Consider the following 487587-nt stretch of genomic DNA (forward strand, 5'->3'; position numbering starts at 1 on the left):
AAACCAATCAAAGTGAATTTAACGTTGGCCCTAACTGAGTTTACATTGGTTTATTAGTTTGGGATTATTATCAGTATTATTTAATTTGACCACAGTCACGGAAAGCTTTGATAAAGGAAAACATAAGTGGACAGGATACGCAAGTCATCTCCGTGTGGTGAGCATTTTTGTTTTACTTTATAAGTCACTGCCCACTGATATTTATGCTTTTGTGTGTGTTGTGTAGGGTTAGAGTCAGAAAACAAAGTTTCTAAGAGGAGCTTTTTGTTGTTCCCCTTCAATGTGAACAATATATGATTATTAAACAGTCTATGCAAGTGCAGTCGACTTCTCTATGTAAGAAGTCTCCTTCACACATTTACCTCATGGCATAAAGTCAACAAAGATAATACAGTTTATGAGGCAAAAACAGCGTTTGGACAATTCTAATGCATTTGAAAGTGAATATTAGGTATGACCAACTTTATTCTTCAGAACTCTGAGGAAGATTTCTGTAATTTCTTTAAATAGTCTTCAGTAATAGTTCTCCAGGGGTTTTGAAGGACATTCAAAGCTTTTCTTTGGGTGTTTGCTACCTTCTGTTTTGTTCTCTGTTGAGGTCTGGGCTCTGGGGAGGCCAGTCCATGACTGATAGTGTTGTTCTATCCAGGTCTGCTTTTACTGCATCAGCAGTGTGTTTGGGATCTTTGCCATGCTGAAAAATATACTGTCACCAAACAGATGCCTGTTGGATGCAGATCATTTTCTTTTTTTTTTGACTGACACTTCTTTTTGTCCAGTTTCCTCAAAGATTTAAGGGCACACTGCATATCATATGCAGAGTTTTTAGCTTTAAGCTCTTTGTCCTTGTTCCTGAAAAAAAATATCATTTTATATCTGTCAGTCTGTGCTATCTTTCATTTTTCATAGATTCAGCTAAAGAAATGGGAACAAATGATGGGTGGTTGTGACACAGAGTCTCTACAGATACTATTTAAAATCAGTTATGTCGTATGTTATGTGAATTATTCCTCTGAATTGTCAGGTACAAGGACTGGACTGAAGTGAGTGACAAAGCAGCCGCTGTCAAAACAAGAACTTTGAAAGACCTTCAGAAGCCCAGAGAACTACTGCTTAAGACCACTTTAAGAAGAAAGTTTGGCTCTGTTAGAAACACAATATAAAGAAATCAGGGCTGGCTCAAGCCTTTTGCACAGTACCATAAATATTCACAAAGAAAAATAAAAATGATTGGAGTCCAGAGCAAAGGACGACAAGGACACGATCAATGAACTTGTCAACATGAAAGTCAACTGCATGGGGACTTTTCTTTCCAGCAAAATCCAAAAGTTCACTGACAAAAGACAACAACAGAATTCCTGAACTCCAGGCGGACATCTGTCTAAATACATTTATTAAAAATTTCAGAAACAAAATATCTGAGAGTGGCTGAATGGATGGATTGCCATTAGAGCGGTGTTTGGAAGTCCTGATCACATTTTTCTGCTGATCCAAGTGTTGAGTTTCTGCAAACCAAATTTCAGTTCAGTGTTTATTGCTGTTTGCCCCTGCCTTCACATCGCAGCTGCAAAACAAACTGAGGCTGTCTGAATCAGAACATATGCTCTGGATTGTAGTGAGTGCAGGAAACTTAACAGTGAGTGAAATTTCAAAATAAGAGCAGAAGCAGAGGAGGTGGTCTGCTGGTAAATTATGTGGGTATGCTGTTGGGTCTGGAAGCAAATAATAAGAAGCAAGATGATGACAGACATTTACAGAGGTGTTTTCTTCAGATGAGAAACATTTATGCCCATGAGCCTGAATTTCCTGATGGCTTTGTTTTCACAGCAGAGTGAAGGTGTTAATGATGCTGTACGATTGAGCAGCTGCTTAAAATTACACCAGGATGACTTCAAACTGACCTGTTAACACTTCAGTTAACAGTTTTTATTCCCTGTTCACACCAGATTACACCCCCCCCCCCCGCCCCCCCCCCCCCACCGCCCCCCCCAAACCAGTTAATTAAAAAGGATTCATTCAATAAAATCAAAACAGTCTGCAGTTTGTGAAACACTCACAGCCTCTGACTGGTTTTTCACCATTTCTATCAGTGTATAATAAAAGGACTACCATCCAGTTTTAAAGGATAAATAAGTCCACATTCAGAAGCGAAGTTTTTATTCTTAATTTTAAAATTAAGAATAATAATTATTTTTAAAAAAGGACTGGCTTGGGTAGGTTTAGGAAAAAAATCAGGACACTTCTGATTTTAGGACACACTTCACGACACTTATTCTTACTGAAAATGAAACAAGAGAAGCCTTTAATGGCTAAAGTAAAAATTTAAATAATAAAATCCAACAACAAAAATGTAAAAAAACAAAACAAAAAGGCAGAGAGGATTCAAGACATGACCAGAGCGAAACATAGGAGGGAAAGGCACAGCAGGAAACAGCCAGGAAGGAGCAGATTATCATAAAGGGAGGGAAAAGACAGGAAGTAAAAGTGGTATTAGATGGAACAGAAACTTAACCATCACAATTAAAAAGGAAAAAGGAAAGAAAAAACATGTAACATAAAGCATAAAGGGGAAACCTGAACAATAAGTCAGGGAGAAAACAGAAGGAGCACACAGAGTCGACTATAGTAATAACTTTTTTATTGAATTCAACAAACTGATCACATGATTATGCAGTGAAAATATTTTATTGATGCTACGCATTTTGCAGATTACATAGACGACAAATTATTCCAGCCATAGACTGCATAGGTGATTAATTAGGGTACTTTGTAACAACCTCCTTATGATTGTGCTGGTCACAAGCAGATGACTACGACTGTCCAGAGTTTGCATAGGAGACGGCAGCTTGTCTGCAAACTACGAGCTGAATGGTTGTGAAACTTAACTTGAAAGGTTCACCTTCAAAGTAAAATATGCACTTTAGTGCTTTGGTCGACATGTTTCAAAACTTTTACTTTGAAAGCTGTTTTAGGTTTTCACACTTTCACTCTGAGGCTACGTCCACACGTACCCGGGTATTTTTGAAAACTGAGATTTTCTGTTTTCGTTTTAAAAAAAGAATCCCGTCCACACGTAAACGCGAAAAAATGAAGGAAAACACTGCTATGAACATGCCAAAGCAACAGGTGGCGATATATTCCTAATCGTGTAGAAATGTTGGCCAATCAGAAGTCTAGAAGCCTCGGTGGGAGATAGTAAACAAAGATGGCGCATGGAAGCAGAACCAAGTCCTATGTGTGGAGGGACAGTAACTGTGTGTGTATGTGTAAGCATTTAAACACTGCAGAGAGTACAAGTAACAGTAACAGTATTTTGTCTAAGTCCCCCATTTTAGAAATTCATTTCACCGAAACAATAACGTGGCGCACAGTGTGACGTCAAACACAGGCGCACACCTTTGACGCTGCATTTTCTCCGTTTTCCTCGTCCACACGTAAATGCAAAAACGGAGTTTTCAAAAATATCCACCCTGGCCAGCGTTTTTAAAAATCTCCTTTTTCAGTGACCGAAAACGCCGTTTACGTGTGAACGAAAGGTGCAAACGCATAGAAAAATCTCAGACTTCAAAAATACCCTGGTACGTGTGGACGTCCACACTAATGCGTTTTCTCTCCGTTTTGGCCTCCTGTTCACACTGAGACGGCGTTTTCCCCAAGGAAAATCGCAGCGTTTTGAAAACGCTCTCGAAAACGAATACATTTCAAAACGGAGCTGTCCCGTCCAGTGTGGACACTCGAAAACGCAGACTTTCCAAAACGATGACGCATTGTAGTCATGTGATGCAGTCATGTGACCAATTAAACAAAGATAGCGGAGGCATTATACAGCAGTTGTTTTGATTGCTCTCAATTTTGACAGCCTTAAAAACATTCATATCAGTTTGTACATGCTCCAGATAGCTTTTCTTCAAATTCTTAACTCTCACTGGCTTTTGCGCATTTCAATGTGGATGCACAACTCTGTGAAAACGACTGAAAACGCTAGTGTGGACGTGGAGCGTTTTCAGACGAAAACACAGTTTTCAAATCTATCCGGGCTTGTGTGGATGTAGCCTAAGAGAGAAGCCGGTGAGTGTTTGCAGACATGTCAGCATCTTTTATGCAAGGTAGAGATGACTGAGGCAGTCTTCTAGTGACCAGCGCAATCGCATGGAGGTTTCCGGTGCAGCAGCATATACCTTCTTGTGACCAGTGGCACATAGCGACCGCAAGTAACCATTTGGCAACTAGTTGGGCAATAGACATTTTACCTTAGCGACCAGTATTTCTCAGATGCTCTCTATGATCATGTGACCATACAGTGTCACATGTCCAAAAACCTGAATAATGATGACATCAAACATGTTAAGTTCACCACGTAACAACAAAACAAAACTTACTTAATGAAACAGAAAAATGCAGTAATGCTCGTTTTTGTTTAGAGACTAAGTTGCACATCAAAAGTCAAATTTTCTGAGTTGTCAAATGGTGAACATGCAAAGAAGATTACTACTTTTATTTCCTCTTACTCTAAGGCACATGTGTCAAACTCAAGGCCCGCGGGCCACATCTGGCCCGGCGGACATTTATATCTTGCCCACGAGATCATTTTATATAGATTTATTATTATTGTTATGCATGGCCCGGCGACATGAGGTGCTAACAACACAAAAACAAAAGATCCCATAATGCAGCGATGCAGTCTCCTTGTTGAACGCTAGGCAAGGTGTGCGAAATCTTGTGTCCAGACAAAACGTAGATTTTGGCAAATGTGAGCCTGAGCAGAAATGCGATTGCTGATCGGGTTTGTGAGATGGCCACTGATTTAAGAACACAGTTGTGTGAAAGAAGCAAAAACTTTATTGCATACTCTCTTGCTGTGGATGAAAGTACAGACATGATGGACATTGCACAGCTGGCCATCTTCATCCGTGGAGTGGAAATATTGAACATTAAATCGATGCACGGGACAACGACAGGGAAAGACATTTTTGAAAACGTATGTCAAAGTGTAACCGACATGAAACTGCCCTGGGACAAACTTGTTGGACTTACAACAGATGGAGCGCCGGTGTTGTGCGGTGAAAAAAGTGGACTAGTCGGCAGGATGAAAGTAAAGATACAGGAGAACTGTACCGGTGAGTTAACAGCATATCACTGCATCATACACCAGGCTGTGTGGTAAAGTCCTAAAAATGGAGCATGTAATGATCACCGTAACGCAGACCATGAATTTTATCTGAGCTAAAGGTTTAAATCACCATCAATTTCAGTCTTATATGTGGGAAATAGATTCAGAGTTTGCCGACATTCCTTATCATACAGAGGTCCGTTGGCTGAGTTGTGGAAAAGTTCTCAATCGAGTTTTTGAGCACAGCAAAACTGTCAGTTCATGGACATGGCATGTATGATGCTGTGAAGGCATTTCAAGTGAAGCTGTCACAAAGGCACCAGTGCAACTTGCCTCACTTTCCCTGTTGCCAAGTAATGTTGAACCAAGTCAGCGCAACAGTGTTCCCAAATGCGCACTTTACTGATAAACTGAGCGCACTGCACACTGAGTTCGCACAGCGCTTTGGAGACTTTGAAGCACAAAAAGAGAATTTTGAGCTGCTTCGCAACCCATTTACGTGGAAACTGCACCTGTGCAAACAAAGTACGGCATTGAATGGCCCGCACAGTTTATTAGTTCCATTCCTGAAGCAATGCCCAGCTCCGTCTACATGCGGCTCCAACCTTGTGTATGCTTTAATTAATTTTTTCTGGGGTTTTTGGCAGCATGTTCATATTTATAGCTTGCATAATTTTGACAGGATATATTTTTATATATTTTTTAACATACCATAATAGACCCATTTCTGTAATATACTTACATATCTATATTATTGCTAATATATATTGTAATATATCTATATCACTAAAGCACTTCTGGATGGATGCAAACTGCATTTCATTGCCCTGTACCTGTGCATGTGCAATGACAATAAAGTTGAATTCTATTCTATTCTATTTATGAAAAGCAAAATATTTAAAGTTAAAGTTTATTTTTTAAGTTTATTTATTCTGGAATAATATTCCTGTCTGTTTTTATTCATATTTATGTTTAAAAAAACATTGTTTTAGTGTGTTCAATAAATGTTTATCTTGTTTGGCCTGCGACCTAAAGTGTGCCTTGAGTTTTGGCCCCCAGTGCAATTGAGTTTGACACCCCTGCTCTAAGGCATGGTATGCTCTTTGTGCTGTTTGGACTTGGAGACTGGTTTCGCTTTTGATTCCAGTTTTCAGCCTGAATTTGGCACCATTAAAAGAAGGTCAATCAAGCTGCCAGCAGCTCCTGTTTGAACTGAACTCTTGAGTGTACAGACAACTGCCACTGGATTACTGGGATACTGCAGAAAAACATAAAACACGTCATTTCTCAGGGCAGGTTCTGCACAGTCCTTCTGTCGTGATTTCTGAGCATTACTCAGGCTTTTTCTAGGGTGAACTTGACGTAATGAGAAATATGTCAATTAAAACAGGAACCTGGCTCTGTAAGAAGACTCAGTGACTGTCAACCTTCATTATTAGTGACAAAGAAGAGAAACGCTCACACTTTACCCTTCTGGATCTCTACAAGTCTGCACAATATGGGGACAGGGACAGAATCCAGGGTAACCACATGTCTTTTGTCTCAGACATGTTCCCCATTAAGCTTATTTTTATTTTTTTAAAGTGTGTTGAAAGTTTTCAGAGCATGACAGAGAGAGGCTGGGAGAGCACTTTGGTTGTATGAAGATCAGTATGTGTCCACATGACTGCGTTTAACCCTCTAATGTTCCAGATGTAAACACCCCGTGCCACATTCCTGCTCTAATGCTTTGGTTTTTATGTCATAAATACACAAGACATCACAAGCAAAGAGTTGTAGGAAAAGAACAAAACAAAATAATGATTTATACCAACCCAGCTGGGATGCACTTGAAACAGGCATGTGAGTGATTAATCACAGTAGTAAAAGCTCCCTAAAAAAAATCAAAGATGCCTGACACCCCTCATCAACAGCCATTGTGCAATAACTATAAATTTAGGAAGAAATATTAGAAAGGAAAAAATCGGCTACAAAACAAGCCATTTCATAACAGCTGAAAAATACGTTAATTACTGTGAATAATAGTGTAAAAATAAACGTAAAAAGTCACATTTGCTCAGTTTTTGGTCCACCACTAATATCTTGACTCTTTCACTCTTTCCTTTTGTTTTTACATGTGGATATACTGGTTATTCTCACATACCTCCTCCTATGAAAACGAAGATGGTAACTAAAACAAATAAAATAATAAAATCCTTCTCATTATCACTGATTATTTTTCATCCAAATGAAGAGTCTAAAGGGTCTCTGGGGACTTTTGAAAGGCTTCCAATTGTATTTGTTGAGGAAACCTGATATAATAAGGAGATAACATGAGTGGCAAACAGTAACTATTGTGATTATTTTCTGTCCATTGTCTTTGTTCACTTTGTGTTTGGTTTCTTAAGCCTGGTATTTAGAATAAATATTGCTTTATCAGTACATTAAAGCAGAATTATTTCAGGACGAATGGCTAACAGCCCCCCCCCCCCCAGCCTCCCTCCTCATCATCCTCTCTCTTACTGTGCTAACACTTATTGAAAACAACGAGTTCTTCTCCCACATTCCAGCATTTTATCCAGAACAGGCATTACTGGGGTTAGTGGGAGCGTGTCAGTGTGAAATCAGCTAAACCAAGAAACACACAACTCTAATCTGACAGCGAGAAGAAGTTTCCAGCTCAGCTATGAACAAAATAAACACGCCCTTATTTTACACTGAACTCAATGTGTTTCTGTTGGATAGATACAAGTTCAGGGTTTCAGGAAAACGCTGTTGGATAGAATCCGGTGAAATTCTAATATCTGTGACCTCAGCTGGGTGAATTTTATTAACTCTGGTGATTATTTCCCCTTTTTTAATCTGGCGCCATCGCTGGGGGAAAATGTCATGACCACAACTTCAGTTTATAACACTAAACCTGCAAATGTAGCAGCGCTGCTATATTACTTTATATTACTGCTGATTAGTATGCAAACAGCTGGAACGACACACAGAGAAAAATACAAGGTATTTCTCTAAATTTAATTTTTTTGGATCTAGCTGGGACCATATTTGGTGAAATGCAATGAGAGAGCAGAATAGTGATAATATACATTTAAAAAAGAATAATTTTATTGAGTAAAATCACTTAATTAGCAGATAAATCTGTTCAGCCACTCAGCTGCTAGCCTTTTCTCTCTTCTCTCTTTCTCGCTTCTCTTTTCCAATCTGTGGTTGGTTATGTTTGAATTTTCTCTCTCTCAACAGGGAGTTCTTCTTCAGCTGATCAGCTGATGGTTGGGTTTCTATTATAGTGTTTTAGGGTCTTTGCCTTACAATAAAAAATACATTGAGATTGTTTTTTTGTTAACAGGTGCTGAATATAAAGATTTCAGAATTATTGATTTATGAGTTGGTTCAAAAATAGGATATTTATTTAACAGCATATGCACTTATATTGAGATAAAAGGAGAAAAGAAATTGAAGGATAAGCAACTAGGAAAAAAAACACGAAACAAAAACTCCCACTGCCACTGGGGGTGTGATTATTTCTCAGGTCCATCCATTCTCTTACTGCCACCGGGTTGTATTGAACCTTGGTGTGATGTTTACCTGTGCTTTTAAACTTGATATAAATAGATTAGCTCTGTTGCTAAGGCAAGCTTTTTCAATTAAGGCTGTTTAGGAAAGTGAAGGTCTACCTTCCTCTCATGACTCTGAGAGAGCAGATCACACTCTTATTACCTCTTGATTAGACTGCTGTAATTCTTTATACACTGGCCTCAATCTCTCATCACCTGCAAACTGTACAAAGTGCAGCCTTTTGACAGGAAAGAAACGCTGTGACCGTGTCACAGCTGTTTCGGCTGCTTAGTCCATCTCATGATGTTTTTAAGTGTCTCGATGGTTTGGCACCGCCCTGCTAGACCAAACTCATACATTGTTACACTCCCACCAGAGCCCCGAGGTTTACAAACCAAGTCCTTCTGGTAGAGCATGCCTGAAACACCTCATCTCAGAAGTGTCCTAGTGGTGAATTAAAAATGACTTGTGATCCTTACAGACATAAATCCAGTCCAAATGGCCTTATAGTCAAGATTTCAAAGACACATTTTATGCGATCCTAATCATGTTTGGACATCATCTCATGCTGCATTGCTGGTTAAACTGTCCTGAATAAAGTGATCTAATCTTGGCTCAAACCAGGCCACAAATGTTTGCTCAAATCTTATCAGTATAGCTTTTGAACCTCGTGAGGGCATAAAGTTATTTAGTTTTTAATACATGCAGTAAAGTAATGCTCTTATATTTTATCAGAGGAGAACAGGCTGTATTCACCATGGCAACCAACACAGTCACTGAGAAATGTTCACATCAGCTTGCGGATATGACAGCGTCTGACTGCAGCAGCAAGTTTGACATAGTCTCCAGTGCTTCAACTTCTTGCCGATGGTTGGATGACTTTCCTTGTGCAGCATGTGGCCACCAACTCTGCAGAGCTGCACAGAAACTAAGTGGACAGCAATTTTAAATGTATGCCAAGTCCAACATTTTTCCACCTATCAGTGTCTGCTCTCATCTCCCTCATCTCCTCTGTGCTTCTCTCAATCAAATTTTCAGTGTGTTAATTAACCCCTGGCTCATTATCCGCCCTCCACAAAGGGATTCATTTCATTTTAATTTTATTTCCTCGGCCAAAATAAAGCAAGCAGGGGTGGACAAACTAGTACGCTTCACAATGGCAAAAACACAATATTACATAACACACAATAATATATTAATATGATTAATATGATAATACTTAATCGGCAAAGCCGAAGGGTCCCAAAGGGTCATGATGCCCCCAGTGTTCACCTTCACTCATAAAATATCCTAGAAAGAAAGACAAATTCTTCAAATCTGATGCAAAATTGCTTCCAAGAGGCACAATAACAGCAGAGAGTGACCTAAAGTGACCAGAATAAGACGTAAGAAGACACAAACAATGGGCTAAAATATATAGAATCACAAATATACACAAATGAGCGAGACAAAGCGATACAGAGTCACAAAATGGCAAATTTGAGACTTAATATGAAAACAAAGAGGACAGAAAGAACAAATTCAAGCACACTAAGCCTGAGCTGTTTCCTGTAGCCACATGGAAGTTCTGTACTCTTGTTAGCGTTTGCATAAAAGTCAGATGTGGCATTGAAGAGCACTCATTGCTCATGTATATGTCACATAATGTCCTGACTCCCTCCACTCACCTCCAACCAGTCGCAGATAGCTTCCATGAAGCTGGTTCTTCCTGTTAAAGGGAGTTTTTCCTTCCTACTGTCGCCAAACACTTGCTCATAGACGGTCGTTTGATTCTTGGGGTTGTCTCTGTATTGTTTCAGTGCCTTTACCTTGCAATATAAAGCACGTTAAGGTGACCTTTATTGTAACTTAGAGCTATATAAATAAAATTGTATTTAATTAAATAATGCTGATTTTGACATTAGGTGATGCTATGACTCAATGAGTCTATGGGAGCGTGTAGACATCTCCCGGCCTGGATTTTCATGAAATACGTTAAATTTGGTGAATGTTGGACAATGTAAAGTAAGTTGGACTGACCAAATACGATGTGAATAAATCTCCAGGAGGAGTTTTTAAGTTAAAGAAGTTATAAAAGCTCTGAAATTGAACCTTCCTTTTGATTCAGGAGTCTATTTTTTGTATATCTCTAACTGATACCTATGTGTTACTGAATTCATATACGTCTGTAAAACATAGCAGTGAGGCTACTTAGCAGTAATTTTGTTGCCTCTATATGCAAAATGTGGAGGAATGTGTACATTTGCACACCTGACATGCATGCATAATATCATCTTTTAAAAGTTAGAACTATAAACAGGTTCTTTATGGGTTGTTGTTTTTTTTGGTTATATCTTGTGTTTCCTTTACTTGCCCATTTCTTCCCTCAATTGCCAGTTGCTTTCTGATCGGTGTAATCAGATTCTTAGGGTCTTTTCTTTACAACTTAAAAGGCCTTAAGATGACTGTTGTTGTGAACTGCTGCTCTATATAAATAAAACTGTCTGCAAGCCCTGATTGTTTCACTCTGCCCAGTTCCCACAGCTGTGTTGGAGCTTCACCTGATCAGAACTCGAGTGTCAACATGACCCAGCAGACAACTTTCCGGGCATGTCAGGTTGCCTGTATTTAATTGTCTAAATAATTTCCTGTGGCTGCTGGACGGTTCGGCTATTTGTCTGTGTCTCTGCAGAGGGAACCCATGAAGTGGATTAATGCCTGGCAGATAGCAGAGCAGCTCAGTTTGGACAGATTTTCAGGGTGACACAGCTGATCAGACTTAACTCTTATCATCCTCTAAACACGCCCAACTGCACACACAGTCCGTCCTTTCATGTCCTACACGGCACAGATGTGTCCACAGTCAAGAGACATGAACTGAACTCAAAGCAGTCAAGTCACGTAAAAGGCAAAACAAGGAAGCGACTGACAGTATGATTGCAAAACTCCCAAAACTGATATCTGTCATAATAAATGGTATCTTCAGTAGTTATGTGTAATGGTCTGATTCCTGCTTATAGGGCAAGGACTGCTTTGTGTCTGTAGGTAATCAAACAGCAGAGCAAATAAAAAAGATGCGGAGTACCACAAGGCTCCATCATGGGGCCTCTTCTGTTCAATATCTACAACTCCCACTCCCACTGACCCAGATAATGAATGGTTTGTTATTGTTTCAGCAACTTTATCAGAGTTTAAACTGTGTGTGTAAAATTTTGTTATTTTGTTATGGTTTTTGCCTGTTTTCTTTTGACTAGCTTCCTTATTCTCATAAACAGATAAATGTTAACAAAGCAAAAATATTGATATTATCTTAGGATAATGACAAAAAAGTAATTTCATTGAAAACAAGTGCATGCTAAGTTTACTGACTGTCAATTAATTTGTATTTTTAAAATCCTAACATATATGATTGACTATCAAAGTCAATTATATCGTTAAAACTATCAAAATTTTTATTTTAACACAGATTAATGTGTTGTATATATGGTGTATGCAATTTACCACTGAGGACACTGCAGCCTGCAAAATGCAACACAAAGCCACTAGCCTGTAACATAATTTCTCCTTTGTCCTGTATTTAATTGTCTTTTTGTCCTGTAATGTCATATGTAAGATCATATGCATGGAATAAAGAGGGATTATAAATAAGTATATGTTAAAGTAATGTTTATATTTGCTTTTGTATCACTCAAATTAGGCCCTGTTATACTACAGAATTTTTCAAAGTCAAATATTTTTCACATAACAAATTGACAATGAGAAAAATATTGTCAACTGCCTTGTGATTTTTGTATTTTGTACTCGTGTGATTTATTCTATGGTTTCTAGTTTTGATCCCTTGCCCTTCATGTTTCTCTGTGCCCCCTCTGTTCTGTGTAAAGTCCGTGTTTCTTGGTCTGTGTCTTCGCATGTTTTGAGTTTCTTGTGTTTTCTGTCACCCTGTAGCAGCACTCATGCAGCCCCAAACAATGACGTTCCACTACCATGCTTGACTGTAGGCAAGACACACTGTCTTTGTACTCCTCACCTGGTTGCCAACACACATTCTTGACACCATCTGAGCCAAATAACTTTGTCTTGGTCTCATCAGACCACAGGTAATCAATGTCCTTAGTCTGCTTGTTTTCAGCAAACTGTTTGCTGAAAACTGTTCACTCAATATTCTTATAGCCTGGGCCATCCTTACATAGAGATTTTTTTTCCTTTTTTAGATCCTCAGAGAATTCTTTGCCACGGTGTACCATGTTAGACTTCAGTTGACCAGTATGAGAGAGTGTGAGAGCAATAGCAAGCAAGCAAGCAAGCAAGCAATTTATTTATTTATATAGCGCTTTCAGATCAGCCACGAGCTGAACACAAAGTGCTGTACACTTGACATGCCAAACATGATACATTGAGCATGTTAAAAAAAATGAGAAAAATAGTAATAATAATATAAGTAATATATATATAAACACATTTAAAACAATAAAATCAGCACATTAGATTAAAACAATAAAATCAGGGTCAGACTGTGTCATAAGCCAAAGAGTAAAAATGAGTTTTAAGACGTGTTTTAAAAGTGGACAGTGAAGGGGCCTCTCTAATGTGCTGGGAAAGATTGTTCCACAGATTAGGAGCAGCAATAGAGAAGGCCCTGTCCCCTCTGAGCTTCCTCTTGGACCTGGGTACCTTGTCAGCTGACCTGAGAGACCTGGGGGGTGAGTAAGGATGCAGAAGCTCAGAGAGGTAAGTTGGGGCAAGACCATTTAAACATTTAAACACAAACATGAGAATTTTAAAGTGAACTCTAAGATATACAGGCAGCCAATGGAGTGAAGCCAGGACGGGAGTTATGTGCTGTCACGGTCCGGGGCAGCGGCCGTGTGGAGAGCGGAAGGAGGACTCAAAACGCAGCACTTATTCAGGTGTGAGGGTGATTTATTGATAATATCCAATATAAAGTGGGGATGGTAAAACAGAACTAAGGATGAACTAACTGGGAGAAACTACACAAAGAAATAGCAAACCTGAGCATGAAGGGAGAACAGCAGGGAGAGCATGCAGGGGATTACACCAGGTATGAACACAGACGACGCGACGAGGAGCAGAGGAAATCACACACTATAAGTACACGAAGAGACACTGGGAAATCACACACAGGTGGGGGAAACAGCTGGACCTGATTAACCTGACGAGACAGGGGAACACTAACACCAGGGACCAACAGAGGGAGCACAAACCCAGAACCCAGTGTCTAAAATCCCAAACACAAACCATCCCAAAACAGCCATGAATAATAATGAAAGTAATAACAATAAAGAACATAAACATAAAGTCACTGAGTCATGGTCGCAGGACCATGACAGTACCCCCCCCTCAAGGGCTGGCCCCCGACAGCCACAGAAACACACCACCAGATCCGGGCGGGCGGCAGGGGGCCCAGGACGGAGGGACCGGGCCAAGACCAAAGACGGAGGCCCCAGAGTCCCAAACAAATGTTCACAAAAAAAAAAAAAAACTCACAGGGGAGCAGAGTCCAAAACACAGTTCAGGCGGCCGGCCACAAAGAAGGCCGTGGCGGCGCGTAAAGAGTTCGGGAGGCCATCCACGAAGAAGGCCGTGACGGCGCGCAAAAAGTTCAGGGGGCCGACCGTGCGGAAGGCAACGGCGGCCGCTCAGGCGAGGAGGGTCCGGGGGCCGGCCGTGCGGAAGGCAACGGCGGCCGCTCAGGCGAAGAGGGTCCGGGGGCCGGCCGTGCGGAAGGCAACGGCGGCCGCTCAGGCGATGGCGGTCCGGGGGCCGGCCGTGCGGAAGGCAACGGCGGCCGCTCAGGCGATGGCAGTCCGGGGGCCGGCCGTGCGGAAGGCAACGGCGGCCAGTCAGGCGACGGCGCCCGGCCAGTAGCCTAGCCAGCGGTCTAGAAAACGGCCGTTTAGCTCCAGACCCAAACGAGGCTGGGCCAGGCGAGGCTGAAGGCACAGAAGCCGGGGCCGCAGCGGGCGAAGATGCTGAAGACGCTGCTGCAGGCGATGGTGCGGATGCTGAAGACGCTGGACCAGGCGAAGATGCGGATGCTGAAGACGCTGGACCAGACGAAGATGCAGACACGAAGGCTGGGCCGGGCGAGGACGAAGCTGTAGCCGAAGCCGGGCCGGGCCGGGCGAGGCTGAAGCAGAAGCTGGACCGGGCGAGGATGAAGCTGGACCGGGCGAGGATGAAGCCGGACCGAGCGAGGATGAAGCTGGACCGGGCGTGGATGAAGCCGGACCGGGCGTGGATGAAGCCGGACCGGGCGTGGATGAAGCTGGACCAGGCGAAGCTGACGCTGGAGCTGAAGCTGGGCCAGGCGAGGATGAAGCTGAAGCCGGGCCAGGCGAGGATGAAACCGGACCAGGCGAGGATGAAGCCGGGCCAGGCGTGGATGAAGCTGGACCAGGCGAGGATGAAGCTGAAACCGGACCAGGAGTGGATGAAACTGAAGCCGGACCAGGCGTGGATGAAGCCGGACCAGGCATGGATGAAACTGAAGCCGGACCAGGCGTGGATGAAACCGGACCAGGCGAGGATGAAGCTGAAACCGGACCAGGCGTGGATGAAGCCGGGCCAGGCGAGGATGAAGCCGGGCCAGGCGAGGATGAAGCCGGGCCAGGCGTGGATGAAGCTGGACCAGGCGAGGATGAAGCTGAAACCGGACCAGGCGTGGATGAAACTGAAGCCGGACCAGGCGTGGATGAAGCCGGACCAGGCGTGGATGAAACTGAAGCCGGACCAGGCGTGGATGAAGCCGGACCAGGCGTGGATGAAGCCGGGCCAGGCGAGGATGAAGCCGGGCCAGGCGAGGCTGCGTCCTCAGGCTGAGGCGTGGTAGCAGCAGGTGGTAGCACTGCAGGTGGTGGTACTGCAGGAGGCGGCGCTGCAGCCACGGGTGGAGAAGCAGCCACAGGTGGAGAAGCAGCCACAGGAGGCCGGACGGGCTCCTCGGGCCCCCCAGCCGACGTGGCAGCCGGTGTGGCATGAGGCCGGACGGGCTCCTCGGGCCCCCCAGCCGACGTGGCAGTCAGTGTGGCATGAGGCCGGACGGGCTCCTCGGGCCCCCCAGCAGGCGAAGCAGGAGGCTGGACGGGCTCCTCGGGCCCCCCAGCGAAAACAGCCGCAGAACCAGCGGGCACACACAAAACAAAACTAGGAGGCACGTGGGCCTCTGGCACACACGAAACAAAACTAGGAGGCACGTGGGCCTCTGGCACACATGAAACAAAACTAGGAGGCACGTGGGCCTCTGGCACACATGAAACAAAACCAGTAGGCACGTGGGCCTCTGGCGCACGTACGGAGGGCTGCAGCTGCGCAGAGCACTGACCCTGCTCAGGCAGTGACAGCCCGGTGCAGTTCACAGCTGGCATCTTGGCCTCCAGGGGTCCAGAGTAAGCTGAGGGCAGTAACCCAGCCTCTGGGGAAGCCCCGGAGTGAGCAACAGTCTCTAATGTTGCCAGCTTTTGAGGAACAGGTCCGTAGCGAAACAGTTTGTCTCCCTGCCCAGAAACAGCGGTGGAAAAACAGTGCGAAAATTGTGGCTCAGCCATTACCGGAACTGTGGGCTGTAGCGATGCTAGCGGTGGTGGTGGCTGAGTGGTTAACTGGAGCGGCGGCAGAACGGGTAATTGAGCCCTTAGGGAGGCTAACGGTTGAGCCACAGACCTGGGAGCTTGTGGCTGGACACAGAACTGAGCCGGAGAATGGTGATAAAGTCCTGGCTCAGAAGGAGCGGCAGAGAAACAGTCTCTCGGTTTTACAGAGGGTTTGTAGATGCCCACTTGCGAAGGATCCGTTACCACGAAGGTAGGTAAGCTATCTACACTGTCTCTCATCCCGCTCTGAATAGCCCCAGAAAACAGAGTCCCGGAATCTGGGGAAGCCAGATCGCTCACTCACCGCCTCGGGCTGCTCGAAAGTAAAAGCAGACGGGGGGTGAAGTCCGAGGTCCAAAAGGAGGAACTCCCGCTCCCACGAACAAAGCGAGCCCAGAAGCCATGGGAGACCGGTCACCAGACGCTGTAGCCGCCTCTCTATAGCGCACCCGGGTTTTCCAGCCACCAGTCGATGAGCTCCTGTGTGGCATCGATGAGATTTTCCCGTAGCTCCCTGGACGGGTTAAGCGCTGCTGGGTCCATGTTGTGGTCGCGTCGTACTGTCACGGTCCGGGGCAGCGGCCGTGTGGAGAGCGGAAGGAGGACTCAAAACGCAGCACTTATTCAGGTGTGAGGGTGATTTATTGATAATATCCAATATAAAGTGGGGATGGTAAAACAGAACTAAGGATGAACTAACTGGGAGAAACTACACAAAGAAATAGCAAACCTGAGCATGAAGGGAGAACAGCAGGGAGAGCACGCAGGGGATTACACCAGGTATGAACACAGACGACGCGACGAGGAGCAGAGGAAATCACACACTATAAGTACACGAAGAGACACTGGGAAATCACACACAGGTGGGGGAAACAGCTGGACCTGATTAACCTGACGAGACAGGGGAACACTAACACCAGGGACCAACAGAGGGAGCACAAACCCAGAACCCAGTGTCTAAAATCCCAAACACAAACCATCCCAAAACAGCCATGAATAATAATGAAAGTAATAACAATAAAGAACATAAACATAAAGTCACTGAGTCATGGTCGCAGGACCATGACATGTGCTCTCTTTTACGAGTTCTGGTTAAAAGTCGTGCAGCAGAATTTTGGACCAGCTGCAGACGAGAGAGAAGATGCTGACTAACTCCACAATATAGTGCATTACAGTAATCTAAACGACATGAAATAAAAGCATGGATTACCGTTTCAAGATGCGGCTGAGATAAAATAGGTCTTATCTTTGCCAAGCGCCTTAGATGATAAAAACTGGACTTGACAGTACCCCTAATTTGACTATCTAATTTAAAATCACTGTCCATCTTAAAACCCAGGTTTGTAACAACAGATTTAAAATACTCTGCCAGGGGTCCCAAATCAATAGCGGAGGGTTCACAAGGTCCACTAGGACCAAACAGAATGACCTCAGTTTTGCTGGAATTGCATCTTAGAAAGTTTAGGGACATCCAAGATTTAATGTCTTCTAGACATGCTAAAAGTGGCTTAATAGAGAAGGCATCGTTCTGCTTCAGAGGCAGATAGATCTGACAGTCGTCAGCATAGCAGTGGAAGGATATTCCATGCCTTCTGAGGATGGTTCCCAGGGGCTGTAAATATAATGAAAAAAGCAGAGGCCCTAAAATTGAGCCCTGCAGGACCCCAGACTGAAAAGTGGCAGAGGAAGACTCATACCCTAAAAAGTTAACACTAAAAGTTCTGTCGCAAAGATAAGACCTAAACCATTTCAAAGCAGTACCACGAATGCCTGCAAGATGGTGCAAGCGAGACAGTAAAATGTTGTGATCTACAGTGTCAAAGGCAGCTGTTAGGTCAAGGAGGACAAGAACAACATGATTGCCAGAGTCACAGGAAAGGAGGATATCATTAAAAACCTTTAAGAGTGCTGACTCCGTGCTATGCAAGTTTTTAAAACCTGATTGAAAGACCTCCAGGATACCATTCTCATTTAAAAAATCCATCAATTGGCAATGTACAATTTTCTCTAAGATTTTAGACATAAAAGACAACTTGGAGATAGGTCTGTAGTTAGCCAATACAGTGTGGTCCAGGGCAGGTTTCTTAAGCAAGGGTTGTACTACCGCATGCTTAAAATTAGCAGGGACTACACCAGATATTAAACTGCTGTTTATAACACTAAGAACAGCCTGGCCTATGCTAGGAAAAATCTCCTTAAAAAATTGTGGTGGGACAGGATCATTTGGGGAACCAGAGGGCCTCAGGTGGCCAACCACATCCTCTAAATAAGAAAGAGACACAGGCTCAAACTGGTTAAAAACAGCAGAGCAAGGGATCAAGACAGAGGGGTCAGACTCAGGAGAAGAAATGAGAGCCCGCGTGGTTGCAACCTTCTCAATGAAAAAACACATAAAATCATTAGACAGTTTATGAGAGGCCTCCAAACAGTCACTTTGTGGAGCATTTAAGACTAAGTCAATAGATTTAAATAACACACGTGGATTGTGACTGTTGGAGGAAATGATCTTTGAGAAGTATTTTCTTTTAGCCTCTTTGATTGCATCCTGATAGAGGCGCCAGCAGTCCTTTAGGATTTGAAGAGACACCTGCAGCACCAAATTCAACACACCTTCTCCCAGTTTGCAGTTATTTGAGTTATTTAGAGGGAACAGCAAATTTACACTGCTGTACAAGCTGCACACTGACTACTTTACATTGTATCAAAGTATGTATGTATTCAACATTCTCCTATGAAAAGATGTAACAAAATATTTACAAAAATGTGAGGGGTGTACTCACTTTTGTGAGATACTGTATATCAATAATTTTTATACACTGATTACAGCTAAAACCTGAGTGAACTTCATCACTTGGACCAACTTCATCAACATGAGCTCATAAAAATATTATTGACTGGAAAAGAATAGTGTTACACCAGTGTCATTTAAGCCAAGCCAGAAATCTTGGATTTCAAGGGTTAAAAGCAGCAGGATTTTGATAAACCCCTAATGCACAGACTGAGTTCACACTATTCACCAAAGACTATCTCATAATACCTAAAGTATCCAAAAGAAGTCAGCAAGAGTTCAAAATATTCAACTGGTAGGAGATTTGACCAAAAACAGATTGTGGTCTGACAGTTCTAGGCTCTGTCTTTATAATTATGTGAAATCTGAAGGTTACTTCAAAGGGATTTTTTTTCCCAGTGTTTACTCAGCATAACCACAACTGACTGGGACTCTCTGGCACAGTACTAAACTGCTTGGAGCCTCATTTAAAGAATGGGAACTTTTTTGTGTTTGCAGGTAATTACACACCGATTACTAAAGAAATAGTCAAATTGCTCTTGAAAGATTGTCACATAATTGCTCAAATAGCAAAAAGTAAGTTGCTAAGTGGATGAAATGTTCATGTTATGCAGACTCATCCAAAAACACATTAAGTGCTGACAGTTCAATGTCTTGGATTCACATTTATGCGAAATTTGAAAGAAACTTCCATCTTTGCCCAAAAAAGAAAAACACAGAACACAGCTGAACTGTTTTGAACTAAATTGTTTTGAATAATTTTTAAGGACAGGGGTGCTTTGTGTCTGTAGGAAAGTATAAGTACCTCAGGAATCCATTCTTGGGCCTTTTCTGTTTATCTACTGCTCCCACTGGCTCAGATGATGGAGAGCAACAAAATGTGTTTCCATAAGTGAGAAAGTGATGCACAGATTTATATATTCATGTCACAATGAGAGTAAACTGCACACATTTGGTGGTGGAAACATTTGCTAAAGCTAAACAAAGATTAAACAGAAAGCAGTGGGGTTTTTGTTGTTTTGTTTTTTTTTTTTAACTGGGGTAGTTTTAAAAATCAGTGCTCAGCTTCAATCTGCAAACCACATCATAGCTCATATAGCAAAAAAAGAGGCTGAAATGTTCAGGTGGTAGCAGTAAATGCAGACTCGTCCAATAACAGATTAACTTCTGACAGTTCAAGGTCCTGGCTTCACATTTATGTGAAATTTGAAGGAAACAAAAAAGGATTTTTATTTTTTATGTGCACTCAACATGACCACAGCTGACTGGCAAACTGTGTGGCCATCTGGCATGGTACTAAACAGGGTAAAAGAATAAACTGAAATGCTCAACTTCAGTCGGTAAAGCTAATAACTACAAACCAACTCAGAAATCTTGGATTTCAGTGATTAAAGAGCATTTGCCTCTGCAGGATTTGGGAAAAAAATAAAGAGAGTGGGTGGCTGAAATGTTCAGCTGGTAGAGGTATGAATGCAGTTTAAGTTCAGATAGTTTGAGGTCACATTAATGTGCAGTTTGAAAGAAAATGAAACTTTTACCTAGAAAATGTTAAAAGGTGCATTCAAGTACACCCACAGACTGCATCTAAAGAGTGGATTACTGCAATGTGGAGCTGAGGTCCAAAATGAAAGGTATGAAGGCTAAACTCTTTGGCTAAACCTGCTTTGACAGGTATTGAGTGTAGTAAAAATAACATTGGGAGATTATAACGGACAAGATAGTACATGTTAGCCACATTTAGATTAATCTAAATATCAGTTGGTATTGGTATTGGCTCGATACAAGTGCCATTGGGTTGATATTTTGTTTCTATCCTCCAAGTTTAGGATGCAGCCCACTGAAGTGTTCTAAATTATTTGGGGGGGGGATTAAAAAATATGCCTCAAACATGCAGTATGAAACATGTCTGAACTTTTTTGTGTTGATTGTCACGTCTGTTTACAGGTTAAAGGTATTGGTATCATAGTGGCCCTGTATTTACTTGGTATTTGGTCGATACCAAAATTTGCAGTATAGCACTGCACTTCATCCACCACACATGTGTGTGCCTGCTGTATTTTATCGCTTATCATTTTATACTATTTGTTATTATCAAAAGATATGCCAATTAGCATTCATTAGCTGAATGCTAACAGAGCAAAAGCATTCTTTTGTTCCAGTGTGGACACGTTATCAGTGCTGTCTGTGAAAACTAAACTAGAACGTGAGGTTTTGTTTATTGAAAACCAGTCATGTTATCTCATGAGCTCCCTTGCTGCAACCCAAGTTAGCTCCACAGTGGGATGAAGGAGAAGTTGGGTGGGGTTGTAAAGAAGCCACGCCCTAAAGCAGTGTCTTTTAAGCTGTGATTTATTTATTTATTTTTTCAATTTGTGTTTATGTTGTACATCTAGATAAAAAAAATCTCAAAGCAGCCCTTTGCTGTGCTGAGTGTTTATTCAAAAATGAAGAAATTTTCATGCTGTGACTCCCGAGTGAGTCTCCACAGCTGCTGGTGTGTGCGCTCAGTCGGATCCTTGAGCTCAGTGGCTGTTTCGTAACTTTAATTAAAGGGTCGTGTTGGAGTCAGATAAAAGTGCTGCTAATCAAAGCTCATTTCTTCCTTAGCTGCACCAGCCATTAACAATTCTCAGAAAGGTCATTACACATGTAATCATGTTTCAGTGCGTGTGTCAGGGACATGTTTTTCTACTCGCTAACTAGGGTGTGTGTTTGTGTTCTTGTGATTCTAACTTCCAAACATGCCAATCATTCTGTGAAGGGCAGCTTCGCTCCCAGCTGAGAAGTATCACTAAACTAAAGCTATTTCTGTCTCCAAAGGGACTTATCCACACTTATCCACGCTTTGATTACCTCTTGGCTGGACTGCTTAACTTCCTGTATATATACAAAGCTTGAAAATAGTGCGGCTGCTAAAGTACAGAAGTGTATCAACGATCTAGAAACAGCTCACAAATATATTACAGATCCATTATTTGCCTCCAGGTCACTGAGGTCCACACCTCTCACTTAAAAAAGTCTGTGTGTCCACTGTCGGTGCTTTTTTGCTGCTCTTCTAGACCAGCCTGATTCAAAAGCAATGGAATGGAAATAATAGCAAGGCTGAGGCTGAATGAGAGGCTAAGGTCGGCTCGGTGGAGAGTGGGTTGAGAAGTAAAGTGTAGGTAAGGCTTTGGTTCTGTGTGCTAGGTTTAATGAGCTGGCGTGGCTAGAGGTTCACCACAGGGAAAGGGATGATTTCCAACACAAGCTGCACAGAAGGGAACCAGGAAAAGGATGAGAAAACCGCATCAAACTGGAACGCACAAAGTTTCAAAAACATCATGGACAGTCAATTTAGCATCAAGCTGGTGAAAACTATCTGGCAGAGAACAGCTGCACCTCCTAGTCCTCAATTACCCAGAGAGAAGGCTCTGCTTACAACTCCACCTGAGGGCATGACAGAAGGAAAGAAAATCAGATCAGAAGAAGGCCACACGTCTACCTCGACTTTAACATAGGGTGGTTTTTTTAATGTTTTGATCTTTTATGAATAGTTGGATTCTACCGTGAACAGTGATATCCATTTCATGGTTACATGAAGAATCCAGTTGCAGTAGCAAAGAAAGCTTTCTCTGACTTGGAAAAGACATTATGAAAGATTTTTGAGACAAGAAAAAGCCTTTGCTTCCATTACAGCTATGTCCACATATGGAAGCAAAACAAGGACAATAAACAGGAAAACTGTGAATACATCACTGCAGCATATGTGGCTCATCTGGAGGATGAAAAACAACAACAAATGAGTTACTTCACGGTGTGAGAGACAGGGCATCTTGGAGGACCATGACCCCCAACACCGTTTATCAAGACACTTCAGAAGAAGATGTTTTTGAGTGTAATGAATTGTGACATACAAATAAATGTGCATTGTTTTTTTTTTCTACCTTCAATATATAAAAGGGGAATGACACAGATCGTAGGAGGAGAACTCTTCTAAAAGAAATTCATTGAGCATTGTTCCAACTGCAATGATAAAAAAAACCCCCAAACATCTGTAAGCATTCATAAAAATATGGACAGGTGATGCAGCTGTGAAATGATGGCTCCTAAATGAGGGTGTCTCTTTCAGTTAAAAACCTGTTGCCTCAAGCCATCGCCCCTTGGCTGCACCACGCAGGCTCCACGCAGGCAGGAGGGCGTGAGGCGTGACGAGATGAGTCGAGGATGTGCAAAGGCGGAGAGGCACAGAGATGGAGAAGCGATAGGAGAAATGACTGAAATGCAAAGAAACAAATCAAAAGTTGAGAATAGAAATGATACTGACTATGACAGTAAAACCAAACAGAATTCAAAACTTCGACATAAACACTGATCGAAGCATCACCAAACTCTGGGGTCATGATGCTTTTATTGTTGCTTTTTTAGACTTTTCAGGAAAGCGTATAGGAAGAATAATTTATTTGGATTGCAAGTCCAAGAAGTAAGGAAGCAAAATCCAAACAGACACTCTGGACAGAGCCTGATCCAAGAAAAGGGAAATGCCAGGATAGCAAAAAAACCACCTGAACATAATCAAGGTAATGAGATGGGAAAGCCAAAGGGAACAAAGGCTTCACAGAGAAACACAGAATCAGGATACTAAGAAACAATAAAAACGTGTGAATAAGAAAGCACTCAAACCCAGAGGAGCCATTAACCAGAATATTAATTAGAAATAGAAAATAAGCCCACAGACCATGAAAGTTTTATTATATCTATTAAAATTAATCACACTTTGTGTTTTTCTTAGCTGCCTGAACCATTCATGATGAGAGAGGCTACTTATCTAAAATCATGTTTTAATTCATTTTTAATAGTGTGTTTTTTTCTTTCTTTAACTTGGACTTTAAATCTGTTCTCCTCTACTGGAACACGTTTGGGGTTGTTTTTAAGTGTACATTATGAATAAACATGATTTGACCTAACTGAATTTTATCCACACAGGAGTGAGTGAGGACATTTTGTCTCTTTGCGTTATGAAGGATTTTCACTGTCCTAAAGGGGGAAAACGTGACAAAATGCTGAATAAGAATATTAAATGGCTCCTGTGCTGGGATTGTGTTTATAAACTAATCGTTACACCTCAGGTCATTGAATCTGCAATAATTCATCATCAGGGATCCTCATGCTGATGTTGAGCTGCAATAATGAATGGCGGCTGTTTTTTTTTGTTTGTTTGTTTTGTTCAGAGGCTGTTAATGACTTCCTGCCTCTTAGGAAATAAATGAGAAAAGTTTAGACGACAAAGATGACTGACTTTGTAAGCAGCTGCCATTTTTTCAAAAGCTTCCTTAGACTTTACAACAATAAATGGTAAACGAATTGGATCTTATAAGGTGCTTTTCTGCTGTACCATCACTCAAATCGATTTAAACACCAGGTCTCATTTACCCATGTGCCTTTCTTCTAAGTGCTTTTTACTTAACATTAACACTCCAGTGCAACTCAGGATACGTGCATGCAAATTGGAGCAGCGAAGGACCGAACCACCAACCTCCTGCTTAGTACAACCACCCCAGTGTCACTTGTCAGTCCTTCTCAGTCAACATGGATCCTTTCTCCACTTCATCCGTCCAAGTTCTCATTTGAGCATTTTCAACAAACAGCTAGATCCACACTTGTGGCACCTCCACCTGGGCTCATGCTCTCGAGGCGTAGCTCTTGCAGCTCTTATTGCTAACAATGCCCAGTTATGGGCCAGACGCTCTGATGCCATCCATTTTCAGGTTTTAGTTGATTCAACAGGTCAGTTGTTATGTACGCCTTAGAGGATTCCAACTTCCATGGTCACCGGTGTCCCGCAGGTTTTAGATTTCACCCTGGGTCAACACACCTGGATCTAATGATTAGTTCATTACCAGGCTTCTTGAGAACTTCAAGATACAGTGAGGAGGTCATTTGGCCATTTGAATCAGCTGTGTTGGATCAAGGACACATCTAAAACATGCAGGACACCAGCCCTCGAGGCCTGGAGTTGCCCACTCCTGCCATAGGCACTAAAGCCTCAAGACCAGTTGGTGAGTGGTTGCTAAGGTTGCTACATTAAAGCCCTTCTTGCGATTGCTTTGGCCACTGTGACAGCAGAGCAACTCTGCTGTCACTTCCTTCCCTATCCCGTCCCACTTTTCAGCCAGGCAGCATTTGGCCGATTGTCCGGGCATTCGCATCCATTTTTGTGCAGTAGGTGAAAAGCGCTTCCCGTGGGGTTACAAATGAGTATATTTCAATTGTTTTATAGCCCAGGCCACACGTCAGTAGTGCAATCAGCAGGAACATGTTCTTCATTTTCTGCAGGTTGTGCAGACCTGAACTACCCGTCACATTTGACTTGGAGGATGCTCAGATGGGGAAAAATGCCTAAATATCAGGAACGCTGAAGGTCCACAAGGAGACGACCTTGAAGGGGAGACTCATCAAGTTTAAATCAGAGTTACGATATTTCTGCTAAATTGGGGTGGCTGTAGCTCAGGTGGCAGAGCAGGTCAGCCACTAATCAGAAGGTCAGTGGTTCGATCCCAGGCTGCATCCTGGCTGCATGCCAAATATCCTTGGGCAAGATACTAACCCCATGTTTGCGTACTGGTGGTGGTCAGAGGGCCCGGTGGCGCCAGTGTCCGGCAGCCTCGCCTCTGTCAGTGCGCCCCAGGGCAGCTGTGGCTACAATGTAGCTTGCCATCACCAGTGTGTGAATGTGTGTGTGAATGGGTGAATGTCTGAATGTAGTGTGAAGTGCTTTGGGGTCCTTAGGGACTAGAAAAGCGCTATACAGATGCAGGCCATTTACCAAATTAAATTTTAATTGCACCTCGCATTCTGTTTTTTCTATGTGTGTTGATAAAGACCCGTGAAAATAAAATGGTTTATCTGAAGTGGTTTAGCCTCCTGCTAAAATTGTAAATACATTTTTAAAAAGCAATGAAAGAATAAATAAATTCTATAAAAATAAATAAATAACAAAACAAATACAAAAAATGAATTGTAATAAAAAAGCATGACTTATGAGGTTTAAGATATAATTGAGAGGCTTTGTTGTTCTTGGTTTATCTTACAAAGCAACACTAACATGTGAATTTGACATATCTAGCCTTCAGTTCAAACTGAATCATCAAAATAACTTTAAAGAGAGGAGAGTTTGGTGCACAGGGTGAATTCACCATGATTCAACAAAAGAGCACAGAGAGGATAAAAGAAACTTCCTCCAACAAAACAAGCAATCATAAAACCGAGGAAAAGATTTGAAATTGAAGTTTTGAGTTTTGAGACAGGAAAACGCAGCTTTGTTGTTCTTTGATTGGCCTGTAAAATTAGACTACGTGCATTTTAAATTACAGCATTTTCACAATAAAATTTAATTAGAACCACAAAAACATTCATTTATGTAACATCTTCAGTTCAAAATGACTCATCAAAATGATCAAAGAGAAACATTTTATCAAACCGATGATTACGAGAAGTTCACAAATATTAAAATATATGAAAAAACTGGAAAAAAGAAGCACCCAGAGGTTAAAATCACCTTTTCTGTTTTTCATTGTGTTTCCTAAAAAGCAGTTTGAAAATGTTTAATGTCAGGGATTTCAGATGAGAGCTGTGGTGGAAGCTCACGTTGGTAAACAGCTCTTTCTAATGTCATATCTCCCAAAAACACACTCAGTAAGAGCTGCAGCAGCAGACAGAAACGATGGTCCGTTTCTCACCATGAGGTTTTAGAGGACGAACCCACTCAGATGCTGTTTGTTTGAGGTTGTTTCCCACTGAGGGATGTCAGACTGTGGCGATAAAACCTGTGAATCTTTTCCATGCAACATTAAGCAATTTTGAGTTACTTCGCTTCCTTTAAAAAAACAAAACAAACAAAAAACAACTTTATGTTATTTTTATTCCTCTTAGAGGGAGATTTAGGTTTCTGCATCATTTCTCTGACTGATGGAGTTCCAGTAAATTAAAGAAAAGCTCCTGCTGTCAGGTAAAAATTGCATTTGGTCTGAAATGTATTTAAAACTTGAAAAACCAGCTTTGTTTCAGGTCTGTGACAGCAATGTAAGTAAAGTTACAAAGTTATATGTCTGATATACGGGAGTTAGTTAGTACGTGCCAGGTCATCAGCCAGACTTTGTGGAGATGTGTGATCCACATGTCTCAAATCATTCATTGAGGCTTTGAATGTAGCACTATATTTTAATATGTACACCTTACAAGTTTTCTTTGGTGGTAATTTTACACATGTTATCGTTTTGAGTCTCTATGTGCGCTTTTTTCTTTGTGTTTGCTTTAAACTGTGAGGTTGTCAAGTGTGTTTCTTTGCGTTGTTATCAGTCTTTCTACAAAATTATCCTTGTGGTGCTTCTTTCTTACATACACCACTTCATTAGGCACACCCATTCAGTTGCTTGCTGAATATGCAAATATCTAATTAGTCGATTACATGACAGCAACACAAAATATTTAGGCGTGTAGACGACCCGCTGAAGTTCAAGGTGAGCATCAGAATGACAAAAGAAAGGTGATTTAAGAGACTTTGAACATGACGGGCTGGTCTGAGCATTTAAAAAACACTGCTCATCTGCTGGAAATTTCCCACACAATCATCTCTAGGTTTTACTGAAAACAGTATAAAAAAGAAAAAGAAAACAGAGAGAGACTATAACCAGTGAGCATCAGTTCCACAGGTGAAAATGCCTTGTTGATGTCAGAAGTCAGAGAAGAATGACGAGACTGCTCTGAGCTGATGGGAAAGCAACAGTAACTCAAATAACCACTCGTTACAAACAAGATATGCAGAAGAGCATCTCTGAATGCTGCAACAGCAGAAGACCACAACCTGTCAGGTAAGAACAGATAACTGAGGCCAAAATTCAACAGCTTTCCAAAACTGAACCCCAGGCACAAGGGACGAATAACTAAATAAACAGGAAGTGAAACGTGATAACTAACTGGGGAAAAACACAGACACAAATGGACAAAAAATTGACACAAGACCATAGAACTAAATTCTAAACAACTGGGAGCTGGTGGTCCCTGGCAGAAACGCAAAGTAAAACAATAAAACAAAAAAATGTATTATAAACAAAACTATAACCAGGAACTACAGAAAAGATAGCTGTGAAGCAAGAAGCAAGGTAAACTAATGATGACCAAAATATCCAAAATTCAAAATAAAACAAAACTAGTACTGTCATGGTCCTGGGCCATGTGGGCCCAGTATTCTTAGTTTTTTGTATTCTCGTATTTCGTTCCTTATTTAGGCCATGTCTTCTGAGTTGCCCTGTTGTGTTGTTCCCTAAGTGTTTTTCCCTTCATGGCTCTCTCCCCCCTGTGTGCCCTCTATGTATTGATGAGCCCTCGTCTCCCTTTGTGGTTGTTTCATGTTTCCCCAGCCCGTTATGTCTGTGTTTTCCCCGTGCTCTCTCTCCTCCTGTCGGAACCTCTGTGCCTCTACATGTCATGTTCAGTTCACCCCGCCCTGTCTCGTTATGATTATCAGTGTCACCTGTGTTCCCCGTGTGTGCCCACTTTCCTCGTTTACCCTCTGTGTATTTCTGTCTGAGTCTCCCTCTGTTCGGCGTCGTGTTCTCCCTCATGTTGTGTGGATCTCCCTGTGTCTCTCTGCGTATGTTAGTTTACTTTTCCCAGTTTAGTTTTATATTTCCTATGTTCTGCCATTCCAGCATTAAAGCTGTGATTTTGAGTTCATCCCCGTGTCTGTGAGTTTTGCTATTGGGTCCTTCTCCTGCCTGCCACACAACGTACCATGACAGAAGAACACGACCACAACATGGACCCAGCAGTTCACAACCCCTCCGCGGACCGACAGTACGACGCGACCATGCCGGACCCAGCGACACAAAGACTGGAGATTGTCCGGACAGTGGAGTCGCTATGCGACAAGTGGCTGCACTGTTCCAGTGAGGAGGAACGGGAGGAGTTCGCCCGCCAGGTAGGGGTGTGCGTGTCTGTGTTCCCCTGGTTATGGGAGACGCTGCACCCCCTCGTCAGCGACCTTCTCGTCTCCGCTCTCCGACTCCGTCCGCAGCAGCAGCGGCCCGGTGGGCGTGCACCTTCACCAGAGCCGTGCCATCGCGCCGTTGCCCCGCCGCCTCATGAGCCAGTGGCGGTCAGAGTCGGAACGGTGAGGCTCACCACAGACACACCATTGGCTCACACTTCATCAGCTTCCGCATCTTCGCCACCGCCTGCCTGCACGGAGATGCCCGAGGCTGTTGACTTCGGTGAGGAGGAGCGGCAGCAGGTGTTGCGGGCTTATCGGGAGGACGAGCTCCGGTGGAAGCCCTGGCTCATCTCGGAGCAGGACCTCTCACCTGCTGCACAGCCTACCAGCCGCTCGCCGTCTCCAATCCACTTAGACTTTACTTCGCCTGCCTCATTTCTGGCAAGGATGTGGGCGGACGACCGGGAGATCGCCGCTACATCACCCCCTGCATTTGTGCCATCAGCGCCCATCGCGCCAGCTACCAGAAGGGGGCGGCGCCGGCGCCGCCGTGGCACCGCATTAACTCCGGAAATCATGGAGCCCGGTCTCTGTGAGCAGCAGCAAGCAGCTTGCACCCACGTAGAGGAGGAGCTCCGGAGAAAGCCGTGGCCTACCCCCGATTGTCAGCACATCTTTCGGGGAACACGCCTGGCTCTCGGGGGCCCTCGGAGCCGCCAGGGTCTGCAGCCCTTCACAGCTCAGTTAGCTCCCTCGCAGCCACCCTCAGTTCAGTCAGCTCCCTCGCAGCCACCCTCAGTTCAGTCAGCTCCCTCGCAGCCACCCTCAGTTCAGTCAGCTCCCTCGCAGCCACCCTCAGTTCAGTCAGCTCCCTCGCAGCCACCCTCAGTTCAGTCAGCTCCCTCGCAGCCACCCTCAGTTCAGTCAGCTCCCTCGCAGCCACCCTCAGTTCAGTCAGCTCCCTCGCTGCCACCCTCAGTTCAGTCAGCTCCCTCGCTGCCACCCTCAGTTCAGTCAGCTACCCTCCTGGAAGCCCCCGCTGCCTGGTATTCTCAGCATCGACATCTTTTCCCGTCAAGGTTTATCGCTAAATCATTCGATCCTCCCTTAAGAGAGAGACTGCGTCCTCGCTGCCTTCACCCCAGTACACCAGTGTCACCTGGGTCTCCAGTAGCTCAGCTCCCAGTGTCACCTACCCCGCAGCCACTTTCAGCTCAGTTTCCAGAGCCACCTGTTTCAGTTCAGGCCCCAGTAGCTCCAGTGCCGCCTGTAGCGCAGGCCCCAGTAGCTCCAGTGCCGCCTGTAGCGCAGGCCCCAGTAGCTCCAGTGCCGCCTGTAGCGCAGGCCCCAGTAGCTCCAGTGCCGCCTGTAGCGCAGGCCCCAGTAGCTCCAGTGCCGCCTGTAGCGCAGGCCCCAGTAGCTCCAGTGCCACCTGTAGCGCAGGCCCCGATAGCAGTACGGTCCGCTGGTCAGCTTAACATTCAGCCAGGGGTCTCTAATCTCTCTGGCTCTGCATCAGCTCCTGCTGGGAGCTCGGATGAGCTCATCCAAGACTCCGCGGCTCCCACGCCGCCTTCTACCTCGTCAGCTGGAGGGTCCGAGGGGCCCGTTCAGCCTCCTGTCTCCGCTGGAGGGTCCGAGGGGCCCGTTCAGCCTCCTGTCTCCGCTGGAGGGTCCGAGGGGCCCGTTCAGCAACCTTCCTCGTCAGCTGGGGGTTCGGGAGAACCGCACCAGCACCATGCCACACCAGCTGGAGGGCCCGAGGAGCCCATCCAGCCACCTTCTGCTACGCCTGGTCCAGCCTGTGCTTCGTCCGCTGCAGCCTCAGAGCCTTCGTCCGCTGCAGCCTCAGAGCCTTCGTCCGCTGCAGCCTCAGAGCCTTCGTCCGCTGCAGCCTCAGAGCCTTCGGCCTCGCCTGCCCCAGCCTCAGAGCCTTCGGCCTCGCCTGCCGCAGCCTCAGAGCCTTCGGCCTCGCCTGCCGCAGCCTCAGAGCCTTCGGCCTCGCCTGCCGCAGCCTCAGAGCCTTCGGCCTCGCCTGCCGCAGCCTCAGAGCCTTCGGCCTCGCCTGCCGCAGCTCCGGCCTGTGCCTCGTCTGGTCCTGTGCCCACCGGGCCATGGCCAGCACGCCTGACACTGGAGAGCCGCCGCTGCCTTCCGCGCGGCCGGCCCCCTGAACTGCTCCGTCGTCTCTTCCGCCGCCGCCGCTGCCTTCCGCGCGGCCGGCCCCCTGAACTGCTCCGTCGTCTCTTCCGCCGCCGCCGCTGCCTTCCGCACGGCCGGCCTCCGGACCAGCTCTGCCACCTGTGCCACCCGCCTGGTCGGCCCCCCGACCGTGTGACTCGTGAACTCTTGTGCCTGTGGGCTCTGGGTCGGCCCCCTGAACTTTATTTTGACTATGGTCGTGTGCTCCCGTGTTTTCTGTTGTTTATTTTGTTTCCCGTTCTGGTCCCTCCGTCCTGGTCCCCCGCCTCCCGCCCTGGGTGGGTTGTTTTCTGTTTTTGTTTTTGTTTCTCGGGTTTGGGCTGTCGGGAGCCAGCCCTTTAGGGGGGGGGTGGTGTCATGGTCCTGGGCCATGTGGGCCCAGTATTCTTAGTTTTTTGTATTCTCGTATTTCGTTCCTTATTTAGGCCATGTCTTCTGAGTTGCCCTGTTGTGTTGTTCCCTAAGTGTTTTTCCCTTCATGGCTCTCTCCCCCCTGTGTGCCCTCTATGTATTGATGAGCCCTCGTCTCCCTTTGTGGTTGTTTCATGTTTCCCCAGCCCATTATGTCTGTGTTTTCCCCGTGCTCTCTCTCCTCCTGTCGGAACCTCTGTGCCTCTACATGTCATGTTCAGTTCACCCCGCCCTGTCTCGTTATGATTATCAGTGTCACCTGTGTTCCCCGTGTGTGCCCACTTTCCTCGTTTACCCTCTGTGTATTTCTGTCTGAGTCTCCCTCTGTTCGGCGTCGTGTTCTCCCTCATGTTGTGTGGATCTCCCTGTGTCTCTCTGCGTATGTTAGTTTACTTTTCCCAGTTTAGTTTTATATTTCCTATGTTCTGCCATTCCAGCATTAAAGCTGTGATTTTGAGTTCATCCCCGTGTCTGTGAGTTTTGCTATTGGGTCCTTCTCCTGCCTGCCACACAACGTACCATGACAAGTACAATGACAGAGGCCTACTTGACGTGAAAGCATGGATCTATCCTGCCTCGTGTCTTCACCAGTTTAGTGTCTTTGGCATAGAGGGACATAAAAGAAACATTCATATCGTAGATGGGCTTTAAACTGTTTTCTGATTAATCATTAGTTTTTATTTAAGTCTTCTTTTTATGTCTTTATGTTTTATCCTGTCTTACTCAACGCCACCTCTTGCCTGGTTCTTCTTGAGGTTTCTTCCTGTTAAAAGAGTGTTTCCTTCCCACTGTTGCCAAGTGCTTTCTCATAGGTAGTTGCTTGATTGCAGGGTTTTCTCTATATAACTGTCAGTTTCAATCACTCTTTTAATCACTCTCCATTTGCTCACCTGCTCCAGCCAGCTTTAAGTCTCACCAGCACAAACCACCCCTGACAAAGTGCATGATTACACTAAAGCTTTTGCTTTCCAGCTGCTACTTTGGGGTCCAATTTAATTCATTTTAGGTTCATTTTGAGCCTCTTTGTAAAACATTTAGGACTGTTCTGAGTCACATTTGCATGTTTTGTGTCTTTCTTAAGCTGGTTTGAAACTCTTTGTGGTCCTTCTCTAAATTTGGAGTTATTACAATAAGCTGTAAAGCTTTTCAAAGAAGAAGCTCTTGCTTCATCCAGAAGCTCATGAGTCATGTGTTTTGGTACAAACTTCCAGTAGAAAAGAGGCTTTGATTCATTTGTGGCCAGCACTAAAGGGTTTGAATGGTGGAAGAAGTTCTGGCATCTCAGTTCATATCAGTTCTGGTGTGCTTTCTTTCTGGCTTCTCACAGTTTGGACCCGAGGCGTGCTGTTGATTTAGGATTGAATTATTGTGTATTGAAGTGCCCAACCTGGACCCAGGGAGATAATAGAGAAGCCCAGCACACTGACTGGGATAATGTATAGTTAATTAAAGTGTACCGAGAGCTAAACTCAAAGGGGCAATGAGTGAGATTTAGTTAGAGCCTCGGAGCAGAAAATCCACATCTGTGAGTCCTGATAGCGTTGTAGATCGATACTAATGATCTGCCTGGAACAGATGCTGATACTTCTGGCTCCAGAAAACCTACATAATCTATTTTGGAACAAAAATTCCTGAACTGATGATGTTAAGAGACTCATAGCCTTCAGGGACTGACAAACACGTAAATGTATAGGCTAAAAATGTGGTAGGAGACAGAAAAATGTGAATTTTGTGAAAAAAATATTCTGACACAGTGCTTATTTGTCCACATCACCTCCAGAGAAAGAGTCAAAATTAGGAAAAGTGTTTATCAACATATCAGTCAATCCATCCATCCTTCCATCTGGGTGGGCTGAAGTCTTTCCCAGCTGCCATAAGGTGAGAGGCAGGGTGCACCCTGGACAGGTCAGAACGCACCAAAAGCTAAAATTACCCTCATGGTTTTTTTTCTTTAATAAACTACCAAAATAGCCACAGAGAGACTCAAACATCCCTAAAGACACACAAAGCACTGAAAAAAGACCACTGTGGCTATGCAAATGGTAACCTGCAGTTTCTCTAGTGGTCACTTGAGGCTGGCTTCAAAGGTGAGTCTGTCCTCATAGCCTCTTTGCATAAACTTTGCAGCAGAAATAAACATGTTTGCAGCCTGACACAAAACGCACTTGTCTCCATGAAGAATTTCCTCCTTCATAATGATAATGAAGACAGTAGATTTGCTTTTATAAGTCACCCATTTAGTTTCTATTACAGCTTAACGTTAAAGTAGTGCCACTTTGAGTTCAGTGGCTCCACTGACCTCTTCGTTGTGTTTGCAGTTTCGCTACCTTTTGGAGCATTTTTTGTTTCGACTTGTTTCAAACATAAGAAGTTTGTACTCACTTTGGACTGTTTAGCAAATATCTGCATCTGTGCCTTACACCTTTATAACCAAGCCTTCTAGTATTTGCTAATAATTTACTTATTTTACTTAAACCTTTAGTCTGTAGCGCTCAGTGTATCATCCCATTTTTTATGAGAAAGTTATGAGACTTTTCCATCATCCTTCTGTTTTTTCCCCCTGAAAAACAAATAAAACCCACAATACATTTTAGGCAATTTTCATCTTCACAAGTTTTGAAAGAAATTTGTCAAATGGTTCAATAAACTTTCCATTCTCAAAAACTTTTAAATTTTGGGGGATTTTCTGGCTTTTGTTTCATGATCCAAGCGTTAAACCACTTCACATCAGCTTCACTTGTTCTGCCTAAAATCTATTTTTTGACTCAAACTTTGTGTCCACTTGTTTACCTACTTGCCTGCCTTTAACGGCAAGCTGCCTTTTTTTTGTTACAGATTTGGATTTTGGATTTTATTCTGCTTCAGGAGTCAGACCAGTGTCAGGCTTGAGTTAGCTTTAAGTGAACCAGTCTGGGGGCAGAAAACGACAGTGGCCCTGAGAGTTCAAGCGCATTGCAACTTAGAAAACAACAGCTAACAGAAAAATACCTCGAAAGCACAAAAAACAAAACAACCACGAAACAGAAGGAAAGTGTTTCTGGGGACATAATAACGTGACGGAACAGTGACAGAAACAAAAACGTGAGACACACTTTAATCACGCGACTCATATAATACTGTAGACACACGTTTGCTATTAACTGTTTACTGTTTACTTTGTCACTTCTTTGAGCTGTTCAAAGAAGTGACAAATATTTTTCTTCCCCAGAAACACTTCCATTTTCTATTTTTAAAATTTGCTGAGTTTTTGTATTTCCTGGTGTTTTTGACCTCTCAGGGACCACCACTGCAATCAGACCACATGTGTCTAAAATATCTTTCTCTGATGTCATGCTGGCTATGTCCATCTTTTATATACAGTCTGTGGTTTAAAGCAAGCGATTGTTATAGATTTTGCTTTCCTGTTTGGTATTAGCTGAATGTTTTTGTTTACATAATATAAATAACTGAAGCTAGACACCATGTTGTGATTAGGATCGCACCAGCTGAAGTAGATCCTGTATTTTGAACTGAGCTGTACACCTGCTAAGTTTCATGTTTGAATTTTGCACATTTTGACAGACAGACAAAAACACTTCTGCCGAGCTCCTGAACTCTGGCTTTGAGGTGGTTTCCCCTGCTTTGCTGAGGTCTCCAGGTCTCCAGTGAAATCAATATGTCTAATATATGCGTGCTTGGAGAAAATACTGATTTTTGTGGCTTTGGTCACATAACCCTTTCAAAACAGAGAATGGAAGTGTGTTTGCCGTGTGCACCTGTATATCATACACATGTAACATGCGCCTTTTCCCATGTGTGCCTTCCTCTGAGGCCTTATCAGTGTGCACGCCGGCCTGGGCCATGCATCATTTTCCATACCAGCCTGACAGCTTTCCTAATCACAGCGTAATTAATCTATAACTCCTGACAGCCCTGACCATTACCCACCATTGTTTAAACACAACACATTATGTAATCGTCTGCATCAGCAGCTGGCTCTGCCTCTGACATGAAAAACAGTCCGCTTTCTCCACCCCTCGCTCAGCTTGCGTTCTTTGCATATAGATTGAACATTAAGATACTAAGTTGTGGCCTTGTAAGGCAGCAAGTGCAAGAAGTGACGGCGTTATTTACTTCATTGGCAGAGGACGGCGGGACAACGAAGTTCTGCCACAGAGGAGGAGAATTAAAGGTCCCGTGAGGCAAATTTGGTTTGGAAAATGTGCGGGAAGCCTTTAAGCACTGCTGTTTATTATTTCTAATGGTTGCGGTGTCATCTTTTTATTTCTATTATGCACATAAACTGAAAACAAATGTGGATTCACACTTTATTCCTCATAAGAAAATCAGCCTGTTGGCAAGTGGGCTTCTGATGCTCATGGAGGGATTTTATTTACCTTTTGGATCTGCTGTTTTCAAGCATCATGGTTTGCTTCTGCCTACTGCACATGCTCAGTATCGTTTCATCCACCTGCAGGCGTTACATGTGATGCCACAAAATGTAAACTGACAGCTAAGCCGTGGTGTTGTATCTAATGGTATTCATTATTTCACCCAAGTTTGGTGGTTTTAATTTTTAATTTTTAACTTTTTAAGTTGGATTACTGAATGCTTGTTTGACCGCATTATAAAACACTTATTAAAGACTCGCAGAAAAAAACATATACAAGTAAATGTAGTCGCTCTCAAAGTCTGACTCAATTAATTTTATGATATAAATAAGTTATACCGTAAATAGAAATAATAAAACAGTTCTTTCCACTCAGGCACACAAAACATATTTCTACAGTGCCATACATTTGTTGTCACTGTGTGCATTAAAAAGTCCATTATTGCACATTAAAAATCCATCAAAGGGTTTACTCCTGTAACTGTTGTTGCATGTGTTGTAATTGGTGTGTGGTGTGTGTTGGTTGGAGGGGGGGGGGGGGGGGGGGGGGGGGGGTTCAGTCATTGTTTCGGATGATAATGGCTTTAAGATGGAAAAGTGTGCGTTTTCTTGAGGGTAACAGGTCAGACAGATTAAGCTGAGTCTTCCAGGATGCTGAACATGTCTCCAGGGCAGCCAGCTGGTGTTTTCTGATGTTTTTATCATTTTTTGCAGAGCTGAGTGAGGACAATTTCAGTGGAGCACCAGTAGAAAGACACCAAGAGATGCTGTGTGAGGTTCACCTTCCTGAGCACTCTCAGGAAGTGTGGACACCTTCTCCACCTTCTCCCCGTTGATGTATCAGGATGTGTGTGTAACCGGGTCATAAATGACATATTCTTATAATTATACAAAATGTGTCCTAAACCCCAAACTGTTTGTGGTATGCCAGACTTCTAACACCTCCAAGCCTGTAGTTATCTTCATTATCAGCTCATTATCAGCCCCTCCTCATCCTTTTCTTCTTCTTTGGTGCAACCCTAATTTTGTGGTACCCGTTTGGCCTCTCTCCTTTTCTGCAATTCCTCTGTAGCAGAGGTCAGTGTCATTTCTTTTCTAACACTAATTATATCTTTCTCCACCCTGATGTTTCTGATTGTGTGTTTTAGTTCATTATTGTCATCATTACGCCTGTTTTTACTAGATGCTGTGAATATGTGGAACGTGTTTGCCGTGTGCAGGGACACACCAGTTACACACGGAGATTCTGCTTCCTCCCAAAGTGAATAATCATTTCTCTTGCCTTTTTTGTTGTGTTATGGGATGTGACATGCGCAGTGTTGATCCTGGTCAGACATCTTGGCGCAGTCTACTGGGTGGGATGGTCTCAAAGGCAGAGCTGTAGTCCCCATGTTGCTCCACTGATATTTAAAACACAAAATACTGCTGTGTTTGACCAAACATATCATTATGTTATGATGAGAAAATATAAATATACCTTTGATTTTGGTAATAAAATTGGACAGGTCACCGGTCTCTTCCTGTTAAATAGTGTTTTTCCTCCCCACTGTTGCCAGAATCTTGCTCATGATCATTGTGATTCTCTCTCCAATAATATGGCCCGTGGTGTCCAGTGTGCACCCTGAGATGTGAAATTTTGAATTTCCATTATGTAATTTTAATTTACTGGAAAAGGGGTTCACAGCAGGGCAAATGGGAAAAATTTTGAGAGTAACAATAAAATATTCTGGGTCACAAGACAGCAGCAGCAGTTATGATCTTCTGATTTCACATATTTGTAGCTTAGGAAAAGTTTCTGACTTCCAGAACTGGAATTTTGTGGCTTTTGTTACTTTTCCAAAAATGTCAGAGATGAAGTTCAAAAACTGAAACTGACAAATTATTATAGTGACATTTACAAAAAAAAAAAAAAAAGAGTCGATCTTGAAAGTAATTTTTTAAAGACTAAATAAATAATCGTTCTAATCTGGTATTTTCAGTTTTTATTTTGTCCTCTATGTTCGTCTTTTACTCCCCCCCCCCCCCCCCTTTCACTTTATCCTAAGCATGGAGCTGGTGGGAGGGAGTAAGGTGATGAAGCGCGCGTGTGTGGGGCTTTGGATACAGTGAGGCATGCAGAGGGCTGGTTCTCGGGGGCAGTGTACTTTAAAAGGGGCTAGATCTGCTGCTCGGATTCAGGTTGGAGTTTTTGTGCACCTCGCAGGGAAACAGATGGATCCCTTCTGGATTTTTAACCCGTGAATTCTTCTCAATAGTCCCGTACACGCTGGAAGAGGGTTACGGTTACGCACAAGCGCACAGACACCTCCATGCGCCCGGAGGAGAAACGGTGACCATGCCGCTCCCCTCGGTGAGCTCCTGCAATGCCACGCACCAAAACTGCACCGATAGCTCTAACTTTACGCAGCAGCTGAAGAGAAACGACACCGACCCGTTCGGACGTAACGAGGAGGTGGCCAAGCTCGAGATCACCGTGCTGAGCCTGGCGTTCGTGGCGGCGGTGGTGGGCAACCTGAGCGTGCTGCTCGCCATGTACCGAGCCCGGCGGAAACCGTCGCGCATGCACCTGTTTATGAAGCACCTGTGCCTGGCTGACCTGGTGGTGGCCTTCTTCCAGGTGCTGCCGCAGCTCTGCTGGGAGGTCACGTTCCGCTTCTATGGGCCGGACTTCTTGTGCCGCATCGTGAAGCACCTGCAGGTGCTGGGCATGTTCGCCTCCACCTACATGATGGTGATGATGACCGTGGACCGCTATATCGCCATCTGCCACCCGCTGCAGACGCTTCAGCAGCCCACGCAGCGCGCCTATATCATGATCGGCTCCACCTGGGCGTGCAGTCTGGTCCTCAGCACCCCACAGTACTGCATCTTCTCCCTGAGCGAGGTGCGCCCCGGCTCAGCCGTCTACGACTGCTGGGGGCACTTCGTGGAGCCGTGGGGGGTTCGCGCGTACATCACCTGGATCACGGTCGGGATCTTCGTGGTGCCCGTGGCCGTGCTCGTGTTCTGCTACGGATTTATCTGCCGTACGATCTGGAGGAACCTCAGATACAAAACCCAGAGAAGAAAGAGCGCGGAGGCCAGCAAAAGCGGGATGCTGAGCCGGAGCTCGGTGAGCAGCGTCAGCACCATCTCCCGTGCCAAATTACGCACGGTCAAGATGACCTTTGTGATCGTGGTGGCGTACGTGGTGTGCTGGGCGCCTTTCTTCACGGTGCAAATGTGGTCGGTGTGGGATGAGACATTCTCCTGGGACGGTGAGTGACCTGCTGACAGGACCAGAACCTTACTAAAAATATAAATCACACTTGTGGCAAAGTGTGAGTAAAGCGAATGGGCAGACTGAGGTTTAAGTAAATTTAGCGAACTTCACAGGTTTGAAATTACAAAGCTAAAGGCAGAATGCAGATTTTTAATTTAATTTAAATTGAATCACAACTTCTTGTGAGAATAAACAGAAGCTAACAGCTCACGTATTCCCCTGTAACACTGTTATTTCAGCCTGTACACACGTCCACGTGTCTCCGTTTGAGCCACATCTTTTCTGGTGAGACATGTGTTCACCTTTGAGCCACAAAGAGGCACATCCCCTCAACATATGAGGCAAAAATGCTTTGCGCTCATCTACAAATTAGCGCACTTGTCCACCCCGGTCTGCAGTCAAATTTTCTGCTTTGTAGCAACTTTAGACGTTCCACCTTCCCTGGAAGGGATTTTAAGGGAATTAAAAGAATGCTAAAGAGCAAATTTTCTTTAATTAAGATGTCTTTGGTTCAATTATTGGCGGCTCCAGTTAAATAAAAATCACAATGCAAAGCCTATAAATCCAAATGTAATATTGCTATTGGTAGGCACGTGTTTAGCCTCGTGCCCGCATGCAGATGTTATTTTGCGCAATAATTTAAACGTGCTTCAGTGCTCAATAACTTTTTTTTACAAGGTAGTGAAACAATTTTTTTTAATTAATCAATTAATGTAGTTGATTTGGGTTTATTTAACAAGAACAATGTGCACTACATATATTACAACAGATGCTAAGGGCTCATTTTCCTTAGATCATCCGATGGTAAAAACACATAAAAACCAAAATTTCCAGAAGCCTCGCAGTTTTGAACAAAGTGAAACAATTCCTTGATAAAGATGCACTTCGTACTCTGTACTGTACCCTGGTTCTTCCATATCTTACATATTGTGTGGAAGTGTGGGGAAATACATATAAAAATACAACTAATCCATTAGTCACAGTACAGAAACGAGCACTGCGTATTATTCACAAGGCTGGTTATCTAGATCATACTCACAAATTCTTTCTTCAGGCAAAGTTACTTAAATTCCAGGATCTGGTTAATTACAATACATCCATAATTTTGTATAAAGCTTTTACTAAACTTTTACCGGCAAATTTACAAACTAGATTTGAAATTCGAGAAAAGGTTTATAATGTGAGAGGCTTTGGAGAATTCAAATTACCCAGAACTCGAACAACCCGTAAAGGCTTTTGTGTGTCTGTATGTGGTGTGAAAATCTGGAACAGTCTGAGTTTACAATTGAAACAATGCAAAAATATTCATAGATTTAAATTTCTCTACAAACAGTTGGTCTGGTCACAGTATACTCAATGATGGGTTTTAGTGTGCTCTGTAATGTCTGTCCTCTTACCATTGCTGGTATGGATTCCAAAATAAAAAATAAAAAATAAACTGTGCGTATGTATGTACATATATGTACTTGTGTGTGTAGATATATATGTATGTATATGTTTGTGTGTCTGTTACTTGTAGTTATTACTGCCTGTTACCTGTGGTAATGCAATTTATAATTTATATATTCTGTATTCAGTTATGAAGGCTCTAATTGTTGGTTGCGAGCTGCCGCTTAGATGCTTGTATCTGCCCGGGGCTGTTGATGGGTCTGTATGCAATGATGGGCGTAGCTGCGGGAAGTTTATTGTTTTTTTTTGTTGATGAGTGAGTATAGGGGTGGGATTTAATAAGTTTTCTTCGTCCCACTCCTTTTTCAGGCAAGTTTTGTTTTTTGTTTTGTGTATTTTATGTTCAATATAGGTATTTGTTGTGCCTGAAAATGAATAAATAAATGAATGAAAATGAATGGTGCAGATTAAAAAATGTGACATATTGAAAAATGTGCGAAATGAAGCACCTTCATAAAACAAAGTGTACTCATAATGAAAGTACTTAAAGAAGAAGAAGAAATTACAGTTGAAGAGCAAACCATCAACAAACCCACAGATACATTTCTTCAGTGCAAAGAAATTTAAGGCATGTGAGCCAAAGCTTCGCACAGGCAGTAACTGCAGACCTGAAGATATTTCAGCCACATTTTCAAACTAAAATCGAAATTTTTCTTTTTTCTGTGAGATTTTCTGGTATGAAAAAAAAAAAAAAATTCCAAATCTCTGCAGCCTCCGGTGAAAAAACCGTTTGGTCCAAGTGATGTTTAGACTTTTCCTCAAATAATAATCATAATTATACAAAGTGTTGCCAAACACGGCAAAAGTTTTAGCATAAAAATGTTAAGGCGATAAACATAAAGGTTAATATGTTGCCATCACTCTAAAGATGCAGCTGGAGATGACTTTAATGACCTGATTTACTGCTGGTTAGTTTTACCTTCTATCTATCTATTTATAAATTTTTAACATCAGCATAAAAATGAGTAACTTAAATTTTAAACCTATAACACGGAGTACAAAACACAACATTCTCACTCAAAATAGAAAAGGAGCAGAACATAACATCAGAACTGCATATCAGTAAAACACCTGAGTAAATATACTTTGTTACATTCCACCACTGGAAAAATATTTTGCAAACACAGACAGTGATTGAATCAGTGAAGTCATGAAGCATTTCTAAACTCTTTAAATAAGATCTTGATCATAGCTTACAAAATAGAATATGCTGATAATCTTTTGGCAGTTTGGTAAACATTTGGTCAGTTTATAAATCGACAGATTCTAAGCCAGTTTACTGTCTCGCATATTATAACATTTCTCTCACACGTGAGGCTCAGTTTGGTTAAAATCTTTCATTTTAATTTGCTCCACTCTGCAGCAGTTTGGGTTCAAAATGAGACAAAGTGGTTAAATTGTTCCTTGCACTCAGAAAGGGATTATATTTAAAAAGTTCAGAGCTCTGACTGGTTTTACGCCAGAAAATGATATAACCCTGATGTTCCCTGAAAATGAATTCCTATCAAGCTGCTGGAAGCAGCACTCATGCCCTCACCAGTCAGTAAGGCTCTGTATGACAGTGATAATGAAATTCTTCAAGTGGGTGAGCAGACCAGGGCAGCCTTTTCTCCTTTAACAGACTCCGAAGCTGCAAAATAAAATTCATATCCTGACTTCTATCATTGGAAAATTACTCAGCACTGACATGCACAGGCTTGAGGTTTAATAAAAAACGTCAAAAGATAAAAATAAAAAAATTTCACATATCTCCTCTTTTAATTTATTCTGTGGTTAAGGTTGGCCACAAGTTTCTGCTTTCCAATTTCTCTGTGACCTGCCACACTTCTCTATATTTTCTACTTTTTAATTGGTATTTGAAAAAGCTGGAAACTTCACACATGGTTAAACTGGCTCAAAGCTAAACAAAGAAAGCCTTTAATTGGCCTTTAATTAAAACTTAAATAATTACAATATTGCAGGGAAATCTTCCAAACTTACACAAATGCCAACTCTTTCCTTCCAAACCATATCTGTTATTAAAGCATGCATTTAATGGCTGAAGCAGAGATGAAGCTTTCTAGTATCATCATATAGGGACCCTGTTGGGCTTGTTGGGTTCTGCTGGAGTTTCTGTACAGTTGAAAAACTAGAACATATCAGATTTGAGATTCATTTTCAAATGTTTTAAAATGCCAAAAATTCAAACAATGATCAATGTAGTGGTGTTGGTCAGTTGGCAAATGCTTTTAAGTCTAAATTCTGGTATTTGGTCATCAGGAACATGGGCATGACCAGGCTGGACCTCTATTTCTTCCAGAGCTTCATTAATTCTTTGTGGAAAAGATTCAGCAAGGTGCTGGAAACATCATTTTTGGATCATTCTGACACGACAGCATCAAACAGCTGCTGCAGATTTGTCTGCTGAACATCCACAATGCGAATCTCCCATTCCACCACATCCCAAAGCTGAGCAGGCAACATTTTTCCAATTTTCTGCAATCAAGAAGACCCTGTGTGTATTGTAGAGTCACTTAAATCACTTTTATCTCAATCCTGCTGTTCAGTTTAAACTTCAGCAGGTCATCTTCATCGTGTTTACGTGCCTAAATGCACTGAATTGCTGCTCCGTGATTGGCTGGTTACATATTTGTGTTTCTGTCAACACACACGGGCGGGGCCACACTGGGAACCAGCGATCATATCAGCAACTGGATGTTATGTACGTTGTTTAATGACATTTTTGTCCACATAAAGGCCCCAAAAAGTCAACAAAAGTTCAACAGATTGCAGAATAACAGTTTTATGACAAGAAGCACGGCAAGAGAAACTTCTGATAGGCCAGAAAGTTGAACACTTTTGTATTTTCTACAAATTTACATAGTTTTAGCTGTTCTTTTAAATGTACCTTAGGACATTTGTGGTGATTTGTATAGAAGTATACTTCTAACAAACTATGCAGCTCATTCTCTCAATCATTTCTCTCAAATAGAAGACGTTTTGGCTCATCTTGAAAGAAAGGCAGCTCTGAAATGCAAACGTGAGGTCATAGTTCACAGGACAGAGGTCAATATAACATTTAGAATCCCTCGCTGTATCCCAATTCAGGGTCTGCAGCCTTAAAGTACGCAGCCTTAACGGTCCTCAAGGGCCGTACTCAAAGACTGCTGAGGCCGGAAGTGCGAGGCTTGTAAGGTTGTGAAATGGGACGGTCTAGCCTCCCTTGTGCTGCCCAGGTTGCCTAGCAACCATGATACTAACAGCTGGAAACGTTTCATACAGCTTTGTTTGACAGAAATAAAGGAGAACACATTTTATACATTTGTTTCTACATGAGCTTTGTGTGATTTGATAAGTATCTGAGGCTGAGACCACAGGACTGTAAAACATGATTGTTGGGCTTCATTTCTTTACTGAACAGTCATTTAAGATTAGCTATTAAATAACAATTAGCTAATGTTGTTCATGAGACTAAAGTCATCTCACTTTGGTAATGTAAATATAATATGGCCAATATTATGGTTATTATATTAATCATTATTAGTTATTACAGCAGTGAGTTTGAACTCCGTGTCAAATACTGAGCTTCAGTAAAGAGTAGAGTTGCATTTATTTATATTTCCCATCACCTTAAATCTTCACTCAAAGACAAGTATCTTTGACAGTGTATCTATAGATGTATTATATATAAGAGACAAATATTGTTCTTTTAATATGTTGGCATTACTAAATTTGGCTCAATGCTTACATATATGTGTAAAAAGCAAATGTACGAGCTGTGAAAACTGTTTCTGATAGAATGAAGAGTAGACTGATATATGAAATATTCCTTTATTGGGTGAGAAAATCAGACCATGTCATAACTGCTTTAAGTCATACAGAATAGATATCAGAGCCTTAAACAGGCTGGCTTCTGCTAAATGGGTCAAACTGGGCACAAAGTATACAAACACATAACATCCTTATAGAATATGATGTAACACTATAGATCAACTTACCTCAGAATATATAAAACATATAAACAATTACAGCAATATGATGCAACAAACACAGCAGTGCTACTAATCCAAAATACTCAAAGCTTCATAGAACTGAAACAAACATTTTTAGGTCCATTCTGCTGCTGATACATACTTTAGGTTTCTGAATATTAAACTTGTTGCTGCCTTTCATAGTGTTTAACTTGAAGGCCCTGAGTACTTTCTCCCACACTGAAAACACTGGGATGATTAAATTATTTAATAAGACTGATTCAGGACAGACAATTAGTTATTTTAAACTTTCCTAGCAGTCCTTCACAAACAGGGAACAGTCTGTCTATTCTCTCCATCTGTCAGCTGCTGCTGGCTCTTCCTCCTCCTCTTCCTCACACACTGCTGAGTTTGTCCTGGTGGATCATCAGGGGTGCAAAGCCTCACAGATGATGTGCAGCAGTGGGTCCCTCAGTCTGTGACGTAATCGGCCTTAAAATGCGGCCTTTAAGGCTGCAGACCCTGAATTGGGATACAGCCCCTGTATACCAGCATCATCCGGTCAAAGCAGATGGCCGCCCCTCCTGGAGCCTGGGTCTGCTTGATGTCTCTTCCTGTTAAAACTGAGTTTTCCTTCCCACCGTCGCCAAGTGCCTGCTGATTGTTGGGATTTCTTTGTATTATTGTAGGGTCTTTACCTTAGAATATAAAGAACCTTGAAGGAACTGTTGTTGTGATTTGATGCTATATAAATACAATTAAATTGAACTGAATTGAAGGCAGCAGAATTTTTATAGAGTTTTAAATATAAAAGTCTTTTTATTAAAGTTTTACCTTATTTGACCTTAAGGAAGAGTTCAGAGGTTCAAAGTAACGTGATATTTAGTATCCACATACGTATGGCTATATGTTGTCAATACAAACAATGGCAGTTCAACGAAAAGTTTTAAATAGCTCGACATAGCATTATCTTTACTTTGACCTTCAGATTAATCTATTCACCTTGAAGGAGAGGTCAGAGGTCAAATGTGACATGATATTTAAAATCTTTATGTGGTACTTTCTATGTGTTGATAATACACAGCACACTTATAAGAGGTTATATACGTTATAAATCACTAAGTTGACCTTGAAGACCTTGGTGAATGTAAGTTATCGTGCTTACAAACAGAATGATACGCTGACTCTTCCAAACACATGACCTTGGAGGACATAAAAACAGGAGGCCTGAATATGATAGCAAGGCCAAATAATGTATTTTTAGAGTAGTTAATGTATGTATTTCTATTTGATGCACTCTTGTTTGAATGCCTCACTGGACTTAACCATTTGCTCTGCTGTAATGAAACTTGTCTCAGCGGCTCCATCACGTCAGTAATTATTACCATTTCTATCCCTCCAAACCTCTGCTGCTGTCTCACCGCAAACGATCCGTCTTTAATCAGGAGAGAATTGCTGAGTCTCACGCGACCTTCAGCATCAGCTGTCCTTGTTATCGGTGGTGCAGGAGAGCTGAGCTGGTCTGTTAATACTGGCGTTTGCTCGGGGTTGCTTTGCAGGCCACAGCTACATGAAGGCAGCCAAACCTTATTAAGAGCTGCCCGGCAGGCTGGCAGTACTCCAGTGTGTTTCAGACTAGTACATGTACTTTAAAAGGAAAAACACTTTGGTTTAGTTGCTGACGTCTCCGAGTGTGCTTCATAAATCTCTCTTCCCGTTTCCCCTGCAGACTCTGAGAATGCCGCTGTGACGCTCTCCGCCCTGCTGGCCAGCCTCAACAGCTGCTGCAACCCCTGGATCTACATGATCTTCAGCGGTAACCTGCTGTCGGACTTCGCCCGCAGCCTGCCGTGCTGTTGCCACCTGCGAAACCGGTTCCACCACCAGGATTCGGACAGCAGCATCCGCTGGACCACGCTGCTGACCCGCCTGCAGGGTCAACGCCCTTCAGAGCCTGTCAGAGACCTCAACCACACCCCCAAAAGCTGCCCGCCAATCCCATCTGCATCCTGACCCCCAGAAACACTACCTTTGTGTGTTTATGTGTGTATGTGTGTGCGTGGTTAGTAAAACTGCAGCAGGTTTGAAGCAGTGAGGGAAGGTATGACATCATCTGAGGGTGCGTTCACACCTACCCTCTGTTTTTTTGTTCCAATCCAGTGGGAAAGTTTACTCCAAAGGACATTTTTGGTGTTTGGCTTGTTTGGGTTCACACAGCTGAAGTTTAATAACTCATTTCCAGTCTGCGGGGTTGGAGACTGTGGGGATAGTAAATAAGTGCTGTACAGTACAGGCAGTGTGGATGTATTTCACTTTGAATGCACTATTGGGTGTGTTTCCTTGGAGAGCTGCTCTCATTGAAGTATTTAAAGCATGTTTACGAGATCATTTTTTAAGACTTGAGGTTAAGTCTGGTGTTACTCTGCAGTCCTTGAATTAATTCATGTACAAATCCCTTCCTTCTCAAAAAAAAATGTGTTTGTCCGTTTCTGCTTCATACTTTCTCGCTTTTGCTTTCTCCCTCTGAACATACAAAACTTAAAAAAAATATTTCCAGCTCTTAAAGCCTCAATAAAATCCTCTTTGTTGTGCTGTTTTCTAAATTTAACAATCAAACAGGAAAATAGTGCATTTTGGGGGGACTATTTTCAGTGGCGGATGAATTTGTCTACATTGGGATATCCATGACCTCACCTGATGTCATTCCGTATTTAATCAGTCAGTGCCTCTATCACAGTGTACTTAATGAAGCTATGAAGTTTAACCTTCATACTGTGAAATCATTGTTTTAAGAACGCTGGAGTGGAAAGGTACTTTATTAATAATTATTTAATTCTTTTAGTTATAAAATGTGGAAAGTTTGGGTTGAACTTTTTTTTTTTTCAAAATTAAAAAACCAACCAAACAAAAATACTTTCACAAAAAGAAATTAGGTTAGAAAATCAACTCATATTTACCTTTAAGGAGCTGGAATGACTCTGGGACGTGTATCCACACTACCCTGCTTAAAATTGTAAATCCTAATTAAAAGTGCTATTTGTTCAGTATAATTAACACTGCCTCTGTGAACATCTGTTTAATTATTAATTTTTATTATGATGCTCTGATGCTCGCTCATGCTTTGCTGGCTTCTGTAGCAGCTTTGAGCCTCTTTAGAGACTCATTCTCAGATGTGTTTGTAGATATTGAAGATATTTCATGAGTGTGATGTTTTCTGTCATCTCTGTATTGCTCTAATATGTATTGCACGTGTTGTAAAGGCAGATAAAAGCTGTTGTTTGTGTCGTCACGTGATGTTCGACTGCTTTCTGTCTGTAACAGGAGGGTTTTATAGGTGATCACTTACCTGCTTTTAGTAACTTTCACTAAGTACAAAAGCAGTGAAGAGCTAAAGTAATGAAAAAATATTAGTTATAGATCTGTGGATTGATCCGGCCTGCATAAGTCAGTAATCTTTCATAAAGACTATTATGATCATCAGAGTTATGGGTTTCCTGCAGTGCCACCATAAAACTGGAATTTCAGGGGTTTTAAGTGAAATATCCAAACAATAAATTGAGGTTCTTCCTGATAGGATCAACCTTTTTCCTCTAGAACAGGGATCACAAATTCAGTGGCTTGCGTGAGAAACATGATATCATTTTAATTGATAAAGCTCAAGCATGTTTTGAGGCTCCATGAAGATTTTTGTCTTTGCTCAAAAATGTTTCTTGATGGTAACTGTTTCTGATCTAACCTCTTTAGATCTGGTTCTCTTTGTGTTCAGAGTCAACATGTTCTCCAGTGTGAACGTGTCAGGGTTGAGCTTAATAGTGAAATATTTATATTTTCTGGCCACTTGGAGCACCAAAAAGCCAACAGTGTGAGCTCAGTGTAGCTCAGACGTTTATATGTTTAACAAACAAATGCTTATCTCCACATATTACAGCACAGCATTATCATCCATTTCCAGCTGTTTTTGTCTCCGTCTGATAAACGTATCAGGATCAGATAAAGACTTTCCTAAAGTGTAACCGTGGTGACATCATCAGCTGGTTTGTGAGACTGCATTTTGAGTGTTTTTGCTAAAGAGTGGACCTGAGTGACCCGAGTGACATTATGAACTCACTGCTCGAGAGTTGACGTGGTTTAACCAGCAGACGAAAGGGAAAAATGAGCACTCCTTAACTGGTTGCTGGAGGTTATAGAAAATGGCAACTGGTCTGCAAACACTGGCTAACTAGCAGCTTACCAACAACATTGGCATTCAAATGGCGTGACTATTACTTTGAACAAACATTTACTATTTCCAGTTTGCACTGTCCTTTTTAAAGTTTTACTGTCACTCAGCTGGTAGTTGGTGAGTCTCTGCAGACATGTCACCATCTTCCATGCAAACTAGAGGCGACTGTGGCAGCCAAAGTGACTGCAAGGAGGTTTTTGACAACCAGCTGGGGAACACACACAGACAATGAGTGTCACAGACGGGTTGGTCACCTGTTCTTCCATTTGCGCAACATCTCTAAAATTAGAAATATCCTGTCTCAGAGTGACGCTGAAAAACTAGTTCATGCATTTATTACTTCCAGGCTGGACTACTGTAATTCATTATTATCAGGATGTCCAAAAAACTCACTGAAAAGCCTTCAGCTAATCCAAAATGCTGCAGCAAGAGTACTGACAGGGACTAGAAAGAGAGAGCATATTTCTCCTGTTTTGGCTTCCCTTCATTGGCTTCCTGTTAAATCCAGAATTGAATTCAAAATCCTGCTCCTCACATACAAGGTCTTAAATAATCAGGCCCCATCTTATCTTAATGACCTTGTAGTACCATATCACCCTATTAGAGCGCTTCGCTCTCGTTCTGCAGGCCTACTTGTTGTTCTTAGAGTATTTAAAAGTAGAATGGGAGGCAGAGCCTTCAGTTTTCAGGCCCCTCTTCTGTGGAACCAGCTTCCAGTTTGGATTCAGGAGACAGACACTATCTCTTCTTTCAAGATTAGGCTTAAAACTTTCCTTTTTGCTAAAGCATATAGTTAGGGCTGGACCAGGTGACCCTGAATCCTCCCTTAGTTATGCTGCAATAGACATAGGCTGCCGGGGGATTCCCATGATGCATTGAGTTTTTCCTTTCCAGTCACCTTTCTCGCTCACTATGTATTAACAGACCTCTCTGCATTGAATCATATCTGTTATTAACCTCTGTCTCTCTTCCACAGCATGTCTTTTATCCTGTCTTCCTTCTCTCACCCCAACCGGTCGCAGCAGATGGCCGCCCCTCCCTGAGCCTGGTTCTGCCGGAGGTTTCTTCCTGTTAAAAGGGAGTTTTTCCTTCCCACTGTTGCCAAAGTGCTTGCTCATAGGGGGTCATATGATTGTTGGGTTTTTCTCTGTATCTATGAAGCGCCTTGAGGCGACTTATGTTGTGATTTGGCGCTATATAAGTAAAATTGAATTGAATTGAATTGTTTGCAAAACCTCTGTATTTGTAGATGTGGTTTTAATTTAAGAGAGCCGTCTGTGAAACTGTAAAGTGATTGGCTAACACTTTGCCCATCTGGCCAAACAGGAATTTGGCCTTTAGGTGAAAATTACAGTTGGGATCAGCAGGGAGTTCAGCAGGGATTTTAAGTCCAGGAGTGATTACCTGATTTTCAGGTTCAAGATGTCTCCTGCAGTGTTTACTGTTACTGTTAGCACAAGACAGTTTTTGTCTCACACGTGGCACGTAAACGTGAGCTGCTTTTCTCTTAACAGCTGCAGGTGTTCTAATGATGCTGCTTTTCTGAGGTTCAAACATTTCTGAGGTTCTCCATTTCTGACATTGCTCTGCAGTAACAATAGCAATTGTGATGGCGTGTTTTTGGTAGCTAAACAACAGATTGGTGCATGAATGGGTTTAACAGGAGATGGATATCGTTACTCTTGCATAAGGCCGAGATGCAGCAGGTGCAGCGGCCACTCACCAGATTTAAATGACTAAATTTATCAGCTCATGCCCGACAGCTGCCCAAGGACACTTCAGAAAATTACATGGGAATATTAAACTTCAGACCTTTTTTTTTCTCTGTGCAATATCTCGGCATAAGTATGCCTCTCATAAAAACACTTCAACAGGATTTTTCCTTGTTTTTTTTACCTCACGCAGGGAAACAGGAGTAATTGGAAGCAGGTGCATGACATGCAACAGATGTCTGAAATTGAAAACAAATAAAAAGGTTTCAGCGCTTCAATCAAAGGCAAGGCAAGGCAAGGCAAGTTTATTTGTATAGCACAATTCAACAACAAGGTGATTCAAAGTGCTTTACAGAGACATTAGAAACAAGAACAAATAAAAAGCATGATTTAAAATTGATTAAAACAAGCAAATAAACTAACTAACTAATTAACAAACAAACAACAGTATATAAAATCAAAACAGATAAAATCAGAACAGTAGATAAAATCAGTAGTTAAATGTAAGTTTTGAAATTTAAGCTTAAAGTGTGGATTTGGTGCTTTATTCAAATGCAGCTGAGAACAGGTGAGTCTTCAACCTGGATTTAAATAAACTGAGTGTTTCAGCTGATCTGAGGCTTTCTGGGAGTTTGTTCCAGATATAAGGAGCATAAAAGCTGAATGCAGCTTCTCCGTGTCTGGTTCTGATTCTGGGAACTGATAAAAGACCGGATCCAGATGACCTGAGGGATCTGGATGGTTCATACTGGGTCAGGAGGTCATTGATGTATTTTGGTCCTAAACCATTCAGAGCTTTATAGGCCAGCATCAGAACTTTAAAGTCTATCCTCTGACGGACAGGCAGCCAGTGTAAGGACCTCAGAGCTGGACTGATGTGGTCCACTTTTTTGGTCTTAGTGAGGACTCGAGCAGCAGAGTTCTGAATGAGCTGTAGTTGTCTGACTGATTTTTTAGGTAGACCTGTAAAGATGCTGTTACAGTAATCAAGCCTACTAAAGATGAATGCATGGACTAGTTTTTCCAGGTCCTGTTGAGACATCAGATCTTTTATCCTTGATATATTCTTGAGGTGATAGTAAGCTGACTTTGTTATTGTCTTAATGTGTTTTTCTAAGTTTAGGTCTGCATCCATCACTACACCCAAATTTCTCGCCTGGTTTGTGGTTTTTAGATGTATAGATTGAAGTTCTCTGGTGACCTGTAATCGTTTTTCTTTGGCGCCAAAGACTATTACCTCAGTTTTGTTTTTGTTTAGCTGGAGAAAATTGTGGCACAACCAGTCATTGATTTCCTCAATGCATTTACCAAGAGCCTGTACAGGGCCTCGGTCTCCTGGTGACATTGTGATATATATTTGTGTGTCATCTGCATAGCTGTGATAGTTTATTTTGTTGTTGTTTATAATCTGTGCCAGTGGGAGCATGTAGATGTTAAACAGAAGGGGTCCCAAGATGGAACCTTGGGGAACTCCACATGTGATACTTGTCTGCTCAGATGTGAAGTTACCTATTGATACAAAGTATTTCCTGTTTTCTACGTATGTTTTGAACCAGTTTAGTACAGTTCCTGAAAGACCTGTCCAGTTCTCCAGTCGTTTGAGTAATATGTTGTGGTCAACTGTATCAAATGCTGCACTGAGATCCAGTAAAACTAAGACTGACATTTTTCCACTGTCTGTATTCAGACATATGTCATTGAACACTTTGGTCAGAGCGGTTTCAGTGCTGTGATTCTGTCTAAAACCTGACTGGAAGGCATCGTAGCAATTATTCTGTTTTAAGAAGTAACTGAGCTGTTGAGAAACTGCTTTTTCAATGATCTTACTTAAAAACGGGAGATTTGAGATCGGCCTGTAGTTGTTCATTTGTGTCTTGTCAAGATTGTCCTTTTTCAGTATAGGTTTGATTACAGCAGTTTTTAGTGATTCTGGAAACACACCTGATAATAAAGAAAAGTTGACGATCTGTAACAGGTCTGACTCTAAAGTCTTTGAGACCTTTTTGAAAAAACTTGTTGGCAGGACATCTAAACAGCAGGAGGAGGAGTTCAGTTGACCTAAGATGTCCTCCAGGTCTTTGCTGTTAATAGGTTGAAACTGTTTCATGGTGTTTAAACAGTTTTTTGGTGGACACAGTACATATCCTGGATCTGCTGTTGATGTACCAATTGCTTGTCTAATTTTTTGGATTTTTTCAGTGAAGAATTTGGCAAAGTCATTGCAGGCCATGGTCGAATGAAGTTCAGCTGCCACTGACACAGGGGGGTTTGTTAGCCTGTCAACTGTAGAAAATAAGACCCGAGCATTATGGCTGTTTTTAGTGATGATGTCAGAGAAGTAGGACCTCCTTGCATTCCTCAGTTGTAAATTATAATTGTGAAGTTTCTCTTTATAAATGTCATAATGAACCTGGAGGTTTGTTTTTCTCCATCTGCGCTCAGCTTTCCTACACTCTCTTTTTTCATTTTTCACCAGTGTGGAGTTTCTCCATGGAGACTTTTTCCTTCCAGAGATAACCTTCACCTTAATGGGAGCAATAGTGTCCATTACATTTAACATGTTAGCATTGAAGCTATTGACGAGCTCATTGACTGACCCTCTGGACAGGTCAGGTGTTAATGGGAAGACCTGGTTAAAAATTGCACTACTGTGTTCAGTTATACACCGTTTTGTGATCACTGTTGTTGATATATTTGTGTGGGCTGAGATTTTACTTTCAAAGAAAACACAGTAATGATCAGACAGGCCCACATCAGACACAGTAACCTTTGAAATGCTCAGGCCTTTGGAGATCAGTAGGTCAAGAGTGTGTCCTCTATTATGTGTGGCCTCTGTTACATGCTGAGTCAGCCCAAAGTTGCCCAGAGTGTTACTCAGGTCTTTAGTCCCTTTGTCCTGAGGGTTGTCCACATGAATGTTAAAATCCCCAGCAATAATTACACAGTCAAAATCAACACAGATCACAGACAGCAGTTCACTGAGGTCATTAAAAAAGTCTGTGCAGTATTTGGGAGGCCTGTAAACATTAAGAAACACAACTTTGGATGGGGCCTTCAGCTGTAAAGCCACATATTCAAAAGACTGAAAACTTCCAGGAGATAGCTGCTTACATTGAAATGATTCATTAAATAAGACAGCAACCCCTCCTCCTCTCCTGCTCGCCCTGACCTCACTGATAAAACTGTAGTTAGGAGGGGTCGTCTCGATGAGAACAGCTCCACTGTTACTTTGGTCCAACCAAGTTTCAGTTAAAAACATAAAATCAAGGCTGTGCTCAGTGATTAAATCATTAATTAAAAATGTTTTCCCAGCTAGAGATCTAATGTTTAATAAAGCCAACTTAAGTGTTTTAGAGGTATTACTTGTCCCCTCGTGTTTGGGAGCAGTCTGTGGCACACAAGGTATGTTTACTATGTTTAAAGATCTTTTAGAGTGCAGCTCTCTGTGTTTTGACCAGGCCACATGTCTCCTGTCACCTAAAAGTACAGAAATTTTAAAACCTTCTAGTAAACAGGGTCCCAGCTTCTCCTGGGAAAAGTCATCACTGCCATAATCCTCACAGCCCGGACCCTTCACACATCACACATCAGACTGCGGAGACAGGGCATGAAGAGGAACTAAGGGGGGCGAGGCTGGGCAATGTGACTTCGATTGCTCTGTTGAGGGTGGGGCTCGATGGCGAACCTTTGGCCGCTCTGGTGGGGGGTTTATGGGGGACAAAAAGGGATTGGGACGGGGGGTAGATCTGAGCCCAGCATTGACCCGCTCCATCATCTCCTCAGTGAATTTCAGGTGTGGGGAGGAGGGAGAAAGGGAGGGGGAGGAGGGTGATGGCCTGTCATGGGGTTTGGGGGACTGGGGAAGGTCGTGGTCCCTTGTCCTGGTCGTTGGTGTTGTTGAGAGAGTTGGAGGCAAATAGGGACCCCTCTTCTTGCCTTAGATGTCTCTCCTTTCTGAGGCTCTTCCTCAGATGCCATGGATGTCTCTCCTTTCTGAGGCTCTTCCCGGGTGGGGGCAAATGGAGCTCCTCCTCAAGGTTTCTGCTGGGCTTTGTCTGTTCTTGGAGTACTGTTTGTTCCTCTTTATGAGATAACTCCTCATTTATCTCAGCCTTGGCACCAAGCACAGATGGATGACGTATGGAATAAAACAAGTTGGAGGTGAACAGTTTCACCCCTGACTTGTTAAAATTAAATCCATTTGCTTTGAACAGATGCCTGCGTTCCCAAAAAATATTAAACTTGTCGATAAAATGCACTGAGTGGTCAGCACATGCTGATATAAGCCATTTATTTAGTGTAAACAACCTGCTGAATCTCTCGTCTCCTCCTCTGACCGGCGGTACAGGTCCACTGATGAATACAGCTGCATTCAGAGAGTTTACAGTATTTAATATTCCAGTAAAGTCCCGTTTCAGAACCTCCGACTGTTGTTTGGACACATCGTTTGACCCTGTATGCAGAACAATGTTTGTCACAGTTGGATATTCATCTGCAATTTGAAGAATTCTCTCCTTCAGGTTGTTGACCATATCGTTAGGAAAGCAGAGGACTTTAGTGTTCTTACCGCACATCCTTTGTACATCCTTTACGGCAGAGTCACCCACAATCAGAGTTTCAGGCCTAGCCTTTAGCTTTCCCTGTGGCCTTTCACTTTTCAACAGATTTTCAGACCTTATTTCACTGCTTTTAGATGGATGGTTGTCCGATATAGATCCAGGGTCCTTTGATAGTGGAGCAAATCTGTTCTGCAGTTTCACATTCAGTTGTTTTGGAGGTTTGTTGTTAACCTTCCTATTCACGGTTGTCCAGTCCTGTTTCCTCCCGTATACAGGGGTAGAAGAGCTTCTCTGTCTCGTAGGAAGTGAAGGCCAGTCGGTTTCAGAGATTTCAGCTCGCTGTGCCCTGCCTGTGATTAGGGTTGCCAACCGTCCCTTAAAATACGGAATCGTCCCGTATTTCGAAACAAAAGTACACGTCCCGTATTGAGCTAATAAGGGACGCACTTTGTCCCGTAATACAGTGAGAATCAAAAGTAGTCTATAAATGTTTATGGAATTAACACTTTGTTTGAAAACATAATTCCCAGCCCCTCTCCTGCTTTGTGACCAATGAGCTGACAGCACACTTATGACAATTCGAGTATGACAATTCAGATTACCGCTCATCTCATTGGTCGAGGAAAGGTCGCTTGCGGAGAAAATACCGGAAGACAACAGATGACCACAACAAGAAGCATGGCCAACAGGGGAACAAACGCCGACTCTGCGGTGCAAGTCTCGGATGACAGTACACCTAAAGCTGGGCAGACACTGTGCGATTTTTTTCAGTCACGTTATTCAGCTCCTGCTCAAACTGCACGATTGACTCGCAGGGGTTAGAAGTTCGTATGCCACGATGTACTCTCACACTATACGGCCCGATGCTCTGATGCGACCTGAGTGCTCACACTGTGCCTCCATAACATGAAGGTTATAACAGAAAATCTGTCGCTCGCTCTCTCTGTCTTTCACTCACACAGACACACCACTACCATCAACTTTGCTAAATTGCTAATGAAAAACATTGATCAGGCAGCTGTGATTGAGCAGCAGTGTAAATCCAACTATTTTCACGGTTGTTGTGGTCGTGATAATTTTGTGATGCCACATCGAAAAGGCTCGGATGAGCTTTCCAAAGTTGTGCCTCCATCGCTTGTGTCCAGATCACACGCTGCACAGCCGTGCTGCAACGTCTTTTTCACCAACGTTTACGTTTGCGCGTGAGCAGTGTGAGCGCCTGTGGTGACACCCTCACGAGCGATTGATGATCGGGAGCTGGTCGTGAGGTGTTAATCACTTCTCGTTACCCCACGTATACTACACGACGCACGATGAAGGCCAAAATCGGTCCGATCACTCAAAAATCGGCTCAAAATGGGCCAAAAATCGCACAGTGTGAGCCCAGCGTTAGAGCAGCAATGTTTGTTCAGAGAAAGGGAAGAATGGGAAAAGGAAAACACCTGGCTGGAAAAAGTTAATATGGGCATGTGCAATGAATATCAGCGCTATGTGGCCAGAAGTGTGATAATATAATTTATTTTGTGTAATAAACAACTGCAAGGATAGATGATTACAACAAATTGATGACTAATACATAAAAGTAATACATAGATGAATAATGATGATGAGTTATGATGCGTAATCATGGGAACAAGCGGGTTTACAAACAGGAGCAGCTGATTAGCATTAGAAAAGCTGAAATAATACCTCAACTGAAGCCAATTGTACTAAATGCACTAAATGTGCACTGTTACAAGAATATTTTTCTTTCTATTGTTTTCTATTATTTTAAGTTAAGCAGGACAGAGTGCTTTTAAAGAAAGATTTACTTATATTCTCAAAAGTTAAGCATGACAGGCTTCTGTTTAAGAAAGAGACCTGTTTTACTGTGTTAATGTTGTCATTTTGAGCTAAAAATAAATGGCTAAATGATCATTTGTTTCCCATGTGTTCATATCACAAAGAATACACATCTACTTAAATCAACTTCAAGTCAAATGGTTAAAAAAATAATTTCACACACAAAAAAAGAGCTAGAAAATTCACCACACTGGGAAGGGTGAAGACAACTGGGTCGCCCGGCCCTGGCCACGAGGTGTCCCTTATTTATTTTTCAGGGAGTTGGCAACCCTACCTGTGATACGTCCTCCCCCTTCCAGGAGACATGATTTATGTCTTGGTTTTGCACCAAGACAGTCTAAGGGGGGATTATCACTTGAGGATTTATAATAATGCACAGAGTCTACTTTCTTGGTCATGTTATCTGTGCTCCTTAGCTGTGTACTAGCTTGCTCATCGCCATTGTTTTGAATCAAAGGCAAGGTTGTTTCATTTCCACACAGTCCATTTACCTCCACGTTTACTTCTAAGCGATGAATTTTTGTCTCCAGTACTGCAATCTTCTGCAGGAGGCTGTGGTAGTCATCTGTGGAGAGGGAAGGCATCTTGTTGCTAGTTAGCCTAGCGGTTAGCACCTTTCCAGGCTATTGAGGCTGCTCGGTGCCCAGACGCTGTAATCAGGCTTCAGCTGTGTCTAGGCCACAGACACACGGAGCGCTGAGGACAAGGTAACCATAAAATGTTGCTGTTTCTGTTAAGAACACTCTAGTCCTAATGATCTACAAGTGTCCAGAAGTTATCGCAGGTAAGCTCACACGGGAAAAAGGGAAAAAAGGGAAAAAATCAGCATAAAAATCAATAAAAATCAATATAAGAAGCAAAGCATTCAAGAGCAAAGAGATGAAGCGTCCACACTCACAAAGGGGAGGAGCAAAGTTCACAAAGAGTTCATCCTGTGATTTTTGATTCATTCCTTGCAGGAAAAGTGAGAGCCTCCAGGCTGAAGTGAACCCCTGAGAGGTGGCAATGAAAGGAACTATAATTTCCTGCCTGAGCCAACTTGATTAGTTTGAAAGCACCTACAAACCAGAACTTCAAAAGGTTCTTTGTGTACATGCTTAACACTCTTGTTCCAGGATCACATCACCCCCACTGACCTCTTAGAGATGTGTTTTTGTCTGATTTCTGCTGTGTAAACAGACACACAGAGCCAGTGCATAAAGGTGGATCTCAGATGAAAATTCAGACTGACTCTCATAACTCAGGACAGCTGAGGGGAAACAGGAATGCAAAAAATGCTTATCTTTACGCACCAGGGCCTCATATTTCAACCCAGGCTTGAGCCTGCAAATGTAAGGCAGCTCAGAGGCTTCATAGGAATCATATCTATGAAAACAAATCATAAAAAAGAAACACAGAGGGCAGACAGACCTATATCAGCAGCACTTGTTTTCCTAATTTGGTCAGTTGTCACCTGCAATCTAACCACAAAAGACATTTGATTTCATTTTAAAAATGTTCTCCAAGAAACTCTGGTAATTTATTCAAGTGAAGACTAAGTTTTTACTTATTTTCTATAAGCTGTTCTAACAGTGGATGTTCATATTACCCATGGCCAAAGTTTCTAATATTGAGGTGATTGTGTGTGAGAGTAATATCTTTGAGACAAATGCGTTTTTACATAGTTTTTTTCTACTCCTTGTCTGTCTGATGTCATAGAGAGGGCACGTCCCTAATACAGTCATCTCATTCATAGGCTGTATCCCAATTCAGGGTCTGCAGCCTTAAAGTACGCAGCCTCAACGATCCTCAAGGGCCGCGTACTCAAAGACCGCTGAGGCCGGAAGTGCGAGGCTTGTGAAATGAGACGGTCTAGCCTCCGTTGCGCTGCCCAGGTTGCCTAGCAACCATGATACTAACAGCTGGATACAGCTTTGTTTGACAGAAATGAAGGAGAAAATCTTTTGTTCATTTGTTTGTTTGTTTCTACATGAGCTTTGATCATTCTCTGTAAGATTAAGCTCAGCTATTGAACGGTGTATATTTTAAAGTAAAGGCTCAAGTTAGTACAAACGTCACTAATGTCACATAACTTTGCCGACATGTGGCCAACAGTGATGTTTTAATGTTCTTCGTTATTAAACATTTGCACATAAATAAGTGACATAATATTCAGTACTTACTTAAAGTTTACCCTCGTCCGCCGTTTTTTTCGGCAAAATTATCCACACCCACCGCCACGCTATGCATTCTGGGATATGTTAGGCCACGAAGTCTACACTGCCACAGCCTTAAAATTCAGGGAAATGAAGGACGCATTTCAGGGTCACATTTCGAGTAGCCTTTGAATTGGGACAGCCTTCGGTGCGCCGCTGTGACGTAATCGGCCTTGAAATGGGTACTTTAAGGTTGCAGACCCTGGATTGGGATACAGCCACAGACTCCCCACCTACCAGCTCTTTAAACTTTCTCTCTTTGTGGAGCAGCCAATGAGACGAACGTTTTCTTAAATGGGGAGGAGCTTAACCTGGGCACTGACATCAAGTATAAGGTAAAAAAGTATTATTTGTAACTGTGGATCACACAAAGCTGCTCTAGTACAGTCCAAGAATAAAATCTAGAGCTGGAAACAAGTTTCCAGAGACCACTCGATATCAAAGACAGCAGCTTATAGCAGTTGACATCAAACTGCATTCTGCGCATCAACAAATGATGTTCAATTCCTTCTAATAATCTCTCTTTATTGAAAAGAAATTAAGGAGCCATATAAAGCTGCATTCGTGCAATTTTCTGAGAAGGAGAAGTTTCTGACTTTAGTTGTTTATTTCTCGACCTCTTAGCTGTATTTGGTGACCCTATTGAGGGACCTGACCCCTATGTTGTGAAGCATTGTGTATAAACTAATATTGAACATTAACAGAATTAATACTGATGTATTAACAGCCTCATATAGTCACATAAATGCATTTGTTATAAATTCATGAAGCGTTTTACACTGAATGCTTGCAGAGCAGTATTTGCAAAGCGGGCAGTAATTGTATATAAAACACTCAAACTGCTTGCTGCACTTTAAATCGTAACCACTGTGACAGGGTAAAGGGTTTGTTCACATGGTTACTGTAATTTCCTGTTCACTCTGAAGGCATTTCTACTGAGAATCAATCACTTTGTCTGTGGAGGACGCCATTTATGAAAGAGTTGAATGCGGGAAATCAGAGAAAGGAAGTGTATTATTAGGAAGGAAGCAAAGGTGAATGTGGCAAAGCAAGGCCGGTTTAAAAAAAAAAAGAAGAAAGAAAAAAGGAAGCTGCTTTCAGCATTAAAGACATTGGGCGAGGCTACATCCTGTGGTGGTATCTTTGCACAGATCACCCTGACTCCATTTCCTTGAACTATGTTTAGTACGTGTGTCCATTTCCTACACACTCTTCCCCAGAGATCTTTTTTTTTTTTTTTTACAGATTTTTCTTCTTCTGACAGAATTTCTGTTCCTGAAGAAAACTCAGAAAATCCCATCAGTGTGTAGAAATTATATTGTTACAGTCCCAGATGATCCCAGGGTCAGAGCTGGCCCACCAAAGTGTGAAGTCTCTGTGAAAACACCAAAACACACAACAAAGAGTCAGTGATAGAGAAACTGTTAAAAGTCTGTTATTTCAGTTTAAGAAGAAAATCAGTGAGTCATCTTTGTATCCAACACTTATCTCTGAAAATGAAATGCTCGTGCCGGACCTCTCAGCTTCATGTAGTCTTATTATAATCATCTAGACTTATACCAAAGTAACAAACATTGACATAGATGGTGGCCACATACTGAACAATATTAGCTTGAATAACAGCTGGTGTTGTCATGTTAATAATGCCAATCTGGAAACACAGATGTAGTCAGAAGTTTACATCCACTCATCCTGAGCATGAATGCCATTTAATTTGGGACTTTTAATGAGTTCTTTGAGCTTTTCTTTTTCCACAGTGGAATGATTGTACAGGATACAACTTTAATTACTTTAAAAGTTTAGTTTTTTGGGTCAGAGGTATGTATTTGTACATTTGTAGTTCATTAACAAGCTTCTGGCATAATTCTGGCTGGATATTTGACCACTCTTCTTGGTAGAATTGGTAAAGTTCACTTAAAGTGATCGTTCCCCTGGCATGGACCCAGCTCTATGTGCAATCCACAAATTTTCAATAGGTTTGAGGCTTTGGGAAGGCCCTTCCACAAGCTTAATGTTAGCCCGCTTTATCGATTCCATAACCAGTTTTGGTTATTTGAGGTCATTGTCCTGTTGTGTCCAAGTTTAAACTTCTAGCTGTTGATTTGAGGTAAAGTTGAAGAATTTGGAAGTAGTCCTCCTTCTTCATTATTCTAAGCATTTTGTGCAAAACAGCCCCAGTGCATGATGCTACTACCACCATGCCTGACAGGTGGTTACTGCTCTTAGGTTTGGAAGCCTCATCTTTACTCCTTTAAGCATACCTGTTGTCATTGTGGCCAAATAGCTCAAACTTCGTCTTGTCTGACCATAGAACTTTTCTCCAGAAGACACTTTGCTTGTATATGTGGGTAGCAGCAAGTATCATTCAAGAGTGAAGGTGTGGATTTTTTTTAAGGACAGGCATCTTTACTGATCAGCTCTGTAACTTTGGATAGTGATGTGGTGTGACTGTCCACAGTGATGTGGAGTTCCAGCGGTTTCCAGGTCGTGGCAGGCTTGAGAACTGGTAGTTCTTGGATTGTTCCTGAACAAGAAAAGGGTGACAGTTTGGATTTTTTGTCCAGACCTTGGTTAAGTTGTGACACATCTAAATAACGTGTACTTACATACAGTTGTTTGAACTGATGATCTTTGAATCTGCAGTTGTTTAGAAATGTGTAAATCTACAGTTCTCCTTCTTAGATCTTCTGTGAATTCCTTGGACTTTCCCATTGTTCTGATCACTCCAACTAGCGCTGTCAAGAAAATGCTTTTTTATGATGCAAAGATAAACTACCAGTAGTAGTCAATCATGCTTACAAATGAGAAGTTAACAGGCCTTGGCCTTCTCAAGTTAAGATACATTCTAGAAACCCTTATAAAAAGATTTAAGTGAGTGCATATATAATTTAGCCTGTACATGTAATTTTGACCCTGTGTGGATTAGTGAACCTCTTGTTTTTTCAAAAGTCATTAAAGATGTATGCCATACAGTCATTCCACCCTGAAACAAGAACAGTTCAAAATAACAATTAGAAGCTTAAAATTACCATCCAATGCCCATGTTCAGTTTATGTAAACCTCTAACCACGGCTGTACCTTTATTTTCTTCACATAGTTCAGTCAACTGGAGCAAGGCTCTGACGTCTGCAGGTTCCTTGGACTGTTGCATCAGTTCTATCAATCTTACTTCGTTGGAATAAGCATCATTGGCTGAAACACAGAAATGAGAGTTAGACCATCGAAGAGTTGCTGTGAGGTCAGGATCTGATCACTGTTGGTTTCTTACAAATGGACTCAGGCTGCAAAGCATTTAATATTTCCTCCAAGTCCAACACATGAGCTCTTGTTTTCTGCAATAAGTTGTCTTTGATTTGATCACGTATACTTATTGAAAACATTGACTGTAGAGGTATTGGTATAAAGATCTATCACCTCTCACATTTTAACTGGGCATTCTAAGCATCGCTGCAAACTGCCATATCAGGAGGTAATAACATTTTTAACTGAAAACACTTGCATTTTACTGCTGTGATGATCTGCCATATAAAAGGCCAAATGTCAGCCCGTCTGATTATGCATAGGCAGTGGAAGATCCACATTTTGATTTATAACAACCTTTCTGACAGGAACCGTAACGAGTCCTGTGGAAAGACGCCCACATAATCTGATCAGCCCAAAGCAATCTGAGTCTGCTGCATCCTGTGTGGGTGCTAAAAGGGTAATTCCGCAGCTTCATTTAGGATCTCCATCATCACTTTGGGCAGTTCAATCAAGCTTAAATCTGAAGATGCAGATGAGATCTTTCCAACCTGCTGCTTAGGGAATTTTTCCAGAACCCCACAGCATGAGAACTCTCTGGGTTTAAGAAATGTAGAAATGATCATTTTTTAAGGGTTCAACAGGTCACATTTACAAAAGAAAAAATGTAAATAATTAACCATAATAATGTAGAAATTCAATAGTGAAAATAAGTTCCTCCAGAAAACAGCACTTCCAGGATTACTCCGCAGGTTGATTGTCATAGATGCCTGAGAATGCTGGTGCCTCTAACTGGAAAAATAAGATTTTTTCTAACTCAACTTTTTGTTATTGATATTCTAAAAGCAATAATAACAGTAGTAAAAACTTAGCCAGTGTTGTGTCTACATAATATAACAGACAACTAACAAATGAGCAGTTTTAAATTGTATCTTTAGGCTCTTTGTTACAAGCAAACACAATTTCTTCCAATTTATTTAGTTGAAGCTAGAAAAAATGCAAAAGCTAACACAGTTTGACAGATATGAAATAGCATTTTTTCACCAACAAGAAGATTCCTAAAGAGCTATTAGCTGACAATTTTGCATATCTATGCATGGTGTGCAGTGCGCCATTAAATATTTTTGAGGATGGTGGACAATTTGAGGACAAAAAAGAAGTAGCAGGCCTAAAAAAACTACCTACAGCAGTTGAACATTTGAGAAATGGGAAATAATCCAGCAAGGATGTGACACAGGACCTGAGAGATGCATCTGGCCTTTCAGTTGATCCATCTACTGTTCACTGAAGCCTCATCAGAAATTGTGTCAGTGGAAGGGTTGCTGTCAAGAAGTAAGTAAGGGAAATAGACATTAAAGGCTGGTGTATGCATTACACCAGTTTTTACTGAATTTCAGTAAAAACTGGTGTAATGAAGTGATGAATCCAAATTTGATACTTGTGGTTCAATCATCATCAGTGTACATGGAGGAGGTCAGGAGAGAGCTAAAACATGGTGGAGGCTCTGTCATAGTTTGGGGCTCTATTTAAACCAGTGTTGATGAAATTATGATCGGAGAAACGTACCATCAGATTTTAGCCCATCTTACAATACCATATGGAAAACACCTGATTGTCAAAGGCATCAATTTCTCAGGTGGACAATGATCCCAAACACACTACCAACACAGTAAAAGCATATCTGGATAGAAAAATACATTGTGGAAGACTGTTAGTCGTGGATTGGCCTCCCCAGAGCTCTGACCTCAACATTATTGAAGCAGTAAATGGTAAATGGTAAATGGCCTGTATTTATATAGCGCTTTACTAGTCCCTAAGGACCCCAAAGCGCTTTACATATCCAGTCATCCACCCATTCACACAGACATTCACACACTGGTGATGGCAAGCTACATTGTAGCCACAGCCACCCTGCGGCGCACTGGCAGTAGAGAATCATCTTAATAGAAAATTGAACAAAATGCAGAAACATCCAAAGAAGACCTTTGAATGTCCTTTAAGAAGCCTGGAGAATTGTTCCTGAGGACTGTTTAAGGAAATTATAAGAAAGCTGCCTCAGAGAGTTCAGACTGTGCTGAAAGGTTGTCACACTAAATATCAACTTTCAAGCCCAGAATTATTTAAACTCTGTTTTCCCTGATATACTGCATTACTATGTATGTTTGCACATTTCAATAAATCATTGCACATATTTCCTCTTTTCAAGAGTTCAAAAGCTTTGCACAGTACTGTTTAATAGTACGTAAGTATGATATAATATATATATTAGATCTAGAAGCGGCACAGTGATGGACTGCATAGTTTCAATATGCAGAAGTAATACTGGTCCACATAGAAGAAAAACTCAATGATTAAAAGTGGGTCTTAAACTGACAGGTCATCATAAAAATGTAGTTTTATTTTTCTGAAATATTTTCTGTCGGGGTAGAAAAGGAGCAACAGTGCGCTGATACTTCACCCAAATCTTTGGAAAAGCCACATAGCAAAAAGAATTATGCGGGGAACAGCACCCTCTGGAGGTTATAAGGCAGAACTACAATTTATATCTGGTATTTGGTCAAGTGGTGAGTTTAAATATTCCGTGTATTTATTATTTCATGTACGTATACATTTGTCTTTTCATAGTTTAGTGTCATTTTATATCTGTATTGTGTGTTTACTTTTGTTTTTCCATCAATTTGTGCTACTTTGTAATCTTTTAAAAATCTTTTTCCATTTTTGCACCATTTTACATTACTAATGGAAGACTACCACACTTTGTGGTTCTTTTGATCCTTTTTGCTAATATAGTGTTAGTTCGCATCATTTTCTGTCTCTTTATTTGCTTATTACATTAACTCATAAACTGTTGGCTGAAAGTAGAGGAATGTGTGACTCATGACTGTACCAGCTTCTAGTTTTGTCCATCATCTTTATTTATGTATAGGTTTTACTTATTGCTATTGTTTAGTTTACTTGTAGCACATAAATTATGAATATTCAGTAGCTGTAAGTAAATAGGGGGGATGGGGGGACACCACTATTAATGAAAACTTTAAATACTTAGCTATTATTTGGTAATTTAAATAGTAAAAACTGTGTTACCTGTTTGGAAACAAAAAATGTTTTAAAACTGCTAGCTGCCATTTGAGTGATTAAAAGGTAAAAGTCACATGGGTGCTCATATTCATGTAAGGGTGACTGCTCCTGTCTCGTTAGTTGGAAGACTTCTGATCAGGGAACAAAATGTGTATTAAAACAGATCACTGGTACATAGAAAGTGGCATACAAAAAACCTCCAAAACAGCAACGTTTGCTCACACACAACAGAAGAATACCTTGTAGTTGGTGTTGCTTTAATCCCTGGAGATTTACACAACATGTGGGCGGAATTTACAGAGGAAAGTATGCGGGTAGAGTTTAAAGTCCACCAGAGGGGCCAGGTGCACCTGCAGACTCAAACTCTGTGCTTTCTGACCACTTTTTTTCTGAAAGCAATGAAAATCTGCTGGATTAAAGGCCTTTTTGTGTTTTCACATGTGCCCTTACTTCTGAGTTTTCCATGTCTGCAAGAATATTATGATGAAGTGGATCTCTTCCACTCATTTCCACATTAATCCTCCTCCTTTTTATTTCTGACTCCACTAGAGTAGCTAAAAAACATATTTATTATTGGTTACTCATTTATCTCAGCAGACGCCCATTTGGGAAGAATGCATTACACTGAGAGTTGCTATTTTATACACTGTAGGTTATCTAAACTACAGGAGAAGTGCAATGTTCTTCAAGACATTTCTGCTCTGTTGTTCTGCATTTTTGCCTTTGCTCCTGTGAATGTTACTCCTAAGCTATTACATTAGGGATATCTGCTGCCTTTGACTTCACAGAGACTTTCTAGCGCCTGATCTTTGGCTCACATACTCATAAATATTTTGAACCTTTGGCTATGTTTAATATAAATATCCACCGTTCTACGGCATTTAAGAAAATATGGAAGAACATAAAGGAGGATGAAAGGCCTTACTCCCCTGGCAGCCCTTCAGTGTGCTGAAATCAGAGTATATGTTTGTAGATTATCTATTACCCTATCAGGAGTAAGTGTTCTTTCCTCCTGCATGTGCATTTACAATTTAATGCACAAACTTATAGTCTACGCCCACGTGTGACACCCCGCCTTAAACCCCGCCTCCTCTTCCTGGCTGCAGTCAACGGATCCAGTCGATGTCCATTAATTTAGGCCTTTACTAAAATTCACGAACAACAAGGAGAAGCGGTGGAAATAATCGTCAAGAATAAGAGAGAGAAACTTGTCTCCACAAAGCGAACAGGTGGAACTTTGTCACACCCTGTTGGAACTAATTCAGGAGAAAATCGTCTCTTCGTGATGTACGTTTCGAAGGTAACAGAGGACAGCGGTTATTTTTACATGTGGTACTTGAACGCAGCACGCTTCTATTAAACCAGTAGTTCCCAATTTTTTTTTGCTGGACCCCCCTTTGTTTTACAAGAAAAATATCCCCCCCCCCCCCTCCCCCCGCTCACGCACACACGCACGCACAAACACATCCTCCAACCACACGCACCCGTATTTTTCTCCATTGCGGTTTATTTCACACCTCAAACATTTAGTAAACAATTAAGCAAATACAAGTAATCTGCAGGTAGTAAGAAAATAAACTACTAACTCTTTTACGCTGCGTCCGCACGTACACCGGTGATTTTGAAAACGCAGCTGTTTCGTCCACACGTAAACGGCGTTTGGAATCACCGAAAACTGAGATTTTTAAAACTCCTTTTTTGGGTTTATGTGTGGACGAGGAATACAAAGTTCGTCACGCAACATTAAAGGTGTGTGCCTTTTTCTACGTCACGCTGTGCGCCACGTTATTGTTTACAGGAGATGAATTGCAGAATGATAGATAGTCAGATTAACAATATTTTGTCTCTATCTTCAGGTTTTACACATGCAGTTACTGTCCCTCTATTTAGAAAGGCAGAGGCGTCACGGTGTAATTATTTTACATGTAGTTGGTTTTTTTCCCTGTGTAATAATATTCAACATTGCTATCAATACATTTTTCAAAAAATGCCTCTCTGTGCAAAATGGGTTTAAAAACATAAACAGCTGTGGGATACTGTCTGTCTCTGATTTGAACCGAGGGAACAAATCGTGGCAGGATCAGCCTGATATTATTTGTATCCCACTGTAACTTTACTGTATAAAGAGCTAATATCTCCAAAATGTCAGGAGTGGTTATTTATTACAGCAAGTCTTTGTGTACTAAAAATCAAGAATGTGGGATACTGTTTGTCCGTGATTTGAAGAGCCCAGCGCTGCTCCCGACGCAGGGAAAACCAATTCTGCAGGGGAGACCTAATTGGCACTTGTGCAGGTGAAACCAAACGGAAGATATGCTTCACCATATTTTCTAGTCTTTGGCTTAGAATGAAATTGGCTTGGGAACATATTCAGCTATGCTTCATCTCCTGCTTTGCGTTTGTGTAGGCGCCCCATGCTAGCAGTGTCCAAGCGTTGTTTTGTTTTTCCCTGTTCATGCCGCGCCGCCCCCGGGTGCGGGCCCCACACTTTGGGAAGGTCTGTATTAAACTGAGATTGGTTTTTAATATAATTAGGGGAGTTTACTTGGGTGGTGGCCCAACCGCTGACTTTTAGGGTGTAGTTGCACGCTGGGTCTTGGGGTCCTGGCTACATTCGGCTAAGCTAGCACGGACCTGCAGCCGAACTTTAACAGATAAAACGCTACCTTCAGTTAGGGTGAAAAGTTTATCGTGTTTCTACTTGTCAGACACAGAAATGAGCTGAGGTGTTTTAGCCTTAGCAGAGGGGCTCTGTGGTCTGTTAGTAGGCCTCACCCTCAGCAGCGTACTCCTACCAGCCGCAGGTGGATTTCTGCCTGACTGCTTTCTGTTTCCAGTGCAAGAAGGAAACAGCTCAGGCTTCCATCTGTAATTGAGACAACATGACTGTGTATTTCCTGTACGAAGTGTAGTTGGATGAGTTAAACACCTGGAGTCATCCAGCCAAAGCAATGGGTAGTGCTCAAGGGACCAGGGGCGGATCTAGAGAAATTTTCTTAGGGTGGCATGAGGGTGGCAAAGAAATCAAATGGGGTGGCAAAATCGAAGCCCTTTTTTCCCCCCAAACACATGTGCAGGTTGTTACATATGGTTAAAATGATTCAAATGCAGTAAGTATACGCATTTTTCATATAAATATAGTCTACAACTTAATTACTGTCTGTAGCCCACATAATTAAACACTTTAGTTACATAAAACATGTGAGTTTTGATGCTATGTACTGTATAGCCTGTATAATAAATAAATATGTAGCCCAATAAGTATAAAATCCAGAAAGCTACACAACATTGAGTGGTTCATTTACAAACACACGTCTAAGTTTCACTGTTTTTTGTTAGAAAACAATCACATTGTTACATGTTAAATTACACAAAATGCCAGAAATCTGCACTGTCATGAACAAAAATTTAAACCTAATTTTTCATGATTGGTTGGATTAACCCACTGAGGTCTGAAATACAACCGGCCATTTTTGACTCCTTTTGAGTTTACGTTTGTATTTCACCATCAGATTGTTTCATTTTATTTTTTTCCCCTTGTCTTGTTTGGTATCTTTTCAGCTCAATTGAATTTAGTTGTTTTTTTTCACTGACATACTGCATTAGTACTACTATTACTATTAATAGTACTATTACTGATCTGAAATCACACAAAGAACTTAAAATCCTAGTTGTATTTTTTTACTGTAAAAAAAACCCCACAGACATGTTGGGTAAATTTTTATAACTTGAAATGCAAATATAATATAATTGTACATTTTGTAAACATGCAACTATTTATCTAAAAATGCAGCCAATACACCTGCTGTTTTTTTCATTTTGTGTAAGAATTTAAAAATATTACTAAAACTAAAATGAGAGAACAATCAGGTGTCGCACTATATGCACCACAAATGATGTGTGCCAGTAAAAAAAAGTTTGTCCACCAAAAGACAGAACAGCACAGGGATAAACCTGCAGGCCTGACAACAGGAGGTGTATCACTCCGCTGGTTTTCTACTCAGTGTTTACGTTGCAAATGTGCCTTTGTGACATTCATTAGTGCCCTCACTGACACACAAAACAAAACAACGACTACACAACAGAACAACTACACAACACAACACACTAAGTAAACACTCCACACTAAACGTCACAACTCTCCCACATCTAAAAACTCTCTCTCTCTCCCTTGCTCTGTCTCGCTGCCGTTACCGTCACTCCTAAAACTTTTCCCTCTTCCTAAACAATCAAATCCCACGTGTTGACTTATTTTTTTTAATTGGTCGACATGGTGCATTTTTCCACCAATAAGAAAGAGGTGGCTTTTTTTCTTTCTTTACTGTTTTCGCGCTGTCCTTAGAAAACGCTTAAAACACACACACACAAAAACATGACGACAGTATTTAGAAAAAAGCGTGGCTTATATACATTATCATAACTGGATTTACTGGCCTGTAATTAAAATTTAAAAACTTTAAAGTCTGAACTTTCAATGTGGGCTGAAATAGAGAGTCAGCGTGGCTGCAGCTTGTTGCTATGTCAGCTTACATCAGTCATGTGATTTGGAGGTGCAGTGTCCACAGAGGGTTAATAACAGTCACCTTCCTTCCATTTCCAGAGTGTAACATCCAACCACCTGTGTAAAAAGCGAAATTCCCATGGTGTTAATGAACTTTGGCCATCAGTCCAGAACATGAACTTTGAACATGAACCATGAACATGAACTTTACCCTGTCTGTGTTACTCAGTTGTCACAGTTTCTCTCCACAGACTGTTCTCAGCCATGACCCAGGTCGTTCCTCCGATCCTCTCCGTCACCCCGAGTCGGGCTCTGGTTGATGAGAAGTTTAAAGTGTTGGTGGAGAATCTTCCTCCGGGATATCCGGTAACCGTCCGCTCCCTCCATAACTCCGAGGACAAGCACGACTGGGAGGCTTACGGGCACTACGTCAGTGACCACAGTGGCGTCGTGTCAGGTGGGCTTCTTTGTTTTCCTTTTTTTTTTAAACTTACCAATACAAAAAAAAAAAAAACCCAAGTACCTGAAAAGAATAATAAAGTAAACCATTGAACAGATGCATAAGAAGCTGACGTTAAAAATTATATTTGTACATTCACACATAATTGCTATAATCAAAGTCATATTTAGTTTGCCGTTTATGAAGCAGGAAGCATTGAATCCATTCCAGCTCCTTTGGTGTAAATCAAAGTGATGACAGGTAATCTGGAGATGGATACCTGCAGCTCATTTAGGTTGCACAGGTAGTCCAGCTGAAGGCTTCCTGTGTCCCAGAGTCTGACATAATACAACAGATGTACTCCAGTGGGATTTTTGTTTGGTTTTTTTTCCTCTACATAATCTTTAAATTCAACCAAATACTTTTTGGTCTTACTTTTGGTATTACTATTACTTTTATTACATTTTTTTTTTAATTTTTAACTAAAATCAGCGAGTGTTGTTGAAAAAGGTGTTTTACTTTTGATGTTTTTGTTGCACATGTTCTATTGAACTGTAAATGACATAATAAAATGTTATCTCACTTTTAATAAAGCAAATAAAGCGAAAAATAAATTGCTCCCCCCCCCCCCCCCCCCCCCCTTGCAGTATCAGAAGACTTAAGTTACGGAGGCACATACACAGGAAAAGAGCCCATGGGTTTGCTGTGGAGCATGCGGCCCGTCCCGGGCAGCCGCCCAGGCCTCAGGTAACACATTCAATCTTCTAGTAAATCTCGTAGCATGGCTCTATAAATGACTTTTAATTACTAATTACTCAAAATTTGTACTCCAGGCTTTTTCCCCAGTGACATCATCGGTCTGCATTAAATCCCAAACAGCAAAGGTAGTCTGGACATACTTCTGTCCAGATGTGTTACATATCTAGATAGAAATTTGACGACTAATCTGCCAATTTTTCTCTGATTAATCGATTAGTCAACAATTATTTCAATAACTCTTATCACCTTTTCTTGTGGGCAAACCTCCTGTTCTAGGCTCCAGTACCTCACCTGCTTAAGACTGCCCATTTGTGAATATCACCCTGTTGTCTCATCCCACAGCAAATTAAAACAATCACTCATATGAATTTGAAAATAATCAAACGTATTTTTAACATTATTCAACAGGACTCTCAGATTAAAAACGAAATAAATACAAATGTTAGGTAATAAAGATTAAAGTGCTAGAAGTATTTAAAAAATAAAAATGCTAAATGGAACCTAAATGGGTTCTGCACATAAGTTCAGTTAAAGCTTCAAATTAAATAAAAAAGATTTTATTTTCCGGTCCAAAATAAAAAGTTTCCAGATAATTCAGTTCATGAATTCACGATTGCAGTATATGCTCTGGAGTGACGCTTGCTTTTGAGATGATGTTCCCAGCTGCTGATAACCATGCTGAAGATGCTCTCGGTAATGACTTCAGCTATTTGAGACATGCAAGAGCCTATGAGCTGTAAGACAGTGTAGTTACTCCTGTTTAATGGTTTACTATCACATTTCACTCATTAGCTAACAAAACTGAACTGTTTTGCTGCTTGCACTTCGCTCTTTGTTAGTATTGAGTGCAGTCTTGGCATATGATATAGGGAATACTTCCCCCATAGCTTCCTGGAGTGTATTGCAGTTACAAAAACACATTTACCCGATTTGAAAATATAACGCATCAACAAATTTTTATAGTCAACATAATCTATTATCGCAACTAATCGTTGCAGTCGTAGTGTGTTATCTGGCTTCATCGATGGATAAAGTTGTGGGTCATCTGCATAGCAGGAAAAATGCATGCTACGCCTTCTAATGATACTGCCTAAAGGAAGCATTTAGAGTGTAAATCTAATCAATGTGAAAACAGTCCCCACTTCTGGCAATCCAGTTATTGTGGCGTGAGTGAACTTATCAAAAGTTCCATGGCGATCTGCTGCACCTCCCCTGTCTCTGTGGCTGCCGTGCTCTGTCAGAAAATGACTAATTGCTGATGCAATACCTCTTGACAGTCCATTGATTTAGCATTGTGGCCTCACTCAATCCATTCGACAGCAAGTCAGCTACTTTGTTTGTTTTGTTATCTTGTTCTTAAGTGATGACGTATGAACCCTGCTTCCAGGTCCAAATTACTCTGCGTTTATTAAGGCTGTAGTGTTTTTAACATGTTTTAATGTTTTGTATCTTCTTCTATTTAATCTGAACAAGCCCCTAAAAAAAGTCAGTGATCACTTTCAGCCTCTCAGTTTTTGTTACCACTGTTCATTTTAATGCTCAGTTTTTAAAGCCTTACGATGTAACCACAGCCCAGCCTATGCAGCAGTATATTAATGACTAACCTCGAGTTGTGGATGGATTATTACTACAAACAAAAAAATCAATGGGAAGGGACATCTGAAGATGTCCATGTAGTAAGGTCTAAGATATGATGGGGCCTGATCATTCAGGACTTAATATATGAAGAGAAGGATTTTAAACAACTCTAAATGCCACAGGAACAAGAAGCTAATACAGTTAAATCTTCAGGGATCCTTGGTAGTTCTTATAAATGACGAGTCTTCCTCACACACAGAGTTCCACAGCAGGTGGCTCTCTCCATAGCAATCACAATAATGCCATGCTTTGTGATAGTATTGCCTAAGGGAAGCAAGTATTATGTAAATAATCTAAGGAGCTTGAAATGAAAAGAGCACAGTCCAGAGATGGCAAATTATTATCCGTTGTATCTTCCCTAGGGCTTAATACTCACCACCATTTGATCTTAGAACTGAAGAAGCTTCATGGATGAGAGGTGAAACATCTTCAGCACACCTAAAGAAGTTCAGCTGCTTTTCTTCCCAAACTCCTTAGATTACCATGATCTGGATGACAGAGAACATACACAGACCTCTAAAGTAAATAGTATTGGTCCTACTACAGAACCCTGTTGAACTCCATAACTAACTTTTGCTTGTGTAGGCTACTTTTTGTTTAATCTGTCAGGTAACTCATGTCATTATTGGCCAGGTTAAGGAAGATGAATGTGTGCACACCCATGCTGGTCACCATCTCGGTCCACAGTGGACACGAGGGCTTCAGGGACCAGGCCCCTCTAGCCTCAGTCCTCACAGAGAGATGGTACATGGCCCCTGGCATCCAGAGGATCACTAATAATGAGCAAGGAGTGCAAGGGACTCTGTTTATACCTCCAGGTACACCTACAGCACCTGTAATGACACTTTTATTCTCTTAAATACGTATTTTGTTGATTTTATTTTTTCAGAGTGGCTGGGGTTTTTCTTTCATAATGGTGAAATGTAAATTTAAAAAATCCGTTCTGCTTTTCCTTAAAATATATTCTCATATTAAACATGGCTAAAGGTAAAAAAAATAAAAAATAAAAAATAAAAAAATCAGCCTGTGTACAAGTAACATGTAAAAAAAAAAAAAGCAAAAGCTCAGGCTTCAAGCTTCAAGCTGATCTAAATGCTGTGGCATTGAAACATGCGGGCAGGGCTTGTGTGCCTGGTGTGACCATATTAGTGAATTCCTCTCTTTCTGACAATATACAGATCCAAGAGTAGGAAAAAAAATCCACCTGATGTCTGAGTTTTTAGCTCACAAGGATGACTTGAACCAAAGTAATTTTGTCCTGTTTGTCTGACTTCAGGTCCTGGACCGTTTCCTGGGCTGCTGGATATGTGGGGAGGTGGTGGAGGGCTGCTGGAGTATCGTGCTGCCTTGCTCGCGTCTCACGGTTATGTTTCTTTGGCGCTGGATTACCTCGGATTTGACCAGGAGTCTGAAAATTTGGAATTGAAATACTTTGAGGTTTGTGTGACAGGTCACCATCCAAAATTATGAATTAAGGCGTTCCAATCACTTTCATGGCCACAGGTGTATAAAATCAACCAGCTAGGCATGCACACTGCTTAATTAATAAAAGAAAATGGGTTGCTCTTAGGATCTCAGTGAATTCCAGCATGGTACCATTATAGGATATCACAAGTCCAGTTGTGAAATTTCCTTGCTACTTAAATATTTCACACTCAACAACCGCAACTTAGCCATAAAGTGGCAGGCCTCATGAAATCACAGAGTGGGGTCAGCAGATGCTGTGGCACCAAGGTTGCCAACTTTCTGCAGAGAGGGGATGGCCCCTTCTTGATCCTACGTGACTGTGCACCAGTGCACAAAGTAAGGTCCATAAAGACATAGAAGAACTGGACTGGCCTGCACAGAGTCCTGGCCTCAACCTGAAAGAACACCCCTGGAATGAATCGGAGCGAAAACTGTGAGCCAAGCCTTCTTGTCCAACATCAGTGTTTGACCTCACAAATGTGCTTCTGAAAGAGTGGTCAGAAAATTCCCATTGTCCCCTCTGACCATTAGACTTTTCTCCAGAAGGCATTTGTCTTGTTCATGTGGGCAGCTGCAAATTTCATTTGTTGGACTTGGACCCATTCTTTCCAGTATTGGTCAATTCAGTGAGTGCTGTCAAACAAATCCGTTTTAGGCTGCAAAGATAAACTATCAGTTGTAGTTAATCATGATAACTTACGAGAAGTTAAAAGGTCTTGACTTTGTCAAGTTAAAGGACACTCGAGAACTTTCAGGTCCACTTAAAAAGATTGAAGTAAGTGTATGTATGTATAGAAAACCCAAAATAAATTCAAACTTGTGCACCCATTTATTATTGTTTAAAGTCACGCATGTTGTACAATGATTCAACTCTGGCAAAAGAACAGTTCAAAGAATTCATTAAAAGCCCAAAATTACTCTGACATTCATGTCCATGATGAGTGTTTGTAAACTCCTCATTACATCTGTACTTATTATTTAATATTCTAATATTCTGATCTCTTCAGACGGCGTTTAATATTATTAAGGACCATCCTCAAGTGATGTCAGACAGAGTTGGAATTTTTGGTCTTTCTCTCGGTTCACTTGTTGCTGTCACCTTGGCAGCCTACAGCACCATTACCAAGGTCAGAGTGCGAGGGAAATGACTTCAATTTCCTCTTCTTTTACCTTTAAAGTAGACCTTAACCCACTGACCTCTTTCTTACTCCAACTGAGGTATAAATCAAATTTCGTAATTTGTCATTTCATTCCAGCCTTGTTGTATTGTTTGTATCAGCTCCAACCACTATTATCCAGCACAGGGGAGCACAGTCGCATCCAGGTTTGAAGGAGTAACCAGGTGGGTCCGTGTTTGTCGGTCCATTAAATTATTATTGCTGTTTCGTAATTACTAATATGTTATGACAGGCAGCTTTACAAGGCGCGTGTGAATGAGGACAACCAAGTGATCTGGAAAGATGTTGGTCTGGAGTTCATCACTGACCCCTCAAACATTGCCGAAGTGAGTGCTGGAATATACTGCAAACACCTGCATGTTAAATACCAATACAAGTCAGTGCTGGACCTGTTTTATTATTTGTAACATTGTTGTAAAGGTGTTTTTTGTTGACAGGTAGGCAGAATTAACTGCCCGACATTGCTGGTTAACGGCTGTGATGATCAGAACTGGCCCACAGTGGAGACGGCGGAGGATGTGAGGTCACACACACTCACACAAATGCTGTTTATGAGAGTGATGGATGTCAAGAATACTGGAAAGTTGGCAGTTCTTGTTTGAGTATTGTGAACATTGAACAAATATGAATGTGAACATTAACATACAGTTAATTTAAGGTTGACCTCTGACCCTCAGGTAGCCAGGTTGATGCGTGAAGCTGGAAAGGAACACCTGTTGAGCAGATTAGCATATCCGGACACCGGACACCTGATTGAGCCACCGTTCTCACCTCATTTTAGGGCTACGACCTTTGTCATACACAGCAGTAAAGAAAAAGGTCAGATTCCCACACCTGTACAAAGGCTTTGGCCTCACATCCTGTTTCTTACCTTCTTACAGATTCTGGTCATAATAACAAAACTTCATCAAGTACTATAATACACTGCTCAAAAAAGAGAGTATAGCATCAAGTCAAACTTTTGGGATATTGACCTGATCAGTTAAGTGGTAATTAAAGACTAAATGAAGAACGGTGTACTAGACAAGCAACAATGAGACAAACAGGAATGGCTTTACAGGTGGAGACCATGGGTATTTTATGCTCCTACTTAGTGACACCAGTTACAGGGATGTTTAATCACTCTGACCTTTTGTCTTTTTAACTTTTTTTTCAGTAAAACAGCTGCAGCTTTATAGCCTTTGTACTTTGTCATCAGTTAACTTTGGAGTTGGTACAAAAACCTCCAAGATTAAATAAGTGTATTCAGCATTAAGAGGGAACATATAGGGTATCACTGGGTGGTGTTGAGGTCTGAATCTGAGGGCAGCTCCTGTAATCACAAAGAGAAAAGCATCATCTCAAACTATCAAAGTTTATCCCTCAAATCTAAAATAATAAATAAATCTTGCCAGTCCTCACACACTGATCGGAAGTTCTGCTCTTAGGTTTTTTTTTACTTACCTCTGACAGCTGACATGGGAACTGTTCAACATAGGCAATAATTTATATGTTATCTAGTATAATATTAACCTTTGAGTGGATGGTGCTTTTTAAACAGAGGTCTGCAAAGATACCTGGGACTCTCTGATCTTAGAACTGAAGAAGCTTCTCGGGTGAGAGGTGAAGCGTCTTCAAGAAACTTAAAGAAATCTGCTTTTCTTTCCAAACTTCTTAGAGTACAATGACCTGGATGAATGAGAACCTTCACAGACAAATCGACCTCGTTTCCTCAGCGCAAATCTTGTGGAGCTTGTGTTTATCCTCAGAGCGACTGATGTCATTTAAAATTGATAAACGAGATTTAAAACGAGGGAGTAATGGACACCAAGCAGCATAGAAACAGGCTGTAAGCTGAAAGAGCCAGGCTGTAATAATCTGTTTCTAATGCTCTATTTTTCAAAGTAAGACGTGTGGCTTAGGTTGTTTAGAGGACTTTGTGCTGGGCATTGTCTTAAAATAAGATAAGATAAGATAAGATAAGATAACCTTTATTAGTCCCACACGTGGGAGATAAAAAATGGAGATAAAGAAAAATGTATTTTTATTTGCTGAGGTGGCTGTAGTGGAATCACCAATTTCTAAACTGCTAAAAACAAGTCTTTGTCTCCTAATGACATTCGGGGCATCCTGAAATAATTTATTATATCAACGTAGAACAAAACATTACAAATAAATTTACTCGAGCCTATACTCCATAACACCCGATTGATTATTTAATGATCTCCTCTGTGTTTGTCACAATCTTCACTGACTGCCTTTGACTGTCACTACAGTCACACCACTCGTCACATCGTGAGGGGAGGATATTTGGTCATTTGAGCAGATCGGTTGCAGGACTATATTACTGAGGTACACGGGTACCAGTCCATGTGCGTCATTAACTCTGTATTGAATGCAAAAAGCCCAAGTGCTCATTAAAACAAAACGTGTGCCAATAAAGTACTCTGTCCATTGATCCCTCCTTTTAAATATGTTAAATCGCATCAGTCAGGGTAAACACAAACTCCAACAGATTTGTGCTGAGGAAATGAGGCATACTTGCTTATTTTGTGCTGAATATTGTGAAACTGATTATCACCAGTTAATGTGGGCGGATTCCTGATTTTATGTTACAAAAACACAGATCTTTTTTTTCCCTTTTTTTAAAAAAAACAAACCAAAACAATAATTTCATTGTTGTATGAATGTAATTTTGATAGATATATGCATTTGCACAAGATGGAGACCTTTTTATTCCAGCATCTTTAATAAATCAAACCATATGACACACTGTCGGACAGATGACCATTCAGTGAAAATAACGAATCAACACGTGAGGCATCATTCTGAACACGGAGAGTAGAATACGTAAACAAATCTAATCGGTTAAGGTAAAAGCCTGAGCACTGACTACTCATCTTAGCTAGCTAGCTAATGACATCATTACTGATTCGCTTACAAACACACATTTGACTTAAGAAAAAAGTGCAACGGTACTGCTGGTCCTTCCTTCGATAAGTCCAGTTTGCTGCAGAAAACGTCAGGCTGACAATGGACCGTTCTTTATTTGTAGTTTGACGTGTGTGTGTGTGTGTGTGTGTGTGTGTGTGTGTGTGTGTGTGTGTGTGTGTGTGTGTGTGTGTGTGTGTGTGTGTGTGTGTGTGTGTGTTGCAGTGCTACTACTGTGGGGAGGAAAGACCAAACCTCACTCTGATGCTCAGGAGGACTCCTGGAGGAAGATTTTGAGCTTTCTGCAGTTTCACCTGTACTGTGGCCCATGTCTCAAAGCAAAGATATGAAAAGGTGCATGATGCTGCTCAAAAAATAAATACATCATGTGCCTTTTTCAACCATCCATGAATTCAAATTTTTATGGTGGGACATCAACCAAACTGTTTTTCTTGATTTGTATCTAAAAACTAATTTAGCCCATTTGAGGCCCCTTTGTTAAAGGCCCACTTTCCTCTGATTGGCTAACTTCTGGAAGCCAGCTGAGGGGTAGCACCCATAAATTTGTTAGACAATGTATGTTACAGATTTTTACAGATATCTATAATTTTCCCTGTTAACTAAAAATAGCTCACTTGCTTCCCAATAAAAAACCTGTTTGGTTAGATTTATAAAAAATTATGATGTTTTTGGGTTAAATTGTTATGGTTGAGTTTTGGTTTCCCCCGGCAATGCAATTCAAATCATGCTCTAATATGTTACAATAGCATCACTGATGCCCAGATTTGACATATTTGACAACATAGGAAAACACGACAAAAGTTAGAATATATTTTTAATTTGGATTTTTTCGAATTCCATGGATTAGACATTTTATAATTCAAGTGGCAAATAACGAGTCTCATCTGTGTTTTGTTCTGTAAGATCAACAACCTACAGTGTTAGGTTTTGTATTGCTGATTGTCATTTATGCTTAGAGTTTTATAATTAGTTTTAGATTGGTAGAGGTTTGATCCTTAATAGTCTGCAAACTTTGTGTGCATTAGAGAGCACTCTGGGAGCATGGGAGAGGTCGTACCTTGTCTTATTGTTTTATGGTAGGATAAACGTAGCTATATCTGTTTTAGGCTAAGTGCCTTTTGTTTAGATGAACTGCTGGACTTCCAGACCAGCAGGTTTAGAGAAGTCATTTATGGGGTCACACACACACACACACACACACACACACACACACACACACACAGGCAAGGTACTCTTTGTTTGTATGTAGACGTAATATGTTAATGAACCTATGTATATTCATGTAACCCCAATAAAAGCAGTGTTATGGGGGAGCGGACAAGAGCGACTGGGGTCAAGCGAAGGAACGGCGCTTGTCGTGGTTGTCTCCCTCATGCATGAGTAACACGAAGAACTTTGCCTACTTGGTGTTTAATGCTTTTTGCTGTGTAGTTGAATTGTCCTCAACGTTCCAGCGAATAGGTTTATGCTACAAACCCATCATACAGTATTAGAGAGAAAACCCCAGCTATCAAACTATCCTGTGTGAGCAAGCACTGGGCGACAGTGAGGAGGAAAAACTCCCTGTTGACAGTAATCCAGATGGTGGATGTGCTTATTGACATATTATGTACTGTCTCCCTCAGTAGATTCAATTCAATTCAATTTTATTTATATAGCGCCAAATCACAACAAAAGTCGCCTCAAGGCGCTTAGTCGCAATTAACAGCAACATTTAGATGCTGTTAAATGTTTTAGTTGTTATTATGCATTAAACAGTGTTTGTTGATCTTGAAGCTTCATTCACTCAGAGGTGTTTTTTATTTTTAATACAGGCCTCAATGTCTCTTTGTGTATACTTATATACTCAAATAACACCAAAAAAAACAACAACCTGGGGGCTGGCTTGGCCCTCGATCTTGACACCAGGAACTGACTTCCAGTGAAAGCTTTCACTAATGTCATGTTCCTTGATATACAAATGCCAAGTAACTCATCAGCCTCTCAGAATACTGAGAAATGTTAATTCAACACCAGTGAAATTACATTTATTTTATAAAATGTGATTACAGTTTAAATATGGAGGGCCCGGAGTGTCAAAATGAATTAATTAAATACGCCATTAAATAATTGTTTCATTAATTAATTAAAATTATATTTAAATGAATATTTCAATAATTAAATGCCCATTCATTTTATTTAAAACATTTAATAAATTATTTATTCAAATTTAATGTAATTAATGACACAATTCATTACGTATTTAATAAATAACACATTGATTCTTTATTTTACATTTTTATTAATTATTGAAACATTTAATTGTTTAATGATGTATTTATTTATCATTTTGCACTTCTGACCCTGCCGCTATGTTCTTGAATTTATTTTATCTGTCAGCCTCACTCGTCAAAGTCTAGATAATCAATTGCTATGACCTCGTGGTAGTGTGGACTTGGGGCAGCCAGGTATCCCAGAATGCATTTCAAAACACAAGCAGCACTAGTGGTGGTGTCTAAAATGTAAGTTTTATTAGGGCAGGTTGTCAACATAGAACATGTTTGTAGTGCTCTGATGTTTTCAGTCGCTAGCTTTGCTAACAGTCAGCTGACAGAGTGTACCAAGCTCACAGCCCCGGGACGTTTCTCGGTACTCAAGTATGCAAGTCTGTACCCGTGTTTTCACTAGTCTGTACTTCTGAACTTCAAACGGGAGTCCAGACTTCCCGAGAAAGCAGCCCAATCATTCTACAATTGGAAGGCAGTGTACTTGATGACATCACAACTCCAGAGTTTTTACTGCCATCCCCCCTTAATTTAACTGTGATTAATATTTTCAGTTGGCAAAATTTGCTTTTACATGTTATCTGTTTATAATGTCTAATAAATGGTAAATGGCCTGTATTTGTATAGCGCTTTACTAGTCCCTAAGGAACCTAAAGCGCTTTACACATCCAGTCATCCACCCATTCACACACTGGTGATGGCAAGCTACATTGTAGCCACAGCCACCCTGGGGCGCACTGACAGAGGCGAGGCTGCCGAACACTGGCGCCACCGAGCCCTCTGACCACCACCAGTAGGCAATGGGTGAAGTGTCTTGCCCAAGGACACAACGACCGAGACTGTCCAAGCCGGGGCTCAAACCGGCAACCTTCCGATTACAAGGCGAACTCCCAACTCTTGAGCGACGATCGCCCCTAAGCTTCATACAGGTCAGCACAATCACTACATGACAGAATAACAAGTTTAATCTCTCTTAATAAAAATGGTATAGAGCTATACTGCTTCTTGAATAAAAACAAACAGGTTAGGATGCTTTTATTTTTATTTTAGTAAACACTCAAACCTACAACAATAGACTTGGGAAAGAAGTGAACAAATATTTAAAACATGATCATTTCTGGAGCAGCCTTCAGGATCTGCACGTATTAACCTCCCGTTTCTATTGTGTCTCAAAATGTTTGCAGCAGACAGCATAAAGCCAAATAAATAAAGGTGTCACTTACAGACACTACACCCCAGTGACGCTGATAAGCCACTTGAGTTTTTTCAGCAAAAACATGCCGAATATTGCCCACAATCATCCCTCTTTGTGAAAGCTACTTCAGTAAACCAGCATTAATAAAGTTTTTCTTTCTTTTAAGTTTTTGTTTTTGTTTTCTTTAATGTTAATAAAGATACAATGTTATGCAGAGATGTACTTATAATAATAATTTTGTAGTCAAATCTGTTTATAGTTTTCTTCTTCCTAAGCGGAGCGTAACAGAAAATAACTTCTTTTTTTTTAAGTACTTTAAAATTCATTATATACAGATAGCAGTTTAGAACAGGATTGTTTAAGCACTAAGGGGCAATAAGAAACTACAGAAAGAGGTTGACCCTAAAGCAGGCTTCTACAGTTTTAATTGTTTTGGGGTTTTCTGAAGCGTTTCTGGATATAGACTTTAGCCAGATAAATGTTATGAATTAATTTAAATGAAACTTGTTTTGTTATCCTATGAGAGGAGTTTACCATTTCATTAAATAACTGAGCCACATGTGTAATATTATCAAGAAACCAGTATTCCAAAAAGAGGGATTTGTGTCTGTATAAAATGTCCTTATTGTTACACAAATTATGTTTATAGATGAGATTCCATGACAAAAAGGCCTGGTGAGGAAAAGCAAATATCTTAATTGTGATTTTATCAATGTCATAATTGCATATTGTTTAGATATCAACAATGGAGGGGAGGGGAATAACATTCTAATTGGAGTTGGGCTATTTTTGTAAATATTGTAGCGAATTCATCTTAAATGTATTATTTAAATAGCTAATATCTATAAAATGTAGACCACCTTTATCATATCCATTCATGAAAACAGGTTTTCTTAAATAATGAGTCCTATTTCTCCACACAAAGGTAAAGAGCATCTTGTCAGTGTCATTTAAAAGTTTTTTCTCCACATGGAGAGGCAGAGCTGCATATGTTAATCGTAATGTTCCCTCCACTTTGGTAATCAGAACTCTTCCTTTTAAGGAGGGATCCACTGGTTTAGTCTACTTTGAGTTTTCTGGATGATGGGTTCCAGATTTATGGATGCTCTTTTTTGTTGATCCTTGGTAATTATTATTCCTAAGTATAGCACTTCATTTTTAATTTGTATATTACAAATAGATGTACTGGAACATTCCTAATTTCACACTTGTTAATATTCAGATCTAAGCCAGAAGCTCTAGAGAAGACTTTTACAGATTCCAGAGCTGCAGAAATTTGGTTTGGTTTCTTCAGAAAAAGAGGAGTATCATCAGCCAGTTGAGTGATGATCAGATTTCTGTCCAGCAGAGAAATACTTTGAATTTTACTGGATCTAATATGGTCTGCTAAGAATTGGGCAACTCGTAAAAAGAGTTAGAAAGAGGCAAGGCATCCTTGTCGAATGCCTCTTGACAGATCAAATCTAATCTAGGACAAGTTCCACCGCTTAGTTTCACTGAGCTATTACCATTTCTTTATAGACTGTATAGACTTTATAGTTCAGAATAATCTAGAATGTCTAGTAATAGTCTTTTATTGTTTGTTATCTTTTAGGCATAAAACCTGATTGTGTTTCATCTATGAGGGAATTCAGGACCATTTTGAGCCTCTATGCTAGAATTAGGGGGCGCCAGTTATCTAAAAGTAACAGAAAATGATTGAGAAGCACTAATCCAGTGACTGTTGAAACATTTTCCCTGTCACGTGTCCTAGAAGTCATCAAACCTGTTCTGACAAAACGTCCTACTTTGGCAAAACGGCCTACCGTAAGTAGTTTATGCACATTTCTGCTGTCACAGAGTAATTCCAGCACAAATGTAAGTAGGTATGACGGTTTGCCACTTAACTTTGCCCATCAGAGTAGGCTTGTAGCTCACATTCATAAAGCCAGGACGGTTTGCCACTTCATTTATATAAGTATGCTTGTAGGTCACATTGTCAAAGGTAGCATGGTTTGGCACGTAATTTTACCCATCAGAGTATTTTTCTAGCTCTTATTAACAAAGGTAAGATGATTTGCCACTGAATTCTAGCTGTAAAATTATGCTTCTAGCTCAGGGGTGTCAAACTCCAGGCCTCAAGGGCCGGTGTCCTGCAGGCTTTAGATCTCACCCTGGGTCAACACACCTGAATCACATGATTAGTTCATTACCAGGCCTCTGGAGAACTTAAAACATGTTGAGGAGGTCTTTTAGCCATTTAAATCAGCTGTGTTGGATTAGGACACATCTAAAACCTGCAGGACACCGGCCCTCGAGGCCTGGAGTTTGACACCCCTGCTCTAGCTCATATTAACAAAGGTAGGACGATTTGATACCTAAATATAGCTGTTAAAGTATGCTTGTACGTCACATTTACAAAGGCAATTAATTTTACCCGTCAGAGTATGTTTGTAGCTTATATTCACAAAGGTAGGACGGTTCGCCACTGAATTTCCAGTGTTGCCAACTCCTCAGTAAGGAAAATCGCTATTGGCTGTCCTAAAAGTCGCTAGAAGTCTTTTATCTGGAAATGTGCAACCTAATCCCGGTCCAGATTGCAAATGCTTAAGTACTCCTTGTGATTTTAAAACTCGAACAGGTCTTGGTGTCACTCATTTAAATGTCAGAAGTCTTCTTCCCAAACTTGATTTTGTGAAAATTTGGATGAAAGAGTTAGATACCGATATTCTTATATTATCAGAAACCTGTCTTACAAAATCGATTACTGACAAAGACATTGCAATAACAGGCTATAATCTTTTCCGTTGCGACCGCCCCAGAAAGGGTGGCGGTGTTGCAATTTATGTAAAAAGCAAATTCCATGTTACTGTCGATTCATCGTATCTGTTTGTAAACAGTCTGAACTTCTTGCGCTCAAGCTCCAACTTTTCACTTAGTGAAAAACTATCTACTTTAGATTTTAATGAAATTGTGCTGGCCGGAGATTTCACCTGGGACTGGTTGTCCTCTGCCTCACACAGTTTTAAATCCATCTGTGATTCATATAATCTCACACAACTAATTTACAGCACAACTCGTCCAAATCTTAAATGCCCAGAAAAGTCATCACTTATTGATTTATTTTTAACTAATATGCCGTATAAATATTCTCACACTGGGGTTTTCGCAAATGATATCAGTGACCATTGTGTGGTAGCTGTATTCAGACAATCAAAGCTCCCAAAATCCATCCATCCATCCATCCATCTTCATCCGCTTTATCCGGGGCCGGGTCGCGGGGGCAGCAGCCTAAGCAAAGAGGCCCAGACCTCCCTCTCCCCCAGCCACCTCCTCCAGCTTATCCGGGGGAATACCAAGGCGTTCCCAGGCCAGCCGAGAGATATAATCTCTCCAGCGTGTCCTGGGTCTGCCCCGGGGCCTCCTCCCGGTGGGACATGCCTGGAACACCTCACCCAGGAGGTGCCCAGGGGGCATCCTTGTCAGATGCCCGAACCACCTCAGCTGGCTCCTTTCGATGTGGAGCAGCAGCTGCTCTACTCTGAGCCCCTCCCGGATGGCCGAACTTCTCACCCTATCTCTAAGGGAGAGGCCAGCCACCCTTCGGAGGAAGCTCATTTCTGCCGCTTGTATCAGCGATCTCGTTCTTTCGGTCACTACCCACAGCTCGTGGCCATAGGTGAGGGTAGGGACGTAGATCGACCGGTAAATTGAGAGCTTCGCTTTTACACTCAGCTCCCTCTTCACCACGATGGACCGGTGCAGCGTCCGCATTACTGCAGCTGCAGCCCCAATCCGTCTGTCGATCTCCGGCTCCCTTCTCCCATCACTCGCGAACAAGACCCTGAGATACTTGAACTCCTCCACTTGGGGCAGGAACTCATCCCCGACCCGGAGTGGGCACTCCACCCTTTTCCGGCTGAGAACCATGGCCTCAGATTTGGAGGTGCTGATCCTCATTCCCGCTGCTTCACACTCGGCTGCGAACCGTTCCAGTGCGAGCTGGAGGCCCTCAGCCAACAGAACCACATCATCTGCAAAAATCAGAGATGAGATTCTGACGCCACCAAAGCGAAAGCCCTCCGCCACTTGGCTGCGCCTAGAAATTCTGTCCATAAAAATTATGAACAGAACCGGAGACAAAGGGCAGCCCTGGCGGAGCCCATCACCCACCGGGAACGAGTCCGACTTACTGCCGGCAATGCGAACCAAGCTCTTGCAACGGTTGTATAGGGATTGAATGGCCCGTAGCAATGGGCCAGACCCCATATTCCCGCAACACCTCCCACAGGACACCCCGAGGGACACGGTCGAATGCCTTCTCCAAGTCCACAAAACACATGTAGACTGGTTGGGCAAACTCCCATGCACCCTCAAGTATCCTGGAGAGGATAAAGAGCTGGTCCAGTGTTCCGCGACCAGGACGAAAACCGCATTGTTCCTCCTGTATCCGAGGTTCGACTAACGGACGAACTCTCCTTTCCAGCACCCTGGCATAGACTTTCCCAGGGAGGCTGAGGAGTGTGATCCCCCTGTAGTTGGAACACACCCTCCGGTCCCCCTTCTTAAAGATGGGGACCACCACCCCGGTCTGCCAGTCCACAGGTACTGCCCCTGATCTCCACGCAACATTGCAGAGGCGTGTCAACCAGGACAGCCCTACAACGTCCAGAGCCTTCAGGAACTCGGGGCGGACCTCATCAACACCAGGGGCTCTGCCACCAAGGAGTTGTTTAACTGCCTCAGTGACCTCGCCCCCGGAAATTGGCGGGTCATTCCCCTCATCCCCAGACTCTGCTTCCTCCTCGGAAGACGTGTCAGTGGGATTAAGGAGGTCCTCGAAGTATTCCTTCCACCACCTGACAATTTTCTCAGTCGACGTCAGCAGTGCTCCCAAAATCAAGGCCACAAATAGTTTTTAAACGAGATTTTAAGCATTTCTGTGAGCAAGCTTTCTTTCATGATTTATGGGACTATAACTGGAATAGAATCTACCTGATAACTGATCTTGAGCTGGCATGGAATTATTTTTATGACACTTTTATCAAAGTTATAAATAAACATGCCCCCATGCGCAAATGTAGAGTAAAATGTAGAAACAACCCTTGGTTTTCTCCTCAGCTCTCCAGTCTACTCAAAAAAAGGGATGCTGCCTGGGCAGGCCAGAAAAACTACATCCGAAGCGGATTGGCTGATCTTTAGACAGCTCAGAAACCGTTCAACTTCCTTAATTAAAAAGGCCAAATCAGAATTCTATCTTTCAAAAACTACTAAACATTTGAACGATCCTAAAAGATTCTGGAAAATAATAAAATCTTCTTATTGGGACATAACTACAAATGAAATGCCAACTTTTGTTGTAAAACACTGCTGCACTTTAACAGAGAAATGTGACATTCTAAACTGCTTTAATGAACTTTTTGTTTCTTCAGGATCTCTATTTGATATTTATTTATATCCAGATTTAAAACAGCTTAATCAACAAGAGGCTCTCTCTGCAACCGCTCAAACTGAATCTGTGGTCCAACCCTTCAGTTTTTCTCCGCTAAATGTTTTTGAGGTCCACAGGGCTTTAAATCTGTTGGATCTAAATAAATCTGCAGGACCAGATCAACTTGATCCCTATTTTCTTAAGTTGGCTGCAGATTTTATAGCAGAACCAATAACTTACATTTTTAATCTTAGCCTCTCGAACAGTGAGATCCCTGTAATATGGAAATCTGCCTATGTTCTCCCTTTGCTGAAAGGAGGTGATCCTTCAGTTAATAACTACAGGCTCATATTGTGTGTTCTAGCAAACGTTCTAGAAAAGTTCATTAGTGAACAACTGAAAGACTTTTTGGACAAAAATTCAGTTCTTTCCCAACATCAGTCAGGATTCAGAAAACAACACAGCACAATAACTGCTGCTGTTAAAGTGGTTAATGACATCGTTGATTCAATGGACTGCAAAAAATACTGTGCTGCTCTTTTTCTTGACTTGTCAAAGGCTTTTGATACAGTTGACCATGCTATTTTATTAAATAGACTACACAATATTGGTCTATCTGTAAATGCTGTAAGTTGGTTTTCAAATTACTTGTCAGCAAGAAAACAGTGTGTCCATGCTGCTGGGTCTTCTTCCTCTTTTCTCCCAGTATCCAAAGGAGTTCCACAGGGCTCCATATTAGGGCCATTGCTATTTTCTCTTTACATAAACAACCTTTGTGATAATTTGTCAAATGCAGCATTTCATCTTTATGCAGATGATACAATTATTTATTGTTTATCCCCTTCAGTAGAACAAACCCTGCAATTTCTGCAGTCTGCCTTTGATGTAGTTCAGTCCCATTTAACTCAACTTAAGTTGGTGTTAAATCCAGAGAAATCCAAGTTCATGTTATTCTCAAATGGCAAAGAATTGTAAGCTACGTCTCCTAAGATTAAAAGAATTCAAGGAACTGAAATTGAAATGGTCACATCTTACAAGTATCTAGGGGATCATTATAGATCAGAATTTGTCATTTAAAACTCACATTCAAAGGCTTGTGTCGAAGTTAAAACTAAAACTAGGTTACTTTTTTAGAAATCAATCCTGTTTCTCCCTCCAAGTGAGAAAACACTTGATTCATGCAACTTTTTTTTACCTTTATTGGATTATGGTGACCTGCTTTTTATGAATGCACCTACCCACTACCTAAAGAGGTTGGATACTGTGTACCATTGTGCTTTACGTTTTATTACTGGCTATGGAAATCGTGTACATCATTGTTCTTTGTATGCTGCTGCTAAATGTCCATCTTTACATATTCACAGACTCTCCCATTGGTTGATCTTTATCTATAAATCTCTCCTTGGGCTGGTTCCATCTTATTTATCTGTTTATATGTATAAAAACCACAACCAATACAGCCTTTGTTCTCACAATATCATACAATTGATTGTCGCAAAAATCAGAACAGAATTGGGGAAAAAGTCTTTTTAATACGCTGCCCCTGCTTCCTGGAATAATCTGCAGAAGGAACTGAAATGATCAGAATTGGTTACCTTGGGAGAGTTTAAGTCTGTCTTAAAGGAACGAGAGAATAACTCTTTCACTCAGTGTGATTGTTTTTAATGTAATTTGATCTGTTATTGTATATTTTACACATGTTGGTATGGGATATTGTATTTGTTTTAAATGTTATATACTTATGTGGTATGTGTATTTTGACTTTTGTTGCCATGATGCCAGGTCTCACTTGAAAATGAGATTTTTAATCTCAATGAGATTTTTACCTGGATAAATAAAGGACTAATAATAATAAAAATGACATCATCGCCTAATTTGCATAATTGGTCATGCTGATGTAATTGTAACCTACGCTGTTGGAGAGGGTTAGGGTTACTTTAGGGTTACTTTATGTCTCTTCCACATCGTGGAACATTTGTCGCTAGTCGCTCTTTAGAAAAAAAGTCGCTAAGGGGGTCTGAAAACTCGCTAAATATAGTGACAAAGTTGCTAAGTTGGCAACACTGTGAATTTCGTGTTGTGCGCATGCGTAGAAACAACGGGTAGGATGGTTTGTCAGGTGGGATGGATTCTCAGAACACCGGAAGTGAGCGTGAAGACGAAGCGGCCACGGGCAAGATGGCACGGAGCGTACTGTGTACATGCCTCGGTGTGCTTCAGCTAGGCAGGAAAACCGCGCTGCTGTCCGGTGCTCGTTTCTACTCGCAGAGCGAAGCGGAGCCGCTGACACTGAAGCAGCAAAGCGACGGAATAAGGTGCAGCTAGTTACCGTATCTGGTCCCTTATACAGATGCACAACAATTATGGAGCAAGACTTTCACAACAGCAGTTTGTTGTAGTGATCCGTACAGTGCCTCAGTTTGTGTGTCAGACCAACACGTACACACAAAGTACACTCGGGATGAATATTACGTCAGTGAAAAGCGGTTAAAATGTCTGCTATTCTGAATTGGAAACAATGGGGAACATGTTTTCAGGTTACTGGTTTAATTTAAATGCACAAAAGCTCGAAATCTGAATTTCATGAGCAACAACGTGAACATTATACTGTCTGTAATGTCCAGACCATTTTTTTCTGTTTTTCTCCTGTCTTCACCCACTATGATGTCAACACAAAATGAAGTTTTTACATTATGTTTTCATGTATTAAGGAAAAGAAGTTCTCCAAACGTACCTGGTCCTGTGTGAAAATGTATTTGTGTCCTAAACCTAATAACTGGTTGTGCCACCATTGGTGCAGTGACTTTGTTTCTCAGCTGTTTCTTTAGATCATGGTCATCAGGCTCTATTTAAGTGATTTCTCCATTCAGCAGGTCTGCTGCTATTCAGACCTTTCTCTAAAATTATAATTTATTTGATTATCTGAAACATTTAAGTGTGACAAATGTTCAAAAATTAAGAAATCAGGAAAAGGGCAAATATCTATTTACGACACTCTACCTCATCACCTTCAGCGAAATCAAAGATGGGAAATAAAAGAAAGGAAAAAAGGTGGCAGACGCCTATATTACAGAATCATTTTAAAGATGATTTCTGTAACCTTGGTGAAAATTGTTCTGAAATATGTTAAAGAAATATATTTTTAAAAAAAATTTCTTCTTGTCTTCAGGAGAATAATACTAAACAACCCCAAGAAGAGGAATGCTTTGTCTCTGTCCATGCTCGAGTCTCTCCGAGAGAACATCTTAGCTGATGTTGACAGCGAGGATCTCAGAGTTGTCATCCTATCAGGTTGGTGTTTGTCTATTACGCGTGTGACAGAGAGAAAGCCAAATGCCAGTCTGACCTTGTTATGTGTATTTCAGCCAAAGGTCCAGTGTTTTCCTCTGGACACGACCTGAAGGAGCTGACATCTGCTCAGGGTCGAGAATATCACACAAAGGTGTTTCATACCTGCTCAGAGGTCAGTTAGTGTTTCTCTGTCTTCTTGTCTTGTCATTCACTGAGACGTTTATTGATAATTTTGTGAATTAAAATGTAATGAATCATGCCATGCATATTGAAACGACTGCAAAATAAAAACAGATGTTTTCAGACAGTTTATGTGACCAAAAAGCCAAATTTGCTTAATTTAAAATAACATGAAAAAGAGACAAACTTTATATATAAGGTGGACTTTGTTATCAAAACCACTGATTGCCCTGTCAAAGATCGATCTATCCACCTCAGCTTCTTTGGTTTGTTTGTTTTGTGTTTTTACTGTGACTGCAGCTTACATGCTGACAAATCACTGTACTGTTTGCTTTGTTACAGACACTCAGGTACAGTTCTGGTCACAAGTTTCCGTCCATTCATCGTGGGCATGAATGTCATGGTTATTTTGAGCTTTGAGCTGAATTTCGCAACTTGTGTAAATCCATTATTCTCCTTAGAACAATTCAAAGAAATCACTAAAAGTCCCAAATGATGGAAACATCAGATCTCCACATAAATATAAATATGAAGGAAAAACGTTTTAAATATTATGATTTGCGCCCTGTGCTGCAGGTGATGACGCTGATACAAGACATACCTGTTCCAGTGATCGCCATGGTGAACGGTGTTGCCACAGCAGCCGGATGCCAGCTTGTTGCCAGTTGTGACATCGCTGTGGTGACGGAGAAGTCCACCTTTGCTACTCCGGGTGTCAGCGTGGGTCTGTTCTGCTCGACGCCGGCGGTGGCCATTGGCAGAGCGGTGCCGAGGAAGGTGAGGCGCTCCTCCAATTATTTTTGGTTTTATAGTTTCATTCGATGGAAACTTTTAGATTTTCTTCTTGTTAGGACTTAGAAAAGTTCGTTATTCACATGACATTATGCGAAAGATCAAGATAAAATCAGAAATGATCATAAACCGAAGTCATTTAAAAAATGTCTGCTTTTTAAAGGCTGTTTTTTGTTTATTCTCATTAATAATCAATTTTAACATTTTTGTTTTGTGTTTTGAAGGTTTGAGTAATTACAGTCACTACGAGTAAATTAAAGGTACACGAGGTCCTTTTTTAAATCTTTATTTACACCCTGTCTTAGCTTGGTCTATAAATGAACATCATGAAAATTATTCAACAGAAAAGTTCTCAGTTAAACCCTGTTTTCTATGAGGCACTCATGAAAAACAGGACGCTGTTCTCTGGAGTTTATCAATCTGTCATTCAGCTCTGAATCACTTGAAGTCAATATCACTTTTGGATTTTGATTCTTCTAAGAGGACACTTGTTCAGAACATGTTGTCTCTCTTTGGATCTACTCAATTGTGAACAAACATCCTTAGTATTCTAGTATTTAGCTCTAATCAATACACACCTTCCTTTCCTTCTTTTAAACAGGTTGCTATGGAGCTGTTGTTCACAGGAACTCCCATCTCAGCCCATGATGCTTTGCTCCACGGTCTGGTCAGTAAAGTGGTGCCGGAGGAGCAGTTGGAAGAGGAAACATTAGCCATCGCCCAGCGTATCTGTAAAGCTAGCCGACCTGTTGTAGCCCTCGGAAAGGCCACTTTCCAAAGGTGAGAATTTACAGTGTGTAAACTCACAGACGGTTTCCATGGCAATAATTTCATAGGAATTAGTAATGGGATTTCCGGCTCTTTTTAGAGAACCGGCTCTTTTGGTTCAGCTCACTAAAAAGAGCCGGCTCTTTCGGCTCCCAACCGGCTCTTCAGGTTGTTTTGTTGCTTTAATTAATTTATTATTAACAATAATATGAAATTATGCACAAAAGGAATTACTAATGTAAAAAAAGAAGTTTTATTTATATATGTTTCTATATAAATATATACTGTGGCCCCTACAGACAAAGCACGTACAAACTCCAAAACACATTGCTGACCTTTCAAAACAGAGCTACCTAGATCACATTACACAATTGAAAGCATATGTATATTGTTTGTGTATTTATACACAAGCACTCATATATATTCAAATAATTAAAAAAATGTTCATTTACCTGTTACTACCACACACCAAATCCGGTCGTACGTGTTTTGTCTTTAGGGGCCACCGTAAATATACTTTTATTTATTCACTCCACATAAAATGTAATAAATAAATCATAATACAAAAACCAACTATCTACATTTTAACTTTTAACTATTTAAATTTTCAGCTTTTTCCTTTTAAACAAATTTAAAGTGAAACAACACAACACACTGCAAACCACAACACAATTAAATATAAATTAAAATATGTGGTGTTTGTTTCTGTATGTTTCCTTCCTAAGACAAATGGCTCAAGGTCGCGATGCTGCGTATGCCACCGCATCAAAGGTGATGGTCGACAACCTGGCTCTCAGAGACGGGCAGGAGGGGATCCGCGCCTTCATAGAGAAACGCAAACCAGTGTGGAGCCATAAAGCAGAAAAAGCCCACGACTGACTGAGTTTTAGCAATGAATGAGTTTTATACAATGATCATGTGATTAATATTGACAGGAACACATGATTAGCACTCACTGGTGAGTTGAGTAATTACCACCAGCCTTCAGTGAATGTGTCGGCTGTGCTGTTTCATGTTCTCTGAGGATTTCCTCCTGTTCACCATAGCTAAAGATGATGATGATCCATTGTGTGCCTTAAATGCTGCTGTGAGAGCAATGAGAAGGAAATACACTGTTGACTAAGATGGTGGATAAAAAAATTGACGTAATAGATAAATGCTGCTTTCTGTCCAATTTTAGATGGATTAAATGAGGTTAAGAATGGAAAGAGAATCTTAATGTTGAGATGAGCTACATCTAAGCTCTGTTTGCTAGACTGTAAATCCTAAACAGAAGCTAAAGTTTGGATCTTTGAGCAAAATTACTTTTTTTTTTCAGATCCTGGTTTAATTAGTTCTGGATTTGTAATTAAGTAGAAGATTATAAAAATTAATAGTCTTGACACAAAACTATAATATTATAATTCAATAAGCTTGTTGAAATACAACACTCTACTTCAGTAGCTTATAGAGGTATGAAATGTTGCCAGTATTTCAGTAAAAAATTAATAACAACATAACTACAACATAAATCTAAAAAATGAAGTATTTTTAGGGATTTTCTTTGTCCTGTTACACATAATCCTCACAATGACTGACGTTAGTCCATCACCTTTTATTGTGCCAGCTTTTTGTTAAGTGGTATTTGTGTTAGTTTCTGTTGTTTTGGTTAAAAGTGTGCATTAAAATTAAAACTCTCATATGGATTTATTTACGCAAAATTTAAATCAAAGTGGCTAAAATGAAAACCTTGTTCACAAATTCAATGTGAGGCGTCATTGACACAGAGAGCAGAGCAAGACGTTATCAGAGTCCAGATTCGCTCATCATTCTTGTTTTCTTTGCTGCTACGCACACAGCAAAATCAGCAGTCTTTCACACCTTGGCTCGTGTGATTAGGTAGAGGATAATTAGGGGGTCCATTGTCCGTCTTGGGGGGACCCTAGAACTGAAGAAGCTTCTCGGATGAGAGGTGAAACGTCTTCAAGCATCTTAAAGAAGTCCAGACGCTTTTTTTCCCCAAGCTCCTTAGACTACGCTGACCTGGATGACTGAGAACCTTCACAAACAACAAGTTACAATCCAAAAAAAGGGAATTATATATTTCATATGCATTCTAATTCTGAGTTTATTTATCAATTAACTAGAGTAAAATATGCATACTTAAATGTATAAATAATGCTCTTTACGGCGTAATTTAGCCTGTAGTGTTAATCTCATATAATACTACCCAGTGTTGGTCAGTGTTAAATCCTGACTCAATTTAGAGTCAATTTAACTCTGGAATTTCAACTCTTGTGAAAGAGTAAATTTAACATGGTGAAAGAATGTCCGGAGTGTAGCATTGTCCGAAATTATTCAGGTTTAGAGTATAAAGGAAAACGGGGGGAAAAGTTCATGGTTATAAAAGTGGTTAAAATATATAAAGTTGATAAAAGGTTTAAAAATCATATGCTTGGTTACCAAGGTACTTCATTTACAGTTGTAAGAGTTCAATGAATAAAAGGATTTCATGATTTAGAGTTAATTTATATGCTGTGTCCAAATTCAGGGAAGGGTGCTCCGAAGAATCCTACCTACGTGACGTAGGTAGGATTCTTTGAACAGCCGAGTAGGATGGGCTTGAGAAGCTGGCCTTCGTTCAAGTCTGCCCTTTATTCCACACATTTCTGGTCGTTCACACCACAGCACGAAAACTGAAAAATGGACCAATAAATGATGCTCAGTGTGTTGTGTACTGTTTTAATTTCCGAGGAGCTACAAAACCGGTATAAACGTCGCTGGTATGTTTGGTACCTTAGGCTCATCAGAGCCAGTCATATCGAGGTAAAATAATCTACCCTAAACTACACGCATTTAGGAATTACATAACTAGTTTAACGGATAAGTCCTTATTTTTTTTATTTTTTTTTTACTTAGACCTGGTTTAATTCTGGTATAGAACCAGTCGAATATTTGTATATCCAACTGCAGCTGTCAGACCATAGCAGGGGTCACCAGCCTTTTTAAAACTGAGAGCTAGATAAAATTGTAAACAGCTTGGTTCATCTCCAAAAGTTGATTCTGTTCATCTGGACGTAGCGTTTTGTGGGAGAAACGTTTCGTCACTCATCCAAGTGACTTCTTCAGTTTCAGCTGACTGCAGGTTTCCCCAATCTTATAAACAGTGCATTTGCATAATGACTGAAACTAGCCCACTCAGGGAACAATGGGCTGGGAGGTCAGTTCCTTAATCATAATTATGCAAATTCTCATGACCATTGATCAACAACCACTGACCAAAACCCAGAGGGTTTACTTTCCTGGATAATTGAGAATGCATCAAGAAAGCTGATTCATCTTTAGTTATCTGATAATAACAATTCTATCTTGATAAGCTGTCTTATCACAGGTTAATTTTTCAAAAATATTAATGATTTAAGAAAGGAAAGGGCTACATGTCAACATCCAACTCTTTATTTCTATTAATGTCTTACTTCGTTCCTACCTGATTGACATGTTTAGGAATTATGAGTGATTGGCACACTGTAGTGGTAAAAGTTGCTACCAATCAAATTAGGACATCGTAAAGTTAAAACAAAACACAACTGACTGTTTTATATTATATCTAATATATATTATGTAATATATATATGTGCCACCAGGGACTCCTTTAGGACCATCGCATTCAGTTTCAGAGTCGGTGTGTCCACGGTGTGCCAGATCACCCCCCAGGTAGCAACGACCATCTGGGACTGTCTAGTGGGCGACTTCATGGCTGTACTTTCAACTGAAGACTGGCGGTCCATCGCAGAGGGATTCCAGGAGCACTGGAACTTCCCTCTCTGCTGTGGAGCTCTGGATGGGAAGCACGTCCAGATGAAGGCACCCCCCCAACTCAGGATCCATGTTCCACAAGGGAACTTTTTCAATTGTTCTCCTTGCATTTGTGGATGCAGGGTATCGCTTCCGCGTCATTGATGTTGGGGGATATGGAAGGTATTCTGGCCAACTCCACCTTTGGTCAGGCTCTTTGGGCTGGGACTCTCCATCTGTCTCCTGACCAGCCTCTACCTGGTGGAGAAGACCGTGGAGCCCATCCCCATGTCTTTGTGGCTGATGAAGCGTTCCCGCTGCGGCGGGAGATCATGAGGCCTTTCCCTGGACGCCTCCTCCCATTAGAGAAGAGGATCTTCAACTATCGCCTCTCCAGGGCCCAGCTGGTAGTGGAGTGTGCCTTCGGTAACCTCTCCTCACAGTGGAGGTTGTATCGGCGTTACATGGAGCTCCGTCCTGAAGTTGCGGAGAAGTGTGTGAAGGCGACGTGTGTAGATGGTTTTTGTATTTTATAGTTTATTTATTACATTTCATGTGGAGTGAATAAATAAAAGTATATTTACGGTGGCCCCTAGAAACAAAGCACGTACAAACTCCAATCTTCTGTGTTACCTGGATTTACATCAGTGTAAGGGACTCAACAAAAAACAAAGTGTGCAGGTGTGTTTTTAATAACGTTACAGAAACTACAAAATGACAAATAAATACTTTAAAGTTACACTTCTTTCACCATCTAGGTCACCAGCAAGCCATTTAAGACAAGTGTCAGGGTTAATATTAGGTTACCATGCACCTCTTTACCTAATTATCGGTTTATTAAATATTGACTGCATTTTTGTGCATTGCAAAATGAAACGCAGATGACAGAAGAGGTGAAAAAGTAAAAACTTGTAGTTTTAACAGGTTCTAGCTTTGGCAGCCAAAATTTTTTAGCCTTGTTCATCAGCGCACATGGCATTTTACAACGAACCGTCCACTGTTACAGAGATCTTCAGTGCCACTATCTTTATTGGGACGTCACACCAGGTGCTAATGTATGGAAACAGCCTGTCAGTGAAGCTGTGTGTGAAGGTGTGTATGTGTGTGTCTGTGTCAGAGTCATAAAATGACAGCTCTCCTCTGTCAAAGTCCAGCTGAAGTCTGATTCTCTTCGGGTTCCTCGTCACTTGCACGTCTGACCCCGGGTCTAATGGCGACAGTATTTTGTATTCACCACCACAGAACATCAGCCTCCACAGTGCAGGCCAAATGACTCCTTTCCTCTGAAATGAGTCTGTTAACACTCCCAGCACGAAGGCCGTATTGTCCCCAACCTCCACCTCCCAGCTGTGAGAGCCCGAGTCAAAGCCCTCGGAGCTGACAACGGAGAAGAAGTGATCAATCCTCTCTGGATTGTCAGGAAGCTCCTGGGTTTGCTCTCCCTGCCTCACACTGGTCAGATCTTCAGACAGGATTACGCCTGGATGAGCAGTGTTTGGATCCAGGATCACAGGACAGTAGGAAACCATCTCCTTCATCTTGACCCACACATTGAAGCTTAGGTTGCCCACATGCTGGGCCACATCTACCTGTGCTCCCGAGGCAAGCTCTGCATCATCAGGAAGAGGTTGCTGCTGAACTCGTTCCACTGCAGCTCTGTAGTTCTGCAGAAATGAGACATTACCAGCTCTCAGCTCATTTTCTGTATCTTTAATGGTGCGGTAAAGTGCTGTTATCTCTCTGCTCAGAGCCCCAATCTTCTCCTTCATCACTTGACTCTTCTGCTCCTCTTCCTCCCTCAGTGCAACCAACCTGGCTGCCTCCTCCTCTTCTAGAAACTGGTGAAGCTTCTGGAAGTGCTCCTTAATGCTCCTCGCTGTGCTTTCAGCCTGAGCTCTAATATGCTCTGCGGTTTGATCACATTTCCCTTTAACCTCACGGATGGCCCTCATTTTCTTTTTCAGGGGTTTTAATGAATCCTCAAGTTTTTTCTTGTGGTCCTGAGATGCTTCATCAACAGACTGGAAACGGTGGTTTCTGTGAGCTTCTTGATCCGTGCAGTATCTGCACAGTAGCAGCTGCTCATCCACACAGAAGATGCTGAGTTTCTCAGAGTGCAGACTGCAGACGGGCTCAGAGGCTCGCTCCTGTAAGAAAGCCTCACAACGCTTCTTCAGCTCAAAATAAACAGGTGGACACTCCTTTGAAGACTTCCTCTTGCAGACCGGACACCCCAAATCATTTTTGTTTGCCCAGTATTTCTGTAAACAGTCATTACAGAAGCTGTGCTTACATGACAGGATGACTGGATCTTTAAATATATCTTTGCAGACGGGACACGACAGATCTTCCTGTAATTTAGACGCCATGTTGCAGTTAGTTCCTCTCTATACTGTCAAGTTACTTTCACTTTCCTTACGAGCCTCCTAGCAGCAGGTACAGTACATTGCCAATGACAGTATTCACAGTATTCCCTGTGGTACTATTGCAGTCTTTCCTCACTGGGAAGTCTTGAATTTTGCGATAAAGTGTCGTCTTTCATCCGTGCATCCTCAGCAGAGAGAAAAACAAGTTGCTTCCTCATTTCAAAAGAGGGCAGGGCTTCCTGACAATTCCTGTTACTGGCCAGATAAGAAATGGTTGAGTGGCAGTCAAAGAAGGAAGCTGAGAAGCTGAAGTCTGTATGTAGTATTTAATGTTTATGTGACACATAAATAGAGATTTTTGACATACATGTAAAAATACTATCAGTTGATTTGTTTTTCTTCCAAAATATTTGTAAATTAAGATCTTTGGCTCAGTGGTTTGAGTTTTGGGGATCTTTAGGTTTTCTCTACTCTTGTATTTATTTTTATTATGGTTCTATATTTCGTATATCTTCTTGTTTTCATGCTTTCTTCAGGTTCGTTCTGTGTTTTGGGGATTTATGTTCCCATAGCTCCACAGCCTTGTGTTTATGTTTAACTTCTGTTTATGGTTTTATTGAATCTGGGACTTTGGTTTCTTCACTGCTTTATGTTAATTATAAGTTTGTTGTCCATCTACTGCCTCTGTCTGGCCTCAGTATTAGTTATTTATTTTGATAGTCTCCTGTCTTGTGTGCTCTGGGTTTTCTTCTGCTTCTCTATCTCAGTCAGTTACGACACATGCTGCGTGCTCGGTCTCTTGCATTTAGATCAGGCAATGAGATAGAGTACAAAGCTGCGAAGTATGGACTGAGGAAAGCCATTACAGCGGCTAAGAGGCAGTACAGAGAGAAGCTGGATGGCTTCTACTCATCGTTCTTTCCTCAGTCCCATCCTCTACACCCTGTACACCAATAGGGATAAAACCATACTGAAGTTCGCAGATGACAGTGATTGGTTGCATCACTGGAGGGGACGAAGCGGCTTATAGGAGAGAGGTGGCCGGTCTGGTGTCATGGTGTGGGGACAACAACCTCACCCTCAACACCGATAAGACAAAAGAGATGATAGTAGACACGAGGAAGGAGAGGAGGCCTCACCAGCTGCTGTTTATCCGGGAGAGTGAAGTAGAGAAGGTGAGCAGCTTTAGATACCAAGGCGTCTACATCACTGAGGACCTAACCTGGACATTGACACCACACAGCTGGTCAAGAAGGCTCAGCAGCGGCTGTATTTCCTGAGGAAGCTGAGGAAATTTGGTATGTCGGCCAAGATTCTACAAGAAAAGCAGATCTTAATCAGTGTATAAACTGCATTAGTGAGTTTGTTATATATTTGTGAAAGACTGTCTAACAGTATAATTATGTAATCTTTTTTAATGGGTTTCTGCATTTGCTGCTCAGTGACAGACAGACAGTGAAACCACATTCATGTTTTGCATTTGCATCGTTTGCATACATAAGTATTTATTCTCAAACAACACAAAGACAACCATACATGAAAAATACACAAATCAGTACCATACGGTGAATGACTGCCATGACTTCTCATTAGTAGTGATTGTGAACTTAATTAGAAAATATTACTTAAGCAGTGCGTCTGCCCTTACAACAGCCAGGTGTTTTTGCATACTGCTGTTGTGATAATATAGCATGCACGGTTTGGACAGATTATGGAAATGAACTGGAAACTGGAACCAAGCGGAACAAGCAGAGATACAGTGAAGGCAAACATGTCAGTAATGCTGATGCGACAGCTGGTTGATTTCACATGAAACTATTTGTGGTCTCAAAACTGCCAACAGAGGATTGAGCTGATGGTGAAGGATAAAGAAGGACTCTGAATGAATCACAACACCTTTGCAGTAAACAGTAAAAGTGAACACATCCCAGTCTTTTCCCCCTCTGCACAGTGCACACCATGGCTACAGTAAATCTACTTCAAAGCTGGAATAATCTTTTATTTTCACGAGACATTAACATGCTGATTTTTAAAATAAACCATTAAGGTACAAAAGGTTCAATGCAACCTCTCGTTTGTCCAGAGTGAAATCTTCAGATTGCTTTCTCTGTCTGCGGATCATTACAATAAGTGGAACACATCAGCTGGGTCAGGGAGCGTCTCGTCTTCTGAGTGGAGAGAACTGGTGACTGAAGTTGAGACCAGGCAGGTCACACAGACAAACACAAAGGGTATTGTGTGTGTTTAAGAATATACTATTGCTGCTATTCTGAGTATCTGATGTGCAGCATCATTGAGATAAAGGCATAGAATTGCTAGTTTAGGTTAACAAAGAAAACGGGGGGCAACGACAAGAAAGACGGATTTAGACAATCTGCATTCTTTCTAATGGCCAGCAGGGGGCAAATCCTTTGGTTTCAGAGAAAAGTCCAGCTGAACTGAAGTCTATAGAAGTGATCCTGACTTCATTAGTGAGCTTAGTGAACACTTTCCTGTTAATTAATAACTTTCAGAGCTTATACAATACAACATGACAGTCATTATAGAAGTTAAGGACCGATTATGGTCACCGCATTGGTCATGTCTCATCCACAGCTCTGTTTTACAGTGCACAGGCATTCAATGTATTTTTCTAAATGATAGGGGAAGACGAAACCTCTGCATCAGTGGTGCTGGTGTAACTTAAAACCAGAACAAGCAGGAAGATTATCTTCCTATGTGTAATCTGTGACTCTCTGAGCTTGTGTACTGATGCATCACAGAAGTGATGGTCAAACCAATACAGTCGTCTGCAAACTGCCTGATCCATGTTTTATCATCCTTATGGACTCTAATGAGGACCATAATGTACAGAAGGAACATAAAACTTATACAAGTGATTGAGTCCAAAAACCCAAAAGAAAAGTGTTTACTGACGTCAGTTTTAAGGCTTTAGCCAAGATCTGGGAGCCAGAGGAGTAGCCCCCCGATGGCCATGAGAAAGAATGCAGGCTAAAGCCACTTTTGCACGTTTTATACCGTAGTGTTTCAGAATGAAAAGCGCTGTATGTCATTTAGAAATCAGTTTAAGCTCACACAACCAATTCTGCAGTTTCCATCCGTCTCTTATCTGTTTTAGTATCTGCTTTCTGGGTTTCTGTCAGCGCAGAGGAATGTTACTTTAACTGCTTAGAGATCACAAATGTAATCTGAACAGGACCCATTTTAAACCATGAACGTAAACACAGGGAACATTAACAGTGAACGTGTCGAGACACAAGTCTAGCTATGCCAGTGAAAAGAAGAAGAATGAGTCCAATCAGAGAGACAGATGCACCAACACCCAGGATCTTCCTCCCCACCAGGAAGAGCAGTGGAGCCAGCAGACGGTAGGCCTCATGTCAGGTGACGGCGTTCAGGTTCTGGCCTCCATCGGTTGGGGTGAAGAACTGGACTTTAGGCACGGCGAGGCCTGAGTTGTTCCTGCGGAGACTCCCGCTGCTTCCTGCACCTTTGCGCATGGAGTTGTTGCGTCTCATGGAGTTGCGCTTCCTCAGTGAGTTCTGGTGCGAAAGCTCACTCTTCTGGAGGGTTTGGATTAAGATGGACGGCTTCTCGTCCAGTTCTCTGGCACTGCAGCATGGCGTCGCAACCTGCAGGAGGAACAAGAGAACATTTTGCGAACATCTCTTAAACCAAGTTCACCAGTGGGAAGAGACACTGACCCAAATCAATGTTTTGCTGTGATTGATGATGATAATGAACAAAAGTCCACCAGGATCTTTTTTGTTTTAGCGTTTACCTTGACTGTGTTGCCAAATTTGGAGTAGTCGACAGAATACACGCCCTCCTCCTCTGTTACTATGGAAACGAAGCGGTGGCCCCACTGGATCTCCTCGGAGACGTAGGAAGTCCGTGCCTGCGTGGTTATGCCCGTCGTCTCCACTACTCCCTCCAGGATGACAATCACCTCCAGGTCGCTGCACTGCAGCTCCATGGCTGACAGGTCGTACAGCGGGCTGAGGGCAGAGTGGGGGGAGTCCAGGTTTAAATATCGGAGTATGTCAGAGTATGTGCAGGTGATACATGGTTTCTGTTTTAGTTGTTTATTTAAACTTTAAGTCTGTGTTTGTCCAGCAGGTGGCGGTAGGGCATAAACGAGTCTCATCTTGTTATCTCACACTCTTACACTGTTACTTTTATGAGTTTTCTTTTTCCAGTGATTAACTTTTAAAAAGAACTAAAGGTAAAACAATTACTTTGGATTATTTTTAAAGCAAAAGCAGCCAAATGCCAATATTCTCTCCTCTCTGCCATTTTCTGTTAATCATAAATCAGCCGAGGGGCTTTCTGGTTGATAACACATCACATATTATCTGTTTGTGTGGACTGTGGAGAGCGCAAAGTGGGGTTCAGTCAGGTGTAATAAAGCCACAGCCTCCATGATGTGTTTCTGGACCTGTTTTTGTCGATGATGTGGCAAATGATGAGCGGGGCGAGGAGGAACAGGCTGTTGCTGCCCACAGCGCTCTCTGTCTGCACGTCGATCTGATGGATGGGGATCACCTCCCCCTCTGGTGTGGTTGTCTTCCTCACAACCTGCAAGCAGACGAAGTGTAGTCCTAATTAACTAACAGCTCGATTAAACCTGAGAAAAAAATTGCTTTTGAGTGAATTCTGAAGTAATTAAGATAAGAGATAAGATAACCTTTATTAGTCCCACACGTGGGAAATTTGTTTTGTCACAGCAGGAAGTGGACAGTGCAAAAGTTATGAGGCAAAAATTAGAATACAATAAGAATAAATACAGTACACAACTGTACAGAATAGAATAAAATACTATATACAGTAGAATACAATAAAATAAATATACAATAAGATAAAAATAGAATACAAATACAAATACTATATACAACTGAGTAAAAATACAACGATGACAGAAAGGATTATTGCACTTAGTATTATTGCATATGTATGGATGTGTGTGCTTGATCAGTTAAAGTCTTTATTATGGAGTCTGACAGCAGTGGGGAGGAAAGACCTGCGAAATCTCTCCGTCCCACACCGTGGGTGCCGCAGTCTCCCACTGAAGGAGCTGCTCAGTGCTGTCACAGTCTGCTGCATGGGGTGGGAGATGTTGTCCATCAGGGATGACAGCTTAGCCGCCGTTCTCCTGTCACTCACCACCTCCACTGGGTCCAGAGGGCATCCTAGAACAGAGCTGGCCCTTCGGATCACCCTGTTCAGTCTCTTCCTGTCCCCAGCAGAGATGCTGCCGCCCCAGCAGACCACACCATAAAAGATAGCAGAAGCCACAACAGAGTCATAGAATTTCTTCAGGAGTGGGCCCTCCACCCCAAACGACCTGAGTCTCCGCAGCAGGTACAGCCTGCTCTGCCCTTTCCTGTAGAGGGCGTCTGAGTTATGAGTCCAGTCCAGTCTGTTGTTCAGATGAACACCAAGGTACCTGTAGCTGTCCACAGCCTCAATGTCCATACCCTGGATGTTCAGTGGTTGCAGTGGAGAATGCTTGTGCCTGCGGAAGTCTACCACCAGTTCCTTGGTTTTACTGGCGTTGATCTGGAGGTAGTTCAGCTGGCACCAGTCCACAAATTAAAAACCAACCACATTGTTAGACATATTAGACTTCATATGTAACTGATATCACCCAGGGCCTGATCCTGTTCAAGCCAAGTCCTTCAAATAAATCTTGGTACAACCTCAATTCATAACTCTACTCAGCTGTACTCACCAATCTGCAAAATGTTGCATATACAAATTGTGGAACAATTTCAGAAGAAAAAGGTGAATAATTAGAATATTTATTTTTCTATGTACAGTAAATAAAATCAAAAGATTCAGAGAATTTGGAGAAATCTCTGCGTGAGGAATGAGGCTGAGAATCAGTGCTGGATGCCCGGCACATTGCATTAATGCATGGGCTCTGGTCTGCTGAGCAACTAAAATCCTCCATCAGACTAGAATCAGACATCATTCCTGTCCCGAAGGTCTAGCAGTTTCTCCCCAGATGATCCCAGATGTTTACAGACTGTAGTTAAAAGAAGACAGTCTTTTCCAACTTTTTTGAGACATCCTATCAAATTAAAAATGAGCTCATATTTCTCTTATATTTTAAAATGCCACATTTGGTAAGTTTAAACACTTTCCGTGTCCACTGTGAATAAAATATGGATTTATCAGATTTGTGCACTTCACATAGCATCCCAATATATTTGAAAGTGGGTCTGTAGATATTTGGGTGAGATAGCGACATCGAGGTAAATAGAGTCAAGCTGAAGATTTCTCCTCTTGCCCCTGTGTCATTATATTTTTACTCCAGCCCCTTATTTAAGCTTTCCTTCTTACTAAGCTACTTGTTGCTTTATTTTGGTAGATACTTCAGTGATTAGAGAGGTGGGGTATATCATCTGAAGTGAAGAAAAGTACCCGGCTGATCATTTCTGCATTTTTGTAGTGAGTAATTACTAAAGTTGTGTTACATGAATAAATGTGGGTAACTTTCTTAGACTGGAGGTGCTCACGGAGATAAAACTGCCACAACAGCTCGACCAACAGATGAAAACTTAATCTGGTTAAAACGTCTTTCACATGTTGGTTCTTTATTCATTGAAAGAATAAAAAAAAAAAGTCGCACTTCAGTTTGTAATAGATGCAACAACTCTGATCATCACATAAGAAAAAAACACTCATGTAATAAAAGTTTTTCTTGTGTTTTCAATAATTCAGTTTGATGTTCTGATGGTTTATTTGTTGAACTTTTGTCTTGTTGTTACCTGGAAAGAACTTACGGACCAAAAGTAGATCAGGAAAGGAGGAATAACATTTAATAATAGACATTTTTAAACCCACGTTTGAGTTGCTCCGTATCTTTTAAAAATGTGAATATTTCAATGAAACTTTAAACAGAATTATTAGAACTGATCCCAAAGATCATTTTATAAAAGCATTATCTTTTGGCTAAAGACCCAAACTAAAGACCCACCTTTCTGACCCCGCTTTCATTTTTTTGCCTGTAAGTTTACCGGATTGAGTCACATCAAAGTTTTAATCTGTGACTCTGAAATTTCTATTTCAGTTAACTGAACAAAAACACAAAGTATTTATTGTAAAAAGATCTCTTGCAATACGTTCTAGGCCCACTAGGGGGCCGTGGCCCACACTGTGATTGGTAAGGGAAAGATTTGGGAGAGGTCTCATTTATATGTCTTAAATCTTTGGATTGTGGTGCAGTGCTGTTTTCTCTTTTGTTTTTATTGTTTAGCTATGATTTGTATTTATTTTACTTTGTGTGTTTCTTCTGATTTTTCATCTTTATTTCTATGTACATTTTATGAGTATATAAAATGAGTATGTGCAAAGCTATATAGGCGTATTTACAAAGTTTACATTTTCTATTAAAAAAAAGTGGCAGCTGACATTTTAGAGCAGCAATTAGCTGGAAAATGTCTCAGATTCATGTAGAAAAACACAAAAACATATGTTGAGCGAGTTTGATTTTACTGGTGGTTAAAACGAGAGGCTCACCTGTAACCTGACGGTCGCTCCAATGATCATGCTCTTCCTCAGATCCCCGATACGAATCATGAAGCACAGCCGGTTGTTCCGGACTGCGATCACGGCGTGGCGGCTGAAGATGAGCGTCTCTGCCCGACGGTTCGACTGAGCCGTCTTCATGAAGATACAGCCTGAGGAGGTAAAACTCGGCAAGGTTAACCTGAGCAGGTGCGTCTATGCACGCATCAGTACTTATAGGTCAGAATGGAACAAAGCACCGCAGTTCTTTTAACATGCCAAGAGTCAAAATGGCTTCACTGCCAGTGTTTGAGCGGAAATGAAGATGTCATCTGAACCCTTTTTCTTCAAGTTAAAAATGAGTCCTGTAACCTATCTGACCCGAGAGTCAGAATCATACATAATTAAAAAGAGGGCAAAGGGTCAAGCCGGAATTGTGCACTGTAGAGCCAGGCTGCTTTAAACCCGCAGGTCAGAAATGTTTTATGTTTCTTTTCGTGCTAAATTTAAAGACATCCAAAGTGCTTTGCTTCTCAAACAAAAGAAAACACTTTATCAGATATAGTTTTCTGGTATACTTTGAGCCCAGACCACCACAGCCTACCTGAGCACTGTTGCTGACCATGATCATCTTTTTATAGCCACACCGCATCCATGCTTACAGCAGGAAAATGTTTCATGCCACAAAGTTCAAATCTTAAACTGGTTTCTTTGACATGACACTGTGTGATGCTGTCATGTAAACATGAAGCAAAAGTCTCAGAGAAATGTTTCCAGCAGCTTGTGACTCTGTGCATGAAGAATTAAAGCAGCCCTGAAGTATAAACAGCATCCAAGGTGACAAAAACTGAGCGAGGTTGATATTTCTGTATTATTTTAACCATCGATTTTCTGCTGATCCTTTTAGGTTTGAGGTAAACATTTCGTGCACCTTACCCAACATCACAGCATTGATGATGAGTCCCACAATGTTCTGCAGGATGAGGACGGTGATGGCAGTGGGACACTGCTCCGTTATCACACGTTCTCCAAAGCCGATGGTCACCTGAACCTCGATGGAGAACAGGAAGGCTGATGTGAACGACCTGCAGAGGGGGAGACAAGTTCAATCAGATATCCTGGGGGATAAACTATTGTGAAATATTCCTCTGGTGCTGCTGGACCTATCGCTTCATGGTTGAAATGAGCTTCACTGTGAAAGAAACAATGTAAAACCAGAAAAAAGGTAAAATAATTATTTTAGTTCAGCTCAGTTCACTCTTTTTCATTGAGGAGCACTGCGACAGCGCCCCCTGCCTTCCGCATCCTGAATCGCAACCAATTTCATGCACAATGGGCTTAGCCTCTAACATCCAGGTCTTCATGGCTGATCGGGGTTAGGGATGGGGTCACAACCACCAAGCGGTCAAAATGCATGTGAGATACTTGATGTGTAAGGTCATGTTTCAAATTCAAATTTTTATTCAGTTTGATTAAACATATTACTAAAATGCACCCTAACCTTGGATGTCATTTATTCACATACATGTTGGATGTTGAAAAGTTAACAGGAAGTAGAGTTGCGGTCTTCAGATCAGGTCTGGTCAAACCCTGTTACTCACGACATTTGCTCCCCAACTACTTTTCCACAAGACTAATTCGTAAAGCAAGAAATGATGACAAACATAGAAAAAAACAGAGCTGACCTCCAAAAATACTTTTGATGTAATATTCATGAAGGTCTTTTAATCACTGGTGCGCCAATATTAAAAAGCACGTGAACAAGTCGATGTCCTGCAGTTGAAATTCAGATAAGATAAAAGTGCAGACGCTTCATCAGCAAATTCAGAAGAGAAAAAAATTTATGTGAAAAGGTTATGATGATTATGATTATGAGATTTAGGGAGTGTGAAAATAAAGCAGTATTTCAATGGAAGATGGAACCGCCACCTCAAGTGGTTCCCGACAATGGATTCTGATCATTTCCAAGAAAGAAGCAAAAGCAAATTTCCTATTTGCCTTTCTGTCTTCTCCTTCCCTGTGGTAAGGATTCATGGGGGTGAGGGTGGATGCGCTAACATGGAAGTGCCAAAAAACGTTTCACCACATGCGATCTTTCTGCTTCTGCTCTTTTATTTGCCTGAAATAAACGCAGCAGAAGTTCTCTCATTCCCTCTTTTTTCTCTTCCACAGTTTAAAAATGGAGAATGTTGGCGAAGAGAAGAGGAGGCGGGTGGGAGCTGGGAGGTTTGGATCAAGTGCAGACGGAGACAGAAAGAATTTCGACAGAGCAAAACTTGACGAATTTACACCAAACACACTTTAACAACCTTGTTTTCTTGGAACAGGTTACATGAAAGCACTCAGGCTTTTCCTTACTTCAGATTTTTTACGCAGTCGGTCATGTTTTCACGCGTAGGGTCCAGGTCTCCGTGCGCAAATGCCACCAGCCACCAGCTCATGGCGAACAGCAGCCAGCTGCTGACGAATGTCGTGGTGAAGATGACCAGCGTGAAGCGCCATTTAAGGTCCACCAGCGTGGTGAAGACGTCCTGCAGGAATCTCCCCTGTTCGCGGATGTTCTTGTGCGCCAAGTTGCACGAGCCGTTTTTGGCGATAAAGCGCGCTTTGTTCACGCGGTCCCTGAACACCGGCTTGCGGGGCATCCGGGAGACGAGCCCCGGGAGACCGAACTCCTCCGGGATGATGCTTTTCCTCGCCAGCATCTTCTCGTCCGCTTTCCGCTCCCGATGGCAAAGAAAACAGTCCTCAGTGCGTCTTTACGCACGGACGCAGCATGCCCACCCTCAGGGAAACGCTCAAAGACGAACGAGCAGTTATAACTCCGTCGCCTTTCGGAGATGTTTCGGACTGAAGGCAGCGCGCCGCCTCTGCTCTGAGCCTCTGAGGGCTGGGACGGTCTCCACTCTGCTGTTGACGCACTTCCAGAGTCAAGACCCGCTCGGATCAGAGCGCTGCTGCCTTCAGGCCCCCCTCAAAGGCAATGGGAAAGGGCAAAACCACCGAAACAGCCTGCTTTGGAAGGCCCTAGAATCTTTTTATCTTATAGGGTTTGTTTTTGTTTTTGTTTGTTTTTTAACTTTTTTGGCAGTTTTTTAAGCACTAAAACAGATGTCTCTTAAGTTCGGTCATTGTTTAACCCACTTCATCAAGAATGTGCATAAAGGGCTAATTTAATGCATATAAATATCAAAGAAACATGGAAAACAGTGAAAAGAAAAGTCGTGAAATTTGGACCATTATTTGGCATTTTACAGAGGGGAGGAGCTACTATTGTCTGTAATTGTAGCTCTTACTCAGGTTGGAGGCGGTAATCCTAACCCTACCTTCATTTAATGGAAGCCGAACAATCGGACCTGCAGGGAACTTTAGTTAGAGCTGGGTCAGCACTTTCAGCACTTTCCCTGCTAATCTACATCCATGAAACCAATCACTCTAGACTCAGTTGTCTATAAAAACCTTTATATTTACCCGTCTTTTCTATCCAGTTTAAATTTGTCAAGCCACAGGTGTTCTCCAGGCAAGCTAAATGTTCCTATGGGACAACCCCATACAGCTATAGGATGGTTGAGAGGTGGGTGTCGGGTAAAGTAAGGGCAAGATTTCGATTGTGCCGCTATAATTCATGCAGGAATGACTCTTTGAGTTCAGGTAAAACAAAAACAAACATCAGCTGTTGATAAAAACCAGTGTCCAGTTTGACTGGTTTTGTGTTTCAATCTGTATGTATCTGCATGTATTTGGATTTATTTTAGAAACAGTCATCAGGGGGCGCCATTTAGCAATTTATCACATCTAGTATTGAGGGTACCGTGACTCCTGGCCTGTGTCCTGAGGTAGGAAAGGTCAAGAGTTTACAGCCGTGAAAGCAGCCCAACAAAAACAAACAGCCTCACGTCACTCAAGAGCATTTTATTGTTATTACAAGTGTAAAAAAAGAAAGAAATCAGGCACACATAATAATAGCAGTTTAATATACATATATATATATATATATATATGTTTAAACCCTTGGCTATACAGGCTACTATATACAGAATGTACATACAGAAAAAAATGACCATCTCCAAACTGATCTGTGAGAACGATGTCAGCATTTACGATGCTCTCTGTTAACAGTCAACTTCATGAAAGTAAGGAAAGCTCTCTGCATAGCTCCCACAATGAGTTACATGCAGTTCCCTTACATTTCCACCCGTTCGCTGTTTTTATGTACTTGTTTGTTCCCAGAAACTAAAACACACGTGAAACCTGTTCGAAAAGAGACATTCTTTGAGTGAAAAAACCTGTGCAAAGTGTAACGTGGAAAAATGGCACCACTGCTTTTTTGCTCTTGGTGTAAAATGTCAGCTTCGAAGACAAAAAGTGGTTTGGGGTGTGAGAGGATGAGTTTACAAGGCAGCCGTGTGCAGGTTCAGAACAGGAGCAGCATGGAAGCACAGCAAGGAAAACAAAGGATTTATGAGTGTGACGGTGGCCAAGAGCATAAAAAGTGCTACTGAACGAAGATCAAAGAACAGGAAGAGCACTCGATCGCTAACAGAGGAGACGGACGAGGACTTGGAAGAACTGCAGGGACAACAACAAAGACATTCAGTGTTACAGTTAAAGCTGTCAGGGGAAAGAAAAGTGCAGGCGAAGCTTGTGATCACCAAGTGTGACGGTAAACCTCACGTGTCATCTCGTTGTGTTATATTAAAACAACTTGTAAAATGAGAGAAATCACAAAGTTCAAAAGCTTAAGTGACAACTTCTTGAGATGAAACATGTAAGATATTTAAACAAGAAAAGGCGGAAAAATCATGTTTGGCATTCAACACTGTACAGTACAAAGTTTCAAATTTTAGTCCAAAAGCAAATTAAGTCTAATGAATATACAATAATATAAAGGGACAATAGCACCACTCCCAGAAAGGTTAGAAAAGATATTCCAAAGAAATGCACTGAATGCTGAGCTGTAACTACATATTGTTGTGCACTGAAAATATCACCCAAAAGCTGAGACCTTGGCTCACGAGTATGATTTATTATCACTTAATTTGAGACCCGTAAGTGTTGGTCAGTCATTTTTATGTTTGAGAGCACAGGAGTGGCAGCGCAAATTGATTCACTGTGATGGCAATGAGCTGGTTTCCTTTGGGTAACATTTATATTTAAGACATTTTATTTTTATTTTTATTCAAAAAGCCTGCCTATTAATTAAATAGCCATTCATTGATATGCATGTTGCGTGTGTTTTTAACTACAGAAAGGGACGACTTCTGCTGTTTATATATGAAAACTTGCATTGTAGTGACAGTGATAAGGAATCTTGACTATCTCTATTATTTGAAACCAACAGAAGCAAGAACCATCACTAAATTGCTTATTAAATCTCAAAATGATTAAAAACACAACAGTTCCCAAGCACATTATGAAGCGGTTCCATTTCCTGTCCCACTGCACAGTGAACACTGTCAGGCACGTTTCTGTGGCATTTTTCTATTATTGTACATTATCTTGTGATGATGAGAAGTTTTCTTTTATCTGGGAGATAACAGTCATAATTATGAGATACTGTCTCCCAAATATTTTTCTTTCAATGCAAAAGAAAGGACTCTGGCATCTCTGCTGTGTGTTTGATTCTTTGTCCACAAAACCCTCCAAGAGCATCAGAAGTTGGGCAGACAAACTTGGCTCACAGGTACATCTCCGGCCCCCAAAGGTTCTTATCTATGTCAGATATTGTGATGCCATTACATTGCCTAGCAACCACCTAGCAATGGACTAAAATAACATTTACACATGTACAACAGCTCACAACATCATCCTACAGTTTAAATTTCAGGAGACCTGATCCACACAAGTTGAATTATACATGCCGAGCGAGAAACCATCAATAAGCTTTTTTAGGATTTCAGTTAGCCAACATTACAACTTTTTTGTATAGATGAAAGAAATGATATATCAAATGTTCATTTTTCATTTTTAAAGGTGGCTTATGGTTATGAAGATGCATGTAAAATGCCTTCATAACTCTCCATGCAGAGACAAAGTGTCTGCCTCTAACAGGATTTCCAGCAGAAAATGAACTCTCCTAGTTTAATGGACACTTTAAACAAAGCTCCATGAAAACATTAAATCTAAATCTACTACACAATGCATTGGACAGAAAACAAAAAGTGTTAGCTAGGACTTCCAAGGAGAATCCAATCCGTCTGATAAAAACAGTGAGTGTGTTAAAGTTTCATTATTTAAAAATAAAAATATATAAAAACATGTTGATATCAGCCCATCAAAGAGATGGAGCAGTTCCCATATGCAAAAGCTCTTTTTTTTACTATATGGACTCCTCTTTATGTTCACCTTGTGAATGCTAAATTTCACTCTCTAAAATTCACTCTCTCCTATGGGCTCTAATTTGGTTTCATCCGATTTATTACCAATGTTGCATTATTAATGTGCAAAATAGAGATTGATGTAGCTCTAAATTTCAGCCCCTAGAACTGATTATTAAGTTACTGCAAGTTACTGCTCTTCCTCAGTAAAAAAAAGAAAAGACATCACTGCCCTCTCAAACATCCATGAAGCATCTCTGGAGTTAACGGGAGGCATGCTGGGTATCTATTGTCCCCGAGGATAAAAAGTTCAGCAAAGCATGACCGCAGACAGACAGCAGGTTCACTGGCTGCAGGCCGAGCCGTGACACCTTACAGTGTTTGTACTAATGGAGGCATAGACGTACAACTGATAGAACAGGGAGGAAGGAGAAGTAGGCCAGAAATAGAGTATCCAGCCTTCACTTGGGAAACTGCTGTTGGTATTTTGTGACGTCTCATTTTTGGCATCTCGTGAAAAATGTCAACACATGTTCAGTCAAAGAACGGCCACAACAATCAGCTGTGTTATTTATCATTATAAATGCATTCTTAAACTGGTTAATAAAACCATATGATTCCATCAGCTTTGTCATTTCTATCAGTGTTACCTCTATGGCAGAACTTAAGGTCAAAAAGTAGAGTAGAATACAAAAGGGTTGATTTAAAATCCTTCCACTGCGTTATTCAGAAAAATAATGGCCAAAGAGCCAACAGTCATTTTTAAAAAGGATTTTAAATACATTTAAAAATTCTTCCATCATTATTATTGCATAATACAGGTGCCAGTCAGTATAAACAGAGGTGGTGCATGATCTAAAAAGTAACAAATATTTTACACAAGATAATTAAAGACTGTAAAAATTCTATTAATATGAAACAACACTTCTGTTCACTCTCCAACTATTAAATCTTTACATTTTACACTTTTCACAGCCTCAACACCTGAAATAAAATCTCAAAGCCATAATTTATATTTAATAAACTGTATGTATTTCCTACTGTCTACAAATCCCATGAAAAGACCAACAAACACAAGCCTCTGTCTTAATACTCTAACCTAAAAACCTTTCAAATCCATTTAAAACGGTGTAAAAAAATGTGTTAAAAAGAGGTAACAGTGCATTTGTTAAGGCAGGTAATCCATATTCGGTGCTCTCAGAGAGATTTTATATAAATATGGTAGTTATAACAATAATGATGTCATGGCTTTAGCATTATCTTGACATTTTATGGAGCCAAAAGCTATCAGCTAGTGCTTATTAGCTTGGTTAGAAAAGTGCATCCACAAGTTTAATCAAACATAGAAAAATCTGCTCATCAGATCCAAAAGGTGCCAAAGCCATAAACATGGGTGAGATGTCTAGTTCTAGTTCTAGTATTGCCTAACTTTAAACATATATGCAATTTAAATGGGTCGTATAGTCCTAGACACCTATCATATGGCCAACTTTGATAGTTTGATTCTTGGCTCATTTAGTCTGCATGTCAAAAGTGAGCGAGATGCTGAACTCCAAGTTGCCCCTGATTCATTTGTTTTGTCAATAGAATTGAAGATTTGCATTGGAAATGTTGACTTGTCTTGGCAAGTTGTGTCTTACTGCCAAAACCAACACGATTCAAAAGGAACAACTTTTACTTTGAAGGTGAACAGTCGTCATTTACCGTCTTCATCACATTCCTCACAGTTTCACTGCTGCACAACCTGCAACCGCAGCAATCTGATACAGACCAAAGCAACCACAGAGGTTTTCAGTGCAGCTCCGTACACCTCTTTCTGGCCGATTTTACCTAGCAACTGCAGGCAACCGATCTGAGATACACGTTTTTCATCAACATGTTCATTTCTTTTGTGAATTTAGACATTTTGACACAGGATCTGTGGAGATTTTTCGAAGCCAGCATCAAGTGGCCACAACTGCAGTTTTTAAGACTTACTTTTTTGTATTTGTGGTTGCATTATTTAGTATACATATTACATATTTTATAGTAGGTTTGGTCATTCGTGGGATTTACTGGCAATAAGAAATGAAATAACTTTGCTTTTTATCAGTTCTTTATTAACTATTAAGTGTTCTCACTATTCTTAGTCTTAGAGCACAGGAAAGATATGCCTGGCTGCCCATTTTGATACTGTGAGCTTCACAAGCATTATATTTATTGCTTATTTTCTTGTTTAGATCTTGAGAAAAATTTGAAAGTCGGAAAAATAACTTTAGATTTTCTATGAGACAAGTGAGAAAATATATTCATTTGTAGTTTGCATTAGCCATTCATCACATATAAGATATATCTTTATTATTTCACTTTCCAGTCCAAATACTAGTAATGTTGTGGTTTGTGTAATTGGGTTTTCTTAAATTCAAACAAAATAAAAACGGGATGAACCAACCGATGGACTCATTGATTAGCAAGCCTACCCAAAGCACCTTCTTTTACTTCCTGACTTCTTTAGTACGACTTCTTAAACCCACTGACTGACAGCTGACCCTGTCTCCATTTGGTGAGTGCACAGGGAAGCTTCTCCTCGTAGAAACAGTATGTTACTGGCTTCCCTGCAGTGGGGTATTCTCTCAGAGGGCTGTTCACCTCAACAAGAAAGTAATTCAGGTAAAAAAAAATACAAAAACAAAAAAACCCAAGAAACTGAGCAGGTTGTCAGCCGTTGGGTCCCGCGTGTTCCTACATGTCAGCTTTGACAAACGAAGCAAACATCCCGTCCTCCTGCTCCAAAAGCGTCTCAGGTTTGTCATACTCCATGATGTTGCCTCGCTTCATCACAATGACCAGATCAGCTGTTAGGATGGTGTGGACACGGTGCTGGAGACACACAGGGACGACACAAAACACAAACATAATAAGTCTAAGTGAAATGTTTTGTTTTTAAAAAATTATAATATGTTTTAAGCTAGTTTTGTTGGATCAAATGAAGGATTTGGTAAGAATTTTATAGACTGATCAGCTGCTTTAAAAATTAAAATATGCGGACTCTTCACAGTTTTGGAGATGATGTTATTCTTTTTGGAAGAAATGTCCAAAGACCCATTTTATTGATACAGTCCAATTTTCCAGGAACCTGCTGAATGAGATGAATGTAAAGCATCTGAACCAGTCAGCTACTAAAAATACAAATTCAGGTTTAATTCTAACTGAATCCCTTCTCAATTTTTAGTTTGGAGGACAAACAATGTCACAACACTGAAGACTGTCGTCAAATTTGCACTGCATCCACAAGGAATATCTTTAAAAGAGCATGCAGTATTTTCTTGTACCAACCAGGCTGTCAGTGGCAGTAAAGCTTCAGCAGACCCAGAGTCAGACGTCAGCTGTGGCTCAGCCAGGAAAAGAAACAGAAACAGGCAGGAAAATGGAAGAAAACAGGAGAGACCGAGAGTCAGCTGAGCCAAAGTGGTCTGTGTTGATCCGGGTCTACTTGTGAGTCCTCACTAGCACACTGAAGAGGCTCTCCTCCTGTGCTAGCAGGTTGGGACCAGAGTCACTTTCCACCAAGATCCCTGAGGAGAAGACCAACACCTGCTCGGCATCCAAGATAGAGGACACACGATGCTGGTGGCAGGACAAAGGGAGATGAAGGAGGACAACAGAAAATGTAGTACATGTAGTAAAAAAGAAAAAGTGAGAAAACAAAAAAGAAAAGGAAGGAGGTGGGGGGGGGGGATTTGGGAAAAAGTAGAAGGAGACAGCAGATGGAAAAAGAAAGGAAAGAAAAACAGAGCAGGATAAGACAGCAACACAAAGAGACAAAAGTCAGAAAAAAGGGAAGCATATAAATAAAAGAACCGGACAAGAGGACTGAATTTAAGTCACTAAATCCATAAGGAACTATGTGTTACAAACTGTTTATGTGTGGGAAAGGCCATTAATAAAAGGCACAGATAAAAGAAACATCTGTAGGGTAAATAATTTAATGATAGATGAACATAGAGCTCAGTGCAAAGAGAGCCACATATCTGCATCTATCTGTACAAACCTCAGCTGACCTCAGCAGTTTTTTTTTTTGCCTCATTAGTAACAACAACAGGATAAAAGACTGAAGGACTTACTGCGATTGTTACGACTGTTCTGTCTGCAAACGCCGTCATCACGACTTTCTGTAAGATGTTCTCCTGCAAGACAGAAAGACGAAACAGAGAATAGAAACCATATCGTCAGGTGAGGAAGTGGTGAGCTGCTGTAAACGTGATCCAAAGTAGAGCGAGGCTAAAATGGGGCTGTCGCGATGCAAACTGCTTTGCAACCCACCTCCAGTCCAGTTATATGTATTTCAAGCTGTTTATGATGTCATGTCTCTCTTTACTGATGCCTTAGAAATAACCTGTTTTAACTAAAATTCATTCATTCATTCATTTTCTTTGCTTGCTTTGTTCATTTTTTGCTTCCTTCTCTAGTATTTTTGGGACAACTGGGGTTACATAAGTAAAATGAAACTGGCTGATGATAACATTTAATTACTATCCCACAAATATATCTCTATTAAGGAAAAAGCTTCTGTACATGATTGCACGAGATGCCATGAATAAGCACACACCGTAGCCATGTCTATAGATGCTGTGGCTTCATCCATGATGAAGATGCTGCTCTTTCTGACGAAAGCTCTAGCCAAACAGAAGAGCTGCCGCTGCCCAACGCTGAAGTTCTCTCCTCCTTCTGTCACGACAGCGTCTAAACACAAACACATCGATCAAGTACTCTACTTCAAAACTGACTTTTGGTGCAATAAGCTGCATTCTTTCTCAAGTTAAGTTTGCGCACCTAGTCCTCCAGGCAAAGCTTTCACCATGTTCTTAAGCTGAGCGATCTCTAGGGCCTCCCACAGTCGATCGTCAGTGCACATCTTCTCCGGATCAAGATTAAACCTGCAACAAGTAAACATCATTAACACAAAAAAAGCATATTTCTACCTCTCATGGACTGACCATAGATTTAATACACCACCTGCAGAGGCTGATAAAGACAGTGATGGACCCAAGACCAACAAAGACATCACAAATCACGAATGTGAACTGTTTCAGCAACTTTTACTGTCTTTTTAGTCTTGGGCAGCCAGGAAGGAAAGTGAGTCCTTTAAATGAATAAAAATGCCAAAAGCACATCGAATGACTGATCAGCACAACACTTGCACATTATGCACTTTTGCTGCCATTTCTATAGAGAGTCTAATGTCATGAAAAGAAGAAAAAGAAGAAGAAACATTCGGGAGCATGAATGGCTTGCTTGCTGGCCTAAGCTTTGCCTAATCCCTGTTTTGTTTAAATGAATTATATTTAATCTTATTTCATAGTGAGGACAACTGGCAGAAACTGATCCAAAGAATTCAGCCTCGGTCCAGTCAGTCTTTTGCCCAAATTACATCCAACATCATCCTCTTCTTTGGATGTTTCTGCCTTCTGTTCTGTTCTCTGTCAGGATGATCCCACACTGCTTGGGGATCTGGGAAGGCCGATCCATGACTGATAGTGTTCCACTGTGTTTTTCTATCCAGGTATTATTTTACTGCATTAAGAGTGTGTTTGGGATCGCTGTCACACTGAAAAAATAAAGCTTTTACCAATCAGATGCTCCCAACACCACTGACCTGTAGTCGTGTTTCTTACAGATAATCCTTTAAGAAACTGCTCATCTGCTGCTTGACCTTCTAGTTCTTCTTCTGTCCCCAAATGTTTGAAAGACACATAGCACACCATGCCAAGATGAGAAAAATATCTATAAAAATATTTTATAGATTCAACTAAAGAAATGGCGCACGCGATGTGTTTTAGTGACAGGCTGTTAGTAACAAAGTGCCTAAACATAAATGTAAATTGGTTCTTTGCTAAGTTGTCTGGTATGTGTAGACACAACACTGGTTCATCCCTTCAGTTAGGTGTCTTTTATGTTTCAATGACTAATTGTTCAGTCCAAAAAACCCCAAAATGTTTCTCTGAAAATGATCAGGTACAAGGACTGGATTCAAAATGAGTAAAAAAGCAGCCAATGGCTAAAGAAAAGCTTTGGAAGACCTTCAGAAACACAATTTGTTATGTACATTCAGCTTCACCTTCCGCATTTTAACATCTTGCATGAATATACGGATGCACAAGCTGCCATAATGTTCCATATAACTCTCAAATGATCTTTTAGTCTTGCAGTAGACAGATCACATGTGTGTGCATTTTAAAATGTGATGAACAAAATGCGCATTTGGTGGACGCTACAGCTGATGGATCATTTCTTGGCTGCACTCTGAGCACAAAATATTCCAATTATCTAAACAGGACGAAGCAAAAATATTACTGACCTTTTCTAGATAGATGGAAAATGGAAATTTAACTTAAGACCCACTTAGTTAAATATGCCAAACAAGCAAAAGACGTCCTTGGATGACATCAGTGTTGTCAAAAGACCACAAAAGAAGTCATCCTTTTATGTCTAAATCTGGCTGAAAAGTGAAAAGTAAAAAAGGATTTTTTTCAGGCTGCTCATTACTTGGAGTAAATCTAATGTCAGCCATTCAGCAATAGCATAATGAGCAGTTTTCTGTTGATTATAACACCAAAAAATGATAAACTGGTACAGCAATCAAGCTGAAAACTGAGTTAAATTTGGCTCTAAAGTGAAGGTTAGTACTCGTCTACTCTTCATACTGCTTGTTTAAAAAAATTCAAAAACATCTTCATATTTTTATACATTCGATTGACAGCCACATAAATCATAAGTCAAGTTGACACTGTTGACACAAGTTGAATTGTCAGGCGCATGTCTTCAACAGGTTTTTGCAGAGTGGGCTGCAAGTTTGGAAGTTCGGGCCAAACAGGAAAAAGAAAGCAAACAAAGCGGTTTTAAATGATCATTGTTAAGATAAATAAAAGTAAAAGGCACTGAGTTCTAATGTTAAATAAGGAGAGACGAGGAGAGAAGGAGAAAATGGTAAAAAAGAAATAATTAAAAAGAAAGCTGTTCTGTTTATCCTTGTTTTGTGAGATGTTTATAAATAATGACATCGGCACATGTACAAGCAATCCCTGTGGGCCAAAAGCTCAATTTCAGGCATCTGTTTTTACTCTTGTCTCTGTATGCTGTTTTAGAGAGCTGACATCCCTAACATGGTCATCTTGGACATGGAAGCCACGCCCACCTCCTGGTTAAACCTTCTGCTTAAGAGGGGCAGCCAATAAAAAAAGTTACTGGGGTAAACTGAGGAACATAGGAACTAAAATCACTCATTTCAGACCGAAAATGAACTGAGAGGCTGTGAACAGCCAATAGAAGATTATTATTTGAAAATGTGAATCTAGTAGAGTCCAAGATCAAAAATAAGGAGCGTGTAGATAAACAGAATAGGTCCTGTTTGCATTTAAGAAGGTTAAAGGGTTAATATAACAATTAATTCCATGTTTGTTTTAAAACTGTGGCATTTCAAATAATTATAAATAATGCATTCATTACTACTTCTGTGTGTGTGTGTGTGTCTGTGTGTGTGTGTGTGTGTGTGTGTGTGTGTGTGTGTGTGTGTGTGTGAGTGAGAGCCGAACTGTGTGAGAGCATCTATGATAACAGTGTGAAGCAGTCACTGCCGACCATTCACCTCAGGCTTACGTTCACATAAACAAGAGCTGCTGAAAATGCCAAAACACAGACACACACTCACCATCTTCCACTTTCACATACAATTATCTGGAGCAGCATATCTGTCCAAACAAACAGCACATGCACTTTGTCTTTTATAACAAACAGAGTAACTTTATCATCTGGTAACACAAACACACAGAGGCTGCGAGTGTGTACGCACAAAACGGCGCTGAGTCCTTCATCTCTCCAGCGACCTCCTCGGTACGTGACGTCTGTGACAAAAGTCAGATTAGGTCCCGGCCAGAGTTCCCACTGCGTTCTCAACCGCTAACCCCACAGCTGGGACTTTGTGTCGTCATGTGACAAACATCTTTCGGGACAGAACTCAGACTACGATTTGGCAAAGAGGGTTTTTTTTCTCTCTTTCTGGTTAAGAGCTCACAATGAGGCGAGTCCGGGTTTTCCAAATCTGAGCGTGGTTAATCAAGCAGCGTGACACTCAGCTATGGAGGCTTAAAAGAGCCAGTGCTCTGATGGCATGTTTAGATTCTGGTCCACTAACGTTTGTGGCAAACATCAGTGTTTCTGCATCAGACGAGAACAGGACACCTCCTAAACCGTCTGTGTAGATTTTTTTTTAGTTTTTCAACTGTAATTTCAAGCCAGACAAACTCCTTCCACTGTTTCTGGTATCAATTTTCATCATCACAGTTTCTAAGAGTTGGACAAACATAACAGACGCGATATGCACTTGCTCTTGTGCATCTGCCGTGCATGCTGGATCAAATCTAGTGTGTCAAAACAGCCTCACTTAATTTCATCCTGGGCAAGTGGAGGCATGTGCACAGAGGTATATCTGGTGAGTGGAGCAGGTGCTGAGCCAAGGTTGTGTGGAAAAAACACAAATTCATGACAGCACAATGGAGTGCACCACGGTTCGGTTGTTTCCAGTAAAAGTTCTCCCTCAAACTCTGGATGTTCCAGTTGACTTTACTGTGATGTCAAGCGTTCTGGTTTTTTAAACTGCAGGGCGATAGCCAGCAGTCACACGGTCCGATCTGCGGTAAACAGCAGAGCACACGGCTCACCTGGTCATAACTGGACTCCTAGGAACAAATTTGCAGGAAGCCATTTGGACGTAGACAAGAAATTTAAAGATTTGAATCTGGTATTTTTCTTTTATGGGCTGATTGAGGAAACTTTTTGATCATATCTAACGTTTCCCAAAATTATTCATCTAAATGCCCCCACATTAACAGGTTTATAGGAACAAGCAAGTATTAACCACAAACCCACAAAAAAAACACAAAAGACTACAGCGAGTACAAACAATGGACCATCATGGTCCCCGTGTAGTCTAGGTGTGGACCTGCCTCTCTGCTAGTGTATGAAATGAAGTGGTGGGTGTGGCTTCTAGAAGTCCTGGCCTGGCACACCTGCTACTCATCACCAATCAACGTCATATTTAAGCTGGGTCTCGAGCCTTGGGTGATGCCTGACTGTTCTCCCCCAGTACAGTTAGAATTGCTGAGGCTGTTTGAAATACCAAGCTGATCGTGACTACTTTGCTCATACTCACTGTTTGATCTTCTCTCTGAGCTAGAAGCCAGACACCTGAAAGGCAAGTCAGACCCCCACCAAGCCCACCCAATTAAGTGTATTCATGTTTTGTTCTTTGAAAACTGAAGAGGAGAGGTGTTAATTTCGAGAGACAAACAGTTCGAATCCCTGCCCTAAAAAAACAGGATTACTTACCTGAAGTTCCTTATATTCCAGATGGAATTAATCACAGCTGGATTTAGCTGAAGACTGTTTAGTTTTTAACCCTTTGACTGTGTCATGTGCTTGAGTCCTGAGTGTGAACCTTAACATCCAAGACTAAAAAGCGAAGCCAACATGAAAATGTCTTAAATCTGGATTATTTTTTATGGCCACAAGGGGGCGACTTTTGTGGCTGCCAAGAGGTTTGCACAGCTCTAAATCGGCTGACAGATTCCCAGATATTTATCCCCAGATGCCACATTGGAGGTGGTCCTGAAGGTCATACACTCACTATTAATCATGTGGTTCATCACATGTGTGCTATTGATGTCAAGGAGCAGGTGGGGTTGGATTACCTGGGAAGAGATCTCAAGACTAGTGTTGCTGCTGCTGTTCAACAACAGATGTTCGCAGTGGACATAGATGGCCTCCTTTACTTGTCTCTGACACCATCTGTCTAGTCTGTCCAATATGTGAGTGCTGGCAGCCTCAAAAGAGTGACAGTTTATCTTTTACATGCAGGTGCACAGCTTAGTCTCGTCCCAGTGGGGTTGGCTCTCCTAAATTGTGCCGTGCATTTGTGGAGTGTTGGTTTGGTTTCTGCATTTGGTTTGTCGAGTTTCTGTTTGGGTGATTAGTCCTTGTGATAAACCATTTCTGATGTGCATCGCAACATTTTTTGTGTATATAAGAAACTTTTTAGAGAACCAAACAACAGTCAAAGTTTCTGTTCTCCTTTAGCAGATAACTACTGGTTCAAATCTTGGAGATTTGAATTAAAGCTCTATAAACAAATCTTATTCAGATTTTGTTGATGTTAACCTTTGCTGTTATCTCTCTTTACCTTTTAGGTAACCGATTTGGAAGTACGGACCACAGAGAGCACAAATTATAGTTCTGATTGGTAACACAAGAATAAAATTATAAACAGCAATCTCTGGGAAGGAAAACATGGCGAGGAACCAGATCCTAAGGCTTTACATAATAAGTCTTCAAAAAGACTTTTTAAAAAAGAATATAGTCAAGTTCTCTGTAGGCATGTTAATCACGAGTGTTTACCTTATTGATCCACTAAATAAGACAGGGTCCTGGAGGATGATCGAAAGTCGAGACCTGAGAGTCTGTAGAGGAAGCTTACAGATGTCAATCCCATCTATGATGATCTTTCCTGCAAATAAGCAAAACACTGTGTTCACATTCCAGGTAGTTTTACAGCCACCAACACTCCTCTCATAACAGAAAAATAACAGTTAAATTATCCAGTACAGCTTTCTTCTGAACTTTCTATATCTACAGCTCATGAAGTTCATTTATAGTGGCACTTGAGGCGTCCTGTTCTCACTGCGACCTTCTCCTGAATACTACCAAAAAACACCCATTCTGCATCAGCTGCAGGAATAGAGTTCAAGCTGCTTTTCCTTCTGTTTAATCTGGAAATCTCACGGCTGCATTATAAGACAAATCACCAAAGCTTGGTGACATCACACCAGCAGGTGTGATGTCACTTTTCCCATGGGCCTCTCACCAGGAGGATGACATCAGCCAGTATAAACTAACTGTTAAGCATCAGTTCACTTAATCAAGTACAATTTATTTTAATCTTTATTTATATTTTTGGCAGCCAGAGTTGGCATCTCGTTTTATGCCACAGTGAAACATAGATGCATTTTGCTAATCAACTAATAGTTAATAACTCATGTTTACCCATCGGCTCAAACATTGTAGTTTCTGTCTTACAAAAATGACATAATTAAAAATCAGTAGACCAGGTGATGTCTCTTACTCAATATTTTATGTTAAAGATGCACTATGGAAAAACGTTGCTGCACAACCGCAGCACGGAAAAATGATTGGGATGTTTACAGTGAATGTGCAACGTTGTTGCTTTGAAATGGCTGTTGAGGTCTGCAGCCATCAGTCAGTTACCATCTTTAAACTGACTTTGCTGCATCAAGGTGGTGATAAAGCAGTAATAAATCAGTCAGTATGCCATCAGTTCCCCATCAGCGTGCAAGCAAATCAAGTCAAGTTAGCAATCTGTGATAAATCATCAAAAATTGCAAACCTGTTGCTGTCGACGTAAACAGAAATTCAACTGAACTACAAACAACCAGAGTTGGGTCAGAACCTCATAGATTGGAAATTTCTTTGCATATGGTGACGTAGTTGTGGTAAGCTGGAGATTTTAATTGCAAAATGACACAGATGCTCAGAAACCTTGTTTTTATAAAGGAACATAACCAGAATGGAAACCAGCTGAGTCCCCGATTGCAGAGAAACGTGTCACGGAGGATTTGCACTCATCAGCACAAACTTGTATAGGTTTGCTTTAATTAAACCACCTTTTCTCCTAAAGCTCTTTCATGTGGACACGATGAACGACCCTGAACAAATGTTTTTGTTCAGCTGAACACAATGTTTTATTTTCAGGGTGATGAAATCAAGAATGTTCTGTACAGCTCACTCAGAAGAGCAATCACCAGGAAGGTGCTCTGCTTTTATTTCACTGCTTTATAAGGAAATGTTGCTGACACAATGGTCTTAAATTTACAGTTAAATGAACTGTCTTCCCAGCTGTGTGTGTGAGTGCATGGAAAAAGTGACTGTGTAATCTCACCCCTGTCTGAATAATCTGTCTAGGAGCAGCCGTCATCAGCCAGAGTGAAAACAGAGTGGTACGATTACGACTTGCTTTCAAAATGCAATAACTAAAACAGACAGCTTTAGGACTTTATTTCTGCCCTCTTGAAGGAACATGTCTAGAGCCTGGAAACGAGTGCAGGAGAATGGGTCGAGCCTTTTTGTTATGTCCTTATGCTAGTTCTTTGATACAAGAGTCTACTTCAGGTTCTCTTAAAACAAGGCATGCGAAGAACAAAAAGGCCTTCAGATTTGCACTTAGCAGGACTCGCACGAGTGTTTAAAAAGAGCTGAATAAATATTTCCTCCAACATATACATAGTACTGCAGTAGTGGCTGATGACTGAACACCTTTTAAAGGAATAATTTACAATAAGAAGTGCTTTAGTTCTAACAAAACACACTGCAATATCTATCGTCATTTTGTCTCTGGGACTCAGTCACCTTAAATACTTTTATTACTGCTCACTCTGACAGATCATTTATAGCATATTGAATTTACAAAAGTAACTCTATTACAGTTTTTCTCGATTGCTTAAACACTATAACCAGGCCTCTAAATTAAAATTTCAAAACCGTAACGCTACTGTTCAAAAAGCTCACCCATTTCCCTGAACTATAAACACTATTCCCTGCTTTGACACATGACTCAAATTTGGTGAACTGTTACTGCAAAACTCTACACACAAATCCCTACATTTTACAGTGCTTACACCATGTAGTCATTTAGAAAGCACTAGCATGCAATAATGTTAACTTAAGTCAGCATAGCTTGAGCTCAATTAGCACACAATTAACCAGGTGGAAACACTAGGAGTCAAAATTTAGCACACACCAATCAGAACCTGCGATGGATAGATAAAAGGGCCAAAGTCAGCTCATTCAGGTTTGAAACAATGGATCCAAAGAGATGCAAAGGAAGAGGACGTGGTGAAGGAGGAGGACGTGGTGAAGGAGGAGGACGTGGTGGAAGAGGAGGAGGACGCGGTGAAGGAGGTGGAGGTGGAGAACGACGGCGACAAGGAAGGGGAAGAGCAAGGGCAAGAAGACAGTCAGTCTCGGATGAAATTCGAGCCACTTTAGTTGACCATGTCCTTGTCCATGGGATGACTATGAGGGAGGCTGGGCAACGAGTACAACCAAATTTGAGTCGCTTCACTGTTGCCTCCATCATCAGAACCTTCAGGGAGGAAAACAGGTAGGTGTACTTGCAGTAAGACTGCTTTGTACAGTAACGTTTAAGTTACTGAACTTATGTGTCTTGAGTATGTTTCCATTATTTGCCTGTAAAATGAATGTGTGACAGTTACAGTAATGAGTGCTTCTATTTTTGTAGGACACAGAGACGACCACCTGGTGGAGGCAGGTTAAGGCTTTTGTCGGAGGAGCAAGAGAGGGAACTTGTAAACATGGTAATTGCAAATAATGTAATCCGCCTGCAAGAGATTCAAAGGAGAGTGATTGAGGATGATCATCTTTTTCGAGGTATAAATGCCATCAGCCTCTCCACAATTGGCCGCATCCTCCAAAAGAATCAATTCCGGATGAAACAGGCATACCGAGTCCCTTTCGAACGAAACTCTGACAGAGTGAAAAACCAACGTGTGGAATATGTTCAGGTATGAGTTTTGATACTGTATAAAGTATTGTGTACCATCACAGCATGGCAGTTTATGCTGCCATTTCAGCACTCTTGAACTGTGGTTCAGGGTACCGATTGACTCTACTGTGTTATGTGTTCTGCAGAGAATCTTTGAGATTGAAGGACGGCCTGTTCCCCATGAAATAATCTTTGTGGATGAGGCAGGTTTTAACCTGACCAAAAGAAGGAAAAGGGGGTGGAACATAATTGGCCATCGGGCTATTGTAAATGTCCCTGGTCAGCGTGGGGGGAATGTCACTATGTGCGCAGCCATCAGCCAACGAGGGGTACTCCACCGCCATGCCGTACTAGGACCCTATAACACTATGCTTCTCCTTGCTTTTCTTGAAGGTTTAAGACAACATATGTTCCAGCTGGACTACAGGGAACCAGCACAGCCAGAGCAGCCTCACTACGTTGTTGTGTGGGATAACGTCAGCTTCCATCGCGCTGCTCTGGTTCGTGACTGGTTTACCAATAACCCAAGGTTTTCTAATATCTTTCTGCCTGCATACTCTCCCTTTCTAAACCCGATAGAGGAGTTATTTTCGGCATGGCGGTGGAAAGTGTATGACCGAGAACCTTATGTCCGTGTTCACCTCCTTCAGGCCATGGAAGAGGCCTGCCTAGACATATCAGTAGATGCATGCCAGGGGTGGATCAGGCATGCAAGAGGATTTTACCCCCACTGCCTGGCTGGGGCCAATATAGCCTGTGATGTGGATGAGATTCTCTGGCCTGACCCAGACCAAAGACAAGATGCTGAGGTGGGATAATGTTTCTGGTGTGTGTTGTACTGTATAGTACATGAATGACAATGTGCCACTGTACATACATTGGTTGCGTCTTTTGTGTTTATCATGTGACAAGGGTTTTGAAGGGGAGAACCATAAGCAACCTATTTGTTTTGGAACTATTGTTTTGAATTAATTGTACCAGTGTGCAAAACTCTGTTGTAGTGTGTGGTGTGTTTTTGAGGGCTTGTGTTTGATGTCTGAGGGCAAAGTTTGGTTTTTCAGCAGGAGTGAATAGTTTTGGGTGTAGAGCTTCATTTTGACCTGGAAATAGGATGTTTGGGAAATTGAGTGAGATGTTATGGATTTGTGTTTACTGTTGTGAGGATATGAGGCGTAGTTTCAAGAAATGTGTTTTAGCAATCGAGAAAAACTGTAAGCTTATTCAAGTCGTATTTGGGTCTATAAATATCATGGACAGCTTGAATCCACATAACAAGCATCTCAGATTCAGGAGGAGCAATCCAGCTTCGGTTCAAGTTGTGGAACAGTGGAACAGCTCTTTACTGTCAGGAAACTTCTGGAGCAGTCATGAAGTTTGACAGTCTAGTCTACATGTGTCTGGTATACTCCTGCAGTACTGTGTACCACAGTGTTGTTACGAGCCATCAGGTCATATAACCAAAATCATGTCTCCTTCCTCTCTCCCACACAAAGTCAAGAATGCTTTTTGGTATCTGGTATTGGTGCTGGTATTCACCAGGGTTTCCCTTGGTCCCCGATCCTACCTGTGATATTCAGGACATTGTTAGTATCAGCTTGGAGCCCATTGTGTTCTCAGAACTGCCTTAATTTCTCGTGGCACAAATTCAACCAGGTGCTGCATTCCTCAGAGCTGCTACAGATTTATCAGCTGCTCATCCATAATGTGAATCTCCTGTTTCTCCACATCCCAGAGGTGGCTACTGGACTGAGATCTGGTCACTGTGAAGGCCATTAGAGTACAACTGATTTCAGCTTTGTGACCTGGGGCATTATCCTACTGAAGCAGCAACAATACTCAGGTGGGCTGTGGTGTTTAAATGCCATTCACTTGGTACTAAAAAACCCCCACACCATTACACCACCAGCAGCCTAAACCATCAATACAGGACAAGACAGAGCCACACTTTCATGCCATTTACACCAATTTTGATCCTATCATCTGAATGTCACAGCAGACAACTTTGTTCCAATCTTGTGTTGTCCAGTTTTTGCACAAATTGTGTAAAGTGTAGCTTCAAAGACTGATTACCAACATGTTAGAATCAATCTCAGACACGGAGCAATACATCTCTTTGCAGCAGGGTTCTCCACTCATCTGCTTACCAGTTGGCTGTATTCTGGATATTTTCCCATATAAGAAGCAAAGCTGGAGAAGCAGCAGTGACATCACTATCTGTGGAAGAAGTTCTGTTTCAGATCTATGAGGTTCTGACTGGAGCCTGAATCTAATAATAATAATAATAATAATGGATACTTTATTGATCCCCATGGGGAAATTACTTGTTTTTCTCTGCATTTGACCCATTCACTCAGTGAAGCAGTGGGCAGCCCACTAAGCAGGCGCCCGGGGAGCAGTGTATAGGGACGGTACCTTGCTCAGGGGTACCTCAGGGTAACCGTTAAGTGGATTCGAACCGCCGACCTTCCGATCATGGGGTGACCACTTTACCTACTGAGCTATCCCTGCCCCCAATCTAAGTAGTGAATGTGACTTTCTGTTTACATAGACAGCAACAGATTTTCCCTCATTTCTAAAGGTCGATTTATTCTGACAAAGAAACTCCATGAAAGTGCCAATTTGAAATCAGTCTGACTCAGTCTGACTCAGTCTGACGAGTGGTTACAGACCTGATCTTCATCTTCAAAGACAACAAGATCTAGATCAATTCTAGCGAGAAATAAAAGATACTCCACACTTCTGCATCCTAAAGAAAGTGTTGCATTATTTATTCTAAGTGGGACCACAGTGTACAAAATAAACATAAAAAACTGAGCAGCTGAGAGCAAAATCTCTTTTATGAAATCACCGAAGCTGCCCCTGCTGGCCATTAGGAAGACTGCAAGATTCAGAGGCAACAGCTTCTTTTCTGAGACTAAATCCATCTTTTATAAACAGTCTCACAACAGCTTTCCATCAACCAAAGAAGAAAAAGAAATAAAGAAAGAAGGGCAGAAGGGGATGTGGAAATCATGAATCCACTCAAAACCTCACGAAAAAGTAATTAAATCTCACATAATAGTTTAATTTTACTCTTGAAAATCTGTAAATCCTCCTGTCAGGAACATCTTTTGAAGGGCAAGTTTTTTTATTTTGTAAGTGACTCAGAGGAAACTGGAAACCAAAAACGGGGACCATAACAGCGTGATTGTTTTTGCCTTTTGGGTCAAGTAGAACCTTGGGTCAAGAGCTACTCACAGAAACAACCCCGAGGGAAATCTTTCCGCAAAGTTTCCAAACAGAACACGATTATCTTAATGAGACATAAACATACTGAACCAGAGAAAAACAGGGAGGCTCCAGGGACAGGAAGAAAAGCTTGAAGATGAAAGAAGTGGAAAAAAACAACGTGCTCTCTCCTTGTGAGGAGAGCTAACAGCATGACAGGAGACTCACCCTCAAAAATATCCACCATGTTGAAAAAAGCCAACGACAGAGAAGACTTCCCGCTGCCTGTGCGGCCACAGATCCCCACCTGAGGAGAGAAAAACCAATAAGCTTCACTACGCTTGATGCTGCTGTGAGACATCAGACACCTGTGTGATAACAGGGTAGCAGCTACATGCTGTGCGTGGATGGAGCTTGGTGACCAAGTGTCATTTTACAGTTTATTAGAGGCATGTGGCTGTGAGTTCAAAGAAAGCTCCAGCAACATCACACTCCACACTTTAAAACAAAGTTCACCTTAGGAAAGGATCAGCGAGGCTACACAGGTCTGAATTACTAAGCACTCCAAAGCACATTTAATTATGTCCTTATAGGTATCCTACTGTACTGGAGGTGCGTTTTTATGTAACACAACCATTTGGATACGTAAGCACGTCTACTCTGAATAAAATACATGCCAAGCATAGACTGTGTATAGAAGATGGATGTAGCAACTGCAAAATATTACCCACGGATTTTTGCACTCTGGTTTTTAAAACCTCTGTGTTTGGGGCTAGTTCGATTTTTATTTCATAGGCACATGTAGCCGTAGTTCAGAGGGAAGAGTGCTAAGCTAGTTAGCCAGTTCCATACATAAACTCTCAGGGTACAATGTACAGCAACGCATGTTTGCCTGTTATTCCTGAGAAACAGTAACAGGAGAATTTTACTTTGCACAGGAAAGTATGTGGTAATTTACTTAGTTTGCAACATGAACTAGATGCAGTTCACTAACCAAGCTTACTAATGTTTTAATAATAATAATAATAATAGATTGCATTTATATAGCGCTTTTCTAGGCACCCAAAGCGCTTTACAATTCCACTATTCATTCACTCTCACATTCACACACTGGTGGAGGCAAGCTACAGCTGCCCTGGGGCAGACTGACAGAAGCGAGGCTGCCATATTGCACCACTGGCCCCTCTGGCCAACACCAGTAGGCGGCAGGGTGAAGTGTCTTGCCCAAGGACACAACGACCAGGACAGAGAGAGCAGGGGGATCGAACCGGCAAACCTCCGGTTACAGATGAGCTTTGCAACCCCCTGAGCCACGATTGCCCCATTTTGTCTTTTTCTGACTCTAAAAAAAAATCACACCTCAAATAGGTGTAACACGGACTCTCTCCACTTTTGGAGTTTTGGAGGAGGTGCTCAGAGTCTAACAACAGACTTTGAGGAAAATGAAAAGGAGTTGCTTTCCAACCAAGAATCATTCAGGGGTTTTAAACTGCTCCGGTCCTTCCAGTCATTACTGTGAGTAAATATTCTCTACCCCCTGAACTTCCCATTGGGCCTCTTGGGAAAATTTTCTCCTGTCTGTATGACACTGCTTTTTCATTGCAGTGTTAAGTGAGGCCCACGGTTCCTTGCAAACCTCTGTGACTCACTGCTCCTGCAGACATAACTTAAGAAAAGGTATGCTGCATAACATGGACATGTACGCCAGTGTCAGACCTCTGAGTGAAGAAGAACTCTGTAAAGTCCCTGTGGGCTGTCTTATATTAAGGGACAGGCACTTAAAAATTGATGAAAATAAAATTGTATTGATGGTAGACTTAATGGGAGCTTTGCCTCCGCACATCCAGCATTAACTGACTTTATTAACTTTAGGAAATCTAGTTCCACCATCCTACCAGATGAAAACTCCTGAATGATTGAATGATTCCATTCTTCTCACAGAATCAGTATTTACCTTCTGGCCTGGTTTGATGTATGCGTTTACGTGTTTGAGCACCGGTTTGAGCATTGGGTCGTAGCGCACACACAGGCCCTGGATCTTTATCTCACCGTCCTGGGGCCAGTTCTCAGGGACCTGAGAGGCATCTGTAGAGAGAGACACAGAAGGTGGTTTATTCCTCTCTTTTTTTAAAACTTTAATTCTTACTCACTCTCAGACCCTTCAGACCAGAAAACAGCTCTTGAAGTTTAAGAACACCACAACAAAAAGCAGACCTCTTACAGCTGCTACTGTCTATGTTACAGTCCTGGATGGTGTAAACAGGAGCTATAGACCATGTCATAACACCACAGATAGGAGACTTTGCCCATAGATGGGACTGGGTGTGCTCAGGATGGTATGGGTGAAAGCCAGTGGACCTTTTACTGAAATTCTGATTATATGCCACAGGATTTTACTGCTAAGTATCCTGCAGTTTTTGAACGATTCAGACTCTATCCAGTACTCTATCTGATAATGACACTAATTTTTGCCTCAAGTTGTAGCTTTTTGAGGCTTCAGAACTCAGTTGGCATCAGTCTCTGTAAGCATTGGTAAACTATAACAATTCCTTTAAAACTCGATTTGTGTTTGTTTCTTTGGATAAGGTTTCTGTTATTGTTAGTATGTAGTTTTCTTTTCACACAGTTGTTGGCAATTTCCTATTTTATCCATTGTCTATGGTTTATTTTCCAGATTTCAGTTCTTAGCTTCAGTTACTGTTGACTTTAGGATTGTGTGTAGTTCCCCTTTGTGTTTCCATTCTGTTCCTTTTTCTGTCTCATCTATTTTTCTTCCTTATATCTGTCTAGTTTCTTTAGTTTCTTTAGTTACTTCCTGTCTTTACTTTGAAAGTTCAGTTTTCCCTTGTGAAGAGTGTTTCGTCCTTTCTCTACACTCACAGATTCATTGATTGTCTTCAACTGTGTTTTGGTTCCCGCCTGTTTCCTCTTTCAGAAAGCACTTATGATGCTTTTACACCTGCTGTGTTTAGTCAATTTAAATTGAATTCTACTTATTTTTCCTCGATGGTGCAGTTCATTTGTGCAGATGTGAACACAGTAATCGCACTCAGGTGTAAAACAACCCCACTAAGATCCTTTGTAGTAAGGATCTTAGTGGGGTTGGTGAAAAACCAATCATCTATGATGTAAACGTGATCCGACCTCGATCTGAACCAACTAAGAGGTGCACACTGCAGGTCTAAGCTAAAAAAACAAACAAACTTCCCTTTGCCTCGTATGCTTTGAATTCTGGAATGTGGAAAGGTACTATAAATGTGCAAAAGTCAGTATGGACTAGCAACTAGGTGAAATGAATGTGAATTCTCGATGTTCTCCAATAATCCTGATCATAGCACCTTATTCCCATATTTACTTTTGTTGCCCACATCTGCACATCTGGCCAATAAGCGGACTGAACATTCTCAAAGTTCACTTGAATTTTTTCTCTGCATGAAAAACAAACAAAATAAGCTATAAATTTATAAACTCATCGACTGATTCAGACAAGACTGAATGAACTGCAGGTATGAAATTGCCCTTAGGTGTAGAAGAAAGTGTTACAGAAGGACCAGTCCATTTACCGTACCTTCAGCTTGGGTTTCTCTGTGTTTTCTAAAGAAGTATTCCTACTGTTTCCTGGATGCTTTGCTCTCTGCTAATTCTTACATTATAGAACTTTGTTATTTAATCAGCCTCAGATGCTCATCTTATGTTCAGTTTTTGTCACCTAAGTCCTGCATTTGAGTCCACAACCCTGAACACACAGTGGTTCATGACAGGAACACGATCCCTGGGCAGAGATGTGTATAATCACCCGCAGAGGGCAATCACAGCCAGAGTGACTGCGCCTCAGGTTTTGTTTTTTGTTCTTTTACACGTCTTTGCTATAATATTGTAGCCAAATTTCATTTGCTTATTTACAACTGATTATTAATTCATTTTGATCACTTTTGCACATGTTTGTTACAATTCTTTCCTCCCTGGTGTTTTTATGCTCCGTTATTTAGCCTCTGTCTCTTTCACATCTCATTTTGTTGTTGGTGCTACATATGCACTAAAACAGGGGCAAGCTGACTTTTTGGGCCATGGCTGTGTGTTCCAGTAGTGCTACTAATGCACTGAGGAAAAGGTCAAGAGGCTCTGGGGGGCTAACAGCTAACCTCTGTATTCCAACATGCTCACAATTAATATGGTAGCATGTTACAGTTTAGAAGATGTAGTTCTGATCAAGTTTACTTTGCTGTGTTAGCGTGCTGTTTGTTTTGGTCATAAACCAAGGGGACTGTTTTAACTGAAACAAAAAGATGAAGAAAAAAAACGCTCTCCATCCTGAGTTACAGTAAACAATAAAACCGCTGCTGGGCAATTATTCATATTTTAATATCAGTTATGATTTTGGCCTCCAACAGCCAACTAAAGAGAATAAAGAAAATATTTGTGTGTTAGCAGTCCTATGACATGCTACAAAAAGCTGAGTCTGCGTCCTGCATTGATCATATTACTGCACTGAAAGGTAAGGATTTCATAGTCCTGCTTTTAGCTTACTCCTCCTTTATCCTCCTTTATCAGTTTGCTGGAAGCTTCCATGATGTCAGTGAGGACTTTGGTTTTGTGGGTCATTTACTGTAAGAAAAAGACTTCAGTGGAAAACTCAATCAGATGGATGATGCTCATATGAGATACAGACAGAGAGCCAGTTCTTAACTGGACTTTCCTTTGTTTCAGTTTTTTTTTTGTTTAAATTTGAGATAAAGTATTTTCTCGTTCCATCGTGCCTCCTTTTTTATCCCTTCACTTTCTATCCATTCATCAAGCTCAGGAATTGTTTTTGTTATGTTTCCCAAAATACTGTAGCTGCTCTGCCTCGGAGAAATGTTCTTTGGCTGACCAGCGAAACATTTTCCCGTTTTGTACAACATGTAAAATAGTTTGGTTGGGTTTGGTTAGGTTTAATTTTGGCCTGGCTAGGCATTAGTACTCTCAGTGGTACTATGCTATTGATTGATTAAATAATGAAGTGTTCATGTTTTGCCATCTCTTCAACTGGGGAAAAAAAGATGCCAGCAGCTTTTGCATTTCGCCATAGAAACAGTCCATAAACCCAAACACACAACTTCTGGAGTCATAAGCAAAAAAGATAAAACTATGAAAAAGGTTTTACACACATACACTCACTGAACACAGTGAACCTACTCACATCACATGCATACTGTACAGTCACAGTCCACTCCATTCCTTTGGCAAATAACCATACATAGATCTGTGTTTGTGTGTGTGTGTGTGTGTGTGTGTGCGTGTGTGTGTGTGTGTGTATCATGTGTAACATCAGATGTCTAAATGTGTTTACAAAGTCCACAGTTTGTGCCATTGCACTGCAGATGCAATTTTATCACACTTTTATATACTGATGCTGCTGGTGGAGATCTAAAGACATACTCCGCCATGTTTAGGCCACATTTTTCCATCAAAGACGTCAAAGCTGAGCAGTAAATAGACACCAAAGGCCCAAAGGTTTGCTGGAGGAACTGTGGAAACCACAGTGCAAACCACTCGCATGTTTACTGGGATTGTCTGGTTATTAAAGGCTGCTGGAGACGGATGTGGAGGGCACTGCAAGGCATTTTTGATTGTATAATTCCCCCACAAAGTAAGTTTATATATTTTAGGTCTATACCTCCAGAAAGGATGAAAAGAGGAGTAAGTTCTTAGAAAGACTCTGATTAAGAAGAGCTTATGATGAATACAGGGATGTAAATCACAATAAACATTTACAAAATGTTGCTATATCTGCTCCATCAGCCTAACACTGAGTTACCCATAGAGCCCTCGTAGTTCTCAGACTCTGTGCTGAGGAAGCTGTTGACCTTCTTCACAGCTGCCATCTGAACCTCGAGGTCTGCCAGGTTTCTCACAACCCAGTTCAGGTAGTTGGTGACCTGCACAGAGGCATTTTTGTAGCATGGAGATCAAATTTATACGTCAGCATCACTTTGAATGAATCTTTACACAGACTTATTACATAGCACAAATGATCCATTAAATAGTAATTAATATAATTTAAACTCAGCTTGTTTGTTCTGCCGCGTAACCCCGCGTCAATTTAGGTTTGAAAAACTTTCTTTTAAAACACAGTAATTTAAATTAGTGTCTAACTACGAATGGAGGGCAACTCACTGACTGAATAAAGAGTAAAAAAAAGATAATAACTGTACATAAAAGAGAAAACGCACAGTGAGGGCGTAGGTAAGGCCCAGGCCCACCAGACCTCCGGGATGAAGCCCGTAATGGAAACTCCATATTGAAGCTGCCGCCGCTGCCAGTACAATCACTGCTCCAAGGTAGTCCTGCAGAGACATCAGGAAACAAAATATCACTAATACAACATATTCATAACAAATCCCAACCCGCAGCAAAAGCTTCAGATCTTCTCTCTCTCATATTTATATAACCAAACACTTTCTCCTCTTCTGAGTCCGATGAAAAGAGTTTCTCACCGTTCTGACCTCGAGCCAGCGGTTGGCAGCAGACAGAAACAGGTACGCTGTGTTGTTGGTGTCGGTCAGCTCCAGCATGCGCTGTTTGAACCGAGCCTCGTGTCTGCAGCAAACATGTAATTGAACAGAAGACACATCAGTTGTTTAACGGCTTCACCAATGCACTGAACTGCTGGTGCCCTCCTGCCTTTGGCTTTTGATCACTTGCTGACATCATCTTCCCCTAAATCCTCAATAATGAACACAAACAATAAACTCACACAGGGAGTACAAATAACAAACAAAACGCAAACAGGAAGTAAGAGAAGTACACTGTTTTTCAATGAAAGAAGGGGAGCAGCTCGACTGTACTTCAGCCTGGTGAATCTCAAAGTTTTATCTTTGTTTGTATTCAGTAGTAAATCACTGCCATCTAAACCAGACGTGGTTTGGAAGGAGACCAGTGGTTACGATAATGAGAACTATCCCACGATTGCCAAGAATCTGTCTCAACACCAGATTCACTGTTTTTGTGTGTGTGTGAGTCCTTCAGTGTTTGTATATTTGTGTGTGTTAGGAAGAGGAAGTCCTCAGGGGAAACGAGGAGAAAAAAGTGTGAGAGCTGCTTAATGTTGGATTATCCGGACGATGGGAACGAGGCTGAATACAGAAATACAAGAAGATACTTCTCTCGCTACCGCCACAGGAACGGCAGCAAAGTTTTATCTTTGTTTGTATTCAGTAGTAAATCACTGCCATCTAAACCAGACGTGGTTTGGAAGGAGACCAGTGGTTACGATAATGGGAACTATCCCACGATTGCCAAGAATCTGTCTCAACACCAGATTCACTGTTTTTGTGTGTGTGTGAGTCCTTCAGTGTTTGTATATTTGTGTGTGTTAGGAAGAGGAAGTCCTCAGGGGAAACGAGGAGAAAAAAGTGTGAGAGCTGCTTAATGTTGGATTATCCGGACGATGGGAACGAGGCTGAATACAGAAATACAAGAAGATACTTCTCTCGCTACCGCCACAGGAACGGCAGCAAAGCACAACACAAAATGTTTGAAAGTAAAACCTAAACTGTGACAGCTTACCAGAGAGCTGCAAAGACGGCAATCCTATCAATCTAAAGGGCTCTGAACAGCTCTACTGTGGAAGGTGACAGGATAAAAAGTGCTAACGGACACTTTAACTCATTCCATAATGAAGACAACCTTCCCTGTACCCTTAATGAAGTGTTTTGACACCTCAATAAAGACGTGTTTGATGACCATTAGAACGGTCTCCAGATTTTTCCAAGCCTTGCTGCACAGGCAAAGATCATCTTCAATAACTTCACAAACTCAGTCATTTCGCTCTATCAGTCAGCCCGAAATACGAAACCACTCAGTTCAGAAAAGAGCTTCAAAAGTTATGCAAAAGAACCAAATGTTTATGTACACATTTACTGTCATGTGTTTTCTATGGAGATCTCTTCTGTAGTCACACTGTGTGGACTCAACTTCAAAGTTTGGAATTAGGCATGCAAAGGTGATGCCTGTGAAGGACTGAATGCAAAAGCCAGTCAAAGCCGGTCTGCAGCAGATAAAGCCCTGGCTACGCGTGCCAGATAGCTAGCTGGATAAGGAGCTGTAGCCTACACCATAACATGATGTATTCTTGCCTAGAAATGGAACTGCACGTCACACTGACGCAACCCACAGGTGTTGTGATTGGTCTATTCAATACTATAGTTTCCTCTGAAGCAATAGTACTGATTTAACTTTTCTTCAAAAGTAAAAAAATCGTTCTTTCTACGAGTTGTTTTTGAGCAAAGCTAGCTGCCCAGTGTCTTCATTTGCTCTCATAATGTCACTAACAGCACATTTCCTCTCTCATTGCAGAAAGATTTTATGTCTTTGCTTTGCCTCTTTCATTTTTATATGTTTTAGATCAGTCATGTGCAATGATGGATACACCAGTAAAGTTGTCTTTTATGTGTTATTGTTCCCTTTATTTAGGTTAAAATTGGCTGGAAGTCTGGAAGGTGTGCAGTGATGAGAAAGAATCAGTACCTACCCTTAAATGTGATAAATCTAGAGTAATGCGTCTGTATTGAGAATGTAAGGAATGGAAAGTAGAGATATTTGTGTTAAAATTTAGCGATAGGAATCAAAAAGATGTCCGAAAAATAAGGAGTCATGTAAAGTACAGATGCCTGAAAACTATAGGTATATACAAAGTACTTGTACTTTGCTATTTTCATATCAGTGTCTATTGGGCCCAAACATTGGTATAAAATGTCTCCATCTTTATATTTGTAATAATACAGCACAAACTTACGATTCATAGCAAATTATGCAGTGAGCTTTTTTGGGCCTCTGCGGGTCCCAGACCTCACTTTGAGAACCGCTGACTTACAGTGCCAGTCTAGCTTCTCAGTCATCCAGGTCAAGGTCATTTAATGGGCTTGACATGAAAGTAAGTGGACTTCTTTTAGGCTCTTGACGATGTTCTACCTCTTATCTAAATGTGGCATCAGAAGTGGAAAAACCTGAGATTTGAAACATCTTCAGGAACTTAAAAGAAGTTCACTTGTTTTCAACTCAAGTTACCACAGGCAGAAGAAAAAAAGACACAAAACATTAAAATAAACATGAAAAAATGTTCATGCCTGTAAAACATGACTGAAGTACATCTTTTACAAAAGCTATGCCAATACACGCTATCTTCTGTATTCGTCTTGATTTCCAGTTTGAACTTTAGTAGTTTGAACTGAAGAATATAAAAAATTCACCACTGTTTTGATTTCTTCTGTTTACGAATGATCTTCTGCAGAGCACAACAAGCAGCCGTAAAATCGTCGTTCACATTTTTTGACCAATTTTTAGAAAAAAAACAAGGGTTGCAAATTTCAGTGCATAAAAGACAAACGTGTACCTGAAAGCTCGTATGGTGGTGAGACCTTCTGCAGTCTCAGAGAAGTGGCAGAGCAGAGGAAGCTGTGTTGAGTCATCGAGGTCTTGGAGGTCCCTGAGAGGAGGTGTTTTTACATTATGCATATCACTTCATATGAAATCTCCCATGCACAAGTGTACACATGCATATTACACACTGAATCCTATTTGCATGATGTCCTCTGGTGTACTCATTCAGAATTCATGTTCCCATAAATCATCAAGTTGATGTTTCCTGTTTCCTGCAGTGAGGAGATTCAGCTCACTGCATCTAAATAAACTCCCTGATTTGTTTAGATAGAAAAATTATGCGCTGCAGCTACAACAAATACACTGTGGACATACTTGGAGGCGACTCTGAAATACTTCTGAATGAAGTAGAAGGCCACAGCCAGAGGAACCAAGGCAACCAGGAAAATAGGAGTGATTGAGGCTATGACCCCGATGCCTGACAAACAGAGCAGCGTGGATCTCGTCAAAGATTCCAGCGTTGAAGGAATATGCTACAATGAAAGGAAATGAGGAAGTGGGAGTTCAGTCATGTTTGCTTCCTTCTTTTAGTTTAGCAAAACACAAACAAATCACAACTTCACTTTGACGGCTAACCAGGAATAATAATTAAAACATCTGTTCAGTGCAGCAGTTGTGTACACGCTTCCTCATGGGCCTCGAGTCCATTATCTCTTATGCAAATTCATCAGTTTACCTGGTCGATGATGTTGGTATCAGCTGAGAATCTGTTGAGGATCTGCCCCAAAGGAGTGATGTCAAAGAACCTGTGGAGAGAGGTGTTTAAATAAGGGTTATGTAATCCTGAAGAAAAGAGAGGGAGTCTGCAGAAAGAGCAACAGAAAACTTTCCATCAATTACGAAGACCGATGATGAGCGAAGAACAGCGGGACAAGTGCAGCCACACACACAAAACTCAACTGTTTCCTTAGAGATGCGGCTCAAGTGTGAGGATGGTTCGCCAAAGTCCCCAGTCACACTCAAAAACACACTGTTCAGCGGATCCATCCATCCATTTTACATAATTTCCCCTAGGGATCAATAAAGTATTCTGATTCTGATGATTTTCTACCACTTACAAAAGTGATGTGAGGAAATACAATCAACGCTCCCCTGACTCTCTTCCATTCATCACCACATATTACTCTTCCAACAGCACACTGCGGTGTTTTCCAACCCAGCCCAGAGATAATTCATCCATGTCCTTGCTCCTCCAAGTCTAACATACCCAAAACGCCTGCACAGAAGTGCAAACTAACGTTTGATGCACAGTAGTCTAAATGACTGCACCCTTCACCCCATCGTTAGGGGTGACCCAAGACACCATTCAGGAAAAGCTCAGTTCTGCGTCTTCTAGTGCCAGTCTTATTATTATTATTATTTGGGGCACTTCCTACAGCCATAGTTGAGCCATATGGCACAATGACATAGGTGCTGGATCAAAACCGCCAGCAGATTTATTAAAAAGGTTAATCCACATTTCAAGAAGCTCCCATGTAAAGGCTTCACTCTTTAGGATATTTGTTAGTCTTCAAACTCAGAACGCTAATTAACCAGCAAATGCACAGCTTCACCTCCAGGGTCCATTCTCGCTTCAGCGCAAAAAACCAGCACAGGTTATAAGTAAAATAAAAAATACAACTTTTACACACACATTTACTACCAAGTAAACACATATAGATTAAAAGACTAAGAATTCAGCATGTAAAAGACAAAAACAACTTCCAACAGGTTATAAAAGCAGACGTAGGTTTGCTTAAAAGATTAAATGTGAGCTTCGAGCTTTTTTACAGATGTCTACTCTGGTCTTGTTGCAGTTCTGTTTTATGTACCTGATGGGAGCGTGAATGATCTTGTTGAGGAGGTTGTGGTGCAGGTTGGTGGCTGCAGAAAGACCAAGAAATTCCACAGTGAGGGAGGTGATGAGGCATAAAGTGATTCCAGCCGCGCACAAGATGATGAACACTAGCAGATAGTAGGAGTCCTGCCCCCGGTGACACACAACAAGACAGAAATCACACCATGGAGAAACAAGAGCAACATGTCAGAAACTAATATTATCATTAAATGTTTCTAAAATACAAATAGAGCCACTGTGATGTCACCAACTGGTTTCTGATCTCTGCATTTGTGATTTTTTTAATCATTCAGTTAAAATGTACATTTAATTTGTATATATTTTCCCTTATTATGCTCTCTGCAACATTCAGAGAGTCAACAGGAGATTCAGTTCACAAGTGATTTTAATACATTATCCCAATAAAACCCATTAAAATCCTAATAAAACCAATTACAATCCCAGTAAAACCCATTAAAACCCATGACAGACATATTGTACCTGCACTGCGGTGTTGGTGGGTCTGGTTCCATTAATATACATGTCTGTTCCTGTTTCTGCACTGTTATTGAGTTTCGACGTCCAGTTAGCCAACCAGTAATCGATTGCCACAATGACGGAGTGTTTGAGGAGTTTAGAGAAAATCATGAGGAAGACCATGAAGAACCCCCCAGAAGACAGGTAGCACCAGCACACCTGAGAGAGCAGCATGGATCATAGTAAGAAAAGCAGTAGTCACTGGTTATTTGGTCGGTCAAACTTGTTATTCCTCTAAAAAAATAGTAGCAGGTAACTAACACTACACCAAACAACTGTCCAGTAAACTAGCTGAGGTTATTTTTCTTTTGTGGCAGTTAATGTTGTTGCTAACAACACTTTAAATCACGAGAAAATGTCATTGTGCAGATGAGTGGATTACCTTCCACGGGATCTTTGACCTTCTGTTGGTGGTCGTGGAAAAGTTGTCATCGTCTTCCTCCTCGGCTTCTTCTTCTGTTAGAATAAAATCCCATTTAGAAGATATCATTTTTATTTTAAGGTGATTATAAATTAACCATTTTAATCATCACAGATGGTATTGAAGATGCCATGGTGCTAATTAGTGATAAGTTACATTCAATTAAAATACTAGAAGGACTTTTGAGTACTAACATGTTTCCTACAGTAAATCTAGAATATTTTGGAGAAACAAGCACTCCACCAAACTTTGACAATGAACCCTAAGATGGCACTATGTCTATGTGTCATCATGTCTTTTCAGGAGGAAACTCTGACAACATGACTCAACCAGTTACACTGAAAAGGAATCTGTCACCTTCATCTTCATCATCTATTTGGTTCTTGGCCTCTCTGGAGTAGAAAGCTCTCCTCAGCGTCTTCCGCTCAAGTGTTGTTTGACTGTCCTGCTGAATGTCCTACACACCGGAGGAGTGGATATAATAGGAGAAACATTAGAGTAGACAGAAAGCTTTACTAAACACTTAGACAGCTGCAGATTTATACCGTACCTTCTCCAGCCCTTGATCCTGCCTGTTCATCAGGGTTTTCCAGTGGTCATAAAGTTCAATGTCATGAGTCTGAATGTCCTTCAGAGTTCCCTCTCGCAGGACTGTACCATCCTTCATTGCTATAATCTGGACAAAACACACAATATAATGTTAAGGCTCAATGAAAACTGAATTTATGACATGTATTTTCCTGCAAACAGAAGGCCCTACCCAGTCTGCATGTATAAGATATTGCAGTTTGTGGGTCACGAGGACCACGGTTCGTTTATCATCCTGCAGAAATTTAAGGATTCCTTCTTGCATCAAATGATCACTGAGGTGGATGTCGAGTGCTGAGAATGGATCATCCTGCAAGATTTAAGAGAGAAGCATGGATATCAGTTAATCTGACAAACGAATGACTTTCTCAATCTGAAATGCTTTTATACGTATTCACTTTTAAAAATGTTTAGTCCTGAATACGTATGTAATCAACTGGTTTAAACTAACATTTGTAACACTGACACATATGTCTTCTGCTCTGTCATGTTTCACTCTCATAAGTGAATACCTGGAGGATCACATTTTGTGAGAAGTATTTATGATCATAAAAGACTTTCAAATTGAGTTTATTTTCAAATGAAAAGCAAATCTGATGTATATCAGATTTATGACAGACAAAGCCTTAATTAGAGATGTGGTGGATAAAAGTCTCTTGAGTATAAACAATAGTCTATATCTTAATGCTCAAACCCTTACTTAGAAAAGTCTATTTTGTACTATCTGTACAAATTACCATTGATTGTTTTTTCTTTTTTTTTTTAAAAAATTGCCATGAGAAAAGTTTTTTAAAAATCAAACAGAAAGATTCTAACCTGAAAATGAATCCAACAGGAAGTGCAAGAATATGCAGTTCCTCAAATGGCTTGCTCCATACACTATGCTAACTTTAAAGCTAGTTGAGAGGTGTCATATTTTTTGGCAAGTACTGTAAAAAGTCACTGGTTTGCTTCTGGCTGAAGGCACAAATCCCCTTTGGGGTTATATCTGCAAAGGCATTTTTGGGGGCTACCTGTGACAAGGGAGCACCTAAAAGTAGCTGTGGAGTCACAAAAGACGATTTTGGTTTCTGTGGAGAGTTTCTCTCTTTATGATAGCTGGACAAAAACTCTCCAATTGAAATTCAGTCTTTAAATTTCCATTACGAGGGGAGAGACTACTTTGACTGCCAAGTAGCTTTGGCTGCCGCCTTGTCCACTTGTTAGCTTTTATTAGCATGTATCTATGTTGGCTGGATGAATCTGTGATGTCAAAAGGTCATCACTTCAAGCTTTTGGAAACCAAAATGTTGACTGTCAGTTTGTTCAATTCGAGGCTTCAAAACAGAAGGTCCTGGACCAGTGGGAGATCTCACGTCTGTACATTTTTTATGTACAGTCTATTTTCAGTCTATTTATGTACAGCATTTCCTTGCAACACTGGACATGGAATAATCTGCAGAAGTGTAAAGTGTGCATGTTAGCCCCCATAGGGAAATAGTTCCTCTGCATTTAACCCATTCACCCAGTGAAGCAGTGGGCAGCCACCAGTGCAGCGCCCGGGGAGCAGTGTGCAGGGACGGTACCTTGCTCAGGGGTACATCAGGGTAGCCGTTCAGTGGAGTCGAACCCCCGACCTTCCGATCATGGGGCCACCACTCTACCTACTGAGCTATCCCTGCCCAAAGATTAAACCTAAGCAAGCTTTCAGTTTCCATCATAAGGAATGCTGTAAAGGAGGCATGTGGAGGCAGGTAGGTATTAGTATATTGTACATCATGATGTAGATGTTGTACTTTTGTTGTATTTTTTATATAAATTCGGTTTGCATGGCTCCTCTTGTGGAAAATACGTTTAATCTCCCTTAGACTTCCTGGTTAAATAAAGGTAAATCCGTAAATAGATATTTATACTTTATGAAACAATGGAAAAAACTGTAATGTGAAATTTCCAAGCAGAAATGATTAGTTGCACCATGTAAAAGTTAGTAAATTCTCCCTGTGTCTCTGTACTACCTGTTCTACCTGATTTCTGAGATAATTTTGATTATATCCAGCTCTTCATCACAACTTAAACTCCTCGGGATAACAGCCAGATGTCCATTAATCTTTGTGCTAACAGGACGGCGGATGCTATAATGTGTTTTATACTGTGTTAATGAAGCCTGTGTTATGGCTGTGGGATGTGGGAGTGTATGACGCATATATTCCAGCCCTGATATCAGATATGAACAGCACAAAAGAAAAACATTCCCTCCTCATTATACATTTCATTTTTTTCTTAACCATCGTAGACATTACAAAGGGTCATGAGTGTATAAAAGAATTCCACTGATGGATTTTAATGAGGAATGTATGCTTGCTAATGGACTAAAAATCGAGGTGGCAGCAGGAAATTACACAACTACTCAGCCAGATAAACAAATGACAGCATTCACTGTCATTATCCCAACGGCCACAATGTACTGTGTGTCACATAATACATCACTGCATGATACATTTAATTATATAAAAAAGGGAAGATTAGAATACTACAGAACTTAATCTTGTAAAGAAATGGCATTATCTAATTTGGCTACAAATTAGGAGTAAAAGTCTTTATTTTACATTAAAAAAAATTCTAATTGCACATTGTAAAAAAGAAAAAAAGACAGAACTCAGAAGAGTTTCCAATGTTTTGAACATTAAAAAGAAAGTTTAAGGGAATTTTAAGCTTACCAAGAAGACGATGTTGGTGTTTTGGTACAAAGCTCTGGCCACACAGATTCTCTGCCTCTGCCCTCCACTCAGGTTGATGCCCTGACACAGAAACAGATAAATTAAATCCCTTCATGTGATTATGTTGTTTTTTTTTTAAGGCAAATTAAAAACTTGCATACTCTCTCTCCAATCTCAGTCTGGTCTCCGAATGGCAGCAGGTCAATGTCTGGCTGCAGAGAGCAGGCGTCAATCACTGCTTTGTACCTGAAAAACACCCATGAACATGTCAGGAAAGCTCTCAATGTGAACACAAAGCACCGCTGAGGTGAGCTGTAACTGTGAGCTGTGGGGTTCTCACCGCTGTTTGTTGAATGGACTACCGAAGGTGATGTTTTCCTCCACAGTAGCGTTGAGCAGCCAGGACTTCTGGGCAGCGTAGGCAACAGAGTTTCTGTTCTTGCTGTGTGCACCACAGGAAATAGAGGCAAACAGATACTAGGTAAAAAAAATGCAGGTCATGCATCCATAAAGCTTTAAAGAGCAGAAATACTGATCCACCTTCACAGCAATGTTGCTTACAGTTCAGCATCCTTATGATTGTTAAAGTATTTAGTTATTAATATAATAAGTCATTCACTAAGGAAAAGCTAACCTAAAAAAAGTAAAGCAATATTGTTTCTTGAACAAATAAAAATACTAGTGTTTAATTCCAACATTACGTTTTAAATATAAATTTTTAAGTTTAATCTGGGAATTTCTTTTTGTTCTCTAAAACCTCTCCATTGAATTCAGCACCATAATACAACATTGCAGCTTTATTTACAGTTATCAGTATGTAGCTTTTTGCTGTATCTAAAGGCTAAAGCTAACATAAGATCAGTACTCCTGTTCTGATCAGCTTTATGAAAGTGGGACCCAAACATAAAAACAAAAACAAAACGAGGAGGAAGAGAGGGAGGATTATGTTTGTAAATCTGTCAAACTCCACTGCAATGTAAAAACAACTTGTGAGATATGAGGGATAAATATGAAGGTCATGGATGAGGTTAATGATGAGCTGCAAATTATCAACAGTTAATAATGATAAAAAACAACATGACATCATCTACAGCAACACAATCATGAATACAAACATCAACACGTCAAAAACCACTGCTGGGAGTCTGAGCTGAGACCCGCTCTGGTGTGAAGTCGTTAATGAGGTCAGAGAGCTGTGATGATGACAGTTTTCTAATATTTTGTCTCTAAAAGTTGTTTTTTTCTCGTCCATATCTGGCTGTATAGTAAGTAATATATATAAACGTTTAGGATACCCGAATTCAGCCATTTCTCAGAACTGTACTGTCTTAAATTGTGCATATTCAGAGGTATAGATGAAATACAGGGAGTGCAGAATTATTAGGCAAATGAGTATTTGCTAAACCTAAACCACTATTAAAATAATTATTTCCGCTTATTGTAAGCAGCACGGTGGCACGGTGGTTAGCACTGTTATCGCACAGCAAGAAGGTCCTGAGTTCAATTCCACCATCAGGCCGGGGTCTTTCTGTGTGGAGTTTGCATGTTCTCCCCAGGGTGTACCCCGCCTCTCGCCCTATGACAGCTGGGATAGGCTCCAGCGCCCCCCGCGACCCTGAAAAGGATAAGCGGAAGCGAATGGATGGATGGATGAGTATTTTGTCCACATCATCCTCTTCATGCATGTTGTCTTACTCCAAGCTGTATAGGCTCGAAAGCCTACTACCAATTAAGCATATTAGGTGATGTGCATCTCTGTAATGAGAAGGGGTGTGGTCTAATGACATCAACACCCTATATCAGATGTGCATAATTATTAGGCAACGTCCTTTCCTTTGGCAAAATGGGTCAAAAGAAGGACTTGACAGGCTCAGAAAAGTCAAAAATAGTGAGATATCTTTCAGAGGGATGCAGCAGTCTCAAAATTGCAAAGCTTCTGAAGCGTGATCATCGAACAATCAAGCGTTTCATTCAAAATAGTCAACAGGGTCGCAAGAAGCGTGTGGAAAAACCAAGGCGCAAAATAACTGCCCATGAACTGAGAAAAGTCAAGCGTGCAGCTGCCAAGATGCCACTTGCCACCAGTTTGGCCATATTTCAGAGCTGCAACATGACTGGAGTGCCCAAAAGCACAAGGTGTGCAATACTCAGAGACATGGCCAAGGTAAGAAAGGCTGAAAGACGACCACCACTGAACAAGACACACAAGCTGAAACGTCAAGACTGGGCCAAGAAATATCTCAAGACTGGTTTTTCTAAGGTTTTATGGACTGATGAAACGAGAGTGAGTCTTGATGGGCCAGATGGATGGGCCCGTGGCTGGATTGGTAAAGGGCAGAGAGCTCCAGTCCGACTCAGACGCCAGCAAGGTGGAGGTGGAGTACTGGTTTGGGCTGGTATCATCAAAGATGAGCTTGTGGGGCCTTTTCGGGTTGAGGATGGAGTCAAGCTCAACTCCCAGTCCTACTGCCAGTTTCTGGAAGACACCTTCTTCAAGCAGTGGTACAGGAAGAAGTCTGCATCCTTCAAGAAAAACATGATTTTCATGCAGGACAATGCTCCATCACACGCGTCCAAGTACTCCACAGCGTGGCTGGCAAGAAAGGGTATAAAAGAAGAAAAGCTAATGACATGGCCACCTTGTTCACCTGATCTGAACCCCATTGAGAACCTGTGGTCCATCATCAAATGTGAGATTTACAAGGAGGGAAAACAGTACACCTCTCTGAACAGTGTCTGGGAGGCTGTGGTTGCTGCTGCACGCAATGTTGATGGTGAACAGATCAAAACACTGACAGAATCCATGGATGGCAGGCTTTTGAGTGTCCTTGCAAAGAAAGGTGGCTATATTGGTCGCTGATTTGTTTTTGTTTTGTTTTTGAATGTCAGAAATGTATATTTGTGAATGTGGAGATGTTATATTGGTTTCACTTGTAAAAATAAATAATTGAAATGGGTATATATTTGTTTTTTGTTAAGTTGCCTAATAATTATGCACAGTAATAGTCACCTGCACACACAGATATCCCCCTAAAATAGCTAAAACTAAAAACAAACTAAGAACTACTTCCAAAAACATTCAGCTTTGATATTAATGAGTTTTTTGGGTTCATTGAGAACATGGTTGTTGTTCAATAATAAAAATTATTCCTCAAAAATACAACTTGCCTAATAATTCTGCACTCCCTGTATAGACCCTGTTAGAAAGTCTATTATACAGCTGGCTCCTTGAGGTGGCAGTGTAAGGAGTCTTTGGGTGCTGCTTAGGCTTAATTACTGATTGTCTACATGTGATGAGGTGTTGGTTAAGGGGTGCCTGAGGTTGTCTAAGAGGGAACAATACATCTTTGCTCCCAGTTGCTGATTTCATCTTAAACTTAGTAATTGATGGGATTATGTAAAGCAAATAATCCCAGTATATGCTGTTGTACGTCCAAAACTGGAAACACCATTCAAAGCCTGAAAATGAAAGTCACCAGTGTGCAAACATTTCTAGTTTTTGCATACCATTTTTTAATTATCTAACAATTTGTCAAAAAAATCCCATTTCTCATCTAATTTTTTCATATTTATGGTTGGGGTATCCTTCAGCTGTGGTTTTTCTTTCTCTGGCCTTGTTCCTCTGACACAGGTTTGTTGTTAAAACTTTAAATCAACTAGCAAGGTTATAAGTCTAATACTTTTATTTATTTTTATGATCTAGATTTTACAAAATTCACAAAATGCTTCGCCCATTTGAGGGAATGAGAAGGCTCCAGTGGACTAATTAACAGACAAAAAAAAGGGGGAAAAGTTCTAATTAAAATTTTCTTTTGAACCTGTTGGCATGCCTACAATTTTTATTCTATAACCATCATATTACCCTCAAATCATAAGAAAATTAATCTTCTTACCAACAAAGTCTTCCTCAAAGTCACCACATGTATATTTTTCGATCTGAAGCCATTAGATTGAGAGGTCTGTCATCCAACTGCCACTGTCAACAAACCGCTATTATAAATAAACTTTTTTGGAGAAAAAAAGTAATAAAGTGGCCAGCTCCCGTTTTCTTATTTGGTGCTATCTTCTAGCAGAAATATCGCAATTGCATCAGAAAGTCTGTTTATAGTCTGTTTATTTGTTTGTTTGGTTTTTGTTTGTTTTTTTGAATGGGGGGGTCCAATGACTCCCAGCAATAAAAACAAAAACAACAGACGGCACGTGAACAAAAAGCAACACAATGAGCAGAACACTCTCTGAAGGCTGACGGTCCTGAACACACACAATATGACCTGATGTAGCAAAATCATTTAAGAAAGAAAGAATAAACCAATAAGTGATCCATCTGTGGTTCCTCATTAAGCTGCTGTCTTACTGAACTTGGTTCAGGTTTAACTTCAATCACATTTCAAGTCCTCATAAGCATTAGATAAAGAAAATCTCTGTATTTAAAAAGTTAAAATAATGAAACGCTTACTGGACGTTTTACCTCTTTACAAAACAAAAGAAAAAATCAATAAAAGTAAAATAATGTTGCATTAATAAACTGGCAACCTTGCATTGCTTTTTAATTTCAGTATTATAAGCTGTGTATTCACTAAAGAATTATGGTTTTTGTCTATGACTAACACTATATAATATTTATTTATATAGGTATAGAAAAGACAGCTTATATATATGTGTTCAAGAACAACAACCTGGCTATTTGCAAAATGGCAACTTCTTCTGAGGCACAGTAACACTGACAAATGGGGTTAAAACTGAAAGAGGAGGAGAAGCAGAGGAGAAAGAAGAGGAGGTGAGACTGAGGGGTCAAAGGGTCACATCATTCTGAGGTCGAGACCAGAAGAAGAGCGAGTACCTCCTGATGTCTTCGTCAGACTCCTCTGCCTCTGACCAACTGTCAAAGTCAGTGTGTTAGAATTAGCCTGCTGCCGTCCACTGCATGTATATTTGCGCTTACGTGTGAACACAAGGACAAGACCACCGCAACAAAAGCAAAGCGATAACAAAACACAAAAGATGAGCTGCTGCTTCGCTTTTTAAGGAGGAAAACCAAAAGCACGAAGAAGAAAAAAACATGAAAACAAATGGAAGAGTCATGTCAAACCCCAGCCTGCCAGCTGTTAACTGAATTAACCTTCCCACCCAGAAAAGAAGGGCTGTGTAAGTGATGCAGTCATTGTCTGTCTGTGATAATTAGGTTTTGTGGCTTCCTCGACAATGAGGTCGTGTATTTTCTGCGACTGAGAGTGTGCTTGTGTAAGAATCATATCCCAGCTTAAACTAGCACAGGCATAAACAGAAGAGCCTTCAACAAACAGAGAATCTTCAATCCAACTGCTAAATCAAGCCTATTTACAGAAGGACGTGCAGCATCAAATACGCCCTGACTGCACTTTAAAAAGTATCCAGCCCTCACTCTCCGCTCATGCTAATTTAAGCTCAGAGACATTTTCAGTGTTACTTTAAGGATGTACTGTTTCTTGTTCTCCAGCTCCAGTACTATTGGAGGACTAGTAATAGAGTTAGTAGAGTAGAGTTGAAAGGTTTACATTTCAAAAATTACATGGTTGTCAAAAGTCATACACAAAAGTCAGCTAATATATTTAAAAATAGTGAGTGAGAATCTGGCAAGAGGAGTGCTAGAACAAAGAAAAACAGTGCAACACTGTATAAACCTATAGAATAATGACGTGTTCAGTTTAATCAAAATCAATGATTGATGTAATAAATATGCATAGATGAGCAAATAGTCTTTTCTGTTTCTTGCATGTCAATGAATATTCGATTTTACTGTTACGTCTACAGTTTAACAAGACATGAAAAATGAGTAAAACCAAATTAGCTTTGAAAAAAAGAGAAAAGTTTAAAAGCATCATGTGTAGAGAGGCTGCAGAGAGGACAGCATTTATACTTCTGAGTTTCGTACGTGGTGTGTGTTATTTATTATGTTTGTTTTATTTTAAACAGCTGTAAGAAACTAAATAACACATAAATTATCTTCTCTTGCAATTAGTTTCTCAATATGTAACACTGTAATGTAACAATTTAATATTTTTAGATTAGTCTTATGACATTACAAAAACATTACAACAGCGGCAAGAGTTACGCAAGTTTCAGACCCTTCTCAGATGGTTTGGTCACTCTAAGAGCTTTCAGTGTGTTAAACTTCTGTACTGGTTCTCTTGGCTCATGGAAATCAGTTTAACCACTGAATAACATAAAGTAATCGATCCATCAGGCATGTGTTACGACGATACAGTCTGAATGTTGTCGCTATCCTGCTACAACATTCAGACTGATTAATGTCTCTGCATCAAAGCAGAACCAAACAGTGAATGTCCCATTCCTCTGAGGCCATCATCAGCCAAGAGCATCAGACATCCTAATGTAAGGATAAAAATTGTGTTCCTTCAACATTTGAGAGAAATATGAATGTACTGATAATTATGTGGCTTCCACAGATCTCCAATATTAACCTCACTCTCCAACTTCAGGCTAAACCTCAGTGCTGCCACTCAGTACAAACGTGCAGCAGATTTTAGAGTAAAAACTCTCAATGACAGCTGTGCATGTCCACGTTGTTCTTTTCCGAATTTCAGTGCAATTTTGCACTAACTCAGCAAACACCAGATAGAAAGTGTCCTTGGTAAACTCAGAAACTGCTTTACCTGATATCAGCACTGGTTTCTGTAGGGCTCGTGAACCACAGCCGATCACACCTTCAGATTACTTCCTAATGCGATTTACTTACTTAACCTTCATAACACACGGTGAGCAATAAAAAAAAATCATCCAAACTGCTAAATGTAAACGTTGAAAGGCATAAAAAATGATATGGAATGATTTGTAACCTCTTTATATTAAACTGATGGGGAAATGCTGTGCTCAGTGAGCAGTGAAAGATGGCAGTTACCTTTTTGGGTGTAATAAAAAATTATGACTAATAAACTAATTTAACACCAAGAAGATACTCATGCTTTTGCCAATATACCCCTTTAAAATAACATGAGGGTATGCAAGTGAGAAAATAGTACCTATTTTCAAGCCTGAGTATTTACAGTCTGTGTTTAAATGACTGTAGACCAGAGAGAAGGTACCTTATGTTCCCCTCGTGGATCACCTCACAATCAGGCTGCCTGATATGGCAAGAAAGCAGAAGGTAAAGGGAAAGAAACCACACACACACACACACACACACACACACACACACACACAACCACACACACACACAACCACACACACACACTGGTTAGTGTGCAAAGACAATATAAGAATATAAAGACAGATATATAGGCGATAGAAATTCAAAAATCCTCTAAAAAAAAAGCAACTGAAACTTGAATTACAGAAAGAAAATGAGTCGTAGTCACAGGACAGTTGTCTAATATGACGGCGCACACTGCAGACACCTACAGCAACCTTTTGTTTCCATTTCCAGCTTCACATTGCACATTAAAAATCTGTGTATGAATGTCATGGTATTTGGGGATTTTTAAATGACTTCTTTAATTTCTTTAATGACTTTAGTTGTGGTCAATCATGGTCAATGAGAAGTTAACAGGCCTAAACTTCTGACCACAGCTCTACATAAACACTTATGTTTATTCAAGTAACCTCCCAATTTTAACACTGTGGGTGAAACTCCTGAGTGAACCACTAAAAGTGTGAAACTGTCAGGACATTGAGAAAAACTGATCACAATTATGGAAGCAACTGAGATGTTACAAATGACCAGTGTTATCTCAGAACTTCTCTTCAATTAGCATAAGACACAGTAGAAACCAGGAAGTCCTTTCCTCTAATAATAAAATGTCCAGAGACGACAAACACAGCTGACCTCTATGTGTCGTAGAAATGGCTCATTCCTGAAAGTGAAAGCAGAATCACCTTCAGGCTTTGAGGCTATGAGATCTGCTTATTACCAAATATCCTCCTCGTAATTGATTCAGCCAGTGTCATTTGGTGTTTGTGAGGCTGAAGAACCAGTTTGTCTTTTGCAGTTTAATTAAATAATAAAATGAATGAAAGCATCTTTGGTGTAACTCAATATCCCCCATATTTTAGCGAATGAATGGCAATTACATTAAACTCGGGGAGAACATAATGCTTTTAAACATCATAGTTTGACTGTAACTGAGTCGTCCATAATTGATTTTATAAATGGAAAGCTTTCCAGAGGAGAAGCTGACAGATCCCAGATGACCACGAGAGCGGCAAATTAAATGACAGTGAATGTCGCTGCTGGACGTTTGACACTAACGAGCCAGTAATTGATTCTTCTCGTTACTGTCAGCATTACTCTGTGCACAGACAAGAGATTATTAGTTTACATTTGTTCCCAATCATGGTCATGAAGACGTACTATATGCGGCCAGATGTGTAAAATAAAAATGGCGTGAAACAAAAACAACTGAAAGTACTTAACTGTTTGACTAAACAAAATAAAATGAGAAATATGAGATTATCATTCTGATACATAAAAAAAAAATTAAAAGGTTTATACACATAGAAACACATAGAAAGAACAGAAGAAATTTCAAATATCATCATATACAAAATACAAAGCTTTTAGAACATGGGTTCCACTTCCTCTATTTAATTATTTGCAGCACACCAAAACAGCTACTGTATTTATTTATTATTAATCCACCAGCTTTGGATCCTCTGTTACATTTAACAGATTCTTGCATATTAGATACTAAGTACTTATAAAATATTTTCTTACTTGCTCCAGTAGACTCCCCCCTCGATGGCTTGCATTTCTCCAAGCATGGCCAGCAGCAGGGAGGATTTCCCACAACCCACCTGGCCCACGATCATTGTCAGCTGACCTGAGATAGAATGAAATGAAAAAGGTGGTGATGGTAAACTAGCTAGAAACTCAGTTAATCTCCTAAAGCCACCATTTCACTGGTGGCCCACATGGAGAAAGGATTAGGTGTTCTTTCAGCCACATGCTAAACAGACTCTTTGCAGTCACGTAACAAACTAAAAAAAAACTTTACTGCTTCCATGGCAGTTAAGAGGGTAAGTATGAGCCAGGTTTAGCTAATGAAAAGTAGATGTTGTGATAGTTTGCTGGTGCGTGTTAACACAATGCCAAAATCTTCCCAGGAGGGGACATCTCAGAAAATTCAAACTATGCAATACTCAGAGAAATTCCAAAAAATCAAAGACCTACATCTCAAACTCTGCAGGCCTTAGTTAAAATTCATGACAAAACAATCAGCCAAATACTGAAGAGGCATGGTGGTCTGGAATGGTTGCAATGTTACATCTGAACAAACAATGTGGAGATGTTTGGACATAATGCACAGCACCACAGCATGTCAGCGCATACACTTCATACCAGCACCTTGCACTTACTGAGTCAACCATGAAATCTTCTGTATGCAAAAGTATTGTAGAGTCAAATGTGAGGCCATGTGTCCGACAGCTAAAGTTTGCACCAATGAAAGTCACCCTGACTGAAATCCCACCCTACAAGCTTTTGAATCATGCAGTGTACTTAGTACTTTGTTTTTCAGATGACTGCATAGAGTTATGTGAAAGCTTCATTTTTCCACGATTGCAGACGATGAAGTGTAACACCTGTTTTAAAAACAAGTTGGGAGGCTGTGGAAAATCTAAATGACAACAATGATTTTCAAATCTCACAGATGTTATTCACAACTGCGCATAGAAAACAAATTGAGTTTAGACTGAGAAAATGTACGATCGATGGCAGCAACAGGTCTGGAACTGATTCTCAGATTAAGATTCATACGTTTGACGATTACATTTTTCAGATGAAAGATTTTTAATTTGGGGGTAGTTGTATAAAAGGGGGGTGGGCGTGACCTGAACCCAAACCTAACCTTGCCTTTAACTCTAGCTAAATTTATCTGGTGGATGCTACTTTATTACAGAGTAAGGCACACTGTAACCTTTTAATATTTAAATATTCATGATTCTGTAAGAAGACTATATGTCATAAGATGTTTCAATAACTTGAAAATTGTATGTTAATGAGAATCTGAGGCATTAAATGTGGAGGGCAGGTTAACCATTTAGAAACCCCGCTACTTACTGACATCAACAATACACCCCGCTCATAATCTCTCAGATAACAATGAAGGCAATCTATAAATATGATTACAAGAAACTTTCAGACAAAACCAGTCAAACTAAGCTTAAAAGGAGCTCAGATCTACTATTTGTTTATTATTCCTTATCCCCTAAATGCAAGCAGCCACTGTGAGCTGAAAGTCTGTAATGACTCTAAAACAAACTGAAAAACGCACAAACATAACACTCCAGTTACTCCGAACAACATTACACCAGCACTTGGCAGGACAACAAATCCTGGTTGTCTTAGTAGTAGCATGACTGGGATGGCAAGCAAGTCACTTCCCGAGGGAAACTGCGTGTGTGTCCGTCTGTGTGCGTGTAAGACATACTATACAGTCCATTTGTTAACAGCTTCATCAACATGGTCTCCTGACACTCAGTGTTTCAGTTACAGGAGTGCAGAATTACCGCAGCTCTCGGTGTAACAGCAGCGTCATGTATACTAAAACAGTGTTTGTCACACTGAAACAGTAAAGAAAAAAGATAAGCTCAAAACTTCCTGTGATCTTAAATCTCAAAAACTAGATTTTAAAACAAGAAGAGAAACGTTACAGCGAACAGAGCCACCATAAGAAAGTGAATGGCAGCAGATGTATTAAAATACGCAATGATATGAGTGAGATCCTTCCCTGTGGATGTATGCTTCTAAATTTAAAACACTTGGCAGAGTCAGTATCTGGCTGTGATTGCATGATACTGCTTTAATACACAAAGCAGCATTTAATGTTATAAAGTTCTTAACAAATTTTAGACCGCCACCGAATATAAGGTTTGTGACAAAACCAACCTAAATTTACAGTTTCTCTAATGGTTAATCCACCAGTGTGCACAAACTCTTTAATCAAAATGATATTTTTAATGGTAAAAATAGGTCATGTTGATCATTTTTTTCATATTTACAGTTTAAATTTTTTTAAAGCAAAAAAGTTTGTCACATTTTTAAAAAAATGAATAAATGTAACAATAATATATTTTTTTCCTTCTTAAATTAACCTGAACAGAAAAATTAATTTCATCGGTGAAATGGTATGCCAGCTTAAATGTGGGTATAAAAACATAAATTCAGTATTATTTGTCTAACACATAACAACATAATGTTTACCTAGAGATTTCTGAAATATTTGTGTTTTCCTGTTTACATGACAGGTGGTCTAATACATTTGTTAAGCACCGTATATCATATAAAAACAAGTGTTTTTATATAGCAAATTCTAAAAGAACTGGGTCTGACAAATATCCACATTACAAAACATTAAAGAGAAAATATGATACACATCAAATATGAATATGTAACCAAAATATTAGTAAAATAAAAGAAAGTAAAAATCAAATGCTAAAATATTAAACACCTACCAGCCATTTGGCTGGAAGGTGGGTTTTAAAGGTAGAAAAGCCAAATGGCTGCTCTCTGGGACTCTAATTAAGGCTAAATTATGCTTGTAGCCTATAAAGTGATATATATAAAATAAAACAGGTCCCAAAAACAGAACTTTGAGGTACACCAAATCTAACTGTTGAAGAACAAACCTCAAATGTCACGACATCTAAGAGAATTAAAAGAAAGGAAGAGTATGAGGAGAAGAATCAGCAAGGTTAGGTTCAGGACAGAAATGATTAGGTTTGATGCATCATATATAACATATGTCAAACCCTTTTTATTTCAACAAAGTTTCACTTAATAGCTGTATAGGTATACACTCTTAAGGCATTGTAAACCTCTTATGTTTTGAGCACATTGCGTTTACATATAATGAAATATATGCAACATAAACAAAATTTCCATTGCCACATACTAGAGTTTCTCCTTATACAAACCTGAACTTTAAAGTATTCTACCTGTCGTCTAGTCTTACCTGTTGGGATCCGGATGTTGATGTCCGACAGTGTCAACAGGTTATTTCCCCAGGTGAAGGATCCACCTGTGACCTACACAGAGAAATAAAAAATAAAAAGATCCGAAGGTAACAAAAGGGTTATACTACTAAAGTGCGCTAAAGTGCTTTTTTTCCCAGCACATGACTCTCAGTAAATTCCCATTATGCAACATGAATACGTGCTGTTTTCTTGTTACGTGTGAACCCACTGGAGCAAAGGACATGACCCACTTTACGCCCCGACCCAGAGTTTAAGAAATGCTAACAGTAAGTGCATTGCAGCGAACACTGCTGAGATAACACACACACTGGGCTCGTGGCATGAGGGACACCAAACCAAATGTCATCCTGTGACGCATTTCACATCAAGTTCACTTTGGTGAATGCTGACAAATAAAAATCTGTTACACAAGAGGGACAGGTGCTACAGCTCTGTTTTGTCAGTGCAAGATGTGTGAAGGCCTGATCCACTCACACTTCAGTAGGAGATTACGGTCAGTGTCATCGATGCAGCCAAAAAATCACAGGTTTGCATTAAAAGGCCTGACAGGCTATATAATATACAGTATGTATTCATGGTTTCCGATAAGTTCACCATCCAAACAAGTTGTTCTTTGGTTCTACGACACGTGTTTTACAGCCTGTGTATTAAATCTGAAAGACTGAAGCTAAATATAACAAAATGTGGTCAATTTACATTTTTATTGGACCAAATGTAAATTTCTAACCATGGGATTTTGACACCGTCCGACACAAATACAATCGAAGTGCAACTAATGACTTTAATGGTAGTGTTATGGCCTAGTGGAAAATCTATTAAAGACTTCCCTTTAAAGACAAGCTTTTAGACATTAACCAAAAATGAATGAATGATAATTACTTCCATTTCCATTTGTATAATCAGTTACCCCCAGTAAGCATAGCTGGATGAGTCTTATGAAAAGGAATTTACTTTATTTTCCATTACTGACTCAAAAAAGGTCAACACAAGAAAGAACAGAAGGATTCAGCTTCCTCGGCTTGGTTAGAAATCACCTTTGATGAAATGGAAACAATGAAAATCAGTCAGCTGATTGAAACACACATGTTCACTGGAAATTTAGACTGAAGAGGGATGGAATAAAGGATCATGACCCTCCGCTCATTGCTTCTTCACGACGTGGCATTAAAGCAAGATCAAATGGAAGAAGTCTTAAATTTAAGCTCCACTATCAATGAAATTTCTTTTTGAAAGCTTCATTATTTGTGTCCAGAAACCCGCCGATCAGCACGTAGCAGACTTGTGTATCTAATCCCTCGTCTATATCCCTTCATGCATGGAGTTTGTTTACATTCCTCCCATCTGTTGCATGTATTTATTTTTATTATTTTATGCAGGGACACCCCCTGAAACGCAAACTTTCTTCAAAGCTTCCTTTTCCCAATGACCCGATCCCAAAGGAATCAAGAATATAAGAGCATCATAAGATGATGAAAGATCTCTTTTAAAAGATTATAGCACCAAAAATAAAGATTATAATATTTAGACATTGTTTTACACTGAGTGACTAAGAAACAAATACACCTCAATTGAGCAGGCTGTTCATGCATGACCACCAAAACACACATGGGAAATCTCAGATGTATTTCCATGCTCCTGAGCAAAAGTAAACAACCAAGATTACAAAAAGCAGGATGAGGTATATAAAAATGGAAAGCAAGTTAAGATACTATCAACAATTTGACAAGGGAGGAAGGAGAAAGGACAGGGAGAGAAGATGTGCAAAAAGGGGAGTGAAAATAAAAAGATGAGATTTTGCTGAGAGCAGATAAATGTAGTCAAAAATATTTAATAGAAAATGTGCAGCTGCAGGAAATGGGCCTGGTGATATGTAAATATGACAATGAACAAAACAAAAGACTGACAGATAAGAAATATAAAAAACAAGATGAACCCTGGTGTATTTCTCTGCAGCTTTCTCAAGCCTGTGAAGCCGAGTTAAACATTTTATGAACCTGATTTAAAGCCTGTATGATGAAGACAAAAGCTTCAATTTCCTCTATTCTCAGAATTTTAGGGGAACTACATTAACATTAATGCTATATCTGCATTGTGTCCAGATTTTCCTGGATCTGGATCTCCACACAGAAACCCTTCTGTGTGGAGTTTGGATGGCCTGTTGGTTGGCCATGTTTAACATGAGCATCCACCAAAATACATATCTGATAGAAAAAGGAAAAGCAAAGGCCTCCTTTAAATGGCCATAACCTTGTATATGTGGGTGTGTGTAATGCATAACAAACAAGTTTTACACTGATAAGTCAACAAGGTCTGTGTCAAGCATGGAAAAGCTACCACTCTAATTGGGGGTCTGCCATCTGGGGAATAGCATCATTCCACAGGGATGGGACAGGAAGAGGAGTCTTCACAGAGGGGCTGAGAAAACCTTGGACACATCCACAAGGCCCTTTAAGGGACAACAAATTCTCATGTGAATCCTGCACTTCCTGAGAGGAGTGAGAGTATGTGCACACACGCATGTCGCATGTATGATTGCAGGCAAAAACCCATGGACGCATAAACAATAAAGATATGAAACAGCTGCTCATAAAAGTGAGATAAGTGGCAGCAACAGCACGCAGCCCTTCTGTGCTTATCCATCTGATGCTTCTTCTCGAAAAGGTGCTTTTATCGTGTCTGCTGTCCACTCTCCAGGTGTGTTTGTCAGGGAAATCCTGCACCTGCCTTGAACAGGCAGCCGATAACATGGCTGAACGAGTTTCCGCTCTCTTTATTCCCATCAAAACAGGAACCTTTCCTCTGCATCTAAGCATAACCATCCTCAAAAGACTATTTACCTTTAAGAGGGAACTGTCAGTCTGGACAACTGAGTTCATTGCATCTAAATGTGTTGCTCATAACCCCCACTCTTAGTGTCACATGCTGAAAACCCTTCAAGACACCAGTGGGTTAGATATCAAGACAAAGGTTTCTGCTCCGATACTAATGATGTCTTTCCAGTCCCATCATCTACTTTCTTTATCCCACATCTACAGCTCTGGAAAGTCAGAGGTGTCCATTACTACAAATTAAACCACAGCCAGTTCCTCTAAAGCTGCCAAAAAACCAAAAAGTTCATTGATAAATGGGTAGACGTGGGTCCATGTGTTGCACTTTACATGTGATCATAGCCTGTATCTAACTTACACCCCTGTAAACTTTCCCCTAACACATAAACTTTGAGCCTGACCTTTACAGCCACATCCTCTGTCTCTGAGGGTCTCATCTGTCGCCTGGTTGGCTGCTCATAGTTGTCCATTTGGTAGCGCATTGGCTGCTTCCTGTTGATGGCTTTGGTCTTGAGAGGGACAACCGAAAGAAAAAGGGAGAGAAAGGAGTGAGCATTTGATAATAAACATAAGACTTTTCTGCATCTGCTGTACTTCCTCTGGAAGCAGAAAACGTTGCCCCAATGGACTCAGTCCTCATTATTATTATATGATCCAGATACAAAAACAAAGTTCATCAATGTTTCTAAATTGCACGTGAAGTTCCACAACTAAAATCTCCACACAAAAGTAAAAGTATTCACACGTTCATCAAGAAGATGTAGTCAGGCTACAGTATGTGAGTGTATTCCAAGTACCAGGATGCTGTATCCATAAAAGTCACAGTTTTCACTCTCAAAGATCTCCATATTGGCTACATAACCCAGGATTATGGACCAGCTAGAAAAGGGCATGTGATTGATGTCACTGGAGATACTAGGAAGCAGGTAACAGTCAATTTCTGTGGGTCAAGCTTTAGTTGTCAGGCAAATGCCCTCACATCACACTCTAGAATATTTTGGTGTGCAGAGGAGATCATGATGTACTCAGTGACTGCAAGGTGCCCAGGTGCTGTGGTTAGAAAACAATACCAAATCATAATCTCTCCACCATCGTGCAGACAGTTGGTATGAGGTGTTTGTGCTGACATGCTACGTTTATGGCCAAATATCTCCACTTTGGTCTTACATTTAGTAAACACCCCATGACTGCTGCTTAGTTTCCACACATAAGAAGTTTAGTTGCTAAAGAATGTCTAAAAAATGTGTTTTTAACATTAAGTAGAGGCGATAAAATGATAATGGAGATGAAAACAAAATCCGGTATTACTGTTACGGGGTTTTATTTTTCTATGTTGTCTAATTTTAGCTGATTTTGAGTGAGAATAAAATGAGTCGAAAAAATATGTCATAAATGGGTATGCTGTTTTTTAAATTTCCTTTTACAATCTTATCTGAAAACCATTACAGCTCTAATGAATCATGTGAGTCACTCAGCTTTGTGGTCTGACTGTCCATTTGAACACAAACAGTGATAATCCCACTGCAGAGCAGACACTAAGCGACTAAAGACTCAGACAGCCACACGATTAGGCCTGTATTTCACTGAGTGGTGAAATGTTCAAATACCCCAAACAGGCTCAGAGGTGTAGCAGTCAAAAATACAAACTGTTACTTTTGCACTTTTCCTTGGTCTTTTTTATTGATCTGGTATCGTAACTCACCATCCCCATGGGTTTCTTTCCAGCTTCGAAGGAAACAGATATGTCACCATTTCTCCAGCTGTCGTCTCCAATTTCATCACTCTGTAGAAACTCACCAAGCTTCTGAACACTGTAAGAACACACACACACACACACACACACACACACACACACACACACACACACAGCCTATTAACAGTGACACTGTGATGATTCCAATACCGGTAATCTCTCAGGAGTTTAGAGTTTCTCGTCACTGTTGTTGGGTTTCCTTGACGTTCCTTTAATTAGATTTGCCGCTGAAGCCATGTCCAGTTTGTACTCCATGTTTAGTCATGTCCACATCCCCTCTCCTTCAGTCAAAGCATGCCAACCAGCTGTCCACAACCTTTTACAATACAAATAAATCTAAACACTCACCTAACCAGAGCCTTCACAGCAAATCTGACAACAGTGGAAAGCAGGAAGAGCGGGGTGACCAGGATGTGAAACAGTGACAGAGCTGCAAAGGCCTGAGAAGGACTGGGGCCTTCTTTATTGAGGATGTGATACGTCACAAATGTCTGCAAAAAAACAACAAAAGACAAGTTTAACATCTCTTCCTTATGCTGTTGAATTATAGCTTAAGAAATAAGCAAGTAGAACATTTAAAGCAGAGTCAAATTCTTTTACAGATTGTAATAAAACTGACTTACGGCTAGAACCGCAGCAATGGGAATAGCAGCATTCATGAAAACTGCACAAAAAAAAGGAACAGGTTTTATTGGTAGGATAGTAACTTAGCTGATTTAGGTAACAATACAAGCTTTATAACATACTTTAAGTCCCTTTTAAAAAAATTATTCTTTGAAAAACAAATGTTGCATTGTTTTAACCATTATTCAAAAACAGCACTTATGAATGTGGGCTAGACAAGAGCCTTCTCTATAATCAAATACTGTATAACAGTAACAATTATTCAGTTTCATTTATATCACAAAAAGAGGTTCCTGAGGCCCTTTATATTGTGTAAAGACCCTACAATAATACAGAGAAAATCTTTGGGGGTGAGGGTGGGAGACAGGACACTGTGGAAGAGATCTAGAGTTTAATAATAGCTAATAATTAAATGCAAAGTTTTGTGTAAACACACTGTGAGAAAAAAAGGGGAATGAAGAAGAAACACTCAGTGCAGAATTAATAAATGGATGAACTAGTTTTTCAGCATCACTCTGAGACAGGATATTTCCAATTTTAGGATATTGTGTAAATTTAAGAAATCAGTGTTTCATATTAAGTGTTACATATGTTTAATATGCACACTGTAGGACATATCCTGGTCAAAGATGACTCCAAGATTCCTCAGTGTTACTGGAGGCCAAGGTAATGCCATCCAGAGTAAGCATCTGGTTAGACACCATGTTTGTGAGATGTTTAGGGCCGAGTACAATAACCTCAGTTTTATCTGAATTCATAAAAAGAGGTCATCCAGGTTTTAATATCTTTAAGCCACTACTGCAGTTTAACTAATTGGTGCGTGTTATCTGGCTTCATGGATAGATAAAGCTGGATACCATCTGCATAGCAGTGAAAATTTATGCTATTGCTTTGAAGGATACTGCCTAAGGGAAGAATGTATAAATTAAATATAATCACCTGAAAACCAAGTGCAGTAATTAATGCTGTAATTTAACTGTTTGTTAAGTTGTACTGTGGAAATAATTTCCTAGAAAAATGATTTATGCTAACCATCGCTGAATATATGTGTGGCGTTTCAAACAAGATTCATTCTGTACATGCCAAACAAATTCCATTTCTGCTGGTCTGCAGACATTCTGCTCACATACTTAAAACTCCTGCTACTGATTTTCATCTTACTGGACATGGATGTGTAGAAGGCGAAGGTCCTGAGGCTGGTGAGCTCTTTGCCTCTGGTCTCCTCCACACTGTCACAGAAGATGTTCTCCCAGGCGTACAGCTTCAGCAACTTTATGCCCTTTAGGATCTCAGTGGTCTTTTTAACACGATCTGTACTGTGTTCCTGAAATAGCAAATAAGACATTCAAAGAAGATTTTTGTTCAGAATTACGCAGGAAATTTTGTTTTCTACACTGAGAAAACATTTATTTTATATTTATAAATATCTTCTTTACCAGTGTGATTTTCTGCGTGTCTGCCAGCTTTGTAGCTATAAGGTACTGGACCGGAGCCAGCAGAACTATGACAGCCGCTCCTACCAAGGCACTCGAGCCCATAAAATGACGGAGCAGAATTATTCCCATCACAATCTGCAAAGAAACAAAAAGACCTGACTTGAAAAACTATTGATAGGAGTAAAACATATCCAAATATGTTTAAGAATATGGCTTATCTTACCTGCACGGGCATGGCCCACAGGTTGGGGCAGAGGAAGAGGAACCACATGAGCTGGTTGGTTTCTATAGCAACCAGGTTGTTGATCTGCCCCAACGTCATCTCCCCCATTGACATGTTGGAGGTGGATAGGCGCAGGATTTTGTTGTAGATCATTGCCTAGACAAGACAGATAATAAGACAGATGAAGGAAAGTTTAAGATGATGGATAGATAGACATATTAGTTCATCTATAATGCCAACCTTTTAAAGGCAGTCACCTTGTTTTAAAAGGTCGCTGAACATTTGCAAGCTGCTGTGGAACCCACCTGACCCACCTGATGCCTGTGTTTATTGAGTGTGGGGTCCCACACTGGTCCCAGAACCAAATCACAAAAGAAATTAATCCAGATGGCAATACCAACCTTTTTTTGACTGAAATAGTTGAGTCAGGGCCAGCACTTTGAACTGGGACATTCCATCTGGTTCCTCAATAAACAATGGTTAGATGTTTAGTACCTATCTTAGAGTTTAAGTGAAATAAAATATTGTCTGCCGTCTGCTGCTGAGCTGACTCCAGCTCATGGCACAGTGGTTTTCATGAATATATTCATTACTAGCAGTATTATTCTGGGTTTTAATGGAGAGCCAGACACTCTATATCCCATTAATGGAATCTATATATTTATAACTGCCATAACTGAATTATGCAGAAATGCCTACTAAATATTTGGATAACATCTAATTACATTAACCATGGGAGTTTTTACCACTACCACTTATCAGTAATTTTAGCTTATTTAAAGCAACTTTGCTGCTTCTTCCGCTGTGCACAAGCCTGTCTTGATAAAGACTAAATGCCAAAAATACATGTGAAAAGAAATACCTATAACATAGCACGTTCTTTTAGAATTTAGCATTTTAAATACATTTGTAAAAAAAGCAATGTTTTAGCTTTAAGTTTTAATAGGTTAATGGACAGTGTCAGCACTATGCAGAATGCCAAAGACTTTTCCCACTGAGGGACTCCTATAAATAAACCCATCACTTACATAACTGAATTAAATAGAAATGTTAACTAAATGCCTTCACATCATCGATTTACATCAGCCCTGGAAATTTTTAACCCTCCTCCATGTTTCTGTTCAACACTGACTGCCAGCTGAGATCTACCGGACTGTTGTTACACTTCAGAACAGGTGTCCAATGAAACCTCTATGTGGCTATTAAGCTGGCGCTTACATCAGCAATTAAAAGAGCCTGGTGTCACATGAGGTGACAGATAATGGCTGTGTGAGCTGATAAAACTCTGAAGCATCATAGAAATCATTCACAATGAGCTTTCCAAAGTGACACCCGAGTGTTGAAACACCGGTCCGAATTTTCATTTTCCACGATGCTTCACTCACCAGCAGAGCTCCCCGCATGTTAATGCCTGTTTCAATGGTGACATAGTACGAGGCCTGAAGGAAGGTTCTCTGCAGGATTAAAGCCAAGAAGAGAAGAACAGCCAGGATGGAGCTGTTCTGCAGCAGCTCATGGGAAGACATATGGTAGTTCTCGAAATGGGTGACCTACAAACACAAGCAGACAACAGGTACAAAAATAAGATTCTTCTTTGTAACCTGATCAGAGGTCAAACTGATTTCTCATTCGATGACAGTCTGTTGTCTGTTCCACAAACCATAGTAGCTGGTGCATTAACAAGAGCATATCCTATTTCAATCACAAACCAAAATTTGCTAGAAAATATGTGAAAACATTCTCTCAGATACAGATGTTTTTCAATTCAACCTTGGACGGATATTCTGGACGTTCATCAGTAACAATGTAAATAAGTGTGTTTCAAAAATAGGTTCTTTATCATTCAGTGTAAATAAAAAATGCAACTGCAGAACATTTTCAGTTTAATAATAATAAAATTATTATTATTGATATAATTATTAGGAAATTATCTAGATGATTAGCTAAAGAAATAGTATTTCTAGGACTTATTGAGAATCTTCTGTAAAATCTGATGTTAAGATTCTACTTCATTTTTCTTTCATTTAATCGGTTTTCACTCTGCAGCAGCAGTGGTAAAAATAAGACGTTGAATTGGAACAGGATTGGGGTCTTTCTCTCATAAGCAGTGTCATCTTTACTGTCCTGGGATCGCAAGTCCCAAAAGTGAAAGCCAGAAACAGATTTATTGTCTCTTGTGCTATGGATTGGCTCTTAGCTCTAGCTGAGGGAGGGGCATGCAGACCAGAAGTGGGGAAATCCCCCCCCAAATTACACCATAGTGGCTAAATCCATTTACATATAGTCTATGGGCTTTGTGGAAAAAGAGATGATTGTCCAAGTCTCTGGAGCTCTTAAAAAGTAAGGAACGCTTGCTATTTTAGCAAAGTCTGAAACATCGATGCAAAGTCCATCAGTGTTCATTTAAGTTGAGCTCTGGTGAGTGTCGAGACTAAACCATGATTCATTTTCATGAAACCACTCATGGATAGAGCCTCTGTCACCTGGAGAGGAACTACTCCCATTTACGTAATCATAGGATAAAGGCGATCACTCAGAATTACTTTCTATTGATTTGCAGTGACCTCCAACTCTAAGGGGATAATAAGATGAAAGTAAATTATGATCCAGACTGATTGTTATCCCTCAGCTGGTATCCAAGCAAATGATGGCTGTGCCATTCATGGTGATTCTCAGTGCTTTGTCCATGAGCCCCATGTAGCCAGGGTTTTAAACCAGAAAGCATGGTTGGCATTTTCAAATACAGCAATTTTATACAATATTTATATTTGTGGCAAAAAAGAGACAGAATATTTTATTCTAATATTTTATTATTTAGTTTCTACATTTCTGAATTCGTTTAAACAAATACACATTAGAATTTTATCCATGTATCCCATTTCTAGCGCAGTAAAAAAAAAAATGTTTATACACTGATAAATCAATCTGGATTGAAAAAATTACACATGAATTGTTGCTTCAAAAATCCCAGAGTGACGCTCAGCAGTCCCTCTGTGTACGTTAAACTGAGGCAGAGAGTGTGAGGTGAGTGGGGAATTTTCCATGTCACTCAGAAATGCAGCCATGCTCTGCTCTCTATCTCGATTGCCCATTATACCCACTTTAACCAGCAGGCACAGACCTGACAACAGCTTAACATCTACTATACCAGCATCCAGCCAAGTGGACTGTGTGAAAATACGCTGCCATTACAAAAGCATCTGTTCTGCCTCTCCTACAAGCCCTGACTGCTTTATGACCTTTGGAGAGGTTGGCATGGATTTAAGAGGAGTTGATGCCTATGATCACTTCTGCTGGTGTATATTTGGTTGCCAGAAATGCTGTCTGTGACCAGTCTGCTTGATCTCTGTCTGCTCTGCCCTTTTTATTGTAGGGAGATATTTATATTGTTTTGTAATGTTGTGTACGAGCTGCAGGTTTGGTCGAGCTAATTATGAGTCATGCTGGTCTATGCTAAGATATCAGACAGGAAGCCAGATATACTGTTACTATGCATCCAAATGGATTAGCTTAATTTTTTTAAAGCCATTTTAAGAACAATTTTTGGTTTACTTGAATTATCAAAACTGCATTCTAGGAACATTTTCATTCAGTACCTTAATACAAGTATAACAAAGTCCATAAGAAAAGAAAAGGAAAAGAAAAGGACACTAAAGAAACTGATGGACATTATGGACAATGCCAGGCATCCTCTGCACACGGCCATAAACAATCAGAAGAGTCTGTTCAGTGACAGGTTGCTTCTCCCCAAGACAAGAACTAACAGACTTAAAAACTCCTTTGTTCCACACGCCATCAAACTGTTTAACTCCTCTCTGGAGGGGAGAGGGAGGGGAAACAGGAGGACAAAGGAGGGGGGAACAACTAAGCTGTAGTGCCTCTTCACCTCACTGTGCAATACCTTGTGCAATACTTTTTGTAAATAGTCAACAGTGCAATAGACTCAATACTTGAAATGTGCAATTCACTTGTATTTTTATTTTTTATTCCTATTTATTCTATTTATCCCCTTTGTATATTTTATTTATATTTGTCTCTGTATTTATATATGTGTGTGTGTGTGTGTGTGTGTGTGTGTGTGTGTGTGTGTGTATATATATATATATATATATATATATATATATATATATATATATATAACAATTCTGTAACTGTAACTTCGGTCGTTGCTGTGCTTTTTTTGGAAGTCGAATTTCCCAGAGGAACCCACCCGAGGGATTAATAAAGTTCTATCTTATCTTATCTTATCTTATCTTATCTTATCTTATAATGAGAAGCAATTCTGAAAATTAGTAATAGAATTTGCTGCGATGAGGTTGTAGGAAAATAACAAAAATCGAAAAAGTTAATGAGCAATTCAGACTCAAGAATAAAACAACAAGTTAACAAAGACTGAGGGGAGACAACTGAACTAAAGCCCAATTCTAGTCTGGCCTTTCCACAGCCTCCCACTCACTGTCACTTTAACTGTGTGAAGGCCATGCCGCATAAAGTATCATTTCAAAATAAAAGCCTTAAGTGGAACACTCGATTCTACATCAATACACCCGTTTTTAACTGTGTTAACACACAGTGTGCACTGTGTTAACAGAAAGGCTTCATTTGGTGGGTTTACTGAAGTACAGCTTGTTGCAAGTTGCAAATAAATGCAGATAAAATGTATCGTAAATAAAAGAATTCATGAAAATGTGGTGCTTCCTGTTAATTTTAAACCAAATTCTGAACATAACCTGCTCCTGACCTGGTTATGTGTTCAGCATCAGTTACTATGCTGATTTAGCCACATTAAAAAATCCACTTTTGTAACACAAAAACTTCACATAACTTAAGCATTCATGTCACTTCATTGTAAGCCCCTCTGGGCCCTGCCTCTAGAGGTTAAAATAAGAATTGGTACGTGAGGAGATTTTCTGCTCTCTGTGGATTTATGCAAATGACCTGATGTCATGTGTCCTTCATGGCTGATTTCCAAACCCCGAAACTGTATGAAGTTACTATAAAAAGGTGCAACTTGGTGACTGAATCTAATCAGCATCATCTGCTTGAATTTAAATTAATATCTAAAAACGCAAATATGGAATTCAGTGGAATATAACTTCCAGACATCAGAAGACCCTTTATTGCTGACAACGTCCTGGAAGCGTTTTTTGTGCTCATTTATTTGTGAGGAAAAATACTTTGGATTTCAAGATAAAAAATGAGAAAACATTTGGAAAAATATTAAAAGTTAAGGTGAAACGCAGGTTTGGTTTCATGCTAGGAGTCAGGCATGAAGCTGCTCTGGTTAAAGTTACATCCACAAGGTCTGTTCCACGTAAAGTGTGTGTGATGTCATTTTAACTTTGTCTTAATCATCATCACGTCAGACACGGCGTCGCACACGAACTGTTGACGATGTGGCGACTGTGACCAACGCCTTGTTGACGTCGTGCTTAGAGTGAGTCACTCTTTGGCTGACTGGACCACCCAACAGTTATAGTGTGTTAATGACCCATGATGTTTCACTGATCTGCCCTTAACCACTAATATAATGATCTTATATAAACACTTAACAAGGCTTTGGTCTTGTTGATGGTGTTGGAGACATCAGCTATGCCTGAGTAAAGGTTCAGGTTTCCAGGATGATTTCTCAGAAGGGAAAACGAATGGCATTAAACTCTTTACGTCTTCATCTCTTAAAACATACTATATATACTGGAGGTCTGCTTTTTCTTACTTTATGATGTTTTTATATTGTTAAATTCTTAATTCTTATATTTTTTTAAATAACAAATATTAGGGTTAGTATTATGTTACATGAACTATGTTATAAACAATCCCTGAGAGCCTAAAGCTCAGGCGTGACTCTCTAAGCTTAATAGTCTGTTTTTTCTACTCTTAGAAATGTATGATGTCAGAGAGAGTGTATATTCCTAATGAGGTAATCTTAATCACTCAGCTCTCTGACATGTTAGCACCAAAACCTAGTATAAGAAAAATGATGTTTATGCTGAGCTGTGAATCATGAAACGTCCAAGAACAAGAATGCAGAGCTGGAAATGAGCAGAATGGGTCATTTTTAAACAAATACACCTCTGAAAGGAAAGAGGACCCAAATGCAAGAAGCAGTCGGCAAAAAATTCACAGCTAAGAAAAAATTCACAAAAAAGTGAACAACCAAACATCCAAAGCATTATGTATGAGGAAATCAACTAGGACCATAAAGGAAAACAAAAAAAACACCAAGAACACAAGAAAGCTTGGTTACAAGTAGAGATGGACCATCCGATATTACGTATCGGTCCGATACTGACCTAAATTACTGGATCGGATATCGGAGAAAAATAAAAAAAATGTAATCCGATCCATTAAATATCAGGAAAGCACCTCACAAAACTTGCAACACGCCGTAACTCACCTCAGAACGTTAGGTCGGAGCAGTATGCATCACGTGATAGAGCGGCTGTGGCATGCGGGACCTGTCGGTGGTCTGGATAGCATTTGGAGCTTCGCTAGCAACCCCGCATTTCATCTCCGACAAAGTTTTCCCCGAGAGAAGTAAAGCAAGTGTGTAAGTCCATCTCTAAATGTTTGTAAAGCATTCCTGCGTTAAGCTTAACAAGCGATATATGGAGCGACTGCCTCTCGCTCTCCGGCTGCTACTTCAATCATGAAACTGCTTAACGATCAGCTGATCGGCTTTTCTGTCGCGAGTCCGTGTCTCTAGTTTGCTTTTGGCCCACTTTGCACCAGAAAGAGGAAACCAGCGGCTGAACAACAGCAGCACGTTTAAGCTTGATAAGCTGTTGTTAGAATGTATTTAATATTACTTTCTACACCAGGATCTTTTTCTACGTAGCTGACGCTGGTAACTGTGCAGGGGCGGATCTAGCAAAGTTTAGCCAGGGGGGCCGATAGGGCATTAACTGGGAAAAGGGGGCACAAAGACATACTTTTCTTTCTTATTCTCATTTAAAATGTCTAGCTTTTAATAAATAATTATCTGACACCCAAAGTTTTAATTTGATGTAAAATGAATAGAAGTCAATTACTGTATATAGTAACTATTAAGTCTAATATATATACCCTAGTAAGCTATAGTACTTTTTCCTTTGGGAAGGTACCATCTGTGCAGTCTGCAATTCTGTTGAAGAAAGATGTTGAATCTATTTAATATTTCTTGAAAAATAATTGATTTCTGTGCATTTTTTTCCACACTGCATCAAATTAAGGTTGATTACGGACATAAAAAAGTGGTATCGTGCCATCTCTAGTTACAAGTATTACAGTTTTTACCGAATGCCTAAACACTAACTGTGAATCCTGTAGCACAATTTCTAAAACTAGTCAGACTTATAGCAAAACCACTCACTGAGTGTGCAAAACTAAAAGCACAAAAACTGCTTTGCACTCAGTTTGCAATTTTGTAACACACACTTTGCAAGACTGTAGGCACAATTCACTGCACAACACTCAATTTCCAAATTTCCAACACACTCCTAGCAAAAGTATACACATGTATGGCTATCATTAACACTAATTTGCCAACTGTCTGGCACACTTTCACATGTGAAAACTTTCTTAGATAATTCGTTCACTTTGCAATCAGCCTAAGCACTATAATACAGGTAAGCTGTGTGTGCGGAGTACAATGGTGGGAGCAGAAAGAGTGAGAAGTAGAGGAGGCCGAGGAAGAGGACGTGGAGGTGAAGAAGTAGGATGAAGAGGACGACAAGGACAAGGAGGAGCAAGAGGAAGACGAGGAGGGGGCAGAGGAAGCATGTTCACTGCAGACCACGTAACCCATATAGTCATTATGGCGATTGCAAATAATCCTATACTTGGAAATAAACACTTGTGTTTGTTTTGATGTGTTTGACTAAACACCAGTACTTGAAGTTTGGATCCCTCCATGCTTATGGATCTATGACAGAAGTATGAGCTCAAACTGACATAGCCTACCTTGTGCACAGGGAAGGCAAACGCCAGATGTGTTTTGTATTCATACCATCGGTGTGCAGTTGGCGCATTGTGTGCTTAGTAGATGATGGCTTGTGTGTACTGTTTGATACGGAAACACCATTTTTACGAAGGTGTGAAGAGTTAATCTAGCTGTGTTTGCTTTTGCAAGAGAACTACAATGTTTTGATTATTGGGTGACAGGTTTTCTTATTTGTGTGAAGAGTTTTGCAAAATTAGCCAATAGTTACAAAAAATGTGCTTAAGCAATCAGAAAAAACTGTAAGTCCACACAGGAGGCTGATTTGCTAACTGAACACTATGTGGAAATGACACGGCGGGAAAAAGAGCAAAGGCAGGAAATCTAACTGAAATTAAAAAATAAAACACGAAGAAACCCAAAATTTAAATGACTCTAGAGTCCGAACCAGTCATATAAAACACACTATACAATAAAAAAACAGACTTCGTAACACGCCGTAATATTCCATAATGAACTGTAATTATGCAACCAGTGATGATGGAAAAAAGCTTGAAAGAAAGAAAGGTTGAACCCTCCGTTATACAGAAGTCCATAAACAAATGTGTTTGTGTAGAAAAAATCTGCTGGCCTTGTGTAAACAGTACTAAGGCGTCTTTTCTTAAAGGTCATACATCTTAAACACTCACCGTTGTGTTGCCTTCTGGAACATCTTTTTCAGAATTTAGCTGCTGAACGATCCTAGAGATGCAGAGGGGCCCAGCAAAGCCCAGCAGATCTGCCAAGTAGCGGAAGGTGCTGCTGAGCAGGATGGGACGGCCAAATGCTCGATACATGGAGCGCCAGATCGATGGAGACCTATCTGGGTCCTCAGGTGTCTGTGAGGGCGGAGGATAGAAGGAAAAAGCAGAGAAATTAATTAGATCTGTATATTTTAATTTAGAACAACCACTGGAAATCACTGCAGTGAAATTAAATTATTTTACGGCTTCCATGTGCTCACCCTCTGATCCTCATAGGCGTCTTTAAGCCGCAGGTAGTTGGTGAGGGCTCTCATGGCGATGGGCAGCTTGCCTATCTTCTTCAGCTCTATAGGCCTCTTATGGGCTCCGATGATGAGAGGATTCATCCACCAATATGTCGCCTAAAAAAACGAGCCAAGAATTTTCTGTGCTGTGCTGCCAAGTTGCGTTCCAGTAAAAACTTGCCACACTCAATATTGACCGTGTGGTGTCCTCGGGATTCCCATATACTTGTTTGCCATTCACCTAGGGACCATTTTTGACCCGAGGACACCACACGGGTTACGAGGCATTAAAACACAAAATAAGTTCCTTCTCTTGGTTTTTAGTACTTGTGGTCTAAATATTAAAATGGTAAATGGTAAATGGCCTGTATTTGTATAGCGCTTTACATAGTCCATAAAGACTCCAAAGCGCTTTACACGTTCAGTCATCCACCCATTCACACACTAGTGATGGCAAGCTACATTGTAGCCACAGCTGCCGTGTGGCGCACTGACAGATTATTTTAATTATATACTTTAGAATTTGCATTTTAACCTTTTTGTGTTAATAATGGTTCTGAAAATCTACCTTTGACAGCAGGTTGACAAAAGGCTGCAGAAAACGAACCCCCAAATCCTGTAAATCTTCTGGTGGTTTAACTTTCTGAGGGTTCGCAAAGAATACATATTTCTAGAAGACACAAAGACAAAATTAACAAAATTAACTACACAGGAAAAAACAAGAAAAACAAAACTATTTTGGGATGCCAGGATGATTGCAATCTACAAGAAACAAAGCTCCTTGAACTAAACCGACGTAGCGTGAAATGTATTTCCTCACCCTCACTCTGATGACGTTGATCTCCACGGCCATCAGAAGTCCATACAGGATCACTAACAGTGCAGTGATGTACAACCTGAGATACTGTGCTGCACCTTTGTCCTCAGCAAATTTCCACAACTTTATGGACTTTGTGATGAATGCCAGCACCCAGTAGATGAAAAGGACTTTGAGAAAAGAGACAAAAAGCAGCATGACAGTCACAGATGCCGCATCACTGCTATCATATTTGTGCTTTGGAAGATCATACAGTACCCTAAAAAGCTGAATTTTTCTTTGTATTTTGGCCTCTTGTCCACACAAAAACAACTTTAGGTCATTGAAACGGACCTTCTGGAACTCCTCCCAGGGAGCACATATTAAAAGTCTATTTTGAGTGTTGACTATGCAGAAAATAAGATTCTTGGAAACCATGAAAACATCAACCATTCATTCCTAGTTGGGCATGCCTTTGCTTTCTGTTTACACCAGGATGCACATTCACAGTTTTTATGGTCAATTCACATGCCTTTTCAAACGTGCAATATAATTTGTATGTCACACTCGCACTGGTCTGTTTACTGCTTTGTTTTTCAACTCTCTCTGAGTCCAGGTGAAGTCTCGGATTCCCACCCTTTGGCCGTCACACCATGCAACAACTCTATTCGATGGTGCAAAACAGACAAATGGCCCCTTTCCAAGTATCTTGCCCAAACCTACCACACACACTCTGAGCAAAACCCTCTTAAACAGTTCTGTGGACCACCTCTCTTTGGCGTAACCTGAACTGTCCCCAAGAATCACTGTGACTGATATCTCCTTCCCTATTGGCTTGTCATTACCCAATAAACCTTTTGATCTTTAACTTGTCAGCAATAGGTACTGCTTAATAGTCCACTTTATTGCCAGTGTGGCAGATGTTTGTAGATTATACATGAACCTAAGCTAAAACACTCATCTGGATGGAGATAATGGATGGAGCTAGTGTTGATATTGCTTTCACAAGCCTTCAAGAGAAGTACCTGCTTATAGATTCAGTATATACCACCTAGCAAACAGAGGAAATAATCTCAGGAAATGCTGAGAAAGTGGATGAACTCTAGCGAGGCACGTCTATATTCTTAGGATTAGCAAATTTCACATGAAATGTCTGCAAAACATCCACATGCTAACCTGCCATTGTTTTTGAAACATCCTTGCATCTAATGAGCGTCCGTTTTTTGATAGATACTCCTCACTCAACCTCCTGCATTTTGTTTTATGATTATAATTATTTGTTAAAATTCCAAAGGGAAGGTTGATAATTTGAAACCAAGTTAATTGGTTTATATTTTTGTTTTTTCTGTTTTAATTAAGGAAGGGGTGCTAATCTTAATTATCCTCTTTTATATTGACTAAACAGAATTGCTTGGCTGTTTATTTGGTCAAATAAACAAAATGGGTCATATTAAGCGCCCCTCACTGTCTTACCAAGCAGCAGTTTGGGAAAGTTGGATGTTTCTATGTTGTGGTAGTAAACGACTGATGTTGTGGCTGCTACAAAACCCATGAATGCTGGCATGAAGAGATGGAGGTGGTTGGTACCCATCACCCTACAGTAAGAGGCAAACACAAAATATATAATAATTAACATGCAAACCATTTATTTAACTTAAATCAACTAAAAAAACAAAAAAAGCTTCTGTTTATTTGCTTATGTTTGATTAAAAAAAACATTCTGAGGTCTCACATGTTGCAGACGATGCCTTCTGAAAACTCACAGACATGGACTAATAGCAGCAAGAAGGTGAGGATCCACCTCATGTTGTGCCCAGGGAAATGAAGCCATGTGTTATGATGGATCTGGACTTTAGAGCTCTGACTGCCCCAACCTGTTGGACAAAAACACAAGACAGTGCATCCGAGCTTGCGATGTTGTCAGAGGTGAGAGTGTGTGCAGAAAAGCGTAACAGAAGCAAAAAAAAAAATAGATGGTGGATCCAAAAAATGTGTTTATAAATGTGACTTCAAAGCACAACCGATTTGCATCAATTTACTTTCACTCTCCAAGTAATTCTGCTGGTTTATATTCATGTCATAACCGAGTGAAAATCATTGTTCACGGATGAAGAAAATAACTTTAAACATAAACATGAATCACACATGACAACACTTACAACTTTGACCTTTGAAAATCTCTGCATTTGTGTGTATGATCAAAACAACTCCAAACCATGCTTTTAAATGCATCAGGAATCTTTTGGGAAGATATGTTAACTTAAGAGGACAACAAAATTCACGTCATATTTATTTCATGTTATGTTACAAAAAAACTGTAAAAGAGAGGTCCTGAAAGCATGTGCAATCTAGAAAGAGCCCAACTGTGAAAAGTCACAGAAGTAATGCATAATATTAGTTCCAACCATACAAAATAGTGAATACTTTGATAAATTAGGACCAGATTTAACCTTCAAATCTTAACATATTAATATATTCTGGCAGTTAGAAAAGACAAAGAGAAACTATCACTAGTACAGTTACAGTTTTTTCTGAATGCTTAAACCCTAACTGTGATTCTTATAGCACAATTTCAAAAACTATTAATACTTATACCAAAATCACTCACCGAGTTTGCAAAAGTAAAAGCACAAACACTGCTTTGCACTCAGTTTGCCATTTTGTAACACACACTTTGCAAACCTGTAGCTACAATCCACTGCACAGCACTCTTTCTGCAGAACTGTAAACACAACTCACTGCTTTACACTCAATTTCCAAATGATCAACACACTCCTAACAAAACTATACACATTTATGGCTATTATTTACAGTATTTTGCCAACTGTCTGGCACACTGCCACATGTGAAAACTGTTTTAGATAATTAGTTCACTTTCCAATCAGCCTAAGCACTATAAATAAGCTACAGGTAAGCTGTCCGTGTGGAGTACAATGGAGGGAGCAGGAAGAGTGGGACGAGTGAGAATTAGAGGAGGCCGAGGAAGAGGACGTGGAGGTGAAGCAGTAGGACAAAGAGGACAACAAGGACAAGGAGGTGAAGTTAGAGGAAGAGGACAAGGAGGTGAAGTTAGAGGAAGAGGACAAGGAGGAGCAAGAGGAGGGGGAGGAGGAAGGGTAAGAAAAGTAAGAAATAGAATTACTGATGACATCAGAGCTACAATAGTGGACCATGTATTCAACCATGGAATGACCCTGAGGGAAGCTGGCCAACGGGTTCAGCCTAACTTGAGCCGCTACACTGTAGCAGGCATCATAAGGACATTTTGAAATGAGAATCGGTTAGTACGGTCACTTTGCACTAAGATTTGTAGCACTGCCATATGCTGATGACAAACACAACAACTGAAATTGTTACTTTACAGAATTGCTAGACGACCAGATGCTGGGGGCAGAGGAAGATGTTCACTGCAGACCAAGAAACCCATATAGTCAATATGGTGATTGCAAATAATTCCATAAGGCTACACGAAATTCAGCAGCACATAATTGAGGATGACACCACCTTCCAAAACATACAAAATGTGAGCATTTCTGTATTAGGTTGTGTACTTGCCCGCAACAGAATCCGAATGAAACAAATCTACAGAGTACCTTTGGAAAGAAACAGTGAACGTGTAAAACAGCTGCGATATGACTATGTGCAGGTAAGCTATAGTAGCATTGGTACTGAATCTGGAAGTGCATACTGTAGTGCTGTGCATGTGCCTGCTGTGCTGAATTTGTTTTGTCTTGTCTAGAGAGTGATGGAGCTGGAGGCAGATGCCATGGGTCATGAGCAGATTTTTGTGGATGAGGCTGGTTTCCACCTCACAAAGACAAGGAGACGTGGCAGGAACATTATTGGACACCGTGCCATAATCAATGTCCCACGACAACGTGGTGGTAACATAACTATGTGTGCAGCTATAAGTCAAAATGGTGTTGTTCACCATCATGCAACCCTGGGCCCATATAACACTGCACACATTATTACATTCCTGGACACCTTACATGACATGCTCACCAATGTTCATAGACCAGAGCAGTCCAGATACGTCATCATATGGGACAATGTTAGTTTCCATAGGGCTGCTTCGGTCCGCAACTGGTTTACAGATCACCCACTCTTCACTGTACTCAACCTCCCCCTATACTCTCCATTCTTGAACCCAATTGAAGAATTCTTCTCTGCCTGGCGCTGGAAGGTCTATGACCGTCATCCCCATCAACGCATAACCCTTTTACAGGCAATGGAGGAGGCATGTGGGGATATTGACCAGGCATCATGTCAGGCCTGGATACGCCATTCCAGGAGATATTTTCCCCGGTGCCTTGGACTCGAGGACATTGCGTGTGATGTTGACGAAATTTTGTGGCCGGACCCAGAGAGACGACACGATGTAGACTTTCTTTTTTTTCCTCAGTGAAATTACTGTTTTGTTTGGACTTGGGAATAAACACTTGTGTTTGTTTTGATGCGTGTAAGTAAACACCAGTACCTGAAGTTTGGATCCCTCTATGTTTACAGACCTATGACAAAAGTATGAGCTCAAACTGACATAGCCTACCTTGTGCACAGAGAAAGGAAAAGCCAGATGTGTTTTTTATTCATACCATCAGTGTTTAGTTGGTGCATTGTGTGCTTATTAATATGATGGCTTGTGTTAACTGTTGGATACGAAAATACCATTTTTACAAAGGTGTGGAGAGCTAAGCAAGAGTTGTTCGCTTTTACAAGAAAACTACAATGTTTTGCTGATTGGGTGAAGAGTTTTCTTATTTGTGTGTAGAGTTTTGCAAAAATAGCTAATAGTTACAAAAAATGTGCTTAAGCCATCAGAAAAAACTGTAATATACTTTACTGGGTACACCTGTTCGGCTGCTTTTTTAAGCAAATTGGAACAATAATTGACCGCAAATTAAAACAAATTAAGGCACGTGAACATGGTCAGGACAATCTGCTGAAGTTCAAACTGAGTATCAGAATGGGGAAGAAAGGTCATTTAACTGACTTTCCATGTGGCATGGTTGTTGTCAGATGAGCTGGCCTGTGTGTTTCAGAAACTCCTGGTTTGCTTGTATTTTCCCACATAACCATCTCTAGGGTTTACAGAGAATGGCCCATAGAAGATAACTTATCGAAAATGCCTTGTTGATGCCAAAAGTGAGAGGAAAATGATAAGTCTTCTGCAAACTGATAGGAAGGCAACAGTAAGTCAAATAACCACTCGTAGCTACCAAGGTAGAAGACCACATCAAACCTTCAAGCAGCAGAAGACCACACCAGGTCCTGTCAGCTAAGAACAGAAAATGTAGGTGCCAATTCACACAGGCTCACAAAAACTTGACAGTAGTAGGAACAACATTGTCTGGTCTGATGAGGTTCGAGAAACTGAGATGACTGTAGCTTAGGAGTTAGAGCAGGCCATCTACTAATTTGACCCCTGGCTACTCAAAATCGCATGTGTGCCTAAGGGAAGGTACTACACCCCAAGCTCCTTCCCGATGTGTTCATGTGAGTATGAATGTGGCCAAACACTAGGTAGAAAGTGCTTTTGTAAAGTAGAAATGCATTATATAAGAATCCGTCTTTTCACCTTGATGAGTCCAAAGTTCAGCTCCAACATTAAGATTAGAGGGTCAGAATTTGGCACAAACATCTTCTGAATGTGGTTCCACCTGGACAACATGCCATGTCACAAAACTCTGATCATTTCCAATTGGTTCCATAAACATTATGGTGAGATGACTTTACTTAAATGGTCTCCATAATTTCAATACTATCCAGTACCTTTGGGATGTGGTGAATTGGGAGATTTACATGATGAATGTACAGCCCAAAAATATCTTCAGCAATGGTTATACCTTCATATCAACGTGGGCCAGTATTTCTGAGTAAAGTTTCCAGCACCTTGTTGAATCAAAGCCATGAAGAATTAAAGCAGTTCTGAAGGCAAAAAATAATTCAGTCCAGTACAAGTAAGATGTACCTAATAGAGTGTCAGATGAATGTATATTCAGGTACCTTATGTATTAAGACATATTCAATCAATGATACAGTCGTTCAATAAGGCAGCAACTACTAATTATGTTAAAGTCCAAACTGCTAATTATATTCTTAATAAATTCATGTTAGGCAATCTTGTACCCATCAAATATTTACTATCTGTGCTTGAAAATAAATTTGAGTAAGTATGTAATTATCAAATTACTTGCATATGGACTTTTTCCAAGTCTGCCTTTTTTCTACAGCATTTACTTCTACATGTAATTAAAGTCTTGCTGCTTTAGTAATAGAGTTTAATTTATTCCACCAGTCTCTATTATTAGATTTGATTCTGCTCTTAACTCAATGGACTGAAGCCATTTTGGAGCCTTAGGGCACAGAGACCATGAAAAACTACAACCAGGAAGCATCAATTAGTGAGTCCTCGGGGAGAGAGCTGAGGGCTTATGGTCAGAACCATTCCCATAAAATACTGACTACACCGAGACACACAAACGCAAACAACACAGATAACCAGCCAAGCATTCAGTAAGTTATTCCCTGCAATGACTCGAAACCTTTAATAAATACATATTTCATTCTTGTTTGTTAGTTTGATCGATACCTCGTCATTCTTCAACCTCTTTCTTCTTACTTCTTTTCTGTTTTCTTTAATTTTTCTGGCATTTTTCTTTTTGTCATTACTCATATTTAGTTTTCTTTTCATTGTCTAACAAGGGAAAAATCAAACGAAGAGTAAATGGGTGTGTAGGAACTTGAATATTAATATTTTCAAACCTAACCCACACAATATTCTCAATTAATAATTTGCCAGTACTGATTTTGACTGCTCTTTTGTTCCTGTGTGTTTTACTTGTTCCAGCAACAACAGCCAAGATCCCAGTGGATCACTGAACCATCAATCTAATCCCATCTTAACCACTCCTCAAAACAGCTTAATGATGACATTCGTGTCAAGATACTGCCTTTAAGGATATGTGTGTGTGCTCCATGTTTTTGTCATGTTGTGGGGACCTAACGCTTTTTTCTTTTTACAGATGGAGATGTGTTTTCTTAAACATGAATCATATCAGAAATCATCGCATTTACAAATAAAAACATATTTTTAATGTAATGCTTGTCCTCTGAAATTATAGTGTGTGTGTGTGTGTGTGTGTGTGTGTGTGTGTGTGTGTGTGTGTGTGTGTGTGTGTGCGCGCGTGTCTGTGTTTTGCTATCTTTCTGAGGACCAATGTTTGTCTCAAAACTATTATCACAAGGACATATCTGATAGGAGTACATGTGACAGATCTTCAAAACATTTGCATTTTTCATGTTAAGATTTTGCTTAATGGCTGGGGTTAAAGAAGGGCAAGAAAACGCATCATGTCAATGAGCGACCGCACAAAGATAGCAAAAACAGTGCACGTGTGTGTATTCCCAAGCGAGCGAGCACAACAGGGAAAGTTAAAATCACCCACACATCTGCTCAGTCAGTCAGATTACACAGAGTCATGCTAGAATAGAAGATTACAGTAACACAGCTCAGACAAGTCAGACAAGGGATTTCATCATTCACTTCAAAGCCCTAGAAAAGGGTTTTTGTTCCTTTCTTTCCAGACACTTTCTGACCACATCCCTGTCAGGCAATTGAAGTCAGCAAATCACTATTTTAATGTCACCTTATATATTTTACTATCCCATGAAAAAAAGGTTTCATTTCTTTAAAGTGATAAGTGGCAGAAAGTAGCTGGATGGATGTATGGATGGATATAATTTATTGGTACATTTATACTGTTCATTTTAAAAGTAATCTAAATGTGCAGAACGTCTTTACTGGTGTTGTATTAAAAACTATAGGGGCTGCTTGGCTGAAACCTATATTTTCTTTATTCATTCACATGCTCCTAAACATATTTTACACTTCACAAGCATCTATTTTTAGTCGTAAACACGAATGAATCAAACTGGCCTTATGATCATTGCCTTCCTGCCATGTTTCCCATGCAATTAAGTTCTCCTCCTTCTTTCAGTAGCCTCATATGCTTTCTTTGATGGGAAAATAATGACTACAAGAAAAAAAAATGCTTGTTAACGACTGCTGGGTTCGGTCAGTTTGCTTCATAGCTGAAATCTTGACTCGAAATGGCTAGGCCAATATGGGGTTTTTTTGGTCCCAGTCTATCAGTTCATTGGTTATATTTGGCCCTTCTTCAAAATGTTATAAGACCTAAAAAAAAAGCTAAAGTATAGCCAGAATTTCTGAACTAAGAAAGCGTCAATACAAATGTTACCAAAACACTAACTTTAAATCCAGCCCTGAAGCAAATCTTTTTCTCCTATGCTGTTGAGAAACAAGTTGAGACGCTGTCATATTCCTTCATACTTTAAATAAAGATGCTCTTTTGGCCTTTAAAAAATGTCAGCTCCGATAAACCCCGCGACCTTTCTCAGCTAAACGCCATAACTGCAGGGAAATGATGAGTTCACTGAGCGATAGAGATGTTATTGAGTGTGGAACTAAACTCCAATCAGCTCCAATCTCACAAGTAACAATTGATTAATTTTAGTTAAATACCAAAGGTAATGGTTTCTTAAAATATCTAATACTATGACATAGTAAATATTAGTTTTTTATTTTACCCCACAGGGTCTTCATTTCTGTTGGATCAAATTTGGTACATTTGCAGTTCAAAATGTTTGAAACATAACATCAGTGTCCCTGATTCACCATTATGAGGATGACTATTACGCAATTAATCACTTGCTAACAAAAATCAACTAACCAAATGTCATTAGTACAGAGGTTCAATAACAGTCAGATCGGGTAGGCCGTTCCTCCCAGTAACACCCCTGTAGGGGTGACAAAAAACATGAAAGCTGGGTAAGTCTGGACTAAAGGTGCATGGAAGCAACGCTCTCAATGACTGGGAAAAAAACTGTTATACAAGAGGCAAAAAGCCTACCTCTGTTCTGGCACCAGCGTGGTGCCCCATTGACCCTGTCCTATGCAGGGTAAACTGGAGTCTTAATTTTGTTTTTCATCAAAGGGCTTGTCAGCTTTTTGTCTGACATCTCACCCTGATTCAATTTGTCTTAGGAGACTCTACCAGGAGCAAAGTGCTCCTGACAACATAGCTCCACATCACACCCATAGTTTACATAAATGCAGCTTGCTAATACAGCTTACTAGCCTCAGATGATAGCACTCTCACCCAAAACTCTGGGTCCAAAATCCAGCAGGAGCCAAAACACTAATACAGAGGCTTCAAAATGCATATCCAAAAACAATAGCTGACACCTAGAATATGTATAGACCAATATCCATTAATCACAATGAAGTGCATGTGACACAATAAGAAGAAAGATCAAAACAGTCTATTTGACTCAGATCCAGTAATCCTCACTGGATTAGTTCAGTCTTGACAACTGTAGTGAACTCCAGTAATGAAGGCGACGCTTTAAGAGATATAAGCAGGGAACACTAAAACATAACACAGGGTCCACAGCTGTGACTTTATGCTGCAGATATACCAAAACTCTTTTGTGTTCATAATGCAGATAAGTATTTACCTGTGAAAATGTTTCTTTTCTTTATTTAGTCCTTCAAAATACACCTGAATCATTCCATAACAAATCTGAAAAAAGCTCCCACTTGACATTTATCATAAATTAATTACATGAAAAATTAAAAGCAGTTTCCAAGAAGAAAAACTTTTTTTTCTAAGAGTCACAAATACAGCAGTGTGTTACATACCAATGAAGAGGATGGGGAAGGTGATGAAGAGCAGGAAGACATGAGGAACCAGGTTGAGAGCATCCACGAAGCACGGATTATTCAGCACGCCATTTTTCACACTGTAGGCAGTGCTGTTGTTGCCACAAAATGACAAGGCCCTGCCGCCATCCAACTGCTCCATATGAGTCCTGAGTCAGTCTGGAAAAATAAGGCCCCAAATCAGCCAACACATCGCAAACCACACTAAACTAAAGACAACTGAGATAATTTTTATAAAAAATAATCATTTTATGTAATCTTGCAGCAGCAGCAGCTTTGAAGTTCAGACATTTCTGTGGCCTGACACACAAAGTGCACACACACTCTCGGTGCTACACTCAGGCTTCTGAGAGGCATGAGAGCTATTTCAGGGACACCGTCCAGTTATGTGCCGGCCGGCTTATGGTGGCTTAATGTTAAGTGAATATTAAGAGTTGGAAAAGCCTCATCCTAGATCTCATGATGCCGTTGTTACTTCTGTAATTGATTAATACGCAGAGCCAATAACCCCAGGCTCTGCGATTCAAATCTGTGACATGAATGCCCTCCTTCTTTACATTGGGTTAGGGTTAAAATTGTGACCTCACTAGCACATCTTCAACATCGTCAGAATGTGTTTGAAAACTCATTTGTATTCCTTGATGCTTTGGTCAAAGATTGCCGTTTTTAAATGCACTCGACTTTACTCGTGACATCATAAAGATCCAAGAATAGAACAAAAGAGAAAAAGAAAAGTCTGCAGCCTACGACAGAGTATTAGGGCCACATTAGGAAAAAATGTATTACTGTTCATTTTACTGAAACTATTTAACCAGCTGTTTTATTATATTTTATGGTATCATTGCATCTGTCCTTTGCCAGCTATTTCATTTTGTGGGAATCCAGCCAAGTCTTCCAGGTTTTAGGGTTTTTCCTTCAGACCAGATGCCGATTTCTGCCCCATCTCTTTAACGTCCTTATACTTATCACAACAACATAAATAATTCTTTATTACTAAAACTGATTTTGAAGCACAATTTCACTAATTCATCTACACAAGGCTTCTTGTAGAGGGTGTAACAGCAGGGGCAGCTGTTTAACTTGAAACAACAACTCCCCAAATTTCAACTTTATTTACAAAGGTTTGGCTTTATGTGAAGTGTGTTGTTTTAGCGTTGACTCTAACTAAACATGTCTTTTTTCCCTTTTTTAAAATTAGTTCTGTAACAAAATCAGATATGATATGCCTCAAACACAAGGGGGGAAAATGTGAAAAATATCAGTAGGTTATTAAACACCTCCCAACAGATGACAGTATGCAGTATGCTAAGCTAATAGCTAATATTTATACTTGGTAATAAATCCAAATACTCACCAGATATTAAAATAAACAGTTTTTTGTTTTTTTTATTAAAGAGCATATCTCTATCTTATGTAGAAATGGCAGCAGTGCCCAGGGCTGATAATGAAGCCAGTGCCAAAAACTGCAGTTCCTCTAGTGACCACTTGAGGCTGCCTCTAAAAGTGAGTCAACGCCCAAATGCTCCCATGTTGAATGATCAAACTACAACAGAAAACAGTCTTTACAGTCTGGTACCAAAAAAAATAAAAAACAAAAAACAGATTTTGCCTCTTTGGATAGTTACCCCCTTATAACAGCTGTACTGGAGTGACATTTTTATGACCTACTCTGGCATTGTACTGCTAAATATTACGGTTAGGGGTGTGACCCCTTTCTAGCTCTCTGCTAGACCTTGTCCGCTAATTCTACTCAGTAACTTGGATATTGTGATTGTGCTGCTGAAGCAGTTTTTAATGGGACTAACTGAACAGTAATTATGGCTTGCTGTCAGGTACAACTCATCCAAGAATTCTGTGCTTAAGTTTTTGTGAGTGAAAAACAAATATTTTATTCAAATCTTTTACTTAGCATGAATTAGCAGTTACGTGCTCTGGGTTTTGCACCTGTAGAGTTGGATGCACCTATCGATATTGAGCCGTTCGATACAGTGCTTTCGGTTCGGTTCGCATATGTATCGAACAATACAACATTTTTTATTTATTTTATCAACTTTTCTTCTGACGATGCTGTCTGTGTTGAGCGCTCAGTGGATCTGCGTTCGACTACTCTGCCTAGGCTGCACTGTCGAGTGCAGATCCACTGAGCGCAGTACAAACTAGCAAGACAGAAGCTAAGCCCTGCTCTTGAAGCTCGTTGCAACATGGCAACTGCCTCAATGCTACCCAAAATTGAACCTCCCCCACCCTTATTCAGATCTGGCGTTTGGAACTATCTTGGTTTTCATGTGAAGTATGACCCTGATGGTAAGTGTGTCATGGACAAAAGTAAAACAGTATGTCGGATATGCCACGCAATGCTCAATTTGTGGGAACTAGTACTTTAGTGCAGTTAGCTTGTTAACGTGTTGACGCCGTCCAGCCCCAAGCACGGGGCAATCCACGGTAACTTGTTAACGGAGATTTGCCGCGTTATGGCGTTAATGTCATTTTAACGAGATTAACGCTGACAGCACTAGTGGGAACGCAACGAATATGACTGCACATTTACGCCGACATCATCCTAGTGCAAAGACAAGTGGAAGCAGACAAAAACAACAAGCATGCATGCTACAAACTTTACCCGAGTCATTTAGACAGCCGTTAGCACATGATTCTTCTTATGGGGACCTGATATGTTTAATATGCTGCTGAGAATATAGCCCAGAAGAAGCGTATAGTATAGCTTTTATTTTGGAAAGAGCCATTTCTCTGTAATAAACTCTCTTTTCCAAAGATGAGTGATTTCTTGATTAGATAGATTTATTTTTTTTATTTTGTTGTTTCAGCAACATTAAATTTAAAAACTGTACTTTTGAGTTAAAATATATATTTATAATTTTAATAAATGATAAATTAAAAAGGCACGAAAAAACTTTTTGTATCGAAAAAATATCGAACCAAACCGAACCGTGAATTTTGTGTATCGTTGCACCCCTACTAAATATGCAAAGGCTAGTTACTGAATCACTACATGGCGGTTACGTTCAACTTTTATATGCAGCCACTACACAGCATTCTGTTGCCTTATTGCTGAGAAATTATCACTGTGTGACTTACAGGAGAAGAAGTGTATCGTTTCAAGCAGTTTCACCTCAAATTTCTGCCTACTGTTAACTTCTTTACTTATTTATTTATTACCGTATTACTTTCCCTTTTACTACCATCACAGAAGGATGTAATTAATGTACGTGCATCATTTCACCTGGAAGTACAAGTAAGTTAACCTTGAACACCTGCATTACACTATACAGCCCAGTACTTAAACTACATGTGGATAATTCAGGAACCTAATTTAGAGTTGTTTAAATTGAAGCAGCTTAATAAGAAAACTACAATGGTAGTAATAAAACCAAGTGTCTTACCTCAGAGTAAAGTAATAAGCCTTATCAACACCGTCTCATTCAGAATGCTTGAATTTAAAAAAAAAAAGCAAATAAAAACAAAAACAAGGAAAACAGACAAAGGAAAGAAAAAAGAAAGGAAGAAAGGAGGGAGAGGAACAGAAACAAAATACGGTGAGAGTTGGAGAGGGAAAAAGTTGATTATTTTTAGCTCCGCAAGAGATTCAGCTGCTCCACTCACTGCTGCCTGTCTGTGTGGATGGTGTCAGCTTACATCATGTATGAAGAAGCGCTTCCATCCAAGTCTTTCAAAATAAAACCTTTGTATTTGCAAATAAAGTGAGTACTGTTGATGTGCTTACACTGAATTACTCACAATCCACAGTTAAATATAGAAAAATGCTAATTGTCTCTCATTGCAAATTTCCATAATGTGGCTCCTGATGCAGAACAGGTTTCTACTAATTGGAGTAAGAAAGCAGTTTCTTTAGATAGAATAAACAAGAACTATGTAAGAACCAGTCCATATAATAATTTAGTGGTTTTGAAAAATATAATACGAAGATCAACATTTATAATATCTATAATTACATTTATCTATACCTTAGTTTATAGTTCATCTTTTTGGCAACTTAGTTCAATTTAAAATACGAGTTCATGTTGACTAGAACTGTACTAGTACACAAAAAGAACAACTGCAGAATTTACGATATTTACTGTTTAGTTTGTTTGTTTTTTAAGCACAGCACATGTGACACAAAATCTTAAAGTCAACAATGTAGATTCAACACTTTACACCCCATTTTTTAAAACACCTTGTACAATGCAGGAATAACATGAAGTAATACTAAAACCAGCATATTGAGGCAGTTAAATATTTAAATACTATATATGCTTTGAATACAGACATCTCGTTCGTTCTCTGCACATGTATAATGTCATCATGTGTACGCATGCTAAATGCATTCACCTAATCTGTTACACCAAAATGTCCTTGTATCATTTTCACTCATTATTTTAAATTGTTTGTGTTCATTTTCACTACACATATTCTTGATCCCACATTACATTTGTCTCCTTTTTTGCCCTTCAGCCTGTGTCGTATGCTCAGCAGTTTCTATAAACTGAAAATCCCTATAGTTAAAAAGAAAAAAAGGAGTTTTATTTTGAAGGTTCAAATCTCATAAAAATCAGTAAAACTCTGTATATTCAGACAGCTTGATACAAAGTCACCTCCTATCAGATTTCCAAACTTGTACCAGTTTAAGGGTGAGAAGGAGGTTTATTATAGGCTTCCTCAACAGCCTGCTGACATGTCAAGAGCAAAGTGGATTTACAAACATGCAGTTAAAGAAATATCGCTTAATCTGGCATATCTACTTTTATCATGTGTAGTACTTTTATTTAAACCTCTACAGCACAAACAATCTGTCTGTATGATTGTATGAATATATTAACCTCTGTTGGAAAATCAAACATTTTTAGGTAAATCACACAGATGCGTAAAGTCATTATATTAATATTTTATTTAAAATAACTAGAATTATTTGATATTATATATATAAATAGAGTAAATATAATGCTATTTTAATTAACAAGGTGAAATATGACACTATCCTTAAGGGACCTCAAGCTGCTCTGATGTTTTGGCATGTGCACATTTATAATGATGGACACTTTAAACTCTTTAATCTGATTTCGTGTGGTTGCACACACAGCAGCTTGATATGGGAGATCATCCCTAAAACCTGAGTGAATCCTAGAGCCTGCAGGGTACACACGTGAAACTGCTAGCATTAAAACAGAAACCGGGACCTTTGATGCGGTCAGCGGGCGCACTGAAGAGAGCACATTATCGACTGTATTGTCTTTCATTCATGCAAGCTGCTGCACTCAGAAGGACGAGGTTCGATTCTTGCATGCATAAAAAAAATATGATGGATGGATGGAGGGAAGACCAATCGGGTTTATTTTCACGTGTTATTCAGCGTCCTTCATTGTGATTCAGTCCTGCCACGCATTAATATCAACAAACCTCCATTCAGAAATCAAACAGTTGGAAGACTTTCAACACGCGGACCAGTAAAAACAGACATATTATAAAGATGTGTGATTTTTCTAAACCAATGTGATCCAATCTAATATTCGGCAAGAATAACTGAAATAATAAGAAGATGTAAATTTATAAATCCTTAAACTTTTTAAACTGTACCGCTTGTGATCGACCCAGCCTCCTTCCACGACCAGCAGCAAAACGCTTTTTTTCTTCTGAATTGTGTGTGCACGGTGCATTACACGGTGCCGAAATGAAGACTCACATTTCAAAGACTCCGATATTTTACACTGTTTATTTTGAAGCTACGCGCCAGCAGTAAGAGCCAAATCGACTCAAACTGGAGGAATGCTCAATGAAGTCTGGCTCTCTCACATCAACAGAGCACCATCTCTTAACGTCCTCAGTTAAGACGTCGTGTTACGGCACACTGAGGATGCTGTCGCCTGGTTGCGAATGACAGAAGGATAAAGAAGGAGAGCTCACCCCAGCACTTACCCGACCTTTGACGCAGGTTTACGGGTCACGGCGTCTCTTCCGCAGTCTTTATCCCTGTTCGAGGTGTCTTATGGTTGCGGTTTATACTGAAGGCACGGTGACAGGAAATGCCTATATATTACGACCACTATCGTGTCCGCTCAGAAGCCGTTATGGCGCTCGTGCGGCACAAATGATACGCACGCACTCTCAGATATGATGGTTGTCTTTTTTTTCTTTTTTTTCCGGAATAGTTCATGTACATGATAGAAGGATAAATTTAGGTCAAACTAAAGCCAAATCAGGATTAAATCGGCCTTTTTCAGAGATGCTGTTTGTAAACTGGCAAATTAGGAGTATGTTTCAAATGAAATAAAGGAATTTCCCCCCCAGGTTAATATGAGAGAAGACTATTTTAACTTATGTGTGGTTGGTAATATAAGAGCCATAACAGTGTCTCAATGTTGGTAGAGTTTTCAAATATTTTTTTTTCCCATTAATTTTATTTTGAAAAGTGTAAGCGCTATTTTCGGCACAGTGCAGCGGGAGGGAGCTTTCCAATCTGATTGTACCTCTCACCTAACGGAAGACTCGTGCTCAGTGCTTTATATTTTTATAAAGTTGAAAAAAAAAACAGTTATGAAGGTAATTTGTAGAAAAGGAACACCTCCAAATTTGGAGGCCTTCCAAATTTCTTTTTTCTTGACAAGTCCTGACAGTCTAGATTACTGCTCCAAAAGTATCAATTTAACTATGTAAAAACTGATAATTCAGCTGTACAGATCAAGGATCGCTGACTTAACTTAATTCAATTCACATTAATTTTTAAAGTGCCAAACCACATCAACAGTCACCTTAAGGTGTTTTATATTATAAAGTAATGACCCTACAATAAAACAAAGAAACCCCCAACAATCAGATAACTCCCTGCCCAAGAGCAAGCATTTGGTGACAGTGGGAAGGAAAAACTCCCCTATAACAGGAAGAAATCTCCTGCAGAACCAGAGGGAGGACAAAACGGGGGTGTCGAAATTCATAGGCTGCATCCTCCCGAGGCCGCATGTGTAGGCAGATTACATGATGTAATCGATGTGTGATGTAGACTCCTCCGAATGCAGCCAACAAATGTGTCCTCCTTTTCCCCAAATTTGAAGGATGCGTCGGGTGTATCCTTGGTGGCCCACCATATCCCAGAATTCACAGTAAGGCCCAGCCAATTCCAGTTTCCAACAATGGCGGCCGCTACTTAGTTTTAATATTACTCTTATTACTCTTTCTGGGTCACAAAATAAACTTTTGTGATATTTTCAGGTGTGTAAACTTCAAATATCTGCTCAGTTTTTCAAGATATCACACATTTGCAAAAGTGCTCCGACATTTTTGGAGATGTCTGTTACCCAACAACTCGATAGCTAGCCGGGGCGATAACAGCGAACTCCCAGCACATCGTTTTCAACCCCCGTAGTCTTTCTCTACTCAGGTTAAACATGATATATAAGTCACTTAGATAACTTAAAAATGTTATTGTTTGGCTTTTTTCAGTGTTTTATTTGTGAGTAAATCGGTTTGGCTGAGATTAAAGTAATAGTATAGTATATAGTTTCACATAGCTCAATAAATGTCAAACTAATTAAACAGAAGTGTGAGATGATTGAGAATTTACGCCAGTGTCCTGTTATATTTTAGATAGAAAGGCCGAGTTTATTAAACTCCACTAAGACAGCTGGTGATGTAAAACTGAAGGCTAGACGTCCAATTTCACAGCTGCTCATTTCCGGCCTACCCAGCCTTCTGAAGACCAGGGCCACGTAGACCACGAAGGCCGGGTCCTCAGAAGGATTCAGCCTAAGAGAGTCAGAGATTAATAACAACTGATGATAATTGACTGGACTCTGTATTTTGAGTCCTCGGTTTTATGGTTCAAGTCAGCAAGTTTAGTTAGTGGACAGTATCCATCCAAGACTGTGGACGCCTTCTCCAAGACGGACTGGTGTCAAGGCATCACTCATTTTCAGCATCCAGAATCTCTGCAAGACCCCAGTCAGCAGGACTCAGAGATCCAGAATCGTCTCAGATGGTGTGAAGGGGGAGGTGTTCAAGTTGAGGCTCACTGATCGATCAGGTGTTCCAGCTTGTTGCTGGGGATGTTCAAGACATGAACAGCCTTACCAACCTCCACAGCATGGGCCTGACCCGTGCAAGGATGCTGTTCCATGGTCAAGAAGTAGCAGGTCATTACTGCTGAATATGAAGCCAACCAATGGCTACCTTCTGTGCCTTTTCTGGGTGGGTTTCTCAAAGAAGCACACCAACGAGCTCAGAAAAACAACCTGCACCTAGTGCAGCAGGTCCACTAAATCTACAAGATGATCAGTCAATGGTCAGTCAATGACCTCAAGAAAGCAGTCAACAAGGAAACGAAGAAGGTCTTCTCATGTATCTGTCCTCTGCATGATGTGCCCATCCGCAAGTTCAAAACCGCATTCCACATGCTCTGGCTGTACAAATAAGCACAGTTGAATAGAAGTAGTGGGGGAAAAACCCCTGCTTCTCCCTTTCTGATGATTTTTTGTTTTAATCAATCAATACTCCATCCATTCGCTTCCGCTTATCCTTTTCAGGGTCGCGGGGGGCGCTGGAGCCTATCCCAGCTGTCATAGGGCGAGAGGCGGGGTACACCCTGGACAGGTCGCCAGTCTGTCGCAGGGCCAACACACAGGGACAGACAACCATTCGCACTCACATATTCACACCTAATGGCAATTTGGATTTTCCAATTAACCTATCCCCACTAACTGCATGTTTTTGGACGGTGGGAGGAAGCCGAAGTACCCGGAGGGAACCCACGCAAACACGGGGAGAACATGCAAACTCCACACAGAAAGACCCCGGCCTGATGGTGGAATTGAACTCAGGATCTTCTTGCTGTGCGGCAACAGTGCTAACCACCGTGCCACCGTGCTTCAATCAATACTGTCAAGTCTTATTTAATTCAGTATGATGTTGATTCTGGAACATATGTTCCAGTTTAGCATAACAAGGATCTATAATAGAGTCACAGCTTTGGATAGTGACTAAAGGAATAAGATTACAAAAGAATAAAACATGAGGAACTTTAATATGCATAAGAAGCTCTGCAAAGCAGCAGCTAAAATTGATACATTATGGAGACGTTCCATTATTAGAGGATTTCTAGAGCATTAATTAGATTTGAAACATACTGAGGACATTTAATAATGTTTCATCTGGCCTGGGAAAGCCTCAGGATAACCACAGGAAGAAGTAGAAAGAAGCACTGGGGAGCGTTACTTATAGACTTCCCGCTCAAAACACAGTCAGTCTATAAATCAAAAACATATAATGTTTTGTATCTATTGCCTTCATTCAGTCTACGCCTCGAGATAAAAACAGAAAAATGCATTTAGTGTTTTTATCAAAGAAGATAGGAAGAAGGGATCTTCTCTTTCTATTCCCTTAGGAAGAATAACATATTGAAGCACAAGCAAAGTAATTACTCAGACTTTTCCACCCATGAGAGGACCCAACCTCCAGGGCTGGGGAGAGTGGTCTGGAGACCCCTGTAGTGCTGGGATATGTTCTTACAAAGGTTACAGATCCTCAACACGGAGCCTGGGACTCCATTTGCTTTTGTGTCCCAGCTGAGAGGCCACAGCCTGGGGGCAGCAGCCAAACCAGACGTGTGTGTGGGAGGATTTGTCAACAGGGACACCGTGAGCTATCAGTGGGTCTGAGAGTGTCCTTACTGCATGGCTAGGCGACGTGTGAGGAGATTCTCATCCACCAGTGTTTCCCAAGAAAGTGACCAGGGGATTGATTTGACCTGTGCCCTGTAAACACACACACACACACACACACTCACATTTACATCACTTCAGTACCAAGCATTCCCATATCAAGTACTTTAATATTCGTAATCCTAAATCAAAGTCATCACAGTGAAATTTTTATGATTTTCCTTTTTCATTTGAGTTTGAGTCCCCAGAACAGATGTAAGGGCTCTGCTTTGTGTGTGCATGTACGCACACAACGGTTAACACACAAACACACACACACAAAATGCCATAACTCCATGACTTATTTTTTAAACTCCCCCATGGTTTCACTCCCACTCACCCCCTCTTCCTCTGTTCTCACATACTCACAAACCATTAGAAGAAAAAAACCCAAACAGATGTTCAACTTTGACCTCTGACCCTTGTGTCACCAAAAGAGGAAGTAGCACTTGTGACCCACAGTGACACCCCAGAAAGGCAGATGATGGAGAGAGGATGGGGATTAAAGCACAACTGAGATTCAAATGTGTGTATTTATTTTAACTGTGTGTGTGTGTGTGTGTGTGTGTGTGTGTGTGTGTGTGTGTGTGTGGTTTACAGCGTGAGAAAATTCTTTCTTGAGGGAAGTGTTTGACCAACAAGATGCTCCAGAGCAGGAAACGGGGACTGATCCCCTCTGCGGGACACACACACAGATTTATACCAGCATCCTTTATAAGGACGCTTTTTGTCATAATTAAGTATTTAACCCCTGACATTAAGCCTTGTGACCCTGACTCTAACATCAGGAACATCAGTCTTTGTTAGCTGACAGCTGTTTAGCTGTTCAGTTTTGAGCTTTTTATGGTTATGTGAGATTCCAGCTGCTGATGTTCTGCATGCTTCTCACATCTTCTATGCATTATTTTTTCCTCACTCCTGCAAGATCACCTGCTCTCTCCTAATAATTTTCACCGGCTTCTGATTGTCTCCTCACATGTTTGACTCAGTTCTCTTAAATCTTCTCTAAAATTCCACCTGCTTCCCACAGGTGTGTATTTGGATCCTCATTCTGTTTGTCAATTCATCTTACAGGTTATAATTTGATTTCAGTTCTTTTGCACATTGTTCAATTCAGTTCAATTGAACTCAATTAAATCAGTAAGTAAAATGTATTTATATAGCACTTTTTACACATAAAGATCACAAACTGCTTCACATGCAGACTGGAATAGGCAGGGATCAATCTGCTGATCTTCTGATTGGTAGATGATCTACTTTACCTCCAGAGCCACAGCCACCCCAACATGTGAGATATGGGTCTTTGTATCTGTAATATGAAGCGAGCTCAACATTATCCAGATTATCTTTTCCTTATCTGACTTCACTTGCCCTATCCTCACTAGTCAGACTAAATGAAACCTAGCTTACACATCCACGCTGATCTTTGAGTATTGTTAGATTTGTATTGTTAATTGTCATTTATGCTTAGAAATATTTAACCATATATGCTTAGAGGTGTATAATCATTTGTAGATTGAAAGAATGTCTCATCCTAGGAGGTCTGTAACAGCTCTGTGTAGCATGAAGGGGGAGTGCGTTCACTCCCTCTACAGAGTGTTCCGGCGTAGATCACACCTCCTAGGAGAGGTCGTATCTTTTCTTATTGATTTATGGTATAGCAAGCACACGTATATCTGTTTAAGTATAAGAGCCTTTTGTTCAGATGGACCGTTAGACTCCTGGCACCAGCTTTGGGGAGTCTTCACAGGGTCACATCTGGACCACACACACACACACACACACACACACACACACACACACACACACATACACAGGCAAGGTACTCTTTGTGTGAATGTAGACGTCATATGTTAATGAACCTATGCATATTCATGTAACCTCAATAAAAGAACAGTGGTACGGGAGAACGGACGAGAGCAACTGGGGTCAAGCGAAGGAACGGCGCCTGTCCGGTTCTCTCCCGTGCACGAGAAACATGAAGAACTTTGCCTACTTGTGTCTTGCTTTGCAGTGTAATTATATTGTCCTCAACGTTCCAGCGGATAGGTTCAAGCTACAAACCTACCAAGTATAGTCCAGTCCAAAGTGTTTTTCAATCACATCCAGTCCTCTCATGTCACATCCTGTTTTAAAGGACCTAATACTCAGTTTGAGCCTTTACAGAAAGACTTAACTGACAAATTATTAATTTTAATATACACTCGGTGCAGTGTGAGGATACTTTTATAAAAACAACACATTTAGCAGACGAAATCCACTGAAAACGTCCAGTTTCTTAAAAACAAATGTAATCTTACTCTGCAAAACAGTCTAAGCGTCCAAATACATATCTTTGTTCTTGAAAAATTTTCTCTTTTCCAAATATGTGATCACTTTATTATTACACAAGTATTATTCTTCGTAACCTACACCTAAATCTTCTTTTTTGTTCCCATGATCGAGTAGTCAAGTCCTCAGCATGCCATTAATACACACATATATACACAGAGATGGGGTATTAGTCTGTGCTGCCACCTTTTGGGAACTTGCTGACTGTTGCTGATGGCTGCTGCAGCAACAAAGCAATTAATCAAACTTCAAACTGAAGCCACCAGCCAGAAGATGACAGTGCATTATTTTCTCTGACACTTGAAGGTTATCTGAAAGACAGCAGAGATAGCAGTCACCAGGAAACGCTGATTGCACATTCAAAACTTTTGCATTGGATCGTTCTGCTTGGTGAAGCCTGTTATTCGACAGCAGCCAGCCGTTAAAAGTCTCTAATGAAAGGACGCCAATCTGAGCACAACGTTATTCCTGCAGATTAAAGGAAATTAGTTCTTTTATTTTTTAATCATTACGACAAACAGATGAGACAGAGACAGAGGCTTGATGAGACAGGACAAAAAGAGAGAGAAGTGTTTGACAGCTTCTTTGCTGCTGAAAAATCCTGATGATCCAAACTGCCAGAAACATCAGAAATGCACTGAAAGTAAAACTCTCAATTTACTCATCTACTTACTTTATGCTTCAGTCAAAACTAATTTGGGTTGTCACAACTGATTTGCATCAAAATCTTTACGTTTCTCCTTTTCTAATGCGGGTACAGGTGTGTCTATATGACTGGAGACCTTCACCTTACCTTCCCTTACCTACTGTGTCAGCGCTGTCAGGGCTGCTTCATTTATGTAACCAGTTTAATATTTACTTTGTTTAATATTTACTGACATTAAAAATGCCTTCAACCTTTGAAGCTTTTCACTCAGAACTGAGAAAGAACATCAGGAAGTTATTTTTTCATCATTATTTATTTGAATTAAATTACATTTATTTTTTAATACAATTCAGTACAATACAATTCAATACAATACACTTTATTTATAGAGCACATTTAAAAACCAACGGTATACCAAAGTGCCTCACATAAAAGACAGAAACTAAAACATAAATATGAAATACTATAGCCTCCTGACTACCAGGAAAAAAAATGTTGTCCAATCAAAAAAAAATTTAAATCCCCCAATGTTTGTAAGGTAATTAGAAAACTGAAATAATTTTTTGGGAAAAAAAAAGTTTACATTTTTTAGATATCACATGTCCACTGCAGAGGACATTGGAAGGCCAAACATGTAAAAATAAACTTTGATGGCAAATATTTGCTTCAACTCTTCACCAAGGAGAAGTTTGAACTCAAGGAACTGTAGTGGTTTGGTTTCTTCCCCCAAAACTGCAAGTCATTGCTATACTGAAGCCACGAGTTGGTGATTGCCAGATCAAAAAGTAGAGAACTGCACATACTGTCAATTTCTGAGTGGGAGAGACCATCCTGTAGAAACTCAACATTCGGCAGCAAGGTCCACGTCACCTATATTGGTAGTGTACTCAGTGGACTTGGCACATGGACAAACCTTTTGTTTTTCTTAGACCATCTTGTGCGTCTGTCCTGAGGTTGATTGCCATTGGCAGAGGATGCCATGACAACTGGCTTGGTGTCCAACCACTTAATGACAGCAAGTTCAGGTCTGAGTACCATATCTGATGCTCCTCCTTCTTTCTTCTTCAAGGGCTTATTCCCTATGATCTTCTTCATCAGACAACTCAAGAACTGAGTTTCCCTCATCAAACTGCAATAAATTTCTTTTTTCTTCTAAAAAGGACTCCTTTTCTGGTCATTTAAAAAAAGAGAACAAAATGGAGGAAATGACTACAAATGTCCACTACGGAGGACATTTTTAAACACTTCAATACTATACTAAAATGAAGTTAGAATTAAGCATACTATGTTTTAATGTGTTATTAAGAGACTTTAAAATATGTTAACAACATTTATAGCTAAAAATTGCTCAATAAGAAGTTTTATGCACTTACTTTTCTTCTTCCCATAAAATGTGCTTGCAGCGATGGCCGCCATGTTCCTTAATGAAAAAACTAAAGTTCCCAAAGCTCCACCCCTTCACATTTGGTATCATTGAAAAGTCCTAAATGTCCTCTGTAGATACCCAAAGGAGGCAATTCTGTAGTATGCAGTGCATGGGAGATATTCAGGTTTAGAAAGGTGTTCTACAGAGGACAAATTTGCATCGCTGGTAGTCAGGAGGATAGGACCATAACAAAGCCCCAAGTATGCTAACAGGTCAGTGTCACTAATACACAGGAATAGCATAAACTGCATATCAAGAAAAACATGTTAAAAGCACAAAGCCATAAAAGATATGTATAAAAGGTAAAATAGAGTAAGTCTAGGAATCAGATGCAGGCATTAACAAGCAGGAAAGGCAAGGTTAAACAAATCCGGTGCATTGACTGAAGCATAAAGTAAGTAGATGAGTAAATTGAGAGTTTTACTTTCAGTGCATTAAGCATTTTTTCCCAATAAGTTCAAAGAAAGTAAAATGAATGATTCTTCAATCATTACAGCAGCAAATGAGGCGAGAAACATAAGTAACAAAGAATTCAAAATAGTTTAGACAATTTTATTTATTTTAGAGCATTTTAAGTTTGACTGATTAACAAATAGTTTCAGCAGAATGTGTGAGAAATGCAGTTACTTTACAAAAGAATAATATGAAGCAGGCTTTGAGTATAAAGTGTTTACTTACAAATGATTAACAACTACTGAGCCATGAACCGGCCCATAGGTGCAAATCCCACGGGTGGTATCCATAGGCAACCACAAGCACCTGTCTGTAGACACTGTGGTCACATCACTATTCAACAGACTGTGAAGTTCTGGCAGCAAATCATTACACAGGTCAGTCTTGCAGTTGTATGAGATGCAATTTGGGTTATGCATGAAAAAAATGAGGGTAAAATGAAATTTTATGTTCTGTTAAATGTTCTCTGTAAACCTTTACTGTCACTTTATTGTTAATGGCAGGTGACTCATGTTTTTTCTCTCCTGTTGCCTGTTTTACAGATCCTACATGACCAACAGGAGGCGTCCTTGCCTTAGTTTAATAAACTGAACATCAGCAGAAAGACCCCAGCTGTATGTTTCATCATGTCCGTGCTCTCCATTGCCCATTATAAGGCTGTTCATTTAGTTCAAATATAAAAAAGCTATTTCCTCCTGGAAATGGCAACAGATGCTGGGCATTTAGAGCAGGAAATATGCAGGTAGGATGAGACGCAGGATTCATTATTATTATTGATCTCACAGCTGGTTTACAGAGGCTAAAAATTTGAGTGATTCTCATGCTTTAATAAAAACTATCCATTTGGAACATTAACAGCATGCTATTTAACTTTGGCGTGCTGTAGATTATGTAAGTTTCACTAGAACCATGAGTAAATTTTGAATATGGTCTCCTGCCATACACGTGGTGCTTTGCAGAGTGATTTACTACATCAGTGAGTCTATAGGAGGTATAACTGCAGGTCCTGAGGTATTACTTTCTTGTCTGTGGCTATAAACAGACAGTAAACACCTTAGTGAGGACAGGTGGAACTTTATAAGTGTTTCTTACAAGCTCTACCACTTGTACACAGTACAGCTTCAACTTTTACTTCTTTTTCTATGTGGTTCATCACTATGGGTCATCGTAGCAGGGACACGAGGGAGGAGGATTTATTTTTAAGTTTTATGAGCAAGGTGATTGTTATTGTTTATTAGAAGAGAAAATACATTCATTTAAGTAGCATGACAACTGACATTTGAAAAAGCATAAGCTCTCACTAATGAATGTTGTCCACTGTAAATGTGTCCTGTCATTTTCAAGAATTAAGAAAAATATAAATAACATACAAACGGCTTAAGAAACCTTTTTCATTGTTACTTAAGTGACGTGTCATATCTGGTTACATATCGCATTATTTATTTCACGTAAAATTAATACTGACAATATTTTTCACCATAAATAGCTGAACTTGTCAGAATTTTTTCATAACTGCACGCAAATCATTGTCATCAACCAGTTTAAACCAGTTTAAGAGTAAATAGGCTTGTACCTCCTCTAGTGCAACTGTGTTAGTTTGAAATTTTAGGACATTATGGCACAATGAAAAAAATTGTAAATATCATATTAAGAGTTTTTATTTCAGCTGTAATAAACAAAGACAATTCAACAATACAAGAACTATAAAACATATTTTTAGGGAAATTTTTTTTAATTTTTTTCATATTCTCTCATGTTAAAAAAATTGTGTTGATAAAAATTGATATTCATAAGTTTTAAAATCTTTGTAAAGCTTTAGTGGAGTCTTTCCAGATGTGCAAGCTACCAATTCCATGGGCACTGCAGCCCCAATACCATCAGAGAGGCAGGACTTAAAAAACAAGCCGGGTGGTCCTTCTCTTTGGGAATAGAGCACAAATGTTTCAAACTGAAAATTCTCTGACCTCAGAAGAGCTTTCCACTTTCAGTCCATTTTAAATGAGCTTTAGCCCAAAGAAGACAGCAGCATGACTGGATCATGTTCATATATGGCTTCCTCTTTGTATGATAGAGCTTTTGTGCTCACAAACAGGGATTTCTGGAGGTGTTCCTGAGCCCATGCAGTGCTTTCCATCACAGAGCCAGGTCTGTTTTTAATGTGGTGCTGCCTGAGGGCCCAAAGATCACAGGCATCCAGAACTGACTGATGGCTTTGTCCCTTGCGCACAGAGATTTCTCCAGATTTTCAGTCTTTTGATCATATTTTGTGGGGCAGATGATGAGATATTCAACCTCTGTCCATCATCTGAGAAACTCTGTCTCTCTAAAATCCTCCCAGTCACATTACTGACCATTTGCCACGTTAAACTACTTTTCCAGCCTTCTGTTGCCCGGGTTCCAAATTTTCTGAGACCTTAAATGGAATTCAGATCGAGCTGATATTTTTCTTAAAATATTCTTAAAATAATATTTCTTTTACTCAGTTGAAACTTTTGATGTGTTTTCTGTTTTCTATTGTGAATTAAACATATGAGATTTGCACATCACTGCATTGTGTGTTTTATTTACATGTCACACAGCATCCCGACTTTGTGTTTGTATGTGGCCGACATGAAAGCCACTGGATTCCTCTACAGCTTGTTCTTGTGTTGTAAGAACCAATAGTATAAACTTACAAGAAAGCTTGCTGTGCGTTTTCATTTTAATTTCCATTTTTTCTTCTTTCTACACTGTTGTTGTGTCATGCTGATTTAGGCCCAGGGGCCAGAGAGTTCATTTTCATATTTTCTATTTGAAAATAAATAAATAAAGAAGCAGCAAAAGCAACACCCCTCTGTTTTGCTCTTTATTTTCTGCTCGACGAGTGCCTTGGAACACCTTCCTTTTGATTTATGGCTTCACTGTGTTTATCCTGCGTAGCTCAAAGGACAGGTCACAGATGAAAGCACTATCCACATATACTCTAATATCATACGTGCGGCTATTTATTTCCACAGGAAACGCTGTAGAGAGCGTGACTCGTTACTCACCAAAACCTGCGGCAGCCTTGGGCAAAAGCCAGACAAAACGTTCTGCATTCACACCGGCACGCAGTGTTCAGGTCAGGCTTCACCAAGGACAGAAGGGCGCTGGGAGAAGAGATTAGGGAGCTGGGTACTCATAACAAAGCCTCGTTCTCTCTCAGAGTCAGAGAACTGCAATGGCCAAGAATCACATCTAGTCCTTGAGTGGTGATACTGCAGGCCGGCTGTCACCCAGCTCTAATATGTTGGCCATAAAGCAGCCACTACGACCTTCTCTGGAAAGTGAGAAAAAACAGAGAAAACAAACCCAGCTTCATGTTTAAAATTCCAGCTTGTTGTAAATATTCTTTCTTCGCCGGAGGCATAAAACGCCTCCAATGGGGAGCAATTCAAAGAGAGAAAACATGGCAGGGCTGGATGGAGGCTTTACACTGGGTTTTATGTCCGGTTGTGATGGCGAACAGATCCTGCAGGAGGTACAGAGGTTTCCTGACAATTTTATGTTTGTATATCAGCAGGAGAAATTTAATGGTAGCAGCACTGATTCACACACTACTATCATACCTGCCTTATAAAAGTTTTAGTGATGGTGAAACAAAGTTATGTGTAATGAAAACAGAGAAGAGGACACGATAAAAATACAAAATTCAAACTGACAGCAGTCATTTCCATCAAACTTGGCTGATGATTTTATTAAAAATCAAGTTCAAATTAGATAAAGCTTCTAAATAATTTCCCATAAGATTTTCAAGACTTGCTTCTAAGATATTTTTTTGGCTGTTTTGGATTTCTATAGAAAGCGTCACATGTGTAACCTTCAGTGTCTCTATAGCCAGCTTATGTGGTATCATAGGAGGGGCCAGGCCAAACCAAGCTCCATGGCTAAGGACCAGATAATCCTGCACCAAGTGAGGTGACTTCATTCCTTGCTTTGAATCACTTCTAGCCTGACCACACACCTGGGACTAATTTGCCTCTGGAGACCAGGGAAAACAGCCCCTGGGATCATTCGAGATCATGTCATTCAGGAGAGGCTCAGAGGAGAAAGGTGACTCACTGAAAAGAGCCAGCTGAGGTGGCTTGGGTACTGACTAGGACCTTATGGATGTCTGCTAAGTAAGGTGTTTTGGGTAGGCCCAACTGACCCAGTCACACACTGGACTGTTTATGCCTCTCAGCTGGCTTGGTAAATCCTTGGTATCCCCATCAGAGGAGCTGACCAGGAAGTCTGCTCTAGTTAGACAGCTGCCTCCATAATCTTGACCTGGATAAGTGACAAAAGAAGAAGAAGATTGAAATACAGAAAATGAATATTATTTACTACCTGGAGAAAGTTTGAAACTCTTATAATGCACTTTATACTATACACATTAACGTTTTTGTACCTATAGTATCTCACTCATACACCAGCGCTTATACCAAAAATCAAATTGAACTTTATTTACAAAGCCTTAAACCTTCTTATTAAATTAATTTAATGTGTTTGAAATTCTTTTTTTTAACTGTTATGTTATTAATTGCATTCAATTGCCTGTATTTTTTTATGCTAAATAAATGGAAATAATAACAGAAAAAATTAAACTCCACCTACATACTTCCGGACATCCACCGACATCCGGCGGAAATAAATTGAAACCGCTGGGCGTGTCACTAGCTGTGTCCCTTCAGCCAGTTAGCCGATGATACAACTATTTTCCTAAAAAACCTGAATGAAATCCCCAAAATTCTGCAGATTATTGAAACTTTCTCAAAAGCTTCAGGGTTAAATCTAAATTTAAACGAATGTGAGATCTTACCCTTAAATGATTGTACTATTTCTAACACTTTTAATATTCCTGTTAAATCCACTGTCAAATATTTGGGTGTGTATATAACCAAGAATAAGACTGATTTAGATTACCTTAATATTTGGGAGAAAATCCAAATTTGTAGAACTTATTTAAATAACTGGGCTCAGAGACTTATTGATTTTGGGTAGAATTTTTCTCACCAAAATGGAAAGGCTAGTATATCCTGCATATGCGGTAGGAGTGCCTAAACCAGCAATCAAATCTAATAACCAGCTAAACTTTGATTTTATATGGAAACGCAAAACCCACTATATTAGGCAAGGTAATTTAGTCAAACATTTTGAAGATGGACGTTTGCAAGCTATTGAATTTGACAGCTTAAATGGCACCCTAAAAATAAATTGGCTAAGAAGTCAAAATAGCCTTTGGTTTCACATTCCAAGCAAAATATTCTCAGATCTAGGCGGAATTAATCTTTTACTTAGATGTGATTTTGACATAAAACAAAACTCCCCATAAAGCTTTCTTCCTTTCACCAGCAAGTTTTATTATACTGGAAATTAATATACAAACATAAGTATAGCCCACACAACACTCCCCTATGGAACTGTCGTTACATAAACGTTGGAAACAAATCAATCTTTATCAAAGAAATGGTACGATAAGGGCATCTGGTCAGTGATGCATTTGTTAAATGATAGAGGTAAATTTTTATTAGAAGATTTCACCACGAATTATAATCTGCAAATAAATAACAAAGAATTTCAAAAAATTACTAAGGCTATCCCTCAAAACATTCTATGTACAGCATATAATGTTTTCAAGACCCTAACTATAGATCCCCTGACCTCCCTGAACTCTTGGTAAATGGGCATAACATTACAGCTAACAGTCTAAAAAACTCCCAAATTAGGGAATTATTTATTAATGTTTTTTCCCTTATAGATCCAATCCAAATTCCATTTCACATCTGTTCTCTTGTGATCAAAAGAAAGAGATCAGAAAAAATTACCTTAAACTTCCCATTCCTCCCAAAGCTAAGGGATTGATAATAGCTTTGTTATTGATAATAATTCTTGCTCTTTTTGTGATGGGGATATTGAATCAACAGAACATTTATTTTATAATTGTATATTCTGTAAAGCCCTGTTGAACGATGTGCACTACTGGCTCTTTCCAAAGATTCCAAACTTACTTGAATTTTCTAAAAATGATATTAACTTTGGTTCTCTAAGAAAAGAAAATAAGCTTGAAAATGTTCTAAATGTAATAATTATTATGGGGAAATTCTTCATTCACAAATGTCGTTTTCTGAAAACAAAGCCGTCCTTTTTTACTTTTCACAAAGAACTCTGCCTCTTCCTCTCATCTGTTACATTTATGGATAAAAAAACAAGCTCTGGATCTGAATCATATGATTATTTAACTAGATCTGATAGAAAATCCCTAACCCCAACCCTGACCGAGCGAATGAACCCTACTGTAAACTGAATCAGCCCCATTACAAACGTGTGTTAAATTGCTTTAGTGATAGTCGAGTGTGTTTATGCTTCTGTGTGGAGAGGATTGATTGGAATAGTGATGATGATTTCCACTATCACTGTCAATTGTCAGTAAACACTTCATCTGGCTGATTAATCTACACGTGAGATATTACAAAGTCTGTATTATTAACTCTGTCATTAGGCGCCATTCTTCTTATTTTACGGCGCTGTTGTTCAATCGGGGAACGCTCTCTGTTGAGGAGAAAAGCATGAATTTCTTTGTATACGGATTATCCATTGTTTAAATGTCCCGGTAGTCGAAAAGGAGGCAGAGCTGCTGAGAAATGCTAGGAGCTAACTGGGCGCTAACCGTATCATTCAAATATGTCGCAATGTTGGCAAAGAGAGGAAGTGACGTAAAATTTGCGCATGCGGGGTACTGATAGGGTTTCCGGTACGGATCGGGTAGTGACAGTAGCGTTAGCCTGTTATTAACCTTGTTGCGGATGGCTGTGTAGCCGATGAGTGTGGCAAATTGTTGCAGCAGCAATGTCTTCAGTTGGTGGGTGGAGGAGCGTCATTGGTGTGAGGCTGGATGGAGCATTTGAGGGAATCTTCACAGAGTTTGAAAGTAAAATGGAGCAGTGCGAGACAGAAGTGGAGCATCAGCGCAGACTGCTGGAAACCATCCGGAACCCCGAAATAAAGCTGCACAGAATAGGTGTGTAACATACAGCACGGCAGCAGGTGTGTTTCAGCAACATGTCACCTGGTTTAAGACAAGAAACGTTTCGTTTATGTCGGCATGTGGACACAGAGAGGGCTGACTGCAGAACATTAAAAACACGTGTTTTTTGAATGGAGTTTGGTGTGAGTGCTGGAGTTAGGAAAAAGTGAGCTTTTACAGGGGCTCATTATTCTACTAGGAGTCAATAAAATATTTTTTAAAGAGAAATATAACTTTTATGAAATAAAACCACACAGCCAAAACGTCTTGGTGCATTCTCAATCATCCAGGTAAGTAAATCTCCAAAAGTTGATTCTGTTCATCTGGACGTAGCTACGTCCAGATGAACAGAATCAACTTTTGGAGACACACAGCCAAAACATTAACCCACTCTTAGGCTCTGTTAGAAAATAATAAATTAAATATTAGACACATTGCTATAGAGTCTGTCCTTAATGGCACTTTATGTTATCCTATTGTCAGACAGTTCAACATCTGACCCATTAGAATTAGTGCAACTTTAAAGCATAATATTAATATATTATAGTATAATGTTCTGTTCAACCCCCTCTCATTTACCTGAAATTTTTATGGTTTAAAATTGGGACAGTTTTATGGTGAGAGAGAACTTCAGGCTTTTATTTTGAAAAGTTGTTGACATCAGAATCAGAATACTTTATTGATCCCTGGGGGAAATTATTTACATATTATTATTATACATATACATGTTCAAACATTTTCTCAGATTTCAGTGTGTGAGGGGGAAATTGTGGACCATCAGATTTTAAAAATTGGAGATGGGCAAAATTGAATGGCCCTTATGCTTCCAGACTTCCGTTTAGCTTGAAATTGCATTTGTGCCCTGCCCTGCAACAAGTGACGAAAGAGGAGTTAAGAAAATTGTAAGTCAACAGGAAACACCTGGAAGATGTGAGGGTCGAAACAAACTACCATACAGTGGGGCAAAAAAGTATTTAGTCAGCCACCGATTGTGCAAGTTCCCCCACTTAAAATGATGACAGAGGTCAGTAATTTGCACCAAAGGTACACTTCAACTGTGAGAGACAGAATGTGAAAAAAAAATCCATGAATCCACATGGTAGGATTTGTAAAGAATTTATTCATAAATCAGGGTGGAAAATAAGTATTTGGTCACCTCAAACAAGGAAAATCTCTGGCTCTCACAGACCTGTAACGTCTTCTGTAAGAAGCTTTTCTGTCCCCCACTCGTTACCTGTATGAATGGCACCTGTTTGAACTCATCATCTGTATAAAAGACACCTGTCCACAGCCTCAAACAGTCAGACTCCAAACTCCGCCATGGCCAAGACCAAAGAGCTTTCGAAGGACACCAGGAAAAGTATTGTAGACCTGCACCAGACTGGGAAGAGTGAATCTACAATAGGCAAGCAGCTTGGTGTGAAAAAATCAACTGTGGGAGCAATCATCAGAAAATGGAAGACATACAAGACCACTGATAATCTCCCTCGATCTGGGGCTCCACGCAAGATCTCATCCCGTGGGGTCAAAATGATCACGAGAACGGTGAGCAAAGATCCCAGAACCACACGGGGGGACCTGGTGAATGACCTGCAGAGAGCTGGGACCAAAGTAACAAAGGTCACCATCAGTAACACACTACAACGGCAGGGAATCAAATCCCGCAGTGCCAGATGTGTTCCGCTGCTGAAGCCAGTGCATGTCCAGGCCCGTCTGAAGTTTGCCAGAGAGCACATGGATGATACAGCAGAGGATTGGGAGAATGTCATGTGGTCGGATGAAACCAAAGTAGAACTTTTTGGTATAAACTCAACTCGTCGTGTTTGGAGGAAGAAGAATACTGAGTTGCATCCCAAGAACACCATACCTACTGTGAAGCATGGGGGTGGAAACATCATGCTATGGGGCTGTTTTTCTGCCAAGGGGACAGGACGACTGATCCGTGTTAAGGACAGAATGAATGGGGCCATGTATCGTGAGATTTTGAGCCAAAACCTCCTTCCATCAGTGAGAACTTTGAAGATGAAACGAGGCTGGGTCTTCCAACATGACAATGATCCACAACACACCGCCCGGGCAACAAAGGAGTGGCTCCATAAGAAGCATTTGAAAGTCCTGGAGTGGCCTAGCCAGTCTCCAGACCTCAACCCCATAGAAAATCTGTGGCGGGAGTTGAAAGTCCGTGTTGCTCGGCGACAGCCCCAAAACATCACTGCTCTCGAGAAGATCTGCATGGAGGAATGGGCCAAAATACCAGCTACTGTGTGTGCAAACCTGGTAAAGACCTATAGTAAACGTTTGACCTCTGTTATTGCCAACAAAGGTTATGTTACAAAGTATTGAGTTGTATTTTTGTTATTGACCAAATACTTATTTTCCACCCTGATTTACGAATAAATTCTTTACAAATCCTACCATGTGGATTCATGGATTTTTTTTCACATTCTGTCTCTCACAGTTGAAGTGTACCTCTGGTGCAAATTACTGAGCTCTGTCATCATTTTAGGTGGGGGAACTTGCACAATCGGTGGCTGACTAAATACTTTTTTGCCCCACTGTATATGGTAAAATGTTGATGAAAAAGGGAACTTGTCTAACTGTTTTTAGCTTTATTCGATGATTACGTTGCCTAGCGTGAGGCTTTGGCCTTCCGTCAAACAGAAACTGTGAGAACTAATCTTGTCAAGCCCGTTATGAATAATATAGGCTTACTCGCATTGCATTCTCTACAACGGTCATATCATAGTTATGCTTAGTGTATTACTAAGAAGTGTTTTGCTTGTAATAGCATACGTGCTTGCACAGTGACAGCTGTCACTAACTGTAACTGATGCATGTTATGTTATCTACTTACGCATGAAGGGGCGTGGACCCTAACCCTGTTTTTTTAACCAGGAAGAACACCATGTGTGGTTGAGAAGTCTACAATTTTTTGGCTAATTCCTGGACAGTCACTTGCTTAATAGAAATGTGTTAGGAAGAATAGAAAAAGTCTTAAGAAAGGAGAAGTGCAGCGCTCAGAGGATCAGATCGCACTTACACTAGACTCGTCAACAGTGTTCTTCAGTGTTGAAACTACAATGTCCGCAACATGGACAAAATGAGCACATTTTCAAACAGAAACACAATATGACAAAAACATATAAACACGTGAATGTTAAAGAACATGGCACATGTGGCTCATAAAAGGCAGTAAATATATTTTTCTTTCCTTTCCACATTTTCAAAGTTGTTCTGTGACTGAAATATTCCCTTCATCCATCACTTAGCCAATTCAGGGTGTCTGTGGTGGCATATGCTTATGGAACGCCAGGACTGCCATAATGAATTAATTAAATACACCATTAAATAATTAATTAAATGTGGCAATAATTAATTAAAATTGGAATTAATTAATTAAATAAATAGTTATGACACATTTAATTAATTAATTATTGACACATTTAATTAATTATTTATATATTTCACATTTTAATTAATTATTGACACATTTAATTAATTAATTATTGACACATTTAATTAATTATTGACACATTTAATTAATTATTTAATGATATATTTATTTATTTCATTTTGGCAGTCCTGGCGCCTGGCTCTCATCATGAAATAATTTTATCTGTCAGCCTCACCCATCAAACTCAGGGGGCGGGGTTAACGCTGATCGAGTCAAAACCATTGCTTTGGCCTGGTGGCCATTGTTTCTAGCACACAACAACCGGCATGTGGAAGCTAACAGAACTGAGCTTTGAAAAACCCTGTTTGTGTGTCACCAAATACCGTTTTAATATTTTTTTAGCCGAGAATGTAGTGGTTTAATCTTCATGTGTCTGGTCGGTTTGTCAAGATACAGCCTCTTTGCAAAAGTGTTTCGATGATTTCGGAGATGTCGTCCCAGTCTCACGGCAAAGCGTGGGATAGACCCGCTCGCCTCGCAAGCAATCCCACCGACAAAGTGCAGGCCCCGGTACACAGCTGTAGTAACCCCCGCTGACTTCTTTTACTGAGGTTATATTTATCGGTGTTTTATTTCCTGATGTTCTTATGTGTCCTACGTGTTTCAGTCGCCAATTCTGAATTATAACTAACATTAAAAACATGTTTAAGGAGGAGAGAGAGCAAATAAATCTGTTTAACATCTGATCTTTGGGTTTTTGTTCAGTAATCAGCGTGACCTGTGCATAAACGCATAAAAGAGATAACGTTGGTGTTTCTGTCATGTAGTAACTGCTGGCTTTAACTGTACAAAGGTTGTTCGACACTATGAAACACATACAGACTTCATGATGTTCGGCTAATATTTTTATTGTGAATATTAATCATGCTGACCTCGCTCTGTACACCACGCAGCGAGGTCAGCATGTCCACGATATCCACGATATCCTCAGCTCCATGAGTTAACACAAAGTTTCCCAGCTGACTATCTAACTTCCAACTATTCCAGAGACGTGAAAATATACAGCATAAAGAAAAGTGTAAGAGACTCAGCAGCAGATTAGAATAACAGTTATAGATTTAATAAATCACCAAATGAATCCAAGAAACGAGCAAACCTGTTCCGACAGTTTGAGTTTGTATTCCCTCAGCTGCAGACTCGCTGCTGTTTAAATGTTTGAAAAGGAAGATTAGATATAAAAAACGTCAAACATAGACTCAGTCTGCCTTCACATTTGATATGAGGCCAGCACGTATAGTGGCCTCAGCAGGCTATTACTGAAATACACGTGCTATATCATAAACTATGATATAAACAGGGAGGTCCTATTAACATGTTTAGTTTTAAAGGACACCTTCCTGCCTTTAGTCTCATTCATGAGCAGTATTAGTTTTCTTCTAACATCCAGAAGTCTGCACGATGTGTTTCATAGTTTGTAACAAGCCTTTGACAGGTAAACATAACATGACCGAAAAAGCAAAAAAAAAAAAAAAAAAAGAGAGAGAGAGAGAGAGTGTTGACATAAGAAGAGAAAATGCTCTCAATTATGGAGACAGGCAAATGGTTCATTTATGTTTGATGTGTGTTTATTCCTCCCTAAATATCGTCGGTGAAGTTCGCCATGCATGTCAGATTTTCCTGCGCATTTTTATACCTCTGCCAACAGAGAGAGAAAAAAATCACATTCTAACAGACAGCTGGTGCTTAGAATACAGTTGAATAACTATTAAAAAACAGATGATATTTAGATGATAGTTCAGTCTAACACATGTGCCAGTGAACCATTAAACGTCTGTGAAACTATGCAGTTATGAAACGTAACTTTAACCTCAGCCAAACCGATTTGCTCAGTTGTAAATAAAACAGCGAAGTAAACGTGACCCGACAGACAGAACCTGAGTGAATGAAGTCCAGCGTTTAACCACTGAGAGCTAAAACTCAGCTGAGGTTTGAAAGCTGTGTGCCGGTGATTGGACATCAGCCGCTGATAAAGCTGTTCGCCTATAAAGTGCTCTGTAAGGAAACGAGCTCCAGCAGCTCTGCGCTCGGGGAAAACACTATATTTACTTATCTTGTGCAGAAAAATGCGCTGACATTGCGTTATATCGAGCACCGGCTGCCCAGTTAAACTGTGACTATCACCAGGTAACGTAGGCGTGTTTCTTGAATTAGCAGCAGGTGTTAAACAGCTGACAGATGAGGAGGAGGATGCATGCAGGTAAACTGAGGGTCTGTTGAGCTGATCGCTGGTTTCGTGAGAAAAATGTCAGCTCGTTCTTTATGTTACAGAAGCACAGAGACACAAGACCAGGCGGAAAGAGACGATCGTTCGGTGAAAATGAGAATCTGCGAATGCAACATGTGGAACACGGAGAGTGGAATATGTAAACAAACCGGTTAACGTACCCCCTCGGTGCGCTCTGCATGCTAACTGTTAGCAGAGCTAGTGAAATCTCTGAAAACATCTGAGCACTTTTGCAAACATATTCTATGTTGACAACCTGACCAGACATACGTCGCGACATTCGCGGCTAAAACACTGTTAAAAGTGTAGCTGGTGACAGAAAAACGGGGTATTTTAAAACTACACCACCACCATTGCTGCCTGTGATTTGATCTGCATTCTGGGATACCTGGCTGCCCCAAGTCTACACAAGCAATCGATTATCTAGGATCGACCTGTTTTGACTTACTTTGCACGGCAACCAATCAAATGTTAGAGAAGCTGCATGGGCAGCGTTAACCCCGCCTCCTGAGTTTGATGGGTGAGGCTGACAGATAAAATTATTTCATGATGAGAGCCAGGCGCCAGGACTGCCAAAATGAAATAAATAAATATATCATTAAATAATTAATTAAATGTGTCAATAATTAATTAAAATGTGAAATACATAAATAATTAAAACCCTTGGAGGCTCTTAAGGACATTTATTGTCTTTTGAATTTTTAGTTTTAAAGCATCTTCACTGTGTTGAGTGGAATATAGCCAAATTTGTCAAAGAATCTTTTTTTAACTTTTTTTTTAAAATTGTGGTGTAAATTCATTAAATTAGCCTAAAATGGCTAAGCTACAGCGATGCATCCACCTTTATGCCTTTGGACAAAAATTGTCCCATTGAAACCCATTATAAACGCTATTTTTCACGCCAGAAAAATTAAGGTTTAAGGGATCGTCAGGTTTCCACCTTAGGTTTCGTTTTTAACTAGAGACCTTAGAGTTGTAATTTTTTTATTTGTCCACCGAGTGGCGCCCTTGCTTCACATTTGACCTCTGCTCGAAAACAGCGGGCTGCAGAACTGAACTGCGGGAAAGGAAGTCTGATTTCCGGCTTGCATCACCGGCTATGCCCGCTGATCGGGCGAGACCAATCCACCCTCTCACCGACGTGAGAGGGTGGATTTTTTTTTTTCAACCAACAGGAAATGACGTATTTGTTGTCACGTGGTATGGACGTGTCTGCTGGAGAAAGGAGTCCCACGCAACATGCCCCGGTTCTTCGTCGCAACTTACCCCGGGAAGAGGCACTAATTTCGGCCTAGAGGACCAGCATTGACCGCCTGGAGACTATTTTCGGTTCCGGAAATTTTTTTTTAAAGTAGATCGAAATTAATTTTGGTGCCGATCTTTGGACCATCTAAAGGCCTAATTATATTAACTATCAAATATTACTTCAAATGTTTTTTTTGGAAAATATTTAGTTTTTTAGTTTTTTTTTTAGTTTTTTTGTAATACAACTGGGATTTAAAGGGTTAAAACAACGAAAATATAATTAAAACTTTATATGAATATTTCAGGGAGAAGTAGTTTTAAAAGACTGACCAATTTAAAGTGAAAAAAAAAAATTTATATTTAATATTTTTATTGCACTTTTGGGGAATTTGCATTTTTCATGGATTTTTTAATGTGCTCCTGCAAAAAAAATAATGGCAGGTCAAAATTCATTTTGGTGCCAATCTTTTGTCCATCTGAAGGCCTAATTATAATAACAATCAAATATTACTTCAAATGGTTTTTTTTGAAAATATTTAGTTTTTTTGTTTTTTGGGGCTAAAAAAACAGGGTGCTCATGTAATGAAACTGGTATTTAAAGGGTTAAAACAACGAAAATATAATTAAAACTTTATATAAATATTTCAGGGAGAAATAGTTTTAAAAGACTGACCAATTTAAAGTGAAAAAAAATATGAATATATAAAGTTTTTATAGCACTTTTTGGGGAATGGACATTTATTGTCGTTAAGCACAAAGGTGGATGCATTTTTAAGACGCCTCCAGGTGTTAATTAAATGTGTCAATAATTAATTAATTACATGTGTCATAACTATTTATTTAATTAATTAATTCCAATTTTAATTAATTATTGCCACATTTAATTAATTATTTAATGGTGTATTTAATTAATTCATTATGGCAGTCCTGGCGTTCCATATATGCTGGCAATACAGCTTCTATATTGTATTGCCAGCATAACTCTAAATGCTGCAGTGCAGCAGCAGATATTGCTAATGCAAACCTATAAAACTATAGCTTCCATACACTTTGATTATTTTAATACAGCTCATTATGTGGATTTAGAGGTTATATAAATTTATGTGAAGGCGAAACCTCGAGAAGAAGCGGGTGTTATTCTTTCAGTGGTGTCCAGTGTCTCCTCTGCTAAAGGAGGCAATAAAAGAAGCAGTGAAGCGCCTTTCCTTAATATTTAGAGAATGCAAACAGCTCTCATTATTAGCCAAGCAAGCTAAGCAAAACGAACTATTTGACAGCTCCCTTGTTGTTAGCCTTGAGTAACGCATTATCTTTACTTCACCTGAGGCTTTTCTCTAATATGTGCTTCCTCATCTCCTCCGTCCCGCTGGCTGTGACCCGGAAGTTAATGGCAAGAAGTAATGTTGAAGGATGCCTCAAATCCTGAAATGTATCAGGAGGACAGAGGAGAAAAGAGACTGCTGGAGGAGCAGCAAGCAAGGATGCACAGGAGGAGGAGGACTCTTTGAACACCCTCACTGTGTCTATACCCCTCACACTGCACCATTTATTTATGGTGGCCCTAAATATAAAATTATTTTATATCTTATTATATTGCCCGTTGTTTCTTTTCTTTTATCCTCTCCTCACTACCTCCCGTGTTGGCATGTTTGTTGGAAGGAACTAGGATCTCTTCCACTGCCTCACAAGGGTTTGTAGATGGGTATAGTGTGATCCACAAGCACACAGTAAGATTTGCAAATGCACACTCTAATCCACACACATGAAGCATTTTGACAACGCCTAAAACTATTTTACAATGAATAACAATATTATATAAATAACAGTAACTGATGCACTAACCTTTTAAGTTCATCGTGACAAATCGGATCATTTTGTCTTTCCAAACCTTCCTACAGAGAGTGTAAAACTACATGTAACATCCCCCTCGCTCACTTGCAAAACCTTAAGTACAGGTGCACCAGTGGATGCGCAAGGATCCACTGGTGCAAGCTGAGTTCAAGTCCCAGTGGAAAACTGGGACACCTGGGTTCTTCTCTATACCTGCATTTTTTTTGTGTTTGTTCGGGGAGGGGAGGGCAAATGTCTCTCCACACCGTCACATCCCAACTAACGATCTGCTCACGTTTTGCCTCGTGTCCCTTTGTCCCTGTAGACCAACGCTGCATCTGTACAAAGAAGGAAGAGGAAATCTCTATCCAGGAGAAGAACGCCAGTCTGGATCCAGAGGATCAGAAACCTTCACTGATTAAAGAGGAGCAGGAGGAGCTGTGCATTAGTGAGGAAGGAGAGCAGCTTGTGCTAAAGCAGGAAAGTGATGCCTTCATGGTGACTCCTGTTTGTGAGGGCAGTGCCGAGCTTCTGTCCTGTTTTGTACCTGAGAGTCGAGAACAGGAAGGAGTCAAATGTGAAAACTCAGGAATGCCCTTAAAAACGGAGCCGAAACCAAAGAAAGTCTGTAACAACACAGATGAAAACACACAAGTCTGCAGGAATAGTTTACAAATAAAAGAACTTTGTGGTACTACGAATAATAATATAGATGGGACGCTTTACTCCTGCAGCTCCTGCGCGGAGACATTTGAACATGAATCAACGCTTAAAAATCACCTACGAATCCACGCAGACGATGAGCCGTATTCCTGCATGACATGTGGGAAGGTTTTCAACTACAGCGCTTCCTTCAAGCTCCACATGAAAGTCCACACGGATGAGAGGCCGTGCTTCTGTGAGAAGTGCGGCAAAACGTTCAGAAGAAACGATAAGCTGCGGCTGCACATGAGAACGCACACGGGGGAAAAGCCGTACCTCTGCATCACCTGCGGAAAAAGGTTTAACGACCCGTCGGCGTTCAGGAGGCACACGGCCATACACACCGGCGAGAAGCGGCATTCTTGCAAAACCTGCGGCAAACGTTTTGCCCACAGCAACAGCTTTCTCTGCCACATGAGAACCCACACAGGTGAGAGGCCTTACCTCTGCACCACCTGCGGGAATAGATTTGTCAACGCCTCAAAGCTTAAAAGGCACACGAGGACACACACGGACGAGAAGCCTCACGTCTGCAACACCTGCGGGAAGAGGTTCATTCGCCTTTCCAGGTTGACGAGTCACACGAGGATTCACACGGGCGAGAAGCCGTACTCATGCCAAATATGCCAGAAGGACTTCGCTTACACCACTTCCTTGAAGGTCCACATGAGAGTCCACACAGGCGAGAAGCCGTACGTTTGTGAGAAATGTGGGGAAAGTTTCAGTCAGGCGGGGAGCCTAACCACCCACATGAGAAGGCACGCAGGTGAAAAAAAAGTCCTGAAACACCTGTGAGGAGAAAATATGAGCGAAAATGAGTTGATTAGGTTTTGGTTTAAAGAGGGTTGTGTAACTTTACTGTGCGTTATACTGTACATGATGAGCCTGCCTTTAGATTCAAGTCTAATGTTGTGTTAATGTGGTGCGTCAGCGGTAATGCTCCAAGTGCTTGAGTTGCACTGCACAGCAGAGGACAACAAAAAAAAATGGCTTCAAGGTAAGAAAATAGAAGTCTGCAGTCTTTTTAATGACCAGCAGGAGGCGAGTCTGGACTCAAACGCTGGTTTTAGGTCATATTTCATAAAATGTTGTAAATTATGCTCTGTAATAAAGGCAGATGAGGATTAATAGAGTATATGTACTGTCTGAAATCCTGGGCAGAAGCTCCCCCACTTGTTTCAACACCAAGATGGTGAAAACCAGCTTGAGGCTTCGTGACATGATGTCATGGTGGATACATCCATCTTTTAGATGCAGTTTGTGGGGGCATCTTTTTATGATGAAATCCTTAAAATCTGAGAATTCACCATCACTTCTGAAGTATTTCATCTCTAATCGTGATATATGTATGCGGGATTATGTGTTAGTCTCTCATGTATATTAGAGGACTACAGGCTTGTTTTTAATAAATAATATAAGATGGGAAGGAGTGATGAAATGAGAGGCCGGCTGGCTCTTGTGGTTCATCTGAATCAGTTGAAATCTGAAAACTCGACCCTGCCAGTTTTTGTTTTTCTTCTTTCTTTTTTTTTTGTAAACAAAAAAATGTAGTCTCAAAGAGTGTAAAGGACAATAAAAATTCTTTTCAATACAAATATCTTTTTCGTTTTCAATTATTCAAACATCACTTCCCAAATTACTGGATCAAATGATTATTGGACACCTACCTGTGACTGACATCAGATTACATACAGTAATTAATAGGACACGGCGTGCTTGGTAAATTTGTAATTGTTATATGAAGTAGTGTTTGACTATTTTATGATCTTAACTTAATTGTTTCTGGTTTTCATTAATAGCTGGCGTTAACTAGCTAGCTTGCTATGGAGAGGTTCACCTGCCACTATTGATTAAACACAACCTTTTACAGTACACGTGATGGACATTCTCAGCAGAGACAGATGTGACTGCTGTCTGAAGCCACTCTGTACAGCCAAGCCACCTGCAGCAACTGCTGCTGTGTCAGATTTTCATTGTCCCATCCCTCTTATCCATTTTTAAAGCTCCTTCTGACTTCATGGTCGTGGCAAGACAATGATTATTGGGACAGCTAGTAAAAACTATTTAAAAGTCAACTTCAACTTGACACTTTTGCTTATTAATTACGCTTGCACACAAGGTATTGAGGTGATATTCAACTGAATCTCTTTTTATTCAAGCATTAAGGAAATGTTCACAATACATTGGAGATATTTAGGGGAAATAAACACTAGACTCATGTCTGGGATAATAATGCTGATTTCAAGCAAAAAACTAAAAAGCCAATAAAAAAACAAACCTGAGGACAGAGGTGCGTACAGGTGAATTCTGAGTGGAAGCAGTACATGAAATGTACGTGATTGAGGAGCTGACTTGAACAAAATCAATTGGTTGCATTAAATATACACTCACCGGCCACTTTATTAGGTACACATGTTCAGCCACTTGTTGAAATAGATTTCAGATCAGCCAATCACATGACAGCACCTCAGTGCATGACCTCCTGATCAAACGGCATCAGAATGAAGGAGGTGATTTAAGAGACTTTGAATGCATCATTATTGTTGGTTCCAGACAGGATGGTCTGAGCATTTCAGAAACTGCTGATTTGCTTTTTATTATTATTTTATTCAAACCTTGAAGCAGATGGACTGCAGCAGCAGAAGACCACACCACTCCTATCATCTAAGAACAGGAAGTGAGGCTAACTCCTTGGGTGAAGGTGGGTGGATTGTTCCCTGGCTCTTGCAGTCCACATGCTGAAGTATCTTTAACCAGGACTTTGAACCCCAAGTCGCCCTGACGGTTTCACCGGAGTGTGACTGTTAGTGGCCGACAAAGTGCCTGTGCATTGATAACAGTACTGTATGAACTTCGAGATTCCCCATCATATGAGCATGAACCAAATGTCTTCATGCTTAATCTATTCTATGAAGAATTACAGCAGTTCAATGAAGTGTCAACTCAGTGAAGTGTCCAGCTAGTGTGTCTGCAACATACTCAAGTTATTTTCTTCACATTCTTCTTCTACTTAAAATTTCAGATTATTTCGTTAATATGAAGGACAGATGATAAAATATTTTATGAACACATGGATATGTATTCACTAAATTGTGCCTGGGCTATAACTGTGCATATATTTGCCTGGCCTGGTCCTTACCTGGCACTTATTTTCAGATGCAGCAACAGCCTCCCTCTCCTCCACCTTCCTTTTTCAGCAGGTGACTTGTCCACGGTGTAGACAAGCATGCAGATAATTGCAGACTCACTCCTGTTTACCTATAATATCAGTGCTCAAGCTGACAGTTCATCACAGGCCAAAACAGCCCTCTGGCCACCAGGACATGTCCTGGTGTTCCCCACAGGCCACCGATCCGTATACTTTCACTACACATCACTGGAGGATCAAGTCGAATCAAAGCCCCCCTCCACTTGTTGTTGTGCTGGAGAAATGAACAGTCCTCTCTGCTTTTGCAATCCTTAAACCTGTTTCTATCCTCAAGAAAAATCTCAAAAACTGCTTACTGCCTGCCTGTGATTGCTTTACCGTCTGCTTTAACTGCCTGTTTGGTAAATCGTGGTCTGCTGAGCTTTTAATGGTTTGTTGCTGTGCTCATATTCTCAGCTAATTTACCTGTGGATCCATTTGTGGTGCAACATTCGGACATTTGCACTGCAGAGCTGTAGACGTACAAAAAATAAAGGCTGATACATTTCTTTCATGATAAAGTAAGAATAAAAGAAATGACGATGTTTGGAGACAATGAGGGGAAATGCTGGGGTTATAGACACACACCTTCTAACAGAGTGCCGATTTCCTGAATTAAAAATGTGCATTTCTTTGAAAGCACTTTCATCTCAAAATACCAGCAGTCAGCAGCTTAAGTCCACCCACATCAGTGTCAACCATCAAACACCGGTGTGGGTCCAACCCCGTGTCAGCTCCTGAAATCTTTCATTAAATAAATCGCCCATAATTTCAATGCTTCCGGCCTTTACGAGATCAAAAGGCAGAGCGTGGATTTCATCGGCATAAATTATTCAGTGCATCCTGTGACAGGTGGAGCTGTGGCACAACAAAAAAAAGGTACATACCTGTCATCCGTCTTGTTAAATATGAACAAATCGCCCTCTGTTTATGAACAGCGTATAGGACCTTGAGTCAGACTTGTGGGGATGTAACGCTTCCCTCGGCAGAATACTAAGCAAGGATTTTGGGTGTGTGAACATGGGCACAGTGGATTAGCATGGAAACAACACTGGCAACATCCACTAAAAACAATCCCTGCAGAGCAATTCAGAGTCATGAAGGGAAGCGTATCAGTAGCAACATGCACAAACACACATGCACTGCACATACAGGCCATCAGCCCCACTACACACACACACACGCACACACCAGTCTCGCTGGCAGTAATCAGAGTGCAGTGTGTTTTTCACAGCGGTGTAATTCATCAAAGTGACGGCTGCCAATGAGTCTCAGTCAGCCAGACAGCCACAGCTAATCAATCATCAATCTACCTGCTCTTTGTCTGCAGCCACCACTGCCATATTTCACGACACACACACACATTTATACACACAGTCTCCCTTTGTATGGTTGCCTTCTGCAGCTCCTTGTCCAGATCACTGTGTAGAGCAAGGCACTAACACGACCAGGGTTAGGAGTTTAATTCCCTCATTAAGCCGACTTGAGAGAGAAAGTAATTAAGCGCCCATCGTGTTTATTGAGGAAGACAGATGGGTGTTACATTAGTCGGATTTTATGAGCTCATATTTAATATCTTTAAAGGATTAGCCTCATGATGTTCTTCTTAGCTTATGTTAGCATAAAAATACAATTTGTCTGATTAACCTGTAAACAGACAGAGTGGGGCTGCAGGGGAACTCACAGGAAGTGAGTCTACAATGCAAGATTCAATAGTCACACCACAGGAATTTCTGCTTAAAGGTGCTTACTAGAAATGTTTCCATACGGTTGAGGTGTTTTGCCAAGAGTTTTTAGTAGAATAGAATATAATGGAAAAGAATAGAACTTTATTGTCTTTGTACATGTACAATAAAATTGTGGGTGCTATACACCAGCTGTGCCAGAATCAAATACAAATTGTAGACAGCAGGAATAAATAAGAAATATGGGAAATGTATGCAAAAATAAGAGAAAGACACACATTTAAGAACAAGTTCAAAGTGCTTGGAGAGCAAAGAAAAGACTTGGTCTATATAGAGTCTGTGTGTGTGTGTGAGTGAGTGGCCTGAGTGGTGAGGGTTACTCAGGCCGTGGATCAGATTGGTGAAGTAGGTGGGCAGGGGTGGGGTGTGGGGGCATAGTGTTTGTTAACAGTCCAAATGGCCCAGAGGGCAGTGATCAAGCAGGTGGTGGGTGAGGTGCAAGGGGTCATCTGTAATGGCCCTGGTTTTCCTGAGACAGGAGGCCTCACGGGGTGGCAGATGGCAGCCAATGATTTTTTGGGTGGTGTTAATTAACCTCTGTGCAGCCTTCCTGTTCTCAGGCGTGGCCCCTCCAGGCAGTAGGAGAGCTCGCTCTCCACTAGGGGGCGGTAGAAGGCCACAGCATCTTCTGGTCCAGGTCATTCTTCCTTAGGACATAGAAGAAGTGCAGCAGCTGCTGGGCCTTCTTTACCAGGGCAATGGTGTTGTGGGTCCAGGTGACATAGGCAAAGACGTGTGTGCCCAGAAACCTGAAGGTGGAGATAGAATCCACCTGTTCTCCATTCATAGTCACAGGGGAGTGGACCTGTCTGCTCCTCCTAAAGTCCATTATGAGTTATTTTGTTTTAAGGACGTTCAGCTTCTGGTTGTTTTCTGAGCACCAGCAGGACAAGTTCTCTACCTCCACCCTGTATGCTGTTTCATCTCCATCAGAGATGAGCCGAACACCGTGGTGTCATCAGCATACTTGACGATGATGCTGGTTGGGTGGGTTCGTGTGCAGTCATAGGTGTACAGGGTGTAAAGTAAGGGACTGAGAATGCAGCCCTGCAGAGATCCGATGGTGAAGGACAGCGGGGTGGGAAAGGTGGAGGTCGGGTCGTACTGATTGAGGCCGGTTTGTGAAGAAATCTTTGTTCCAGGAGCAGGTGACAGTGCTGAACTGAAGGTTGTCCAGTTTGGTGTTGAGGATGTCTGGGATTACGGTGCTGAAAGCTGAGCTGAAGTCCACAAAGAGTATCCTCACATAGCTCCTGTTCTCCAGCTGGCTGAGCGCTCTGTGATGGGTGATGGTGATGGACCAATTTACTCTGTAGGGGGTGCAGGGGAGGGGTGGTATCAAACCAAGCAAAGACAGAGCCTGGATTTCACTAGTCAGCCAAGGTTTTCGGTTAGGAAAAACCCAGATGGTTTTGGTTATCATCATACTTTCTACACAGCACTTAATGTAGAAAAGGACAGACTGAGTGAAGGTCTCTGCTGTTCAAAGGACCCGTATGGCTGACCACCTAGAAATTTAGTATTATGTTGGAATTTTTCAACTGAATTCAATTCAGTTTTATTTATATGGCGCCAACAACAGTCGCCTCAAAGCGCGTTCATTTTGTAAGGTAAAGACTGTACAATAATACAAAGAAATTTTAAGATGATGTTGTGAACTTGTCGCTTACTGTGACTAAAAATGTAAAACTGTTTGTTTTTACTTGGGAAGCAACAAATTACAGATACTTCGTTTCTGTACTTAAGTAGAATTTTCTGTACTTTAATTAAATACTTATTTTTCTAACTTTTTACTATTACTCCCTAATTTTTACATGAATATCTTTGCTTTCTATTCCTTACATTTTCAAAGCAAGCTGGTTAATTTATGTTCATTTATATAATTTGCAGTGGGGTCAAAGACAGGCAGGTAATTTCAAATGCAACATTTCTGCCAGCTCAACAAACATCAGCAAAAACACAAACACCACCTGTTTGTGTGCAGTTTGTCACACAGTGTGTTGCTAGCTGAAGTTCCAGCAGCTGTATTTCAGAGGGAGAGAAAAGAAAGCATGCTAACTTCACTCAGATGGAGAAAGATGTAAGAAAACAAGGGAGGAGGAGGAGAGGTTATATTTAACGATAAGGCCTGCTCAGTGGCATTTGATAAACTTCAGATTTAATGACATGTTATGTCACCATTTTTTATCACATATTGGACCTTTATAGGATGTGTTTTGATAAATTATGAATTTTCCTATTGTGAAATGTCCTGCACAACAAACTAAGCTGTACTAACTTTGTGATATTCAAATGTTGCGTACTGTTGCAGTACTGTGGTGATTTGCACTGTAAAGCTCTGTGTTGGACAGGTGCTCAGTGGCTGTGGTTTTGTTTAACTGCGTTTTTTAAAATCCACAAAGAGCAGCAGGTCAACTGATCACAGCCTGAACTCAAAGAAAATTTCCTTCAGTTCACTTTAGAAAACATTGTGAGATTCTTTTCTCCATGGTGAGTCACTCCAACAGATCTTAGTGCTACTACATCTACTGAATCCCACTTTAACCCCAGACTTAACTCATTTTCCTGTTTAGATGTGGAGGCAAAGTCACCCTCTACACCTCAAGAGGTCTGGAAGTGTATGCAACAGAAAATAGTTTGGGGGGTTTTGTTCTCTAATAGAGTCAAGCTGAGTGCATTCATCAGAACTCAAATTTACATTCAAATAAGACTTGTTTTCTAATGCTAATATAATTTTATTGTCTTATTAATATAGCACAAGGTTCAGTTAGCTTTGCAAAAATATGATGCATGATGTTTTGGAGTGTTTCATGGGGTCCCACTGGATCATCCAGCTAATGCTTTCTTTGCATTAGCTGGACTTGACAATAGCTAACACCCCAGTATGAGATAACTGGTATCACAACGATGGTTATCAAATTTCTCTGGTAAGCCAGGCTCTCTGCTTCAGGCTCTGTGTGCACTCAAGTAAAACGGGCACAAAATGATCCTCATGAGTGCCGCAGACTCCATCCAGGGAGGCTATCAGATGATGATGATAAAGAACATACAGTGCATGTGGAAAACATCACTTGTTCCACATTTTGTCATGTTACAAAATTATTCCGAACTGGATTTAATTCATTTTTCACCTTTGAAATTCTTGCTTGGAATTCTAGTAAATTTATGAAAAAACACAAATATAATGTGTACATAATGGTGCGCTCCTGGATAAGTCAGAAGTCAGAATTTATGAGGTCCAGGGTGGAATTTGAATCTGTTATGTAACCTTAAACTCAGATTTCCCACTTGGAAGGCCCGACAACCCCGAGTTACCAAGATGGTGTCACTGAATATAAACAGAATTAAAACTGTAAGAGTTTTGTTCTGTACTGCTACTGTCGTGTGTTTGTGAGTCAGGTTCAAGCGCAGGCTCCTTTGTTTCTTGGCTGTCAGCTTTGGGTCATCGGCTTGTTGGAAGATAGATCTAGCTCCAGACCAAGATCCAGGAAACATCAAGGTTGACCCCCAAAAAGTCACCAAAGAGCTCATGTTCAATAAATTTTACACTGTTTGAAACATGAAAAGTCTACTTTTGAGTGTAAAAACCTGCAGTACCATTAATGTCCACTTGAGGCTTACTCCAAAAATGAGTGTATCTCTATAGACTCCTATGTTAAAATCTCAAAATTACAGCATAAATAAACATGTTTGCAGCCTGATCCAAAAACCTGTTTTGGTTTCTATAGTTAACTTCCCCCCTTCATAAAAACTGCAGTAGGGTTGAATTCTTAATATAGCTGAAGCTTTTAAAATGTAATTGGCTTTGAGGTTGGGCATTAACGGGAGTGTGCCAATGAGTTCCGACTAAGCCAATCACACAGCTGGACCTTTTATCAGTGTTTGTGCTGTTGACGCATTTTGGATAATTTAATAAGAAAGTCTTGAATGTGATTAATTGTACCGACACTGAACAAGACGTCTGCGCTTCAGAAAAGCTTTACAGGTGTTAATCGCCCCCAGAATTTCACCGAATCCTTAAACCATCCACTCAAGCCAGGTTACTGCAATCACTGCAATTAACCTCCTAAGACCCGAACTCTTTCATGGCATGCATTTTTAATTTCTCTTTGCTATTTGGGCTGATTGGGACCTGATGAATGTAAAAACAAAGAAATATCTTTTCACCTGTTGTAGAGGATATCAGGCCCTTGTAGAGCAAAATTTAATACTGTGGTCTAGACAAGCCAAAATGTGATGTCCACATATGTGGACGCCAGGTCCTAGGATGTTAATTCTTCTACTACTACCACTATACACCTGTATAGCCACTTAAGTTTGTTGTATGATGTTAAATTCTCAGCTGAAATGTATGATTAGTGGGACTGCTCCTCTGAAACAGTTGGCAGCTTTGGAGGAATAAATTATGTGGTACGAGGCATTTAAAGTAGGGGGCAATTAATCTTACCCAGCGCATTGTCCAGGTTGTTAACAAGTCCTGTATTGATGTAAGTGAGATATGCCATTTGTACCTTAATGGACTTGAGGAATTGCTCAATTTGTTTCTTCCATAATTGAAGAGAAGATGAAACCAGTTCTGTATGATTCCCTCCGATCAATATTCACTTTCTACTCCTGTATCCTGTCAGAGAGGAACATAATTGGTGCGTCAGCGGATTTAGTTTGCAGAGGCTTTAACTAACCCTTTGTTCCATACATCTCACTCTGCTTATTTATTCTAATTTCAATTTCAAGGCAAATCTACTTTGAATACAGTTATTTTTAAATCTATTAGAGCAGTTACGGTTGAAAAATAAGACTGATTTTCCATATTTTGGGAGTAGATGAAGGCTTTCTTCCTTCAGTAGCTGGTGTGCTGGATCATTGCCTCCCTCATTCTTTCTATGAAATACAAAACACTGTTATTCTGTCTCTTCAAAGGCTTCATTACAGAGACTACGAGAGAAAAGGTTTTTACACGGAGAGAAATGAAGTGTGGGGAGTGGGTGTGCTGCTGAAAAAAAATGGTTTCATTACACGGGGAGGGAGTGAATGAGGTTTTTAAATAACATCCTAAATGCACCTTGGTTCATTGTGCTGTCCCGCTCTCTCATGCTATTCAATTTACATCCCACTGCCTGATGTTATGCCTGTCCTTTTTTATTTCATGTCTCTGTGTGACACATGCTACAGTTAGATCGATGGGCTGATCTATGGGGACAATGTTTGGCCTTAAAATTTAGTCAGCCTGTGTTATAATGGCCGGGTGTTTTTTTCTTGTATTTTTTGTTCTTTTGTTTTATTTTCATAAAAAACAATGTCTTCAAATTACAAAAGGATGATTATCTTTTGCTCCCAGTGTTGGAAGTGTTTTAAGGAGCACAGTGTGTTTCTTTTGAGAAACAAGTATGAAAATCTGATTTAATCAAGGGGTCGCAGTCAGTCCATGCTGGAAACAAGGCATTTACGGACCTCAATCAAACCATTATTTTATGCTTGTGTATTTCTTTCACTGGGAAACATGCTGATAAGAATGCCTGTGATCTGAAAGCAGCATGCGCAAAATGATATTAGCTTTTCTCTTCAACCAGCACAGACTCAAAAGTCTGCTAGCATGACTGTGGAAAATGTGTTTTGAGTGGAATGCTTCTGCTACACATACACATTCACATATGTTCACGATGTATTTGTGGAGTACCCGAGTCTCCAATAAGGGGCAAGTCAATGTAGAAGTGCCAAAAACTGCCATTTGCCAACAGATTCTTCCATTAAAATACTTTAAAGACTCAAAAAGCATATTTAGAACCTGGTGCAACAGATGGTTAGTTTTCACCTTAATGTTTTGGGGGTTTTTGGGGTTTTTTGTGTGTGTGTGTGTGTGTGGGGGGGGGGTTAACTCATCTCGAAGGACAAGAGCCTCACCTCTGCTAAGAGGTGTCATTAAACTGGTTAATTTAACCATGTTTAGCCTTTTTTTTTAATATATTTTTATTGATTTTATGATTGAGCAGCATACAACAATCACCTTCAAAAGAACACAATAGAAGGTGGACGGCAAGTCAACAAGGTGGTAATACAACATACATGAGGTGGTTGTAGCTCAGGTGGCAGAGCAGGTCAGCCACTAATCAGAAGGTCGGTGGTTCGATCCCAGGCTGCATCCTCGCTGCATGCCAAATATCCTTGGGCAAGATACTAACCCCATGTTTGCCTACTGGTGGTAGTCAGAGGGCCCGGTGGCGCCAGTGTCCGGCAGCCTCGCCTCTGTCAGTGCGCCCCAGGGCAGCTGTGGCTACAATGTAGCTTGCTATCGCCAGTGTGTGAATGTCTGTGTGAATGACTGAATGTAGTGTAAAGCGCTTTGGGGTCCTATGGACTAGAAAAGCGCTATACAAATGCAGGCCATTTACCATTGCCATTTACATAAATGTTAAAACAGAGTACATTTCACTTAAGTTTATCCATCAGGCTAATGACTGGTTGCCAAATCTTATAAAACACTCTCTCTCGGTTAGACAAGGTAAACCTGATTTTCTCCAGGTGGAGTACATTTCCAAATTCTCTCAACCACATTTTGAAGGTAGGAGGTTTATCAGACTTCCAACAGAAGTATCAGCTTTCTAGCCACAAGTGTAGTCATTGACACAACCTGCGTCTCTGTCTTGTCCCTTGCCCATCCCGGTTCAGACACCCCGAACAATGCTGCAAAGGGGGTACATGGGACCTCCCTGCCAATGGCTTTGGTCAGAAAATCAAACAGATGATTCCAAAAAAGCTGTAGTTTTTGGCATAGAAAGAAAAGGTGAGATAAAGTTCCTCGATCACTTGAACACTTAACACAGAAGGCTGAAACGTTCTTCTGTATTTTTTCCACTTTAGTGGGAGAAACATGCAACCTATACACAACCTTAAATTGGATCAGACTATATCAAGCATTTATAGAACTACAATATATATTCTTAATGCACTCTTGCCAAACATCATCAGTAACATCCACCCCCAGTTCTTCCTGCCACTGCTCCCTACAAGTATCAGATGAAGGACTGTATATATCTAGTAAGGCCCTGTAAAAGCGAGACACAGCACCTCTAGTGTAGGGCTCAACTGACACGAAGTTGTCAAGCACTGAGTTTTGAGGAATCAAATCATATTGTGAAATAGATGCATTGATGAAATGTCTCAACTGTAAAAATCTGAAAAAATGTGAATTAGGAAGATTCACAGATTTCACCCTCAATTGCTGAAAAGATGGAAAATGTCCATCAATGTAAATATCTTTGAGAGAACAAATCCCTCTTCCTTGCCATGTCACAAACGTGATGTCCTCCAGCCCAGGTCTGAAGGCATGATTGTTACATATTGGAGCATCCAGATACATTTTAGGAGCCTTTACTGTGCCCAATAGTTGGTTCCAGACCTTAATTGAATTTTGAATTACAGGATTTCTGCCATATAGTGTATTCTTCACTTTTATCAGGCTATTAAGCAGGGCTGGAAGACAAGTTTGTCTACAAGACAGGTGTTCCATCATTAACCATGAAGGCTGTCCTTCCAAATCAGCACCTGGCACATGGCCAACAGGGGGCGCTCTCTGGTTACTAAACCATAGAAGTCTATGGTGAAACAACTCTTGCTCTGTAATCTCATGAACACTTTGCCAGTGGCTTTATAAGTTTGCTGGTTTCACAGCATAGTAATGACAACGCCTCTCACTGATGACGACTTGTTAATGGCAAGTTCTTTTCTTGTTTTCAGTCTGACCCACCCTGCTCTCACCAAGTCTGGTTTCAAAACTCAAAAAAGAAGAGAGAGGCCAACTGTAAAATCTCAGTTTGTACCTCACAGTGAGGTGACATCTTTTTTTTTATATCCGCTCTATGAGTCAAAAGAAACAATTTGGTCACCCTTCCCTTTTCACTGCAATGTTCTGCATTAAACATGATTTTTATGAGTTCTCATAGCTCATAGAGCCTGTAGTACTTGTAGAGCTTATAGAAAATATATGTTAAAGGTTTAAGGTAAAAACTGCTCAGCTACATAAAAAGAAATGTCCTGGTTTCCAAACTCCCCTGATTTGAATTCAGTTAAGCATCTACAAAACACACATAAGAATAAGAAAACTGTAGGAATAAAACCAAGAGAGAGGCTTGGTTGCATCCCTCTGTGCTTATGCATAGGTCGAATGGTGATTGGCTGAAAAGTTGGCTTCGGAAGGAAAATAAGCCACAGCTGAGTTCACCACAAAGAGGAAGAAGCTTTAAAAAAAATCAAAGATTTAAAAAAAGAAAAAAAAAGTGTATAAGAGATGCACTCTTACACACTGAGGCTTCAGTGGAGAGATTAAACTGTTTTTGTTTCACTCGCCACAAAGCAGTCCTTTGTCTATTATGACTTCTGTCCGCTCCACAACAGGAACCAAGAACAGGACAAATATGAACAGGATTATCCCACATTGTTGATTTTTTTGATGTATTTTTAAACTGATAGTATGCAAGGCGCTGAGTAGCACACAGTCTACCAATGTGCTAACACGCAGGACCTGAGAGACATAAGACTTACAGACGACCCCTTGGTGTAATTGGGGATATTCTTCTGGCATAGCAAGTAAAACAACTTCTACTCCAGCCTGGATCCAAAGCATTTGATGAATAACTTTTGCATTTAAAAGCAGGAGCATTGAGCCTTTCATTTTCCCTGCAAAAAAACTACTTCCCAGCATGTTAAGAAAATCTGCATTAGTTTGGACATGAGTGATCGTTTTCACACACGCTGAATATCTTTACATCAGTCTTTGAAATTCCCGTTGTAGTTTTCATCTCTGTTTTTGCAGTAATGTGTGTTGAATGTAGCCATAATACTGATGGTGCTGCTGCAAAGTCATTGTTTTCCAGAAATGACTCCATTTACATGCAGCTTTGGTCTGGTTTGCCTCTGTAATGTAAACATTTCATTTAGATTATGAGAACTTTTATTGGCTGCAAAACAGAGCTAATGTTTATTGCAAATTTAAAACAGAGAATAAACAGAGGTTTAGATTGGCAGCTTTGACAGAGCACAATATTGTGTGTGTGTGTGTGTGTGTGTGTGTGTGTGTGTGTGTGTGTGTGTGTGCTGTCTCTCTCTTCACTGTCCTTCAGCAGTTCAACAATCTAATTTGCATACTCATAAATCATTCCCATCCAACATCTCTCTCGCACACACACATACACCTGTGGGCGTTGTAATAATGAGGTGTTTGAATACCTCTTTCAGCTCAAACAAAAATAGCCCACATGTCCATGGATGGGCTGAATTAATGGGTCAATAAAATGTCGCACTGTGACGTCACGCAGCCCTGTTTGTTTCCTGTTTACTCCCAGTAGCCGGCATCAGTTTTCCATAACTCTCACCTCGCTTGTTAGCTGAACTTTATTAAAGTTTCTGGCAGTTTAACTGTGACAGCAAACTTGCGCTAACTTTAATGAGGGAGTCATTTTAACGAGTATCCTAATGTTTCTCCAAACCAGGTTTGCCTTCAAAGCTGCTGTCGTTCCTCTTGGCTCGCTGGAAGTATTCCTCAGAGATTATGGTCAGTGTTGACATGACAGCATGATCCCAAACTTGCTCTACCGGATTGATATCTGGAGACTGTGGAGGAAATTTGTGTACAGTAAACTCATTGTCATTCTCACCAAGCCGGTTTGATTGGAACTTTGTAACATGGACCGTTATCCTGCTTTGGTCATAAAGGGAAGGATATCTTACTCTGTACGCCACAGCTTCCTGAACTTAGCACTCAAGTCAGCTCACAGTAACTCTGGATTGCACTGTATTACAGCAAAATTCAACTTGAATGTGTTGTTGGATACTTTGGGAGTTTTGTTGCTTCGTTTTAAAATAAATGTCCATAAATTTGAATAATAGCCAGCTGCCTAAAATAAATTTGTCACGAAGCAGCAGCTGAGAGGTTCATGTAGCCGAAATACTCTAATTTAACCGTATTCTTCTGCAACTCTCAACTGCGGCAATTAAACATATAATGATGTTTTTGGGGATATGGACTGTGCCTCACTTCAACTGAGTGCTCTCATCTAAAATAAATATAAAACTTGTTGTTTAGATTGCACAGATCTTGTGATCTTCTTTTCTCGAGAGGATTTTTAAAAGTCTTGAGGGGTTAACATTTTTTGTGACCAATCACTGGAGTGTGATTAGATGCTTCAGGACTGATTTGAAATCAAAATAAAGTGCATGAAGTGTTTCCACTCAGCAGTCTCCTGCTGCCTTCGCAGTTCTGATTTCAGCACTTGAAATTTGTTCTCTGTTGTGTTGTTTGTTTGTGTTGTTTCAGCCCGCTTCCATTCAAACATGACAGTGACAAGCAGACAAACAGGCAGCTGGTAGGAATACACTATCCAAGGACAGCTGACCAGACATGTGGGTATCAGAGGTCATAGTTCACTGTCAGGTGTCTAACGCTGGGTTTGTAGGGGAGAGTAAAGTCTTTGCTGTCTTAACCAAATGAGTAGTTGCCACTATTCATGACACACTTCATTAGAAATTGAATTACCAACTTGTGGGTGCATGCCCCTGCCAACCAGTCAAGGTACAGTTTGCACAATGAACACTCATATATGCAGTGAATGCTTGGAGGGAATTTATTAGGGCTCTTGTTTGAGTCAGTGAGTTGTGCTGTGCGGATGTCAGGATGTCCGAGTGGTCTAATGCAGCGGTCCCCAACCCCCGGGCCTCGGACCGGTACCGGTCCGTGAGTCGTTTGGGGTTGGGGACCGCGAGAGTTGAGGCTCAGGTGTGAAATTCAGGGTTTTCAGCGTTATTTTGTTATCGTTAACTCGGTTTTCCTGGGTCTTTTCACGTGTGTTATGAACAAATCTTCTTTTTTTCGGTACAGGTACTAGTTTTATTTTGTTGTAGACTCAAGTGTTAGGCACTTCCTCAGCAAGGGGACATCTGGTCTATAAATGGAGGCGTGGGTTCAAATCCCACTCCTGACACACCTTTTCCCACACATTGCTCTCTTCTTGGCAGTGAATAGATCTGAAATCTACTTTCAACTGGACAGTTGGTCTCTTTAGATGACATCTGATTACAGAGTTGGAAGTGATTTATTAAGCCTCTGCAGTTATAGAGGCCATGGTTCAAAGTCCAGTCCTGACAAGTTTTGACTTTCATTTAACATGACTAGAAATCATTTCTGTAAATGAAATAGTGGCTAAATTAAAAGTTTCTCTGTCAAACATCACTGAAGCTTTTTTTTTTTAACTGAAGGTCAGTTTATGGTCTCTCAGAATCAGTTAAGAGACTCACACTTAAACTTGCCTTCTTCCAACAGCCGTCAGGTTAAAAATTAACAGATTTCCAGACACCTTCTTTAACCAGCAGTTCTTCATTAACTATGAAGAACATGATGGGAAAACTGTGAAGGAATTAAATTATTCAATTCTAAGGGTTCTGGATATAAAACATCAACTCCCTAAGGCATTCACGAGATACTGCATTTGTGAACATTTGGTGGCAATTTCAGGCAGGGTTTAAAAAAATGTGACAGTGTGAGGCTGTTAAACATCTGTGAAATGTCAAGAACTAATATGATCAGCCAAAGGAAGTGGGCCTATAGTCTGAAATCATATGAAACCACACGTTTGAAATACCTGCTTTATGTTTAAAACCTCCCTACTTCACAGAATATGAAGTAACTGCTGCTATGACTCTATGTTCAAATCATCTGAGCGTTGTCAGCTGACCTACATTTGAGGCCTATGTTTTGAAAAGACGTTTTAACATCCTCACCTGTAAAATGCTGCCTTCTGTTTTTGAGAGTTTCTGTTAAAGTCTACAGAGGATAATTACAAAAAGTTCCTTTAATGCAACATAGCCTGAAATACTGGACTAAGGGCTAGATGAAGAACTAGACTTACCACTCTGTGTCAGTATCCTTCAACCTAAAGCTCAAATTCTGGTGTATATACAGAACTTGAAAGGACTTTATTAGGTCAAAGAAAACATTTGTGGCAAATCTGAATAAAATTACCCACAAGGTGTTCAAAAGTGAGCACTGCTCTCAACTGTCAGGATGGCCGAGTGGTTTAAGGCACCAAACTCAAGCATAAGGGTCTTATGGTCTCCATATGGAGGTGTGTGTTCAAATCCCACTCTCGAAAAAGCAGCTTTTTAAACAAAGTGATTTTAATCCTGGAAAGCCTGAGAATTAACTTTTAACAGAACTAATTACCTGCTTTAAAGAAACATTGTATCAGGCACTAGCATTACCTCGAACAGGCAGTATGTTTAGTTGCACTTTACATTACCGTCAGTCCATACTTGTGGAAAATATATAGTGAAAACTACATGAATTAAACAGCTGGGCTCCTGATCTACCTTAGTTAAGTGATAACATATCAACTCTGTTTCCGATCTAAGCGCATACTGTGCTGATTGAGTCTGAGAGATGATAAGGCACTATGAGGTCTTTAAGATATAACAAAGGCCTGATTATTTAAGATATTGAATGTGAGGTGAAAGGTTGTAAAGTGTGCAAGAGAATGACTAAATGTGGTCCTACAAGTTTGCTTAACGTGCATGCTGAATCGCATAACCCTGGTAGAATTTGTGCCTTAGAGTTTGCTTGATTTTGCAGAAGCGTTTGGAACCAGAAATTAACAAGTAAATGGTCAAGTGATCAGATGTAAAATACATTTACAATCTCCAAGTTGTTCCCGACTTTAGTGTTGAAATGTGGCCTTGAAGGAGATGTCACCTTCACAAGATTAGACATCTATCCCATTCTTTGTCTTTGGCACAGAGGCATAAAAACTTGGCCAGGCGGTGGCCAGGTGGTGCTATGGAAAATACTCTGAAATTCTCCAAATACAGGAGCATACATCAGCTCGGGACCATGAGTGTCTGTACAACATTTTTAATAGCTGTTGAAATATTTAAGTCTTTCAAGGTTGCATGATTGGCACTGCTATAAGAGAAAAATTATTAAACAAGGAAAATCCATAGTTTCTATAAAATGTCCATTAAATTCTATATAGATCTGTCTCCTTTATTCTGATTCATTCTCTGTCCTCTTTGAATTTAATACACAGGGTGGGCCATTTATATGGATACACCGTAATAACATGGGAATGGTTGGTGATATTAAAGTCCTGTTTGTGGCACATTAGTATATTTGAGGGGGCAAACTCCTCAAGATGGGTGGTGACCATGGTGGCCATTTAGAAGTCGGCCATCTTGGATAGAACTTTTGTTTTTTCAATAGGAAGAGGGCCATGTGACACATCAAACTTATTGGTAATGTCACAAAGAAAACAATGGTGTGCTTGGTTTCAATGTAACTTTATTCTTTCATGAGTTATTTACAAGTTTCTGACCACTTATAACATGTGTTCAATGTGCTGCCCATTGTGTTGGATTGTCAATGCAACCCTCTTCTCCCACTCTTCACACACTGATAGCAACACCGCAGGAGAAATGCCAGCACAGACATCCAGTATCCGTAGTTTCAGGTGCTGCACATCTCGTATCTTCACACCATAGACAATTGCCTTCAGATGACCCCAAAGATAAAAGTCTAAGGGGTCAGATCGGGAGACCTTGGGGGCCATTCAACTGGCCCACAACGACCAATCCACTTTCCAGGAAACTGTTCATCTAGGAATGCTCAGACCTGGCACCCATGATGTGGTGGTGCACTATCTTGCTGGAAAAACTCAGGGAACGTGCCAGCTTCAGTGCATAAAGTGGGAAACACATCATTATGTAGTAATTTCAAATATCCAGTGGCCTTGAGGTTTCCATTGATGAAGAATGGACCCACTATCGTTGTACCCCATATACTGTATCACACCAAACCATCACTTTTGTTGTTCCAACAGTCTTGGAGGGATCCATCCAATGTGGGTTAGTGTCAGACCAATAGCAGTGGTTTTGTTTGTCAACTTCACCATTCACATAAAAGTTTGCCTCATCACTGAACAAAATCTTCTGAGGGTCCTGTTCCAATTTTTGTTTTGCCCATCCTACAAATTCTGTGCGCCGATCTGGGTCATCCTCGTTGAGATGCTGCAGTAGCTGGAGTTTGTAAGGGTGCCATTTGTGAGTAGCTAATATCCACCGAAGGGATGTTCAACTAATGCCACTCTCCAGTGACATGCGGAGAGTGCTACGCTGTGGGCTCTTGCTGAATGAAGCTAGGACAGCCACTGATGTTTCTTCATTAGTGACAGTTTTCTTACAGCCACATTTTGGCAAATCCAACACTGAACCACTTTCACGAAACTTAGCAAGCAGTTTGCTAACTGTAGCATGGGTGATGGGTGGTCTCGTAGGGTGTCTTGCATTGAAATCTGCTGCAATGACCCGGTTACTGCGTTCACCAGATATCAACACAATTTCGATCCGCTCCTCACGTGTTAACCTCTTCAACATGCCAATGGCTGTGAACAAAGAGAAACTTGTAAATAACTCATGAAAGAATAAAGTTACGTTGAAACCAAGCACACCATTGTTTTTCTTGTGACATTACCAATAAGTGTGATGTGTCACATGGCCCTCTTCCTATTGAAAAAACAAAAGTTCTATCCAAGATGGCCGACTTCTAAATGGCCACCATGGTCACCACCCATCTTGAGGAGTTTGCCCCCTCACATATACTAATGTGCCACAAACAGGACTTTAATATCACCAACCATTCCCATGTTATTACGGTGTGTCCATATAAATGGCCCACCCTGTATATTGTCAAATTGAATAAATATGTCCTGTGCAATCTTTAATGCTGTCTACATTAAAGGCCAAAGGCCAGACTATATTTCCTACCATTATTTTACTCATGATTTATTTGCAGTGCAGAGATATACTTAGTGCTATCACTGACTGAAATACGGGGTTTTGCAGAGTTTTCTAATATGAAATGCTCTTGTCTGGTGACTGAGTGGATGAGTCAGAGCATGACCAGAGACAGCAAACAAGCCACAAGGAATAATGTGGCAGGCGGTGCGTATGATTGTGTTTGTCTCTATGTGCTGACCCAAGTCTAAGTAAAGTGTATTGACAAGCTTTAGGGTGTCTGTGAAACACATGAAAGCATGTGTACGCAAGACTGTGTGTCCGTATTTACATGGGCTTTGTTTGAGGAGACAGTGTAAACACACACACAGAGCTTGGTTGTCATTCCAACACTACATTTAACAGCTCAGTTAGTCAACCAGTCAGCCTTGCAGCCCAAAAACACTGTTAGCGATGCGTATGATCAGACACTTCAAATGCCAGACTGATAATTGACCAGTCATCTCAAAAGTTTGTCAGACAGCTAGTGATTTAGGCTGTTATTTATGTCAATGTCAGTGATTCCTGCTGAGGCATCAATCATAATTACATCTCCAATGATTCTATAGGAGCGCTGCAAGAGCTCACTAAAGTTATAATTCTTGAGTAATACCACAGATTATAAGAAAGAATGATAGCTTCCATAGATGCATTCTGATTCTGATAACTTTATTTATCCCCAAGGGGGCAGACAGTCTGTTAGGATGGACATACCCACTGTGAAGTTGCACGTTGGTTTTGAAGCCTCAATTTTGGCTACCGCCTTGTTCATTTTTGGAGCCAGAAGTGACTGTTCAGAAGTGAGGACCCAAACGCAGGACTAGTAGACATGTTTAAGCAACAAAAAAACAAACCTTTATCGGCCAACTCAAAGTCTGTGACATATGCCCGAATACATAGGAGAAAATACAACAAATACCTCATATAGGACGTCAGAGATGGATCTGGCCCTTCAGTGTCAAGTGCTTAGAGCTACAACTCTCTCCTGTAGTGAGTATCTGCAGCCATATGTAAAACATGGTGAAAAATACTAGATTTTTTTATTCCCCATGCAATACCATCTGGAAAAGATTTGTTTGATAATGCTCCATTTTTCAGTACATCAGTGACCCCAAACACACTGCCAGTGCAATTAAATCATCCCTGGATAGACAAACACATCATGAAACACCATCAAACACTGTCAGTCATGGACTGGCCTCCTCAGAGCCCTGTCCTTGAAGCAGTGGGGGGTGTGGGGTGGTGGTGTTGGTGGTGATGGTGGTGGGTGACAGAAAAACTAACAGAAGAGCTCTGACTCTATCTTTGAGAATGCTGAAGAACTATTCCTGAAGATACTTAAAGAGGAGAGTCCCAGAGTGAGCCCTCATCTGGGACTCTCCTCAGCTCTTGCTGGGACAGTGGCGCGGCTGGCCCTCTGTTGGTCTTCCTTGGTCTCTTGTGTTCTGGGGGCCTCTGGATGTCTGGAGTTTTGATCTCCTCCACACCTGCTTCATGCCCTGGAGGACGGGGCTGTGGCCCCCCCACACCCTCTAGCAGATCATTACATGAAGGAACCTTTTAAAAAAACAAGCGCGTCCATGCTCACAGGTGTACACACGGGTGATCACACCCACAAACTACACCCTTTTTGGCTCCTACCTCAAAGCACACTGTGTTCTGTTGATCTTATGTGCTGCACATTAATGTTTAATATTTAGTATTTACTGTCATATTCCCATATATCATTGTGATGTTGTTTATTCTATTACTCTTGTTCTCTTCTGCTTGTTTTCTTTTTTCTTTCTCAGCAGGTGATCCAGGTGATTGATATATGCATTTTTTATTTCTTTTTTTTTCTTTTTCTGCTCATTCTGTTGGTTTTTGTTTTTTGCCCTTCTCCCCCGTCCCTCTTCTCAGCTGTTTCTCTTTCCCTCTTTCTTTCTCCCCTTCTTTCCCCCAGTCAAGTCTGTCCCGTATTCAGTAAGTGAAAATAAAATAAACAATAAAAGGTGAATCAAATGGACCATTACGGCAAGGCTGGGATGGTCAGTTTGGTAAAGTAAATCCGTTGGGCATCTTTCTTTGCCTTTAGACAACAATTCTGATGGCAAAAGAGCCAAACGGGACAGGCAAAAAAAAAAAAAAAAAAAAAAAAAAAAAGTTTGTGGTCAGTATTTTGAAATGTAGCCCAGTCTGCCTGTATTGTGGTGAAAAAAAGACCTCAACCACAGAGTACAAGGCAGTCAAGAACTCAATTATACAACAACAACAATAAAGGAGCCAGATTTCCATTTGTATTCTGATAATAATCTAACAAAATGAAGTAAATCTTATCAAAACTAAAAAAAAATAATAATAAAATAAAAAAAAGAACTTATGGTCCAATTTACATTAAAAAACAACAAAGCATGTTATGCCATAGAGGTTGGCTACCTAGTGATCAACAAGTCAGGGTCACATCATCAGCCCACACGTGACATCTGCACAAAGCCAAGATGGTGACAGTAAAAAGTTCAACACAAAGCTTTGGAACTTCACAAACTAATAAGTGGCATTTTTGTCATTTTCATTTTTTTTAAACCACGATAGTACCTGATATGTGTTCACTCTTAGAAAAACAAGATATGGTATCTAGCAAACAGACACAAACTTTAAACTATAAGTTATAGCCCTAAAATATACGAGAACTCTACACCCATGACCCTTGACCTTTCCCACATACATACATTCTCACTGGCAGCTTATTCAACTCAACACAAAATAATTCCCACCACTCCAAGTTATCCTAAAGCACTGATGCCTACTGTAACATTCAGGAGACTTATGAAACAAAAGGTTAGGCCTCTGAATGGCCCAATGTCAAGGATTACTTCTTAGACAAATTCTCCAACAACAAAGCCTCCATTGTGGCCCACCAAGCTCTCAAATTAACAGCGGGAGCAACCGCACACTTAACAGGGCTTGACAGGCAGCACCACCACTCTCGCAGGCTTTGAAGCATCTGTAGAAAACAGGAAAAAGAAATGAAATCAGTGTCTCTGAGGAGTTTAAATAGATGATGATAAATAAAAATTAAAATGTTCATAATATGTTTATAACTAAACTTTAATCTAAAGCATGGCTAACATCACCTTTGGGAGCTTCTGCTTGCTGCCTGTTGGCTTGTTTCTTGATTTCAATGAGTTTTCTGTGCTGTTCATCATTTCTCTTAAATCGCGCCAAATTTAAAGGAGGGGTTTTTGCTATCTTTAATTGCCTTCTATTTGTTTTCTATTTATCAATCTATTTATTTATTTGGGACTGAGTTTACTGCGAAGGCGGCAATTTGGTGACAATGAAGCACACCTTTTCCGGATGAGATTTTCAAAATAAAATCCCCTTTAGGGAACTTGTTTTATGGGTTAAAAAAATAAGTAGGTTCTTATCGTTTATTTTAAGCTTGTATTTACTTTTAATTAACAGAAAATGATCTCTGTTGAAACAAAAATCGTTGCTAAACATTAAGTAATTGCGAGGACAATAATTACAATGCACCAAGGTGCCATTAATGTGCTAATTTGTACACTTTGTATACCTTCTGCACATTAACACATGCACGGAGCAGCTGCTGCAGGAAATGATGCATGCTGTTTTAATCACATACAAAGGCTCTCTGCTCCTTCTCTGCTGCTTTGTCTGAAGAAAGTTCAGTTAGACATGGAAAGGAAACAGTTGATGTTTTAAGTGTTTAGAGCTCAGAATTAGAATTTGAAAAGCCTCAAATGCATGCAGAGATATAGAAAAGACTCATAAGACTCATTCTTGTTTCTTTAGGGAGTTCTTCTTTCTTACTGTTGCCAAGTGCCAAAGCACCTGACTGTTCCCATATGGAAAAGATATATATAAATCTTATGAAGTTTGTATCTGTCTGGTGTGAAACTTGTATGAAAAGCATACAAGAGTGAAAACAGATATAAGATCCCTTGAAAAATTATTTAAATGAAACGTGTATGTTTTGGATACTTCCTAAAACAATATATGAAAGTAATGAGAAAGTGGCCACTTTCATGAGTAAATCATATAAGCCTTATATGATGGGGTTGCAATGTAAAGCTGCTTCATAACTAAAATTTACAGCGTCTTACATGGAGCTTCAGCTTCCTGCTGTCAAATGTGCCCAGATATTTCCTCAAGCTTTCCAGAAATGTTACCTTATTGATCTTAAAACTTTTCTAATGTCTCCCTTGGTTTTCTTGTTTTCAGTGTTTTAGAATAAAACCCTGCCTTTCCTTTGAGGCAAAAGAAGAAATTTGTTGTCTCCACTTACATGTCACTCTAATGGTAATGTTATTTATATGCACATGACTTTGCAGTGCTTAGACACTCTAGACGCTGTAATGCAGCACTGAAAGTAACCGTAGGTCCTAATCCTCTTACCAACCATCGCATGTCATTGCCTGCTCAGGTTGGATGGTCTGCTATGTTGTTTCGTAAACCCAGCAGCCTTTATTTACTATGTATTTTTGGTCTTATCCCATTTTCTTTGGTTTACTTATAGGACTTATTCTTTCTATTGGTCCCTAAAGTCTGTACTGAATGTAGAATAAAGGAGGTTCGAATTTGTCAGCTGCAAAATCAAATACATTTCAGAGAGCTGGTGTCTCTCAAGATTTTATGGTCATTTTAAGTGACCAGATATTTCCCCTCATCGTTACTGCCCTTGTTTTACAATGACTTACTTTGATGTAAGTTTCCTTAGCTTTGAAGCTTGCTTTTCACTCTTATTTTTGTGCATTTGACTCATCTCCTATCTATCCTGAACAAGGAAATTCTTGCACATAAGATTTTTAAGGTTAAACCTTCTATAAGCTTTTATTTTGAAAGGAAGCTTGTGCATGCTTTTTGTGTTTGACGCTGCAAACCTGACGGAGCATATATGCCAACAGGCATTGGGGGTTAGTGTTAGGAGGAGGAGGAAAAGCCTTCACCCTGATATTCCTCAGTTTTGTTGCATCTCGCGCCGTTTCCAGTGGAGCTCGTGGCAGTAGATCCTGCTGGATGTGTGCAGCTCGCGTCGGCTCTGGATACGGAAAGCACGCGCTCCTTCCTTTAAAAGCTGGAAGTATACGCGTGTGAGCGGGCGTGCGTGTCTGAGTGCGTGTTGGCTTGCCATATGAATCACACCTGAGCCGGGTGTGCAATTCCTGGGCGTGTAAAGCACATAGAAGGCAGCGTGTCCACTTGTTTGCCGTGGGAATGTTGTTAAACTAAACTTCCCCGCAGCGGCTCGGGCAGACGTGCGCTGCGCTCCGGTCCGGTCGGCACTCTTTTCCTCCCTCTTCCCAACATCAGGATGTAATTTGGGCAACTTTTTGAAGGACCGAGGACACGCAGGACGAGTTTTATCAGCTAACATTTGATTTAATTGGGGAATACTGTCGGCAGTCTGTCGCAGAGGGACGCCAGCGGCGGATCCAGAGGTACGTTGAGCGGCGTTTTGGCTGCCTGCTTGTTACTTTTTAACCGCACCTTTTATGAATACTTAACGCAGAAACAAAACTATTGTTCGTCCTCAAGCGCAGAAAAGCCTTTAAGGAGGATTTTAAAGATCTCCAGAGCACTCGTGATTCCTTATCAACGCGTGAATTCCCCTCGATGCCTTGTTTGGAGAACGCTACACCAAACTCCGCTTACAAAAGTTCAGGTTTAAAAACAAACATCGGTTATTAGCGATTTGAACGGTCACCATTGTGATTAAGTGGTGTTTTATACTTAGCATGGAAGGTAGTTGATATTCGGCATTAAAGCCATATTCCAATCACTGCGTTTTCTTTAGAAAAAACAACAACTTGTGGACATGATTTCATCCGTGTAATCAGCTGCCACTGAGGAACACTAAAACTTTAAGTTGCCAAAGTTTTAAAAGTGTCCAGCTGATATGGAGTCTCGGCTGTAATGATTGGCTGCAGAATGTTAGAGTCTTGCATATTGCTAATGGGTTAGAATACATTTAATTTAAAGGTTCCTAAACGAAGTCTGGCATATGGGAGACAGCGGAATGTGCTGGGACCCATCAATACTCAGAACATCTGGAGCCTCAGCCAGTGGGCTGATCCTGTTGAGTCGGTGACAATAATATATTCCAGACCGACTTCCTCCAGTGTCAACTCCACATATTGGAATTTACAACAGCTGTAGGAACCCATTATCTTTTATTGATTCTGCCCATTAATTCCATACCGATCTCAATGAGAGGGGCTTTTTTAAAAGACTCTGAGCTGTAACTCAACATCAGTTAGATATCCCTAACATTGTAGTTAATGTAATGTGGTTGAAGCAGATGTTTTTTGAAGGCATTATTGATCATAAGTGCCTAAACCATTACAACAGCAGCCAGATAATGGTTGTACTTAGTCAAATCTTTGGCTCCAAAGGTCATTAAAACACATTGGTCCCCATCTCATGCGAGGAACTATGAATCTTGGAAAGTGTGCTGCTGGCCATCTGCTTCAGAGAACTGCTGTACATGATGGGGAGGTAATTGCCCATGGTGTGAGTTAATGGATTAGAATAGCCTCCACACTGCACCTTGGGCTCTGGAGCCATAAAACTATTATAGCTGCAGCGACGTAGCTCTGTTTAGATTCAGGTTGTTTGATGTTATTAGGGCTAACAGGACACTCCAATCAGCCGAGCGTGCAGTTTCAAGGCTTCTTGAGCAGTTCATTGTCATGTTTGAGCTACTGCAGCCACTGGGGGGGAAGTTTGGATGAGCGGGAGTCGATCAGATGTGTCCAGAAACTTTATAACTCCTACCTTTTTGCAGCCAATTACCGGGTTGTGCTTACTGTGTCAGTATGAGTGATGGAAATGTCTCCTAAAAGTCATTGCTGGTGCTTGTTCAAGCAATGTTCTCAATGAAATCGCATCTCTAATGTGTTCTTAAAGCAATCGATGGTTCAAAAGCACCGTGTTAGTCTGAATAAGCTCTTCAGTAAATCCCCTTTTTTAAATGTTTTCCTAGAAGCCATGCTATTTAATAGGCAGTTTTAACTCATCTGCACACAATGCTACGGACAGCACAACACAAACCCTGTCTTCTGTTTAGTGAAGTGACTCGTCAGCTGAGCTTTACATTGAAAAAGCCTTAGATGCAGACAGTGCAGGTAAAGGGAATTTCACTGGCTGCTTACTGGGTTGATTCAGCAGGACGGCTGACTTTCAGCTCGGTTACGTAGAAATGGAGAACTAAGAGAAAGGAAAATAAAAGGGCAATGCCTCCTTTTTCACTTATTACTATGACATTTAACATTTTGGAAGGTCAGCAGGTTAACTGTGTGTTTTTTGGGTAACTTCTAGAGACATTTTGCATTTGGCAACAGAGCTTTTGGATCCTTGAGGTTACCTTTCTCTTTTCTATTTGCTTAAATAGGCTTTACCCTGGTCTGAAGGCTCGGCCAAATCAGAACTGGCAGTAAGTAATATTCGCTACTTGTACAGTTTAAAAAAACAAGACAAAACCCAGATGAAACAGGAAATGATGTGGGCTGAGCTGATAATTTAAGTTGTTAAATTTGGCACCCTTTGCCTTTTGCTGGTTTTAAAGAACAACACAATTTAAAGGAGTAGTTTAATGTGTTTGGGAAGTGCACTTATGCACCTTTTAGCCACATGCTTAGTTTGTAACTGTGATATTACTGCGCGGTTAGCTCAGAGTGGAAATGTGTGGGAGATGGCTACACTCTTGGTAAAAAACAAAGTACACCCTCAGCCCTTGTATAGAAATTAATGAGGTAAATGGCAACCAGTTGCTGCTAATCATGATTAACTTAACATCAATTAGTTTGGCCAACTCTATAAAAGTGGAAGCTTTGGTAACTTCCTGGTCTGGAGCATTCAGGTGTGTCAAGGTCAGATTGTAATGCTGAGATAAATTGCAAAATACCCAAGAGGTCCGACTCAGACTGCACAGCCCTCAGTTAGCATTTTAAAGGTTGAAGTTCATGACAGTTAGAAAAAGACTGAACAAGTATGGCTTGTTTGGAAAGGATAAGGAACATGGCAGCACACCTTAGGTTTGCAAAATTACATCTGAACCAACTACAAAATTTCTGAAACAAGGTTCTTTGGACAGATGAGACCACAGTGGCAATATTTGGACAATGCACAACACCACATGCCAACTGTCAAGCATGGAGGTGGAGGGGTGATGATTTGGGTTCCCTGTAGTCACAGAGTCAACCATGTATCCCTCAGTATACAAAAGTATAGTGTGTACTAAGTATTCTGGAGTCAAATGAGAGGTCATCTGTCCAGAGCTAAAGCTTGGCCCAAACTGGGTCATGCAACAGGAAAATGATCCCCAAGCACAGCAACAAATCTAAAACGGTCCATCTGATTGAAATGCTGTGGATAATACTTCAGAGCTGTGTGTAACTGAATGCCTGCAAATCTCAATGAATTAAAGCAATTTTGTAAGATGGGATGAGCTACAATTCCCCGCAAAATAAAGCTATCGTGTTATTGTCAAATTAATCATGTGGTGTGTTTAGTTTTTCACAGGACTGTCTCTAGACTGTGTCTAAAATGAAACAAAATGTACCTCGAACGCTCACTAATTCATAAACTGTTCATTTCAAAGTATTTATTACATTGTAAATGTACATTGTAAATGTAATAAATAATTACATTACATAGTGAATGATCTGTAACAAAAAAAAGGGGATATTGTCAAAGTCTCTCAGAGACAGCTAGTCTAAAGGTGAGGAATCAAGTATAGCTAATTAACTGCTTTATACCATCCAGATTCATTTAACCTTGTTGTATGGATTCAAACAAAAGAGTAAGGTTTCTACGCAATAAAGTACGGTAGCAAGCTAGCTTGCTCAGGCAGTTTCCCAACTCCTCATTCAATTATTGGCTGATTTAACATCTAATGGAAAATGCCAGCGCTGCCTAAACAAGCTACGACATGGAACAAAGGAAAAAGAGGAATTATCATTAATAACGGCTGGTATTTTTCCAGCGTGGCGATATCTATTATGTAAGTTTGATGTCGTTAGCCATTTCCAGGCCCAAACACGTTTTCACTTAAAGACTGAAAGAATTTGGAGTCTTTAATTTTCTGCACCACGTCAGTGCAGAAAATTAAAGACTCCAAATTCTTTCAGTGACAGAAATGATTAATATGAATGTCCTACAAGATATTTAAGTCAATACTCAAGAAAAAGGGGATTTCTAAGGTTTAGAGGAGTTGGCAGTAAATATAGCTTGCTGCTAGACATCTCAAAGTAATTTAAGAAAAAATATGAGCACTGCTTTAAGTTTGGATTTAAACTAGGTTGGAAAACTTTGAAGAAGTTGACAAGAGGATGTGTTACCTGGTTACTAAGTACAGGCTATGGCTATGGTTCGGCTAATAAAGATAAAGGATGGGAGTTAAACTGTTCTCCTGAAAAGCCCATGTTGTGGTCCGTGATGTTCAAAGAGACTCTGAAAACCAAAGCTCCACCAAAGCAATATCTGTGATGAACCCATCCACAGCAGTCACGGAAACCATGAACTGTAGTACATGCTCTGAGTTTTTAAAAACCTAAGGACATGCCGCGTATGAATGGTGCTGATAAAAAGCTGGCGATGCTGCGAATGGTGACTGAGTAGTTTTAAGGGGCTTCTTTTCAGTAAAAAGAGAGACAGAGTATTGCAGCGTGTTTTTTAAAAAGACAAGAGGCTCATCCAAAGCAGCAGCAGATGTTTGGGCCCAGAAACAGGATCGGTAGGTCTCCACTTAACAAGCAGATTGGCTATCCACTTTGAGATGTTACCGAGCCTGCATGCAGCGTCCTTCCAGCTCGGCTTCTTCTTTACTTTTTTTTTTTTTTTATATCCTGAACCTGCTGTTGCTCTCACCTCTGCTAAGAGCTTGATTTTTTTTGTCTCTCATGTGTTTGTGTATTAAAAAGAGCAGCTCTGGCCCCACCCTGCACTGTGTAACCAACTGAACAAGTATTGTGTTTTTATGTTGGTAAAGCTCTCATCCATCAGAAGCCCAGTCAGTCTGAGGGCTTAACTATACATTAGTGTCACCTTTGCACTTCCACCGCTTGACTGTAAGAAACCTGTTTAAGTGGAATGCAATTTGGTGGTTGAGTAACAGCACCACATTCAATACTCTGCTTAAACAGGAAGTTATGCTACTGCTTATATACAGTACACAATGATAGTAGGCTGTAATTGGATTTCTGTGCTAGATAGAAGCACAAGCAGATAGTGTTGGTGTGTTTAATTTCTACTTCTGCTTTCAAACCAAAACTGATGGTTATTAGCAAGCTGTGGTTTAAAAAAAAAATTAGAAGAATTTGTTCTAAAAACATAAAAAATAATTATTTAATCCAGAGGAAGAATTTACAACAATACAGTGCTACAATGAAATACACAACTACTTTGTAAAAGTAATTATTATGTAAAATAATGCTTTTTGAAGCACTAAATTGTTAAGTCCCCAATTTCTTACGGTTTATGTGTGTGGTATTAAAAAGGAAAAAAAAAGATGGTTTTGCAGGTGGTGTTGCAGCCTCATAATGCTATTAGCTCAGGGACTTTGCATGAATCCCAGGCTGTGTAGCATTTTGCACAAGCCTGTATAATTTAATTAGCAGTAGTGCATCGTACTCCATAGGCTGTGACTGTGCCACTGTCTGCTAAGCTGTGATGCTACTCTGCTGCATGTGCTGCACACAGTCCTGGGAGTATAGGGAATAATCATTGTTTGTGATGAATATTGGTCTGCCAGTTTGTTAATTAAGCTCTATGAAATGCCTCCAAATTGAACGCAAGTACTGTATATGAGCAATTCTAAGTAATTATTGAAACTGTGCATTGATTTATGTATCACCCATTAGTGTTCAACAGTGTGTAGCTTGGCCTCTTGTCTACTTTTAGTGGCCACCAGAAAGGTCAATTTAAGCTAGCATGATGTAATTAATCTTCAAGAACATATTCTTGTTGTAAATATGTATCAGAAAAGATAATTGGTAAGTAAAGCTTTAAAATTAATAGTAAATCCTGTGCACCTCTGTAGACTCACCGCTGCAGGTATCACTGCTTGAAAGAGAGAGGTTGTTGTGGGCCTGCAGCAAGGTTTACAAGAAATCTGCCAAATGTGAACAACCAGCAGTTTAATCTGCATGCAAGCAGCTTTCATTCTTCTTAATGAGGTTGGTGGATGCAGCAGCTTAAAAGAAAGTTTTTTTTCATTTTTTTAAATCTTCAAAAAAGGTGATTTATTGGTATTTTATTGTGAAAACACTGACTGAAGAAACAATGACTAATTAATAATTTCACACAGTTTGCTTCAGAGCTGAATTGATTGATGGAGACAAGCTGGTTAATCAATCCTTATATTGAACCCGGGATGTTTGTATAGATTTTTATTTATTTATTAATAAATGAATCAATAAATCTCCTGATTATTATAACTATACTGTCCAAGTACATGCTGATGTGATAATTTAAATGTAACTAATATGCAGTGAAAAGTTTCACTCTCTGTTTTTGGTGTTTAAGTATGTTAAAGTTTAGCTTTGCAAAGAGCGACTGTTGGTTGAAATTACTTTTTAAATTCAGGCGAACATCCTGTTTCAGGTTTGCTTTGGGTTCTTACAGCCGTATGTGGAACAGACTGTTTCTGTAGTTGCAGAAAATGGCAGAGGCTGGTTTTAATCTGTATTTATAAGCTGTGAAATTGAACAAAATGTTGGAGATCAAACTGTCTCTAATAGATGGATGCAATGCTTCCTGTGCTGATTGTCTGCTGGGTGCTGCGCAGACATTCTGCAGCATGTGTTGAGTGATTCTGCAACTAGAAACTTCACTTTTTAAAAATCTGAGCAGCTTCATAGGAGAGCTCCTTGTAGTATTTGTTGGCTTCTTTTTCAACATCTTTTTCATATTTGCGTAAAACCTTCTGAAAGCTTTCTAGACATCTTCATCTTCATTTTTATTTATTTTTTTATTTTTTAATGCATTTTCTAGCCTGTCAGCCTGTCCGTGGTTTTCAGTGCTGAGCAGCAGTAGCTGCTGTTGAAACGCAAAAAAAATGTCTCCGCTCTCTTAAATTCGAAGCATGGACCAAAATTATGTTTCACAACTTGGCAGAGAGAGCAACGGAAGACTGAGACATGCTTTCTCTGTGCTGCAGTCATTTATCACAGGGAGAGAGTGGCAAAGGTCAGAGGTCAGACAGCAACTTTTTAGGTGTGTGTGTGTGTGTGTGTGTGTGTGTGTGTGTGTGTGTGTGTGTGTAAACCCTTGGCAGAAGATATTGTTTTGCACTTCTTGATCAGTTGTTGTTGTTTAGCAGTTAATGGCTCCTAGATAAAGAAACATAGTTTATATAACCGCTTTCAGACGGCAAGATGAGTGCTGGGCACGGAGATGCTTTCAAAATATATTTGGAGAAATAAGACAGGGCAGTATGGGCGCAAAGGCTGTACCAATATTTCACGCTGTTTTTATTCCATCATGTTGACATCTGCCTGTTACGATGTCATTGTGATGTCATAGGGTGTCATATTACAACAATAAATGTTTTTTTGCAAAGCTCTCCTCACGCCCTTTCGCATGATATGTTACTTGATATCGTTTCTTTAAAAAATCATTTTTAACCTTTTTTAACTTTGACCTTGGGTGCTAACAATGGAGGTCAAGGTCAAATTTGTAGCCAACCCAGGTGCTCATGTGCCCCAGAGCCTAGCAGATTGTTGCTGAGTTTGAATATTTGCCATAAAGATTTGTGGGGAATGTAAAGGTTTTACAATAACAGCATTACAAATGGGAATAAAGACAAAAAAGATGAAAAATCTGATTAAAAAATATAACCCAAAACATGGACAAACTAACACACCTCCCCCTCCCACTTGCGCTAACAGCAGGTCAAGTTGACATTCAGCCCTCCTCTGATTGGCTAGTCGAGGCTAAGCAAGTGTATGTGTGTGTGCATAACTTCACAGGAAGTAAACCTGTTGGATGACTCACGGTAATAGGTAATAGTTTCAGCTAGACTTTTCTTTGTTCACTTGTCTAGTTGCTTTTGGCCTTTGATCACCTCACAACATCGTCCTTCCTGGTATGTCATGGGTTGAACTTGACTCTTGCCATTCCATGAAATATTTTAAAAAGTTCCTTATTTTAAAACAGTGAAATGAAATGTAGCTGCAGATCTGTAACCAGTCCTGTTTCTGTGCAGTAATGTAGCCTTATGTCTCCAAGGTTTCTGCAATGTTACTAAACACTTAGAAACGCTTGTGAGGTTTCAGACAGTGGAAGGTAATGCATTCAAACCGCATGCTTTATTAGAGCAGAGATGAACAGGAAGTGTTAGGGATTTAAAAATAATAACATAAAAAAAGGAGGAGGAATGAGTGTCCAGGCCGTCAGCCAGTGGGTTGCTCAGCGTTTAATTAGTTGCAGTTCTAGCAAGGATGTTTATTCCAATAATATTAACATGACAAAGGGTTTAGACTTGGAAAAAGGTGGAATTAATTTACTTGAGCTGAATAATTTTCAGTAGGCATAAAAATATACTAATAATATTCAGTTAGTCACTTTGTCTTCTGGAAAATGCTTTTTTTTTCTCCATGTATTTCTTCTGTCATTTAATAGTTATTATGAATCAAATGATTAGATAATCAATGAGCCAAATGCCACACATTGTATTGCCTCTAATGGCTACTTGGGGTGGGCTCCAAAAGTGAGTCTGTCCCCATAGCCTGCCATCTTTAAATGTCCAGCAGAAATAAACACGTTTGCAACCTGCTACAAAAAAGTTTCAATCTCTTTAGCTAATTTAAGAAGTGAGCGAGAGATGCACAGGCAATAAATATTTTACAGCTCACACATTTAAACTCTAACGTTTGGAGTTGTGAATGTTGACTATACATTATTGCCTGTATGCTGGGAGTTGAGCTGGGCCTGTCCTGTGTTTGTGGGGTTCGGTGCCTTTTGAAGCATTTTTGATACATGCGGCGTATCAGATAAATGCATCTTGTTAATGAGGCTTGCTTGTGTCAGCTGATGAATAGAACTCCATCCAAATATGGCCTGTTTGCACAAAACCAAGATAATGATGTTCATGTTGCTAAATTTGACGCTTGGGAACAGGAGGTCTCAAACTGGCGGGTGATGTCACAGTGACCATCTTTTGTTTTCAGTCTGTGCTTACTGGTGTAAAGTCTGTCTAGACTCAGTTTTTCCCGTGTTTCTGAGCCTCCACTCAGAGACTACACTTTATTTATAACGTATAGCTGTTTTCATGTGGAGCCTCTTAAAGCGATCATCCATGAGATTCCTCATCTTATTTCCAACCGCCTGCACCACCCGCACCACCAGCACTATGCCGACACCTTTGATATATGCTCATTGCTGCTCCGTTTGTCTCACACTTCCTTTACATTATAATGAGCGCGCTCAGTCATGCAGCCTGTTGGTAATAAACAACAGCAAACTGTAGCAGGCTTAAAGATAAAGAGCTGCGTGCTCTCTGTTCGTCTTTCCCTCTTTTCATCTCTGAATATTTTTTAGTCTTGTCAGTGTATTTAAGAAATCCTGCTTCCAGAAACATCAAAAAGTTGACTTTTTTTTTGCTCTGAGGAGGGTTTTCTATGAGGGATTCAGCCGTCTGTCGCTAGGTGTTCACAATAGAAAAAAGGTAGAGCCTCTCATCATAATTCAGCAGTTGTGAAACAGACATTTATTTTATTTATTTATGTGAATGTGAATTTATACTGTGCTTGGAGCATGTGCATCTCTGATAAAATAATGAGTCCATAAATGATAACTTCCCGGTCTTCAGTTCCTTTCATGTCCTCTTATGGTTTTAGAAGCACTTTTAAGCAGAATCATTTTTGATTTCTGTAAACGCCTCTACCAGGCAGGTGTGGGGGAAAGCAGGCCTAAATTGATTCGGTCGCAGAAAACGATGCTAAATGATCAACTTTCTAACTGCGGAGCGGTTGTTCTGAGTGCATTTTAAGCCCTGAAATGCTCTCATGGAGGCTAAAACAAGCCTGCCTCTTGGATTGTGTGTCTGGAGCCACTGATTGAGGCTGGCGTGTACGCGGACGAGCTTTTCTGTGTTTTGTTTGTCCAGCTGTTAATGTGCCGTTCTCATTATGCTGCTGTTGTCAGGGAGCCTCCGAGTGGAGAGCGGTGATTTAAGAAGCCAGCCTGACTGATTACCGACCTGTGCTCTAGTCCTCTTGTTCTCTGTGGCCGTGCATGTGTAAATGTTTAAAGCGTTTACACGTGCACGACTTGTACAGGTCAGCTTGTGCTGCAGTTTAAAGCCATTATCAGTATAAGACTCAAATAAATAAAGCAGCGATAACCGCCACTAGCTGCCGTCCTTTGATTCCAGTGCGTGCAATGGCTGTTCAGCAAGGGTCATTGTTATTGGTTCGATGCTAGTGCAGTCTGAGTTCAGTTTGCAGCTCGCTGAACTGTGCTCAAACATGCACTGTCAAAACGATCAGTATTAGTATCTGCAGTACTGTCCCTGTATTTACTTTGTACTGGATCGATCGCAGTATTGCACAGCACTAGTATTTAACCTGCTTAATCTTGATGCTTTTTGCGAGCCAGTTTGCTTATTGGCATTTGGTTTTCCTTAACTTGCTCTTCCATATCTTCTTTTAAAGTTTTGGTTTTCCATCGTTGAAAATTCAACATTTTATTGATGGCATTATGGGTTAGAAGCTGGAGACCACTGATGAGCTGGTCAGCTGTTTGATTTGAAATTATTCTTCCACGTCTTTGGCGTCAAAAAATAATACTGGTCTACATTTCTGCAGCTAATCAGACTGGACGGGTATGATTGCCTTTAGGTCATTTGCATTAACTATCTTATGTACACTATCATATTGTGCTGGTACTAATGGGTTAGCGGGTGCTGACTTCAGAACCACAGTAAGTGCTGACATCGAGTTTCTCAAGGTTCAGTTCACATTGAATGGCGTCTGCCTTTTAGAAGCGAAACATGACAGCCTCTCAAAAGAATACAAGAGAACTGAGCGTGTGTTAATTGAATGTCTTGAACTGTACATGAACCCTTGCTGCCCCCCGTGCCAGCTCGTGCTACGAACGGGTGTGAACTGCAAAGTGGAACTGCAGCAAACAATTACTGTGTCGCTCAATCATTTTGACAGTTCCTCCAGTGATAAATTCATTTGTGAGCTCAAGAGGAAACGTGTCAAACTAAGTTTCATCTGAAGCATTGTTGATCCTCAGCGGAAGACAAAAGTCTGTTTCTATGCTCGTCCTGCCAGGTGAGGAAAATAGATTTTATTGATGCTTGGCTTGACAAGTTTAAATTAGTGTTGCATATGAGGTTTGGAGTCATCTTTATCTTTTTGTTTTTGCTGGTTTAGATGTCTGACAATTTTATGGTCATTAAAATTTGAACTCTACAAATGGCCCTGTAATAATCTGTGTTGAGTGGGTGAAGAGCTGTATACAGAAACAATGACAGTCTCTGTTGCATTGAGTTGACTTGAGCACCAAATCCCAACAACAGTCGCTTCAAGGTGTTTTATAAAGTAAAAAAAGAGATCCTACAATAACAGAGACAAACTCCAACAATTTGTTGATCCCCTGTGAATAAGCACTTGGCAACGGCGAGACAGAAAAACTCCCTTTTAACAGGAAGAAAGGGAGGTGAGGGAAGGAAGACGGGACAAAGACACATTGTGGAAGACAGGCAAAGAATAATAATAATAATAATAATAATTTATGATTAGATGCAGAGTGGTGTACAAACACAGGGTAGAAGAAACACTCAGTGCACCAAGGGAATGCCCCAGCAGCCTAGACGTATTGCTGTGTAACCGAAGGAGGATTCAGCGTCACCTGATCCAGCCATAACTAAAGGCTTTATGAAAAAGTAAAGTTTTAAGTCTAAACTTAAAAGTAGAGAGGGTGACCTTATAATAATGAAGGAACTCTTATGAGTAGTGAGTATATCTTTGTAGAAAGCTAGAAACGTGTGTTTTATTTCTATGTTCTGGTTATGATAGCATACATTCTCCTCGTTTTGTTCACTTAGAAGCCGAAAGATTATCGATTGCTTTTATTAGCTGAGTTTCTGCTCACCTATTCACAGGAAGTCTTATCAAAGCTTTCTTTTGCCCAGTGTTATCTGAACTATCCACTGTCTGACCATGTTACTGCTCTATAGCTATGCTTTAGTTGGACTGACAGTCGCCGGTAAAAGTATTTCAAAAGTCTGTGTTTGTGGACACTTAGTGATGATGAGACTTGATTTGTCTGAGTGTTTCCCAAGGAAATTTCAATACTGCAAAGCACGTACACATTCCAGGCAATTTCTCGTGGAGAAGAAACCCAAATGGCACAAGGGGAGCTTTGTGTGCGACACACACATTTGGCAAATTGTTCCCGTTGTTTCTCCATTCTGTCCTCCACATCACAAAAACCCAGGAAGGGGGAGCCCCGAGAGAGAGAGAGAGCGAGGGAGGGAGATGTAGGGGGAAAATGGATCCCATCAAGTCAGATCGCATTGTCTCGTTGATTGAACAATTTGTAAGTCTGTTTTGTCAGCATCACGCTTTTGCAGAACTCCCAGGAGTGCCGTGCACGAAGGCCGCTGCACCATCGGGCGCCATTTATTTCACCCCAGCTGCCCTTTAACTTCATCATCATGACTGCTTACACGTACACACATACTCTGTATCTCTGTCTCACACACGGCAGTTTATGATGATAGATATTTGCCTGCGGAATGAAGAGTGGGAAGCGTAGAGGGCCATTTAACGACCTGGGTATTGCCGGCTGTCTATGTCTCTCTCTGTTAATTCAGGGTCACGTCAGTCAGCGTGCTCGGAGATGTGAGGCGTCACACTCAGAGCAGAGTAATGATTAAATGAATAAAGGGTTGCTGCCTGCTTGGTAAAGAATAGAAAACATGAAAAGACAAAAAAAAGGACTGAGGGAGGAGAGCTACAATGCCCCTCAGTCTAATGATTCCAGCCAGCATTTCTTTATCTCCATTTAATTTCATACAATGCCTTTAATTACTTGCTATTCTAGTTGCTAACGTCTATTGTACGGGCCTATTACAGGAGGAGCAGGAGGTTCATTATACTAGAAAGATTGATGCACTTCAAAATCTTTCTTTTTGGTGTTGAGTAGTTTTGCTTTTTTTCCTTCTTTCATGAGAAGTTGAGCGAGATTTTTGATCTTCTGCGTTCAGTCTTGTGTCTTGTGGCAGTCTTGTGGCTCTTCTGTTTGGCAAAAGGTTTAAATTTTTAAACAGTGGAACATTAAAATTCAGTTCTCCCACCAAAACACACCTGTGTTTGTAACTCTTAGTAATTATAGTTTTGCTTGTAAAACAAGCCTCTATCCTCAGGCTAATATTCATGGAGGACACATGTGCTCGGCGACCACTTTATTGGGAGCACCTGCGCAGTCTAATGCAGTCCATTACAGCAGCTCCACCATAAAATCTGCTTTCATAAAGCTTATTCTTGGGCCGCTTGACTGAGGCAGAAATCACATTTATTTTGGTCTTGGTAAAAAATTTGAATCTTGTTTATTTAACACAATTATTTTTATTATTTTGGGGGGAGACGGGGTCATCCAGTAGTTGGCTGGGCCCTGATTGCCAGGCAGCCTGTAAGGTACTTGGGTGATACTGAAAATGGTGACTTTTTTCCTTTTCTGGGTTTTGTTTTTTTTTTTTGGCTTTGCATAGTGACTTACAGAGAGACAGCTGTTGAACTGTGCACGCTGCACAGTGATCACTTAGATTAGGCAAACTGGACTTTGGAGTCAAATGTACCAGTAAATCTTTAGAGCTTGCACAGCATCTGACGTCCGATTGCTTCATTTGCTGTAGTTCTTGAATTTTTCCTCCATGGAGCTAAAAGCTTCCTTCTGACCGTTGTGTGTCTGCATTTACACATCTGTTATAAATCTATAACTATTATTCAGTTTAGTCTGTTCCTATAGGGTTGCTTTGTCATTTAGTTTATATTGGGTTTCTGGGCCTTTACCTGACATTATGAATCGCCTGGAGGAGGTTCAGCTGCTGCCAAGACTGCCTTTGCTGCCTTCAGATGTTGTGATGATCGCCGACCACTTTATTTACACCTATTGAGAAGGTCTTCTTTACAGTAGGCTAAAAAGTTGTCGCTTCATCCTGTTTCTCCTCTGTGAGCGCCGCCTCCTCGCAGCTCAGCACCAGGCTGAACGCATCCTGTGTAAACACCGACGGAGCCGTAATGTTGCTGGTGTGTTGCTCCTGCTTTTGCTTCTGCATTGAGACTGTGACGGTCATCCAACGCTGTTTCCATTCACGGCCTCTGCTTGATCCGATTATGAAGCAGCAGCGCTGTCTCCTCCTCTTCTTGCCCTTTCCTTGTCTCTCACTCGCTGCTCACCTCTGCCCCATTTCCTCCTCATTCACAAATCATTTGGAGACATTAACACCATTAAAACTCAAATTAAGGCGCTTTAATGGAAACCAGCATGGGCATGTTCCGTTTTAATGCAGCACCCATGTTGAGCAACTGATTTTGATAGCGTATTGATGTCTGAACTACGTGGAGTTACTGGGTTTATTGTACAAATCCACTGAGAAGGTCTTATAAGGCCTGAAACGTGCTAAAAACTAATCTCCAAGGTTATCCGTATCAAAACAAGACCGGTGTCTATTTAGAAAAAATCTTTAGACCATGCTTCCCATTTAAAAGAGAATCAGATCTCTAAGCCACAGCAAAGTCCCTGCATCTAATGCAATCAGCTACCAAATTTAACAAAAACCTACATGCCGCGGGCATCAGCCAGAGGACGGGAATACTTTGTATAAAATCATTATGAGCTGGGAATTACCGCTGCTTACGTTGATGTTGCATCACTGCAGTGCGTCTGCTTTGTTTTGTCTCCAAAAGAAATGTAGATAAAAGGAGCATCCGGCATACAGGAAATATGATAGGAGTTAATTTATCGATGACTGAGCCACATGTTCATCCTCAGTTGAGATTCAGATAACCAGAACCTGATGAAATGGTAAGCAAAGATAATTTGGTGCCAAAACAAGTCTTTGATGAATTAATTGGATTCTGCTCTGCTTTTTCTTATTTTCTGTCATATGTTGTTATAATAATGGGCACTTAAATTAAACTTGACCAACATCCAAAGCAACGGACCGTGTACGAGAGATGAAGCGAGGGTTGGTGTGACAGAGGAGGACGCCAGGGGAGGGTGAGATGAAGGCAGATGATCCGCTGTGCCGACCCCTGAAGGGAGCAGCAGAAGAAAAAAGACATTAAAGTTGACCAATGTTCCAAACAGCAAAGTAAGAATAATGTCTGTGAGCCAAAGCCCCATTTTCTAGATTTTAGATTTAGATGAAAAATAATGAAGATGTTTAAATATTTTCTTTTATTTTTTAGAAAAATAATAAATGAGAGTTAGTTGCAAGAATGTCTGGCAGTAGTTTATGTCAGTAGTTTATGGTTGTTACTGCTGTCAGGTCAGGTCACATGGGACAGCATTTAGAGGCTGATTACGTGCGCGTGTATTTGTGTTGCCTTTGGGTTACAGTGCCTTTGTGTAACATGCTTCCAGGTTGAAGCTTGAAGGCTGAAGGTTGTGTTTGTTGTACAAAGAGTAGCAGGTATGTGTGTGTTGTCCTTGACTGCTTTCTGTTTGTTCAGATGGGTTAAGATGATAAAAGCAGAGCTGTGAAACTTTTTACAGTCCTCTTTACTCTCTCTTTATACCGGTTTACATCAGGTTCGTTACAGGTACGCTGAGTTATTACCAAGTTAGGTCTGAGTTATTCTTTACCAGCGATTTATGTGGGCATCCCTCAACTTGTTTCAGAGAAGCTGTGTCTCTGGCTGTAACTGTACTCCTGCAGTACAAACTAGATGTATGAGGTTACCATAAAGTGAGCATTACGTGGCTGTTGCATTGCACTCTGGAAAATGTAGGATCCAGTTTTTTAGTTCAGTCCACGCCACTGATGTTTTTGTGAGTTCTCTAAAAGTAAAAATGCTGTAATTTATCTATACATGAAGTTTCTTTTCTATGAGGATTTTTTAAATTTTGATTTTTGCTTGCTGATAGAATAAGTTACTACTTTTAAACATTTTCTGTGATGCAAAACAAAATGTTTAAATTCCTTTTCTTGTCTCAACACTCTGAACTCTGGTCTCTGTATGAGACGGGGGATTTGTTTTTTAGTTGAGGGTGATGGTGTAAGATATGTGCTCTCTGGCTGTGGGACTTTACCATGTTTTACTTTAGTCTATCTCACTATCTAACTGAAACCTTGTATCGGTGTTTAAATCTGTGACTCGTAACGAGAAACCCACAAACACCTGATGCCTGAGAATACAGCGCAGTCCTATTTTGTGTCAAATGTGCAAACATGTCTGAGAACTGTTCTTATAAATGCAAGTGAAGCAATTCAGGTCAACAGACTTCTGGTGCTCTGAGTATTTTAGAGGTGAGAGGGTCTTCCTGTGTGGGCTGTAATTAAAACCACGCGTCCTCTTCTGAAAGTTGCTCCCACACAGGGAGTGTCGAGTTGAGTGTCAAGCAGTATGGAAGATGGCCCTGAAAGTAAGTGAGTGAGTGTGTGCGTGTGATAGGTAAGCGGTTGTAAAATTTGATAAGTTGACGTTACCTAAAGGTATCTTTGAGGATGAGTTACATTAACTTTCATACCAAAGTGTAAAAGAGCTCTACCTAGTCTGAAGTTTTCAGTGTGTTTAGCTTGAATGGTCAGTATGTGCCTGCAGCTGTTAGCAAGAGCAACACTGGCAAAGCTCAGATACTGAAATGTGGCGCTGACTGATTTTAGTGTGAATCGCTGCTTTTAAGTGCAGATGTAGTTTGGTTGGTACTCTAAAAATCCCAAAATTGATACCCAGCCGTACCTCATTGGTTGGTGAGGGGTTTGCTGGAGGTTGCTGGCTGTTTGGTCACACAAAGAACGTGCTGCACTAAAAACGTCCCTGTGATTGCCGGTTGCTCCAGCAGATTCCTGCATTCGGCTGTAGTTTGCATGGAGACAAGTCTATGCAAATACTGCAAACTGGTTTTGAATGTTTTTTTGTTGGTAATGACTGTCGTGTGGCAGGGAAAGTCTGACAACCACCGGCTTGAAGGGGATGGGTCGAGGAGCCAAAACAGTGTTTCACACAGTGTGAAGTGAGAAGCTACAAAAATTCCCGGTGAGAGATAAAAAAGGATTATTTCAAAATGGGGAAACTAACTGCACTGTTACACTCTGAAATCAAGTCAAATGGATCCACTTTAAGTCACTGTAGAATAAAGTGCTGTGGGATTGTGGTTGGAGAAAAGCGCTCCAAGTGGTCGATAAGAGCAGAAAAGGGGTTGTATAAAAGACGGAGCGTTTACTGTTTACAAAATAATGGACATTTGCCTATTTTGCTAAACACAGTGGACACATTTCCCTAAACTGTATTCTACTTACTACTTGGCGCTCTTCTACAGACCTCAATTTGCATTTATGTACTATTACTGCATGTAGTCAGCTCTGTTATCTCCTGTGTGGATGAATGATTCACCCTCACTTTACCTTTACCTAGTGCCCATAGATGGACAGATGTCAGCTGTCTTTAATCGCCTTCACAACGTCCTCATAGTTTGTTAGCACTTTATTATGTGTAATAATGGCTGCACACGAAGAGTAGACTAATAAGTTGTATTAACAACTTAACAATTGTAGCTTTTATTCCACAAACTCTTGGAAACAGTCAAAGTGAGGACGGAGCTGCATTTTCAGCTGAATGTGTGGCAGCGTCCATGTTGATCTATCAGTGCGATCGCACCCCAAACCCCCTGTCTGCAGGCTCCTTTGGCATCTCATTGATACTGCTGGCTGTTAGCTGAGGTGTGTGTGTGCGTGTGTGTGACAATCAGACATAAAACACGGTGTGAAAGACACAAGCACTTACTCCTGCTTCAGGCCTGCATGGTGCCATGAGACTGTGGGTTAGGTGGGAGGCGGCCCGCTCTCATGCGGTCTGAAGTGTTATGTTTTTTCACCTCTTCTAACACATGTGAAAAGCCAGGTGGTGGAGGTTGCACACACAGTTGTCTCCTGAATGCAGTGTGGCTGGAGCTGAAGGATGTGTGGATGTGTGTTCTCATGGCTGCAGTTTGACCTCTAGTCTCCACCAAAGGAAACCTCAAACCGCTGTCCTTTCCTCCACTATTTTGTCTTTTTCAACATCTGAGTGTCTAACTCCAGCACTGTCCCACACGCCTGGATTGCTTTGCTTTGACTTCATTTCTCTGTGTAAATCTTATCTTCGTGTTTAGCTTCCAGCCTTCTGTGTGTGTTTTTTGCATGAATTAGTATGAAAAGCTGTGAGTCTCCTGCTTAGTAAGTGGAAGCACTATTTGTTGTCCTTATCATGCAATCACCATGCCACTGTTCATGCAGTGATGGTAATCATGATGAACACACACACTGCTGATTACAGATGAAGCATGCACATTTTAAATTGAATCAGCAAGTTCTTTATTGTTGTTGTTTTTTTTTTTGTTTTTTTTTTTCATTTTACTTTCACTGTTCATTTTTCTTCTGTCCTTTGGATTTGGCAGACCTTTCCTTGACTTTGTTAGGACTTTGTCAGGTAAAATTATGCCCGGTAGTGTGGAAAATAAAAATTATAGGCTTTTTTGTTTTTATTGCTGTTAACTTGTGGGTTGTTTTCTCGTGTTTCCATCCTTCTCAGGTCCATGGGGTCACATAAACTACATGGAGTGAAAACCAAGTTAGTAAACTGACTGTAAGATTGGTGACCAAAAACCGCAGTTCCTCTAGTGCCCACTTGAGGCTGACTCTAAAAGCAAGTCAGTCCCCATACACTCCCATGTTAAAGGGCTTTAGTTTTCAGCAGAAATAAACAACATTGCACACAACATTTATGGTTAGCAGAAGACGAGTCCCTGCTGACTTAGGTGCCCCCTCTGTCTTTTTCTGAAGTGTTACATGGGGAACGTATTAAGATTGTGAATTATAACCGGCATGTTAGCATAGCAATACTGACATTCGCAGATTCACTAGCGTGGCTTTTGGCTGCTTTTTCCTTGAGCTGCGTTTCTCCTGCATTTCTTTATAACTTGATTTTTTTTTCTTTAAATCTAGCCCTGAAGTACAGCCTGATTCTTCAAGTCTAACCAGGTTAAATCGATGTTAACAGGGTAACAGGACAGGCACTTTCTGAGCCAAATAAAGGTCAACAGCTCCTTCCCCCTAGAAGACTACAGTAATGTTTGTCGAATGATTCCCATTTAGCTGCAGGAGGGCAGGAAGTGGGGAGAAAACATACACACTAATCAGAGGCTGTCAGTACTTTCCAGTGGCTCTGACGCAGCGTTACCCTTGAATAAAGGTTTAACGCAGTTTAGCGGAGTTGCTGCAGCTGTAAGATGTGGCTTTGTGATTGTGTGTGTCTGTGTGGTCCTACGTTTAACCTGCTGGGTGAGCATCTGTTCAGCTCTCTTGAGTTTTCCTGGCTTTCTGGCCTCTTCTTAACCTTTCTCCTTTTCACTGTGGATCACCCACTTTGTTCAGACCAAACACTTCCAACACCCACCTTCCACATTTTGTTTGTCTGTCCTTTTCTCTGCCAGGTAGTCTGCTGCCGAGTTCATGACCTGTGTTGTGAATACAAAACGATTATGCAGCTGCGAGACTTCTCTCTGGTTTAAGCGAAAGGAGCCTGTTTACATCTGTCGCAGTGGTGGATACCTGAAAATCTGATTAGCCATGCTCCCCACTACCAGCTTCTGATCAAAGGCACCGGATTCATTTCCGAAACGGAGGCCAAAAGGCCTGAAAACCGGGACTGCTGTATAATTTTAAGACATGCTCTCTGCTGCCGAGGCTCCCATTTCCAATATCCCGGTGCCTGTGTGTGTTGGTTATTTAAGGAGAGCTCTTCCCAGTGTGGACAGAGCTCTGTGACATTATGTGGGCTTTTTATTATTATTTTTTTTATAAGAATGAATCAAGTTCAGGATGATTATGAATTATCCAGTTTCTCCTGTATTTTCTTATGAAAACACAATTACTGCTAACTAGGTAATCCTACAATTTCCTTTGATGTCATATTTTTCTCACATCCTATCACTGGATGCCAAGTTAACTCCATTAGTAGTTCGTTGGTGGTTCATTCAGCTCTCCAACATTATTGGATAAAAAACAACAACTCATGGCTTAGTAAGACTACCCTCTCACCTTCATCCCCATCATCCTCTGACGACCACCAGGGCCGAGAAATGAAGCCACTTCAAGACTCAGCCTGAATCCGCTTCAGGCTGGCTCCAAAAGTGAGTCAGTCCCGTAGGCTCCATTGTTTAAAAGTCTAACTACAGGTGGGATAAATGTGTTTACAGCCTGTTATAAAAATGCTTTGGCCCTCTGTCTCTTGGTGCCTTTTGAAGCATTTTAATGGGGTTACTGACAGATAATGGGACCTGTTGTATTTCCAAATGTGGTAACTTCTGGCTACAAAACAATTTGGTGACTTCACTGTAGCTACATCCATCTTTTATATATATAGTCTGCGTTATGTTGGTGCCTGCTGGGGGAGTTTGAGGTTGCATTGCTATGAAAAAGGCAAAAGAAAACTGTTGTTATGTTTTTGAGTCCTAAAAATATTTCAGTGAAGACCAAAGCAGAGCTAAGTTACAGTGAATGTCTGACATCTGCCCCCTGTTGGCCAGGAGATCTGTTAATACCACTTTATTACACAAATTTGTGTTTTGCCTTCATCTGATCAGAGAAATGTGAACATGTTTTCAGTTAGGAATCGGTGTTAAGGTAAAGCATCATCTTTAACTTCAACTGTTTCCCTACATTGTTATGTGGGCTTGTCTGTCATCTAATACTCTCATTATGAAGTTCTTCTGGAGCTTCTTCCAAGCTTCTGGAGGGGGTGAGCTCAGAGCCTGATTACTTGCAGAAACCTTGTTCTCGGTTTCTGAGTCATGCTGAAGGCATCAGGGTCACATAAAGTGTGTGTGTGTGTGTGTGTGTGTGTGTGTGTGTGCGTGTGCGTGTGTGTTTCATTTCCTGTGCTTTTGACCCTGCATGAGTTGGCTCCGTGCCTTGCTCTTTTTCTTTTCGGTTCTTGGCATCAGTCTTACTTTCCTTTCCTTCTCTCCTTGGATTTATTTGCTTCTTCCTGGAAACATTTGCATTAAATCTCACTAAGTGTTTTTGGGTTTTTTTTTTGGTTTTTTTAAAAAGAGCCTCTTAAAAGTGTTTAAGTCAGAAATAAGTATATTAAAATACTTAAAAAATGCAAAACAAAATTCTAAAATATATGTTCAATTTGTCAATATGTTTGTTAAACCGTGAACAACATGGATGTAGCTTAAGAAGTGAAGCATGCGTTCTTTCTAATGGCCAGCAGGGGGAGACTCAGACGTCCAACCGTAGATATGTGGCGTTAGTACGTAGTTGTAGTTACGTAGATAGATGTCCTGCTGAATTTGGATGTTACTATCTAACTTCACGTCAACTGTCATTTATTACGAGCAGCAAAGCAACTAAAGCTGTGCACGATTAATAACAACTAAAGGTCATTTATTTGTTGTTTAGGTGTTTGTTATTCTATTAACAAGAAACTTAAAGTCCCTCATCGTTGTGTGAAAAAAGAGCTTTTAGTTTGTTCCCTTGTAAGAGGAATTTTTGTGATTGGTTGGCCCTGACAAACTGTAAGCTTGAAGAGCTGGTGGGTTGTAGCAGTTAGGCGCATAACCTTTGCTTTGAGGGCAGACGGTCTCTGATTTCGATTTGTCAAGTCCCACTTTTTAAGTTTGACTTTGAGTTTTAAGTTTAGCAAGTGTTTGCAGACAAGTTGGGGTCCTCCGTGCAACAAACTCTGGGCAATTTGGTGACGATCAAAGCTGTAGAGAGGAAATCTTCATATGTGGGGGATTAGCTTTTGACTCACAGGGACTACTTGCATATACTCTGAGCTCATTATTTAAAGCTTTTTAATATGAGCATACATTGTCGTAACAGAATAAATACAAGAGGAAATAAGGAGAAGCAGAATGGGTCAAATCCGAGTATTTTAGCAGCTGAAAAGTGCGACTAAAATAGAACTGGCTCTCAGGACAAAGCCCCATTTGTTGTGCGTGTGTCTTTTTTGTTGTTGTTTCTCCATTTTTCATTTTGTCTCTTTTGTCCGTTTACATCTCTGTCTCGCACACAGCAGTGGAAATAAAGGAGCTCTACCCATTTGCAGTCAGTCACATTGTTACGACTAAATGAAACCACATGTTAGATTTTACTTCACTGAACACATGCACCACACTGAACACGACTGGCTCGGTCTGCATGTGAAGCTCTCCAATAAATCTGCTTTCATGTGTAGAGCTCTGCAGATTGAGTTGGACAGTTTGTTTTATTTCTGTTTTTTTGGAGTGTTTTTGGACATTAGGTCATTTTAGCATCTCAGTGGTAATTAGTGTTGGTGGGGAAGGAGGCAGGAAGGTTGTGGGAAGGTCAGGACATTTGTCTCTCATCCATCTCTGTGTGCGTTTGTGTGTCTGTTTTCCTGTAATTGCTTCTTGTTTGTTACAGTGTTGCTGCCCCTTTGTATTAACCTCCATTTGAATGTCATAAGCAGTAAATAGCCGCATGTCATGTGTGGGTTGAATAGTTGGTCGTGCATTTCATTTGGTAGTGTATCACCGGGTAAGATCTGAAACGGAGCATGTCTGCCTGGACAAACATCCGCTCCAGATCTGTATCTGAAATTCCAACAAACACACAAGGAACATGGAAGTGGCAGGAATCCAAAGATCTGAGGCAACACGTGACGGGAAACTTCAACCACATATATGGCTGGATATTACTCTGCTCCCTCCCATTTTTCTAAGAGCATCTCCGTTCATTACTGTGGCATTGAGATAAAATGTGGTTCTTAAAATAACCAGAATGTTCAGTAAAACCTGATAAGGTGTAATACAAATGTTCACCTTTAAAGTAAAAGTGCTTCAAACGCTCCCACTTGTGCTGTGAAGGCACCTTTTCAAGTTTCACAACGGCTTAGCGAGTAGCTGGTGAGTGTTTGCTGACAAGCTGGGATCATACATGATAACCATGGACGTCCGCAGCAGTCTGCAGGAGATGGACGCGATCGTGAGGAGGATTTTCAGTGCACCACCGATATGCCCTCGCAACCAATTGTAGCTAATGACAGCATTCAACAAGTAGTGTTACAGGGGGGTCACTGACCTGTAGCAGCCACTCACAACCCACAGAGTTGTTGTTGTTGTTGTTTTATTTATTTTTATTTTTTTAAATAACCTTTCGATCATTAGTCTCCAGTTGGGTTTCAACACGTCTGTATCTGTAGGCCTGTATGAGGTCTCAATGATTCAGTTATCAACATTCTTACTGACACGGACTCTGAGGTAACAGAAAAATCACTTAATTACTCTTGTTTTCTTATAGATAACCATTAAGTATCAGAAAACTCTTGTTGTCTGGTTTGTTCGTTTGTTTTTGTTTTTTAAAATTCAATATAATTTTAAAGATTTCTCAGCCAGCTGATGGGTTTGGATAACTTTGAGGCACTTTGCAGTTTCTGATTCGAGAGCTGCTTTGGTTCAGAAATTTTGTAGCGGCTCCACCACATGTGATGGACTGGAGGGAGCAACTAGTTCCTTATTTCAATTATTCAGTTGTGAAAACAGCTCATGATTAATCCTCTGCTGATTGGCGTATTAGTTATAATTAGTGGACTGTTTCAGGTCTTCAGCTGATTGCAGATGAACCAGAAATGTGCGCACACACACACGTGCTGACCTTTTACAGCTGTAGTAAACACAATTAGCACAGAGTATATTTTTGCCAAAGCTAATTACAGATTTCTGCGTGCTCCTCTGGTTTGTTATCCGTGCAGTCTCCAGAAAAGCTGTTTTTATTGCTCTGTTTCGGTTGTTATTTCCCGTTGTGTGTTATTGTGATTCCTCACATCAGTTGGTATTTCCTGCAGGTCTGTTTGTCTGCCGCGAATGAGCCCACTCCTCCACCCTTTCCCCTCTTTCACTCTTGCTCAATCTCAACTTTCTGTTCTTTTTCTCCTCCTCCTCTTGTACTTCACCCCCCTCTGTTTCTGTGTGTGTGTGTGTGTGTGTGTGTGTGTGTGTGTGTGTCCTGCTCCAGTTATGAGGTGATTAGTCATATGGTATCACTTTATTTTGCCTGTAATGGAAAGTGCTCACTGCCAGAAACGCCCCTCTGTCAGCTCCCCACCTTGGTTCTCCTCCTCACTTTTCTCTGCGTTTATTCTCCGTCGTTCTTTTTATTTCATCCATTTGCTCTCATTTTATTCCCTTTCATCATCCCTTTAAATTCTTCTCAATCCTCGTTTAACCTCCCACCCGTTCTCCTCAGCACTTTTTCCTCCCCCCCCCTGTCATCTTCTATTTCCTCATCTCTCCAGCCTCTCTAATGCAGCCCACCCTCCTCTCTTCATAGTGGATGACGAACTAGGTCTACTCCACCCAGCTAATAAAGAAAGCATGCTTAGAACCAGAAAGGAAAGGAGCATTTCACCAAAAGATTTCAAAACCCCAAAATCTGGCACCATATATACTGCATTTAATTAAGACTCCCATGAGTGACATTTTGAGTGATAGTTTACCAGAAAAAAATCCGAGTGGTTGTTGACTTTTGTTCCAGGTTGGCTGACTGTGTCCGCTCTGATAAATATTCTACATGCATCTTGCTCTTGAGCAAGCCTAATGTTGTGTCAATTAGAGAGGCGTTTGGTTGGGAAGAGCGATAAACACAGAGGGAGAGAGGCAGCGGGCGGCTGAGTGTTGACATTTCGTGGCTGCAGGTCTGATTGTGGAGGAATGCGAGGACGTCTCGGTCATGTCAGCACTGGATGACGGGTTTACGGGTCATTCACAGCAGAAACAGCCAGACTTACTAAAACACCGGCGCCATCCCAGCCTGCTCAGAGTAAACCAGCTAAAACAAAAATCTTCACCTGCCTCCATGGGTGGCAGGTAAATGGTTTGTTTTGTTTAGTTTTTTTCACAGATGTTCTCAATATTCTTTATTAGCATAAATCACATATGTAAATCCAAAGTGTACAAGAGCTTAGAGAGCCTCTTTAAAAACACAAGACAAGCTCAACAGAATTACATCCAATACGATGAAAACTAAGCCGCTTCCTTCAAGTAAATATGATAAATGATGAACAATGTATGCAGCTCTTTTGTATTTAAATGAACATTTTAGCTGCATAAGTGGAACTGGAAAGGAAGATGAATATTTTTAGACTGTGCGGGATGTAAATGAGCGACTGAACTACTGTGGAAAAACCGCTGGGCGCTTATGAGCTGAACACACGCGTGTTGTTTGCTGTCAGAATAGAGATGAGATGTGAAATTTAGCATTTCCCACACAAAGTTTTTATGGCCACACGAGTACATTCAATAATTATTTCTTAAATCTATCTGAGAGATAAACACCAGCTGTCGTGGATGAACTGCTGGGCAATCGCGTACTTTTATTCTGAAAGTTCAGTTGCTGATAACCGGCTGGTCATGCCCTTCCTGCCTTGTGCATTTCTTGGAGGTTTTCTTGATGCCAAGGTTTCTAATTTGGCCTCGTTTCTGGTTCTGAACGACGGCGAAGTTGCAAAAGGCTCCATTGGGAGGCAGCTGAATGACATTGAGGCCTGCTGGAACTTTCATCCTGCCAGCATGACGAAAAGGTGATGGAGAAAACGATAAATGGAAAAATGACAAAGAAAGAAGGACGTGGTCTTAAAAGTACACCGAGCATGTACTGGTGCAAGGAGATGTGAGCTGATATGCCTTAGTGTATTTTATTTTTATTTATTTATTTTGTAATGTCTGGTTTTCAAAACTGAAGTCCTTTTGATTAATTGTCCAATCCCACCTTGAGTCCCTGCGGCTGTTCATTTTTCATTCTCCAGTTTTTTTGGGGCTTTTTTTTTATTTTGTTTGTTTGTTTTAACTGTTACTCCCACGAGAAATCATAATTTTCTCAGTTTCTTGTTAAACCTTACGCTTAAATGACTTTCACTGGTTTCATGTTGCAGTCTTGTGCTGGAAGATGTTCTGAAGACTGATTAAAAATGTGGAAAAAGATACTTCAGTGAGCAGGGTTTGAGCAATTCACAATTCTTGTGAATTGCTCAAACCCTGAGCTGCTGGTTCTGTGTGAAAGTTTGGAAAAGGTAACAAAATCCAAACAAGCACCCTCAGGAAAAAAATAAAGCGCGTTGTACCGCTCTCTCCACCCCCTTTCATATGACATAATACTCAATGTGGTTTCTTGAAATTTTTATTTTCAAGGTGAACTGTGACCTTGAGTGTTAACTATGAAGGTCAAGGTCCCCCAAGGCCTAGTCTATTATTCTGCTGTTTATTAGCTACAAATTTTTTATGAATTGTCTAGAAGGTTTTTACAGATTTTTCATGTTTGGTGTGACCTCAACCTTGAACTGATTTTTTTTATTTTTCACTAAAATTAAATCCACTCGAACTGTTATTGACATCTACCATCACACAACATTTTACAGTGCCATCTTGAAAACTGTAATCGTCTGTTTGCTAACAAACAGACGATTACATACTCGTTCCCTTCGCCAAGAGAACCATCAAATCTGTGCATCTGGAGAACAGTTACACCCCTAAAAACACACACGATGCCTGCCTAATAGTTGTATTTAGCAGATCTGATTAGCCACAACAATAAAACCAATTGCTTAAAATTTTGTAGATCATGCCATCAAAACAGCTGTGACCTGTGGGCTCAAGGACAAAAGGACCTCTTAATGGCGTCCTGTGGTTTCTGGCATCAGGATGTTTGGAGCGGGTCCATCCTGAGAATCGCTGTTTGAAGAGAGAAGTAGGAGTTTTGAAGGCACGGTCAACACCTTGAGCTCTCTGTTGCTCCTCGAGATGCTGCTGAGAGAGTTTGACAGGTTTGTGGTCCGACTTGGGAGGCCGCTGCCATTGGGGAGTGCTGCTACCAAGTTTAGTGGGCAGTGTGTGGAGTAAGGTCTACATGAATGCCAGGACTCGGTGTTTCCAAGCAATTTTATAGCTGATCTGGTCTATTACATTACTAACACTGAGGAAAAGCTGTCCTGTCCTGATACGTGTTCTCAAACTGACTTCAGAGGAGGTGGAACCTGGGAAGCGGCGAGTTTTAGCTTAAAAATATCTCCATTACATATTCAGAAAATGAATTTGTATCCGAGGACATATAGCATAAAAAATGGGTTGAGTGATAAGTTACTCTAACAGCATATTGATGCATATGGTCCTTTCCCCTCCATCATCTGCTCCTCCTGTTAAACCAAAGTGTGGAGCAGCTGGAATCTCGCATTAATGCGGCAACAATATTTAGCTGAATTTGAAAGCTGATTGGCATAAAAATAATCCGAGGGAAGCAATTCAGGGTGGTGTGAATGGCTCGAGTTCAAGGTCGTGTCAATGTTACGGGGTTTGAAATGGAAATGTGTGAGTGATGTAGATGGGTAAATAGCATGTGTGTGACTCCACGGGAGGCAGACATGGCATACTAAAGCTGCATTTCATTAGTGTGTGTGTGTGAGTGAGTGTGAGGGATAGGGAGCTGCCAAACAGGAGGACATCAATGCCAGCAACTGATAAACACACAGATTTGCTTCAGGGTTATTTCTCAAGGACACAGACGTACACACCGCTGTCTGGGTGTGCTCGTGGGTGAGTCTGTCTCATATCAGTGTGAGGTTTCCTGCATATTACCAAAACAAGCTCCACCTCTTAGGCAAATGTCTGTTTTCTATCCATTTCAGCTACAGAAATCTCCCAAACAAACGCCTCTGGGTTTAAGTTAGATCACGGTTGAAGAATTAGGAGCAACGTAGCAGGATGAGTGAGGGTTTGAGCAGAACTGCTTTAGATGCAGATGAAAACATATTTGCGATGGTATTCATGTTTGAAATTGTCATTTTGATATGTTTAAGTAGCCTTCTTGCCAAGACTTAAATGAATAAATGTGTGAAAGTTTGATCTCCCCCTTCAACTTTATTGCGTTATCGTGATGTGTGCTTGGCTTTCTTTCTACGCCCTCCAGGGAGGGTTGTTTGCTGGGGTGAGTGGCATAGCCTCAACATTGCATCATGACATTTAAAGAAATTTGCATTTAGCCAAGGAAAAAAAGTAGTCTAGGTGGCATTTTCATGGAACTTTTCAATAGAAGTAGAGATTAACTGCTTACTTTAATCATTATTATTAAACTTAACTTAACCCTGTAACTCTTCAGGAGCTGCACAAATTCCCATCATACAGTAAAATCTGGGATGTTGCACTAAATGGTGCTGACAGGGCTGGTTAGATTTGTGGTTGATTTGTCAAAGTTGAGCTGGTTTCTATACTCGGGTGCAGTTGATGCAGTTATATTTTTGCTTTAAGTGGTCAGCTGAGCTGGGAAAACTTTTCTTTGCATATTTTGCAAGACAGAAGTTTTGTTCTTTGGTGAACTTCCTCAAAGTAGCTTTTTAAAGTACTAAATCGTCATCAGAGGCAGACACGCTGCTCTCTTTCTGGTCTTGTGTTGTTGCACAACCCAGAGAATGTCAACACAAGACGTCGCTATATCATTGACATCGCAAAATGGCATCATTTCCTCTGATGGATGAGTTTGAATCTGGAATATCAGAAGCTTTTCGTATTACAAGCTAGTTAGCATTCTGATTTTAGCATTACAATTAAAAGTGCACATAGCTGCATAGTTGTTAGCATTTGAATGGTGTTAATAAAAACAATTCTTATGATGATACTAAGAGTTTTCTGGAAATGACACAATTGTGTTAATCTTCTGTGCTCTACTTCTGAGCATGTTTCAGTTTTAAATTCTGTGTTTTGTACTTTTTTGTTGGAAAATGTTTTTTGGTAATGGATTAAAGTGGTTAAACTTCTCTAACAATGTATTTTCTGTGTGCTTCAACTGCAGAGATAAAACTATTGTTATCTGCCTCCAGAAGCCCATATGTGCTCGATTCTACTTTGATTTATCTTTCCAGACACAGACACTGATAGATCTCCAGGCGTTTCATGGATTTCCATCGAATATTTGATGTGCACTCAGCTGTTGTTAATGCCAAACTTTGCAGCAAACAGATCAGAGCAGTCATGGAGGAAAGAGTTGTGTCAGGAGAAAGAAATGTTCAGGCTAGGGCGAAGGCATGACGAAAGTGAAACAGACAGGAGTGCGGAATCAGAGGAGGTTAGAGCGAGGAGTTTAAAAGTGGGATTCTTGATTGATAAAAGGCTTTTGAGGCCGACGCTGGCAGTTCTCCCGTCATTTTCATGTCTTTACATTTCTACCATGTGTCTGCAGACCGCAAATGATTCTTCATCAGGATTTGGACCACAGTGGGACGTATGAAGGCTTTGCCCCGCTTTTAATCCTCGGAAGGGACCTATTATTTTCAACTAATAGCTTTGTATGATCCACAGTTTCAAATAATCTCCATTCATCTTTTTCTCAGCCTTTTACATAGATGGTGTAAAAGATGGAAATGGCCACAATGACGTCACATGTTGGTGGTCCCTTTTTTGAAGCCTGGAGCTGAGTGTTTTCACTGTCGCCATCTTGCTGTTTTGAAACAGGATGTGCTGAGTGAGGGGTGGAACCGGACTGTTTTTAAGAGTGATTTTTGATGTTTCTTGGAGTGTTTGTAGCACCTGTGGAATATTTGCAGCCATTTACAAGGTAAATCCATCAGTATCTGCGTATTTGGTCGACACAGTGGATTGGTCATTTTCCCATTTAGAAATACTAATAGGTTTTAGTTTCTTCCTATTTTTCACCTTTGTCTTGTTGCTGTTTGGGCAAAATTGCTCCTGCTTGCAGCTGTATGCATGTTTGAACCCCGAGTCACAGCGGTTGGTGGTGATACCTCCGCCCCCAACCATCTGCTCTCAGAACATGCAAATTTTTGCTTTTTTTTCCAAATGTATTCCCCAAAGTCTTGGCAGTAAGAGGGGAAAAAGGTAAATATATTTTGACTGCCACACATCAAAAACTGTGCGTTTTTGCTTTTCTCTGACAAACAGGGTTGGGGGTCATCATCTGAGACCTCATGGAGTTCAGTCCGTCCAGTGGTTGGCGGTGCAGAAGGCGGCAGTTGGATGTAAGCGATGTAAACAAGTATCAGCACGACTATTAGAGCTAAAGCACTGTGCGAATACCAACAAGTCTCAGAGCCAAATGGTGATATGATTGGTGTGTTTTACTTCAGTTCTGTAACCCATGTACATGGCATTTGTCAGCGTGCCCCGTCTACCAGCAGACTGGATTTTCAATTTCACTGTTTAATTTCTTTTTCTCCCATTTTGGTCAGAGTTACATCAGTGTTGGAGATTAAACTTCTGCCAGTATGAGAAAGTCTGCTTTGATCTGAGTGATGTACATTTTTTTCATCAGAATGTGAACACAAGACTCTATGCCGACATCTGAGCGCCTGCCAGTTTGCCTGTTTCTTTGTTTTATTATTTTTGTTAGGAGCAGACAGGGCACTAAACTACAGTGCACCAACTAGGCAGACTCCAAGTGAAGGTTAAACAGTATAACAGGAGCAAATGCCTATCTGCTTGTTCATGTGCATTTCTACAAGGGGGCGTATTCCCAGCCACAAACTAACATCTAAAGTGCCATAATTCAAGTGGTTGGCAACTTATTTTAGCAGGTTTTACGCAATCTGCAGTTGATTGTCTGCTAAAAATGTTCAGTCACTGCTAAACATCTAAACTTAGCACAGAAAGTAAAGAAATCTGTGTTTGGTCGATTATTTCTTTGTTGTGGGGAAATGCAGTTGTGGGTTGCGTCCATGAACAACTTGCCAAATCTTCGCTGCTTATGGCAAACGGCTTATTCTGTAAACAACATAACCAGACTGACTGGCTTGTGACAAATGCTGGTCGAAGAATGAGACCATCCCTCAGCAGTGTATGACCAAGGTGTTGACCAGCATGAGGAGGTGCCAGGCTGCAGGTTCTTCCACATCCTACCGAAGTCCCTGTCTGTTCAATGAATAAATAGTTTCTACAGACTTCAATCATCCAGTCCAATAAATAACAGAAGAAGCTGTTTGGCATTGGCAGAGAAGATTTGGCAAGTTTTATATTAGTGCAACCTACATGCTCAACTACAAAAAGGCATTTTTGGTGCCATTTAAGAGGAGATAAACTTTCCAACAGTATGAGATTTATAGCCAAGAAACATTGTTACCACAAAGAATTCAAAGAAACACAAACTTTCAGACTTTTTATCCTACGTTTAGTCCCACCCCTTCTGTCCTCTCCAGTGAGACTCATTCTTTGGTGGTATAAACTCAAACTTTACCGTTTTGGACTGCAGGTCTTGGTGTTAGAGATCTGGAGGACCACTCTAATGAAATTATGCAGCATGTAGTGCTCTGCTGAGAAGAGACTGCTCTATTATTTACCTCTGAGTACTTTCCAGTTAAAATATTTTCAGAGGTGCACCTTAGACTGTACTATAGCTTGTTATGTTGTGTATCATTCTGGTGCGTGCCTCTGAGACAGCAGGGTTGCTTAACTTTAACTTCAGGTCAGAATAACTTTATTTCAGAGTAGAGCACTGGGAAGAATGTGTTGAAAATGCACAGCGAGTTCATTTTTCTTCTTTTTCAATGATGATTTTTGGATTACAAAAACAAGCCTGTGGCTGCTCGCCCATTATCTTTAGATTAGTCTTTAGAGATGCTTTTCATGAGTCAGCATTAATTTGTTCTCATCTGTCACCTAAAAAAAGGAGCAAATTTACCAAACGAGGAAAAAGCGGAGACGAAAGCTTGTTCTGGGTCTTCACTTGAACTGCTGGTGTAATTCAGGGCAAGTTTAAGTGTGTACAAGCTTTCAAACACATGGGCGAATCAAAGTGCTTTTAATAATGCAGAGAAATGCATTAGAGCAGCATTTAAAAGCACATAATAAGCAACACAGCACTAACAAATAGCCCCGAGTTTAATAAAACTAATGCAGAGAAGCGTAGTATTGACTAATCCACATGCGCAGCTTTTATATTAATCATATCAGCAGTAAATGACGCAGCCGCTGCCTGATTTGATAATTAGTTCTTGTGCAACAGAAGGACAGTACGAGCTGTGTGCACGAGTGCAGCTGTAGTTAAGAGGACGGCAGAAAAGAGCGTCTGTCGTGCAGATAAGAGAAGCTTCTGATGCTGGAGAAAAGCTGTCTGGCTGCTATTCAGCTCACTAAAACACGATTCACCTGCTGTGTGTGTGCGCGCAGTGATTGGTAGGTGTAGAGGCTCTGGTCTGTCACTCCCATTAAACACACTGTCCTCATTTTTTGCTCTTTAGTCACCTCAGCCTGCTCCCCATCTCTGTACTCTCCGCTGTCTCTTGCCTCTTCCTTCTCCTGCCTCCCTCGGCATCTCACTTTTTCTGCTTCTCTGTCTCCTCTTCCCAGCAATGCTCATCACTTGCTTGGTTGCTGCTGCTGAGGTTCGGACTCTGGCTTGCTGCGACACACACAGACACACACAGACACACACACTCCAGATACAGCGCTCCGCTACACTGCTCAGGAAATTGGACCCTCAACAGACTGTGTATTGGAAATGAAATTCCTTTCAGAGACCCACACACACACACACACACACACACACACACACACACACACACACACACACACACACACACAGTTTTAAAGACATAGTTTGTCGCAGCTTGCTGGTTTTAACTATAGTCTTATCTACAGAACCACTATCAGTAGTTTAAGGATGGAGCTGATGGAGCCTTGTTTTCTCTTTATTTCTCTCTGTCTTTCTGTCTCTCTCTGTTGTCTTCCTGACAGTCAGTGTCTCATGCCCACGTGTGCCTCTGACAGATAAGTCATTGATGTTAATTACTTGACGCGTAGCCTGTTGGAAAGACGTCGAGAGTCGGGCACAGAAAAGAAGACCGTGGAAAGATTTGTTACTGGATTTCCAGCATCAGTAAAAGTGCTGATGATTCTCAGAAACTAGATTAGGTTCTGTGATGTATGCAAGTGATCAGTCTGAAGCAAAAAAGCCAGAGCAAGGAGTTGATACTGATTATTTGGTAAAGATGTGCCAGTTGGTGCATCATAGATGGTAATGATCATTATCTATTTGGCCGTTCACAATACTGTGTTCAGAGCTGCCCTAAGTCTTCACCAAGGTGCTGGAAACAGTCCTCAGAGATTTGATTCATGTTGACATGACGGCATCACACAGCTGCTGCAGATTTTTCGACTGCGCCTCTGTGATGTGAATCTCCCGTTCCACCAAAATCCAAAGGTGCTCTGTTGGACTGAGATTTTTGTCTGTGGAGGCCATTGGAGTATAGCAAAGTCATCTGCATGTTAAAGGCAACTGTTTGAGATGATGTGAGCTTTGTGACATGGTGTGTTATCATCCACTTTTCCATTTTCCAATTTTGGGTAGTTGTGTTGTTTGGGTAGTTGTGTTGTGTGAATTGTAGCCTCAGTTTCCTGTTTTTAGCTGACACAAGTGGCACTTGGTGTGGTCTTCTGCTGCTGTCACCCATCTGCTTCAAAGTTCAACCTGTTGTGCATTCAGAGATGCTCTTCTGCATACTTGGGATGACTGGTTGTTCGAGTTACTGTTGCTTTCTGATCAGCTTCAAGAAGCCTGACACTTCTTCTCTGACCCCTGGCATCAGCAAAGCATTTTCATTGAGAGAACAGTAATTTCCTTTCTCTCCACACAACAGCCTGTGGTGTGAGCCTGCTCCTTTACAGAAGAGAACAAGAGCTACTGTTTCCAGCTGTAGTCCACAACAGAATGGGACGGTATTTTTGGAAAGCAGCTAAATGCTTTCCATGACCAGGTCAAAGCACAGCAGTGACCTGGCCATGACATGGTGTTCGTCGGGGATGGCTGTTAGCAGCAACTGAACTTTCACAATAAGAGCGAGGAGGTTGTTAATGGATGAAAAGGTAAAAAGAGAAGATCTAAAATGAATGAAGTAAACCAGGTAAAGGTTGTGTTCTTTTTTCTTTTTTTCTTTTTCAAGGCCTGAACTGAACTCTTATCAGTTTCATTCAATCCTCTGAAAAGTGAAAAAGCAGTTTGGAGGCATCTCATTTTTGTCCCTGTTCTCGCAGCTTGATGAAACTCGAGTCCAGGTGTTTTTAACCCGAAGTTTGTATTTTAAGTTAAATTGAGGATGTGGAGCTGTTTTTCCCACTTGGTGTGAACACATGAAATAATTCAGTTGAAAGCATTCATTTGGTGATTTGCAGGTAAAAAGATGTCTAGACGTCCTAAATATAGTCCAGACTGCAGGTCCACTGAAGTGCTGTTTAGCCTTCGGTTCCACTAAACCTGAAATCTTAAGCTGCAAATCACTGACTCACTGCTTATGACACAAACAACACGAAGGAAAAACACAGCAAAACAGCTGTTTGTTAGCAAAATAGAGTATTGAGAAGTGCCTTTTGTTGGACTGAAACTTGCATTAGATGATTGAATTATCCCATCTCTCATATTTTCCAGCTTGAACAATGATCAGTTTAAAGTTTTAGATAAGATTGTTTGTGCTTTATGCATCACTCATCTGTCTACCTGTTGTAGGACTCCCTCTAGACACCAGTTTGTCTCTGTACTGGCATTACAGAGACAAACTATGCGTCTCTCTGTCAGGCTGACAGATTGAGCGGTGATGAGAAGCCCTCCTGAGGTGGTCTGTGCTTCATGCGTGCATGTGTGCAAATATGTTTGTGTGTGCCGTGGCATTTTATCTGTGTTTCTCGTCTGGAATTCTTCACATCTGATGAGTTAAACTGAGAGCAGGAGGAAGCATTTGGCACTTCCAAGTGCAGATGAGTGTGCGTCAGCCATCCAGTAAAGCTGCTTTGTGTGTTTATTGGTGTAATTTCCCATCTTCACTAAGTAGCTTTCAGAAAATGATTTAAATCAAATTAAGTTTAAAGTGCTTTAAATGCTCTAATAAAAAGCAAAGATGGCAGAACAAATGTGCATCCCCTCTGCTTTTATAAACAGCCAATATCCTAACGGTTGTAGCTGCAGTTTAAAATCTGTCGTTACTTATAAACAGCCGGCTGATGGAGCAGCTTTGTTTTCATTATTTACGTTATGTTGCTCTTAAAATTCATTCCCAGGTGATATTAAAAAACGCTTCGGTTCAGCGCCTTTGGAACTGTAATTTCCTCCGTAGCAAATTTGCCAATTTATCCTCTCAGCTGTTTGCAGCCCTGAACTGGAATCCCCATTAACCTTGAGGCTTAGTCATTTTGGCAAATTCCCATTAACCTCCAGAACGAGTTGTTTGGTGAATTCCTATTAACCTCCAGTATTAGTCGTTTATCAGACAACAAAGAAGTGTTCGTGGGAGCGTTGGAAACTCATTTCTGGCTCATTTGGACATGTCTTTTTTTTCTCGCTCTCTCGCTCCCCCACAGAGTGATCAGCGGAGAACAACACATGTAACAGGCAGGTTTGCGTTCTTTAAGGGCTGAACAGATGAAATAAAAATGGTGTAATCCAGAAAAGACGGCCTGGGCTCAAATCAGTTCCAGCTTCTGCCCACAGTCAGAAGTTTTCATTTACGCTTCTAGTCTTTATAAACCCAGTAAAAAAACTGGTCAGTAAAGAACGCACGTCCTGGTGGTAGAGGACTCCGTGAATCCCAGAGGAATGCTAATTTTTCCATGTTTTATACCAAAACAAACATGGTTGTTTTGGTATAAATTGCTCTGTTTATATGTAGTGCAATCTGAGCTGAAAGGGCAAGGAAAACGGAAGAGGTGAGTCTGAGCTTTTAGATCTCACCCTGGGTCAGCACACCTGAATCAAGTGATTAGTTCATCACCAGGCCTCTGGAGAACTTCAAGACATGTTGAGGAGGTCATTTAGCCATTTGAATCATTTGTGTTGGATCACGGACACATCTAAAAACTGCAGGACACCGGCCCTCGAGACCCCTGCTGTAGATAAAAGATGGAAACGACCGCCATGTCTTAGCTTCTAATTTTTAACTATTATTGCATGGCGGACATATGTCAGTCTCAATAAGCACGTTCATCAAAGCATCATCAGGCAAGTTGTCATAAAAGTTTTAACAGAAGAACAAGTTTTTGCAGCATGTTGTAAATATGTATGTTTCTGTTGTAAAGCTAGAAATTTTAACGTGGGAGTCTGTGGGGAGGTTGCCTCGAGTGGCCATTAGAGGAACTGCAGTTCGTGGCACGTCTGCCTCAGCGTTTCCAAATTAGTAATTAACATCCGCCATATTCATATTTCAGTATATTATGAGTAAAATTTGAATTTGAATTTGAATAATTGTCTGTGTTCACCCTGTGATAGACTGCAGAGCAGATCGGTGCACACACCCCTCTCTTTTGCTCCATGTGAGCTAGTATAGTTTCTAGGACACTATATGGGCTGTAAATCTGATTTTAGCATGTAATTGACAGCCCTAATAGTTTCTAATCCCGCCGAGAGCCTGTATGATAGGAGAGTGTCGATGATAGATGGAAGTGCAGTGATCGGTCACTCGTTGTTTCACTTTTGCCCCAATAAGTAATAAGTGGCATTCGACTGGATACATTTAGCAATATCTCAGTAACTACTCCTCTCACTCTTTCTCTTGCATCACATGTACTTTCTTCATGTTGGCCTCAGTCCAGCTGAGTGCCATCATACAGCAGCTCATAGCTTATTGAATAAAGCAGAAGCTTCAGCCAGTAAGAGGAGATTAGGTTGCACTCGGTGTGTGTGCTTTCCCTCCCGTGTCTCCTGCTCAGTGGTGTGTATCCATCCTCTCGCGTTTTGGAGGACTAATCTAAGCATGTCCATGAATTCTTCTATAATGTGGACCGCATATCACATAAGGTACAAAGTGAATGCTCGTTCCCAACAGAGTAGTCAGTGTTATATTTTCCTTTGTTATGTATCATGATTGCAAGAATATGCATTGAAATATTGAACTGAAGCAAAGCTGTAAATAAGTGTGGGTTAGACTGATACAGTCTTTTAGAAAAGTTCTACAAGCTCCTGAATCACAGGGTGAACTTTATAAACTGTCTTTTTTATGTGAAAAAAAGAGTTAAGTACTCAGATAAATCTACCACACTTAGTTTTTTGTAAGGCTTTGATTAAATCTAAATGAACAATACATTTTCAAGGATATCAGAAGTGCTATACTCATTATTTGAAGTTTCAAATAGAGGCCACACACTTTGGATACACTGATCGAGGAATATGCAAGAACCACATCCGAGAGAAGGATTTGTAGAGGGAAGATGGAAAATAGACGGCTGGCATTAAGGAGGAGCAAATATGATGTTCAGCAGTCGGAGCGATGCCAAACCAGAAGTGTATTAAGGGAGAAAAATGATTATTGGGAGAAGGAAGGCAAATAGAAGAGGAGATGAAAATGTGAGGAGAAAATGTCAAGAAGTGTAAGACGATCTGAACCCATGGGTTCCCCGTAGTCAGCCTACGGTTGTGAAACTGAGTAAATATGAGTGAAGGAGGAGTGATGGGTTGAGATGCAGCCTGCAGCCTGGCAGTTTCTTAATGTTCTGTGTCATCTCGGTTCGTGCGATTTCCAGAGTGATTTCCCCCGAATCCATTCGGCATTCAGGAGAGGACACAGCACGATGGCACGGAAGATAAAAACAGCGGCTCCCAGCAGCAGGGTGCACACATTTGGACTCAGACTAGCATGCTTCCTCATGCCTCTAATCAGCCCGAAGCAAGTCTGATTATACTTGTGTACTCATACATAGTTAATTTTCACATGTTTGGACACTCTTTTGACTGGTACTGTTTTCAATTACTGATGGCTTTTTTTTAAAGTGATGTGATTGAGAAAGCGATGGCTTTGGTGCAGGGGTATTAAACTGCTGTGCTTCTGTTTTTCAGTGGAGTGGACTTGAAAATGTTTGCAGAAGGTTGATACATTTTTATTTATTTTTTATCTAAAGTGGATGGAGGGGAGTAGAGTGTTGGTTTCTTAATTTGTGAGGTTACAGTAAAGACTCAAACTAAAAGTGCAACCATAAAATGATTTCTTAAACAGTAATACAATGATGCTTCCACACATTAAAAATCTGGTAGCTGTAGCTCCAATGAGTTTGGTTAAATCTGCAGTATTTAATATTCCAGAAAAGGCCTAAAATGAACCACGGTGAAGTTGCTTCACAAATTAAGAAAAATAACTAATTGCTGGTTTCAAACCCCACTCTCCAAAGTCCTCTTCTTAGCCAATTGCAGTTACTTTCCCCCCTCTTTATTCCACTTAATATAATTCAAGTGATCTGGTCTGGAAAGGTCTGTGATTGGTCGGTCTTCACTCATGGCTTAGATTTCCTTAAACCTGCACAGAAAAAGCAGAATTGAATTCCTTTCCACAAAAACATGAACAAATGGACTAGTGTATGCATTGATTTTAAAGATCAGTGAAATATGTTTGTGCTGTGAGTGACATTGAACGCACCCATAGTTATATTAGACTGATTAATGTTAGCAGCAGCCTTCTTTCCTTGCAGGTAAAGCCTGCACACCTGAGCAGTGGGGTCGAGTGGATTAATGTCATTGTGAAAAGTCCCTTTTTTCTAAGAATAGCTTAACCAGCTATCTGAATTCCTGAAGACGATCCCGATGAAGCTGTTAATGTCTCAGAAGCTCATCATCATTTGCTTCTTACACGTTGTTAACAGACGTGCTGAAGTCAGCTGCAGGTCCTTTGGTGACTTTGAACTAGAATATCAAATGTGGGACTCTCTTCATCTTTTTGTTGTATTTTGTGTTTGACCAGGTGGTTCCTCAGATTAGTTGTTGCCATGGACACCTTTGTATTTTGGACATTGTCTCCATTGAGTTTTGAAAAGTGTAACCACACCTGTAACCACACCCTGTTTGTGTGTTGCTTGTTCTTCAACACATTGCAGAAGTGATGTCACATGGTCTTTCTCTGAGGCTCTGGGACTGAAATTTGCCACTGATTGATTTGGTACTCAGTAGTCACACAGCTGACATACAGATGTTTGAAGTGGAAAAACAAAGAACTGCAGAACTTCGTGGTGCACGTGTTTTCCTCTTGCTTGTTTAAACATTCTCACCACAAAGGTGCAGTGTTAACTATTTTGGGATGGACACATTTGAACCAACTATGTGCACAAATCAGATATGACTAGTTAGTTTAGCTGATTGGTATTTCCGTGATTGACGAGTGAGGCCAGGGAAATTTTAAACATCTGGATGGTTGCTCGGGCACATCCTTGCTCCTTAGAGGAGCAAAGCCACTGAACAAGTTAATGTCCTGCCATGAATTAAGACCTGCAGGAAACTTTAAATAACTGTCACAGGATATTATCACTATGTAAATGTGTCAGCTTTCATAAAAGCCACATCATAACTCGCAACGCACAACCCAGGAATGTGTGTGTGAATGGAAGCAGGCAGTAAAGCCCTTTAACAGTCACATCCTGTTCTTAGATGACTTGCAGCTTGTGATCTCTAGAACCCATGAGAACAGGAGCTTAGTGGGTTTGAAGCATCCTGACAGTGATTGATACCAGCAGGAAGGTCTGAATACAGACCACACTGCTGGTCCTTATCAGTGACACATCCGGCACATCCAAAGCAAGATGTCAGCTGTTTGCAGAGGGAAAGGAGACGTGGTCTGACTGCTAGTGGGGAGTCGGCAAAGAAGTTCTGTCAACAACCTTAAAACTCTTTCACGACAACACTAAACAGCTTTGTGAAATAATCTGCTGTTTGTGTTGGATCCAGATCCTTTGATGTTTAAGAAATGAGCTGCAGGCGTGAGATTAAAACTAAAAACTGGACACCTCCAGTCACACGTGATTCATCGAATTAGTTCCACAAACCTCGGGAGCATTCGGCGGTAAACTGCAGAGATGGAAGAACAGTTAGCATAATTGCTATTATGGTTGTTTTGCTACGCTGCATCTGTCTCTGTGCTCTTTTTCTGGTCTAATTGTTTTGAAACTGCCGAGTTAGAGGTCTCAAAAGAGCAGCAATATGATCGAAATATACACCGAGCAGCTAAATTACCAACAGAGGAACTTCAATTTCTGTCCTTTTTACTGAGGCTTTATTGGCAGTACGGGCTCTGCATCGCAGTCTTTTCCTCAACATAAGTCATAAGTTGATGGGAGGGGGTGAGTCACAAATACGGGCCTTTTGTTGAACTATAAGGACACTAAGAGGCGGGTTTGTCCCTGTACAGTTTTGAAAATCAGCTCAGATGGCATCTGCAGTTCATGAGGTGGACCACAGGTCTAAAATACAACTCCCTGGACATAAAAGAAGAGAAATAATAAGATTTGAATGTAGCAATTAAACCATCCCTCTGGGTTCAATTTGTTGGAGTGGTCTTTGATCGCATTCCTAAAAGGCCCAGATGTCTGCTGGTTCTAGTTCTAATGATGTGATTGAGGATAATATTACGTCTTGGGTGGCTCGTACATCTAATGAACCTTTGCAGGAGTTCAGATCTCACTTAAAAGTTAACATCCAGGACTAATTCTTAATTCAAATTACATTATGAGTACTTTTATTTGAATTTTGCAATTTTACTTGTGGTCGGGGTGGGAAAAAAACCCTTGTAGCTTTCTCAGACTGCCCCCATAAAGTGAAGTCACTGTAAGCAAGTTTATCATGCCAGTTTGTTTAGTGTTCGTGTTGTGTGCAAGTAGCCAATATTAAAGCTATTCCAGGATTAGCAATAAACTCTCACTCTTTATAGGTTAATAAAGCTACTTTGCAGCTAAACTCATGTTTATTAGTTTTATATTTATGCCAACTTCTCTCATTCGTTTCACTGGAGTTGCAATTTTGGTGTAGCACGTTGGTCATTGCTTGGTTATTGCATTTGCGTGTATTTGCATGGAAGATGTCAACTCAACACTCAATGGAAACCATCACTGCTGCTGGATTGGACTTCAAGTGGACTTCAATGAATTATAACAGGGATAGCTTATCAGCCGGTGTGTCTCCAGCTGTCTGTGTGCAGCTCAAGGACGACAACTGTAAGCCCATCTCGTCTCCAACAGCAGCAGGTAGTTCTGAAGAAAGGCAACCATTTAGAGGCTGGATGATTTTGTTGCAGGAAGTGGTTGAGACCAAAGATGGAGCTAAAAGATGAATGAACCTTAGGTGCTGGTATATCTCACTGGGTATCACAAGCAATCCATGTTTCTTCAAGCTATGGCAGAAGCCACGGTTTGAATCTACCCATGCGTTTTCTTTCCTTTCTTATCCTCACTGTCCTGTCAAAATCAAAAACTGTATTACATGTGAGGAAAAATGCTTTTAACGCATTTGCCGGTCCGAGACATGACTCCAAATTAATGCTAAAAACCTTTTAATATGCAGAGTTTGTGTTAACAGCTGTTGCTGCTCTAGAAGTAAAATAAAAGGAGCTTTTCTTTTCAGATCTGTTGCTTTGTGATGTTAAGATGCTTTTTATGTACATTTGTAGGCTGCTTCCACTTTAGGCTTTTCACTTGTCTGGATTTAGATCCAATCAGCTGAACTAATAGAATACTAAGAATGCTTTTGAATTCTGAGAAGCAAGCACTGCTGCAGTGGTCTGACTAATATCCCGGATATATTTGTCCACTGGCTCCTGCTGTACACTGAACTCTTATCCATTTCCTGCCCTAAAACCAAAATGAATGTGCAAAGTGCAGCTCTTCTGCGACTAAAGGTGCCAAATAATTTATGACTTTCGGGAGTTTCTCTAAAGTCCAGTGGATCTTTTTTTCCCCGTTCTTAGCTCAGCAACAGAAGGTCTTGAAATGGAAACGTTGAAAGCCAAAAATCTTATCACAGAGACAGAGTAATGGTCGAGTCACTGGTATTGATCAACAACCCTATCAACTTCAGCAGATATATTGTGGTCATTTTTCTGCTTTGGGCCCCAGTAGAAATCTTTGTTATTGACCTCCTAAAGTATAGATGACAGGCATTAATGAAATATGATGGGTCCCTGTCTCCATGTCTGTAAACTGCTCAGTCGTAAAATTAACATTTTGAACAAAGCACAGCTTGAGTAAGAGAAATTGAGCAACTTTTTTGAGCCAGACCCTTCAGTATTCCTGATTCGGTCCAAACACAGGCCTACAAAACCGCAAGAGTGATAATAAACCCTTTGTCATTATGCCACCCATTTCAACTACTTAAATTTTGTCTAGACAAATTAGGATTTACCAGATGAAAAGATGAAACGGTCCTCAAGATGATAGTAAAGAAGCTTGATTTAAGAGCTCACAGTTACATAAGTGGACAGGTAGCACTCAAAAGAGAGATTTACACATATTAATATTTATCCTGCATTTCCCTCGCTTGAGCCAGATTTCATAATATGCTCCAGACCTCAACAGCTTCCTCAGTACTCCCAATAGATCAAGTTTGATTATTTGAGATTAAGGTAAAAAATAACCTCAAGAGACAGATTGACAGCCCTGAGAGATGGATTAAATAGCCTGGATATGAGCATCTTCCAGCAGTCTAATGAGTTTCTGAACGGCCAGAGGAAAGAGGAGGTCGTGGCGATGGAGAGGATTTAATAAGACCACCCACAGAGAAATGGGAAGAGATGAAGAGCAGGCGGGCAGAACTTTGTTTCACCTTCTGAACCTCATTATGGAAATATGCTACATTTCTGATTGCTTGGCTGCATTTGTGTTTGTCCCTGTGTGTGTCTCCAGCTGATGACTGAGGCTGGAAAGAGATTAAGTCGTGAACAGTGCAGGGCCGGGTACTGTGGAGTAGAGCTTCTGTAACATATGTTGAATGTCAGGATTTTATAGCTTGATGAAAACAAATAAGTCTTCCACAGAGAGAAGGTGCAGAGGACATCCTTGTTTACATTTTTTTTTTTCCCAGTTATTTGTGGAAGTCGTTTAGTTTTTTTTTTGGCTGAAGCTGTAGGTCTCTTGTCTCGCAGCTTATTATGGTTCAGAGTTAAACTGGGATTGCTCTTAAGAAAATTTGTCTTGTTTAAGTCACTCCTGTAACCTTTAACCATAAAGAGAGTTCATGCAATGTTATGATCAGTAGCTGAGCTAAGGTGTGGACCTAACCACCATAAAGTTGCTGGGAACCCTTCACCACCAGTGTTGGTGTTGCACACACATACTTCTCGAACTGGAGATAAACCAGTAACTATTATTTTATTTGCAGGAGGTTCTTGCAGAACTATTTGTCAGGGGTGTATCATTTAACAGCATTTCATTTGTAAATTATCTTGTTAATGTTTTAAAAAGATTAGCTTCCACAGCCGTTCTAATCTTCAGTTGTGGGTTATTTAAACGAGAGCCTTCGCTGTCACTTCTACAAGGATGAGCAAATAATGGCTGAAAAGATGTACTCTAGCCTGGGGAGATTTGCCAAAAAGAAGAATAATTAGCATGATATTAGTTTCTGTGACCATCCCAGTGCAAGTCAGAGCCTGGCCACCTCTGTAAAAGCAACAGTCGTAACTGCGGAGGTGGCCTGTAGACTCAAGACTGGTTACAAGCCGGCTAACACAAGGAGGTGCATCCATCTTAGTAACAAGCAATGAATCAAAGAGTGCAGAACTATTGTTTACTGTTCAAATATTTAACCATCTCTCCATTTTCTTCCACTTACCCAATTGAGGGGTTTGTCTGTGTCATGAAGTCTGGAGCCCATCCCAGCTGGGTACATCCTGGACAGGTCGCCAGTCTGTCATACAGACATTCACCATCACACCTATGGTCAATGTGGGATCACCAGTTAACCTAACCCCATGCATGTTTTTAGCCAGTGGAAAGACACACGAGTACCTGGCAGAAAATGCACTCCACATAGAAAGACTGAATTCAAACCCCATAAAGCAAGCAGACATTCACCTCTGCAGCCAATATTAAATGCATTTGATATGCTCTGAATTTGCATTTCGTGTTAGTTAGTGAATGTGAGCATACTGAGGCTTTTTGAACTAGGGAATTATGTACCTGTTGACACAGTAACTTTAAACGTATTATAGTGCTAATGTGAACCACCAGTTTTTGTTTTATACCTCCATAGCATGGTAATACTTTGTCTCATCTAAGCCCAGACAGACAACAAATGGGAACAAATAGAAGTTTATGAATATTCATGCACAGAAACTTGTGAGGAAGCCAAATAATCAAGTTTGAATATTTTTGATATTGTGATTTTTAATCAGTGAAAATAATATAATTATGCATTAATCTCCATTATATTATTCTTTAATCAGTTGGGGTTTTTTTTATGTGGGGGGAAAAGTCGTGACAGCAAATGTGCGTTTGCAGGTTCCCAGAGCTAAAGCCGACTCTTTGAATGTGTCGTTTAGTTGAACTAATATTAAAATCAAACACTTTTTCTAAATAAAATAAAATAAAGAGAGAAACATCAATTCAGATATTTGGCATTCTTCCTCATCATTTTAACATTTAACTTGACCTTGTGAAATAGCTATATGGGTAAAGTGAAAGTTTGTTGGTAATAATATTTCTTACTTGTAAAGCACTGACAGAATGATAACAACGAGTCTTCAGGCAGAGGCTCCTGCTTTATCGCAGGCACTCATGCAACCTTTGACCTCTGCCTCAGTAGTTGGACACTTCATTGTTTGATCTTGAGGTCATGACCCTCGTGCGACCCTGACAGATCCCTGAAAGCTTTTCCCTGCCACAGCTTTGTCTTCTAGATAACGCTCAGACGTATACCCTTGTATAGACGAGTCGCTGTGCCAAGTCATGAATTCTGAAGTTGGACGTGCTGACAGATCTCTCCATGGTGCTCTCTGTCCACCAGAACAAAGCATAGAGTTAATTAATGCTTTGTTGCTCTTTTTTTTTTATTGCTTTGAAAAAGAGCTGTTATCATACTGACGTTGTCTGAGTGTGTCTGGTTGTTATAAAGCCGTTGCTAATGCTTGTTTAGTTGTTAAATGAGTAAAGTAAGGGGTTCGGAGTGTTCCATATATAAAAGGTGCCGGTGTTGGTGCACAGTTGGCTCCTCCTCGCTGCTGTTTTAGACGCAACCACATTTAAATGGGTTTGAGGAGCAATCCTTAGTCTGACCAGCAGAGGTTGGGTTGTTGTCTGATCTGTGGGCTGCATCTTCCAATCATTGGTGAATTTCTTGGGGCAACTCCTTCCATATCCACCCTTCCCAGTAACTTTGTGGTGCTGTGTGAATACCAGTTTTGTTTTTTGTTTGTTTTTCTTTTCTTAGTGGAAGTTATTTTGAGTAAAGTGAACAGAGGTTCGTGTGGCAGCAAACTTGTGCACCAAGGTTTAGGGATTTGTGCTTTCAATAGGAACAAGCAGACCTGCCTATCAAAGAGACAAAAATAGTCAGTTTGGTGTTTTTGAGGCATACGCCACATCGGTATCTTACATCAGAATCAGTATTTTTGAATTGTTAGTTGAATCCTAGAAAGACTGAACACAAGAACAATGTTTACACTGTTGACTGGACTCTGTGTATTTAAACAACCTGAAATAAGACGCTGTTTTGTGAGGTTAAACTGCTGGATCAAAACTGTCCCAAAATCTACTCGTCTGCTAGGAGGTCCAGCAGTTAAGGATGTCATCTATTTCAGGCTTATTTAAAGTTTCTATCTTTAGTCTATTGTTGTGGTGGAGTTGTTTGGAAGCTGAGGTTTGCTCGGTTCTTTCCCAACCTAATTTCTTCATGTTGGGTTTTGGTGTTCTCTGCATGTCCACTCCCAAAGCAGAGTCCTGCCCCTGTACATGGGAAAAGGGGAAAGCCCCTTTGGAGCTCTCTGAGGAATACTGGCGTGCTGTGGTGTGACATAGCAGGAGGTAATTAAGAACAGACGTACTGCAGCACGAGGACAAATGACCTCTGCAAGTGATTCAGTGATTCTGTGCACTTTCCCATGCAAGCCTTCAATTTTTTTTAAACAGGAAGCTGCTCATGGCTGTACGGTACTTTATCTTATCAGTACTAATGGAAATTCAGTGTGTGATTCTGTCTTGACTGTATTTTTCTAGGCCTTCTTCTCTTCACATTGTCCAGCAATTTGTAAACAAATACTTGGTTTAATGAAATGTTTAGTGGAAATTGAAAATAAGGCCAAGGATAAAATTGCTGCCAACATATTATGTCCCTCTAATCACGAATTCAAGTGTGTATTATATAAAAATTAGACTTTATTGTTCTCCAATTGCACCCATTGCGTTGATGAGTCCAACGTTATAACGGCCAATAAGATGACGACGAGACCCTAGAGCAATCAATCATAATGAGCCATAATTATTTAATATTTATATGAACCGATGGTGCAGCCAAAGGTTTTGAATATCAGTCTAGATATTGTTGATCTGCTACAGGTTGATACTAAGTGTGAAACTAATTTTTAAGGGGAATAAAAGACAGAATAGTGTAGTTGAAAATCTAAGTGTTTAAAATGATTTAATACCAGCTGATTTAGCTAAAGCTTTCAACAAAATGTAAGGAAATGGCTTCTTTTACTTTGTGTCCAAAAATATCTATGCTAGGGTCTGGCATAGATCAATTTTGCAGCAATGTCCTCATAGTTTCAAAGCACCTTGTTGAGTTTTTGTCTCGCATGCAAACTATGAGCGACTGCTGTGATCTGCTAGTGACTAAAGCTAACAAGGAGTTTTTCAGGAGCATTTTATAACCCTGTGCAAAAAGTCTCACCCAGCAACAACCAGCAACCAATTGGCAACTGGTTGAAGCATGTGCATATAGGCCTGTGAGATTTCAGAGCAAGCTTCAGCAAGCTCTCGCCAATTATCGCGGAATACGCAATTTTTCTAGCAGCATGCACTGGTAAAATGCTGCCCCCTGATGGTTAGATTTTTTTTTTGTTGCATTTTTTCTGCATTGTTTCCCCAGTCCTGTCAAATATCTGCATGAGCCAGAGCTTCACTCCTCATTAGGTCTCAGTGTTTGACAGGCCCTCTGCAAATTCTGGAAACAGCCCTCTGTGAATTAACTTTATGGGTGTAATACTCGAAAGCCAGCCAATAAAAACAGTAACGATACCGCAAATGTTTTCAGGCTTTGCATATTTTAGTTATAGCTTGAAACCATGTAAATTACCCTCAGGTTTGTATGCCACTGTGTTCTTAATGAATTTCTAAGCTATATTGGAAGATAATTTGTTAAGCTTCTTGGTTTTTGGATGCGAAAGTATGCCCAAAGTTTAAAAAGATCATTACAGAGTCTGGTCCAGATCTACCTCCGGTATGATTTTTTTATTTTCCATTGAGAGTATTTAAAATGCCATAAGGATGTAAAGAAACCAACACAGAGCTGGTGTTTGCATTTCTGTCTTTGCCACGTTACAGCGCCTAACCTCTGCTGACTCATTTCTGCCCTCTGCTCGCTCTGTGTCTTTGTTCACTGCCTTTTCTGTCCGAGGATTATGGGATTTGCTCATTTCTCAGTGGACTTGATGTTACATAACTCGGTCAGAAGCTTTAAATTTGCACCATACGCTGAAATGCATCGGCGTACTCGGACATCACTCTCCTGCTCGTTCCGGGATCAACATTTCTGCTTTCATGTCATGTATGAAAGAGAATCGTGTTTGCTTTTAGAAATCCTTTTCTTTTTTTTCCCCAGGCGATGTGACTGAGTCAATTTTAATGGTGCCCTTTTTTTTTTGTGTTGCATGAAAGACAAAAAAGCCTTTGTTTTCCAATTGGCATGCAGCTGTTTACCAGTGGCTACCACAGAGGAGGACAGTTCAGGGGCATGTTTTCATGCGTTCTTTAGCATCAAAGACGAGCAGTCCTTCCATGAGTTTACCATTGATCTGATGTGGATTGTTGGTGATCTCCTCTATGGAAAGCAACCACACAGAGCTTCTGTATTGATATTGAAGCCTTTTGAGTTCTTTCTTTAAAGACTACGCCTGTGAAGAATTCACCCTTGACCTGTTCAGAAAGCAAAGAGCTCTATCTATCCCCTGTCGATTGTCTAACTCCTAAAACAACATCTGAATGTTTCTCCATTTGCCTCTAGTGCCTGTAGTGCTCTCGTTGAGGTAGAAAAAGGCTGATGAAGTTCAAAGGTCGAAGTAGAGGGCACGGTGGTGGTACGAGCTTCAACCAGAAGCCCTGGGTTAGCTACTCCGTGTGGGAGTATTAAGCACTGTTTTTAGACTTATTTCAGGTGTTATTCTGGGTTTTCTTTCGGATTATTACTTTTATGGACAGCCCTTGTTTTTATTTGTTTTGCCAGTAAAGTTTCTAACTCCAGCACCTTTAACCAGAGGGTGGAATTTAATGTTGCACTGAAGGGATTAAGTGCTGTCACTTTTAATAGATGTTAAATATAAGCCCCAGAGAGAACAGCACAGTTGTGTTGGCCTATGTGCTCACACATTGGGTGAGGATGGGTGTTTACTTTCCATTTCACAGCCTATAACAGCAACAATGCACCAAATTATGGTTCTGCATCATTCACACACTGCAGAGAATGATGTCACCTATTTGTATACTGGGTGGAGTAAGTGAACAGGTAAAAGTAATAAGGCTAAAATAAGGTCCAAACCAAACAGAAAGCATGACGCTGAGTGGATTGGGGAGAGTGGCCAGGGTGATCTCAGTTGCAATCATTAGGAACCTGCGAGGCAAGACAGAGGGCTAACCATACACCACGGCTGGCCAAAGCAGGATGGTTGTCACACGCCAAACCTACCTGGTTAGTTTTAGGAAATCACGATGATTTAGATTAAAATGGCAGCAAGGGTAACCTCATGTTAGAAAGCAAAGTTCTCCAAACTGAACTATTTACTTCACTAATGTAAGTGTTATTTTTAAAAATCAACCACTGTTATCGTCTTTCTGGTGAGATCAAAGTTTGCCATCGTAACATTCAATGCAGTACTTTAATGATCTACCAAACATCAGAATTGCTCCTGTATCATGGTATACCTGCAGTGATGCATTTTTAGAGTTAGATTCTTGTATTCGGGCCATTACAGTGGAAGACGATGTAGCCAGTGTTTACGGGGCTGGAAAAGGCTCCTGCGAGTCCCTGAATTGTCTTGTAATTCTATCAGACTGACTTAGGAAAACTTGTAAATCCACCGTAAAACTTCAAGGTCGGAACAAAGCGCGTATTAATGTGTTGATAGGAGTCTGTAAACTCTGAGTGGGTGTCAAGGAGCAAATCTAATACTCAGGAAGTAAAATTCCATTATCTGAGTTGCCAAGTTTTATTGATGACCTGATTCCATCCGTCCAATTGGAGTCCTCAGAAGAGCACAATGTGCATTCATGATGCTGGATGTTTTTTGATTTTTTTTTTCCCCTTTCAGAGTTTGATTTCAAGGTTGAACGATTATTTTTCTATCCTTGTTTTGTAGCTTGACCCCTGAGTGAATGTCTTCTGAATGGTAATTCAGAAGACTGTTGATCCATGCTGTGGAATTTAGAGCAGTGGTTTTCCAAACTGTGGCTGCTACATTACAATATGTCAGATATTCTTCATCACTATTTTACTAAGTCGTGTGTGTGTGTGTGTGTGTGTGTGTGTGTGTGTGTGTGTGTGTGTGTGTGTGTGTGTGTGTGGGTCACTGTAATTTGCAGTGAAAGACGCTGACATGCAATCCTGTAATGACAAAGTATGTGTTTTTCACAATATGCTAACGTGATGTAAAAGCTTGTAGTTAAGTTATTAAATTGTATTTCTGTAGCAGATTTAAAACAAAGCTTTACACTAAAATAGAACAGAATACACAGATCCCTTACATCCAATAACACGATCACAGCTCCAGAAATCATCAGTTTCCAAATGATTTCCGAATTAGCTGAAAAAATACCAACAAAAGCAAACATTTTATCACTGTAATGGCAAATTCAGAGGACAAAACAAGATTATTTTTTTTAATATCAAGAATTAATACTTTATACAAAAGAGTTCAAATATGATCCACAGTTGATCTGTGGGAATCCTGAGTAAACCAGAGCCAGTCTCTGGACCTGTTGCCACTGGCTGCTGATAAACACATTACCAATATGGCCAAGCAAGCATGACCCTGCAAAACCTCTTCATCACTGGGAGGTGCCCTGGACAGAAACACAACAATGGGACGCTTCTTTTAGTTATTAGTCATCTGCATGATGCTCCTGAAATATCCCAAGTCTGGCTTGATGATTGTAATTTGCTTTGCTGCTGAGCTTATTTAACCACTTACTTATTAAACTCATTTGACTTGTGTGTAACACAAATTTCAATTTCTCTTCATCACACAATGTTGACCTTGTATATAGGTAAGAAGACTTTCCAAATAAAAACACTCCAAGATAACAGGGAATGGATAGAGTGGATACACTGCTGCATTATTATATAAACTACTATTTTAACTGTGTGTGCTGGAAAGCTGCTAACAAACAGAACAATCAGGGTTGTTGTGGTTTAGATGTTTTGTTTCTGCATCAGTGTGAGGCTGCAGAATCTGAATATACTGAGGGTGACGGGCAGGTCAAAGGCTGATTGATCTTTTTCTGCTTTATTTGGTTTTATGAAATCAAATGTGTCCTTATAGCACAATGAACCAAGTGTGTCAGTATCAGAATTGTGCAACAAAACAAAATGAAACAGAAACAGTATATCAGGTTTATTTGATTGATTATTAAAGTGAAAAATAAAATGAATCTTGACTCAAAAATAGTATGACAGTAAGAAGAAATCAAAACCCACAGAACACTGATACATCTTAAGCCTGTGATGCTGTGTGTATCATATTTATTCCATTCGTTTTTGGGAAGTCTACATCATCAGGGTGTTTTTGAAATTCTTTTTTCCTAAAAAAAAATGAAATTGCACAAAAATGTTGGGTGGAGGAAAAACGATAGAAATGAACACATTAAGCAAATTTATAATTAATTTCCTTTAACAATGTCAGAAGGTTCACTTCATTTTCCAAAAATAATATAATGTGGCCATGATTTCATAGTTCAGGCTGTACAGGGTTGAGATCTATCTTAAAAGGGTCGATGGACCACGAGCATTTGATTCAGAGAGGAACGCTCTCCCAGCGTCTTCCTCACCCATTAACTTTAAAAGCAGTTGTTCTGATCTAGTGTTAGAGCAGCTCTGAAATCTGAACCATTTGATTCGTGTTTCCTAATCTGGTCTGTGCTGTTTGAACTCTTAACCCGGTTTTAACGGATTTCCTCTTTTGGCTTCTTCACCACAGCGGCGTGAGTGTCAGTGTCTTACATGAAAACACTTCTCACTACCATCTCGTAAACCTTCTGGACTCCACCCTCTCCAGCCTGCTTGCGCTCTCCTCTTCACCTCTCTTGCTTTTGATGGTTGACCCCGGGTATTTAAACTCATCCACCTTCACTGCTTCAGCCTCCTGCAGCTTGGCTGTTACACCCACCTCCCTCTCATTCGCAGGCATGTATTCTGTCTCGTTTTCATTCCTTTCTTTTTTTTTTTCCCTCTGCAACACCTTGAATCTCCGTCTGTGTGTGAAGCAGAGTTTAAATAAAATTCCTTCGCTTTGCCAGAAACTACTTTCGATTTGAGCCTTTGAGTGTTAAACTAACAGCTGCAGTCAAAGATGCCGCTAATGGAAAACAAATCGGAGATATTTCATGTGTTTCTGTTCTGGTTATTAAAACAACTTAGAAAACGCATCCATTACATCTTGTTAAAGTGACTCTGTGAATCAGTTCCCGTGGAGAAACTAGGTTAGCATTAATAATCTCAAACCCAAATGAATGTAATCCATCAAACGGAGTCATAACAGCCCTGAATGACTACAGAGTGTTTGGAAGTGATGCTGGATTTATTCCTACATTCATCTTTTCCTCCTGCCTCTCTGAGCATAAACTTTTGAGCGCCACACAAAATCAATAGCGCCTGCTGGAAAGTTCTCGACTCGGATAATTACATTTGTTTACTGCCCGTGCACTCCCCTCCATCTTCATGTGAACATGAGACGTTATGTGTGATAAACCAATAAAGCTCAGCGTTGTTGCATGCTGTTACCCGACGTGGCCGTAGCACAAGCTTTACTGAGGGCCTCGTGTTGTTTGGATGCAGGTGGTGAGAATGCAGGAAGAAGGCACAAGTACTCGTTTATAATTTTATGACTGGAGACATTGTAGTGATGGTGAGAAAGGACTTTGGGTTGAGTGATGATTGTGTAAAGCCTGAACACTGCTACACCCTGCTGAGGCTGACAGAAACCAGCATTAGACACAGTTGCAGTCATAGGTATCAGGAGCCTTTTACCACCTGCCAAAAAATGCTAAGAGCCATAAAACAGTGGAACAGGAAATGCATTTAGCCATAAAGCTACAGTCAGCTGAGACAAACCAGGGCTGCAATCTTATGAATTCACCCTGTGTGCCATGTTTCCTCTAAACTGTGGTTCAAATCAAGTGTGATGCGTGACGACTGTTTCAGTGTCGTTATCAGACACAAGCTAAGAGTGAACAAGTAAAACCAAAACACTGAGCTGAGGGAGGCTAAAACTCCCCTTGTACAGCCGAGGTAAGCTCAAGTGTTGGTGGTGATTGACATTAGGGTAGTGCAAGAAAATGGTATATGGCCTGTATTTGTATAGCGCTTTACTTAGTCCCTATGGACCCCAAAGCGCTTTACACTACATTCAGTCATTCACCCATTCACACACACATTCACACACGGGTGATGGCAGCTACATTGTAGCCACAGCTGCCCTGGGGCGCACTGGCAGAGGCGAGGCTGCCGGACACTGGCGCCACCGGGCCCTCTGACCACCACCAGTAGGGTGAAGTGTCTTGCCCAAGGACACAACGGCCGAGACTGTCTGAGCCGGGGCTCGCACCGGCAACCTTCCAATTACAAGAAGAACTTCCAACTCTTGAGCCACGATCGTGTGACTGGACAAACTGTGTGTTTGTGTGTGTGAGTCTGTGAATTACAATCTGATGGGGCCAGCTTCCCTCCTGATGCTTTGTGTTTGTGCTCTGTCGCACAGAGTTCACGGAGGGGCCGGGGATGGCGCAAACAGGCCTGCAATTATGGCCAACCTGCTGAGCAGCGGGGTGCTCGAGGACGCTAACAGTTCTCTATGAGAACCTGATGTTCTTCAGGCTTTGAAAAGTTAAAAACTTTCTCCTTTATGTAGGAAGTCAGATGAGTTCAACATATTTAAATCCAACTAAGGTAAAACTGATCCCCCTTACTTCTCCCACTGGGAAACTTACTGAGCTTGTTGGGAAACTTTCGGTTTTGGCTTGTTCTGCAGCGTCTTTTGGAAACATTTGTGGCCCAGCCATGAACTTTTAACTTGTATTGTAAGGTGAAGACCCTACAATGATAAGGAAAAAAGGACACTTTTAACATACTTCCCCACCTCTAATAAACCTATTGCAGGCAAAAAAAAGTATGATTAAATATTGCGTGTTTTTAATTCCTTAAGCAGTTTCAGATTTACTTGGATTGCACAGTCTTAACATAAAAGTCGAGTGAATCCAAGGTTTTTTTTTTTTATATATACCATAACATAATCAAATAACGTCTGCAGTGCTCAAGGATTGTAAGTGTAAATGCAGTTGAATTACATCATGTTTTCATATCTCTTTAGGTGCATGAGATCTGGTTTAGTAAATGATTACAGTTTGAAACATTTCAGAGTCAGCCCAGACTTTCACAATCACCGCATCCCTCGCTGCCATTTGAGCTGTTGTTTATGGGAAACTAATTGGTTAGTTTAATTTAGGAGTTTCGTGTCCCTCGGAGCATTGCAGCAGAGATTCTGCTGATTGTAACACTGGGATGTAAAACCGACGGCCTCTGGCTGAGTCCACGCCGTCACAATATCCTTTCTCCTGATACGATCTGGTATCTACGTCGAATATCATCTGTATGCTCCCTCCATTTTTCTCCGTGTCCTCCTCTGCTCTGAGCTATTCGAACCCTCACAGCACAGAAAGTGTTGCTGCAGTGTGTGACTGGCCCTCCGTGTTATTCTGGAGACTTTAAAGGAGCCTCTACTGACTTTATTTGTCGTCATATGCTGTGTGTCAGCTCAGATTTTCCTGATGAAATCACATTTATGTGCGCTGGAAATCTGTTTGATTTTCAGCCCCATACTTGGCTTTAGTCTGTGGCAGGCTGGTTTTGTGAACCGAGCTGAGCTGCTGCACTCGGAGCTCTTCAAAGGCCTGCCATAAAACCTCCGGATCGTAATCGGATGCTGTTCAGACTTCACATTGTAATTATGTCTCAACAAATTCCTGTCTGCACACTCCTACAAAGGAAAGATGTGTGTTGGTTTGTTTGGGTTTTTTTTTTTTTTTGGTGTACAGTTGATGTGTACAGTCTTTGACGAGTGGGGAGGGGGCCTTATAAGCTGCATGTTATATCACATTAACATTGTGTTTGAGGCTGCTGATGTTTGTGTGCGATGCTGGTGTAATATTTGCACAGATGTTTGTGTGTGAGTGTGCACCAGCAGCTTATCTTTTCCATGCTCTTCTCACCAAGTTTCTTTGGTCTCAATTGGATGTGAAAGGAAATCCCATGTCTGCAAGGCTTCCACTACAGGCACAGAACTGTGTGTGTGTGTGAGTGTGAAGCCTTTACCATGCCACAGTGGATTAACCACACAGTTTGAGCAGTAACAGTGAGGCTGTGAAGGATTCGGAGAGAAAACAGAGTGTGAGCCAATGAGAGGCAAAAAGGAAGTGAAAGGGAGGTTAAGGCTGATGGATAAATGGTGTTTTTTCAAAAACACCGCCACTTTTTACACTAATCTCTTATTTAAAAACACAAGAAGAGAACACACACACAAGTTGTGAGCTGCAATACGTGTTAAAGATGAGGTGTTCCTTTCAGAAACACAAACAGAGGCTTTTTAGGACTAATAATAACCACTTTTTGTTCCCTCTCTGAGAGCAGTTGGTAATTTGTTGTTAGAGGAACATGCCACAGTAAATCTTAAAGGCACAAGTTACAAAACACCCGCAATGAAGGACTAAATATAAAATTGGCCAATAAGCTATGCTGGTATGAAGAGGGTCTCGCCCATTGTGGACCAAACCTGACATTCAGACTAACAGTGAAGAGGCGGATCGTGCTGCAGGGAATTCTATCAATGCTCTGCTTTGACAGATTGTAAAAACAACAGTCTGTCACTGTCAGAATATATAAAAATAGAGCACAGTTAACATCTTTGCATAACTTGATCGTGTGGACGATCGTGGCTCAAGAGTTGGGAGTTCGCCTTGTAATCGGAAGGTTGTCGGTTTGAGCCCCGGCTTGGTCGTTGTGACCTTGGGCAAGACACTTCACCCGTTGCCTACTGGTGGTGGTCAGAGGGCCCGGTGGCGCCAGTGTCCAGCAGCCTCGCCTCTGTCAGTGCGCCCCAGGGTGGCTGTGGCTACAATGTTGCTTGCCATTACCAGTGTGTGAATGGGTGAATGACTGGATGTGTAAAGCGCTTTGGGGTACTTAGGCTAGTAAATACAGGCCATTTACCATTTCCATGCACAGTGGTCTGAAACATCAAGAGACAAAAGCCGAAACTCTTGGGGATGTTTTATGCTTGAAAAGGGATTTAAAATGATTATAAGAATAGTGGCAATTAAGTTTCTGTAGTGGACTAAGCCATTAATCGAAAATGGTTTCGGCTCTATATTGCTGGCTGTGGCTGTCACATTTCACAAAGACTTAAAGTGCAAGCTCACCTTTGAAGGGCCGAGGTGTCAAACTTACAGCCCATCAGAGGCTCCAGTCTGGGCCGCCGGACGGCTTTACAAAGTGAGAAAATTGCAGTAAAGTCATTAATAATTAAAGTTTTTCAATAAAGTGCACTACTATTTTATAAAAAAGTAAAAGACTTTCCGTGTTTAGTTTGAGTGTCCAGCATGTGAAGGCTTGTGCCTTTAAAGAGCCACTGTTGCATTATATTGTGGGTGTAATGTCAGAATGAGAAAATGTGGAAGAACTTGGATCTGCTCTTAAAATTACAGGTGTTTTTTTTTTTTTTTTTTTTGTTTTTTTTTTTATAACCTCTCTCAGCTGTACATTAAAGAGGTTGAGAAGAAGAAAAAGGTTGTACTTCTTGACACACGATGGTTTTATTGGTTCAGCCCACTCAAAATCAAATTGGACTGTAGGTGGAGTTTAAAACTAAATGAGCTGAGACACGCTCTCTATGGGCGATCATAATAATGGATTGGATTTATATAGCGCTTTTCAAGGCACCCAAAGCGCTTTACAATACCACTATTCATTCACTCTCACATTCACACACTGGTGGAGGCAGCTACAGTTGTAGCCACAGCTGCCCTGGGGCAGACTGACAGAAGCGAGGCTGCCATATCGCGCCATCGGCCCCTCTGGCCAACACCAGTAGGCAAGTAGGGTAAAGTGTCTTGCCCAAGGACACAACGACCAGGACAGAGAGTCCAGGGATCGAACCGGCGACCTTCCGGTTACAGATGCGATTTCCAACCCCCTGAACCACGGTCGCCCTACGATCAGTAATTAAAGCACTGAAAAGTACTTTAGATATAAGTAGTGGCTGGTTAATGCATTGCTTGCAGGCAGTCAAGCGCAACTGCAGTTCCTCTCATGTCCACTTGAGGCTCTAAATGCTTGTCAGTCCCAATAGGTTATGTTAAAATGTCCAACTTTACGTCCAATTTACATCCTGATATGAAATATGGTTCATTTCACCTTTCACGATGACTCTACAAGCAGTTGGTATTGTTATAAATCACTCGTTTAAGTGAGGCCTTAAGCTGTCTTTAATTGGGGATGTGGCTGCTGGCTACTGACTTGAGCCACTGTTCTGAGAAACCGTCCTACTTTGGCAAATCGTCCTACCCGTATTATAATTTGATGGTGACTTCTGACTAAACCTAACCCTAATCCTCACCATAACCATAACAAATATTTACAATGGGTTCAAAACAATGAAGTAAATTAGGGTTTTGTGTTGTGCATATGCGCAGAAACAACAGGTTGGATGGTTTGTGAGGTAGGATAGATTTCCACAACACCACTGAATTCAACCTTTTAACCATGTTTAGGTTGTTATTTGCTCTTTTGAGCATTTTCAGTGTGATTTTATGTTTCCCTTTGTAAACTGGGGTTCCGGAGGGTGGTTGTCACTGACTGTGGCCTAAAGAACACCTGTGTCGCTTGTATAAAGGCAACTTGAGACGGGATGCATTTGAGAGCTTAAAAAAAAAAAGGAAAAAAAAAAGATCATTTCAGCACCATCTAGATTTTTGGGTGATTGCAAAAGCTGTCTGGACTGGTCTGAAATTACCCCATCTAACTAGTTTAGCAGCAGCTGAGTCGGTTATGTGTGGATATGATGGTGTTCAGACATTAGTAAGGCATACAGTGTATTTTCATCATGTTTCATCATTAATTGCGCAGCATGATGCTGTTCTTACCTCAACCTGGCAGCCGCTCGCCTCCTTCCTGCTGTTCAGCGAGGCAGCGCCTGCGTGTGAGTCATTGAAGGGGGAAGACGGCTCGGCTGCACAGCTTTGAGCTCGCTGTACCGCCCTGCTCTCATAGCTCGCATTTCTCGGATAAAAACCAGCTAGCAAAACTGATTTACAAGACTCCTCTCCACTCGGTGTGTGTGTGTGTGTGCGCGTGTGTGTGTGTTGATTTAGAAGACTTAAAGTATAATAAACTATCGTGACAATCTCTGCGAGGAAAAGCACATCAACCTGTAAATCACATCACAGCATTCAGCACTTGTTCTCCATCTGTCATGCAGCTGCAGCAGCAGTGTGTGTTTACAGTACACTCATGCAGGTTTCATTTTGCACATGTTGAACCTAAATCTCTGTCTTCCTCGTCCTCTTGTGGCTTTTTTGTTCAGCTTGTTTTTTTTATGTTTTCTCTGCACTTTCTGCGTCTCGTTGTGTGTATATGTTTACCTCACTCCTGTGTCTTGACACACTCATACTTATCTTCTCGCTTTTGCTGTCAGCACCAGTCATTTGATATGGTTTCAGTGTTATAGGGGAGGGAAATTCCAAGAAAGCAAGCGTTAACTCCCTTTATTGGATTTCCAGCCACCAGGGCCTTCCTTAATATCTATGCTATGAGTAACTTAACACCAAGCTGGAAAGTGTTCTTTACATTGGCACTGACTTTAAACTCAGAACCAGCAGTGATCTGAGTGTACATGGCAGAGGTTAACTGTGCTTTCAACCACTACAGGACATTCAACTTGACTTTTTTCTTTTGTTGAAACACATTTTCAAACACAAAATTTGTTCTGTTTTATCTTTGTTTTTGTCTCCACAAGCTTTAGAGGGAAATGGCTTCATCATTAAGTGCTAAAACCAGCCTCTGTGTCTACCTTCGGGAGCAAAGTTCCTCCTGAAACTATCAGTTAGAAATAGTTCTAGGTGTCGGCTGACAAAAATTAAAAACCATAGCTACTATAATTAAATGTGGCCAGTCTCCTCTTCAGGGTCCCTTTCTTGTGCATGTTTGAACAGATTCGAACAGAACTGTTAGTTGGAGATCACTTGGTGACAGTCCTGTTCTTAGTCCTGTGTAGTTGGACAGTAGTTGGTGCAATCAAAGGGTGGAGGGTGTGGTGTTCAGTTTTTCATCATCTGCTTTTTGCAGATCATGTGGTTCTATTGGCTTCATTGAGCCTTGCTTGCACTGTGACTGTCTGCAGCCAAATGTGAAGTGGTTATGCTGTGAATGAGCTCCAAGTCTGAGGCCTTTGTTCTCAGTTGGAATCGGCTGGAGTGCCCACTCCAGGTCGCTGGTGAACTTTTGCCCATGTGGAGGAGTTTAAGTATCTTTTGGTGTTATTTATGAGTCAGGGGAGAATGGAGTGGGATTGGTGCAACATCTACAGTGATATGGATGCTGTGCCAGTCTGTTGTGATGAAGAGAGCTCAGCTTAAAAGGAAAGGTGTGGATTTACTGGTCAATCTACCCTCCAACCTTCATTTATGGTCACAAGCTTTGGGTAGTAACTGGAAGAATAAGACTGCAGATACAAGAGTGGAAAATTAAATGATGTCTTGATTAAGCCTTCTAGATATGAGGAGGAGTTGGGTTTTTCTGAGTCAGGCACTTGGAGTAGAACGGCTACCTCTCGCCATTAAAAGGAGAAAGTTTTAGAGGTTTGGGCAACTTGGATGCCTCGTGGGTGCCTCCTGGATGTCTCCTAAAGGATGAGTTTTGGGGGAGTCCTTCCAGGAGGAGGTCCCGGAGAAGATCAAGGCCATGCTAAGGAGATTACCTCCCTGCTGGCTTGGGAACGCCTCAGTGCCCCTCAGTAGAGCCACAGGAGGTGGCCTGGAAGAGGAAAGTCTGTGATTCTCTTCTTAGAGTGCTGTGTGAATAATGAGTGATGGATGGATGGCAGAAAGAAAGTGGACAGATTTCCCGGGGAGCTAAATCTTGCTATTAGGAAAGGAATGGCCAAAAAAACTCCTTTAGTTGTCGTAGTAAACTTATGTGTCTGTGGTCTCTGTGAGCATTGGAAAAAGCATTTGCATGCTCCTGATTCTATTCATGACTGGACCTTAGAGCTTTGGTCTTAAAAAATTAAAAATTCTCCCACTGAAAGTTGCTAACGACCACAAAACGACCTAGCTGTCATCACACGAGCCTGTCGATAGTCGATAAAAGCCAGGTCAGTATGACACAGACTTGATGCTGAGGATTGCAGTGAGCAGAACTTAATGAGAGGATGTTGAAAAGTAACGGCTGTACTGAAAAAGGTGCATGTGAAGAGGAGTTTTGAGAGGATATGTGGTAAAATATGTTTTTATTTATTTTAATGGGCTGATTTCTGGAACTTTTTTCATCACGCCTTGCATAATTGAGTTCAGATGGGGTTTGAGGAGGGAACTCTATCCAGTTTTCTTGATGTTCTCCGTTGTCTATCTAACTTGATATTAAAACCCTTGGAGGGTCTTAAGGACATTTATTGTCCTTAGGCCTAAAGGTGGATGTCTTTTTAAGGACCCTCCAAGGGTTAAAGGCATATAAAGCAACACAACACCTTGAAATCTGTGCTGAAAATAGTGTGCAGACACCTCAAGCTGTTCTGTGGGGTTGGAAAGCCTGGGTATGATTTTTATAAGGTGCACTAAGAAAGTGGATGACACAAGTGTTGCCTTAAATACAATAAAAACAGTAAAGAGGTACTCATGCTGTCAACCTGTCCTCTGTTACAGAGTGTTTAATAAAAGAAACTGTCAGTGTTACTGTCTCATTGTGACAGATTTTTTCTTTGATTCAATTCTAAGTGGAAAAACTCAACTTCCACATATGTGTCTGTGTCTTTTCAGAAAATACATAGCGGTGTATATAAGACCGTCCCACTATGGAGAACAAGCGAGACACAGAAACATGAACACCCACTCCCTTTGAATAATAGACTGCTTAAGTCTCAAGGATGCTGTGCTGCAGTACAGAAGGTTGTATTTACCCCGTGGTACATGCATGATCGATTGACAGAATGTTGAAGGAATGCAAAATATCCAGTTGATTAAAAAGTGAAAGTGTTAAGATTCTTTTTCTGCTGTCAAATAACCGAGCTCCTCGCCTTACCTGAAAGCTCTCTCCACATTTATAGAGAAACATAACTGACCGTTGGTTTTACACCAGTTATGCTGCCTCTAACATTGTTGAGCATGACAGGTTCCATGGTGGGTCAGTGATGGTCTGGAGAAGCATAACATTTGAGGGCACAGACTTCTACACAGTTTACAACAGTGCTCTGACAGCCATCAGGTATCTGGGTGAAATCCTTGGACCCACTGTCAGACTGGTGCAGTGGGCCCTGGGTTCCTCCTAGTAGACGACAATGCCCTGACTCATGTGGTGAGATTATGCAAGTAGTTCCTGGAGGATGAAGGCAGTCCATACCACTGACTGGCCCTAATGCTCACCTGAACAAAATCCAATAGAACACCTCATCGACATTATGTTTTGATCCATCCAACGCTGCTAGGTTGCACCTCACACTGTCCAGGAGTTCAGTGATGGTCCTGATCCAAGAGGAGATCCCCCAGGACACCATTCGTTATTTCATTAGGAGCTTGTATGCAAGCATGTGGGAGCGTACAAACTACTATTACTGTTTTGAGTTGCTGCAGTGATGTTTTGGCAAAATGCTCTGCTCTTTGGTTTTCAGGATGGTTTTGAATTCAGCCCTCTGTAGGTTGATGATTTTCATTTCGGTCAAACGATGTGGCATTCTTTCATTCCTAACATGTAACCAAGTCCATATCAGTGCAGATATCCAGCATTATTGTATTCCTAGTAAGATCTGATGTGTTTGCTATCTACTCATAAGTTGGTCAACAGTAGCTTCAGCTCTCATTGAGACTCGCGTCGGCTGTGGTGTCGCTTTTGGCTTTTGAGGGAATCTGCTATCTTGTTCTTTCTTCTTTTTCTCAGTTCGTGGCCATAGATCAGGGCAGGGAAATAGGAGCTGTGACTTTTGACTTCTCCTTTCCCCTCTCATGAACAAAACCCCAATATGCTTTTCTCTAGTCTGCAAAGAGTCATGAAACCAGAGGCACCACATCACCTGCAAAATGCTAAATGCAACCTTGAGACTACAGAGTCAGACGCACGTCGGCTTTGACTTGAAATTCGTTCCATAATAAGTTATGAATCTGTAACAAAAGGAGCCCCCAATGGATTCCAGTATCCACCTGGAACTACTCTGACTTCTTGCTCACACTGCAGTTCAAATAAAAGCGATACAGGTAAACTGACGATAAGACAGAATTGGATTCAGGAACGCTTTGATTCAGCTTTCATTAAAGCGCGTGTTTTTTTTTTCAAATTTGATCAAAGCAGCTTTTTATTTCATGCATGAAATGGGGAAAAGGTCCAGATCACCTCCAACATCAGAGTCCTGAGAGCGTTAAAATTATCTCCTGTCATGCATTATGAATGGACTGAGGATCAAGCACTAGAAAATATTAACTGACAGCTTTCTTATCTTTTTAAGTCGCTTTTTTCTTTGTCATTTTCAACTAAATCTTGCATTTCCTTTCAAATAAAGTTTAATTTAGCTTCAGTTCTTTCCGTTAAACAAATGGGATCACCAGCAGATATACTCCTAAAGAATCTGGCCTTTTTAGTCACCGTGCTCTAATGCAGAGGAGCAAAACGAAAAAGCAAAAGGAAAGAAAATTAATCAGTAACTATTTTCTCTTTTCCAGCTCATACGGTGTCAGGATTTTGCTTATTTGTCTTTTATGAAACCTTAAATTTAAATATCTTTAGCCTGAGACTAAAGGCCTGGTGGATTTTATAAGGTAGTAATTAGAAGATGAATCCATAATGAAAATAATCACTGGTTTGACCTCCAGTTAGAGTTAACAGAATCATTCATTTATATTTCAGCACTCAGTGCTCCACAGAGAGAAGGAAATGTTTGTAGAAAGATAACCAAAGTTATTATAAAGTTATAAGTTTAGATGGAGAATTTCCAGCTGCAACGCCTGAACTGAGACGCAGGCAAGCCGATTTCAGAAGGCCTCAAAATTTTCAATGACGCCTCACAAGATGAAGGATTAATAAGCAACGTATTTAACGAGGAATTCAGTCGTTAAACTGCCATCTTTCAGCTAAACAATGCAGCAAATTTGAGCAGGCCCTCTGGGTTTTTTCCTCCAGAACAAACAGCCAAGTCGGGCGTGTGAATGTTAGAGGAAATAACTTATCGCTGGGCTGCAGGTCAAACAGAGGCTAATCGTTTGACACTCGGCAGCTGGATGCATGTTTACCCAGCAGAGTTTGTATCGTGTGTATTTATAGGATCGGCACTAATCACCAGCAACAACTTCCCAGGGGTACACTCTGAGGAATATCAAAGCTAATACGAATTATCTTTTTTTATTTTTAAAAGAACTGAAAACAGACTTAACTGAAATCGTAGCCGTTAACCACTACTTTTTAAGACCTGTAGATATTAATAGATGTTACCATGTCTTTGACTTGTTGCTTTGATTCATTGAAGTCTTCACACGCATCCAAAATCTTTCAGACGCTGCCTTAATCACAAGGAGTCGCCACACTGGGTAGCTCCGCATGTTTGATTTGGCAGATTGTTAAAAATGCTGATCATAAGCACGCTGCTCGCAGATGGACACCTGACAGGCACCTAAACTTCAGCGACACAGAGAAGCGTCACGTAATCCACTTCAAGGGAAGAGCCGATTATTGATGTCAGCATGTGCACACAAAACGTTTTACAGCATTTACAAATCATTCTCATCTTCAGGAATCAAACGGGCTGCAGCGTGGCGCGGTTGTTGGCGCTGCTGCCTCACAGCGAGAGGGAGCAAACCATATTTATTTATTTATGCGGTGCTTTTCCAAGACAAAGCACTTTACAAAACTGATCTAAGATGGTGCAAAATCTTTTCAAAAAGGGGACAGCGGATGAAAGAATATAAAAGAACAAAATGTACAAAATACAAAAATGACATTTACACTCATTGGAGGTAAAATACTACAGAACTAAAAGTGGAGTAAGTCCACAGACTCAGCAGACCTCAGAGGAGCAGGCGGAGCGCTCCACAGCTCAGGTCTGGCAACAGGTTTCCTTTCTGAACCCAGGTGAACCTCTTCTGTGTGCTGTTTGCTCCAGGGGCGCTGCTTATTTCTGCCCACGGCACACCTCACAGAGCATATTCCAAATCTAAAGATTTTCATTTCATGGCTAAGTAGAGGTTTAAAAATCCTCTCTGATGCCTCACAGATAAGCCACAGGTGTCCACACTGGGAGGCTGGAGGAGGGGTAGCGTTTGAGGAATCACCGATTCATCGGGAGCTGCTTTGGGAGCTTCATGTCCTGCATAAAACCCTTTGGTTAGATTCAGTGAAAGATTGCGGTTTCGGTTAAAATGTGCCGTTTTTATAACGTTTATGCTGCACACATTGTCAGAAACTCTGTTTACTGGCACTGACACCAAAAAAGCTTGTGCAGAAGAGAACTTGAGAAAACTGAACTGTTTGTCCATAGAAGGAAAAACAGGTTCATCTTTATAACTCATAACTCTGATCAGTCAAATCTTTTCTTTCTGAAGGACAGATTATCAGATGGAGTCTTTCCGTGGACTTTAGTGTGTAGAGTTTCAGTTGGTTCGTCCATATTTTTCAGACATTTGGCTTATATGAACAACTCTGTTGCCTTTGAGCTTTTAAATTGAGCTAATGGTGCATTTAATGCATTTTCTATGAGATTCATGTTAAGCGTTTTTTAAAAGTTCCCTTTGTGTGAAGTGCGATGGAAATTCCTGCATGTTAAGAGCCGGGATCGGGGCGCCGTGTCATGAATGGCATGAAATCACTTTAATCAGGGGTAACTGTGAAGTACTGAAGACTGCGTTAATCTGAGCTTGGTCACCCTGCCAGGCTGTGGAGTTAAGTGTTCTGACTCGTGGCTGATTGGTAGTGTAGGTGGTTAATTAGTTTGGTCCAGATCACATGGACTACTAAAGTCTGATTGAGCTGAGTCACAAAAAAGTTGGAGGCTGAGTGATTCCTGCATTAGGCGTAATTAGCATGTGTGTGTATATGAGCAGCGTTGGTGTGTGGGGGTGTCGTCTCCTCTGAAGTTTACTTCCTGGCTGCTTCTTTCTCCTGTTTTTCAGCTGTTTCTGAGCATAATTAACCTTCTATCAAATGGTGGCGTAAACCTCATCGCTTCAATTTTGTTAATTTGTGTGTTTCAAGTCGAACTCCGTGGGAGAGTTAATTAGCGAGTTCAGATTTAAAGCTACGAGTGATTCGCCGGGCCGCGTTCACACAGCAGCAATGTTTTTGAATGTTTAAACCATCGAACCCAAAAATATGCATTTATGTTCGAAGCTTTGATCAATAAGTTTACCAAGTATAACTAAAGGAAATAACAAACTCAACTCTTGTGTCTTTTGTAGGTGAGGAGAGAGAGGTTCTTCATGTCATCAGGGTTCAACAGGCTTCATCACTGAACAGGTAAGATTTGATCACCTCCACCCTAATCTTCCCTCTTTGCCTTCTAAGATCTCTAATCAGAGCTTCACTCAGGACCTGCTTTCAGCCACCTGACGATGTTATTTCAATGACGACCTCAGTGGTAGACTTGTGATTGAAGGAAAATATTGATTTTTTTTTTTTTTTTGGATGATTTGGTGGACTGCCTGCTTGAGAACTCAACTGAACCCCACCTTTTTGTTCATCCTGAGGGTGCTAGCAGTCTTTCATCTGATTGCTTCATGTAGGTCCTCACATTTTCTAAGATTTAAAACATCTGTATACCTCTGGGAGCACTGGGAGATACATTTTAACTAGAGATGGCACGATACCACTTTTTTATGTCCGATACCGATACCGATATCATAAATTTGGATATCTGCCGATACCGATATGAATCCGATATAGTGTTTTTTAATCAACAAAACTGTTTTTTAAAATATCTTGCTGCATTTTGCAAGTCTGCAAGTTCATACTCAAGTTTAAAACAACAACTACACTAAAGCTATTCTGTTATACCTGTATACAAAAAAAATATTTCATAGTTCAGCAATACTGATCAATCTAATAAACTTAGACCTACACCATCCTCCCTATTCTGGTATTTTAAAGAGTACTTAGCGTAAATATTAAGCAACCTAACTAATAGGGTTCCAACTCCCAGCAACAACAAAAATAAATAAATAAAAAATAAGGAACCACCCCTCACGCTCCACCTCATGATGCTTAATCGACGTAATCAACCTTAATTTGATGCAGTGTGAAAAAAAAATGCACAGAAATCAATTATTTTTCAAGAAATATTAAATAGATTCAACATCTTTCTTCAACAAAATTGCAGACTGCACAGATGGTACCTTCCCAAAGGAAAAAGTACTATAGTTTACTAGGGTATATATATTAGACTTAATAGTCACTATATACAGTAATTGACTTCTATTCATTTTACATCAAATTAAAACTTTGGGTGTCAGATAATTATTTATTAAAAGCTAGACATTTTAAATGAGAATAAGAAAGAAAAGTATGTCTTTGTGCCCCCTTTTCCCTGTTCATGCCCTATCGGCCCCTCTGGCTAAACTTTGCTAGATCCGCCCCTGCACAGTTACCAGCGTCAGCTACGTAGAAAAAGATCCTGGAGTAGAAAGTAATATTAAATACATTCTAACAACAGCTGATCAAGCTTAAACGTGCTGCTGTTGTTCAGCCGCTGGTTTCCTCTTTCTGGTGCAAAGTGGGCCAAAAACAAAGACGGACTCGCGACAGAAAAGCCGATCAGCTGATCATTTAAGCAGTTTCACGATTGAAGTAGCAGCCGGAGAGCGAGAGGCAGTCGCTCGTTAAGCTTAACGCAGGAATGCTTTACAAACATTCAGAGATGGACTTACACACTTGCTTTACTTCTCTCGGGGATAACTTTGTCGGAGATGAAATGCCAGGTTGCTAGCGAAGCTCCACATGCTATCCAGACCACTGACAGGTCCCGCATGCCACAGCCGCTCTATCACGTGATGCATACTGCTCCGACGTGCTAACGTTCTGAGGTGAGTTACGGCGTGTTGCAAGTTTTGTGAGGTGCTTTCGTGATATTTAATGGATCGGATTACATTTTTTATTTTTCTCCGATATCCGATCCAGTCATTTAGGTCAGTATCGGACCGATACCGATACGTAATATCGGATCGGTCCATCTCTAATTTTAACATATTTTACTCTATTCAGAAGTGTTTGGATGCGAGCGTCAGTTTAATTCAAATCTTATTTAAACAACTCGAGTTCACAGCAACAGTTGTTCCAAGGTGCTTAGATAAAGACCCTGCAATATTAGATGGGGAACCCCAACAATTAGGCGTTCCCCTTTGGACATGCACTTAATGACAGTGGAGAGGAAAAACTCCCTTCAAGCAGGAAGGGAGCTCCTACAGAAATAGGCTCAAGGAGGGGCAAACATCTTGGAGAACAGAAAAAGGACAAAAAACAAACTACATGAAAGAGAAAACATGCACAGTGTCATGTAAATGGCACAAGGAGAAGTCCTCAGTGCATTGTGGGAAGTCCGACAGCAATCTAAGCCTAAAGCAGCATTAAACTGTAAACTTCCCTTCCAAGAACCTCCCTTCACTTCTGTTATACTTATCAGTAGAGCAGGGCGATATGGCCAAAAATATTTATCACGATATATATTTGAAAATTTGCTATAACGATATAACTGACGATATAATTGATGCGAGACAAAATACAACTCCACAACATTACTAGCGCAAAAAGACAACCTTCCATTAATTTTCACTTAAACAAGAAGCTGGTTTTTATGTACATTAAAGCTTTATAAAAATGTAACAGTGCAAATGCAAATTCCTTGCTGAAAGTTTAACCAAAAGGCATTTCCAGTAGAAATGGGCTGACATATCCTGAGCATAACATGTATAATATCCACTGAAGTTAAAAAGAGGTGCTTTGCAACATTAAACTGCATTGTGCAGTACGCATTTTTCAGACCATAAGGTGCACGGGATTATAAGGCACATTAAGCGAAACAAAGCAGTCAGATAAATCAAACTTTATTAAACTCATTCTTCTTGCTTCCTCCACTTTTGTACCATTGATTCATTAATGTTGAATTCTCTGGTAGCTGCTCTATTCCCATGTTGTTTCAGTATATTAATGACTAACCTCGTATTGTGGATGGATTATCTCAGTTGTTCTCCTCACTGAAGTTCGGTCCGTTTACAGCATCCTGCCATGCGATTGCATTTGTCTCTAACCATGAAGAACCTTCACGTTAACTTTTATAAGTGGAAAAGTGTTAGTGTTCGTCCTCCAGCTTCACTGTTTATGTTATGCTAACATAGCTGTGTCGCTAGCGATCACGTAGCACATCATTATATACCAGCTAGCCCAACTTCAGTAACCCTACAAACGTCACTGCTGTTTAGTTTCCTGTCTTCATTTATGTTGGAAGTGATAGCAGAGCTGTACGTTTGATTTTTTTCAGAAATCTCTCTGTCAGAACATGCTATATCATGCTTAGGTAACTAGCGAGCTAACTTCCGCTAGCTTCCTGCTAACTTCTAACTCCGTTAAATGTAATAAATTTTGTTTTCATGGATGCCTGGAAGTTAAACTTCATAGTTACACCTGGTAAAGCAGCAATGCTGATCGTTTTATTGAAGATGAAAGAATTTAGACAGTTTTTAACTCTCAGTGATGCTGCAGTGTTGTTTGACCTGAAGCATACGGAGTTTAGGACCCAGATTACTCCCAGATTTAAGAGCATCTTAGTCCGACAAATACGACAATAGCGATGGCCGCTTGCATGTTCTGCAAAAAAATGTGCTTTGTCGTGTATCTGACGGACAAACACCAAACCAGTTACACATCACTGAAGTTGCACCGTTTTTACAAACCAATTCTGGTTCATCTGTTTCACTCAAGAATCGGCCATGTGCGTATGAAAACAAAGGCACTGCGCACGCGCGTTTTACTCACATTCTATTGCGATATTTCATTTTCCTATCGTTGCCTAACATTATACCGGTATTACCGTGAACTTTATAATATGGCCCAGCCCTACTTATCAGTACTTCTTATGGCCTGTTTTGGAAAGCAGTGGTAAAATCAGCTGCAGAAAGGGGTCACCATTTTAATATACAAATTCATTTTAAACCTAAGTTTAAAACTTTTATTTAAAGAAATCAAATTTTGGCTTTTGTAGCTTTTTAATATATCGGAGCAAACTATGACTCAGAACTGGTAAACGGATCAGTGATTGAGGAATTGTGAGACAGAAGATGAATCCCTGGGACTCTTATCTCCACCTGACCTTTTATGTCGTGCAAACAGCAGGTCAAACACTGGAGTTAACTCTGAATTAAGTTTCCTGTCAGCTGAACATTGATTTTGGCTGTTAGCTTTTTACACCGATGATAAAAACATGACTGACAGGTCAGAGCACAGTCATTGATTCGGCTGTAGTGGGCTTCACTGACACTGATGAAGACACAAACCATGAAAACTTAAAGGTGAACAGATCTTGTTGTGCATCCTGTTGTTTGTTCATTGCTTGAAAAACTGTTTAAACACAATGCTGTGATACATTCACCAGTTTGCAAAGTGGTAAATAAAGATTATTCAGATTTTTTACTTAGGTACATTTGAATGTTTACTTACTTCAGTAGCTTATAAATCCAGAAGATGTATAATGAGAATACATGCACTTTGAAAATCAAATAGCAATTATAGAAAATTATGTTTCTACTTTGCTTTTTATGTAATAATGCAACATATCTGTAAATGAATGACTGTAAAAGCTGACTTTTTAAAGCTTTAAAGTAATTTAAAGTAACGGTGTAGAGTATAAAATATAATATTTAGTGGAGTAGAAGCAGAAAGTTGCATTACACGTCAGTAAATGCATGAAGTTATGTTGCTGCTGGTCCTGTCCGTGCTCTCATCCAGTGTTGTTGGCCACTGCAAGACCGTACTCTAGTACAATGATGTTGGTAGGGGTGGCCAATTGGGGTCCCACCTGTGGCCTGGAGTAGGTCTGCTTTGCATGGGATTGGAAAACACTGTTTCAAAAATGGCCACAGAGATTTTCTGCAGTTAGTGGTAAGAATGTAAAAATGCTGGTTCTGCTTTTCATCAGTCCAACAAGTTTTTACTCGTAGCTTTCTGTTGTATAATGAGTATTACACCCTCACGGGGTACAGTGTAAGAGCGCTGTGGTATTTTATTGATAAATTCCTCCACTCAGACAAAGACCTACTGCTTTTCTTTCTGTGGGCTATATCATATAAAATTCTCAAAGTCGCTTCATTAAAGTGAAGTTGCTGTGTCAACACATACCTTTTGCTTAAGTGCCTTCTTATTATTTAGCCTCACAATGGACACAGACACATGCAGTATTTCTGCAACACACACGGGAGGCTGTCAGGGTGATGGAGAGAGCACAGGAAGGGGCGTCTGATAACGCGTCCAACACAGGAAGTAGTTCTGCAGTAATGAAACAGTTGTGGAGCTGTGCTGATGATTATCATAAACAGTCTTAAGTACAACAAAAGACTGTCTGTTAGTATTTAACAGTGTGTATTGAACAGAGTCGAGATCATATCAGGTGGTAAATCCTTTGAAGTGGAACATTTCCACTCGGCTGTTTCACCTTAAATCAGAAGAGCTCCCGCTGATGCCCAGTTTGAACTGAAAATCAAAGCTTGGTGCATCCATGTTATAATCTTCTTTCCTGTCTTTTGCTATTTTTGCAATTCTGCCACCTGAACATCAGTGGAATAGTGTGAGATTATTAGGGCTCACTCACAGGATCCAAATTCTTTGCAACTGGGGGGGGGGGAGGGAATTGCTGTTTGCTAGAAGATTTGTATTAAGAGGCCCCAGCCTGGATTCAAATGTGACCTTAATGTGAGGCTCACAATTGTAACCGAGCCATGGTTAGTGCTGTTTGGAGGCGATCCATCTCTGAACAATTGTGATCCCACTCGGGACTGACAGCAGTCAGTCTCAGATTGAAGGTTTGTAGGCTGGTGTGGGACTTTAAACTGTAACCGGTGTGCACATGGGTCGATTTCTGTGGTTGAAAGCTCTGGAAAACACCCATTAAATGGACTTTAAGTTAAGTTTGTCAAACAGTGCTTACATGTTTTTATATTTGTTGATCAGACTAACAAATAAGGTAATAAACACAGGGTCGTGAGTGAGTGACGGACAATAATTGAGACCAAATAGTGATGAAAAGGGGGAACAGGAGCTTAGGTCCACCACAAAATGCAGAAAATATAGAAAACCGAAAGTGAATGATTGGCCTTATAAAAGAGGTCAACAGAGAACTAAACACATCAGGTAACGTGTGGTTTTGCAGTGGACTGGAAATGAAATGAACATGGGCAGATGGGTAACATAAAAGTGTGCATTGGGGTAATGTGAGCAATTCGAAACTGGCTTTCACAGATGACCAAATAAAAATGCATCAATTAGCTGCATCTAACATAGATTTCCAGATTTTTCCATTAATTAGAACTAAACATCAGACTCGTGACATCAAGTGATCACTTCTGAGTGTAAATACATAAAACTGTCACCAATACTTACACATTTCAAAGTGTGCATTCAGCTATCATCAGACTGTAGCGATGGTAGCGATCGACAGATGTCCAGCCCTATAGTTAAAATTCAAAAGCAGTGCTGTTCATACTTAAAATTTATACACACAGGGAAGACCTCTGTTGACCCCAGGTAGTGCATTATCCATATTCTCTTTCTCTGATCCAGCCTGTGTTAGGAAGACACGCTTCTCCACATCCAGTATTCACCCACCCTCTCATCATCCCGGCCGTATATTCCCAGGAGCCTCTTGACCAAATGTGGAGGCTCAAATTTCAGACCACTGAGACGGGAACTCCAAGAACTTCTGTTCATAGACAACGGTTGAGACGAACACTGTTTGTTGAAATGCACACGTGCAGTTTGTGGTGTTTTTAAATACACTTTAGATCCTGTTGAGTGAAGTGTTGTAATTTTCTTGCTGGTTTTTGTAAATTGCGGTTTTTGGGTTGTATACACAGCTAGTTCAAGGAATTGTTCAAGGGTTGCAATGGGCTGGCTGTAATGCTAGTGACTGCGACAAGTACCAAATGTTCAGCAGCGAAGCCTTCTAAACAAAGATGACCCAACAAACTCTCCAAAACAAAACCTTAACTTTAACTCTTCATTTACCCCAGAGGCTTTAAACCTACTGATCCCAAATCCTTCTCTCTGAAGGGCTATGGCTGAGTAGTCGTGTTTTCACCAAGAACTCAAGAAGATTTCAGGAGAATTGGATTGTTCTCAGGTCATTCATGCTTCCATCTTGCACAAACATGTTCCTACTATCGGGAATAATCTTAGTTTACTCCTTTGCTTTAGGCAAGGGTGCTGCCTGGATGTAGAGCGCTCAGCTGGCCCGTCATACAGATATGATACAAGTTAAAGTTCTGACTGTGCATTATTGAGTAATGTCTGGAAAAGTCAGCAGTGCAGTAAGGCTGTTTAAAAAGAAGCCATTAAAAGATAAAAATTGCATCATAATTTTCTGTAAAACTCCAAAACATATGTCAGGTCATAAAGCTTATAAATGTAATTGTAAACAGCTTATTTTTCTTTTTTTTTAATTTATGTGTGTAAATATCTGTGTTTATGTATTTATATTAGTTCACATGCTTTTTCCTGCACACGCACACCCACGCTCCTCTGGGAGCTGCACAGGAAAGCGCTGGTTTGTTTTGCAGGAGGAAGTTCAGTGTGTCTGCGTCCTCATTTCAGTGTGGGTGTTTGTGCGTCTCGGAGGGGAGCCACAGCTGCGAGGCCTGGCTCCATACTGTAAACTCCACTCGCGCTGGAGAGGACAGAGACTGTCATCGTTACTGTTAACAAGTCCAGCAGCTCCCTTACTAGCTCCAGCAATATCTGCGCTGAATTATTGCACATATAGTGCATGCATAGAAAAGCATCAGCTGCAGCTTCTTTCCAGATGCATTCACTCTGCAATGAATTTGATCAAACAGGATTTATGTCCGACACAAAAAGCAGCCACTCGGATACAGTACCAACATGCTCACGTATACCTTTTTGTATTGCACCGCTTCTCCTTTATTATATCACAGAGCTTCCGTGATTGCACAGGCCTCTATTAACAAAAAGATTTCCGAGTTCCTTCTTCAAATTTGCCCTGCAGAAAAGGTTCTCTGGCAGTGAGAATGACTGTCAGGAGGAAGCAATTGTGCATACAGGGACTGAACGCCTACGTGTGAGCGCGGTGAAAAGGATGCAACAAGCAGTGGATGGATGAAAGAGATTTATTTCCTGGTTAGACACACAACATTAGGTGTGGCTTGGAATTCAAAGTGCAGTGTTTGACTTTAACATTTAATGGAGAGAAAAAAATAAGGTTTGCTATGGTAGACAGCTGCACTTAGTGGCGGGCTACAGCTCCAGAGACTTTCTTGTTTGTTAGTTCACATTTTTATAAATGGACACAGTTAAATGTGCCAAATATATTAGCAGGTCCTTTAAGTGTTCCTATCACAGACAGTCAACACCTGGTTGATTTGATGCTGAAGTAAACTCCATGATTTGGTAGCTTGCAGAACCAATTTCAATAGCAATGTGGATACAGGTTCATTGAGGTTTGTGGGCATTTATTTATGCACATTCGCCTCCGCAGCATTTTAGTCGGGTCTGAACATTGACTGGAATTCTGTGTCGTTTGTTTTTCAGTCATTCTGTCAGAGATCTGCTGCCATTCTTGGGATCATTGTCCTACCCCATAAACGACTTTTAGTCCAGCTTTAGCTACAAGGTGGACCACGTCATTTGACTCTAGAATAGTTTGGTGTACAGAAGAGTTCATGGTTCCCAGCCCTGTGGCTGTAAAACAAGCCCAAATAAAAAGGACGTTGTTCCAGAAGTCTTGGTTGAAGTCTTGCTTGGTTGGTTCAGAAGCAACTTTGGAAAGCTAAGCCATACTGCCATGTTTTAATTTTTTTTTAATTGTTTTTTTTTAATTAACATGCTAACTGAGGCCTGTAGAGTCAGAGATGTAACTTGTGGGTTTTTGCGGTTCCTCTGAGTTGCCCTGTATCACTTTGCAGTGAATTTGCTGTGAGTTCCAGTCCAGGGAAGACTGTGATATTGTGTTAACACATTGCTGAACACTACAGACCAGCAAACTGTCAAAACGTCTGCTTTTATTGAGGTGGCTAATCAAATGCTCAACTGATTGTTGAGCATTTGATTAGCACCACCTGGCTGCTGCTGTCTTTATTAACTCTTATGAAAGGGGTGAGGCTGTACATGGTTTTTCACATGATTATATAAAAGTTAAACGGTACAGTAATGCATTAATTTGTGCATTTACCATCACTATCTTTTATTCAGGAGAATAACATAAAAATAGTTATTAGATGTCCTGTAAGATTAACTAAAAACTGGTTCTGGAAGGTTTTTTGTGGCATCTTTATTCCTGCTGTAAAGTTGGGAATCTTAACATGGGAGTTTGTGGAGGCTGACTCGCTTTTGGAGTCAGCCTCATGTGGACGTCTGAGGAACTGCAATTTTTGGCACATCAGCATTGGTTTCTTTATCTCTCTAAGAAGATTTCTCTGCATTTATTGATAATAGATAAAGAACATACAACTGTTCATGGAGAAAATAAGCTATACTGGACAGAGCAAAATAAAAATCCGCAAATCACCAGCTAAACCAACTTTCAGTTGTTCTTTTACACTTTATCTTCTTCATCTGACTCTCTCTTTCTCTCTCACTGTGCTACCCTTTCCACTCCCTCATGCCCCCCCTCTGCATTTGCCATTACTGTTATTGGTAATAACATTGTAGAGTAGACTAGATTGGAACAGAGCTTTAATGTCCCCGAGGGGCAATTTGGCCTGCAGATGGTATTTTGTTACGAAAGATCCAACCAGAGTGAAATCCAAGGGACAGTATTTTCACACCCACTGCTAGAGACGGGTAATATTGTATTTTAGCTCAGAAAACGCCAATAGTTGATGGCATAAATTACCTCATATACCTGCTGGTGCCACCTACCTCTGCCCTGATGGACTCAATTTGGCTCTCTGTGTAAAGGTTGCTTGGATTTCGGTAAATGACCTGACATTTCTGCACAGCTTTTATACAAGAGAGGGGGAAAAGAAGGCTGATTCACAGTCACATTTTTCTTTGCAATTTGACTCTGTACTTGACAGGCCTGACTCGAGCCCCTCCTCATTATTGCTTAATATATGCTGGATATAGCTTTAATATTGTATCGTAATATGTATAATTTAAAGTTGTGCTGAATTTTGTATGAGGAGGCTGTATTTGAATTCAGGGATGGTGATGCTGGAGGTGACAGACGGAGTATCACGGAAAGAATAAGTTCCCCAATAATTAGTCACAACAAAGCGGGAAAATGAAAAGGCTCATGAATGGATGCAGATATAAGCAGGAGTGGACAAAGACGTGTACGTTCGTCACTAATGAACCGACTTGATCGGACTCTGACAATCACGGGCTGATTATCGCGGCGTCCGCAAGGGCCAACTTATCCGTGTGTGTGCTGATGAAAACTTCGTCTCGCTGTAAATGTGCTGATGCACGATTTAAAAACTACTTTTAAAAAGAAAGAAAGAAGTGATCTCTCTCACTCTCTTATCTTGCGTCCTTTATTATATCCCAGCATTCAGATGGGTACAGCGTGAGATGAGAGAATCAGTTTGTATTGAACATGGCTGAATGCAGTGCTGATGAAAGCTTATGCTGATAATAGCTTTTTCATTATGTCCTTAGCCAGGCTTGGCATTTCATTTTCTATTGCAGACAGAGAGACAAGTTTAGATTTTCACCACCGCTGCTTTGGGTGTGTGCCGCGTCGTGTGTTTGGAATATTAGTTTTTATATTGCATTTCTGCTCGATTAAACGCCGCGCAGACAGGGATGTGGGGCACGAGAGGTTGTATTTACACCTAAAAATAGACGTCTACGATTAATGGAAATCAAACTGAAGCGGCAGATGTTTGAGACTAAATGCCAGCCTGTAGCTCATGGAGCTTGGTAGATTTCATGTAATTTATGCTGCTGTGATCAGTCATGATGTTCAGATATATTTCCCAGATAGGTGGTTATCAGTGCACCAACAGCTGGAAAGCTTAATTAAAAATCAGAAAAGTAAATAGTTGACTGTAGCCTGATACCGTTTGTATTTCCACCAGCAAGCTACTGTAGTTGATTGTCTAACATTTGTCTTATCCATACGCAGTGAAGTGCCGTGGACCTGCCGGCCAAGTCTCGCTCCTGCATTTTAGAATTTGTCGGTGATTTATTTTCTGTATTTACGGGCATCAGCACAGGAAACAATTGGCAGGAAGTATCAACCACACCACAGAAACTTGGTGACATTCAGCAACAAAGTATGGAGTAAAATAATCTGTGCTGGGTCCTGAGTTTTCCCAACTTTCAGCGAAGCAATTGAAGCGACTACCAGTGAGAGCAGAGACTGATATGAGAGGGTGGTAAATCGAATCAGTGATGTTCGTAATGACAGGAGATCAGCTGCAAGGTGATATGATGTGCTTTATGTAGGACGAGGAATTCCGTTTATTTATTTTTTTTAACCCCACAAACCAAAGATGGAAGTTAAGACTGATCATGCTGCACAGGGAGAAAACAAAAAAGCCTTAACAGAGCCAACAAAACATTAAAAATTATGTTTAAGGCTTCAGTAACACAGACTGCCCGGTCCCCAACTGACTTTATCTTAGAAAAAAGAGTTTCTTTTCACTTTCTTTCCGGAGCTGCTGTTTCTGTAAACGAGCGGTGTAAAGTTTTATTTTCACAGGAGCGCTCTGTCCCCAACCCCCGGGCCTCGGACCGGTACCGGTCCGTGAGTCGTTTGGTACCGGGCCGCGAGAGTTGAGGCTCAGGTGTGAAATGTATGGTTTTCAGGATTTTTATCGGTTTTCAGTGTTATTTTTTTAATCGTTTTTATCGTTAACTCTGTTTTCCTGGGTCTTTTCACTGTGTTATGAATAAATCTCCTTTTTTTCCGGTACAGGTACTAGTTTGATTTTGTTGTATTTATCCGCGACACCTTAAAGGCCAGTCGGGCATAAACCGGTCCGTGGCGCAAAAAAAGATTGAGGACCGCTGCTCTAGTGTGTCCAAAAATCTTAAGCTGTCGCATGGACGTGGTTTGAATGTCGATGTCAGTGAAGAACAAATCTGTGAGGATGGTGTCGATGGACGTGGATGTCAGTAGGGTTTTACCCCGTCTGTCACCTCGACATTTCTGGACACAAATGGTGACTATGATTTATAAAGACCCGAAGCCTTGGAACCTGCTATTGATTGTGTTCCTTGAGGTCAAAGGACAAGGAAGCCTAGAGCTGTTTTCCAGTAGACTTACTTGTAACCTTTTTTTTTTTTTTTGACTAGAGGAGTCTCCCCCTGCTGGCCATTAGAAAGACTGCAGATTTAAGGCATTTCTGCATTAACTTGGACCTCAAATCGAAGCTACATCCATCTTTTATATAAAGACTTTTATATAAAGGGTGTTTCAACTCACTTTTTTCTTTTGCTGAATTATTGCTGTCAGTCTCCCTGAAATAAAAGGAGAGGCATGCAGTGCTAATGCTGAGCTCAAACACAGCCTTAGGCCTGAAATAGAGAAATCCGTCTCATTCATGAAGCAAATTAAACTTATGACATCATATAATAGGAGTCAAATTCTTTCATCCTAAAGGACAAATTGTTTATTTGTTTTTGTTTTATTTTTTTCTAGCACTGAAATTAAGGTTTTCAAAATGGTCCGTCTTCCTCTCGCCCCCAGAATTTGTCATGGTATTCTTGGAATGTCATAAAAAGATGACGTTGAAATATAGACACAAGGAAATTTGGAAAATAGTTTATAGTTAAAATAGTTTAATAGTTTGAAGTCATACTTGGAAATTTCAAATGTGTTCAGCACATTGAAACATGACCATAATAAACTAGGAAAGAACATTTTTATCCACTGAAGTCACTAAAGCTGAAAGTAATGGACAGCAGTGGGAAAAGTCATAAATTTAAAGTCCACAGCATCTGCTCGGTTTCCACACCCTTCTGGTTGCTTCAGATTGGAAGTCGTGGGATTTTTGTTTACTCGGCAAACACCACATGCTTCTGATCTGTGCAGATACCCGTCGGGAGAGACTGATATTGTGTAAAAGTCCATTCCGCTGCCATCAAGCCTGCTCTCTGTGTCTCCCTTTATCCCTGAGGAATGTCAGTCACGTTGAGTAGAACCAGATGTGTTCACCCCCACCTTTCCAGCCATCCATCTCTTCCGTTTTTATCCACTTTGAAGATTTTTAAAGATTAATGTGAGAATTCTGTGAATTTCTCACTTTTTTTTTTTTGTAATTTCTTTCAGCTACTTTATTTCACCACTAAAAGAACGATACGAATGTTCAGGAGCCCATCAGTTTCCCAATCACACTGATGTCCTAGTGTAGTTTTAAACTTGAGACTTTTTTTAAAAAGTAGGAGGAAGTTTAGATTGTGTGGGGTTTTTTTTTTTTTTAAACAAAGGTGTTTATTTATTTATTTATTTTTAATGCTGTCATTAGTCATAGCAGAAAGCTGAAAAAGTCAACTACTGTTATCTCATGCAGTAAAATGACAGGCACTGGGTAAAATTTAGACCAAATATCAAAAAAGCATTGGATTTATCCATTTATTGATTGGGAAGTATGCAAGAACACCATCATAAATTATAAATAATATTAATAATAGAAAACTGCTCTTTATTAAATGTTCATTTGGATATGTTATGTGGTGTCATACCTAAGGAATGTCACACTGAAGCTGAGAATGTGTTGCGTTTTTATCACATTCACGCTTTAATGTGTGAAACCATTCACCTGCTTTTAAGTACATTGTGTGCCTTGTACATGCGAAGGTGTAAATTAAATATCAGTCCACCTAATCACATAACAGCAGTTTCTACAGGTGCTCAAATACTTTATGGGCTTGAAGCATCCATCATTCTGTGTTAGCTTGAACTACATTTCATAGACCTGTAGAATCAGATATTTAACCTATAAGGAGCTCGCTCACCTAGTTTTTACATGAAATTAATGTTTTTGAGAAGGTAAATGTGAGATGGTCAAGTGTGGGATATCTGATGAACAACTTCATACATGTGCTAACTAATTTGCTTATCCATTATTCATAACACCAACAGCTGGTGCAGTTTATTTTAAAGACATGTCTTACACTTATAAGTGAGTAACTTTCCTGCTTTTCACACTCCAGGGCACAATGCCAGTGTGCTGTTTGTACAGCGGTTGCTAATGATCACAATAATTACATCAGTTTTGAAAAGAGATTTCTCTAAATTGTTGCCAGTCAGTTAAAATAAATTGATTTGGCCTCAAAATGTAGCAATTTTAAATTTGAATGCAACCTTGAAATGATGGGTTTAATGTTGTAAACGCCACTCTTGCTCATACTGGTTATTTAAGCATCCTCTGCCACTATTTTAAACTAAAATTACAGATGTGAAACCTTTGAGGTGTGAAAACATTGTTTAGATTCTGGCTTTCTATATTTATGGACCAGTCACAGGAAGTAAGATGACGTCTTAAGTAGTCAAATTGAAATATATCAACACTTGGTATGGCTTATTGCTGTTTCAGAGAGAATGAGATGATATGAGAGAGAAATGCACAAAGTGGTAACGAAAATAAACCCAGTAGTTTCTTTTCATTTGCTCGAACTGCACTAAGTGAAGATATCAGGTGCACTTTCTACTTTCATAGGCAGATGCCTCTTATATAGGTGATGATGGGACATTGATCAGTCATGTGATCATGCAGTTACAAAAAAGGTTAATTTTAAATACGTTTAGTGTAAAAAGTGATTTTAATTTTGAGGCATTCAAATCAAGCTGATCGATGATCTTCTGATACTTTAAACAAGGTCATTTTTGAGGCATCCTTATATTTTTGCCTCCCATCATTGATCCATGAGACAAGATCCGTTACACAGTAATTCATAAGGACGCGCCGTCAACTACAGCCTCCTACAATCCTGCATAGACTGACCTTCAGCTGCCTGGACCGGCGCCCTCTGGGGGCTGTCTGCGCACGGATTTTAGCATCCAACCCAACATGGCGGCTCATTTCATAACTTTCTCTTATATTCCAGGAATAGTCCAGAGACAGTGGTGACTGTTCAAAGTTTCCTGCAGTGTGTGATTATAGCCTAGCAGGCACTTTGTTGTGCTTCAAACACAACAGGATTCTAACAGGTCTGCTCACAGGTTTTTCCACTCTGAGAAAAAAAGATGTCATCTTGTTCTATGGAGACATGTGCATGTCATTTTACAGACTCTTAACTTGTATCTTTTAAATGTTTCGAAGTTAGACTTTAAGTGACCGAGTCACTGTGGTTATGTTAAGAAGCTCAGGTTTATAAATGTATGGAAGTAAATGAATGTGGAGGAGGAGGGTGTGCAGTCGGCCTTCTCGGGGGAAATAAAGGAATATTGCCAACGTTTGTTGCAGGATAATGTTCCCTTGTAAATCTTTGGAAATAAGTTTTCATTGAGAGATAAATTGAGGTGGGAGGAGGTGAGATATTCAGATGGAAAAAAAGAGTTGAAGAGAGGCAGAAAGATCCTTTTTTTTTTTTTTTTTTCTTTACTGTCTGCACATATTGGTTTTTGGTTGGTGCATCTAAGATTTGTCTGACCTCTGTCTTTTTCTCATTTCCTGCTCTTTACCACTCTCCAAACATATCTCTGTATACAAAGAAATTCCTCCACCAACATGGATCCGTTTAGCTTTCCACTTCATTTCGGAGCCGGGCTGTCTCAGCGGCCCTGATCACAGCGTACTGATAGAGCCAGATTCAACAGCTCCTGTCGGACTGTTAAACAAACTGCTGCGGCTCTGTTCAGCTTGCCAACCTTTATCTCTTCCCTCCCTCGGTTCAGACTTTCTGCCTCCTCTTTTTCTTCTCCTTGAGCTTAAACATTTGTGGGGGGTGTAGTTTCTCCTATTTTTGTGACAAATTTCCTGCTTTACACAAAGCTGTTGCTTAATGTAAACCACTTTGTGATTACGTATTGGAATGTGTCAAATTGGCCTTCATCCTACAGCCCAGTCTCACCACAAAGGATAATGGTTGGTGTTTAAAGGGGGTTGAAACAGTCGTAGTAACGTAGGTGAGCTTTTGTGTTGCGACGTGTAAACATGTTTGGCCTATTCAGACATGCTGTCACCAACACAAGTTTTGATGACTAAATTAGAACCAAACCATCCAGACGTGTTTTGATGCTTATCTGGGTTACGGGAGCAGGAGTACCTCTCCTGGGAGACCTCATTCAGCTCTTCTGTGGGAGGCATCAAGACATTCCCAAGCCAGCCTACAGATTTAATCTTTCCAACGGGTCCTGGGTTTGTGCTGGGAAGACAGTGCCGAAACACCTCACCTAGTCTGTGTCCAGGAGTCATCCTAGTCGGATGCCTGAACTGCCTCAGCTGACTCCTTTCGATGTGGAGGAGTAACGGCTCTACTCTGAGCTGCTTCTGTTAGCAATCTTAATGTTTTGGTCACTACCCAAAGGTGAGAGTAGGAATGTAGATCGACTGGTAAATCAGCAGCTTCGCTTTCACGCTCACCTCTCTTCACCACAGCAGGCCGAAACAGTGTGTGGATTGCTGCTGACACGCCACCAACACCCCAAGTGGGTAACCAAACAATAAAAAATTTTGCATATAAGATTCTTTTCTCCATACCCAAGTCTTTTGTTTAATCTGCAGCATCGGCAAATGTGTAAACCTACTGACTCCACTGGCACTGCTTCATGTCTGCTTATAGAACCAAATGACTGGGTTTGCATCAGATGTTAGTGAGGAGGATCTCCGTCTATGCTGCTCCCCTTGGAAAGACATGGGAACTATTCTAAATTAAGGGTCGTTTCTATCCAATATTCATGTCACATCTCTGCTCCTCCTCAGGTTCTACAAGCTAACGTGCCAAGAAACATGTGCACAAACCGTGAGCGCCACGTCCATGAGAAGACGACGTAACACCAGACTGTAACATTAACGTTGATCATGACCCAAGATGAAGAACTTTGCGATCCTGCTCTGGCTCTGGCCATTACATCGATAAAGACCACCGTGGTCCCGCTGTGTTATTGATGCAGAGAGGATTTGCGTGTTTTGGCTCCAGTGTGCATTATAGTAATAATGCAGAGGTCTGTGTATCAGTCCTGTTCAGAGGCCTCATTACATTTTTGAACTCTGAAAAAGAGCAGCACAGTTGCATAAAGACTCAGTACAGCACAGTTTGGATGAAGATTTCTCCCTGCATGCCTTTGGCCTCATAAACAGTGTGTGTGTGTGTGTGTGTGTGTGTGTGTGTGTGTGTGTGTGTGTGAGTGATCTGGTGACACAGAGCAGAAGTGTCCTGCTTTGCTTTCCTGCGGGATGAAGGGATGGAGAGATGGATGGAACGAGAGAGGTGGCGTGTTGTTTGGGAAGTGGGTCAAGAGGAAGTTGAGGGTGTGTTTTTTTTTTTTCTTAAAGTGTGTGTACATGTGATGCTTTACAGCTGAGACCGGGTTGTTGGTCAGTATGGGAATTTGGTCTTTTGTGTGTGTGTGTGTGTGTGTGTTGATGGTGCATAACTTAATTCCACCGGGAAGCCAAAGCAACAGCGCGCCTCTGCTTCCTGTCCTAATTGCTTAAAGTCCCACACAAATAAGCCTGCACGCACACGCACACATACACATTTGGAAATCCCATGTTTAAAAAGGACTTATGCAGATGCTCTTAGCATTTGCATAGTTTTAACATTCATTATCCTTTTTGACAAAATAGCTAATTTATTTTTTTCACAGTGCTTGCACACACATTCCCCCCCTTTCTGTTTTGCCTCCCTGATTTCTGTGCATCCTCCTTAAGACGCTGCGGCTAATGTATTAGCACCTGCAGACATTAGCATTGATTAGCGGGCATGTTTGTGTCCACCTGAAGATTATTCACACCAATTCATGAGCAGAATACGAAGCCATGTAGCTGCTGCACACTCCCCTTTCGTCCTCGGTTTGTCTTAGACTTTGTCCATCTGCTGCTGCCTGGTGACGGGCAGGTAGCGCACTCGAATTTTGCACGAGCTCGGTCGTTGGAAGCAGCTGCTGCAGTTTTTATTTAGGGGAAAGTGCAAAGTGTGTTTGGGGCAGCCTCTGTTTTGACTGTCTCTCTTGGCTCGCGCTGTGTATGTGTGTGTTTTTCTGGCACAGAGGTCAGAGCATGAGCAGAGTGGCATCCCTGCCTCCAATCTGGACCTGCTGGGTGACACTCCATCCTCCGTCTGCCTCATTTGTATTCCAGCAGAGCCAAAAATGGAAAGCAAATCAGGATTTATATTTCTGCCCCCTAATATAAATCATTGCAATGTGGTAATGCATTCAGTTCACATCACCATCACACTATATATGTAAAAAAAAAAAAAGTGCTGAAGAAAGTTTTAAATCAAAATAAAATGCAGCCCAGGTCCGTTTAGCTTTTTCCTACCATTTGCTGACTGACAGCAGAGCCCGTTTTTGAATCCCGTTCAATAGAAGAAGCATAGTGCAAATGAAAGAGGCGGAGAGGAGGTCAGTGCAGGGTGAGCTGAAGAGAAGAATGCACAATAGCCTTCTGAAAATTTAATAAAACTCACGGAAATGTTTCAGATATTTTCAGATTCTTGTGTTTCTGTACCTGTCAGGGCTCCAATTAAGGAAAAAGAAAGTTTACCATTTTATCTCTGCACATAGTGCACGCACCGCAGGTCGAGGTATTCCTTTATTTTACTTAAAATGATCTCAGCAGAGAAGAATACATGCCGTTTTCTTCCAATTATCATTTTCAGAGCTACTAATTTTCATTTACTATCTTGTCATTATGAGACAATGGGCTTGTGATTAACTGACCTTTTGCTAGTCATAAGAAAATTGTATTACAATATTTAAAAGTATTTTAATTATAATGCATGCTTTTTGGATTGACTACCACAGTCTCTAACAGCGGTTGAACTTTAAACTTTCATATTATTTATAGTGTGTTTTAAGTCATTTAAGTGTTCTGCAGTAGCCCGACTGACAAAGTGGATTCCATTTTAGGACTGCTGTAGTCCAAAAAAAGAGATTTCTGTCTGTAGTCATATATATATTTGGCAGTGAGACTCCATCAGTAAATAAGTGGAGGAATGTTTGCTCACTCTTCTTTGCGATGTTGCTTCATTTCACTGAGTTTTGCACTTATTCCTCCCTGCACAGCTCTCTTAAAGTCCCACTTTTACTGGGCCACTGCAGCAGCTCGATTCTTCTCTTGTTCATTTATTCTGTCGTAGATGTACTGCTGTGACTGGGATCATTGTCCTGTCACATCACCCAGGTTAGGGCCAAGCCTCGAGGTTACTTTTGTATACAGAGGAAGGAGCTTTTGGTTGTCTTGGTGACTCCAAAATGCCCAAATCATCACCCTTCCACCATGCTGGCAGCTGGTATGAGGTGTTCATGCAGATATGATGTGGTGCAATGGTGGAGATGGGTAGCAAATGGCCTGCATTTGTATAGCGCTTTTCTAGTCCATAGGACCCCAAAGCGCTTTACACTACATTCAGTCATTCACCCATTCACACACACATTCACACACTGGCGATAGCAAGCTACATTGTAGCCACAGCTGCCCTGGGGCGCACTGACAGAGGCGAGGCTGCCGGACACAGGCGCCACCGGGCCCTCTGACCACCACCAGTAGGCAAACATGGGGTTAGTATCTTGCCCAAGGATATTTGGCATGCAGTCAGGAGGCAGCCTGGGATCGAACCACCGACCTTCTGATTAGTGGCTGACCTGCTCTGCCACCTGAGCTATAGCAAAGTGGTTTGCAGATGCACAATAGGTGTAAAGCAACCTAAATATTGCTGAGCTGGCATTGGGATTAATGCTACGTCCACACTAGCCCGGATAAATTTGAAAACGTGTACGTCTGAAAACGCTTCGCATCCACACTATCGTTTTCAGACGTTTTCACAGAGTTCTTCATCCACATTGAAACGGCTGAAAAAATTCGACCTGCCTCATATCTGTCTGCCACTTTTTAAATTTTCGGCTCTTTGAAACGTCGCGGCAAAATGTTGAGGAAAAGCACCGAGTTTTTTAAATGGACTAACAATGAGGTGGAGCTGTTGCTGCGAGTAACACAAAAATACAAAGTTGCAAAAGAGAATTAAAAAATTTGAAGAAAAGCTATCTGAGCAAGCAGACTGATACAAAACAACTGCTGTGTAATGCCCTCCGCTATCTTAGTTTAATTGGTCACATGACTGCATCACATAACTAAAATGTGTCATTGTTTTTGAAAAGGCTCCGGTTTCGCTGTCCACACTACAACGCGACCGAAAACGCCGTCTCAGTGTGGACGGAAGGCCAAAACGAAGAGAAAACGTTGCGTTTTCAAACGAAAACACATTAGTGTGGACCTAAATGTACCGGGATTGTGACTGAGGTTGACTTCATGGTCTCCCTGAACTAACACAATGTTTAGAATACACTAAATAATCAAAGTCACACTTTAATGTTCATTCCTGAAACATATCTACATTTACCTGCATTTATAAATGAGCCAAAATTTTATTAAAGAGCCAAAATTCACAGGAGTAAACAAAAAGTAAAAGGTAAAAACAAACGTTTTGGGGTTTGTTTTTACCTTGAATGCATCACAGTAACTATTTAATCACTGTTTATCGTATAAGCCTGTCCACGTGAGTTTTAAAAATATGAGGATTCATAGAGCATCTCAGTTTCAGCCCCTTGAATGGTTTTTGGTCATAGGAAGTGTAGATTGCCGTTTGGGAATAACATGAACTTGGAAATGTGAGTCACTCTGTTGTGTGTCTGTTTCTTGGGGAAGAGGCTGTATCTTCTGTTGGACTGCTGCAGGATTTATCATCATCCACACACACGTGTCGAACAAAAGCCTCCAAATAAAAACATTTTAAAAAACAGAATTTGTCTGATTTGTAGCTAAACCTCAGTTGCTGTCGTTCCTTCAAGATTTAATCCGTCGCTTTGGGTTATTCAGACGCCAGGTTTCCTTATTCTCCACGTCATCTCGCGGCTCTGTGCGCTTTAGAAATAAAAAGCACTTTTTTTGTGTGTGTGTGTGTGTGTGTTATACTTATCGTAATATGATAACTACTCTATAATTGTCAAGTGAGCGGTGTGGTCGGCTCCTAAAGCCCGGATGATGAATGTTTGTTGTCTTTACGGTTTTCAAGTTACTTCCTGCTGATGGAAGGAGACATTGTGTCGACTGATGCTTCGCCATCTGGATCTTTTAGATGCTGGATGTTTAGATGCTAGAACATATGGACACACACACAGATGCACACAGACACACACGCGACTGGGCGCTGGGATCCAGAAGCATATGGTTCTTTGAGATAGTCGAGACAGACTGGGCTATTCTGTTGGATAGCACCGAGGGCCTCGACATTGTTAGAAGTGCTGCCAAACAAACTTCACCACACAAACACACACACACAGTCTCGCCTCACTAGCTTCTTTTTCTGCTGGTTTCAGTGTGATGCGAACGGAGGCACGGACGACCTTAATTCTTGTTTCTGGAGCAGAGGCGAGCAGCGTCCTCATCGCAGTGTGAAATGAAATTGAAGATACCTGTGAACCATATTACTGCAGGCTTATTCAGCAACATTTACACCTCAGCTGGGCTTTGTTCATTAAATGTTCTCAGCGTCTGTAGCTTTTTGTCTGCTTGATTGTCTCATTATGAAGATTAGTCCCCAAATTGATTTTTCTTTTCTTTTTATCTTTTTAGTTTAAAAAGTCCTTTTGTTTTACCTGGTGTGCCTATAAGCCTTAATGCTATCAGTATGAGAGGGAAAACTGAGACCCTCTCTCTGTATTATCACAAATTAAAATGCCTTTAGTTTAATGTATGCCCCAGTGAAGGGCTCTGTTTAAGCTCGGGCACAGCTCCAGCTTTTTGTTATTAGTCCAGGCAGTAATATGTCTTTTCTCTAATAGATAGTATAATATTTCTGGCTCTTGCTGTGAATGAACTAGGTTTAATTAAAAATGCCATCACTGGCTTCGCTGTGATCTCCACGCTCGTTGTGTAGCAGGCTCTGCAGCTCTCAGGACACACTTCATTTCTGTTTTTGTGCACGGAGCAGGCTGAGGTACCCAGACTTTGTATGGAAAATGTGACAATAACCAACAAATGAAGTCCAGCTAATTCATAGCTGGACATGAGGCTCGGTCTACAAAAATCATGAAGTATTTGATGATTTGTGGTGTTGCTGTGTTCTGATGGCACATGCCTTTAGTACATAATAACTCATAATCAGAGATTTAAGTGTTTATAACACTTTTAATTGATAACGTTAAGACTAGGGACAGAGTCCAGAACACATGGACTAGTTATCATGCTCAAGAAACCAGTTTGAGATGATTTGAGATTTGAGCTTAGCCTGAACCGTTGATACAAGGCAGGATGGAGCAATGTTTTCATGGTATTCATACCAAATTGTGCCTCGGCTATTGAAACTTATCAGACCAGGCAATGTTTTCCAGTCTTCTGTCTTATTTTGGTGAGCCGGTGTGAACGATGGGTTGGTTTTCCTGTCCTTGGATGACTTGAGTGACACCCGGTGTGGTCTTCTGCTTCAAGGTACGATGTGTTGTGCAATCAGAGATGCTCTTCTGCGTTCTCTTTTGGTTGTAATGAGTGGCTATTTGAGTCACTGTCGCCTTTGTATCTGCTTAAAGCAGCCAAAGGGCGTTCTCCTCTAAACTCTGACATCGAGAAGACATTTTAACCCCGTGAACTGCCGCTCACTGGATATTTTCTCTTTTTTGGGCCATTCTCTGCAAAAACAAGAGATGGCCGTGTGGGAGAATCTGAGCAGATCAGGAGTTTCTGAAATATTCACACCAGCCCATGTTGCATGGTTAGTCAGATAGCTACAAACTATGATGCCAGCATAGAGTCATTAATAACTCCACACGAGGGAGATGATCAGGGTAAATATAGACAAAGTACTAAAAGAAAAAAAAATAATGGGGAGGATTTGTAAGGAAAAGTCTGGATTGTTGCCCTTAAGCTCCTCAGATAGAATCGACAAAAGAAACACGATGCAGTCCCTGCAGTCCTCAGGTTTAATCAGGAACAAATATGTCACCTGGATTTGACCTGTAATCCTAGTGCAACCCTCAGGCCAGCCATTCATTCCTTCAGTTTTCAGCAAATCCAAGCTGTGCTGTGAGATATCAGATGACTAATGGCCTCTGCTCTTTACCCAAACAGGTTTTTTATATATAACTTGAGTCATGTTTTTTGTGCTTCTTTCAGGAGACTGAGGTGATTGATGTCACCAGGGATCAACAGGCCTGAACACTGAATAAGTAAGAGCTACAACTGCTGCTGCCTTTTATTTTGAAAGCCCTTTCCATTTATTGTGTTGCCAGTTTTTAGAAACTACTCCTGCTCTTTTATTCATTCCCATCCATTCCTATTTCTGCTCATTTCTCAAGCTCCCCTTCACCCCTCTTCCTCTGCTGGGGGTTTTCAGGAATGCCATTGGCTGTTTATTTTGGCAGATTCAGCTGCTCATGTGTTTGTGGCGTTGGTGGGAGGGGGCTAACGGGGTTAATTGAAGGCTTCGGGATGTTTTTAAGAAATGAATTCCTGCTGAGACCCCGCTGCCCCTCAAACAAGCACTCTTCTCATATATCAGCCAATTACTGACACTCTACACACACCTTTCTCTGGCTCTGGTTATGGGACTGCTTTCTATAATCTGCTTTCTCCATCTATTTTCTGAGTTTCCCAGCCGTCCAGGATCTGAAAAGTGAAAAACATCAGAACATTAGTATTCTAATTCTCCACTAAATTCTGAGAGGTTAGGGCCTCAAGAACTTGGTGAGTTTTAGGTGAAAGACTTTCCTTATGAGCGCCCTCATGAGCTCAATCTTTAATCTTTAACCTTTTGAACAATCTGACTCAACAAAAGTTTTCCACTTTCTGAAAGTCTCCTCATTTCCAGCTCTAAAACTCTGATTCCTCCTCTCTGGGTCTCGGGCATGAAGGATGAGGATTTGTTTAGATGTCAACCGGACAAGCTTGTTAGAGGTTTTTTGGGTTGATCGGAGCGGACCTCAGCCACATGTCCCGACATGAACCAATCTCAGCTCTACTTTTCATTCTGGGTGGCATCCAGCATAGTTCTCGACCGCTCCTCTCCAGTTTCAAATTGGACCCCAGAGGCCCCAAGAACATTAGTTTTCCCCCAGTTCAGTTCAGTGTTATTTACACTGTGGCCAGTTCCAAACAGAAGGTGCTAACAAGATGATGGCGACAACAAGTTTGTGTACTTAGGGTTTTGCATTTTGGCTCGATGATGGCTGTCTTACCCGTTTTGTTTTTTTGTTTTTTGTTTTTAGATTTACTTGTAGAGCTGCCCAGAGTTAAATGTGAATAAACGGCTCATTCTGGAACAGAGATTGCTTTTGTTGGATCTTTTGTAGTGTATTCGTGCATTTTTGCTGTTTTTGTTTCCTATTAAATGGAAAGTCCTGACTAGATTTTTGAAAAGAGGAAAATGTGGCTTCATTGGCCCTGAAAGGTAAAAGCCTTTTGAAGCTGTGAGTACAGCCAATATCTCACACGGTATAAGAGAACCTGGCATCACCTAAAATTTATCAGACTATGCCTAAAGTGCTAAGCGAGATATCTGCAAATAAAAGTGCAGAATCTGTAGGTAAGAGATGGGACTTTTCAGTTTCCGTTTACACGAGTAATCATATTTGAGAGAAACAATTACTAACATGCAACTCCTTTGCATAGCATCTTGCTAGCGCGCCAAAAAGCTGACTATTGTCCCCAGAGGATAAGCCAGCACAGCTTCGATGGCTTCCCAGAGAAGCTGTTTACTTTGAGATGTCTCCACTGAGGGGGAGATCATTTAACACGGGGCTTTAAATATTCTGAAAGCATATTATGTTTGACATCTTTGGAAACTTTAAAGGATGGCTTTGTGGAGATTTAAAATTTCTGCCGTCAGATTCGGTAGCAAGGCGGTCGCGTTTAACAGCGCTGCTTTTTGTCCGAGAGTCAGCCGTGTTGGTCGTGTCGATGGGGTTCGGCTGCATGTGCAGCAGCTACAGGCCGCTCTGTTTTAAGAGTGAGGTGTTTAGCATATTTTTACATCAGCACACTAACAGCCTTTCTCTGTTTATATAATTATGTCCTCTTGATGGCGGCTCATCTGGACCTGATTCAACTGATTGTTTCAGAGGCTTTTTGCACCCTGCGGAGAATGAGTGGACCGTATGCTGATAAAATACTGAATGTTTTTAAAATAGTTTGATGTAAGAGTTTAAATATATCAATTAGTGAAATCATTTATCAGCTCTCTCGGTCCAGATACGTTGCTGGGGTGGGCTTCAGAAACCCATGCTGGACTGAAATGAAACCTCTCGGTGTGACCGGTTGATTTAAATGGTCGTCTGATCTGAATGACTGCTTTCTATGATCTGCTTCTGTTCGCTCGCAGTCTGCCAACTCATATTATAGCGTGCCTGAGTGTGTGTGTGTGTGTCTGCCTCTCCTCCGCTTCCCCTTCTGTCTTCCATCCATCACCGTTTTCCTCTTGCCTCCATGTTCTCAGTCTCTCATTCCCTCGGTGTTATCCACTGTGTTTTTTAAAGTAGTTCTTGTTCCCATAAACAGCTCCATTTTCCCAGCCGTCCACAGCGGCTTGTTCCTTGTCACTCTCTGAGATCTTGAAGAAAAGCAAATACAAGGAACCATGTTTGGCTGACTTTTAAAAATATCAGCTTCTCATGGTCAAGTTATTATCTGATGTGACCCCAGTGAGCCGATCAGCCGTGCACTGTTTAGGTTTATTTATTTTACCCTTTGCTTTTGTTCAAACTGCAGTTATTTGCAACCTCAGATATGAGTACAAAACTTGGTGCATTATTAATACGTTTCCGTACGAGTCACAATCCACCAGGGGAAAAAAACGAAAACTTTTATAGCGTTTAAAGACGTGTTTATTCAGGTTTTTGGATTGGTAACCTGTTCCCTTACACTTCTTGTAATCTAGTAAGCACTGGAGCGATGAAAACAATAAAAATAAGCCGGCAGTTTTAGCCTTTGCAGTTTGTTGTCGCTCTTGTGAGTCTGTCCTCATTCTAAAAGTGTTAAAAATGAACATGTTCATAGAGTTTAGAAAATCATTCCCAGTCCTGCGGCCAGCTGTTATAACAGTGCAGACACTCATCTAGTAAAGGGGTACAAATGCTGATGCTACATGAAAAAGGCTTTTTTCACTTAAAATAATCTCTCCTGATCAGGTATGTAACTGTGCTTTACCTGAGATCAGACACTGCAAACGTTCATGGTTTCAAATTGTTGTTCTGTCTTCTAGTGTTGCAGTAACACTTGTATTTCATAGCTCGGGCAGTAAGAGTACAGACTGAAACTCCTTCCTGCGTTTCACTGAAACTGCTATCAGGATTTGTTAGGCTCAGCGTGAACGGCTCAATATCGCAAATGATGGCACAGCACAGCAGACACATGAGTGCACAAGTAGAAATGCAAACAGTGACATTACCGAGTGCAGCAGGCATTCAGGGCACTGTAAACCATCCAGTCAGGGAATGAATGTAAACAGAGGCAAACCAGGAGGGTTATGTGACAGTGACATATCAGCAGGATCGAGTTACAGCTATCGTTCATAGTTTACCTGAATGCTGCAGAGCATTTACTCATTTTGCTTGATGTGGTTAGCCGAGTGGAGCTGCTCAGACCTGTTTAAAGCATATTTAGTTCAGTTTTGTCTATCAGAAGAATGGGTGCGTGTGGTTTAAAAAAAATAAAATAAAACTTAATGTCCTTTTTTTCATAAAATAGCCATATGATGTCAGATTATTACACCCAACAAGATTCTCAACATTTCTACTGAATTTCTAATTCTTCTATTTGGCTGAATCTGTTCTAACTTCAGTTTCCTGAGGGAAAAACAAAAGTTTGACCAATAAGCATAGACTTGGAAGTCTTGTTAGTAAGAGTTTACAGAGAGTTATGGTTAAACTTTCATTTATTTTAGGCCATTAAAACTTTGCGAGGTGTTGGCTCAGTGACTCTGTCTCAACTTTTAAAACTTTTTTTTTTTTCAAATGCACCCAAACAGACACACTCTTGAGCAACAGTAAAACTCACAGCATCTTTTCCCATCAACCCCCTGCTGCAGTGTGTTTCCTGAGGCCGGCTGCCACAGAAAAGACCCAGCAGATGGTTCGAACAGTGGGGTGCAAGTCGAGGCGAGGACCCCGTTTTAGCTGAGGTCACTAGGGCCTTGGGGTGCGTCACAGAGGCCCCGTGTCGCAACCATAAAGCATCATGAAATGAAATCCACCTCGGCTGGAAGTTTGTTGGAAACAGAGATTACACACACGTAAGACGGGTTCTTATACTAAGTGCATATGAATGGAAAAGTAAGGCAGTTAAATTGAAATGAGTCTGCAGTGGCAATTTAACAAAAGTGTGTAAGTAAGAAGGAATTTTAACCAACTAAATGTGTCAACATTTCAAAAACTTTAAACAAAACCTAAATGGATCAAATATTTATCTTGTTGTTGCCATTTTCATTTCAGCTTTGAATCAAGTTATAATTACATGATTTTGCCAGTCAGCTGTCAGCTAGCTCTGCAACATGAGACTTGAGTCTTAAATAACTAATGATCTTCAAATATTTGTGTGGTTTTGTTTTGTTTTTTCTTTGACAAGAACACAGTTGCTAATAATAGAGTTGATTGTTTCTGACAAGGATTTTCATGAGCTTCAGTGAATGTTTTTTTTTTTTTAAATCTCAGAGCATCCCTGATAGCGCTGAACATTTGGACCTCATGTGCCACACTGGGTCTCATTCACACCTTGTATGGGCCAGATGTCAGCTGTGTTGTGACATTTGGCCCATGAAAAATTTGGCAGAGCTGCAAGTGAGACCTCAGTGCCAAAAGTAGTCCAGATTAGACTCGGATGTGTCTGCTGTCTAGGATACTGGTGCCAAACCTCGAGACATTAGAAAATATCAATATTGTCAAGGAAGAAGAGAACCAAAATATACACTTGTTGGTTTTACTTTTGCGTCTTAAATGTGGTCAATAAGAAGTATTTCTTTCTCATATGATCAGTTCAGTTTATTTTTTTCACAACAACAGTTGACTCAAGGTGCTTAATACTGTAAGGTAAAGATGCTACACTAATATAAAGAAAACAGAGAAAGCCCCAACAAGCAGATGAGCCCCTATGAGCAAGCACGTGGGCGGCAGTGGGGAGGAAAAACTCCCTTTTAAACAGAAGAAACCTCCTGCAGAACCAGGCTCAGGGAGGGGACGCTGTCTGCCGTGTCCAGTTGGGGGTGAGGGAAGGGAGACGGGGCGGTGTTGTAAGTACTGAGTGGCACTTTAATCCTAAAGTTATCATCCAGACTGGCTTCAGTTTAGACAACAGAATTCAGAGCTCGGTTTTAATAACTTACCTGGGATCTGATTTGAGGGTGCACATGGTGTGGATGGTTTTCCACAGTGGAAAGAGTTGTGCATCATTTTGTTTGCTTTTTTGCCACATTATGACATTTAAAGTTAACCTGCTCTGAAATCAAAGCTGACATACCCGGTCACAGCCCCTCCCTGAGCTCAGGTCTGCTGGAGGTTTCTTCCTGGCAAACAGGAGTTTTTCCTTCCTGTTGTCACCAAGTTCTTGCTCATTGATGGTCTTTGCTCTTTATTATTGTGTTCTATTGTTGCCTTACCATATAAAGCGTCCTGAGGCAGCTGTTTTTGTGATTTAGCGCTTTATAAAAGATATTGAATTGAATTTACCATGACATCAACAGCAAAATATAATAAAGGCTTAGATAAATGTAATGCACCATTCAGACACAATTATAATAGCTTCAGAAGCTCTGTTGTCCAGCCATGAGTCAAAGACAATAAATCCATCATCATATAACCCATACTAAAGGTCTTCAGTATCTGCAATTGTATTTACACATTTTCTTGTGTTAAATCAACTTCTTGTTGATTTATGCAAACAAACGAGCACAGGCAAACTGATAATTGAAAATGTGGTTTCGACCTCAAGGGGTTAATTGTCTTGTTTTGCTTATTTTAGATGAATGCCTTTCCTGCGATTAGCCGAATATAAAGGCCAGCCTTTGTTTTGCCAGTCGAATGCTTTCAGTGTGAAGCAGCAGCAGGAATTATTTGGCTAGCATTACAGCAGTGACTCAAGCCCCTTTTAGACGGGCACTCCTCTCTATTGAACTGACAGCACGTAGACTTGTCTGCTTCGTGTCTGAATGAGTCCAGTGATGCCGCTAATGACCATACACAATCAAGGAAATCATTATATAAAAACATTCTACTTCTCATTACTGGATCCATGCGAGAAAAAAAGCATCTCTTTATGTTTTTATTGAGTAAAACTGACCAATTATTCACCCATTGAGCAACACTGTTCATATCAGTGGCATCTTTAATAGACACACGATGAGTTAGTAGATTAAGGCAAAAAAATCTTCCAATACTGACCTACCTGATGCCACATCAAACACCTCAATGATTAATGTCCCCCGAGCGTCGCTGGAAACACAATTTTGTGTGTGTGTGCAACAAAACTGTGACTTGTGGAAATCAGAAAAAGCTTTCAGCGACTCTTCTCTTTTTCTCGCTGCTATTAATCATCTTCATCGCTTCATCACTTACTTCATCACGTCTTCTGCTGGAGTTTTAGATGTGATTCAGGCAGTTTGTGTGTTTGTGTGTCTGACCGACTGTTGTATTTGGGTTTAGTCCCAGAATTGTTGCTCTGCGTGAAATTTGAGGTGTGCGAGTTGGACCGGGCTCGGGGGGTTTTTTTGTTTTTACACACACACACACACACACACACACACACACACACACACACACACACACACACACACACACACACACACGAATCACTCCACCTCTGCCAGCGCTCAGTGTGTGTCCGTCTTTTTCATTATTTCCCCTTAATCAGCTCATTAATTCAAAGCCTTAATGATATAGAGAGACTGGGGAGGATGTGAGGAAGGAACTAAGGAAACAAGGGAGGGAGAAAAGACTGATGTGGAGGAACACTACAAGAACGGACAGAGAGAGAAAGGAAAACTTGAGACTGATGGAAGAACGCCAAGATAGATGAAAGCTGCAAAAGAAAGGGCAGAAAAGAACAGGAATGGAAAAACAGGAGAAAAAAGTTGACTCGGGGAGAGTGAACGCTAAAGAGACTCAGAAGGCAAAGTTGATGACTTGGAGCAGACTTTTATCAGCTGCCAACTGGTGCTGTGGTGTGTTTATGTGTGTGTGGTGTGATTGAATAGTTTCAGGTTTGCTGCCAGTGTTTTAGCGTGTTCAGTGTGTGTGTGTGTGTGTGTGTGTGTGTGTGTGTGTTTGGAGGGTGTGGATGAATGGATCCCCATGTGTGGTTTTTGTGTTTTCTTTTCTGTGTAAGCCAGCAGAGTGTGGCTTTAGTCTCCTCAGCATGGTGGAAAGCTTTATACTCTTTCTTTTAGTCACTCCAAGTTTCTCTGGGATTAGTCCAGAGAAGAAGAAAAGTTGCTCAGCCATTTGTTTCGTCAACACTGAAAAATAGTGTTTGTTGTACTGATTCTTTTCCACGTTTGACTTTACCCCCTCAAGTTCCTTTCCTGCTCCTCCTTTGTTAGTTGAACATCTGGTTGTAGCTTTGTGTCATCCATGAGATACTTTGCTCTGCTGTAAAGTGTCCTACACTTGATTTGTGTTCATGGTGTTAATGTCATGTTATACATTATGGAAAGTTTCTGGTCTGTGACATTGTGTCCAGCAAAGAGATCTGTTACATTTCCCTGACAGATGGGGAGAAAAACCAGTTTCATGTTTTATAGTGCTGTACTGTGCTGTATTTTTACGGTGTAACAAATATTCTTAAGTTGTAGCAAATTGCTGGCCGACATATTTATCATGTAACAGATTTTCTATTAAATTACAACAAAGTGCTGTCCTATGCATTTACAGTGCAAAGGAAATCCATGTTAAATTACAGAAAAGTATTAGTTTAACGTGTTACAGTTTGACAAATATCCTAGTTACCTTGCAGTAAAACTACATATTTACAATGTAACAAATTTCCATGTTAAATTACAGTAAAGTTCAGTTCAATGCATTTAATGTATTTACTGGAACTACTGACCTGAGAATTTGGTTTTATTCTGAGGTTTTGATTGATGATGGTTCTACACACGTACAATATTACAAACTTTATTGTACACTAACGTATATATGATATAAATGTGCATGGATGTACATTTATATAGTAGATTTTTTTTGTGTTGAATTACCATAAAGCAATGCTTTTTATACAGAGTTTGTAATAAATTACAGTACAGGGAACATTACTGTAAACCAAAACACTCCTGAGGTCAGTCAACAGAACAGAGTGAGCTAATTACAAGAGCAGCTCTAAGGAGCCTAAATGGCCAGCTTCAGGAACAGGCACACTGTTAACAGAGTCGTTGTTAAAGGGATAGTAACTTTAATTTTTTCAAATGTTATTCATGGAAAGATATGCCAAAATAGAGAGCCTGTAAATGTGTATTAAATATTCTCTCTACTGTCCCCGAATGCAGTTTTCTTTGAGCGTTTAAGCATCTTTGAGTACTTTTCCATCAAGTTAATGAAGCAGAAAGAACAGAGATGCTTCCTCATCTCTGTGCATATTTATCACAAATGATTTCAGAGAACGTTGAAATACAAATGTTACCCCTTCCAGTTTGCCATAGGATGTTTCTATTTCTTCCCATAAAACGAAACATCTGAACTATCTGTTGTTTGCTGTTTGTGGCGGGTTGAGCCAGCCACTGTTATCTGGCTCATATTTGACCCATAGAGATCAATTAGTGTCACACTTTTTATAATGAGAAACTAAAGAGGATGGTTAAGAACCCATTATTAGTTATTATCATTCCTCATGTGTCGTTTGACACTAATATAGGTACTAGTATAGGCCAGTGTTGTGCAGAAGTGGAGCTTGTGCACTGCTGTTAGCATATAAATGTATTTTAGCAGTTGCTTATTTTCTTTTCTTTTATGTTGAGCGCTGCCCCTCGCCCATGCCTGTGCACCCAGAGGTGTCAGTTTTTGGATGTCAATGAATATATTTATTGCCGACTTGTGCGCCGTCCACAGCAGAGCTTTGTTGTTACCCACCAAGTATCGACTTGCCGTTCTTTTGATTCCCGTTTGAATACAAAAAGTAGCTGAATCAGGGATACCTGCAGCTCATTTTTATTATACGTGGTCTTTGAAATGCTGGGGACAGAGAAGGAAGAAGTGAGAAGTAAAGAGACGAAGAGGAGGAGAGTGCAAGGAAGTACTGAAGCAGACTTTCTAAGCTGCCGGCTACATTTAAGCTTTTATGGACAACAGCAGGGACCCTCCCTGCCTCTGATGGCTTTAACAGCTTACCTCACTCTTCTCCACAGCCTCTTTCTCTATTATTCTCTTCATTTTCAACTGCCAAAGTGAAATCTGGCTCCGTCGCAACAGGTTCAGGTTTAATGTCTTTCACATAGGGAGTTCTGCGGAGCTTCACTGAGTCATCACTGTAAACAAGAAAAATCATCTCCTGCTCACAGCGAAATACTCTTTTATTTATTTTTTGAATAAAAAAATAACAAACTAATATTTGTGCCTTTAGTCTTCATGGGATTGAATCATGATGTATATTGCACTATTGCACTGCCATCCATAGTGCAGCAGGAACTTTTAAACAACCTTAACCCCTTAAGCCCTCGGCTATTATTTTGAATTTCCGCCTGAAAAAACATACCCAGATTCAATCTGTAGAAGCTGCACAACCTTAAGGGCAGAATAAACAGCCTTGGGCTCTGTGGATAAGGGACATGTTCATTTTTTTAAAATGCAGTAAGTCTGCATAACACCATCACTTGCCATAAGTTAAATTAGAAAAATTCTATGAAAAAGTGTTTTTGCCATCCCCTAAACATAAATCTAAATTTATAACAATGATGCTGTTGAACCTTTTCAAACATTTCCAATCCACAACTCTGCCAGATTTGATTCAACCGAAATGAGGCACAGCATTGTTCCATCCATCATCTCCACCTCCTGACAAGTAATCTAAATGTTAAATCCCGGTAATACTCGTGGCTCTCTGCATACAAAACACTAATCAGGCGGTATGTCACTTTTATCTCCAAATATACAGTAGCGTTTTTTTTCTCTCACAATAAACACACGGACACATTGTTTCACTTAAGTTTCACTGATTTCGCTGTCAGCGTGGAAGGCAGAAAAACCTTGCAAACTCAATTTAGTTACCTACCGAATGTCCATTGTGAGTTTTAATCACTCTTATACTATCATCAAGGCTAATAGACGGGCTCTTTATCTGAAAGTAAGCCAGAAGACGTTTTATTAACCCCAGCACTGATCACTAGAAAGCTCCAGAAGGACCTCTTGCACTTCTCATCTCAGGGCATCAAATACATTTTGTCAAGGTGCAAATTTGCTCAAGGACAAGGTGTCTTTCTGTATTTGCACCTTAGCACACAGAGTGCAAGAGGCAATATTGGTAAGAGGCAATGGTCCTCTTTGAAGGAGCAGCAAAATCCACTTAAATAAATGAGTGGCAGTGGCATAAATCACAAGACTGTCATTTCACTTTGTTTGTACGTGCTACTGATATCTACTTGATACGGTTCCAGTCTCGCAAAGCTCCAACACTTTGAAAAAAGATGCTTAAAGTTGGCCACATTTATGGCGATGATAATGACTTATAATCCTCATTTTTCTGTCCTGATAACGTTGGGGTGACATTTTTTCTGATTGTTTGTGAGATTTCAGTGTTTGTTCATATTTATAACCTTACTGGATCTAAAAATTAGATTTTTATTAAATATTCTTTGTAGGCTACAAGGTGAGCTTATAACTGAGCATTATAATGAAAGCAATTTCAGTAGCTACATGTCTGATAAGGGCAGTGAGTTTAAGAATGTTCTGGGCACACGCTGTTAAACATTACTTGCATTCTTGTCCATCGTAAGCAAATATATCTGTCCTCGGAGAATAGAGGGTTTTTTTTCAATGTGGCCTGTTTCCAAGGTTAAAATCTGAGCTGGTAAATGATGAATGAAAGGACAGAGCTGTGTTTTATACAACAATATCCAATATTTGGTCCATTCAGAGTCCATCGAGTCTATTTTTTGCACATCATCCGCAGCCTGTTTATCCATGGTCATGTAGTTTGGAAGGTTTCCAAATATGGACCGCTCATCTCTCCTTCGTGGCGCCTTTGATGTTTGACTGACGGGTCATTAATTAGCTCATTAGACTTCAGAGATTGGATGACCTTTGTATATTGGACGGCGTAAGGAGACTTACAGGAGACGCCCGCCATCTGGCTGGGTTTGGCTTTGTTTTTGCTGGCATAAACGCTGCATGACAAAACATACTGAAGTCAGCTTCAGCAGACGTGATCACATGACATGACATGCAGACATTAAACAGCAGACATGTTCATGTGAAAACACTGCACGGTGACTCTTGGTAAAGTGTGCCTTTTATGTTAACTGTTTAGTACAGTGATACTTTGCGCGCACACACACACCGTCAAAATTAATGAATTACGATGTCACAGCAAACACAGAGAGCAGGGGTGCACACGTACAGCTCGCACACTCTTGCACGTGCACACAGACCCGTGTAATGAAAGCGCATAGACAAATCAAGCAAAATGACATGAAAAAGATCATTACAAACACACACGTCTGTCTGTAAGCACTTCTCCCAGATTCCTACCCAACTCCTGCAGGGTTTTTGCACATGTGTGTGTTCATGATTATACGTGTGTGTGTGTTTTCTTCTCATTCAGATATTCTTCGGAAGCATCTGCGAGGATTTAATGAAAGAATAAAATTATTCTCTCAAGATTATCTTCGCTTAGAGCTATACATCCGTGTGTGTGTGCATGTGCACATGTGAACAAGAGTGTTCTTCTCCCATTCAAATATTCAGACATTTCCAAAAGCTTCAGCAGGGATTGAGTAAGATAATGGAGCTACTTTCCTAGATATTCCCCCCTCGCTCCTATCCTACTATCTCCTTCTCTTCACCCCCGTATTGCTACAGGCTGCATTTTTAATCTCCTGGATCATTTTGATCTCCTGAATCACTCACTGTCATCATTTCGAATTAAACCATTTTGCTGCTCATCTGCTGTGTCTGCGTTCCTCTTCAGGGTTTTTTCTTTCCCCTCCACTCCATTTGCCAGCATTGTGCAACTGAAAACAATTATTTTCCCACTGAAAGTGCTTTCCTTTGTGTTTAGTTCATCGGGCTGTTTGTAGACCCTGGAAAAGTCTTAAAATGGCTTTAACAACTGGCTCGAGACTGTTAAAGAGCTTTAACAAGGTTAAAGTAGAGTGTTTTTGGTCCTAAAGTCTGTTTTCCAATAATAAAGTGCGTATAACAGTGGATCTGGCTTATTTTTGTGCTTTTGTGAAGTAGTCCCTGATTTCTTTTTCTAGTTTAGACCACATTAACAAGCAGTTAATAAAATTTGTAGTCCAGTTTCAGATGTTGGAATGTCTCCTTCAGCAATTCACATTGAGATACAGTGTGGCCTTTGAATACAGTCAGTTACACTATATAACAACACTCTGCAAATATAAGTAGGTCTACCTTGTGACAAATAATCAACAGAGCAATAATCAGCTGCCGATGAGTCTCTCATCCTGTCTTATTTCAACTTTATTGTGCTGGTGAGCTGTCGGCAGGGATGATCTTCATTCTGCTGTGCAGCCTCAGTAAGCCAAGTGCAGCAGAACAAATACTTCTGTTTAAAACTGCAGAGGGGGAGACTGAACTACAAGAGACTCTCTGGAAAGGCAGCTGAATGATATCAAAGACTGCCACAACAGCAGCCTCCTGAAAAGACGACATGAGGTGGGCAAAGACTGGGACGACGCAACTGAGCTTTCAAAATAAAAGCCAGGGGATTGTCTTCTGTTTAATCAATCAATTCATTGAAAAGGTAAAAATGCCAAAAGTAGTCACCAAATCCAATTTGTCAGCCTTTGGTCACTCAGAGAATGGTTTGATAGAGGTTTCTTCCTGTTGAAAAGGGAGGTTTTCCTTCCCACTGTCGCCAAGCGCTTAATTATAGTGGGTTGTCTGGTTGTTAGTGTTTTCTCTGTATACAGTCTGTACCTTACAATATAAACTGTTCTTATTTGGTGCTATCCATCAACCAATCTCCATCGGCTTATTGAACTGAAGCTGCCAAGAGGTGAGAGGCTGGGTACACCCAGGACTACAATAACCAGCCACACTCACGTTGACGCTTAAGTCTCTCCTGGGGACTCGTTTTTTCGGGCTGTGCCGACCAGGCCCCATATTCACGAAGGAATATTATTTATTTCCCACTGCTGCTGTGAAATAGTCAAGAATGGAAAAAGTTCAGGGTGTAAAAGCTACTGTACACGTATATAAGATGAAATTTGAAGTTGCTAATAATTCATTGTAATGTTTGCTTCATATTTTATTTTTCTACAGCCCTGTCTCTCTGAGCACAACGTTGTTTTACTACATTCGAGCATTTTTTTTCCATTTGCTGCCCTTTTTTAAAAAGAAAAAAGGAAAAAAAAACATTTATTCTCTCTCTCCCTCTCTCCCTCTCTCTCTCTCTCTCTCTCTCTCTCTCTCTCTCTCTCTCTCTCTCTCTCTCTCTCTCTCTCTCTCTCTCTCTCTCTCTCTTTAAAAACAAGTAAGCTGCCAGAAGTGGGATTTGTTCTCCTTCAGCAGGAGAAAATATTTTGCTCAGTGTGAGATGTTGGTCTTAAAATCAGTTTGCTACCAGAGCTGTGATGCCTGGAGGTGACTGCTCGGCCGTGTAGAAAACACACCAGCAGCGCTCTGAACGCAGGCAGCAGGCGGCGAAATCGGGGGAAAATGTGATGTAAATAGTTTTAGTCGCCAGAGACGCTTTGCTGCCTTTAAATCTTGCCGTGATTGGATTTGGAAAGGGAGCGCTAACAGACTCTTATTATCAGCAACCCGAGTAGATGGCCGTGTGTGTGTGTGTGTGTGTGTGTGTCCTGAAGCCACCTGATAGCTAAGCTCTGATGGGTTTTTGTCTGTCGCCAAATACCCGTACACTTTCCCCTTGAAATAAATTGCAGAGTAAAGGAGGTGGACTTCATTCGCCGTCTCCTCGACGTCTTGCTGTTCAAAGTCTCTCGGGCTCCTCTGACGTAAACCAAACCTCGTAGAGAAGAGAAGCCTTTGTTCTCATGCAGCGCTTCTCTGTATCACAGCTCATCAGCAGGACCTCCATTAAAGATGAACAGTGTGTCACTGGTTGCATAAGAGGCCTGAACCTGTTTCAAAACTGAGTTTGCTTTGACAGTTGACAAGTTTGCAGCTCAACACGGAAACTTGAGTCTTTTATTATTTCTCCCGGGGCCACAGGTGGCCCTGAACCCTGAAATGTTTTGGTACCTGTCAGTAGTTCACCATCAAAAAACCACTGATCCTCTGATAAATGATGCATCTGACTGCTCTGCTGCTGTAATATAGTGAAAATCCCTCTACTTTCAGCAAACTTCCCTAAATTTCACTCCGTGCACATGAAATATGTTATTTAGGAGTCTAAATGTGAATAAAAGAGTTCTACTTCACATCAGGTCCTGAAAGTTACGTTTTCGATCTTCTACACCGCATTCCCTTACGTTTAAAACTAGCACTCGTTTGTCCAAAAATTTCAAAATGGTTCAATAGAGCATTTATAAATCTTTTATCCTATGAGCCCTCTGCTGGAGTGCTCATAGTTTGGCCAACACTGATGTCACCAGGTCAAAAGAAGGATGGGAATTCGGTATGGATAAAAGACAGAACCTTCCATAGTTTAAACACACTTTTCCTCAAACTAAATGTCACCAAGCAGTTGATCTGTTACACTTCCTGCTGTTATGACCATACACTTGTTTTTGTTTTCAACATTATCATAATTTCAAACACATGCCCTTCTTCTTCCTCAAGTTTAGATTTGTGGATTTGTAACTTGAAGCTCCATGTCAGGAAGGTTTGAGTAGTTTTAAAATGCTTTTGCATTCACAATGGAAATGCAACTGTTTTAATCAATTTTCTATTCTTTTGATCCGTCTACCCTAAAAGCTGTATACAGTTGCTAATGTCATTCAGGGAACATACAGGAAGTGATGAAACTCTTAGAATGCTCATGAAAATACAGCTACAGTCATGAACCAAAAACTCAAGTCAAAGCTGAAATATCTTTAGCCTGCATTATTCCTAATGGCCAACAGGGGGCGACTCATCCTATTATTGTTATTATTAAGTAACTCCACTGGTACTGAAGTTGTGTTTTGTTGTGTCATCTAAGAATATCTTTCTTCACATTTGGGTGTATTAAAAGGCACAATAAGAATTTTGTAATTTCCTTGGAGAATTTTTAGCAGCTAAAATTAACACCGTGGTTTTTGCGATAGTGAATTGCAGATAGCTATCGTAGCTGATAACACACCGTCATCCAGTGGTTTATAAACTATATGTCTATTTCAGATGGAGTAAATAGGATTTATGAAAAGAAAATGGACAAAAATGAGTTTGTTGATGCTGTCGTGCTTATGGTTATTTTGGTAAAACTGAACATGGAAACTGGGGCAGTAGGCAAGGAGGGTTTTTTTTTTTTCTGGCTTCTCAAGTGGGGAAGAGGAGATTGCTTATAATAAAGTGAAGACTACAAACTCAAGGCTCCAAAACAGTAGTCCATGAACCAACAGGTAAAGTAATAGTACCTACACCCATCTTTTATATACAGTCTGTGGCCAAATTACCAAGAGTTGTATCTGCTGAAATCAAAAATGTCAACCAGTCAGGACCAAACAGCTTCAGTAGGAAATGGTAAATAGACAGCACTTACCTCTACAGAACTATTTCCTGTTTATTAAAATAATTTCAGGTTTTCCTTCTAAATAAATGGAAGCTAAACTAGCGATGATATTTTACAGATTACTCACGCTTTCTTTCCTCATCCTTTTTCACTTCACTCTCATTCTTTTCCCCCTCATCCTCTCCCTTCTCCCTTCAAACTCTCCCGCTCGTGCCTCTTCCCTTGCCCTCCGGACAGACCTGGATCATGGGGATTACAAGGGTTTTGTGTTTCAGCGGAGAGAAAGATGAGGAGGAAGAAAGGAGATAAAGAGGGCAGTTGAAAAAGGGGGTGGAGGGGAAGACGAGGAGAGGAAGGAGGGCGGGAGCATGTTTGTACAGGCGAGAGAGGAGGAATAAAAGGGAGAAAAGGGAGGGAGGAACTCCAGGGATTCTTGTTCCTCTTTCAACACTCTGGAGTTTTTTTTCTTACTTTTATCTTTTTTTTCTTTATTCATTCTTTCACTCCACTCTGGGTTCAGTCTGTTTACACACACACACACACACACACACACACACACACACACACACACACACAGTACTGAAAGTACCTCATTACTGGAGTCAAGTGTGTTCTTGGACTTGCTATTCAGAATACAGATAGGAAATACAACACCAGACACACCCCTCACTGTGAGAGTCTCTCACAGACAGACAAACACACACACAAGCACGCACAGGCACACAGAAAGACACAACCTCTCAATCCTCCCAGGTGAATTAGCATTCCCTCTTTTCTTCACATTAAATTGTATTTGCATTGGCGGAGTCTCGGTGCAGTTTCTCTTTTCATAAACTATCAGTCTGAGGAAATTATGGAGGCCTGATCTGAATGCAAAGGAAGAACAAAAACAAAATGGAGTTGAAGCAGTAGATGAAAGTCGTGATTAGGTTTTGAAAAATGACGAGGGAGATGAAATGCAGGTCTGTAATTGAGGTATTGGGGGGATAATAGTTAAAATAACTGTTGCGGGTAGACATTCAGCATTGTGCCCGTATAACAACAGCTGTCAGCGTGTGCATGTGTCGCTATTTTGAAAGATGTTATTGTCTAAACGCAGCCTCACCGAATATTTTTAGGCACTGGTGCTGCTTTGTGACCTCTCATGGATGTATTTTGGCTACTAGAGGGCAAACATATTGTGAGTTCTCTCTTTTTCTTTTGACCAAACTTTTGCAAAACATGGATTTAACTTCTAAGTATGAACGTTTAAGTGAAGGCCTTTTAGATGAATTCTTTTTAATGACCAGTAGGGGGCAACTATTCTAGAAGTCTATGGAAAAGGATCTCTGAGCTCAGTAGAGCTCAACCTGCTCAACCTGCTGCCTCAGTAGACATGGTCTCAGTTGCATGTTGTTGAATCCAACATGATCATTTTTTGAATTACGGCCCCAATGAGGGTCAAAAAAGGACAGTGAAGCAGGTTTTACTGTAGGGCGTCTCTGTGATTGATATGTTGTTGATGAATGTGCAGTGTGCTCTGTGACTTAGTCATGTTGCACATGTCTGGAATATTACCATTCCAGATTTACAGTACTGTGCAAAAGTCTGCAGCCACCCCCAGATACCTTTTATATTTTGCATTCAAACAGCCAGATTTTATTTAAATGTTTGGTCTTGAGCAGTAGTTCTCCAGGCTTTGTAAAGGTCTTTCAAACCTCTTCCCTGGACATTGGCTGCTTTTTCACTTATTTTCAGTCCAGTTCTCTTTTTTTGTTTATGCTATAAATACTAGCCTATGAATCAATCCATGCATGAGAACGTCAAGGGATGAACTAGGGTTGTCTGCACACAACAAACAACATTGCAAAGAAAATGTTTAAATAGTATCTTTCGTTGAATCTGTGAAAATTGGCAAAGCTGAAAGCTTAATTCCCAAAGAGCTATTAGCGAAAATCTTCAGGATCAGCGTGCAGTGTGTCCTTAAAGAGTTTGAGGAAACTGGACAAGTGGAGGACAAAAAAAGAAGTGGTATGTTTAAAGTGGTATTTGGAAGTCATGCCCTTAAGAAATAGAAAAACAAAATCCAGCAAAGACCTGACACATGTTTGGATGATCCATGTAACGTTTAAACGCTGACATAAACTGTCTTCCGTACCTAATGCATGCATTTGGATTTATCCCCTGAAATGCAATGGCATACGTTGTACTGTTGCAAAAATCACCTTTGCATGACTGAACGGCTCTGTGATGATGCAGTAATGATCAGTGCGTGCCTAAAATGTCAGTTTTCTGAGTGTCATTGTTTGATGAGTGCTTAATGAGCTTATAAGAGGTTGATTCTGAATGAAACTGGAGTCGGAGCTAAAAATCACGAGACTTTTCTTTCACTCTGTGTGTCTGTCCTGGAAAGGTCGAGCATGTTGTGAAGCTTTTTCCATCATGAAAGAGCATTTTTGGCCCTTTGAGAGCGGCCCTGTGTGGGTACTTGAGCCCCAGCTCCTCTGTGCGAGGGTCTGTGTGTCCGTGCAAGAGTCAAAAGCTGCCCTGCTGTTCATCATGGCAAATGCTGCTGTTCTTCAGCCCTAAATATCTTGTTAAGCTCTGAATGGAGCATAGTTACCAGCGGGCCTGCTTAGTATTTACTGCCACTGCAGAGAAATAAATCTTGGATATGCACAATTTTTTTTTGTTTTTCTCCCACTTATCAGGCCTGCTAACGTCAACACAGCTAGGAGCTATGTCTAAGAGGCACTGTCTGGGTTCACAGTTAGCCACTACTCTGCTATTTATACTCGAGTGGAAACAGTTTGCCCTCAGGACCAGAAAGACTTTGTGCCAGAAAACTTCATTGTCAGATTTCAGTCTACCAGCTGTGGTGGTGATGCTGCCTGGATCTTGTGATTCTATCCTTAGATTTGACACAAAGCTCGACGGCAAGGAACCATAATGACTCAATGATGTTGCCAAATAAATATGAAACACTTCATTCCTGCAAGCAGTGGAAAACTTGCCTCCAAAACTAACAGTGCTTAATCACAGACAGCGGGAACAGTTTTCTAAATATTCACTTTTAGTCTGGAAACCGCATTTATTTGCTTCTCGGACTGATCGGGTTGTGTAGATGAGGTTTTTATAACTAATCTTTATTATGGATTTAGCCTTTCACTGTCTGGGGTGGATTAATAAGTCTTGTCCATCTAATCCTGTTTGATTTAGTCTGCCTGGCATGGTGGCATTTAAATATGCACAGAGCTGATGAGGAGAGGGTGGATGTGCGCAGGATTCTTTAGCTCAATATATTTCCACTCTTTACCCCCAGTTAACCAAGTGTACCTAACAAAGTGGCTGCTGGGTGTTTAATTTCTGAGAAAATTCATGTCCAAAAACAAAGACATATTTTAAAAAGCAATAAACAAACATTGAAACCTCAATGGATTTTAGCTAAACTATAGTTTTTGTCTTGCAGCAGCATTTTTGATCCTTGTAAGAGGTTTTTTGTTTTTGTGATATGTGACAGTTTCACCTGTGCACGAAACGGTCCTCCATAAAAATGTCCACCCAATGATGCTCGAAGCAGGATTGAAGGTAACATCACTGCGGCGCTACAAAGGAGGGAGGAGATTGAGGTGGATGGATGGGTCTTTGAACGTGATTGCATGCACCGGACAAAAACTTAATTTTATTTGTTAAAAGGCTGACATGAAAACTTGATCAAAACACTGCACTGATTAGTGTTGTGACATCACTGTAAGAAGGTCAGGTGCAAACTTTCTGATTGGCTGTTGGTATGAAATGTTTGAAGATACGATGATATGAGTGCTAGATTAAAAGGAGACACGCCCCCATTTCTATGAATCATCATGTGGTGACAAGGCCACAGAGGGTTTACTGGAAACCCACAGCTTAACTAATAACCACAAATCAATTTAAAGTGTGTTTTAATACAGTGAAGTCAAAGTTCTTCAGCTAAAGCTGTTTTTTCTGCTTTCGCTAAATGCTGTCGCCTCTTTTTATTTCAATAAGTGTGCCAGAGTCAGTTTGGTTTTCTGAGGAATCTAAGCCACTGAGATTTTTGGTGTTTCAATAAAAGATAAATATACTGTATATTAATGTGTAAGAGTCAATTTTTAAAACAGTGTTTTGTTAATTAAAATGTTTTCCTTTTTTAAAATTTTTTATTCAGACCTCATCCTGCTAATTATAACGTCTGCTTTATTTCCTTTCACTGGCTTAAAACGGCTTGTTTTTTGCCATGTTTCTTTCACAGTCGGTGACAGAGTTAAAAAGACTTTATTTTCCTGCTTTTAAACACTAAACGTGCACCTCGGGACCAACACGAGCGCAGCGTGCTATTAAATATTTGCAGCGAGAGAGAGAGAGAGAGAGAGAGAAAGCTCTGAGTGAATGGAGGAATGAAAGCCAAGAATGGAGGAAAGAGTTTTTGGCTTTCATTCAACTTCACTAACACTGAACCCGACTGTGTTTGTGTGTCACTGAGGCAGAGGCAGCCTGCCATGCCTCAGTGTGTTAATTATGTAAATTGGTCATTAGGAGCCCTTATGGGGGCCAGGAAACTGCCCAAACACACACACACACATGTGCGCGCGCACACACACGCGCTCATCGGCTGTTAAGTGGGGAAACTGGAGGGAAATAAGGGCATCGGAAAAAGGAAAACTTTCCCTTGAACTTTATCAGAAAAGTGACAGAGTAGAAGTATTCCTGTGGAGGCCTGAAAATCTGGCAAATGTAAGAGGGGGGGGGGGGGAATTCCACGTGCTGTCTTCTCACTTGAATCGATATCAGTAGAAACAGTATTTTGGTGTAAAAAATCGGGCTTTTGTGCAAAGGAGAGAATCGCCGGGTGCCATTTTCACCACGCTGTCTCGGCTGTTTGATGAAACGTAGAGCATATTCACACCACACGTTGCCAGTAATAAATGGCCCTTCTCCATATTTGGAAGTGAGCACTCCGAGGTGGAGAGGGAACGCTGGAGCGTCTGTGGTGCCAGGATGATACTTGACATTGCTGAAGAACAGACGTTACATTTGGCTATTTTTAACAGAAGAGTGTGAGTGTGTGTGGACCTATGCTTCCTCAGTTGTTTCAGTCATTGCACACAGGGCTGGTCTCTTATAGTAGATATTAAAATATATATTCAATGACTTTAAATTGTGCTGTGTTTTTGCACTTTTAATAAGTTAAATTAATATAAAATAATTGTTATTGTAGAGATTTCTTGAAACAGCATTGAAGACTTATCCAAAAAGCAAAAGTACAGAAGGCTTTCAAAATATGAACAAAAACAGTGAAATTCTCTTTCGAAATTACCCCTTAAACAACCTTAAATGCATACAAAGACTAAAATGCTATGAAAGGAAAATTTCAAGTTGCAAAAAAAAAAAAAGAAATACAAAGAGCAAATTAACCAGCATTGACAAACGACTGCAAACTGACCAAAACTAAGAGTAAAAAATTGTGGAAATATGACACGCACGGTCAAAATCTAAAGCACCCAAAAACAAACACATGCAGACATAAAATTACCAAATGAAAAACCTAAAATATCAGCCAAGCAATATTAAAGCAACAATATAAACAGATTTAACAAACAGAAATATCTGAAAAATAACAAAAACAACCAGAAACAAAATGACAAAAAAGAGAACCAAAACGTAAAAATGTCACTGAACATAAACAAAATTCCACGTAAACCCCCAAAAGATGACAAAGACAGAAAACAAACAAACTCGTAGACACAGAAATCCAAAACGACCAAAACAAGATTCAAAGCAAACACAAAGAGAGACAAAGTTACCAAAAAGAAACCAGAAACATCTGCAAAGAGATGAAAACTGACCAAAAAGAGAAAGAAAGCAGTAAAAATGTCACACGGTGCTCAAAATGAACCCTAACAACGTGCAAAACGGTGGCAGGGAGAGAAAACAATCTCAAACACAAAATAAACTCTACACACAAAAATTCAGAGTAGCCAAAATGAGAAGGTAAGCAAACACACAGAGGGCAGGGAAAAAACTGAAATAATTTACAAAACAACCAAAATAAAGTAAAAATCAAACACAGACACGAAAAAAACAGAAGTATGCACAAAGACAAGAAAGCTGATCAGAAACAGACATGAAAATGCTTAAAACTATCTGAACTTTTATCACAATAACCTCCACGAAACTGGAAAAGAATCCAAGGAGAAGAAAAAACATTTATGGACAAACACAACTGAATTTAAACATTTAAATCTTTTGCACACAAAAAATAAGAAGTAGGAAAAGAGAAAAAAAGAAATTACAGCGCAAATATAAATGGAGAAAAAAAACCAGCAGAGTTGCCCCATGCTGACACTTGAAAGTATCTTTTATATAAACTCAGTCTTTGACATTGTCAGATAAAGTTTACTGCACTTACTGAGCAGCTGTTTACAGCTCTGTAGGTAAATATGGAGTTTCTTTAGGGGAAATGGGACTGGCGAGCTTTTAGCTGAGGTCATGCTCGCTGTGGGTGGTTACCGCTGACACTTTGAAGCGCTGGGGCAGGAACCTGAACCCAAACTTGCCAGCACAGTGACCCTGATTGGGAGAAAGAATAAAAGCTCCTCTTCAGATCAGCCCAACAACAGAGAGCCAATAGTTGTTCTAAGAGGACTTTAAGAAAAGCTTCCTTGGTTGTTTTTTTTTTTTGGGGTTTTTTTGGACACATTACTTCAATAAGGAGGAGCTGTGAAGTAATTAGCCCCCTGCTGATTCCAGTGCTAAAACCTTGTGTTGATGAATGCATCTGTCTGTGATCACGCTGCACTCCCGCTCTGTCTGCAGTCACCTTGCCAGCATGATGCCCGGATATAAAACTGAAGCTTTCTTATGAGCGCCATTTGTCTGGCTTTGTCAGACCAAACAAGCTCTCTGATCACACCAAATTGTGCTTAAGGATATTTTGATGGGCTTTTCTAAATCTTTTCTGACATCTAATGGGGCATTAATTGCAAATATAATTGGGACATTAGAAGTTTATTCTTGTCTGTGGAAGCCTGAAAGGTGTTTGGCTCCATGCAGCATCAGCTCAGTGAGATTCAGAGCAGGTTTATGTCTCTACAGGGAGGAGATGAAAACTCGTGATTATTCTCAGGTGAATTTTTCTCTCTCAAAGCCAACTCAGGGAGGCTTAAAGGGGCTGTAAATCACTCTGTCTTATTATATTTATCCCAAGTGAATCACCTTGCTCAGCAGCTTTCAGTCTGTCCCGCGCCCCCTTATGGATGATTTTTTTTTTTCCCTTCCATGCCTTGTAATGGCCTGTTTGAACTCCCATCTTTAGTTCTCTAATATCTGACAGATAAAGCACTGTGACAAACCAATCTTTGGAGGGTTTACTGTCTACCTTCTCTTGACATTTGTTCACCAATCAGTCTTTTATTTTTTTCCTGTCCATCATGGTCTCTTCCTACATGTCAGTATTTATTCCTTCCCATTTTTCCTTCAATCTGTCTCCTTCTCTTCGGCTGTCAGATGACTTAAATGATAAGAAATGGCAGCCGTATCAGAAGAAAAGACCGTGCCTGTGTGTGCACGCGTGGCTTCAAGTCTGCACATTCGAGTGTGCGGTTGGCAGGGCTGTCGGCTCCGGCTGTCATTGTGTCATCGTCATTTTCATCCCCGTAGCGCTCCGTCACATGCGTGCACACTCTGAACTGACGGACAGCGAGGAAGAAATGAAGACGGAGAGACAAAACAGTCACAACAGAGACATTCTTGATGTCAGATATTTCAAACAGCAGTTTAGTGAAGAGCCAAGGTCCCCGCTGGGTCCTAGACAGGCTCTGTAAAGCGAGCTGTAACCTCTGAACTCTCACATTGAGAGCTTTTCATGAGTGGAAACAAACTCAACTAAACAAACTTAACTACATCACAGGAACAGCCGGCTCCCCTCTGCCCATAACCTCAATTGAGTTCATAACCTCAATCTCTCTGCCATCCAAAAGCAAAATTAATACCAACTTCTTTTTTTAGTTACGTTGCAGTTCAGCGGTGCAGAGACCCAAGTTGCATATTTTGATGCGAAGGGGGGAGGTGGGGGGAGATTATCTTTCTTTTCTTTTGTTTTTACATTCAAAAAGCTCACCCATCAACTCAAATCAATTGAGTGAGATGAATCCCCACAGAGCAAGTTTAATGGAAGTCAGAGAAAGGAAAGATCTAATCTGCATTGCAGCATAACAAGAATATTTCTACGCTATTATCAATGAAACCAGATATTCTTGTCATCAAGGAAAAATAATAAATAGCTTGGCTCTGAGTGCATATTTGTTTTTGTTTTTTCTGATTATCTCATTTGAAGCACATCGTGCTTTGAATTTCCACAAATCATCTTTTAGTTGAGTCAATGTGGCAGCGCTCTGCTTGTTGACACCATCTGTTGCGGCTTTATTTTTTTCACATTGACATATTGAGCTCGAATTTTTTCCCCCTGACCCAGTCTCCTCGTTGCACTTCTAACTTCCATCTGAACTGAAAAGAAACATCCTTCAGTCATTAACCCAACAATAAAAGCTACCGCGAACAGCACGGACCTTTTCTCTGGCTTTTGTGTTTGCATCGAATGGCAGTTAACTCTCTGCACATCCGTCAGACATGAAGAGCTTTCGAGCTGTTTTTCTGGCCACCTGATGCATTTAATTCCACTCTTAGCCATAGTTGGTCACTGTCACCATGGGGGCGGGGGCGCTGCCTGTTTGGTGAACATTTGTGTCCAATGTTTGGTGCTGAGGGCGGCATCAATCAACCGCTGCTTCTCTAAATCTTGTTTTGAGAAGTGCTTAGTCGTCAGCTAGGCCTAAAATGCATCTTCCCCAACTGGTTGGCAAGTGGTTTCTTACAGTGATTAGGTGAAACTGATCGCTAGCAGATTGCAGCGGTTGCCCATAGTTTGCATGGAAGTATGGGCAACAAGTAAAGTGTCCGCAAACACTTGCTATTTTGCTGAGCAGAAGTGAAACTGTGAAAAGTGCAACGCCAACTGCAGACCGTTCACCTACAAAATGAAAGTTGTGCCTTTTTAAAACGCTTTCTTGCATCAATGAGGCAAAATTTTAACTGACTGGATCGCTCAGTAGCGCCCCAGTGTTTGCAGACAAGTCTCTGTCCCCCATGCAACCAGTAGCAATCTGTTAGCAAGCAAAGCAATCATAAAAAGGTCACTGCACCAGCCTGTGTTTACACGTGCTGATCAAAGCATTAAAGCAATGTGAGCTGGGGAGTTTTGAACAGCTTAAATCACAACTCGTTGTTATTAAGGAGCGTGTTGGCCATAGCGTCTTGGGGTTTTTTTTGTAACAGGTTGCAATAATATTTATTTATTCTGCTATAAAGTTGGTCAATTTTAAAAAGGGAGCCAGCCTCAAGTGGCCATTTGAGGAACTGCAGCTCTGCTTTGAATGTCCTATATTCTGAAGTAATTTTTGTTAAATTTGTCTCTAGAGTAGCTTAACAATGTGAGGATAAACTTTAGGTGAGATCAAAATGCTCTTTGTGATTATTCATTGCGTTTTACATCTCCGCTTGTATCTGATTTTAGGCTTGTGATGTGCCAGAGAGACGCAGAAAAATAAAATCCTCCAAACAAGTGTTTGGATCAAAGAGGTTCGAAGTGCTTCTCTTCATGTAATAATAAAAGGTCAAATGGAACCAACGCAACAGGACAAAATATGTGTTAAAAGGGGCTTCTGAGGAAGAACAAGGTGACATTAACTTGAATTTAATTTGGATGGTAAATAAAAATCGAGCAATCTCATCAAGGTCAACACGATTCCTTTATTGAAATGTTGGCATCAAAACATACCCATAAAATCGACAGAGGCAGCAGTTACATAAGCCGGTTTTTGAATTAAAGTGATAAAAACAGGGTTTCCACATTAGCTATTCCTGCCTCTGGCTCTGTAACCGGTTTACTGTTAATCAGAAAAAATGACTGTTTGTTACACAGAACAATATGTGTCACCTGTATCTCCTGTAATGATCTGTAATCTCCTGGAAACCCCATGGGAATACTGCTATTACACAACATGTGTGCTCATCCAAAAAGAGTAAAAAAAAAAAAAGTAAAATAATTCAAACAAGAGCTTTACATGATAAATATTCATCTGTTGAATGTCTTTCAGAAAGGCATTTATTTATTCTTGCACAGCCTTTAATCTGATTAGCTGTTGATTTCATACAATTGCAGCTGCAGATGGTACAAAAATATGTTAATTCACTCCTTCTGCAGCACGCAGGAACATGTATTTATGAATGGTGTGGAAAAATAGGATCTGGTGTTTTGGATTGCGTTTACAGATGTAATTAAGTCTTTTAGATGTCATAATAGCAGATCTTCTGGTTAGGTCTGCAGGACTCAACCACTTCAGGAGAAGTGGGATTCATGTATTGAGGCTGTGGTATGCACATTAAAAACACTTTATTGTCGCGCCAGGCCTATAAAAGTAGTGTTGTTATGGGCAGTGTGAGTCACATTCTGTCTTCCTGAGGTTAGGAAATCTTCGAGGAGGTCAAAACCCCAGAACAAAGTAGGAAGTTTTTGGCAGATGGCACTGTCTGGGCACAGTGAACTCATTGTCACGTTCAAGAAACCAGTTTGAAATGATTTAAGTTTTGTGATGTGTAGCGTTATCCTGCTGGAACCTGCCTTCAGAAGATACACTGTCCTCATAAAGGTATGGACATGATCAGCAACAGTTCTCAGGTAGGCTGTGGCATTTAAACAATAGCGAGTTGATGCTAAAGCATCCAAATTTTGGCAAGAAAACAATCCTCTTCATAATTATACCACCACTGTTGATACAAGGCAGGACGCTTCCATGCTTTCACGACATTTTTGATCGTAACGTCAGAATGTCGCAAAAGAAATTGAGACTCATCAGACGAGGCAACGTCTTTCCAGTCTTCTGCTGTCATATTTTGGTGAGCTTGTGGGAACTGTAGCAGTTTCCTGCTGTAAGCTGACAGGGGGGGCACCTGGCGAGATGCTCTTCTACATACCTTAGCCATAATCAGTGGTTAATTGAATTGCTGGTCATTATTAAAATTACGACACAATGTATATTTTCTCTTTTTCTGAGCATTCTCTGTAAACCATAGAGATGGTTTGTGGGAAAATCCCAGCAGATCAGCAATTTTTGAAATATTCAGACCAGCTGTCACTACGCCAACAACCATGCTGTGTTCAAGGACACTTAAATCGCCATTCTTCTCCATTCTGGTTCTTGGTGTGAACTTTGGCAGGTCATCTTGACAGTGTCTACATCCCTGAATAAGTTCCTGCTGCCATATTTGTGTTAATCAGCAGTTGAACAGGCATACCTAACAAAGTGGCTGGTGGGTGTAGATGAAATATTATATACAAAAACAGCCTCCAGCAAATGAGGGGCAACTCTGAAGCACAAGAGATAATCTAACTAATTTGTAGCGAAAGGTACAAATCTTTGCCAAACCTCAGTCTCGCACTGATCAATAAAGAATTAGCTTTTTAAAGTGGTCCTTGATGATGTGAAATGGCTTTTCAGACACGTTAACACGGCCAGTGTGGTAATTTGTTTTCCTCTTACTGTAAGAGGATTTGTGAACTGTGCTCCAGCATTTGTGGGAGGAGGGGGAAAACATCACTGAGCATGCTCAATGTTGGTTTGGATGTTAGAAGAAAGTGTCGTAGACTGAGATTAGAATGGAGTAATTTGGTGGTGTCCCGGTTCTTACTGGAAATGCTTTCATGGAAGTTTATAAAAACAGAAAAATGCTCTTCTTGAAGTTGTACACTGCTGATAATATTTGCAGGCCTGCTTTAAAAACAATGAGCATTACCAAAGCAGACAAATATGAATGTATAATTTTCATATTAAAGCCTCTGGACACGGTATATAATGGCTGAAGAGTTGAAAAATAGTGTATATGAGTCCAGAACAGTTTATGTGGCGTAACATAAGGAGTGGTTGTCTCTTGTCCTGATCCTTTCCTGATACTAACACAGAAAAACAATCTCCTCCACCTTCTTCTTCTCCTCCTCCTTATCTTTCCATCTGACTTGTCTATAACCTTCTTATCACCCATCCCTATCACCATGCCTCGCCATGTTTCATACTGAGCAGGGAAAGGATGAGGGAGGGGAAGGAGTGGTTGGAATGAGATTCAGAAAGCGAGTGGGAAAGATGGTGAGCGATAGTGAAAAGGGGTGAGATGGAAAGAAAGGGCAAGGACAGGTACGAGACGAGCCGAAATTAAACCCAGAGTGAATACGTATGATAGTTCGACCGGGTGGAAAGGAGAGAAAACGGCGAAGAGAATGGGAGTATATTAGACGGAAAGATAAGGTTGCAGGCCGAGAAAGGGTAAGTAGAGGGTGAAGAAGCGAAAGGTGATGGAAAGTAAATTAAATCAGAACACCTTTGGGATGTGAGATGAAACCGATGCACAGAGCTGGTTTTATACTTTTATTAAAAATCTCACCTCTGATACGACGAATGATCCAGTTTGATTGATTGGAAAGTTATTGTAGAATTGTTCTGTGGTGCACTGCTTGTCTGCGCTTATTTGATTTCGTCAGTATGGTCCAGGTCCACCTCGGCGCTTTCATATGAGATGGCACTTCACTACAAATGGCCGAATCCCATTATTTCTTTTCTCTCGGTCAGTCGCAAATGGATTTCTGGCCATTTTTGTAGTGAGAAAAATATATCTCTTAAAATAAAAGTAGGCCTCATGAATTTCACGTGGACCAACATCAGCTCTTTGGATTAGGCTGATGGTTGGTTTCTTCTGTGCTGCACTGAGGAGCTGCCAAATTATCTACAATTTGAAAATTCAAGCTTTTGCTCTTGTAGATCACATCTGAAAGTCAAGTCAAGTTTCCTGGGGATCTTTATCATAAGCACGCCACCTTCTGTATTGACCTGCAGGTGATGAAGATGATGTGCAAAGCAGAAAGCTGTAGGCATGTTGGTGCCATTTAAAGTCTTTTCACAGACCTCCAGAGGAGTAATGGCTGGAATTTGGTTCTGGAGGCAGTCCTTCTTTTTCTATTGGTGAGCCTTGTTAAAGATAAGATTGCAGCCTCTGGTTTGATAAAATGTTTTGACTTTGTTTGGGGTGGGTGGCCTACGTTTGGAAAATGCACTCTAAAGTCTCTGAACTAGGGTCCCGATCCAGTTTTCAGACCACTATGTAATTTGACAGTTCAGGTGACGCCAGTAATCATAGGCAAGGTGCATGTTTGTAATAAAAGGCATTATTAGATAGTAGGTGGTCAGATTTGATCTAAATAGCTTCTGAAATGGGATGTTAGAAAACAGAGGGGATCTGGGCTGTAAGATGAATGTAGAGAAATCTAATTGGTGCATAAAATGTGTCAGATATGGTTTAAAAAAAGTGAAAGGTCTTCACTGGCTTTGTAAAGACGGTCATAAATCCCAATGCTTTATAGGCTCTAGAGCTCTGTTTAGGTGCGTCTTTTATTTTTGTAGCACCAAACAAATTGTATTATATGGATGCGGGGTTATTCTAGATATAAGCTGAGGATGGTTAAAAAGATGGATGGACAGCTCTTCGGATGGGTGGAGAGACAGGTGGCTCAATGGATGGATCTAAGGTAGGGCTGTGCGATATGACCAAAATCGCATATCCCAATATTAAGACATCTATTGTCCGATAACGATATAAATCACAAAAATGTAACATTTTCTGTAAATTCTGTGAATCTCGGGCAGCTCGACTTGCGTGAAGTGTTTCCAGCTGGGCAGCAGCCGTTTTCTTTGTAAGTATTTATTACACGGCGTGCTGCGGGGAAAAGCCTGTTCTAACGTTTAAGTCTAAGGTTTATTTTTTTAGCACCTGACGGCTCTTTTTTGCTTCTCATCCGTAAACACTCTGCATACTCTTTCACGTGATTCAGTTTATTTTGAAAAGTCTCAACAGGATCTTGAGCTTTATTGTGAAAGGTTTATGTGGAACAAGCGGACACGCGGTGGTTTTACTGTCGTTGTTGCTAACGACAACGCATAAAAACAAACGCTTGTCTGTCCGTAGTGTGGTTATATAAAATATAAGAGAAAGTGAGAACTTAAAGAAATTAATATAGCCACTATAGTGACCATCAAAACGATGAAAAAATATTGCCGTAAACAGTTTATTTTTTCAACACCACGAAACAAACGATAGCGTAAAATGAAACGATAGACGTTTTTAAATCGTCATCCGATATATATATCGTTATATCGAACAGCCCTAATCTAAGGCTAGATGGATCTGATGTGGGATCAATGCATCGGTGGATCTAAGTTTATTTCATATTACTTCAGAATTAGCCACAACGGCTATTACTGTTACAGTTTTGTTTTCACCTAGTCATTTGGTCTTTATGTCTGTATATGGCTCACATGGCCTCTCCCTTAGAGATAGGGTGAGAAGTTCGGCCATCCGGGAGGGGCTCAGAGTAGAGCCGCTGCTCCTCCACATCGAAAGGAGCCAGCTGAGGTGGTTCGGGCATCTGACAAGGATGCCTCCTGGGCGCCTCCTGGGTGAGGTGTTCCGGGCATGTCCCACCGGGGGGAGGCCCCGGGGCAGACCTAGGACATGCTGGAGAGATTATATCTCTCGGCTGGCCTAGGAACGCCTTGGTGTTCCCCCGGATAAGCTAGAGGAGGTGGCTGGGGAGAGGGAGGTCTGGGCTTCTCTGCTTAGGCATCTGCCCCTGCGACCTGGCCCCGGATAAAGCGGAAGAAGATGGATGGATGACAAATTATTTTCCTGGATGAACCTCAAAGGTCGCTTTGGGTGCTCATGAACCTGCATGTGTTTACGTCTGAGTGTAGACAGATTTTGTCAAAGCCATGAAGCTGAGACTGTTCATTTTAGTCACAACAATTTAAAGGTGTGTCAAACATAGCTGGTCAAACATGGGTGTGTACAGGTGAGTAAGGGCTCCTAAGATGCCGTCTTATGTTACATCCTGGTTATTCTATCTGATGTATCTGGTAATATTTATGAAGACAGCAAGTTCTAAAAAGGTTTTAATAATGATGAACTGTTACGTTTGCTGACTCTGAATTGGACACCCGTCACTTCCTGGGATGTTGTGATTGCCTGGGACCCTCACCTTCAACATCCTACATAACTACTTTGTAATGTTAAAGGTACTGAGAAAAGGTAAATAGATCTGACTTAGCAAGTCTTTAACAGGAGTTATGAGACAGCTACACGTGTGAAAGGAGTTAAAGGAAAGTCAGAATTGTGGCAAATGAGAGAAAGACGGAGAAAGAGTGGAGTAACCTTTTCCTCCAGCTACTTCAATAATTGGATTTTGACTTTGTGCTCCATGTGCATGCGTGTGTGTGTGAGGCAACTCCAGTTTCACCTCTCAAGACGATGGATCAGATAGAGGCCGGAGAAAATGACCAATTCTTCTCTCGTTCTCCCAATGGGCTAGTCAACACTCACACTGTTACACAGTTGAAAAGTTCATAGCAATCTCTCTCTCACATATATAGTCGATAGGCACTGTGTTATTTATAGCCTTAGTGTTTTTATAATTACAAAGCGGCTACGTGATATGGATTTTATAAATTTACTATTCTGTTTGGTCTGTGAAGGAAAATGAATCAGCTTTGTTCAATAAACTCTCTGCCATTTGATTTTGTTTTCTGGGAGTGGTTTTTTTTTGTGCTTTGCATTTTCAGTGTTCGGTGCTGTTTCGTGGATACACTTTCTTTAAAGTTTCTAAGTCATTAAAAGTGCCTAATGTCTTTCACTGAAAGATGGGATCAAATGAGAGATTTATACTAATGGAGAAGTTTAAAAAATAACCACAGTACCCACTTTTTTCTTTTGTACTCTTGACTACGGCTTCAGTTAATCATTCAAGTTTGTCAGAAAATGGTGAAAATTTCTCTTAAAAGTTCCATCTTTAAATGTGCTTGTTGTCTGATTGCCAGGCTGCTTCATAAATGTATTTGGTTTACAAAGATAAATGAGAAAGAAGGCATATCTGAGAGGCTTGAAGCACGAATGATGATGACAAAAATGACTGATGGCCCGCTCCTCTTAATTGTTTTCCTGTGTTGCTTTTTGGGATTTGTTGAGCTTTACTTCACAGAATGATGTATATTCAGTTAAGTGGTTCACACTTGACTATTTTTAAATAAACCAATGCAAGACTTTTAGTTTGAAGCAGAGTTTAGAAACAAGATAAATATATGAACGTTTTCCTTGAAGGTTTACAGATGAAGAGAAAATATGTTTAGAGAAGGATTTTGGTTTTGTTTTAAATGTCTGCTTTAATAAGATCAGATCACCTGCATTTGAATAGTCCATAGAATAAACACTCAGTTAAGAATGTGAAATGATAACGTTTATTATTTAAAAACTGTGGGACATGTGGGAGAAACTGACCATGGAACAAATGCAGTGTTTGAGTAATCCATCCATTTACTCCGACCTCCCCCCACTTGGACTTTATCCTCTCATGTTTGGATGTTTTCCTTTGCTTCGTTCTTTGGACTTCATTGTTTCATGGGCTTGAAGATAAGAAGATGTAGGCCCCACTGTTGTACTTCAGTCCTCTAAAGCTCAAATGTTTAAATGAGGTTAGATGGATAAAGCAGCTTAATATAGTCTTGTTGAAGTCTAAAGCTCAGTCCCTCTAAAGCTGTTACCTTTTGGCTTTCCTATGTGAAGGCAATCAGATCGCTGCTGTGGCTGTCCTCGATGTCATTCTTCTGCCTTTCCATTGAGTCTGTTGTCCTGGGGGTGACCATAACCCTGTTCTGCTCTGTCACGGTGTCAAAGCTTGTGTTACACCCAACATTGTTGTCAAAAAACAAAACTGACATTACATCCACTGACACAAATTCCCACCGATTTTGTATAAAATAACGATGAAGACATAAGTCAGTTGCTGTGATATCACAGAAATTGATATCAGTGCAGAAACTCAGAGATTTCCAGATTATACTGAACAAGATGCTAGAACATCTTGAAGATATTTGCTTCCTGTTTCTACTTTTGTCTTACTCACAAATCTCTTCCTCTTATTTCCAATAAGAAAGTTATGAGTAGGGCTTCTTCAGATAATGTATGCACAGATGACCCTGTGATCACTTGATTTCAAATAAATCAGTGGCAAGAATTGCATTTCTCAAATTTTTAAAAAGCTCAGCACTTATTACACTATCAGTGTTTCAGTTTTGTCTTCACAAGTAAGAACAGGTAGCACTCTAGATCAGTCTCTGCAACATCAAAGAGCCAATCTGACATTTAGTTTTAGAGAAATGTCTAAGGATTGTCTGAATCTGTGAGACTGTTGGAGGGAAACCTGGGCTTACTCTATCAGAGATAAAGGCACTGACTGAAGCGAGCAGAGACAAGAAAAAAAATATAAGTTAACCAACAGATAACGCTGAATTTGGAAGGACTGCAGCCCTGGTCCACTGAAGTGGAAAAGGGGGAAAAAAATCCTGGTTTGTTATCAGGAAAGTTCAGAATGGAAATGGTGCGATAGGAGTGAAAATGGCAGATGGTAGAGAAGAAGAAAAAGGCGAGGGGACAGTGGACAGAAAGGTAAACAAGTAGGGATAAGAATACATTTGTTTGCTGATATTAGCCTTTATTAAGACTCCAGGAAACTAATTTGTGCACAAAATCACTTCCACCCCTCTCCATATTGTGTCTTTCATTGTCTGATGCTAATTAGCAGAGTATCTCAAAACTTTAATGAAGTCTGGTGGCTCTGGGCCAAAGAAAGTAGTGATTCATTTCTGGTGCAGGTCCCAGATTGTTTTGAAAGTAGGACATTTTGAGCACGTTTGACTATTCTTTTATGAACCACTCCTCTTACTTCAGCGTTAGTAACACACACACACGTTTTAGATGATAAAAACACAAACTTCTTAGTAATATTGCAGTCTCGGTGAAGACGTGCACTCAGGGGCCTTTTTAATCTTTAGCTGTTTCGTTTTTGGAAAGCTGTTGTAATCTGCTCACTGCTGCAAAAACAGCATTAGCAACAAAAGAGTTTGTGAGGTTAAATGTGTATCCTGTTATCTTTGTCGAGTCTTCTTCATCTACTCAATTCATTGAGCTGGTGTTTTAATTACTGTATGTGCTTCACTGAAGCTGAAATAAACCAGAAAATTCCAGTAATTAGTCATTGTTGCACAAGGAGGCCAGAAAGATGTTCACCTTTGCAACTCTAAAAAGCTTTTTTTCTAATCTAATGAATACATTTGAGTCATCTTATTTAGTGAATCCTTACTTTGACTAGGTTGGAAGTTTTTGTTCACATGGTTTATTTAATGAGTTAAAAAGATCACTGACAGAAAATCGACAAAGGCGTGGTAGATGTAAGTGTTCTAGGCTTTTGGCTCAATAACTCAACATTCTTAGAGCTTTTGAACAGCTGGGGGGAAAAAATGAGAAGGAAACTGAGTCACAAGTCTGACTGAGCCACAGCAGCTGCTCTGTGAGGCATAGAAGTGCTTTTAGCTAAATGCTAATGGACAGATGATTTAAAGCTTTGGTCGTACTGGCTCAGTGACTGGTAACCAATCATCCTGCAAGCAGTGGTTACTAAGAAAATATGTATATTCACTTACCTTTCGTTATACTCATCACACTTTAACAATCACTTAGTGACTAGTAGGTGAGTGCTTGGAGAGGGCATTTTTCACACAAACTATGGGTGACTGAGGCAATCTGCTAGTCTTTGCAACACAGGTTCAGAGGGTTGAAACCAGAGACCACTGATGACTAGGGATGGGTATCGTTTAGGTTTTATCTGATACCGGTGCCTAGGGCTGCTCAATTAATCGAATTTTAATCACGATTACGATCTGGGCTTTCAACGATCATTAAAAATGACTGAGGGGTCACGTGATGCGTCGAGCTGAGCAGACGGGAGTTTATGAGCTCTGCACTGGACAGCTGTAAAATATTGGTATTTTAGCTCATTTTTGCCAACAAGTTGCCTGGAATATCTATATAATGTCTCTAGACGAGTTTTTCGCACACCCTGGATCAAGCAAAAGAGAGAAATGGGCAAACGAGGAGTCAAAGCGAAAGCTAGCAGTGACCTGGTAGCTAGCAATTCCCCCGAAAAGGAGACCATGTGCGACGCTGAGGATGCACTAAGTACACTGCGGGATGACGTGATTGTGGACAAGGTGACTTCTAACATATCCAAGTATATGGATATCAAGATATCCGAAGTCATAAAGCCAATAAACGAGCTCACCGAGAAATTCGACAATCTGATAGAAAGAATGGAAACAGTGGAGCAGCGGGTCTCGGACTTGGAAGATGTCACGGCTACAAATGAGCCACGTATTGCCGCTCTCGAGACCCAGCTTAAGAAGGCCATGGAGCGTCTGGAAAGCTTTGAGAATCAGAGCCAGCGGCAGAACGTGAGGATTGTCGGGTTAAAGGAAGGCGCGGAGGGCAGAGCACCAGTGGACTTTTTAAAAAAATGGATACCAGAAGTCCTGGGCCTTCAACAGGGTGCCATTACAGTCGACAGAGCCCATCGCACTGGACCACCTATGAGGCTTACCGGCACGGAGGGACCGCGTGCAGTACTGGTCCGGCTTCATTACTACACCGATACACAGAGGATTCTCCAGGCTGCCAGGGCTAAAGGTACCGTAAACACAGAGGCAGGAAAAGTATCCTTCTATCAGGATTTCTCCGCCGAGGTGGCTCGAAAGAGAAAGGAGTCGGCGAATGCGCGTAAAGCTCTCCGAGAGGCGGGGATCAAATATTCCTTCCTTTATCCAGCCATCATTAAAATATTTAACCCCGATGGCACCAGCATCTCCCTCGCGACCACCCAGGACGTCAAGGACTATGTGAGCAAATTGCCAAGACCTAAATAAACTGTTGGTGCACGACAGTGTCATTGTAACGTAAGTTACAAACTCGAGGCTTACAGCATTATAGTATTGATAACGAGCTAAGCTATAGAGTATACTTTGATTTTTGACATACGCTCCAGTGCAGGGATGTTACGCGTTTGTGGCCCCCCACAGCTGTACTTTAGAGTAGGGTACATCTAGATGTGTAATTTATTTTTTGTTATTTTGTGGTATTTGTGTTGGGGAGGGTTGAGGTTTCCAGGCTTTATGTTCAGGTTTTGCTGGGAACCAGTGTTCTTGTTTTATGCTCAATTATTTTGGTTAATAGGCTCAGACTGGTCAAATGTAGATTTGGTTAAATATGTAAACAGCACAATATATATATATATATATATATATATATATATATATATATATATATATATTACTTTTCCTATATGTCAGTTAAGATAAGTACTTGGAATGTTAAAGGGTCCAACAATGTGGTGGAAAAAAAAGTCCATTTTAAATTCTCTGAAGAAACCCATATGGAAAAGATATATATAAATCTTATAAAGTTTGTATCTGTCTTGTGTGAAACTTGTATGAAAAGCATATAAGAGATAAAACAGATATAAGATCTCTTGAAAAATTATATAATGAAACTTGTATGTTTTGGATACTTACTAAAACAATGTATGAAAGTAATGCGAAAGTGGCCACTTTCATGAGTAAATCATGTAAGCCTTGTATGATTTACTCATGAAAGTGGCCACTTTCACGAGTAATCACATATAAGTTTTTACTATTTCTTTTCCGTATGGGAAGATTTCACTCACATTGCTTTTTTGCAAGAAACCCATTTGACAGATGATGAACACAGAAAATACTGTAGAGAATGGGTTGGTCAAATTTTTTTCTCATCCTACACAAATAAAAGGGGGGTTATTACCCTTATACACAAAAATCTTCCCTTCAATGTTACAGCCACTCACAAGGACAATGAAGGAAGATATATATTGGTTAAAGGGATGTTGCATGGGGAAACTGTTCTCCTAGGTAATATATATGCGCCGAATGCACAGGATGGCGAATTTTATACGGTATTATTTAGTCAATTAGTGGACATGGACTGTGCTAATATAATATTAGCGGGTGACTTTAACTGTGTTTTATGCCCTAAAATGGATAAACTTCCCCCACAATTTATTTTGACCAAAAATTCCAAAGCCCTTTGGCAAATTATAAATGAGCTTGACCTTATAGATGTCTGGCGACACTATAATCCACTATCTAAGGAGTACACTTTCCATTCTAACCCTCACTTGTCAGCATCTCGTATAGATTATATTTTTATGTCCAAGTGTATCAGTCAGTTAGTTCAGCAGGTAAATATTGGTCATATAGGTCTCTCTGACCATGCTCCTGTTGTCTTAACCATTCAACCCATGAAACATATTGAGCGCTCTAGGTCTTGGAAGATGAGCACACTGTCTCTTTTGGATGAGAAATTTATACATTTCATAACAGAGCAAACAACAGTATTTTTAGAAATAAATGATAAAGAGGAGATAGACACGAGAACTTTATGGGATAGCTATAAGGCTTACATGAGAGGGATGATTATTTCATACACAAGTCATAACAGGAAGCAACGATTAATAAGGCAGTTAGAGATCGAGAATAATATAAAAAAGCTGGAGAAACAATACTATGTAACAAAATCAGCTGAAACATTAAGTGAGCTTAATATTACCAGGACATCTTTGTGTAATTTGATAATGCGAAAGGCTGAAAGAGATGTCCTTCTTGCCAGACAAAAAGACTTTTTGAATCAGCTAGTAAGCCTAACCGCTTTCTGGCTCGTCTTGCAAGGAATACTCCATCAAGTTCCTTTATCACAGCTATTGTGGATGTGAATGGTGAAAGACAAGTAGGAAACCATCAGATTAATGAGTCCTTCAGAGAATTCTATACAAACTTATATCAATCTGAGATGGACATAACAAGGCTTAACTCAGGCTTCTTCCTAAACGACTTAGTATTCCCTCAGCTTTCTGAAGATCAGGTAAGCCTGCTGGAGTCACCCATAACAATGATAGAGGTGGATAAAGCTATATCTGCACTCCAGTCAGGGAAATGTCCTGGGGCAGATGGTTTCCCAGTAGAATTTTTTAAGGTAATGAAAATGAAGTTAAATAGTTTATTATTAAGGGTTTTTAATAAAGCATTTGAAGAATCGAAACTCCCAGAATCTATGTACCAGGCTAATATAACATTGATAGCTAAAAAAGATAAAAATCCAGAGTCATGCTCATCTTACAGGCCTATTAGCCTTCTTGGTGCTGATAATAAGATACTTTCAAAGATACTGGCTCTTAGGCTAGAAAAAGTAATGTGCTCTATCGTGCATGCTGATCAGGCAGGCTTTATTAAGGGGAGGAATTCTTATAATAATACTCGACGCCTATTTAATATTATTCATTTTTTAAATTTTCATCAGATCCCTGGAGTTGTTGTTTCTATGGATGCCGAAAAGGCATTCGATAGAATTGAATGGGAATATATGTTTGAAATAATGAGAAGATTTGGGTTTGGAAAAAACTTTCTGGGGTGGATCAAAATTATATACAAATCACCAATAGCATCTGTGTTAACTAACGGCTTGTTATCTTCCCCATTTTCACTGAGCAGAGGTACAGCACAAGGTAGCCCATTGTCACCACTATTATTTGCTTTGGCCATCGAGCCTTTGGCCTTGGCCATTAGACAAAATCCAAGTGTTCTTGGAGTTAAAATTGGGGATAGACAACATAAAATTCTGCTTTATGCAGACGATATTCTTCTGACACTGACTGACCCGGTTAACTCTTTACCCGTTCTTATTAGGTGTATCAAGGACTTTGGTCTTATATCTGGATACAAAGTAAATTTTGATAAATCTGTTATAATGACTTTGTTTAGTGGAGGGGATAATGAACCTTTATATGTTAAACCTTTTCATTGGGCACCATCAGGTTTTGTATATTTGGGAGTTAAAGTTACACCAAATGTTGGTCACTTATATAGAGAAAATATTAATGGAATGGTTCAAGATCTTCGGGAGATGCTGACAAGATGGAGGTCACTTCCGATATCATTTTTGGGAAGAATAAATCTCATTAAAATGGTAATCCTACCGAAAATATTATATCCCACAGGCATGTTGTTTGCAATTTTGAAATCAGAAGATATTAAAGTAATTAACAAAGCTATGGTGGATTTCATTTGGGCAGGAAGAAAACCCAAAATTAAATTGGAGACACTACAGTTACCGAAAGATCTGGGCGGGTGGGGAGTGCCAAACATAGAAAATTATGTCCTCTCAATACAAGCGAGGATTCTTTCTTCCTGGATACATGAACATTCTGATCTGCCATGGCTAAATATTGAGGAAGTATTATGTAAACCATCCTCACCTGTTAACTTCTTAGGGAAACGTCTAAATGACTTACCTCACGTAATAAAGCATAACCCACTGATATATAATGCTATGTGGACGTGGGGAAAACTGAGAAAAATTTTTTAACAGTAGTCTTCCGTTTAATATCTTGTCAACGTTTATAAATAATCCAGACCTTCTGCCGCAAAACATAGGGTCAAGCTTTGTGGGATGGCATAAAGTAGGTGTAAAGAGGTTTTATGACCTCTTTAAACATGGTCAGTTTAAATCATTTGAATCCTTGAAGTCCCAGTATTCTATGTCAAAGACTGAGTTTTATAAGTATTTGCAATTGAGAAATTATGTGTTTAAAAAATGCTAAATCATTACAAATCTCAACTGCCTCTTTTCGGTTGGAGAAATTTTTTCTGGATAATAGGGAGCATAAACATTTTGTATCAAAGTTTTATTCCGAGATTTATGCCCTAATTGTGGATAAACTGGCATGGTTGAGAAAATCTTGGGGGACGCTGCTTAAATGTGAAATAGATATACAGGCATGGGACAAAATGTTGCTCCTTCCATCCAAAATCTCTGTTTGTAACCGATTTAAAGAACTGCAGTACAAGATTTTGCACAATGTGTATATTTCTCCGTATATTTACAGTAAGTATAATATGGGAATATCTCCAAACTGTCTCAAGTGTAAGGTCAGAGTGGGCACTAGATTCCACTGCTTGTGAGAATGTGCTATTATTCAGTCATTTTGGAAAGAGGTCTGCGCCAATATTAGTACAGCCATTGGTCATCAGGTGACAGAAAACCCATTAATGTGTATATTGGGATATATTCCTGTCTCACTGGTACAACATGAGCATGTTTTTGTGCCGAAACCTTAATGTTTCCAATGTTGTTGCAGTCCAGATAGCTTGGTGCACACAAATAAGTTCAAGTGTCCATTTGTTTGTGGTGCTAAATAGTCTTTGTATCACCAACATTACTACAGATCATGCAAAGCAAAGTGGTGGATTACTCAACTAACAAACCCACATTGAAATTGTGAGAGACCATCTGGTAGGAACTGAGGATATATGTAGTATTTACACTCTGAATGAAAATCTATTCAGTTGAAAGTAGCATCTGGTTTCCTCTGCCTCCGAAGATTGTAATTTCCAGTGCCTACATTTCACTGTGGAGTCAGTTTTCCATAACAACTAGGCTGCAGAGAACTCTGTGAAATAACTCTGATGTTCTTTTTCTTAAGAAAAAAAAAAAGATTTAAACATCTGGGATTTCAGTCCAAAACCATCTCAGGTGCAAAAGAAGACTTTGACTTTCAACGAGCTTGGTTTTCAGACTGTGCTGAACTGCTGCAGAGATCAGGATAAAGAGAGAAATGAGAAAGCCGTTCTTACTAGAGTGTGTTCCTGCATTAGATATAATGTAATAGTCCATATTGAAGATAATACTTGGATAACAAAGTGCAGTAATGATATAGTATATGAAATCCTCAGCAGGAAACTAATATCCAGCTGTTATCGCCTGCCAAGTTGTGGAGGAGAAATGAAGGAGAAACTTTATATTAAAAGACCCTGTGGCGCTTTGTGTCTCTCCCACTTCATATTCCAACTGAAATTGTCTCAATAAGGCAACTTTGACTTCTGCTTATTAAAGAGATGTTTCCTTCTTTCTTTTTTTGTCGTGGGAACTCACAAAATGTAAAACTTCAAAATTATAAAATAAACTCAAAACTTAAACAAATCGAAGTAATCAAGCAGTTTAGTCATTGCTGTGTGTTAATCTCACACACGCATCACTGCAGCTGATGTTCAAACAAAACCAATGATAATCACCCACCTGCGGCTCTTCCACCTCTCACTTTTTAAAGTTTGCTTCGTGATTCCAGTAACACAGAGCAGAAGATTACAGTGAAAAAGCTCCAACAATAATTTAGATTATAACTCCCAAACACCAAATGGCAGAAGGATAATGTTGGTGAACATTCCACAGTCACAGGGGTGACCATGTGCAATGGGTCTGCGATGGTGTTGCCCTCGAAATGGCAGCTTTGAAGACTGGAACCAGGTCTTTGAAGTGACTTTGGACTGCCAACACAGTGATAAAGTGTCAGTGAGACGGAGTCAGTCTGCTACCAGTTTAAGATTGCAGGTAATTGCCAGCTTGACCCCATTCAATCTGTTTGCAATAATAAAACAATTAACTGTGATAAATTGGTGAAAATCGCAAATCTGTTGCTGTCTCCAAATCCAGAAATTTGCTTTGGACATTTAGTCCAGCCAGAGCCTCGTAGATTAGAACTAGAAATGGAGAAACACAGTAAATAATTGATTAAGCATAACATATATTGCTAAATTATGCAAATTCAATTATTTTGACTGCATTTAATTGATATTCTGGTATTAGGTTGGAGCCATTTATTGTGGTTCGAATAGAATGACCTACTGTAGATAAATTATAGATGACAAATCAGGTGAAGTAATTGCAGCATTAACTTGCTGATTAAACAATGAGCAATGAATAATCGCATCAACACTACAGCGCAGTGAAAGCACTACCCAACTCTGGAAGTCTGTCCAGTTGGAGAGCAACATGTGCTGGGGGCAATTTTAAAGTGTCCAAATGACATAGTGTGCAACACAACATCAGTGCTGAAGGACAATTAAATTTGATCTATCCCAGCTGCTCTGATAAATCAGCTATATCCCGCCAAACTGTTCGGTCTTAACACTTCAGCGCTTTCCTCCTACAAAGTAGCAAACCTTGTTTTTTTTGTTTTGTTTTTTTTGTTTTGCTTTTTTCTGTGAAACACTTACATGGATCAGATGATAGGAACACAATCGGGACGATTCGTTTTTATCCATTTCTTGTTTCTGCTAAGTTGCACATAAAATGAAAGGTAATAAATACGCAGAGGAGGACAAGAGGGACACAAGCCCGATTTAAATTTAGAAAGCATCGAGACCATCTTTGCTTGTTTTTTTCCACCCACAGGATGGCCACACTGACTTTTTAAAAAAATATATATATATATTTTTTGCAGCTCTTCTTGTGTAACCTCTGAGGCTCTGCAGTACCAAAGAAAGTCCCACATGGTTTCATATTTTATTCATTCTTCATCGAGCGTGTTTTTCTGTCTGCCTCCTACACAGCGGTCACTGTGCTGTTTTCACACTCTTCCCACTTACTTGTCATCTCCCCTATCTTTTCTTGCACTTTTCATGATGGGGACCCCCCCACCCTCCGTCTCTGGAGCAGAGGTCTTCAAAGAAAACTCTGCACTGACCCTCTCCTCCTATGCTCTCCGTTTGCTCCCAGCTGGTCTTCCTCTCCCCTCTTCTTTCACCAATAAATGAAAGGTCTTCATTGACCTCGCTCTCTTCCTTCTCTCCCTTCTCTAGGCTTCTGAGAAATGTGAAAACTATCTGACATCTCCCTGGGACATCGTGTGTGTGTGTCTGTGGTTGTGTATGTACACAAAGGAATAGATGAATCAATTGAGAGACTCTTTTTTTTTTATTTTTTTTTTTTTTTTAAGTAAAATAGTTTGAGAGAAAAATAACTGATTGCATTTCACAAACAGAAAAACATCCAGAGACAGTGTTGTACTGGGGGGCTTTAACTAAGCAAGCACAAGGATAAAGAAGGCTCCACCGGGATGCAATTAACAACCACTTGTATATCATATTAATTGACTCAAATAGAGGATTTTTCTTTGTTTTGTGGGAACAGCGACATGCTCGGAATGCTTAATTTATTTTATTTGGAGTCCAAAACTGGAATATATTTAATGTAAAATTGTGTAAAACAGAGAGAGACAGAAAATATTTGTATCTAAGAAGGTGGCATCCACAAGTGTGAATAAAAATGACTCGGCTAATTGTAATTCTGAGGCAAACATGAAAGCCTGCACTAAATTTCCTGGTAATCCATCTGGTAGTTCTAGCCTTTCAGTAATGTTTCTCTTAGTGAGCTTATGAAAAAGTTCTTGTTTAGCTTGAAAACCAAGACTCGGTGTGAATGGATCTAAATGAATGGCTTCCTGGAAAAGCAGAAAAACACATGCGTGTGGTTGTTTGCTGCAGAGCTTTTAACATTACACTCTTGAAGCCTGATTTGTTGCAGCAACACAAAAGCTGCTTTTTCTTTGGAGTTGTAAGTAAAATTTTAACATTTATTTTTTTTATTCCATGCCTCTAAGCTCTTTCCAGCCATCCCACCCACACACTCGTACTCCAGTGGATGCATCGGTGGGGATTTGGGGTTTAGTATCTGCCCAAAAATAGTTTAACAACCGCACAGGAGGACCTGGGAGTCTAACTAGCAGCCTTATTTCCCAGAGGAACCCACCCGAGGGATTAATAAAGTTCTATCTTATCTTATCTTATCTTATCTTATCTTATCTTATCTTCTACAGTCACAATGTCCCAGAGTCAGGATGTCAGTAATGGGACATGATTCAGAGGATCCTTCATGGCTCAGCTTGTTCTGAAACATGTCACCATAGGTGTAGATTTAAGGGAGTACTGAAGCTACTTCAAATGCTAGGAACTAATTTGAAAGAAGCATGGGTATTTATTAGATCCCAGTCACACTGACCTGTAAAGACTGGTTGGCGACTCCCTGACCATCACTGGTTGCTAGGGAAAAATGTACATTCTTGGACTGATTACTTTAGGTAAGGCAGTCTCTAGGTGGAAACAGAGACCTCTGAAGGCAACATGGGACATCTCCATTCGGTAATGAAAATTGAAAGTTTTCATTACTGCTTGTTGAGTAATCTGAATGTTTGCTGATAAGTTGGTGTCTTCCACAGAAAGAACAGTCACTTCTGGGAGGTTTTTAGAGCAGGGCCCTTCTTTTGTGACCCCGTTTCACCTGTCAGCCTCCAGCAACCACTCACATAGCAGCTGATGTTGGTGGGTGTAGTTGTTGGAGGTTGCTGTGCAGTCCGTAGACCTGTGTAACTGAGGCCTGAGGAAGACTTTTCTAAGTGAGGCAACAACAGACAATGACAGTTTTTTTTTTGCTTCCAGAAAATATACTTATGAATTACGAGTTCTTTTGTGATCCCTGCCAGAGATAAACGTGCACACATGGTGGTGCGTGTGTGTGTGTGTGTGTGTGTGTGTGTGTGTGTGTGTTTGTGTTTGTGTTTGTCATCATGGCACCGCTAGCATCATGCGCATGCAGGACATTTAATAGCTATTCAGGAGTTTTTCTTCCAGGTCTTCTTCAAAAAGAGAAGAATGGATCAATGGATCTGAGTTGTTATCAGTCAAAAACATCACAGTTTGAAACATAATAGATTCTGAACTCAAAATGAAAAGCTCAGGTGTGTGAAAATGAAAACTGAATAGCAGAATAGCAGAAATGAACTCCTTGGTGGTCAAAGAGGCTTCCCTTCTCTGCTGGGATAAAGCAATAAAAATGGACACTAACATCCACAGTGACAAATGAATAAGAAAACAGACGTCACGGTGATAAACATGTGGTGGAAAGATGGAGCCGTGACCATCGCCAAAACCCACAACTGCTACTTTGATATGAACAGAAGGGAATTTTGTTTGGTGAGAATAAAATTAGATGGATTAGCGGATTAAAGGATTTGTTTGTGTCTGAATAATTTAAGTTTTTATTCAGTCACGAATTGAGATATTTTGCAGCACATAACCAAGAATTCCTCATCTGTTTACCAGTAAAACAACTTCTGTTGTATGTAAAAAGACAGTTTGTCTTCATCAGTGTGAGTGCTTGTGAGGGTTGAGGCGCTCTCTGCCGTCTGTTGCCTCGTGTAATTCCAGACTGACTCCATAATGTTGATCGGGGCTCTGTGGGGGTCGTCCATCTGTTTCAGGACTCCTTGTTCTTCTCGAGGTTGAAGATCGTCATTTAAAAGTCAGACTCACTCGGATGTTCAGGCTTGCTGTTCAACTTGCTGTTCAGGAACCGAACAGGAAGCTTCTTCCATTCAGTGGTGTCAAAAAAACAAACAGGAAAAAATCTGTGGGAGAATCTGAGTTGGGTCAGTGGAGAGCAAAGCTGAAATCATCCAATGTCAGTTTGTCTTTGCATTTTGGGTGGGCTGAACCACACGGCAAACAATATTAATTGCAAGATAATCCCAGTCTCCATAGAGACCAAAACCTTCTTTGTACCAAGCTGTAAAGTTGAACAGTGTAACAATCGTCTATGGGTGGGCACTGATTCAGTTTTGGAGCCACCCTCAAGTGGCCATGAATGAAACTGCAGTTTTCGGCTTAATTTTGTAGCTCCGGGTGTTGCTGCTCAGTGTAAAGTACAGTTTAAATTAACTGGTGCAGAAGAAATGCAAAGATTTTTGCAGTCTCCTGAGTAGGAGTTCTTCCTGTCTGGAAAGTCTCTGAATTTTTTTTTACCTAGCAACAGGACCAAAGACCCCTCGGAAACACTAACCTTTCAGTCATTTACTCAGTGACAAATCCTTTGAGGTTTTATTTTATTTATGTATTTTTCATCCCCTGATTCTCAGTGTGTTGCAGGAACTGCTTCTTTGGTCACAAATGAGATTTTAAGCTGGACGTTAATTCATCAACAGCAGTGTGAGTTAGCACTGTTTATTTTGTGTGTCAACCATTCATGGAGAGTTTTCCTGTCTAGGCCCCTGTGCTTCCTCCAGCTTAGATTTTTAGTGTTATCGCTACATTACACACACACACACACACACACACACACACACACACACACACACACACAGCCAGAGAGTGGGTATAATAGCTCTGGCCAAGCATAACAGGACAGTGCAGAGCCAGGTCCTAGTCATAACATCCCTACTGTACATGCTGTTCTGTCAGCTGTGTGTGTGTGCAGATAATGCACCATAACCTCATCTCACCTCTAACACACTTAGACACCTCTCTTCCTTTTCTGAACTATAATTCTGACTCCCATCCTCACCTTGTCGTCTTATCTGCCCTTTTATATGCTCACTCTCTTTCTCTTTTTTTTTTTCTCTCTCTCTCTCTCTCACACACACACACACACACACACACACACACACACACACACACACACACACACACACACACACACACACTCACACAGCCTCTCTCGTTCCCACACTGTGCAGAGGTGTAATCAGCACCTCATATTGTAACAAGAGATTAGAGCTGCTCAGCTAAAAATCACAATCTGCCCCGTCAGATAGCACAGCCTGGGTGAAACACACGCACACACACACACACACACTGCAGCCCCTGTGATGAGCCTCTCCATAATTGTTGTCTTCTCTCATATTATCAGAGTCCTCAGCAGCTCTTCCGTGATTACCAGCACAGCTTCACCTGAAGGAGGCGTAATGATACCCTGCGCTAACCTCCCTGCGCTGACCTCGGTCCCCCCTCAGCCAGGCTCAGTGCATGATGAAATCATTCTGTTCTTCAGCTCTTACTGCTTATCTTTCAGAGTTGGTCTTATTCGACGGTTCCTTCTTCTACTTAAAAAGAAAAAAAAATAGCTTCATGATTTTATATTGTTTAAATGTAGCAGCTGAGGTGCAGTTGGTTATCTGCTGAGGGTTGAGGATTAAATGAAGCTGATTTCCCAGCCCGCTCTCATCCCTCGGGTGTCAATTAGTGCCGTTTTTGTTGAAGCCACTGGCGTGGCTCATTTACATACAAGGTGTCCTCCTGCTTCTGTGCACCTGGTGATGGCATTAGTGAGCAGGACCTGCTGCTTCGATTTGTCGAAGAGCAGCTGTGACGACGTTTTCACCCGAAACCTGATCTCTGCCTCAAGATCAATAAAGTAAATATTAAAAAACCTAATAAACCAACGTGCTTTTTTGTACTTAACATGAATACTTTTAAGGACCTAAACTACAAGGCATTTATGTGATTAGAAATATCACAGCAGCACGTATAAAGACAGAGTGGACTTCTAGACGATCCCACTCAGTCACATGAAGTTTAAAAACAGCTTCATGCAGCACAAGTCATTCGACTTCTTCCCGTAAACATTAGAAGTAAGTCACTAATTTTTCCCCAAAACGCAAAGTTAAGAGGGCGCGCAGTTTTCCCTGGATGCTTTTGCGTTTGTCAGTGTTTGCGTGCATTTGCAGACGAGGAATGTTCTGGGTGTTCTGCAGTGCTGTAATTGTTTCCTCGTAGCTGTTTATATAGGGCACACACTGAGTATTAACGCACACATCCTCAGGGCTGAGAGAGAGAGAGAGAGAGAGATGAGAGAGAGATAAACTGAAGGTCTCTCTGTCACTGTCGAGCAGCTGCCTGTCACTGATACTGTAACAAGTGCTGCTGCTGCTTTACGCACAAAAACACACACAGTAATACGTACGCTCTGTTACACAACGCAGGCTGCATTAACAGAAGCTTATGGTAGCTTGTTCTTTTTCATTTAAAACACACACACTCTTTCTCTGCTGTTCCATCTACAAACATGGGGCACATTTGTTTAAGAAGAAGAAGAAAAATCCCTTTACGCTCTCACATCTATGTGCTCATAGTCTGGCTGAGGAGCATTTAACTGCTAATAGCCTCTAAATTCAAACTGCATACTATTATTGTGGATTTCCCTGCTAACACCCTCTTATGGGTCACACACACTTCTCGCGTGTGTGTGTGTGGATACACCTGTCCATGGGCTCATGCTTGCTTGAACTCACTGTACAGGTGTGCGTGCGTGCGTGTGTGTGAGAGAGAGAAAGAGAGAGTGTGTAACTTTTAATACCCTCTAATCCTCTCAATTTTCCCAGCTCTAAACCTGGGTCACACGTTTTCTCTAGTGCCTGTGTGTGTGTGTGTGTGTGTGTGTGTGTGTGTGTTTGCCTGCACCTGCGCCTCCTATTGCTCAGCTATCTCCCCATTGACCCCAATAGTTTTGACTCGTCCTATTATGTTGAAATCAAAGCCTAACCGGTTTTCCTCAGTACAAAGGCATGCTTGTGCATTTCTGCTTTTGTGGGTTTGTGTTATCGTACCTCGGATTATTTTTGCTGCTGTAACTGTTGAAACTGCTATCATTTCCACTGTGACTGCACCAGTGAGCCGAGTGAAGCTCTGCTGTGGAAATTGATAAGACGAGAAAAAAAAGGTTGAGTTTTTGTTGTCTGTACTAAGGAGCTAAGTCATGCTCTAGACCATAGGTGTCAAACTCTGGCCCGCGGGCCAAATTTGGCCCGCAGCCTAATTACATTTGGCCCGCGAAGCCATACCAAATTACTATTAGAGCTGGCCTACTGGTATTATACAGCTAATATATACATTGTTTAGTATTAAGCTTTGCTTGTTCCACATTCAGTTTTTCAGCAAAACTTGTTTGAGTCCATAAGAAGAGATTCATTCTTAAATCTGGAGGAAGATATTTTTCAATAAATATTAACGTTAGCCCGCGACCTTGTTCTAGTTTTGAATTTTGGCCCACTGTGTATTTGAGTTTGACACCCCTGCTCTAGACTATGTATAAAAGATGAATGTTGACGCACCTCTGAGAAGTAAAGCCAGTGAGACATAACGAAATCTCTTAAACCTGTAATCCTTCTAGTGGCCAGCAGGGGGAAGATCTGCTTGTGGGAGTGCTAAATACTGCTGTTCCTCTGATGGCCACCAGAGGCTGGCTCCAAAGTTAAGTCAATCCCCATAGACTCCAATGTTAAAATAACCAAATTTCCAATTTCTTTAACAAAAGCTGAAAGTGTCGTTAAAACAGGAGGACAAAGGAGGTGGGAACAACTAAGCTGTAGTGCCTCTTCACCTCACTGTACAATACCTTGTGCAATACTTTTTGTAAATAGTCAACGGTGCAATAGACTCAATACTTGAAATGTGCAATTCACTTGTATTTTTATTTTTTATTCCTATTTATTCTATTTATCCCCTTTGTATATTTTATTTATATTTGTCTCTGTGTTTATATATGTGTGTGTGTGTGTGTGTGTGTGTGTGTGTGTGTGTGTATATATATATATATATATATATATATATATAACAATTCTGTAACTGTAACTTCGGTTGGTGCTGTGCTTTTTGGAAGTCGAATTTCCCAGAGGAACCCACCCGAGGGATTAATAAAGTTCTATCTTATCTCTTAAAGCTAGATGCCTATTCCAGTTACTCAAACAGACGTTTGTTTGTGCTTTTGGTGCCTTTTGGTGTATTTTTTTATGACTGCTCACTCTGCCGTTAATTCTCCTAACGGTTTGTCCCGGACGTCTGTGCTCAAGTTTTGGTTCCTGAAATTGTTCGAGTTAGTTTGATGAAATGAAATATCTGTGTTGCACCTTTTACAGTTTATGGATGCGGTATTTAGCCCTGCGACAGACTGACGACCTGTCCAGGGTGTACCCCGCCTCTCCCCCTATGACAGCTGGGATAGGCTCCAGCGCCCCCCCGCCACCCTGAAAAGGATAAGCAGAAGCGAATGGATGATTTGCAGCATTCCTATCGAAGCATGCGAGCCTTAGCTGATAACTTAAGTTCACTGTGGCTACCTCCATCCTTTAAATCTCAAAGAGGGCGGCTGCTTGTACAGAAGTGTAAGAAAATGGTCCTCCTGCTTCATTCACTAGCTTCAAGCATTGGAACAGTATAGTGTACTTTCAGTAATTTATGGCCCCATTTAGATTAAACTAGATAATAAAGCAATGTAGACTACATTGTGACTGGCAAGTCATTATACTGTATGAGCGTGCAGTGTCCACAGACCTAGTATATATCTCATTAATGTAGCTATTGTATCTCTGCGGGTACTTTCCATCTTTGTTAAAGAGATTCTGGAATACTGTTGAAAGCCCTGAGCTTGCTGCAGCTTGATTTTAAACATTTGTTTTCCAGTCTGAATATAATTACACACAAACACTAGCAACCAGAAACACACATCCTCACAGCTTTAGGGATTTTCAGACCTCCACAATGGCATATGCTGTACATTCACACACACACCAGTTTGCTTTGATTTTGATCTGACTTGTCGCAAAGCATTTTGAAGCTGATAATTTTTCTTTGTTGATGCTTCCCCCCCCCCCATATTTAATACTGCACGTAGTCTTAACATCCACAAGACAAACTACATTTAAAATATCTCAGTTTCTTCCACTGATTTACCTGATTTCCATTTGAGATGTCTGGGCTTTTTTGCCAGTATTGTCCTCCTACTGCTTTCTATTGATTAATCAGCGTTTCCATGGTTTCTTTACGTGGGTTCAGGCAGTTCAAACTGATTAAAAACCTACAAAAACTCAAACTGCAGTACTCAAATGAAAATAACTAATCTGAAGTTTAAGATTATATTAAAGTGTGCGAACGGAAGTCACTGTGTTGTATTGTGAGCTTAGAGCTGCTGATATTAAAACAAATAAACCTGAATGTTGCTCATAGCTACAATTCGAGACTCCCAGTGGAATCTGCAGTGATATCAAGAGTCATTTGATTCCACATTAAAATCAAAAAAGTTCCTCAGTGGGTCTTCAGGGAGAGAGGACTCAGAGGTGTCTAATGAGAGCTGGGTCTCCTTCAGTCAAACTCTCTCAAGCTCTTGTTAGGAGGTATAAAGGCCAACTTTCTAGGCTAGGTATCATTAGGGCTTATTTTCTGACATGTCCCAGAATGCACCCTTCACTACTTTAACACGGCAACTTAGCAGCAGCGTGATCTTCCTCTTTCACTGACTCTTCATTTCTTCCCCTTTAATCTCCCAGCAGCTCATAAGCAAGCAAGCTGCGCTTCACCTCTTTGTTATCGTCCCCGAATATCCACTCTGTCTTCTTGCACAAACACACACACACGGCTTACTCTGTTTGTGTGTGTGTGTGTGTGTGTGTGTGTGTGTGTGTGTGTGTGTGTGTGTTGGCCTCGAGGTAGACGCTTCAGTTTATTATGTACAGTTTGTAAGATGAAACACTGGAGGGTTCATGAGCTTCCATAGATTATCTGTTTATCATCTCTAGCCCTGATTCTCTTCATCACAGCTTGAGATCAGGCACATGGATGCTGTTGTCTCCAGTTAAATTAATCATTTGTTGGCTCACTTGAATAACTCAGCATGAGGTAAATGACCATATTTTATTTACGGGGGGGAAGAGAAAGTGTAAAGCCTAGTAAGCCCATCTAGAGGCTAAGCTGATAATAACACTTAAAAGACTGCATCGCCTACTTGGCCATACCTGTAATGTGATTTAAAATGTCCTAACATTTATCCTGTTAATGGTGTAAAGGAGGCCACTCTGTAGAAGGAGCCGTGGATTCTAAATAAGTTGCATTTTTTTTGTTTCCATGTAAAATATCCTTCAGATATTCAAAGACGAGCAGATGTTTGTGACAAACCCACAGAGACCTCTCTATGCTCAGCTCAATGGTGTGTTTGAGCATTTCCAATTGATGTTGTGGTTTTATAACAATATAGTGCTTTGGTTGTCCATTAGTATCTCCCATTTATGACCAAGTAACAAACAGAATCAGCAACTAACTGTTGAATACTGCAAAGAACTTAGGAGTGAAAGAGTCAATGCGAAGAGATGATGGTTTGTATATAAAAGGTGGGCGTAGCCAGCATGATGTCATCTACTAGTTTGTGATTGATCCCACTTCACCTTTATCTTTTCACCATTCTAATTTACCAGTATTAGACTAAAATACATGTTTAGATTAGCCAGTGCAGTGAAGTTGTCAGGTAGAGCTGGTAAGTTTGGTTATTTGGTTAGTGAGGTGAATCCATAATCTTTAGACTCAAACCTGAAGCGCAGATTTCTGTTAGTAAAGTTAACCACACTCCCAGTTAGGCTTCAGTCATACAAGTCTGGTTAGCAAAAAAATAGCAACCACCAGTCGCTATAGAAAAATGTGCTTGCTGGCTGTCGCTAGCGTGACATTGGCCACAAGAGGTCAGCCTCCATTCCCAGGTTACATGGCACTTTTCACAGTTTCAGTGCTTCTTCAAGAGTACTTGGCTAGTGTTTGCAGACAAGTTGATATCTTCTATCCATACTACAAGCAACCACGGCAACTTGCTAGCAGCCAAAGCAGTTGCGTGGTTTTTGCATAAATCTTTTATACCCATTTTTGGCTAACGACAGCAACCACCCACCCAACCAGTTGCAGAATACACATTTTTACATAGCAGAGGTTGGTGTTACTCCAGTCTTACAATTCAAATTCACACCCAACCAGTTAGCAGATGTCTGCTCCGTGCCCTGTGTTTTATGTGTCGATAAGGCAGTTTGTACGGATGGAAAGCCGCGCAGTATAAACGTAGAACGCTCTTCTGGCTCACTCATTCCCGTCCTCGCTGCCGCGAAGCTCCGCAGCCTTTCAGTCGGACACGCTCAGACACGACCAGCTGTGCACTGAGTGGACTGAACATCAGGCACATCTGCGTCACACTGAGTTAAATTTCCTGCTCCATAATTCATGTCTTGGCTGTTTTTGTTGTGTATGCTGTCTATATAGCGCTTCCTTCGCCATTTGCTCTTCATAATTAAAAAGTGCATTGAATGGGAGAAGCTGAAGTGATACTCCACCCATCTTTTGGATTTAGTATAACCTTTAAAGACGTCTATTTATGGTTTAGGGCTTGTTAAGCAACAGCAAATAGCAGCTGTGGTCAGGTTTAAATTGAATCAGGCTTTCATGATAAGAACATTTCTTTAACATATCCCTGAGGGTTTGTTTTTTTTTCTGAAGGGGGGTGGTAGGGGGATTGTATGTATCGTGCAGTATATTCCTTCACCCCCGCTGTCATTTTCATCCTTCCCCCTATCCCAAAAAAACAGACAGACTCTGCTGTACAGCCACAACTCACTGAGAGCACCCTGTAAGCCAGACTGAGCTGAAAACAAATCTGCATGTGATGTCTTTTCTTGTTTCTCTGCCTGACGTCTCAGTCAGTTCGTGTAGGTGTTGGATATGGTTTACAGCCTAAAATAGATATGAACAGTCACCCAGGAAAAAAAACATGTGATCAGCAGTTTGCAATTGAGCATAAAGGCTGCAGTGTGCTCGGAAAGAGCCTTTGAAAGACTCACAGTTACAAGCTACAGTTCACATAGAATAGGTCCCATTGAGTGGAGCTGATGCAGCTTTGTTACTGAAACAAAGAATTATAAAAATACAGGCATGACCCAGCTGTGCTATTTCATTTAGTGAGAAATGAAAGTATTTATTACAAATGTATTTTTTTCTAGTATAATAAAACTATGCCCTCTTATGAGAAGAACAGCCAATTCTGCTCCAACACCGTGACCACATACAGCCTACAGCCCACCAAACAAATACTTATTAAATCATCAAATGTAGTTGAAAGATCTGACAGCATACCAGCACTTTAAGACTGGTGTGCTTAAAAGGGGCTTCCTGTGGGGAAATTAAAGAACACTGGAAGGACACTAGAAGTTATGTGCTGTATCAGCCAAACCCATTAAAAAATGTGTATATTTTTCCAACATTTTGTTCCGTTGCATGAATGTTAATGTTTTCCTCTTTTCATCGTGCTCCATTTCTTCATAAAGTTTCATATGGTCATTTAAAATTAGATGCCTTAATTATATTAGGCTGCAAATCCACTTTTTTATGATAAACAATCTGGAATTCAACCTCTGTTACACATTTGAACATGTATTACAGTTTCTTCTGTAATACATGTCCTCCACCTGGTCACGTTTTGCACACTAATAATAGCAGTTTAAATAGTGTTTCATTTCAAGGCTTGGATGTGCTTTTTTAAAGTGGCATGCAAAAAGCAAAATGCAAAAAAGGCATTGTGATAATAAATAAAATTGTGAAGGCAAAATGGCATGGTATCATGATGAACCATATCATGACACCAGGCCCATCCCACATCAATTATCAGACCCAAAACCTGGAATAGGAAACTTGGTGAAAGTTGCAGTTTGGCAGTTAAACATGATCATATTCTTCTCAGGAGCTGGTGGACATAAAGCAGAGATACAAGAGAGCGAATGTTGGCCTTGAGTTGATTGGGTAGAGACAATCCTGTGTCCGCTTACATGCTACAGTGACATTGGTGGTTGGAGGTCACAGCACGGCCAGAATTATTATTGCAACTGTGTGCGATGAACTCGGCATCTTGTTGATGACTGCTTTGAAGTCTGTGATTGGGGGTAAGTTAAGTAATTACTAGGGGTGCAACGATACACAAAATTTTCGGTTCGGTTCGATACTTTGGTGTCACGGTTCGATATTTTTTCGATACAAAAAATGTTCATGCTTTTTTAATTTGTCATTTATTAAAATTATAAATATATATTTTAACTCAAAAGAACAGTTTTTAAATGTAATATTACAGAAACAACAAAATAATAATAATAAAAAAATCAATCTGATCGAGAAATCGCTCATCTTTGGAAAAGAGAGTTTATTACAGAGAAATGTCTCTTTCCAAAATAAAAGCTATACTATACGCATCTTCTGGGCTATATTCTCAGCAGCATATTAAACATATCAGGTCCCCATAAGAAGAATCATGTGCTAACGGCTGTCTAAATGAGTCAGGTAGTTTGTAGCATGCGTGCTTGTTGTTTTTGTCTGCTTCCACTTGTCTTTGCACTAGGATGATGTCGGCGTAAATGTGCAGTCATATTTGTTGTGTTCCCAGACAACCAAACAACTTTTTTGTTTAAAAAAAACAAAAAAACCTGTTGAAACTTCATGCAAATTAACTACAATACAGGTTAAAGCTGTGTTAAAAGAACTGCGTGGGAGAAACAGTAGACATTTCCTCCTACTGTTTAAATTGTGCTCATTGTAGAGTCTGTTAAAAAGAGTAATGAAGGTAGAAGAGGACTTGGTGAAAGCCTTGACTGATGGGAATGAACATGTCCTTTATTCTTATAATTTTTGCCTTTTTTTTATCTTTTTGTTCCACACTCACCCACATATTCAAGTCCAAAAGAAAAAATGAGGACATTTTTGACTGCTCCGTTTCTCCATTCTCAATATTTAAGGAGGTCTGGAACTGAGTTCCATGTAGCATTAAATGGTCTTAAGAAGTCTTGTGTTACTCACATCTGCAGATGGCGTGACATTTACGAGACATGTCCAGAAACACACACAGAGACACACTGACTCCAGGAGGTCTCTGAGTGCTGCAATGATAACAGAGCGAGCTTGGGCGCCGTGCATAAGGCGGCTGGTTGTCCAACAGGTTGAAATCCTTAGAAATTCAGAGCAACCATTGTTACGTCTGGATTTTAATGAGTGTGTGTGTGTGTGTGTGGCTGGCTTCCAGCAGCTCTCAACCTGGGAGGGAGAGTTATCTGTGTTTTAATCAGCACAGAACAGAGGGAGAAGGAGGGAAAGCTCTTCCTCTTTCTCTGGGTCTGTAATAAGGCTCCTTGCTCTAAATCCTTTAATCTGAGTAGGAATGAGGGCTATATCTCTGTCTTCTGGCTGCTCAGAACAATCTCTCCTTCTCTCTCTCTGTCTGCCTTTCACTCGCACACATTTTCACCAAACCACTGCTGAAACAGAGCCTGCCTTGTTAATGGAGAGCCGGCAGAGCTGCCTCTCCTCACTCTCACCCTTTCTTTTTGTTTATGTACATGTAGGTGAGCAAAGGTTAGCAGGAGCTGAGGAGCAGGAGTACAAAAGAGTATTTAAGAAAGCCTCTAAAAGTTCTTTTAAGAAGTTGAGATGGTGCTTGGACAGGGTTCACATGCATGAGCAGAAACGCATTCGAACCTCATCTGAGGCTTTGGCATAGCTCCGTGTGTGCAGTCAGTACTAATTATTATTTTTTTATACGACTTTGGAGAGACAAGACATTTTTAATAAAGTGCTTTTGCGCCCAGTTTTCGCTCGATTTCTCCCTCTTTCGCTCTCCACGGACGAGAAAGACGTTTAATTTTCAGCATGTGGGGAGAAGCAGTAAATCTGTGGGATTTGGTCCAGACATAATGACTCGACAGCAGGAGCTGCAGTCACGGAGGCTGCCCACCTCTGTGTTCAGCTGTACACATATACTGTGTGACCATACATTAAAATCAACAACCTATCCTTTTCCATTTTTCCTCTCAAGTTAAACCTGTGGGTTTATTAATATTATATCTGATAAAAAAGCTCTTCCAAATGAAACTTGCCCCTTGCACCTTTTTTTTCTACCTGTTTTATTAATGTCTCCAGCCTCCATAAATAAGCTGCTGTTGAGCCATGCTGCTGATTAGTCTGATTACAAGGTGATTTATAATCCAATTCTCCAAATACCTCCTGGTTTTCTTGAAGAGATTATATCAATGGGTTTTAATTTCCATTCAGGAAGTTGGACTATTAAATAAATCTTTTCATCACATGGCAATTATCAGCTTGTTGTTTGAATTAGCTCATAATGTGGTCACTCTGAGTAATGAGCACAGACCTGAGCAATGCTGCATTTATTTCTTTTTCTCCTTTACCCATCCAGAACTCTTTAAACCTACACCCGTCATTAAGTCGTGTTTGTGAATTCAGGTAGCTGCATTTGCAGCATGAGTGCAGGCGAAGAGAACAATGAATGACAATTAGCCAAATCTTCATTACTGGTAGTACCAATTTTGGAATTATTCTCCCTTCATTTAGTGCAGTAAAAACACTTAATGTCTGATTACCTTTCAAGAAATATGACCACATAAAAGTCACCTTTTTATTATATAATGTGGGCTATCAAGATTGGTGCAGATCTCCACTGAGGAGGAGGTTGGGGTGGATGGATGGCTTTTTTATATACTGTTCCAATTTTGGATGCCCCGTTTTAAACATGGCAGCCAGTCAGAAGGTTTTTGACCTTTACCTTCTTCTTCTTCCTTTTAAAAGGGAGTTTTTCTTTCCTACTGTTGACATCTGCTTGCTCATATAGGGGATTGTCTGACTGTTGTGCTTTTCTCCATTATTGGAGGGTCTTTACCTAACAATATCAGGTGCCTCGAGGGAACTGTTGTGATTTGGTGCTATATAAATAAAATTTGACTGAGGCACAGAATAAAGTAAAGGATTTTGTTTTTCAAACTGTGTATCATAGGGTTTTACTCTAGTCCACTCTAATGTAATCAATCGGCAGTAGAAATTTGATTTCATAATTCTCTGAGTCAGTGAGACAGTATCGACAACCGGCCTCTCAGTCAAAGCGCCGTGGCCCTCATTTTAACCTGAACAAAATCCAGATGATGAGCTATTTAAACAAAATCATATCCTTTGTAGTTGCTTTGTCGGGCTAAACTACCTTTAGAGACACAAATGGATTTTTGTTTTGTTTTCAATTATAGGTTTTCTAGCACGTCTGTCACCAAATGTGGAGTAATCTTCTATTGCAAGTTGTTTGATTTAGTCACTGGTCTTCTTTTGGAAAAAGAAAAAAACACCTGCATATATCAGATATTTAAGATCTTCAGCAGGGAAATCAGAAAATAAAACGCATAGTTGTTTGGTCTTTGTAGAGGATTTGTTGACAAAGAGAGAACCTTAATAAAGAATGGTGCTGGCTCATCCTTCAGCGGATGACATTATTTGTATTTAAACAAAAGCTGGGAGTTATGTCAGTGGGGATTCATGTCATTTCAGCTAAAACCACAGTGACAGAGCACCTGGCAGGTTTTTGATCCAAGGCCGATTTCTTTTCTTCATGTTAACTGTGCCTTTAAAGCAACATCATCACGCTCTGGAGTCTACAGAGAACTTCAATCATTACATCTTAAGTACTTAGAAATGAGTTGCTGAGAGCTGTCTGGGTGCTCTGACAGTTATTCCCATGTGAGCCCAATGCAACTTTACACCAAACAGGATGAGGTGCACTGAATAAGTCCTCTGCGCTGTACGACACGAACATCCTTTAATTGCTTTGACAGAAACTCTGACAGGACAAAGCAGTGTGTTGATTTTTAAAGTCGCTGGAAGCGCCGCTTAGGGATAATTAAAGCAGGAGATGTGCCCGTTGGTATGCAGAGAAAACGCACACAAGGACACACGTGGTCTCATCAGTGTGTGTCATTGTCAAGTTAATGGGAGTGTACTGGGATAGAAAGTGGTTGTTAATCGCTCACTCCAATGCAGAGGACACAGCCACTAAATTACATTTGCATAACACAGAATTAAATCTGTACGTGCGTTTACTGCCATGAAATGGGATCACATGCTTTTTTCTCTCACTTCTGTCTATAGCAAACAGCTTTCAATGCATTGATGTGAAGTCATATTTATTTAAGGAGATTGATTTCCTTCCTTCCATGCAGTCCAAGGAGTTCTCTTCATTTTTTGAGAGTGCTGTGAAAATAGATTTGACTTGAAACTTTCTTTACATTGGTAACGCATCTGGGAGGATGTTTCTTTGCTTTTATTTTTCATTAAACTTGTGTTTTCCTGGTGAATTAGAGATGTCACTGAGGTGCATTCAAATGCACGTGATTTGTTCAAGAGTTACCAAGAAAGGCTGAAATTAAAACGCCAAAAGTAGATTTGGATAACAAGCAACTTCCTGCTCCCCCTTATTTTCCTTTTAAGGAAATCTGTGAAAATCTGGCTCTGCCTCCTCAAACTGGTGCAATTTAACCACGTCTAACTGACCCAGCTTTTGATCATCATTACTGTTGATTAACGTGTCACCAGCTTCAACCCAGAAACCCGACAGCAGCTCCAGGAGTCCAAAGGTCCCAAGGTTGAAGATGGTCCTTCAGATTGGGAGCATGATCAACAGCATGCTTTTTGGGGGGGTTTAGACGTTCACAAGTTTGTGCGGTGGTTGTACTGCAACTTCTTTACCATATTAGTAAAGACAGTAACGTCAGATATGTTTGAAAAGATCTAACTTGTATATCTGTTGATGCAATGCAAAATAAATTGGACACTCTGAACCAAAAGTTGGAGTTTTTGAAGTGGCCAGCTAGCATAGCTAGCTTAGTTTAGCTTAAGTAAGAATATGTCAGCTTTGAATGGTTCCCTAAATCTGTTCAATTATTATTTAAAGTTACACTGTGTATGTCGGTGTTAAATGTCAGTGGATTGCAGACTGCATTTAGTTGAGTCCTGTTTTCTTATCCTTCACAATTTAAATGAATAAACCTTGCTAGGCTGGCCGCTGTAAGACAAACAGCTCTGGCTGCCATTTATCTGTAGTGAGTGTAGGCTGTCATTCTGATAATAAGTCTCTAAGCGGGACATGTGGAAACACAGACCCAACAATTGTCCAATATGAACAAGGTATTGGCTGGAAGGAAAAGCTCCCTTTTAACAGAACCAAACTTGGGAAGGGTCGGCCATTTTCTGTAACGAGCTGGAAGATGAGGGAGAGAGAAGAGAAAAGCTTAGACTACAAACTAGAAACAGAGCTGAACTACAAGAGATTCTAAACAATAATATGATAGACGAATAATCGTTACAGTGCATTGACTACACTTCTTCCTGTTGTCATCTTTGTCATTTAAGCAATAAGATATTTCAGTATGTGTCAGTACTGAGTGTTTTTCTTTGCAGTGAACCAGTTAATAGAGGCGTGCTCATTCGTGAGGCTCGCTTTCCTGTATCTGACTGCCTATCATTTTTGTGGCCTCACAGTCGGTCGTCTGTGTCTTTTATCACTCCTCTGACAGTCTGTCTTTTGTCTCTGCCCCGACACTGTTTGTTTCTGCTGTCTGTGTCACTGCCCTGCTGAGATGTTACCAAGTGGTACTACACAGACAAGAGTGTGTGTAGCTGTAACACACTCAGCCTGCTTAATAACTGCTGACCCCTCCGACCTTCCCTCATAAGACTAATCCTCCTCTCAAAGGTCACGTCATTAGAGGGTGTTATCCTGTCATGCTATAATGTCCACATTAAGATTAATATAGAACACAGGCAGTAGTTTAATATGCATCCTCGAAGCTTTAATTAACTCATTTTGTTGCTGAGCAGATTATTTTCCCAGTGTCCTTTTTTTTTTTTTTTATTCCCCACCAATTGTATCCTTTGGTCAGTTCATCACTGACAATGTGTTGGAGGTTTCTCTTTTGGAATGAATATTTAACAGTTTTGCCTCTTCAAATGCTTTTAAGAACATTTCGAACGTGTCTTTGTGCATCCCATAGATAAGCAGCACTTACCTTAGCACCAGAGTTAACATATTGTTCAGTTTGCAGGAAACGTGTGCAACATTGCATGCTTATTTAGTTTTGCTGATACATTTCATCAAACTGTCATAGATTAAAATGTTAGACATGAAAATGCTAAAACTAGATTTTTCCAGAGACTGTTATTATTTTTAGATAAGCTTTAGTAACCTTTCCTTGCAATTTTGTGGACATATGGAGGTTGCTGTTGTCAAGGGGTTTTATTGAGTGTTTATGGACAAGAACCTAGCAATTCCACTTGTATCTCATGTTTAACAGCAAAGCTGCAATTTGAACGTTTATAAGACACATGCAAAAAGTTTTTAACCTCCTTCCCTCAAAAGTGTTCTGTTTTGGGGGTTTTCTTGCAATAAAAAAGGGCAAAGAATGTCTGCAGACACAAGAGTCTGGAACAAAGTAATGCCTTTTAGATTTTCAAAGTTTTGGTTTAAAAAAATGTACTTCACTCTCTTTTAACTTTTGATTTTGGTCTGCATCAAGTGGAAACCTTCAAGGCTGAAAAATGATGCGAAAATGAAAGTGCTACAAATTGCACTTCCTCTTATGGCAACTTGAGGGTGGCTCCAAAAGACAATCCATCCTCATAGACTCTGTGCAGCCTGCTACAAAAAAACGCTTTTGGTCTGTAGGGATAGTTTCCACTTTATAAGAACTGTACAATGGCTGAATATTTGATGGTGTGCAGACACGGGGATCTGGAGCTTATTTCGACCTTTCTATCATGGTTGAAGCTTTTCTACCCAAGTTTCTTACTGGGCACTAGTTAGCAGATATTTGTATCTTTGTATCTCCTGTACAGTTTATGAATGGAGCTTGCTAGCATTAGGTGATGACTCAGCACTCAATCCTCTCCTCCAAATAGGAATCCAAAAAACTCACATGGCGTCAAGCAAACGGCTGCAAAATGTGGTGTCCAAAACCAGTGGGTGGCTACATCGATCTTTTATATACAGGTATAAGTTGGGGTAAAATATAGTGACTATGAAGCGAAACAGTCATTTAGTTAAAGCCTACCAGTGTTTTGAAGGTTAGCTGGAAGTGAGCTCTCCCTTCAGTGTTTGTTTATATTTACTGCACATTTTATGTCGTGTCTATAAGTTTCCCTCTGGTATAGTGGCATATTTTCTTTTTCAAACCCATCTTTCTGGGATGACTCGGACGTCTAGGCAGCATATGTGGTGCTAATACAGCAATAGTCTCCATTGCTTTCAGTACACCTGGCGCCTCCTCAAGAGCCTCTTCAAAAGCAACTCTGATACCTCTGCATCCTCTCGGTCTCTGTTTGTATCTCTGCAGTATAAATTGTATGATGTAGCTGTGGACTCTGGGAATGGTAAAGGAGATTGTGTGTGTGTGTGTGTGTGTGTGTGTGTGTGTGTGTGTGTGATAGATGAGGTATAGCGACTGTGTGTGTTCTATCCTCTTCGGTCTTTTAGTTTTATGCTTACTTTGTCTCAGCCATGCTCTCCTTCAGGCTTCTTCATTACCACCAATAAGAACTCCATTTCCCCCGGGCTCCGCCAATCATAGCACTCATATCCCCTCTAGGCCCGGCCAATCAGCTCCAATGTTCCTGCGGCCCGATGTCATGAATGGCTAATGTCGCCCAGCAGTGGGCATGAATGTAAATGAGACCACATTGGGGTGTTTTGAAATCGGAGAAGATTCCTCTCATAAACAAGAAAACGATTCTGCTGGTACCATAACTTTCCAGCACACTAATGTGAAAGTAAGATGGAAAAAGATAAGGTGTCATTTGATACTGCAGATATCCAGCCAAGTTAAGAGCAATGTCTAAATGTCAGCCCCACACCTGAGGAGCAAATAGACTGAAGGATGGATCTCGGTACAGTAGCAGGGATCCACTAATGCAGGTAGAAAAGGTGATAAATTGCTGCTTTTCTGGAATTACCTAATGTATATTAACAAGAGGAAATAGTGACTGGGTATCATGATATGTGCAAAATACATACACTGAATAACAGTGCTATTTTTCAGCTCTTTTACAGCTGACTTGATAAACAGTTCTGGGAATCTGAGATTCTTCTATTCCTGGAGAAAGGTGCAGCATATTTGAAAAGGTTTCCATCCAAACTGGGCTCTGACTCAGAGATCCAACATCTGTAAAATATTACAAGAGCTCAGCCAATGTTGGTTTGGATTTCTGCACATTTATACGGGACTTAAAGGTGGATAACTTCATCTAAAATGAGTTATTTTTACATTCTCTGGAAATTCCTGGCATTTTCAGTGATATTCCATCAACACAACCCATCAGGATCAGTTGAACCTCTTAGCTTATGAAAACAGTTATATAATTCTTCTGGAGAGAGTTTGATCATTTTCAGACAGTGAAGCCGATTTTTGACCTTGTCAAAATGTCTATGGTTTATTGCCCCAAGCAATCATTGTACTTACTTTACAGTCTTTAGCTCCAAGCTAGCTAGCGATGACTTCATGGACTGTTTCTCTGTGGGTTTTTCTCAACCTGTAGCTAAACTTAACACTTGTTTCTTATCTTCACCTTAGCTCCCGGGCAAGTCAGATTCATTAGGCCAAGCAGCAGATTTAAACATTTTCAGCTTGGCAGCCCTCTCAATTATACCAGCTTGGTTTGTGGGCAGTCAGGGCAACTCTAGAACTGGCTTGTCTGAACATAACTTAAGACTTGGGATGTCTCCAAAATAATGCAGAACCCTGTAATATACACAGATGGTATAGTTTAAAAGCAACCCTGTGATGAAGATCAAATTCTTTAACAATTTCTGAACTAAAGTTTTTAAGGAGCCACAAAACACATTTAAGCCTAATAAAGAAGGTGGCGCAACCGGCAATAAGCTATTTATGATTTTTTGGTGACTTTGACAATTTAATTTCTAAATTCTTGTGGATGATTTGTAAAAAAATAAATAATAAAATAAATAAAAATGGGACAATTAAGTGTCCTAACTCATAAACGGTCTTTCAGGAAGTTATTACATACCTAAGCACGACTGGTCTTTTACTGAAAATAACTCGAGTCATCTAGGATTCTTGTCAAAGCCACAGAGCGCCACCAGAGACAGGAAAAAGGGGCCATGTTTTGGCTCATCAGCCACAGGTTTGCAGCCCTTTTTCTTCACTTTTATTTTAGCAGTGCTGGTGGCTTGGGTGCTTCAGATTATTTTGCCAGATTTACAAAAAAATGAGCCTTCTTTCAGCTGCTTTGTCATCTTGCACTGAGTACAATTAGCTCTGCTTAAATTGCCTTTACACTGTTTAATAGAACTTTTGCAGCATTGCAACATTTCAGAGAAAAACCTAAAATAAAACCTAAGACTGGACGATCGGGTGTCTCTCCAAGAATGTTATACAATGTTCTTGGATCACAAACTTAATGGAAACCAGACTGTCACATATTAAATGTTTTTTGAGGTGAAATGTTAGCCAGGCACAAACCACATGTGGACAGACAGGCAGGTTAAAGTACAAACACTCAGTGAGAAAGACAAACTGACAGACAGAGCCATAGATGGCGTTTCAGACCAGGTTAATCCCTCGGGATCTCGTGTGTCAGAACACCGGTTTTGTTTGAACTTGTTCCCGCGGGTAAAGATGTAAAGACAGAGAGCGGGAGAGCGAAACAATGTGAATTATAAAGAGCAGCTAGAAAGAGAAAAGCTTAGAGAGGTTAGACAGAAGGAGAAAATCAGTCAGGCTTTATTCCCCTGGCTGGAGCTTCGGCAGACATTCCTGGATTTAGTTTCACTCCAAACTTTTTAGCAGAGGGGTCAGTGCTCAAGACTTTTACAAAGTATGCACCCAGGATTTTAATGAGTCACATACTGCTGTTCACTTGCCTATTAGTGTGTATGTGTGTGTCCTGGTCTTCGATTTTTATCACTGCATTTGCATTTAATCCCATTGTTGGTAATTCCAGTTTTCACTCTAATGCAGTGCTGGTACTACAACGGAGGCAGTTGTAATACTAAATTTAAGCAGACCTTTTACTGAATACATTAATTCCTGAATTCTGTTAACCCAGATATGTCAAACCTATAATCTGACTCCCAACAGATGGATACAGGCGTGCTACAGATGGAAATAAATGAGTGGAGGAACGTGAGGAGGGCTGATGCTTTTGCACAGGTATAAAACAATCAGCCAGTTAGCATCCTTCTCACAAGGGCTGCATCTAACAATGGTTTTCATCCTCAATTAACTGGGTGATTATTTTCTCAGTTAATCATTGTCTATAACACATTAAAAGAATGGCTTTAAATGCTTGAAGTTACCGAGACCCAAGGTGCTGTGTTCAGGTTCTTTTACAGTGGTGATTAGACAGAAGGGGGAAGTTGGTGAAACCAGATTTGATATGAAAAATTACTGCTGGGGTCAGTATTACTTATCTAAACAATGGACCTAATCACTGTATGTCCCCTGATTGTGATTAGCCCACACAAGTTTATTGCCAAATGTGTAATTTTAGTGTCTTTTAGCTCATTTTGCAGTTTCTTTGCCTGCAACCTAAATGTGTCATCGCTCTAATCAGGATCATTTTTGGCTACCATGTGCATACAGTGGAATATTTGGCATCTAAAGAGCCAGATATTTTCCTCAGCAGTTGGTCAAGACCAAAAATTGAGTTTTAAGACGGCCCATGTTGTAATATTTGTCTTTTTTAGCATGTCTGTTGCCTTGGAGACCAGGTTCACTGGATGTCATATGCAGAAACATTTAAAGTAATAAGCTGAATGTCAAAGACAACAAAGATGATCACAGAGTCCAAAATTCAGTGTATTCAGGGCAGATATGATGACTTCTTCATGGTATACTGGATGAAACTGTCAGCCACATGAGAGTAATCTGACTATTATCATTCCCAGGTATTGCTGTTTATTCAGTGAAGTACACACGTGATGTGTCAAACGCCACGTCTCGCTCCTATTTTATTTCTTTGTGTTTAAATATGATGTAAACCCATTTGTGTCATATTTAAACTCACTGGGTTCTTTTAAGCTCAATTTTTCAATGTTAAAAATTCATAACCTTAAACAAATAAGTCATTAGTTCCTAAAGATGACTAACCACAGACACAGGTGTATGTATATAAAATACAACTGAATTTAATTGAATGAGTGCGTTGAGCTGTGTTGGGCAAAATGTGGCCTGAGGCCTTGAACCCATCCGCCTCTGTCCGTCCCACAGGGCCAGGAATGAGATAAAGTCGAGTCTGTCAGGGGTGCGTTTCATCTGTGACACATGCTGTGCATGATATCAGATAATTTGCAACATGTAAGCTAATTTATATGATGCCATTGAGTTATTTCTTCAGGTAATATTTTCACTGTGAGTTAAGTGAGTTGTCTGTTTCCGCACTCTAAGCCCTCTTTGTCTCAAATCTCCTGTGGTCACTAGGTACAGAGATACTTCCTCACCCTCAGACTGGTTGGCGAGTGGTTGCTGGCTGTCGCTGAGTGAAATCAGTTTTAACAAGGGTGCGACCCCATTAACCTCCTTCTTGCCAATTGCTGTGGCTGCTAGCAGACTGCTGTGGTCACTCATAGTTTGTATGAACGTCGCCGAGTGGTAGCAAAAGTAAAAACTGCTCATTTGCCTACCAGCTTTTGTCTCGTTTACACAATTTTTACTGAATCATTCAGTAGGAATGAGGAAGCAGTGAGCATCCTTTTCAGTTTTCAGCTTTGTCAGTTCCCTCCGTTCAACAGTAACCATGCTTTAAAACATCTTTAAAAATAAGCTGTCAACGCTGATCTTTATGAATATGTGTTTTTATTGTGGTCCGCTTTAAATGCAAAGAGAAGCTTTTCACCCAAGACAACTACACATCTAAAAGTCAAGCTGGTTCTCACAAGAACAAGAGCAGACGCACAGAAACACACACACCCAGTTTATTCCTGAGCTGACACCAGTCAGGGTTAAAGAACCAGAGCAGGAGGATGAAAGAGAGGAAATACTGCAGAGAGAAAAGAAAGGGGCAAGATGGCTGGCAGAGCACAGAGTCAGCTCCTGAGTGGAGCCAGAGATGATTTTTTTTTCTCCTTTGATGTGGCAGATGCACACATCCATAACAGGCCTTCTGAGCGAGAGGAGAAGGTGAATATACCTGTCGTCTTTATCCCTTCTTACAGAGCTGGGCACCTTGGAGATGTGAAATTTAATGAGAGAGGCGGCCACATGACAGCGACACAGAGGCAGCGTTAACGTGGGAGCAAAAGGTGGTAAAAACACAGAGGAGTAGGTGTTGACCCGCACCCTCATTTGGCAGTTTAACCACATTCGCTAACAAGCACATTTTAAAGGCTCAAAGCAGAAGTAGGAGGGATAAGAAGCTTGTTTATAGTTCACTGTAGAATTTAACCTTTTGACTATTGTAGAGCTGAAAGTGCTGCATAATAATCAGCCCTTAAGTTTGCATCTCTTTAAATGTGTGAAAACTGAGAATAATGATGTCCAGCCAAATTAAATCTGCCAGTCAGGCGGCAGTGCAATCTTTTCATTTTAACAAACAACCTTTATAAAGCTCAACCAAACTTTGGGCTTCTTTTTCTGAGCCTTTTTTCTTCTACTCCTTATGTTTGTTTTGGTAAAAGAACAACGGGAGACTTCATGCATCCAGGGTACAGGACTCTGGTTTTGAATACTTCCATGTGCCTGTTTTCTTACATTTCCCTGACTTTGGCCAATGACAGGTATTTTCAGTATCAGTTATTTGATTATTAAGAGGCAGTAAATTACTAAGGTTACTGTGCGTATTCAGAATCTGCATAGACGATAGCGACTTGTCTGCAGACGCTTGCCAACTTCTTACTGTGGGTTAGCTCTGGTTGATTACCAGGACTGTGAAAAGCCCGGATGCAAAAGGAAACGGGAGGACCTTCCGACTACTATGGCTACTATAGTTACTATATGTCATTTTAACGTTTAATGGCCCTTAGTGGCCATCTGAAGAAGTGCATGTGGTCTGAGGGTGTCAACATCTTGTGGTGGAGGAACTTGCGTTACCCTGGAAACACAGAAAAACTGAGTATTTTAAGCCAAATCTTTACTTTTCTTAACACTATCCCTTTATTTTTAGCACCTGAACCAGAGCAAGTGAGAGTAAATGCCTGTGCCACCCTCGCCTCCCTCTCCAAACCCAGATATGATGATTTAGTTTGAGGACTTGTTGAAATATTCACATTTTCCAAAAAACAGGGTTTCAAACCTTTGGTAAGCACTGTTCTTGAGTAGCTCTGTGTGTGTGTGTGTGTGTGTGTGTGTGTGTGTGTGTGTGTGTGTGTGTGTGTGTGTGTGTGTGTGTGTGTGTGTGTGTTCCCAGCGTTTTCTCCTCTCTAGCACTTCTCTAAACTCTGCACTGCAGCCATTAGACTACCTGACTCTTGATATCTGAGGACGGGTAATTTGGGAGAGCAGGTGGGTAGCGAGATAAGTCTTTTCACGCTAATAAGTCCCTTTGCAGTGAACCGACCTGAAGTGAATTCAATTAGCAGGGAGCAGAAACACAGGGGATGCACCAGTCAATTGAACACCAATCAGAACTATCTGATTCCTGCTGTAAAAGCAGCAGTTGGCCAGTAAAATACCAGATAATGAAAGCAAAAAATAAATAACCATGATGCGACACTAAGCGTTTTGATTTATGTGAGCGGGGAGGCAGAGACGAGGCCTCGTTAATTAGAAAGATTTTCGTAAGGTGCCCGCTAACATTCAGAAGGAAGAAAGTGATGAAAATGATTTCAGCTGATGTGAAGCAGTTGTGGAGAACCTGAAGTTGCACCTCTGGACATCTGCACAGGGTTAGAGCAGAAAGACATTACAGTGAGTGTGGTGTTGCTGAAAACTAGAGCCTTGTTTTACAGCCACAGGCCACAGCTATAATTAAACACACCCATCTAGACTAATGGAAGGAGAATCTCAGTGTGTCAGACAACTAATTGCTACACTCAGTCTCTCTTTCTCACACACACACACACACACACACACACACACACACTTCTTTTGTCTTTGCTAATCTAATCTGGCTCAGCAACTCTCACTTTGAGTTCGTTACCTCCACCATCTCCTCCTCCTCCTCCCCCAGCTCCCCCACCCCTCTCCTCTTCCTCCAGTAAAGGATGTTCTGGGTTTAATGAGAAGCTCCTCATTATTTCTTTGCGTCTCTCTTTGCTCTCAGCGTTCATTCTTTTCTCCTTGAGTTTGTGCTGCTGTTGGTGCTGCTCTGCAATGTCAGAGTGCCGTTAAAGACTCTGCTTTGTTTAGAGGACAAGCACTATTCCCAGTGTTTCCACGGTTTCAAGTTCACTGGGTTCATTGTCAGCAATGTTTGTTGGAGAAAGACAGTTGAACAGGGCTTTTATGAAGCGGTCTTAAATAATATTTAATATAAATGGTAAATGGCCTGTATTTATATAGCGCTTTACTAGTCCCTAAGGACCCCAAAGCACTTTACACATCCAGTCATCCACCCATTCACACACTGGTGATGGCAAGCTACATTGTAGCCACAGCCACCCTGGGGCGCACTGACAGAGGCGAGGCTGCTGGACACTGGCGCCACCGGGCCCTCTGACCACCACCAGTAGGCAACGGGTGAAGTGTCTTGCCCAAGGACACAACGACCGAGACTGTCCAAGCCAGGGCTCGAACCAGCAACCTTCCGATTACAAGGCAAACTCCCAACTCTTGAGCCACGATATCACAATAATGAAAAATCTTGATATATTTTTGTTCAGATAAACATCCATGTCCAAAGATATTCCATAAATAAATGGAAAATTGCCAATTCACTGGTTATCAGTCGGCTGACTATCGGCTCAATTCAGTTCCAGTCCTAACACTGAGGTCAAGGTCCTGTGTTTGAATCCATCGGCCATGTAGAGCCTGCATGTTTCCCCCACCCCTGTGCACGCATGAGCTCCCTGGGCACCGCGACCATCACCACAGTCCAAAGACATGCACGCTAGTTTAAGCCGTGATTATAACTTGGCTCTCCATGTAAAAACATGAAACTATAATGAAAAATCAGTGTGCAGGTAAAATCTGGGTTAAAAAAAAAAGCTGCTTTTGCCTGGTGTAAATATTGCATGCAATTGATAATAATGGAGATGGAGAAGCAGCAGTCAGGAGGAGTGATGGAGTGAGTGGGGGGCAGTGCTAATTGCCCTATTCAGGAGTCTGACGGCTTGTGGGTAGAAGCTATTTGTGAGGGTTTTTTGTGCTTGATTTCAGACTTGTGTAGTGCTTACCTGAGGGCAGAAGTGTGAAAAGGTTTCTCTTTGTTTGCTGCCAGGCTGTCTTGTTATCACTCATCAGTCCTTCCAGGCATTTCATTGTGTCCTCCACACATTTTCGAGTGTTTTTTGGATTTTACCATTTGCCTGCTTCTTGCCTTCACCTTTCTGTGTTTGACCCCAGCATTGATTAAAGATTTTATTTTGGACTTTTAACCCTGCCTCTTTGTCCAGCGCTTTTGGCTTACCTGTGACATTTTAGTGAGAGCGTTAAAAGCCAGGTCAAAAGAATCATCTATGAGGTGTTTGTTGATCAGAGTGTTGTGATTTAAGTATAAAAATATATAAATTGTTGTTGGACCCTTTAAAACTTGGCTGCCAATATTTCCTTTATGAATTTAAGCTAAAAAAAAATCAGGAAAAATGACCATTTGAAATAAATGTTTTGTCTCCTGTTTTTGTCCCAGACACGATGGAGCGGTGGTGGGGGTGGTGTTTTGCCCTAGTCTTCGTGGCAGCTCTTTGCTACAGGCCCTCCCACGGTGAGAACGCAGTGTTCTCATCCGAAACTTTGATAAACAACGTGGTGGCTGATCCCCACACGGGCCGTCTGTACGTCGGCGCCGTTAACGCAATATACCAGCTGAACTCTGACCTTAACCTCGAGTTCCAAGCCAAAACGGGCCCGAAGAAGGACAACCGGCAGTGCACGCCGCCTGTCAACGACGCCTGCGAGGAGGCCGTGGAAACCAACAACCACAACAAGCTGCTGCTGGTGCACGGGACCAAAGACGTGCTGGTGGTGTGCGGCAGCCTCTTCAGAGGCATCTGCTCGCTGCGCAACCTGAGCAAGGTGGACCACCAGCTGTACTTCAGCGACAACAAAGGGGAGAAGTCATACGTGGCGAGCGCCGAGGAGGGCGTCTCTGTGGTGGGAGTGATGTCGTATTTCACAGAGGAGAAAGACAACTTGACAGTGTTTCTGGTGAGGACGGAAAAACACACATTCGCGCACACAAATGGAAAGTTCAAATTATTTCCTGCAGTAAATAAAAAATAATAATTCAGATGATCTTCACCATCTGTGATACTGTGTGAGCAAACACAATAAAACTGCAATTTGTAGAGAAATTTAATTGGCAGCCATATGGGAAATGAGCTCTCTTGTCAGTTATCTTTAAGTGTTTTTCATTTTATTTATACAGCGTCGGAGAATTGGCCTTTAAAAGATGGTTTATGATGTTATGTCTTCCACTGAGTTTTCCCCTCTATTCCAAACATGCATATAGACGCTTTTAATGGTTCTTCTAATCAAATCAAATATATTTTTCCCCTCTCGATGGCTCTGTTTGCTGGAGTGAGAGGAGAATGGGTTGTATTTCTCAGCAGAAGGATGCACTTTAAATGCATTTAGCAATATATTTTCATCCTATAAAGATGAATGTGTGGTTGATGTGCACATCCAGTGGACACAAACAAAGAAGTGCATTCAAATACTCTCCACTTGATGAATATAGGTCTGGTATTCACTTTCTTTGGCTTCTTGTTGCTCCATCCTCCTCACGAGCCAGCTGCTTGATCCATTGTTAAGGTAAATCTACTGTTAAGTGCGGGTTCTCAGAGTCACAAAGAGCAAACTGTAAGTAAAAATGCAAATAAATCAACCGCTTAATGTTTCCTGCGCCTTTTATTTCCTTCACTGCATGAATTTATGGGCCATGTCACACCAGCATGAAGATGGTTAAAGCGAGGAGCCACGCCGATGCCTTTCTTTGATTTATGAATGTAGCATTTTTTTGTGGAATGTGAAGAAAATACATGTTTTTTGAAACTGGGCTTATTTTTCTTAAGATATTTCAGGCTCTTCACCATCTGTTCTGTAAATGGATGGTTCATTATATGTTCCAGGCATAAATCTGGATACATTAAGAAAAACTAATTTTAAAAATGAGTGGTGGGGGCTGCCATGTTGGAATTTCTTAAATTCAGCAAAGTAGTGAAGTGAGATGTTTTCATACTGGCCTAGAGACCGGTTGACAACCTCCAGCTGCTAGGGAAAAATGTGTTTTCCAAAGGTTGCTGCCTGCCACTGGGTAAAATTGGTCATAAAGAGTTATACTTAGGATTGCTTTGGTGGTTAGCAGATTGCTGTGGTTGCGTGTGATTTGCATGGAAGATGCCACCATGTATGCAAACACTCGCCATTTACTCTCTGAGCTGTAGTGAAGCTTAAAATGCAAACCAGAAAGGGACAGCGTGTCAAGGTAAAAGTTGTCTTACAGCAACACTAACACAGTTCATAACGGTTAACTTTTACTTCACAGGGGATTCTGGTGTGCATTGAATGTTTCACTGTTTTACTACTGCTTGGCGAGTAGCTGGTGAGGTTTGCAGTCCAGTCTTCCATGCCAACTTCCAGGTGTTTGGAACCAAAGTAATAACAACAGTTTTCGAACAGGACCCTGTTTATGACCAATTTTCTTGCTAGCAACCTTCAGCAACCTCTCGACTGAAAGGTCAAGACTGTTGGTTTTTGGTGGAGACTGGTCTCTAAGCCTGCATGAATGGGGCTTTAGATACTGTATCAGTGTCACCTCAAGCAACTGGTTGGGATAACTCATTTTTACTTAGCTACCAGTGGTTGCCAGGCAGTTGCCAACTGGTCTCAAGACCTATGCAACGAAACCCTAAATGAATCTGTCACCTCTTTTATCTCAGGTTGCCAAAGGGTACGGCAGCCACGACAGCACCAAGCTGATCTCCACGCGAATCCTCCAGGACCATCGCGATTGGGTGGTTTTTGACAGCATCATTGAGGCCTCTGCGGTCCAGGCGAATCCCTTCGTCCTGTTGTACCTGCACGACTTCCGCTTTGCCTTCAAAGACCGCGGCTTTGTGTACTTCCTGTTCTCCCGTACGCTCGGGGTGCAGGACACCAAGAACTTCACCTTCATCTCCAGGATGTGCGAGAACGATCACTTTTATTACTCCTACACTGAGCTACAGCTGAACTGTAGCGCTACCAACAAGTACAACAAAGTTCAGGTAATGATTGTGCACTTTGCAGACACAGAAATAAGCTGCCAGCAATTAAGTATAACTCTCAGCAGTGACTCAGAAAAACGCATTTTATGTTTGGATGAGTTTGCTTTGAATTGAATCCTTCTCAGGAGTGTCTCGGTCCTGACCTCTAAAAATTAAAAAAAAAACATTTAACATGCTCTTGCACTGGAAGTAGATTCCATTTATGCAGCGTTCACTTTCTCTGTATCGCAGATAAACACATATTTTTAGACAAAGCACCAAACATTCAGCATTTTTATCTTTTCCTCTTCTTCCAGGCTGCTTATGTAGCAACTCCGGGGAAAGCTTTGGCTCAGAGTATGACCAGCTCTAGCCAGTACGGAACAGTTTCAGCCTCTGACAAGGTGCTCTTTGTCACCTTTACTTCTGATGAAGACCCGTCCACTTCAGCCATGTGTGAGTGTCAGCTTGGAACTAAACTTTATAAAGATTCTTTCCAGCAGATCTTTGCAAAGTGAGACAGCACCTGAACAATACAAGCATAGCTCTGGATTTTTATTTACTATATCAGATGATCTTTATCAGCTAAAATGTTTAAAGATCAAACTACATTCTTGGCATGAAACCTCAACTGTAAGCTTTTAAAGTACTCTGACAATAACAGCTGGGCAAATTTGATTCTGGAATATAACCGATGGCTTTTACTCGATTGAACCAGAGGAATGTTTCGTGTTTAAGCCACTAAACGCCGACCTATGAGTCATTCATGCATAAAAGAGATACCAAATTCAAAGGATAAACTAGTGTTGTGTCTACGCACAACAGACAACTCTGCAAAGAAAAGGTTTTAAGTTGGAAAAAATCCTAAAGATGTAACAGTTTGACAGACATAAAGTAGTAGTTTCCCACCAACAAGCTGGTTCACATGGAGACAAAGAGGCCCTGGTATGGATTGGAGCTGCATGTCTTCCATCTTGAAGGCATCTCACTGGCATGAGCTTCATTTTTAAATTTCAAGAAAGTTTTCCTAAAAGTTCAGGCTGTGCTGATGAATAAATATATAAAAATTAAACAAACAGTGACTTTCAACTCCTTAGTATTGTATAAATGTTTTGCCATATATGCTTTACTTGTAGGTTTGCATGTTTCAATAAATCACTGCACCTGTTTCCATTTTTTTTATTTTAGAAAGAAATGGGGGTGGCTCAGGACTTTTGGACAGTAATGTAGGACAGCAAAGGACAAATGTGTTACCACTAAAACAACCTATACTATGCAAGTATAGTTTAACAAACTCCTGTGTTAAAAACAGGAAGTTTTGTACAGCTACATACTGTTTTTGGTTAAACACTGTAAAAAATCGATGCCTGTTTAAGGGAAAAACCAGCAAATGCTATTGTTATTGTGAATTTCTTTTCTTTGTCAAGCATGAAAACTGTGGGTTTTCTTTGACATCACAGACGTGTGATGTGGTTTCCAGTATTTGTGCAGCCAACAGGTTAAGATTAAAGTTTAGCTAGCAAAAGAATTCCATGACCAAGACTTGTGTAGCCATTAATCACATCTGATATTAATCTTCCGGTGTGCGTAAAAATGTTAAATACAGCAGCATTTTGCCAAAGTGTATTTAATGACTGTTAAAGCAGCAGTTCAGATAGATGGAAGAATCTCCTTTGCTAGCATTAGCCTATCCCAGAATCCAGTTTGATACTGGGCACTGGGATAAATGACTGCTTTTTGAAGTGGGATTAAAAATCAATTATTTTGGTCTGAGAAAAGAAACCGTAAGTGTCCTCGTCTATCACAACTTGTGAATATTAATAATGAGGTTATTGTCGACATGATGTGTTTGCTCCTGTTTGTAGGCATGTACCCTCTGAAGGCAATTAATGATAAGCTGGTACAGATAATAGGAGCCTGTTACAGCAACAGCGGCATCATTGACCATAAACCTGCTGTTTATTCACCTTATTCCTCCAAATCTGACGAGCTGTGCCTCAGCAACAATCAGGTGAGAACATCGGTCTGTGTCAAAAATAAAGCATGGCTACAGCAGTAGATGAAAGGTTATAAAGTAATATATTTCCACTCCATTAGAATGACATGGCTCACAGGTACAAGTGTGGAGCAGAGTTCCTGCCCTCCCCACTGGCTAGTAAGGCTGAGTTCGCCCTAACAGCCGAGCCCTCGTTGACCCATAAGGCTCACTTGACCGCCGTCGCTGTGGCAGAGGAAATGGGACACGCTGTGGCGTTTGTGGGCACCGCCACTGGAGAGGTAACAAATGTTTTTCACTATCCTGTCACTTCTAGATTATTCGTTCCCTCCTCGCCTTTATTTATTCTTTTTTAGGTTGTCTTTTCTTTCTTTGGTTCAGGTACATAAAACCAGTGAGTGCTATATTTTCAGTGAGGTTTTTAAAGACAGGAACGCCATTTTCTGTTTTTATTCCCTGAATGCTGGAAAATTATGTCTGACTGTAACTCTGACATTATTATGTTAAAGTTGCCATCAACTCATCCATTTTTGCCACTTTTCTGGGTTATTAGGAAAACAGTCCTAGCAGCGATGCCCAGAACTTTTGCACAGTTAAGAGACTGCTTCTCCCCAGAATGCCCTTGGTCCTCCCCAGGCTCTCAGTTAGACGTGCACAAAGCACCCCACCCTTAAGGCATTCTCATCTGGCACCTTACAGTGTTGGGGAGCAGCAGATGTACTTTCTGTGCTTTGAGTCTCATACCAAATCCCAAGAGTGCTTCCCCCTGCCTCTAAGACTTAGGCCAGACACCATTTGGGCTAAGCTCATTTTGACTGCTTGGTTACGCTTTTGATCACCACCCATAGCTCATGGCAATAGGTAAGGGTAGGAATATAGGTAGGCCATTAAATCAACAGTTTTACCTTCATGCTGGTGGATAGCTGGATAGAGAGTAGCAAGTTAAATGGATCCAACATCTTTTTCTCTGCTGCTTATCCTGATCCGGGTCAGGGGGCAGCGGTCTAAGCAGAGAGGCCAGTTCTTCAGGGATGACACAGAGGTGTTCCCAAGCTGGCCGAGAGATCTAATTTCTCTGGAGGGTCCTGGATCTGCCCCAAGGTTTCCTCCCAATTGGATATTCCTGAAACACTTCATCTGGAAGGGATGAAGGAGGCATCCTTATCAGATGCCAGAACCATCTTAACTGACTCCTTTCAATGCAGAGGTTGAGCAGCTCTGCTCTAAACACCACCTGAACCTCTCACAGACATAATGAGTCCCTCATTATATCTGTAAGGGTGAGCCCAGATACCCTCCAGAGGAAGCTGCTTCGACTGCTTGTATCCTCGATCCTGTTCATCCAGTCACAGCCCAGAGTTGGCAGCCATAGCTCGACCTTTCAGTCAACAGTTTTACCTTCATGCTCAGGTCCCTCTTCATCACTGTAGACTCACAGGGCAATCCATCTTCCCTCGCTTGAGGCTTGAGACGACACTCTGTGATATTATTTTGAAAAAGTGGATTGGGTGTGGGTTTTGGATGTGTTAATGCACTTTCTGTGTTTCTGCAGGTGCTGAAGGTGCATTTGTCAGCCCATCCTGAGGTGTACGGGCGAGCTGCTGGCAAAGTCTCTGGAGACAAGGTCAACAAGAACCTGCTGTTCGATTCGAGCCTCGAACACCTGTACATCACCACCGAGAAAAAGGTCAGACTCGCTCACTCCGACGTGGGGCTGATTGATTATTCATTTTTACTAAATCCATTTCTCTCTCCTTCCATTCATCCAACGCCTCTGTGTCACCTCAAACCGAAGGTCAGGGACTCTGTCGTGTGCTTACTCCTGCTTTTTTCCATTTCATCCATCAGGCCGGAGACTTAATGAGTCTTTCATTTATTCTGTCTGTCTCATTTGATCATTTATTCATCCGTTCGAATAACACCAATACATCCGTCTACATTACCACACAGAAGTCAGCCATTGATTTATTCACTCATTCCCTTTCTCCACGGCTCCCTTTGTTTTCCACTCGGCTTTTTCTCTTCATCTGTCTTTCTTTCCGTTGTCCTTTCATCTTTCGGTCGCCATCACTCTCCGCGAAGTGAAAAAGATGTTATTGATTTAGAAATGAATTAATTAGAAAGCACTTCAGGGGGGCAATTTACTTTGATCAAGTCAAGTGACGATACCCGAGCTTGTTCCATCTGCTCATTTAAATTTATTAGGCCGCCCTCTTCATGTCAGAGAGGAAAATTATTTCCACTGCTGGTTGGAAAAAGTTCTCCACTGAAATACCGTCAATGCAAGCTTTTCAATTACAAGAAAATACTGCTCAGTAAAGGAAAATCGAAAATACTAATAGGCGGTCTGCGTAAAAGATTATTTATGCTCCATGTCAAATGATCCAGATCTGTTAGAACCGTAAAACATCAGTCACATGAATCACTTGAGTGTAAGCCATTAAACCAATCCCTGAAAGTGAAGCTGTAAGAGTAAAAATTCAATCAGTCAGAAGACCTACATCCTAATTTACTAAACAGAAACAATCATAAAGGCTGATCATCAGGTGTCCTCTGGACTCTGGTGTAGGACCTGTGCCTGCTTTTCAAGCTCACGTCCCATTGTGACTCCATTAGCATTACAGCGATCGGTGGGGAATTAAATATTGACTGTGCTCTTCAGTAATTTAATTGATCGAGCCTGATGACATTTAGCCATCAGAAAATGAAAGGACGTGTGTAATACTCATGGACATCCAGTGGGACAAAGCCAGAGAAGAACTTTACACTCCTGCTGAGAGTCATGAGTGAGCCAGACATGAAATTACAGACGTTAAACAAATATTGAAGGTATCTGGAGTGATATAGACTTCGGGAGGATATCATTTTCTCAAATGTCACAAATAAATGCCATAAACCTGCTTGTAAATCACTGTAAAAGGATACTTCACGGTACTTTAATTTTGCTGCTGGTGGTATTGAATTTAACTTTAAGCTGTTACATTGTTACAGTATTAATCTGTTCTAATAATATGTAAATGTATTAATTTCATAATTCAGTTTTGTAATGTTTTATGATATGTTATTAAATCCCGAGTCCTGCCTCTAAAAATGGGTGGAACATTTGTGGACTGGTTAGCACCGTCACCTCATGGCAAGACGTTTCTGGGTTCAAATCCTCGTGCTGGTCTTTCTTTGTGGACTCTTTTATTACTATTGCTCTTCCTCCTCATCATCCTTTTTCATTTGCCTCAATCTCACCAGATCCATTAACTGGACTGGTCTTAATTTGAAGATTTATTCAGTATCAGATATCATAAAGTGGAGTGATTGTTCTCATTTCAAATTCTTTATTCACTTTATTTATTCCAGATAAAGCTTTGTTAATCTTATGCTGAACCTAGCTGTGCCCCCATAGTTCATGCTTTTTTCTCAAATGGGCCATTTTAGCTCCTCGACCTCAAAGCCATAGTCTTTCTGATTGGCTGCCTCTTGTGAGCAGAAGTTATGAGCTATAGGTGAGTGCTCAAAGTCAGATTTAAGTGCATTATAAGACCATATTAGGAATATCCACTCTCAATAATAACAACAAGAGCCGAGAATAGACAGAAAGTATCTGAATCAGACTGTTTACAGTCTGAAGCTTGAAAATTTGGCTCACATGGAGTGCTTGCATATATGCTGACCTCATTAATAGATCTAAGTTTCCCAAAATGTAAACACATAACTGCTAAAAGGGGACCCAAACGTATTTCTCACCAGAAGAGCACGGAGCATTTCTCGGGCTCTTGCTCCCCCCCGTTGCCAGTGTTAAATTGGCGCGTATGTTTTAAACTTTTATAAAGACGCCCCATCTCACAGGTTTTAAATAAGAGCACAAGTTAGCTCACAAAAACACGAGGCAATCAGTGCTGTAGAAGTAACTGAAATGGGGTTTATGAAATGATGCTCATTAACTGCTAAGTGATAATCATAGTGTGTACACTCCAAGCTGAGCTAATATCAGATTTATTTTTACCATCATTTGAAAATATTTTTCCCTGGTTGATAGTTGTGTTTTTGTTTTGTTTAGTTTTTATCAGATTTCTCCTCTTCCCTCATCTCCTGTATGTTGTTTAATAGAACGGAACTTTCACAATAAAAGCCTGTCACATGTGTGCAGATCACCAAGGTTCCAGTCCAAGCCTGCCAGCAGGAGACGAGCTGCCACTCCTGCATCGGTTTGAAGGACCCGTACTGTGGCTGGTGTGTCCTGGAGGGAAAGTGAGTCGCACATGAGCAGCTTGTAGACCAGCTACCCCCCCCCCCCCAAAACGAGTGTAGAAAACAAACAAACAAGCATACTAGTTATGGTGCCTTAAGGTTTGAAGAACAAAGGCTGTGTCAGTGCTAGCCACCTCCATCGGTTTGTTTGTGCACATTTATGTAAAGCTAACTCTGTATGACTCAGGAAACACCAGCTTAATATTACCACCTTATAAAGCCAAGCTCATATTCATTTTTTCACTTGTTCTTTCTTTAACATCTGCTCGGTTCACAGGTGCACCAGGAAGCAGGACTGCGGTAGGTCATCAGAGCTGAACACCTGGCTGTGGTCACCAGATGGAAAGTGTGTGCAGATCCAGGGTTTCAACCCGCCGAACCTCAGCTGCAAGAAGACAGACCAGGTATGAGGGAGCTATACAAGAGCATGCATATTGCTGTGAATCTTTTCCTCTGTGTGCTGGAACCCCCCTGAGCTAAGATCAGTTCTTGCTGAGCTCTGCTTAATTTAAACCACTCAAAGCTGAAACTCTGGCAGAGGTGGAGGGCTCTTTGTCTGTTCTGTCAGCAGCATTTCAAACTTCTTTCTAACCTCTGGTACATGGATCTTCAGGGCCCCTCAGGGGAGCTACAGAGAGATAAAGACATTTTTTGATCCACAGCAACATTATAATTTACAATTCCTCTATGCGAGCCAGATGTATATTGCATCGTTGTTTGTGCTGACAGCTCCTTTGAAAACAGCTCTGTAGTTTTCAGGCTGATGAAACTCAGAAAGTGAAAAATGTGCTTCTTGGAAATGTTGCATCACACCCAGAAACTGCTGATGGTGTCTAGTTTCGGAAAATCATGTTGGTGCAGCACCAACAGCGACACAGATTGATCTATGATAAGATCAGCCAACACGGTTTGTTGCGGTTAACCATCCTAAAAACATTTCCATGTTACCGTAATAAGCTGTGGATTGTTTTTTTTCTTGTTGTAACTTGCTGTCAATTAATTCTGTCCGCTAATCTTCCAGCCTCATGTTCGCTCATGGCAAATATTCAAGTTTATGGTTACAAAAAGGTTCACATAGCAGGAATGGCTGATTTGTACCCTCAATTTTAAAATTCCGATTTTGAGCACATAAAAACAAATGTGATATAGTGAGTCAGTCGCAGTTTATTTGACATTAAACGTCTGGAACTAGTTTTACTAATAAAGTAAATACATCGATGGTTCCAGAACAACGTATACTCCCCCGACCAGTTGGCGAGAGATTGCTGGGTTTTGCTTGCTGAGGCTAGGTGATTGCTTTAGCCACTAGCAGTCTAGTCTGCTAGCAGTCAAGCACAAAGGGGTTTTTGGTGCAGCACCCTCTTTGCAACCAACTTCACCTAGCAACAGCCAGCGACTTCCAAAAACCACTTGGCAACCCATTGGGAATATACATTTTTCCCTAGCAACCAAAGGCAGCCAAGGGGACTGAGGCCTTAGCTGGCATTGTCCTTACCATCAGTGAGGATACATATCGTCGTCTTATGGATTCTATCATCAGATCCCAATTTCACAGTCTTTTGTCAGTATGGTTAAAGTGTTCAACAGCAATCATAAAGTATACCATCTTTAGTTTTCCTCCCACATAATAGGAATATAGCACCAGTATCACATTTTGTTTTGTTTTTTGTTTTTTTTTTATCAGTAAACAGCAGGTCAACAAAAAAATATTGACTTTGAAAGTCACATTTATCTGAATACTCTAATACAGAAAACTTATAACATTAATGGTGTTATGTTGAATAAATTCTTAACTCATTGAGCGGTTAATGTTAGTCTGAACTGACCAGGCTTCCACACAGTGGTAAAAATGTTGTGGCTGTTTAACCTGTTAATGCATAAAGTTAGGTAATAATGGCTTTTGTAAGTAATGCTCAGCTGTAATTGCAGGGGATCAGCTGCTATTAGAAGAGACAAACACACAGTTCCAGTCTGGTCCTTAGCCACTGCAAGCATGTATTGTTTCAGTAGTGCATCGTTAGAGGGTGTATGCAAGGATGTCTATATACGTGCATTTACAAACACTTTACTGTGTGTACCCGCTACAGCATAGTGGTAGACATGGATTTACTGCAGGCACAGAAAGTGTCCTCAAAGCAAACTTCAAATGGAAGTAGTAGCAGTATAAAAACAAATAGGAGGGTTTTTACTCTCAGACTGATACTTTTGCTCGTGTTTTAGATTTTAAAGATAAAAATTAGTTTCAAACAGGAGACGCCAACATCTAAACCCTTTAATAACATGGTACGAACTCGTAGCTCCTACATGGCATTTTTAAAACGCCTAAAACTTAAAAGTTTCTGTCTTTGAGTAGGTGTTGTCATTATGTACCAGACGCCTTAAAACTTTATCTTGTACTTTCAAGGAGGCAAAAATGATCCTGGCCAACAGCATTAAAGTAACACTGAGCAGCTAATTTATGTAACGCTATAAAATTCAAAATCGAACACCAGCAGAGAATGCTGCGCTGCGTCAATACATCTTAACATGACGGCTTCACTCTCTGAATTAATGAGGGATTGATCAAAGAGCTGATCTGCCAGAAAGACGCGTCGTCCTTCAACGCGTGCAGCACCACGCTGTCCACCGACGTCGTCCCCACATCGTGATATTTCTACTCCAAACCTCAGGTGTTATCCAGCAGACGCAGACGGCTTGCATAAAATCTAGTTCATTATGCATTCTTAGGGACTAAAATTCAGCTCCAAGAGTTTCAGCAGTCGCAAGTTTGAATGACATGAAACGACTGAAGTTGCTGTGAGGGTAAAAATGTTTTGTATGTAGATTATAACATTGGTGATTGTTTATTTTGGCACCATAGTCCTCACTGTTCTCATCAGATGTGATGAGACGACAAAACAACATTATGGCTGCGTGATAATGCAATCAGGTGAGGCTATGATAAACGCTATGCAAATACGAGTAGGTGGCAGTCGTAAATACAGAAACTTTTTTAGATTTGTCTATTTGTTTGTTTGAGGCAAAGTTACAAGTTAATCAAGATAAGTCCAAAGTATAAAAGCAGATGTTGTCCTTCAGGGCAGCGGGAGAGTTAAAAGTCTTAAAGTCAAACATTAAATGTACCAAGTTTTTTTCTTTTTAAGCTGTTTGATCTTTTTTGTATTATTTATCATGGAGCTCTGCAGTCCTGTGAAAAGCTAAGGACCATCCATGAGTAGCGGTAGCGTAATAGAGCTACCTTTAACAGCAATAACTTGAAGCAGTGGTTTTCTGTGTGACTTTATGAGTTTATCACATCATAGCGGAGGAATTTTGGCCCGCTCCCCCTTTCAGCATTGCTTTAGTTCATTAAGATTTGTGGGCATTTGTTATTCGCAGCTTTCTTAACATCAGCATCATCGTGCTGACAGCTGGTATGAGGCATTTGTGCTAATATGTTGTGTTTAGTTTTCTCCCAGCATTGTGCTGTCCATTATGGCCAAACTTTTGCCTTCCAAACAAGCCATACTTGTTGAGTCTTTTTATAATTTTAACTAATGATCTGTAATGTTTAACATCTGAAGCCTGTAGAGTCTGAGAGGGAGCTCAGGAAACGACAAAACCTACAAAAGATTCGCAGCACCCGATGGTGCTCATCCTCATAATTTCTGTGAAAGCAGTAAGGGTGTACTTTTCTCACAAGTCCTTGAAACTTTCTTTATAACAGGGGTACAAACAGAACAAATCTTCAACCTGTAGTAACTAACTCAAGAAAGACAGGACACAAGCAATTTAACTGAGGAAGTTGTGTAGCTAAAAAGTAACCCCTCCCAAAAAGAGTTAAACAAAAGTTAAACCCAGTCTTCTCAGCGCCTAATTAATACAAGCGCCACACTTCAAACTATGTTTATATTCATCTGATTTCCTTTGTTGAATATGTTTTGGGGGGGAAGTAATTGCTGCCCTGATTGTGTTCATTGGCAACATTTACTCCAATCAAGGATGTGCGACATCTTTATACTGCAAACAAATCACAGGAAGGAGGTTAGACTAAGTGTCTTAAGGCTTACTTAAATGCCCCTTCTGACTTAGATGCTATAAGAAGGTTGGGGTTTTAAGTATTACAGTTAAGGCCTTTTTAGAAATAGTCAATTTTGGGATTATCAAACCAGCAAAGGTGATTATGGAGCAAGAAGATGATGGCGCAATAACAGTTTGAGCTTCCTAAACATGTGTTTCTACTCTAAGCTGTTATCTTTTTCTGTTTTTCAGGTCTGTAATTTTTTTCATTAAGTATTAAGTCTTTGGAGAGTTAGGTCTGCAGTCAAGTTCAGGTCACGTCTGCAGCCCTGCCTGTATCTGATTTTAATTAATTATGTGCTTCAGATAGCGCTGCTGTAATCTCGTAAAGTCGCACATACAATCAGAAACTCTGATCTGCAAATTGAAAAGGTGTCAAACGTTGCTCTTTGCTTCAGTATTTTAATTTGAATGTCAGAATCCTTTTGAGGTGACGTGAGTTTCTGGTGGAAAGGAGCTGAGCTCATATTCCTCTGATCAGAAGACTCTGTTTGCTGGGGTTTAACATACAATCTTCTGAGACCAGACAGATAAATCTGTTGCATCTTAATTGGGAAATTTGGTGCCATCGCCTCCGTTGCAGCCCCTAGTTTGTGATTTGAACCTGATAAGACAATTGGATTTTAGCTTTAAAAGAAGGAAAAACTTTCTTCTCGAGGTTTTACATACTTAAAAAGAAGAAAGCGCCCCAGGTGACTTCGTCCAGGGGCTTCTCTGGTCCGATAGTTTCGCTAAGATCAAAAACTTTGAAATTAAAACTTCAGCAGCAAAATTTAAATCGGTTGAGGTCAGCACAGAGTAATGAGGAGCTGATGTTTGAACAGTGCCAATGAATAGCAATTATCACCGCAACTCTCCCACACAAAAACTCACATGTGTATGCACAGAGAGTCAGACACGTCACGGTCTCTTATTCTCTTTCTCAGTGTGGAAGAGAATAAGACAAAAAATATACCCAAACATTGTTGCAGTCACATACCCGCTGAGCTAATTGCGCTGTACTGAATGAAATTATTATTGAAATATTAATTAGAAAAAATATTTAATTAAGAGGATGGGAGTGCATAGTAAGGACAAGACTGCACAGTATTAGAGAAACCCAACGATCCGTTTGAGCAAGCACTTGACAACAGTGGGGAGGAAGAACCCCCTTTTAACAGGAAGAAACTTCCAGCACAACCAGAATCTCGAGGTTAGGTGTCTGTTGAGATGGACTTAGGCTAATCAGATGGGCACAAACACAAATTCAGCTGAATGGCAAAGTTTCTGCTGGTGTTACTGGGATGTAACAAACACCTCACAGCTGTATGGGACCAGTAAGCAGCTCCAGAGACCTGCCAAGGGTGCCTACAAAAGCATACAGAGCCCAATCTACAGCAGAGAGTAGTAAATGGGTAATTATGGAATATAAATGGTAACATGGTTAACACACACATGACTTACAGGTGAAAGTTTCCCTCTTTGAAACCCGGACTTTTAAGGGTCACAAGCTGGTGTTCTCTCAGAACAGGTACCAAACCTGGATAAATGGGAGGGCTGCATCTGGTGTAAAATCTGTGCCAAATCAAATCCTGTGTGGCAACACTTTGGTAAATGAAGGAAGAGCTGAAAGTGCCTTTAGTGGTATATAAAAGCATGGATAAATGAAAGGGTGAAGTCCATGATGCCCTGAGGCTATAGCAGCATCCCAAAGAGGTGGAAAAGCACTGTTTGAAGCCACGAGTTTGTCACCTGAACACAAACTGGCAGTAGATGGATGTTTATGAAGACTGACATGAGAGTGAGAGTGACGTGCTCCGTCTAGCTGGGATAATATGATAAGATCAGCTCTTTACAGTTTGGCAGGGAAAACGATTTGAAATACAACTCTGGGCTTAACAGGAAGACAATGAAGAGAAGCTAATATGGGAGAAATAGGCTCTCTCTTTTCCTGTTTGCAGTCCTGCTGCAGTGTTTTGGATACACTGAAGGCTTTAAGAACAACCTGATAATAAGGAATCACAAGCTTAGAATGTGTCTTGATGCATTCTCAATCATCCAGGTAAGGAAATCCCCAAAAAGTTGATTCTGTTCATCTGGACGTAGCGATTTCTGTGGGAAAAACATTTAGTCACTAATCCAAGAGACTTCATCAATGTCAGTCTCTCTCAGACCATATTAATGCTGGAGGTCATCCAGAATGAGTCCCTGTTATAAGTTTCTGAGGATTTCATGACCAAATATAGAAAAACCTGGATTTCAAAGTATGAAATTACAGTTCAAGGTCTTTAAGTCTTTGAGACACTATAAGAGAGAGGTGTGGCACTTAAAGAATCCTGAGTTGAACTCTTCCATGGAGTTGAGTATCCAGCCAAGTGTAATTAATGGCCCTGACCAGGTCCTGGTCGCAAGGGCAGCAGCGGTCTCCTCCACCACTTCATTTGTGGAGGCTATACTGAAATTTTAAAGCAAGCAAAGAGACTTCATCCCTCCAGAGTCTCCTTCCTGGCTCTGCCCTGGTTGGACTTCCTTTCCTTTGGATGAAGCTCATTTCAGCCTCTTGCATCCACCATCTTACTCTTTCAGTAGCTACCCGTAGCTCATAGCCTTAGGTGGGATTAGGAACGCAGATCCAGAAGTAATCAGCGACTGCAGACGCTGCCCTCCTGTGGGCTCACCACGCGCAGCAGGAGCTGTAGGGCTCTGGTGCTTTGCCGATCAGAGGGGCAGCCCCGGGTGGTCTCCGGGTTACCAAACTGTTGCTGTGTTGTGCATGTTTTTCTTAGTTGTTGAGCAGTAGTGCATCTCTGAACCGGATTATCTATACCATCATATTAATCTCTCTGCTCAATGTGTTCAATGTCGATTAGCCAAACTAACAAAAATAAATATTACGACTGGGTTTGTTTGTTTGTTGTTGTTGTTTTTTTTAATAAAACAGGTGAATGTCCAGGTGTAATAAAAATATGACAACAATATTACAATGTCATGTATAACTTTATAAAAATGCATTGCCACCATTTCCTAGAGGAGAAACTTAAAAAGATATAAGACTTAGTGTTACTTCTGCAAGCGCTGCTGTTAATAATACAGTGAATTCATCAGGTAACTCCTCTGCGTGATGATGCCTGAAACTGCCTCAAACCTTTGCACAGTGCATGCATACTGTGGCTCCTATCTTAATTACTCTGTCACACCCCGTCTTATTCTGTAATTCATACTCGTACACAGAAAGCACACTCCCTTTTCTCTGTCTACCAGTGGCTCACACCTCTCGTGTTTCTTTATCTCCCCGTAGCCAGTTGAGGTGTGAGGTGAAATATAATTACTTCTCTGCTTTCATTTTCCTTCTCGGGTTCATCTCTAACTCTCCTCTCTCTTTCTCCCTTATTGTGCCTCATAACTCCTTTAATTTGTGCACTCTGTCTCCAGGTGGACATCAGCATACCTGCTCTCCCCGCACTGAGGCCGTCTGATGACTTGCAGTGCGTTTTTGGCTCTTTCTTTACTGGAGCCGTGAAACATGGCGGGCAGGTTACTTGTTCGCTGCCCGACCCTGTGGAAATCCCAGCCACTCCTGACCAGCAGGGTATGTGAACAGATGAAGGATGCACAGATAGTTTGTTTTCAGTATATGGACTTTGGATTGGATTGGATTGGAGTGGACTGTCACTCAATTACACATCATAAAAACACATATAAGCATAAACTAGAATCCACAATCATGTTAATATCCTAAAAGAACCCGTTGAGAATGTGGAAAAGCTATGGTATTACCTTGGTTAGAAAGCGGCATGTGTAAAGTGAACAGACACACTGATATCTGCTAATTAGTGCTAAGTTTGAGTCATTGCATCATTTACTCAATCTATCCAAAGCTGGATCATGATCCAGGTCCACAAACATGGAACATGCTCTCCAACTCCTCCTGTTATTTAATTAGATTTGGGAATATTCATTCATATTTTGAGCTGGACTGTTATCTTTATTCTCCGGTTTGATGTATTTTTCTTATTGTTTTTCTTCTTTTTTTTATTTGGCTCGTCTTAAATCCTAATAGCACACTGTGTATCTCCTTTTCTATTACCTACTGTTTGTTTACATCTCATACTCATGCATTTTAATGACTTTGAACTGCCTTGTTGATGAAAGGTGCAGTGTAAATGTATTTGGCTTCCTCTCAGCGAGACTGGAGCTACCTCAACCTAACTATTATAAAATCCTATTGTGTTTTTACTCAGGTGTACAATAAGTTCTGTCTGTTTTTATATTAAAAAGAGGGTAACTGTGTAACTGTTATCAGCTGTGTGCTCCAGGAGCAAGAAAGTGAGCTGTGTTTTAAAAAACCTTTAAATATTAAATGTAGGTGTTGCAGTTTGCCCTTTTAAAAGACATTGCCTCCTCACATTGACCCTTATTTTGTGCCACGTATTAGTGGTAACCTGGTTAAGGTTATTAGGCCATTTATTAATGTAGTATAACAGAAATAAATGGAGAAATAATTAACAGGAAAAAAGTATATTAACAGTAAAGCCAATGTTTTTACATTTTGTATCAAAATACAACAAATTGGTGAATACACTGCTAGTGTAATTTTTTTATTGCACACTCTTGAAATGTGAAGAATATAAAGATATAAATATTAGCATATGCTACTCTCACATGTGTATAATAAAATAACGTCTGATATATAAACTGATAAACACCTTGTTTCAGAGTTGATAGGCGCTGGAATTTTATTACTGTTGACCAAAGTTAGTCATATCCTGCCTCCTCCCGCCTTTAGCTTTGCAGTCTTGATGCTAAGCTAAGTTAGCCGGCTGTTAGTGGTTGCATCATGGAAACTTACTTTGTTTGACTTTCGGTAAATTGCTCCTTTAACAGTTAATAGGAAAAACAACACCAACAAAACCTTGATTTTAATGTGTGTGTGTGTGTGTGTGTGTGTGTGTGTGTGTGTGTGTGTGTGTGTGTGTGTGTGTGTGTGTGTAGACTTTGTGTCAGTTCCCATGAGGATTGTGGTGAATTCAATCGAGGTGACGTCAGGAAAGTATGACTTCTACAACTGTGCTGCCACCGTCAGGAAGAACCAAAATACACCGTAAGATGGATAATGTAACCTCCCCTCCCTCATATATACGTGCGTGTATACCGAAAAAATATACACGCATGTATATATGTGTGTATCACACGTCCGCTTTACATACTTAAAGCAGACGTGTGATGGCACGCACTTCTCGTTGTTTTCAGGTGTATAGCGTGTGTGACCAGTAAGTGGGGCTGTCAGTGGGACGCTCAGACTCACAGCTGCAGTGACGACGACCATAATGTGAATGGAGATTACATAATCAAACCCCAACAGGTAATAAAATAATAATCTGCAGCTTTTGCCTTTTAGAACTGCTTTAATTCTTCAAGCACAGATTCATCAAGGAGCTAGAAACACTCCTCAGAGAGAGTTTGAGGTGATCTGAGTTTTGTGACATGGTACATAGAAGCAGCCTTTAGTAGATGGCGTGCACATGTCCGTCCATCTGAAGGGACAGACAGGGTAGGTTGTGGTGTTTAGATGATGCTTAGTTGGTAATAAAGGGGCCCAAAGTGTACCAAGCAAATACTATCACACCACCTGCAGCCTGAACAGTTAATAGAAGCCAGGATGGAGCAGCTCGTGTTACCCTGCTGTCTGAATTGAGATCGATAAGACCAGGCAACGTTTTCCCAGACTTCTGTTGTACAATTTTGGTGAGCATGTGCAAACTGTAGCCTCAGTTTCTTGTTCTTAGCTAACAGATTGGAAAGCAGTGTGGTCTTCTGCAGCTGCAGGCCATCATCTTCATGGTTCAATGTGTTGTGCATTCAGAGATGCTCTTCTGCATACCTTGGTTGTAACAAGTGGTCAGTTGAGCACTTTTGCCTTTCCTATCAGCACGAGGCAGTCTGGCCATTCTCCTCAACATGGACTTTTCCTCTTAAAGAGGAAAAGCCGCTCACTGGATAATTTCTCTTTTTTGGATCATTCTCTGTAAACTCCAGAGGTGGTTGTGTGGGAAAATCCCAGCAGGTGTACTCAGTTTTACCACTATAATTAGCTGATAGGATATTTGCTCTAACTTGCATATGAAGTCTACCTAGTAATGGGGACGAAAGAGTATGGAGTGGCCGAAGCTCATCATTAACATCAAATATTAACAAGGAAATTGAATGTTTTCTCTGTTTATATTGATGAGTTGTTAAGTGTCTGAAGTGTTTCACAGTGAGCTATGATGATTTGATTCGAGGATGGATAATTCACAGCATTGCCTGAAGTGTTTTGTTTCCCCATGAGTACTTACATTGTATTTGAAGGTGTGAACTGTGCTGTTAGCTGTTGAGCTTAATATTTCTGCTCCTGCTTCTCTTTCTGTGATGTAGTCCGACAATTGTCCTCAGTTTGAGTCTCCGGAGCCGGCGTTGATCCCTGTGGGCTACCAGATCCCCATCAGCTTCCAGGGAAGAAACCTGGACAGCTACATGGTGAGATCAGTCAGAGCTGCTGACTTACTGCTTCATAAACATCCAAATATTGTCGTCAACATCATCTGTGTGATCATTTCTCTCAGTTGTGTGTGTGTGTGTGTGTGTGTGTCTCTCCAGGACCGGACATTTTTGATCGGGACTGAGCTGATGAAGCACAGCGAGCAGGAGGTGGCAAAGGAGGAGGAGACATCAAAGTTCAGATTCAGAGGATATAAGGTCAGTATAACGAGGAGGAAGAGGGGACAACCTTGTTAAAATTTGTGATAAAGATTAAATACTTTGAGCTCAAAAAAGACAAATATTCTGGTTTCAGTGCAGATTTTCATACTTAAAGCAGACCTGTTAACTCATGTTCATGTTAAACAAGACCAAGGTTTTCAGTTCAGTTCAATTCAGTTTTATTTAAATAGTGCCATATTACAGCACTCATCTCCTCTGAGTGCTTTGTATTGTAAGATGAAGACCCTTAGCATATCTTAGCACATATAATAATAATAATGAGAAATCCCCAACAACCGGACGACCCCCTGAGCGCAAGCACTTGGTGATAGAGGGAAGGAGAAACTCCCTTTTAACAGGAGGATGCCTCCAGTAGAACCAGGCTCAGGGAATGGCAGTCATCGTGACAGGTTGGGGGTCATAATGAGGTCAGTGTATGTGCAAGTAATCTCTGTGATCCAATCACAGACTTCAGACCGCTCCATCCAATGTGGTCATCTCAGACACACAGCTGTGAATGTAAGCACACAAAGTCATCTAATTAGAGTAAATGTGACGTTATAGTTTGTCAGAGTTTTCATCAGGGTTTCTTAATCACTGAAACTACCAGTTGGAGGCAAATTGAAGGTTTGTGACATGTCACCTCTTATCCCGAAGACTTCTTCAGTTCTAAAAGGTTACCAGATGTTGAACCCCAGTCAGGCTGTCACCTCAGAGGAGGTCCTGAGACTCATTGACCCACCCTGTCCTCATTTGAGTCTGAGCATCTGAATCTCAAGGGGTGTCAAGGTGGCTGATAGTTGGTGTAATAGGCCATTACGGTTCTCTGATGGTCGGTCCACGTCGACGTAGATGGCCTCTTTTACTCATGAAGACTGCTCTTGGGTGGAAAGTGAAACATCTGAAAGAAGACTTGGATGAACATGCACAGACACTGATCTGTGCTTAAGCCGTAATACGAGCTGGTTTGATTCTCTGAACACTAAGGACAGGTGCCTCAGGGCTTCCTTTATTTACCTCCTTTAGCACAGGATACACTGAAGGATCCTCCCTGAAAGAAAAGGAGAAGATGGCATCCCACGATTCAAAGGAACGCTCCATCAGGAGGTCAGCATGACTGAACAGAGATCATCACTGCTAACATGCAGATATGCTAAGATTAGTTAATCATACAGCAGTGCTACTTTTGGAGTGGAGTGAATGTTGCAGTGTAACTCGGGTTGCACTGACGCTGTCCTCGTTTTGGCGTGCTGTATTTCCATCTTTCAGGATTATCTTTAATTAAATTTGACTTCAGAGATGCGGAAAGCTTTAATAAAAGAAGAGTTAAAGTGGATCAAGAGAACATGTTGAGCGGAGAGCAGGGTGAACAGCATTTCTTAATGCAGCCATGTCATTTCACCCTCGTGACTGCAAAGCTCTGTTCTGTTTTTAACCTTAGTTGACATAGTGATATTTTCCACCCGCTTGTCTGTATTTATAACATTTACAGCACAAAACATTACGGCAGCAACACTCAGCATCATTTCCTGAAGAAATGTGACTAGAAAAAGACAGAAGGTCGGCAACAAGGTGCATTTTTTAGAAATATGAATCACATAAATTCACACAGGTAGAGTCCCTGAATAAAAATGTAGAACTGGAAATAATCCTGGGTGCAGACATTTGACAGGACCTCTGTCAGGCTGTGCTGGATTCTTCAGATCTGCTAGTTTTTTAGGCCTGCCACTGTCCTCCACTTGTCCACTCTCCTCAGAAATTTTCGCCTAATAGTTTAGACAGGCTGCATGAGTTGGGTAAATTTTTAATGCTTGAGTGATTGACAGGTCACTGCAAAGAGGCTTAACAAACCAAAATATTCCTCTGAAAATGGTCAAGTACAAGGACCGGATTAATAATGAGTAAAAAAGCAGCCAATGTCTAAATGACCCTTAGAAAGCATGGGGAACTATTGGACCACTTCAGAACATTCCAAGAAAGGTCTGACTTCTTACAAATCGAAGGGCGTAGGTTAAGACTTTTGCACAGTGCTGAACATAATCCAAATACTTAGTAAAGTCTCTACTATGAAACCACTGAAAGCCTTTAAAAAGGGCACAGGAATAAAAGCTAAAAAGGAGTGTTGAACAGGAAAGAATCAGCTGACAAGATAAAAACAGAACGCAGTCTCTGAATGTGAACAGTAATGCTGCTTTTTCTGTGTCTTTACTAACGTACACAAATTAAAACCCACTTTAAAAAAAACCCCACTCTGATTCTTGTGCTGCGTCCATTAGCAGCCTCCAGAAAGAATGAAATCTCTCTCCGCTTCTCGGCTTTCTGTTTATGTTTTCAAGCTCGCCGTCGCTGCCGAAAGCTATAGAAAAATCAGGGAGTGCATCATTAATGATAATTAGACAATTAGTGCATCGTTAGCAGTTAATTTGTGAGTAAATGAACATGATTGGGAGTCAGAAAGTGTTTCGAGCGCAGCTCTAAGTTTATTGCTTCTGAAATCTTGTGCTTGTGTTTAGTTTTATGTGTTTCGTCAGCTGTTTTCAGTTTTGTTGAGCACACACTGATTGTGCTGTCAAACGGATGTGTGCAATGGCGCCCCCTTATGGACTATAGAGATGGATAATTATTTTCCCTGATTCACTGAACCGCAGGTGTGTGCGTGTGTGTTTGTTTCAGTGACGTTTTGCTCGCATCCCTCTCGTACACCCCCCAGTTTTTCCTCTTTTCTGCCTCCATTGATCCTTGCCTCACGCTGAGTCCAAGTCTGCCAATATGCAGTTAAAGAGTGTGTGTGTCTGTGTGGGGGTGTGCTTTCATGTTTGTGTGTGTCACTGCAGGTTTTCCTCTCATTATCTCTGGTATTTGTCTCTACATGATACTTTTTTTTTTCCTCTTCTTTTAGTTTTTTCCCCACTTTTTTTTTTCATATATCCTGAAGAAAACTTGTCTTGATTTATGGCTACAGTGGTGTGTGTGTGTGTGTGTGTGTGTGTGTGTGTGTGTGTGTGTGTGTGTGTGTGTGTGTGTGTGTTTGCGTGTGTGTGTGTGTTTGCGTTTGCGTTTGCTTTTGCTTTTTTCATTGTGTGTGCTGACCTTCACAGTTGGATAGAGGCGAGGTAATTTAGTGTGGAGTTCCAAAATAGGAAGGAAGGTTTTGTTGTTCTGTGTTAATGCAGACCTGAGGGGAAGTGTGTGTGTGTGTGTGTGTGTGTGTGTGTGTGTGTGTGTGTGTGTGTCGGGCTCCAGTCACTCATGCTGTAGTCTTTCATGTAATCTCTGTTCCCTGAGTTTAACATGTAGGCAGCACCGTCTTCCTGGTGTTATAAGTAACCTGATCAAACCGCATTGAGGACAAACTCTGGGAACAATTGCCTGATAGTTTGTCATTTAAGGACTTGTAGGCGTCACGTAAATATAAAACTTCGCCGCCTTCTGTAAAGCAGTACTAAAGTGTTCTGCATGGTAGAGGAAGTGGAAGCTCCAGGAGATGATGCAATAGACATAACATTGGATAACAGTGTCACACTGCTTTTTGCATAATGTCAGTGGGGAATTTTGATAAGTGGTGAAGAAAGCACTTACTGTGCAATACAAAAGTGTTCCTTTGTACGTGAGTTTTTCATTTTAAATGTCAGCAAAATGTCTTTAAAATGTCTCTTAAATCAGACGCTTGTCTGTTAGTGCTGTGTTTCCTATGTTATTAAAGCAGATGTGGAATCACACTATATCAGAGATGGATGTAGCTGCCAGGCCTGAAAAATGAAACAACTGGACCAGTATCTTGAGCCTGCATTCTTTCTAACAGCCAGCAGGAGGCGACTGCTCTGCTCTTTGGTTGTACGGCAGTGTGAGAGAAAAGAACTGAATATCTTGGACCCCAATAAACATCATGTGTCATTGTGTTTATTTCATAAATTATTATCCATATATTTTGAATAAAACAGGAAACAGGGCACAGTGCTGTGCAGAAGTCTTAGGCACCCGTCATTTCTTTATATTGTTATTTCAAGGAGCCAGTTTTTCTTGATTCTTGAAGTTGTCTCGAGCATTAGTTTTCCAGGCCTTTTGAAGGGTGCTGGCTGCTTTTTCACTCATTTTTAGTCCAGTAATTGTACCTGCTGCTAGTAACAATCATTTCTTCCTATTTCTTTGGTTGAATTTATGAAAAATGCCAAAGATAACAGTTTATTAGATACATATTTATATTTCTGCACCAACTTCCCAAAGAACTGGTGAAGCAGAAGCTTTCTACATCAGATGAATCGTATCTGAAAGACATGTTCTTTAGAAACTGGTGAGAAAAAATCACGCAGTCCTGACAGGGCCTGAGAGAAACATCTGGACCTTCAGATGATCCATATGTTGTTCATTGAAGCCTCATCAGAATGGTCTCAGTGGAAGAGCGGTTGTAGATGTGAAACAAGGAGAAAAGGCTGAGGTATGCCAGATCACACAAAAAATAATCAACAGAAATTTTATATTTTTTGTTAGAGGGTCAGGAGAGAGGTACAACAGTGAGCTTCTTCAGTAAAACACAGTGGAGGCTCTGTTGTGGTTTGGGGCTTTATTTTAGCCAGTGGTGTTGGGGATCTTGTCAAAATTGATGGTGTTATGAACACAGAAAAGCACCATCAGATTTTAATCCACCATCTGGAAAACATCTGAGTGGTAACAGCTTCGTTTTGCAACATACCGATGATCCCAAACACACTGCTGATGCAGAGAAAGCTTACCTGGGCAGCTAACACACAGTGGAACACTATGAGTCATGGCTTGGCCTCAATATTATTGAAGCTGTGTGTGTGTGTGTGTGTGTGTGTGTGTGTGTGTGTGTGTGTGTGTGTGTGTGTGTGTGTGTGTGTGTGTGTGTGTGCGTGCAGAAACAACCAAAGAAGAGCTTTGAATGTCCTTCAGGAAGCCTGTTGAACTATTCCTGAAGACTATTTAAAAACAAATTGCAGAAAGCCGCCTGACAGAGTTCAGACTGTGCTGCAGAATAAAAGTGGTCACACCAAATATTGACTATTAAACTTGTTAGAATTGTGTAAACTCTGTTTTATTTGCATGTTTCAATAAATCGCTCCACCCGTGTCCCATTTTTCTAGCAACATGTAAAGAAATGAAGGGAGGCTCAGGACTTCTGCACAGCACTGTACTGTATATTTTAGGGTTTGGCTAGCTTGTAATTGACAAGCTGCGAATGTATGAGCCAGGTTCAAAATCAAAGAGGGTAACGACCAAATTGGCTTCGAAACTCTCCACAAACCAAATGTAGAACGTCGCCGTGGTATCCAAGTCCATCCTTTATATACTCAGTCCATGAGGTAGTTGTATTAGGTTAAAGCTGCAGTGTATGTCCTTCCAAGACACAACCACCACAACACCACTGGGACTTTAGATTCTCTTAATATAAGTCATTAATTTTTTTTTAGTTAAAACTATGATTACGGTTTGGATAAGATGGGCAGTGGTTTTGGTCTCCAGAAACATATTTTTTAGTTAATGAAATGTCCTCTGAAGTGATGGAAACATGGCCGTGTGTCTGTGTGTGCAGTTTGAATACGACGAGCAGCAGGAGGTGAACGTATCCTTCCACATCAAGGACAGAGACACTGAGAGGAAGATTGACAGCACCCTGACAGGTTGGTATTTCACCAACACAGACACTTCACAATCGCACATAAATCAGGATAAAGTGTGAAAGTGCAGTTATCACGCTGTTTTTAGTGTCACCTTCGCTCATTTCAAATTCACTTCCAGCTGCATTATGATAATTAGCCTCACCCTCTCTTCTCAATCTTCTTCTTCATCTTCCTCTCCTCTTCTTGCCGCTGTCTCCCCAACAGTCGTACTGTATAGCTGCTCAGTGGGAAGAGAGGACTGCAGCCTGTGTAAACATGCCGACTCCAAGTACCAGTGTGTTTGGTGCGCCGCCTCACACAGCTGCGTTTACCGGGAACTCTGCCGTTCACCGCAGCCAGCGCAGTGCCCCAACCCAGAAATCACTGATGTGAGTCATAAAAACACAAAGCCATGACCTCTGACATGTCGGTAGGAAACACTGTTGGAACTTCTTTATGGACAGGATTGGTTCTATGTTTGGGAGCCTGACGGGTTTGAATGAGTGAAATGTATGTGCGGTAACTTTTACCCTCTGTAAGACTATGGCAGTGAGATTCATCTATCCTTCCATCCATTTACTTTTGTTTATCCTATTTGGAAGCAGGTTGCAGCAGGATAAACAGGATCATTTACTTCAGATGTTTTCACCTCACCCAGCTTCTTTTTATGTGAAAAGCCTGCAACCATACTCTGAGGCTCCTCCAGATATCTGAGCGCTCTAAAAGTCCAGACACCCAACAGATGAAGCTAGTTTCTGCCATTGGTATCCGCAATTTCCCTCTTCTGGTCCACTTCTCGCTAAACTCCTTTGCTTTGGGCACCAGCTCTCCCCCAACTCAGCAATCGTGTCGTCCACACAAAAATCTGAAACACGATTCTCAAACAGATCTTCCTCACATTGACGTCCTGTTCATATGTAAAAAAAGGAAAACCCAACTCATCATCATTCAGCAAAATCACAGGTAAAAAGTTCTAATAAGAGAGCTTTATCATGTTCAGATATCCCAGTTTTGGGTGAGAATTCCTGGGACTAAGTAAAAGATCTGCACCAAGAATGTCTTATTCTTCAGTTTCACACAAATATAACAACCACAAAGACTTGAACAAAAACTGCAGCATGTTCCATTTATAATCTGCACTGAACCAGAGAGTGACCTCACAGCATTTCAGAGATTAAACCGCAGAGCTGTGATGTGGCTGTGTCATTTAACAGAAGCAGAAATCCAGGAGAAGATCTGTGAGTAGCACCTTTAATAGAGCCAGTATTGCATTTTCCCTTCTCATCGTAACAGAAGACGAGAAAACCTACTGACATAAATCACACCGTTGTTCATGTGAAGTTGTCCTTTGTAGAAAAGAGTGCAGTGGGAAAACTGCAACCAGCTCTGAAATGTGCTGCGGCTGCAGAAAAAAAAACATACATAGAAAGCAATCTTATGGATGACAGAGGACAAGAATGATTTTACATGGATCTGTTTGATTTTTGTCACTTTGCACAACCTGATTTGCTCACCAACATATTTTTGTAAGTGCTCTTACTTGGTTAGCATCCAAGTTTTTGGTGCAAAGCCTAAAAGTTTCTCACTTTTAACCTGATGGCCATCATCTTTAAAGAAACGGAGTGTTACGTTATCAGCTAACCCTGGCTTGCCTAGTTAGCAAGCTGGATCCACAGACTATATTTGTGCAACACAAAGAAGCAAACACCTGCTAATTAGTATTAAATAAGACACTAAAGCTGGAAGTAAAGATGAATTAATTGGCAGCATTTAACTTCACTCCACGATCATTATGTCGACTCCAATCACTTGAATTAATTGAGGTCATTCAAGTTAGCCACACTATTAATAATACACATTTTTATCTTTACTGCAGTTTAAATGGGTGAGATGCATTACAGTCACACTAAAGCAGCACAACCAGAATTATGAAGTTGCCACCTCGTTGCCTTTGAAATAGTTACTTCAAAGATGGGGATCGAATCTGCGGCCACTCAGATTCAGCTCAAAGCAGCTTTGCCACATCAAGATGGCGATAAAACAGCAATCAGACAGTCGGTCTGCTCTCAGTTTGCCGTTGAATGGGGCCAATCTGGCAATCACATGCAGTCTGTTTGGGTTAATACATCCATTAACTGTGATAAATTGGCCAAAACTTCAAATCTGTTTGCAGCTACATACATAGAAATTCTGCTACTACTTACATTAAGTACCAGTTTAACTGGAAAATAGGCGTTTGGTAGGATTGCTTTTACTTAGGAGGAATAACCAATACCTAGTTGGCATCCAGCTGAGTCGACTCCCTTTTTGCAAAGGGTTGATTGCCAGCACATTGCAACCAATATGCGTGGTTTAGAAATTAGACAGCAATTCTTTGCAACCTTTCACCAATCTGTCTGAGATGGCAGTCGATCATCTTCCTAAACCACAGGTGTCTAACCTGAAGCCTCAAGGGCCGGTGTCCTGCAGGTTTTAGATATCAACACCCCTGAATCAAATGATTAGTTCATTGCCAGGCCTCTGGAGAACTTCAAGACACGTTGAAGAGGTAATTTAGTCATTTAAATGAGCAGTGTTGGATCAAGGACCCTTTAGGCCTGGAGTTGGACACCCCCGTCCTAATTTATTAAACTGAATTTTGTTTGGTTTTTTTTGTTCATTTTGTTCAGTATCAATTTTGTTCTTCAGGATTTTTTTCTTTTAGTTGTACATCAAATTAAACAAAGCAAAGAATCCACGAACCCTCACCTACATCTGTGTGGACGGTCTTAGAAATCCACATCTTTCCACAAATTCACCTCTTCTCTTTTTGTCACTGAGCTAATTTTTTTCCTTCCCATATTGTATTCGCTGTTTCTCTCCTCCTTGGCTGAACTGCTTCAGTATGTTTCCTATTTTCTCTGGAACATCAGTCATTTGTTTCAGGCCCCGTCTTGATTTCCTCTGGGCTGCGGCTGATTATGCCAGAAGAAGTTAGTTATTTCCACAGCAGACTTTGCTGAGGATGACAGGGAGGTGAATATATACAAGATGAATTTGATCTTATACGTCGTGCAGTCACGTCAAATTGAAGATGAGATGGCCCAAATTGAAGCAGATATGCCGAGCCTTTGCTTCAGAAGATGTGTTTTCACAGGCTGTACTTCAACATCTTTATGAATATTTATACATTAATGTCATAACATTGGAAGCAGAAATATTTACAATTTGTTTTTTTATCTTTCTTTAGATTTTTTCCCATTTTCAGATTTTTCCCTTTAATTCATAAAGTCGTAGTACAGAGAGAAAAACCCCAAAAAGCACAGAATTATAAAAATATTTTCTTTATTAAATCTGAAATATTTGAAAAAAATATTGTTTTTAAATATTACAAAGTGCAATTAATGGAATATTTGTTTTAGAAAATGGACGTATTCATTGGTCGGTAGGTCACTTATCATTAAAATAAAAGCAGCACGGCGCTGTTTTCACCTTTACACTGTGCTACACTCTAATTAGCATTCAGCTTCACCTGAAGCATCCCTGAAGCCTTCATTTGTTGGACACTTTGGCCAAGCAGAAACTGGTGAGCTGTGAGTGGCGCATGCAGGCGTCCCATCATTCTGTGATTTGGGGAATGCTTTACATCTTCATTATCACTCGGTAGCGTTTGCTTAATTGTAGGAAGCCAAAATTGTTAATATTTGATTGTTGTGCAGTATTCTGTAAGGACCTTTCAAACCTGTTTCTACCCACAGCTTGTGTGACTGATTGACAGAAAAAGTAACTTTGGTATTATTGCAGGTTTTGGAATTTCAGCTCTCCTGCTATGATCTGTGATATCAAACAGTCTTTTCTTTCCTTCTCCAGATCAGCCCTCGGTACGGCCCTCTGAATGGCCGGATCTCAGTGACCATCAAAGGCTCCAACATGGGAATAAAGAAGGATGACATCAAAAAGATCACAGTGGCTGGAGTGGACTGCATTCACCAGGAGGACAGATACTCTGTCTCAACCAGGTACTCTAACAGGAGCGACGGCCTCGTTAACATGCAGATAGAAGCACACCTGTTGCTTTTACACATTAAGCTGAAGCTCTTTCACATGCACCTGTAGCAGTGTGCTGACATGAATTATTAGCTAAAGATAAAAATCTATAAAAGCTTAGTGTTTCTGCACGTCATTTTGTTTTTTTTGGTTGATTGTACCAGGCACTGCCCCGCAGGTGAAGGCTTTGATCTATTAGCCTGACCCAAAACTTGATTGCTTACATACTTGCAAGTAATCTCCATATGTAATGTACAATTAAGGGGTTGATTCAAGAGGGGGCACTGAGTTATTTGAATTCTGGGCCTCCATCTGTTTTCTGAACCGCGGCCTCTGTTGTTTTCTGTCGGCAGCGTGGTGTGTGAGATTGGCCCGGCGAAGCGAAACCCACCGCAGGACCTCCCGTTTGAAAGGACCAACAGCGGACCAGTGGAGATAACAGTTGAAGGAGAACGATCGGGGACATCTCAGGTCTATTTTACCTACAGGGTACGTCAAGACCTTCCTCTAACACACGGTCAGGAAACGCATGAAAGTAGCAGGTGCTCATCAGCACTTTCAAAATAAGAGTGTGGGGTTTGTCTACTAGTAAGGTAATTATGGGTAATCGTGGGTATGGATAAAAAGAAATAAGTCAGTAGATAGACGCCTGACCTTGCTTGTGTTATTCACACGCCAGCAGACTAAAGCGAAAGATGTTTCTGTAGCTTGTTTCAGGCTTTTTGATTCAACTTATAATTTAAGACAGTGACGATTAACGAAGATCAGTAATAAACTGATAAATCCCCCTGAAAACACCAGAGGCTCCTTTACATACAGCTCAGGCTTCATAGCATAATGAGCATCAGACCCCACATATGTTAACAGCTAACATGTGTCTTATCTGTACACTAGTTTGCTATTAGAAATGCTGTAGAAATGTCTCCTGATCTTCTGTCTTAAAGCATCTTAGTTCAACTTCAGGAAGCTTTAAAAAACTGTTCAGTCTGGTGTAGTTAAACCTGCAGACACTGCATGCAAACCTTCTCAAAGTCTCTGAGGCAACACCGAACATTGTTTGACACAAGTGCTTCAAACCCCAGAGATCAAATCCCAGAAACATTAAAAGGTTTCTAACAAAGTAAAAGCATGCGGCTCTTCTCTGGTGCGATGCAAGGAAACGGTCTCCCTAAAGAAGCGACAGTGCGTGAAAATACTCCTCGCATACAAATTCACCACCGCCGCACCAAAGTCCATTCAGTTTCCAGTCATCCCCCCCACCCTCGCATAGCACAAGAGGAGAAACAAACATGATCAAAATAAATGTGCTTCACCTGCTGTTCTGTTTTGTTTCTTGAACTCGGCTCAGTTGCTTAATTTGAATATCGCTGTTCACATTCATATTTCTTGTTTGTTTCTATTGAACTGACAAAAAGCTAATTAAAGCAAACTGCTGAGACCAAAATGACTAATTTAGTTCATCAGCAGTGCGTCACTGCCTTTAAATGCTGCGACTCAGCTCAGGGTTGAAACTTCAGATTACTACATTGCTGATTTGTCTCAGTGTCTACGCAGAAATATGAAACTAATAAACATGCTGACCACGATGTTGGGCTTTTCATGAACAAGAACACATCGTGTTTCAAAAATATTCAAAATCCAAATGTTTTCACTCCTTTTAGCTTCTCAAATGTGATGAATTTCGGCGTGTTAGAGGTGAAATTGGATAACATTATGATTACAAGGAGCATTTTGAGTATTTTACAGACATTTTTTGAACAGGTAGGTCGATTAATGAAAAGTCACAAATCACAAAAAACACACATGTGCAGTTGCCCTCAGAAAAAAACACAAAAACTGCAGCAATACGTGTTGCTGAATCATGAAAACAAAGAATACTTCCACAGCTTTAAACTGTCGCTGTATTTATATACCTGCACTCTAGGGTAGCTTTGCATGATTCACAGTTCAGAATAATCCGGATTTATAGTTTAGTCGGCACTGGTGCTGCCTCTCAGTCAATCCTGCATGGGTCAAGCTGTTTTAACTTTCTTTGCTGCTCATGAACAGAAAGTCCAAACTACAGGCAGAGCTTTCATAATGCCCACAAGATATCCACTGGCCAATGATTCACCAAGATGAAGAGAAAGAAAACATACTTTATACAGTACTTAATAATAATGGATTGGATTTATATAGCGCTTTTCAAGGCACCCGAAGCGCTTTACAATGCCACTATTCATTCACTCTCACATTCATACACACATATCGTGCCATCGGCCCCTCTGGCCAACACCAGTAGGCAAGTAGGGTAAAGTGTCTTGCCCAGGGACACAACGACACAACGACCAGGACAGAGAGCCCAGGGATCGAACCGGCGACCTTCCGGTTACAGATGCGATTCCCAACCCCCTGAGCCACTATCTACTCACCTTTTAAAAATATAGAGATGACAATAAAATGTTCTTTAGAAAATAAAAAATAAATAAATAAATAATACTATAAAAACTTAACTAAAGGTTTGAACTGTCACTTGAGAATATACCATACCAAAAACAAAAGGAAATGAATTGTTGAAGTTCACAAGTGTCAGGAATTGGAGTGAAAAGTATGATCAAGAATGTCAAAAAGCCACACAGTACAAAACCAGCCTGGCAGAGGAAGGAAATTAAAGATTACAAAGACTCTAGTAAGACATGTGTCCAAAGACCCCAACACAACTGCCACCTGACTGACACCCATTAACGACTTAGCCAAGTCAGGAATTGTAGTATAAAAAAGTAAAAACTCAAACTCTCTACAGAAATGGACTGTGAGGTCGCAGACCAAGAATAATACTGCAGAAGAAGATGTTCTTAATCCAGACTGAAAGTGACAATTATTCACACTGGAAGCTAAACTAGACTAAACTGGAGCTCTTTGATCACAGCGATGGTGCTTAGAAAGAAGGCTACAACCTAAAGATCAGCGTTTCTACAGTGAAACACGGTGGTGGGAGTATTGTGCTGTAAAAAATGAGAGCCACATATGAGGATATTCGTTTAAAGTTTTGATAGAACAGTAGCAGTATAATGTAAGTGGATATCAGGCCCTTGTAGAGCAAAATTCAGTATTTTGGTCTAAATAACCCAAAATGTGACGTCCACATATGTGGACGCCAGGTCCTAGGAGGTTAAAGAAAACCTCAAGCTGTCAGCAGCTAAACTGGGACCCAAAACATGCATCACTCCTGGTGAAGGAGTAACATTACTCACCGGCCTGCATAAAGCCGCGACTTGAATCCCGTTAAAGATCTGTGTGGTAAACAGAAGACCAAGGTTCATACTGGAAGGCCTTTAAATCTGGAGGCACTCGTGAAGCGCTTTAAAAAAAAAAAAAAAAAAAGCAGTCATTTTCATTGGGGGCAAATACTTCTGTCCCCGGTGGTTTTTAAGCAAGACAATTCAGTCTTTGTGTCCGAGTCTGAGTTTTGTTTTTATTTTGTTTTTTGTTTTTTTGGCACCAGGTGCTTTCCAGTGTCCATTTGGAGTTTTCATGTTCAGCTTTCATTGTGGTGTAAAGTGACAGAACCATCACGGAGGATTCAGAAACCTGTGCTTTTTAAAAAAAATTACAAACAGGCTTTCTTCCTTTACTCCTCAGTTACATTAGAGTAAACGCCTTCAGATGACTATAAAGACAGTTAAATGTTCCTGAATGGTTGGAGCTGTTCAGCCTAAGCTTTAAAGTTTCTGTGTGTCACGAGGACAGACTAATAAGCTCGTCTGGGTTATAATTGATGTACAAATGACTAATTACTGCAGCTGACAAATGCTGACCTTTGATGTGAATGAGCCTGATGCTGCCTCATTTGAATTCCACATCGATTTGTTCAGATTTCCATCTGCTGCAACTCCCCTAGTGAGTGTCTCTGGGTTGGAGTTTGTTTCCTTTTAACGTGAAGAACTGTCTGCATTCCCTTTGTCTCTCCCACCGAATACACTTCAGTTGCTGCTGCCTCCCGCACTGCTGTTTTCTCTGTGTGTTCAACTTCCAACCAGGCAGAGTTGTTATGAGTTTGCCTGTCGTTGGGGATATTTATTTTTGTGCTTGCAGCGCTGTCTGCCAGAACAACGAGAACAAATCTGCAACAGCAACGAGCCGAATGCTTAAGTGCGTCTCAGCAGCTGCACATGTGCTACGCTCATTTAAATGATATCATAGTTCTTCTTTGCTTTGGATTCATTTTTATACTTTTTTATTTATATAAGATTCTTCTTGCATCTAAAGAAAGACGACTTAACTTGATCATTTTGAAGGCTCTTTGTGCTGGGGTGTAAACCAGGCATAATATTTGCTCTTGGTTTGGTTGTCCTGTCAGGACTGTACAGAACCTTCCAGTATAACAGAAACCCCTCCAGCTGACCCGCACAGCACAGAAGTAGAAAACGTGCCTGACAGTGAAGCTCGGCCATGACACGGATTTTTATTTTCTTTCTTTTAGTTGTTATTCTTAGTTGTTCTGCTGCCTAAATACCACAGGGTCGAGTTATTGAGTTATTGAGCTGCATAAAATTTACGATCTGTGTGAGTTCGAGATCAAAGCGTTTGTACCTGCAGGACAGCAGCTGGAACATAATGAAGTCTACACGGTTAAAGTTTTCTCTTCACTTCTCATTTTTATTCTTCTCTCTCTCTGCTGCTCGGTTTGACAGATCTGGGAGCTTTTGTTTTTATCATCATAAATATTATTATTGTTATTTTACTCTCCAGAAGCTTTAAAAAAGTGTTTGCAGTTTGAAAACTTGATTTAAGAGTTAAATACAAACATCGGTCCTTCTGAAATTCTCCCAGAGGCATGGAGACATACTCAAAGGAGTCAACCTGTAAAGGAGACTCTCTCTTCCTTTATGTTAGTACCATTATAGATTATTTATATAAAATAGCCACAGCCTCATAACTCTTTAGTTTGGATTTTATGATTTCTGTCACTGGAAAATATTGTTTTGGTGAGACGGAAGTGACGGTATAGTTGCAGCATTAAAGTGATAATACTTAATGAATCATTAGTTTTAAGTACTTTAAGTATACAGGGAGTGCAGAATTATTAGGCAAATGAGTATTTTGTCCACATCATCCTCTTCATGCATGTTGTCTTACTCCAAGCTGTATAGGCTCGAAAGCCTACTACCAATTAAGCATATTAGGTGATGTGCATCTCTGTAATGAGAAGGGGTGTGGTCTAATGACATCAACACCCTATATCAGGTGTGCATAATTATTAGACAACTTCCTTTCCTTTTTTGCAAAATGGGTCAAAAGAAGGACTTGACAGGCTCAGAAAAGCCAAAAATAGTGAGATATCTTGCAGAGGGATGCAGCAGTCTCAAAATTGCAAAGCTTCTGAAGCGTGATCATCGAAGAATCAAGCGTTTCATTCAAAATAGTCAACAGGGTCGCAAGAAGCGTGTGGAAAAACCAAGGCGCAAAATAACTGCCCATGAACTGAGAAAAGTCAAGCGTGCAGCTGCCAAGATGCCACTTGCCACCAGTTTGGCCATATTTCAGAGCTGCAACATCACTGGAGTGCCCAAAAGCACAAGGTGTGCAATACTCAGAGACATGGCCAAGGTAAGAAAGGCTGAAAGACGACCACCACTGAACAAGACACACAAGCTGAAACGTCAAGACTGGGCCAAGAAATATCTCAAGACTGGTTTTTCTAAGGTTTTATGGACTGATGAAATGAGAGTGAGTCTTGATGGGCCACATGGATGGGCCCGTGGCTGGATTGGTAAAGGGCAGAGAGCTCCAGTCCGACTCAGACGCCAGCAAGGTGGAGGTGGAGTACTGGTTTGGGCTGGTATCATCAAAGATGAGCTTGTGGGGCCTTTTCGGGTTGAGGATGGAGTCAAGCTCAACTCCCAGTCCTACTGCCAGTTTCTGGAAGACACCTTCTTCAAGCAGTGGTACAGGAAGAAGTCTGCATCCTTCAAGAAAAACATGATTTCCATGCAGGACAATGCTCCATCACACGCGTCCAAGTACTCCACAGCGTGGCTGGCAAGAAAGGGTATAAAAGAAGAAAAACTAATGACATGGCCTCCTTGTTCACCTGATCTGAACCCCATTGAGAACCTGTGGTGCATCATCAAATGTGAGATTTACAAGGAGGGAAAACAGTACACCTCTCTGAACAGTGTCTGGGAGGCTGTGGTTGCTGCTGCACGCAATGTTGATGGTGAACAGATCAAAACACTGACAGAATCCATGGATGGCAGGCTTTTGAGTGTCCTTGCAAAGAAAGGTGGCTATATTGGTCGCTGATTTGTTGTTGTTTTGTTTTTGAATGTCAGAAATGTATATTTGTGAATGTGGAGATGTTATATTGGTTTCACTGGTAAAAATAAATAATTGAAATGGGTATATATTTGTTTTTTGCTAAGTTGCCTAATAATTATGCACAGTAATAGTCACCTGCACACACAGATATCCCCCTAAAATAGCTAAAACTAAAAACAAACTAGAAACTACTTCCAAAAACATTCAGCTTTGATATTAATGAGTTTTTTGGGTTCATTGAGAACATGGTTGTTGTTCAATAATAAAATTATTCCTCAATACAACTTGCCTAATAATTCTGCACTCCCTGTATTGTTGCTCAAGCTTTTGCACTGTAACTTAAGTAGGTTCATAACTTTTAATGAAGGATATTTTTTCACTGTTTCACTTATTTGATACAAATTGATGCCGTGTCACATGATGCATCTTTATTCAGGCACAGGGCTGCATATGAACCTAAAATAGTAAAAGTTTCTACTCCAGTTATCATATAAGATGATTTTGTAGAAGGCCAGCCTCGCCTTATTCCTGCTCACATTTCTTGACTTACTTGCTTCCTTATGAATATGTGTGTTATGTGTCCATTTCCAGGAAGTTTGTTACACCTGCTGATTTTTGTAAATGTGTAAAGCGTTTTGGGGTCCTTAGGGACTAGTAAAGCGCTATATAAATACAGGCCAGTTACCATTTTAGTGTTTTGTTTGTTTTTTTAAACTTTCAAATATTGCATAACAAGACCAAACTGAAAACGTGTGGGCAATTTTTTTTCTCACTCTTAACTAACTAAAGCTTTTCATTGAACTACCAAATAAACAAATTGGTACTCTCTGTCTGGTCAGACACGTGGCAACACTTCTGTTTTGTTCGTATTTAACAAAATAAAAATGCAAACATAAGTGTACGCGTTAGTTTTTGACTGCTAGTGAAAATTGTTTTCTTTACAAATAACTCTCTCACTGAACTACCAAACCCTCAACATGTTTGTACTCCCTGCTTATATTGTCTTCATATTAAATAACTTTTTGCTTTTTAAAGAGCTTATTTTAACATTGCATTCAACAACAAATAAATCCTCCCTAACAAAAAAGTTACTTCAAGGGCCAAATTGTATTACATTTCTTCATGTCCATATACGGACTGCAAGTAGGGGTGATGTGGGCTACAAGTGGCCCCCAGGCAGCGAGTTCTAAATCAAACATAAGTTTGAAGAGTCATTTTGTAAAATGTATTTTGAAAAATAAAATGTATTTTTTTGCAACATATTTCCACAAAAAGTGTAAAATTAAAATTTCAAATTGATTTAAAAATCCCCCACAAAATACAAATTACTTGAATCATTCTTAACTTGAAGAATACGTATAAAGATTTGGCAAATTGTCCAGTTTTTAAGGTTTTTATCACATAAATTCAGTAATTACAGTAACACAGGTACATGGTTTCGCTATAATGAAGCAGTTCTGACTGCAGCCGATCACTCTGTTGGTTTCATAATGTTAACAAGCTAAAGTGTGGTTTTGTACATGGTGTACCTGAACCTGCTGCTTTGCTCTTACAGCCAGGTGGTGCAGCATATGTTTATGGTGCCGGCATTTAAGTAGCAGCCATCTGGAGTAGCCTCCTATAGACTTAGCCTGTTGAGAGGTTTTTATAAACGCAGCGTTCTTATCAACAGATGTAAATTGTCCTCTAACTGTTTGATCCTTCAGTAAAACCTTCAGTTGGTAAACAAATGGGCTGATTTTGTTGTTCATTAGTAGAATAGATTCACTTGTTTGCTTTTATTACAGTTAAATTAAAACATGATTACTCTAATGTGCTTAACGTTTTTAATCAAAGGAAAAAATGATGAAATAAAACACAAACACAGCGGACGTCCGTGCTTGTGTTCCAGCTGTAGAGTTTATTAACATTTATTACATATACACTCTTATGCAGCGGTCTCCAACCTATTTTGCGCCACGGGCCGGTTTATGCCCAACAATATTTTCACAGACTGGCCTTTAAGGTGTCGCGGATAAATACAACAAAAAAAATAGTATCAGTACCGAAAAAATAAGATTTATTCATAACACACATGAAAAGACCCAGGAAAACAGAGTTAACGATAAAAATCATAAAATAACGCTAAAAACCGATAAAAATCCTGAAAACCATACATTTCACACCCAAGCCTCAACTCTCGCGGCCCGGTACCAAACGACTCGGCCCGGGGGTTGGGGACCGCTGCTCTTATGTGATCCGTCCTAAAGTCAGTATTTTCGTCATTATATCAAGTAGAAAAGAAGGCAAATAATTTCCTTACCTATTCAGTCAAACGTGATCTGAACTTTTTTTTTTCAAACTGCTAAAGTAAATGTACAAAATGTAGAAACGTAAAAAGACACAAATGTGATTAAATGAATATATGAAATGTATGTACATGCATAGTAGCCTCTGTAATAGAAAGTGTCCACATATTGTATGAAAATTGCAGCATATTCCCATTAAAGTTACTGAGTTTGGTCATTTTCTCCCTGTTCTCTGTGCAGGACCCCGAACCGAGAACAGTCATGCCAGAGAGGGGTCCAGCAGCTGGAGGGACGGTGATCACGATCGGAGGCAAAGACCTGGACACGGCGACTAAAGAGGACGTTGCTGTGACAGTGGGAGGAGTTCCCTGTGAAGTGTAAGTGGCACCTGGTAAAGGAAAATGCAAATAGAACCAGAAACAAAAAAATAAAGAGAATAGATGGACCTGAAACCCATTTATATTCATAAATATTTTCTTTTGGTTCTTCAAGATCAGTAAATACAACATAGAAAATGAGTCAGTCGCACAGTTTCACAGAGTTCATGAACTTTTTCCATCCATTTAGGGATCATATTGCTTTTCTTGTTTCTCGAGTCAGCCTATGTTCTTACTCTTCCTTCCTCCTCTTCAGCCTTTCATTCGGCACAGAGATTACCTGTAAGACTGGCAGGTATCGTGGGCAGAAGGTCCCATCGGACCGCTTAACAGTGACTGTGAAATACGGGACGAACACCACCAAAGACATCCACGGAGCCTATCAGTACTCGGAAAACCCCAAGATCACGGAATATAACCCCAAAGCCAGCTTCATATGGTGAGTGTGAACACATCACACGCACAGTTTTGCTTGTTTGAGTGAGTAACAGCCCTCAAAAGGACGCCTGACACAGATGTAGATGATGAATTCAAGAAAAGTGTAAACTTGTAAATTGTAAATTTGATCTGTGTATCTTTAAAGGTCATCACCTTGTGCGTTGCTTGACCACTGCTGCTTTGAAATCAGTCTCTCAAAATAAAATTTGGGTTTTTGAGTTTGGAATGGAAGTTGGATGAGGCGTGTATTCAAATTACAGACACATGTAAGTGGTTATATCTGGGATTCCAGAGATGGATCTAAAACTACAAGCAGCACTGGAAGTGACCCAGAGCAGCAGATTGGCGCAGTCACCTATATAGTTTTCATGGAGCACGCCATGTTGCAAATACTTGCTAACTAATAACCAATCGGTAGTGCAACTTGAAAAAGAGCAATACAAACAGGAGGAGGATGGAAACTGTTCACCTTCAAAGTAGAAAGTTATGCCTTACCACTGTAATCAACACATTTGAAAGGCACCATTTTTACTTTGAAGGTGAATCGTCTTTATTTCCAGTTAGCCTCAAACCTTTAGTGAATAGCTAGTGAGTGTTTGGATACAAGTCGGCATCTTGCAAACTGTGGGTGGCTGCAGGATTCTGCCACAGAGGTTTTTGGTTTAACAATACCTCTGTGACCATTTTCACCTAGCAACATTAACTGCAGGGAGTTTTCCAGCTGGTTGCCAACTGCTCTCTAAGCCTTTGACTGGTACACCATCAGTCTACAGCCTTATTCGAATAAAAACTCTGTAATGGTAAAAAGAAAACAACAAAGCCAGAAACATAAAGTACTCCATGTGAGGCATTTTTGTGTTGAGGTTAAAGGATGTAATAAAGTTGTCTCACTTACATTTAAATTTGCTGTTATTAAGCATTTGAGAAAATAAAGAGATGGAGTGAAGCTAAAACCTCGCCCAGATGTAAATCCAAGTCCTTAAAATTGTTTATAAGCTTATTCTTGATTATTTTTGTGTAGCGGTGGTCGAAAGATTGTGGTGTCTGGAAGCGGGTTTGATCTCATCCAGAGAGCCATGATGAAAGTCCAGCCCTCCCCTGACGAGTTTTCACACAATTCACCGCCTGAAGAGGTAAGAGCTGGTGTCATCACACCACGAAAAAGCAGTGGTTGGAGACAGCCTTGCAACCTAAATGAACTTGCAGCCTTGTTGCCTTTGAAATGGTTGCTTTGAAGACGGGGATCAGGTCTGTGGCCACTCACTGTCAGTTACTGTCACTGAGGCATCAAAGTGGCAATAAAATCGCTAGAAAGCAGTCAGTTTGCAATTAAATGGGGTAAAATTTGGCAGTGTATTTGTGGTAATATGGACATTAACTGACAGATCAGCAGCATGCAGATAATTTCTCATTAACTACTTACATCCAGACAGCCAATACCTCAAAAAATTTGAAACGGAAATTCAGAAATCTTCCACAAATAGTTACATTGATGACAAATGACGAAAGCACTCAGCAAACCCTGCTTTCATACAGGAATATAGCTTCATACAATCAGTATTATAGTTGAGTTAAGAGCCCTTTTCTGCAAAGAGACTTGTTGCAGACGAGCTGTGCTCATTGGCACAAACAGACTCATTTAATTGCAACATGTTTGCAGTTGGTTTATAAATGACATTGCAGTTATTAAGAAACCTTTGCAAAAATGTCTGTGATTCCTGCAGATGTTTGGAGACGAGTTGCCTGAATGTGTAACTGATTTATATCTACTACAGTGGAATTATGTGTGATGTATTATTAAGCTCTCATAAGTAGTAATATACCTAATAAGCACCTAGCAAAGTGCTAAATGGTATCTGATTATTCTGCTTCTTGTGTTTGTTTTGTTTTTTTGTCAACATGATGAAGTGTATCAGTGTACCAACACAGGCATAACAATACAGTAGCTTAAGCACTTAATAGTGAAATAAAGGAGTGTCAAATCGAAGAATAAGAATTTGCAAAACCGATTCAACTTCATTTTCCACAAGAAAAGATAAATGACCAATTACCCTTAATTAATCTTTTCTTTAAATTTCCGTAAAAATTAACGCTGCTGTTGTGTGTTCTTTAGAAAATTGTATTTGCTTTCATTTAAAAATGTCATATTGAATGGGTTAAAATACATGTGTCATTGTATTTGTGTGAATCTGGAACATTGTATGTTAGTGGACATCAGCAAAACTGCTCATTTAGATCCGTAGTGTCTGGGTAAATTGTGACTCAAAAGGGGCATACGTAGAGTGTGTCTTTATTATAACTAGTAAGGCATTACAATATGTGGCCAGTTTTACTGACAGCGCAGTGTTGTACAATTTAAATGAACAAATAATTGCTAAAAATAGCCAAGTATTCACCGTTTTCGTCTTATATTTTGATCTTTGTGAGAAAACATCCATCGCGAGAGATGGTAAGACCACGTTTCTTTAGAATTACTTGGGGCGAAATGTGCAGTCAGTGTGACTGTGAGGATGTTTTTAATAAATGCAGAGTGTCAGCTTGATGTACGTCAGTCTGCAGCCTCATCTGCCGCTTGTTCTCGCCGAGCCAAAAGCCTGAGACTGAGGGAACAGAGCAACGCTGCTATTTCACTGCTGAATAGCTTTGAGTGACAGAGACTCTTAGGAAAGATTCACTGCAGGGGAGAGGAGGTGAAGTCGTTTTATTGTCACTTCATCAAAAGCTGCTGTCTGAACCGGGAAGAAAGAGAGGGAGACTCAGTGGGGAGGCAGAGATGGGGGAGAAAAAGGAGTATGGGAAAGAGACAGAGGAGGAGGAAATATGAAGAAAAAGTTAAACCTGCGCTGTGATTCACTGCCATCAAACTGTCTGCAGGTTAAAATAGAAAAAGCTGAATTTAATCTGACAATAATCGATTTTTTGTCCACTCGAGGGCAGCAGAAAAGAGGCTGTTTTCTGTATTTGAATATGTAGATTTTATTGGACATTCTGCTCACAATCTGACACCATTTCAATAATGAATTTTGGCAAGCTAGACTTCATATTTAATGAAGAATAAAAACTCTTTTTGGGTTCCTTGTTTTTGTCCATGTATGGTAGTCATCTCTTGACACTTTAAACTCTAAGCTAAAGACTTGTAATGAATAGAAATCCAACAATCCAACAAAAGCACAGAGCTCAGAGAGGCCAGCCTCCTTTTCACTTTTTTAAGCTCTGTTTTTGGTCTCCACACACTCAGTGTTCACCAGCTACTGAAAACAAACAAAATAATTAAATACGTTATATATTGAACACCTGCCATTACTCGCTGGGACACTTGGAGGTTGAAACAACCTATATACCTGACTCTGATTGTTTGGTTGTACAGCCAGGAATTATCTGACAGCCCTGTTATCTACTAGGTATCTCCTTGTATCCTTGTAGCTCCTATTTTGGTCTCCACCGCCTTCTCAGGGAACTTTTGGCTTTATAGAAGCTAAATGCTCCACAGTAAAAACATCATTATAAAGTCTTTTTTTTTTTTTTTAAATCAGCTGACAGATGTGTTTTTGTTTTTGAAGCAACCAAAGCCGGGGAAAGTTTTAGGTCTGGTGTAGAAGATTTTTACAGAAAGCCGATTCTTTGAGCTTTACACACGCCTGGCTCGTGCTTCAGCTGTTCTCACTCTGAATAATTTCACTCTTTTTCTTTTATTTGTCTAGTTTGTGCAGGAGGCTCTGAGCAAGAACGACACAGTCCTCCAGTTTTACTCCCCGATAGTGAACTCCAGCTACGAAACCCTCTCTCAGTCTCTCAGGATTTACCTCCAGCTGGACAATGTGATCGAGGAGCTGAAGAGCTTCAACTATCACCCCAACCCCACCTTCAACGAGCTCGCCAGGAACGTCATCACAGAGACCGGCATTATCATCGTGACTGTGAGCACTGATTGCTAGAGATGCTCTTAAAATCCCCTCTTTGACTATTTTTCTGTAAATGGAGCTCACTCTCATTTTCTCACTTTTGCCAGGGTTGGGGTTTCTCCAAGGCGATGACAGCCAAAGAGGCCCAGGCGTTTGTTGGAGATGCCTCGTGTCACGTAAACATACTGCAGGTAAACACTGTCTGTTTGAGGAAAGTTTATAATGGCTTTATAATAAGTTTACACTGTAAACATGGAGCTGATGTTCACATTTTATGAAATGTGGAGATATGAGACGGTCGTGTTATCCATGTCTAACACTGCGTGGCTGTTGGCTAAACTGAGAGTATGAGTATGAGTCTGCCACGTCTGTCTTCCCACAGACATACAGGCTTCTAAAAATGCAGCATTAGGACACACTCAACACTTGATCTCTCCTTTGGAAACAATTCAGTGAAGGCGCCGTCTCTTGATGAGTAGACTGCAAAGATGTTACGATGACAAAAACAAAACATCTTCCAAATCTTTAGTTCTGATGCACCATGTGAAAATACAGCTAAAACATATTTCCTCCCGGTTTATCTGCTTTTGTTGTATGAGCAAAACAAACACCACAATTTCCTTTTAGTTAATGCAGCGTGTTGTGTCACATTCCAGCTCCTTATATTTTTGGACTCTACTTGGATTTTAGTTTTTGCATCATACAGATTAAAGAGAAAAAATCCTCACTCATCTAAAACAAGCCGTTTTAGCCTGTTTTTCTTTAAGACCTGCGTGGGCTCCCTCTTGCCCCTCTGCTGGCTTCCAAAAACAGAAATCAATATTTCTAAGAATGTTTTGATCTGATTGGTTGACATTTTGGCCACTCTGTTATAAATATCTATTTGGATACTGAGCAAAAACCTCTTTATGTTGCTTCCAAGGAGCCAGAACTTCTTGTTATTTTAAAATGGTCCTGGTTTTCTTGTTCTCCAGACTTTATGAAGATCTTTCACCTTTTTTGTTTTTTGGGCGGAGCATCGGCTGCTTTTTTTACTCACTTTCAATCCAGGTCTTGTACCTGCCCATTTTCAGACGAATGCTTGTTGGTCACAGCACCTTAACTCTGACCTGTGAATCACTCAAGCATAAAAAGGCACCTAACTCGTGGGATGAACCAATGTTGTTAGCAAAGAATCAAATCGTTACTAGCAGGCTGTTGCAAAATACGTAATTTGTTCCCATTTCTTCAGTTAAATCACTAAAAAAATTCTCAATTTGACACCATTCGACAGACATAAAATATTCTTCCACTAACTAAGTGATTCCCAAAGAACTATTGGCTTGAAACCTGCCATATTTCAAGATGGTGTCAAGTGTATCTTGATATATTTGACAAAAGAAGAGATAGTGAGCCTTAAAAAAAACCCATCTACAGCATGTGATCCACATCTGAAAGTTGTGTCCTTAAGAAACAGGAAAAAAAAAAAGAGCAAACACGTGATGTAGGACCTGAGAGAAACATCTTGACCTTCAGATGATCCATCTGCTGTTTACTGAAGCCTCATCAGAAATGTTCTCAGTGGAAGGGCAGCTGTCAAGAAGCCGTTCTTAAGGAAACGTACCATTCTTCAGTATGAGAATGATCTCAAACACACTCTTAATGCAGTAAAAGCATACCAGACCACAGACCACAGCGTTGTTGAAGCAGTGTGGAATCATCTTGAGAGGGAACAGAACAAACGGCAGAACCATCAAAGAAGAGCTTTGAATGTCCTTCAAGAAGCCTGGAGAACTATTCCTAAAGACTACTTCATTTACTTCAGTCGGTTTTAGAAAACTCAAGCCGTGTTGAAGAATAAAGAATTTCAGGCTCACTACAGTTGAATTTTGGCCTTGTATTTGTATTTGTTTGCTAAGAAATGAAGGATGACTCAAGACTTTTGCATTAGTACAGAAGATAAGTGAAACTAATAGGTCCCCTTTAATTTTTATGAAAGTGTTTCTTCTTGTACTTGAGAACAGAAGCAGCATACAGGCAGTTAATTGACTGCAGTGGGTGTAAAACGATTAAACCAACAGAAATTATTGTGCTAATCGCAGCTGTTGCTACCTCCCTTTCTGTTCCCTTCTCTTGCACTTTAAATTGATAAAGTGAATGAAACGTGCTGGTTTATAGATTTTGTTTTTTGAATACCAAGATCAATCTGAGGGGCTGCAAAATTATCAGGTAAGGAAAAAAGAGGGGAAATGAGATGAGAGATGAGATAGCCTTTATTTGTCAGTTGCAGGTCTTTTGCCCACAACCGAGATGACAGACCTTGCCAATCGTACATACAATACACAAACATCACATTGGGGAGACAGGTCAGGCCATGTAGCGAGGAAAAAAAACATCGAAATGTGTAACACAGAAGGATAATACAGGAATGCACAGATATCAACACACCATAGCACAATAAACACAGACAGCAACATGGGAAAGAGTTCCAGTGTGTACATCTGATCTGCAATCTTTCCACTGTGCCTCCAACTGACCCGATGTCCACATCAGAGGGGAGGTAAGCGTTGGAGGTGGCGCTGGATCCGGGGTAGGGAGGGTGATGCGTCAGTGAGTGCTTATCAGTATCAGTATATGTATGTGTGTGCGTGTCCAGAGTTCAGCTGAGACGGTGTCCTTCGCCCTGCCAGGCTAAGTAAACAGTCTTCCAGCCAACCCAGGTGGCCTTGTAGGGAATGGGAAGGAACAGACTCAACACAGTCGTTATCAGGGTGTTTTGTTCAGCTCCGGCCTTGAGCCCACAGCTGGCGCCGAAGGGGTATCCGCATTATAATGGTGATTTTTCTTTTACAAACAACTCATGAGAATTTCATGCTGTTTTTAACACTCCGACACCGACACTGGTCTCTCAATCTCCCGTTGGATACCTGCAAGTTTCTCCGTGATGTTATTTACCTTCAATTCCGTGGTCTTTTCACTCTTTTGCTCACAGAGCAGATTCTGAGACCGCACAACTGCAGCCAACTGATCCGCGATGTAATCCAGCTTCCGCCCAGAGGTATTGTTCCGAGTGGATTCTTCCCTGGTGTAATCCAATATACGCTCAGAGGTGTTATTCTGAGCCTTCACTGCAGCCGTTAGCGCCTCCAAGCTCTTAACCATGCTGCATTCAGTGAGCCCATTCTGAGAAGTCGCACCTCGTCCCATCGTTTCAATCCCAGCGGGCAGCCTTGGGGGTGTTTGAACAGCCAGTTCTGCTTTCTTAATTCTCTGATAAGCCAGGGCCAAGCCAGCTCCGATCAGCAAGAACCCTGTTATCATGGTTCCGAATAGGTAGATATCTTCAGCGTCCTCGATCGACAGTCCCGCCAGGCACACGATCCTCCATGTCTGCCACCCGTCCATCGTGTATCCGGCAGGGAAAGTCCCTCCAGGGCACTCGGGCTCTCCCGAGCCCAGACTTCTCGTTGAGAAAAGGGTGTCAATAGCATTCAGAGACCAGCTGATCAAATATGTTCCAAACAAACTGTTTTGTTATTGTGACTCCAAAAAACTGTGAACATTTATCAGAATCTGTGTATTATATTTAGTGATGCTCCACTAAGCATGTGTTTAGTTCACCTGTGTGACTCTTCATTCCTGTGGGCCCGGTACAGGATGATAAGCTGATACTGGAGGCGCCTTCATCCCAGCCCAGAGCCAGATCTAAACGTCAGCGCAGAGACACAGTCAACGACCTGCTGGAGCTGGTGGTGAGCATGTGACGTTTTAAGCACTTTGGCAGCCAGGAATGATGCTACTGAAGGACATAGGGAAAGTACAGAGCTTCTTACGCTAGTCTTTCAGATCCTGTAAAAGAACAGCACTGTTGCTTCACAGCAAACCCACACCGGGCTCTTTGGTCTGATGTTACCACGCGGGTTCTCTTCATATCAAATAACATGCTGGGTTAACCCTGCTGATCTTGGCACAGGACGTGCTTGCAAAAGAGTTTTTTATCTCAAGCTTTTCACTTACTTTCCATGTTAACGCTCAGCAGTGAAAGAATATGGTTTGTGTTAAGCCTTCAGTAGGACAAGACTACATCAGAGTTTAAGAAGCAGATCCACTGAGTCTCATATGGAAGAAAATGTTTACAACAATGAAGATATAAAACAGAGAGAGGAGAGCTTTCAGGTTCAGCAGCATGTTGTCTGTCTCCAGGTGAAATTTGGCCACGGCGAGTGGGTTGTGGGTTCGGTCTACTACTCAAGAAAAGACGACATTCCTCTGGCTATAATCATCCCGGCGGTGATCATACCGATGCTGCTGTTCATCGCCGTGTCAGTCTACTGCTACAGGTTAGAAGAATATGAGGTCAAATAGACAAATTAATTGTTGCGTGTGCCAATAAACACGCTCCCTTTTGCTTTTTGGGTCTGTAAACAAACAGGAGGAAGAGTCAGCAGGCAGAACGGGAATACGAGAAGGTGAAGCACCAGCTGGAGAATCTGGAGGAGAGTGTCCGAGATCGCTGCAAGAAAGAGTTCACAGGTACTGAGCCTCACCTGAAAGCTGTGAAGTCACAGGTCTGGTGTTTGTGGCGAGAGTGATCACTGAAGCCGTGTACATGTCTGTTATGAATTATTGTTTGGTTTTGATGGAAGTGTCTCAGCATTTTCAGAACTGTACAAGTCTGTTCTTATCTCTGGAAGAAGTGATGGCGGTGGAGCTTTAAAAGGTTTAAAAGAAGCAATGGACATTCTAAAAGCATTAACATTAAAAGAAGACATTCATCAATTAACTTACAGTATTGACACTGACTCTCTTAAAGACTGAACCCGGCTGTAAACTCTGTGTACTTCCATGTACAAAGCTGAATTTTGTCTGCATCTCGTCACCCGTTGGGTTCACAGATTGGAGCACATCACCACTTTGGCACTCTGTGAACCTCTGCCAGCGGAGGTCAGCAGATCGTGCAGCGCTTTGGCTCAAACATCAGAATATTTCCCTTCAGGCCTTCGGTGGAGCTTTTTTGGCTTCATCTGACGCCTGACAAGGAACTCTGTTTAGGTCAGCAGGCCCTGAAAGCAGGTGTCAGTCAGGTGTCCATATTTATAAAGATGGAGACAAATAAACACACTTTAATTAATGGACTGGTTCAAGAAAATCATAAAAATATGAGTGCTCTGATGAAGCTTTGAAGCCCATGGGAGGCTCAGTCTTCTTCCAGTACGTACAGAGGCGAGGCGTTTCTCCAGTGTGAATACGCCTATAATCTTTTCCCATTCTTGGTACACCACTGTGGTGTTGGTGCATACCGTATCTGCTGCCATTTGAGTTTGTTAACTTCTAAATATCTGCATTTTGAACATCGTGGAAACTATAAAGAAGTTTGGCTATTCCATTTGTTTATGTTACGCTTCTTAATTACAGTTACAGCTTGTTTTTTCTTGTTTATATGTGAGAGCTGCTTAATTAGCTCATGCTGATTAATGGGAGTCTTCACATTGGTTTACCATCAGAGATGGGAGAGACGCACTAATGATTTTCATGGTGACAAAAGGTGCAATAACAAAGCGAAAAAACAAACATAAAGCACTCAGGGTGACTGTTACCTACCATGAAATGTTCCTATAATTTTCCTGAATTTTCCTACACACAATACCACTTACAAGTTCTCTCCTATGACTATAACCTCTAACTTATTGATCTCTTCCAGTCTTTCAAAGCCTTTCCTTTAGCTGGAAAAGTGAGTACAGTCTGACTAAAGTTGTCTGCAGCTGAGAATAATCAGGATTGTTTTTGTCCTTAAGCTCTGGCCTTATTTATCAGGCAGGGATTTTCTAATGATCTAAGAATCCAGCGGTAAGCAGAGCCAATTAAGTCATGGACCCAAGTATGTTTCTGCTCCATCCAATTAAATCCGCTCATTCTAAATTCCAAATAACAAGCAGTCATAAAACTTAACAGTAGTTTCCCCATAAATGTAAGCCCCTGTTCTTTTGATAGTTTTAAAAGCCCTGTCGTGTCTCTGAGCCAAAGATTTTCACGGCCATGTCCTCCACAGCAAATTGAAGACCACTTTATACACATTTTAAATAGCAGCCACCTCGATTTGTGTAGTCTGAGGATGTCGCTTCCTTGAAGTTATAATTGGGACTGCTGGAAAAATGCATTGGAATTTGTGTCACATGCTTTGAGTGTCCAATAAGACCAAACCATTTGCATTTGATGCACCAACGCTGGAAATCAAAGTCTCTCTACATGAGTGCCATTGCATCTTGAGGTTCAAATAAAATGAAATTAGGATTTCATTCTAATGAAGTGAATGCTCTGCATATTTACAAGATATGAAAGCATGGAGACATGGGCCTACATTACCAAAGTTCTCTGAACGCCTCATGAAAAGCTTTTGAAAATGTAAATCAAATAAATTTTAAATAAAGAGAAAAAATTCAAGATGCACTGGTCCCTTCTTAAACAGTCAAGTGTGTGGACTTCACTAGAGTAGCTTAGCATGATCCTCAGTTCAAAATAATGCTTCTTTATCTTGTCCTGACCCTCAGTGAAGCCTTCAGTTTGTGGTGGCTCCTTTCTATTTAAGCCAGTTTTCTTCTGACCTGCGATGTCAGCAATATCAACTCTTATTGACATCATACAGAGCCAAGAGTGGAAAAGCTGCCTGGAACTCTGTAACTAGAGCAGTACATAAACAGATTATTGGAAATGTGTGATCTAAACATTATTGTCGCAGTATATATGAATATATACATACAGCAGAAGAAGAAATTAAGAAAAGAATATTCCTTCTGCTTTAATTTCCTGCACTACTTCTTGTTTTAACATGTTTTCACACATTTTCTGATGGGTTTTCCTTTTTGTCTCTATCAGATCTCATGATTGAAATGGAAGACCACACCAGTGACCTGAGCGAAGGTCGCATCCCCTTCCTGGACTACAAAACCTATACCAACCGAAATTTCTTCCTGCCCTCCAAGGACGGCGCCAATGACCCCATGATCACGGGAAAACTACAAATCCCAGAAGCCCGCAGGGCCACTGTGGCTCAGGCACTCAACCAGTTCTCCAACCTGCTGAACAGCAAAACGTTTCTCATAAATGTGAGTTTGAAGATTTGAAGTGGATTTTCCTCTTTCTCTTATGGGCGACCGTGGCTCAGGGGGTTGGGAAGCGTATCTGTAACCGGAAGGTCGCCGGTTCGATCCCCGGGCTCTCTGTCCTGGTCGTTGTGTCCTTGGGCAAGACACTTTACCCTACCGCCTACTGGTGTTGGCCAGAGGGGCCGATGGCGCGATATGGCAGCCTCGCTTCTGTCAGTCTGCCCCAGGGCAGCTGTGGCTACAATTGTAGCTTGCCTCCACCAGTGTGTGAATGTGAGAGTGAATGAATAGTGGCATTGTAAAGCGCTTTGGGTGCCTTGAAAAGCGCTATATAAATCCAATCCATTATTATTATTATTATTCTTCCAGCTCAGTTTTTTTTTTTATTTTCCTGCTTATTTTTCTGTCTTTGTATCTATTTCTATTCATGTAGTTATTATCATTAAATTTACTGTCATATGTGTAGTTTATCCACACGCTGGAGAGACGTCCAGACTTTAACGCCCGGTCTCGGGGTTATTTCGCCTCTCTGTTGACGGTGGCGCTGCACGGCAAACTGGAGTATTACACGGACATCATGAGGACGCTGCTGCTGGAGCTGATGGACGAGCATGTGCAGAACAAAAACCCCAAACTCATGCTCAGGAGGTGAAGACAGGACAGAGACTCGGTGGTTTATTCTGTGAATGTCGTAGTGATGGAAAAGTGATCTAATGTCTCCCTCTGTTTGTGTATCTAGGTCAGAGACAGTGGTGGAAAGGATGCTTTGTAATTGGATGTCCATCTGCCTCTATCAGTTCCTCAGGGTAACACTGATTTTCTTTTTCACTTACTCCGTGTCACTCATTCCTTTCCTTCGATTTGTTTTTATGTCCTTGTCTCTTCGATCTGTTTCTCTTTCCTGCTTTTTTCTGCCTCTCCTCTTTGTTCCTCAGTTATAATTGACTCTAATAAACTTTCCTTCCTACTGAAAGCAGATCTTAAACCTGTATTTTGTGCTTGGTGTGTGTTTTGTTTTGACCAATTTAGGATTTTTTGCTGTTTACTCTGACAGCAGCTGCAGATACGCTGTGCATTAGTTTCTATAATTTAACCCACTCATAATAAACACAGTTCATGCTTCAGCTCCAGAGAAAGTTTACACCACGGACATGCTTTATGTTTTCATAGAGACCAGCAGTTGTGCTGTGAATGTATTTATGACCCAAACTAAAAAGTTGAACATATCCAGAGAGTTCAAATTCAAACAGCAGGATACTAAATCTGAACAACAGGAAACCCACAAGACAAAAAAAGAATAACAAACTGCCTCTCACTTTTCACAAAGAAAACAAAATGTGAAAATTCACATAAAGAAAAAAGATCTGTTCAGCAGTTCAAAAAGCAGAAAAAACCTGCAACTAACAACTAAAATAAAGAAACGACTGTTGTGACTGACACCCTGACAGATCCAAAGCTTCCACATAATACAAAAGGGTCTGCAGTCCTTTTTCAAAACTCTTTTGTTTGTCTTTCATTCTGTATGTAATGGGTTTTTTTGTTTTCTTTTTCTTTTTCTTTTTTTTGGAGGGGGGGGCAGTTTGGCATAATTTGTCAGAGAAAACTGACAAATTTTAAAATATAAGTACTTTAATAATTTCAATAGTGAGAAAACAACCTTCTTTGTCTCCTTTTTATATTTAATAAACCTTAAATTCTACTATTATGATGAACACAGTTAATAAAAATACAGTATAAATTGATATTTAACTTTAGTAAACAGTTACACTTGTTATTAATAAATATACATAGATATATTTTCTTAACCAGTTATCCAACTCAGGGTTGTTGGGAATGCTGGAGCTTTTACCAGCTGTCAGTGGGTGGTCAATTCCCCAGTCTGTCATAGGGCTAGCACACAAACACAAACAGTCAATATTGAATCAGTAATTAAAGGCCCGTACAGTTGTGATCAGAAGTTTACAGCTACTCCTCATGGGCATGAGTGGTGATTTTGGACTTTGTGCAGTGTACCAACCCAGAGCGTGGTGCTACACCACCATCCTTGACAGTTGGAACAGTGTTCAAACATACATCTCATCATTGTGGCGAAACATAAAACTTTTCTCAAAGACATTTAGATCATCCGTGTGTGCAGCTACAAAATTTCAGTCGACCTTGAAGGTGTCGATTTCAGGGCAGCTCAGATTTTTCTCTCAGCACACGGTAATGTAAAACTCTTTTCCTGTGGGCAGTGACGCTGTTGTCCAGCAGGGCTATTTCTCAGCATCCTAACCAGTTTCGTATCATCCGAGAGTGGCAGTTTGGATCTTCTTTGAGACCTTGGCAAAGTAGTGACACATCTGTGTAACTTGTACTTCCGGAAAGTTGTTTTTAACTGATCATCTTGGAATCTGCAGTTATTAAGACTTGGCTCCAAGAAACTTTGTGTAAATCTGCCAATTGTCTTTCTCTCATGTTCACTGGATTCATTGGACTTTTCCATTGTTCTTAGTATACATCAATCAAAAAACATTTTAAACACAAATTCAATGGTCATGTTAGGGTCAGTGGACTGCTGGGTTTTTACTACTAGAAATCTTTGGTAATCCATAGTAAATAGCGCAGATGAGAGTTATGGCTTATTTATAAAAGAACGATACTAGATTTTTATGAGACCTTAACTCTTTTTTTTAAGACGTTGATGTCTCTGTTTCAGGACACGGCAGGAGAGCCTCTGTACAAACTGTTCAAGGCCTTGAAGCACCAGATTGAGAAGGGTCCCGTGGATGCCAAGATGAAGAAGGCCAAATACACGCTGAACGACACGGGACTGCTGGGAGATGACGTCGAGTACTCTGTGCTGGTCAGTATGAACAAAAGCACCGCAGTGTGCAGTCTTCCTTCACACACACGTTAAGTTGGAGAGATTATGTATCTCACCGGTTTGATGGCAGCAGCAGCCAGGGAGAGGGAGGTGTGTCAGTTGTCCATCAGAGCGGACCCCCAGCTCCAGAATGAGTCATGCTTTGGGTCGTTGGTTGCATAATGAAAACAAGCCTTCACTGTGGCTCCACTTTTACCTTCTTGCATCTTCCCGGTGTGTTCGTGCTGTCAGACTTTGCAGGTGTTGGTGCATGGGGAGGGACCAGATGTGACTCCGGTGAAGGTGTTGAACTGTGACACAATCTCCCAGGTGAGAATCTTCTTCTATTTTCAGAGTTAAATTTTTTTTTGGTCGTTGTCGTCAGGACTGTTTGATCTCTGGCTGAGTTTAAAAACGAAGAGAAGCTTTGCCGTATCTTTCCCTGCCACCCTGCACTTTGTCCTTAAAACTGATCGAATGTCTAGAATAGTTTGAGGTAGTTGCAAAACTTCTGTCTGTCGATATTCTGCAGCTAATAAATGTGAATGAGATATCATTGTCTGTGTTTTGAGTTGACATTATGGCAGGTGAATTTGTAATTTTGTGCTCTGCAGGTGAAAGAGAAGATCATCGATCAGGTGTACAGAAATCTGCCGTATTCTCAGAGACCAAAGGTGGAGAGCGTTGCACTGGGTAAGAAACAAAAACAATCATTAAGCAGCTAGGAAAAATACAAATTATTGATTATTACACCCAGCGTTCAGCATCTTAAACTCCCGGGTTACAACAATATTTGTGGTGGTGGGGGTGGAGTATATAAAGAATATTTAGCTTTTTTGACCTTTAGATAGACCTTAAAACTATAATGTCACCTAAATAAGTCCTGTTTTCCTCACGTGTGTCCTTTCCTGAGCTGCACACCTCGAACAGCTGTCAGTCTACAGATCAGATTACTATGAGTGAATCCAGTAATCACTAAACTAGAACCTGTTTTACAAGGTGAAGTAGACTAAAACATAACAAAAAGTGACATGATCATGCCACAATGTTAAGAAACTGATGGGAAAGTCTATCCACGGCACCATTATCCACAAATGAAGAAAAGTCCCGGGAGTGACTGGCTGACCAAAATTACTCCAAGAGCTCATCCATGACTCATCCAAGAAGTCACAAATGAACCCAGAACAACATCTAAAGAACTGCAGGCCTCTCAGTTAAGGTCAGAGTTCAGGATTCAACAATAAGAAAGAAACTGTGCAAAATGGCAACAATGGGAGAGTTCAAGGAGAAAAGCACTGCTGACCAAAAAGAACAGAAAGGCTCGTCTCATATTTACCAAAAAACATCTGGATGATCCCCAAAAGTTTGGGGGGAAAAACTTTGTGGATTGGCGAGACAAAAGCTGAACTTTCTTTATGAAATTTGAGTTGGATTAAACCTAATACAGCATTTCATAAAAAGAACATCATACCAGCAGCTAAACATGGTGGTGGTAGTGTGATGGTCTGGGGCTTCTTCACTGCTTCAGGACGACTTGCCGTAGTTGATGGAAACATGAATCCTGCTCTCTACCAGAAAATCCTGAAGGAGAATCTCTGGCCATCAGTTTGTGGCCTGCTGAGCTATGATCTGAAACATACCAGCAAGAGCATCTCTGAATGGTTAAAAAATAAATAAAATTTAAAGGGTCTAATCTATGTTAGTCCAGCAGGCCGTTCATGCTGGAAAACCCTCTAATGTGGCAGAAATAAAAGAATTCTGTAAAGAATGTGAACGACTCATCGCCAGTTAATGATTCACGTTTGCATTTCACTGACAGTTTAAGTACTGCAAGGAGAAAACAGGTCATCCTCTACATCAGATTAGCCTCACACAGATGTAGGTTTTGGAAAAAAGTGTTTCTTTCCCTTTAATAGTCCCTCCCTCCAGATACCACACACCCAGATGTTTTAACTTGATTGTAAAGATTAAGCATGAAGCTGCAGTGATGTTTAAACAGGTCTGTCAGGCCACTAAAAGACTACAAGGCTTCTATAAGGGAAGTGAGACGTGCTGTGAATAAGGATTAGCTGGATTTCAGGGTTGACCTTAAATACCCCGTAGCATCCTGAGACAGAGAATTTCATTAATCCCACAGAGAATTCCCACTGCAGCTGAATCACATATAACAGCCATTCTAGTGTGTGCCGTGTAAACTTTCAAACAGTTATTGCTGGGTATGAAAGTACAGGAATAATTCACCACTTCAAACAGGAAGTTTTAAGATGTAATATTCAGCAGCATGTGTCCTTTCTACGGCTGCATTTCCATCCACTGCAGCAGAGTTTTTATCCGGCAAACAGCTGGAATCTCACAAGATTCAAAACAGAATCCATTTTCTTCTCCCCGGACTTTAGTAGGTTGTAATGCTGCTGCTATAGAGGTGTGATGACAGACTGATGATAATCATTTGATCTCCTGCTAAGTGCTTTTCTGAATGTGAGTACCTGCCAGAGTTTTTCATCCACAAACTTTTCAAAGATGGCAAAAGTCGCCTAACCACATGTTAACTATCGCTGACTTGTTCCTAAGCTGGTGCTAGATTGGGTCGGCCTGATGGGCGCTGCATTCTGCTTTTATTGATTGTTTTGCTGTCAGGTAATTGATGACGCTGTGGGCTTTTCAAAAGGTCATTTGGGAGCCAACTGGGTCGGTTGTGGACTCTGTTGTTTATTGCTTGTTTGCTGCTGACAGGCAACCTGAATATGTTTACAAAAATGTCTGAATTAAGATTGTACCGACTCAGCGGGTCTTTGATTTCATTAGTTCTTAGTACATTAGTGTTTGGGCCTTCTACTTTCTGTTGATTAAAGTTTTGGGTGTTTTTGTTGCTGTTTTTTTAATTTTTTGCTGTTAGCGAGCGATTACAAGTAATTCTGGTGATTGGCGGTTAAGTGTGCCTCACCCTCACCCATCCAGGTTGCCGACATGTTGCAAACTATCTGAATCGGTCTATGAGCACAACTCGTCTGGGACACGTCTCTTTGCAAAAGGGAACTGGACTGGTTGCCTGTGTCATTTTGTAGTTGGATGGCCATTCTTCGTCACCGTGACTATTTGTAGAATAATTTGACTCTGAACGTTTTAGTTAAAAGTGCCAGTTTATGGTAAAAATAAATGGCCTGTATTTATATAGCGCTTTACTAGTCCTTAAGGACCCCAAAGCGCTTTACATATCCAGTCATCCACCCATTCACACACTGGTGATGGCAGCTACATTGTAGCCACAGCCACCCTGGGGTGCACTGACAGAGGCGAGGCTGCCGGACACTGGCGCCACCGGGCCCTCTGACCACCACCAGTAGGCAACGGGTGAAGTGTCTTGCCCAAGGACACAACGACCGAGACTGTCCAAGCCGGGGCTCGAACCGGCAACCTTCCGATTACAAGGCGAACTCCCAACTCTTGAGCCACGATTGTTTATCACAATAAATAACTCTATTATCACAAATGAACTGGGTGGGTGGAAAATGTGTATATGTGCGTATGTGTGTATATACGTAGGTATGGATAGATAGAAACATATATGTGTATATATTAAAAAAAAAAAAAATTACACATAACATATAATGTAATTACAAGGAGGTATTTCTGTAGTCTATTGATACTAGATAGTGGAAAAGGGGTGGGATTAAATAAGCTTATGCTTCTTCCTGCTCCTTTTTGAACATGGACGTTATTTGGAGTTGTGGTTGCTCGTTTTCCTTTTGTTTGCTTTGTTCATTTGTCTCTTTTAATTCTATTTTTTTTTTTTTTTATACTTTTTCAACATGTTCAAAATAAAGATTCAATCAAAAAATCAATCAACTGCATGTAATTGCCGATTTGAGTGCATTCATTCACAAACCCATAGCAGACTGTTAGCAGGCTGCCTCAGTCTTGATACCACTTTATCGCCATCTTGGTGCGCCAACGTTGCTTTGAAGACGACAACTGATTGTGAGACCAAAGCCATTTTCAAAGTGACCATTTCCAAGGTAACAAGATAAACTGGCATCAGTCTGCCTCTTTCTCTGTGGAGTATTTAGTCTTATGTTGCTAACATGGGAATCTATCACGGCCAGGCTGCCCTGTGGTCACTTTGGTTTGTCGATCAGTCTGACTGATGGATCATCCAATCAAGATTTTTATGGGCATAACTTCCTTTTTCTTAGCTGTGTGTAAGAAACCATCTGAATCATCCGCAAGGTGTAGATTTAAGCCCAGGTACTTTGGACCTATCCCATCCCGTATCAGAAATATCCAATACTGGGCAACCTATTGAACACAATAAGTGTTGAGAGGAGTGATGGTAGGAGCATATCCCACTGTACCTACAATGATTCACACACATGGATCAGGTTGGCACACCATCACTTTTGTGCTAAATTACATGTTAATTTCCTTCTGCTTGTCCCTGCAGAGTGGCGTCCCGGCTCCACGGGTCAGATCCTTTCTGACCTCGACCTCACATCCCAGAAGGAAGGACGCTGGAAGAGACTCAACACACTGGCTCATTACAACGTGAGTTCCACCTGCTGCACATGCCTATTTCTGCCCTGTGTCGTTTCCCCTTTTCCTTCATCCTGCTGAGTGTCTTATTACCAAACACTTCCTGTCATTTCCTGATGGTTAAACTGCTGTTTGTTAAAGATGAGGTCAATTGCAAGCAAGCACAGCGATGCCACACCTCCCACCGCTGCTGCTGTGATCCTGTACAAACAAGGTTAAATGCATCTCCGTGGACTGAAACTGTCCTACATGCAGTGGAGCGGTTTAAAAAGTCCAACATCACTCAAGAATTACCTGTTTGTCTCATGAGGCCGTCAAATAAGAGAAAACTGTCCCAGAAATCCCTGAACTGAAGTCTTTACTCATCAAGATGAAGAATTACACTCATCACATGCACTGAGTATAGTATAGTATAGTATAGTATTTATTTATTGTCATTGTCAAGAACAATGAAATTGCGTTTGGGGCTTCCATACAACCCAAAAAAAAGAAGAAAATAATAAATACCCCTTAAAACCCAAGTGTACATATTTAACCCAGTGTGACTCCAATGCAATAAGACAATCCTTAGCAATAATGTTCGTAGAAATTCAGACAAAGACCTGAGAAACATGACAAAATACAACAATGCAACCCATTCAATATTATTGTACTGTGAGATATGATATCAGATATGATAGTTATCTATTTAAGAAAGAGGGGGGGGGGCAGGAGGGGGAAGAGAATAAAGATATGATGCACCAATGCAGACCAGTTCATTGCTATTAAGAAGTTGGATATGGTTATTGTCCGTGAGAGGGGGGGCAGAGAGTTCAGGAGCCTCACAGCCTGTGGATACAGGCTGTTGGCCAGTCTGGATGTTCTGGCCTGTATAGACCTGTACCTTCTCCCTGAGGGCAGCAGATGGAAAAGGTGGCGCGCAGGGTGATGTTGGTCCCGCAGGATACTGTGCACCCTCCTCAGACAGCGAGTGGGGAAGATATTACTGATCTCTGGCAGACTTGTTCCAATAATTCTGCCAGCTTCTTTCACCACCCGCTGGAGTGCTTGCTGATCGGCCTTGGTGCAGCTGGGGAACCACACTAGAAATCCATACGTCAGAACGCTGCTGATGGCACAGTTGTAGAAGTTCAACATCAGAGATCTGGGAATGTGTGCACTCCGCAGTCTCCTCAGGTAGTAGAGGCGCTGTTGGGCCTTCCGTGCAACTGAGGTGATATGGTTGCCCCAGGACAGGTCCTCGGTCACAGTTACCCCCAAGAATTTAAAACTACTCACCCTCTCCACCGCCTCACTGCCAATGAAGAGAGGCAGATGGTTGTTATGACCCCTCTTCCGGAAATCTACAATGATCTCCTTGGTCTTTTTGGTGTTTAAGACCAAGTTATTGTCGTGGCACCATGACTCTAGTTGTTGCACCTCTGTCCTATAGTTTGTCTCATCATTGTTGGATATAAGTCCGAGCACTGTAGTGTCATCTGCAAACTTAACAATGAGATTGGACGCGCAGGAGGAAATACAGTCATGGGTGAAGAGAGTGTATAGCAGAGGGCTCAGAACACACCCCTGAGGGGCACCGGTGTTGACCACAAGGGTGGAAGAGGTGTTCTTACCCACTCTGACACTCTGTCTACGGTTAGTGAGGAAGTCCACAATCCAGTTGCACAGAGAGGAGTTAAGTCCCAGTTGGTGGAGTTTGGGACGGAGTTTGTATGGCCGGATGGTATTAAAAGCCGAGCTGTAGTCTACAAAGAGGAGCCGTGCATAGGTGTTCCTGTGTTCCAAGTGCTTCAGTAATGTGTGCAGCACTGTGGCGATCGCATCCTCGGTTGACCGGTTCTCCCTGTATGCAAACTGGTGCGAGTCCAGGGATGGTGGAAAAGCAGCTCTGATGTGTTTAATGACCAGTCTCTCCAGGCATTTGGCGGGAATGGGGGTGAGTGCCACAGGTCTGAAATCGTTCAGACATGTGACATTTGACTGTTTTGGGATGGGAACGATGGTTGCTGCTTTGAAACAGGATGGTACCAGTGAACAGGACAACGAGGTGTTATATATAGAGGTGAAGACGTCCGCCAGGTCCGCAGCACAGTCTTTTAGCACCCGGCCCAGCACTCCATCTGGCCCGGCCGCTTTCCTGGTGTTAATGCTCCGGAACACACGCCTCAGCTCATGAGTGCTCAGGACTGGAGCAGGATCGGTTGAGGGGAGAGGGGACAGGACAGGGTCGGTGTTCTCCCTATCAAAACGGGCATAAAAGAGATTTAGATCCTCAGCCAATCAATTAACATTCCTCAGAGGTCATGAATGCTTTGGTAATCCTGGGTAAAAGTGTTAATGTGGCATCATTTAAAAAAACATTTTTTTATATTATTAGATGAATAATATTATTAGTGTGTTACTGCCCATCCAATGCAGGACGCCTGCAGACGAGACTCACAGAAAAAGGATCTTCTCCTAAATCAGTTCAGACGTTAACCTTTTATCGTGTTTTATCCATCTGTTTCTTAAGCGCTTATCCGGTGGGGCTGGAGCCCAACTCAGCTTTCACTGGGTGAGAGTCAGGTTACATCGTGGATAGGTCGCCAGGGCTAACTCAGAGAAACACAACCATTCACACTCACGTTCAGCACAGTGTAGAATCACCAGTTACTTTAATGCACATGTGGACTGTGGAAGGAGAGAACATGCAATCAATTAACTTTTCCTCATCTATCCTAAATGTATCTATTTTATTTACCTTTGTTGTTTCCTTCTTGGACTTGTCTGTTTTTATTTTGGTCAAAATGTTTTTGCACAGCAATTTTAATGTAGATTAGTGCCGTTCAGCACCAGTGCAGTTATTGATTTTCTTTTTCACATGTAAACTAAAGTCATGTGAAAAACTAAGTACACCTCACCTCTTCCATAGGAATGTTGGGGTCCTGAGCAAGTCGGTGTTCCCTCTGCGCTCTCTGGGTGTTTTTAATCATGTCTGTTTCTCTGTGTTGAGCTGAGCTCTTTACTTCTGCACCAAAATCACCAACAAGTGGAAGCGTAGAGAAATGGCGAGCCTCTCGAGACTCGTGCTGCACGAAGACCAGCAGGAATTAAAACGCCAGTCCAGTCCACTCTCCCTTCTGACATTTAAGGAAAATTTGTTTATTGAGAACGCTGCAGTGAGACAGAAAATCATCACTTCCCTCAATTTCTAACCGATTTCCTGTCTTACAGGTTCGAGACAACGCCACGTTGGTGCTGTCCAGAGTTTTGCACACACAGTCTTTCCACCAGCACCAAGACAGCCATGAAGAGAGTACGTCCACACACACACGCACGCACACACACACACACACACACACACACACACACACACACACACACACACACACACACACACACTTTTTCTGCAACTTTTAAATGCACATGAGTGAAAAAAACACATCAACTTCATGCAGTCCTGTCTCACCTGCAGAAAATGCCCTGCTGGAGGACGATAACACTTTCCACCTGGTGAGACAGCCAGATGAAATTGACGAGGTGAAGTCGAAGCGAGGCAGCATGAAGGACAAAGCGATGACCAAAGCAATCACAGAGATCTACCTGACGAGGCTTCTGTCTGTTAAGGTACAGCTGTGCAGTTTCACTGCAGATGTTTCCGTCATGTCTGCGAGTTTCTGCTGCTGAAACTCGCAGACATGACGAAGTTCTCATATTTCTTAATTTGTGGGTTTTTTCTGCTTGTATTTGTTATTAGCAGATGCAATTCTGTTGATTGCACTGTCAGGACACTCTTATTTAAATTTTTAGATGTTTTTAATCTGAAGGGTCCTTTTTTCTATATTAAATAGATACATTTAAAACACTGTGTCTTTGTGTTACAGGGCACTTTGCAGCAGTTTGTGGATAATTTCTTCCGCAGCGTGCTGTGCTCGAGTTCCGTCGTCCCTCCGGCCGTCAAATACTTCTTCGATTTCTTGGACGAGCAGGCGCAGAGACACGACAATGTAGACGAGGAGACGCTGCACATCTGGAAGACCAACAGGTACAAAGACTCACCAAAAACACCAAGTATGCTATCCAGGTAACCTAAAATTCATCTGTGAAACAGCTCTGTGCAAAAGGGAACTCGACTCAACTGGTTGCCAGCTGATTGTATTCTGGTGTTATTCCTATATAAGGTTGCCGAGCAGTGTTATTGCATCGGTATTTGCGTTTATTGCCATTTTGATGCTTTGAAGACGATAACTTAGAGGTCGCAGACCTGGTTCCCGACTTCAATGCACAGAGGGACCATCATTAGGTCTTGCTGCAGTCTCCGACCTCTGTTTTCCCTCATTTGACGGTAACATAAGAAAGGTTAACATTTAGAGAGGTGTTTGTTTGTTTGTCAACTTGGCCCACTTGATCAGATTTTGAGTCTGACACCGCTGTTTTGGGTCTAGGATGATATCATGTACTGTGAGATTTAAATGCTGGCGACAAGAAACGTCTGAATGAGTGATCTGTGGGCCTGAAACTGTTCTAACGGCTTCATGTGGATCATGCTGTCAGTAAAGGCCTCAGAAGATGAGCTGATTCAGCTCATCTTCAAAGCTGCTGAGAATCCCGGCGTGAGATACAACCTGCAAAGAAAACCAGCTAAGAGAAATAATTATGTTGCTTCACTGCTCTGTGTGTGTGTGTGTCTGTGTGTGAGATACTTCATCAGTCAAAGGAGGGAGTAATTATGTCCTCGTCACTTCTAAACCGGGCCGTGGACCACATAAAAGCCTGATTTAATTGACAGGCTGTTATCAGGGCAGATAAACGATGACGGAGCAGAGACAACGGAGAAGGATAGAGAAACTGAGAGAGATGGGGAGATTGCTTTTTTTTTTTTTCCCTTCCTCTTTTTTTTTAAGTCCAAACTTCTCTGTTTTCAAACTGGCCTTGAGCTAAGCCTGTCAATCATCAGAGGCACACATACACACACATCTGAACAAGTTGGTAAATGAAATATTTATCAGTTCTGGTGAATTATTGATGGGGGTTATGGTCTGGGGAGGCAGTGAGGGTGGGGGGATGAAAGGAGAGAAGGAGGAGTAAAGGGAAATGGAGCGTCGGCTACATCCTGAAGTCTGAAACTGAGCATCTACTACAGTAAGCATTAGGGATGGGTACCGGTAATGGCACCGGTTCTGACATAAACTATAGTAACCAGACCGAAAAGCAGCGCACATTTCGGTGCTTTTTTTCCCCCTGAGATGTCATACACTTTGAATTCTAGCCAATCATTTTACCTTTGCAAGCGTAGTAGGCGGGCCCAGGTACGTACGTTCTTTTAGAGCAGAGCTACAGATTAAAATTTCCCAAAGTGAAGTCAAAGTCTGGCTGTACTTCACAGCAAAAGATGCAAACTCAGCAGCCTGCAACAAGTGCTTTAAGCTGATACTGTGCAACACCTGGCGACGCATAGCGTTTTTTTAAAAGCCGAGAAATGCGCCGTATTTGATAGCTTGCTGCGAGACCTCACACCGTGCACATCTACTGCGGGTGTGGTGCCTGTTATCGGACCCGGAGTTAGCAACATCCCCCAAGAACCCAAAGAGTACAGTCTTGGCCCCTAGCCCTGCCAGTGTAGCAGAAATGATGACAGATGATGATGGCAGCAGCAGCCGTTCTTCTCTGCGTGAGTAGCTTATTGCTGTTCATGTGTAGTTTACATTGAGTAAGCTGACCACGTTATTACATTAATGCATGTAAGGTGAACTAGCAAACACTGTCGTAGTTACATGTGGCTGTCTTCTTGTTTGATGGCAGATACTCCCTTCACCCTGGCCAAAAAGGCTGAAATGACCAAAGAAAAAGTGGAAAACAGCTAAACATGAGAAGTTTTTGGACAAAGTGTGTGTTCTCCATTCTTTAAGCACTGGTTCGAGCACCGGTTCGAGCACCGTTTAAGCACCGGCACCATTTCAAAAGTACCGGTTTGGTACTGGTATCAGATAAAACCTAAACGATACCCATCCCTAGTAAGCATTGCTCCACCTGCCGAGCTTTCGGATCCATCGCTTCACATTTTCAGCTCGTACTCTGGCAAATTTTATTTTTTGGTTTATCACAAAAACAGAATTCTTGTTTTTTGGCCAACTATTGCTGAATGGACTTACAAAGTGATCCGGAAAGAGCTGCAAAGAACCATGACCCAACAAAAATGAGATGCAAGTTGGTTTCGAAAAGAAGAAAAATACTAATGTGGCAAAAACCACAAAAATGGAACCAAATGCTCACTTTAAAGATAAAGAACGGCCACAAAAAGATGCAAAATGACTAAAATTAAACACAAAAGTTTGAAGATAAACACAGAGAGAAACTAACGTATTAAATGAAACATGAATTGGTTCCAGAGATCCAAAACAATGTAAAGTAAAATTACCTTCATGAAATCCAAAATAACCAAAGTAAAACACATACTAACCACAAACACATCCAGAAGGACTCAAGAAAACAGAGGACCAAAGGACCACAAAGAGACACAAAAATACCCAAATAAGACTTGTATCATCTACGAACAGGTCAAAACCAACTTAAAGACAAATAAACTGAACACAAAATTCTTAAAAAGAGACACAAAATGGCAATAGACATCCAAAACTAAAGACGAACAAAATTACAGTACTGACATCCAAAACAACCGAAATGAAATATGATTGCCACGAACAGGTCAACAACAAATAAGAAAAATATTCCAGAGTCGTGACTTTAAGCAGCAGATGTCTTTGTGTGTCCTCAGCCTGCCTATGCGGTTCTGGGTGAACATCCTGAGGAACCCTCACTTCATCTTCGACGTCCACGTGACGGAGGTGGTGGATGCTTCGCTGCACGTCATCGCACAGACCTTCATGGACGCCTGCACCAAGACGGAGCACAAGCTGAGCAGAGTGAGAATCAGTCCGTTCAAAGAGCGCCATGTTTGTAACCCTGTGAATGTCTCTGAGAGAGAAGCGATCTGGGCCATTTTTCAATTACAACCACAACTACCCGCTGCAATTTCTCTGATTTCAGCAATTTCCTGCTATTTTAAACCAAATATGCGATCCATTTATTTATCAGCTCAGTAAATTTCTGTTTTGGACACAAGAGAAGAACCTCAGAGCCCCAGAGAGTCAGATGATGTCCACTTTTTGCCGTCATTTAAAATGTATTAAAGTAGATATTTGGTTATGCTCGGTGGATTTCTGTGATTGCTGAAGCAACCAGAGATTCTTTCAGGCAATTTATGGTTGTCAAATCAACAACAGAGAGGACGCTGAAGTGAAAGTCAGCTCTCTGTCTTGTAATCGCAGTAAAGACTGTTTAGACTTTTAAAGCCACTTTCCTTTTTAACTAGCTTTCTTCTGATTGGCTGCCCCTCGTTAACATAAGATTTGAATTGCGGGTGGGCGGGACTTCTGTGTTTACAGCCAGAGGTGGCATTTTAAGTGCAGTGTAGTTTTTGGTTGGTATTTACAAAAACCTGCTTTCTGTGCACACTGACATTGTGACAGGAACGTTTTGAGAGGTAGAGGGAAATCTTCTGTTATTTGAGTGTTTTTCTTGAACTGAAAGCTACATTTTCACACTTTTTGATGACGAGGAGGCAGATTTACCACTTTTTTTTTTTTTTGTCGTGTTCATACAAACATGCTCATCTATTTTCTCTCTCTGGCTGCAGGAGTCTCCCAGCAACAAGCTACTCTATGCAAAAGAGATTTCCACGTACAAGAAGATGGTCGACGAGTGAGTTTAAACTTCTAAATATCCTCAGAGAGGAAACGTGTGTGTATATGAAATGGTGTTTTGGCTGAACAGCAGAGTGAAATTTAAAAAAATGGCAGTGTGTTTGAATGTAAAAATGTGAGCTCTCAAATGTCTTTTCATGCATCACTAACCATTTCTTTTGTACTGATGGCTCTTGTCGGTGTGGTTTGACAGATGTTTGCTTCAGTCCTTTTGGATTTTCTAATATTTGGTGAAATCACGGCTGCTGAGCTTGGAGGCTGTTTGAAAAACCCCGTAAAACATCACCTTCAGGATGTTTTACGGGGTTCAATTACCCTCAATGGTTAATCAGGACAGCCGTCTGATGATCCACTGCGTGATTGAACTCACAGAAACCACCTGATAGTTTGTTTTGACTGTTTCTCTTTCCACAGTTACTACAGGGGCATCAGGCAGATGGTTCCAGTCAGTGACCAGGACATGAACACGCACCTCGCTGAGGTGTCCAGGGTATGAACCCACCTCTGTTTGTGCTTTGTTGCATGTTTCATCCCTCTGCAGTGCATGTGCAAGTAGTTACTACTTATAGTAACTAACAGGTGAAGATTATACAAGATTATACAGTATACCTTGACAGTCCTGGGTTGAATCTTCTATTTGCCTTCAATCTGCATTAATTCGTTGTGGCACAGATTCGACAAGGTGCTGCAAACTGTCCTCAGAGATACTCGTCTACATTGACACAATGGCATCGCACAGCCGCTGCAGATTTGTCGGCTGCTTCAGCTTCCTGTTCTTTACCAAGAGGAGCGGCACCACCCGGTGTAGTCTTCTGCTGCTGTAGCCCATCTGCTTTAAGGATTAACATGTTAAGAGATGCTTTTCTGCACACTGTGGTTGTAACGAGTGGTTGTTTGAGTCACTGTTGTCTTCCTATCAGCTGGAAGGCTTCTGGTGATTCTCCTCTGACCTCAACGGGCAGAGAACTGCCGCTTCCTGGACATTTTCTCTTTTTCTGACTATTTTTCTGTGAACTCTAGAGATGATTGTGTGACAAAGTCCTATCAGATCATTAATTTCTGAAATATTCAGACTCTTCTGGCTATGTTCAAAGTCACTTCAATCACCTTCCTCATTCTGATAATCAGCTTGAACTTCAGCAGTTCATCTTGACCACATCCACATGCCTACAGGCTCTGAGATACTCCCATGTGATTGGCTGATTTAGAGACTTGCCTTAATGAGCAGTTGAACAGGTGTACCTAATGAAGTGGCTTTCGGTGTAGAGCATCAGTATGGAATATAAAATGCAGCAAGTCAATTTTAACTATTTGCTAAACTACACATTCAACATTGGTTGAATCCTGAGCAGCTCCATCCAGTTAAGACTTGGATCCATTTATTTTTATTTTAATTAACCTCTGAGTATCAAAAGTGTGCAAAGCTTCAAAAATGTTTCTTAAGACTTGAAAGTAGATGCAGCACCTGTCTGAACTGTGCTCATACTCTCTCCTTTGTAGCAACACACAGACAAGCTGAACACCCAGGTGGCCTTAAATCAACTGTACCAGTTTGCCAGCAAGTACTACGATGTGGTGAGAGCTGCTGTCTTCAATTTATCTACCTTTGTGCTGTTGTGTGTGCTGAATCCATGAGCTACAAGGGGGAAGAGAGCTGTTATCATTGTTATTTAAGCTTAAAATAAGTTGTACAGAAATCCAGATTATTATTTCACTGGACTGATATCGACTATTTTCATAACAAACTTTTCCAGTGTTGGTAAAAACTTCAGTGAGTGATCAAGATGCATTAAGTTTAATAAGCCTAAAAAGCAACAGATTTTTCTCTCATATTTGCCAAATATTGTTTTTTCTGTTCGATTTCTGTTCGAAGAGAGTACCACAGAGTGCTTTCAATTTTAAGTTTAGGCGTAAACCAGTAAATCTAATATATCTGCCTCTAATATAGCGTTGCATTTTTTTTTTAATGCTGGGATAAAACAGCCACTAGATGGCGGCACAAGAAAGATTTTCCGTCTGGTTATAGTTACTCAGAGGATTTTTTTGTATTAACTATAAAACCTTTTACACATATTGACGTAAATATGCTTCAGTTTTAATTTTTTTTTTCTTTCAGATAATCCAGTCGCTGGACGAGGACCCAGCAGCCCAGAACAAACAGCTCACCCTTCGCCTTCAACAGGTCGCTGCCGCCCTAGAGAATAAGGTCACCGACCTTTGACGCCAGACCTCGAGGAGGGTTCGGGGGGAGGAGCTTATGGATGCTAAAATACAGGATTTTGTTTTCAACACAAGGACTCAAAGGATGGCGAGCTCACGGACTCCACTGAATGTTTAATCATGTAATGACTGAAGTATTTGGCAGGGGTGAGGGGATTGGTCGGTGGATCCAAAGGAAGGACTAAAGGGGGAGGAGTTATGGGACGTCTGGAGAGGTGAGGAAAGTGTTAACGTACACCCGGAGTGGTGGAAACTAAAGTGTTGATATCTACTAATCTCAAAAAAGATTGCGAGGAGAGATGTGAAATGGCGCGATGTGATTACAGATGAAAGTTGTGTGAAATCAGAGTTATTTTTTTAATTGTACCTGGGATGTACGTTGGTGTACTCCTCGGACCTTGTTGTTTCTGTATTTGGCTTCAATGTGCCACAAATTTTAATTTCATCATGTAAGGACTGAAGGAAAAACGTGCCGCACAAGAAATGAAGGCTTCAGATTTTGGGATTTTTTTGAAGAATGAGCATGAAAATGAGGCATTCCCAAATATGTCCTTTTTGGTACTCTGCTCTTTTTTGGAAGTGCAGCTGCTTTGGGCACCTTTTCTGACCACTTTCTGAAGTCTGGAAACTGTGGATGTGGGGTGAATTTCATCCTAAAGTATACAAGATTAAGTTTGAATAAAATGGGAAAACCTCTACGGTAGAGCTGGGCGATAGAACGATAACGATATGTATCGCGATATAACTTTTTCTCGATAGAAAAATTAAACTATCGCGATAGACATCGCTGCTCTTGTCCTCTAAAAAAAAAAAATAAAAAAAATAAAAATAAAAAAAAATAAACCCAGCCAATCCAAATTAAGTAGCGCAGAGCCGAACCAATCACAGCCGCAGCGTCACGTCACGTGACTTGTTACGTACAGCACAAGTGCCAATATTTAAATAAAAACAAGCTGCTGATTATTTCACATTTTTCTTGTGAGCAACGGCACATTAAATCTTACAAATATAGTTATTTGGCTTATATCGTGATAGATATCGTTATAGCCTGAAATGAAAAAAACATATCGTGATATGAAAAAATCTTATATCGTCCAACTCTACTCTACGGTACACACCACTGACCAATCAGGGGTCTCAATGGAGGAACAAAGGACAGTGAATTCGGGGTACGAGGAGTTATATAAACCCAGAAAGCAGCAGGTTTTTTTCCCTTGTATCGTGGCCAAATGTAGTTTTTTCTCTACAGTTAGCAGCAGTATGTGTTTCTATGCTGATGATACTGTGCTTGTGACTCACAGCTGAATAATTTCATTTAGTTTGTTTAGGTTTGTTTGTTTGTGTGCAGGCTTTAGGCAGAGGCTTTGCATATCCAACATGAAATGTTTCTTTTTAATGGACTGACATGGTACCATTTAGTTTTATTCTTTTGCAAACTGTCTGTGAGGGTGTGTGTAAAAGTGGGGTTTTTTTTATTTGTTTTTGTTTATTTGTTTTTAGCTAAGCGGCTTTTTTATTTACTGCAACAACAAAAAAAAAGCAAAAAGAATCACAACAGCCTAATCATGTGAACAGCCAAAATTGTTATGTTTGTGCGTGATTTTTGCTTTTATAATCTGTACAGTTTCACTTCTTTTGCCGTACCCCTTGCAAAAATAACTGCTTTTGTTTTCCATTTTTCTGTTCAAGTCCACATGCAAGAGAAGGTCTGCTTACTTTCATGTTTTCTGAAGACAGGGTATCACAGGATCTTTGAAAAAAGCTTCAAATTTAAGGTGGTAAAGTGTTAAAATGAAATAAATCTGCTTGTTATGGCCTCTATTTTTTGGATTATGCATTAATATTGTTATCAGAGTTAAAGGATGAGTAAAGGATAATGCATGGAGTCAGTTAAATGAGACCTGGCAGCACATGGATTGTGCCTCTGAACAGTCTTTCACCTTCATCCTTATCGTATGGAAGATTTAAAAAGCATACAAACCCAAGAAACACTTTAAAAAAAAAACGTTTAATAAATGTAAGCACTATCAGTTATCTCTTAAACATATAAACTAAACTTGAAAACTTCAGGTTCACAAACCTCTGCCTGATATGTTTTGCTTTAAATGTTTTATCAGTGCAGTGCAATGGCTTATTCGTAAATATGAAAGTTGGATCAACTGTACCGTTTTTTTCCACGTTTTGGGACAAAAAATAGGAAACGTTTAAAATAATCATTAAAGATGAAGCTGGAAAAAATCCATAATATGTAATTTAAGATCAGAAAAGTGATATGCAACAATCTAAATCAAGGTCAAGTTTATTTATTTAGCACAATTCCAACAGTTCATGCTCCATGAAGTGCTTTACAAACTAAAATGCAACTAAAATAAGTAAAACGCACAACAATGATGGAATAACATATAAAAGAGAATAACACAATGCAAACGATGCACGACACATGAAAGGTGTTGACACACATCTCAACACCTTTCAGCATACTTTATTACTGGTTGCTGTATCTTTTCAGCCGCCAGTCGAACACACACCAACAACGACAGGCCGTTCATCTGTTTTAAACCGGTGAGGCATGATTGTGGATGCCGCTCATGTGCATCTGCCTCCCCCCGCGGCTGCGCTGCAGACCACGTCCCACCACACACAGTAAGACAGTAAAAACAACTAAAAGAACAACTAAGGCTGGTAAAACAAAAAATGTCAACAGTCTATAAAAATGTCAAAACCGTCACAGCAAACAATAACTACACCTTGCACTTAAGAGTTTGGAAAAAAGGCGACTGGACTTCTTGAAGTCGAGGTCATGGTATTCTGAAAGAATACTACCATGGGAGTTGGACTAATATATAAAAGAGGACTGAGAACCTACACAGATACACTACACTTTGTTCAGAATAAAGATAAATATGAAATTCCTGTCAAATAATGATGTATAAAAAATTAATCAAAATTAACAACTTTTTCAGTTTTACATGGACCTGATAACCTTCATGACCCTACAGGACACTCCCACGAGTGCTGTCGAAAACTTTTTCAAAGTCTACAAACACATAGACCTGTTGGGCAAACTCCTACATCCTGCATGTCAAGTAATTTGAGACATGCATGTAAAAGTGCGTGAAGTTGGCCTGAACAAACTAAGAAATGTCCTGTTGGAAAATCACATGACCTGATTTGCATCTTCTCATTGGTGGTGCTGTGGACATGTGGGCTTTTCCTGCCAAAGTGGGGTGTCGATTTTTACCAACACAATGTGTTCAGTGTGGGTTTGAAAGGACAACTACACAATAGTAGCTTCCTAGCATTCTGGTGCTTAGAGGCTTTTGCATCTAAAGTCTTCAAAAATAATTAGCAATAACAAAAACATTTAATTTAATGCTAAAATAAACATGTGATCAGATATTAAAATCTGTGCCAGCTCAAACTTGGATCCATCCACTATGGTGACCGCTTGGGCAATGATGGAGCAGCCCGAAGCACCTTCAGTCAAAAACTAAACACTTAGGAGTGTTTTTTGTTTAAGCATTTTAAATCTTCCATATTCTCTGACATTCATGTTCTACTTTGAGTCTGCAAAGTTGTACAATCCCAGTATTGCAGGAATATACATGCTAACAACTCCCTAAAAGATTCAGTATTTTCAAAAATAGTTTGCAGGGCAGTGAGGAAACGTGTCAGCTGTGAAATAAGAGGAACAAAAACGGCATATTCCCATTCACTGTTTGTTCATATGTTTGCGTAAATCAAAAAAGTGCTGTTACACCACAGAAGTTTAAATGAACTCTTATTTTTTCTTTTGCTGCACATTATTCATTGCCAACACAAAATCATGATACATCTGCAATATTCTTTTCTTCCTGAACCCAGACGATGATCTTGAGATGAGAGCTCGACTTATTATCAAAGATTTAATGTGCAGTTTGTAAGTTGTGTGGTCGTTTTTCAGGAGATGTTTATTTCTTGTGTTTCAAGCCTCGCAAACTGCAACTTTAATCTGTGGAGCAATACAACCAGTGCAGTGTCTCTGGTACTTGATGGAAACACTGCAAAGCTCTGATAAGAATCTGGCACCAGATGACCACCAGATATAAATGCATCTTAGCTTGTTTTCACTTTGATTTCTTTGAACCACTTTGGTACCAAAAACACTCAAAGTGCTGTGTGTGGAATTTTCTCGGACTGTTATTGCAGTTTTGTGTAAAATGGGGAACTTCTAATCTTTTAAAGGTTTTTTTCAGTTCAGATGTTAAGAAATGGAACGCACGAAGCAAAATTTGACCGGCTTTTAAAAGCCACTTTAGCTAGAAATGTTTGAGCTCTGTTTCCCATTGTGTTACTGAGGTCAGAGCTCAGTCTGATTTTACAAATACATTTCAGTCACTACAGTGAAAGAAGGTAATTTCTGCCTCCTGCCCATTCTGGGACCTTACAGCAGCTTAAAAAACTACCATATGAAAGACAAGCCAACTGGATGCGCAGCAGAGCTGGCTTGGCTTTGTGGCTTTTCTGAACTAACCCTGTGCTCAATTTACATTTATATGATAAGACCTCATTATAATCGGGATTCACTGTCTCCTATCTTTCACCAACTCTTGCTTGTTTCTGCCTTCTTTTTGCCACCAGCGAGTGCCTTAAAGACTGGAAGAGAAAGTAAAAGCCAAAAAGAAAAGGTGTCTAGAAGGATGTTCATGTTTATAGCGGGTTTAATAACCGCAAGAGCACAGTGGGGGGAACAAAAGCTCTAATAAATAAGAGTTTTTAAAGTTTGCACACAACACAAATTTAATGCTACGGTCACTCTAGAGTGGTCAGAGACCGCAGTGCCACCAAAATTATTTAAACTGTGTGCAATGAACTTGCAATCTCGTTGCATTTGAAATGGCTGCTTGGAGGAGTGTCTCTGACAGCAAAATAAAAAATAAAAAATATATTCAATCATCGGCCAACCACCACTTTTTTTCCTAGTCGCAAGGTTGCTGTTCAATTTTCTGTCCTCCAGTGTGACTGAGCCACAAATCATCAAACTATGGCAACCATATTGCTCTTCATCTCCCAAAGGTCTGGCAATTTTTAAAAGGAAAAGCAGAAGAAAAAAATATACTGTTGAATTTTTCTTTATCAACACATTTTTAAACTTTCCTCTGCCACAAATGTGCAGGGGCAAAGGTTGGTTCACCCAACATTTCGTTTCATGTATGAAGACTACATATGTTAACATATATTCATTCAACCTGAGTTAATTGTCACCCACAGTAAACTGCAGTTCTTCTGGTCTGTGCAGAAGTTTGATGTGAATGTGTGATGTTTGTGGTTTAATGAAGTGGCTTTCAGGGTAAAGGTGCAGAAAATGTTGGAATGCACAGGGATGTGAAGTCAGTTTATTCGTCTGTTATTTGAGGTTTAGTGTTTTGTGTTTTAAATGATGTACAACTAAAGTGTATTTGAAAAATTTATGTTTTACGAAGAACACGTGAACAGTTTTGAGAGTTTCTAGTTGTTAAAGAAAACCGCCAACTGGTACTGATGCTTTTACCAACAGCCTTTTCTTTGTACATCAGCGCTGCCATTGTTTGTCCTTGTACCATTGTTGTTGGAAACAGTTGGTTTGGAAGAACTGGACCAAGTTTAAAAGCATTAAAATGGACAGTAACAGCATTACCAGTAACCACAACTGGTCTGGACTGGACTGAAGCCCAAATCGGTGACTCTTCTTAGGAAGTGGAGAAGTGGGCAGAAAAATCCAGATCTAGGAAGTCCAAATATCCAATAAAAGATTTATACATAAGGAAAGTTGTTGTTGTGTTTCATTTTGTCATAGTGTGCCATCACACGAACAATCAGCATATAATCTTTGACTTTAAAAGTGTTTTAGTGTTTCACATACCTAGAAGATGTTGTTTGGACCTTCTGTTAACACCCTCAGATCCTTCATGAAAAATTGGTTAAATGCCTCTTGGAGTGCCTTTCAGATCTTCCAAGCTGAGGACATCACTAATACACATTTTGTTCAACACTCATTCCACTGTGTTACACTAATTATGGCAACTAGACCAACCTGTTTGTTACTTTCCTGTTAAATACTGTATCGTTTTTAAAATCCTTTTGTATACTTTTAAAATTTTAAATGACCTGGCGCCCAGTTACCTAACAGAACTTCTCGACATGTATAGCCCCAAGAGAGCACTCAGATCCTCTAACCAACTGCTCTTAGTGCAACAAAGGCCCTGACGAAAGACTAGAGGGGACTGAGCTTTTGCAATTGCCGCACTCAAACTCTGGAATAATCTTCCTATCCATGTCCGCATGTCAGATTCCATTCAATCGTTTAAATCACGCTTAAAAACTCACCTGTTCCATCTAGCTTTTGAAGCAAATTAGTTTGGACTTCCACCTGGTCTGCAGTTGTGCTATGTAACTGTAACTATAACTGTTGCCTTTGTTGTAATCTGCTTTGCTACCTTGTGTGAAGCACTTTGATGGACACGGTCCTTTTTAAATGTCCTATAGAAATAAAACATTGATTGAAATCTTGAACTGTAAGTGAGCACTTCAAGTTGATGGTGTTAAAGTTCACTGAGCTGGTTGAACTGAGATAAAGGTTACACTGACTGTGTATGACATGCTCAGTGTATGGAGAAACTGTGACCATATGGATCATGTGACCTGTCTGTAGGTCAGGGTTTTTTTCCATCTGGTAAACAGTTCGACAGACGAAACGAAGCAGGCCTCCATTGAAGAACAGAGATTCCACAGTTCCAGTTAACTGGATGGCGAGCCAACCAAAGATCGTCGTTATTACGATCGTCCAGGCATCTTTGAAGCCAGAGCTTCGTTCCCATTTCATGGTGGGACAGATACCTGCGAGACTTCAGCCTTCCTTTTCCACTCTCAAGTGTGGTAGGACAGACAAAAAACAGACCGGCCACAGCGATCCATCGATTAACATTCATTTTTTACACTTGACTCAGAGATGCCTTTATTTTAGTTTGTTGTTTTGTAGTCTGATTTGTTGTATTAAGCACATGTACCTGCAGCTGCTGTGAGCTGAATTTTGTGCACTGTGGTGTGTTCTTCATCACCGACGTTTATAACGTGGGCGTCTGCCATTCCTAGATCCTACTGTCAGCAATCAATTGCACCAAAAATGCCACATGTAGAAAAAGTGATTTAAAAAATTAAAACTGGTATACAAATTGATATTTCATTTCTTTTTTGGATGTTGTCAGAAGGTTAAATAAACAATTTTTGAAAGTTGACTTTCCTATGAAGTCTTTCATAATTCAGGCTTTACAGGGTTAAAAATGTATTGAAAAGCATTCAATTCTTAACATTCAGACTTTGAGACCAAGGTGGACATGAGTTTTGCAGTAAAAGCTTCAGATCAACAGATCATCAGATCTAACAAGCTTACTTGGAGGTGTAAGCGACTAAGGCTTAGGTGGCGAGTTTCAGGAAAAGTGAGTGAGCAGACAGGTAAAGTCCTTCTCCCTACAGGTACACAAGTCCAAAAGTCATTGGCTGGTTTTGAACACATTACGTCAGCCGAAACTGCACAGAGGAGGTTAGTGAGGGATGGGACACAAAACCATTGTGGTGAAAGAATTCATGAGGGCAACCTAAGCAGGAGGGCTCCACCCACAGGCAGAACTGCAGAGCCCACAACTCCACCTGAAAACTCAAAAAGGCTCTTAAAACTCCCTCTAGCATCCTGAGTCCTACTTAATCACAAATATGAGTCTGTGTGAGTTGTAGCCTCAGTTTCCTGTTAGCTAACAGTGACACCTGGTGTGCTCTTGTGCTGCTGTAGTCTGTCAGCTTCGAGGTTCAACGTGTTGTGCATTCAGAGATGTGACTAGCTTGAAGCAGTCGTGCCGCTCTGACCTCAACAAGGTCAAACTCTCAGATCTAAAGCTCGCTGGATATTTTCTTTCCATTCTCTGCAAACACACGAGTCCTACTTAAGTTTTGAAATCTGCAGCTTTGTGAACAACTATATATATATATTTTTTCTGTTTTCTGAATATAAACCAGCATTTGTGAGAGACAGCTGCAATGATGTTCATTCATATTGAGAGACAAAAGAGCTTCAGAGGATTAATCAGCTTTCGTCCTCATTTATTCAGGCATCACAGGAAGGCCTGTCTGCGTGTTTCTCAGCAGAAATCTGTGTTTAATTGACAAACACACACCTCCAACAGCCTGAAGCGAGGACACGGCGAGCTTTACTCAGAGGAGCCTCCTGTTTGCAATTCACAGGAATTGGAAGTAGAGCAGGGCGATATGGCCAAAAATATTTATCACGATATATATTTGAAAATTTGCGATAACGATATAACCGACGATATAATTGATGCGAGACAAAATACAACTCCACAACATTACTAGCGCAAAAAGACAACCTTCCATTTATTTTCACTTAAACAAGAAGCTGGTTTTTATGTACATTAAAGCTTTATAAAAATGTAACAGTGCAAATGCAAATTCCTTGCTGAAAGTTTAACCAAAAGGCATTTCCAGTAGAAATGGGCTGACATATCCTGAGCATAACCATGTATAATATCCACTGAAGTTAAAAAGAGGTGCTTTGCAACATTAAACTGCAGTGTGCAGTACGCATTTTTCGGACCATAAGGTGCACGGGATTATAAGGCACATTAAGCGAAACAAAGCAGTCAGATAAATCAAACTTTATTAAACTCATTCTTCTTGCTTCCTCCACTTCTGTACCATTGATTCATTAATGTTGAATTCTCTGGCAGCTGCTCTATTCCCATGTTGTTGCAGTATATTAATGACTAACCTCGTATTGTGGATGGATTATCTCAGTTGTTCTCCTGACTGAAGTTTGGTCCGTTTACAGTATCCTGCCATGCGATTGCATTTGTCTCTAACCATGAAGAACCTTCACGTTAACTTTTATAAGTGGAAAAGTGTTAGTGTTCGTCCTCCAGCTTCACTGTTTATGTTATGCTAACATAGCTGTGTCGCTAGCGATCACGTAGCACATCATTATATACCAGCTAGCCCAACTTCAGTAACCCTACAAACGTCACTGCTGTTTAGTTTCCTGTCTTCATTTATGTTGGAAGTGATAGCAGAGCTGTACGTTTGATTTTTTTCAGAAATCTCTCCGTCAGAACATGCTATATCATGCTTAGGTAACTAGCGAAACTAGCGAGCTAACTTCCGCTAGCTTCCTGCTAACTTCTAACTCCGTTAAATGTAATAACTTTTGTTTTCATGGATGCCTGGAAGTTAAATTTTATAGTTACACCTGGTAAAGCAGCAATGCTGATCGTTTTATTAAAGATGAAAGAATTTAGACAGTTTTTAACTCTAAGTGATGCTGCAGTGTTGTTTGACCTGAAGCATACGGAGTTTAGGACCCAGATTACTCCCAGATTTAAGAGCATCTTAGTCCGACAAATATGACAATAACAACGGCCGCTTGCATGTTCTGCAAAAAAATGTGCTTTGTCGTGTATCTGACGGACAAACACCAAACCAGTTCCACATCACTGAAGTTGCACCATTTTTACAAACCAATTCTGGTTCATCTGTTTCACTCAACAATCGGCCATGTGCGTATGAAAACAAAGGCACTGCGCATGCGCGTTTTACTCCCATTCTATCGCGATATTTCATTTTCCTATCGTTGCCTAACATTATACCGGTATTACCGTGAACGGTATAATATGGCCCAGCCCTAATTGGAAGCACATCTGCCATCAAACTCCTGATAGACACTGGGCTCTGCCACGTTCATACAACCTGCACAGATGTAGAAATTATTAGTGAATAATCTGTTTTTAGATTTAGAGCAATCAGGAATTTAAGAAAACCATGCTTTCCTACACTCAACACATGATAACCTGGTGGGATTCTTGAAGAAGAAAAAAAAAGGAAAGCACAAACTTGCGCTTCCCACAGAGCTCCCAGCTGATGTGTTCTTGCTCTGAACAGATCAGCCACTGATGAAAGAAATGACATCACTGCCCCTCTGTGTTCATAACTGAGAACTGCACTGCAGCGCCATGAATTCTAAACGTCTAGATTCAGTTTTTCCACAACAAACACAAATTTATGGAGACAAATAAATCACTTATCCTGGATCATGCTCAGCACGAGGTATAGTGTCACTTTGGTATGAGTTCAACTTCACTCACCCATCAGACTATGTGTGCACATGTACACAGGTCCATAAGTAATTTGATTTGATTAATTAAGATGTGCAATGCAGAATTTCAGCTTTAAGTGTTTAAGAATTACACCCTGAATTTGGATACAGCCTGTGAGTGCCTGTTATGGGCTTTTATAGGGCTTTGGAGCGTGATGTCACGGGGGTGGGCGTGGAAAGGATTTTGGGGGTCTAAACAAAGCACAAGCGAAAAAGGAGCGAAGGCACACACGACAGCCATGGTTCGTTCTTGCTGTGTGGTCGGCTGCAATGTTCGATCGCACGACCGGCAAGAGAATAAGCTTGAAAAGGGTTTGTCTTTTCATTCTTTCCCAACCTGGAAGCAACATGAGGCAGCTCGTGTATCGATGTTACCAAACGAAGACGTCTAGCCTGGATAGCAGCTGTGAGACGAGCTGATATCCAGTTCTCTTCCATCTCCAAATATCTGTTGGTGCTCCAGACATTTTCATTCCGGTAAGTTCTAAATATGTTCATATCACTCTTTATAGCCTATTAGTTTTATTTTCGATGCGCTCTGAGCTCATAGCAAATTAGAACAAACATCCTACTGAGTGATTTTGCAGAACTACCTTCTATCTATAGAGTTGCTAATTATTTGGCATTATTGCAGCAAACCAGCCAATGAAATGGATGAAACATCGTGACTGGGTTGCAGCGCTACACAAGGGACCTGCTTCAAACACACCACCATGCCAATCAGATTACTTCTTCCATGTGAGGGTGAAGAGGTGACCCTTCTGGATAAGATGGTGAAGGTTTGGTGAACAGTGTGGTAGTAAAACCAGGGAAAAATGAAACCTGCTCCTGTTAAATATTCTTAAGTCTTTTGCTGTATAAATAGCGGTATTTTTTCAAAAGATACAGTAAATAAAGTAATGTTAGTAGTGGGTGATATCATGTAAACACTCATGATTTTATGGAAACATTTTGTCATTTGTAAACTATAAAAGCAGCTGGGATTTTTCTTTTTTGAGGACGGCTCCTTTTACCTTTCAATACGGATGGTCTGTTTATGTTTTGATCAAGAGCCTTTTTTGGGCAGCTGAAGAGGAGAAGTCTATGTTATGGCCAACCACTGACTGTATCTTGGTCACATTACCCAGCAAAACCCAGTATGCAGGTTCATCTGTAACAGTCCTTGTGCCACAGATCAACACTGTTGCTTCTACATTAAACAGAAGAGCAGTGGCATGGGTGCAGGTCTTCGCGACTCCGGCCTTACAGGGGCAGTGGGCGGCTTCAACATTCCCTGTGATGCTCACAGTGACCCATGGCTGCAATGCTGGTTCATTCAGTCTTTGAGTGCAGGACCTGAAACTAGGGCTGCTCGATTATGGCAAAAATGATAATCACGATTATTTTCACTGAAATTGAGATCTCGATTATTTGACGATATTTATTTAACCCTTTAAGACCTACCATGGAACCAAGTCCGCCAGAGCTTATATTATTTTTTTACATGTTGTAGTGCCATTTATGGGAGCATTTCAAGTTGCTATACAACTGTTATAGCCCATATTTTAATAATATGTATGCATTAAGTCCATAGTAACTACATTAATTGCAAAAAAGTGCAATAAACTACAAAAAAAATTGAAAATCGTTTTTTTTTTTTTTTTTTTTTACATATATTACTTGGAGAAATTTAAGAGGTTTATCCCTCAAAACTTTAAATACAAAAAAGTTGCAAAAAATTGTTTACAACAGGAAATTTATTTTGAGTGTCTTCATAGTTTTATTTTGGAGATACACCAATTTTTATATACTGCAGGAAAAACGAAAAAACAATCCTATGATGCAAATTTGCAAAGAAAACAGCATGTGCATCAAAATAAACTATTTCCAGCAGTGCAATTCGAGTTCTAAGCATCCCAGAAACTATTCAGAAAAGTCAAACATGACCAGTATAGGCTTTTAAGGCCTACAAGTAAAAAAACTACATTTCCGCGAAAATGATGTCACTTCCGGTTTCGGCCAGGAAATGGCGGACATGTGATAGTTCGGGCTGACGTCTGTTTCACTGTGGGAAGTGTTACGAACAGCTGATCGGATCGGCGAAGCCTGTTTCTGGAATATTATGTTTTTGTTCCTGCAAGCGCTTTTTATGCAATTTTTGCAAAGCTTTATGTGGAAGGAAACCGTGACCGAGGACAAGCTGATGGCATAAGATGTAAGTACAACTCCTCCGGTTTTATATGCAAAACAAATTATTGCGCTAGCTTACACGGTCCAGGTTCTACAGGGATTTAAAAATAGTTACACCAAACGGAGCGTGCTGCTCTGACCGGCTTTAAAGGGTTAACAATGACTTTAAAAAATAATATAAAATAGTGTGCAACACCACTGAAGTTTTTTTTTTTACCTCTCTTTTCAACCAATGGCAGTCACTCTCCTCTCCAAATAACTTCTGCTTAGCTTTCAGATCTTCCTCGGCTCCTCTTAATCAGCGGTCTCCACCCTTTTTTACGCCACGGACCGGTTTATGCCCGACAATATTTTTACGGACCGGCCTTTAAGGTGTCGCGGATAAACGAGGGGGGGGCTAATAATCGGCTCACTCATTTTTAATGATCGTTGAAAGCCCAGATCGTAATCGTGATTAAAATTCGATTAATTGAGCAGCCCTACCTGAAACACACACAGACAAAGTTCATTTAAAGACAAGAACTATGAGCCAAGGCCGACATAAATGTGTTTTATCTACTTCATCATAAATGTAACAAAGTGTTTAGAAAGTTAGCACATACATGTAATTTTTCATTTCTTTATGTGTCCATCGCTGCATGTTATATTCTAAACCTGCCTGTTCTCTGTCAGAAACCTGCCTGCAGAAAATGAACTTAAAGTATGTAATGTGTAATGTAATCACTTTAGAGATGGAGAAAGCATAAAGTGACAATTATGAATCCCTTAATATGATAAGGAGATTCTGCAGGTCATTAATCAATGTATAAAATTAAAATAAAATGTATTTTTAGTGACACAAGATACAAATATGGAAGCAAGATGTATAATTAGAATTATTTATAATAAATATGAATAAATCATTGCAATTTCTTTAACCATAAAGAATAACTAAATCCTTCAGGACAATGTCACATCAATGCACTGAACTATGTTATCCACCTAACAGCCTCCACATGTTCTCACTGTAATTTCCCCTCATGAATGAATTTATGCTGCACTAATGTGAATGTTTGCAGGGGAAGCAAACGCATTTCACTCGCAGTACTCGAGCTGACTTACCTTTGTTTGAATGACGACTTGTACGCGCTGATTCCACAGATAAGGTACGAAAATATGTCAGGATACGTCAATAGCAGTTGGTCTTCAGGGTTTCTACTCCACGGCCGTATTTCACACGGCTCCACATTTCCAATGCACGCTATTTTCTGCAAGTACCGCTGCTTCCCCTCTGAACGAAATCGGTCTCTATACAGTCCATTCTCTTTTGAGCTGCTTTTAAGCATCTTGTAATCGTCTTCCAACACAGTGTGTTTGTTTTGATTCGTAGACCCCACAATGCATTGCAGCGTGACGTCGACTCCAAAGCCCGATAACACAAACCAAGAAAATAACATTTGTGACTGCAATGGCAATGCTAAAGGAAAATGAATATTCGATCGTGGTCACGCCAGACCAGATTTTGCCACCAATCAATAAGTACTTCAAAAAGCTCTCGGAAATTGAGTGGTACTTTATACAAAGTGGCACATGCAACGCCAACATACAAGGCATTCTTGCTGACATGCTTTCTGAAATCATTCAGACTGCCTCTGCCAGCATCCTAAAAATAGCCCTTCCTGATGTTCAGGATCGTAAGGTGAAAGAATGTCCAGTGCTTTTAGATGAGGGGAAAATAAGGCCGTCCCTCGGAGACTCGATCTCGATGTAAGAGGGCTGTAAAGCTGACACGCATGGTTGAGGAAGAGATCTCCGAAAAGATCAGTTCAATAGTTGCACTGCTCGCACAAAGCCCTGATTTCCCGGAAGACCCCACCATTTATGTTAGCGGTACATTTAGTAATATTAAAAAACTACACTGCATGGTTCGTCACGCTGCCTCATGCCTTAAAAAGCTTGTAGGTAAGCTGCGCTGCCAGCGCCCGACAAGTGGGTCTGATCCATTTGATTCTGATCCCGAAAGTACGGATGCAGACATCTCAGTGCAAACACCAATCACTGAGATTTCTCTTAATCCCTCTTTTTCATGGAGCTTCAATGAAGAGATGATAGAGGATGAAAATTCAGATCAGGAGGGGGAAGAAATTGAGCTTCCAGAAGGATCAGCTGTAGCAAAAGAAGGTGAAATAACTGCTGAAACAGAAAGTATCCGAGCTCTAAACCCTGTAGAACAGGCTGCAGTTGACGTCATCCATGAGATATTTGGTGAAATGGATTCGAGTAGCGTAGAGCCCTGTGAGAAATATCGCTCAAACAAACCTGCCTCTAACTCAGAATTATTTAATTCAGGAGACCTCTTCTCCAGATGTGTGCCATCCACCTCAAGCACTGGGCTAAAAGCACGCAAACACCACTTTTCCATGTTTGCAAAAAGACAGTTTGAAACAATGAAAAAAGAGCTAAAACACACAAAAAAGACAAACAGGAAATATTTTGTTTGTCTAAATAACCTTTGCAAATACCCAAAGTATTGTAGTGGAGCAAGACTGAACAGAATTCTGTCTCCTCCTTGTCTGAGCTCGCCACAGTATGAAACAGTGGCCTCTAATGAAAGCATAGTTTTCATCCTGCCAGGGTCAGTACCTGAAACTCCTCGTCCCCAGAGTGCAAACTCTGATCGAGCCCCTTCCCGAAATACGCTTCTTTGTTACCCAAGTTCTTCTTCAGTGGACTTTGACACATTAGATCAGACGTTAATCAATTATATGATACACTCACAAAGAAAGAAGAAGTCCCTATATTCGAAAAAACATTGGAAAACATTAAAAGTAGTGGGGAAATCAGAACTTTTTCTAAGGAGGTAACAGCTAAAATGTTCAATCTGTCTATGACGAGTCGAGTGCATCAAATTCCCGTAGCTCTAAGCGGGAGATCCCTCTCAGACACCGTCATCTCCAGGACTCCACAAACAGTAGATGGCTCAAAGCGTCCCTTTTCTCCTGAAGTCCTCTATGTCCTCATAGAAGACGCGGCAGAAAAGTTTTTGCAAAAACCTTTACTGTGGGTGGAGAACAAAGAAAAATACTCTCTGGCATCCATCGACTCACCTCCAATGGCAGAACCTAAGAGCGTTTCTCCAGAAAAATGCTCTGCGAGCATTTCAGGCTCTCTTAAAGAGTCCTTTGAAGTATTAGAGATGGGTGTTGTGTCAAGGTCATCTTCTGATTTTAAGGAAATGTCCACTGACCTCTCCTTTTTGCTCTTAAAGACACTTCTTGTAAAATGTAAGTCTAAGACCATGCAATCTGTGGCTAAGGCCACAAGTACTTCAAGAGAAATACACACTCTCATCAACCATCTGACAGAGTTGATACAGCCTGAACTCAGCAGCACAGAGTCTGCCATAAATCTGATAAATGACAAGAATCAGTTCATTAAGAAAATGGCCAAATCCCTCATCAAGGAGTTTGGCTCCTCAGACAATGTCTTAAATGCTGCGATGTCAAATGATTCATCTTTTGACAAGGCTGTGATAAGTCATTTGAAATTCGGGCTCCCCAGTCTTCCAGAAAAGTCCAAAATTTCCAGGTTTTTTTCAGCAGTGTTAAAAGCTTTTTTAAAACCCTTTACGTGCTGCTTTAAAGGGCAGCAATGATTACATGACATTTTTGCCTTTTTCCTGCTGCCTTGCTTCTTTTAAAATCTTGAAGCAGAATTTTAGCACCAAATCCATTTCCATCACCCCCAACCAGTCACAGCGGATGGCTGCCCCTTTCTGAGCCTGGTTCCGTTGGAAGTTTCTTCCTGTCAGAAGGGAGTTTTTCTTCCCCACTGTCGCCTTGTGCTTGCTCAAAGGGGGATCATTTGATTGTTGGGCTTCTCTGTAGTACTGTATTGTTTTTACCTTACAGTACAAACAGGGAAGAAACTTGTGATTTGGCGCTTTATTTAAGATATATATCATATACAAAATATCATATATATCAAATAAAACAATAATATCAAATAAAAACATTCAGACTGTTGTCTTGTTTTTCTATGTTGTCAAATATGTAACAAGTTGAGTGTGTGCATTCTGGTCATTAGCATTTTTGGTTTTTTCATTTTTAATGTATTCGAGCTGAATTCGGGGTGCGAGGTAGTTGCTTACTACAGCATGTTTGTATAGACACTATGGAGTTCTGAGCTACTAGGAAGTAGGAAGAGGCTGACTTAACCACCCCTCCCTCCTACCACACATACAAGATTGATTTAAATTTGTAGGATCTGATCTCTTTCAGAACCCAGCTTTGCTCTCAGGAGGTAGGAGTTAGTCTGAAACTTCAAAATGAGGTGGCCAGCTCTCTTCCATGTGTGTGACATAAGCGACTGAATCTGACAAAAAACTTGAATATTTTTCTGTCCTTTGAACATCCAATACGTACAAATAGAATAGAATAATGCTTTAAATGTCCCACAAGGGGAAATTTGGTTGTATAAGCGGCAAAAAGAAACAAAAATACACACAGAACAGAAAGACAATGTTTACATATTTTACATACAAACCCAGGTTGTAGTGTGCAAACAGAGCAAGATACTGAAAGATGTTTACATATTTAGAATATTTTGAAAAGTGCAGGTTGTGTATTGTACCTGTATATTAAAAAGTGGTATGGCAATTTAGAAATAGAAATATATAGATATATAGAAATAGTATGATTTAGTAGAAATACTATGTTTTAGCACAAATATTATAAAAAGCAGAAATACTGTACTATGATTTGGTAGAAATACTATGTTTTAGCACAAATACTATATTAAGCACAAATCCTATAAAAAGCAGAAATATTTTAATTTAGAAGAAATACAATATTAAGCACAAATACTATAAAAAGCAGAAATACTATATTAAGCACAAATACTATAAAAAGCAGAAATTTAAGCACAAATCCTATAAAAAGCATAAATACTATATTAAGCATAAATACTATAAAAAGCAGAAATTTAAGCACAAATCCTATAAAAAGCAGAAATACTATATTAAGCGTAAATACTATAAAAAGCAGAAATACTATATTAAGCACAAATACTATAAAAAGCAGAAATACAATATTAAGCACAAATAGTATAAAAAGCAGAAATACAATATTAAAAGCACAAATACTATAAAAAGCAGAAATACTATATTAAGCACAAATCCTATAAAAAGCAGAAATACTATACTAAGCACAAATCCTATAAAAAGCAGAAATACTATATTAAGCAAAAATCCTATAAAAAGCAGAAATACAATATTAAGCACAAATACTATAAAAAGCAGAAATACTATATTAAGCACAAATACTATAAAAAGTAGAAATTTAAGCACAAATACTATAAAAGGCAGAAATACAATATTAAGCACAAGTCCTATAAAAAGCAGAAATACTATACTAAGCACAAATCCTATAAAAAGCAGAAATGCTATATTAAGCAAAAATCTTATAAAAAGCAGAAATACAATATTAAGCACAAATACTATAAAAAGCACAAATACTATATTAAAAGCACAAATACTATAAAAAGCAGAAATACTATACTAAGCACAAATCCTATAAAAAGCAGAAATAATATATTAAGCACAAGTCCTATAAAAAGCAGAAATAATATATTAAGCACAAATCCTATAAAAAGCAGAAATACAATATTAAGCACAAATACTATAAAAAGTAGAAATTTAAGCACAAATACTATAAAAGGCAGAAATACAATATTAAGCACAAGTCCTATAAAAAGCACAAATACTATACTAAGCACAAATCCTATAAAAAGCAGAAATACTATATTAAGCAAAAATCTTATAAAAAGCAGAAATACAATATTAAGCACAAATACTATAAAAAGCAGAAATACTATATTAAAAGCACAAATACTATAAAAAGCAGAAATACTATACTAAGCACAAATCCTATAAAAAGCAGAAATAATATATTAAGCACAAGTCCTATAAAAAGCAGAAATAATATATTAAGCACAAATCCTATAAAAAGCAGAAATACAATATTAAGCACAAATACTATAAAAAGCAGAAATACAATATTAAGCACAAATACTATAAAAAGCAGAAATACAATGTTAAGCACAAATACTATAAAAAGCAGAAACACTATATTAAAAGCACAAATCCTATAAAAAGCAGAAATATTATATTATAGCAGAAATACTATATTAAGCACAAATCCTATAAAAAGCAGAAATATTATAATTTAGAAGAAATACAATATTAAGCACAAATCCTATAAAAAGCAGAAATACAATATTAAGCACAAATACTATAAAAAGCAGAAATACTATATTAAAAATACAAATCCTATAAAAAGCAGAAATACTATATTAAGCACAAATCCTATAAAAAATACTGTACTATGATTTGGTAGAAAAACTATAATTAATCAGAAATACTATATTTGGCAGAAATACTATATTTAGCACACATCTTATAAAATAGCAGAAATAGTATGATTTAGCACAATAGTAATAACTTAAACAGAAAAATTGGAAAAGCAAAATGGACAGCTGAAAAAATGCTGAACATGCTGAGGGTACCTCAAATATACTTGTTAAATGAAAAAAATCAGCCAAAAAATATATATAACAGCCACACAATCACAAATATGTACACATAAGGAAACACACATGCACAGAGAGACACACACACAAGATCCAATTCAGTCAACCATTCTAAATATATTGAATTTAAATCTTACAATGACATCATACCATTAAAAGGCTTTCTCTCTCTCTGTCACACACACACACACACACACACACACACACACACACACACACACACACACACACACACACACAGGGAGAGAGAAGTACGTTTCTACCTCAGTCAAGCAGACTGGGAGCTGCTGAATTTGAATCCACCAATCAGAGAGGCTGTGTACTTTTTCCCGCCAAAACAGGTGCACGCAGCACAGAGAGACACAGGATTTTTGCAATCTATTTCTCATAGTGAGGACTCCCCTCAAACAAATGGCCATAATTTCCTAACCGTAGGGGCTAGAACGGTCATTCTTAGACCGTTTTGTTCAGAAGAAATGGGGGAATTTTCCAGTGTTGACAATTTATCATTAAAATATGAATTATTAAAGATATTTGACTTGTAATGCACCATAACTGAGTAGAGGCGAAGCAAAAACTGCCTTGACTTGCCCTCAAACAACGCTTTCTAACTCTAAATCTATTTGGAGTATCAATATCATTCTTTCACCGTAAGAGACAGCAGGCTTTGGTGAACAGTCATGGAAATTTTCAGGTCTCTGTGGAAAGCCAACAAAAAGTTATGACGAGAGAAAAAAGTGGTTCATTTCCAGAGTTTGAAATCTGAAGAAATCTGAGCGAAGGACGAATTTCCTACCCTCAAACAAGTCTAATTCATTTCAGAACGGTAATAGGTGAGAAAGAAATTCTTGAATTGTGAGTGTCAGGAGTGTCTGAAGATATACTGGGACAAGCCTCATGTCTTAACTTTGTTTCATTAAGGAGATATGACGATTCGAATATGCCTCTCATTACAGAAATCAAGCGGTGATTTTGAACAAACTCTCCATTGACTTTCTATGGAGAGTTTTCCGACTTTGTGTTGGTCTGAGGAGATTTGCAAAAATTCTATAAGTCCCACAACAATGATAGTGACATTTCCTGAAGGCCAGCAAAAATACCTACATTTTGATGTATAATTTGTGGAAGTTGAGTGAAAATTGAGCCAGTAGCAAGAAGTTGTTCGGACATGAAGAGAAGACTGCAAAACCTTCAGTGGCACACTGGAAGCCAAGAGCATAGCAACCATAACAACGCATGTATTTTGTGAAAAATCACAATTTTGCAACTCAAAACTTTAAGAGGGATAAAAGTAAAACGGTAAAAGATTTGAAAAAGCTGATTTATACCTGAATAGCCCAATAATTTGAGAACATTTTAAAGTTTGAATGGTTGTTCTACCTGAAAATATGAGGAAGTAGTTAAGTTTCAAATACAAGCAAATTTTAGCAGAATTGCAGAAGTTTCCCATTCATTTCAAATTAAAGGAAAAAAGCTTAATATTTTAAAAAGTATAATAGTGAAAAATACCAAAAGATATAGCCATCATTAGCAGAAATACCAGAATAGTTTAAAATTTGAACGGTGAAGATAGCACAAAAATTGTGGAAGTAGATCCACGGTGAAAAGTGTACGGAGACACCAAGAAGGAACTCAATAAGTTAGTGTATATATAGACTGAGAGAAGTAATGTGCAAGTTATGACAGCAGAAGTTGTCACAGCACTGATGTAAACCTCTATGTTTGTTGGGAGCAGTTTTGATTGTGCAGTCTGACAGCTGTAGAGAGGAAGGACCTGCGGAAACGCTCCTTCAAGCATCTAGGATGCAGCAGTCTGTCACTGAAGGAGCTCTGCAGTCCAGCAACATTTACATGCACGGGGTGGGAGACTCTGTCCATCAGAGAAGTTATTTTGGCCAGAGTCCTTCTGTCTCCCACCACCTGCACTGGATCCAGGGTGCATGCCAGCACAGTTCCCTGTGGGGCCCCTGTACTGCATATGAGTATGTATGTATGTATTGTAGAATTCAACTAGGTGCAATATGTCAGTGAGTGCAGAATTTAGGAGAATCACAAGAATCCATTTGCAGTCCAAGTTCTTCCCCCCTGTTGGACAGTCATTCTGCGAGCCTTATGAATGTGTTTGCAAAGAATCAGATCTTAGTGAACTCTGGCTCAAGGTCAGGGGTCAGAGGTCAAGTTGTCTGAAAATCTTGTAAATGTGATAACTTTAGAACAAGATGATGTAGAATTTTGAAATTGATACCATAGGTGTATCTATTATGAGGCTGAGTGGGACGATTGGTCAGTATCAGTAGCTATGTGCATGACTAGTTTCATTTCATGTAGTAAATCTTTACATTGTAGACTTTCAACCTGGGGCCTCATACACAACACCAACCTGTCTACGTGGTTCTTCTTCAGCTATCTGAGAATTTTTATGGGAAGTGTATTTTTCTGGTATTTTCTTAGCCTCATCTATTTTTTAAAAAGCACATAAAAAGGAGGAAGCAGGGGAAATGGGTGAGGGTGAGCATCTGAGTGACTTTAATCCAAATTGCGATGCTTAGGCGACTTGACCCAGGCAGCTCTAAACGAGCAAAGCCTGCTTTCATAAAGACATAACAGTGTGAAAAAGTGTTCATCAATCCCTCCTTTCCTTTTCACATTTTGCTAGAAAAACGGAAAATTTATGCAGTAATTTACTGAAAGGTGTATAAAAATACGTGGAGGCACAACACACTGCTCCAGTAATGTTTAGGTCCGGTCGTTACTGAAACATTGTGTTTTTCTAAATAATGGCATTCTATTCTATTCTATCTAGCTATGCTTTTCCTACATTTGCTGTGTCTTTGGGATTGTTGTCATGCTGAAAAATGAGGCCATTGTCATTAAGATGACCAATTTCCAGATGGTATTGCAGATGGAATAAACAAAGAATTCAAGTGCGTTTCATTAAAGCTGGTTTGACGGTTTGACCAGCTTTGATTATGACTGACATGCAGATACTTTAGGGTGTCTTCACTCATTCAGGAACCTTCCTAAACAAAGTTGACTTTTAGCAATGGTACTGCTACCTGGATGTAGGCCAGGCTTCTCTCAGAAGAGATGTTTGGTTTGCGAGTGCTTCTTCAGCTTGGGAATTAGCCAACTTCTGCTGATAAATGACCCACTCAGACTGAGGGTGATGGTTTCCTTTTTCTGTATTTGGTGCCAAATGGAAAAAATGGTATATAGGTTCACTATGAGGCAAAAAACAAACAAAAAACCCTCAAACCACACGCAACAATGTATCACTTCCAGCGTGTTTTAAACGAAAAACCAGAACGGATTATGTTTTCATCACAACTGTGTTCCAGCCAGGTGAGGAGAGCTACCTTCGTCATGCTTCCCTAACCTATTAATCTCGGTTTCGTACACCTTTCAGCAAAAGAAGCATCACATTGAAGCTACTTTGAATGCATCGTGTACCTGAATATTGTTGCTTATTTGCTGGATGAATTACTTGCAAGATGACATGAAAAAACAAACAAAAAAAAGGCATAATTTCCTGTGGTCGACTAATCCATTAAGCCTTCCGGGAGGCATGTAATCAGATAGAATCTAAGCTCTGTAGTGGTGCAGAGTGAGCATGTGCACAGAGCGCTATGTTAAAGTATAAAATATATCACATACCAAACGTGCCCCACATTCTAAGGTTTTCTTGGATCAATCCAGAATTTTCCATAAAATATTCTGAGCTCTCCTCACAGATTTATCTGCTTCCAACCACGGATTGAAATAACATGACTGAGCTTTAAGATGTTCTGGATTCAAAGCAACATCCCGGTGCATCACAGGTGTCTCTTTCAGCTTCTCCTACCACGGATTTGTTAACCGTTTGCACAAACCTTCACAGCCCTGCCAAGCATCCTTTGCTTATCCAGCAAAGCTCAGAAGCTGTCTCCTGCTAATTTATCCAGAAAGATGCACAACAACAGCGTGGAAGCAAGCTGCTGAATGCCGATGTTAGGCAGCCTACCAGCTCTTATTACAAAGTCTTCAGCAACATGTTATTTATTTCTGTATTTGATGTTCGTTTTCTTGTTGGCTTTGATTAGAGCAGGGACGCAATAAACTACTTCCATTCTTCCTGAGTCAGTCTTGACTAAACAGTTTCTAAAATGTCAGGACACATACACCACCACCCGTCTTTCCAGTAATATAAGGGATATAAGATGGCGCCGGTGAGGTCGGCTGCCGTCACGACTGCTCCGACCACTTTTTCTTTGTCTTTGTTTTTTAAGTTAGTTTTCAGCGTTTCTAAATCGGCAAAATCATCACCATTGGGTACATTAGGTATGACAGTGACACTCTTGTTTCTATTGGTATACAATGTACTCACAATTCGAAGTTTTTAACTCCGGATCCGAGCTGGCCGAGTGAGATCTCGAGGGAGAACAAAGGGAAGCGGCGGCGGCCTAGAGGGAAGCGAGCCGGCGTCAGGAACAGGCTGAGAGCTCGTGCACACCGCTCACCTCTGCCTAGCATCCTGCTCGCCAACGTCCAGTCACTGGAGAACAAGCTTGACGACCTCAGGGCCAGGATAAAGTTCCAGAGAGACATTCGGGACTGCAATCTCCTCTGCTTCACCGAGACATGGCTGAACCCAGCGGTGCCGGACCACGCCATCCAGCCGGCCGAGTTCTTCTCGGTTCACCGCATGGACAGGACACGGGACTCGGGGAAGTCAAGGGGAGGCGGCGTGTGTTTAATGGTGAACAACAACTGGTGCAACAGTGCGAACGTTGTTCCTCTCACACGCTCCTGCACACCAAATCTGGAACTACTGTCCATCATGTGTCGTCCTTTTTATCTACCTCGGGAATTTACATCGGTCATTGTAAGTGCCGTTTATATTCCACCACAAGCGGACACGGTCACCGCCTTATGCGAGCTGCATGAGGCACTCACACAGCACCAGACACAACACCGGGACGCTGCGCTTATTGTGACGGGGGACAACCTCAAACGCGCAGCGCCGAACTTTTATCAACACATCACCTGCCCCACCAGGGGTGAAAGGACACTGGACCACTGCTACACTACGGTCAAGGACGGCTACAAGGCACAATCCCGCCCCCCGTTTGGCAAATCTGATCACGCCGCCATCTTCCTCATGCCAAAATACAAACAAAGGCTGAAACAGGAAGTTCCGGTTCAGAGGAAGGTCGCGCGCTGGACGGATCAATCGGTGGCCGCGTTACAGGACGCACTCGATGACGCAGACTGGGGCATGTTCAGAAAC

At 40.7% G+C, this 487587-nt stretch overlaps 10 protein-coding genes and 3 long non-coding RNA genes across 21 annotated transcripts; 6 read left to right on the top strand and 7 right to left on the bottom strand.

The window, feature by feature from the left end:
- Nucleotides 1-38172: 38172 nt before the first annotated feature.
- LOC146555453 (arg8-vasotocin receptor-like) lies at nt 38173-47906 on the top strand. Its single transcript, XM_085251674.1, has 2 exons — nt 38173-39239; nt 46373-47906. The coding sequence occupies exons 1-2, from the start codon at nt 38318-38320 to the stop codon at nt 46654-46656; spliced, it is 1206 nt and encodes a 401-aa protein (XP_085107800.1). The 5' UTR covers nt 38173-38317; the 3' UTR covers nt 46657-47906.
- Nucleotides 47907-58801: 10895 nt separating this feature from the next.
- Nucleotides 58802-61962, bottom strand: LOC146555454 (uncharacterized). Its single transcript, XR_014889118.1, has 3 exons — nt 61780-61962; nt 61435-61697; nt 58802-60548 (listed from the first exon to the last, which is right to left on the bottom strand). It is a non-coding gene; the product is annotated as an uncharacterized LOC146555454 (long non-coding RNA).
- Nucleotides 61963-62067: 105 nt separating this feature from the next.
- On the bottom strand, nt 62068-67202 carry LOC146555455 (uncharacterized). Its single transcript, XR_014889119.1, has 3 exons — nt 67078-67202; nt 62252-62365; nt 62068-62156 (listed from the first exon to the last, which is right to left on the bottom strand). It is a non-coding gene; the product is annotated as an uncharacterized LOC146555455 (long non-coding RNA).
- Nucleotides 66587-79797, top strand: LOC146555456 (acyl-coenzyme A thioesterase 1-like). Of its 6 annotated transcripts, none has more exons than XM_085251060.1 (11): nt 66587-66791; nt 70231-70449; nt 71079-71178; nt 73462-73646; nt 74105-74265; nt 75303-75422; nt 75552-75637; nt 75706-75799; nt 75911-75991; nt 76151-76292; nt 78609-79797. In XM_085251060.1, the coding sequence occupies exons 2-11, from the start codon at nt 70257-70259 to the stop codon at nt 78731-78733; spliced, it is 1287 nt and encodes a 428-aa protein (XP_085107186.1). In that variant the 5' UTR covers nt 66587-66791; nt 70231-70256; the 3' UTR covers nt 78734-79797. The 6 variants fall into 6 exon arrangements, with proteins under 6 accessions (XP_085107186.1, XP_085107184.1, XP_085107187.1 ...); XM_085251058.1 differs by having other exon boundaries at nt 70244-70449; XM_085251061.1 differs by having other exon boundaries at nt 66587-66778; nt 70244-70449.
- A 9600-nt stretch (nt 79798-89397) lies between these two features.
- echdc3 (enoyl CoA hydratase domain containing 3) lies at nt 89398-95011 on the top strand. The gene is made up of 6 exons (XM_085252554.1): nt 89398-89588; nt 90443-90564; nt 90639-90736; nt 91321-91521; nt 92138-92316; nt 93030-95011. Exons 1-6 carry the CDS (start codon nt 89398-89400, stop codon nt 93181-93183), a joined length of 945 nt encoding a protein of 314 aa, XP_085108680.1. The 3' UTR covers nt 93184-95011.
- A 1526-nt stretch (nt 95012-96537) lies between these two features.
- Nucleotides 96538-98662, bottom strand: LOC146555458 (zinc-binding protein A33-like). The gene has a single exon (XM_085251821.1). It carries the CDS (start codon nt 98445-98447, stop codon nt 97059-97061), a length of 1389 nt encoding a protein of 462 aa, XP_085107947.1. The 5' UTR covers nt 98448-98662; the 3' UTR covers nt 96538-97058.
- Nucleotides 98663-99910: 1248 nt separating this feature from the next.
- Nucleotides 99911-108861, bottom strand: kcnj8 (potassium inwardly rectifying channel subfamily J member 8). The gene is made up of 6 exons (XM_085252236.1): nt 108315-108861; nt 106893-107041; nt 105969-106129; nt 102883-103022; nt 102226-102442; nt 99911-102076 (listed from the first exon to the last, which is right to left on the bottom strand). The coding sequence occupies exons 1-6, from the start codon at nt 108659-108661 to the stop codon at nt 101825-101827; spliced, it is 1266 nt and encodes a 421-aa protein (XP_085108362.1). The 5' UTR covers nt 108662-108861; the 3' UTR covers nt 99911-101824.
- A 994-nt stretch (nt 108862-109855) lies between these two features.
- On the bottom strand, nt 109856-188985 carry abcc9 (ATP-binding cassette, sub-family C (CFTR/MRP), member 9). 2 transcript variants are annotated; one of them, XR_014889221.1, is made up of 43 exons: nt 188819-188985; nt 182867-183046; nt 174875-175016; nt 174616-174737; nt 173167-173333; nt 172915-173016; nt 172323-172463; nt 172009-172197; nt 164787-164951; nt 163402-163557; nt 163179-163313; nt 162904-163066; nt 161742-161782; nt 161467-161609; nt 161068-161176; nt 159767-159874; nt 156516-156588; nt 153278-153383; nt 151650-151688; nt 149408-149446; nt 144908-145009; nt 144729-144813; nt 144568-144648; nt 142044-142181; nt 141834-141959; nt 141641-141740; nt 141245-141318; nt 140827-141021; nt 140321-140472; nt 139186-139255; nt 138825-138982; nt 138463-138555; nt 135566-135668; nt 135302-135415; nt 134887-135007; nt 131044-131174; nt 129318-129396; nt 122702-122810; nt 117086-117189; nt 116862-116995; nt 116377-116439; nt 115589-115879; nt 114998-115132 (listed from the first exon to the last, which is right to left on the bottom strand). XR_014889221.1 is itself a non-coding variant. In XM_085252235.1 (42 exons), exons 2-42 carry the CDS (start codon nt 183027-183029, stop codon nt 114995-114997), a joined length of 4773 nt encoding a protein of 1590 aa, XP_085108361.1. In that variant the 5' UTR covers nt 183030-183046; nt 186289-186509; the 3' UTR covers nt 109856-114994. The 2 variants fall into 2 exon arrangements, 1 of the variants encoding a protein (XP_085108361.1); XM_085252235.1 differs by lacking the exons at nt 115589-115879; nt 188819-188985 and adding an exon at nt 186289-186509 and having other exon boundaries at nt 109856-115132.
- Nucleotides 176714-177550, top strand: LOC146555461 (uncharacterized). The gene is made up of 2 exons (XM_085252768.1): nt 176714-176788; nt 176882-177550. The coding sequence occupies exons 1-2, from the start codon at nt 176714-176716 to the stop codon at nt 177548-177550; spliced, it is 744 nt and encodes a 247-aa protein (XP_085108894.1).
- Nucleotides 188986-204192: 15207 nt separating the features above from the next.
- On the top strand, nt 204193-215521 carry LOC146555462 (uncharacterized). The gene is made up of 2 exons (XM_085252867.1): nt 204193-204465; nt 213550-215521. Exons 1-2 carry the CDS (start codon nt 204294-204296, stop codon nt 214719-214721), a joined length of 1344 nt encoding a protein of 447 aa, XP_085108993.1. The 5' UTR covers nt 204193-204293; the 3' UTR covers nt 214722-215521.
- A 23108-nt stretch (nt 215522-238629) lies between these two features.
- On the top strand, nt 238630-469198 carry plxnb2a.1 (plexin b2a, tandem duplicate 1). Of its 3 annotated transcripts, XM_085252985.1 has the most exons (43): nt 238630-239110; nt 303702-303759; nt 326742-326794; nt 396473-396990; nt 398724-399050; nt 399347-399485; nt 400895-401040; nt 401127-401306; nt 402578-402712; nt 405167-405267; nt 405545-405671; nt 412738-412894; nt 414298-414406; nt 414556-414667; nt 415720-415821; nt 415942-416040; nt 421595-421682; nt 421887-422050; nt 425511-425659; nt 426041-426176; nt 434516-434652; nt 434909-435091; nt 436112-436223; nt 438792-439007; nt 439100-439183; nt 442628-442723; nt 443175-443311; nt 443404-443504; nt 445845-446074; nt 446541-446722; nt 446814-446880; nt 448773-448919; nt 449172-449249; nt 449534-449612; nt 453361-453461; nt 456663-456744; nt 456904-457055; nt 457313-457473; nt 460204-460351; nt 461125-461189; nt 461606-461681; nt 462692-462766; nt 463308-469198. In XM_085252985.1, exons 4-43 carry the CDS (start codon nt 396478-396480, stop codon nt 463410-463412), a joined length of 5598 nt encoding a protein of 1865 aa, XP_085109111.1. In that variant the 5' UTR covers nt 238630-239110; nt 303702-303759; nt 326742-326794; nt 396473-396477; the 3' UTR covers nt 463413-469198. The 3 variants fall into 3 exon arrangements, with proteins under 3 accessions (XP_085109111.1, XP_085109112.1, XP_085109113.1); XM_085252986.1 differs by lacking the exon at nt 326742-326794; XM_085252987.1 differs by lacking the exons at nt 238630-239110; nt 303702-303759; nt 326742-326794 and adding an exon at nt 390876-390900.
- On the bottom strand, nt 441334-442481 carry LOC146555464 (uncharacterized; the record flags this gene model as incomplete). The annotated part of the gene is made up of 1 exon (XM_085252769.1): nt 441334-442481. A coding segment is annotated over one exon (630 nt), but the record flags the coding sequence as incomplete, so codon positions are not given.
- A 5370-nt stretch (nt 469199-474568) lies between the features above and the next one.
- On the bottom strand, nt 474569-477188 carry LOC146555465 (uncharacterized). Its single transcript, XR_014889341.1, has 2 exons — nt 476856-477188; nt 474569-474920 (listed from the first exon to the last, which is right to left on the bottom strand). It is a non-coding gene; the product is annotated as an uncharacterized LOC146555465 (long non-coding RNA).
- Nucleotides 477189-487587: the final 10399 nt, after the last annotated feature.

This window comes from Mchenga conophoros, linkage group LG17, assembly GCF_057382185.1.
Source record: "Mchenga conophoros isolate Kocher_MC1m ecotype Shallow Benthic linkage group LG17, M_conophoros_male_GT1.1, whole genome shotgun sequence".
In the NCBI taxonomy this organism is placed as follows: Eukaryota; Metazoa; Chordata; class Actinopteri; order Cichliformes; family Cichlidae; genus Mchenga; species Mchenga conophoros.

Bases quoted from the DNA above. Each gene is read 5' to 3' on its own strand.
- LOC146555453 (XM_085251674.1), top strand. From the start codon at position 38,318: ATGCCGCTCCCCTCGGTGAGCTCCTGCAATGCCACGCACCAAAACTGC. The intron at 39,240-46,372 runs GTGAGTGACCTG...TTTCCCCTGCAG, and splicing joins TGAGACATTCTCCTGGGACG to ACTCTGAGAATGCCGCTGTG.
- LOC146555456 (XM_085251056.1), top strand. From the start codon at position 67,634: ATGTCAGGAGTGGTTATTTATTACAGCAAGTCTTTGTGTACTAAAAAT. The intron at 67,786-70,243 runs GTGAAACCAAAC...TTCTCTCCACAG, and splicing joins CCTAATTGGCACTTGTGCAG to ACTGTTCTCAGCCATGACCC. The intron at 71,179-73,461 runs GTAACACATTCA...ATTATTGGCCAG, and splicing joins GGCAGCCGCCCAGGCCTCAG to GTTAAGGAAGATGAATGTGT.
- echdc3 (XM_085252554.1), top strand. From the start codon at position 89,398: ATGGATTCTCAGAACACCGGAAGTGAGCGTGAAGACGAAGCGGCCACG. The intron at 91,522-92,137 runs GTGAGGCGCTCC...TCTTTTAAACAG, and splicing joins GCAGAGCGGTGCCGAGGAAG to GTTGCTATGGAGCTGTTGTT. The intron at 92,317-93,029 runs GTGAGAATTTAC...TTCCTTCCTAAG, and splicing joins GGAAAGGCCACTTTCCAAAG to ACAAATGGCTCAAGGTCGCG.
- LOC146555458 (XM_085251821.1), bottom strand. From the start codon at position 98,447: ATGGCGTCTAAATTACAGGAAGATCTGTCGTGTCCCGTCTGCAAAGAT.
- kcnj8 (XM_085252236.1), bottom strand. From the start codon at position 108,661: ATGCTGGCGAGGAAAAGCATCATCCCGGAGGAGTTCGGTCTCCCGGGG. The intron at 106,130-106,892 runs GTAAGGTGCACG...TTACCTCCTCAG, and splicing joins CATCAATGCTGTGATGTTGG to GCTGTATCTTCATGAAGACG. The intron at 102,443-102,882 runs GTCCAGAAACAC...CTCTGCCCTCAG, and splicing joins CACATCATCGACAAAAACAG to CCCGCTGTACGACCTGTCAG.
- LOC146555461 (XM_085252768.1), top strand. From the start codon at position 176,714: ATGAAACAAATCTACAGAGTACCTTTGGAAAGAAACAGTGAACGTGTA. The intron at 176,789-176,881 runs GTAAGCTATAGT...TGTCTTGTCTAG, and splicing joins TGCGATATGACTATGTGCAG to AGAGTGATGGAGCTGGAGGC.
- abcc9 (XM_085252235.1), bottom strand. From the start codon at position 183,029: ATGGAGCAGTTGGATGGCGGCAGGGCCTTGTCATTTTGTGGCAACAAC. The intron at 173,017-173,166 runs GTGAGGAAATAC...TGTGTCTTCTAG, and splicing joins TCAACGTCATCAGAGTGAGG to AAATATGTATTCTTTGCGAA. The intron at 163,314-163,401 runs GTAAGATAAGCC...GTTTCTTTGCAG, and splicing joins TGTGGGCCATGCCCGTGCAG to ATTGTGATGGGAATAATTCT.
- LOC146555462 (XM_085252867.1), top strand. From the start codon at position 204,294: ATGTCTTCAGTTGGTGGGTGGAGGAGCGTCATTGGTGTGAGGCTGGAT. The intron at 204,466-213,549 runs GTGTGTAACATA...TTGTCCCTGTAG, and splicing joins AATAAAGCTGCACAGAATAG to ACCAACGCTGCATCTGTACA.
- plxnb2a.1 (XM_085252985.1), top strand. From the start codon at position 396,478: ATGGAGCGGTGGTGGGGGTGGTGTTTTGCCCTAGTCTTCGTGGCAGCT. The intron at 434,653-434,908 runs GTAAGTGGCACC...CCTCCTCTTCAG, and splicing joins GGAGGAGTTCCCTGTGAAGT to CCTTTCATTCGGCACAGAGA. The intron at 439,008-439,099 runs GTGAGCACTGAT...CACTTTTGCCAG, and splicing joins CCGGCATTATCATCGTGACT to GGTTGGGGTTTCTCCAAGGC.